This window comes from Podarcis tiliguerta (genome assembly GCF_965153285.1).
Source record: "Podarcis tiliguerta genome assembly, chromosome: 13".
Lineage (NCBI taxonomy): Eukaryota > Metazoa > Chordata > Lepidosauria > Squamata > Lacertidae > Podarcis > Podarcis tiliguerta.
Window position 1 is genome coordinate 30,171,560 of NC_139546.1, and position 565,448 is coordinate 30,737,007.

General features: G+C 43.3%; 35 protein-coding genes and 3 long non-coding RNA genes across 104 annotated transcripts; 23 read left to right on the forward strand and 15 right to left on the reverse strand.

Moving 5' to 3' along the window:
* Window positions 1–2,731: 2,731 nt before the first annotated feature.
* LOC310663313 (uncharacterized protein) lies at window positions 2,732–35,183 on the reverse strand. 4 transcript variants are annotated; one of them, XM_083411044.1, is made up of 15 exons: window positions 35,066–35,183; window positions 21,090–21,158; window positions 19,092–19,449; window positions 18,010–18,240; window positions 16,366–16,434; window positions 15,084–15,311; window positions 14,303–14,392; window positions 13,946–14,035; window positions 12,910–13,254; window positions 12,005–12,115; window positions 10,009–10,242; window positions 9,360–9,404; window positions 8,801–8,893; window positions 6,649–7,272; window positions 2,732–5,887 (listed from the first exon to the last, which is right to left on the reverse strand). In XM_083411044.1, the coding sequence occupies exons 3-15, from the start codon at window positions 19,435–19,437 to the stop codon at window positions 3,900–3,902; spliced, it is 4,494 nt and encodes a 1,497-aa protein (XP_083267170.1). In that variant the 5' UTR covers window positions 19,438–19,449; window positions 21,090–21,158; window positions 35,066–35,183; the 3' UTR covers window positions 2,732–3,899. The 4 variants fall into 4 exon arrangements, with proteins under 4 accessions (XP_083267170.1, XP_083267169.1, XP_083267172.1 ...); XM_083411043.1 differs by lacking the exon at window positions 35,066–35,183 and having other exon boundaries at window positions 21,090–21,219; XM_083411046.1 differs by lacking the exons at window positions 21,090–21,158; window positions 35,066–35,183 and having other exon boundaries at window positions 18,010–18,146; window positions 19,092–19,229.
* Window positions 21,314–27,404, forward strand: LOC310663453. The gene is made up of 2 exons (XR_014504494.1): window positions 21,314–21,404; window positions 26,974–27,404. It is a non-coding gene; the product is annotated as an uncharacterized lncRNA (long non-coding RNA).
* Window positions 35,184–37,222: 2,039 nt separating the features above from the next.
* SBK2 (SH3 domain binding kinase family member 2) lies at window positions 37,223–52,247 on the reverse strand. The gene is given in 5 exon segments (XM_083411147.1): window positions 37,223–40,972; window positions 41,677–41,879; window positions 43,846–44,018; window positions 51,816–51,858; window positions 51,861–52,247. Coding segments are annotated over 5 exon segments (1,047 nt in total). The 5' UTR covers window positions 51,931–52,247; the 3' UTR covers window positions 37,223–40,414.
* An 11,836-nt stretch (window positions 52,248–64,083) lies between these two features.
* LOC310663319 (toll-like receptor 12) lies at window positions 64,084–75,009 on the reverse strand. Of its 2 annotated transcripts, XM_083411072.1 has the most exons (3): window positions 74,664–75,009; window positions 72,150–72,223; window positions 64,084–69,362 (listed from the first exon to the last, which is right to left on the reverse strand). In XM_083411072.1, the coding sequence occupies exon 3, from the start codon at window positions 69,306–69,308 to the stop codon at window positions 66,483–66,485; it is 2,826 nt and encodes a 941-aa protein (XP_083267198.1). In that variant the 5' UTR covers window positions 69,309–69,362; window positions 72,150–72,223; window positions 74,664–75,009; the 3' UTR covers window positions 64,084–66,482. The 2 variants fall into 2 exon arrangements, with proteins under 2 accessions (XP_083267198.1, XP_083267199.1); XM_083411073.1 differs by lacking the exon at window positions 72,150–72,223.
* Window positions 72,445–77,958, forward strand: LOC310663318 (toll-like receptor 12). The gene is made up of 2 exons (XM_083411071.1): window positions 72,445–72,540; window positions 75,035–77,958. Exons 1-2 carry the CDS (start codon window positions 72,496–72,498, stop codon window positions 77,894–77,896), a joined length of 2,907 nt encoding a protein of 968 aa, XP_083267197.1. The 5' UTR covers window positions 72,445–72,495; the 3' UTR covers window positions 77,897–77,958.
* A 306-nt stretch (window positions 77,959–78,264) lies between these two features.
* Window positions 78,265–108,271, reverse strand: LOC310663334 (putative serine/threonine-protein kinase SBK3). Of its 6 annotated transcripts, none has more exons than XM_083411121.1 (5): window positions 108,238–108,271; window positions 96,587–96,760; window positions 84,478–84,675; window positions 82,151–82,353; window positions 78,265–81,491 (listed from the first exon to the last, which is right to left on the reverse strand). In XM_083411121.1, the coding sequence occupies exons 1-5, from the start codon at window positions 108,254–108,256 to the stop codon at window positions 80,709–80,711; spliced, it is 1,377 nt and encodes a 458-aa protein (XP_083267247.1). In that variant the 5' UTR covers window positions 108,257–108,271; the 3' UTR covers window positions 78,265–80,708. The 6 variants fall into 6 exon arrangements, with proteins under 6 accessions (XP_083267247.1, XP_083267248.1, XP_083267246.1 ...); XM_083411122.1 differs by lacking the exon at window positions 108,238–108,271 and adding an exon at window positions 106,139–106,308; XM_083411120.1 differs by lacking the exon at window positions 108,238–108,271 and adding an exon at window positions 104,263–106,112.
* Window positions 108,272–121,308: 13,037 nt separating this feature from the next.
* LOC310663317 (uncharacterized protein) lies at window positions 121,309–134,978 on the reverse strand. 9 transcript variants are annotated; one of them, XM_083411064.1, is made up of 11 exons: window positions 134,657–134,978; window positions 133,150–133,209; window positions 131,432–131,458; window positions 130,255–130,569; window positions 129,597–129,707; window positions 128,213–128,527; window positions 126,577–126,765; window positions 125,488–125,802; window positions 123,842–124,843; window positions 122,691–122,846; window positions 121,309–122,281 (listed from the first exon to the last, which is right to left on the reverse strand). In XM_083411064.1, exons 2-11 carry the CDS (start codon window positions 133,175–133,177, stop codon window positions 121,878–121,880), a joined length of 2,862 nt encoding a protein of 953 aa, XP_083267190.1. In that variant the 5' UTR covers window positions 133,178–133,209; window positions 134,657–134,978; the 3' UTR covers window positions 121,309–121,877. The 9 variants fall into 9 exon arrangements, with proteins under 9 accessions (XP_083267190.1, XP_083267196.1, XP_083267194.1 ...); XM_083411070.1 differs by lacking the exon at window positions 134,657–134,978 and adding an exon at window positions 134,325–134,508; XM_083411068.1 differs by lacking the exon at window positions 130,255–130,569 and having other exon boundaries at window positions 134,657–134,971.
* Window positions 122,289–124,529, forward strand: LOC310663449. The gene is made up of 2 exons (XR_014504490.1): window positions 122,289–122,549; window positions 123,181–124,529. It is a non-coding gene; the product is annotated as an uncharacterized lncRNA (long non-coding RNA).
* A 422-nt stretch (window positions 134,979–135,400) lies between the features above and the next one.
* On the reverse strand, window positions 135,401–151,706 carry ZNF628 (zinc finger protein 628). 7 transcript variants are annotated; one of them, XM_083411050.1, is made up of 7 exons: window positions 151,304–151,706; window positions 149,829–149,902; window positions 145,681–149,151; window positions 140,036–140,138; window positions 138,030–138,107; window positions 135,704–136,563; window positions 135,401–135,673 (listed from the first exon to the last, which is right to left on the reverse strand). In XM_083411050.1, the coding sequence occupies exons 2-4, from the start codon at window positions 149,865–149,867 to the stop codon at window positions 140,097–140,099; spliced, it is 3,552 nt and encodes a 1,183-aa protein (XP_083267176.1). In that variant the 5' UTR covers window positions 149,868–149,902; window positions 151,304–151,706; the 3' UTR covers window positions 135,401–135,673; window positions 135,704–136,563; window positions 138,030–138,107; window positions 140,036–140,096. The 7 variants fall into 7 exon arrangements, with proteins under 7 accessions (XP_083267176.1, XP_083267175.1, XP_083267174.1 ...); XM_083411049.1 differs by having other exon boundaries at window positions 135,401–136,049; XM_083411048.1 differs by having other exon boundaries at window positions 135,401–136,563.
* NAT14 (N-acetyltransferase 14 (putative)) lies at window positions 137,565–138,146 on the reverse strand (the record flags this gene model as incomplete). The annotated part of the gene is made up of 1 exon (XM_083408950.1): window positions 137,565–138,146. The coding sequence occupies one exon, from the start codon at window positions 138,144–138,146 to the stop codon at window positions 137,565–137,567; it is 582 nt and encodes a 193-aa protein (XP_083265076.1).
* On the forward strand, window positions 141,346–182,448 carry LOC310663438 (uncharacterized protein). Of its 5 annotated transcripts, none has more exons than XR_014504487.1 (4): window positions 154,136–154,800; window positions 157,042–157,608; window positions 159,348–162,320; window positions 163,048–164,951. XR_014504487.1 is itself a non-coding variant. In XM_083411271.1 (4 exons), exons 1-4 carry the CDS (start codon window positions 168,127–168,129, stop codon window positions 180,634–180,636), a joined length of 603 nt encoding a protein of 200 aa, XP_083267397.1. In that variant the 5' UTR covers window positions 168,083–168,126; the 3' UTR covers window positions 180,637–182,448. The 5 variants fall into 5 exon arrangements, 1 of the variants encoding a protein (XP_083267397.1); XM_083411271.1 differs by lacking the exons at window positions 154,136–154,800; window positions 157,042–157,608; window positions 159,348–162,320; window positions 163,048–164,951 and adding exons at window positions 168,083–168,183; window positions 169,151–169,231; window positions 179,941–180,101; window positions 180,333–182,448; XR_014504486.1 differs by lacking the exons at window positions 154,136–154,800; window positions 157,042–157,608; window positions 159,348–162,320; window positions 163,048–164,951 and adding exons at window positions 141,346–143,028; window positions 155,454–155,688; window positions 179,941–182,448.
* On the reverse strand, window positions 153,799–155,675 carry LOC310663459. The gene is made up of 2 exons (XR_014504499.1): window positions 155,573–155,675; window positions 153,799–154,813 (listed from the first exon to the last, which is right to left on the reverse strand). It is a non-coding gene; the product is annotated as an uncharacterized lncRNA (long non-coding RNA).
* LOC310663361 (serine/threonine-protein kinase SBK1-like) lies at window positions 164,016–169,771 on the reverse strand. The gene is made up of 4 exons (XM_083411171.1): window positions 169,541–169,771; window positions 167,987–168,151; window positions 166,363–166,565; window positions 164,016–164,763 (listed from the first exon to the last, which is right to left on the reverse strand). Exons 2-4 carry the CDS (start codon window positions 168,147–168,149, stop codon window positions 164,170–164,172), a joined length of 960 nt encoding a protein of 319 aa, XP_083267297.1. The 5' UTR covers window positions 168,150–168,151; window positions 169,541–169,771; the 3' UTR covers window positions 164,016–164,169.
* Window positions 181,039–192,639, reverse strand: LOC310663328 (uncharacterized protein). 4 transcript variants are annotated; one of them, XM_083411110.1, is made up of 6 exons: window positions 192,578–192,639; window positions 191,983–192,042; window positions 191,374–191,473; window positions 189,630–190,562; window positions 184,303–184,429; window positions 181,039–183,578 (listed from the first exon to the last, which is right to left on the reverse strand). In XM_083411110.1, the coding sequence occupies exons 4-6, from the start codon at window positions 190,338–190,340 to the stop codon at window positions 182,536–182,538; spliced, it is 1,881 nt and encodes a 626-aa protein (XP_083267236.1). In that variant the 5' UTR covers window positions 190,341–190,562; window positions 191,374–191,473; window positions 191,983–192,042; window positions 192,578–192,639; the 3' UTR covers window positions 181,039–182,535. The 4 variants fall into 4 exon arrangements, with proteins under 4 accessions (XP_083267236.1, XP_083267235.1, XP_083267233.1 ...); XM_083411109.1 differs by lacking the exon at window positions 192,578–192,639 and adding an exon at window positions 191,044–191,181 and having other exon boundaries at window positions 191,983–192,062; XM_083411107.1 differs by lacking the exons at window positions 191,374–191,473; window positions 192,578–192,639 and adding an exon at window positions 191,044–191,181 and having other exon boundaries at window positions 191,983–192,043.
* A 504-nt stretch (window positions 192,640–193,143) lies between these two features.
* On the forward strand, window positions 193,144–202,896 carry LOC310663330 (uncharacterized protein). Of its 2 annotated transcripts, XM_083411113.1 has the most exons (5): window positions 193,158–193,292; window positions 194,575–194,744; window positions 197,234–198,252; window positions 198,413–198,539; window positions 199,746–202,896. In XM_083411113.1, exons 3-5 carry the CDS (start codon window positions 197,554–197,556, stop codon window positions 200,723–200,725), a joined length of 1,806 nt encoding a protein of 601 aa, XP_083267239.1. In that variant the 5' UTR covers window positions 193,158–193,292; window positions 194,575–194,744; window positions 197,234–197,553; the 3' UTR covers window positions 200,726–202,896. The 2 variants fall into 2 exon arrangements, with proteins under 2 accessions (XP_083267240.1, XP_083267239.1); XM_083411114.1 differs by lacking the exon at window positions 194,575–194,744 and having other exon boundaries at window positions 193,144–193,292.
* A 4,510-nt stretch (window positions 202,897–207,406) lies between these two features.
* Window positions 207,407–232,154, reverse strand: SSC5D (scavenger receptor cysteine rich family member with 5 domains). Of its 2 annotated transcripts, none has more exons than XM_083411055.1 (13): window positions 231,873–232,154; window positions 223,094–223,444; window positions 221,444–221,749; window positions 219,898–220,212; window positions 219,300–219,605; window positions 217,043–217,357; window positions 214,843–215,148; window positions 213,034–213,348; window positions 211,784–212,098; window positions 209,954–210,283; window positions 209,054–209,377; window positions 208,831–208,962; window positions 207,407–208,330 (listed from the first exon to the last, which is right to left on the reverse strand). In XM_083411055.1, the coding sequence occupies exons 1-13, from the start codon at window positions 231,964–231,966 to the stop codon at window positions 208,167–208,169; spliced, it is 3,573 nt and encodes a 1,190-aa protein (XP_083267181.1). In that variant the 5' UTR covers window positions 231,967–232,154; the 3' UTR covers window positions 207,407–208,166. The 2 variants fall into 2 exon arrangements, with proteins under 2 accessions (XP_083267181.1, XP_083267180.1); XM_083411054.1 differs by lacking the exon at window positions 231,873–232,154 and adding an exon at window positions 224,758–224,776.
* A 12,355-nt stretch (window positions 232,155–244,509) lies between these two features.
* On the forward strand, window positions 244,510–252,182 carry LOC310662181 (vomeronasal type-2 receptor 26-like; the record flags this gene model as incomplete). The annotated part of the gene is made up of 4 exons (XM_083408951.1): window positions 244,510–244,541; window positions 246,532–246,823; window positions 247,484–248,219; window positions 251,281–252,182. 4 exons carry the CDS (start codon window positions 244,510–244,512, stop codon window positions 252,180–252,182), a joined length of 1,962 nt encoding a protein of 653 aa, XP_083265077.1.
* A 2,669-nt stretch (window positions 252,183–254,851) lies between these two features.
* Window positions 254,852–262,907, forward strand: LOC310662182 (vomeronasal type-2 receptor 26-like; the record flags this gene model as incomplete). Its single annotated transcript, XM_083408952.1, has 6 exons — window positions 254,852–254,997; window positions 255,533–255,824; window positions 257,460–258,323; window positions 258,652–258,879; window positions 260,110–260,236; window positions 261,997–262,907. 6 exons carry the CDS (start codon window positions 254,852–254,854, stop codon window positions 262,905–262,907), a joined length of 2,568 nt encoding a protein of 855 aa, XP_083265078.1.
* Window positions 262,908–269,455: 6,548 nt separating this feature from the next.
* LOC310662183 (vomeronasal type-2 receptor 26-like) lies at window positions 269,456–274,237 on the forward strand (the record flags this gene model as incomplete). The annotated part of the gene is made up of 3 exons (XM_083408953.1): window positions 269,456–269,599; window positions 270,062–270,725; window positions 273,205–274,237. 3 exons carry the CDS (start codon window positions 269,456–269,458, stop codon window positions 274,107–274,109), a joined length of 1,713 nt encoding a protein of 570 aa, XP_083265079.1. The 3' UTR covers window positions 274,110–274,237.
* A 2,064-nt stretch (window positions 274,238–276,301) lies between these two features.
* On the reverse strand, window positions 276,302–288,961 carry LOC310663416 (E3 ubiquitin-protein ligase TRIM39-like). Of its 4 annotated transcripts, XM_083411234.1 has the most exons (9): window positions 288,829–288,961; window positions 287,964–288,068; window positions 286,175–286,231; window positions 282,339–282,392; window positions 281,272–281,316; window positions 280,356–280,376; window positions 280,106–280,126; window positions 278,930–278,956; window positions 276,302–276,991 (listed from the first exon to the last, which is right to left on the reverse strand). In XM_083411234.1, the coding sequence occupies exons 2-9, from the start codon at window positions 288,064–288,066 to the stop codon at window positions 276,396–276,398; spliced, it is 924 nt and encodes a 307-aa protein (XP_083267360.1). In that variant the 5' UTR covers window positions 288,067–288,068; window positions 288,829–288,961; the 3' UTR covers window positions 276,302–276,395. The 4 variants fall into 4 exon arrangements, with proteins under 4 accessions (XP_083267360.1, XP_083267361.1, XP_083267362.1 ...); XM_083411235.1 differs by lacking the exon at window positions 286,175–286,231 and having other exon boundaries at window positions 288,829–288,960; XM_083411236.1 differs by lacking the exon at window positions 288,829–288,961 and having other exon boundaries at window positions 282,343–282,392; window positions 287,964–288,013.
* A 2,443-nt stretch (window positions 288,962–291,404) lies between these two features.
* On the forward strand, window positions 291,405–295,429 carry LOC310663444 (uncharacterized protein). Of its 3 annotated transcripts, none has more exons than XM_083411280.1 (4): window positions 291,405–291,587; window positions 291,784–291,849; window positions 293,122–293,412; window positions 294,933–295,429. In XM_083411280.1, the coding sequence occupies exons 1-4, from the start codon at window positions 291,566–291,568 to the stop codon at window positions 295,067–295,069; spliced, it is 516 nt and encodes a 171-aa protein (XP_083267406.1). In that variant the 5' UTR covers window positions 291,405–291,565; the 3' UTR covers window positions 295,070–295,429. The 3 variants fall into 3 exon arrangements, with proteins under 3 accessions (XP_083267406.1, XP_083267408.1, XP_083267407.1); XM_083411281.1 differs by having other exon boundaries at window positions 291,407–291,587; window positions 294,942–295,429; XM_083411282.1 differs by lacking the exon at window positions 291,784–291,849.
* Window positions 295,430–299,906: 4,477 nt separating this feature from the next.
* Window positions 299,907–308,063, forward strand: LOC310663442 (uncharacterized protein; the record flags this gene model as incomplete). Of its 2 annotated transcripts, XM_083411276.1 has the most annotated exons (5): window positions 299,908–300,315; window positions 302,823–302,888; window positions 304,656–304,946; window positions 305,807–305,824; window positions 307,611–308,063. In XM_083411276.1, exons 1-5 carry the CDS (start codon window positions 300,294–300,296, stop codon window positions 307,736–307,738), a joined length of 525 nt encoding a protein of 174 aa, XP_083267402.1. In that variant the 5' UTR covers window positions 299,908–300,293. The 2 variants fall into 2 exon arrangements, with proteins under 2 accessions (XP_083267401.1, XP_083267402.1); XM_083411275.1 differs by lacking the exon at window positions 305,807–305,824 and having other exon boundaries at window positions 299,907–300,315; window positions 304,656–304,964; window positions 307,602–307,738.
* A 3,923-nt stretch (window positions 308,064–311,986) lies between these two features.
* LOC310663432 (uncharacterized protein) lies at window positions 311,987–338,832 on the forward strand. The gene is made up of 8 exons (XM_083411260.1): window positions 311,987–312,110; window positions 325,461–325,526; window positions 330,861–331,151; window positions 333,390–333,473; window positions 334,720–334,786; window positions 335,367–335,413; window positions 336,892–336,923; window positions 337,421–338,832. Exons 1-8 carry the CDS (start codon window positions 312,089–312,091, stop codon window positions 337,556–337,558), a joined length of 747 nt encoding a protein of 248 aa, XP_083267386.1. The 5' UTR covers window positions 311,987–312,088; the 3' UTR covers window positions 337,559–338,832.
* Window positions 338,833–340,345: 1,513 nt separating this feature from the next.
* On the forward strand, window positions 340,346–353,400 carry LOC310663343 (butyrophilin subfamily 3 member A3-like). 4 transcript variants are annotated; one of them, XM_083411142.1, is made up of 13 exons: window positions 340,346–340,892; window positions 342,588–342,690; window positions 343,010–343,081; window positions 344,042–344,317; window positions 344,831–344,929; window positions 346,718–346,744; window positions 347,163–347,189; window positions 347,995–348,021; window positions 348,366–348,392; window positions 348,734–348,760; window positions 349,415–349,435; window positions 349,534–349,560; window positions 351,203–353,400. In XM_083411142.1, the coding sequence occupies exons 2-13, from the start codon at window positions 342,666–342,668 to the stop codon at window positions 351,739–351,741; spliced, it is 1,194 nt and encodes a 397-aa protein (XP_083267268.1). In that variant the 5' UTR covers window positions 340,346–340,892; window positions 342,588–342,665; the 3' UTR covers window positions 351,742–353,400. The 4 variants fall into 4 exon arrangements, with proteins under 4 accessions (XP_083267268.1, XP_083267271.1, XP_083267269.1 ...); XM_083411145.1 differs by having other exon boundaries at window positions 342,588–342,687; XM_083411143.1 differs by lacking the exon at window positions 340,346–340,892 and adding an exon at window positions 340,898–341,004.
* A 1,501-nt stretch (window positions 353,401–354,901) lies between these two features.
* On the forward strand, window positions 354,902–368,773 carry LOC310663325 (butyrophilin subfamily 1 member A1-like). 5 transcript variants are annotated; one of them, XR_014504479.1, is made up of 14 exons: window positions 354,902–355,359; window positions 356,709–356,815; window positions 357,043–357,384; window positions 358,746–359,141; window positions 359,800–360,150; window positions 361,016–361,069; window positions 362,482–362,523; window positions 364,071–364,091; window positions 364,230–364,250; window positions 364,978–365,010; window positions 366,260–366,301; window positions 366,608–366,634; window positions 367,271–367,932; window positions 368,120–368,773. XR_014504479.1 is itself a non-coding variant. In XM_083411091.1 (13 exons), exons 2-13 carry the CDS (start codon window positions 356,743–356,745, stop codon window positions 367,783–367,785), a joined length of 1,926 nt encoding a protein of 641 aa, XP_083267217.1. In that variant the 5' UTR covers window positions 354,902–355,338; window positions 356,709–356,742; the 3' UTR covers window positions 367,786–368,773. The 5 variants fall into 5 exon arrangements, 4 of the variants coding, with proteins under 4 accessions (XP_083267217.1, XP_083267216.1, XP_083267219.1 ...); XM_083411091.1 differs by having other exon boundaries at window positions 354,902–355,338; window positions 359,791–360,150; window positions 367,271–368,773; XM_083411090.1 differs by having other exon boundaries at window positions 354,902–355,338; window positions 359,800–360,171; window positions 367,271–368,773.
* Window positions 368,774–372,084: 3,311 nt separating this feature from the next.
* LOC310663337 (butyrophilin subfamily 1 member A1-like) lies at window positions 372,085–391,914 on the reverse strand. Its single transcript, XM_083411132.1, has 11 exons — window positions 391,625–391,914; window positions 389,215–389,311; window positions 386,560–386,916; window positions 385,400–385,684; window positions 384,853–384,951; window positions 384,323–384,349; window positions 381,523–381,549; window positions 380,662–380,688; window positions 375,779–375,805; window positions 373,581–373,655; window positions 372,085–372,912 (listed from the first exon to the last, which is right to left on the reverse strand). Exons 2-11 carry the CDS (start codon window positions 389,279–389,281, stop codon window positions 372,356–372,358), a joined length of 1,548 nt encoding a protein of 515 aa, XP_083267258.1. The 5' UTR covers window positions 389,282–389,311; window positions 391,625–391,914; the 3' UTR covers window positions 372,085–372,355.
* A 2,122-nt stretch (window positions 391,915–394,036) lies between these two features.
* Window positions 394,037–416,438, reverse strand: LOC310663435 (uncharacterized protein). 3 transcript variants are annotated; one of them, XM_083411266.1, is made up of 8 exons: window positions 416,113–416,438; window positions 413,546–413,611; window positions 412,365–412,655; window positions 409,859–409,942; window positions 406,002–406,068; window positions 396,915–396,970; window positions 395,352–395,383; window positions 394,037–394,897 (listed from the first exon to the last, which is right to left on the reverse strand). In XM_083411266.1, the coding sequence occupies exons 1-8, from the start codon at window positions 416,132–416,134 to the stop codon at window positions 394,826–394,828; spliced, it is 690 nt and encodes a 229-aa protein (XP_083267392.1). In that variant the 5' UTR covers window positions 416,135–416,438; the 3' UTR covers window positions 394,037–394,825. The 3 variants fall into 3 exon arrangements, 2 of the variants coding, with proteins under 2 accessions (XP_083267392.1, XP_083267393.1); XR_014504485.1 differs by having other exon boundaries at window positions 395,352–396,970; XM_083411267.1 differs by lacking the exon at window positions 396,915–396,970.
* A 15,512-nt stretch (window positions 416,439–431,950) lies between these two features.
* LOC310663443 (uncharacterized protein) lies at window positions 431,951–437,776 on the forward strand. 3 transcript variants are annotated; one of them, XM_083411278.1, is made up of 6 exons: window positions 431,951–432,150; window positions 433,052–433,090; window positions 434,792–435,085; window positions 435,276–435,326; window positions 436,957–436,983; window positions 437,672–437,776. In XM_083411278.1, exons 1-6 carry the CDS (start codon window positions 432,120–432,122, stop codon window positions 437,695–437,697), a joined length of 468 nt encoding a protein of 155 aa, XP_083267404.1. In that variant the 5' UTR covers window positions 431,951–432,119; the 3' UTR covers window positions 437,698–437,776. The 3 variants fall into 3 exon arrangements, with proteins under 3 accessions (XP_083267404.1, XP_083267405.1, XP_083267403.1); XM_083411279.1 differs by lacking the exon at window positions 433,052–433,090; XM_083411277.1 differs by lacking the exon at window positions 431,951–432,150 and having other exon boundaries at window positions 432,436–433,090.
* A 143-nt stretch (window positions 437,777–437,919) lies between these two features.
* LOC310663445 (uncharacterized protein) lies at window positions 437,920–442,508 on the forward strand. 2 transcript variants are annotated; one of them, XM_083411284.1, is made up of 6 exons: window positions 437,920–438,474; window positions 439,349–439,373; window positions 440,391–440,416; window positions 441,088–441,185; window positions 441,658–441,753; window positions 442,155–442,508. In XM_083411284.1, the coding sequence occupies exons 1-6, from the start codon at window positions 438,375–438,377 to the stop codon at window positions 442,164–442,166; spliced, it is 357 nt and encodes a 118-aa protein (XP_083267410.1). In that variant the 5' UTR covers window positions 437,920–438,374; the 3' UTR covers window positions 442,167–442,508. The 2 variants fall into 2 exon arrangements, with proteins under 2 accessions (XP_083267410.1, XP_083267409.1); XM_083411283.1 differs by having other exon boundaries at window positions 437,921–438,474; window positions 441,085–441,185.
* A 2,595-nt stretch (window positions 442,509–445,103) lies between these two features.
* LOC310663428 (butyrophilin subfamily 3 member A3-like) lies at window positions 445,104–452,848 on the forward strand. Of its 2 annotated transcripts, none has more exons than XM_083411256.1 (7): window positions 445,104–445,259; window positions 447,049–447,156; window positions 448,387–448,740; window positions 449,578–449,862; window positions 450,302–450,400; window positions 451,140–451,166; window positions 452,623–452,848. In XM_083411256.1, the coding sequence occupies exons 2-7, from the start codon at window positions 447,090–447,092 to the stop codon at window positions 452,661–452,663; spliced, it is 873 nt and encodes a 290-aa protein (XP_083267382.1). In that variant the 5' UTR covers window positions 445,104–445,259; window positions 447,049–447,089; the 3' UTR covers window positions 452,664–452,848. The 2 variants fall into 2 exon arrangements, with proteins under 2 accessions (XP_083267382.1, XP_083267381.1); XM_083411255.1 differs by having other exon boundaries at window positions 447,060–447,156.
* A 141-nt stretch (window positions 452,849–452,989) lies between these two features.
* LOC310662184 (butyrophilin-like protein 3) lies at window positions 452,990–463,553 on the forward strand (the record flags this gene model as incomplete). The annotated part of the gene is made up of 4 exons (XM_083408954.1): window positions 452,990–453,246; window positions 454,693–454,719; window positions 462,332–462,358; window positions 463,027–463,553. Exons 1-4 carry the CDS (start codon window positions 453,174–453,176, stop codon window positions 463,551–463,553), a joined length of 654 nt encoding a protein of 217 aa, XP_083265080.1. The 5' UTR covers window positions 452,990–453,173.
* Window positions 463,554–465,636: 2,083 nt separating this feature from the next.
* LOC310663440 (vomeronasal type-2 receptor 26-like) lies at window positions 465,637–467,708 on the forward strand. Its single transcript, XM_083411273.1, has 2 exons — window positions 465,637–466,257; window positions 467,317–467,708. The coding sequence occupies exons 1-2, from the start codon at window positions 466,040–466,042 to the stop codon at window positions 467,678–467,680; spliced, it is 582 nt and encodes a 193-aa protein (XP_083267399.1). The 5' UTR covers window positions 465,637–466,039; the 3' UTR covers window positions 467,681–467,708.
* Window positions 467,709–480,966: 13,258 nt separating this feature from the next.
* Window positions 480,967–494,448, forward strand: LOC310661374 (uncharacterized protein). Of its 2 annotated transcripts, none has more exons than XM_083407219.1 (10): window positions 480,967–481,065; window positions 481,690–481,779; window positions 482,897–483,002; window positions 484,800–485,156; window positions 485,870–485,983; window positions 486,836–486,919; window positions 487,457–487,496; window positions 488,670–488,708; window positions 491,125–491,168; window positions 492,426–494,448. In XM_083407219.1, the coding sequence occupies exons 3-10, from the start codon at window positions 482,918–482,920 to the stop codon at window positions 492,542–492,544; spliced, it is 882 nt and encodes a 293-aa protein (XP_083263345.1). In that variant the 5' UTR covers window positions 480,967–481,065; window positions 481,690–481,779; window positions 482,897–482,917; the 3' UTR covers window positions 492,545–494,448. The 2 variants fall into 2 exon arrangements, with proteins under 2 accessions (XP_083263345.1, XP_083263346.1); XM_083407220.1 differs by lacking the exon at window positions 492,426–494,448 and adding an exon at window positions 491,653–491,707.
* A 7,041-nt stretch (window positions 494,449–501,489) lies between these two features.
* On the forward strand, window positions 501,490–513,212 carry LOC310663340 (uncharacterized protein). Of its 4 annotated transcripts, none has more exons than XM_083411137.1 (4): window positions 501,490–501,680; window positions 507,201–508,150; window positions 509,166–509,295; window positions 511,325–513,212. In XM_083411137.1, the coding sequence occupies exons 2-4, from the start codon at window positions 507,317–507,319 to the stop codon at window positions 511,798–511,800; spliced, it is 1,440 nt and encodes a 479-aa protein (XP_083267263.1). In that variant the 5' UTR covers window positions 501,490–501,680; window positions 507,201–507,316; the 3' UTR covers window positions 511,801–513,212. The 4 variants fall into 4 exon arrangements, with proteins under 4 accessions (XP_083267263.1, XP_083267262.1, XP_083267265.1 ...); XM_083411136.1 differs by having other exon boundaries at window positions 501,679–501,930; XM_083411139.1 differs by lacking the exon at window positions 501,490–501,680 and adding an exon at window positions 501,684–501,930 and having other exon boundaries at window positions 511,328–513,212.
* Window positions 513,213–515,218: 2,006 nt separating this feature from the next.
* Window positions 515,219–520,022, forward strand: ZSWIM9 (zinc finger SWIM-type containing 9). Of its 4 annotated transcripts, none has more exons than XM_083411086.1 (4): window positions 515,219–515,544; window positions 516,288–516,390; window positions 516,756–517,008; window positions 517,809–520,022. In XM_083411086.1, the coding sequence occupies exons 1-4, from the start codon at window positions 515,230–515,232 to the stop codon at window positions 519,178–519,180; spliced, it is 2,043 nt and encodes a 680-aa protein (XP_083267212.1). In that variant the 5' UTR covers window positions 515,219–515,229; the 3' UTR covers window positions 519,181–520,022. The 4 variants fall into 4 exon arrangements, with proteins under 4 accessions (XP_083267212.1, XP_083267213.1, XP_083267214.1 ...); XM_083411088.1 differs by having other exon boundaries at window positions 515,482–515,562; window positions 516,308–516,390; XM_083411089.1 differs by having other exon boundaries at window positions 515,507–515,524.
* Window positions 520,023–520,542: 520 nt separating this feature from the next.
* Window positions 520,543–543,532, forward strand: LIG1 (DNA ligase 1). Of its 6 annotated transcripts, XM_083411056.1 has the most exons (29): window positions 520,543–520,578; window positions 521,061–521,331; window positions 523,615–523,767; window positions 524,461–524,547; window positions 527,361–527,517; window positions 527,866–527,977; window positions 529,354–529,464; window positions 529,587–529,742; window positions 529,842–529,997; window positions 531,068–531,179; window positions 531,936–532,034; window positions 532,697–532,753; window positions 532,847–533,019; window positions 533,192–533,358; window positions 534,479–534,555; window positions 534,844–534,935; window positions 535,481–535,580; window positions 536,205–536,290; window positions 537,323–537,438; window positions 537,539–537,634; window positions 537,780–537,890; window positions 538,204–538,275; window positions 538,406–538,550; window positions 538,870–538,952; window positions 539,315–539,467; window positions 539,731–539,784; window positions 540,138–540,281; window positions 542,339–542,431; window positions 543,216–543,532. In XM_083411056.1, the coding sequence occupies exons 3-29, from the start codon at window positions 523,736–523,738 to the stop codon at window positions 543,291–543,293; spliced, it is 2,919 nt and encodes a 972-aa protein (XP_083267182.1). In that variant the 5' UTR covers window positions 520,543–520,578; window positions 521,061–521,331; window positions 523,615–523,735; the 3' UTR covers window positions 543,294–543,532. The 6 variants fall into 6 exon arrangements, with proteins under 6 accessions (XP_083267182.1, XP_083267183.1, XP_083267184.1 ...); XM_083411057.1 differs by lacking the exons at window positions 520,543–520,578; window positions 521,061–521,331 and adding an exon at window positions 521,387–521,571; XM_083411058.1 differs by lacking the exons at window positions 520,543–520,578; window positions 521,061–521,331 and adding an exon at window positions 521,428–522,130.
* A 55-nt stretch (window positions 543,533–543,587) lies between these two features.
* On the reverse strand, window positions 543,588–550,062 carry ATF5 (activating transcription factor 5). Its single transcript, XM_083411259.1, has 4 exons — window positions 549,703–550,062; window positions 547,263–547,391; window positions 545,883–546,161; window positions 543,588–544,737 (listed from the first exon to the last, which is right to left on the reverse strand). The coding sequence occupies exons 3-4, from the start codon at window positions 546,058–546,060 to the stop codon at window positions 544,094–544,096; spliced, it is 822 nt and encodes a 273-aa protein (XP_083267385.1). The 5' UTR covers window positions 546,061–546,161; window positions 547,263–547,391; window positions 549,703–550,062; the 3' UTR covers window positions 543,588–544,093.
* Window positions 550,063–550,223: 161 nt separating this feature from the next.
* LOC310663336 (uncharacterized protein) lies at window positions 550,224–563,499 on the forward strand. 4 transcript variants are annotated; one of them, XM_083411131.1, is made up of 4 exons: window positions 550,224–550,243; window positions 558,402–558,563; window positions 559,849–560,604; window positions 561,476–563,499. In XM_083411131.1, the coding sequence occupies exons 3-4, from the start codon at window positions 559,882–559,884 to the stop codon at window positions 562,289–562,291; spliced, it is 1,539 nt and encodes a 512-aa protein (XP_083267257.1). In that variant the 5' UTR covers window positions 550,224–550,243; window positions 558,402–558,563; window positions 559,849–559,881; the 3' UTR covers window positions 562,292–563,499. The 4 variants fall into 4 exon arrangements, with proteins under 4 accessions (XP_083267257.1, XP_083267254.1, XP_083267255.1 ...); XM_083411128.1 differs by lacking the exon at window positions 550,224–550,243 and adding an exon at window positions 557,190–557,419; XM_083411129.1 differs by lacking the exon at window positions 550,224–550,243 and adding an exon at window positions 557,454–557,861.
* Window positions 563,500–565,448: the final 1,949 nt, after the last annotated feature.

Genomic DNA, 565,448 nt, shown 5'->3' on the forward strand with positions numbered 1-565,448 from the left:
GCTCTCCTTTGGATGGGGAGCTATGAATTCCTCTTTTACTAAATGCTACTCTATTCACATTAAATTCAAGAGAAGCTAAGGCAAAAGAGAGTTGCAGGAAACATGCTCAGGGTGCAAAATTGGATGTATTAAGCTCTGCTGAGAAACTTACAAGCTGCAATCCTGTGTGCATTTGGATACAAATGGGTCTCAATTCAATTACTCTGAATGAATTTAAACCAGTATGAGCTGGAAAAAGGTTTATAGGAGGGTTAAAATCAGGAGTTAGTAATATACATTAATTATTGCCTCAGTCACTAAGGTAACCTGTGACATCTCCTGCTTCCACGTTTCTTGGGGGTGTATGGGGTGTTAGGGGAGGGGCAGTATCTCGTCTCTCTTGGAGAGGGAGCTGAGGCGCCAAGACTTTGGCCACCTCATGAGAAGACCCTGATGCTGGGAAGGATTGAGGGCACAAGAAGGATACGCCAGAGGATGAGATGGTTAGTGTGTGTTCTCAAAGCTACTAACATGAATTTGACCAAACTGTGGGAGGCAGTGGATGACAGGAGTGCCTGGTATGCTCTGGTCCATGGGGTCATGAAGAGTCAGACACGACTAAACAACAAAAGTATCTCTAGTGGGGGACACACCATGCTACTTTTGAGGTAGTTTGCCCACCTTTATTCCTCATCCTGCACTTGGCTCTCACCTGCAGCTTGGAGAAGCTGTCAGCATGTGACAGCATCTACACCCTGGGAAGAAAGCTTCAACTGGCCAGCTAAACCAGGGTAGCCAATGGATCTCCAACCCTCAGCAGCTTTCTCCTGATTGGAGTGTTTGAGGACCGGGACATTCGCAGGGAAACCAAAATGCTTTTTTACAAAGCTATTGTACAATACTACCAACCTTACTGTATGTTTGTGAAACGTTGACCACTTTCTCCAACTCCTCGAAAGATTCCACCAATAGTGTCTCCAAAAAATTTCACACATCACCTGGGAAGACAGGTGAACTAATGCCAGTGTACTGGAAGAAGCAAAGATCACCCATGTCCAAGCAATGATTCTTCAACATCAAATTTGTTAGACTGGTCATGCTGTGCGGATGCCCGATTATCATCTTCCAAAGAAACTACTCTACTCTGAACTTAAAAATGGAAAACATAATGCTGGTGGGTCAACAAAAGAGGTTTAAAAACTCTCTCAAGGCAAATCTTTTAAAAATGTAGCATAAACACCGACAACTGGGAAACACTGGCCTGCGAGCGCTCCAATTGGAGTACAGCCTTTACCAAAGGTGTCATAGGCTTTGAAGATGCTCAAACTCAGGACAAAAGGGAGAAACGTTCTAAGAGGAAGGCACACTTCACAAACCCTCACCATGATCAACTCCCACCCGGAAACCTATGTCCCCACTGTGGAAGGACGTGTGGACGTGAATTGGCCTCCACAGTCACTTATGGACTCACTGTTAAAACCATGTTCATGGAAGACAATCTTACTCGGCTACAAGTGATCGCCAAAGAAGAAAGCCTCAGTGAGTTAGGAGCTTCACTTGCATGCTAAGACAGGCCCCAACGGATTGAGTAGAGGAGACCTATACTGGGTCCAATGATCAAGAAGGTGGTTAGTCCACATGCAGAAGGAAATGATGGGCAAATGGGGCTCACCAACCTGAGAAGGTAGCTCATTCAGAAGGAAAACTGATCCTAAACCTCTGCTGCCTTGCAGCTATACTCATTCATGAGAAAGACTTCCCAAGTAAATCCTGAGGAAAAATCTGTACCTGCTGCATTGCAGGACATCTTTGGGTGAGGAAAGGGCTAAGGAGTAAACCCTATACAAATCTGGAGTGGAGTCCCTAAAATGATTGGATGGGGCCGTGCATGCCTCCTTCAGGCAACTCCTGCAGCCAGGCTGGTGCCAAATGCATTGCTCTGCTTTCCTTTGGACCAAATCAGTGAAGTCTTGTAGTCTGGGCATCCCAGGACCTCCATACACAGCAGCAAAAACATAATGTAAGCAGCAGTTACAAGCTACTGGTCTCTGTAGCCACAGCAGGAGCTGTGATTCTCCAGCAGTTTGACTTCATCCCCAGCAGCACACTCCATAGTCCCTTGAAACAAGACGGTGGCAAACAATTGGTAAACTACCTACTTGGTTTCTTTGTGTCAATTATGGTGCTTTTCTTTTTATAGAGTACTCGTGTTTCATTTGTATATTTTTATTTTGTTCTTAGCTATTGCTGAGTCTGCATACTTCCATCATTTCTTCAGTGATTGTAATTAAGCTTTCCAATTAATTTTACTCCTGGTCTGTTCCTAGTTCTTTCTGGTTAGCATTAGCTCAATGGAGTAAGCTTCATAGACCTAAAAGCTACAGCCTATTTTCAGAGTGTAGATGAAATTGTTGGCCCTAATGATGGGAGTATGCTAGTATTAATATTGCATTAAATTTGTGCTCACAAGAAGGGGGAGGAGGTAATAAGCTAAACTGATCCTCATAATTTCATGCATAAAAGTGGTTTATCTGGAGTGAGTTTAAGTCTTTCTAAATATTTCCTGTATACGCACATCTTAACCCACCAATCTTTCATGAGGCAGTTTCTCAAGGTTTCTCAAGGCTTGACTCAGAAGAGGATCACTTAATAACCAGAACAGCGCTTGTTGCAGTTAACAAATAAATAGCAGTATCTCTTATACCTAATGAAGACATTGCTTTCAAAGTTGTTTATTTAAAGTACCACTTAATTCTCAGCAGTATTTCACTCTTTTATTCTTTCCCATCTACATTCCAAGATATTCTTTATTTATGGTTGATACAAGTATTTCAAATTACTTCAGTTATTAAAATATGCATCAATGATACACCACTACCACCACTTCTTCCAGTGATTAGAACAGTTAATTGATGCTGCGATCTCTTTGTTTCCAGTAATAGGGTTTGAAGACGACCTAGTAGACATGCCTTTTAGCCAGGTTGTATATTGAAGACAGCATTTCATACCCTAAAAATCTAAAGTGGTGGTGTTGTTGTTTTTTAATAAAGAGAAGTTTGTAGTCCATATTGCTGTAAAAATAATATTGGAGATGTGCAGGCGATGCCAGATAAAATCTCAGAAGCCTAAAGGGAGCTGACAAGGGTTTCAAGGGATCAGTACTCTGTTTCTTGTCCTTCCCCATCAACTGAGAAATTATGCAATATAAGCAACTCTGTTCTGTTTGCTTCATCTGCATAATGTATAGTCACGGAATTGAAATTCAGAGCACATTATTAAAAAACTTTTCTTATTTAATTTTTACCTTGCCTTTCCTCCAAGCTCAGGGCAGCACAGATATTCCCATTTTTTTAAAATCCTCACAACCATACAGTGAGGAGGAATGACTGGCCCAAGAGATTGTAACAACCTACATAGCTGAATGGCAACTTGAACCTCGGTCTTTGTAGTTTAGTGGCAATTTGAACCTAGTCTGAAACTTTGAACATTGCATTATGTTGGTCAAGAAAGGAATTCACACTGGCCTATCTATAAGGCATTGTTTGTAAAAGAAGCCTGTGTCAGCCTTTCATCATTTGGGGGTTCAAGGTCACTCTGTCCCCAGAGGCTCTTCCTGCACTCCCATTTTATGCTTGAGCACAGTATGCAGATAAGAAAAGCTGTGCCACAGGATGGCATTTCAGAAACTGAAATTGTAATTCCCTGGGAACAGATTGCCAACATCCAGGCACAAGCCAAGGTTCCCTACACACCTGGCATTTACTAGGTAGGCAAACAGGGCACAAGAGGTTTTTGCTTGCGGGTTCTGAATGCACTCAGCCCACCTGGTATGTCATTCCTACCCTCCACCCTGGGGAAGGAGGGGGTGGAAAACACCTGGGCGCGAATGATTTCACAGAACACTTCCTTAACACTTGCTATTACAGGAGAATGCATTTATCAAAGTTTTTGGGAGGAGGACTGCTCGGGGGAGTAATTGAATAAGTTGTTGGTTTTCCTAGCAAAGAGGCACGAGGACTGCCCTGCTTCTGCTCAGCTTCTTTGGAAACCGTGGGCAGATTTTGGCTAGGAGAACCATAATCCATGCTGGCATGAAAAGCATAGGAGGGCTGCAGGGATGGGGTGCTGGTTTCTCGAGGGGAAGGTGGTGATTTAGCCGATTGTGGGCTTGCAGTGGTCACGGAGTTCACACTAGCATGCTGGGGCTGGTGCATGAGGGCCTGAGACTTAGATGCATCCAAATTTCTGTTTGTTCCAGGTGAAGTATATGATGAGGGCTGCCAGGATAAGGTGGTCATAGTTTCCAGAGGGGAAGGGGATGGGTGTGCTGATCTTGTGCTTGAGGTCACACTAACATACCGTTGCTGGCTGATGAGGGCCCAAGACTCGGAGCACAGAGCATCAGAATTACCGTTGATCCAGGAAGAGGTGCCCGGCGGCTGCAGAGGTGGCGTGGTGGTGGTTTCTAGAGGGGAAGGTGGTGAGCTTGCAGGTCCTGTGCTTGAGGAGCTTATGGCAGAGTTCTTGCTAATAATTTTTTGCTGATGCACCAAGGGCCAAGAGTCAGAAGGCAGAGCATCAGAATTACTGCCGGGACTAACAGCAGCATAAGATCCAGAGGACTGCTGGGTTGCGTTGGCAGAAGCAGACTGCGAACTGAGCGGCTGCATGCTTGAGGTTACAGAAGAGTCCACACCACCATACTTCCCCCAATGTGTGGATGTTGGAGACTTAGAAGGTACTTTGTCTGAGGGCGCAGCCACAAGATTTTGATCTGCCACAGGGACAGAACTGTGCTGCAGACCATCTAGCCATGTACGGTGGTGGCATTCTGATTGGTGGACAGTCCGAGATTTGGGTGAGCGGAGGCTAGCTGCATTTTGAGAAGATAAGGAAGTAGGAAACGTCCCTGCGGGAGTCAAACTATGGGGGAGTCCTGCGGTTCTGGGTGGTACCTGCTCCTGAAAAATGGAATCTTGTCCCAAAACTGCAGAAGAATAGGACCTCTGCTGCTGAATTTGGGTGGGAGGCTGAGTCTGGCTGGCTGGAGGCACAGGTTGGGCAGGCAGCGTCTGCGGTGGAGTCTTCTGAAACTGGATCCCAGAGGGTTTTACAGAAACTGGTAGGAATGGTGCTGGGTAGAGAGGAGGCATCTCTGGAATAAATGTGACAGGCGGGTATACAACTGGCTGAGCCCATGCTCCAGGACCCGTAGAGACAGGCTGAAAGATGGAGGGAGGTGGTGTACTATTGTTAAAAAACCAATGGTTAACCAGATGTGCAGGCCTGGAGCCAATGCTGTCAGATTTCAAATTCTCATCCCTTCTGGCGGCTTGGGAATCCACTGGGTAAACTACAGGAGAGTTGGGAGTGTCTATCAGCTTGAGTGTCATCTCTCCCACAGGAGCTACTGGTTTGGGAGTCCCAGGTAAAGTACTAATTTCCTTGTTGGCTGGTGGTCCAAGACATTCAAAAGGCTGGAGGAGAGAGAGATGGGGCTGAGGCTTGCGAAGTGCAGTCTTTAGAGAAAACTTGGGAACAACCAAAGGCTTGTTTTTAGGTGGGGAGTGGTCAGGAGTCACTGCAGAGTCTTGCACTTTGGACAAATCAGGAGGGCCTGAAAGATCTCTCGAATTGGCTGTGGCCCTCTCGTGCTCTTGCAAAGGAGATACTGTTTTGGGTATCTCCTTGAGATGGCCCTTGGGTAGAATGCAGGACTCCTTATCACCTTGCGGTTTGAGGGGATCTGAAGTCCGGAGGAAAGTGGAGTGGAGCTGTGGTACCCCTGGAGCCTTGGGAAGAGGGGCAGGCTTGGGACTTACTAAAGGTTCAGCTGCCGCCATTGTTTTGGGCAGCGACTGACAAGCAGCCACTGCGGCATTTTCCACTTCAGATGGGACAGGCTGATCTGAAACAACAACAATATTTACTGTTAAGAGAGAAGGGTAACAACTGCAGTTAGAAACAGGAGGGGGGAAACAGAAAGGTCAGGTGGTTCTTTCTTGAAGCCTCATATGGAAAGACTGGAGTAAGCTTGGGAAACTAGATGCTGTTAGCAGGGGAATTGTTTGTTCATTTTTAAACTAGATATTTCTTTCTCTTTGGTGATCACTCCTAGCCAAGCAAGAGTGTCTTCCATGAATGTGGTCTTAACGGTGTATCAGTAAGTGACTGGGAGGCCAATTCACTCACAGGATCATGACCTTGTCATGGTGAGTGGGCTTGCACGTTCCCATGATCCTTGTGAGCAATGCCATTGGGAGTCACACTCCCAGTTGGGTCACCCAACATGGTCAAAGGGGAGAAGCTAGACAAAGAATGATCCAAGAAGTCTTCGGCAGCAGAACAGGCAGAAGATAACAAGCAGTATGTTACAATGGCTGTGAAGGCGGATGAAGGCTGCAGCAGATAATAAGAATCTGCCAGTCATGCTGATACTTATGCCATCGGAATAGAGCCTTACTGCGAAGACAGTGCATTGGTCAGCGAGCACTGATCTCCACACACCAAACAAATTCACACACAGAAGTCTTCCGAAAACCCATCCCAAACCCACCCTCCTTCCCCCCAAAAGTCTCATGGTGCTTGGCAAAAATTAGATTGATATTGCAAACAATATGAAAATCATAATAAAGAGAGCAAAAGACGCTGCAAATGAAAAGCACTTACTGGATTTGACAGGTGACACTTTAGCAGACACAGGTAGAAGCAATGTTTGGACTCCACAGCCCTCCAGACGAACAATATCAGGCATCTCCAGCAGGCACTGCTTGGCAGAGGAAGCATTGCCAAGCGGCAGGTGCTGCTGATAGGCAGTGCTGTAGGCAGCACGGAACTGGAAGAGCGACATGCCCTCGGGGTGCATGGCCAGGATGTGGGCCACCCGCTGTTTCAGTTCCTCCAGGTCCTTAGAAGGCTGCGAGTTCCTCAAGTTGGATTCTTTGGGCAGCTGGTTATCCCGTGAGTGTACCTCTTTGGCTAGTGGTGCTGGCCCACCAGAGTGCCATGCAATTGGCTGATGGAGAAGAATGCCAGAGGGAGGTGGGTGATGTGGAAGAATGCCAGTGGGAGGCTGGAAGGAACTCTTGGCCTTGCCTGGCAAAGCACCATGAGGCTCCTGGGAGGATGGAAAAAATGGAAAAGTGGCAGATGGGAGATGCATGCTGCTGTTGTTGAGCCAGTTCTGCACTCCTGGAGACACAAAAGCAGCTGGAACAGGTGGGCTCCAATTCTGTGATTTATTTCCAGAGGGATTGCAGACGTTGAACGAAGGCTTAAAGATGCCACCAAAGTCTAAGAAAAAAGAGAAGGAGGCCATTACTGCTGGGTCAGTCGACAGAGGATGTTTATTTGTTAAAAAATATTTGTAACTCATGTCTCTGCCGCAAGCCCCCAAGGTAGTACTAAATATATCTATCTATATGGTTTTAAAGACACCCTGCTGGTATCAGCAACACCACCAATCAGAACACAAGGCGCAAGAGCAAACAACTTCTGTGACTTGGGATCAAAAAGTCAATAAAGAGAAAGGTGAACTTCTGAAGGGGAGAAAATTCTACAGCTTTGATGCCGCTCCAGAGAAGCTTGTCGGTACCAACGATGCTTCATAGGATGGGAGCACACAAAGAAGAGCCTTCACAGGTAGGTTTACAAGAGAGTTGGCAGCCCTGAATTTGTGCTTTTATATTGTAACCCACCCTGTGATCCTTGGATGAAGGGCAGTATAATAATAATAATCCCCAGCATCTTCAGGAAGCCTGGAAAAATACTCCTGCCTGAAATCCTGGAGAACTGATGGATCAGTAGACAATACTGAACGAGATGGTCCAAATGATCGGTCTTGGTAGAGGACAGCTTCCAAAAAATTCAATGATGTGAAGAAATTTGAACAAACCATTGAACTGTGCGCATCTTAGTGCTCCTGACTGTGTTAACTATCTATTTCCCAGTTTTCCCCTTGGTCTTTTATCATCTCTCTGTTATTTGCCTATGGAATCTCCATGTTCCAAGGTCAGATAAGACTCTGAGAAGGACAGTTGGACTACAAAGGAATCCATGAGCAAAAACATTGTATTTGTTCTAGCCAGACAAATGGAGAGAAATGGCAACCTTTTAATGAGTTACCAGCTACAACAGAATCCTGCCCTGTGCCCTGATTAATGCCAATATATTACAAAACCCTTTCAATTCCCGAATGGCAGCTGAACCATCCTTAAAAGAATGTCCACTGTAAGTTTAAATGGCACAGAGACAGCTGCATAGAGACGGTGGTTTTACTCAAAGCTGACTCGCTGAAATTAATGGATGTAACTTAGTCGTGATCATTAATTTCCATGGCTCTTGCCTAAATACCACTCTGAGACAGTAGCCCATTGATCTCCTTGCACTGACTGGATCCAATTATAAGTTATGTTGTATCCTGCCTAGATTTTCTTACTATGTGTGGTCAAATTAATGACCACATTAATGACCACCATAATAATGTGAATTATGGTATCCTTTGGTCGTTAAGGAACCATTCTTTAAGCATTATAGAATGATGCTAGCGCCACGTCTAAGGATAACTAAGACTTATTAGGAAGCGGCAACTGTTTCATCTTTTGAAGACCTTGTAACAGTCAACACATGCCCTAGCAAGCAAGATGGATTTCCAGATTACTTACCATCTACAGAAAATAAATCATCTCTGTAAACCATCTTAGAAAGCTAGCTCAATTTGTCTGTCAGTACAAACTGTGCTCTCTGTGACTTAAACTATTGTTCTCCTGCATCACCATCCCTGCCTGGGTGAGAACAGAAAGGAGTCACCTTGGAGATTTACCTGGTGCACAGTTTGCTTGCTGGACCACTTTTGCTGGATGCAAGAGAGGCACAGGGGCAACAAGCAGAGGAGGGGCAGTCTTAACACCAGGACCTAAACACGAAGAGAGGAACAGAAATAGTCATATTAACCAGGAGGGATGTTTACATAGTCCAAGCAGTAATATTTCTCTTTCTCTAATAAAGCAGAGGCTGGATGGCCACATTATCAGGAATGCTGTAGTTGATTTCCTGCACTGACAAGCGGTTGGTTTCCTTCCAACCCAAAAGATTCCATGGCCAGTGAAGGGCTCAGCAGAGTTGTGCGTCTAAAGTTAGGTACAGGCCACAACCGGTTTATGCCTATCCAATAAGTGTGCGACCGCACACATGTGCATTGGACCAAACCCAGAAGTTACCAAAAAACATCCCAAAAAGAAAAAACGTCCAGGTTTGAGGCGAAAAACAGAACAGAACAGATACTTAAGTGGTTGTTCCATGAACTAGCCATTACTGGGAGACATGCAGAAATTATGCTGAATTGGATAGTAGCATTGCAGAATTTTCTGACTTCGACTTACATTTTGCCGTTTTCTTTTTCTGCTTCTTTTTCGTTTCGCTTTTTCCTAAGTTGGAGAAAGGGAAGGGGGAAGAAGCCAGTGTTGATTCTGGAGCCTTCTTAACAACCTGAGGTTAGGCTTACTAATGCCTGATTTCAGACAAACAGGACTTTCCCAATGCAACTGAGAGACCAACTGAGAGCTAACGATTATTGGTTCAATTTGAAGGAAGTTATTTCAACCAGATGACCAAAGCTGACAAATTAAATCAACTCTATGAATAGATGAGCAAAACTAAGTTGTTGGTGGTGATAAGGACTGAATCGGATATTGGAATAATATATCTGCTTATGGAATAATATATCATTTGGCAATTTGTTGGTTTTTTTAAAATAAACCCCATGGCTGCAATGATATATAATTCTTGTGACTTACTTCTGAGTAATTTGAATTGCATTGTGAAGTCCCACTATATTCAGTAAGTCCCAGGAAAGCATGCAGCTTTAGAGCAAAGGAGCATTGAATCTCTCCTGTTTGGTTCTGGCTCAGGAAAGAATTCAGATTTGGTGGTTACGAGGCCAGGAACCAAAATGCAATCTAGCTTTGCTGGCTATCCCAGACAACATGGGAGTGGAATGTTGCAGTCAATCTTTCCCCCTCCAAAATTCACCTGATCCAATCGAAACAACACATTTAAGTCTGTCCTCTTGGTATCTGATGTTTAAGTTAGGCATTTGACGCTCCAAAAACTCCAGCGCATCCTTGTGGCCTTGGTCGATGCTGAACTTCTCCAGGTCAATTTTCTTCTTGGCCAGCAGGAGCTCCTGCACTTTCTCAACCCTCAGACCTTCGTTGTATGTGCTTATGAGGTTTGTGAGTAATGCCAAGACATCTGTCAGCGAAGCTAGAGGAGGGAAAAAGCATATTAGCATGAAGACTAGAGTGAGGTAGCAGCAGCAAGCAAAGATGGGGCAAAGGAAAAGCAACTGGGAAGAAATATATGGTGCTGCTCCTGCTCCAGCCAAGCTTGCTGTTTTGTTTCACTTTTGTTCTTAGGATTCCTGGCATATTGGTTGTATTTTATAAAATGTCACAAACTACTTTGAGAAATCTAATCCTGTTAAATAAACCGCAGAAAAAATCTGCGCACCAAGTCAAATATTAACACAATGTTTTCTTTGAAATGTCAATACACTTTGGGAGTGTTACCGATCAGGAAGAGGCCAATATTCTTCTACAATTGAAGGACTAAGCCATCACCAGACCTGTGCCATTGATTTCAGGGAGAAGAAAAGGCTAAGGAGTAAACCCCACACAAATCTGGAGTTGCTAAGATGGTTGGATGGCGTCTTTTATGCTTCATTCTGGCAACTCCTGCAACCATGCTGGTGTCAATTGTTTTGCTCTGCTTTCCTATGGACCATATCAGCAAGGCCAAAGGGGTGGGGGTCTTGTCATCACACTGCCCAGACTTGAGGTGCACTCCGTTGTCTCTAGAGACAGACGGATGCCAACAACTCCAAGAATAACTAAATCTCCCAAGGATCTCTCACCATTTTCAACCTTACAGGAACCTTGTGAGGTCACAGTTACTGTGAGGCTGAGAAATTGACCAAAGTCACACAGTGAGTTTCATGACTGGGTGGGGGAATGAACCTGGGACTCCCCAATCCTACTCTGACATTCTGACTACAGTGGTACCTCGGTTCTCAAATTTAATCCATTTTGGGAGTCTGTTCAACTCCTGAAACTGTTCAAAAACCAAAGTGTAGCTTCCAATTGGCTGCAGAAGCTTCCTGACCTCAAATGGAAGCCACGTCGGACGTTCGGTTTCCAAAAAGTGTTTGCAAACTGGAAAACGTACTACCAGGTTTGCGGCATTGAGGAGCCAATTTGTTTGGCAACAAAGCTGTTCAGGAACCAAGGTTTGACCGTACTCTACTTCACCAGTAAATCAAGCCAGAACAGTGTGTACCACGAATTCTATGATTCTATAAAGCATGAGAAATATTACAACTAAAAAACGCAAAAGAAGAAAAGTTTGGATTTGATATCCCGCCTTTCACTCCCCTTCAGGAGTCTCAAAGCGACTAACATTCTCCTTTCCCTTCCTCCTCCACAACAAACACTCTGTGAGGTGAGTGGGGCTGAGAGACTTCAAAGAAGTATGACTGGCCCAAGGTCACCCAGCAGCTGCATGTGGAGGAGCGGAGACGCGAACCCAGTTCCCCAGATTACGAGACTACTGCTCTTAACCACTACACCACACTGGCTCTCTTTATGCTTCATTCTGGCAACTCCTGCAACCAAGCTGGTGTCAAATGTTTTGCTCTGCTTTCCTATGGACCATATCAGCAAGGCCAAAGGGGTGGGGTTTCTAGGTTTCTAGTCTTTACCGTTGCAAGAGTAAGCAGAAAGTGACTATTTCTGAATAAACATGCCTGGGACGGTACTCACAACTGTGATCCTGCATAAACACCAATATGAACAGAACACAGAAGCAAGTCCCACAACTGCAGAGAGATCCTTCACCCAATGCCAAGGCATACAAATCAATGGTGAATGTGATACAAATACTCTAGCTGGCCTTCCACTCCCTTTTGTCAGGCCTCTGTGCTCCTTCTGCACCTGCGCCCAGAATCCTCCAGAGTTAAATGCAGTCTTACCAGGCTTTTGTTTTAGCACATTTTGGTTCATGGGTTTTGATTTCCCAGCAGGCCGTTGCACGTTTAAGGGGACAGAAGCACAGGACTGGGGCACAGTGGAAAGGCAGGAAGCTGGAAGAGAAAGGAAGGAAATCCAATTTTTCTGCTTTTTTTCAAATTTCAAAAAAACCCCACACCATTTGATAGAAATATGCCAGTTTGGTCCCATGCCCTGTCTCCTTCTGCATCTGGACCCATGGTGTTGGACCTGGGAGACCTGGGTTCAAATCCCTCTCAGCCACAATCTCTCAGCCTAACCTACCTCACAGGGTTGTTGTGATGATACAAGTGGGAAGGAAGAGAACCAAGACACCTTAAGCTCCCTGGAGGAAAGGTGTGGTATCAAGTTAGTAAAGATATATGGTGGGATATAAAGTAAGTTAGTCACAGTTTGGCCAAAAAGAAAAAAAGCAAAGAAACCCTTGGGATCAGTACAATGGCAATTTACAGAAAGTTATGAGCATGACTACAATATACTTCAGTACATAAGCGCCAAAGAAATAGGGTTGCCATATCTTGAAGAGCAAAAAAGAAGACAGCCCAAGCCGGGGAAATAGGCGCGTAGGGCCGCCCATGCGCCTCTTTCCCTGCTCAGGCTGGCAGCAGCAGCGGCATGCGGAGCAGCCCGTGCCCAAGCCACACAAGCCCAAAAATAAAATAAAAATACCCACACCAAAAAAAACCTATACATTTGCTTTGAAATATAAAAATACCCCCAGATAGGCATGTTGGCCCCCCAAAAGAGGACATGTCCAGGATTTACCGGACATATGGCAACCATACCACAAACTTTAAAATGTCTATGTTTTGGTTTTTTTTTTTAAAGGAACGTGTTATTAGGCCTCACCGTCACAGAGACATCTCACCTGGCTTTGTTTCCTTTAAGTCTTGAGACAGGGTGTTTGATCCTTTGGAAGATGGAGATTTATCCAAAGAGGGACCAGCACCGAATGAGACAGGGGGGAGGCCAAGACTACCGGAGAGAAGTTGAACCACACAGTTGTCGGGCCACGTGCCATTTGTGAAAGAGTAGCGAAGGCCCGGCACATCCAGGAGGCAATACATTACGTCTTTATACCCCAAATCTTGGCTGAAAGTCTCTAGGTCAAACCCATGCTTCTTCTCTAGGTTTTCCTTCAGTGTCTTTATATTCAGACCAGTGGGATGGTTTCCAAGAATATCGAGGATTGGCACTAAGACAGCAGCCAGGTCTGAAAAGGAAGGATGTACTATTTCAACCTGGTGAAAGTCATGTCGATACTACTTATCTCCACATTGGAGAATTGGGGCTCAGGCTGCAAGAAACATAGGCTGCAGGACACTTAGTTAACACATGGCCAGGGTGAGATTTGCTTAGGCTGCCAATTGTCAATTGTTTTCAAAAATGGCCCAGAGTCATGTGCTAAGAGTCGCATCTCTGAGAGGTAATTTGACTGAAAGATGCAATGGGCTAGAAAAGGCAGAGCCCTAGAGACATACCTGAAATGGGAGACTTGTTACATCTCTAACATGGAGGTGTTTACCCCCAGGCGGGTATATCTGTATGTCTCCTCTGATAGGAAAAACTCCCAAGTGCTTGACTATTGGTGCCAAGTCTTCCCCCAACAGGGTGGCCATTTTGAGACGCCATGTTTCAGGTTGCTGCAATTTCTGGAATTCCCTCTGTAAACTAGGAGTTGCATGAAGAGAAGCAAAGTACCTATCCACACTTAGAGTGCTTAAGATCTACATTAAACAGACATGGGATTGAAGTAGTGGGGATAAGATTAAGCATAGGTGGGGTGGTGGTTGGGGTTGAGTGGAGTCACAATTCAAAATGAAGAGGACAAGCCACCCATGTACCACATTCCAGATGCTACCTGCAGCACCAAAACAACCTCAGGGTTCAAAACAAAAACTTACCAGACTTCTTTCCCATCAGCGTCTGGGGCACAGAATTTGAGTTGCAGGCAGAGAAACCAGCATCAAGCGAGGGAACAGGGCTAGGGGAACCTACCAGAGGAGAAAACAAAGGTATTGCTGAGGTGGGTCTTGAAGAAAAGAATAGGGACCCAACAGATTTAAACATGGCAGCAGGCCATGGGACAGAGTGAGGATGAAAGTGGTCACACGTAGGCCTACAATTTAGCTCCCCTTGATAAACCATGAGCAGTAAGCCACTGTTCAAACCTTAACTGAACTGAGAAACTGAAAAGGAAGTCTCTGATCACATTTGGCAGAAAGAGCCACATCAACAACAGAATTCCTAGGCAGCCTTACCGGAGTTATTTATCATTAGCCCATCAGTTGTGGTATGTGAGCTGCATACAGAAAAATCCGAGTCCAAGGAAGGAGCTGAGCTAGAGGGACCTGGGACATGACATAAAGAGACAGGTTATGAAACATACCTTCTGTGTTCAGAGTAACATGACATAAGCCAATCACGTGTCACGGCCTGCACACTATCTGCAGGCTTTACAGGTAGTTCTTTGCTTATCAAGAGAGAAATCCAGCTTGCACATCACCAGTGAGCCCAGGTTAAAAGATGGGAATTGCAGAAAGAAAAAGAAGGCATATGAGACAGCCAAAACACCAGGCAGACTGGAGAAGAGAAGAAGAGTTTGGATTTGATATCCCACTTTATCACTACCTGAAGGAGTCTCAAAGTGGCTAACATTCTCCTTTCCCTTCCTCCCCCACAACAAACACTCTGTGAGGTGAGTGAGGCTGAGAGACTTCAGAAAAGTGTGACTAGCCCAAGGTCACCCAGCAGCTGCATGTGGAGGAGCGGAGACACGAACCCGGTTCCCCAGATTACAGATCTATTGCTCTTAACCACTACACCTGGAGACTGGAGAGAATCATGTGACAAAACCTACCTCATTGCTGTTACTTCTGAAGACTATCTTACCGAGCCCAGCCTTGCCCTTGTACTCTCCCTGAAGCCAATTCATACACCCTTGCCCAGGCCAACAACGAGGCTGGCACTCTAAAACAGTCACAGAATTGGGGGGGGGGGGTGTTGAACTCACAAGTGATAACATTTCAATCTTTGCCTTACGCGATTCGAGCTGGATGACGCAATTCCGAGTCCTATTGCTGTTTCTGAGAATCAGACCAGGAATATCCTGCAGGCAGGACACAGTGTCTTTGTAGCCCAGATCACGGCGGAACATCTCCAGGTCAAATCCACAATTCTCTAGCAGGGCCTTTTTCAGGTTCTTCACCTTCAGACCCTTAGTATGGCATTCAAGGACAGCCCGGATTGGCACCAAGGCAGCTGACAGATCTGAAATGAAAGCAGTGGATTCACTTCTCATGTCTATTGTACCCTGCACTATGACGGCACTTTCAGGGATTCTGCAGGTGTGGTAAGCAGAAAGGCTTGGCTAGAAAGAAACCTATAATGGATACCCCGTGAACAACAATGAGTTCAGGAACTTGCTTTTAGCAAGGAGTTTGATGGAACTACTGCAGAATCAGAGACTGAAGCCATGGCCTAGGAACCACAGGACATACGATCCAGTCTCCTGCCAAGTGTAAGTCATTTGTCGCTTACACGCACAGCAACATTACTCAAAGCAGCTCATTTACAGGCTGTATGGCTTTAAAGGAGAATGTATTAAAAATGATGTAGAGATGGCATTTGACGCCAAAAAAATTAGCTAAAATGTATAGGAAAAGAGACAGAAAATGTTGGAATTGTAGGGAAATAGATGGAGATTACTTTCATATGTGGTGGACTTGTGGCAAGGTAAAAAGATTCTGGGAGTTAATCTATAATGAACTTAAAAAGATATTTAAGTATACTTTTCCTAAAAGACCAGAGGCATTTTTGCTAGGTCTGGTGGGAAAAGAAATTAAAATAAAAGACCAGAACTCGTTCATGCATGCCACAGCTGCCGCAAGAACTTTACTGGCCCAAAGATGGAAAACACAAGATTTACCAAACATCTAGAAGTGGCAGGTGAAGATGATAGATTTTGCGGAACTTGCCAAATTGACAGGAAGGATCCGGGACCAAGAGGACCAGAGATACAATAACAATTGGAATAAATTTATTGAATATAAATTTATTGAATATATAAAGGAGAACAACAAAAATATTAAGACACTAGCAGGACTGGAATAACACCTCCAATGTAAAAGAGTAGAGTTATGACAATAATATACGCAAAAAGTATGTGATGTATATACCAGCGGTCGGGTGGGAAGTCAGGACTCGGCAGAGTCAAAGGGATTATAATGTGACAATAAGGATTGTTGGAAAAAGAATTACATGTTGAAAACAATAAAAATTTATTTGGGGGGGAAAAGAGAAAAAAAGCAGCTCACTGTTTTACCTGGTGTCTGGCTTGCTGGTTCTTCCACAAGGTTCTCGGTAATGACAGAAGAAAAAGGTGCAGAGGGATCTATAGGAGAAAAATCAAATCAGTCAGGAATCAGATTCAGAATCAGTTTCTCAGCATCTGCGTAATAACTGGAAACGGGGAAGCAAATTTTGAGCCACAGGAATTTGTTCTCAGTGGAGAAAAGAGTACTCAATATAACGCTCAGAGCACTCTTTTAATCATGACATGCTGAACGGTCAAGGCCTAGTATTCAGCGTCTCAGTTCTAAGACTCCTTAGTTCTACTTTTGAGTTTCCTTCACATTTCACTCTGTTAGTCTGGCCTCTTCCCTCTTTGTCTCTTGTCCTTAACAAAAATGTAACCTGTGAACTCTCTGGGACAGGGAGCTATAATTATTGCTTAAGAAACTCTGTAAAGTGTACATTGACTGGACTACAAATAACAGCAACAAGTCTTCATAATATGGCTTCACTCCACTTAATAAATCTTCGGAGTGGGGATGAATTCTGCATCAGTAAGTGCTGTAAACTTGGACAACAACAACATGGATGGGGAAATCCAACACAGCAACTTCCGGAACCACCCCCTCAGATTTTAAATTGTTTGTCTGTGTTGTGGTTAACACACAGCTCTCAAGGAAGCAGGATGGTGATAGTTAAAGGAAAGGGTAATACAAATTCAAGTAGACAGCTATTAACTATGAAAACTAAACCGAACCTAAAGGTTTAGAAGTGTTATACCTCTAAATACCAGTTGTGGGTGAGGGAGGGGAACTGTCAACATCTGAAAAGGGCTACTGCCTTCATAACCTGTTCATGGGCTTCCTAAAAACACCTGGTAGGCCAAGATGTGAAACAGGACATTATACTAAATTGAGGGTAGAAAAATCTGTGGCCTTCCAGGTGTCGCTGGACTACAATTCTCATTATTTTATGGCCATCAGTCCTGCTGGCTGGGTTGCTGAGAGCTGGAAGTCCAACCATATCTAGAGGGCCACAGCTTCCTTAACCTGGCTTACTGAGCTTATGCTGGAGCCAGTACTAGAAAATGGGATAGGAAAGCTAGGATCCAAATGGCTTCTGGGGCCTGGATTGTGGGCGACCAAAACAGAATGTCTAGTCACCACGGGGAGGGGGAGTCGGCAACATTTTTATTTATTAATTTGATAAGCATGAATTAATACGCAATTCACATAAGTGACACATTGTTAATATCACATTTTTAGCATAAATTGTTAATACTGTACATGTTTAATTTGCTGTTTACAATATTGGTACCATACTTTAGTTTTCAAAACACTCTACTCTTTATTGTTAACATATTGTCTCTTTAAACATATACTTCCAAGGCTTTAAAGCACATTCATTTTAATAATCCTTGAGTGTCAGCCAGGCACAAGAAATGTTACCCAGACTTTTGGAGCTGTTTGCAAACGGAGAATCTTTAGGCGCAAAATGTGCCTGGTGCCCTGCTAATATCGAACCTGGCTGGATCTTACATGAAGTGGGCAGTCAAAACTTTCAACTGGGGCCCCCCCAAGTTTTAACGTAATAATTATTGAGAAGATCAGAAGCAGCCCCATCTCTCCCCACCAAAAAAAAAAAAAAAAATCAAATTCAGCTTCTTGCCTTGTACCTTCAAAAAGCTGAACCACACAGTTGAGTCTGTTCTGTTGGTATGTGATGTTTAAATTCGGCATTCGCTGTTCCAAAAATTCCAGTGTGTCTACGTAGCCTTGACGAATGCTGAGCTTCTCTAGGTCAATTCCAGCACTAGCAAGAAACAATTTCTGTAGTTTCTTAATCCTCAGACCCGAGTGGTACCTCTTTAGAAGACTGGAGAGCAACCCCAAGACTCCTGCCAGAGCTGCCAAACAAAGCAGATTGCAAATCAAAATTCCTTCAGACAGTGATATGATGCAGAGCAATCCAGATCTCAACTCAGTTATTTTTAGAGAGACATCTTTAAGAACCCAGAACCTTAAAATGAGCTAAGCACCATAACCATTCCCCCCTCTGGCTCCAGTCTATTCCATGTCCCCCCTCCCATTCACTTACCTGTCTGCTGCTGCTACACCCTTCCACACCCATTCACATATAATCCCCCAAACTCCATTACCTCACGAAAGTGGTAACTGTTGCCACTGGCAAAAAGGCTAGACAGAAAGCTTCTCCCCAGCCCCCTCTATGCCACCTCCCTGATGCTTGGAAGCTGCTATGGCAGTACCTAGGCTCAGGAACCCTATCCTGAAAGCTAAGAACAAATTGCCCACATCCTTATTTGAGTCTCAGCATTAAGGCTCCTCAGCACTACCTTGAAAGTCTCCTGGACATTGCCAATTCTCATCCAGCAACGTTGTACTGTATTTGGTTGTCTGAATCTATCTTTCATGGAAGATTTTGCAGCCCAAGTTTGGATGATACTGAGCTTCCCACGTTCCTCCATGGATGCGTTTTAGTGCAGATGTGAGTTCTAGGGCCAACCAGAATTGTATTTACTTATTAACTCAGAAAGACAGCTAATATTTGTATTGGAGAATTAAATTTGGCTGCCAGTCTCCAACAACACAGACTTGGATTTTTCTGCTTTGTCTGGAGCTGGTTTTAATGTGCATGCTATTTATTGCCGTAAGCTGCTTTGAGTTACTTTTGTGTTGTTAAAGAAGTGACTAATAAGCTTAATAAATAATGGTTTTAATACGTAAGGTATACATTTACCCGTTTCTCCTCCAGGGTCTTCTTCATCTGTTGACCTCAAAGCTGGCCCTTCAGAGATGTCCACCCCATTCTCTCTTCCTTCAGCCCATTGGCCAGGATGGAATCCATTCGCTAGCTTTATGACTGGGACCTGCGAGTCACCATCTTCCACAACCACAAAGTCCTTCATTTCAGCCAGAAACTGCTTGAGCGAGCTGTACCCATGACGAGTGATTTGAAGCTGGTAGCCATGCAGCCGGTGAAAGGCCCCAGCAAAGTCCCCAAAACTGAGCCCCAGGGGGTTCCTGAGCAGTAGGTGCAGCACATTGTGCTTCAGGGCATTGGGGTCCCCCTCTTCCAAGGCCATGAGCCCTGAGGTCTGGTGGAAACATCAAAGAAACAATAGTACCAGGTGATTCACTTCCCTGGAGACTCTCCCTGCCTTACATCATTTGTTTTCTGTGGCTCTGAAAGAGTTAAGACACCACCAGTGCGCTTCCTCTGCATCATGGAAAAACTCACGAGACACTGCAGCTTGGGCATTTCCGGAAGAGCTTTAGGCCAGACTGGCTTTTGGTGGCATTATTTTGATATAAGAGAGGTTCGCACACTCTTTGTAGTAAAATGGGGGAGGGGGAGAGACCTGGGCTATCCCTGCCCCCCACAATAAACACCACAGCCATTCTTCCTGCCTGCAGTGCATGTTCAGACAGCATGGAAAAGGATTACAGTTCCTCCATTACCTGAGGAATAGCTCAGTTGGTAGAGCATGAGACTTTTAATCTCAGGGTTGTGGGTTCAAGCCCCACATTGGGTGAAAGATTCCTCCATTTCCGGGGGTTGGACTCTAGATTATCATCATGGTCCTTTCCAACTCTATGTGGGGAGGGACTCCAGTCAGGGTCCCTCTCTGCACGCTGGAGCTCTTTTCACATGCAACAGCCCTATTGGCTGTTATTTACTCTGAGCTTCAAGGCGGAAGTAAATGCGGCTTACCTCCAGGCAAGTATACAGTATTGCAGCCTTAAATCGCAGCCCTAGGTAAAGGGACCCCTGACCATTAGGTCCAGTCGTGACCGACTCTGGGGTTCCGGCGCTCATCTCGCTTTACTGGCCTAGGGAGCCGGCGTTTGTCCACAGACAGCTTCCAGGTCATGTGGCCAGCATGACTAAGCCGCTTATGGCGAACCAGAGCAGCGGAAATGCCGTTTACCTTCCTGCCGGAGCAGTACCTATTTATCTACTTGCACTTTGACGTGCTTTCGAACTGCTAGGTTGGCAGGAGCAGGGACCGAGCAACAGGCGCTCACCCCGTCGCGGGGATTCAAACCGCCAACCTTCTGATCGGCAAGTCCTAAATTCTATGGTTTAACCCACAGCGCCACCCGCATCCCCCAAAAATTGCAGCCCTAACCCTGTTTAAATCCCATTTAATTAAATAAGGCCTTCCTCCAAGTGAGGTTAGGATTGTAGCTTTAGCCTAGATCCAGCCAACTTTGGTTACTGAATGGAGTAGGAAAAACATCGTTTACTTTGTTGCTCAGGGCAGGAGGGATCTCTCAGCAGTATAAGCTGCTTCTGCCAGAATCTGGGGCTAAACTTATCAGCTCCGGCACAGATTAACCACCCAGCCTACCCTTCGTTTACTCAAGATAAGCCTCTCCCAAGTCGGTCGTGGTAACTTCTTAGTAAACACTGTGAACAGTCCTATGCGATGTTTCTTGGGGCTGAGACTGAATTCGTGTACCCATCGAACCGACGGGGATTCGATTCTGAGTAGGCACTACCACAGATCGCTTCGGATTTCATTTTTAAATTTTAGTTGTAATTACACGGTAAGGGAAAGAGCCGAGCACCGCTAATGCGCTGATCGCAACCCTGCAGCAAACTGCTGATTCAGAGGGGGCGTGGAGCTGGGCTGCGGGGGAGGAGGACAAAAGCCCACGTGAGTTAAAATGCAACAACAGCCCTCTCCCACCCACCAGGAACAGGACATTTATTCAGAGTTTAAGTCCTCACCTAGATCGGGTTCTTCCTCCTGCAGCTGAATTGGGGAAATGAGGCAGAAACAGGAAGCGTTCAGCAACTCTGCAGGAAACAATAAGAGTCGGCTGCTTTAGTTTCTATTTCTCTTCGTCACATGATCGCGCCTCTTGCCGCATGGGATTTGAGTCACAGCATCCTCCCTAGTTTGGGAGGGTAGGAAAGATGCCTTGGGAGACCAGCGTCTCCCTTTTCTATCACCCAGGGTCTCGTTTCGTTTTTATAGTACAGTGGAAGCCTAGACATTGTCTACTCAGAAGTCAAAACCACTGGGCTTTACTCCCAGGTAACGTAAGTTTCAGCCCCAGTTGCTTTGGGGGAGGGGAAAAAGGAAATGTGGGGGATGCAAGTGATTTGAGCACATGCTGTGATGTGGGAACTGAATGCCTGCGGATGTGGGTTGAACTTTCAGCTCGCATGACAACCTTATTGTAGCTCGAGGTGAGGACTTAAAAGGGGAGAGTTAAGCATGCAAACGCCATCAAACATCCCCTCGCACATGGACTGCTCTTCAGATCTTGAGTAAGTTTAGAAGCCTCCCTTTGGCTGCACATTCATTTAAAAAGCATATGACTTTCTCCAAAGGATTCTGGGAACTGTAGTTTACCCCTCACTGAGCTACAATTCCCAGGATTCTCTGGGGGAAGTCGTCTGCTTTAAATGTGTGGTGGGTAGGCTTTACATGTTCAGCAGAACGTGTGTAGAAACCCCCTCCCTCCCTTTGTCTAAACATGCAACAGTTTAAAGATACGCAAGGATATTGGAAGTTGTATTTGCATGCACAACCCCCCTCCCATCTTCCTTTAAGTCAGGGTTTCCCAAACTTGAGTCTCCTGATTTTTTGGACTACAGTTCCCATCACTCCTGACCACTGGTCCTGCTAGTTAGGGATGGTGGGAGTAGTAGTCCCCCCCCCCCCAAAAAAAGGAAACCAACAACGCACCAGCTGGAGACCTAAGTTTGGGAAACACTGCTGTAGACCAGGCTTCCTCAAACTCGGCCCTCCAGGTGTTTTTGGCCTACAACTCCCATGATCCCTAGCTAGCAGGGCCAGTGGTCAGGGATGATGGGAATTGTAGTCTCAAAACATCTGGAGGGTGGAGTTTGAGGAAGCCTGCTGTAGACAAAAGTATCTGACAGTTGTTTCATAATTCCCAGGTTTCCCCACCACCCTTCTTTTTGCATCCAAGCCCCACAAATTCTAAGCCTAGCTCTGGCTTCAGATTTAGGATGCTCGCCTCTTTAAAATGAGTGATCTTTAGGGCTCCTCCGTGATAAGTATTTTATAATGCAAGAAATGAGAGTTCTATTTCCACCACGCCAGGGCACACAGAGGACAGCAGTTCCTTATCTGCTCAGACCAGAGGTGCCTCAAAGGCAACTGACTTGTTGGAATTTTCCCTGCATATCAGAATTTCATCTTCTGGTTGGTGAATGGCATAGGGAGTTACGCTGAACTCTGGGTTATGGTTTCCATTCTTCAGATCCCAATAATGAAACTTATCCAGATCAGTGATGATTAAGGAAAGGGAATTTGACTGACTGAGTTCTTCTTGGCTAATCTAACCTACTCACTCTACCCTTCCCTTTAAGCTGGAGCAGGTAGACCAGGAGAATCAAAACTCCCAAGTCCCTTTGGGGTGCCACCATTTTATTTAGACCTGAGCTGAAAATTCTATAAAACACAATTTCCTGACACATTTTTGAATTTCTTTTCTGAGATCTTCAAAAACTCACAAATAATTTCAAATAATGTTTAGCAAAACAGCATCACCAATATCACCAGTTATGTGAATTTTGGATGCAATTTTGGATCCAGTTTTAATACCAGTCCTGAAAGACCTACATTGGCTCCCAGTACATTTCTGAGCACAAGTCAAAGCATTGGTGCTGACCTAAACAGCCTCGGCCCAGTATACCTGAAGGAGCGTCTCCACCCCTGTTGTTCAGCCCGCACACTGAGGTCCAGCTCCGAGGGCCTTCTGGCGGTTCCCTCACTGTGAGATGTGAGGTTACGAGGAACCAGGCAGAGGGCCTTCTTGGTGGTGGCGCCTGCCCTGTGGAATGCTCCCCCATCAGATGTCAAGGAAATAAACAACTATCTGACTTTTAGAAGACATCTGAAGGCAGCCCTGTTCAGGGAAGTTTTTAATGTGTGATGTTTTATTCTGTTTTTAATCTGTTGGCAGCCGCCCAGAATAGCTGGGGATACCCAGCCAGATGGATGGGGTATAAATAAATGATAATGATGATGATGATTACTGTTTAATTATAAAATTAATATTTTTGAAGGAAGTAATGGACTTTACTCCTACTTCTTCCAGTCTTCCTCTCTTAGCCAGTTGGTTCCAAAAGTCTGTTTAAAAACACCATCTATAATATTTGGCGAAATACACTCCCAATTTGCTGTGCACAGAAAGTGTAGAGAATTTTAGGAGGCCCTTTAAAATCAGGGTGGAATTAATTGTTTCTGCTTCTGTGGCTTGTAAGAGCAGCCAACTGAAACACATTCTCTTAGCAAGTAACTTTTTATTTGGCATGGAGGTAAGTGATGAGAAAAGCTTCACCATCCAATTTCTTTGATATGAGATGGCTGCTAGGAGTGCAAAACCAACCCCACCCCTGGTAGCCCAAATTTATTTCTTAAGAAAATTGTGGATTGGGAAGAAATTGCTACTGTGAATTAATGAGACTGAAATAACTGCTTTTTCATGAGTTGGCCACTGGCTGGCAGCAGAGAGAGTTATATGGAAATAAAACCTGATTTTGCATAGAGGGGTTTTATAGTGTATGACCACATCTGTTGAAACTGATTTAAAAATGTTTAGCAATAGTTACTTCTAAGGTATGAGGGCCTTCTGAAATAGAAAATCAGAAACAAGGTTATATAAATAAAGAGTCTTGGGGTACCATAAAGACTAACAATTTTATTTAGCCTCCCTTGGCTAGTGTTTATTTATTTTATTGATTTATTTATAGAAATATTTATATACCACTGTGTCCTAAAAATAATGACAATGAAACACCGAAAGTGCCCACTGAAAATCTCAGTTTAAGTTTAAGTGTATGTGAAATAAGCACAGTGACTATTTATAACACAATCATCCTGGCATTTCTAAGTTAATGAACAACAGTTGGGCATATAAATTTAATTGTTCTTGAATTTATAAAGATCAAAAGCAGCACACACCAAACTCTGCATGTCCAAGAGGACTTTGATAGGATTGCCAACTTTTCATCCAGCCTTCCTTTAACAACAACTTGATATGGAGGAATAATAACCATAATCACCTGCCAATTGATGCAACTCAAACCACTGTTAGAAGACAGCTGAAAATTTTCTAACCGTCTGTTTTGACATAGTGGTCAACCTGTGGTCCTCCAGATTGCAGAGTTGGAAGGGACCCCAAGGGTTATCTAGCCCAACCTCCTGCAGTGCAGGAATCCTGCTCACAGCCGTCCCTGGGTGGGCTCGAACCACCAGCCTTCTGGTTAACAGCCAGATGCACTGACCCATGGCACCACAGATGTTGCTGGACTCCAGCTCCCATCAGACCCAGCCACCATGACCAATGGTCAGAGATAAGGGGGGGGTTGTAAGCAGCATCTGGAGGACTATAGGCTCCTTGCCTCAGTCCAATTGTTTCTTAAACAGCTAGTTTCCATTTGGGTGTAAGCAAGCACCTTTTATGCATTCCCTTATAAGATAGCATTATATCTGGTTATTCAGCACATAACATCCAGTGCCCACCATCTGTCACCATGCAACACAGCTAACCAATTCTGAAGGAGAGAGTTATTTCTAAAAGCAGGTGTGCATCATGGTCTGCAATGAAAATGAAGTAAGGGTCATAAATTCCAGTAGGCGTACAAAAAGCCAATAGACATGCCTGATGTAGCTGTCTGGCTCCTGGACATATGCATTTGTGTGTAGAAGTATATATAAGCATGCAGGGGCTGTTATATTGCATCTGTAAGCTACAGTATCCAGCCATTGGCTGAATTGCTGTGATGTCATAGAATGTTTATCTTTTACTGCTGGTGGGGGGGGGGAGCCGGTCACAGAATATTTGACCAAAAGTGCAGCTGCTGTGCAAGGAAGCAAGTGACGGGTGAGGCTTATAGGAGCACAGGGACTGCAGGAGCTGCTGTTGTGGGGAAGCTTGACAAGAGGATAAAGTGGGCATCATATTGAGAAAGGGAAAGAATAAGGAAGCCTTCCTAAGGGCAGGAGGAGCTGTGTCTTCTGGCCAAAAAAGGAGGTGGAAAGGCTGAAGAAGGCCCATGGATAGATAGGCTTGCCAATTCTTCAACTGGCCTCTCTATAGCTATATTGTTATGGTTAATAAGCTATATTGTAGCTTATTATTATGGTAGCTATATTGTTATGGTTAATAGGCAGGTGTTAGCAGGTAAAACTTCACAGCCTAGAACTGAATATTATGCACTCAGCGAGTGTATGGAGGAGTAGCTTGTCTGCTAGCTAGGAGTCAAGGCTCCCCCTCCCATTAGAATTACCTTCTTTTTAATGAATTGAGTGACAAGAGAGTGCATAGTGCAGACTGGGTATGCCTGAGCAGGGCAAAAGCAGAATCATCACGTTAATCAGCAGTGCTGCGCATACTAATAGGATATTGAGTACCTAGATTTAGTAACTGTATTCTGATTTCTGAAAGGGAAACTCGCAGTAACATGATGACAACTGGCATTTAACATGTCAGAGTAAATGAAGCCTTCAGAGATTCACTCTGGCGTGGTCAGTCACAGCTCCTTGCAGTATGAAGACATATTCAGACAAACTGCACAATCGCCATTTACAGTGATTTAAGCACGGCTGAGGCACGAGGCAGACAGATGGTTTTTAAGAGCATGGGTTAAGAGAGGTACTTCTTCCTATGTGCATTTCTTTTTGTCTTACAATCCTTTCTGATTAAAAAAAAGGTTTCTGAAATAAAACCAAAGCCAAAAAACCCTCATTTATTTATTTTTTAGCAGTGAATGTGGGATAGGTGCATAATACCATTAGATTGATCCTAATGAGTTAAGAACCTATGAAAAACCCTACCGGATCAGATTAGGAGCATCTAGTCCAGCGTTTTTGCAGCCTGATGTCTCCAAAAAGACCCAGCGTAGTTCATGAAGGCATCAGTCCTTCCGTTCTTTGTCCCCGGCATCTGAGGCTCAGAGATACACTTTCCCTGAACGCAGAGGTTCCATTTAGCTATTGTGCCTTATCGTTGTGAGTTGCCATTCAGTAGCTTGCACTGAATGGGTTCATCCAAGACCTGCAACAAGTTCCTTGCCATTTATTTATAAGGAAGTATAAGGGGCATAAATAATAAAATCAACCAGAGTTCATACTCTGTGGTGTTAACTGCTCCAGGGTTATATGGTCTTGTATATGGGGCTTTGGTATGACAGGCAGGTGTTTACAGGGCTGCAAATCATTTCTGACACCTGCTGTTAAAATGAATATACGCCTTTGAAGAATACCAAAAACAAACACAAGCGTTTCTTGAGAAAAGTTGGGGGAGCACCGATTATTTATTTTCTATAATTTTTATATTCTTGCCCAATAATATTCTCTGGGCAGCCTGCAATTTCAATACAATATAAAAATACAGCTAAGCATAAGAGAGAGAGAGAGAGAAGGTTTCAACTTAAGCATGAAACTGTTGGTGGTGGAAACAGAATAAAATTACGTTTATGGAAATAGTCTCAATTATATATATAATTGGGATTTGCTTTTTAAAAAGGCCATTATGCAGGATCATCCAGGAAAAACACCTTAACCCCTATTTACTTCAGTTATAGACCACAAATTCCACACTTTTTGGCCTAATTTCTTGCTTTATAGCAGGTGATTGTGCTTCTCTCCGTGGCATCTAAAGCTTCCAATTTCTGCAGATCAAGCTGCTATTAAAAGGCACAAGAAAAGGCCAGGCTGTTTTCCCGATCAGTTGGCAACCCTATGAGAAACAGGCCACAAGGGAAAAGAGAACTGTGCATGTTAATACACAGTCGAGGAAAAGTCTGAAAAGCCAATTGGAGAGAGAGAGTGGCGGAGCCAAGCTCAGAGAGAAAAGCAGCATGTATATACTGTGGTAGAGATGAGGTAAGAAAGAAGAGACTGCTGTGGCCTCTCATCTCGGGTGTCAGAGCTCTCCTCAGGATATGGACTTGCAATGTCCCCGGGAAGGCTTAGCACTACCCAGGCGGGTAACACGGCTGCAGGGCTATTTTGGATCCTGGGATATGTCATGGTAATTATTAAAGCACCTTCTGTCACCACTTTTGGGGCTGTCGGTCTCTTTCTGCAAGCTTGTGCCCCCCCAACCCTTGACACAGATGGCCAGGTTGTCTTGAAAATATGACGAGTGTTGAACACAGTCTCTGCCTGCAAGATAGCAACATACACAGGAGATGGGGTAATGCCAGGAAAATCTTAAGAGCTACAAAGTCCAATTCTCTCTCTCTCTTGGGTGTTCAGAGCTTGGGTGTTCTAGGGACTGATGAGAACGAGAAGAATAGTTCCCACAATCTCTGTGGACACCTGGAAGTTCCTTTGCCACTACTGTCAGAACCATAAAGCACACCGTGGTGGCAGAGAGAGATACAGTTGTGCCTTGGTTCCTGAACGAAATCCGTTCTGGAAGTCAGTTTGACTTCTGAAAACGTTTGAAAACCAAGTCACGGCTTCTGATTAGCTGCAGGAGCTTCCTGTACTCAATTGGAAGCCGCTTTGGACGTCTGGGTTCCAAAGAACGTTGGCAAACCAGAACACTCATATCCGAGTTTGCAGCATTCGGGAGCCAAAACATTCGAGATGCAAGGCATTCGAGAACCAAGGTACGACTGTATATATATTGTGGTGTTTTGAAACCTTTCAAACATACCCATGGACTGCCTGATCTACAGGGGCTCTGGGTTTTCTGGTGCTCCTTAGTAGAAGCTGCCAATGTGTCCCATTCCTCTCTCTATTATCCTCAGGCCTCACTTGCTTCTTTATAAAGTTGGTCTTTGTTCCAGTTGCTGGTTGTCCGGACGTTGGTTGCTGTTTATGTGGCCTTTCCGCCGTGAACCTTCACTGTGCATTTGTCATTGGCCTTGTATGGTCAAGTCTCAGGATGTGTGCCTGTACCCTTATCCTTCGGCCAACCACTCAAGTATCAGTGTCCAGAAATAGCCACAGGAAATTTTGGGGTCGAAATAAAGAGAGCATGAAACATATAGGACTTGCTGAATCCTTGTTTCAGTTTAACCTGGTCAGGAAAGCATGGTGCTGGCATCCTGGGTAGGACAAGATCGACTAGCTGATGGCAGCTTTCTGTGGGATAAAAGAAACCCCCAAAAGTAACTACACACAATTTGCAAGTCCATCGCAATGAGGATGTGAAACATGGTCTCCCAAGTCCTAGCACTGTACCCTAACTCAGGGTTTGCCAACCGATGGAGGCCAGTGGGCAAATTTGGAATTTTAAGGAACTTGTGGGAGCCAGTCGTAATATGGCTGCCACATTTGAAAGAGCAGTGATAGAGGAGTGTGCCAAATTGAATAAAATGGGGTGGGGAGTAAACAATGCCCTGCATAATCAATCACAAATGTGGCACATGCACATTTGAATGGCAATGTCCACCAACTCGCAGGGGGCTAGTCCCCTCAAATATTTGGGGGGGGGGGCGAAGGGACCTTCGCCTCTGGGAGTTGGTGCCTAATCACAGTTCTTTCCGTGAGGAAAAAGGCACCTTCATCAGCCACCACAACGCCCACTCACAGAAAGAACTTCTTTGCATTTCTCCTCTTTTCCGAACAGATGGCAAGGGTGTCCAGTTCTGGCATCCTATGAAATGTGGGCATGCTTAAGGAACGGGGGAGAGGGCTCTCCATTTACTTGGATGTCAATAAAGCTAAGAATATGAGGTGGAGCCAAGATTCATACATTGATTTGAAATGCAGTAAGCCCACAACTTACACGGGGGTTATGTTCCAGGGGTCGTGCCAGAAGCCAAAATCACAGATAGTCAAAGCATACTGGGTTCACTGGGGCTGGGATTGCCAAAGTCCCCTCCCTCCCAACACCCACCCCCTATCTTATTTCTAAATTTTTGGCCAAGCACGTAAACCTGGATGTGCATGAGTTTAATGTGTGTACAGACGATGACGGTAGGTTTCTAGACTGTTGAGGCCTCTGTTGTCAGTCCTGGGCCATTATCACACTGCCCTAGCAATCCACATTACAGCTGTCTACAATTATCACCCTGGCCACTTGCTCTCAACCCAGCAGCTTTTTCTGCTGCCACCAAACATTCTTCGCACTTCTGCACACAGTGCTGCACATGCCATCATTTGTGGAGTGCCCGTTGCAGAGGGAGTTTTCTTGCAGGAGAAGCTAACCCCCAGTTCAAGACGTCAACTTTTTCTGGCCCCCAAGACTCAGTGCTGTGAGTTTGGGGGTGGCAGGTGGCTAAACCATAGAAATTAATAAACTGGATTTTTATTATTTGGAGTAATGAAGGGAAGATTGCAGGCTAGTGGAAAATTACAGGCAAAGCTTCATTTCCAAGCCAGGGCCTCACCTGGGATACAGGCGTTAACATGACAAAAGGTGTTGGTGGCCCACCTGAGAGGAATCTTGAGCCTGGTCAGGCATAAGGTTGCCATTCTGATGGGGGAGTGTTTGAGGGGACAGGAAAAGACAGTCTGGAAAGCAAAGTGTGCTGGGAAGAAGGAACGGGGAGGACTCACAGATCCATCTTGGGCTGGCTGGCTGCAGGCTGGCTGAGAGAGATGCCTTTGACCAGGGTTGCCAACTTGCCCCCCACATTAAGAGGGCCCAGTGACACATTATGCATCCTGCCCCCACCCGGGATGGGGAACACAGAGGGTGATCGCCCCCTATAGTTGGTGCCCCTGCCTTTGACTCCAGTTCTGCACTGCTGTGGGGAATTAGCCCCTCTTGAAGTGACCATGTTGTAAGATCTATACTCCTTCCACACAGACGGAAGGTGTAAATATGTGAATAAAACATATTTCTTAAAGCTATGAAAGTCTCTGCTACATCTTCCATTCTCCCAAGGAGCACAGACCCTGGGTGAGTGCCTGGAACCCCCTGGAACCTTGCAGAGAGCGAGGGTGGCACCCAACTTTTGTAACCATACTTTAAAGTAGATACAGTGTTGGGGTGGGCAAAGCAAATTGCTCCCTCTACAGTAATCGAGTCAATCATTTTAAAAGAGAGAGAGAGAGAGCACCATACAGAGGAAGGTACAAAAATCCAATTAAAATTATCTGCTCCATCTTCCTTATGAATTTCCAAAGGTGTAGCCATGTTAGCCTCTTGTAGTGAAAATGACACAGAGACTTGTGACACCTTAAAAACAAACAAATTTATGTCATGAGCTTTTGCTGGGGTGTGGAGAGGTGAGACTCAAGCATGCTAGACTGAAAATGTTCCCCACTCTTAGATTATTTTCTGTTCTGTGGGTGTGCAGGAAATCAACAATTCTACCAGTTGCTGTGGAACACAAGTGGGGGAAAGATTTTGCAGTCAAATCCTGCTTACAGGCTTCTCATAGCCATTGTGGGAAGTGAATGTTGGACTGACCTTTGACATGATCCAGCAGGTCTCTTCTTATGTTAATATGTACAAAGGCTAGTTTGCGAAACTCAAGAGGCCAAAGAGTAAACATTCAGCAATCGGATTTGATTTTGCATTTTGGTTTACTGACAAATCAAATGGTTTGTTTTCAATCCCCTAAGGCTTAGAAATCCTGACAAAATCCCATGACTTCAAGCGCGTTTATGACTAAAAGAGACTGAGGGGCTTGATCATCCCAGCAGACTAGTAGTCTCGGTTAAGTGAAACAGGAGTTGTCAGCGGCCCCTGGAATCTGTTGCATTTATGGAAATAATGCTAACTATGTGTAATGAGAACATGCAAATAAACTCTGGCTCCCAGCGCATCTCCCGGCGAGTCCATCAATGCCAGAGAAGCAGTCTTTCCCCTGGGGTTGAGTTCTTTCTATACAGCAACATCCTTTTGGGCTGATTAAGAGTGCAAGGGACTCTGGGCACATTGGCAGTGCTTTGTTCTTAATCGGATGAGAGCCAGTGTGGTGTAGTGGTGAGCGTGTTGGACTAGGACCTGAGAGACTAGGGTTCAAATCCCTGCTCAGCCATGAAGCTCACAGAGTAATTCTGCATCAGTCACTATTTCTTAGCCTAACAGGGTTGTCGAGAGGCCAAAATGGAGAAAGAGGTGTTTGCCACCTTTTGAACTCCTCAGGGGAAAGCCAAAGTATAAAAGTAATCTTAAAATAATTAAATGAATCTGGGTGGAATCTTTGCTCTCTCAAGCAGAGAGGACCTGGTATAGAACTGGCAGCGTTGCCTAGTGGTGGGAAAACATCCCGACAGCTGACAATCCTTGGCATTAAAATATAAATTATTGGTGTGTTTTGCCTTTTGTGCTCTTGGCCTGGATTGACATACATGATGGTGGCCAGTATTAAATTCACTTTTTGTTCTGTTTGTTGATTTTAGTGTTACAATGTTATCTGCTTCATACCATGCCATTTTTGTTTTAAATTGCTTGGTGTTCATTTCGTAAAGAACTTGGGTTATGAGACAATTAAAATATGCAATAAATACTGAGTGTTCAATGCACTTCTCATTTATTATCTCAGTGATCCTTTCAGCTGCCTATAAGGTAGGCCAGTATCATTGTCCCCATACTGCACATTAGAAATGGAAATACATTAACTTGCCTAAGGCCGCTAGGACATTCACATGGCGGAGATAATATATGAACTGAGGAATTCCCAGCTCACTGAACAAAACTTATATTTATTTACTTATTGCATTTATACCCCACCTTTTTCTAGGATTGCCATACATCTGGAATTTCCCTTACATACCCGGAATACTGCAGTCTAAAGCAGTGTGGCAACCAATGTTGGCAGTGTCATTTTCCCTCAAAAATAGCTCAACAACTTTGGGCAAAAAAAAAAAAAAAAAGCTCAACAACTTCCCCCCCCCCTTTTGAAATATGGTAACCCTACTTTTTTTCTGTATAGCTCAAGGTGGCTTACATGTTCATAGAATCATAGAATCATAGAGTTGGAAGAGACCACAAGGGCCATCGAGTCCAACCCCCTGCCAAGCAGGAAACACCATCAGAGCACTCCTGACATATGGTTGTCAAGCCTCTGCTTAAAGACCTCCAAAGAAGGAGACTCCACCACACTCCTTGGCAGCAAATTCCATGTTCACCCTCTCCTCATTTACTCCTCACAACAACCCTGTGAGGTTGGTTACGCTGAGAGTGAGTGACAGGCCCCCCATCACCCGGTGAGCTTCGTGGCCAAGTGAGGATCGAAACCTGTTCTCCCAGGTCCTAGACTGACACTCTAAGCACCACACCTCATTGGCTCTCACTTGCCACACGGACACTATATAGTTCCTTCTTCTGTCAGTCTAGAGAGGATAAAATAGCAGAGGTTTTTGAGGGCAGGGTGAAGGGATGGGACAAGGTACTAAGAGTTTCCCTAAACATCTGTAGGAGCTTTGTTTGTACATGGGCTGGATTAGGCTCGGTTACCAGAACTCTTTCTCCTTTTGCTCTTTTTCACTTTCCTTTCCTCACAGCCCCTTTTTCAGATAAATAGATGACACATAGTCTACACAGCTATGCAACAGCTCCCTAATACTATAATAGCATAAACACAAAGGATCCTTTACATCTGTGGGGAGAGGGGCCCACATTACAAACATTAGGAATGTCCCCCCATTGAAAATACTGGGACTCTCACCTCTGAGTAATTGTGCATAGGATTGGGCTATAAAGATTAACATCAGCAGCTTTCCCCAGGGAACTCCAGAATTGTAGTTCTGTAAAGGGCTCGGGTTTTACCACAGATGTCACTGCTTCCTTTCAAAATGATGTTTCCTAGGATTACTTCCCTGGAAGGGAACCAGGGTATAAATTATGTCAGGTTTACATATAAGCGTAGGCACGCCCATAGCCTGTTATGTCTTTCAGTTACACGCACTTTGAAAGGGAAGAAATAGGATCCATTACAAAACAAAGACCATCTCTGAAGACACCAGCAGCATCAACGGCAGCTCCGCCTAGAGTGCATTGCAGTAATCTTGTCTTATCAGAGCATGGTGTACTGTGACCAAGTAATGTCCATCCAAAAATGGCATAGTTGGCAAACCAACTCTAGCTGGAAATAGGCACCAAGGCCACCTGGGCCTCAAGCGACAATGTTGGCCCCAGGACTACTCCCAAACTATGAACCTGCTCCTTCCAGGAGTGCACAACCCCACTCAGAACAGGCTGTCTTCACACCTCCTGGTCTCATGAACCTGGAACATGTAACACTTCTATCTTTCAGGATTCGATTTCCACTTCCACGTCCAGCCCATCCCTGACTCCAAAAGCCTGTTTAGCATCTCTCCTGATTTGGCCTCACAGTTTTTACAAACTAGCCAACATAAAAAGAGTGGTTTGAATTTTAAGGTAGTGACAGCTCCTTCACCTTGATTAAGGAGATCTGGGCTCACATGTAACACTAAGGCTGTGTCACATTACTGTTTACTCAGACTTCGCTGGTGTTTGAAGCTGCGTATGCATGATGTTAGCCACAATTCATGTGTATCCTGTAGTTTCTTGAGAAATGCTGCCGTTTGTTGTATTTAAAGCAGCTTCTGCCTGATTTGAAAACATAAGCTGTGGTGTTTATATTGGAGGTAACCATTGCACATATGCAGATGACAACTTCATTGGAGTTCGCAGGGGTTGTAAACACAGCAAAACCAAACAGTTAAAGCACTTTAGGTGAATACATCCCCACCCAATTTCTGGCATGTTCAACAGTGTGCATATAATGAATACGTGGCTTGAAACAGCAGACAACCTTGCATTTCAAGCCACTAATGAATACACAGCCTTAGCTACAATACTAGGTAAGGTTTATAAACCAACTAAAAAGCTTGGTTAATGAGCAACCCTTCAGAAACCTTTGTTAACCTGCTGAGATGGGTTCATACATGGCACTAAGCCACAGTTTACTACACCATGTTTTTGGGTTATGTGTGAACCAGGCCAATGAAGAAAGCAGGCACCTCGTTTTGCATGCTCAAAACAGGACTTGCCATCAGGTAGTATGTAGTATCACTCTTGATGCTACAACTACTAGTTACAAGATGTGGGGAGGGCCACACTCTGGGATACCCACTTATTTCTCCTTTCAAAACCACTATGCAGTTGAAAAGGCAGCACTAAAAAAGGCAGATGGGGGCTAGAATGAAATAGGGAACTAGGAAGTGAAAAAAAGGAACTATGAAGAAACTTCACCCTCCCTTGGGTACTTGCTTCCTGTTTCCAGCTTCTTCCCCTTAAAGAAATATGCTGAAATTGTGCAGTCAGAATCATTTGCTTCTTTTTTTATTATTTTGGGGTGCACCACTTTGGGAACTACAGAGCTGGGAAAATATCATACAGATGGAAATAATAAATTAAAAAGAGAAAGCTCTTCTCACCCAGGCTTGAGTTCCCACCTGCTTTCTGCTTCGCCCTCCTTGTTATCTCTTTATTCTGTCCTCAAGAGGCACAGATTCCTGACCCTTCCCTCCCCCTTAACAGCCACTCGATGCCTCTTTCAGGACATAACTGAATCCGCCCCACTGCATTAGCCGAAGTGTTGCCCTTTCACGGATCCAGGCACAAGGCCAGTGGCCTCCCACCCTGCAGGCGGCAAGGCTGCGAACAGATCGGTATATTTACAAACACCTCTCTGCTCTGCTTTGCAGCCACAGCAGCTGCTACTATGCCAGGGTGACAAGGGTGGAAAGATCCATTTCTAGACCCCTGACATTCACTGCCAAACCACCAACATTTCCCCCTCCCGCTCCCCTTCTTTGGTGAATGGATTTCAGCAGGTCTTACCGCGTTGGTTTCAGCAGTCCAATTGTCAGCGCTGAGCGGTCCCCAAGGAACACACAGAGGAACGCAGAGCTGATGGATGTGTTACTGATCAGGGCAACACCTGTGCAGGGAGGCACGTGCCTTACCCCCAACTTTCCCTTTAAGAAAGGAATAATTCTAAGCAAGGAGTTTCTACATGCTGCTGAAGTTGAAGGGGAAGGAAATTAACATGCTGATTTCCCTAATTCAAATTTTCAATTGCAAAATTGCACATTTATAATCCAACATTGTTGGGTTTTTTAAGATTATTATTTAAAAAGTATCTTCTTACATTTTGGGATATTGATGAATTTAGTGTGTTTAGGTAGTGAGAGGGGAGAGTTATAAGTTGTCGAGTTTGCCATTATTACCTTAGAGTTTATCACCTTTTAATTCTGTTGTGTTTTTTTAAGCATCCTCCCCCAAAATCATTTTTTAAACAAAATTTCAGTTCTGAACTCCCAAAACTTGTGAATATATGTATCATGTTGTTTCAGATCATGAAGCCATCAATCATCTAGAGATTCCCAGAATGTTTTAACAAGCGCTTCCTCTTCCGAGGGAACACTGGGGATTGTAGCTCTGGGAGTGGAACAGAGGTCTGCTAACAACTCTCAGTACCCTTAACAAACTACACTTCCCAGGATTCTTCGGAGGAAGCCATGGTTGTTTAAAGTGGTGCCATAGTGCTTTAAATGTATGGTGTGAATTTGACCTTTGGCTAATAATGCCCAGGAATGACCCGCCCCTCTTCAAATAGGCTGGCCCTATTTGGAATTGGATTTGGGCCAAACTTGCTATTGCCCTAAACTCATTAATTTCAAACCATGTCAATGTTGTTTTTAATAGAAGCAGGAGGTTACTTTGGTCACATGGGGAAGGGAGGCTTTTTTTAAAAAAGCGAATGTGGCATACATTTTGCTTTTGGATTGATGCTGTTTTGAGGCAAAGTACATCAAAGAAACTACAGCATATACGTGGATTGTGGCTAACGGCTTCAAACACCAGCAGTGGGAGTGCACTACAACCAGGGTAAATGATAATGTGTACACAACCTATGCCTGAATTCTGCCTTTGAGTCCTCAAGTCAAGTACCTGATAAACCTTGATGGGGTTTTCAAGCTTTCAGTTTGCTCAAACAGTCCAATTGAAAACTCAGTATCCATCATCTTCCCCAAAGGGAAAAAGAAGTCTTCTTTTGAATTTCCACAGACCCTCCAAGTGCCCCTATTTTTCAGGGACAGTCCTGGATTTACAGAAGCAGCCCCGGTTTCTGGTTTGATGCCAAAATGTCCCACTTTTCTTTAGGACATTCCTATTTTCACTGGAGAGATGTTGAAGGTTACAAAGTTATGTGAACCACACACCCCTCAAGCCAAGGAGATAAGAAACTATTAAAGGCATCTGAAGGCAGACCTGTATGGGGAGGTATCTAATGTTTGATGTTTTATTATGTTCCTATATATGTTGGAAGTGGCTGGAGCAACCCAGTAAGATGGGTGACGTATAAATAATAACATTATTGTTATTTATCATGGAATTGCAGAGTTGGAAGTGACCTCCTCCTATTTTCATTGGAGAAATGTTGGAGGGTATGCTTCCAGTGTTAAAAGGACCTTCCCCAACTCTTACCCTGCTACACCCCTCATGGTACTATTTGCGGGGGGGGGAGGTGACAGGTAGGGAGGGGAGAGGCCAAGTGTGAACCACATTCTGAGGCATATCCAGCTCAAAGTGGTTTTGGCCCAACTCCCAATAGGGCCAACCTATTTAAAGATAGCTCATACTTTGAGCTTCCACCATTCAAAGTCTCATCCCAAAGTTCCTGCTTCCATGTTGGAAATGTCACATATGAGTAAGACAGCCCTTTTGGATTAAAACTGGTCAACCATTGGCCAAGGAGTGGGTACCCATTGAGTGCTGAGTTGACAAGTGAGTGGGGCTCAGATTCTGTGTTCCATCACTTGCCTTTCTGCATGTTCATACTGAAGACTTGATGTGAGCTGGACTTCCACCTGCCTGTACACTCCCTGTGGTTACCTGACCAATCAGGGCTCCCTGACAGGAGTACCTATATAACAAATTAACTTGTGGGCAGCCATGTCAGTCCACTAGAAAAAATTCAAACAGCAGCAGTAACATCATACTTTTATTAGGACTAGCTAAGAAGTCACAAAGAAGTGTACAAACTTTTGTGTTCATCATAATTCTTCTTGTGCATACATGTTAAGCAAAATAATTTAAAACAAGAGGAGGGAAGATTTATTTAGGCAATATGTAGTTGTTGTAGTTGGGGGCAGCATACAGGGGACATACATCATACAGATTTGATTATGTTAGACGGTGCCTGATATGGATTCTAGTTTCTGTGAATTGCCACACAGAGTACATCTAAACTATCTAGCCTTCTGTACTCAGACGATGAGCCTTGCAGGCCTGAAGTAGTAAGATCTCAGATGCAGAAGGGCATGCTGGGGTGAAAGAGGTCTTAAAACACTTTAATAAAAACCAACAATTATTCTAATCTGTTTCTAGCAGTGTTTCTGGTTGTTCTTGTTTAGTCGTTTAGTCATGTCCGACTCTTCGTGACCCCATGGACCAGAGCATGCCAGGCACTCCTGTCTTCCACCGCCTCCCACAGTTTGGTAAGGCTCATGTTTGTAGCTTCGAGTGTTTCTGGTAGAGTCCCTTATAAGGTATAAATAAATACAATGGATATGCATTTTAGATGGGCACTTAAATTCCCAGCACCCATCTAAAATTAATCACCAGCTTTGCTAATGTAAAGGGCCATCACCATTGGCATCCAGTTGCCCACTGTGAGAAATGGGATGCTGGGCTAGAAAGGTGTTATGTCTGATCCTGCAAGACTCTTTTTATTTCGGGTTTTTAGTTGGTCTTAATAAATACATTTGGTTATTGTTGCTGTTTGCACCATAAATGTGTTTACAAATGTATTTGTCCTCTAGAATTTAGATTATTTGAGGAGCGCACAAAATATTTTAAATGTACCCATCGGGGCGTGGAGGGAGGCCAGTAGTGAGTGAAGATTTGCAATATGGTGATTATTCCATTAGAACAACAGAACTTCATCACAGCACAGAAATTGATGGGACAAAGAAATTTGCTGATATTTCTAGGAATGCATTCTATGTGCATTAGTGATGAGAAATTAGCTGAATGCTGAAATAATTGGCATCAACACCAGTGCTTTTTTTTTCAGGGGGTACTCAAGGGTACGCAATACCAACACCTCTTTTTTGTTGTTAAAAAGTGTGGCACTTACTGTAACAACTTCATGGTGAGTACTGGCACCTTTTTTTTTTAATAGAAAAAAAGCACTGCTCATCACCTTTTGATTCCATCCCAATAGTCTATTTTAAAATTTTCCATCATCTCTTTCTTTCTCTATACAGTGGTACCTTGGGTTAAGTACTTAATTCGTTCCAAAGGTCCGTTCTTAACCTGAAACTGTTCTTAACCTGAAGCACCACTTTAGCTAATGGGGCCTCCCACTGCCGCCACGCCGCCAGAGCACGATTTCTCATCCTGAAGCAAAGTTCTTAACCCGAGGTACTATTTCTGGGTTAGCAGAGTCTGTAACCTGAAGTGTATGTATCCTGAAATGTATGTAGCCTGAGGTACCACTGTATGTTGTGTAATTGTGTCTTTTTTCCTTGCAAATGAGCTGCTGGGTATGTTATATATCTTTTTTTTTAAAAAAGAAAGAAAGAAAGAAATAGAAAAGTGCACACAAATGGAATCCACATCACTAACTACAGTAGCTGATCCAGATCTCTTTATACAAAGTGGGGAACACATATCGGGGATATAAAATAGAATAGTCAGGGAAGATGTCTACTTAATGTTGGATAAGGTTGGCATGCAGTGGACGGTGTTGGAGGCAATGGAAATGAGGTACCTGAGCAACTGGTCGGTTTGTGGATGCCTTCTGCTTTCAAACTTTAAAAATGCTATCTGTGATAAAGGGAAAGAGGAAGAGAGTTGCGAAACATTTCCCCAAAGGTCATTCACAGCAGTAAGGGACATTGTGGTAAAATTAGTACCTCTTTTATGAGGTACTAACTGCAGTGTGAAATATAGAGCATGAATCAAGACAGGGCACCACTGTCTTAAATGCAGGCCACATAGCTTACTATGACTATTTACTGGAAAAAACATTTTGTTGTAAGGAATCTTTAAAAGAAGTAGAGAGAGGAACAGTAGAACCAGTATCTTGAGAAAAGTGTGTTCAACTGAGTTTTGCTCTTAGGCCTTTTCCTTCTTTCTTTAAAAGAAGTTATGCATATCACTGAAATCAGCAAGACTTAAGTGAAACCATGACTTAATTTTCCACATTTATTTCAATGGGGCCTGAGTGCAACTAAGTTAATCTGGATCCAACCCAGTATTTCAACAATCCCTACAGCAGCCCGTCAAAGATAGACTAGTACTGTATTAGATTCCTATATTGTAGACACTAAAAGCTTTCCTAAGGACACCTAGTGGAGTCAGGTGAAATGTGAACCTGGCTGGCAGCCTATAACTTTTGCCACTGTACACTCAGGGCTCATCCACATTTCCGCTTCCCTGCGATGTTCCCTGGGTAAAACCCACTGTTTACTGCTGAATCGGAACAAACATCAATCGGGTTTTCTCTGGATTGACGTTTGCTCCAATTCAGTGCTAAAGAGCAGCTTTTCCTCAGGAAAGCAGTGGTACAAAACCACTCAGAGCTGTGCCTAGAAAACATGGGACAAGCGGGAAGCCGCTAGGACCCATGCTTTCCAATGTGCAGGATGAGTAGAAGTGTGAATGAGCCCTCAGAGAAAAGTGACTCTCAATTCAAAGCATGAAAACTATACAGATAATGAAATTAAAAATACCACGTATACATGATAAAGGTTTATGTATGGTTGCACTATGAAAGTTTGAAACTGTAAATGTCCTTAAAAGCCTTTAACACTCCTCACATCCAAGGAATGCCAAGCCTTTCCCAAATGATGTGACGAAGATGGGCAATATCAGCTTCTGCAGCCTGTGGAAAAATGAGTTTACCTTTGGGGATATAAGATGAGTTTGTTCTTAGCACAAGGATGCTTAGCCACTAAGAGTGCCAGAAGATCAGACACACGGCATACAGAATACACATTTTGTCTCCTCCTGAAATCTGAATGTCCAGTGTTACGTTCCTTGGGGAATGTTGTAAAATAACCCTGCCGAGAGCACGTAACATTTGAATTCCTGCAAGTATCTTTGTATTCGGATGAGTTGCTTAGTGCTTTTCTCTCCCCAGCCTCATAAAATGGATTCCTGCTCTGCTTTATTGCGCTAGGGGTCTTTGGCTGCCACTTCTGCTCGCCATGGCCGGTCAAGGTAGCTGAGTACCCGGCGGATGGGACCGCGCTTTGTGGGCTCCAGAGCCAGGAGGCTCCGCAACATGGCGACGGCATCTGGCGACAGAGGGCGCCAGTGATATGGCAAGTCTTCGTCTAGGCCGGACTGTTGCCATATCACAAAGTCATCAAAGAAGGAATCCTCAGGCAATGTCTTCTCCCAAGGGAAGTAGCCAGTGAGCAGGCAGAAGATCAGCACTCCAAGGGCCCAGGCATCCAGGCTGGCGTCGATGGGCAGGCCTGGGGAGTCACCGGTGCCACGGCTCAGCTCGGGTGCAGTGTAAGGGATGATCCCGACCACCAGGCGCAGAAGGGTGCCCTGGGGCCGCGTCAGGCCGAAATCTGTCAGTTTGATGCAGTGGCAATGGCGATCGAAAAGGAGGATGTTCTCAGGCTTGACATCTCGATAGACAAGGCCCCGGCTGTGGATGAAGTCCAGTGCACTCACCAGCTGTTTGGCACAGAGCTTGGCTGCTGGCTCAGGGATGCCAGCCTGGTCAGAGAAGAGAAAGGCATGTGTTTTTATCATGTCGGGTCTCCTCACTTCCTCATAAGCGTTTAGGCTCTGCCACTGAAACACAAGCCCTTTTCTGCTCTTGAATAAAGCCACAAAATCTCAACAGGCATTAAAAAATAAACACCACATTTCCTTTCTCTCTGTGATGCCACCATGACTGCATCAACCCATGTTAAAATATCTCATGACACATTCAGCTGCAAGCTTCAAAAGGCTTTGCCCCACTGCTTTTGTTTAATCTATGGATTTTTTTGTTTTGAAATCCTTCTGTAATTTGTTTAACTAACAGCCATTTCACGATTTCAGAAATAAAACCACGTATGTGTTGGTAGAATTCCTAGCTGAAGCCAATTATTCATTCCTTCATTATACAGTCATACATTGGAAGTCAAACAGAATCTGTTCCAGAAGTCTGTTCAACTTCCAAAAACATTCAGAAGCTCCTGTAGCCAATTGGAAGCCGCGGAAGCCCCATCAGACATTTGGGTTCCAAAGAACATTTGCAAACCAGAACACTCACTTCTGGGTTTACGACATTTGGGAGCCAAAACATCCGAGTACCAAGGCATTTGGATCCAAAGTATGACTGTATTTTTATCCTGCCCTTCCTTCCCAAGGAGACCCAGGCATGGGGTGCTGGGAGCTAAGCTTTGCATTGGATGTGCGTGTATATGCCTTACCTTGGGCTTGATAATGGAGATGAGGTCCTTGTGCAAGGCTGCTTCATAGAGAAAACCGTAGTGCTGGCTGGACTCTATGGCGATGCCAAACATTCCAACGATGGCAGGGTGTGTGGAGAGTGAGAGGGCCACACAGTATTCATACAAGAAATTCTCCAGTTTAGTGCTCGCCTTTGGCAGCAACTTGAGAGCCATGGGGGTCCCTGAGGGAGGTTGAAAGGTGCAAGAGTGAATAAGACATTGAGATAATACTACTCTAATAAGAGTAAATGTATTTCCACAACAGACAACTAAAACATAGTGTTACTCCAATTGCATATATATATATATATATATATATATATATATATATAGACATGGGTGGCGCTGTGGGTAAAACCTCAGCGCCTAGGAATTGCTGATCGCATGGTCAGCGGTTCCCGTTGCTCGGTCCCAGCGCCTGCCAACCTAGCAGTTCGAAAGCACCCCCGGGTGCAAGTAGATAAATAGGGACCGCTTACTAGCGGGAAGGTAAACGGCGTTTCCGTGTGTGCTGCGCTGGCTCGCCAGAGCAGCTTTGTCAAGCTGGCCACGTGACCCGGAAGTGTCTGCGGACAGCGCTGGCTCCCGGCCTCTAGAGTAAGATGAGCGCACAACCCTAGAGTCTGTCAAGACTGGCCCGTACGGGCAGGGGTACCTTTACCTTTACCTTTAAGGTGAAGTCTCTTTAACATACAGCACTCATACATGTGAGATAATTAAGATACGAGTTCAACCATTATAGCTAAACATGGATTAGAAGAGGGGGAATTGCAGTAGCAACAAAATGAGGGGGCAGTGAGGAGATGAGGGTGTTCCCTTTCAAACACTTGAACAAGACTTGGATTTAGAAAGCAGGGATTTGCAGCAGCTCATCCTATCTATCTAGAGCCTGATGAGCTGCACCCAATCATACTAAAAGAGCTTGTGGGTGTAATCTCAGAGCCTCTGTCTATAATCTCTGAGAATTCTTGGAGAACATCAGGGGAAACTTTCTGACAGTAAGCGCTGCTGGACAGTGGAATAGACTGCCTCAGAAGGTAATGGATTCTCCTGCATTGGCGGTTATTAAGCAGAGGTTGGATGGCCAACTGTCATGGATGCTTTAGATAAAATTCCTGCATTGAAGGCGGTTCTTAGCCCCATTGACCTGGGAGTAAGTCCCATTTGATGTGGGTTAAACCACAGAGCCTAGGACTTGCCGATCAGAAGGTCGGCACACGACGGAGTGAGCTCCCGTTGCTTGGTCCGTGCTCCTGCCAACCTAGCAGTTTGAAAGCACATCAAAGTGCAAGTAGATAAATAGGTACCGCTCCAGCAGGAAGGTAAACAGCGTTTCCGTGCGCTGCTCTGGTTCACCAGAAGCGGCTTAGTCATCCTGGCCACATGACCTGGAAGCTGTACACCGGCTTCCTCGGCCAATAAAGCAAGATGAGTGCCGCAACCCCAGAGTCGGTCACGATTGGACATAATGATCAGGGGGCCCTTTACCTTTACCTAACTTTTTATGAATAGACGCAGGTAGGATTATGCTGTTAATTCTGAATTTCCAAATTGGGAAGAATCAGTCCCATTAATGCTTTTTGGGGCCCATAAATCTTTTAGGCGCAAGACAAGTTGTAAGGACTACATTCACAATGATATTTTCATTAAAATGGGCTTCAGTGAAACCACTAAGGACTGGGTCAAGAATGTTGCTTGATATGTGGAGTTTGTTTGAAATTGTTTGGGCACTCTTTCTACGGTCACGAGATGAAAGGTGAATGCCTCCACAGGCAATGGTAAGTTGTTTCGCACCAAATGCCCACAGTAGAGGTCTTGTCACCCACTTCAGGACCTTCAGGTGACAAGTGATTCATAAGTTTAATAAATGAATGAAATGAGTGACTGAATAGAGTGGGTTTTTAAAAAAAAAAAAATGCCCAGTTCTGTCCATGACCACTGCTGTGCATGATTGGCTGACCACAGATCACACATAGTAATTTGAAAGTGTTACCACACCCATTGGTTATGGCAAGTGGTCCAACCTTCTCCAACAGCAACAGTGGCACACCTGGCCACTGAAGTATTCTCATCCCTAGTTGCCCTTTCAACATAAACAGCCTGTTGGTGAGTGGAGTTGCCAGAGCACACAAGGCAATCCACCCTTACCTCTCTTCCTGTGAGTCACCAGCACCACCTGCCCATATTTCCCCTTGCCCAACTCCTTGATGATGTGGTAGTGCTCAGACACCTCCATGTGCACCAAACTCTGGGCTGTGATTTCCAACATGTCTTCTAGGAGAGCCTGGGCCTCCATGCCTGAGGACAGGTCCATGACCAAGCTGCAAGAAACACAGGAAGAAATTGCTAAGTACAGCTTGAAATGAATTGCGTTGGGCAGGGGAGGATAAAGGAAGGCCGGTTCTCTACATATATACGAATATATAACATTTCAATTCTCCTAAGTCAAAAGTAATTGAAAACAAACAAACAGCACAAGAAATCCAAATGTAGCAAACAAAATTAGTCCTAACCAAGGTGATTTGGTTTTTTTAAGGCACCCTAGTCAGAAGAATACAAATAAAAAAACTGTTGTTGTTTTTGTTACTCAAAATATCTCTTCACATGGTCCAAGCAGCAGGGCCAGCCCACCCATGAGGCAAAGTGAGGTGACCACCTCAGGCAGCAGGAGCCACAGGAGCAGCAGATCCTGATGTAGATCTTTATTTCCCACTTGTTCCTGTTGCAGATCTTCACTCACTCCTTCTTTCCTGGTGGGGAGGGAGAGAGCATCTAATGGCACTCCTATGGAGGTATGGTCACTCATATTGCCCAAACCTTTTTTTAATTTTTGCTGGGTTCTCAAAAATTCCTCGTTTTTTCAAGGACTACTTTCTCCTGCACTTAATGTCCCAGGAGTTTGTTTCAGATTTCAAGAAGCTTGGTAATGGTTCCCTACCATGCAGATGTGCCCTCACCACCCACCAATCTCAAGTCCCACTTGCTGTACAGGGAAGGAAGTCATTTACCTCCCCTCTTTCCCCTCAACATATGGTGATGACGCATTCTCCTCACTATTTGGTGTCTCTTGGGCCAAGGCAATAAACAGAGCCATCCTATAGCTGCAAAAGGTCTCTAGGATGAGCCTTTTCTTTTCTTTGAGATCATAGAATCATCAAATTGGAAGGGACCCTGAGGATCATCTTGTCCAACCCCCTGCAATGCAGGAATATGAAGCTGTCCCATATGGGTATCGAACCTGCAACCTTGGCATTATCAGCACCACGCTCTAACCTACTGAGCTAACCAGGCTGACGCAGCTTCCCCCGCAGCTCCCCAGGGTGTTCAGATACCCTGGGAACCTCTCAGTGACCTTGAAACAGAAGAACACACATGCCTGGCACTCTTTATACACCATGAAAAGTATGAATTGGTCCAGATGGCCTTGGGGCAACCACAGATCAGAAACCTACATACTGTGTAATTTCATCCAAAATTTGACTTCCCTGCCCCTGTCCCCCAACGTCCACATCTGAATGTTGCACATTATGAATTCCCAGTTCCATCCCACGTCTCCAGGGTCCAGTTGGGTTTTTTTAAGCATGCTTTAGTTCTCCACTTAGATGATATTTCTGGGCTGAATTCTTTCGAAAGGAATTACCTCTCAGAAGGAAAAGTAGAAAGAAGTCCTTTCAGTTGAAGGTGGTGTCAATCTTAGAATTAATTCAGAAAACATCATCTTGAAAGGGCATCCTTCCTCTTCTCTTTCACACAGGAGGAGCCACCTCTTTCAAGATGTCATCTGCACTTAAGTACTTACATTTTTTTTTAAAAAAAAAGTTTGCAAAATCTACTGCCTGAGTAATTCAGGACACCTTTTCATCAGTCAAAACTTTTTGATGGATTAATCTATTTGACTAGGCATTCTAGCCCTAACTGAAGGTAAATTCGTTCACACATCCACATTGATGTGGCAGGCATGTGAGCTGAGTGGATTTGGACTGTTATTATTATGATGCTGAAGTAGTTATGCAGTTATGAGACCAGCAACATATCACACAATCTGTTTGAATGCACAGCGCAACCACTCAATCCAATTTAAGCAGTTTTGAGGGAAAATAGTAAATGTGGATTAAGTTGCAATGCGTTCCTCTTTATGGGTAGCTTAAAAGGTGCCTCTAGCTCCATGCCTTTGCTCATTTAGGACACCAGGAAGCAATTTTAGGCTTGCCAAACAGCCAGACTTTTAAAGTCCTCCTGACTAGTTGCCAGAACAGGAGCATATAGAACCAGGGGAAATAATGTCAATCCAAGTTACTTATAAACACCTCCTAATATAATTCATTCTGTGTTGTTGTTGTTGTTTTGTGTGTGTGTGTGAGAGAGAGAGAGAGAGAGAGGATTTATAGTTTTCACACAGATAAATAAAACCATATGTGTGTGTCATCATGCTCATCCACTAAATAGGAATGCTTGTGATCATCCCATAAGAAACAGCTGCCATTGTTTTTCACAGTGCAGTGTTTGGATATGGATTCTAGTTTCTGTGAATTGCCACACAGAGTACATCTAAACTAGCTAGCCTTCTGTACTCAGACTAAGAGCCTTGCGGTCTTCGTCTGCTCTTAGCTCAGGGCAGTCCAGCCTCTCAGACGAAGAGGTCTACAAGAGCACTTCAGCACAGAACCTGCAGGCCACACACTGAATTAAATTTCTGTATTGTTAATTAAAGTGTTTGCAATATAGTTTATATTATTTAATATACACAGATATGTTTATATATATATTGTATATAAATTAAGCACACAATTAATAGATTTAATATAATTATTTATCAATGAAATTTAATACAGAAACTCAAGGCGGGTCTCTGGCAGATAGATAGATGCACAACAGGAGCCCGAGTTTGCTTTTCCTCTCCAGGCAGGTTTTTCCACACAGCTAATGTCTACCTACCCCGATTGCCCCAAACACCCACTGCTCCTCCCCACCGGGGGCTGCCAAAAAAAGAGAGGTATTAGACCTCCCTCAGCTGAGCCAATCCAGCATCTGTGATGGAAGTCAAGCAAAGGTACTCTGTATATGCGTAGATGCAACTCTAACCCTAGAAAGGGCATATACTATATCCTTTGCCCTCTTAATCCTTACATGTCAACTGTGGGAAGTCTTGCATGTAGATGTATTGTAACAGCTTGTTGTTTCCATCTACGTAGTCTACATTATGAGTGGGCCAGGCCAAACACGCTGAAACAGTTGCATCTACAGCAGATTGGATGCACTGCCTCTGTAGTATTCCTGGGATTCTTTGAGCCACAATTTTTGATTCTAGTCCCTTTCCCCTCTCCCACTCCATATGCACATATTCCAAATTTAGCAAGGCGTTAGCTAAAGTGTATCAATCTCCCTAACTAATTCCACTTATAAAACATTGTCCCGGTTGCAGAACTGTGTAGAACTCTAGAATGCTGGGAGGCAGAATGGAAAATCTCTTTGATGGTGACTTCTTTCTACACACTCTTTTTGCGGTCCAGTTCTAGCGGGTGAGCAGACTGGCTCTATGTCATGTTCTAAATTACATTTCTGGTGCCCCTACGGAAGATGGACACAGTCGCCTGCAGCCCCCTTTGCTTAGCTGCTGCCAGAGTGCCTGCCTTCTGATTCCATGCCAAGCGTCCTCTCTTACAGGCTAGGAAAGTTCATGGGGATTTGGGCCTAAATGGGATTGACACGCTCTTAAAGCCACTGGAGATCCGTTTCCAAGCTTCTAGAGGCAGAGGGAAAGGGCATGGCAAGGTCCAACCACCCTCTCCTTTTCCCCTCTCCTGCCTAGTCTGCTCCTAGAGATAAGCCCAGTAAACAGAGGCAAATGTGAAAGGGAGAGAGAAAGATGCTTAAATAAATAAATAAATAAATAAGCTCAGGGCTCAAGGGTGCCTGGAAGTCTGGATGAGCTAGATCAGTGGTGTAGGGTCTGGTGTTGGGAGCAGTAGGCATTTTGTACATGCTTGTAGGGCGTCTTGCTTTTATTAGCCCTAGCAAATGAAAAGGTACCACATCCATTTTATGACCCCTCTGATGCGATAACTTTCTGGTTTCTCTCATGCACAGGGGCAATTTCACACAAATAGATCACTGTGTGAAAAATAAAATAAAAACATGGTACAAAGACTCATCGTTTGTGGGCTTTCCCACCTCAAATGATTTTAAGCCCAAAGTAAAAACACAGGGCTGTGCAACAGCATTTCCCCCTCCTCTTCCCTGCAGCCCTCGCACACCCCACTTGCTCAGCATTGGATTATTATTATTATTTACAAGAGTAAATAAAAGCACAGTGTGTTTTTATTGCTACTAACTATAAATCTCCTCTCCCTTAAGCTTTAGTGTGAAGTGAAGGAAGTCTCATCTCCCATCGCGGCTGTATCTCTTCCAAATGAATGGCAGAGACACCAACCAAGACTTCACAGAATACTCTCTAGTTACAGGCAAAGCAACAAATATTTGACCTGCCCATTCGCGGCTGCTGCTGCATGCCACTTGGCTGTGATCGATCATGTGGGCTTGGACACTTGCAAGGAACCCAATCTGCCTCTCAGGACAATCCTTGCACGCAAAGCAGGGTTGAAGGGGAGGCAGTTGCCCTGGTAACCGAGCAAATCTGAGGCCTGTTTCACTCAGGTACCATTTGTTTGCACAGGGCAAAAGAGACCATTTTTCACTAGTCGAAAGAGGAAAACTTTTCATTAAGTCCCCTCTTCCTCTCCTTCATTCGCTCTACCTATAGGTGCAGCCCACAGATAAACCTTGCTGCTACCCCACTACTAATAAAGGTGGACCCAACTGGTCTGTTTGATGCTTTGCCACAATTTCTGTGAAATTCTGCTTCCTTGTTTAAAGGGCATGTGAGTTCTATGGTGAATTTTCTAGTCATGCAAGTGAACAGAGTCTGTCTCTGACCCTAAGAAAGGTCAGAGAGATTCAGAAGATAAGGCCATTCTTCCATTTTTGAAGGAGACAACTCCTCTCACGTTTGTGCTTTTTGCTTCCCCTCCTGCTTTGAAATCTGACCTCCAAACCTTGCTTTGGATGGCCATATGATCTACTCTACAGAGGTCAATTCTTTCTTGGAAGGACAGCTCTCTATATGAAGGTGTGTTTCTGCAGTTTGAATGGCCATTTGGTTTAAAGATGAAGAAATATAAGAAGGAAAACCAAGTGCCTTGAAGCTGCCCATCAACGGTTAGCAACGCCTGGGAGCAGACAGAGCAAGTGCATAGGCCGCCTGTCCACAGCCTCACTCCATACAGGGAGATGTATTTTGAAATTATAGAAAATGTTTTCTAAATTTGCATCAATACATATAAATTAATGTATCTTTTATGCAATTCTTTTTTGGTGATTTCCTTTCTTTTTTGCAATGCAAATTGGCTACCCTTGCCTTCATTCTCATTATTTCCTCCTTGATTCTAACGAAAAACTAGCAGTTAAGGAATAACTATTCAGGAGGAGTTAAGCTTACTAGGTAGGTGAGAACAATCGGTTTTAGAAAACAACTCCTTTACAAGCTCAAACTCCTTGTGAAATACTCACTACATTCTTTATTTAAAGCACTGCTTATGCCCAAAGGAAGAAAATTACAAGTAAATAGGTATCCCTCTTTCCTGTTGTAATTTCTAAAGGGCAAAGGTATTCTGTTTATCTGTGCAAGTTTAGACCAGGGCTTGTGAAGTTGCCACTGAGCGAAGAGCATTTTGACATTTGAGGCAAAACAGAAAATGGCATGCACCCACCACCATCACCATGTCCTCTGCCCCACTCCTGCCACCTGTAAGGACTAGTAAGTGTCTAGTCCTTAATGTTCTGGGTAGGCTTGCAGATAGCTGGTGAAATTTCAGAAACAAGGGTAAGGGCTGAGCAGGATTCCCAGGGTTTCAGAGATTCAGTGCCTTGCATAGCTTCCCCCTTTCACCATGTTGGTGAGGAAGTTAATGAAAAATAAGAATAGATCTGCATACATTTATTTTATTTTATATAGAAGTTGACTAATTCGTTTTTTGCGCGGAATTTAGTTGTGTGTTGTTTATAAAAAAACAATGTTGGAATGTGCAGAGACCTTGTTTAGTGGTTCAGTTAAACACAGAGAACAATCACAGAAGGCTTTTAAGCCATAGCTGTCAATGTTTTCCTTTTTTTAAGGGAAATTCCCTTATTCTGAATAGGATTCCTCACAAGAAAAGGGAAAAGTTGACAGCTATGTTTTAAGCACACATTCTTCCCATAGCAGTTAAAACTGTGTGCAGGCCAGTTCATACAACCATCATGTCTGGTAACATTTTTTGTGCTTTTTACTGATGCACAGGATAGGAGCTATCAGTTTTCTACACTGCTGCAAGCTGTAGCAGCAGGAGTGTGTTGTCGACAGCAGCCTGGTACTTTCCCCTAACAATGAAGGACTCTGGCTATCTGCTTACTGTGGACAAGAAGCTGCTGTGGGTTCAAGCAGGGAAAAGGCATCACCATAAGCATAGCAGTAGTTCTGAATTGCCTCTGTTATTTTGGAGTGCCTCAGCTCAGTGAAAGTGTTTTTTTGTCTGTGCAGGATCTCCAGTTAAAGCTTGGGAAGTAGGGCAAGGAATTATATTTGCCTGAGATCTTGATAAAATGTTACCAGTTGTAGTAGATAATATTGGGCTACAGAGGCCCAATGGTCTGAAAGCATATAAGACAGCTACATGTGTTCATACATGCCGGTGCACAGACCTAGCTGATTAGAGTAGTCAGAACACTGTGCAAACACAGACCCTGTTTTGGTTGGGTGCACAATCTTCCTGACAGGACTGAGCTAAAGAGAAAATATGCTACTGTATATTGGTTAACCAACACAAACCAGATGTGTTCCATGCTAATTGACTGACCCTCGTACATCACAAAGCCACACACACTCCCCTAGGGCTTTTTTTTTCTTTTCTTCCTTTTTAGAAGCTGTTTTTTCAGGTGCTGGAAAATTTGAATAGGAAGCTTCCAAGACACTTTTAATAAAATGGAATGCAGCCTACCTGAAACAGGGATAAATAAGTGATCCCTGCAGAGGCGGTTTTAGGGTAGCATGACTGGTTTGGTTGCTCTGGGCACCGTGCAACAGGGGGCACTGCAATAATGATGTAGAACGGAGCGTGCGAGGTGGGGGGAGTGAACTTTAGCGTCGCACAGGGCGCCGCTGAAATGTGAGAACCCAAAGTCTGCCACTGATCACTGCTGGATATGAAGGCAAGTATATGTTTCCTTTGAAAAACAAAGATTGAGAGGGACCACAGGGCACGGGGGGGGGGGGTGCATTCACTCCTGTTGGTACATACACCTGTATATTACCATATTCTTACTGGGCATCATGGATCAGATAACTGCAAAGAAACCTTAATTGTGAGTATTGGATGAGAGAGAAAACCCCTCTGGGATTTATAGAGGTTTTTACTCAAATTCCCAATAACTTTGGCCAGTAAATGTAGTGTGGAACTAGACACAAGGGACACTGAGCTGCCCCTTTGTATTTGTTCTTCTCCCTTCCCGGGGACATGTACTATAACATAATGTGCAATGTGACATCAATGTTCTGCACATTTCATCACCCCTGATACTGACAGCCACTTATGAGGTGGCAACATGAACATACACAGTACAAGACATAACTGGAAAGAGGTAGGAAAGAAGTATAGAACAGTAGCAGGCAAACGATGGACACTTTGCTAGAATTCCACATTGCACTAGCCCATAACACCTGCCTCTTCTGCACATTTCTGCTGCACTGCACTGCAATTCCTCACACATCAATCGCCCAGACAAAAACCAGGGACACTTTTTAGAATGAACACTCTGTACTGATTAGTCAGTGTAGATAATTATTTCTTGCCCTTTATTCTGGCTTTGGCTTACACAGTTGGACTGTTCTCTTGCATTCCGTACCAGAGAACACCTTTGCAAACTGTCTGAATGCACTAGGGTAGCAGGCAGACCCATAGTTATTTGAATGGAAGCCACCTGTCAGATTGTTCCATCAGGACTCTGCTGTCTGCAGCCCAGGTAACAGAGCTGACACCAGGACCTAGTCCCCCACCCTGGCACCGCGGACTCCACCTGGTACTTACTTCCTGCTGTGCTGAAGGATCTCTGGAGTGCCCAGTCTCTCGCTCGCTCGCTTGCTTGCTTCTGCTGCTGTCTGGTGAAACTGTCCAGAGTGCAGCCGGGGTGTCTGCCAGGCATTACCGGGTCTAAGCGTGACGCTCCGCCTCTTCTCCTGTGCCACACACACCCTATGGAGCTGGAGTTTGAAGAGGGGGAGCGCAAGCGAGGGTGTCATCTATCTCTCTAGGACAGATGAAAGAGTTGAGCATACCAGGCAGGCTGCTCCACCCGGCAGCATTCAGCCCAGACCATGGCATCTGCCAGGATACCTAACCCGCAGCAAGAGTTTGGGCTCCTGTTTCTGGGGGATTCAATGGCCTTTCACCTCTCTCCCATAGTCCTCTGCCATTCCCCATAATCCTTTATGCTGCAGTTGTGATACAGTGACATCCTGTGTCCATGTCTCTTCACTGCATGGGGAGGGGGAGAGAGAGAGAGAAAGAGAGAGAGGAAGCAAGCAGACAAGCAGGGGGGACGGGGAAATCGTGGTCTCCCTCCTTCTGCACCCCCCACGTGTCCATCTCCTCTCCACACTATTCAAGCTAGCTGAAAAGTACAAGGGATCCTGCAAGAGTAAGCTGTGACAAATGTCTGTACCATGTTCTGAGGTTGCCAACAGCTGGCTACCTCTTAAAGGTGGTTTCCATGGAAATCAGGGTGGTGCAGCTTATGTAACATGTACAGCAAGCCCAGGCTTGTAAGAAAGCCTCCCCAAAAGCCAATATTTCACTTAGGGAAATGAATTGTCTTCCACACTAGAGAGGAAAAATTAAGCAGCGAGTACTTTTTTTGCGTTCAATACAATAGTTGGTGGTATGCAAAAGAGATGTATATCATTGTGAATTGTACAGAAAGAGTAAATAGGGAGAAGTAAGTCACACTCTCATAAGCGAGTTCAATCCAGTTCTCTGTGTTAGCAGCCCTGCCTCTTGCTGCTTTACCAAAGATAGCTGTGAAGTATACTCTGTGCATATGCAAAAGCAGCCTCTTCTATTTTGTCGCTTTACATAATCCTGTGCTGTCCTGCCGTACAAAACAGGAACAGTATAGCTCGGATTAAGCTCTGCAGCCAAGAGAAATGAGGATTTCGATCACATGCTTCTGGCTGGCTGGCTGCAACAAAATAAGCCCTGAAAACAACATCTGCTGAATTCTGAAATTTCAGCAAGTGCTTTGCGCATTAATGGGACAGAACCTCGGTGGTTTGGGCAAAACGAGGGAACCCAGCATTGCTGAGGGTGCTTCATGTGCCTGTGCTTTCTCCATGCTGCGATGGCCAATGAATTTGCAATATGCAAAACAACTCAAAGGTTAAAAGTGATTAGTCTCTCCTTCACTTGATCATGATTCATGTGATTTGATTTAACAATGAGAGTCCAACAGAGGGATATGACTGGACTGTTAGAAGGTATTGTGACTTACCTGACCCATCCTATTGGAAGGATTCAGGGTAGATTTGTCAAAATGATGCTGGCAGCAGCATTGGCAAATGGAGTGGGTAGAGATTTGACTTGGATCTCTTGAGCTTGCTGTTCAAGCTCCAATGATTGGGAAATTATTAATGTATCAGCATCTCTCATCTTCTTTAAATTTCAGGGCCTAGTTTCTTTATCTGACAGGAAACAAACAAAAACAGCTCAGTGAACCAAAATACAGTATAATGAAATCATAAGACAGTTCACCTGTGATTCAGTTTAGCTACTGAGCAAATCAGTCTAATTGATTGGGGTTTTTTAGCTTTAATGACATTCATTTACTGCAGCTGCACAGAATGTTCCTGATTAACAGCTCTTTAAAGGTAAAGGGACCCCTGGCCATTATGTCCAGTTGTGGATGACTCTGGTGTTGCGCAGTCATCTCGCTCTATAGGCCAAGGGAGCTGGCGTTTGTCCGCAGACAGTTTCCGGGTCATGTGGCCAGCATGACTAAGCTGCTTCTGGTGAACCAGAGAGGTGCATGGAAATGCTGTTTACCTTCCCGCCAGAGTGGTACCTATTTATCTACTTGCACTTTGACATGCTTTTGAACTGCTAGGTTGGCAGGAGCAGGGATCAAGCAATGGGAGCTCACCCCGTTGCGGGGATTCAAACTACCGACCTTCTGATCGGCAAGTCCTAGGCTCTGTGGTTTAACCCACAATGCCACCCACCTCCCCAACAGCTCTTTAGGACAATGCATTGAACCTATTTGAATACATCACATATTCTGTTGTATGAGACAGTATGGAGCCAGCATGGTGTAGTGTCAGGGTAGGACTTGGAAAAGTCAGGTTCAGAACCATGAACTTCTTTTAGGGCTAATCTACACCTACCTTTTGCCCTGCTTTTTCTAGCCAGAGGTCCTCAGTTTAATGTTCCATACCCAAGCGGTGTTTTTTCCCTCTCTCTCTTTTTGTCCTGTGAAAACCCACTCTTTAAAGCTGAATTGGAGCAAACATCAATTCGGGTTTTCCACAGATTTATGTCTGCTTTCATTGAGCTTTAAAGAGCAGGTTTTAACAGAGAAAACTCTGGAGCAAGATTTTAAAAAGGGCTCAGACATGGTCCTTTAAATCATGGGTCATGCCTGGAAAGAGAGAAGGATAGCCCCTTGGTGACCATGAGCTAGTCCGGCCTGCGAATTTTTACATGAGTAGAATGTGTCCTTTTATTTAAAATGTGTCTCTGGGTTATTTGTGGGGCATAGGAATTCGTTCTTCTTCTTTCTTTCTTTTCACAATATAGTCTGGCCCCCCACAAGGTCTGAGGGACAGTGGACCGGGCCCCTGTTGAAAAAGTTTGCTGACCCCTGAGCTAGTCGCTATCTCTCAGCTTAGCCTACCACCCAGGGTTGCTAGGATGATAAATTGAGAGATAACCACAGTGGTACCTCGGGTTAAGTACTTAATTCATTCTGGAGGTCTGTTCTTAACCTGAAACTGTTCCTAACCTGAAGCACTACTTTAGCTAATGGGGACTCCCACTCGCACCGCGCCACCGCCGCGCAATTACTGTTCTCATCCCAAAGCAAAGTTCTTAACCCAAGGTGCTACTTCTGTGTTAGCGGAGTCTGTAACCTGAAGCGTCTGTAACCCGAGGTACCACTATATATATATTATAAATAAACCCAGTGCATCTTATTTACTGTTGGAAGTGACATGCAATGTAGGGAAAGAATATTAGCTGTGAAGGTTGCCTGTGTTGAGTGTTTCAGATGAGTGGTAACTGGAATCACTAATAAGGAGATGGAAAATACATCCACCAGTCTATCTATAGCTCTTATTCTCTCTATAGCCTTGATAGTAAGGAGAAGGAAAAGATATCCACTAGTTTATCTATCTCTCTTATTCTTGTCTTGGCCTAGGCTCTTGATTATTTAGGATTTGGATGCACAGCTGATAATCTTAGCAACTAGGCCTTTTAGATATTCACTGCTCACCTTCCTCCCTCTCATTTGGCACTTCTAGCTATCCTGTCACTATTTCCTCAGTCTGGAGGCAGCTGGAAAGCAGCATTCTGACATCTTACACAATGTGCTGCCAGCACGCTCTGCATCTGCCCAAATGGCTGGAGGCAGATGGAAAATGTAAGATGAAAGTGCAACAATATGAAGATCAAAGATGAGATAATGACAAAATATCCCACTTTCTGTATACTATTCATTTATACAGATGACTGGTATTTTTGAGTGGAATATGCATACCAACAAATTCAGGTTGTTGCTATTGTTATAGATTGGGGCGGGGGCAAAACCCTAAAAATTGATAAATGGTAGGATTTTGATTATTTGGGATGTGAGGGGAGAAATACAAGCTGCAGAGGAATTCCCTTTGCAAAAAAAAAAAAAAAAGCATACGGCCTGGCTAAGCTAGGGCCATTAAGAAACAATATGGGGCCATTGAGAGGCATTGGAAATGCAAGAGAACTGTCTTTCCCCTTGCCCTGAGGTGTGAACAGAGACTGGGGGTTTGATGTGAAAAAGAGAGTCTTTTAGCAAGGTGTTTAGGAAAGAAGAAGCAAGGAAAAAAGACTGGAATCCATCTTGGGCAGGCTGGCTGAAGGCTGGCTGTACTGCTGTGGGGGACAAACCCCTCTTGAAATGACCATGCTGTAAGATCTGGACTCCCTTCTTGCAGACTGAAGATGTAAATAGGTGAAGAGACCATATTTCTTAAAGCTACAACAGTCTATGCCATGTCTCAGTTCTCCAAAGGAACACAGACCCTGGGTGAGTACCTGGAACCCCATGGATTGTTGTTACCACTCGACAGAGAGAGGGCGAGGCACCCAACTTTCATAACACTATTATTTTTACTATTTTTACTGTTACCCTCCCTTCACCCTAAGGTCCCATGGAGGGTGGCAACATTAAAACATGATATTAGAAACAACTTAAAACGACTTACAGCCATAAAATGAAGTGGGTCCTAAAAACATAACAAGTGTTAAAAGAGGTGCATCTTGAGCATTCTCTGAAAGCTGTATACATAAGTTATATAAAGTTGCTTAACTGAAGTGGATTTGTCATTCTTGTGCAACAAACTTGCTCCCTCCTATCAGACGTTTTGTGATAAGGAGAATGACGAGAAATGCACTGGAATCAGTGCTATTTTTCTAGGAAAAGAGGTGCCGGAACTCACTATGAACACCTCCTTCTTTCTATTATAATGGCAATGGCGTCCACCTGAGAGGTGCTGGAACTGAGTTCCGGTGAGTTCCAGCTGAAAAAAGCCCTGACTGGAATGCATGGGATAAAAAATGCTTGATGCCATGTCATATAACCTCCCTGAAAACAAGTCAGAATGAATGCTCAATAAGCAACCATTAAACTAACCTGCCTACAAACTGTGAGAACACACCAGAATGAATGCTCAATAAGCGGTTTATCCGGAGGCAAGCTACCTGGAAGTGGCTAGAGATAAAATGACTCTTTCAAGAATTTCACCGGAGCTTGAGTGTTACTAAGAAGGCATTAGCATTTGGTAAGGCAAATTGTTTCCTCATAAACTGGAAGCAGCTGTGTTTCACTTTCACCCACACTTCAAGAAGGGCAGCCTTTTGTATCCTACCGCCGTAAGAGCCCAGGTTGCTGGCAGTCTTGCTGGTCCATCTTGGCTTCTTTCCCTTGCACCAGATCTCTTTTCGCCTTGCTATAAGGGAGGTCGAGCTCTTTCTCAGCAAGTGCTAATCTCATCATTCATCTGGTTAGCACAACAGCAGGTGGATGGAAATGTTCCCAAGGTGCAGAGTGCAAAGAGTCTATTCCATCAATGTTCAGGCACGAGACTTGGAAGAGCCAGCATTTTCCTTTATGAAATACGTGATCTGGCAGAAAAGATCAAACAGAAACCCAGGATGGAATTCGATTAGGCAGGCAGAACCTTTAGCTGCCTCTTCAGTTGTAAGTGTTCCTGCAATTCTTCACGGAGCAACCCATTTTTCATCCTGATGCAGTTCTAATTTGGGAAAGCATTTTTAAAATTGCATCCAAGGCTTGGAAACCTTCTGGTTGGATCATAATTTCTACCCAAAAGAGCAAAGCAGCTGAAAATGTTAAAAAAAAAAAAAAACCAGAATAAGCCACCTTCATATTGAAACAGTATCTCTTGTTGTAAAAGACAACATCAAAAAGACAATTTACCCTCAACCTGCCCAAACTGAATATGAAGAAGTTTTGGAGCAGAGACAGTGTGTGCAATCCCACTGGCCCTACCACAAATTGAAAGAACTTCTACTAATGCTTATCATCTTTGTGTCATGAAGAGCTTTACCTGGTGATTCCTGACTGCCAAATATTTGTTTGTTAATGTTGCGTCCTTCACATACACCCCGTCTGACCTTTGACAGTCTTACTGTAGCATTGAGTTCTCCCTATCACAGAGAAGTTCTGCTACAATCATACTATAACTGGTTAATTACATTGCCATTAATTGACTTAGAAAAATATTAATGGGCTTTTGCTTCATGAACATGCTGTGTTCAAAACAGAGTAGAATGCCAGGGTTGAAGACAGCAGTATGATCATGTTGGGTTTAGAAATGCACTGAATTTTACATTCAGTGGGCTACTCAGAGACAGGCAATGCTGTAGAGGCAAAGTTTTAGGACACACATCATATACCTGGTTCTCTTTTTGTGATGGTTATTTTAATTATGAGTCAAGTTGCATCTTCGAGGCTGATTTTAACAAAATATAATAAAATTTTCATAGGCCACTGTCTGAATCTTTTCTAGATTAGCACACATAATAGTCTTCTTTTCTTGTTATGCTAAACTTGGGTTTGTGTACTTGCCTATTATCTATTGCCCTGGCGCTCAAAGAGATGTCTTTGTTCATATCATTTTATAATTCTGCGCAGCTGGGCTTAGCAGCCCCAGTTTGAATCAATCCCTGAATGCCTTCCCTCTCCGGGGAAATTTATAATATCTATGAAACTGATGCTTCTCCCATTACTATAGTCATGCTATCTGTCTGCCTACACTGACTCTCAGAATGTCTTCCATAAACTTCACACTTCTTGTTTTCAAAGCTCCACAGCTCTGTGCTTGACACTGAGCACTTCTAAGCTGTTGCTATTTTCAGGTAGAATACAGTCACATATTGGCATATTCAAGTTGTGCAACTGAAGTAAATTTGGAGCACTTGCGTAATAAATCTTCTTCCCACCCCAGCACCCAAATTTCACTTTTTGCAATGAGAAAAGTGACGGGGAAATGCACCAGAAAGTGTGGGATAATGATTGCTTGATTCCACATTTCCTAACCTCTCCACAGACAAATCAGAATCAGTGCTCAATAAATGGCTGGCGTTCTCTAATCTCCTTACAAACAAATCAGGATGAATGTTTGATAAACAGATCCTCTGGAAGTTCTTGGCAGCTTTAATGCCTTCTTTCATCCTCTGTTCAAAAGAGAGTTTTCTTATATTGGCTCTCTTTTTATCTTTCTTTGCACATGACAGGAGCCTGATCTGGCCAGTGGTCCATCTTCTTCAGCATCCTCTTCTCACATTGGCCAACAAGATGCCTGTTGGCAGGAGCGAAACTAGGTTTTATTTCACCCAGATCAAAGACCCAGTTTGGCACCACCAACACCATGCATATTTGTGCGCACACACAGGCTTGGAACCTCAGTGGCACCCCTTTAGAGTCTTCACCTGGGGCAAAAAAAAAAAAAATGGCTACCCGCCCTGCCCCCACTGTATTTATGGCTCTGCCTGCAGGAAACAAACAAGGAGGGTCTGAGCACAACAGCACGCTTCCCTCCTGTGGTTTCCATCAACTGCTTTCTGACAGTGAAGATAGAAAACAGCCATCATGGCTAGCAGCCACTGAATGCCTTACCCTCAATGAATTGGTATAGTTATCTTTTAAAGGCACCCAAGTTGGTAGCCATCCCTGCCCTTTAGGGGAGAAAATTCCACAGTATGTGCTGTGTGAAGAAGTAGTAATCTGAAGACTGGGCTATTAGTATGTATTCAGAAGCAGGAATGGTTCTTCTACTTCTTAGTCATAAGCTTCCCATAAAGATCCAGAAAAGCACAAACATTTATTGTTTCCAGGCACCTTTAAAACATTTCTCTTTGGATTGGCACTCAGTTAAACAGACGCGGCGTAATTTTATGACAGGAAGTTTTTGTTTTATCTTGTTTTATTTTGTTTTATCTTGTTTCGGCAGCACGCTTTGCACCAAAGGTTACCCACCTTTGACCCCTTTCAGAATAAGAAGGGTGGAAATTGAACTACATAATCTGTTTTAGTATTTGGAAGTATGGCTGTGATTTTTTTCTTGATTTTATATTGCTTTATAAACCTTTTGAGGGGGTTTTTGGTTTGGTGGTTTTTTTTACAATCAAGTGGTATATAAATTTTATGAAATAAATAAAATAAAAATGAATAAATATTAAGAAACATCTCCAATGGTTTTCTGTGGTCTAGGGGAAACGTCCTCCTAGTCTTTACATTTTCTGTATTGCTCCCAGTGATCTCTTTCCGTTGTGTCAACTCTTAATTGGACAGCATAGGTAGCACCACCACGATTGCCCCTTCCTCAAACTGCATCTCATGTGCAGAGACTCAGCAAAACCTTCAGTTTAGTTCAGGCAGCTTAACTCCATCACAGCAAGGAATGTGTAACAGTCCGGTGGCTGTTTGTTGATCCATCAGAAGCTGAGGTCATTGTTAAGCTTTTCAATTAGCCATTGAATGATCTGGATAGAGTGTCACCCCGACAGCTGCCCAGGCTTGGGGGTGGGGGATGATATAGTTCAAAGGGATGACTGGTGCTCTGTTCCTCCTGCTGTAATCACATCTAATGCAATGTTTCCCTACTAACGTCCAAAACATGCAAGCAGATAGGGAAACAAGCCAAGAAATGGTCAAAGAGGCACAGTGTCCAACTGGGAAGTTCTCCTGCACATGATTCACCAAAATGAGCAGGAGATGGTAGCGTTCTGCATCCACTTCTTTTGCATCTTTATGGATCTCGTACGGTCAAACTTCCTGTTGGATGCTTTCCAACGTTACAACAGTTAGTAAAGGTAAAGGGACCCCTGACCATTAGGTCCAGTCGTGACCGACTCTGGGGTTGCGGCGCTCATCTCGCTTTATTGGCCGAGGGAGCCGGCATACAGCTTCCGGGTCATGTGGCCAGCATGAGTAAGCCGCTTCTGGCGAACCGGAGCAGCGCACGGAAACGCCATTTACCTTCCTGCCGGAGCGGTACCTATTTATCTACTTGCACTTTGACTTGCTTTCGAACTGCTAGGTTGGCAGGAGCAGGGACCGAGCAACAGGAGCTCACCCTGTCGCGGGGATTCGAACCGTCAACCTTCTGATCAGCAAGTCCTAGGCTCTGTGGTTTAACCCACAACGCCACCCGCGTCCCTGTTACACCAACGTAAAAACTGGAGAAAAAAACTGGAGAAAATATGGGGTAGTTTTGTGAGGCATGGAGGGCTTCTATTATTCTTTATAGCCTGTCATTTCTACAAGGGCAGGAGCTGTGACCTAGCAGTGGAACACATACTGTGCATTTAGAAGGACCCAGGTTTGTGCCTTAGCATTTCCAGGTAGGACTCAGAAAGACTCCCATCTGAAACCCTGAAGATCTGCTGTAAGAGTAAGAATAGGGAGCACTGAACTAGATGGGCCAGCATTTTTATTCAGTTTTAAGGCAGCTCTACATTTTCCAGTGAGCTCAAGGTGGCATACATGGTGTGCCCCATCTCCTCCCACCCATTCGCAACAACCTTGTGAGATAGGTGAGGCTAAGAGTTAGGGATTGGCCCTAGATCACCTAACAAGTTTCACGGCTGCAAGGAGGTTTCAAACAGGTCTTTATGGTCCTATACAGGGCTCATCCACACTTTGCTTGTCTGAGTTCTAGAGAGGTTTTCTGCATGTCCAGTGCTTTCTACTAGGCCCAGGTCCAAGAGTGGTTTTCCATTTGCCCCAAATGGAAACTTGTTCTTTACCACGGAATCAGAACAAACGTCAGTCTGTGGAAAACCCTATTGATATTTGCTCTGATTCAGCAATGAAGAGCAGGCTGTTATAACTATTTATTAATTAAATTTCTATACTGACCTTCATCCATTTGGTGGGGTGATGGTGTCTGCCAAATCCTAAAGCCCAACAGTGACATATAGGTGTGTGGGTCTATCTATAGAGAATTAAATTTACCTTCCAAAGTTTTGTTTTGTTGATAAGTTATATTAGAAGTAATTATGTGCGCTTTTGTTTAGTTTAGTTGTTTAAAATGGTGGTCGAATGAAAAAGACAAGAATGAGCTGAGGTGGCACGGGAATGTTATTTTATTTCTGTATAGGGGAAAGGGGTGGAGTTAATCTACATATTAACTGGATTTTGCTTCATTAGTGACAAGATTTATATCCTGTCATTTGGTTGAATGGTCCTCAAGGCAGCTTACAACAGGCTGCAATATGCAAATCCTGAAATCGCACAATTCAAGCATCCCTTAGCTGAGGGATGGGACCAGAATGCTTCCCTGCAACTCCACAGGTGACTTGAGCTCAGGGTTCATTTTGCCACTGAAAGGGTAAGAGTTATGTAGATGTTTAACTACTAGTGTCATGTTTCAAACATGTAGTGGTAGGAGGCTCTAAAGAATGGCCTTCTATAGCTAGTATAGCCTTGTACTTAGGACCGGATTCCTAAGTTCACCTCAGAGAAGATGGAGCAGGGCATCCCCTTTCTGAAGCATTTCAAAGCATTCTTCCTACCTCCTGCTGGCGATAAATCTCCAACGGACAGTGAGGCCCTCTCCCCTCACCTACCCTTTTACCAGCTCCCCCCACCTCCCCTCCTAGCAGGTGGAGAGAAGATGAGAGAACTATGGGGGCAGACTAGCAACTCCCTTTAGGATCCTTTTTTCAACTGCCAGCTTGAGTATAGCCAGCTGCTGCCATTGCCGACTGACAGGGCCTCTTGTGCTCTGAGGTCATCTCTTCAGAGCTCATGGCTCCGGAATCTTTTGGCTTTACTCCCAGGCTATCAGCATCCAAAGCCACACCGACCATTAACAGTGGGAATGAACACCCCTGTGCATCCAAGCGCCCCTCTTAGTGGGAATGGTCTTCTACTAGATGGTGCCATGTACTCACACCTCCTGGCCTTCCTTGTTGGAGAAGCCCTCAAAGACTTGACTAGCCTTATACAGAAGGGCCTTTACTAGTCATTATTAAATAAGCTTACTCTTTCCAGAACAACAGTTCTCTCTTTCTGTAACTTTGGTGTTACAGATGTTCTGAAGTGGTGAACACATACCTCCAACATTTCTCTGATGAAAATAGGGACATCTTTTTCCATCATCATCATCACCATCATCATCATCATCATCATCATCATCTTAGTAGTAGTAGTATCCTGCCCTTCTGACTGGGTTGCCCAATCCACTCTGGGTGGTTTCCAACATATATGAAAACACGATAAAACATATACAGGGCTGCCTTCAGATGTCTTCTAAAGATTGTATAGTTGCATATCTCCTTGACTCCAGGGTCACATAACTCCATACCCTCCCACATTTCTCTCATGAAAATAGGGATATCCTAAGCAGAAAATTCCGGGATCAAATCAGAAACTGGGATGGCTTGGATTGTCAAAGAAAGACACCAGCAGGTTGAGGTGAGAAAAGAAAGGGGGAGGAAAAGGAAACGACAGCTTCTCATGCCAGCTACTCCAAATGGTTGCCTGGCCTTGAGCAATGCACATATTTCATTTTATTTTTTTTACTGTGGTTTTATGCAAACGTGGTATATTGGAAAACTTTGTATTTTTTCCTTTTTAAAAATTAAAGCCATGCACCCAGATAAACAAATGCCCACAACGAGCCTCAGGTTTCTGGGACTTTGGGTGGGAAAGTACTAACCGAGGGCAGGAGGCAACAACATTCAGGATTAATATATCCCATCAAGCACCACCCACTAGTGTGGATGGGAAACACCAAGAGGCATAAAATGGAAGGTGCTCATATGTGAAGGGACACTAACACACACATGGAATCCATGATCTACATCAACATGTATGTCTTTGTGGGGGCACAGCCCAAGGGATAGACCTGACAGAACTGCACTGGGATTATTCCAGCCTACCATTCAAACTAGTTCTGTGCCAAACCATTCTCCTGCAGTTGTCTGTGGTTTGTTTTATACCATTCTCCATTGATCAATGAGAACAGAAACTTTTCAAAGGGGAAAAGAAACTTTAGTCAAATTCTCGTGGGTAGAGAGCAGGGTTGTTGTTGTTTCTGCCATGCCTACCCTTATTTTTGAGGTGGCCAATGTTGTAGGGAAATCCTTGGGCTCACTTGGATTGCCAAGCAAAGACACCAGCCAGGAATATAGGAGCAAAACAGCAGCCAGTAGGCCTGGTCTTTATTTTAAAGGACTGTTGCAAGAGGACTTCCACCCACATGGGTGCCACATGGGCGAAGCAGGAAAAGCCCAGAACAAAAGATGGCTCCCACTTTTATCAAAATAAATTAAAAAATTGTCCAGTAGCACCATAGAGACCAACTAAGTTTGTTCTGGGTACACTGGGTACACTTTTATCAAAATAAATTAAAAAATTAAAAAATTGTCCAGTAGCACCATAGTGACCAACTAAGTTTGTTCTGGGTACAGTAGTACCTCGGGTTACAAACACCTCGGGTTACAAACACTTCGGGTTACAGACTTCGCTAACCTGGAAGTAGTACCTTGGGTTAAGAACTTTGCCCCAGGATGAGAACGGAAATCATGCAGCAACAGCACGGCGGCAGTGGGAGGCCCCATTAGCTAAAGTGGTAACTCAGGTTAAGAACAGTTTCAGGTTAAGAATGGACCTCCAGAACGAATTAAGTTTGTAACCAGAAGTACCACTGTATAAGCTTTCGTGTGCATACACAATTCTTCAGATACGGTATCTGAAGATATGTGCATGCACATGAAAGCTTGTACCCAGAACAAACTTAGTTGGTCTCTAAGGTGCTACTGGACAGTTTTAAACAATTTTAATTTATTTCAACTGCATCAGACCAACACTGCTACCTACCCGAATCCCAGTTTTACAAAGATACCCACAACACCCCTAAAATTACATTGTACATACATAACAAATACATCACAATTTGGGAGAGTCTGGTGACAGAAACCTGAGTATCAGGTTTGCCCCCATCTTTCCCTTGACCTCCACCTCATTCCCATCAAGTAAGACAAAAGAAATATTTACAAGTTCCTGGTTTCCCCAGCCAAGTTAATCACACCTCTTTGTCCTGACCAAGAACCTAATCCATGGGTAGGCAAACTAAGGCCCGGGGGCCGGATCCGGCCCAATCGCCTTCTAAATCCTCCCTGCAGATGGTCTGGGAATCAGCGTGTGTTTACATGAGTAGAATGTGTGCTTTTATTTAAAATGCATTTCTGGGTTATTTGTGGGGCATAGGAATTCGTTCATTTTTATTTTTTTCAAAATATAGTCCAGCCCCCCCACAAGGTCTGAGGGACAGTGGACCAGCCCCCTGCTGAAAACGTTTGCTGACCCCTGATCTAATCCATTCCTGGATGGGTTGCTATTGTCCACAAGATGACTACCTGTCTGGCACCCATTTGCCAGGATGCCAGTGATTATCTCTTATGCAAGAGTCTGCTGTGTACCTGATCCCAGGTTTCAGGAATTATGGTTGTCGTTTACCAGTTTCCCAAGTCCCCCCTTTGGTAGCCATCTTTTCCCAGAGCAGAACAACGTTGGTCGTGTATTGTGTGGTGCTTTGAGGAGACATTGTTTGTGAACAAAGGGGGGGGGGTACACACTGCGTGCTGGAGGGGCAACCCCACCCCAAATCATTATAAAACTTCCTGTAACACCAAGGAGTCCTTTCTTTCCTTCCACAAATCATGTCACCAGTGCACTGCATTCTGCATCCTTCCCAGGTTCCCATGCTACAGTTAAAGCCTGGAGGAAGACATGAGGTAGCTCCTCTTTTGAGTCTTTTCCAGGTCACGAAGCAGAGATAACCAGGGAGGTCGCAGAATGGTGAAGAAATACTGACTGGAAAGATGCCCCCACTCTCACCACCTTTAGTTGAAATGATAAGCTCAAAACCCCACACCCACCCAAATCCAAAGGTGCCCTGGCAAAGGGACAGAAATGGAAACTTCTTTCACAGGAGGTGGGAGGGGGAAATGGAGGGGAGATTTTGGCATAGCGCAACTTCAGACAAGGCCTGGGGAGATTACCAAGTGTTCACTATGAACCAAAGAATTTAAGAATTGCACTGTGCAAGACAAACATTCCTCTTGCCCACTCTTTGCTAATAAAGACTTTATACTATTTTGTGCCAGAAGATGGCAGTAGGCCTTCTCATATGTGAGGTAAGACTCCCATATCTCCAGGAAACAAAGCGGTGAGTGTGTCACTTCAGGTTTTGTTGTCCACATTAAGCAACTCACATGAAGGGTTGCAGTAGAAGAGGTCTGGAAGTGGAAGATTTCTCTTTTCCTTTCTGCTTTTATTTTTACAAGGTTCTCTAGATCTGTGTTTGTGAGGTGCACTTCTGGAACACTGGCTGGGAGAGGGGAAACAGCTGTGGTGGTGTGTTTTCAGAGATGACAAGTGCATGACACTGTTTAAGAAATTAATTTTCTTCAGGGTTATCTCCAGTACAAATAACTGATTCCCTAGGGTACTTTGTATAGGAGAAAGGCTCATTGGTCCCTCTGAAGAGGTCTCATCCAAGCCAAGCTTTACCACTTTACTCTGATCATTGTAACTGCCCCTTAGCTTTGCTTCGCCTGATCTTGTTATAGATTCTACCCAAGTTCAGTATTCTGTTTCAAAATCTAAGATTTTTTAATCCTTAAAAAAAAATAGTAAGCAAAGTTTCAACTACCTTTTTTTCAGAGAAGAAGAGCTAAAAGACATCAGGAAAGAAAGGGATAGGGGAAGTATTATTAAGTAATCATGGCATTATCCCAACTATATCTTCATTTGAAATATTGGAAACAAATATGGAGCAAACATTATATAGAAAATACTTTGAAGCTATTTCGGGGGGGGGGGGGATGACAGATGGTCCTGAATAGAATAAATGTCCTAATCTTGCAGATTTGGCAGTTATAACTACAGTTCAGAGATTTAAAGTAGCACTTTCTTCAGATTGCCCCCTCTTCATCACCACAGGGCTGCGTAAGACTTTTCCTCAGCCTATCCCAAAAGACAAGCTGAGCTGTTGGCTTCTCAGGCCAGTCTATGTAGGTCTTCTTCTTTACCAGCTTGGCCAACCGATGGTAAGATGAAAGCTGATACCTGGACCTGCGTTCCAAGAACACCAGGATCAGTGTGTCATCTGGTTCTGCCAAGAGTCGGTACGTAGCCAGGCTCAACTCCAGAGAACACCAATGGTTGCACAGGGAGTGTGGGCTGATCACACAGATGGCCTTCCGGCTTCTGTAGAGTTTGTCCATAATATTGTCCACAATAGCCTTGCCCACCACAAAGTCCCTACTGTGTAGACAGAGCTTCAGGAAGGGAGGACCATTGCGCTCTAGGTTGGGTACCAGGTTCTGAAGGACCCAATTCTGGTCCTGCCTGCAGTAAGACACGAAGGCATCATATTCAAACCTCTTGCCTTTCCCTATTTCACCACACAGTCTATGCCACCAGCCTCGTAGTATGTAGATGAGGAAGAAGAGCTCTGAACCACAGGTGACATGAATCAATAGGAATGACATGAGGAAGAGGGTCAGAGAGGAAGTGGCCATAAAGAGAATGAAGTCTATCTTCAGGATGCAATTGTGCTCAACAAATTGCAAGAACTTCTGAGATTTCAATGCCGTTGTCAGTTGCTGACACCTCAGTGGGTGTACAATAGATACAAAAAGGTCTTTCTTTCCTGATGCCCAACTGACAAACCAGGCATTGGAACAGTAGCACCCAAAGTTGCCTGTGTTCAGGTAAAAGTACCTTAGTTGCCCCATTTGATCCTGAAAGCTAGCATCTAGGGTAAGGATTAATTCACTTTGCAACACAAGAAGCTGCAAACGCTTCATGTCCCGGAATAAAACAGGGGATACATATTCCAGGCCCGATTCCATCAAGTGCAATACCTCCAGGTGAGTGAGGTTCTGGAAGAGATACTGGGCATCAGCTTTAGGAATATCTTTAATTGCATCTGCAAGGTTAAAAACCACCAAGACCCTTAGGTTTGATAAATGGGAAAAGTTGAAGTGTCCCCTGTAAGAACCCTGTACGATAACACTATGGTGAAGTTTTTCTAGGAGAGGGAAATCATGGAAAAAAGGCCTAGAGGCATTACAGGAAAAAATGAATCCTGACAAATAAAGTTCCTTTACTTTGGGGAAAGAGGGCGATTTGCATGAGTCCACTTCAAGCTGATTACACTTGAGTGTTAATTTCTCCAAAGTGGAAAACATCTCCATGCTTTGTCTTCTAAATCTAACTTTGGATTTGGATTGAAGTTCAAGATTTTCAAGGCCAGGGATTGAAAAGCCCACATCCAGGTCACCATAATTTATAAAACCAAATTGTAGTTCTCTCAGCATATTGAGACCTTGAGAGAAGTATGTTGTCAGCACTTCAATTGGGTTATGCCTTAGGTTCAAGAAGGCCAACCTGGAGAGGGAAGAAAAGGAATGATTTGTCAAATGAATAATGTAGTTGTTTTCCAGATTGAGTACTTTAAGTTGATGAAGTCCATAAAATGCCATTGAATCTATCCTTTCAATATTGTTGGCATAGAGTAAGAGCTCCTGTAAATATGGCAGGCAGGAAAAGGCGTAGGCTTGGAGGTTGCTGACATTATTTCCTGAGAAATTCATAATCTGCAGCTTAGAGGTGAAATTCATCCTCTTATACACTGGTGGGCACAGGCCCCAGTGGAGGTTATTTAGAGAAAGATCTAAAAGCTGGAGCTGGGGCATTTTGTATAGAATCAAAGAATCTACATATTCTAGTTGGTTCCGCTTAAGTGCTAATTTCTCCAGAGAGCGACAGGCATCATACTTTACAGCATCAAAGGTTTTGAAAAATATCCGGGACAGTGACAGAGAACAGAGGGAGAAACAGGAAGCCAATTCACAGACTGGGAAGGTCTGGCTCTTGAACCTTGGGTTGGTGTTTTCCAGTGAAAGGGAGTCAAGTTTTTCTATTTCTAATGCTAATATTAGGATCTCACCCAGAGTCAGAGGGGAAAAGCTCCATCTTAGGTTCTGGAGAAAATATCTGTTTTGGCCTTCAGGACTCTTTCCCTCTTTCTGAGACCATGAGGTAGGGACAGCAGGAGCCAAGCTGCTAGGGTGCTGCTTTTGAGACAAAGAGGAAGAAAAAGAATCTGGCATGAGTTGATTTACAGACCCTTGAGGTGATGACTTCAATGAGAGGAAGAAGTGGAGCAGCTCCAAAACGTGTTTCAAGCTGCATCTAGAAACAGAGAGCAGCTGGAGTTGATGAGACAGTGTTATATCTCCTCCTGTGGGACTGACATCACTTAGGACCAGAATTTGAAGGGAGGGCATAGGGAAGAAGGTTTCACAAATGTCGATGAGTTTGGAACAAGACTGAAGCTTTTGGAATACGATGAAAAGGTACTGCAATTTATTCAAGTCTATGAAAGCTCTGGGTGAGATAACAACATCCTTCTCTATCATGAGTCTCAGATAGTGGAGTTCTGGAAAAGCTTGGAAGGTTTGAGCTTCCAAGACTTTAATGTCCCCTGAGAGACAGAGTGCTTCAACCTCCTTGGGGATGGTGATGATGTCTTCTGGCAAGGAACATACATTCTGGCAGTTCACTATCAGCCTGGTGCTATTAGGTGGAGAGCAGCTGGGAAAGCGACGCGCCACATAAGGCATCAGTGACCCTTCAATGGTATAGCATTTTAGGTTCATCAAAGCAAGAGAGAAAGGTTGTCCCAAGATAAAAAGCATCAAGATGGCCAGCATTGTTCCTCTCTGTTGCATTGGCCTCCTTTCCACAGCTGAAGAGTTTGGATCACCTTAGAGGTGCCAAGTAACCTGGCAAAGAAAAACAAATAGTTTGAGTTCACTTTGTTCAGCATCATCATCACCACCATCATCATTAGTCATCTTTCCTCTATGAAAGCTTGTCTGCCATTAGATTCCATTGGGAATCTAATCAGCTTTCAAAGAAGCCCAGGAGGTCTCTGTTCTTTTGAACACAGTTTGAAATTTAATAGTTTAGCACTTGAGTGGGGGAATGTTTCATTCTGGGCAACCTTCCAAGGACCAGTGATGGGTGGGGCAACTAATGTAAATTTTAACCTTTGTACAGTCGGCTAGTTTAACACACACACCTGCCAACAGCTCTATCCTTCATCCAGACAAGCAAGAGGCATTGCAGACCCACTCACAGCACCCCACACTGAATGTGAGTGAAGGCAACAATACATTTAAACAAATGGGACAAGACAATGTACCATACTTGGGTGTAGTAGGCTTATATTTCCAGGGGGTGAACCAGAATGAAGACTTCCACACTCTGGTCCACTGCCCAGGCTCTGCCCCCCAACCTACTCCTGATTTGTTGTTGGTGAGCTATACTGCCATACATAGCAGCTGACCAGAGGAGGACCCAATGGCCAGCTGCTACAAAGAGGCTGCAACCACCACTCACCTTTGATTCAGGTAAGCGGCTATTATCAGAGCCCAAGAACAATCCTAGCCAGGCAAAAGTGTTGTGAAGCAGAGCCAATGAAGGGTGTGGCCTGGAGAGAGTTTTAAGTACCAGATAGGGAGGAGTTTTAAGTACCAGATAGTTCCAAGGGCATCTCTACCTAGATTTGAGTACCTTTGGGTGAGAGAACACAGGCATTTTTGTAATATTTACAATGTTTCAGTGTTTGGAGCACTTTCTTTTTTTATTTACCAATGTATGGAAAATGTATACAGTAACTGGAAGCCAAGAATCACAAGGCAGAAGATCCCTGAGGATCCCTTCAAGGCAGCCTTCCAGGTTGCACCCCGCCCCCCAGTCTTAACTGACTCCAAATACAAACTCTGTACACACAGTCTCCCTCTTTCAAAACTGCAAAATGAAAAAGAGAAACTATTTCTTCACAAACAAATGCCTTACATTTTCCCCATTCTCAGAGCTGGAGAGGTGTAATTTTCCCAAGTTCTAGTAATGCTCTTTAAAACACAAAAAAATGCTTCTATACTAAAGCCCCTCAGTGCTGCTGAGACATTGCTTTCCCATAATTACATGGGTGAAATTAAAAGTTCTACACAGCTCAAGGTAATATTACATTTTATTCATCAACACACATCCCTTTCCACACAATTAAAAAAACCTTCTATAATATTCACAATTAAGTCCTGGTTGGCAGATCCCCTTTCTGGTCCTAATTGCAAACGGGCTGACTGCAAGTCCTTTTCATTTTAACTCTTTCTCTTGATCACAGCCGTGAGATTGGTAAATGTCCTTTTAGCTGCATCTTCAATAGTCTTTCTTAAAGCTCATCAGCTTTTCTGTGGAAAGCCACTGCATACCACTGAACTGCAGCAAACATCAACCAAGCTTTCTTGGGATTGACATTTGCTTCAATCTAGAGGTAAACAGTGGGTTTTCCAGAGGAAAGCAGTGGGGCAAATGGAAAATCGGTCAGACCCATGCCCAGAAATATGGGATAAATGAAGAACTGCTTGGACCCATGCTTTCTAGGCATGGGATAAGCAGAAGAGTGGACAAACCCTTAGTTGTCCCAGCACCAGTTTCTGTTCCCCTACGAAGGGTGGAAGTTTCAACTGCTCATTTATTCTCTCTCTCTTTTTGTAATAGTGAAATTGTACTATTTTGTTACAAACAGAAAGAAACTTATGCAAGGAAACCAGTAACTGATTCATTACAGATCAGGAGAAAGCAGAAATCAATGAAATGGGTGAGACCTGCACATGGGATATTTAGAATTAAAGGCACGGGAGTTCTAAAAATCCTCAACAGCAGTTGGTCCTGCAATTGTGTTTTCTTGCAGAACAACATTGTCACTAATTGCATTTGAAAAAGAATATCCATACAGGAAAACACTAGACATCAACACTATGGCAGTGACACTGTTCAGATGTGCCATAAAAAATGCGTAAACAAAGGATGGTGGTTCCAGTAATGTAGAAGCAACTGTCAGTCCTCAAATATCTCCTTATCATTAGCTCCCATTGAGGAAAGCAATCAAGCAACCATCCTGGGGCACTGAACCATAATCTTCCTTTAGAAAGAGAAATGAGCAGCCAGAAGCAGCAAAAGTGCTTTTCCAGTGATCTCTCCTCCAAAGGAAACGGCTTGCTCATGAAACTTCCTGCTCCTTAGGAAAGTGGGTGTCTAAATAGGTCCAGAGTGACAGCCACAGTACATAACTTCTTTCAGGGTCACCCAGAACTCCTCCTTTGGGACCTCAGAAAGGGCAAGGGAAGGTCTGGTATTGCCTCATACATCTTCCAGAATCTAATGACTTATTCCCAGTTCTGTCCCTAAGCCATACCACTGCAAAGAAGCTCTTCCTTTATATTGAGGCTTCCTTCAACACCACTCTTTCATCTCAGAGTGTTTTCCCACAGCTTGCTTACATGCAAAGCCCATGTCAACCCGTCCCTAACCCTTTGCTCCCATATGGCCGTACTGTCCAAGCCCAAGTTATAGAGCATTGTTCTTCACCAAGCTTTTCCACCCTTTCTATTCTATAACAGTTCCTAGCTGAATGCCCCATGAGATCTGTCCAAATGACAACCTGTGGTGTGCGGGGATTCCCATCCACAAGTGTGCAAGACCATTGTTCATAAGTCACTTACCTCTAAGCAGCAACATGCAAAGACGCTTCATGTAGTTGTGGTTTGCAAAGGGAAAAGACATAAAAAGGCTTCTTCTAGATGAGGAAGTAGGAAAGGCACAATTCTAGTAAATTCTCACTTCTGCATAGAGTTCCAGTTTTTAAATTACTGCCTTAACTTGCATGTGAAAGTTGCATGCAGCTTTGTAGTAAGAGTGAAAGAGGAATTGTGTCCTGAAGTGGAGTAGTGAGTGGTGAGATCTGCTATACCCTTTGTAACTAAGTTTATCCAGTAGAGATACTACTTGTATGAGACTTAGGGAGAGAAGTTAGCTTGAGGAGCAGGGAAAGAAATACTGGAAAAGAGAATGGCTAAACATGCAGCTCTAGCACCAGGATGGCGAAGCAAAGAGGTACAGCTAACTAGCTTTTTTCTCCTTTTTTCTCGAGGTTAGTTTTCAATGGGCTTATAATTTCATAACAATGTATTCTGTGCAACCTGGAGAACCCACACAGATAAAAGCTGACTTTTCCCCATTTGAACGGGTATTGTTAGAGGGTTCAAATGAACATCTTAGAGGTAAAGGACATCATGGTGTGATTTTCAGGAGAGGAATGTGTCTTTGTTTCTGTGTGCATATGGTATGGTCTGTATGGTGACAATGCCATGGAACATTGCTCATCTCCTGCTGGGTCATATTTCAAAATGATTCTAGGATGTGCACCAAGTGATTAGACCAGGGACAGGATTCAAGCCGTGTCTCATACACACAGTGTCTGAGGTGCCTCAACCGCTTCAGTTTTTCACCCAAACCCACCAAATTATCACCACTTTGTCAATGAGTAACTGAAAAAGAAGGGGCAAAGCAACAGGTTCTCCAGTTTCCTATTTGAGTGTTCAGGCCCACATAATGTTAATTGCATGAGCCAAGAGAGCTGGTCCACACATATTCATCCCACCTCCACATCGCAGGTCATGAGTTTGGTAGGTTGCACCTACCAAATGCATAAACAGTACTGAAGAGGGGCAGGGCTGTCTTTACCCAGGGGTGCAAGGGGTGCGGGGCACCAGGGTGCCAAATTCAGGGGGGCGCCAGGCACCTGCCACTGAAGCCGCCTAAGCTCTTAACTATCTACCTGTTATGAAATAATAAAAAATTTTAATCAAGCTAGAAAAACAGAATACATATATTCCTAGGCATTACCGAAATGTATACCTACTGTTTCACTAAAGGACATTTGACTTTGTGCGCTCATTTACCAAAGATGCACCACGCCAGCGGCAGCGCTTGTCAGACTCAATGATAGCGCTTGTCATTCTCAACAGTGCTGTGCACGCAAAATTAACTAAATTTGGGGGCGCTGGGCGGATCTGCGCACCCCGGTGGCACATATGCTAAAGACGGCCCTGAAGATGGGTCAGCCCAGGACACAATGTGGGAGTAGGCTGAGCACAGCCACACTCCCATGGTTCATACAACTGACATTTTGTGGGCCTTCACATACAGAGAGTTCCGGCAAACCAGGGATAGGGAAGCTGTGGCCCTCCAGATATTGTTGGAGTACAGATCCTATCCCTGACCATTGGCCATGCTAGCTGAGGCTAATGGGAGTTGAGCAATGCTCAACAGTGCCCTACACTGTCATTCTAATATATTCACTTGCTTTTAACTATTTAGGGTTACATTGTTTTTTCATACATGCAGGACCAAATTTGTGTATAAGATAGAAAGCATATATTTTATAAGGCTGTACCAGTGTTTTTCTACTACCTAATGAACTCTTTATAGCTGTGGTGGGTGGGTGTTTTAATGCTGGTCTTAGACTTTAAGTATGGGCCATCAGGAAAGAAAGTCTTGACATTCATGCCACATGGGGTAAACACAGTGCTGCCTTATAGACATCAACAAAGATGTCCTGAATTGTGTGAGGAAGTTGCCTTTCTGTGCATAACTTTACATGAAGCTGTACAGGAGAACCTGTCCATTTATTCACCTATACAAATAACTCAGGGCAGAATTAAAGATGTACTGAGATGTCTGTTGCTAGAAGCAGCAGCCACCAGGTACTGAGGAAACTTCAGGAGCAAGGGCAAAACGGCTTCCCTCAATAATTAAGGGATACTAATACAAGGTCTGGGGTGCTCTGGTCCATGGGGTCATGAAGAGTCGGACACGACTAAATGACTAAACAACAGTACAAGGTCAGTTATTCCCCAAACTTTAAAGAAAGAAAATTGGGGTGGAAAGACCAAGGTAAAGGTTGTTTTCATGGAGCCAAGTTGTAACAAGTACAATATATAAAACTGTGGTACATATTTAATGTTTCCATGTTACATAAGATGGGCACCTTAATCTCAAATTCCCATGCTTTTTGATACATGAGTGAATTTGTATGCACCTGATCTCTAATATTAATCCAAATGTATACATATTAATTCAAGACTCTTAAAAGGCTTCAGAATAAAGTGAAGTGAGTAGACCAACTGATAAGAGTGTGACAACACTCCACATATAAAATAGTTTCAAGCACTTACCTGCCCTAGCAAAGAGATTCTGGGAACTGTATTTCTTCTTTGAAGAGATGCAGAAGCTTTAGCAAAGCCTTCACTTAGCATTCATTCCAAAATTCAGTTCCAGAGTTCATTGTGGGAATTATCATGATAACTAAATAGGCTTTAAACAAGTGTCAAGATTTTTAATGTTGCTGACATTACATTAGAGATGTGTATAAAAAATGTGCCTCTGTGAAAAGATTCCCTGCATTCCCCAATGCGGATTGCAGAATACCAGGTACCAGTGTCTTCATGTCAAACAGTAGGTAGTTTTGATCACCGCAAGTACCTCTTTAAAAAAACCAAACAGTGATCACTTGATGGACAATGTATGATTCCCAAATATCTTTCAGAGAGATGGAAGCCCTTTTCAGAGGAGCTGCTGGAATAAATTGGAAGCAAGAAGAGTGGCCTGCATCTTCCTGCTCTTCCTGTTTCTGAGCCCACCTTTCTGCAAGGCGACGCTCACCAGCAAATGTCAGATCACTGAGGGCTGGCTACGACCACACACATCTGAACCCCTATCCCTCTGTCTCTCTGCTTCAGATGCGGGTCTGGTTGCATTCTGTAGCAATGTCACCTCCTTGCAAGAAGATCTGGCTACTGTTCCTGAGCTGGTGAGTGCCCTTTGTCTCTCCGGGAGTGTTGTCATTTATGAACGAGCTTTCTCGTCTTTTCCAGAACTTAATCACCTGAGCATCAACTTGAAGGCACCTGTTATCTCACCCGGGGCTTTCCTGGGCCTGGACAAGCTACAATACTTATCAATCCACCACTCAGATACAGGCTGCAGCAACAGCTCCATCCCAACTCAAGCCTTCCACCAATTAGAGCAACTGCAGACTTTGAACATGAAGGGCATCTATCTCACAGGACAGCGAGGGATAAATCTTCCAAGTCACTTAAAATCGCTTTCCATTTCTGGATGCTGCTTAGACCAGTTTTCAGAGCTGTTCAGCATTTTCCGATCTTTGCAGTCAGTGCCTCACGTGTCTGTAGATAACTGTGAAATAGGGAAGTTTCCCCACTCTTTGTATCTGAGGCAACATCCTAACTTCTCAAGCTCTAGGGTCCCATCTTCTCAATCACAGGAAAGAACGGGTCTTTATTCTCAGAACAAAAGCTCACTTCAGTCCCTGGTGCTGAGCCATTTCCCTGTGGCACTCAGTGAGCTTCTATCCTTAGAAATAAAAGAACTTGATGCACTTTCGTTGGAGAAGACACACCACATGCATGAGAACCAGACTTTTCAGGTCTGTGCTCTGGCCTCCCGTTTCTCCCTCCGATCTCTGTCATTTTCATTGAATTACTACAAAAACTTCAACAGTGAAGAGCTTCCTGGCTGCTACTCTGTGGAGAATTTGGTACTTGAGGATAATAAAATGGAGCAAGTAGATCCCTTGCTTCTGTATAAGCTCTTCTATCTCCAGCTGTTAGATCTTTCTGGAAATAATCTTTACTGGAACCTTTGCCCACTGGAGTATGAGAAGATGAACTTTAACTCCCGGCTGAGGATTCTTGATTTCTCTGGTAACAGATTTAAAAGTCCCCAATCTACTGTATTCTCCTGCCTGCCATACTTAGAGAGACTCTCACTCAATGACTGTGGGTTTGAGAACATTCCAGTATCTGCCTTCTCTAGACTTGGCCAACTTAAGGTTTTAAATCTGAGAAACAATCGATTACGCAACCTTGCAAATGCCTCTTTCTATAAACTGTCCAGTCTGGTTTCCTTAGACTTGTGTGGCAATCCCATCACACAGTTTGAAAGCGACTCATTCCAGGGTTTGGCTTTTTTGAGAGAACTCCAAATAGGCTTTCCATATTTTCAGGAAGGGGAAGAAACCCTGAGATTCTCAGCGAAAAATGTAGAAAGTCTTGTATTGCAAAATTTTTCATCAATTGCCTTATACAATCCACCACAGTCTGACTTTGCTTCAGTGCAGAATATGACTCTAAGTGGCTGCTTTGAATTTTACAACTTGTCTCATAACACATTTTTCCCCAATGTGCGATTGATGCATTGGGAGCCAGCTTTGGAATGTGATTCTTCTAAGCCCCTCCATCTGCTTTTTCCTGTGCTGGAGCAGCTTGTTTACAAGTATAAGTTAGAAGCAAGAGCTACTGAATGGAATTTCAACATGTCTCATCTGTCCAAGCTGCAACTGCTTGAGGTGCATAACCTGCCTGAAGTACCTTACGGTTCCTCTGCGCCAGAGATGCAGTCCCTCTTCATGGATCTGCCCCAGGTGGAGGCCCTGAGAATGGTGAACAGCAACATCAGGTACATCTCAGCAAAGGTCTTCAGAAGAAAGCCCAAACTCAAGCAACTCGTGCTAGAGAAGGAGGCCTTCCTGGAACTTGACAGTGACATTCAGGATCAAATACTGGGACAAATGCCTCTCCGCTACTTGCATTTTTCCAGTGTCACCTTCAGGTGTGACTGCTCAAGTGCCTGGCTCATTGACTGGGCCATCAGAAGGAAAGAGATTTATGTATTTGGGCTGGAGCATGCAGACTGTCTGGATGTCCAAAGGAGAGAAAAGAAAGGCAACTATCTGTCTTTCATAGAGCAGAACTGTAGTCAGGATGTTGGCTTCCTCCTTTTTGTTTCAACCTCCTCGGTGCTGTTCCTCCTTATTTCACTCCCTATCCTGAAAGCCACTTGCGGCTCAGAGCTTCTTTTCCTGATCTACATCCTGAGAGCATGGTGGCATGGAATGTTGAATAACAGAAAAGGCCAGAGGTTTGAGTATGATGCTTTTGTGTCCTACAGCAGTCAGGACCAGGAGTGGGTGTTGCAGCACTTGGTGCCCAATCTGGAGCAGAAGGGACCCCCCTTCCTGAAGCTCTGTCTCCACAACCGGGACTTTGTGGTGGGCAAGGCCATTGTGGACAATATCATGGAGAGTCTTTACAGCAGCTACAAGACCATCTGTGTTATCAGCCACCATGCCCTCAACAGCTCCTGGTGTTCTCTGGAGATGACCCTGGCCACATACCGTCTTGTGGCTGAGCAAGAGGATACGTTGATCCTGTTGTTCATGGAGCACATCTCCAGATACCGTCTCTCAGCCTATCATCGTCTGGCAAAGCTGGTGAAGAGGAAGGCGTATCTAGACTGGCCTCAGGAGCCAGCTGCCCAGGCTGCCTTTTGGGATAGGTTGAGGAAGATACTGAAGCAACACTGTGGTGGGGAGGAACCAAAGCTTTAAGCATTCTGTGTTGTCCAACTTGGCTATGCAGTGAGCATCCAACAAACTTCTGCCCAACGAGATTTATTTCTTATCTTGCAAAATAATTAGTTGTGAAAAGATGTAGGCAAGCTTAATGGAGTCTTGACCAGAGAAACCAAGAGAGTTCACATACAGACACAAACACTGCTAAATCTTGTTCCCACATAACGTTTTTGTTTACTCGGATGTGTCCTATTTCTATGTAAATGAAAGAATGTTATATCATGGATAGCATTATTGTCAAATATTTTCCTGCTTGTGTGTAATGTACACAAACTCTGAGGTCTAACCTACACAAACACTGCATTACACTTGAGTGTGCAGAAGCATCATAGAATTAAGCCTTCTTTCTTGGCAACAATTTTATTACAGAAATTTCATCAACCATACAGTACAATAAATATACATATAATATCCTGTATAATTCATTATTTTAACAAGCCAAACCGTTTTTTCCTGCATTCACCATATTTAAAAAATCCATATATTTACTCTCAGGTCTTGGTCTGCTGGAAACATAAAGCATTCTGGTTTCTTTGCTTTTAAAGTCCTTTGGTACAGCTGACGTATTGCTTTTTCTCTAAATAGTTGAAAGGGTAATTAAAATGGAGTTTCCAGCATATTAATATAGCACTATATCATGCAGCAACACCCTTCCTTTGTGGCCAAGATCCTCATATAATATTTACCCCCAAGAAAGTCCCATTCAGTTAAAAGTTTGTTACTTGCAGTTCAGCTTGTTCAATTGCTTCCTATTAATTGCACCTGGGAGATGAATGATCACCCCGTGAATAGTCTCTCAGAATTGCTCCACTGACAATTTCTGTTTCTGAGGAAATATGTTTTGATTACTGATCTCTTTTCTTTTCTTTACTGGTGAAACAGCACTATTTGGAGAGTGGGAATAAATATAACAGAAGGAAACTAGTAATTAAAGCAATAACAGAAACTAACATTTGGGCAATTCTGAATGGTAAATTAAAGAGGCAATTAATAGGTTATTTAGCACCAATCCCCTAATCAGGGGGCAAAACAAGATCTGAAAAGAGGAACTGCTGAAACTTTAAGCCTTAAATTTATAGGGATATGTTTCATCTCCCTGTAGCCTTCAGTTTAGTCTGCCATAAGTAAAAAAGGCAAGCTGTTCACTGACACTGCTTTAAAGATCCTCTTGACAAAGAAGAACCTACAGCTGTTTTTGGACTATGTGAAGTTAAGGACAGCATTTCCATCCACACTACTCTAGTGCTGGAACTCTAAATAGCAGCCATGGGAATCTTGTGGGAGATAGCAGCAAAACCTAACAAACACATATTCTTGCTGAGTTAGCATGAGGAGGGGCTATGTCCACAGAGCTGTATTGCTGATAGATACTCAAACCACCAAATTAAAATTGGCAGCGAGGGCTCTGTGTTATGTCATCCCCCCCCCCCCTGCTCTCCTGGAGAGGAAGGAGCATGCAGTACTTCCTGTTCCTCTCTCTCCCTTTGACAGCCATGGATGCAGATATGCCTCTACTTACTCCAGCTTTAGGTGCATAACTGAAGATGTTTATACTACAAATGTATTTTGCTTGCATAGTTTTTACTGCTACCATTGCTTGAACCAATGCTAGATTATAAGTAAACAAGCTATAGTTTTTAACTTACTTTCCGAGTTGTTGCCCAATCTTTATTGAGCAGGGTAAGAAAGGAGAGCCAACTTACTTCATAGCTGGAGTTGCTAAAAATAAGGTTTTACAGTCTAATTCCTATTCTTTTAATTGTTCAGTTTGGGGTGGGATTTTAAAACTCTGTTCACCCCATACACATGGCCTAGAGGGATAAAGTGCAATTAATATATCCTCTCCTACCCACTAAAACCTATCCTATACTTCTCTCTGATCTTAATGCTAGCCATCACAGTGCTAAGGCTGGATATGAGCCTTCTGCTTGCTCTTTAAGATTAAAACTCAGCATTTCCCCACCCTAGGACTGGACTGAGGGGTGGGCATGTTGCCTTTTACTCTTAAATACCAGGTAGAGGGATAATCTCCAGTCTCAGCACTGTGGTGTTGCGCATTAAGATCAGGGAGAAATTATTCCTATGACTGCTCTCCAGATATCCCCTCTAAAGGGATGCCAGAGGGATCGTTTATCTCTCCATAGGTGGATCTAAAGAGAAGGAAGAGGAATTTTATGCCTCAATCTGGAGATTTAAGTGCCCCATCTGCTCCTTAAAGAGCAGGCGAGATTTCCAAATCAGGTTGTGCACTTGAAGGCCTGGTGGTCCTGATCCGGCCTGTGAGTTAGTCATCCCTGTTTTAAAGGTACAGGAGCTGGGAGAAGCTGGAACAGAACTCTGCCTGTTCCTCATGAGCAGGCTGGTCCAGCGATCATATTTTATTTCTTTAAAATTGTCATAATTGTCTAAAAAAAAATCATGGTGAGATGATACAGAAAATTCTGGACTGCAACACCTTAATAATGACATTGCCTAGATGCTCCACAAAAAGTAAGTGAACAAAGGAAGGCATCTCCAGCTAATCCAGCTAAAGAGGAAGCAACCGTTATCTTCTCTAGTGATGTTCCTGCTATTGAAATAAAGGTTGTTCTGCTGATACCATTGCTACCCAACTACACACTATCTCTCTGGCAGGGAGTAGATCACCCATTACTGACTAGCTAGTTCTATCCAACCTGACCAATAGCAGAGATGGCATTATACTGAACAAACTACTGCTAAGTCTTATTTCCCTTACTTGGGTCTTTCAACTCATTTCAGCATGTTCATGGAAGAGGATTATCTAAAATCAGGGCTGGAGCCCAGGCTCAGTTAGCCATGAGGCTTCCTGTGGACTGGGATTGCTTCCAGGGCTATGACCATTCTGAATGGTGTGGGTTTTCTCACAGAGAATTAGCTCAGGCAGTATTTCCCCTGGACAATTCTCCTGAGATCTATTGCCCAGGTTAGTATTGCCCCCAATAGGGTCATTGAGGAAGGCACCTGAATCCATTGTATTCAGAGGTTCATCTTGAGGACTCTGTGTCCCTCCACAGCTGTCCACCCGCCAAGGCAGAGCTAAGTATTTGTGCACTTCAACAGCAGGACTACGGCGGTTAGGGTCAATGGCCATTAGGCGGCGGAACAGACCCAAGAGATGGGTGGTAAAGCCTCTCCACAGGGCCGGAGCCTCCCCTGGCACCGTGCGGTTCTGCCAGATGCCAAATTCCTCAAACTGAGGGTCAGGGCTCATGGCCACATCCCAAGGGAAGCAACCTGTACACATACAGAACAGTAGCACGCCAAAGGCCCAGACATCCAGGCTGGGGTCTAGAGCCAAAGTCTCGGTGCCTTCCAAAAGGCACAATTCAGGTGGGGAGTAGGGCAGAGTGCCAGACATAGCAGCCACTTGTGTGCCTTCCACTCGTGTGAGGCCGAAGTCTCCCAGTTTCACCTGACGACACTCTTTGTCAAAAAGCATCACATTGTCCAGCTTTATGTCCCGGTGCACCAAGCCTTTGCCATGCATGAAATCCAATGCCTCGGCCAGTTGGGCTGCACACCGTTTCACCTGTACCTCAGGAAGGCCCTCCTGTTGAGAAAGAGAAAAGAGAGCAGGGGGTAAAGATGAGCAGTACCTCTTGAAAAGAATTACCCTCCAGCCTCCATCTTTCAGAGGAATGGGACCAGTTTGGAAGCACCGTCGTTGAGTCAAGTGCAAATGGACCTTTCATTGAAAGAAGCTAACTGTAGATGTAATTGCCTGGCTAGTGGTACCTATGATGTCACCTAGACACCTCCCCCACCCCCAATCCTTAGAACAGTTTTGCTATATTATCATCAGCTGCTTAACACTGGAGCACTGAAGGCAAAGAATAAACATAAAAATGGGGAAAGGTACTGTGGCACTTTAAAGAACAAAAAGGTGGCCAGTTGAACCAGCATTTAATTAATATGCTAGGCTGCAATGTTTCCCAAACTTGTGTCTCCCTAGCTAACAGGACCAGTGGTCAGGGATGGTGAAAACAGCTGGAGATCCAAGTTTTGACAACAATGTGCTAGGGTGTGTTTCAGCCATTCATATTAGAGCCAGGAGGAAGCTGGAGCTACACTGCAGGCTCACTCTGAGTTTTAGATTACAATTGCTTGCATGTTTAATCTTTCCCTATACACAAAATAAATCCTACTTTCCCACCTGTGCTGAGACTCTCCCATTTGTAGGCCCCACAAAGTTTCCATCCCACTTCGTACCCCTGAATTCAGGATGGCACAAAGGTCACCAGCTGGTGCCAGCTCCTGTGCAAAGCCATAATGTGTAGATGTCTCAAAAGCAATGCCAGTGGTTCGGAGAAGGGCGCGGTGTGAGGAGAGGCAGAGAGCAATACAGTATTCCCGCAGGAACTCGTGCCTCCCTGTCCGCTCCTTGGACATCAGCTTCAGAGCCATCGATGTTCCTGCAAACAACAACAAAATGTCAGCGGCTGGACATTAGAGGGTGCCTGGGTGCCACAGCACCAAAAGTAGTGCCCATGTCACACATAAATCTTCTGTATACCTGCACGCGTCAGGCATTGTACCTCGAAAACACAGTTCACACAGCGGCTAACCTGTAAGCCCTTAGAAGCTGATCATCCTTGGATTGGGAGAAGGAACACTCAGGTCAGAAGCTGTGGAGGGCAATTCAAACTCTGGCAACACACTTGTTTTCAGAAATTAACTGCTGCATACCATTGTCTCCCCAGCAGGGGGCACTGCAAAGCTAGTTTCAAATGGTGAGGAAGATCTTTCATCTGGGTAACAGAAAAAATAATCTGTCCCTAACCTGGGTTTGGGACTCGGATTGAATCTGTTGTTCAGTGACATACTCTTCTACATTTATGTGCAAATGGTTACCTCCTTCCTTCTTATTTTTACAGCTGTGAGGCTGGCTAGCTTGCTACTTGGACTGCTGCAGGCACTTGGCATCGCCAACACAGCACCTGCTGGCTGGCAGCTGCCCACACTCCTGGGATGACACAGCTAATTAATTACAGGATTTAGTGAACTAGAAGAGGGCAGTGGGGCAGCTTGGGCTGAGCTGCAGCAGAGCCAGCTCCAGGCAGGTCTTAAGTCAAGCGTTAGCCCAAGGGCATGTTTGCAGTACTAGAGGGTAGGTTCTCTTCAAGACTAGGGTCAATCTCAAGACAAGACCACACTCTAATCTGGTTAACATCCCATTTCCCGCAGCAACTTTTACTTATCGTGTTCCTGCTTTCCTCCATAGCAGCCCATGGAATTCTGTCCTACTCCTTCCCAACAAACCTTTAGCTTTCTAAAAGGACAAATTTTCCTGTGATACTACACCCCTCCCCTAATTCTCACTGGGAGTGAGGGGCAAAGAGAAGGACAGTTCTTTTGCATTGTTTGTGGCCCTTAATGGCTCAGTACTTCTTTCCACATTGTTCAGCCAATATGGTTTGCATAAACTAACCCATGTATTCCTTGTCTGGCACAGTTCTGCAGCTTGCATTTTCCCTTTGTATCCCAAATATTATCCAAATATTACGGTTTATTAGCTTCTAATATTCACTAACAGACTTTGGTATTCTGGTCCCCAGCTGTAACAGCACATTGCCTCCTGTGGGCTGGCGTGGCCCTTATGAACATCAGAAGAACCTGCTGTATTTGTCCAAAGGTCCATCGAGTTCAGCACTCTGTTCTCACAGATGCAACCAGATGCTCATAGGAAGCCCATTCAATAACATTATTCCCACTTGTGATTCGCAGCAACTGATATTTAGAGGCATACTGACTCAGACAGTGGAGGCAGAAAATGGCTAGTAAACTAGATAAACTTCTTCTCCAAGAATTTTTCTAATCCTCTTTTAAAGCCATTGAAATTGGTGGCCATCTTGACATTCTGTGGGAGTGAATTCTACAAGTTAACTATGTGCTGTGTGGAGAACTCTCTTTTGTCTGTCCTGAATCTTCCAACACTCAGCTTCATTGGATATCCCCAAGTTACAACATAATGAGACAGGGACAAAAATGTCCTTCTGCCACCCAGTGCATGAACTGTATGCAGTTGTACTTTGGATGCCAATTGCCTTGGTACTCGGACGTTTTGGCTCCCGAACACCGCAAACCTGGAATTGAGTGTTCCAGTTTGTGAATGTTCTTTGGTACCTGAATGTCCGATGGGGCTTCCGCAGCTTCCAATTGGCTGCAGGAGCTTCCTGCAGCCAATCAGAAGCTGCACTTTGGTTTCCAAACATTTTGGAAATCAAATGGACTTCCAGAACGGATTCAGTTCGACTTCCAAGGTACATCTGTACACCTCTTATCATTTCCCCACTTGTTCACTAAACGAAAAGGCCTCAAATGTTATAGTCATTCGTCATAGGGGAGTTGTTCCATCCTCTTGATCATTTTGGTTACCCTTTTCTGAACCTTTTCCAGGTGAGATGAACAGAATAGTACACTGTATTTCAAGTGGTCATGCTACAGATCTGTGTAACAGCATTACGGTATTGGCTGTTTGGTTATCAGTCACTTTCCTAATGATCCCTAGCATGGAATTTGCCTTTTCACACTCTCACCTCTCTCACGATGCTGGATGTGCAGAACATGTCCATAGGAGCCACTGCCTAGCTCCTTGGCTATGTCGTATTTCTCCTCTACTTCTAGCTGTGGTAAGCTGTCTGAGGTGATGCACATGAGCTGTTCTATGAGCTCCTCATTGTCTTCAATATCTTCCAGAGCCTCAGTTGAGGTGGTGTTCTGCTCATGAATAGAGCCTGTGGAGAGAAAGGAGGAATGATATTTTTTTTAAATTATCTGTAATCCACATGTAGTCTTCTAATTCTCTGTAATCCACATGTAGTCTTCTAAATTCCATCGGAAGATGAAGAAAGTTTGTTTTCTCCTGCTCTGGAGGGTTGTAACCTGCACCAATGATTGCAAGTTACAAGAAAGAAGAGTCAGACTAATCATTAGGAAGAACTTTCTAATAGTAAGAGCTGTTTGACAATGGAACAAACTCCCTTGGAGGATGGTGAACTCTCTACTGGAGGTTTTTAAGCAGAGGTTGGATGGCTACCTGTCATGGATGCTTTAGTTGAGATTCCTGCATCACGGGGTTGGACTTGATGACCCTCGGTGTTCCTTCCAGCTATACAATTCTATGACCCCATCCCATGATTCTATGAAGGCTGACCTCCAGCATCAACAGCAGAGTAAGGGGCGAGGCCCCCTTTCCCCTCAGTTTGGCTGGGCTCATTTATTTATTTTTGCAAGAGCACAGAAGATGGGGAATCCTACACTTAATTACCGTATTTTTCGCTCTATAGGACGCACTGGACCATAGGAGGGGGAGAACACGGGGGGAAAATTCTCCCCCTCTCTGCTCAGCACCCCTTCAGCAAAGCAGCAGGAGAAATGGAGCCCCTTCCATTTCTCCTCCTGCTTCACTGAAGGGGCGCTGCGCAGAGAGGGAAAACTGTGCAGCACCTCTCCAGCGAAGCGAAGCCTGGAGAGCAAGAGGGATCGGTGTGCACCAACCCCTCTCGCTCTCCAGGCTTCAGACGGCTATCCACAAGCCTTTGGAGCACAGCGGGAACTCCTGCTGCGCTCCGAAGGCTTGTGGATAGCTGCCTGAAGCCCCCGGAGTGCAGCCTTTGAAGCCTCTGCAGAGCAGCAGGGTGAAGGCACCCTGCTGCCCTGCAGAGGCTTTGCGCAGCCATCCCCAAGCTAGAACAGCAAGACGGAGCACTGCGCAGCGCTCCGCCTCGCTGTTCTGGCTTCGGGGATGGCCTTTGAAACCTCCACAGGGCAGCGGGGTGCCTTCACCCCGCTGCCCTGCGGAGGCTTTGCGCAGCTAACCCCAAGCTAGAACAGCAAGATGGAGCACTGCGCAGCGCTCCGTCTCCCTGTTCTGGCTTTGGGCTTAGCCGCGCATCCTGCATTCGCTCTATAGGAATATTCGCTCTTAATTTTTGGAGGGGGGAAAGTGCATCCTATAGAGTGAAAAATACGGTAACTTAGGTGAGAGACAACAGATGTCACAGTTGCCTGAGGTAAGAAACTGTTGAGGACTTTGACTTTGCTTTCTTTGGGGGGAAATGGCATCTGGTCTTGCTGTGAGATAAAACAGGCGGTGGAGCAGCAGCAAGCTATGCATGCTACTTACCCATCATCAGATAAGAGGAAATGAACCACAAAAAAAGAGGTGAGGAGATGACACATTTTCATAAGACGTGCATAAGTATGGCTGCAAATTTAGTGACAATCACTATTTATTTAAATAGACCGTAAAATACGTCTCACCACAGCGAGGGAGAATGTGAACTGTATGTCTGGCTCCCCATCTGCTGTCCAGTTAGTGTTGATGGATAACTTTAATGCTCATGCTCTCTTATTTTTCTTTTTTAAACACAACTTGGAATGAACAGCCCTTCAAATCCTCCCCTGTGCAGTTCAGGACACAGGGCTCTCTTAAAGCTTAGGCTGAGGTTCTTCCTCCTGCCTTCGGTTCAAAAACTGAACACTTTATCCTGCACAGCCCAATGAGGGAAGGTTTTGGTGCAGTTGCCCCTGATTTTAATGAGGCGCGATTCAGGTTTGCTTCCTGAATCTCTTATTATCGAAGGATGGCACTCAGGGAAGTATGCACTTAGGAGAAGAGACAGCGGGCGGGGGGGGGGGTTGTTAGATAACCAACGGGAGCAGGGAGCCAATATAGCAGCAGGCTGGGAACTGGAGCAGCGCCAGGCCAGAGGCATCCTTCCACCATCCCGCGCACCACGGGAGGACATTCCCTACATGCCGCTTGCCTGTGTGTTAGCAGATGACTCTGCAGTTTGAGATCCCAGACTTTCTCAGGGAGTCAGAGCAGTGCCTAGGGAAAACTGGCCGGGGTGGAGGTGCTGCGTTGAATGCAAAGCTCTGTTGCTCTGGGACCGCAATAAGAAAGGTAAAAGCAGTGCTAGGTAATCTGACCCTTGTGTTATGGTCTTAAGCCCCCACCTTCCTCTGTGCTGTTTAGACAGCCGTAGGTATTCATTCGATTATGAATACGAAGCACACACACATTTAACATTTCCCCTTCCCAGCTATTCTATACTTTACATCTGCTTTTGCATTCCTGATATGGTATAGAGCGAAAAAATAAACAAAAGGAGTTTGACTTGAAGAAGAAGGAGGAGGAGGAGGAGGAGGGGGAATATTCTGAGCACATGAAATTTCACATTTGAAATTTACTTAATTTCTTAATCAAAACTACAGGGATAAAATGGAAGTTGCTTCTGCTGCCCCCTGATGAGAAAAACATGGGAACATAGGACCGTTTTGTTGTAGAAAAGGGTAATAACAAAATGAATACCTGGAGCAGTGCTTACTACCATGTTTGAATGAACAGATTTACAAACTGCTAATTTTTAAGCTGAAAACAAATTTTGGTTTAAAATATTTACCAATGAGAATAATAAAAAGATTTAGTGGCCAGCATTAAGAGGTTTTCAACAGCTGGCTTTAAAACTGAAAATTGAGCATTTTGAAATTTCTAATCAGAATTCTGAAAGTTTAACGACATGCTAAACTTGCACACAAATTCAAATCAGCTTTAGAGTTTTGGTTTTTTGAATGAAATGTGTTTTTTCCCCACTATCCCACACAGTGGGAAGTTTCAGGGCTATATCTTACCTGGGTTTGGTTTTCTCTCACTGGAGACTATTATTTTCTAATACTTGGGCTCCCAGTAGCCTAAGATCCTTCTTATCCTCCCCCGCAACTGTCATAGTTCAAAAGCTTTAAAATATTTTTCATTAGTTTTTGTGCCAATCTAAAGATTCAACACATTTTATGAATAGTGACTTCTATTCAGTTTTTTTAAAAAAAAAATTGTACAAATTTTGCATATTAGCCGTTTATCTTTTGATTTTCAAAAATTTTCTTCAAAACAGTAAATTCAGTTCTTTCCTTTATTTATTTAGCAAAACTTATGTGTTGCTTAATGAAGATATCTAACAGTTTCCATGAAATAATATAAAAAAATGAATTAAAATAGCAATAAAAAAATAAAATTATTAAAATGTCAATAAAACCAGTTTCAAAAACAATTGTAAATAATAAAAGTACGTCTGGGTTGACTTGCCTAAAAACAGTTTTTAGCAGACATTGAAAGCAGTACAAATATGGCACCTGACCAATATTAATTTTCTGGGAGTTCTGGAGAATGGGTGCTGCCGCACTAAAATATTGATTTCTCATTGGTGAATAATGAATATTATGTGGTGTTTGTAAAGTGCCGGTTCCACAGTTAACATCATTAGAGTAAGCTCTTATAACCCCAATTCAAATATTTGTGCGGCTGAATCATCATTACCAAATATGTGTGAGTTAAATACAGGGGTTTCCCCCTAAGTTTAGAAGCTTTTACCTGCTTATATTTAAGACCTTTAAATAAGTTGCCTTACCCTTGCCCCTCTAAAGCCCCTATCATGCTCACAGTTATTGCAGCTGTGCTTTTGCGGTCTCTGGGTGTCCCACTCCGCCAGTCATTTAGTTTGTTGATTTAAAATGTTTTCATCATTATTTCCCTTTTAAAAAGCTCAAGCAGCAAACAGAAGGTTAAAAATATAATAAAACATAATTACAAGATTACTAAATAAAGCAGATACACACACAAACGTTAAGTATGATAAGGGACTAGTTTCCGATCCACCCTAAACCAGCAGGAATCATGAGCAAGCTGAGCGATTCAGGTCAGGAGTTTGAAAAGGTATGGCTTGCAAGGTGGTGGGCAAGGCTTTAATAAAAGCTGTCTATCATAAATTTAAACTTAAACGGAAAATATTTGGGGCAACCAGGTGTTCTGGGTAGAAGCCTGGCCCCCTCATTTCAGGGATGCTTCTCATGAGACCAAAGGCACACAAACAGCAGGCCCATTTTGGGGCCAGTGCACTAGATACTCACAGTTGTTGGTCATCATGAGATAGCAACTAGGAACAACGAGCACCTTTTAGAAAATAGAGGGCAGATTCATCAATCAGCGGGGTGAAGTGTTTTCTCCCCAGCTTTCTGGTGAATACGTTGTTTAGGAGGATAAACATGGGAGAGACAGCGGTGAGTCAGTTTGCATATTAGGCACCGTAAAACACATTGGCATGGGCATGCATCGCACAGGGATTTGCTGCTAACTCATCAACAGCCAAGAAACCATATATGGCATAGAAAACCCTCCCTTAAGTAATCACCTTATCCTTCACAGCCAAACTCTTCTTCATCTTCCAGTATATAATTCACTGTTGTTTTTGAAGCTATAGAGAAGTTGTTCATGGAGCAGTCTGGTGTGACTCATAGCAGAAAGATGGTGAACACAGCAGTTTAAACTGGATATGATGCATCCCATTGTGTGTATGTTTTTAGCTTCATTCACATGATGACATTCTCATTCAAGTGGCAGCCTGTGCTCCCCCACCCCCAATTTAATTTGGATTTTCTTGATCCACAGACAGTGTAGTAAGGGGGGGAAATGTTACCCAACTGGGGATGTACTGAAACTCTTTCTGTTGGCAGGATTGTTTGGGGTTGTTGGTTTTTTTTAAAAAAATGTTTTTGGCAATGCTTTGCTGGGTACCATCGATCACTGCACCGCCTATGATACAATATGATATCTTTATTGTCATTGTCCCATACGGAACAATGAAATTGAAAAATCTACATAAGACATTCAAACCCCCCTAAAAACTCTGAAACCCCCATTTTAAAATACAATATACCCCTATAGAGACTCCTTATCCTGCATTTAAAACCAGAATTGCATTTGGGTAGAAACTGTTTCTCAGGCGGCTAGTCCTAGTCTTTATAACCCTGTACCTTCTTCCAGAAGGCAGAAGCTGAAAGAGATCATTCCCGGGGTGCGCACTATCCTGCGCTATCTCTGCAGCTTTCTTATGGCACCTGACAGCATAGATTTGATCTAAGGTGGGAAGAGTGCACCCAATTATTCTCTCTGCAGTCTTTACAATCCTGGACAGCATTATTTTTTCCCTGGTCGTGCAGCTCCCAAATCACACACACAGACCATAAGTTAATACACTCTCCACAGTACAATGGTAAATGCCATCTGAGAGATTGTTTTTCTGGAGGATTCTCAGAAAATATAACCTCTGCTCTCTTCATAAGGTCTTTGCTGTTTTCTCCCTAGGTTAGGTCATCTCTCGACTCCATTCCCAGAAATCGAAACACCGAGACCTGTTCCACGCACTGGCTGAATATTCAATTTACATTTCCTAAAGTCCACAATAATCTCTTTTGTTTTCTTTAAAGTAAGGAGTAAGTTGTCTTTCCTGCACCATTCCCCCAACTGCTGATTGGTGCCTGAAAGCACTGAACAGTTTTGAACCCTAAGAATACAGCAGCAGCAACCTCTAATATTCAAATGCCAAAATACTCCTTCGGTGGGTGGCATACATTTTAAGCTATCATTAATGGAATGTGGTCACAAAGAAGCATTGTAATTTGGGGGGAATTGATCTGTTATTAAATTCTAAAAGAAGGGACTCAAATTTCCTGGAAGTCATAATATATATATGGGAATAAACCTGGGCTGTTAAAAAGTCATTAAAAGGCACTCTGGACATATTCAGACACACTTTTATTATTTCATATGTTCCTTGACAGAGCACTGCTAGATTATTATGCACTGCTAGAAAGACAAGCAGGTTCCTTCTTTTTTTTTCCTTCCGAGATCTGCTTCTCTTTGCCTTTGCCCTTCAAATGACACATGTCCAGCCTCTAAATCAAATGGTGATGGTCTTTTCCTGTTCTCTGCTTCGGACAGTCTGTGTTCTGTGTTCCCCACCACTAGCCTCTCTTGCATATTTATTCTGTCAAGAACATTTTTTAAAAGCAGCTGGAAAATATTCCGGAAAGGGAATTCAGTCAACCAGGGCTTTGCAAATTTGGCCTTTGCTGCATACCTGAAGTACAGGTTTCCCATGAAATGGATATAGGGAGAGATTATATTGCATACAATGCTTTGAGTGTACATTTACACTGCTCAGATTATGTGTGTCTGTGCACAGCCATGGAATCCTGAGTCAAAAATTTTCCAAGCTAGGACCTCAGCTCTGGAAGTCCACATTGCAATCAATACCATAAAAATTGTAACTAGCGTAGCAACATTGTAAGTAGTGGCTAGAAAGCTAGGTGGCCTGAGGACATTAAATCTCCAGTCAGCATTAAAATTGACCGGGTGATCTTGGGTTGTCTTTCACTCTAAGTTGTGCTGTGTGGTGGGTGCTTCACAACCAAGTACAGTACTGTGCCCTGAGCTACTCAGATAAAGGTAGGGGGGGAAAGGAAATAAACAAGCTGTAAGCCAGGAATTTGCTGAGAGCCTTTCTCTCACCTCTGAGCAGCCCATTCACACCTATAAATCAAGAAGGGAGTTCAGCTCGGCTTGAATACCCACCACCTCTGGATTTAGAAGTTAAACCTTGCTTAGCTTTCTCTCTTTAAGAAACTGACAGTGCAGATCTTGATAGGGCACTAGCTTCAGTTTCACTCAGCAAACATGGTGCAGGAGGAGGGAAGGGAATGCCCTGCAGACCTGGGCAGGTGTTTGCTCTTTCCTTGTGAGAAATTGCTGATAGGGTATTGGGTGCCAGGTTGCCCTTGCACAGCGATATTAGAGCTCCTGCTGAGACAGAATCTCACACTCAGTGGGCCCAGCTCTGAAGCCCACAGGGAAAATATATGGCCACTGGGGGGGGGGGTGCATGCAAACTGCCTGATAGGTCTGTAAATGATTCTGAAAAATCTATTGCCATGGATTGCTCTTTTTAATCCACCTTGCTTTTTAACCAAATATTGGATCTGATCCGGGCTTACTATCATCCAGGACTCACCAGAACCTTGCCTGGTGTTTCAGTACCAAGGCTCACTGGAACACAAAACTAATAATAATGACTAGAATACCACTGAGTTGCACAGCATGCTTTCCCCTTCACCAGTGAGCAAGTAGAACCAACCTTCCCACCACTGAAGTTAGGAGCCCTGACTTCTTCACACTGCTCAATAAACAAAGACTGTCCCAACCCTATAGGTAGACTAACCAGAAAAAATTATTAAGGGGGAAGAGTCATAATTGCATCACATGTAATTTTTCCAGTTTGAGGTTCCCTTTCCCCTTCACAATTTAAGTCTGCTGGAACTTTCCACAGAAAAAACTGTAATGACTGGATAAACTCTTGAAGGGAAAACAAAATTTCTCTCCTCCATGGTTTCCTCAGTTGCAGCTCTTCTCTTTGATCCATTTGCGTTAACAGAGTAGAACCATTGGAGAGGAAATATTCCTTCTTCTCTAGCATACAAGATGCTTGTGGCTTGGGCGAAGGTGTTCATAACAAAATGGAAAGATGCTAGAGGTTTGTGTTCATATTTTCTATCTGAAACAATCATTTTTAGAACAAATTTAAGGACTGTGCTAATTGGATTATAAATAGCATGGCTTTTTTCCGCCATACACACAGACAGAAAAGACACACCCTTCCTTCAAGTCAAAGCAGTGAAAAAATGAGCAAGATATTTTTTATATTATAATATTTAACATTTTAATGAGAAGACTTTTTCATAACTTGCTTCTTTCAAGGTTGGGATTACTGAGCTCTTTTTACCTTTTGCGTAGCCAGAACTAAGGATCTACTTCTAAATATTTTGTGATTCTGTATTTAATTTTTGATTCTCTATTATAACTTCAGTTAACATAGCCCCTCCTTCCTTTGTTCAAAGAACCACAGGAGAGCCAGCTTGCGGTTCTTTGAACATGAAACTTCTCTTTTGCTCTGAACCTTTTTGTTCTTTAGCCTGAACAAGATATCACTGTAATTAGAAAGCTCTCTTCAGTGTTTTTTAATAGCTTAGCCATTCCAAGATAAACATATCACCTCTCTTGCTTTATAGTTTCCCCTTCTACCATTGTTCCCTTTCAGCTTTCAGCTGTCTCAGGTCAAACGACTGGATAAATTACGCTTTAACCACTATGGCTAGTAGGTGTTGATAGATTTATCCTCTGTGAATATGTTCTAATCCATCTCCCATATCCCAATTATCTTTTTAGCTTTGACAACGTCCCACAGCAACAGGATTCTCCTCCCCTGCAATCTTCTCTTGTTGATGGAGTCTTCCATGCAATTTGACTTTTGCTTTGGGGTTTTTTGGGGGGGTTTAAACATTCCATTGGGAGTAAATTTCAAAAAAAAACACAATTCCATCCCCACTTCTCTGTCCTGTTGTGCTTAAGGCAGAAACCCAATGCCTAACTCAATGGATATACTTTTGCTTGGGCTTCTAAATATGCACAGCCACAAAGGGTTGATTGCAATTAAGGAGGAAAGAGCCTGGTGAACTGCTTCCATCCAGCTCCCAGTGGTGGCCTCCACCTGTCACCACAGCAGCTTCTGAAGGACCATCTTGCCCTGCAGGGAGCAGAGAAGAAGCAGTTGCAACTTCTTCTGAACAGACAGTAATATTTACTGTAAGTGGTTTGTTTTTTTAAAAAAAATATGTTTATTTTAGTAACAATCTAAAGTAAACCTCTTTGTGAGGTTCGCCCGAAAAGTGGAATGTAAATATCTTAAATAAATATGGTTTTTGTTTGTTTGCAAGGAAATTAGACGACATAGGTTATTTAATGAGCATTCATTTTTATTTGTTTTTGGGGAGGTCTGATGACACATCAAAGCAAGTGTTGCCTCACACTTTCCAATGCGTTTCCTGATCACTTTCCTTATAGCAAAAAGTTCGATCTTTGGGGGAAGCAGGTTTGTTGCGCAAGACCTCCCAGTCAACTATAATAAGGCAACCTGAATTTGCTGGTATGTGAATGAATTCCACTGGAAAATAGAGAGTCTGGATTAGTAGTAGTTAGTGTGTTGAACCATGACACAGGAAAATTGATGCTGAGCTGTGAAGCTTGCTGAGTGACTTTCATTGAGTCATTCTCCCCCTGCCTAACCTGCCTCAAAAGGTTGTAGTGAGGATAAAGAAGGGAGTCATGTTTAATACCCTGAGGTCCTTGGAGGAGTGCAGGATAAAAATGCAGTACATAGGAATGCAAACAAACACACACATGGTCAACTGATGATTGAGCATAGTCTCAAGCTATCTATTACCTATTGGAGTTCTCTGAGCCAAGTTTCATCTAGTTTAAGCCATGGACTCTGTTTTAAATGCTGGCACTCAGCCCTTTAAGATGTGAAGTAATCAATTAGAATATTGGCAGATTTCAAACAGGCCTCAATCAGTCCTGATGCATCTGATTTTAGGGACAAGGGCTTTCAAGTTAAGAAGGTGGAATAGCCAAAAAGTCTTCAGCCACAGCACCTCTCTTTTTAGAAATTAATATCTAGTTGTCGTCTTCATATATCATGATTTGGAGATCAAACAAGATGCCTCTATATAAAGATGTAAAACATATGTAAGTCAGAGTGATATTTTTTATTTTACTTTAATGTAAGCCACTGAATCACTTTCATTACAAATAATGTTACAGGGCTGCAGATATTTACAGTATTAACCTATATATTTAGTTATCTATCTAGTTATATATTTATTCAATAATATAAATAATGATAATTGGCAGGGGGAAGACTGCTGAAATGGTACCCACTAGAAAGAGCAAGTTTTAAATTTGCTCTAAAACACTTTTTAAAGTGTTGTACGCATATTTTAATAATTGGGGAGGATGAAAATAAACAGTAGTTCAAATAAAGAGTTACTTTAAAAAAAACACAGCCATTGAACCATTGGGAAAGATAATATTGAAAGAGCTTGAAAGCAGATGTATGTAGTGATAAATCCCTCTGCGAAGTTGCTGTGGGTGCTTTGCTTGTCACCGTCAACCATCACCACTAAAAATGCCATGCTTATTAAACTTGTTGCTGACAAGAGCTCCAGAGAAATCATATGGTTTTCTTGGAAGTTATTTCTAATAGTTTATTTGAATTAGAAATGTAATATGAAAACAAGCTCTATGTTGAGCTGTGGAAAGGAAGATTCCCTCTGTATGCTCCAAGGCCAAACTCTTGCTGCTACTACTATTACTGCTAATAATTATTATGCACCGTCAATTTAAAGGTAAAGGGATCCCTGACCATTAGGTACCTATTTATCTACTTGCACTTTGACGTGCTTTCGAACTGCTAGGTTGGCAGGAGCAGGGACCGAGGAATGGGAGCTCACCCCATTGCGGGGATTCAAACCGCCGACCTTCTGATCAGCAAGTCCTAGGCTCTGTGGTTTAACCCACAGCGCCACCCGGGTCCTTCACCGTCAATTTACAAGAAAGAAAAAACAATTATCAGGTCTCTGCCTCAGGGAGTTTACAAGATATCTTTTTATTGTTGAAGAGACAATAAAAGTATAGAAATAAAGGCTGAGAGATAAAGGTAGCATGTGTGAAATATATTTGCACTGCCATATACTTTACCAATTTGTGATATTTAAAAGAATATTTATGATATTCCTGCATTACGGTGACCGTTGCAGAGAGAGGGAGTGTTTAAATGACCATTGAATTGAACTGATTTATTATGATCACAGACCAGAAATATAAAAGACCATTAAACATAGCAACCAATTCATTCAGTGGAACTTTGAAATTATTCTGTTTAAATTACAGTTCAGATGCTGTTTGGGGCTGGAGCTCTAAAAGCCCTGTTTTGATCATACTTGTGAGACTGAAAGCACCAATATTCTTAATCAGTTGAAATTTAGAATTTAGAACTTGCATTTAATTTACTTATTTAAAATGACACCATCTGTTACCTAATTTTCATACAATCAAATGTTCCCACTGATATGCTGTTACATAGTCAGAGCTTTTATTATTGAACTCAGTTGCAGTTTCTTTGAGTAAACATGCATTTGTTTTGGCCACAGAGCTGTATCTGTATAAAACGCTGGAGAAGTCATTTGAACAAATGTAGATTGCAAGAACGGTTGATGAAACATCACTTCTGGGAAGCTCCAAAGGTTTTCCACAGTGTAATCACGATTATCTCTGCCATGCACAGAATGTGAGAACATATATGAACACACTGAAATGCATGATCAATGTGTTCTGCAACACTTACAGAATTATGAGCCATTTGCAAACCATTTACACTGGTGAGAAAGCAGTAGGGGAAAAGGCACCACAAAAGCACCATGCAAATATTTTCTACAGGAATAGTCTTTCTTGCAGGAAATGCAAAGACACATTTGTGTCCACATTTACCCTACAACTTCAAACATGAATAGCACTGAATTAATCCTGAATTATGTCTATTTAAATGTACTACCAGAGGATGTTATTCTGGGATTGGTGCTGTTCATGCATCTAAGTCTTTTCCAGCATTCAGATGGTTACATCGGCATAAAAATACTAGCTCATAATTCCCTCACCCTTAATTTAATCCAGTTTTACGCTTTCTGCAGAAAAATCTGATAAACTAAAATAGGCCTAACTTTTGCTAGTGATATCTGAAGAACTTGTCTGAGATATTAAGCCTCCGCAAGCACTCTGAGAATATGCAATTTGTTGAGTTCCACAAAACAATTTACTGCTAGATCTAAAGCCCTGTGCAACTGAAACATTTGCAAGCTCATGCTGGTTTTACCTCATGGACTGGCAGGTATATGTTCCCCTTGTATCCTAGAGCTTACCTTGATCTGGAAGGCACTTCTGAGCTGGTGCTGTAGAAGTCTTTTGTGGAAACACAACAACAGACCATTCTCTTGTTGTTGCTTGTTTCTCGTGTCCTATGGCATCAATCTGCCCAGGTGTCATCGTTTCTGGTGCCGGCTGAGCTGTTTCCTCTCTGGCCCAAGCTGTGTACACTGGGTGGGCAGAGCGTTGCAAAACAGTCAGATTTTTGCTCTGCTCAGCCTGTCAGTTGTGCCTGTGAGAGCTGGCTCATTCTAATCTCTCCCACTGTGAGAAGAAGGCAACATGTGTCACAGGCTCAGACACAAGCCGGGCAGGCTTCCAAAGTTAGGCAGGGGAAGCAAAGGGAGAGCAGTGAGGTGATGGCAACAATTCACGGTGCCAGAACTAACTCCAAGCTCATCACCTGTGTGGGCAATGAGAGGCTGGGTATTGCTCAGGCCCAGGACCCTCAGCCCAAAGAGGTGAGCAGCCCAGGTAGAGAGATGAACTTCTGGCAATGGGGATGAAGGTAGACAGGTATGGGGATAAAAATAAAACAATTTTAGTGATGAAATATTACAAATTAACTTCACACCCAGAGGATATAAGTCTGGGTTTGAATGAATTCACACACATTCACATAGTGATTGTAAAATCATATGGTGGCTTCTACTGTATTTGTAAAAGAGCCACCATAGATCAGATTGAATGGCCAGATCTGATACATCATCTCCTATGCAGTACTTTAACTGGAAGCCTTTCAAACATTCAGTATTAAATGATGTCATTAAATGATATGTAAACATCAAATAATGAATTCTTGTGTGAATCACTCACTATCTGTGACATTTTCTAGGCTCACCACCATAAGAAGTTGTACATGTTCAGTTTCCATTTTTGAGGTCCACGGACAAGGTGCTTATAGCTGTACCTCTTAAACTTACCGGTACTTATTTTTTTAAAAAATAAGAAACAAAAATAAACAAAATAAATAAAAATAAATCTTGGTAGTGGCACCCGCCCTGTGGAATGTCCTCCCATCAGATGGCAAAGAAATAAACAACTATCTGACTTTTAGAAGACATCTGAAGGCAACCCTCTTTAGGGAAGTTTTTAAAGTTTTATTGTGTTTTTAATATTCTGTTTGGAGCCTCCCAGAGTGGCTGGGGAGACCCAGCCAGATGGGCGGGGTATAAATTATTATTATTATTAAAAAATATCAGAGCTGTTTTCAACAATTAGGTTTTAAAATCATATGGTAGTATCCATATAAAAATGTGAAAATCAGTAATGAGCAAACTGTTATGGAAATATGTGTTCTTAATAGCCTGCAAAAACTTGACAGAAAAGAAATGTTTTTGGCAGGCGTTTAAAAGTTGAAACAGAAGGCAGCTGCTGAATCTCTGTTGACAATACTATTCCATTCCGCAATACTGGGCTGATGGCACAAGGGACTCAGTTTCTTGTCATCAAGCGAGTCTCAACAACTCAAGAAACCAACAACGTACCTGCAGATTATCTATGTAATTGAGCTGCGATGTAAGAGTTCAGGCAGCCGAGGTACCCTAGACCTCGTGTAAGTCTTTCAGGGCTTTATAAATTAATGCAAGGACCTTGGATTCACAGTAGATGGGGAGAAAGTACCTATGTTTTAACAATGGTGTCAATGAGCCACTTGCTCATCATGGCTAATATGAGTTAAATGGCGATGCTGATTGGGAAGTGGGCAGTTCTAGGCATAGTGATGGAGGATTGGGTGACTGCTACTTTGAAATAGGTAGTGGTACAGCTACTTCTTAATATTTTTTTCCTGAATCCTAAGTCACTTAAAAATGACTATCTGGTCACAAATACCCCCTTTGGGGGCAAGGTGCTGTGTAGGTGGTATTTAACTTCTGGCAGCTCCAGGCATTTTTGGAGGAAATTGATTATTTGGAGCCATATATCAGTCTGGGCCAAGCTTTGGGATAGAATTTGCTTTTGTCAGGATAGAAGACCTTTATTCTTGCTGGATTTGTCAGTGGTTTTTGATACCATTGACTATTGTATCCTTCTAGACCAATTCTGTGACATGCGGAATCATGGACACTGTTTCACAATAGTTCCATTGCTTCCTGAAAGGTTAGTTTCAGAAAGTGGTATTGGGTGACTATACCATAGCCTTCTGACAATTACACCATGCAGCAACTATGCCTCTAGCTCTGGGCTTTACTTAAATATGCAAAAAAGGAGTAAATATTTGTATAGAGAAAAGTTATCAAACTAGAGGATGGTGACAAACACATCTCTTTAAATGTGAACCTGCCCCAATCAAACATAAAGGAGTTGAAGACTGATTGGAAGAGCAAAGGAGATTTCAGAGCAGAGGTGAATCCCTCTTGACTGGACTCCAGTATTGGAAGTAAGCCCAGATTGGACATAGTATCTGAGGAATGGGCTGCAATTAGGCAAGCAGTTGATGGGGGGGGGGGTAGAGATCCTCACAAGAATCAATTACCGATGTGATTGGGGCAGATCTGCATTTAAAGAGGCTGAATTGCCATTATATATTTAGTTATTTTGGGAAATGTTGGTCTGACTCTGAAAGTGCCTTACTGAAAATCACATCTACTTCACCCTGTAGTTAGCTAGCCCATCTTAGTTCAATACTCCTTAAACCACATAACGCTTTATCAGAAAACTTATATCCTAGGAAAGAAAGTTGGATTATCTAACAGAAAACCATTCTTATTTGTAAAAGATTATTTTGTCCATATATATGAGCTGCTTCTGAGAAACTCAAATTGTGTTACAGTGAGAGGACTTTGCTTTCTAGATTGATATAGTAATAAGAGACAGCACTGTATAGTGACAACAGACTGGGAGCAAGCAAATATGCAGTTCAGATCTAATTTCAACCACAGATATGCTCTATCTGTGTGGTGGGGCTACTCTGAAAGCACATTGTCCTTTTCTAGTCAAGCAAACAATTTTTTTCTCCAGGCCTGATCTTAGAGGGAGCAGACTGTTCTGTGGAACTGCAGCAGAAGTTGGCAACGCACAACACTGATTGACTGGTACCTATGAAACTCCTAATTCATGACATATAGCTATGGGTGTGCAATACACTAGATATTCCTGCTTAACTACTTACACCTGAAGATTCTATATGTGTCAGGAGTGGGTAGCTAAACTGCCACCTTCCAGATGTTGTTGGACTCCAGTTCCTGTCAGCCCTAGCCAGCATAGTCAGGGATAATGGAAGTTGTGCTCTAGCAACATCTATAAGCGTTCTTGAAAGACAGCATACTTAATGTTACTGATATTTCTCAGCAATACATATAAGGGAGTGAGCAATGAGTTCACAGTGAGCAATGGTAAGGCCCAAATCACTGGTCTACATTAACTGGCAGCATTAAAACAAGTCCCAGAACCCTTAGTAATATGCAGTTTATTTGGCAGACAAGTTGGCATTGAGAGTGCTCCCTTGAGATAGAAAATGGAAAACCACTATGATACAACACTGAATATTAATACTATCAGATTTTAAATACCAGTGCATGTCATCTATCAAATTATCTTTTTTTAAAAAATGATATTTTTTTATTTTAACAATCAATGAACAGACAATACAAACAAACAAATACAAAAAAGAAAATAAAAACAACACATACAGACAATATGAAATACAGTGTACAAGAAAAAGTAAAGAAGAAAGTTAAAAACAATCATTGTGTCTTTGCATTATTTAACATTAACCTGGGTCTGCGACTTCCCCAGACCTTCCCACTATGTATTCTAGATCTTATATTCTGACAGTAAATTCTTTCCCTCTGGCATATCTTTAGTTCAAATTAATCTTGATATCTTAACATAATTACATTTCCATATGTCTAAAACATTAGTCTTTCTTAATCATTAAATTTTTATGCTAATATTCTTTTAAATTCAGTCTGATGTCCTCAAACATTCTTTATCTTATAATGTTTCTGTAGATAGTCTTTAAACTTCCTCCAATCTTCCTTCACCGTCTCTTCTCCCTGGTCTCTGATTCTGCCAGTCATTTCTGCTAGTTCCATATAGTCAATAACCTTCATCTGCCATTCTTCCAGCGTGGGTAGTTCTCGCGTCTTCCAATACTGTGCGATGAGTATTCTTGCTGCTGTTGTGGCGTACATAAAAAATGTCCTGTCCTTCACCTGAACCTGTTGGTTGACCATACCCAGGAGAAAGGCTTCTGGGTTCTTTCGAAATGTGTATTTAAACACTTTTTTCAATTCATTGTAAATCATCTCCCAGAAGGACTTAATCCTTGGGCACGTCCACCAAAGGTGAAAAAAAAGTGCCTTCAGATTCTTTACATTTCCAACATTTATTATCAGGCATATGATAAATTTTTGCTAGCTTGACTGGTGTCATGTACCATCTGTAAATCATTTTCATTATATTCTCTCTTAAGGCATTACATGCCGTAAACTTTATTCCAGTGGTCCATAACCGTTCCCAGTCAGCAAACATTATATTATGACCAACATCTTGTGCCCACCAAATTATCACTCATCAGATATCAGATACTGAAATCAATATGTGCCAAATATAGATAACAAATATCAGGAGAATATTCAACATATATTTGATTACAGAGAATATTTGACATCAAAATACACAAAAGAGAATTGTCAGGAACAAGTACTGTATGTTTCAGTCCAGAAATGGGAACTGGCAGTGATTACTTGGTAATGAGGGGAAAGTAGTCACATATGCCAAGGCACTCTCTTATTTACCATTTACATGTCCCATAACTGGTGCAATGACTTTGACCACTGGGGAAAGCATTGGCTGGATCTGAACCAGAGTCCAAGGAAAGAAAACCAAATGTTCTCCAAATAAATAGCTAATGAACCTGGCGTTTGCCCAGCATAATCCAAGCAGAGGCAAGGAGTGAAAGCAAAGGTCAGGATGTGGTGTCTGAGTTAACTCTGCAAAAATGATGGGGCTAAGAGCCAACCCCCTAGTGCGACCTATTCTGTGGCCCCTTGAGATATTTGTGGTGAGAGGGGATCATCCCATAAACCCGCCTTGTAACATTAGGCCAGCCCAGCCCAGCAGCTGCCTCAACTATTTACAATGGCTGGCTGAGGTCCTGCTCATTTGCGGCTTTGGGACATGCCCTACTTTACAAGGTAGTCTAGCTGCTTCTCCCTTTTACAAGCAAAAATAAGAAAAATGTTTGCACCAAGAATTAGAAGCCTTAAATTTTTTTGCAATAAAACAAAGACATCAGTTTAACCTTCTGGAAAATGTGTGCCAAGTTCCTGCCTGTTGCTTACTTCTAGTTTTCTTTCTAATTACCGGTATGTGGTTAAAGAGACCAGGTTCATGTGCTCAGGTTTGTATGTATAGCTAATCATTTTCATTGAAGGACTAAACAAAGCCAGCAACAGAGAATTAGAAATTAAAACCTATTCTGCATGCTTAGATTCTAGATAGGGAATTTGAGTTTGGAGAGAAGCTGCAGCCTCTGACCTAGATGGAGATGTGATGTTTGTGGTTACTTGTGGGCAAGAAAGCAGAGAGTCCTATGATAGCCCCTTAAAATCTGACTGATTTATGGGATTTAGTAGGTAATGCTTGTTTCATCAGATGCATCTGATTCATAAATATGATGAAGGAGAACACTTTGTCCATGCTCATTTTTCAATATTACTTAACATGTTCTAAGGTACGCCATGTAATTCAAAACAAGTGCTAAATCTGGGCCTTGATGAGTCCAACCTCATCAAGTAGGTCAAAAAAGGGTGCCTATTCTGACAGATTTTACAGTGTCACTGCAAATTCCATGGTTTCACATTTCAGTTGCTTTCATCATCATCATTATTTTTATGGTTAAAAGATGTATATAAACCCTTCCCAAAGGCTGGCCCAGGACCTGCTGTTGTACCTTTAACAGGAATTTGACATGCAGATGTTAGCGGGTAAATGCTGATTTCCGTGCTGTGAAAAGTTTCATCTGATTATTCCTGCACACTTAACAGCTATCAAACACAAAAGGGTAGGCTATCATCTTCCACTAGGCACAATCTCCGTGCTGCCTCTGAATACTAGTCACTGGTGAACAACAGTAGGAGATGGCTGTTACCCTCATGTTCTACATGTGGGCTTCCCAAAGGCACCTGTGGGAAAGAGAATGCTGGACTAAAGTTCCATCTAGTCCAGCATCCTGTTTTCACAGTGGACAACCAGCTGCCACTTAAATAGTAATTGTAATTAAATTACTATTAATTTCACAGAACATTCAAATAGTGATCAAATAGCACAGGTTATAAGTCTGTTATGTTATGACACGCTGATCTCTGTGTTGAGACACAATTGCCTGTGGGCCTCAGAGCTGAAGGGGCTATGGTTATGCCAATGGTCAGGGAACAACAGGTTACTGGGAGGCTGCACTCTTTGCCTTCCGAAAGAACATCAATGGAAAAGGGGACCATCCTAGCTCCATCCATCGTCCAGAGAAGGAGCAGCTGCAAAGGACTTGCTTCTGTCCTCTCTACCAGAAAGTGACACTTGGGGGGGAAATTGCCTGCTGCTCTCGGACTTCAAGAGGTGAGGCGAAAGAACACACTGGACCCAGTCATCGTCCAAAGGAAAAAGAGCCACTAACTTTAATTAGAGGCAAAACACTGGCAAGGGAAGATGAGCCTGGCCCAAACTAGATATAAATGCTTTTAGCCCTGTGCTTTGTTCTGGCCTTGAGGGAGTGATTTCTCTTCTCTGCCTTTTCTTTCCACTCCCTTCCCTTGTGTGTCTTTCTAGTTTGCAAGCCTAGTAGCAGCACCTCTCTCTTTATTGCTTTGGGAGACAATAACTGTCTGAAAAGTAAGGTGAAAGTAATTAAAGGGTTTTTGAAATGGATTCCCAGAGAGACCAAATGCCATGTTACACTGCTATTATCTACCTTTCCATGGCGACATCATGCGATCACCACTTTTCCCATAGGGGAAATGTTCCAGTCTCCAAGGAGCATGCCACAGCTGTTGCTGCCGCCATGGTGTCAGCTGCAAGCAATGCATCCTTGGAGGCCAGATCTGCTGCCCCTTATGGATCCTGTGCTGTCTGAGACAGATGCCTCCTGGATGAGCTAAGCCTTGCTGGCACATGTGTCTCAAGTTGACTATAGAAAACTCATTGTGTCCTTTGCACACTGAAGGGCTCTGGAACATTCAGGTTTTAACAGTCATGATGCTATTTTCTGTATGTTTGTTTCTCAGCTCTGCCCAATGAGCACACATCTGTTCAGATGTTTTTGTTGTATCTTTTGTATAATTAAACTTAAATCAAACAAACAAAAAACCCAACAGTTTATCTACTTGGTGCCTTGAGTATCCTCTCCTTTGCTTTTGGTATTTTCCTGCCAATTTTATACTTCAGTTTTCTGTTTATAAGCCGCCTGAATTCCCTCAGTTCCCTTCACTGTAGTGTACAAACTGTCTATCATTAGCATTTCTGTGCTCATTTAGAGTTTCATATTTTTCCTCCATCTTTTAAAAATCTTCCCATTTTATTTTTCCCCTCACACCTCTTTATGGCATTCCTTTGGTCTGTTATTAATAACTTGAGGGTTGTTTCCGCTTTGTTTTATGTTCCTGCCTTTTATTGGTAGGGTGGGTGGGTATGCATTGAAATAGATTTGGTTATACATTTCAGGAATACTTACATGATTTTTTTCTCCTCATGCCTCATTTTGTTTCCTTTCTGTTTCCTTTTACTTCCTTCTGTTTCCTTTCACTATATTATATGAACCATCGACAACTGCTCATATTTTTCTATGCTTGGCAAATTACGTTTATTTTGAAAAACATTCATAAATATGTTCCCCACAAATAAATGCCCCACTCCCAAATCTTTATGCTAGTTTTGATCAGAATATCATCAGTGTCTGTTAACTAGACTTGAACTGAGCACTTTTTGTCCTTTTCTATCCCTGGGTTTGTTTTATTTATATTTTATTTAACAAAATGTGTAGACAGCTTAATAAAAAAAGAAAAACAATCTAAACTGCTAATGCAAAACAGTATGAAATGCATATAAAATCAACAAAGTCTAAAAACAAATATAAATAATGAAATTGTTTTTTTGATGATGTTACTGTGGAATAGTGAACTATGTGAACACCTTTCCATGTTTTTTAAAAAATACCCCCATGGGTAGGGGGTGTAAAAAAAATACCTGAGATGCCAGTACTCATATATTGATAAAAATGCTGTGGGTACTGCCACAAAATGGTTGCCATGGTACTGTGAGTAGAGTACCAAAATATCCTGCTGCTCCCTTTTCCTGAAATTATTGTGTGATTTTTCTCAATTCTTAATTATTAATTTTCTTCAGTTTATACTCTACTATCAATACTTTCCCCCTTCACATATTTTTTATTTATGCAGTTGCATTCATTTATTTATTTTATCCAGTCTGGTTTTCTACAATTTCTCTCCCAACTTTAAACAACTACTACTCTCAAAATACTCTCCAGATGTAGTTTTCAAAGTGCCAGTGCCTAGTTCTCTTATTTTTCTTCTTTCCTGAGATGTACAATGGTTTCAACTATTTTCCAAATTCTGTCTCTCATTAGTCATTCTTCCTTGTGCAGTTACTTTCTGAAATTATGTTTTCCTCGTGTTAGAAGCTGGATGGAAGTTCAGTGTGTAACGCTCTTTCTCTCATAAAATCTACAATGGCTCTGAGGAGGTAGTTGCAGTTTTTCAAATCAACTGTTGTTTATTTCAACTGTCACCAACTGCCGCTTCCTCCCCTTTCATAACTGTCAAGGCTTTTTAGTGTTTCTAGAATTTGTTTCCTATAGGAGAGTTCCCACCCCTCATCACTCTTTTGAAACTTTTGTCCCCTTTTGTCTTTGTCATTTTCTTTTTTTAACAAAGCACGGGACCGCTAAGTTTGCCATTTATAGGGATGATGATTACTATCCCGAATGGCTCAGGCACCATATGAAAGTTAAAACAAAGAAGCAAATGGTGTCCACAAGTTTCAAATCCAGTAAAATGCCTCAAAAGAATAGACACAATATGATTCTGTTGTTTCACATTAATTAAACAACACCAAAAAATCCTACCCTCAATCCAGATTGTACAAACAAAAGAACAGCACAGAAGAGAGAATCCTGTGAACATACCTTTCTCTACTTTATAGGGGGCAGATATTATTATTAATTAATTAATTAACCCTATGAAATTTTCTTGGTAACGAACAGGAAGCATTTTTTTAATGCAATACTGAGCCTAAGGTTGCAACCCTTTTTTTTATGACCAGGTTTAGCTTTCCCTGACATTCTTCTTAATGGAAAGGAAAAGTTTTGATTTTTGCATGTCATTCAGTGGGTAATCCACATCATTTACATAAAAGGTTTTTTTTTTAATACTGCCTTTCCATTGTCAGGGCACTTCATAAAGTAGTACTGAAATACAGTAAGAAATAAAGTAACGGCCTAGAATTTCAAATAATTTCAAGTGCTTCTCTAATGATTTTCAGGGTCTGCCTGTCCCTCAGCCTGCTACATAAAATGATTCACCACGACCTACCAGAATTCCTGAACCTTTGAGGGCAACACTTCTGTCTGCGTAAATATGTGTACTTTTAGAAGGAAGGTTGGGTATGAATCAATAGAATTAAATAAATGTATGCTTTGGCAAAATTCTAGGAAAAACAGCAGGACATCTATACATTACTTTTTCTAATGGTCTTTCCTGAATTCTGTGGAGGAATTGTAACTTGTATTGCCTTTCTTACCAACTTGAATATTTGATTGACTGTATATATTTATATATCAATCGTTCATCTCCTCCCAATAAATATCAGAACTTTAAGAACACATGAAGAGCCTATCTAGTCCGGGATTGTTTTCACAGTGGCAACCAGATGCCTATGGGAAGCGTGCAAGTAGCTTATGAGAGCAACATCACTCTCCCACTCCTTATCCCCAGCAACTGATATTCAGAGCACACGGCTTCTAATCCTGGAGGTAATATAGCTGTTAAAACTAGGAGCCAGTGATCGTTTTATCCTCTGTGACTTTGCCTATTTGCTCTCCAAAGCTCCTTTTATAGACTTGTTTGTGGTGACAATCTCGGTCTTCTGGCAAATCTTCAAGCAGTCCTCTTACAGTCAGCGACTACTTTTTCCACGTGTCTTCATTTGCGCAGTTGTATCTCATTTTATTTGTTCTTCAAAGTCCACTTTTTTAAATCCATTTTTCCCTTTCCCCTTCAATTCAGGTGCTTCCATAGTTGTCCTCCATTCCTCTGTCTTACCTTTTTTTAAAAAAAAAAAAATCCTCCTCAAATCTTGCTTCCAATCTTTCAAACAGCAGAAGGTTTAAAACTATTGTGGCTACCGCTTTTCCAATGCCCTTCACTAGGCAACAACTGCCATCTCCAGGGAAACTAGATCAATAGAGGCGAAAGGGAATCTCAGGGTTTATGGGCAGATGACAGACCTCTTTCCCTGCAATGTTTTGCATTCCATTTCATCACTATTTGATTTACATTGTAGGCAAGGCATTTCAAGAGAGCAAGGTATTCAAATCAAATGTCATCATTCGCCAATGATGAGATGGTTATGAGCTAATCACTTAACGCATGCCATCATTTCGGTCTAGTAAAAATCCTTGAACGGTTCTCTTTGTGCTTTTAAAAATTCCACAGCTGCTGAAAGACTTTCTTAGTACGCAACTGCTTGGCTTATGCATCTGGAACCAAGCTTAAGCACTCCTTTTCATGGTTACTTAAAAATTGGAACAGCTGGGAAGGGAAGCTTGGGGGGGGGCTTTAAGCTTTGAAGCAAGAATTACAAAAATAGTCAGGCATTAGCACCACAGCAATGAGCCACAGTGATTTTAAATGGTCATTTTAAAATAGTGATAATGCTTGAAAAACACTGACACTGAATACATGGCTTTTGTATTTATACAGTAAATAAAGCAGGTTTGTGCCATTAAATCCAAACACTCTGTTTTTAATGTAATTGCATAGCCTGTGCTTTACAGTTCACCTCATTCTAGTCTTTATGTGGATAGGGGTTTTGCTCACAAGATTAATTGCTGAAACCTGTTTACAAGAAGAGGTCAGTGGTTTGGATCCTATGCACATTTATAGAACTGAACTGAAAATGTCGATTGAAGTCTATATAGGATTTAAGGCATGACTAATGCATCCCATTGCTTTCAGTGGGACCTAAATGCAACTAAGGGCTTATCCACACTTACCTTTGCTCTGCTCTTTCCAGGTACCATCTGCGCTTTAAAACTCCATTTTCCAAGTGACCCCCACTTGTTTTACTCTGGAGCCTTCCCTATGAAAACCCTCTCCTTCAAGCTTAATTGGAACAAATGGCAATCCTTTGAAAACTCAAATTGACAACTGTGACAATTGAGCACCAAAGAGCAGTTTTCACAGTGAAAGCTCTGGCGCAAAAAGAAAGGAAGGAAAGTGGAGCTTTTAAGCACAGATAAGTGTGGAGAAGCCCTTTGTCTGGATCCAACTCAACATCCATAAGAGAGGGATGTGGAAGTATGTGCTTGTGTCATAAGATCCATCCTTTTTCACAGTAAAGGTCAGCAGAATAAAGTCAGGGCTGTTTTGCAGGAATGCATCACCCTGTTGTAAAGCACATTTGTATGTACCTTGTGCATTCTTTTGCATGTTTTCTGCCTACAGGATAATGAAATGAGTTATGCTTCCCATTTCATGTATTTGATGTAATGATAGCAAACAGATACAGGAAATCTTGGAATGCATTAAGTGATTTTCTTCCATGCAAGTTCCATGTTGAATCTTATACCACTTGCTTTGAAAGCAGGAAGCACAGCTCATGCTTCCTGTCCCACTTTTAGCAGGTAAATTAAGCAGATATTGTTCTACATAAATGCTCCCTTGTTCTTTGTCCCATGTAAAAGGCACTACCATTGGCAAATTCCAGGCTCTGTCTAGGGATCATGGGTTTGTGCCTTAAGAAGAGCACCTCCTGGAGGGGACTGAGTGTTGCGGCTGGAACAGTTAATCTGCATTCAGAACAGGGCTATGTTGAGATAATGACTGTTATGTTTATGTAACTGTTTCCTTCAGTGCTAGGTGTGACTAGCAAAGGGACTGAGGTGCCATGCATAGATTCCACCCACACACCCATGTCTTGGCTGTGATGAGAGGACCCAGGTGAACTGTTAGGAATCTACAAGTGTGCGAACACACCCACATACATTTAAATCTACTAGTCGCTTCAAAGTTCAGAAGAAAATGTTCTTTGTTTGGAAGTGAGAAAATGAAGCTGCCAGCCAAGGCCTGAGAGCCTACATAACCCCTTCCCAGTTACATGTCTAATCAATGGTGACTGAAGGAGTACAGCCTTTAGAGTTGTGCAGAAGAGAGGATTTCAGCAGGTGCAGATTTTTTCACACCTGTACACCTGGGCAAAATATGCAGTTCCTAAATGATAATCAAGCTCCTTGTTCACCTTTGCTTCTGGTCATCCATGCACTGATGGATCCCCATGCTAACCCACCAACTCCTGTTCACATCTGGACTTGTCAGGGATGGAAATTTCCTGGGGTCTATTTCTGGAGGCCATGCTCTGTCAACAGCTCTTTGGCAGCACATGGAGTTTGTGTCCTGCCAGGAGAGTATTATTGTATTGAGCTGAGTTGTTTAATGTCAAAAAGAGGAGGCACCTAGTTTTTACGGGCAAAGCACCCCAACAACAGACATTGATAGTTCCACTGAGACCCACCCCCAGAGGGCAGAAAGGGCGGTAAGGTGGATAGACTGTAGTGTGGCTTATTTTGGTAGCCAGATGGAAAGGAGGGAAGGATTTCTGTCCCTTTCACAGAAGTGGGGAAAAGGGAATTTGGTCATGCCAGGATTAAGAAAAGCTGTACATTATGAAAATTTCACTTCTACATAGCTGCTTTTCAGTTAATTATTCTATCTTGGAAAAGCATGGGACACAAAAGTAATAAATAAATATATAAACTTGGCTTTTGCACAGGACTGGATATAAAGACAATACAGAGAGCACAGTTTTATCAAATTAAGTGGACAATTGCTTTTTTTAAAAAATAAAAAAGTCATATACAGTGAAAGTCAAACACAGTCACATATTACTTCAAAGAGAAAATTTCTCTTTTGAAAACTGGATTTGTAAAAAGAAAGTTGAAAGAGAAAGTAAACAGGGTCAAACCTCCCCAGAATTCTTGTGGGTTCTTCAAAACTGAAATAAACCGAAGTTCAGCCAGAATGTAGCACCAAGGCCAAGAGGACGTCAGCTTGGTTAACAAGCAAAATCAAAGAAGGTATTAGAGGAAAGAAATAATAGAACCATAGAATTCTAGAGTTGGAAGGGATCCCGAGATTCATTTGGTCCAACAACTTCCCTACAAGGAAATATTACATATTTGGGACTCTGGTTTAGGAAAAAGATGAATGGGGGTGGGGGAGCATGGTATAAGAGTATAAAATTATGCCTTGTGTGAAGAAAGTGGATAGAGGGGGGATTTTCCTCCATTTCTCGTGATACTAGAATCTGATGTCATCCAGTGAAGCTGAATGTTTCAAGATCCAGGAAAGGCAAAGAAGTACTTCTTCACAGAGTGCATAGTTAAACTATGAAATCTTCTATACGATTTAGTAATGGTATAGACAAATTCATGAAGGATAAGGCTACGAGTAACTACTAGCCATGATGGCTGTGCACAACATCTAGTATCAGGCACTGTGTCTCTGAATGCTGGGGAGCACAAGCAAGGATAGTGCTCTTGCACTCATGTACTACTTGTAGGGTTATCATGGGTCCAGGGCTGGTCACTAAAAACAGAATACTGGACAGATGGGTCTTTCATCTAATCCAGCAGGTTCCTTCATATATTCTTATGCTCCTTTTGAAGAATTTTTGTTGGAAACCAAGACTCCTGGCTCCTCGCTGTAGCTAAAATGAATATACAGTATATTGGGGTCAGTGGGAAGAGCCATGAGCTGGGAATTCTGATTCCTAACGCCTATAGCAACATCTTTTGAGTTGTGTGAATATGTTTTAGAACTGTAGTAAAGGCACAAAGCTTTGAATAAGCCCATCTGACATTTCAACTTTGGGCATCTACTGATCAGTTTGGAAAAGAAGTCAGACCAGCTGTTCCCCAGATGTTGCATGCCGTGTAGTGGTCAGAAGCAGTGCCTGATATTTTTTTTGGGGGGAGGAGGAATGTCAAATATATTAAGCCCATCTGAAAGTCTATTTTGTAACCTGTCCCAGTTCATTTCTAGAGGTGGGTAAGCCATGGCTCACCAGTGCTTGAGGCTCAGAAAGGTGCATGATTGAAGGCACTCTTCTCTTCTAATCATCACTCTGGCACATAGAAATGGACTTGAAATATTTTGACCTATACTCTAAGCATGCAAGTGGGCATATGGAATGCTTTGTCTCTCATGCCTGGACCTGTTCTGGAGGCATCTTCCTCCAATCTGTCCTCCAACCATCAATCTCATCCTAGTGAGTAAACAAATTAAGCAGGCAGGCAAAGAGAGGCGGCTGCTCGGAAGTCTTTGCGGGTAGATGGCTGCATGCCTGACCTTTCCCTCCGCCAAGCCCAGGTGCTGCTAATGTGGTGTCAAGTATTAATTACCTTCCAAATGAGGCCAGGAGGGTCAGGCTATCTCCCTGCAGCTGGTTCCTCCCAGAGTGAGAGGGAAGCTGAGCAGAAAGGACAGAGGAGAACCCTTCTGGGAGGGCAGAATTTGCAGTTTGAGCTGTAGATTGATTTGTTGGTATAATGTGTTAAAGAGGCAATAAACTCCATAAAGCTTACTATCAAGACAGTGTTATCCCAATAGGCATTCCATGTGTGCCATTTGTCATGAATATTCCTGCCTTGTTAAGAGTGTAACCATAAGCAGGGGTCATAGAATTGTAGAGCTGGAAGGGATCTCAAGGGTCATCAAGTTCAACCTGCAATGCAGGAATCGCAACTCAAGCATCCATGACAGATGGCCATCCAACCTCTGCTTAAAAACCTCCAAGGAAAGAGAGTCCACCACCTCTCATGGGAGTCTGTTCCACTGTCAAATAGCTCTTACTGCCCGAATGTTCCTCTTGATGTTTAGTTGGAATCTCCTTTCTTGTAACTTGAAGCCTTTAGTTTGAGTCCTAGCTTCTGGTGCAGGAGAAAACAAGCTTGCGCCATCCTCCATGTGACGGCCCTTAGGTCAGGGCAGCCCTTGGCAACATTTGACCTCGACAGAGCCTAGTCCCTCCTTCCCAAATCCTGGTGCCTTGCTTATCCAGCTTTGGGAAGACAGCATGAGGGAGGCAGGGGTGTGTGTCAAATTTTGACCTTGCTGCCCCCTCCTTAGCAAAGCTATAGTGTGCAGCCCATGGGTACCATTTTGAAGTACCTTTGTGGCCCATTTGGTATGAATAGCTGGACTGCCCTGCTTTAGATATTTGAAGATGTCTATCAGATCTCCTCTCAGGACTCATCTACACCGCTGCAAATACGTTTTAAATGTGTTGTAAAGTGCAATATACAAATGTGACCCTAAATGGTGACAGTGAACTATGCAAAACTCAAATGTATTTTTCAAAACTTTTTTTAAAAAGCATTTTCACGGGGGTTTTCTATGTGTGTAGATTCCATCTGTCTCCTCTAGACTCTACATGAGTCCTAGAATGTGTTTTCACTGCTGTGGCTCAACCTTGAAATATTTATTAATACTAACAAAGGAGGCTTCTGGAGCATGTGTAGAGTGTACATGAGCTAGCATGCAAGGAAAACCTGTCTACAAATTGCAGGAATGTAGGTCATTTCCTGCGACCTTTCAGCATGCAGAAGATGTGGCATCAATAGCTATGGAGCAGTGGTGGTGCAAGAGGAAAAATGATGGGGGCACAGACAGGGCCAAGTTACAAGGCCCACCCTAAACATATTCTCTGAAGTAAGTCCTATTGGTTTGAGCTGAGTCTTCAATAAGAATGCTTAGGTCTGCAGCTTTAATTTAATCTATTATTAATGTATTAATTGCATGTGGAAAGTGCTTTTCCTTCAAGTAACCAGAGGTATCCGGTAGTGATGGGGAGGTGAGCTACTTGTTGGGGGTTGCTGCCCTTGCTTCCCCTTCGTGCTGCCTTGGGCAGTGGGGAACCTGTATGGCTCATGAAATCCTGCTGATCATGTGAGATTCCTCTCTGGGCTTCTTCTTTTTAAAAAAAGCCTTGCCTTGTTAGATTAGAAATAAAGCCAGTAACCCTATAAGTGTATACACAGTGCTCTTTCTGGTAATAAATAAATAAATAAACAAATTAGGTCCCGCTATTCATATATTGGTAAAAGCATTGTGGGTTCCAGTGCAAAATGGCTGCCGTGGACAGAGAAAATAGAGGTGCTGCTAATCGGTGTCAGTGAGAACTATCACAAAAAAGGCCTAGGTGCACATAAATAAGAACTAAAGAACAAATCTAATATATAAAAATAGATTCAACCATAAAACCAGTAGGAACATGTGCAGCAATAAAATATCAAACCGCATGCAATAATCAGCCTAAAAAAAACCCAACATGAGGAGCATCTTCAGTGACTCACTCAAACGGCCTGGCACTGGCAAGTCTCCTTTTTTATGTAAGAGGCTTGCTGTGTTGTGACAACTACAGAGTTAAAAACAAAGCAACCTGGGCATCAGGGCGGGTCCAAGACATTTTGCTGCCTGAGGTGGAAAATGGCACCCATCTCCGGTCAAGTCAAGATGCATAGTGTCCTAAACTGGCACCTGAGGCAGGAAATCCCACAAATGCCTGTCCCTGGGAATATAATAATAGCAATAATAATAAATTAACATGTAACAATTTTCTGCCCTTCTATCAGAGGTGGTTTTAGGGTAGAGTGACTGGTTTGGCTGCAGGGGGCGCGACAACAATGCTGTAGAATAGAGTGTGAGAGCCCAAAGTCTGCCATCTCTTCCATTATGCTCAAAGTCAGCTTCCTGAGACGAGCATCTCACTCGACCTAACAGCAGGGCTGATACAGGTAGGCATTCTAACATAACATTGTACCCAAAAGAGACAAATAGATGAGTTTACTCTGCAGTCCTGAGTCCTGTTTCCAGTGATAATTAAAACAATATATGAAACCGGGCATTTTACCACATGTTTTGCATGACAACCTAGGTGTGTGCATGCCTAGTTGTCAATACATTTTGCTAATAGAGGCAGAATGAGAAATGGAACCCCCAGTGCAATGCAAGGTATACGGTGGTACCACAGGTTAAGTACTTAATTCGTTCCGGAGGTCCGTACTTAACCTGAAACTGTTCTTAACCTGAAGCACCACTTTAGTTAATGGGGCCTCCCGCTGCCGCCGCGCCGCCAGAGCACGATTTCTGTTCTCATCCTGAAGCAAAGTTCTTAACCTGAAGCACTATTTCTGGGTTAGCGGAGTCTGTAACCTGAAGCGTATGTAACCTGAGGTACCACTGTATAGCACCCAAGATCAGTCAGGTTCTTTTAGGACCTGAGGCAGAAGAAACCATTACATATTGAGAAAGTGGAGCTGGTTGTGAGGGGGAAATTGATTGCAAAAGATTTTAACAGAGTATTGCTGCTTTGGCTGAATAGTCATTGTGTTTATTCACTATACATTTCAGGTTTACAAAGGAAACCATGACTTTATCTTTTACATTTCCTGACCTTTCAGATCTACTGGTTTACTTCTTTTTTTTATTTAAATCCATGTTAACTAAGAATAACAGTTTATGTATATGATGACATGAATGGCAACTTTTCCAACAATCTCACAATATCTTTTTGCTTTGCTATAAATGCCTACAGACCTGCCCCTCCATAATTTAAATACCAATATCATTGATTTATTAATCACCTTCTAAAGAAGCATCTCAAGGCAAGCCACACAGAAGATAATTAAAACATAAAAACTCAAAATATAGCAAAAAAATTAAAATAAAGCAAGTCTAAAACCGTAACAGAGTAGACACATGTGGCAAAGATCCATTTATCCAACTAAATGTGGGTTAGCTTCCTCGTGAGTTGCACTAGATGATCCTCAGGGTCCCTTCCAACTCTACAATTACAGTGGTGCCCCGCAAGACGAATGCCTTGCAAGACGGAAAACCCGCTAGACGAAAGGGTTTTCCGTTTTGGAGGTGCTTCGCAAAATGAATTTGCTATGGGCTTGCTTCGCAAGACGAAAATGTCTTGCAATTCCTGGTGTGTTTTTTTCGCTCCTCACCCCCTTTTTCTAAGGCACTAAGCTGCTAATAGCCTTTTAGCAGCTAATCCGCTAATCCCTTAAGCCTTTAATAGCCGCTAAACCGCTAATCCGCTAATCCGCTAGTGGACTTGCTTCGCAAGACGAAAAAACCGCTAGACGAAGAGACTCACGGAACAGATTCTTTTTGTCTTGCGAGGCACCACTGTATATGATTCTATGAACTACCCACCCCCAGCCAGCCAATGCCAGGCTGGCCTCATGAGGAAGCTAGCTGGTATTTTTCCCAGCCCTTGCTAAATTCATGAACTTGTGAGTTTGCTCAAATCCTAACACTTCACTAAATGTAAAGATTATGCGTGGCCTGCCCCCACCCCAAATTCATATTGGTATATATCCCTCCCCGATAATAAGATACATAAGTATGCAAGGCAAATGTTGCCACTTCCTGGGAATGTCCAGATTCCTAATCCTTTGGTTGGGACCTGAATTCCTGAAGTCAATCAATTGTTGCTCTTAATCCCTAGCAGAGTAGCAAATGACTATCGTAATTAGCTGTATGCCCAATCTGTCAATTTTGCTGGCTTTCTATTCTCACCAGGGCCTGCAAAGAGGCAATCTTTGCCTTGTATGGCCAAGGTTTCCTGTGTGGGTACCACTGAGGCCCCTGTTGGGTACCGCAGAAGCTGGTGTTGGCATCCCTGTCCCATTGCAGAGGAGATAGCGACATTCTTCCCAGTGACGTCTCCAGGAGCTGTGAGAAGGAATGAAACGGCCAAGGGGCAGCACAGAGCAAAGAGGGTGGAGGGGAAAGAGGTATAAATAGATGTGTTGGGCTGTAAATAGTCCCCCTCTGTGGCCATGCTGAGTGAAGGCCTGATGACAGAAGGACGTTCAGCAACACTCCAGACGTAGGCCCAAGCAGCTGTTGCTTGGGGGCTACCCTTGGGGATAGCAGAGGGCAGGGCATTCATAGCTTCCAGTTGTACCTATTTGATTGGAATGGCATTTGCTTTCTCACTGTATGTACCAGCTGCTGCTTTGTACTCAGTTCATGTGTACTGCTGGAACATAGCCACTAAATGCTTTAATTATGACTGATAGAATTTGCCTTGAGTGTGGCCTGTGCAATGGAGTCTGCAGAAGACCCTGTGTGCTGACAGTATTCTTCCCTGAGAACAGTGCTGTTGCTGACATATTACTGGCTCAAGAGAGGTGTTTTGTCCTAGGGGAGAGGAAGCACTTATAGCTGCTTAGTAACTACCCAATACACTCCTCAACAGGACTTCGTTTCCCAAAAGAAGAGGGGTTAGGGCAGGAATTGCAATCATGGTACCCTCCAGATGTGGAATCGAGTCCTTGACCATTGGCTACACTGACTGGGTTGATAGCTTTGATAGTACAAAACATCTGGAGGGCACCACATTGGCTACCTTTATGTTAGGAGTGGGGGAGAAATTTGATTCACATTTTAAGACAAATTCAAGGTCTAAACCACAGAGCCTAGGGCTTGCCAATCAGAAGGTCAGCAGTTCAAATCCCTGTGACAGGGTGAGCTCCCATTGCTCGGTCCCTGCTCCTGTCAACCTAGCAGTTCGAAAGAATGCAAAAGTGCAAGTAGATAAATAGGTACCGCTTCAGCAGGAAGGTATAAATGGCGTTTCCGTGCACTGCTCTGGTTCACCATGCTGGCCACATGACCCAGAAGCTGTACTCCGTTTCCCTCGGCCAGTAAAGTGAGATGAGTGCCGCAACCCCAGAGTCAACCGCAACTGGACCTAATGGTCAGGGGTCCCTTTACCTTTAACTTTGACCTGATTTGCACTTTGTGAAACAATACAGGAACAGGGCTGCTCTTAGAAATTCTCTGTATTTTGCAATTCAACTCTCTAGCCAACTGATGTGTACAAAAATGCATAGACTAGGGTAAAGTGTACATAAAAATGCACGTATTAGTGAAAATAACATAGAAAAATGCATTATATTAGGGGAAATGACCTTGCAATAATGTATACAAAGCTGCATGCAAGTGTGTGTATGTATATTAGAAGAAATTCACACTAAAATGCTATGAATTTTCATAAGGACTTAAAACAACAACCATGAACTAATTTGGAAATGTGCGTCACTGAAATTAAGTTTGGAAGAATGAGAAACAGGCAGATTGGCAGATTCAGCCGTTCCTAGTTAGGGCTTAGGTTTTCCTGGAAAAAACACCTGCAATTATTATTAATATGATTAATAAGGACCATCAGTGTACATGGTGCTTTACAGAAAATACATAGGCAAAAATTAACATTTTAAGCCCCCAAGGAGCTGAAAATATAAAATAATCATGAAGATCTGTTTTTAAAATCATATGCTCCATTCTAGAACTCTTTCCATTACTTCCACATATAGAGAAAGATTACTGTAAATCATTACTTTGGATTTTTTCATATGCAGGACCCCTTTGGGAGGGCGCTTAGGACACCAAACCTATCCGCTGCATATGTCCTTGGAGTGTGCAGTGCCATGGACTTCATGCCACAACATGCCCCTCTGGTCCCCTCAAGGCTGGGACAGGTGGCGGGATTAGTTGCTAATGAGCGCTTACATAATGGGGTCAGGTGCGAGGCCCCTGTGGGGCCACCAGCTCATTGAACAGCAGCTCTGTCCTTATCAGGGTCTCTCGTGGCACCTGGGCTGCCACTCCCAACCCATGACGGAATGAATTAGCACCTCTCTTCTCCCTCCCATCCCTGGGCAGCAGCTGCACCTGACACGCCTCTCATTCTCTAATCACTGTGCTAAATATAATGCAGCTGACGGAGTCCTCAGTAGAGGGTCAATGGGATGTGTTCAAAGCCAACATGGCACCCCACCCCACCGTTCCTTTTGCATTCCCAGCACAGATGAGACATTTAAGTCAGTTAGAGCTAGAACCTGAAGGAAAATCTGTAAGGCAATCTTGACCCACTGAGGAGCAGGGGCAGGGTTGGAAATAATAATAATATTATTCATACCCCACCCATCTGGCTGGGTTTCTCTAGCCACTCTGGGCGGCTCCCAACAACAACAGCAACAATAAAAAGCAATAAAACATCAAACATTAAAAACTTCCCTAAAAATTTCGCTAAACAGGACTGCCTTCAGATGTCTTCTAAAAGTTAAATAGTTGTTTATTTACTGGACATCTAATGGGAAGGCTTTCCACAGGGCGGGTGCCACTACCAAGAAGGCCCTCTGCCTGGCAATACCTTAACCAACCAGAATATTGAAACCTTCCCAAAGCCTAGTTAGCACTTTCTCAGCTTTAGGAAGGAGATGCTAGGGTTCTAGAACCCTGCGAAAGCCTCACACCTTCCCAAAGCCTGGTACCTCGCATAGCATAGCCAGCTTTGGGGAGGCAGAACAAGGGCTGGGTGTGTGCCTTGCTTCCCTACCCCTCCCCACTCACAGGCCCACAACAAAGCAGTGTGTGGCCCATAGGTTCCTTGTTGAAGTACTTTTGTGGCCCACCTGGTGTCAAAAGTTGGGCCACCCTGATCAAGATCCTGCCTGGTTTTTTGTCACATCTTGAAAGGACTGACTTAGTAGCAAAGTGCAACCTTGGGGTTGTAACAGTAGCCTACTCTGATGTCACCTATGCTATTGTGATGCCATTAGCATGGTTGCCTGCATTGTGATGTCATCCCTCTGATGTTCATACCCTGTTACCATGGTTAGAGCAAAAATCATATGGCTTGTCTAGTCTCCAAGAGCAAACTTCATTCTGAACTCCGATTGCTACCTCTCACCTAGGGAGCCTGAGGGTCATCGAGTCCCAACACCTTGCAATGCAAGAATCTCAACTTTTGTGGGCATTCAAGCAAGTATTTGTGTACCAGTCGGGGGGATTTATATGTTTTATACAGTGGTATCTCAGGTGCGCTGTGGGTTAAACCACAGAGCCTAGGACTTGCTGATCAGAAGGTCAGCGGTTCGAATCCCCACGACGGGGTGAGCTCCTGTTGCTCGGTCCCTGCTTCTGCCAACCTAGCAGTTTGAAAGCACGTCAAAGTGCAAGTAGATAAATAGGTACCGCTCCAGCGGGAAGGTAAACGGCATTTCCGTGCGCTGCTCTGGTTCGCCAGAAGCGGCTTAGTCATGCTGGCCACATGACCTGGAAGCTGTACGCCGGCTCCCTTGGCCAATAAAGCGTGATGAGCGCTGCAACCCCAGTCGGCCACGACTGGACCCAATATCAGGGGTCCCTTTACCTTTACCTCAGGTTACATACGTTTCAGGTTACATACGCTTCAGGTTACAGACTCCGCTAACCCAGAAATAGTGCTTCAGGTTAAGAACTTTGCTTCAGGATGAGAACAGAAATCATGCTCCAGCGGTGCAGCAGCAGTAGGAGGCCTCATTAGCTAAAGTGGTGCTTCAGGTTAAGAACAGTTTCAGATTAAGAACGGACCTCTGGAACGAATTAAGTACTTAACCCGAGGTAAATGAGATGCAAGTTTTCCAATATACCAGACTTTCACAGAATAGCAAGAAAACAAAAATTAAACGTGTGTGTGACATGCCCAGACCTACCAGCAACCCACGGAGAAGCAACTCTCCAACAGAAGTAGGGGGTGTAGTTTTTTTTTACACCACACATGTAAAAAACAAAACCCTGCCTGCACAATGCTTCAGGATGTCCACAGTTGGGTAATGTGACCCTATCCGCAGATCAAGATACACTTGGATGAGAACACTGTGAATGACACTGAAAAAATGGAATACATTGAATACACAGATGGAATACATTGACACCAACACCTTTAAAGCCTTGGAGAATGAATAAACTGTCTTGCTATCGGACGTTGCTGTGAAGCAACTACTGTGGGCAGTAGATTCAGGGCTCATCCAGACTTGTATTTGTCCCACCACTTCCCCCCAGGAAAGCCCAATCTTTACCACTGAGTTGGAGCAAACGCCAATTTGCTCTGCTTTAGTACTAAAGAGCGGGTTTTTTTTGGGGGGGGGGGGAGTTGTAGAACAAAGGCAAAAGTGCATTGGCCCATGCTGTCTAGCCTTAGGACAAGTGAAAGTGTGGGCAAGCACCATTTTTTCCCTACAATTGGCACCTATGCACCACAAAAAGACAATGGTGCAAAAATGGTCTCAGACCACTGAGAAGGCTGGAACTAGGAAAAGACAGTTTTCCTCCAACTCATAGGGACTAAGATTCTACAGGTAATTTGCATAGACTCTGCTTATTGCAGCAAGCGGGAGAAGCAACTCCTCCAAGAAGATACCACCCTCCTTTGTTAGAACAGACAAAACGTCTAGCAGACCTTCAACAGCAGTGAGCTTAATGTCACCTGGAAAAGTCTCCAGCTTCTAGAAATCGGTAATATATTGCCTCTGAATGAAGGAAGCTTATTTTAATCTGTTACCATCATAAAAGCATAGAACTATAAATTTTGAAGGGACCCCAAGGGTAATCTAGTTCAACCCCCTGAAATGCAGAAATCTCAACTAAAGTATCCATGATGACAGATGGCCATCCAATCTCTGCTTAAAAACCTCCAATGAAGCCGAGTCCACCAGCTCCCAAGGGAGCCTGTTTCACTGTTGAACTGCTCTTACTGTCATAAAGTTCTTCCTGATGTTTAGTTGGAATCGCCTTTCTTGTAACTTGAAGCCATTGGTTTGTGTCCTACCCTCCAGAGCAGGAGAAAACAAGCTTGCTCCATCTTCCATGTGACAGCCCTTTAGATATTTGAAGATGGCTATCATATCTCTTCTAAGTCTCCTCTGTTCCAGGCTAAACATACCCAGCTCCTTCAACTGTTCCTCATAAGGCTTGGCTTCCAGACCCTTGATCATCTTGGTCACCCTTCTCTATTAAAATTTAAATTCTTAATACTTTCTCCATTAAAATGCATGGGACTTTATTAAGAGGCATGGGGGGGGGAGAGAGATTAGGTCCCTGACCCAGAGGCCATATGAACATGTGGCAAGTGTGAAATTTTGTTTATTTATGATAATGATACCATTTATCATCCTTATTGACATCACCAGCAAAACTCCTAATTCTAATGTATTGGATACATCTTTTTATTTTATTTTTACCAAAGTAAGCATAATGATTATAATTTAATTGTTTATTATTGCAGAGTTTTGTCCAACAGATTCAGACATTAGTGAAGGTGTCAGCTTCTCTCCTAAAATCATCCCTCTAGGTGACTTCTTACACTATTGTAGTAGTTCTATTAGGAGTAGGTTTAACTGATCAAATTGACTGGGGGAAGAGGATGGAAGTGATTTCAATTATGGAACTATGGAAGGGATTTCAATTATGGTTCTTGGGTTGTGTCTGTATGACATTGTGATGACATCTTGTGGTCGTTTCAGGAATCTACTTCTGAGACGGTGGATATACAGTATTACCAAAAAGAATACACCTAGTGCTTGGCTCCTGCCCTTTCCAGCCTTCTCTACTCGTTCCTCCCATTTTGCACAGGAATGATCACACAAAATTCAACAGTTTATTACATAGAAAGGTTCAATGACCAGCCTACACAAACAAATGAATGGAGTATTCATGAAGGCTTATGCTAAAATCCAAAATATTTTAGAAGATAATACTGATCAGGCCACCACACATCAATGTAAGCAATTATACAAACACTTATTTGAACATTTTTCTTAGCACAATCTAGTACCCAATCAATCTAGTACCCAATCATAATCGGTTCTGCATTTTTACCTTTGAAATTTCTATATCATGTTCATTTTCCAAAAAATCTACAAATCCGTTTGACTTCTGGATTTCAGACCATGCATCCTCCTGTGAACTGTGCAATTTTTCCCAATTTTACCATTCTCAGCACATTTTTCTAGTTAACTGCTTATAAATAGATCAACCAAAACCCCATAACCATTGGGGTAGAGGTCTCCTATAGTACCTTTTTGTAGCATGTATGACCTCTGCTTATGGCATATTTAATGGGATTTCATGGGAGGTGGGTTCACCTCATAGCAGACGTTTGACTTTAGTTGGCTTGAGAGGCAACTTCCTTTCCTTACAGAAAGTCCTATTTTCATTTTAAGGGCAGCTGGTTATGCATTTGGCCTTCATCCTGCGTATTTTGAGCTGAGGAAGACTGGGCAGCTGCTGGCTGCAGTAAGGTAGGCAGCACCCCCACAAGATGGTTCACAGAAGCTGCCAGCTCAGCCAGACTGCGGGCAAGAGCCTCTAGTTGAGAGCCCTGATGTTGAATGGCAGTAGAGAGGGAGCCTAGTTCCCCACGGAGACCTGTCATTGCATGGACCAAGTTTTCCAGGCCAGGTGGTGAACAGCAACAGCCTTGATCCTTTCCCCTTGAGTCTTGCCTAAAAGAGAAGTCCGAGGATGACTCGCTAACTGTAGCAGTGTGGGTGACAGATTCAGGCAAAGTGGTGTTTGGACCTGGTGCTTCAATCAAGCCTGGTGCGGAGGTGGTACCTATGTATTCGGAGAGACAGAAAATAACCAATGACAGTATTGTGCCTTGACACCATCACCCCAGTAGCCAGTAACAAGTATCCCCAAGGTGGTATATTTGCTCGTTATGTGATCAACTAAACTACAAAAACACAATGGCCATAGCTTGTGACTATGATCAATAAGCATAGCCAAAGGTATATAAAAGGAGGAAATTCTTCTGTGAAAACTGACTTTGTCCAGGAGGAAGTTCCATCCCTGACTACTGGACTTAAACATGGCCAGTGAGGTAAGTGAAACCCAATTCTGAACTTTTGAAAGCTACAGAAGGTGGGGAAATTGTTAATGATGCTCTGCGGTTTGGGAAGAGGCCTTCAAAGTAGGACCCTTTTCCTAGCCTCAGCTAGGAAGCTTTGTCTCTGATACTTACCAGCTCCTATTTCTGTGCTTCCTGAGCTCACCATACTATCCTCAAGCAGCCCATCTATAGAAACTGTATGTGACACTGTACTTTGGAGCAGAACAGTCGTATCATGAACATCTGTTTCAGCCAAAGAGGTCAAGACAGTGGGAGCAATGGTAGGCTCTGGTGCAAATGGAGAGGGAGAATGTGGTAACATTAAATGAGAGCAGCAGAGTTAAATAACACCCCCCCCCCAAAAAAAAGAGCAGGGTATGTTTGATCTTAGGAGGGTAGCTGAGGCTATCTCAGGCCCGTTCTCCATCAACTTGCCTGCCAAGAAAGTCTGGCAATTGCATAGGTTTCTGGAGGATATTCTACAAGGCATTCTTCATTCACAGAGAGCTGGGGCTCACCTTTAACCCTCATCAACTGAGAGAGCTAAAGGGGAAGGTATGTTCCTGCCTAATAAGCAGTTCAGGCATAATATAAGTAGTTCATGTGGTTGGGTGTCTACCAGCATCCATGCTCAGGCAGGAGCCCACCACAGACAGCTAACAGAGTCTCTACAGTTGCTGTCACTGCGAGGAGGGGTGCAGAGGGAGAAATGCTACATGGCAGCAGCAGCCTGCTCACCTTTCCCCTCTTGGGAGGGGAGAAAACACAGAGTAAGTGAACAATTGACCATTGAGCAGAACTCACCACATTTTCTGTTCCTCCTCCTCTTCCAGGCAATTCACCTGCCTTTTCTATTAGTTTGCATACACATCACACATTTAAAATATGCTATCATCTCCCCCCTCCTTTAGAATCCCGAGAATTGTAATTTACCCTTACAAAGCTACAGTTCCCAATATTCTTGGAGGAGAATGTGTGTGCATTAAATGTACTATGTGTACGCAGCCTTTGCCAGGCAAACAGGTTGATGGCAAAGGAGGGAAAAAAGATGGATCTGCTGCCAGCCACCCATCTGCCAACTGACTTTCTTGTCAATCTCCTCTGAGATTTTGCTTCAGAGGGAAAAGACAGGCAGGCGAACCAGTTTACTTTCCTGCTCTCTCCCTCTGGTGGTGAGAATGATGAGGAACAACCACTGCCCACACTATTTGACGGGCCCAAATGCAGATACTTTACCTGAGGCCCCTCAAAATCCTGGAGCTGACACTGAGGCAGCTACTCACCTGTGGGCCCCATGGTATGGGAATATGTGTGTGATTCCTCTTGTTGCTTCTGATCTGTGTTCTCTTCAGAATGTAAAGATTTGTGGTTTATGGATTCCATGTGGTTTACAGATGGTGCATTCTGTGTGGTTGCAGACAATTCCATCTCTCTTGCAACCTTCAAGACATTTGAGAACAGCAACAGCTCCTTTACTACATTATCAATTACATTCACTCTTTCAGGTTCCTGAACTGAACTGGAAGTGGTAGCCTGATCTGTAGCTGTGGGATTGGTAAGTTCTACCTTCTGTACTGAGGGCACTTTAAATGCAATGTCCCATTCCTTAGACTGCACTACCTCTGTTGCAAGTGTTAGGCCTGGTTCAACTATGGGCAGTCCTGTTCCTGTTGAGCTTGTTGTCGCTGTTTCTTCCTCAGATTCCAGTTCCTGCATGGCTAAGGTTGGCTGAAACTCAGCTGTGGAGGGGGTGGGGGTTTGTCCCAATCCATGTGTTTGTGGCCTTGTATTGGGGGTTCTGGTTGACTCTGTCCCCTGAACGTGCTGCAGGATCTCTAGATTAAGTGTTGCTTTATCTATATTCCACAGGCTTATTGTCTCTGTTTCTCTTTCAGATACCAGATCCAGTGTGGCTGAGGTTGACAGAGATTCAACTGAGGCATAAATGGGCTCTTGTCCCCTTTCCTGTGAGGATGGTTCTATCTTTGGAGTGTTGCTTGACTCCACCTCTTGGATGTGCTGCACGGCTTCTGTATTAGTGGTTGTTTCAATTCTGTTGAAGGGGCTCGCTTGCTTTTGCTCCTTTTCCAGTTCGAGCTCCACAGTTTGTGTGGTTAGGATTGGTGCTTCAGGGAACTCTAGCTCCCAGCTGGCTGAAAACTCCTGAGTAGTTGGGCTGGTCTCAGCCACATCCAAGACACTTTGCCCTGGATTAATGGTTGTAGCAGGTGCAGCTATCTTTGAATTGCTTGATGAGTTTGGCAATGACAGACTCTTCCACCTGCCTGAAAATACAGAAGGTGTTCCTACATCACCGACTAAAATTACTTTAACAGTCGTTTCTTCTTGGCGGGGAATTATAGCAGTGCAGGGAGAATTCTCAGCACCCTCACCTAAATAGATTCCCAAGATGGAAAGCCATAGCAATTAGGCTGCCATAAAACCAATATACTCCTGCCAACCTAGCAGTTCAAAAGCACATCAAAGTGCAAGTATAAATAGGGAAGGTAAACGGCATTTCCAGCGCTGCTCTGGTTCGCCAGAAGTGGCTTAGTCATGCTGGCCACATGACCCGAAAGCTGTACGCTGGCTCCCTTGGCTAATAAAGCGAGATGAGCACCGCAACCCCAAAGTCGGTCATGACTGGACCTAATGGTCAGGGGTCCCTTTACCTTTACCTAAAACCAATATAAGTCTTTAGTACTGTATATAAGGTGCTTGCTGGAGTCTCCAGAATGAAACTGGGTTTAGCCCATTTGAAATTGTTACTGCTTTCCCCCCAAGGACATTGAATTTTCTATTATTGGCTTATTCACAAGTTCAGGGTTCTCTCTCCTAAATATGGCATATCTCATAATGTTTTGGAACCAGGCAAATGGACTCACTGAACATGACTGGGAATCAGCTGGTAAATTGAGTTGTTCCCTACCTGTGCAGATGACTGAAGCATCTTCATGATGATTGCAGTTATGCGTCCCCCATGGCTGGGAGCGGCAGTTCTGTAGAGTGAACTCTGCCCCAGTGCAGTTGACATCATCCAACCAGATAGGTCCAGATCCTGGCCCATATCTTGCATTACCAGGGCTGAGAAGAGGGGCCCCACAGCCCAACTCGCGGCACACCACTGCCGCGTCCACCAGATCCCAGCCATCATCGCATACCGTGCCCCAGTAATCTTGATACAGAACCTCTACCCGTCCAGCACAGGATCCAGGGCCTCCTTGCAGCCGCACCTGCCACTGGCCTGAGTTTAAAAGCATATGAAGAGGAAATGTTTATAGGATAAGAGATCACAGATCTCTCACTTGTAAACCATGGTCCTTCCCTTTGAGGTTCTCAGTTCATTCTAGTGAATCCCAAAGGCCTCTATTTTTTATAATGATGATATCGCTTTTCTCACAAAAGTGACCCAAAGCAACTTACAGCCACAGTATAAACATTAAAACAAATTAAAGCACAAATAAATAAACATCTAAACACAGTATCATTGCAAGGAATCCAGATACCATGACTATGCAGCCCATGTCCCCTGAAAGCAGTTCAAGACAAAACTAGATGCCATGTGGAAGATCCATGATTGGATCTCCCCAAATTTTGTCATTTACTCAAATGAAAGTGGAGTCGTACCTGTTTGCTTAGGTAGCAGCAGGTGGGGGAATGGAGGGGCCCTATGTTTTAACTTGACCTTCACTCATGTTTTCAAGGGGGCCATAAAACAAGTAAAACATGCTGTATAATGTGATAACTTCCTTGAGCACTGAGATGTCACAACTGAATTTTGTTTCATAATTCTTCATTTGAAGTTCAACCAGTGACTCAATCTCTGCTCCCTTTTTCAAGGGGTTTGTTAAAGCAAAGATGCAAAATCTGTTGTCATGTAATATCTTTTGTCACTTAGATTGTGTTTTCATAGTTGTTAATTATATTGGCACCCCCATTTCAAACAAGAAACAACACCTGTGCAAATTGCCTGGGAGTCAATGATGGACATAAACACCTACCTCTCTCTGCTACTCACCATCTGGCACTGTTTCCTTTTGGCTCTTTTCTATTTGTAACGCTTCATTAGCTACAGTTGTTTCTTGGTTCCCTGTAGGCTGAGTAGGACGGGGAATTCTTTTAGGGGCTATATACCGGCGCCTCTGGGGTGCCAAGGTCCTTGTGAGCATGGCCACATGCTCTTCCACCATGGCCAGGGGCATCTCACCTGTGAGGAGATGATACACCATGTGACATAGACACAGCACATACAAAGGAAGCTTCAGTGCAACCATAGCCCCGCACAATAATTTAGAGCAAAATTAATACTGGTATAATCATTAGCTTCTCCCTTGGGTGCTGGATGTCTTTGAGTGGGTTGGGTTGCTCCTGTTGCTTGGGAAGGCAGAAAACCATTTGCTTCAGAGGAATTTCTCAACTCTGTCTTCCTGTTGAAGCCTCAGTATTCCTGATGAAGTCTGGAATTCCAATACTGCAAATCAAAACTGGCTGAAGACACATGACCAAGCCTGAGATTCCTAATCTCAGAATTATAAGAAGCAGCACTCAGTCTATAGTGCAAGCATGACCTGAGTGTGGAAGAACACTCTGGGATCAACACATACCTGATCACCGGTGTTATAGGACTATAGTCTCTGACCACTTACTGACAGCCTGTGATCAAGATAACAAAAAGTGTCCAAGAAGTATGAGCAGCTTGAGACAAGAATGTAATAGCCATGGCAGAAGACACTTAATTTCCCATCCAATGTATCATTAGCTTTAGTACACCCCACTGTGAGATATCCAGTACTTAAAGAAAAAGGTAGTATTGGTCTTACTGTGAAAGCTGTTGCACAGGTCACATCCTAATAGTGGTTATTTCACACTGTTTCTTATATTGCTAGCTAACTTGTAGTCCTGACATCCAGTATTACCAGAGCCCATACTCTTCTATAATCTCTTCTGTTGCTTATACATACACGTGTGTGTGTGTGTGTGTGTGTGTGTGAGAGAGAGAGAGAGAGAGAGAGAGAGAATTTAGCTCAGCCATGGAACTGAGGCTTCAACAGGAAGAGAGAGCATACAACATGGTTTCCTGCCTTAACGAGCAACAGGAGAAACACATCTCACTTGGAGACATCCACACACCAAATGAGAAATAATTTTCACAGTAAGACCAATGCTACCTTTCCATGGCCAGAGTACAGTGGAACCCCGTGTTGCGTACCGTCCTCCTTGCAAACGCTTCGGGTTACGAGCTCCACTAACCCGGAAGCAGATGCTTCCGGTTGCGAACTTTGCCCCGGGATGTGAGCGAAAGTTGCGCGCCGGGAGTGCAGCAGCAGTGGGAGGCGCCATTAGCGAAAGCGTGCCAAATGTTACGAGTGGTTTCGGCTTAAGAACAGACCTCTGGAATGAATTACCGTAAGTTTGTAACCGGAGGTACCACTGTATACCAATGGTATATCTACACCAGCTTTATAACTCATATCTTTCACCAGCTTTATAACTCATGGCTTCATCCAACTGATCCTAGAAATTGCTGTTGGGATGGATGCTAAGGGATGGATGATTGAGATTCCTAGCCTCTGGAATCCTCACAAAACCAGAATTCTCAGAATTTCCTCAGAAGTCTGAATGATTAAGTGTAAATAATGCTACAGTTCTCTCACCAGAACACACAGCCCCAGCATCTTCACTGTGTCGGCAGTTGGTTGTCCCCCAAAGGCTGGTATGGCACTCCGACAACATTGACTCTTCTCCTTGGCACTGTACATCATCTAGCCAGATGACACTGCTCCCCTCACCAAAGAAGGCACCGCCTGGTGCTGCCAGCGCCTCCCCACAGTCCAGCTCCCGGCAGACCACAGCAACATCCAGAAGGTCCCACATGTCATCACATACTGTGCCCCATTCCCCTTCATGAAACACCTCCAGTCGGCCAGAACAGCGGCTTCTGCCACCCACGAGACGTAGAGCAGGGGTCCCTGGAGGGGGAAAGGGGGAGAGGAGATTAAGAGAAGCTATAGCACCTGGAGAGCCCAAAAGTGGGGCATGGGGTTCTCCCATCTTACAGCCTAACTGTTTTTTCAAGGAAAATTAGTCCAAATTTCTGATTGGGCACTAAAGCAAATGCTGAAGCCCACTAACCTTAAGGCAAGTGGAACTGAACTGTCTCCAGCCCAAGCCACAATCTGAATGCCACTCTCCATTTTATTTCTAGATGAAAGCCCACAACTGTTGTGCAACTAAAGCAGGAAAGGGACACCTTGGGCCTCTAGAACTTTTCCTAGGCTATGACCTACCCTTCTCTGGTTCTGTTTTACACCCTTGATTGCTTTTCCCTAAGTATAATATCTTGAATTGACCTGGATGGAGATGTGAGTGGGGGGGGGGGCGGACTTTCTGAGTTTTCATGTCTGGAATGTACAATGCTAAGTGCCCAGTACAATGTTAAGCGCCCAGTTTTGCCCCTGACCCCACTCACTACTGGTATGTGGCTCCTGGAAGGTTCCCCATGAGCAAATGTGGTCCATGGACTGAAAAAGGTTCTCCACCTCTGAGCTAAATAATGGCTTTTTATTCAGTATAGAAAGTGTCTTGTGAAACCAACAGACTTTTCCTTCTTCCGTACTACATTTTTTCTCTCCCTTTTCTCCATGATTACTTGGCACAATGATAGAATAAAAAAATTGGTATGGTTGCCACTTTGCTCCTGTGCCCGAATCAAACAGCTCCTGTGCCTTAACAAATTCATAAAAATGTAGCAGAAGAAGCTCTCAGGCTAAGTTAAAGCTGAGCTAGAAAAAGGAAGCAAGCTTGATCTTCTTAGATCACTGGTTTTCAACTGGTGGGACTGGACCCACTAGTGGGTTGCAACCTGATCCAAGGTGTGTTACAACAGGAGCACTGCCACCATGCAAATATATGGCAGAAGATTTAATAAATGGGTCCCCAGAACCCATCCCCACAATCTCTTTTAACCCTACTTTAGAGATGGATATTGTTCAGCTAAACGATGAAAGTGGTGCACTTCAGGGATGCCTGCACACTCACCCTCAGCAGGTGCAGAAGATATGAGTGGTCTTGCTGTCGTTACTGCTTTCATGTTGCCCCATCTGAATGCCGGTTGAGGGGGGAAGGCAGTAAGAGGAGCAAAGCGCTGAGCTGCCAAGGGAGATGAGAGAAATGAACGTGCTGGTTGGTCCAGTATGCTACAAAACACTTAGGTCCCTTTTCCTCAGGGATAGAACAATAGTTATTAAACACCTAAACTTGCCTCCAGGTCTATGCTTGGACCCAATCGCAACAAGCAGCCTTAATTTTAAAGAGCTGGCTGGATACATTCCCCCATACTGTCAAAAGGTGAGACTGCAGAGCTTTCAGTTAAAGGGAGTTCACAGGTAGGCCTTTTTAACTAAGCAGAGCAGTATGAATTATACAGAGGAAAGGCAGGGGTCATTTAATGAATTTGCAAGCGTCACCCCCTGACTCCCACAAGTTTAGCCAAATGTAACTTTATACAAACATGTCTTCCAATAATTCAAGTGCTGAATTTATCTTTAAACATCCTCTTGTTGGATGCTTTAAATTGGACTGTACAGAGATGTGTCTGTGCGACAACAACCCGTTTGCTTGAAGCAATCAACTCTGTGGGAAAGTAAGCTTTCATCAGAGTTCATCTGGTGAAATTTCTGAATCACAAGAGTCCTACCTGAGCATATGGCACTGGCATCCTCCTCATGGGTGCAGACATGCTTGCGAAACCCAATATGGGGGCAGGAGTGCAGGTATTCCTCAGTGCCCATGCAGCGCACCTCATTCAGCCAGATGGGTCCAGGTCCTTCACCAAACCAGGCCCCATGGGGTGCTGAAAGGGCAGCCCCACAGTCTAGCTCTCGACACACCACAGCTGCGTCCTGCAAATCCCAACTGTCATCACACACTGTCCCCCATTCACCCTGGTGGAACAGTTCCACCCGTCCTGCACAGAGGCTTGGGCCTCCAGACAGACGCACTGGAAAGGAACCTGCCAGGAGGAGAAATAATCAAAGTCAAGGAGAGACCTGTCTTATCTCTTTCTCCCACTTAAGTAGGCAGTTCTGAAATTTGATATCCCACATCCCCATCCTGACATCTCCTCTCTTGATCTGATTATCAAATCAGTTTTCACCTTTCCTAAACAATGCCCTTGGCTCTTAAGGCCATCTCCCCCAAGGCCAGAACTATAGCAAGATCAAATCAATAGTGTTTGTAAACATGCTATTCTCATTTGCACACTAATGAAAAATAACAGAAGTTTTCCCCTTGGAAAATGATGGGGAGCACAGCATGTAATAAATTGTCAGCCTATTCTACATCTAATTATGCAGGACACAGGGGACCTGCAACAAAATGCTGCAGTGTGGAGTTCTCCTGTTCACAGTGCCAGTATTCCATTCAGTTCCCCTTCCCATCCAGTTTTCTAGGTTATTGTTTTCTAAGGGTTTGAGGGTGGTTTTTATTTACTTCTGCAAGCCTTCTGAAATGTTCATCTAGTGCACGGACGGTGTTGTTTAGCCTGCACAGCACAAGCACTCCGGCCTGAACATTGAAAATAGAAGGAATGATGATAGCATCTCAGGCTGTGGAGAAAGGCCATAGCTCAGTGGTAGGAAATCTGTCTTGCATGCAGAAGGTCCCAGGATCAATCCCTGACATCTCCAAATAGTTATGGGAGAGACTCCTCCTTGAAGCCCCGGAAAGCAGCTGCCAGTCAGTGTTAGGCAATACTAAGCTAGACTGAGCAATTATCTGACTCGGTGTAAGGCAGCTAAGCTTCCTATCTTCCCAACCTGGAGGTCACTGGAGGAAGCAAAGGGGAAAGAGACAGAGATTGCTTTCCGTTTTACCTGTGGCATGAAGTCTCAGGAAGGCAACTGCAAAAACAAGGCAAGAGGTTTCAAATGAGATTAAGCTCAAGTGGAAGGTTAGTTCTACTGGTGTAAACATTCTGGGCTGTGTCCTCAAGATCACAACAGGCTGCCAAGCCCTGGCAGAGATGGATCTAGGTAGATATTTTCATGCCCATGGGAGAGCCAGAGCCAGAGCCAGAAAATAATATTTGGAGGGTTAAACAAATAAAAAGGTGTGTATTAACCCATACTACCTGGGACTTCTTCCTATAAAATAAGAGCAAAGTCTGAGCCTATCCACAACGGAAAAGTCTATTTCTGCATCTTCCATCCCTGTCCTCACCCTAATCTCACTAACTTTTCTTTCCTGAGTCTCCTAACCACTGCTGATACTATTCCACACTTTATTTAACTCCTGTTTTTTTTTTTTTTTAAAAAAAAAAGACAAGATTGGCTCTCAATATTAGGGATGTGCTGAGGTGTTTATGGGTCCTGGTCCTAGGCTCCTTCCTTCCTCCAGAGGGAGCGGATAGAGGCAGCTACTGGCGGCAAATAAATATGGTAGCCCAATGGCCTTCTCCAATGGACTCTGATTCCAACAGACTCCAACCGCCTTGGAATGCTCCTGTCAATCACAAGCAGCTGTTCACCAATACTCTTTAAAATACCTAGAGCATTACACCAGCTTCTTTAACTCCTACTACTCTTTATCAGCCTTTTGTACTCTTAACTTACAAAGGCTATAGGGAAGGATTTTGGATGTTATTCACATGTTCAGAGCACAGTTATGGATCAGTGGTGGGGAGTCTTTCTTCTGTCAAGGGGTGGGATAATCTGTTAGGGGCCACATGCCAGAATAAAGACAGACCCCTCTTGCCAGAGGTCTGAACTGCCTGCCTGCCTGTAGGAGGGATCATGAAGATCATCTATTCCAACTCCCTGCGGTGCAGGAATATTTTGCCCAATGTGGGACTTTTCACAAAATATAAAATGCCATTAACAACATCTATTCTAAATATGGTCAAACTACCTCTCTGCTTTCTGGAACTTGTCCCTGTCATGTCTTTCAGGGAGATACAGGGAATGTCTTTTTAAAAAATGTGTTCTGCAGATTTCAAACTTTGGGGGTAATACATTGATTTCAGTAAATGGACACAACATATCAGTACACTGCTTCTCTTCCATCCCTCCATTCACAGTAAATGGGGACAATAAAAGTTTCAGAACAGGCTTGAGTTGCAGCTTTTCTATATAAGTGCAACCAGATCCGTTATGAGAGTCATCATTCTTCAGGCTTTTTAAAAAAGTAAACTAGTACAGTCAGTTTACTAACAGTCCCTTGTTTCAGAAACCAATACAGATCAGGCTATTGCAGAGTAAATGAATGTACAACATGTATTTTAGATGGAGAAAAGATTTCCCAATGTGCAAGTAGGTGGTGGGGGAGGCAAACAGAGCTGCTTTGTGAAAGCAAAGATGCTATTTATGCTGCAGTGTTGCAGACACTATTGCACTGACCTGAGTAGGCTTCTTTTCAATGCTTCTCAAGTAGAACTCATTCCCTGCTCAGACATCTTGGTCCCCAATAAGCAAACCCCACAATTTCTGATGTGGAAACTCTTAGCCCCCTGCTCCTTGGCAGGACCAGCTGTTCACAAGATAATTCAGAGTTGCATCCAGGAATTGGGGTTGGCTGTGCAGAGGGCAACACTCACCCAGAAGAAACAAGAGGCGTTGTTGCATTGTCTTAGTGGCCGGTTCTGCGTCCTGGTCAGCTGTAAAGGAAACTCTGTAAATCAGAGGCGTTTTTTATTGCCGGCAGAGGACCCAGGCAGTGAGTCAGCCAGGCAGAAAAGAGTGGGAAACACCCCTGCTTGCTCTGGGTCATGTAGCCTCCAATCTGCAGCCTGGGAAGAGGAAAGAGCCAGAGTGGAGGAGACCGATAGGAGGTGTTTCGACAATCCTGGGAGAGCCACATTTGTGCAAGGATTTTCAAAGGAACAACATTGGTAGTAGCACTTCTGAAATGGTGTGTTCTGGCTACAAGAGGTATAAGCTCTCAAAGACTTAAAGGCCTGGTTTCATTCAATGCAGTATTTCTTTTGCATTTCCAGTCCACTTGTGTGCAGAGGTGGGGAGAAAGAGTGAAAACATTTTCCAGAGCCACACCTCATCGCTAGCCATCCCTTGCACATTTTCCTCAATCCTATTTCATTCCCCATCCCTTACTTTGTCCCCCCCCCCCTTTTGTAGAAGAGGCAGGCACCTCTTCTGCACCTTTAGCAGTATCACACAAGTGAATGTTTTTCCATGAGGCCTCCGTCCAAACTTCCGCTGCTGGAACTTCTGTCATGTGCTGGAGAAAAGATGGTAAACTTACACAAATGCTTTTTCTACCCTTTCCCACTGTCCCTATTTATCTTAATTTTCTACCTCAACACATCTCCCACACCCTCTGGCTTTGTTTCCACTTCCTTCAACTTCCTTTCTACCTGGCCTCACTGCCCCTTTCCTTTAATACACTGATGAATTAAATCCAACCATTGCTTCCCACTGAGTTCCACAACTGTTTTTTTCAACACACACTTAAGTCCTCCCCTCAGCCATTTCCCTGACCAGTTCCCCCTTCTCAGAGGGCAAACAGCAGCTGGAGAGAGGTCCACCATTTTCACTGAAGAACAGAGCTCGGGTGACTATCCCTTCCCCTTCCGTTGCCCTTTTCAAATGAATTGGTGGTTATGTTTCAAAGGAAGAAGTGTTGGAATATCACTTTGCAAAACTGCTGTGTAACATGTTGTTTGTCCCTACCCTCATTTCACAAGTATTAGAGCTGGGTTTGGTGCAAGTACTCTTCCTCTGTTTGCTATCTATAAAATGGCATCTTACCCACCAAGATAACAGTGGTTGACTTGTTCATTCAACGTGGGATAAACATGGGGAGACACCAAGTCAGCTGCCACAAGCTCCTTGGAAGAAGGGCAGAGTACAAATGAGAGAGCATGGAAACCATTCTGACAGGGTTCTGTGGTACTGTGGCCCCTGCTTGAGGCCCACAGATCTGTGGAAGTTCCTGCGCTTCACGATATTCCGAGCTTCCTTATCTTCACACCCACACAGGGATGAAATGCAGACTGACGCCGGTTGGAAGCACAGCAGCAGCAAAGCAATAGCCAAATCTATCCACAGGGAAAGCATGTCACAGGAAATATGAGTCACACCCACCATCCCAGAGAAGCAGCTGGTCTGCTTGTATTTAGGAAAAGAGGAACAGAAACAGTCAAGATGAGGTTGTGTCTGGGGGAAATCACAATGGAGGTATCACCAGAAACATGAACCTAGGCCCTGCGGCTTTGAGCGAGCCTGGGGGACCCAGTGGTGGCTATTCCTAGTTTATGGGATGCACCCATTGCTCCAACAAGAATTTCTGTTACTGGGTTGGTTCCATGGTTTCTAGCACAATAACTGGTAACCATAGCAACCCAGCACTGCACAGCTAAACATTCCAGACTAATTTAGAGCAGCGGCAGGCTACTTTGGGGAAGATGACCAGTAAAATATAGTTAAGTGCATAGTTGCTAGGATCTTTTGTTGGGGTAATTGTGTGCACACAAACCACATTTAGAAGTGTTTATTCTGGTCCCTGGGACTTATGCTTTACGAAGTCAGGCTGCAGCCCTAGAACATGTGAAGCAATCAACTAGTGCTTTTGAGAATGTGTAGTGTGCCTTCTCTGCACTACTAAGTATTCACAGCTTATGTCCTACAGAGTTTGAAATTTATGGCAGTAGATTCCTGATCAAAGACTGTCCCTTCCATCTAAGGGTGCTGGGCACCAAACTTATTTTTTCAAAGGGCTGCAAGGCGACACTAGTGTAATATGTCTGATGTGGAGCTGCCCTGGACTCTTCAGAAATTTCAGCCTGCATCAGATAAGCAGGAGTACAGCAAATTTCCATGCCATTCAGATTGTTTTAAAATGTGTATTTAATTAATTTCTAATCTTAACCTTCGTCCGCCAATGAGGTTTACACACAGAGTGTAACTGAACTGCCCAAGTCATTAAAACTATTTAATTAAAACCATCTAAATATTTATTTATACACACATACAAAAAGTCATTCCTTTCCAGTGTTTTGAAACCCTCTCCAAATCACCACCCATTTGGATTTCTCCCTCTCCCTACCCACCATTCATTTCTTAAATGGAGGAACATCTACCCCCGTTTTAAATTACATAAACCTGGGGAAGCCCGTTCCTGTACATATTCACACACATATGCCATTTGACCTTTGGTGTAACAACTCTCTGTATCACAAGTTTTCCCCTCTGGGTTCTCCACGTATAAAGATCTAATCTTTGTGGACATGTTTTATCACCCTCACACTTCAAGCCCATTTCCCAGTTTTCATCCACTTTGGGAAAATACATTTCCTCTAGACACACTAGGGTAGGCAAGCTTTTTATTTGTGGGGTGGGGTGGGGGGTAGTGGAGATTCCCCCCCCCCCCATCCAATGGCCCAACTTTTCCAAGGAAGGTGGTTTGCAGATGAAATCCTCATCCTCCTGTTAAAAAGAAATGAGCCATTGCTCCCTGTTCCTTCTTTAGGGGTTGCTCCTGTGGGGAAACAGAAATGGCTCATATTGAGAGCACTTATAATGAAAGCAAAATATCTCCTCTATACCCAATACAGGTAACCCAGTCCCCACCAACAGGGATTCATTCCAGAAGGCTGCAGGGTGCATTTCTGTATTATGAACTACACCGCTGGGTCCAGCCACTTCTTCCCACTCATAATCACAGGCCGTTAGCAAGACATATTTATCTACAGCGATATCATAGATTTCCCTGAATTGCCTTATCATAGAGTCTCCAGTCTGCTGTGTCCTCTTGGGGAGTGGGGTGCACACACAGAGATGCTGCAAGCCCAGGATGACTTGAGTTGGGAGCTGGGGGCTGGACATGTGATTCCCACCCACCTCACAGCCAATCCACAGTTTTCTCAATTGCTTCAGCCTCTGGAGGAACTGGGATCCAGAAGCCACATGGAAAAGGTTCTCTCTCTTCAGACCCCAAGTCCCGGGACTCAGGAGGAAGCTGAAAGGCTCCATAGAGGCAAAGTCCCTGTCAGCTGCAATGATACCGTCAAAAAAACCCCATGTGCGTATAGAGACACAGTTGACAGGATCAGCCTTGACCTATAAAGCCCTGAATGGATCATCCTCGAATCTACCTAGTTTGATAGTTGTACAAATCCAACAGAGAACAAGGTGCCATTTGCCACCTTGTAAGTCAAACTGCATGTTGCATGGAAATGAGTGTAACAGAACCCCAGCAGCTCTTTTTTAAGGAAAAGCAGCTTGGGAAGGAGGGAGAGATTTGGAGCAAGCAGAAAAGTTGTCCACACACACATGTGCATATTCCTAAAATACGCACCACCACCCACCCAAACACAAAAAGCATTCCTCCCTATGAAGTTCCAAATGCACAAAAAGACAGTAGAATAGGGCAAGGCTATACAACAACCCATCCAGATGGATGGGGTATAAATAATAAAATTATCATTATTATTAAATAAAACATAGCAAATAAATAAATAAAGCTCCTTAGCATAGAGCCCTGCCCTCTCATGTCTGTAAAATGCCATTCACGCCAACTGCACTGTATAGAAATCCAGGTTTGCTTGATATGCAGTATTTATGCAAGTCCTAGAATTTGAGGTTTACCCTGGTCTAAGATTTGAATGTGTTTGGTGTAGAGTCTGACCAGAGGCAGGGCATGGGGTGGGGGACAACAACTAACTATTGGTTATTTCCACTCTTCAAAACTATGGACAGATAATCTGGGGTGGCTTTGGTAGAAAACTCTAAATGACAGGGAGCCTGAGTGATGTGGCAGACCGGGGAGAAGGCTCTTAATGGACAACCCTTTCCCCTAGCTCTGTGCCCATGGCTACAGTGTCTGATTTTCCAGGCAGAGAAAGCCACTTTTGTTGAGAGGAACTGCCCTGTTTGGGGGCTTAAGAGATGACTTGTTCCCTGCAGTCTTGCTTCTGGAGCTCGGTGCTTTCCCCACATTTAGGGGGCGGGCAGGGATTCCTCAAGACTAGTGGCTAACTGGCAGGCAGACCAACTAGAGCTCCTTGCTGAACTCCTGCTGTATGGTGTAGCCCAGCCACCGCCGCCCACCACTCATGTTGTAGCCAGTGCTCTCAAAGAGCCCAATCGCTGCCTTGGTGACTACCGAGACCTGGGCCACTAAGAATTTGAAGCCCTGGGCACGAGCGTGAGCCTCCAGGAAGCTGAGGAGGGAGCGGCCCACACCAGAGCGCCGGTACCACCGGTTCACAGCCAGGCGCTTGAGCTCCGCCGTGCGTGGTTCCCCGCCGCAGGGCTCCAGAGCCACGCAGCCGCACACGTCGTCCTCGTCGTATACAGCCACCCACAGCCCGCGCTGCCCTGTGCTGTAGTAGGCATGCAGGTGCCTCAAGTCCGGCGAGCGCCACAGCAGAAGCTTCAGAGCCACCACGGTGAGCAGGACCGGCAGCACGAGAGCCACCACAAACGAGTTCAGGAAGAAACGCAGGCCGCTGCTCACCACCGCCATCAGCAGCAAAGCCAGAGGCCGCGTCAGCACATAGAGGATCAGGCGGTTCTCTGTATCCTTGAATCCATCCTGGTGGAAAATGGAAAGGGATATGAAGTAAAGGACCATATACAGCTATGAGGGACCAGGGATGCGTTGTGTATCTCTAAACAAATGCTTATCCTTCACTTTACCTGAAAACGTACAAGGAGGGGAATTCTATGATGTCTGTAGCAACTTGCACAGAGCTAAGAAAAGGCTGGGGAGACAAGAGCCACACTGAAAGCAGAACTGTCGTGCAGATACGAAAGTTGTTCTACCCCAGCTTTTCTATAATGCAAGCCCTAGTGGGAAACAAGGAACCTCGACATAAGAGCATTGGAATTGAGATAGAGCCAGTGGATTGAACCACGCTTTCTTTCCCTTAGGAAATTTTCTTCCCAGTCTTTAAGTGTGGAGGGAATTTTCTTACTAGTGTTTAACTGTGGGAAAAATAACACAGTAACACAATTGCTTATTGCCCAACCCTTAGAAGTAAGTATCATCAAATGAGGCTCCTCTTCTTGCCAAATTCCCTTTAATTTTTTTTTTATGCTGCAAACATCTCCTCAATTTTCTCTCTCTCTAGGTTTAATATGCTCAGTTAACCCCCCCCCAAAAAAAAAAAATCAGAGTGGATGTGGCAGGAAGAGTGGGCTGCATTCACACAGCAGTTTATTCTGTTTCTCTAATTTCTGCATTATATTTGTGCTTTTACATTATGCAAAAACTGCTTCTGGAAATCTAGCAGAATATGGTAAAGTTTAGTGCTCATTTCCATGTTAATTGCTTTCATAAAAAAATCTGTTTGCAACACCAATAAGCCAGAAAACTGTAGGTGTAAAGTGACAAAAATAGAGGCGGTATGCCAGCATAAAGATCTTTCCTACTGTTTTCATGGGTGAATCATGTGAGAACAGAAGCATGCATGTGCAGAAAGGGTGGTGGTGGAGTGGCAGTGTTCAGTAACCTTCGTTGTTGTGTCACACCACACTCACTGCTGTCAATGAAATTTAGAGTGAAATATCAGTTTAAAAAAACCACCTTTGCAACAGGTACTGCAGTTTGAAAGGAACGCAAGAAAACAGAAGTGCAGGAAATAAAGTTGCATGCAGAACCAGTAATTCCAGTTCAGTGGTTTTCAAACATCCCTGCCCATTCCAAGTTGTCTGTTGAGGAGCTCTGCGCTTTGCAGAAGATGCTGTTCTAGAAGGCTTCCTACTTGGGACACTGATTAGGCTTCTTAGTTACCCCTATCAGTGTTTCCCAAACTTTGCTCTCTGGCTGTTGTTGGACTACAACTCCCACAATCCCTAGCTAGCAGGACCAGTGGTCGGGGATGATGGGAACTGTAGTCCCAAAACAGCTGGCGGCCCAAGTTTGGGAAGTATGTGCCCTAAATGAACTGAAACAGCTTCCTAGAACACACACACACAGTTCCCTTGCAATGTGCAACTGCTCTAAAATATGAAGTAGACCATGGGTAGGCAAACTGAGACCCAGGGGCCGGATCTGGCCCAATCGCCTTCTAAATCCGGCCTGTGGACGGTCTGGGAATCAGCATGTTTTTACATGAGTAGAATGTGTCCTTTTATTTAAAATGCATCTCTGGGTTATTTGTGGGGCATAGGAATTCATTCATTCCCCCCCCCCCAAAAAAATATAGTCCAGTCCCCCACAAGGTCTGAGGGACAGTGGACCAGCCCCCTGCTGAAAATGTTTGCTGACCCCGAAGTAGACAATGCAATGTCCTCCAGTTTGGTGGATTACAACTCTCACCAGCCCATAAGCATTGCCAGTGGTAAAGGATGAAGGGAGTTGTAGCCCACAACATCGGGAGAACACCAAACTGCCTTCCCACTTCTAGGGGAAGGTTCCTATTAAATGACACAATCCATAAGTCTCTAGAAAGGAAGGAAAGAGAGAGAGTGTTTATATAGCCTGGGCTCACTGCCACGTCTCTCAGAAGCCCGTCTCACCTTCAGAAGCTCCAAGACAACTGGTGTCTCCTCCTCTCTCATTTCTCTGATGGTCAGTTGCTCAGGTTCCAGGGTAGGCATGCTGGCAGCCAGCAGATGGCACCTTCAAAGAGGGAAAGCCCAGTTATTGTCTGATTTGTCCTTGATGAGAGGTTGGGATGAACAAGGAAAGTGTCTCCAACTAGCATGGGCCATTTGTCAGAGCCCAACCTTCCACTGTGGTTGGGGACACTCTTGAGTAAATAGGGAGCATTTTATGTTGAAGCAGCACAAAAACCAGAGGCAGTGTGGTGTAGTGGTTAGTGCTAGACCAGGACCTGACAGGCCAAAGTTCAAGTCCCCACTCAGCTATGATGTTTGCTGGGTGCCTTTGGGCCGGTCACTGTCTCTCAGCTTACCCCACAGGGTTGTTGTGAATATTACATGAAAACTGGGTAGATAACCAGGCACACCACCTTGAGCTCTGTGTAGGAAAGGCGAGATACAAATACAGCAATAATAATAATCTCGGGGGATGGGGAGAAAGAATCCTACTCCAATCCCTTCCTAAAGGAGAATATGTACTGGGGGGGGGGGGGGAGGGATCTAACAAACACAGAAGCAGCAACTTCCTACAATGCCAGCAAGAGTTGAAAACTATTTTGCTTGTGGCATGGCTCTTGTACATTTACATACACAAAGAAATCAGAACTCATCTCTTCTCAACAGACACGCTTTCCATTTTAAAGTGTTAAATGCCTGACAATCGTTCTCCAATTTAAATGCACAGCAGCCCTGGTAAGAAAAGAAGCTGGCAACCCTTAAAAAAGCAACTACAACCGGTATAGCTGGGAAGAATATATTCTTGTTCAGCAGCAGATTCACTGGCAGTCTTTTGGCCTTAGTTTCCCATCTGTTTAAACGGGGATCACATGCCTCCTGGGGTCGTTTTGAAAAGGAACGAGACCTAGGCCGTGTATACTTTATTAATTAAATAATTTAATTAAAATACATTTAATTAAAGGTCGTGGGAGCCATTTTACCAGCAGCCTCTTGATTCCCAGCTAGCTCCCTGCGCCCCCTACTCTATTTGCAAGGTAGGCTCCCTTGCAATGGAGCACCACCGTTAATTTATGCCACATAACGGACAAAAATAACGCGACGCCCACATTTCTCCGGCCTGCCCCTTCTGTCCCTCCCGGGAGCAAAGGCAGATCCGCAATAAAACGCCAGCCCCGCCGTCGTAAACTGACCGGCCACGGCACTTTAGCCCTTGCGGCCACACCCCTCCGCAGAAATAGAAACGCCCGCAAACCTTCTCCACTCCCCCTCTAGGCGCGGAATGGACTCACCCAGCCTGTAGGAAGCGGCTGCCTTTGCCCCTGCATAAAAGGACCGTGGAATTCTCCGAGGCCTCCTACATCTCTCTCTCTCCCCACCCCGCCCGCTTTTTCAGGAGGGAGGGGGGGAAGGAGAGGGGGAAAGAGCTTCGCCCCAAGAGCCTCTTCTTAGTCAACCCTCCCCAGCTTCGCAGCTCCAGCGCCTTACTCCATGAGCGCATGCGTGGCGCTCCTGGCTTCTTCGGCGCCTTTCGCTCCTTACGCAGTTCTTGGCAACTGTTGCTAAGGGGGCGAAACGGGGCCTTCAAGCGCTGCGAGTCCCAAACCCGTTTTGCCTTTTATGGGAGAGAGCGGGCAGCAGCGGGGGTGGGTTCAGTTTGAATGGCTTAGGACTTAGGGAAATATCTGACTTTCTAATTTTCTTTTTCTTTTTCATGGTGAAGTGACAGGCGGGGATTCAACGGGTATAGCTGTAGTCAGCTAGTAGAGAGGGAAATCTGGAAAAGCCTTCCCCTATTGCTGCTAGTCTGCTATGGAACTGTTAAAAAACACACGACCTGCTGCCCATAATGTAAACAGCTGGTGGCTGTTAATGTATCATTTTCGTTATGTACCCATTTTATGCTGTTGACATGAAGTTGCAAGCCACCTGGAAGTGTATGTGTCTTTCCATAAGGGTTTTGTTTTTCAACTTTTTAAAGAGTTGCACAGACTGTTTGTTTGGCTTGAATTTGGGGCTCATGGTTAAGATAGCAAAAAGAAAGGGATTTATTTCATTACATTGTAAGCACTGAATTCCCGAGAGTAACCTTTGACATGTTGCTTTCTCAATGTAAATATTAAGAAAGTGAGCATCGTTGTTGGAGATAAGCAGGTGCACTAATTTGATTTGTAGCCATTCTGTTCTGCCTGTGAGCTTCCTTTTTGCAACCAGCTGGCTGCTGGCCGATGTCAAAAGGAAATGGATATTGGTCTGAAGAAGCATAACAGTTCTGAGTGGTTTAGAAGCTGGCATTTAAAAACAGTAACATTGGCACTGACCCAGTAAACCATTTGTAACCCATTTTGTTCATCATTGCAAAATGGGGATGTTACTTTTTAAAAAACTCTTTAACGTCACCACAAGGTGGCTGTCAAATTCACATGGGGCATAGGTCCTTTTAACAGCTCCTTGCCTGTTAAACAAGCATTAAAACCAGCAGTTCACATTGGCAAAAAATGCAATGTGTGAAATGGCTAAGGCAGCATTACAATTATGTCTGTCTTCACCTTAAGCATATCTTTGAGCCATTCACCTCCTGCCATGCAGTACAGTGGTACCTTGGTTCTCAAACGCCTTGGCTCGCAAACACCAAAAACCAGGAAGTGTTCCAGTTTCCAAAAGTTTTTTGGAAGCTGAACATCCAATGCGATTGTCGGCTGTTGTTTCTGGGGTGCCTGCACCAATCAGCTGTGCCTTGGTTTTGGAACATTTTGTAAGTCGAATGGACTTCCAGAACAGATTTAAGTTTGGCGCTTTTGTTTTTGCTATTTATTTTGTGTTTTTGTTTTCGAGGCTTTTTCGGTTAATTTGTTTTTGTGACTGTATGGAACTCAGTTCAGCTACTGATTGATTGTGCGACTGCAGAAATGGATAAAAGCCCCCCATCCAAACAATGACTATCATCAGTGCAGGTAAGAAAAAAATGTAATTTTAATTTTTATTATCTACAATACTCTCTATTTTATACTACAATACATTGATTATTGCTTTCATTTTATGGATCAATGGTCTCATTAGATAGTAAAATTCATGTTAAATTGCTGTTTTAGGGGTTGTTTTTAAAAGTCTGGAACGGATTAATCCGTTTTGCATTACTTTCAATGGGAAAGCACGCCTTGGTATTAGAACGCTTTGGTTTTGGAACGGACTTCTGCAGAACCAAGGTACCACTGTATTTAAGAACATGATTAACACAGTGGGGGGGGGAATCCCCTGTGGAACAGGAGTGTTGTGCCACACTGACCCTGAGAGTTGGTTCTTCATCTTTTCAGGTTTTTGTCCTGTAAAAGTGGGGCCTCCTGCTGCTGCTGCTGCGCTGCCTCGCAATTTCTGTTCTCATCCTGAAGCAAAGTTCTTAACCTGAGGTACTATTTCTGGGTTAGTCTGTAACCTGAAGCATCTGTAACCTGAGGTACCATTGTACAGGTTATTCAAGTGTAGAAGAAGAAGAAGAAGAAGAAGAAGAAGAAGAAGAAGAAGAAGAGGAGTTTGGATTTGATATCCCGCCTTTCACTCCCCTTCAGGAGTCTCAAAGCGGCTAACATTCTCCTTTCCCTTCCTCCCCCACAACAAGCACTCTGTGAGGTGAGTGGGGCTGAGAGACTTCAAAGAAGTGTGACTAGCCCAAGGTCACCCAGCAGCTGCATGTGGAGGAGCGGAGATGCGAACCCGGTTCCCCAGATTAACCACTATTCCACACTGGCTCCCAGTGTGTAGGGCTACAGTGTGCAGCACATAATTGGCTCAGCCACCTGAGCCATCAGTTTGGTGGATCTCAGTGTTCTCAGAGGAAGAAAGAAAAAACAACAACAACCCACAGGAAATCCCACAAGTCTCAACTCTCCCACTTTGGTCTTTGGTTCTCAGCTCAACCACAATCATTCCTCAAACTGCAGAACCTCCTACCCCAAGAAATTCACCAAACATGTTGCATTTTCCAGAAATCTTGTACAGAGACCTCATTTGCATTGACTTTCAACACTAAGCTGAAGTTCCCATTTAGGCTTGAGTCCCACCTTTCAGTTTAAAATTCAATATCCAGCATGTTGAAGCCACTTGAGAAAAACATAAGCAGTTTCCTCTAAGCAGGAACCTTTTATCTTGCACCTCTCAAGCCTGTTAAAGCTGCAGGGCTGTAGCTCAGTTGTAGATCACATGCTTTGTATGGAGAAGAACACAGGTTCAAAGCCACAATATCTCAAGAGAGGGCTGAAAAAGATGTTTAGAGCTGTTACCGTTCAAACTAGATCAAGGTTTCCCAAACTTGGGTCTCTAGATGTTTTTGGACTACAGCTAGGACTGATGGTCAGGGATGATGGGATTTGTAGTCCAAAAACAGCTGGTGATCCATGTTTGGGAAACCCTGATATATACATTACTGAGCTAGATGGACCAATGGTCTTAACTCTGTATAAGGCAACTTCCTATGTTCATAGTTAACTTCCTTTGGGGACTGTGCAATCTGCTACTGAAATGCCAATCAGACTTAAAAAGCACAAAAGAAGTATGGCATGTATTGATGAACCCAGCCTCTGCATAATACACAGAAAGGAGTAAAAATGCTTTGAAGCAGTCTTTTATTTTTCTTCTAGACCAAGAGTCTATGACCCTCTTGTCTGTTAGCACCAGGAACTGGGGTACACTTGGAAAGAAATGTGGTTCTGCACATGGTGAGGGGCTGGAATGGAGAATAGATAAAAGGGGCCTAACCGGAAAAAGATGCTGTTTATGACAGCTCATAAAGCAGCCTCCTGCAGCACCCAGTATCAAAGGAAGACCCAAAAACTCAAACTTTCCCCATTTTCTAATACATAAAAAGAGCTCACACTGCTCCACAGCACTTAGCTCCAAAATTGCAACACAGCAGGGAAATGGAGAGAAGCCAGCAGTCCAGTTGATATCTGCTAACTATATTTTCTGTCTAGTGTGGAGAAAAAAACCAGGAATTCTGGCTGCACAGTCTTCCAACCATCAGACTGCACATACATTTGGTTCTTGTTGGAACAACGCATTTCAGACAGGATGGGGAAATGGGTAGGTTAGGGATTGTATCAAGGACTGGACTGGCTATCCCTTTCTCACATGCAAAACAAGACAAAAGTGTTTGGGGGAAGGACATGGTAGTGGAGTCATTGTAACTGCAAGGACATGAGCAGCAACAGCAATCCCCATGTGAGCAGGAAGTGAGGGAATCAAGGGTATGCTTTGGACCTGCAGGCATGGGCGTGAGCTAAGCTCTCTGCTGTCATTTCATGACACTGTCCTGAGGAACCTAAGCAGAGCCACCTCCAGGAGTCTTGAAGTTGCCCAGGTTGATCCCATCCGGCAACACAGTTAATTATAGCAGCCACTAGTGAGAGTACAACTGAGTCTCAGTTGGTACTCCAACGCAGGGATGGGGACAGCTGTCCTCAGAAAGTGTGAACAAGCTGCATGTTGGGTACCGTTTGCACAATCTGAATGGAGGGCAGGCCTTGCGAAGTTACTGGGCTCGGCAGAAGTTGCACCATTTGGGAGGCGCTGTTGCTGTCCCCAGTAGGTTGGGTGCTGTCTGGGCTGCTCACCTGCAGTGTTGGCACACTCTCCAGCACTTGGAGGGTCTGTTCCCCCTGGGCACTACGGATGATCAGGAGGTTCTGCCCAGTCCCGGCACTACCCTCGGGCCCTTGCAGCTGAAGGCCAGGCAGCTCTTGCACTGTCTGGATGTTGTCCACCTCCTGCACGCACAACCGGGTCTGCTCTCCTCCTGCACTTCTCAGCACCAACACATTCTGAACTCCCTCATCGGTCTGTAAAGTTTCAAAGTGCATGTCTTGCACCCCTTCCAGGCTCTCCACCTCCCCGCCTGGCCCCAGAAGCTCCTCCCCTGGAGAGTTCTGCACCACAATTAGGTCCTGGCTTTCCTCCTTCACACCAGGTCCCTGTTGGAGGTCCACCTCAGAGAGCTCATGGGAGCTGGACAGAGAAGTCCCCACCTCATTCATATCCTGTGGTGGGCTCAAAGTCTGAAGCTGAACACTGGTCATCTCCTCTGAAGGTTGAAGCTGTTCCCCTTCCTGAGAAGAAACCAGCTCCTGGATCTGAATGGTGCCATCCAGCTGTTGGGAAGGCGAGAGGCTCTGGATTTCGACGCTGGTCAAAGGCTGATTGGAGGGGGACAGGCTGTGGATCTGCAGAGGGCTGGTTTGCTGCAGGGATGGCAAGGTCTGGATCTGAATGGGGCCCACTTGCTGGGAAGGCTGGAGAGTTTGGAGCTGTAGGGTCCCTACCTGCTCAGAGGATGGCACAGCTTGGAATTGTACAGTGTTCATCTTCTGGGAAGGTGGAAGAGTTTGAAACTGCACCGTGCCAGTCTGTGGACAACTAGACAGGCTCTGGATCTGCACGGTGCCTCCTGATTGGGAGGTGGGCAAACTTTGGATCTGGACGGTATTCTGGGGAAGGGGCAGGCTTTGAATCTGCACAATGCCAGTCTGTGGAGGCTGTGGGAAGGCCTGGATCTGGATTGTGCCAGGTTGCTGTGAAGCAGGTACAGTCTGAATTTGCAAAGTGCCACCTGGCTGGGCAGTGGGAAAGCTCTGGAGGGGCTGGGGCAGGGTTTGAATCTGAATGGTGCCTGTTGGTGGAGCAGCTGGCACAGTTTGGATCTGCACCGTGCCCAGTTGCTGTTCTGGCAAGCTCTGGAGAACAATAACATTCTGTCCGCTAGCCTGTAGCCCTGGCGTCCTCTGGATTTGCACATTAGAGAGGGGCTGCACGCTGGCCCCGGTGGCACTGGGCATCAAAATGATATTCTGGCTGCCAGACACCGATGGTGGTGGGGGAGCCAAAGGCGCAGGTTTCTTGGCCTTACCCTGACGGACCAGGGCAGATTTGCCTGGGGTGGTAGGAGCAGCTGGCAACAAGGTAATGCTGGTGGGAGCAGTGGATGTAGTGGGCACCTGGGGACTGGGCAGCAGGATAAGTTTGGGGGGTAAATTTTGGGGTGGGGGTGGCTGTGGCGGCTGCTGTATGCTGGGGATAAGTTGCAAGCCCTGTGATGTTTGCACAAGCAGGAAAGTCTGAGTGTTTGACGAGACAGGAGGGGCTGGGCTGCCACTTAACTCCACATTCAGAGTGGCCTGCAAGTTAGGCATGATTTGCACCTCTTGAGTGGTGGCGGGTGAGGCAGCGGCTGGGCGGCTGGGCGCCTCAGCACTGCTGTGGGTGCGGAAGTGGCGCTGCAAGTAAGAGGCCATGACAAAGGCCTTGGAGCAAACCGGGCACTGGAAGGGGCGCTCCCTCGAATGGGTACGTCTGTGCAGCGCCAGGTTGGAGGAGTGGGTGAAGGCCTTGCCACAGTCCCGGCAACAATAGGGCCTCTCGCCAGTGTGTACCCGCTGATGTTGCCGCAGGTTGGATGTTTGCGTGAAGGACTTTCCACAGGTCTGGCAGGCAAAGGGCCGCTCACCAGTGTGCAACTGCTGGTGCCGCCGGAGGCACGAGGTGTTCTTGAAGGCTTTGCCACAATCTTGGCAAGCATAGGGGCGTTCGCCGGTGTGCTGCCGCAAATGGTACTGATAATGGGAAGCCCATTTGAATGCCATCCCGCAGGTGGAGCAAGTGAAGGCACGCAGGCCCGTGTGCACCCGCTGGTGGATACGCAGCAGCGAGGAGCGCTTGAAGGCTTTGCCACACTCGCCACAAGCGTAGGGGCGCTCGCCCGTGTGGTCACGGAGGTGGTAACGCAGCCCAGAGGAGCCCTTGAATGACTTCCCACACTCTCCGCACACATAGGGGCGCTCAGGGGGTGGGGGTGGCGTCACTGTGGCTGCGGGCACTGGCTCTGCCTGTGCTGGGCATGTCACCTCTGCCTCCTCCAACCGTTGTTCAGCCGGAGGATGCGAACGCTGATGGCCCAACAGGCTGGCCAGCGCCGGGAAGGAGCGTTCACACACCATGCAGGTGTAGGTGCGATCGGATGAGTGCTGGCTCTGTTGGTGCCGTGCTAAACCCGCGGCACTCTTGAAAGTCTTACTGCACACGGAGCAAGCTAGGGAGGGTGTGGGGGATGCTACAGCAGCCACCTCCTCCTGCACTGGTAGTGGCGGCGGTGGTGGTGGCAGAGGCAGTGGCTCTGCTGGGGCCAAGTGTGTTTCCTGGTGGCTTAGCAGCTGCTCCTGCAAGGGGAAGGTGAGATGGCAGACACTACACCGAAACAGCATCTCCACAGTGGTGGTTGGCTCCTCCAAGAAGAGCTGTGCTGGAGGCGCAATGTCCCCATGAGACTCCAAGTGCCGCTGCAGATAGGTGTCCGATGCAAAGGCCTTGCCACAGATAACACAGGTGTGGGCAGGGCGGGCAGCGTGTGCCGATCGGCAGTGCAGCGCCAGGTTGGAAGAGTGGGTGAAGGCCTTACCACAGTCTTGGCATCGGTAGGGCCTCTCGCCAGTATGCACCCGCTGATGCTGCCGCAGGTTGGTGGACTGCGTGAAGGCCTTGCTGCAGATGAGGCAGACATAGGGGCGCTCGCCTGTATGTGTATGGCGGTGCCGCCGCAGGCTGGAAGAGTTCTTGAAGGCCTTGTCACATGCCGGGCAAGGGTAGGGGCGTTCGCCAGTGTGCTGGCGCAAATGGTACTGGTAATGTGAGGACCACTTAAAGGCCAGGCCGCACTGAGCACACTTGAAGGCACGCAGGCCGGTATGCACACTCTGGTGGATCTGAAGCAAGGACGACCGTTTGAATGCCTTCCCGCACTTGTCACACTTGTAAGGTCGCTCCCCCGTATGTCCGCGCTGGTGGTACAGTAAGGCTGAGGACCCCTTGAAGGCCTTGGGGCACTCTGAGCACTTGTAAGGGCGTTCGCCTGTGTGAGTCCTCTGGTGGTGGATGAGCCGCGATGACCATTTGAATACCTTGCCACATTCCAGGCACTCATACTGGTGGTCGCCACTGCTGCCACTGGGGCCTCCACCTGCTGGGGCCACTGCTGGCACTGCCGCTGCCTGCATTTCTAGCTGCTGAGCTCCCACCATTGCACCAGAGTTCACCTGCTAGAAAAACACATACAGAGAAAGAGAGAACACCATTATTGTAACTGTGACAGACCTAGCCTCATTTATAGAGGCTCTCCTATACTAAATCATACTATTGGTCCATCTAGCTTGATACTGTCCACACAGTTTTTCCATCACTAAACAGAAGATGCTTAAAGACTGAAGCTGAGAGAGTCAGCATGTAAAGCATGTGCTCTACCACTGAGCTGTGGCACCTCTCCATTTGTGCTTGAGGCAGTAAAATCTACATAGGAACTTTACCGCTTCACTTTCAAATGGGAAACTAGCTGAGCAAACTAGCACTTACCTTACAAACTCCAGGAATTACTGGGGTGTTTCTTACACATAGCCCCTTAGTTGGAAATGAGAGAGTAAAAATCACTTCAAATGGACCTGCCACCTTTAAAAAGCAGTGATCGTTAAGTGATGCTCACAGGCACAGGAAGTCATTTTGGTTTATGATTGAAAGTGAATGTTTGAACAGCCCTGACTAAAAGAATGCAGCATTTGAGGAGAGTAATTTTATTATTAATATTATTATTAATAATATTATTAAAATTTGCTAAGTACTGTACCAGTATTTTAAAAATGGCAGTCCTTTGTCCTACCCTCACAATCTAGTAGACATGATACAAGAGGGAAAAGGAATGGAGAGGGAAGAAAATACAACTCACGATGGAACAGCTGCTCCTTCTCAGGATGATCTTTACCATGACATTATGTTCTTCCTAGGAGGCTGACCCCCCCCCTCCCCCCTGCCCAAAACACACACATGGGTTAGGTCCCTACTTGGTGTTGAACTCATAAAAGTCCATTACATAGCAACCTCTGGAGCAAAGGAAGGTGAGTCAGTGGCCCTCCTAGAAGCCCAAGTCAGCATAGCCAATGGTCATGTATAACTGGGGTTGCAGTTCAACCTCTGGAGAGATACAGGTTCCCAATCCCTAGACCACAGCCTGGAAAACAGACATCTTCCCATCATCATCATCCTTTTCCCACTCCTGCTCCCCAGCGATCTTCCTTCTGCTAGCAGGAAGAGTCAGCAGTTGCGGACTGTCCAGATGCCCAGGAGATGCCTCACTTGCCAGGGTCCAAAACATCTGGTGCTACCTGGCCCTGACTGCTTCAGTGTACACATTATGGGGAGGGGGCAGTATTTTCCTTGATGGTCACCATGGAAACTTTGAACAGCAGCAGTTGGACCAGCTACAACAGTGGCATTTAAATCTGGTTAGTGGCCATTTCCCACCATCAACCCTTGTCATTAATTTCTGTCAATTACCCAGGAGGTCTGCTGAGAAGACAAAGGTGAGACACACATAATTTTAAATAAACAAGCTTGGATGCCTTTAGTCATGCTTGGACTAGGATCAGGAGAGCAAATGAGCAGTGAAAAGTTTAAGTAGCCTGTATGCCATGAAAATCTCTGTTTCAGTTCCTGCTTGATGCATGGAAATAACAGTGGCCAAGGTTATTATGCATGTCCAAGGGCCACACTGGCAATAACCCACACTCCAAGGACCGCATGGCAAAAAAGTTTTAATTTTTAACGTTTCAAATTAAACGTTGACTACACAGAAAACAGAGCGCACGCAATTTAGAACATAATTGTTGTTTTTCCAGAGGATTTAAGGCTATCTTGTTTCACGCAATTCTCCACGACTGCATTGGGGACAATTTCCCGAAGCAGCCGCTAAAGTGTTTGAATTCCGCTCGTGTTATTGTGCCGAAAGTTTAAGGATAGGGGACCAAAATATCCGAGCCCAGCCTTTGGAGAGATTAACCCCGCATCACTTCCCCGACCTGCCCCAGAGTCAGATGGCTCTCCTGACCACGAGCAGAGTGCTTTAAGGCTTCCGGGGTATTGCCAACGTTACGTAGGCTGGGGGAGGGTATTCCTTCGGGCCAACCCCCCGCGCCTGTAATTAAAAAGCGTGCCTCCTCCACCCTCCCGCCACTCAGAACAAGGCACTGTTCTGTCGGCAGACAAAAAAACAGAGGAAACCTCTCCGTGGCACCTTCCCCTTTAAATGCGGACCTGCCCCTTTAAGGAACCGAGCTTTGCCGCCCCTCCCCCTTCGTTACCGTTCGGCCTCGCGACATCTTTTCTCCCTGTTTTTCTCTGCCTCCTGTTTTTTTTTTTCCTCACCTGGCCGGTCTTTTTTTTTTCCCCTCCCTGCGCACTTCGTCTCAATAGGAGCTGGAAGAGGGGTGCAGCGGGGCTGGAGGGGGAGGGGCTGTCGCTCCACCCTCCCAACGGCCGGCGCTGCGAGACACCCAACCTTTAACTCGCTCACACTAACGCCCGCGAGGGCAGCCAGCCTCACCCCTTTGCGCCGCTGCCATTGGCCACGCAAAGCATCTCGGGAGTTGTAGGCTGTTGTGGAGAACGCTGCCGGTCGCCATGTTGTTCGCGAACCACGTGTTTTGAGAAGCGCTTGGGGAAGGGAAAGCTCTGTGTGTCGCATGAAATAATTGAAAATTAATATATTTGTTTATCAACTTCTATCAGGGTTTGAGAAGTAACTCCTATTGAATGGGGCTTGCTGACAGTCTGGGGAATCTGGGGGGGGAGGGTATAGAAATGGGAATTTTATCAGGTGAGGCCTTTTCACTGACAGCTGAGGAATGGGAGAAACAGCAACGTGAATAATTTTCTCTTTGAACTCTCAAAAAGAAATTTGAACCCCCTTTATTGTAATATCTACCTATCTATATCTTTATCTATCTATCTATCTGTCTATCTATATGGCACACATATTTACAGCCTGCTCTTCAGCCCCAAAGAGTTCCCAGAAATAGGATGCCAAATAAGACAAGAGTGTATCAAGTTCAAGTCCGGATCTGTTAAAAAAATTAAATTTCCTTGGTGAAGTTGTGTAGAACAAGAGTCATACCACTGTCACGCTGTTTCCATTCTCATCCTTTCTCCCCTTATTAAAAGACAGGTATGTTATGTCTTATTTAAGAAAATCAATGGCGCAACTATCCTTTATCCACCTGGGGGCAGCATTAAGTTGTATGCATTCAGCCTGCCACAACTAAAGGAGATCCTTCTCACTCCCTCTCTGTTGAAAGGATGATTAGGAGAAGTGCAATTGCAAATTATTGGCTGCTTTGAGAGGGCTGTACCTGGAAGGAAATAAGAGTCTGTTCATTTGGGAAGAAAGGACTAGTATAGTTATTTGTAATAACAGCCTGCATGGAACTCTGTAGGCTACTTTACATAAAATGAGCATCCTTTCTGTTCTTGTCAAAAGGCACCAGTGCAGTTCATGAGCTTAGCTTGTTTCTTCCTAGAACTACTTTATCCAATAAAATGTTTTGCTCGAGCTGTTCCTTGGCTTGTTCCATGGTTCATTTATTATGTGCATAAGAAATTTATTATTATTTATTATGTGCATAAGAAATGTGCATAAGAAAGAGATCTACTTCTGCTTCATTGACTATGCAAAAGCCTTTGACTGTGTCGACCACAGCAAACTATGGCAAGTTCTTAAAGAAATGGGAGTGCCTGATCACCTCATCTGTCTCCTGAGAAATCTCTATGTGGGACAAGAAGCTACAGTTAGAACTGGATATGGAACAACTGATTGGTTCAAAATTGGGAAAGGAGTACAACAAGGCTGCATATTGTCTCCCTGCATATTTAACTTATATGCAGAATTCATCATGCGAAAGGCTGGGCTGGATGAATCCCTAGCCGGAATTAAGATTGCTGGAAGAAATATCAACAACCTCAGATATGCAGATGACACAACCTTGATGGCAGAAAGTGAGGAGGAATTAAAGAACCTTTTATTGAGGGTGAAAGAGGAGAGCGCAAAATATGGTCTGAAGCTCAACATCAAAAAAACGAAGATCATGGCCACTGGTCCCATCACCTCCTGGCAAATAGAAGGGGAGGAAATGGAGGCAGTGAGAGATTTTACTTTCTTGGGCTCCATGATCACTGCAGATGGTGACAGCAGCCACGAAATTAAGAGACGCCTGCTTCTTGGGAGGAAAGCAATGACAAACCTAGACAACATTTTAAAAAGTAGAGACATCACCTTGCCAACAAAGGTCCGTATAGTAAAAGCTATGGTTTTCCCAGTAGTGATGTATGGAAGTGAGAGCTGGACCATAAAGAAGGCTGATCGCCGAAGAATTGACGCTTTTGAATTATGGTGCTGGAGAAGACTCTTGAGAGTCCCATGGACTGCAAGAAGATCAAACGCATCCATTCTTAAGGAAATCAGCCCTGAGTGCTCACTGGAAGGACAGATCGTGAAGCTGAGGCTCCAATACTTTGGCCATCTCATGAGAAGAGAAGACTCACTGGAAAAGACCCTGATGTTGGGAAAGATGGAGGGCACAAGGAGAAGGGGACGACAGAGGATGAGATGGTTAGACAGTGTTCTCGAAGCTACGAACATGAACCTGACCAAACTGCGGGTGGCAGTGGAGGACAGGGGTGCCTGGCGTGCTCTGGTCCATGGGGTCACGAAGAGTCGGACATGACTGAACAACTAAACACACACACACATTTGCTTTCATGTCTCAAAAAGGCATTGATAACAGCCCTTGGTAGTTTGCAAATATAATTTTTTATTCCCTCCATCAGAATCCACAAAATGTCTTGATAACCATGTAAAGCACTGGTTTAAAATACAATATTTCTTTTATTTACATATCTTATATGCTTTTTCCAAACCATGTCAAAAGCTCCCATGTCAGGGAGTTACAAACAAAAATATAATAATGACAAGTAAACCTCATCATTAAAATCACATGCAAATGAAAAATGCTTTAAAAATCCCAAAAATAATACAGCAACATTAAAAGAAAACCATAACAGCCAGTTAACATAATCAAGTCACAATATAATAACTGTTTTAAAAAATCACCCCAAATTTTCTAATCAAAGGTAGGCTGGGAATAAAGTTTTCTAAGACCCATATCAAAGAAAATGGGGAGGGGGACAAATATCTCATAAGTGAAAGGAGTTCAATAGACAATAGAAACCGCAATATCAGAAAGAAAAAGAAAAAGCCCATCAGCCTGTACATCTAAGTTAGTCATCTCTCTTTCTCCACACAGTATATTCACCCTCTGTTAGTATAGTTATGCCAGCAACAGTAGCAGCTAGGATTGTGTTGTTTCAAGCTTTTTGCCCTGTAAATGCCCTTCTGCAACTTAGCTTGTTTCCTGCTGTGATATGGAATGCATAAATTGGCCCTCTTGATGTGGATGGGCAGAGATTGCTGTCTTACTGTAGGGGGAATGAGGTTCAATGGCCCCATGTCTCTTCTGATGCTTTGACTTTATATTCATCCACACCAACAGTCTCCCACTTCTAACCGGAGGAGGGAACCCTAACAAAGTGATCATAATGTCCTTTTGCCGCAGGCCAGGGCAAAAAGGACCTGGGTGACCTGCTGAGATGTCCCAGCAGCTGAATGGCATTTTGGGGGCCAGCTTGAACTGCTAGCCCGCTGGAGTAGGTCCAGCATACGAATCTAGGTGCGAGAGCAGATTCCAAGCACTGTTGGTGAAAGATTACACAAACACTTTCGCTGTTACACAACAGTCCTTTGGCTGCTCTCCTGAACTGCCAGCTGGGAAGTCACAACATCTATCGTTGACAGCCTAGGCGAGTCAGGCGTCCCTTTCTCTCCTAATAGAAAAAGAAAACCAAGCTGTGCATTTTCTGATTAGATAGCTGTCCTTTTGTTCATGCAACCTGGGTAACTCAGATGTACAGTGTTTACAAGGAACAAACTTTTCTTGCTCTTTCTGTGCATGTTTAAGTACTAAGTAGACATTCTAAACTCTTGTGTCAAGATGAGAGAGTGGTAAATATCCCAGATTATTATATTCAGAATAAAAGAGTGTGATCATTCTTACTCTTGGCAAAGAGAAAGAACATTCACAGACCCTGTAGTAGTGGTAGCAGTGATAAGGAGTGGTTGTCTCTTTACATTTAGCAAAAAGTTTGCACCTTGCTATATTTAATACTTCTTAATGCTCATACTATTATGCCTTACGGCTGAATTTTACAGCTCGGTTCTATGCAAGTTTGGCATGACTACGACCCCAATCTGCATAGGATTGGGTTGTATGTTTTTGTTCTCCTGCTCCAAAAATCCTAATCTAAGCATGTATTACATAACAAGCTGTCAAATGATCTGCTAGTAGCATTTGGGTTGAAGTGATACAGTAGCTCCAGTTTAGTGAAGCAGTAAAGACCAACTGTAACGACTACAAAATGTAGAGCTGCTATGTACCAAAATCTGTAATTCTTAATTTCTTTGCAGCGAACCAGAGGTTTTGCAAGAAGCTTGGGATCTACAAGGCTTATTTGAATTACTCGACAAAAGACCCTGAGTAGCCTTTAACAGTGTATGCCAATCTAACAAACTCAGCAGCTATTTACCTGAATATCCACCAACAAACTTCAGAGAATTGGAAACTCTACAATACCCTGTGCAGTGTCAAAGCGGACCTGTCCTAAAATTGGGTAGCATCTCATCAAAGTGGGCTAGAAGGAAGGTCTGAAGCTTATATAAGTTCTGGCACGGGAGAAGGGGTGGTGAAGGGCAGAAAGACATTGAACAAGGTTTGACAAATCTAGGTTTCTGCATATGATTTACTGCATGGTGTTCTAGTACTGCCAACTCCTGTCGCAGCTGCTCTGGACAAGACCAGGGATGTAAATCAGAGAGATAGGAAGAAGTGCCTGGACTGGTGACAGAAGCAGAATTAGAAGTGCTTTGTGGGCACTGGGTATAGTGAGTCAATCCACCACAGAGCTACAGGGGGAGGCAAGTGGGATTGTATCTGAATAGATAGCAGAGCAACATAGAGAGAAGGAAGAAAGAGAGAAATGTGAGAGACTGCAGAGAGAAAAAGTCATGTGGAGGGCGAGAGATAAAGTGGGGTGTCACAGGAGGGATAGAGTAGAATGCTAGGCACACAGGGATACTTGTGTCAGATCCAGTAAAATAGATCCTCTTGAAACTGCATAATTATTTCAGTGTTCCCAACCTCACAAAGCACCATGAAATTGCAAATTACATCTGCATCCATTGACAGAACAATCTACATCCAGCACTTCCTTCCAGCATTGCAACAATACAAAAACACCTAACCGAGGCATGGATCCCTATATGTATTTTACAATGGAGCTGGTCCAAGTGTACTAAGCACTCTAGTAATTCCTCTACTACAGGGGTAGGCTGCAGTGCTTCTGGGTCTGTTTTTCTGTTTAAGGTTCCCACAATGCCCTCTGATGTGCTCTCACTCTGAGACATCATAGGAAATTTAAATGGAAGAACGCCACAGCAGCCCAACCCTGGGCCCAGCACCGGGGGGGGGGGGGGAGTTAAATGTAGGGCCTGGGGTAAACTTTAGCAGAAGTCCTTACTAGGGATCTGGGGCCATGGGAGCAGCCCAAGGATGCCCTTCCCTCAGCCCTTCTTCATCTTTATTTACCCCTGATTGATGACCATTTCTTGAAAGGACAGCCAGTTTTCTGTAAATAAGGAAAGGGTTGGGTCCTTGTAAAACGGCTGAGAATAAACACATCACGATGTGGCAGAGCTCAGGCAACAACTTCGTTAAAAAATTCTGAGGGGGGCAGGGAAAGAGAACTGGAAGCTTAAGCAGCCTTGGTCCCTATGCCCCTATGTATGTGTTCCTTTTGAACACGCACAGAGGGAATCTTTTCTTTATTATGGAATCCTGTGTTGAAGGACTAAGCCCTGACATCCACAGCACATTCTGGGCATAAGCTGTGCCTCAAATTGAGACTGAGACTGTAATGGTTCTCTGTACAACATCCTGCAAATTCTAGAGAGGTATTGTTAGACTCTCTTGGGCCCCTGACGCACTGGGATACTTGAGCTCAGGCTCCTTCTGAGCCAAGAACAATCCTGTGTTGGAAAATTAGTGATAATGTGTGGAGGTTTTGGTGAGAGGGAATGGACGTCTTCACATCTAGCGTGTCCTCTGTAAAGCTGTGCATCAGCTGCTGAATTGGCTGGCGCAGTCTAATTGCTGCTAATACCGCAGGACACTTGGGTATTCAGAAAAGCCTTTGACACACTTTGTACGCTGATAATTGTTAACAGGCATGATAAGCCAATCATGTGCTCGCACTTTGTGATGCCATCCATTTAGACATGTGACTACATTGTGATGTCACCATGGAGAGGCATTACTGGGAGGATGACATCAGCATCAAGTGTTACAGCAAGCCAGCCAGCAACTGTCTTCAGCAGCATTAGCTGTTTTGCCCAGTGTCTATAGAAGCTGTCTTTGGATGACTCACTCTGCTTGCAGTTGAGCAATAAGAGTGTAACAGAACATGTTCTTCACTCACCTGCCTTTTCGTCACTACCTGACCTCCCTCTGCTGTGGCACATTGCTATATCAAAACCAAAGGGCCTCCACTGACATTTGTTGCCCAAGGTAAGACCAACTAGCAAAACACTAATTTCAGTTTGTTGGGGTTTTGAATCAAGGGTTTCTTCAGTCCCCACCACCACTGTTCCTTCTTAGTACTGTATTGATGTTTGACCAACAGTTGATGGTCAAAAGGCATACAATGTGCAGCGTCAGTTCCACACAATAGTTTTGTCTGATGGCAGCAACACATTACCATGTCATGTTAAGTACCAGGCTCAGAGTCCAGGAGAAGATGAAGTTTAGTAGAGGAGCCTCCATATTCTAAGCAACTTCAGCAATTAATCAAAATATTTTGTTTCCTTTTCTAGCTTTCCCATCACCCTCTTCTCTGAGCTGTATTTGGTATTTGACCAGTCAGTTAAGACAACTGACCTGTCAGATGTTGGTGACATGCAATCAATCATCAAATATTGAAAGTTTCAGGTAGAACAGTAACAGCAGCTGAGAATTGGAAATAAATTCCAGAATTCAGCTCTTCCTACAACCTTTACAAAACATCACACCAAATCATGTGTCCTCTCATTTCTACAACAAATACAGCAAATGATGAGACTGCTTCCTAGGCACCTGTGTAGGATTGGCAACTTTTGTTTATAAGCTAAATCTGGTACCTCAGTAAAAAAATTACAGTTTATTGGTCACTGAAAGCTTAGACCATTACTTCTACAAATCAGAATCTGTTTATTGAAGAAGTAGTTCCTTCTAGGAACAGGTGCTTGCAGTCCTGCAATTAAGATAATCACTCTTCCGATCTTCACACCTGAACTATCAGTTTCCAAGAGCCTTTTAAAGGCGCAGAGGATTAGAACTCCCCACGATCTGTCTAAAGGTCAGGAAGATTAACACACCAAAGCACATTCAGTACTCTCCAACAAAATTGTGATCTTTTGACTCCAAAACACAGACACTCCTTTACAAGGGTGCTAATGGAGTGGTCCCATGTATCTCATAGTGCAGGTCTCTCTCCCTGGCAAGCCATGATTTTCAGCTATTCAATGCTGATAATCTCAAGAGTTGTCCAAATTTCTAGGCATGATGGGGAGAGCTCCTGTGTCAGCAGCATTGCTAAGTTGGTGGTGTTTGTGAATCTGGGTGTTGGCAATTATGGTTTGCTATACCTTGAAGGTGATGTGCAAAGAAACAGACTTGCCAGTTCTCTGAAATTTTAAGGTTGATCTCACTCCTTAGGAATTCACTTTCTTACGCTTCACTTGCCATTATACAAAACAGCTGTATCTTGATGAAGCTTTAGAAAATTTGTCAAGCTGTCATGGATGGTCTTTACTATATCAAATAAGCATTTTGCAAGAGAGCTCCTCTGCATGTTAATGTGCTTTTTAAAAAACACTGGTATTTTTACAAGTGGTCTGGTATTTCCTCTGCACTGTTTTGCATTTTAAATCATTGCTTCCACTGGAAGTATTTCAGAATTAATTCAACATATTACAAAGCTGTACACCAAATATATTGCCACTCAGGGGATATAGCAGCCTCAATTCCACAATAAACTTCTACCTGTAAGTAATCAAGTGTTCTCTCGTTAGATAATAATACTTCCCCAGGTGTCCAATCTGATTTAACCTGTTTCATCCCAGTCTCTAGAAAGATTTGAGTATAGCTTTATGTTCTGAATTATTTGTTTTATGCTGCTGCATAATAACTTATGTAACTGTTGCCGTTTTTATTGATTTTCACATTTTATTTATTATTGTTTTATTTTCTTTCTCATCAGGTGCATTGAGGCCCCTTGCGCATCCAAGAAGTGGTGTATTGTCATAGTCTCATTGCTGAGCAAAACTTAGTAGAGTCGGAGGCCAGCCAATCAGAATTGTCTCTGACACGTACTTGCCTGGGGGCAGAGTCAGCATCCAAAGTAAGGTGCAGTCCTAGAGTCAGGCAAACACAATCCATGTGGTCAGACGGTCCAGGGATTAGGAAATCCGATGATCAGGGAGTCAAGGATCAAGACAAGCAAGAAGCAGCAAAGTAGGACCAGGAACTACAAGCATTGTTAACAGCTTCTGACTGCTGCTGGAAGCTCTGCTTAAGAAGGCTGAAGCCTGCTGGTTCTCATCAGCACCTTCTCCCCTGTGCCCTTGACAGCTGATGAGCTGCAGGTGGAGTCCCTCCACCTTCTCCCCCTTCAGGCTGCTTGTTCAGCAGGCGAAGCTGACTCCTCGCCCATAACACATATCAGTATGATATAAATAGAAATACTCAAATACGGTTGTTTAGATTTTGGTAATAGGTTGATATTCATTTGTAAGAAAAAACTGAATTTTTATTTTCTACACAGCACTTAACAGTTCAGGAGGCCTGTTTTCCTTAGCTATTTGCTCTGTCTTTCTCTTAAAAATAACAGCCTTAAACTAACAAAATAGAAAATTGTGGTGATGCAAGTGTTCCAATCCAGCTTGGGTTGGGACACTTGTAAGTCCTGCCTCACTAAGGGCTTATCCACACTTACATTTCCTTCACTCTTTGCAGCCACAGTCCACATTTTAAATCTCCATGTCCGAGTGCCCCCTCCCTTTTTTGCACTGGAACTTTCCCTATGAAAACCTGCTTTTTAAAGCTCAGTTGGATCAAATAGCAATGTGCGGAAAACCCAAATTGACATTTGCTCCAGTTGAGCACTAAAGAGCAGCTTTCAGCAGGGAAAGCTTGGGGAGGGGAAGGACAGACACTTGGACTTGAGTTTTTAAGCGTGGACCTTTGCCTGGAAAGAGTGGGGCAAAAAATAAGTGTAGATAAGTCCTAAATGAAGACCTATGATCCCACTGATCTGACACTTTCTCTAAAGCTGTACATTTTAAACTGAAGCTGAGTTTGGTGTGAGCCAAGGGCGGGGACACGTCCATCATCCTGGTGGCAGAACAAAAATTATCTGGGTACATTTAAAACCAGCCAGTGGCTTTACTCAGCTTTACTTAGTTTACTATGTTTTGAACATAACTCTCCCTGCCCTGCCAGTTCCAGTAATTCACTCCTGGGGCTGACAGTTTTATGACTCCCTCATGTCACTCTTCTCTCCAGTGTCTGCCAGCCCCAGTTTGCAAATAATATATTTTAGTGCAGCTGAAGGAGACACAGTGACACTGGCAATGGATGGCCCATGGGTGTGGGACAGAGAGAAATTCATCACTTTCCCCACCCTGGGATATTTATTTGCACATCATTCAATTCATTTAAATATATGCTGATACAAAATCAGCTGTTGATTGCTGTTGCAGCCACATGTAGAGTGTGTGTGTACAAGGGTGTGAATGGGTACCACCTGTATTTATGTGGATTAATCAAAATATTGGCCTGTTTTTTACGAGTGTTTGATTAATTGCAAAAGTAGCCAGTTAAATTCAGCAAATGAATATATATACTTTACATTAACATATACCTTTTAAAAAAAACATCCAAAATGTACGGTATGTTTCCGTGTATAACACCCCCCATATATAAGACTACTGCCAAAAGCCGACCTGCACACACAAAGCAACAACAGCCAATTGCGCGCACTCCTCGCCGCTGCCGCAAATAGCCCGCCCTATTGCCGCAGGAGCAGCCAATCGTCAGCAGACCTTGCCACAGCAACCAATCACACACCCAATTACTGCTGCCAATCTTCTGCTGGCTGCTGGCACCAATCGCCCGTCCCCCCACTGCTATCCATGCATAAGATGGCCACAATTTTTGCCTATTATTTGAAAGGAAAAAATATGGTCTTATACACAGAAAAATACACTTATTTGTAAAGTGAGGTCCCAACCACAGAATGGCAACTTAAGTTGACAGAATATGCAGAGCTTGCAGACTTAACATATAGAATACGAGAACAAGAAGAACATATGTTTAGAGAAGATTGGAAAACGTTTATTAAATATATGGGAAACAAATGTGTACAGCTGAAAACGTTGGCAGCATTAAGATAAATTCAACAGTGTAAATAAGCTTTGATGGATGCAATAATGGAATACTGAATGGTATAGTTTTTTTGCAAAATATGCAGGGATTTATGATATGTAAAATGAACCATGGAAAGAGAAGGGAAGTCGTTGATATCTTACAGAAGTAAAAATAAGTATTTTAAATTGTAAAACAGAAAATTTAACAAAAATTATATACAAAAAACCAAAATGTATTTGTAAAGGGTGATTGTTTGAAAGGGCTGTGCAATCTTCCTCAAAGCCTTGAGACCCCAAATGTGAGCTCTCTCTCCTTTAGAGAATCAACAAAGAGGAAGCATAGGGTGGAGTGGGAGTATTTTTCTCCCACCCACCCACTGTGTCTGTCGTCAGCTGTGGGTTATATTTAGCAGGTGCGTGAGAGGACGCCGGGGCCAAGCCAAATTGGCTGCTTGTTAATCGTTTCCGGTTACAGCTGCTTTTGGATGTTCATGTTTTGAAGCCTATGGAGCCTTATGCGACACACGGTTCAAGAAGGCAGGAAGCCTTCGGGGTGCAGAGCAAAAGCGCACCGCCCATAAGCCCGCTCTCAGAAGAGCAGCCATGTTGGCAAGGGCTCATCCTGCCTGGTGATTGGCATTGGTGAACATGGGTATCATTAAGACTGCCTTAGGAAATGTCTGTCCTGAAGCAATGCAGAAGCCAGTTGCCCAGGCTGGAGGGCACACCTATCAATGGCATGTATTGATTCAAATGTACCCATCATATCTTTGGCTGTCAGTTCTAACTCTAATTCTGCACTCCCCAGTTCCCAATGTTACCGGAAAAATCCGAGGGCTCCCTTGAACAAAAAGTAAAGACACCAACCAGAGTAAATTGGAGCAAATCAGCAGCCTGTAGGCTTGGCCTTTATTGAACTGTTGCAACAGGGTGTTCCCCTCACTCGCAGAAGAGAGGAAAGACACAGAAAATGGTGTGCAAGACCTTATAAAAACTTTTGAAATTCCCATCCTCTAGGTCAAACCCACCCCCAGAAACATCATGCATACATTACAGAAAGGAGGGGTTGAGGGAGGAGTTGTGGTGGTAACCTGAGTGTCCTGTCACCTGGCTGGTTCCCTTCTACCCCTCCCCATGAGTCATTTTCTGAAGACAAAAGGTAGTCGCAGTTTCCTGCCCCCTGAGGGAAGATCTGATCATTGTCCTTTGTTCCAGTCCATGCTGAATCCACTCCCATATGCAAGTTCTTTGTGATCTTGATTGTCTTCTGTCTGGGATCATCAGGGTTGGCATAGCAACTGGGCAGGGCTCCTGTGGATGTGCTGGTATGGTGAAGGGATTATGGCGCCCTGTATCAAACCTTCCCCATTTTGTAGTCTTTCCTTCATGGAGTAAAATAAAAGTGGAACAGTGCAAATCCGATGTATGCTTGATTTTCTATGAATTTATAACAGAAGTGTAGCGTATGTAGTGTGTGAGTGTGAGTGTGTGTGACGTTTGTACAAACTGAATGATGGGGGAGGGGGTTTCCTGCTACACCAAGCAGTGGGAAGTCAGAGTCAACTATTACAGCAGCTTTTCCCAGCCTGGTGCCCATCAGGTGTTTTGGACTACAACTCCCATCAGCCCTAGCTGGCTGAGACTCATGGAACTTGTAGCTCAAAGCAGCTGGAGGTCACCATTGCAGGCTGCATTACAGGATGCGTTTCTTTGCAAAATGAGAGCACCAACTATATACATTGTTTTCATAATATAATTTCTTTATTTACAAATGTACAAGCTGAATGGGTATTACAGCAGCATATAAACAAGCATATAGGTAGGCAATACTACTACTACTAATGCTCTTAATTATATGCCACCCATCTGACTGGGTTGCCCCAGCCGCTCTGGGCGGCTTTCCAGCAAAACATTGCTAGACCCACCAATTCTAGACCTCCAAATCGTCTCCTTGGTGACTCTGCCAGTCAAAGATCAAATTGCTCCTTACATCTCTTCTGCATCATTCTCTCTCTCCACTGGATATGACTTGTCAAGAGACAGTCCATCCATGGTGGCTGGAAAGAGCACAAAGAGCAGCGTTAACTGCTCAGCAATGTCCATTGTCACATCTGCAGACTTTGTGGTCACCATGATTGACAACCATACAGAAGTCTCGTAAATCTGACCATTGTTGTTGGCCCCTCATTCCCAATCTAGTCACACATAATTTTAGTCCACCCCCATTTCTTATAATTCAGGGTGAGTGACAGACACCAAGGTTTCGTTGCCTTTTAGATGTAAGTCTATTTGGTTCCTTTCCATTCAATGAGGTGCCCAGTTATTGACCCAGGAGGGACTGAAATCAAGTCTTTTGAATCTCTGATCCAGAATTGGGACTGGAGAACGACCCTCCTAAGACGAAAATCACATATGTGGGAGAGGAATGATTCCCTAAAGTTTTTCCTGCCCTGCCCTGCTGGCAGCTTGCTCTGTTTTCTGAGGATAACAGTCTCCCCCCTCCGCCCCCCCGTTTCCCTAGCTTGACTGTGCGTTCTCTTTGCCCTCAGGAACAATGAGGTGTTTTGGTTTGGTGATGTGCATGGTGCCTTTGGTCCCTCAATGGCTAAAGCTAGGTTTGGGATTGGTGCCACCCCTCCGTGCTTCACACATATGGCCTAGATTATTAGCAGCGCCGGCTGGTGCCAAGAAGATCTCTGCTAGGCCGAACACAGCTCTGGGCCTCTGGGAGCAACCAAGGCACTTTGATATAATTCATCACCTCCTTGGCTGGGCTACGCTGAGCCGCGTTGGGCATCAACAGTCCCCGCAGCATCTCCAATGCCTGGGGAGTAAAACGCCCCCAATGGGGTGGACGTGGGGAAAAGCGGGGGCTGCGATGCCAGCAGACAAAGCTGCGGTAGTGCTGGTCGGCGGGTACAGCTGTGAGCCAGGGGAAGTAGCCGGTTAGCACGCAGAAGAGCAGTACTCCCAGGGACCATGTGTCAAGGCTGGGCTGGGCCTCCAAACGAGCTTTGGGGCCCAGCATGCTCAACTCGGGGGCCGTGTATGGCAGGCTCTCTGGCAAAGCCTCAATGGCCCGGCCTCGCGGGCAGCTCAGCCCAAAGTCAGTCAGCTTGATGCGGCGGCACTCCGGGTCACACAGCAGCACGTTCTCTGGCTTGACGTCGCGGTGCACAAGCCCCTTCGTTTCCATGTACTCAAGGGCACTGGCAAGCTGCAGGGCGCAGCGCTTGACCCGCTGCTCAGGCACACCAACCTGGAGGAAGAAAGGGAGAGCTGAAAGTCATGTGTGCAGCCACACAAATTCCCTGAAGGTAGAAACATCTCCAGGCTCCATTCCTCAGTTCTCTGGTAGGGCTAGGCGCTAACTGGTTTTCAACATCATGATATATCACCAGCTAAATATTGTGATATACCAATATATCACAATGTCTGAAATAAGGATGAAACTATGTAGAGATGAAGAGTAGAGCTGAGGGATACCTGGTTTTCAACATTGTGATATATCACAATGTCTGAAGTGTATGTAGAGGCATTGGCTGGCATCATGGGTTTTCCCACCTCATGATTTTTGCATAGCACGCAAACACATCATGATTCATAATATGTTTTCAGGTCAAAAATTATGGAACTAATATCACAATATGGATTCAAACTGGTTTTGGATGATATATTGCCCAACCCCATTCTCTAGTGTGCTCAAGCAGGGAGAGATTATATTGTGGGAAGTCTTAGGGCAGTTATATGCCCTGAGTGCTCACTGGAAGGACAGATCCTGAAGCTGACGCTCCAATACTTTGGCCACATCATGAGAAGAGAAGACTCCCTGGAAAAGACCCTGATGTTGGGAAAGATTGAGGGCACAAAGAGAAGGGGACAATAGAGGACGAGATGGTTGGACAGTGTTCTCGAAGCTACCAGCATGAGTTTGACCAAACTGCAGGAGGCAGTGGAAGACAGAAGTGCCTGGCGTGCCCTGGTCCATGGGGTCACGAAGAGTCGGACACGACTAAATGACTAAACAACAAACAACAATGCTTGGGGTCTTCTTTCGAGGTTCATGATTGATCCCCTTTGCATTAACAACTTCCATTCAGCTCAATTGCCTAAGTCAAGATGAGTGGATGCACTCTATCTAGTCTTTTGGAGCACTCGCTCTCAGGCAGCTTTCCAGAAAGCAACTTGAAAAGGAGCCGATGAGGAAGAAAACAGTGCATATGCACTTGTAAGGCTGGCTGTATCTTGTGTTTCTGTGATCATGTGTTGTAATATTGCGTTTGGTATCACATTAAAAAGACAGCATGCAGGGAAGCTTTTAAAATATGTTTCTAATTTCTCAAGCATGAAGAGTAATTAGAAAGCTCAACTGTACCTTTGACTAAAAAGCCCACTTGATTAAACAAGCAGAAGACTTTTCTAAAAATGCAAAAAATACAAGTGTTTATAAAAACTACATATGGTGAGTACCATATTCGAAGAAGCATTGTCCCGTCACATGCAGGAGGAATGCCTCTTATTAAAAGATGTTTTCTGCTGAAAACTAAGGACAGCATGCTTCTCGCTTCAGAGATATTGTTTTGACCTATATGCAGATTTAACCAACAGAGTAATCAGCTGCAACTCATAGGCAATCTTATTACTACAGGTAGTCCTGGCAGTGAAAACCAGCTTGGTACTATTCCATGATTTGAAATGACTTGGGAGTAGCGGGGAAAGGAGCATACAAGCAAAGAAACTCCATTCTCTCACATCTTTCTCCCCCACCATATCTTTTCGAAAAACATGGAATGGGGTGGGAAGCTGCCAACTACAGAAGGCATAAGTGGTCTGTGTCCATGCCTGGTGGGTTTGTTACCTGTGGCACCATGAGCGAGAAGAGGTCACTGGCCAAAGCCAACTCCTGTGCAAAGACGTAGTGTTTGGGGGTCTGGAAAGCAATCCCAAGGGCAGTGGCAATGCAGGGATGAGCCCCCAAAGTCAGCGCAATGCAGTATTCATTCACGAAATCTAGCAATTCTGTAGCCTTCTTGTGTACAAATTTCAGTGCCATGGGTGTTCCTGCAAGAGAGAAGATAAGGGGTTCCTCCAGATGACCAGTTTATTAAACATTCATCCTGATTTGCTGACACAAAGCTTACATGGAGGTTAGACTATGTCTGATCTTTACGTACTAAGCATTTGTGCTGATTTGTTTGCAGGGCTGTTATAGGACAATGAGCAATTATTCTGCATTAATCTTGATTTGCTTATGGAGTCCTTATCAGTCTTCCCATTAATTGTTCTTTTATTCTACACTCTCCAATGTTCTTCCCTGCCACTTTCATAGTGGGAAAAAGTCTGTTTCTTATTTAAAGTGGATTTATAGTGCTAGGGCAACAGAATGCTTCAGTCCACCTAAATGTGCCAAACTAAATTTATGAAATGTGCTTGGATCCCTCCCACAAAACAATGGCAATCGGGAGTCAGCCAAGAGACCCTTGGCCCCCGAAAGAGAGGAGAAAATACAGTATAAAGGACTTGAGTGCCCCCCAAGGACATTCCACATCAAACAAGCTAGTCTCACATTTTGTTCTCGTGGTACAAAAGCGAACACAATTCTTTTCAGCAAAACAACAACATGCTATTGATTTAAATGATGCTTCTTTAGATCCAGTATAACTTATTTCAACCAGACAAATCAACCATGACTTCATTTCCCATTGATTTTAGAAGGATCTACAGAGCAATCCTATATATGTCTACTCAGTACCAGAAATAAATCCCAATGATGTAAGCAAGTACAGGATTAGAGTAAAATTGCAACTAGAGAGTTAGGGTCCATCCCAATTCTTGAAAATCACCCTTGAAACAATAATGGAGAGAATAATTCAAAGATAATAGGAGACTACGTTCACCATTCTGCAGGTATAACAACATCCCCTATTTTCTCCGAAAACGGAAGTGGCAATTACATTTCCTTGTGTTGTGTAGACTAGCAAAAAAAGAGATGTTGGTATTTCTTCATTTTCAGGAGACAGAGCTACATTTCTTCAGAGTAGAATGCAAGCTTCCCAGAACTGGGAACGGATGAGTTCTGTTCTCCTCAGAAAGGATCCTGTTAGCTCTCTTTAGATGGACTCTCCACTCTCACCCCAGAAATCTATTCAACTGACACTTTCTAACGGCCACTTCACCAACAATCTAGAAGAACCTTCTCAGCCCCTTCCTTCAGGTAGAATAACATGGACTGATTTACACACATATCTTACACCAGGGGTTGGCAAGGTTTACCTCGCCTGGGCCAGTTCACTCCAGCAGAGATCCCTCCGTGGGCCAGATTGCATGTGCGCTTGAGCGAGCGTGCCCACGTTTTTCGGCATCTGCGCAGACGCAATTTCTGGCATCTGCATCTGTGCAGACACAATTTCCAGCACCATGGAAGCGAGTCCCCATGCTACGCCGGTTTAGCACAGTGCATGGGGACTTGGGTTCTGACCTACCTTGGCGTTGGTGGACTGCCATCAACACATGCCCATAGGAGCCACTGCCAAGCTCTCGGAGGACAGTGTAACTCGAAGCCACCTCCACCTGGGGCAGGTTCTGAGAAGTCAACAACACCATCTCTTCAAGTCGTTTTGCGATGTCACCAGAGACGAGCTTCATGGCTGTTCAGGAGGAGAGACAGAAGAGACTTGGGGTGAATGCAAAAAGACACTGGCCAACTGCCAATGTACCCTCCTGCATGTACACTTTTTTGTTGGTGCCAGGTGACTAAAATGCATAGCAGGAATTGGGGCAGGCGTCACCCTTCTGCATTGAAGGCAAAAGGCCCAATGAGACAGAAATAATTGGAGAGGCATTTTTCCTGTGCCTTCCGAAATAAACAGTAGATCTAGGAATAGCCATTTCCATGAAACAAACTCTCATAAAAATGGACCATACTGCATAACACAGGGGGAAAGGCCTGCAATACTATAAAGCCTGCAGAATTGCCCATTCACCTTGATAGGTTCAGACAGCGCAAGACGACCGTAATTATGTTATTTCACTACTGCAGGTGGTCCCTTCCTTCCTATAGAAAGTGGGGTCATTTGTTACCCAACATGACGTTTCCCCTCCCCGCACTTCCTTGCTCCTGCTACGCCTTGGTCATTCCGAAACAGCATGTATTGCCATGTGAGAGCAATGATTCCGTTTTTTGGCATGGAATCAGAAATGATGACACCAGAGTGTTTACATAACCAGACACCCCAGGTATTGGGCTTTGCGTCAGCTGCCTCTGAAGGACAGCCAGATGCTGCCCAACTCTGGTGGAGCAAGTCACAAAATGACACTCAGTGCAGTGTCCTGTGCCAGATGAGGGATGATTGCAAAAAGGTTTATGATGCTCGAGTTCTGACTTGGAGAGTGTAAAGAAAGGAGCACCTCTAACAGTGTGCAGAGTGCTTTTGTTCACAGAGCAACCACAACTGGTGCTCACATATTTGGGATCTGGCGGAAACACAGGGGGCAGAGAGTTTGATTAACAGGCAGCTGTGTTTCGGTTTCAATACCTCTTACGTTAGCTGAAACTGGGATGGCGGGGGTGGGGAATAACTTAAGGATGTTTTAGCTTCACACAACACAAAAGCATTCCTATAATCAGGGCTTTTTCTTCTCTTCAGCTGGAACTCACCAGAATTCAGTTCCAACACCTTTCAAGTGGATGCTGTTGCCATTATAAGAGAACAAGGGAGACATTCATGGTGAGTTCCAGCACCTCATTTTCTAGAAAAATAGCACTGCCTATAAAAAATATATTTTTCTGCAAGTGGCTCTATATGTCTTCCTCCCTTGGTGCAGGGTATAAAGCAAGAGAAAGTTACTTAGCTTGCAATCTCATGCATAGGAGTAAGTCTTGAATTCAGTGGAACATGCTTCTGATTACACAGTCAAAGTCAAATGCACGCCCTAGCCTGTCAGTTTTGCACCTGAATTACAGTTACAGGAATTGCAAAGAGCACTCTAAACCTTTAGGCTTACCTACCTGCCAGGCCTCTAAGACACACACTTACCTGCCACAATGGCGCTGGGGCACTTGTGCTTCTTCCTTTCAGAGTGTTTTGTTGACTGACTTGCTGTCTGTCTGTCTGTTTGGGACCTGCCACGTGGAGATCCTCATAGAGCCTTTTATAGCAGCCACTTCCCATCTGGTTCAGTCCAGTCGCATAAATAGGGAAGGCGGCCAAGCCACCCCCTCTCATCTCTTCTCTGCCCCAAAAGGTCAGGGCTCTGGAGTCCAGGCAGTTCCATGGGGCAGGATTAGCAGCCACTTAACAAGGTTATTTTTACCTACGCTTGCCCAGCTGCTTCTACGCATATGTCTATGTGTCCCAGATGTTCCTGGAAAGAAGTGCTTCTCTCTTCTCGCTCTTCAAAGGCCCGGTGGTGGCTGAGCTTTGATGAGACAAAGTGTATCAGGCCAGAGGAGAAAGGCCACTGTGCCCTTAGAGATCCATCTTTTCATAAGTTGCCAGGCAGCTGGTTGCTGCCCCAGCCTCAGCCTACAACCCATTCCAGAGCACATCAAACCAAATAATAATTATTGGTGACAAGCACTAAGCCTAAGAGATAATATATAACTTACTAGGGGCTGTGCACCAGCTCACTCTGCTCACTAACTCCCATCATTCCTCCCACACCAAACCCCTAGAGCTTCCCTTGCTTTGCACTTGCCCAACCCCATTTCCGAAGCCACTTTTCAATTCTGCAGTCCCACTTTGTACCCATTTCCCCCTTCACCTCCATGTCCATGCCTCTTCCCTTCTTCCTTCTGTGCACCCACCCCCGCACAAAAACCACCCTGCATCTTCCTCCTCCCACCCACTGCAACTACTAAACACCCTTTTCTCTTCCACTTATTTATGAAGCTACTTTCCTATTCTGCAGACCCCTTCATGCCCCTGCTTTCATCTTCAACCCAATCACATGCATCCTGCTCCCTCCTTTTTTTGCAACCTGCTTTGCACCCTCATTCGTTATTTTTTTTCTCTCAGCCCTCCTTACTTGCCCCAACTCTACCTTGCACATAGAGATCTCTCATTTCCACACCTTCCAGAGTTGTGCAGTCCCATTTGTGCGCATGCACACAGGCTCACACACACGCAATTGCCTTCACCTCCTTTCCCTAGCTCTTCCTCTTTTTTTCAAGTCTCCCTTGCGGGCAGACCACCCTCAATTTCCATGCCTCCTCCTCCTCTCATAATCTGCAACTCCCTTTGGGCATCCCACCCCATGCTGATATAAATCACTGCATCTTTAAGATGATTAGAATAGAATGAATAGAAACTTAGCTAAGAGCAATCCTGTCAGTTAGCTTATTCAGTTAGAAAATGTTAAGTCCAGTTGATGGATGTTGGACATACATGGGTGTTTGCTTGTTGACAAAGTATCTGTTTTAAACTACTACACTGAAGCTGGAACTTGATGCTGAAGACAACACATGATACCAGGAGTGAAATATATGATTATGGCATAGTACTATGGAATATTTGAGAGCTGTGGAATAGAAGAGGTAGAAATTTAAAACAGGCTTCCAATCTTTCAAGGTCTCTTTCATCTTGTTGCAAGCCCTCAAAGGCTATTAAAAACTCCTAGTCTGAGGCCAATAAAACTCAGGAGCTGGGAGGAGATAAAGAGTCCGTTGATTTATTACTTTCCAAGCAATAGGTTACAGTCGGATCACTCCGCAAAAGCTGCAACCGTGACTCCGCGGCCTGGGGGTGATATAAGTTTTTACAGAAAACATTTCAATTTTCTCTAATCATTTTCCCATTGCCTCATTCTAGTTGTTGGATACGTTTCATGTTAGTGCACTTACGCAAGCTTAGCATAAGCACCTGCTGTTTTGCTCTCATATATATGGCCTCCATATAGTAACATTGTGTTACATTTTTATAGCAAAACCGATTGTGCTTTGTTGAACCTACACGTATAGCTGCATATGTTCTGTGACAAAAAATGTTAGCTTCTTCTCTTCCCATGGGAAAGGGCGCTTGCATAACAAAAGCTTTTTTAGCAGTTTCTAAGCTTTTTTTGGCATTTTCTTAAAGCTACAGGTTTATTAAAGCTACAGGTTTCTATAAGTTCCTTTTTTCCAGTCTTACCAATTTGGGGGCCCCTCCCACAATCTCACTGTACTTAAATAATGCAAAAGATTGAGAAAAGCAGGGATGGAGAGACACTGAGGCTTAAAAACTAACACCAAAAAACTAACACAACAGAGTCTTTCGCAGCTCCCTTCTTGCTCAAACCTTGTTTTAAACTGCCACCTCTTTCTCAAGCCTCTGCCATTTAGTATTGCCATTTCCCCCTCCATTTCTTCCTGCTTTATTCAAACTCCTGTTGTTTAAAGGTGCTCAGTGTTTCTCCACTCTCACTTTAGTTAAACCTCTGCCATGTATCCAAACCACCATTTCCCCCCTCTCAGTTTCCATCCCTTCCTGCTCCCATGCCATGGCCACTAGTATTGTACAACCTGCCTTCATTTTTGCTCCTCTATCCCTCCCTGGCTTTTTGCAAATCCAGGGGTATGGTGTGACACTACAAATCATCCAATGGGGGCTTCAGAAATACATTCTTACATTTTCATAATATTGAAGCACAAAGAGGAAGACAAAATGGCTTGCTATCACCAATTGTTTGTGAATCAGAAACATCTAAGGATCATCAAAAGAATCCTGATCTGCCCATTTCTGTTTCATATTATTGACACAAGGGTCCCACTTTCCAAGCACAATGCATTCCCAGGAAATAAGTGTTTGCTTAACGAGCTGACAATTTCCATTCTTTCCTATAGGAACATTTCTATTTTGTGATTTGTCCAATATCCCTCCTCACTCCCTCCGTGGTTTCTTCCTGAAACAGCTGCAGCCAACCATCAAATGAGAGACAAAGGGAAAGCTGCTTTGTCTGATCTCTCCTGCTCCCTGATTTGTCTGGTCTCCCTCCCTATTTTCTCCCTGGCAGGTTTAAGCCTGAAAATGGCTGACACTGACCAGCAAAGCACAAACAAGTAAGGGATTCAGCTGTTTGGATATCTGAATTGGTGGTATGTATGGTAAGGTTTGGGTACAAATTCCTTGTGAATTTTCACATAGCGAGCATTCAGAAAGCGGGACCTGAATGTAATTTGATTCGGTGTTGGTCATTCTATATTTTACAATTTTATGTACTACCTTGATATTTTTTCAAAGTTGGTAGTTTATAATTGTTACATAAATATAACCAAAAATATCACGCAATTGCTTCACATTTCTCACTTCCGCAAGGCATGGGAAGTTCTAAGGCAGCTTTGACAAGGATGCAGTAGTTTCCACTAGAGGACAACATACTGCAATATCTATTTCTTCACAGGCTGAACATGCAAGCAAGGTGTTTTAATGTTCTTCTGCATTTTAATTATGTTTATAGTTGTAAACCACTTACTAGCATTTGGGCATATAAATGGTATATAAAATAAATAAGAAAGCAGTCACAGAGGCTGGCAACGCTAGCCCCAAAGAAGCATCAGTGCCGTACCCTGAAACTGTTTTTGCCAGCCAAGTACTTTTTAGCAATGCTGTTTTCCCCTGGCTAAATTCAAATTGCACAAAGTGTCCCTTTGCATCTCCACCCAAGTCATCTGGGTGTGACACATTCCAGAAGTTTGGAATAGCCATTGCCCATCAAATACCAGGCCATACAAAAACCTAGACAGTAAGGGCTACTTTGCGTAATGAAGAATAAGGCTGGTGATGTTATATGGCAACTATGCAGTTGCTATTTCACACAATATATCTGCACAAATATATCCCATCAAGGACTACCTATTAGAGTGGATGGCAGGAGTACCAACTTGAATAAAATATTGGGAGAGGGGTCAGGTAAGCCATGCCCAGCATAATTGATCACAAGACACAGTGCATGCATACCATTTGAATGGCAATGCCCATCAACTCTATTTTATTAGGGAGGCCAAAGACCCCTTGGCCCCTGGGAGTTTGCTCCTGTGGTGGATGGGAAACATGGAGATAGTGTTCAACTGAAAACAGTCATGTGTAGATGAACATGCACAAAAGCTCATGCAGAAAAATCGGATCCGCGTGACTGATGTGTACATCAACACTTTGATGCGTACACAGCCACTGTTAAGCAATGTTGAGGATGAACCCTGAAAGCTTAGAATTGAGTACCCCTTCTCACTAGATCTATTTACCTGATGTGCATCAACAGGAAGCCTTCTGCAAAAGGGCCTGCTGATATGTGTATTTTCCCTGAACAGATTTTTGTCCTGACCTTTGCTTATTCCTTGGCAGCCTTTGCCTAGCGTGTGGCTTGCCCTTTGCCAGTGGTGGCTTACTGATGTACAAATGCAATAAACTCCCTCTGGGGAAGGGCTGGGGGGGGGCTTACACAGGCAGGTGGGTAGCGCGCTGTTTGTTTGGTCTGGGTTTCCATAGAGAGTCACTCGCTGAAATTCTTTAGTGCTCTTGGAGAGAAGGGGGCAAAGAGAGGAGCGGAGGAAAAGTTCTCCTGGTGTGCAGAGCTCAGCTTTTTCAGCAGGCACTACTGCCTGTCCGGGAGCATAATGCTAGAAAACGGCCAATAACTTCTCCTCCTTAGTGGGGCTTGTCAGATGTGCTGTCAGGGCAAGATTTGGGGGCAGAAGTCCAGAGCCCTGCTCAGAAACAGCTCCCTCATATGCAGCAGGACAGGCTTACGAGCATTCAAAATAACATTATCCCACCCCTCACAAGGCGATTTGGAGTAAGTGAAGTAAAACACATTGCCATCGACAGAGCATTCTCCCCCTCCCATCCATAATACCATTAAGTAATGGTGTTATGGAAACTAATGGAAGGAAAGTACAACAGTTGCTTCAGGGGGCAGATTCAAGAGGGAATTGGAAATTTTACCCCTCCAGTGCCAGCTTCAGTATGTAAAATTACGCATGAAAGGGACATCATTCACATATCAAGGCTGTTAATGCTGTTGCTGTTTTTACAGAAAAGCTTGGAGGAGAAATCCATTGAACCGGGATAGGGATCCAATGGCCCTCTAAATCAGGCTTCCTCAACCTTGGTCCTCCAGATGTTTTTGGCCTACAACTCCCATGATCCCTAGCTAGCAGGACCAGTGGTCAGGGATGCTGGGAATTGTAGTCTCAAAACATCTGGAGGGCTGAGGTTGAGGGAGCCCTGCTTTCAATGTTGTTGGGCTCCACGTCCCATTATGGCCAGTGGTCAGGAGGGATGATGGGAGCCGTAGTCCAACAAACACCCCGCAGGCTGAGCACCAGCCATTCATGCACTAAACCTTTCCCCCTCTTGCATCTTAGCACCTCACAGTCAGTTGTTCCAGGTGTTTTTCTCCTTTTCTTCAGTTACTGGAGGTGGAAAAGGGAGCAAAGTGCCTGAAACAATCAACAGTGGAAAGGTAAGATGCAGGAAGAGAGAAATTTAGCTCCTCTCTCCCATGTGGGGGGCTTTTTTTCAGCTGGAGCTTGCTGGGATTCAGTTCTGACACCTCTCAGGTGGGTGCCATTGCCATTCTAAGAGAATGAGGCAGGTGTTAATGGTGAGTTTCAGCACCTCTTCTTCTAGAAAAGTAGGACTCAAACCCCCACCACTTGCACCACTTTACATGTGAACAAGCAAGACACCTAAAAAAATCCCCACAACATGGTCTACCACATCACAATCCAATGTGTATGTTTGGGTCTTGCCCAAAGTATGGGAAATAGGGTTCTTTTTTGTTATTTGATGAAGCGACTTGGTGGGCAGTGTATAACATCTTCCCAACCGAATTGAAGACTTTCCTGAGCCCTGAGCTGCACCTTAGGGTGTGAGCCTTGTCAGAAACCTCCCAGCTTGATACCACCGTGCCTAATTAATCAGGAGGTTTATAACTCCATTTGATTAATATTGCCTCACCTCCTCCATCTTTGATGTGGGTTACATAAACTCACCCAGGTTGGTCACCGACCTGTGAACTATCCAGGCCAGTTATCTCTGGAGCCTGCAGCCATGGCAACCCCCTCCCTATAAACACTTTTGCTCCTTTACAGTCAGGATTGTTCCGTTGCCATAGCCAAAGATGGCTCATGCAGCTTCCATCCCGGGGGGGGGGGGGTCCAGGATGGGTCAGGAACTGGACCCATTATGATGCCCATTGTTCCATTCCATGACTGATCCTCCTTAACCGTCAGTCTTGCTGCTCTGGAGCCCATCCAGCTGGCGGGTGGCACATTCCTGCCTAATGAACCTCCAGGCAACAGCTGCAGACTTGGGCGCTGTTTACCTTGGCAAGGGTGCTTTCTGTTGGTCATTATCCTGGCACAGTAATGAGGGGATCAACACTCAGCTGGTATTTTAGCTGGAGTTTTAGTGTCATGTATAGACCAAGATAAACCAGTGACTTTATGTGGCACACTGTGGGTTGTTGTTGTTGTTGTTGATGATGATGATGATTTTGCTAAAACCACCACTGTCTTCACAATGTGCTGTAGCCTCTGCTTCTAGCAATGGTTATTCAGAGCATGAGATCCCAGTTTGAATTTCAGGTCAACCAGAACTTGCTGTGTGGCCTCAGACAGGCCTCAGACCCTCATCTGCACTATTGGGATTAAAAATACTGGCTGACCTCACAGTATTGTATTACTGGAATCTGAGCGCTTGTAGCATTTCTAGGAAAACACTAAAGTATCATTAGTGCTTGACCGTATTGAAAATGAAACCACTGTTATATAGTGGCTACGTATACAAAAACATGGATAACATAAAGTGAAATAAGCTTCCAAAGGAGACCTGTCATTAGGAACACGGAACACGCTAATAACATTAAAAACGTATCTAGTCAGGCATCCGGTTATCACAGAGGCCTATGGAAAGCCTGCAAGAAGAACCTCATTGGCTCTTTTGGGAGACTGAAGTTATGACTATATATGCATACATTAGCTATACAAGCACACTGAGCCTACCAAAGCTGAAAAAATTAATTATTTCCTTACTGTGTAATAATTATATTTAATTTACTTTAGGAATCAGAATTAATGTTCTGTTTTTATTTTTCTACGTTCTCATATCAACTTTCCCTCAAGTAATATTTCTAGAAAAAGGTTCTTAAGTGTATGTGGTCTCCCCCTTTCCCATTTTTATCCTCAAAAGAAACCTGCAAGGTAAATTTATTATGCTGAAAAGTGGTGACCAGACATCACAACAATAAAGAAATTTGAACACAGATTTCTCCTAAGTCCTATTGCTATTGCCCACATCATACTTGCTTTCTAGTTTCTCTCTCCCTTCTTAGGTGCTTTCAAGATGGTCAAAAAGCAGGTTAAATGTAAATCATAATGGGTTTGCTAAAATTCTCCTGAATGCCGCCACAGCAGCAGCAGCAACAGCAGCAACAATGGAAAGTGCTTCACACATTCTTGGCCAACTATGCAACAAGTCAGCTTTGATGTTTGAAGGGTCTGAAATCCACAATGTTCAACTGCTACACCGCCTAAGAAACTGACTAGGTAGTTGCTGCAACTGTCAGATGCACCAAAAGGAAAAACAGAAAATTACTCTCACACATACAGTATAGAGTGCTATGTACCAGTTCTGTGGCTCCCCGAGCTGGCAATGCAGAGAACTACAGCCATTTCCTAAAGTGGTGTTTAAAGGAAAATTCACCTATAGCCTAGTCCTGCTCATATTTCCTCGGACTTGAGTCCCACTGAATTTAATTAATATTACTTTCAAGTCAGTGAGCACAGAATTGCAGCTTCCTGTTGCCTTTTCCCCACAGGATACAGTACTGAAAATCTCTTCTTCAGCGACCACTTGTAGGTGAGTAAGATTGTCTTCCATGAACACGGTCTTAACAGTGAGTCTGTAAGTGACTGTGGAGGCCAATTCTGAATCCACACGTCCTTCCACAGTTGGGACGTAGGTTTCCAGGCGGGAGATGATCATGGTGAGGGTTTGCCAAGCATGCCTTCCTTTTAGCTTATTTCTCCCTTTCATTCTGAGTTTGAGTGTCTTCAAAGCCCATGACACCTTTGGTAAAGGCTGTTCTCCAATTGGAGCGCTCGCAGGCCAGTGTTTCCCAGTTGTCAGTGTTTATACTACATTTTTTTAGATTTGTCTTGAGACAGTCTTTAAACCTCTTGTTGACCACCAGCATTACACTTTCCATTTTTAAGTTCAGAATAGAGCAGCTTCTTTGGAAGACGATAATCAGGCATCCGCACAACATGACCAATCCAATGAAGTTGATGTTGCAGAATCATTGCTTCGACATTGGTAATCTTTGCTTCTTCCAGTACACTGGTATTAGTTTGCCTGTCTTCCCAAATGATGTGTAGAATTTTTAGGAGACACCATTGATGGAATCTTTCAAGGAGTTGGAGATGACATCTATAAGTGGCCCATGTTTCTGAAGCACAGTAAGGTTGGTAGTACAATAGCTTTGTAAACAAGCATTTTGGTTTCTCTGCGAATGTCCTGGTCCTCAAACACTCTGCAGTTCAATCAGGAGAAACCTGCACTCACAGAGCTCAGGCAGATTTCGGCATCAATGTCAGCCCTTGTGGAAAGATAACTGCCCAGGTAGGAGAAATGATCGACACTTTTCAACATTACACCATTGAGTTGGATTTGCGACGCTGCAGAGGGGTTGTTTTTGCTTGTTGGTGCAGCACTTTGGGTTTTTGGATGTTGGGTGATAGGCCAAGCTTTTTGTCAGCTTCTGCAAAGCTATTTAGGATGGTTTGGAGGTCATCTACTGAGTGTGCACACACTACATTGTCATCAGCATACTGAAGCTCTATGATGGAAGTTAGGGTAACTTTACTCTTTGTCTTCAGCCTACTCAGACTAAAGAGCTTTCCATCTGTTCAATATATGATTTCTACTCCAGTTGGATGTTTCCCTTCGACAAAGTGTAGGATCACGGCGATGAAAATAATATATAGAGTTGGGGCAATAACACGACCCTATTTAACACCTGATCCCACTGTGAATGATTCACTTTGAGAGCCATTGTTACCTGTGATTGTTGCTGTCAAATCACAACCTTAAGGGGAGAAGGATCCTATATTTATGCATGTCCAGATGTCATTTTTTAATGTCAAGGAAGCATACCAAGCACTGTTCCTCATTTAAAATGAGTTGTGATCTAAGGAGAACCCTGATACAGCTTCTTCCTGTAGTGAATATGGCATTTGGAAATCATTAATATGTGGGGTTTCAAGGGCTTTCTCCAAATATGTACCCTCTCAACTCATTTCAATGACAAGCCACATTTTAGAGCTATAAAATGGACTTTGCATATTCAGTGTGGCAAGCGACACATTTCTATGTAACACTGTCGTCATCCCTATCTACCAGAATTGATAGCAAAGAAGAACTGGCATGAGCAGGGCAGAAAACAGGTGTCACTCGTTCAGAGCCAAGGTATAAAGTTAGTGTCTACCACGGTGTAACTTATATTGAAGCAGGGTGTGCTCTCATAAGGATTCTCAAACTTTCTACCTCCCTACCCCCCTGCCACCTGAGGTGGCTGAAAATTAATGGACACAAAATGGTGTTATAGAGGCAGCCTGTCAATGGAAGCAGAATTTGGCAAAAACTGGTCGGTAAGTACTGAAATCATATCTAGTCCATTTTTAGAGATAGTTAAATTCTTTGCCACATCACTTTCTTTGTGACAAGTACAGGCACTTGCACGTTGCCAATAAGAACAATTGAGTACGTGAGCAATACCTTCAGAGTTGGCATTCCTGTCTTGGTGCTGTGAGGTGGAAACACAGAGAAACACGAGAAATGCTTCCTTTATGGGTAGTTGGGTGTGAAGTTTTGCTTTTCTTTGCGCATGTGTGCAAATAGGGATGAAGAGAGCCACCACAAAAGGAATCCTCATCATCAGGCAAGTTGTACTTTAATAAAATTATAGCACAGAAATGCAGTAAGCTTTTTGTGCGTGTTACCCCTAACAATGATAATTAACTGTTCCCAGTATTTTCCCCGATGTATTGTTTAGATTTCACATAATTGCTAGGCAATTCAACCCTACCCCATTCTGTATTTCAGCTTGGCCTGCATCTTTCCCTCACATCAGCAAAGTGATATTCCCCTCTTCCTTTCCCAGCTGCTTCCAAAGCATTGTTATAGATAACTTTGCACACAGGTGGGTAGCCACCTCATTGGACTTACATGAGAACTGTTTCAGACAAGGGAACCGGCTCATCTGAAAGAGGGTACACATTCCCAAAACCAGCCCCTACTTCCACTAATAATTTTTAACAGGAATAGAAATCCCATCCTCTGGCCTGGAAGCTGGATCAGAGCAGATGCTGAGGGCAAGCAAAGGATGCCTATCATGGTCTGCCTTGAATAACCTTCCTCTGAAACACTTGCTCCAATCTAAACATATTTTGTCCTTATAGGATTTGCACTGTGGATCATTTCTGATCTTCGCAATTCTCCATTGTAGCTTGTGTGTAAAAAGAATTTGCAAAAATGGAATGCCGGAGTTGCAATATGAGATCAAGGCAGTACTGGGGGGCAGCAGGACCATCCCTTCCCGCATCTATGAAATGATGATCTGGTTGGCACAACCTATATTTGCATTGCCTTTTGCAGTCATTGCACCAGTCTCCATGGAATCAATGGGAAGCCACAAGGCTAGAAAACGGGGCAGGGTGTGTGTGCAGGTTTCTCATCATGGCTCCTAGCTTCCTAAGAGAAAGCTTGTATCAATGCTTTCTTTAGTCTCCACTTCCTATCTCAACCAAATGGTCAAATTCCATTCTCCCCATGTTCCATATTCACCCACAAGTTTTATAGATGCAGCCACAACATGGAAGGCTACCAGTGGACTGGATTTTCCAAGCATATCCTTATCTGAGGACCAAGGCGGTCAACAAAAAGCATGGATGAGATCCATGGCTTTCCTTTCAACAGTGCTTCCCTCTCCACCATCACAAAACAGGTTCCCTTCTAGCCTTGGAGATAAACATGAGGACAGGATGGAGGCTGAGAGAGAACAAGGAAGAATAGTGACAGAACATGTGTTTGGTACACCTGAAGGCTCCTATTCAACCTCCAGATTTAGAGCATTCCTCAAGCATTGCAGTCACTGACAAAACCCAACAAGAGTTGAAATATAAGTACTTAGATCAGAGGTAGCCAACATGGTGCCTTCCAGCTCTCATCAGCCCCAGCCAAAATGGCCACGGATGAGTTGGTGTCCAGCATCTGGGGGGCACAACATTGGCTATCCCTGACTTACACAGTCAAGTTCAGCAAGTGGCAGAGTCGTTCATTCTTCAGACCAGGGTGCTCTCTTGAAAATCACATGCTGCTTGAGAAGAGAAAAAGGCCTGTCGGTTGTGATTCCCTCTCCAAACTTGGCTTTTGATAGCACAAGAGAGTTCCAAGTATCTGTCTTTAAGAGGAAAGGCTCTCATTGAGAAAGACCACAGAAAAGACACAATGCAGGTGCTGCAGTAATGGCACACACACTAAATAAATAAATCTGGGGCTCCTCCAGATGTCGTGTTTATTGAGTATTCATCATGATTTGCTTCCACAAGGCTTACAGGGAGGTTAGACTATGCCCAATCCTTATTCAGCATTCATTTTGATTGGTTTGCAGGGTGGTTATACAACAATGAGCACTCATCCTGAATTCATCCTGATTTGCTTTCACAGCAGGTATACACCTTCCCATTCATTTGTTCATACTACTCATTTCAGTGCATTTCCCCATCACCTTCCTAAATGCAAACAGTCTGTTGGGGGGTTGTTTTTGGCAGGGGATGCACAAAGAAGTAAATATTTAATACACACTTGAACCCCTCCTGCAAAATACTGACACCTTTGAGAAGACCTTAATTCTATTCTGATCTCTACAAGCTAAAACCTATGAAGATGGATCGAGAAAGCAAGCACGACCTGTTCTCGAGCTCTGACTCTGCCATCCCTCAATGGGAGACCTTGGACAAACCATTCTGTCTCAGGAAGAGTTATCTGGAAAACAGGAACCACAGCAATTTACATAACAAGTAAAGATCACAATTCTGTGAAGGTGCCATATCTCTGTTTTCTTCTCTTGTTTACTTCTGCTGAGGGTGTGATGAGAAAATAGGGAGGGAGGGAATGTGAGCTGGTGCAATGTAATATATGCAGAGAGCCAGCCACCTTTTGGAGTGTCCTGATTCAAATTCTAGATCCACCATGGATTCCCTCTATGGCCTTGGGCATGAGGCTTTGTCTATTTCAGCCCCATCATCTGGAAAAGTGGAGTGATAATGACCCACCCGAGGGTTGTTGATTTAGACTGTAAGGCCCTTTGTTACATTCAAAGGAATACATAAATAAAATCAGAAGTTCCATCTAAGCTGGAGGAAAAGATTTGCCTGAAATCAATAACTGAGCAGAAATTGAGATGGTGTGGCATTCCTCATAGTATTAAAAAGGCGAGGTGGGATGGTTGAGGGACAAAATGGTGCTAACGAAAGAAGATGCTCATCTTAGTACCAGAAAATCTATGCTGAAAGAGTTGGCTCAGATCCCTTTGATCTCTATATTTCCAATTCTTTAAGGAGAAATCCATTCTCCCCAACACTAAAGTATCTTCATCATGCCTATAACATATTGTTTATTTCATCCAAATGTCTGCACGACACTGGGACACTGCAGAAGGTAGCTTCCGAATCCAACAGCTTCCATTTCCAGCATGCATGTGTGTCTGCATGCATGCCTGTCTTTTTAATTTTAATTTATTTTGTGCCTGGGGGAAAATTCTACCGGAAGATCCTCTTTTAACAAGGCTTTATAAACTATTGCATCCGTTTCCTTGGGAGGAATAGAGAGAGGCAGTAGATAAAGTAACAGGGGAAACTGGGATGCTGGAATTAAATGTCTTCCCCCATCTTTCTTTCTTTTCTTTTTCTTTTTAAAAAATCCAGTTTCATACTGTCAATTGCTTGGATATAAACCCAAAAGCAGGAAAGGCTTTGCTTTGCTTCATTAACAGATTATGAATTCACTATTGGATGAAGTCTCTGGTGCTTGACAAGCGTTTGTCTCTGCCGGAACCTCCTCCCACATTCGGTGCAGCGGTACGGCTTCTCTCCCGTATGGATTCTCTGGTGAATAATGAGGTCGGCCAGCCGAACAAACCTTCTCTCGCACTCGTCACAGGGATAAGGCTTCTCCCCTGTGTGAATTTTCTGGTGTCTGGTGAGAGACGAGAGCTGGTTGAATCTTTTCCCGCACTCCGCACAGCTGTGGGGCCTCTCACCTGAATGGGTCCGTCGGTGCCTGTGGAGATGAGAGAGCTGGTTGAACCTCCTGCCACACTCATCACAGGTGTGGGGCCTTTCTTCTGAGTGGGTCCTCTGGTGCCTGGTTAGAGCAGATGAGGCGATGAATCTTTTCCCACATTCAGGGCAGCCGTAAGGTCTTTGTCCCATGTGGATTCTCTTGTGTACTGTAAGAGCCGAGAGGTGGCTAAAACATTTTTGGCAATAGGTGCAGCGGTAGGGCCTCTCTCCCGTGTGGATTCTCTGGTGGCTGATAAGATGTGCTCGCTGGCTAAAGGTTTCGCCACACTCTGTACATGCGTGGGGCTTCTCTCCTGTGTGAATTCTCTGGTGTCTTGTGAGATGCGAGAACTGGTTAAACCTTGCCCCGCACTCGGCACAGCGGAAGGGTTTCTCACCCGTGTGGATGTGCTGGTGCTTGGCCAAGTCCGACGGGCAGTTGAAGCGCTTCCCACATGCAGCACAAGGGTGGGGTTTCTCCCCAGTATGGATTCTCTGGTGTCTGGTGAGGTGCGACATCTGAATGAAGCTTTTTGGGCACTGGGCACAGTGGTAAGGTTTCTCCCCTGAATGAGTTTTCAAATGTTTGGCTAGGCCCGATGGGCGGGTGAATCTTTTCCCACACTGCGCACAGGCATGAGGTCGGTCCTTCCTGTGGATACCGCCATGAGCTCGGAGTTCCTCCTCTCCCCTAAACCTTTTCCCACAGTCCGGACACTGGAAATACTGTCCAGCTCTTCCCAAAAACTTGGCACCTGTCGAGTGGGAAAGAAGAGCCAGATACGATGTCGTGACTAGGTAGACACAAACACACATACACATTCTGTGTTGAACCCTAACAAAAAATTATGTACTCCAAAGAATTCTGCACTGTACTCAAGATGCTACAATGCAAAATGTTGACAAATTATCCAACACCCACAAAATCTAACATTCAGAAATTCCCGCATGTAACTAGACTTAAATCAAATTTAGATTGACAGACCACAACACAACTTGCACAGAGTGATTTCATTTAGAGACTTTCCAGCTCACATTTTAGCTACAAGCATCAGTTCACCACATATGGGTCCAACCGTATTATGTTAAGCATGTGGTTTGCCCTTAAATGCAGGATTTTTTTCCACAAAGACCCACTGAGCTCCCCCCACCTCCATGCCAATCCAGATGCATACCCTGGTATGTTGGGTAGGTAAGTACCAACCCTGCAATCATCATCTGAGGCCCTTTTTCATATGCCTCCTTCATGAGAGGTCTGTAAGATGACAAGATGAGAATGGGCCTTTTCTGTGGTGGCTCCCACCACAGAATGCGTCAAACATAATCAGTTTCCTGCAAGAGCATCTGCAGATGAACTGTCATCACTCTTTCCATCACCTTGATAGCAGTTAATGAGCACGGGCCACATTCAGACCAACACACCCTTAAAGAAATGAAGACTGGAGGGAAAATAATGTAGGGAATGGTGTGGTTCCTTACCAGGGGAGCTGGCGTTCCCATTGTCCTGCTGCCTGACTTCCTTATAGGTTTGCCTTTGCCTGGTGTTGACCAGAGGCCGATGAGCTTCAGAGCAATTTGCAGGCCCTTCTTGGGCTGTTCCCGATACCTGTAACAACAGCAACAATCACACTGGAAGTGAAGAAGGAATATTGGGCCTACACGGGCTGATATCCTCTGTGGTGTCAAGAGAGAAACAAATAATGGGATGGTGGTGTTGAGCGTTTATCCATTGTGAGAAGCAATAAACTCACAACCACTCAAAAGTGAAGCCTGACACAACCATTTGAAGCTCATTCCAAGCCAGCCAGGCAGAAATCATTTTTCTGCCTTGCCCTGGCCACTGTCCAGATCAGAAGTGGGGAGCAACTCCCAGCATCCTTGACCTTTGATCCTTGCTGGCTACAACTGATGAGAACTGGAGTCCAACAACATCTGCAGAGCCACACTTTCTCTCCCTTAGCCAACTTCATAAACTTCTTCATGAAGTTCTGTAGAGACCCCTGCTGGATCTCTTTGCTGCTGCCTTCTCACAACAGACCAGAACAAAAGACTTTTGAAGGCTTGGGAGAAAGCAGGTGAGTGGTTGCTGGGCAACTATGGATGCTCTTCCCTAACTGTTATCGACTGTTGCTAAGAAACTGCAAAGTTCTCTTCTCTACAGCTTCAGGATTGTTCCATAGGACAGAAGTTCTCAAGTATCTTCTTCTCCCCACCCCGCCACTCAAAAATGCCAGAGTGTCTTGATGGACCACTTAATAAACCTTTGTCCTACAAATCAAACCCCACACGTATCATATATATGACGATAACCACAGACTTGCTTTTTTGTGTGAATAAATTCTGTGATGTTAGGTTTAAAGTTTGGTCTGCTTTAAGCCTCAGGCTAGCTCCAGTATTTATCCTGCTGCTATGTTTGGACTTGATGGTGGCCTGGCAACAGAGAAGAGCCCTTTTAAACTGGTAAATTGTTGGGGGGAGGAATTATAGACTGCACCAGACTGAACTATGAAAATCATGGGCCCTAAATTAGGGTTTAATGGTCTTAATTGCCATCATTAGAAAAAACATTAGTCAAGTGCAGAGCTAAGTACATATACTGTTCTCTGTTCCACAGACTTTCTGCAGACTACTTGAATGCAGCTTGAATGCAGACCACAGTTTGAAAACTTTAGCATATCTCTCAGCTGCTGCAGCAGGAAAATGACTCCTCTATCCGAAGTATATTCTGTGATTAGATCAGCCATCTGTTGTCAGTGTTAGGGCTCAGCCTTATAATATGCCTCCGAGTATGTACAGGGTGCATTTTACTCACTGCAAGGCAGCATTAGAAACTCAGGCACCAAATGGCTCCTTAATGAAACACCATGGGACTGTCCCCCCCCGCTTGGGGTGCGGTTGGTTGGGTTTTATCTTCTAGGGATACTTACCCTATCAGACCTCCACCTCTTTCCCATACCATTTTGACCCAGGAGTCCTGGCCCAAGGATGACTTGTTATTGAGGGGATGTTACCCATCTATTGAGGAGGCTAGTATGGGATCTGGGATTTCCACAATTGAAGGGCTAGGGAAGAATGGCGGTGGGGCTAGATCTCTCTATCGGCGAAGGGTTTCAAGATGCAGTGATCCTCGAACCCCTTCCAATCTACGCCCCATCCCAAGGGATAAGGGTAGGGAGAGCAAGGATTACACACCTCCGTCATTGGTGCTGTGCAATGCCAGGTCCGTAGGCAACAAAACCGCCACCATGCGTGACTTTTTTGTCTCGCAGGGGATTGACCTGGCTTGCGTGACGGAGACCTGGGTACGGGAAGGCGAAGTAGTCTCCCTACATGAGATAACACCCCCAGGTTTCTCTGTCCTCCATCAATCGCGGACTGTGGGTCAGGGGGGAGGAGTAGCGTTGTTATTCCGGGAGGATTGCTCTTTTAGAGCTCTGCCATCACCGGCGATCTCCGGCATTGAATGTGTTGGTCTCGTGTGGGGCACCAAGGAGAGCTTGGCTGTCTGGCTGGTGTACCGACCACCCAGCACACCTGCAGCCACCCTGTCAGACCTGCTGGAGGTGGTGGCGGGCTGGGCCTTGGAGTTCCCAAACCTACTAGTTTTGGGAGACTTCAACGTCCATGCCGATGCCACTCCCTCCTCACAGGCTCTGGACCTAGTGACTTCCATGGCAACACTAGGGCTCTCCCAGTTTGTTTTGGGCCCCACTCATCAAGCAGGTCACACGCTGGATCTGATCTTTGGGGCTGGCATAGATGTGATCATGCTCCCCGCTGTGGAAGTGCCATGGTCTGATCACTACGCTCTGAAAGCCAAGATTGACTTCCCGCTCCTCCCTGGCTCGGGTGGCGAACCTATTTGGGCTCGTCCGTGAAAACTGATGGATCCTGATAGATTCCGACAAGCCTTGCGAAACCCTGCTCCTCCTGGCGACTCATTAGATGACCTTGTTGAGGACTGGAATAACCGGCTCTTGGCAGCCATTGATGAGATCGCGCCTAAGCGCCCTCTGCGACCCCGTCGAAACCGGACACCTTGGTTTACTGAGGAGCTCCGGAAAATGAAGCGGGATCTCAGACGGCTAGAGCGAGTATGGCGACGAACTCGTGACGGAGCCTCAAGAACATCTTATAGGACGCTTATGAAAGCCTATGAAATGGCTATGAAAGCTGCTAAGAAATCTTACTTTGCAGCTTCCATTGCATCCGCTAGCTCTCGCCCGGCACAACTTTTTAGAATAATTAGGTCAATAACGTCCTTAGGAGGACAACCAAATTTAAGCACAAATTCGACCCACAGCTGTGAGGCATTTGCGAGCTTTTTTGCGGAGAAAGTCCTGTTGCTCCGTCGTGACCTCCCTGCCAATTTAGATACAGTGACTGAACTGGAGGCCCTTCGACTGACTTCAGGTCCAGTGTTGGACCATTTCGATCGGATACTCCCTACTGATGTGGATAGATTCCTCCAAGTTAGTAGGCCCACCACCTGCCTCCTTGATCCGTGCCCGTCTTGGCTGATTAGGGAGTGTCCAGATGTTGCGTGGACCCCCCTGGTTGAAATTATCAATTTGTCCCTTGACACCGGGACATTCCCAGGGGAACTGAAGGAAGCTGTGGTGTGTCCACTCTTAAAGAAAACTTCATTAGATCCCTTAGACCTATCCAATTACCGCCCAGTTTCAAATCTTCCATACCTGGGTAAGGTAATTGAGAGAGTGGTTGCTGAACAGCTTGGTAGGTTTCTGGAGGAAACATCGGCATTAGATCCATTTCAGTCCGGTTTTCGTCCTGGTTTTGGGACGGAGACGGCTATGGTTGCCCTAACAGATGATCTCCGTAGACAACTAGATCGAGGCGGGTCAGGACTGCTGATCCTTTTAGATTTGTCAGCAGCCTTTGACATGGTCGATCATGATCTTCTGGACCACCGCCTCGCAGACGTGGGGATACAGGGCATAGCCCGTAACTGGTTGTGCTCTTTTATCTCTGGTTGGGGACAGAGGGTGGCACTAGGGAGGGAAATGTCATCGCGCCACTCCTTGGTGTGTGGAGTGCCGCAGGGCGCAATTCTCTCCCCAATGCTTTTTAACATCTTTATGCGCCCCCTTGCCCAGATTATCCGGAGCTTTGGGCTGGGCTGTCACCAATATGCTGATGACACTCAGCTCTATCTGCTGATGGATGGCCACACCGACTCGGCCCCGAACACACTGACCAGATGTTTGGAAGCTGTAGCTGGATGGTTTCGTGGGAGCCGATTGAAACTAAATCCTTCGAAGACAGAGGTCCTATGGCTCGGTCGGGATGGCATGGGGATGAGGGACCAACTCCCTTCTCTTGCGGGGGCCCAATTAGTGCCATTGCCTTCCGTTAAGAGTTTGGGTGTAATCCTTGACGCCTCCCTTTCCATGGAGGCGCAAGTTACAGCAACAGCCAAGGCGTCATTTTTCCACCTTCGCCGCATCAAGCAGTTGGTCCCTTACCTTTCCCGCCCCGACCTGGCCACAGTGATCCATACGACGGTCATCTCCAGGCTTGACTACTGTAATTCGCTCTACGCAGGGCTGTCCTTGAAGCTGTCCCAGAAACTCCAGCGGGTACAGAATGCTGCAGCGAGGCTCCTCACGGGGTTTCTGCCATGGGAGCATATTCACCCAGTGCTTTTCAAGCTGCACTGGCTCCCGGTGGAGTACAGGGTCAGATTTAAGGTGCTGCTTTTGACCTTTAAAGCCCTTCGCGGCCTAGGACCCTCGTACCTACGGGACCGCCTCTCCTGGTATGCCCCACGGAGAGTCTCAAGATCCATAAATAACAACACCCTAGTGGTCCCAGGCCCTAAGGAAGTTAGATTGGCTTCAACCAGAGCCAGGGCCTTTTCAGCTCTGGCTCCGGTCTGGTGGAACGCTCTGCCTCGTGAGACCAGGGCCCTGCAGGATCTGATTTCTTTCCGCAGGGCCTGTAAGACAGAGTTGTTCCGCCTGGCCTTTGGCTTGGAGCCAATTTGATTCCCTCCCTCCCTCTCTTTCTTTTTTCTTTTCCTTCTCTTCCTACAATGAGGCTACATTTTAATATTTTAATGTTCCATTATTTTAATGTTGTATTTTACTTTTGTTTTTAAGTTGTAATCATTCATCTTGTTTTTATTATTGCTTGTAAGCCGCTCTGAGCCCGGCTTTGGCTGGGGAGGGCGGGGTATAAATAAAAATTTATTATTATTATTATTATTAAGCCAGGGTTACAAAATAGAATGCAAAATCAGAATGCCTGGTTGCCATTCTTGGGCCAGATGGCTTGAAAGTTGTATTTTACAATATGACTTTTTGATTTCTGAAATTCATTCTGGCTGTGCAGATAAAATGTAACAGATAGAATTCTACAGGATATGTTGCTAGTGTGTGAAAACAGTCACGATCCAAGGATCCGCAGGCAAACACCTTCAGATGGTGGAGGTGCCATCCTGGTGCCCAGGCACCTTCACTTGGTCACAAGTGGCTAAGTTTGAATGCGGCTGCAAGGTAGTCACAACAAGCCGAGTCAGGTTAGGGGACAGGCCTTCCAGGTGAGAGGTGATAACTCTCAAGCCATAGGTCACAGTGCCCTCACTATCTCCCCTACTACTGCAGGTCAACTTTGACAGGAGATGAAATCACCCACCTGCCAATGCTATGACACCATAGTCACATGATTGACACATGTCAAAGTTTTAAGGAAGCAGTGCTTCCTTGAAACTCAACAACCAGAAGAATTCCAATTCGGTCCTCCCACCCCCACCCCTTTAAGACCACCTGAATAAATGACCTCACCTGTTGTCCCCGCTTCCCCCTCTCCTGTTGCCTCAGAAGGAAACCCTCTGCCAGGGCCACCGCCTGGGCGCAGGTCTCCGGCCCGCGCTCTCGGACTCGAATCTGGATTTCCTTCGGCAGAATCGTCAAGAACTGCTCCAGGATCAGCAGCTCCAGAATCTGCTCCTTTGTCCGGCTCTCCGGCTCCAGCCAGCGATGGCACAACTCCCGCAACTGGCTGCAGGCTTCCCGGGGGCCCTCGGTCTCCTGGTAGCAGAACTGGCGGAAGTGCTGGCGCTGGGCCTCCACGTTCACAAAGTCCTCCCGCAGGATGGCAACTTTCACCTTCCCGTAGTCTCCTCTTTCTCTTGTTTCTAGGCTACTGAAGGCCTGCTGTGCTTCCCCGGTGAGATTCGGCACAAGTTTGGCCATGCCCCCTCCTCGTGGCCACTGGCAAACATCGACAACCCGCTCGAATGTAGACAGGTCTTCCCAAGGCGGCAACTCTGGCAGCTGGGAAGTTGCCCAACCTGAATGAGAGGACTGTACCGTTTTGAGGATTTCTTGCCACTGGGCTTCTCCATGAGGGCGCATTCCCTCCTGTCTGTCAACCCTACCATGGTGCGGTGTGGCCCACCTCAGAAATTCACTGATTGCCCCAGCCTGGACAGCCCGAGGAGACTTGCCTACCCCTTCCCCCAGTTCAGGATGTCCTGGGTTTGGCTCCTCCATTCTTCCCTCTGGTTGCTCTCAAAGGCAGTTACAGCTGTAGTGTTATTGCTTCCCTTCAACTGCAGCCATTTTGTCTCCTTGGCATTGGCCTTGATGCTGCTCTCAGCTTCTCAACTCCCATGCCAAAATTGGCAGGACTGTGCTCAACAGAACAGGGCTTATCATCAACAGTGCTACTACCACCAAGAGCACAGTAAAATTCCCATCTAAGGCGCTAAGAACCTGTGAAGAGAGGGAGAGAGAACCCATACTTTTATACACATAGTGAGCTCACAGCTATCCACTGACTTCATGCCTCGCTCCTAGCCATTGGCTGAGCTGCTGTGATGTCACAGAATAAGAGCTAGGAATGGAATGTTGAAAAATCAGTGCCGTTGCTCTGAGGTAAATGGAAGACAGTTGTGTCTGGAAGGGGCAAAAATATCACACAGGGACTAGAAATAGGAGGGATTAAACACTGCAAGAACCTGGGGAGATGGTCCAGGGAGAAATCAGAATGGTCAGTATAATCTTAGAGAGAAGACATAGATTACTGAGAGAGCCTACATTTCAAACAGTGATTTGAAATAAGCAGGATTCATAAAGAAATGCAGGTTTCTGCAATTTTCTTTTCTTTTTCGTTGTTTATTTTTGCTTGTGCTATTCTGGTGTGAGCAGATGGGCAAAGAGCTATTTAAGGCACTCAGGCCTTAATCTTGCTCACCTTTCATTCTGACTTCTGTGCATCTTCTGCCGTTGTTCACATACTTTCAGATCTATCTTCACAGCTGATCTTCAGGATGCTGGATCTGCATCTGGTACCCTAATCTTCACTTGAGCAATGGGGCAGCAGAACACACAGCTACAAAGACAACCAGTGACAACCTGCTTGTAACTCAGCAAAGTGTTCTGTTCTTCCACTACTCATTGCAAGTGGACCATTCACACATGCAATTGTTTGTGCAGACAATAAAGTACAAACCATCTCTCAGTCTCAAGGTGGGCTAACACACATGCATGAGCATCTCTTAGATGCAGTCCTATAAACACTAACCTGGGATAAGTCTCACTGAACTCAGTGAGGCTTCCTTCTTGGTAGTCATGCATATGATGTTTTATTCTGTTTTTAATCTGTTGGGAGCCACCCATAGTGGCTGGGGAATAAATAATAGTTGTTGTTGTTGTTGTTGTTGATGATGATTTATTAATGACTTACAACCCACAGGTGAACATCCTCTACAGTACTTGATACAAAATCTCTGTTTGCACTATTCTGATTAGGGAAGGCTGTTTTATGCATTAGAAAGCACTGTTGGGCATTGCAGGAACTACGGTAAACATATCATTGGTTATCCTCATCTGCAAAATGGGAACAAGTGTACTCTATCTCACAAGGCTGTTGTGACAGAGAACAAGCTAAAGACTGCAAAGCACTTCATAAAATAGCTCCAGCAAGGTTTGTTGAAGGATTATCAGTACCAGCTAGTCCCTCGTGGATTTGCATCCCATATTTTGAGCTGATGATCATCGCTCCACTGAAAGAATGACCCTGCCTTATAGCAGAAGCCACATCTTCCCTGTCAGTCAAATAAAGCAGACGCCCGCAACTTCCAGACATCTCGCAAATTGTAATTCTCCGCATGCAGAATTCCCATCGACTCACCTCTGCTGCTTTGCCCAGCTTGGGGGCTTGTACTGTCTCGATCTGCTGCTTTTGCTACTGCTAGGAAGAAGAGAGAAAAAACCCCAAGAGCTGACTGTTTGTGAGAAAGAGGAAGCTCCGTACCTTATTCCTTCCCCCTGTCTCTAAAGATATAGAGGGGCTCTAGGACCCAGAAAGATCAACCTATTTAACCCTTCATAATCTGGTCTAGGAGAAACTCCTTGCTGCAGGCTCAGAGACACCAAGTTAAGAAGGCAGTGGATGTGCCCATTTTAGACCAGATCGCACAATCCCTTTTGTCAACATTGTCTCTTTTCTCTTAGTGCTCAAAACAGTGACTGACTGATGATGCAGGCTCCATAAACCTCGAGAATACCACCAGGGTTTACAATGCAATCCTACGAGTATATATTCAGGAAGGAGACCACTCTGACTTCAGTGGGGCTTACTCCTAAGTAAAATTGCACAGGCTCCCCCCCCCCATTGCCTTAATGGCTTTGACTACGCGAATAAACCCCTGCCTGGCCTCTATACAAGTCCACTCTCAGCTTCTATCTTCAATCTGTAAAATGGAATCAAATAATGGGCTGCCTACCTTCCAAGGTTGTGCTGAATAGTGAGCTACCTCGCAGGATGTGGTCATGTTTGGAATACTACATACGGTTCTAGTCATCCACCCTAAAAACAGGATATTGTAGAGCTGGCATAAGGGGGTGGGGGTGGAATGATGTAGTAAAGGGCAACTTAAATGATTGCAGGGTGGGAATATCCTCCCAAGAAGAGGAGGTTAAAGCTTGAAGGGTTTTTCTCTCCTTTAGCTGGAAACCAATGAAAATTCATTTTTAAAATAAAAATAAAAGGGGCGATGTGGAGGCATAATAGAGGTTGCTGAAATTCTATATGGTGAGAAAAGAAAATGGATTGAAAGACTGTTTTCTCCCCCTCTGATAATATCAGAACATTGGGTTCGGAGAGATGAATTGGGGTACATTCAGGCCACACAAAAGTACTTCCTCACAATTACACAAAATGTAGCCACAAGTATAGACACATTTATAAAAGGCTTGGACGAATCTGCAGAGGGTTTGCCAGTTAGTGACTGTTAGGCATGATAGTTGAGTGGAATCTCTCATAGGCAGTTGGTCTCTCAACGGTCAACTGCTGGGGGGGGGGACAGGGCATTGGATATTTCTAGATGCATCTGGCTGGACCCTTTGGGAGACAGGATGCTAGACTAGAGCAACCTTAGCTGTGATCCACCAGCGCTCTTATCTTGTCAAGACCAACTCAACAGTCTGGATCCAAGCCAGGTTAGTTGCACTTCGGTCCTACTGAAATCAATGTGAAACGTTATCAAGTACAACTCACTTAATTTGAATCCCACTTGGTAAAAATGAGAGTGTTAAATATTAGGAGTAACAGACTTTATTTTATCTTATTGAACTGTCACAAATAATGATTAGTTCCTCCTCCTGCTGTCATTTTCAAAGACCCTCTTTCCCATTCATTCCCAACTCAATATTCCCCCTCCAATACCTGACCTAAAAAAGAAACAAAGGGGGGGGGAGAGAAATATTCTATTTCAAGACCAGTATTTAATTAAAATTTATTTGGGAGGTTTGCAAGGATGTTGGTGTTTTCCTTTTGTGCCTGACAGTGGAAGCCCAAGAAGTAAACTCCGAGTTCAATGGGACTTATGCTGCAGTCTAATTTGTGTGTTTAGGATTGCAACCTGAGCATAGCTAGTGTGCAACTGCACACGTTGAAGTTGCCTGTCATATGAAAGCAAAGTTTGCATCCCGCACCCCCCCCCCCCGACTGATGTTCTGCAGATATGTCTACTGCTACATGATGGGTAGGCAGCCAACTTTTTCAATACTGAGCCTTTGGGCAAAGGTCCTTCCTTCCTTCCTTCCTTCCTTCCTTCCTTCCTTCCTTCCTTCCTTCCTTCCTTCCTGTTCTATTTGGATGGAGACCAGGACACCACCCTGGAAGATGTGGCAATACAATTTTCAATCTTGCATCTTTTCCTTAGGGCAGGGAACCTGTGACCTTCTTCCAAGGTAAGCAATGATAGAAGTTGCCATCTAACAACCTGCTCCCCTTTGCACGCTTTCGCTTCACATCACTTGATGGCTTGTCGCTCACGTGAGAACAGCCTCTGGCACGAATCTCGCGTCCCTGCGGAGTGTTGACGCGGGAGGCTGTTTCCTAGATCTGTAAGAGTTTGGATCCCCAGGATCATCTAGTCCAGCCCCCTGCAATGCAGGAATATGCAGCTGCAACCTTGGCGCTATCAGCACCAAGCTCTATCCAGCTGAGCTATTCTCGCACCTTGCAAGGAAACGACTTCCGTTTTTTAAAAAAATATTATTCTCCTAGTTTCCTCTCTCTCCTGCTGCGGAGCCAGCCGAGATCTGCGCAACGCCAAGGGTTAAGCCGAGCGTGCGCTCTCCGCCCTAGAGAGGCTCAGGAAACCCGGCCGGAGTAGAGGGGGGATGCATTAGCCGAGGGCACCTTCCTGCTCCTCCCCTTCCCAGGATCAAAAACTTGGGATTTGAATTTTAATAAGGGGGGGATTTGCCTCTGCAGAGCTGCAGATCTTCCGCAGCGGGGCTTTGTGCCGTGGGGCTGGGTGGAGGAGAAGCGCCGAGCGAGAGCGCTGGCCGGGGCGAGGAGCCTGCAGCCGTCCGAGCAGGGCGCAGGCAGATCCAGCTGCCGAGGAGGAAAGGGAGAAACATCTGGAGGAGCCTGCAAGGCAAGTGGGAATGCAAAACGGGAGAGGGGGAAGGGAGCTTTTTGCAGGGTGTGCGCCTGTTCCCAAAAGGCCTTTGTAGGGTTGGCTCCGAGTGAAATCCGACCGGCTGGAGAACCGCAGTCCAAATTTGCAATGATTTCTGTGCAAAGTATAGCGGACGAAACGATGGCACAGAAACCGTTATTTTATCCGAGGTAATGACTTTGTGCCAAGCCCTCCCTCCAAGGCACTCAGGACAGGAGAGGCAGCCTTAGGAATTCCCATGAGGTAGGTTTAAGACGTAGTGGCTGGCCCAAGGCTACCCTGTGAGTTTCCTGGCTAAGCAGGGATTTGAACCCAGATTCTTCTGGCCCCATCATCTCTGAACCCCCTCCTACATCCGTTATCCTCCGCTAAGTGAAGAAGTAGTGTTCAGTTTTCTCCGAAGAGGAGAGAAAGTGCTGAAGAGGCAAGCCTGTGAATTGCCCTAGGGCACATGGGGGTTCCATGGCTGGATTTGAACCCAGAGCTCAGAAGCAACGTTGTTCCCTAACTTTCTGTCTCCCATTTTTTAACTCACATCCTTTAGCCTCCTTATTCTACCCATAACAGGAATGCTTAAAGAGTGGCTTTCTGTACCACCCTTCCAATCCAGGGTTGTGTGTAAAGTGAGGATTCCCCATCTACATTTGTATGGGGGCAAAGGAGTCTTAGCATTTAGTTCATATTAATTAAGAGAATGCAGTGGTGTGACTTAAGTGTATGTGGCAACAGAGTGTCTGGGCAGAGGGGTGGAGGCACTGAGGCTGAGATTCTGGGTTTATACCCACGCTGAGAAAAACTAGAGGATTGGGAGTTGAAGTGGGGTGGGTTAGGGAATACTTGGAGCCAGGACTTCAGAGTTCCTTGTGGGAAGGGTGTGGTAGAATCAGGGGTGAAAGGACTGGAATGCTGCCATCCCTCCAGTGTGGGTTGATGAAGGTTTTGTAATCCAAGTTAATGATTGTGAGCATGGGATCAGGATGTGGTGTGGATTAATCAATGTGGATTTTGTACATGCAGCATAATTAAGGAAGCTGTAGCTTTCCTAAAGGACTTGTGTTTGTGTGTGTCTATTTACCGATTTTCAACCCCTCCACTTGCTTTTAGTTCTTGAATACAGTTTCACCTCTACCTTCTTGTCAAGATGGACAAGGGAAGCAGATGAGAGAGAGAGAGAGAATGAGAAAAAAAGAGAGACCCTGGAGAAAAATGCAGACTTTAGCAGGAGCTCTAGCTAGCCTTTCCATTCTGTTAGCATCTGAGGATTTAAGGGGTGGGGTGGGGGATTAAGAGACCCCCAGCGAATCAAGGCCTGTGGGGGAAGGGCAAGCAAGCGCTGTGGATGCTGATTCTCTGCAGAATGTGTTTAACTCCTGAGCCGATTAAGAGCTCGGCTTATCCCTCTCTGGACCCCGCACAACAACATCTCTGTTTTCTTTCCGAAGAGGCTCTCTTCTCCCTGCAGCAGCCAGCCATGTTCTGAGGCCACAGTTTCAAATAAAGCGTTAGTGGAAAAATACCCCATAAATATCCTGGGCCCTTCCCGCTCTATATTTCCCAAGCCCACCTTTGCAAGTACAAGATGCTGTATCATAATTATTTTTCTGGAGGTGCCCACAAATGCAATCTTATATTTGCAATTAGGATTCTGTTTTATCAGAAGTATTGGCCAATTGGCCAATATCAGAAGATATTGGTTCCAAGGCCCAAATATGGCTAACAGGTTTTTAAAAGAAAATAAATGAAAGAAAGCTTTCCATATAGGAATTTCAACAACAACAACGAAAAGACTTGCTCTTAAAATCCCTCTCCCCACCCCCACCCCGGCAAAAATAGATCTGTATTGTGTTACTGAAGGGGAACACTTCATGAAAATTTGGTTTCTGAGGGATTGTGGGCAGGAGAAGAATGGCTGGAAGTTGCGCAAACTCAGCAGTTTTCAAATGTTGCAAGGCATCTTCGGGATTCTTGAGAGCTTACTGGTTTCTGTCTGAGATCAGTGATGGCGGACAAGCTTTCTTGAAAGGCGGCTTTTCCTTGTGGAAAGCACAGAGCAGGGGAATAAGGGTTCTGCACATGGTTGTGAATTCACACTGAGCAACAGTAAGCCCAATAGGCTTCGCCATAGCTGCGGGCAAGCAGACTAGTTCAACCAATAACATTCTCCAGAATCCTTGGCAGACAAATCCATGGGGAGTCTGTTGCCTCAAGATAAAACATTTGAAAAACACTGCCGTATATTCTCTACCCCTTGCTTGCCCATCTAAACTCTGTTTCCAGTGTTTTAGCTGAAATTGCCAGCAACCACTGTTGTGTTTTCATGACATAATTTATGTTTCCTAATGTAATTGGAGCCAATTTAGTTTCGATAAGCTTGGCTGATTATAATTCAGTTGCTTACCAATGGGCTGGTATGTTTGTTTTTCCATGCCCAAAATCTAGCTTTGGCTAATTTCCTTTGTCTTCCCTCAGGAACAACATGAAGCTGCTTGGATGGGAAACCTGTTGGCTGCAGGTTCAGCTGGTTTCTTTCAGTTAGCCATGACTGCTGGGCTGCATGAGAAAGCGTGTCTATCCAGTCCCCACAGTGGCAGACGTTAAGTGACCGGAGGTGTTACATATGCTCAGGTGTTGATCTATCCTTTCACCTGGTCTGAGGTAAAAAACTTGGGATTTTGAAGGGGATACCAGGCTTGAGCACTTGAATTGAGAGAGAACCAACCCTAGGAAGACAAGGGGGCAGGTGTGGAGATACTTATGAGGAGCTAAACTGTGGGCAACACCTTGTGGAAATGGAGGAACAAACCCGAGCAGGCGCCGAGCCAGGAGAAGGATCTGGGAGATCAGGAAGAGGCGCTTTTCCAGTCCAGTCTGGTACTCCCCGGGATTTGTCCCGATGGGGAACACCGCGCCAGGAAGGGATACCCCAGCGTTTGGAAGCGCAGTGGCAAGAGTACTTGAAAACAGTCCAGTATCCCTCTTCAGGGTGGGGAACGCCACAGCTGCCGGACTTGGCTTCGTGGGATGACTTGGCCACCTTTGACCGCGTGGTGGGTGCCTGCCAGTGGTCTAGAGAAGGGATGAGCCGCCTCATGCCCACTCTCAGCGCCGAAGCCCAGCAGGCCTTGAGCAGCCTGAATGCCAGAGACAGAGGGGACCACGGGAAGGTGAAAGCAGCTGCCTTGCGAGGCAGCTCCAGTGTTGCCGAGACGCAGCGCCAGCGCTTCCGCCAGTTCTGCTACCAGGAGGCGGAGGGGCCTCGCGAGGCCTGCAGTCGCTTACGGGAACTCTGCCATTGCTGGCTGGAACCGGAGAGCCGCACAAAGGAGCAGATCCTGGAGCTGCTGATCCTGGAGCAGTTTCTGACCGTCCTGCCAAAGGAAATCCAGAACCGGGTCCGAGAACGCGGACCTGAGACTTGTGCCCAGGCGGTGGCCCTGGCCGAAGGATTCCTTCTGAGGCAGCAGGAGAGTTTGCAGAGTGAACCACAGGTGGGTTGAGTTGAATTGCAAGCCGGGCAAGTCAGGTATGCTGCTCTGCAGAGCTTTCATCTTCTGGTTTTTGCCTTAACATTGCTTCATTTTGTTAACCATGATATTTTTTGGTGGGGGCAGGTAGGGCCTTCTGTGTCAACTTTCTTTGTTGTTTCAGGACTCTGGTTCGTTCCGGGAGACAACCACGAATCTCTCTGAAGGCCAGAGGGCTGTGTCTGATGTCAGACAGAGGCATCTTGCTAAGGAGGCCCGACAGCAGGATAATGGGAAGACCAGCTTATTAGGTACGTCTTGCACTTGTGCTGTTGCGAACACAGCACAGGTTAAGGCTACAGCTTAACTTCCATGCCCAATTTGAGTGCCATAGTTCAAGGAGGAATTTAGATGAGTTGGAAAGTATTCAAAGGAGTGGTTTGAAATTCTAGAATTTAGTGGCGAACGCTACATTCTTGAAGGATCAGCTGTTTTAGCAAAAAAGATTAAAGACTCCAGAGCTGTTGTAAGCAGTCAGTCCTCCCTGGTCATTGGCTGGGACTGATGGGAGTTGGAGTCGGTTGACATTTGAAGGGCCACAGATTCCCACTCCTGTTCTGTGGCGATGCTGTAATTAACACATGTAGTTTGAGCCTCACTCATCTGCGTAGTGGAAAGTAAGCACCAAGGCAGTTACAGCTGATGTTAGGAGTTCATGGGGCTGTCTCAGCTAACATTTCTCTAGAATATGCAGTGGAAGGACTTGGCTTACTCTGAGGTTTTTTGGGGTACGACTTCTGCTTCAGCTTGTAGCCTGGCTTACTTACACAAATCATGTGAACCTATTTGTTCTGCAGGTTGATTTTGTCCCTCAGGTTTTGTTTAGGTTTCTGTTGCAGGGAAGGGGAGAGAGATTTTATGGAGGGCTATGCTGTTTGGGTGGCTGTTGAGGTTTCTTCCAGTTCTATTATTCTCTTTACTCTGCAAGAGTGCTATAAGCTGAGCTGTTGGTATGGCACACTAAAAAAATTAAAATCTGTACCTTGCTAATTGCAAGCTTGTACCATGAATATTGTATTGGTGTTGTATGTATAAATTATGTAAATTATCACAACATATTACAATAATTTATTCTGGTTTAGGGAGGGGGCAAGTGCCTTGCTCTGCAGACACTGGACATCTTATTCAGCCACCTGGCCAGAAAAATGTGCTTTGTCCATCTACCTTCAAGCATATTTTCACAGTCATAAGGACTAGAAACTTGCTTTAGAACAAAAGAAAGCTGAGTGTTTGGAATTTGAATTCTGTACATGCCTACAGCCACACTCTTCTGCATTTCTTCTGTACTCAGACAGAACTGCAGCATACACACAGCCTTGGCCAGAAGCAGAATGAGTTGTGCTGATGACATAGTTAATACACATGGTTTTTCATCTATAAATGTTAGTCACATTAGTGCATTGAGCAACCCACAGATGACTTCAGGATTTCTCTCCCCTCCCTCCCCAATCTTACAGGTGCCAAGAATGCAAACAGAGCTGGTGGTGCATTTCATCAAGGGGCCAAAGAAGAGGGAACACGTTCTACTTCCGGGCTGGTTCCTAGGAAGGAGAAATCCCACATCTGTATCGACTGTGGCAAATGCTTTGCACGTCCATCTGACCTGGCTAAGCACGAGAACATCCACACCGGTGCAAAGCCCTTTCGCTGCATGGAGTGCGGAACAAGATTCAGCCAGCTGTCTCACCTGACCCGACACCAGAGGATTCACACGGGAGAAAAGCCACACATCTGCACTGAGTGTGGAGCATCCTTTGCCCAGCGGGCCTCTCTGGTTAGCCACCAAAGAGTCCACTCCGGGGAGCAGCCCTACCGCTGCTCTCACTGCCAGCAGTGCTTCAGCCACCAGTCGGCACTCAAGGTCCACGAACGCATCCACACGGGGCAGAAGCCCTACATCTGCCTGGAATGCGGGAAGAGGTTTGTTTCCTCCTCCACCCTGAAGATACACAAGAGGATCCACACGGGAGAGAAGCCGTTTTCCTGCGCGGAATGCGGGAAGCGGTTCATCCAGCGCTCCAACCTCATCTCTCACCAGCGAACGCATTCCGGAGAGAAGCCCTTTTGCTGCGGTGTGTGCGGGAGAAGGTTCAGCTACCCGTCGGACCTCACCAGGCACCAGAAAATCCACACAGGAGAGAAGCCCTTCCCCTGCGACGAGTGCGAGAGGCGGTTCACCAGGTTCTCGGATCTTCTGATACACCGCAGGATTCACACTGGGGAGCGGCCATACCGCTGCCTCGAGTGCGGGAGAAGGTTCCGGCAGAAGAGCGCTCTGGTGACGCATCAGAGGATCCACACAAAGGAGAAAGCGGCCGAGAAAAGCAAGCCTCTGGTATCCACAGAGTCGCAGGCAAAGAGCAAACTGAAAGCAAGCGAGACTGAAGAGAATGTAGACGTTCCAGATAAAGAAAAGAAAGATGTGTCACGAGCTTAGAAGCAGCCAGGCTCAGCGTGTTCTCCCAGCTCCTGACTCCTTTCAACCTTACGAAGGAAGGCAAATGCTAGAGGTTGTGCTGAGGTTTGTTCTGGGTTTGCTGATAGGTCTCATTCCTCTTCCATGCCTGGCCCCTCTCAAGGACATAGCTTGACTTTGTTTGGGGACAACCTAGCTCAGGACATAACAGAAGGTGCGAATAACCTGCTTTTTCCTTGCCCCCTGTGATTTGGCTACTGTGACAGACTCACCAGGGCATTCGGGAAAGATTGCTTCGCTCTGCAGTGACTGGAAACGTAATTCAAAGCCCAGTTCCCTGCTTTCTTCAGATTTTCAGCCTGTTAGATGGACTCTTGTCCAAAAGAAGTCGCTGGCTCTGCCTGCAAGGCTTGTTCGGAGGACATTGCTGACCATGCAGCTAAGGCGAATGGGAATTTGCTGCAAGTACCGTACTGCCCTAACGTTTCCCCGGATGGAGCTCAAGCAGGGAGGACTCTGGTGAAGTCCTCTCAGGGCTGATCTGTGTCATCATGCTTCTCTGCTTCTTAAGCAAAATCTCTGTGAATATAGAGATTAAGGGCCTGCCCACAAAAGGTCTTCAGACTGGGTTTCTCACTGCATAGCTGGACCTGTAGGAAGGAGGAACTAAAGGCAGCAGGAGATCTGCTTTTCCAGGTGCTGCAAATAGTCAGTAGATGACTGTTGCCATCATGTTTCCCATGTGGGTTTCCTAAGGGTATGTATTTGGCCATTGTCGAATGCAGAGCAGCATTTGCGAGAGGGGCAGGTGAACCTCTTCACATTAATGTTACTTGTTCTTTTATTAGTTATATATAGTATTTTTAGTTCCACCTGATACAGCAGTTATTGTGCGTATGTATATATTTTATTTGGGGTGGAAAGATTATTCTGTCTGTTATATTTTTGATGAAGAATAGTCCCTAAACCTTAGAGTAGTCTTCTACATGTCTACTCGGCAGCACATCCCATTGAGGTCCATGGGCCTTAGTCCTGGGTAAATGTGTCTAGTATTGCAGCCACAGAGTAGAAGTTACCCTGGATGAGTATGTCGGAGCAGAGGGAAGAACATGGAGGTTCCTGTTAATGGACAAAGATCTTTGGGAATTCTCAAGTCTAGTATTTAAACTTGATGTGTCTTTTTACACAGAGATAGCCACAAATAAAAAGCATCATAAAAGGGGTCTCCTACCTTTTATCAGTATGAAATAAGTGAGTAACGCAAGGTCTGTTGGGGGACAGGAGCGCCTAGATTCGTTTTCTTCACCCGTTGTTCAGCATTGTCAAAGGTGACCATTTTGTGTAGCTGTGCATTTGTGGGATAGGAACACTGCACAGCCCCATTGTACTGGATGTGGCTCCTTACTCTCCCCCACCACCCAAACACACTTCAGCTAATCCAAGCAGAGCCATACATAGCAATTTATTTGCATGCCTGAATTCCATTGCAGAACCAGGGTAAATGACTCATATCCAGAGATCTATATGCCATGATCCATACATCCACCAACCAGCCATTGCTTAATGATAACGGCATCTTTCCCATGATGCCACATAAGCGAAGGTGTCAGAAACAACATCAGCAGTGATGTCTGGGAGATTCTGCTTAAAAGTCCTGCCATGTTCACATGGCTCATGCATCTGCACAGTGGGGCTCATTGAATTACCAGCATTAGGTGTGATCTGGAGCTCTGGCCTGCATATTCTGAAATTGATTTGTCAGTACCCTTCCCCACATCTCTCTCTCTCTCTCTCTCTCTCTCTCTCTCTCTCTCTCTCTCTCTCACACACACACACACACACACACACAAGCAAACATACTCTCCACCTATGGATCTCACATGTACTTCTGCCCAAATTGAAGCATGTGCGCACACATGTGATCAAATCTACAGGCATTTCTGTGTCCTGTATGAGTTGTACATCTTCCACAGTCTAGGGAATCACTGCTCTTCATTTCGGAGACTGAGAACTAAGATTCTGTGAAGTACACATTGATTAATGTTAGGAGTTGTTTAAAGACTTCAAACTTTTTATAACCTTGACACACCCTGGATACATTGGGATCCTCTGATTTAAATAAAACCATTGGCAGCTTTTAGATTTGCTTTGTGAATAATAATGAAATAGCAATAAATCAATGTTTAGTTATGCAGCTGGAGTCAGTCATGTTCTTTAAATGTGTTTTAAATGCATTGTGTGACTGTGTGCTAAACTAGGCATCCTATGCACACTTAAGCTGGGGACTAAGACCATGTGGGCAGATGTTCCTGGAGAGAACAGAAGACCATGAATTGCTCTAGGCAACCATTGCCAAGGAGACTGGAATGTTGTCAGTTAAAACTGGAGAGTGGCAGTTGGACTCAAGGGCAGGAAACTGGAGAGAAGGAAGAGGAGTTGTTGGATTCTTGAGAGTGAATTTGTAGAGACGGGAGCTGTGATCTTGACAGTGAAGGTAGGTAACAAGAGTTTGAGCTAGAGACCGGGCAGCGCACTCTGGCCTCTGCCATTATCCAGGGGTCTATGTGCCACTGGGGGGCTGCGACCCCATCATTCCAGCAAGAACCACAAAGCAAGGGGGGACCAATCTGGCCACATCCATTGGTCAGAAAAGGAGCAGCTGCACGAAACTTGCTTTGCCCCTCCTTGGTGGAAGGAACGCTTACAAGACCTTTGTAGCTAAGATCTAGTCTTCAAGTTTACTTTTTTCCTCCTCTCTCAAAATCCTTGTTCCTTTTGTGCCATACCTTTTACCAGGGACCATCTTATTCTCGATTATTACAAGCCGCTTTGGGAGCCCCTTTTGCCTGAAGAGTAGAATAACAGTAGTTTAAATAAATACACTGCTTGTGTCGTGAGAGACAGAATGGCTGAGAGGAGCAGGCAAACCAGAAGCCTGAAACACAGAGGTTCGTTACCTTGTGGTTCCCAGGCGATGCCACAAGTACCAAGCAGCACCGACTACAGTGGTCACATAATGAAGACAACATTGGATTGTTGAAGTGTTTGTATTGGTTTCAAACTTCCGCCTACTCTAACTTGCATTGTGTTTCTAGTGTACAGGATCTTAATTAAGGTCAACGGTCACCTATTCATCCCCAGCCTCCATAATTTTAGACATCTGTTGATTCTATCAAAGACTGAGGTCAGATCGACAAAGACAGCATATAGATATTTCTTGAGGGCACCTGCATATTTCTGTCTTAAATAGTTTAAGACAAAGCATTGTTCTTTGGTTGACCTCCCCTGACAAAAGCATGCTTGTTGATCCCCAATGTTATTGTTCTGCTCTGCTCAATTCTCAGACTTTTCCAATAAGTAACAAACATAGACTTTGGATATAATGTCCAATAAACTGGGTGATTATTGGCCAGGTTAGATTTTCTCTCCTTTCTTAAAGATCAAGACGACAATACTTTGCTCCCAGTCCCTATGAGGGTTGCCTGTAGAGTTGACATATGTAAAGAGTTTTGCTAGTTTTGGAGCTCACCGATTCAAATTGTCCAGGAATCTGTCTCTTTGTTATTATTTATTTTTCTTCTCCTGGCTTGGTCCAGAATTAAAATACAACACTTGCTTCAAATGAGTGCCTCACAATTTGGGCATAAAGTAAGCACCAATCCCATATTTTGTTTCATTAAGCTAACCGGTCACCGAGTGTCAAAATTTTGTGAAATCCCTACCGATTGTGGCCTGTTCAGTAGCTGACTGCATTTCAATATAAAACATGGTTTGTTTATATTTTAGTGATGCTTCTCAGTCCATTCCCTCACCTTCAGATTGCCCGTGCTTGCATAAGTGAGCCTACTTAACATACAAAGATTGTGTCTCACTTTATTTTAAGATTCAACATTGCTCTACTTTTACCTCGGCCTGCATTTCCCCTGTTGTACTTTGGAGATCTCATGCAGCATGTCCTTTGTGATACCCTGAAAGCACACTAGCTCCAAGCAGAGAGGCTGAAGGTCGCTTTCCAATTGCTCTCCCACTGTTTGTGTGTGTGTGTGTGTGTAAAAGTAAAGTTCCCTGCTGTCTTTTTCCACCTGGCGCTGTTGCAGAGAACCAGCCTGAGTTAGTAAATTAACTTAAAAAGACATACAGTGGTACCTTGGGTTTCAAACACTTCGGGTTACAGACTCCGCTAACCCGGAAGTAGTACCTCGGGTTAAGAACTTTACCTCAGGATGAGAACAGAAATTGTGTGGCAGCAGCGGGAGGCCCGATTAGCTAAAGTGGTACCACAGGTAAAGAATGGTTTCAGGTTAAGAATGGACCTCCGGATGGAATTAGGTTCGTAACCAGGCAAGGTTAATTGTCCGTATATTTCATAGAAGGAAGATGTGAAATGTCCTCAGCACCTTGTTGCTACTGAATACCCACCACTGCAGGCCTTTGTGCTAGTCAGGCAAATAATTTGAAGTCAGGGTGAGTTGGTCTTGATGGACCCAGAGCAGACCCAGAGCAGCCAGTAAAGGTAAAGGTAAAGGTACCCCTGCCCATACGGGCCAGTCTTGACAGACTCTAGGGTTGTGCGCCCATCTCACTCAAGAGGCCGGGGGCCAGCGCTGTCCGGAGACACTTCCGGGTCACGTGGCCAGTGTGACATCGCTGCTCTGGCGAGCCAGAGCCGCAAACGGAAACGCCGTTTACCTTCCTGCCAGTAAGCGGTCCCTATTTATCTACTTGCACTTTGACATGCTTTCGAACTGCTAGGTTGGCAGGCGCTGGGACCCAGCAACGGGAGCGCACCCCGCCCGCGGGGATTCGAACCGCCGACCTTTCGATCGGCAAGCCCTAGGCGCTGAAGCTTTTACCCACAGCGCCACCTGCGTCCCGTGAGCAGCCAGTAGCCACCCCCAAAGTAAGGCTACCTCTGCTCCTCCCTTTCTTTATGATCCTTCCTTGCAGGCACTGAGAGAATACTGAATCCCTGGGATACTGGGAGGTGTCAATACTTCCTGTGCAGGATGCTGTGCCTTGGGACATATAGAAAGGAGATGTGGTTGCTTAAAATAGCATTTCACCCCAGCATCCATTTTATTTAAGGAGAATCTAGCACTGAAAATGACGACTGCCACCTGCTGGTTGCTGTATGCTATTACTGCTCTAGCATTTCAATAGCTTTTTAAAGTTTTTTAAAAATGTAATCTTGATCATCTGAGAATAGGTAGAAAAAATTCTCCTGCCCTCCCAACCACCCATTCTCGTCTAATAATGTTTATGTGTGAAACAGTGATTTGGTCTGTTTAATTACTGTATTACGAAGTGCTTTTTCTGGGGGTACGCAGGAGTACGCATACCCCTAAACATTTTGTGAATCTTTCTACTTTTGTCCATTTACTGTATTTATTTTTCCTGATTTGAAGTATAAAATGGTGATTTTCTTGAGTCAAAATGAGAGTACCCCTAAACATTTTTTTAGGGAAAAAAGCACTGGTTTTATGAATACAGAATGAACTACCCTCGGCACCAATGATTCCAGAGAGAATTCTGTGTAGTTATTAAAAAGAAAGAAAGGTTGTGTTATATGGGAAGTCTCTGATTATGTATTAGCCTCACCCGTGTGCTACATCATATATGCAAGCTCTGCATCAGCTAATCCAGAATCACTCCCTGTTCTGTGCTAATATTCACCAACGTGGATTTGAACTCACTTGATTCATAAATATTCTTAGGAAGTATGGGGAGAGCAGCCACACTCCGCCTCCCTTGCACAACCCTACATTTGTTGTGCTGCACCAGTTGCATTTCTGCCTCTTGTTGCCACTTCATGCCTCTGTCAAAAAAAGGTTGGCTAGGTCAAGCAGCTCTTGGTGACCCTGCTCCACCCTGAGCAACTCCAAGGGTTAAAAAAACAAGGGAGAAGTAAAGGTGACCCCTAAAGAGGCACAGTAAACTGGGGAAAGGGGGAATTGCTGTTTACCCAGGCACTTTCCTGTTTCTGCTGCTTCTCCTCTAATCTACTTCCTTGGATTGAAATATAAATATATATATGGAGGCAACCTGAATTCCAGTAAGAAGGCTGCGGATTCTGTGTGGTGGCATCTGCAATGGGGAGAGACAGCAAGTTCAGCTGGAGAGAAAACAAGAAACACACAAGCACCCCTCTGGTTTATGACAAGGTGTATTAAACCAGGAGTGGGGATGACTATGTAAACTGATTATGCAAACTGATTATGAATGAATAAGTGTGTCCTATAGAGTTTGCAGGTTCTGAAATAAAAATAGGTGCATCATGTTTTTTGTGCAAGAGTTGAAGCAGAATCTCTCCCCCCCCCCCATTTTTAAAGAAAGGTATCAGACAAATTTCTATGACTGGACTATTTCTAGTAATGGGTTCCACTGGGGTTTGGTGCCAGCTTGGCAACCTTACTGCATCATGTCCACATCCTGCTAAATTGGGTTCCTGGTTTGATGATCACTGCTGAAACAGTGTCTGAACACAGTCTACAGTGGTCAACATTAACTGCATTATAGGAGCACAATATTGTTGCTCCTCTTCTTGGTATAGCTGGAAGAATGATTATGTTCACAACCATCCTGGGTTCTTGGGAATTGGGATTGTCCCATTTTTGCTTTTCCCTGTTAAGGCTGCAATCCTACTTGTGTTGATTGCAGTTTACTTCTGAGTAGGTGTGCTTAGGGTCATGCTACAAGACAAACTTTTAAGTCTAGTATCAATGTTTAATAAACAGGCAAATCCAAAAATTTAACTCATCTGGAACAGCACATGCAATTGAGCAATTTCCCTCATTGAACAACCGGCCAATTTACTATGGGTTAGATTTTAAAGCAAGGAAATTGAGGCTGTGCTGCCCTATAAAAACACAGAAGCTAAGCAGGGTTGGTTCCGGTTAGCACTTGGATGGTGGGCGGAAATGGCAATTAAGGCGTATGATCAACAAAGTGGTACAGTCCTCATGCAAGGACTGTATCACCTCACTTTTCATGTTGTAGAGACACTTGTCAGAATCTGACCCCTTTTCCAATAGGAAAATTGTACTGCAACAATTCCTGCAAATGCGTTAGAATAGCAGCAGGAGGCACAGTTCCTGGGTCTTACTATTTACTATGTGATCAGTATGTGCTATAATGGTTACCGCAAGGTTAATGACAAGAAAGGCAAAGTTTTGAAACAAACTTTCTACAACCTCCCCACCCCCCAAGCTTTGACATCACTGATATTTCTAAGGTCTTCTAGTTTGTTGTCTTCTGTCCCTTCCTAATGTCCCTTACTCCCAGAAATTGGGATATCTGAATATTCCTAGGGATCCCAGCAAGTCTCTGAACATTTGTGGTGATGGCACAAGAGCTGGTGGGAAGGATATGTCCTTCTGCAAGGGGATGGCAGAAGGAAGAACCAATCTTCCAGAATGAAACTTATCTCTCACAAGCGGCTGAACCATTGCCTGCTCTTTGTCTCTCAGTTGGCGTCGTCTGTGGCTGAGTCAGAAGTATTTTTCACCAGGTGGATGGTGTCACCATCAGAGTCACCTTCAGATGCAATTTGCTCTCTTCCCCTGGTATAAATCTCTCGAATGCCGTTGACCATATCCGATCCAACAGTGATGTTTTCCATAAATCCTTCTGCAACAAAACAATAAAGTGAATTGATTGAGCTCCCAGACTAGTGATCTCAAGACTCCAAAATCCCATTATATTCCAGCAACAGATCCTTGCGCTCTCTTCTTATTGGAACCACAGGAACTACAGCCAGACATTTGGCTTCCGAAAATCGTTTGAAAACCAGAACACTCACTTCCGGGTTTCAGTCGTTCAGGAGCCAATTTGTTCAGGAGCCAAGGCATTTGGCTTCCAAGGTACAACTGTACTGAATTTAAATAAATGTATATAATGCAGAATTCTTGTTCTTGTATGTAGCATTTGGGATACACTCCAGAAACACTATTTTATAACTTGTGCACTGAAAATGAAACGAAACCTGGAAGAGGTGAGTTATTCAGGGCAGAAGATGGCTATCAGGTGGGAACTGCACAGGTTACTTTCTGCAAAAACATCAGTGCAGACTAGCCCTGGGATTGGCAATCAGGTGAGCTAGACTGGAAAATTGGTTGGCACATTCTTACCTCCTCTTCCAGCTAAAGGGTTAACCCAAATTGATTTTCCTCTCCTTTTCCTCATGTAGAGCACAGCAGCAGCACCTATGAGCACAGCAGCAGCCAAGAGACTTAGGATCACTGCAGCGGCTGTAGAAGAGGCTGTGAAAGAAGCAGAGAGTAAAAATTGTCAGATTTGCTCCCCTAAACCCCTTAAAGTGTTCCTTAAGAATAGGCTGGATCACAGAAGTACCTGCATGTCCCTTGCACACTGCTCCAGCGTAGGAGTTGCAGATGCACTTATGGGGGCCTGTGGGGGCGGCATAGCATTCAGTGACTGATGCTTCTTCTCCAGTACATTGCACTTCATTCAGAAAGGCTGGGCCAACACTGTTGCCATATTGGTTTCCCGTCGGTGCCGACAATGCTTCACCACAACCCAATTGCCGGCATATCACCTTGGCTTCTTTAAGACCCCATCCAGAGTCACCAACAGAGACCCAAGTGCCATTTTGATTCAGTTCCACTCGCCCTTCACAGGAATGGGGGCCATTAGCCAATCGCACTTGCATAGGACCTGCAGGAAGAAAGAGGAAGAAGTCATAGGTTGTTCCCTACTGAGGTGATGCACTTTGTGCAACAGTCTGCCCAGAAAGGCTTCCTTGGTACCCACTTCAATGCCATTTCAGCACTTTGAAAATTGGTCTAAGTTACAGATAAATTTTTGAGTTTGCAAAACTCTTATGTTGGTGATATCTTCTTTTAAACACAATTTTAGGGGAAAAAAACATTTAAACTTATTGATTATGCTTTAGGGAAGATCAGTCCAGTTAACAGAAAAAGTTGAATGTTAATTGGAGTTTGAATAATATTAGCCAAAATATGAGATATTATGTAAAGAAGCTTACAAATGTTGCATTGGTCACTACAGAATTTCCTCCTCCTGTTTTATATTTAATCGTTTGCACACCGCCCTGATATTTCATGATATGGCAGTATGGAGATTCTTTTACAAATAGTGCAACAAACTAAATGATAATATTTTTCTCACAATCACAGCTTTCTGAAGCTGTTTTTATTTTGTTTTTTAAAAGTTAGAGATTCATTCCAAGTTAAGGATTTATATGTGTGCTATATGCCCCGAAAGAGTTACCTGAGCACACCACGCTAGCATCCTCCGAGTGATCACAGTCATGTTCTCCTACGGAACGTCCCCGGCAGTCTCTCAGGGATGTTTCCGTGCCTGTACAATTCACATCATCCAGCCAGACGGGGCCAGGGCCTCGTCCAAAGTGTGCCCCGTGTAGGGCTTCCAAAGCAATGCCGCATCCCAGCTGCTTACACACAACGCTAGCATCCGGAAGGCCCCATCCATCATCACACACAGTTCCCCACTGCTGCTGGTGCATGACTTCAACTCTCCCAGAACAGGAGTTTGGGCCATCTTCTAGTCTGATGTTAATCACATTGATGGTGGATGACTCTATAGAGAACCCAATATGAACAAAAATCAGTGCAGGTGTAAAGATGTGACTGGAAGGTTCCCCATCCACATAAGGGATGGGGGACTGTGAGCATAAGAGTTTATCTGCAGCAACTGCCAAGCTCTGAAAATTAAAATACAGGAAATGCAGGCCCATCACTTCAACTGGGAACACCAAGGATCTCATGACCAAGGAAAAAACAAGGAAAGCAAGAAGCTCAATGAAAGCAATTTCAAAGCAGGAGGTGGAAAAACATGGCTGCTGTCCCAAGTCTGCTGTCTGACCTTAGGCAAGTTGAAATTGTGCACCTTTCACTCCACATCTTAGCACATGTATTTTTGTGACATTCTCCCTGCAAGACCAGAAGTCTCCAAATATTTCTGGGCCTCAGAATTATCCCCAGGCCACAGTGCCAGATTTATGCACAAACTAAATAAGTTATTATTTTGAGCCTCTGCTCATCCCTCCAAATATGAAGGGGTGTCTGTGTTGAATTTCACTTTTTAAACAATTGGTTAAAAAATAAAACAGGCTCTGAAACAGACATTATACTGACATAACAAAAATATACTTAATGGCTACTCAGTTATTTGTCATTTTCTATACTGTGTTTATAAATCCATGCTGTCCACAGGTTTAGGTGCTGCAAAGCAGTTGCAGCAACTATTTATTTATATGGAAATTTCATTAGGCCATCTGTCCATAAGTTGTCAAACAGCACCAGTGGCAGGTGACCTCTGGTTCAGGTCAAATGCAGACTACATCAGGCTTGTTGCAAGATCTATATTTTAGTTTGATTGCTAGTTTTTACCTGCATCCTCATCTATGTACCAGTATATGCAAATATCAAGCCTAATTGTTCATTTTGTTAAATTTATAAGCTGTGCTTCCTCCCAGAGAAGCCCCAAACAGAAAGGACTGTTTCCATTGTCCCTTCTGTTAGACTAACACACATTTTTGATAATGCTATGCGGTGTCTTAAACTTGGCATATAGTAGGGCCTCAGGATGTCTTAATACAGCCCTACCAGGCCACACCCCTCACTGTTTTTGCCTGACTGCAGCATGTCTTTGAATTCTTGCTTGCCTAGATAGAGGAAGAATAGTGAGGTGTGTGTAGAAACTAATCTATGCAGAAGGGATTGTGCCTCTCAGGCTGAAAAATGTTCCCAAGCAATGTGGCGTCCTAATGTTGTGTGTCCTGGCACTGCATGTGGGGTCCTCTGAATATTGAGGGGGGCCACCCCTAAAAAAAAAGATGGGGGGAGGGCAAAGTACCTCAGTCCCCAGGAGCTGGTGTCCTTGAGAGACACTGACAAGAATTTTAAGAACTTCGATACAACACAAATGGGGGTTGGGAAGGAAGTCAAAGTGCATTGTGCAAATAGTCCCTCTGCTCCTCCATCACATCCAGCAGAGAATTTCCCCCCATCTCTTCACCCCATCCCTGGGCATGTCATTCCTGGGCATGGAAACAACAAGGTGGCCATAGCAGGTTACCTGAACAAACAACTCCCGCATCTTGGTCATGATTACAGTTATTGTTCCCCTGGGTATTTGCACTGCACTCTTGGATGGCATCTTCTGTGCCTTTACAGTTCACATTATCTAGCCAGATGGATCCTGATCCACGTCCGAAATGAGCTCCGCGTGGGGCTAATGAAGCCTTTCCACAGCCCAGTTGCCTGCAGATGACTTCAGCATCTTGCATATCCCACGTACGGTCACAAACAGTTCCCCACTGTTCACTGTGGGGCGGCCGGAATTCGATTCTCCCACTGCAGCGATTTGTGCCATTTACTAGTCTGAGATCATCTAAGAATAAAACGGGAGGGTCAAGTGATTAACTCCACAGAGAACAACTCCAAGTGGCTCTTTAAAAAACCAATGTCAGGACTTGGATGAATTCTTTCCCTTTTCCTCCTGGCTGTCTTAAACAGCTGGCAGAAATCAGCAGGATCTGATGATGGTTCCCCATCATGAACATGCAGTCAGCTTCAGATTGTAGGGGAAACAAATAACAGACTTGTCAGTTGATCCTGTTTCACTTTGTAGATGACAGACTGCATTACTCTGCTGCCACTGTGAGCTTGGACCTGTTTTAGTACTTTGCTGCTGGTATGTGTAATTAAAACATGCAATCAAAGACCTCTTGTTTGTGAAACAAAGGGTGGCATGCAAAAATTAGGTCCTGCTCATGGTAGATGAGTCATATAATCTCCCTGTCTCAAGCAAGGAGCCATCATCACCAGGAGACTTTGTAAGGAAGATGTAGGACAGCGGTTTGGTGTTTTAAAAGAATGGCTCAAATCAGGGAATCCTTGAGAGGATTTATGGGGCTAGGAATGACCCGCTTGCCTTGTCACTGCCTCCTTTTTGTGTGGGATATTGCACCAGAGCATAGGGACACGGCCTAGGACTTGCCGATCAGAAGGTCAGTGGTTCGAATCCCCGCAATGGGGTGAGCTCCAGTTGCTTGGTCCCTGCTCCTGCCAACCTAGCAGTTCGAAAGCACGTCAAAAGTGCAAAGTAGATAAATAGGAACCGCTCTGGTGGGAAGGTAAAGGGCGTTTCCGTGTGCTGCTCTGGTTCGCCAGAAGTGGCTTAGTCATGCTGGCCACATGACCCGGAAGCTGTACGCTGGCTCCCTTGGCCAATAGAGAGAGATGAGCACCACAACCCCAGAGTCGGTCACGACTGGACCTAATGGTCAGGGGTCCCTTTACCTTTATTGCACCAGAGCAGATTACCTGAACATACAACACCAGCATCTTCTCCGTGGTTACAGTCATTGGTTCCCAAAGGCTTGGCCTTGCAAGCAGTGAGAGAAGCTTCTGTTCCTGTACATTCGACATCATCCAACCAGATGGGATCGACTCCTCGCCCAAATTGAGCTCCACGGGGGGCAGCTATGGCTGATCCACAATCAAGGTACCTACACACAACGACTGCTTCATTTAGGTCCCAGCTGTCATCGCACACAGTTCCATATTGGTTGAGATGAAACACTTCCACCCTACCAGAGCACCGATGGCTGCCATTGACCAGCCTTAGCTCCACCGGATCTGGAATAGTAAAAGTTATAACATGGAAACACAAAGCCACAGATATTTCAAGAAGACTCCCAAGAAAGATGATGTTTCATTTTTACTCATGCTAGTATTGGTTATACCTAATCTCATCTGGACTGAGGCCAGTGCTGTCCATTACTCTGACAAATTAAGGTTTCGCCAAAACTGTGTTTGCCAATAAATACATTTAATTCTTTTTATTTATTTGCAAAATTTCTATGCTGCCCACATTAGGGGGAAGGGAAACCATCAAGGTGGTAAACAGCATTAATGAAAGTAATATAAAAGTACATTTTAGATAAGTACAAAACACATTACCCGTCAGTAGAGCAGAACTGATGCATCAACATGGCTGATCACACCTCAAGGAGAGCTTGGGTGAACAGATGGGTTTTAAGCAGATTCCTAAATGCCAAAACTATAGGAGCTTACCTGATGTTCACTGGAAGCACATTTCAAAGGACTGGTGCCTTCACACTAAAGACCCTGCTCTTAGTAGACATAAGATGAACCTTGAGAACTTGTGACACTGCTATGAGTACCTCTTCTAAGGATTGAAGTATCTGGGATATACAAGGCAAGATGTTCCCAGAGGTAAGCTAATCCCTGTTGGTTCTGGGCTTTCTATACTAACAACAAGACCTTAAATGTGGCCTGGTGACATATTGGTGACCAGTAGAGTTATTTAAGCACAGATGTTGTTCACAGTATTCTCCTTTCCTGTCCCTGCTGATTATCTCCTGCAAAAGCCTTTTGGGGAATTTCTCAAACTTAAGAGGGAGATAGATCAGCAGTACATAGCACAATACCCAGCTTATGAGAGTCAGCGGATGGTCATAAAATAGGAAGCTGGCAGTGGATGGTGTAGCAGTTGAGCTGGAATTCGGCTGGGGAAATTTGAAATCACATCCCTGATTTCCCATATGACATGATGTCACTCCTATGTATAGTTACCTACAAATAGGTTCCCTTGAACTCAGCAATGCTCACTTCTAATTACATAGGTTCAACTTGTAAAATAAGTTCAGTTTTAACAACTTTAGCTTTAAATTAGAAATGCAAAAAATCTTGCAAAGAAGGATTACCATTTAAACAGGCAGCATGAAGGACAAATTCCTTCAAAGCGAAAAAAGTACCCTTTGCTTATTTACCTCATTTTCAGTCTTCCTCTATGCAAATACAGTACAAACCACTGTAAAACTTGAAAGCTTAGTTATCATTCAGTTGCCAGATCAATGAAAGTATTTCAGTTTCCCTGGTGCTCATCGCTCCTGCTCTAAAGTGCTAGAGCCATGTTCCCCTGCTATTCCTTCTCCACTATACATAGTCTAGGCAAAGAAGAAGACTTGGTCCTGCATCCCAGCCAACCCGAGATTGGAAGACAATGGCCTGCAGTGCAAGGTCTCCAAAGTTTCATGCAAGAGGGAAGCAGGTTTATGTAATAGTAACATGTATGTTCCAAACCATTAAGCATGGAATATAATTTACCTGCACACTCAACACCAGCATCTTCTCCATGATTGCAGTTATTGATCCCCCAAGCGCTTGCTGGGCACTGACTGAGGGCTGTTTCTGTTCCTTGACAGTTCACATCATCCAACCAGATGGGCCCTGTTCCTCGTCCAAATGCAGCTTTTGTACGAGCTTTCAGAGCAACGCCACAGCCCAACTCTTTGCAGATGACCTCAGCCTGCTTAAGGCCCCAGCGATCATCACACACAGTGCCCCACTGATGATTGTGGAAGATCTCCACTCTTCCTGAGCAACGACTTGAGCCATTCACCAGCCTGAGTTCTGATGGGAAATAAAACATTGAAGGACGCCACTTATTAAGCCAAGACATTATTGGCAAGGTTCTTGAACATCTTATGTCTAATAGCTAAGGAGGCTGCGCCTCATCTCACAATGGGCATGAATACATCAAGTCATTTTTCTTCCCATGAGGAGAAGCTGTTCCCCATGCCATTTCCCTCAATGAATGCTGATGTTTGCCTCAGAAATGGCCATTTACATCCTCCCAAGGTGAATATCAAATTGAGAGTGGGGAGGGAATTTTCTCCCCCCCCCAATTTTTTAAAATTAATTTTCCAGATTTAAAACAAACATATCATCAAACATAAAAAGAAAACATAAACAAACAAACAAACAAACATATATCCTAACTGTAGAAATGCCACTTTTGTTAACATTGTTAGATGACTTCCTCGATTCCCCCTGACTGAGTTTCCGTATAAATCATTGTAGCAGTTTTCCAAAACTAATTTTACATAAAATTTACTTGGTCCAATTAACATCTTTCTTTCTTTTCATTTTAACTTTTATCCATAATATTCTACAACATCACATATTTAAATCCTAGGCTGATTTGATACTCATAAGCAATTCTATTTAAGTTATCTTAACATATTTAACTAAATAGTCTTTAAATTTCTTCCATTCCTCTTGATACTCCTCCTCCTTCTGGTAGCGGACTCTTCTGGTCAGGTTGGTTAGATCCGAAAAGTCCATCATCTTCATCTGCCATTTATCCACTGTTGGTACTTCTTGTAATTTCCAATTTTTGGCCAACAAAATTCTAGCAGCAGTTGTGGCATACAAAAACAATCTAAAATCTTTTTGGGACAATTCCAAACCTATTATTCCAAGAAGAAAGGCCTCTGGTTTCTTAATAAATGTATATTTCATTATAAATCTTTTCCCAGAAGTCTTTCACCTTGGGACAAGTCCACCACATATGATAAAAAGTACCTTCTTTTTCTTTACATTTCCAACATAGATTATCACTCTTATGATAAATCTTTGCGAGTTCTACAGGGGTTAAGTACCATCTATGGGCAGGGAATTTTCATAAGGAAAACACAATGGAGGAAAGAATTGAAACCCCCTCAGACAGCCCTAATCTGGACCGGCCTTCCACAGCTGGTTCTATTTCTCCTCTCTTTTAAAGAAATATGACATACATTTATTGCAGGGGTGGGGAACTTGTGGTTCTTGGCCTAATTTAACTCAGCCCATAGATATGGGGTGTCACAGAGGGAGAGAGAGAGAAGAGGGGAGAGAGGGGAGGGAGAGAAGGACAGTTATGCAATCCTACAATGTTGTAAAACCCGGCCCATTTTGGTTCTACCCACTGCTGCATGCAGACCCTGGCAAGTTACTCCCATGGGAATATGGCCCTGAGAGAAAAAAAGTATTATCCATCCCTAATTTTAATGTATCATTTGGTTATGTCTCAGACAGAGTGCTCTCTTCCTTGTTTGGAAACTGGACAACTTCCTGTGTAGTTGTTGAATATAAAACAGGGAATAAAGAAGCATGAACAAAAACTTAGCTGGTTTCTGGAGTGCTGAAATAGCAAGCTTGTTTACTTATGTTGTGAACTGCTTCTGTGGAACATGTGCTCATAAAACAAATTGTGGTATGTATCCATAAAAATAAAAACAAATAGATGAAGTTTAAAGGGGTGGATGAAATTAGCAAGGTGTCCTGTTGAGCCTATCTAATGAAGGATGTGGAAAGGAAGGAAGGAAAGAAGAAAGGGAGAAAGATCCATTGAAGATTGTTCTTCTTCTATAATTATTATCAGTAGTAGACCTCTGGAGAAACCCACTGTTGACAAAACAGCTCCTTCAACTTTTAGCCACTTTCTAAGGCCATAGTATGGCACTCCCTAGTGGTCTCCCATTACCTGAGCACACAGCACCAGCATCTTCTCCATGATTGCAATTATGTTCTCCCCAGGCTTTGAGGCGGCAGTCTCTGAGGGCAGCTTCTGTCCCTTTACATTTGACATCATCCAGCCAGATGTTGCCTTCACCTCTTCCAAACTGAGCTCCTCGGGGAGCCCCCAAGGCTACTCCGCAGTCAAGTTCCTTGCACACGACTTGGGCACTGTTCAGATCCCAGCCATCATCACACACTGTCCCCCACTGCTGGTTGTGGAGCACCTCAACTCTCCCAACACAGCGACTTGTACCATTCACCAGTCTGATCTCATGGGGGTCTGAAAAAGTCAAAGGAATGGTTATTTTTTCCACTTTCCAGTTCTCCAGCCTCCCTTGCTTTTGTTCCCATTTGTGGCAATCCATCCAGTAATACTGAGGTTACTCAAGTGTGTAACTGATCAATGTGAAAGCAATGGGTCTGGTCATCTTGGTGAATGTGAACAAGAGGTTCTCTCCTTTACAACTGTGTCTTTGGCCTGGCAGGTTGGCTTCTGGAAATCTGAAACCCTATTGTCTCCAAAAGGACAAATAGTGGTTCAAACAGCTGATGTCTAGGCTCAACTGGAAAAGATTGGCTGATTTTCCTCACTTATGTGTAGTAGCTAAGTGGTAGCCTTAGGCAAGCTGTTATATCATCATCGTGACCCCTCTCCATGTGACTATGGAACATTCTGTTCACTGCAGATGCTTTATCAGCTGTTAGCAAAAAGGACTTGTATCTGGTTGGTTTCCCAGTTTATTATCTCCCCCATCCACTGCAGTCTAAGTTTGACAGATGGGAAAATCACCAACAATCAGCTAATCGCTGGGACTTGCAGAGAGCTTTGCAAGGGTCTTTCCTTTGCAAGACCTGACAATCAGCTGATTGTTGGACTTTGTGAAGACCTTGGCAAAGCTGTTTGCAACATGCTCCACAAGACCTGAAAGTCTTGTGGAAGGCTTTCCTAGCACCATCATTATATATCTACGCTGGCTACCAGTACGTTTCTGAGCACAATTCAAAGTGTTGGTGCTGACCTTTAAAGCCCTAAGCGGCTTTGGCCTTGTGTACCCAAAGGAGCATCTCCACCCACATCGTTCAGCCTAGACACTGATATTCAGCTCCGAGGGCTTTCTGGTAGTTCCCTCACTGTGATAAGTGAAATTACAGGGAATCAGGCAGAGGGCCTTCTCGGTAGTGGCGCCCACCATGTGTAGCACCCTCCATCAGATGTTAAGGAGATAAAGAACTACACTACATATAGAAGACATCTGAAGGCAGCCCTGCATCAGGAAGCTTTTAATGTTTGATATTTTATTATGTTTTTATAGGTGTTGGAAGCTACCCAGAGTGAATGGGTAACCCAGCCAGATAGGTGGTGTATAAATAATCAAAATTTTTGTTGTTGTTGTCCTCATCATCATGGCCAAAAACTTTCCTCTATCTCTTGGCCTTTGGCTTCAAACTTAGAAGTGGGTGGGATGTTTTAAATGTATTCCTCACCTTGGCTTTAATGAATGGGGGGTGGGGCCGGTGTTGTTTGGTTGTAAGTTGCTTTGAGTTGCCTTGGGCAAGAAAAAGTGACCAACAAATTTAATTGATAATAATAATTGTGACACCCCATGAAGAGCACTTTCTATAGGGCTTTGCAGGTGCCATCTGAAAACGCTATTTCAACTGAACCAGGTTGAACTGAACCTACCTGGCACCTGATGTCATATATGAAATCAGGTGTAGAACAGGTGAGTATGGTTGGTTCAACCAACCATTTGGCCCAATTAAGCCCACAGGCTGAAGGTTCCCCACTCTTGACTTAAAGAGTGCTACATTTTAAGGCTTTCATTTTGCTAGTGGCTGGAAAGCAACTTCTCCAGTGGACACCGAAGACTAGAAGATGCGAGATGGTTTTTAATGGCTTGCTGCTATGAGCTATTGTTCTGCCAGACACGTCTTCTAGGACAAAGACTAGGACAAACAATTATGGAAGTTTCAGTCTAGCTAGTCCTTGCCACTGGCTGGTAGGGAGGTGAAAAGAAGCTGAAGTTTGCAATTGCTTTTGGTGGAACTGGCACTATTTTAAATACTTGCATTGTCTTTCAGGGTAGTTGCCAAACACTTCTGCCATTTTTTTAGGCCACAACCTACTTCCTTCAGAGCTTTCATCTAGATAATTTACCTTGGTAGAGTACCTGACTGTAATGAAGAATGGATTTGAACTACATCACATAGTACAAAATTACCTGAGCACTCCACACTTGCATCCCTGCTGTGGTCACAGGTATGCTCTCCCCAGGGTCTTTTTTGGCATTCACTCAGAGCTGCTTCTTTTCCTGTGCAGTTAACTCTGTCTAGCCAGATAGTACCAGATCCTTGGCCAAACTGTGCGCTGCCTGACACTGTTACAGGTTGTCCACAGTCCAGTTCCCTGCACACGACGTGGGCATCATTCATATCCCAATCAGAACCACAAATTGTTCCCCACTGCTTGTTGTGATACACCTCGACCCGCCCTGAGCACCGACTTGTGCCGTCCACTAGGCGAAGCTCTGATGGGACAAAAAAAGAGTTTAAACACCAAAAAAGTAATCCTGCAGAGAATTCCTTGAGCAAGAATAGGTGGATAATATCACTGAAACACCTTGGGGCGGGGGGAAGTGAGCATAGGTTTGGATTAGATGACTTACAAGAGACCCCTCCCCACTCTATGATTCCATTCTTTGAAGTACAGACTTGTTGGACTCTTATTGGCGAGGATTATCCACTAATACAAAATAGTTGAACAATAATATCCTCCCATGCTCTTTGCTTCATTTCTGATTGGGGGAAAGTGTGCCTTACCTGCGCATACAACACCGGCATCTTCTGTATGGGTGCAATCATGTACTCCCCAGTCTTTTGCTTGGCATTTGCTGATGGCAGTCTCTGACCCTGTACAGTTAACGCCATCCAGCCAAATGGGACCAGTTCCTGCTCCAAAACGAGAACCTCGTGGGGCTGATATAGGAGTTCCACAGCCAAGATAACTACACACGACTGCAGCGTCATCAAGGTCCCAATCGTCATCACATATGGTCCCCCAGAGTTTATCATGCAGGATCTCAACTCTCCCAGAACAGTGATTGGGGCCATTTATTAATCTGAGCTCAGGGGGTTCTGAGAATGAGGAAAACATTGAGAAATAATGGACAATTTTTTTTTGAGTTAGTTTCATGCATAACTGTTTCCACCAATTCCCTGTCCTCTGCTACTACCACAATCTTATTTTGATTCTCTGGGATGCCTACAGATATGCACAGTGTTATGAGTCTGTGGGTGCCAGAGTTTGTGAGTGCTGTATTTCCCTAAATTCCTGGATCTAGTATATGTTGGCATTTAATCAGTGCTTGGGGTGTTAATTAACTGTGTGAATTAAGTGATGTACTAGAAACTAATTTCCTGGAATCAGCGAGTGTAAAAAGCTAATGAAGACAGGCCAGCCACCCTTTGCCCTTCATTCTGGTACCCATTTAGATTTGAGGAGCAAGCCTGTAATGAGTGTGGAATAACCAGCCTCCTTTAACCAAATGCTTAAGTCTAATTAATGCACAAAGAAGTTAAAGCCAGACTTAGCTATGTCACTTCCCCCCACCTTGGGATAAAATGGACAATTAAGTCTTTGTTTCCTTCAGTCTACCTTTTTGGTGTGTGAGGACATATGAGCTGATTGCTCCAGCTTAGCCGCATGGCTTTCACCAGCCTCTTTTGTTTCAGACCAGAATGGAGTCCAAAATTAGCATTTCCCTATGCCAATAGTTTAGGAGCTTTTACCATTTTGTAACCAAGCTACATTTTACTGCCTGTGCAACCCATCTGACTGCTGTATGGAAAAGCACATGAGTGTGACCTAAGGAAGATTTGTAAGTAAACCAATTCATAGCTTTAAAAACATGTTTGTTTTTTCTATGATAGGATTAGTAGGAAACTTTGGCAGAAGCTTTCAAGCAGGTTATCTTTGGAGCTTACTTGGAGGGGCACATTTTTAAAGGTTTTACAGCTTATATTTCCATGCTTTATTTTGTTACATGTTTTGCCATGTTACATCTCTGTTGGGGTTCTTTCACCAAAGAGTACTTGGCCCAAACTAAGCAATTCATAGCACAGAGGCCTCAAACATCTGAGTATTAAAGGTCTCCTACCACAACCCATATTATGGTCTCACTCCAGTTTGGGTTCCTGATGCTGTTAAGGTTATATGTCATTTGGCTGCTAGTTCTAGACTAGGCACTACTTTCCCATGGTTAAATGAGTAGCTGAAATATATATTCTTCAGGCTCGGGGACAGAGTATGTGATTATTATTTTAAATTTTCATTGTTCCTAAATTGTACAAATCCATAGATTATTACCTTCACACTCCACACCAGCATCCTTGCTATGGGCACAGCTGTGTTCTGTCAATGTTTTTGGTGGACATTTCCTTAGACTGTCTTCATCCCCTGTGCAATTCACTTGATCCATCCAGATGGGGCCAGATCCCTGTCCAAATTTAGCTGCAAGTGTTGCTTTTAGAGCAGCTCCACAGCCCACTTCCCGGCACACAACATGGGCATCAGCTAGGTCCCATCCATTGTCACACACTGTTCCCCATCTTTGGTTATGAAGCAACTCGACCCTGCCAGTACATGGAGACGAACCACCTGCCAGTCTCACCTCTGTTTAGAGAGAAAAGGGAAAAAGGGAAACACTAAAGTAGCAGGCCTTTAAGGTCTGGAGTTTTTTTTAAAACAACAACAACAACAACAACAGCAACATTTTAGATCACATACAAACATAATAATTCACCTTCTCAGCAAAACCAATGATCCTTTCAGTATTTCACCTTTGTCAGTAGCCCATCAGATTCCTTGTGCATGTTGAACATGGGGTGTTGATGGAATCCATTTTCTTTGGTGTGTTCCCAGAGTTCTGGAGACACAGCATCACCAGTGGACACTGTTGTTTGGTTTCTATCTGCCATTTTTAATCATCCCTGACTGACGTTTCTCCTCCATGAAGTAACTCAAGGGTTATCAACCTTTCTAAGTCCATGGCAAATTTGTTATATTGAATGAATGCTGTGGGTGCGACTCCCCCCCTCACTTTTTTCCACCCTCCCCAGATCAGAGTTAGAGAGAGAGAGAGAGGATGCATGCACACCTCACTGTCCAAGGGGGTCTGGGTAAAAATAAGACTCATTTGAATTAATCTGAGCCTTGAAAAGCACATAGAGCTGAAAGAGGTAGTGGGAAAGTGTGTCACACTTTTGACTTCCTCCTCCAGCTCTATTTACATTTTGAAGGCAAAAAAGGTAACCATCCTCACCACCTTATGACTAAGGGGCTGGGGTGGAGTCAATGGCTTCATGTGTTGGGATGGATTTGGAAGGTAGGTTGGGATATATGATTTATTATTCTTCCTCTTACTCACTTGAGTAAGATTAGCATCTGGTTTAGCAGAGTTAAAATATATATACCACCCTTTGCGGCATTAACGTGGAAACTTGGGACAAAGCTGTGCAGCTTTCTAAAATTATCCAGGATGCCTTTGGGAGGCTGGAGCTTCCCCTTTATTTATCCCTATATAAATAAAATAGCAACACAGAAGTCTGTAATGTAACAATATAAAACTATTGTTTACTTACATAAAGCTGCAGACTTGATTCAAGGCAAAATAGACTTCTAGATTATAAAATACATGGTTTACATCAAAGATGGTGCCTGTGCTCAGGGGCATACAGACCATGCATCCTATCCCTATGGCTGCATGATGAGAAAGGTCTCAGGCAGCTTTCATTTTAATCACACTCATTAACCACATTTTGATTTTGTAACAATAAATGCAATTCTACTCTTTTACCCAGATTGGACTCTGCATTTGATTGCTATCTTGCATTTCACTGCAATATCCCCATGATGTGCTGTAACTCTAGAACACAAATTTTGAAATTCACACCTCCATGGGCATGTAGGGATGCACATCTTATCAAGGACATGTGTTTACCTTGCTGCATAACCTACCTGAGCAAAGAACGCCAGCATCTTCTCCGTGATGGCAGTCATTGTCTCCCCAAGCCCTTGCTGGGCATTGACTGAGGGCTGATTCTGTCCCTGTGCATCTGAGTTCATCTAGCCAGATGCGACCAACTCCTCTTCCAAAATATGCTTCACGGTGGGCTGATATTGCAGCTGCACAGCCCAGTTGCCGACATACTACTCTGGCTTCCTCGATGCCCCAGCTGTCATCACAAACAGTGCCCCACTCTCCATTATGGAGCACCTCGACTCTCCCACTGCAGCGACTCGAACCATTCACCAACCTGATCTCAGCTTGGGCTGGTTCTTCAGGAGGTGAACTCCAAACTCCACCACCTAGGTACACAAGTTTCAGAAAGTGGATTAGCCATTTTAATTAATTTTAAATTGACTTTAACTTTTACTTTAATTTTAATTTCCCAGTCAAATGATCCAGATTGTGCTCCAAAATATATTTCCCTTCATTTAGTTACACCTTTCCCACTGCTGCAAAATAAATAAGGTGTCGTAGCAGTAGCGAGCAATTGGCTGGAGTGTTACTACGCAATGAGATGAATAGCAATGATTTTATTTTATTTATTTTATTGTTTATATCTCTCTTTCTTTTAAGCTAGCTGAGCTTCTCTGTCTGTCTGTCTCTCAGCATTCAGACCTGAGGTTATAATGCTAGTGTTTCTGTCCCATTCTACAACATTCTTTTTACACTGCATTTCCTGTTGCATTGTGGAACAATGTCTTTTTGATTGCTATACCATATAGCACTAAATTTCATTCTCACCAGTGGGTGGCGTGTGACACATGTGTGCTTCTGTTTCTCTGCAATTCACTCCTGAAAACGGTGGGAAAGAACTGTGTGCTCAGAATACGGCCCCATGATTTTTTTTGGGGTGAACAGGGTTGCAAAATATATATTTTTTTCCTGGAAGCAATGAACATAGTGTCGGCATGCAGAGGGTCACAAGGCCAGCTGGCTAGCCCCAGCTGAGTCGTCTCCTTCCAGCCGTCCCACTGTGAAGACCCCTCAGCTTCTGCTCCGAAGTAAACCAGTGACCCAGGCTTCAAAGCCAGGACACACTATATTAGCAGAGCAAACTGTGCACACAGAATAGGCATGAGGCTTGTGAAAGCATACTACAACTACGTATTTATTAATCATAAATCAGGACAAAGAAACACTTCGACTCTCTCTTTGTCTTCTCGCGAGAGAGTCCAAAAGCAAAAGCAATAACACAGCGGAAATTCCGCTAACACCACCAAAACAGTGCTGGAATGTAAACAGACATGTGACACGTAACAGTTCCATGTCTGCTCTTTAAGGTGGAATAGAAATTTCCCAACACATAGAACTTCCACTGGGTTTGCAGAAGCAGATTTTATATCATGTGGAAGATTGCACATTACATGAACATTATTAGGCAAGTAAACATCAGGAAAATGAAATGGTCTGAATGCAGCCCTGCCTTCCCCCCTTAACTTAGCTGACTTTAGCTGACCTTCACCAACAAAGTGAAGTTTTTGCACAATTCATATATTGACAGCTTATGGACGCAGACTTTCTTTGGATAAATACAATTACATTTAGAATGGGTTTACACAGAATATACTGAGTTGTTGATAATTATATGCATATTAGGATAATAAGAACATACACATCTGTATATTAAAGGATGGTATTGTAACAATATTTTTTTTCATTCACTTGCTTTTTTCCTTTCTTCTTTTCTCAGTCTTTTAATAAATGAAATTCAATAATGATGATGATGATGATGATGATGATGATGATGATGTTTTGGCACCAGGCAGGAATAGCTTATTACTCAGGCTTCAGATATCTAACTCAGTTTTCTCTTATTTTCACTTCCCATGTCCCTCATCAACTGACCATTTCTTCCAATTGACAGTTAACTGTCCTGTGTTTCTTGCTCTGCCCCCACCCCCCGTTGATACACTGTCAACAAATAGCTGCTGCTAAAGAGGCTTGCAACATATTAACAGCACAAGGCTCTGAACTTTGACAGTTACACTCCGACATCAGCAGAGGTCACAGTATTCGTTTCCAAAGCACAGAACATAAACATTTGGCATTTGTCCACACTATGCCATTATCTACCGTATTTTTCGCCCCATAGGACGCACTTTTCCCCCTCCAAAAATGAAGGCGAAATGTGTGTGTGTCCTATGGGGCAAATGCAGGCATTCGCTGAAGCCTGGAGAGCGAGAGGGGTCGGTGCGCACAAACCCCTCTCGCTCTCCAGGCTTTGCGCGGCTCTCCGCAAGGCACGGGAGCCCAGTGCCGGGCTCCCATGGCTTGCGGAGAGTTGCCTGTTCTGGGGGCTGGGGTCGGGGGAAGCTCCGGCTTCCCCCGCCCCAGCCCCGCACTTGGGGGGGGAATAATTTCCCCCCCTTTATTTTCCCCCCAAAAAACTAGGTGCCACTTATGGGACGGTGCGTCCTATAGGGCGAAAAATACGGTACTTTTCCAGTAGGGATAGGCAAATTGTCAATTTCAATTACTCCCTCTTTCTCATTTTTCTAAACTTAAATTGACTCCTCCACTTTCCCACCTCACACTGATTTTTTAAAAAACAACAACAAAAACAAAACAAAAAGTTGTGTAATTTCACCAGCATTTCAGTGCAAATTTCTCATAATACACACACATTTTGTATGTGATTTTGCTTAAGAGGCTCCTCTGAACACGTGCAGCATGATTTTCCCTGCCCCACTGTTTTTTCCACTACTCCATGCCTGATATCCTTTGTACACTACATTTCCTCCTCCTCCACCACTTCTTCCTCCTCCTTCTACTCTCTCTCTCTCTCTCTCTCTCTCTCTCTCTCTCTCTCCCTCCCTCCCTCCCTCCCTCTCCCTTTCCCTTTCCCTCTTCCGCTCTCTCCCTTCCTCTCTTACGGGGTGATTCACAATTGGTATAGCACTTCTTCTTTTTTCCCTACTTGGGGCCCAACCCCCGAAATTCCCATTTGGTACAGACCCACTTGCCCTTCCCACTGTGATTTTGTAACCTTGATACACCCCACTTCCCCCCTGCTCCCTGCTATCATGAATCATTTGACCACATTGTGCCAACATGGTACACTTTCCTTCCTGTATTCAAGGAATTCTCTCTTAGTACACTACTTCCCCTTAACTTTCTAGCTCTCTTACACACACACACACACACACACACACACACTACATCTCTTCCTGCTTCTCAGACAAACATGCATGCATACCCCCCTTCCTTTCTCTCCTTAACAAATACACACTGAACAAGTATTCCCCCACCCCAGGCACACATCCATACATTTGCATCTCTCTCTCTCTCTCTCTCTCTCACACACACACACACACACACACACACGCACACAGACAACTTATCTCCACTTATCTCTCTCTCACACACACTTTTGCTTCTATTCTGAAGTCCAATTTGCGCGCGCGCGCACACACACACACACACACAGACGTGTATATAAAATATGATATATAATTGAAGTGTTATGGGGTGAGGCCCATCTTGGGAAGCAGTTTCTGTGCAGCAGAGGTATTTTTATCCAAGAGAATTGCTGCCTGCCTAGCCCCCTTCCTGTTGTGGACACCAGCCATCCCCTTCAGCCTTTCTGACCCTACCTTCATCTTAGCTCCCAAGGCAGCAACAGCCACAGCAAGGTCCCCAGAGGCTGCCTCCGCTCACCCACCTGCTCACTTACTCTCACCCCTCACAGGTGAATTCCTGTCTGCCTAGCCCCCTTCCATGTGTAGTGGTGAAACCACCTTCCCTCTTATTTTTCTGTCTTCTCCTCAGCTTGCCTCCCAGCAGTGGTTATGGCAGGCTTCCCTCAGGCTGCCTTGGCTTGCAGTGGTACCTCGGTTTTTGAATGTTATCTGTTCCAGAAGACCGTTTGAGTTCCAAAATGTTCAAAAACCAAAACATTTACTTCCGGAAGCATTTTTTTATGGAAAACTCAATATGGAAGACATGTGGCACGTTCGACTTCTAAAAGTGTTCGAAAACTGAAGCATTTACTTCCGGGTTTATGGCATTCGAGTTCCAAAACGTTCGTCAGTGGAGACATTCAAAAACCGAGGTACCACTGTACTGTAATGGGTTTTAGCCAATATGTGCTTCTGCCAATCGCATATATATATATTGTTGAAACTGCAAAAAATCTGCAAAGTCATGGGGTGGTAGTCAACTGTGATTTACTTTTTGGTTGAGTTTTTTTCTTCAATTGTCTGCCTATTTCTTGATCTTTCAATCTCTCTTTAGCTTTAAAATATTGAAAGATGACAAATATAAGGATGTTATGGATAAATATTGGCAAAATACAGACATCTTGAAAAAAAATGCAGAGTTTAAATGAGGAAAATCAGCCCCCCCCCAAAAAAAAATAAGTTGATCAATGGGCAGAGCAATCCAACCAGCTTCCTGGTTGGGGGAAAAATTACTACAGGACCACCACAACATCCAAAGTTGCAATGGCTCACACCAGGTAGGTCAGGTGGTATGGCAGGAGGCAGCCTTTTCTGCTATTTTCCATCCATTCTCAAAAATTCCTCCCACTGATGACAATTGGAGGGATTTCACAGCAACAGCTCTAGGTCTGGCATCTTTTCACAATTGGCCTGGGGCCAGTCTGGAGAAAGGTAAGGCAGATTCATGGCCTCTTCTGTCCTGCTCCTATTTCTGGTTCTACATGCATAGAAAAGCACCAACAGAGCTTTCCTCCACCACCCTGAGAAAGCCTCTGTCAAGGCAAGTGGCAAGGCAAGTCCACAGTGTCCTATGGCCCCTCAGCTATCCTTCAACAGAACAAAGGACAGCTCTCTAAATGAGATAGCAACATATGGATAGACATCAAATTAGAATAATGAACAATCAAATTAATTATTCCAAAGGTTTGGAAATAAACTGAGTTCCTGAGGAATCTCTCTGCACATTGAATTTCCTAATTTCCTTGTGGTAAGCAAGATTGGTTTATAAGCTTACTGCTTAAAGTAGAAATAATTCTTACCGACTTGCATTTGTGTTCCTATGACTATTTTTTAAAAAAAAGACAAACAAATCCAGCAACATCTCAAAAAACTTTGCACTATCAGCATTGTTCTTTTTCAAACAAAATAGATGGTTCTCTGAAACATTGAGCAAGCCTCAGATTTCATAACCTCTGGACAAAGGACACTTTCTCATGCAGTGCAAAACTAGAAAAAGATGAGCATAGCTCACTGGCTGATTTGACCTATGAGAGACCTTGCTCTGAAACCCTACTAACATTACTAGTACACTAGTAGCAAACCCAGAAAGCTTTAGTGCAATGGTGAGCTCCAACAAGAGGTGATTGCTCTTCTCCACACCAGCGCTGTTCCCTGGAGCCTTCCACTCCCTTTTAGAAAGCAGCTACAGGTGTACAATTGTTTCTGGCCCTGAGAACCTCTTCCATCTGGATTTGTACCTTTATGTTTGGATTTCTCAACATAGTTCCTGGGTAGCCCTGCTCCTCCAGATTGTTTTGTTTTTTTAAAAACCCTCCCTCTGGCAATGATCCCAGTCTTATCTGGGTCCTCCCTATATGACTGCCCTTGGGGGGATGTCCTGACAGAGCAGTTAGGTTTCCCTCAGGTCTGCTCCCTGGAGATTTAAGGCACTTTGTGCCAGTCCTGACACCTGGTTCTCCTCGTTGGATCAACCAACCCAACAATACTTTCCTAACAGCTTTGGCTTTGCTATGGCAATGTTGGTTGCTGTATTCAGGGCTTGGTTGGAATTCGCCCATCAGACAAATTTGCACTGGTCTGAAGGGTTTTGCCTATCTTATAGCAATCATCACAACTTTGGTGGTTTAGGCATTGGGCGACCTTAGTCTTGGATGGAGGGGAGGTTGTGTCTTCTGCCTCCCCCACCTGAACAAGGCTACCCCATTAAAGGGATCTGGGAAGGAGTTGCTTCTCTCCATATGTCCAGATGGGGGCTTGGGCCACAGTGCTCCCCTGTGGGGATCCCACTATTTGATGTAAGTCATAGGAATCCCCACTGCTGAGTTGACCCTTGATGTCATTTCTGGCAGGCTGGCCAGAAGTAAATGGTTACCCATTGCCTATGCTAAACCTTTTCATCTGTAGCAAACAAAGTTGTGGCCTGATCTGATTCCATTCTGATTGTGTGGTGTTCCTTATTTCTATCCCAACAAGTGTCCCAGGAGCCCAGTCTAAATGTCACTAGTGGCCGACAGATTTGTTATAGCCCATTAGAAGAAGAGAAGAGTTTGGATTTGATATCCTGCTTTATCACTACCCTAAGGAGTCTCAAAGCGGCTAACAGTCTCCTTTCCCTTCCTCCCCCACAATAAACACTCTGTGAGGTGAGTGAGGCTGAGAGACTTCAGAAAAGTGTGACTGGCCCAAGGTCACCCAGCAGCTGCATGTGGAGGAGCAGGGAAGCAAACCCGGTTCGCCAGATTATGAGTCCACTGCTCTTAACCACTACACCACACTGGCTCTGAAAGTCTTCTGATGCTTTACCACGTGAGACATAGTTCGCCAATGTCTGGAACATCCCTTTGTCAGAATGCTTGACCAGACACAGATGGTTGGTCTGAGGAGAGGCTAAATCCCTTTAAGACTTTGCATTTGTGGGGTATGTGAGGTAGAAAATCTCACCCATTATATACTCCATTGGGCAGGGTTTTGCCCAGTATCTTCTCTGTGTGATGGGCTCATGGGAAAAGGCTGTCCCATGAGCCCTTGCTGAAGAGGGGAGGGAAAAGCATATATAAGGCTGCTTCCGCTGGAGCTCACAGCCATTTTGCTTTGAGAGATTCCCATCTGCCCACCCTCAGGTTAGAGCCTTTGCTGAGCAATTCTGAGTCACTTGTTGACAGGGCTAGAAAGGAACTTTTCTCTCTCAAACTGATTGGCACTTGGTTGGGGTTGTTTTTTCCACTTTTCCCTCAGTGAAATTATGGTTTTCCTTTGTTAGGTGGAAGAACGTTGTTTGTATGAGGGCAGAAATGGCATTGGTCAGGATCAACATTGTATGGGGGACCCCCATAAGGGGCCTGAGGGGAGAATTGACCATGGCAGACCTAAGCGTGGGTTCAGTATTGGAATCTGCACCCTGGTCCCCCAGTGAGAATTTGCTTGCTTGACTTGCACCATGGCAAGGTTCAACACTGGACGACTCCCATTATACAGGTTTGGAGCGATCCAAAACCAGCGGATCCATTCCATCAACATGGGGCTTGTGGAATGATGAACTGATCCTGGGACCCGATGCCATGCCAACCCTTGCCTTGACTGCTGCTGTCAATAAAGAATTGGCCTGATTTTATGCCATCACCGTTGTACAGTCTGGTTATTTTGCTACTCTCATAATGTGCCTGGGGAAAAGACATGTAAGGACATGTAGCCACCCTATGAACGACTTACATAGCTAGCGTATATGGTCTACCTCTCCCTCTTCCCCCCGTTAAGAAGGAACATACAAGTTACTTTTCCTCATACAGTGGTACCTCAGGTTACATACACTTCAGGTTACATATGCTTCAGGTTACAGACTCCGCTAACCCAGAAATAGTGCTTCAGGTTAAGAACTTTGCTTCAGGATGAGAACAGAAATTGTGCTCCAGTGGCGTGGCAGCAGCAGGAGGCCCCATTAGCTAAAGTGGTGCTTCAGGTTAAGAACATTTCAGGTTAAGTACGTAACTCCGGAACGAATTAAGTACTTAACCCGAGGTACCACTGTACTAATCTACAGTCTTCCTTTCTATAACTGGAGATAAAATGAACATGTCCTAGTCTTCAGTTTATAGCAGCAGCACTTAATGAAGGCTCTATCTGAATCCTACAGGAGCAAAAGTTAATTAGTGGTGAGAACACACTGCACATGCTCAGATACCCATCAGTTTGTTTTTCACTTATCCTGAAATAAGATCAAGACTAGATCAAGATCAAGGAGAGGGCTGACTTTAGATTTTCATGGTTGGTTTTTTTATATACTGTGATGATTGAGCCTTTGAAGTTTACCAATGCATTGCAAAAAGCCAGATTACCGTATTTTTCGCACTATAAGACGCACCAGACCACAAGACGCACCTAGTTTTTGGAGGAGGAAAACAAGAAAAGAAATATTCTGAATCTCAGAAGCCAGAACAGCAAGAGGGATCGCTGCGCAGTTAAAGCAGCAATCCCTCTTGCTGTTCTTGCTTCTGGGATAGCTGCGCAGCGTGCACTCGCTCCATAAGATGCACACACATTTTCCCTTACTTTTTAGGAGGGAAAAAGTGAGTCTTATAGAGCAAAAAATACAGTATATACTCAAGATCTATTAATAGTAGGGTATAACTAAGCACATCTGAATCCAGAGTATTGATTTGTGCTTAAGTACAAAAAAAGTTTCATTCATCAAGTCAAGCATTCTTTGCAAGAACCCCTATAACTATCAGACACCAGACCAGCCAAAAGTAGACCACAATCCAATTTCTCACCCTTTCAGGTTTGCTGGATCAGACAAAAAGCTACCTACTTCATCTTTCTTTCCAAGAGCTCCAGCAACCATCAGGCACCATATGGTCCACCAGAATTAGTCCAGTGGGTCATCAATCCCCTTGCAACCATCTTCTAGCCACTGCTGATCTAGTGGGATCTTTAACAGCCAAGCAGTGGGATTTTGTAGGCACTGATGGTGGAACATCAGCAGTGACAGAAAGAGTTGCAGGCACCTATTTGCTAATATGCAACTTAAAAGAGATGACAAGGCTCAACTCACCCCAAAGAGATACCAAGAGAATAAGGACCATCGCCCCCTGTCCCAGCCATCTTCCTAGAGAGTTCCCCCAAAAGGGGACAGTGCAGGCAGCCATAGGTCCTAGGGACTCAACTAGGTGAGAGGAGGTTTCTCACTTGAATGGAGTGCTCAGATCCTGAACATTTGGGCTGCAGCTTGTCCTGATGAGATACGCACACAGGTCAATGCCACGGGCAAAGGTTGGGAGGCAAAATGCTCGGAAGGGGCTGGTGGAAACTGAGAGGGAGGAGCATAATTCAGTGTAACTTGGCTGACAGCTGACACTGCTGTTTTTACCATTTTGACATTGTGAAACAACTTTCGGTTCCCTCAAATGGCTAGTTTCTTTCAAGGCTTCAGTATTTTCTCCAAGGGTCTTTATAGCTGAATCCTGAGTGTATCGTTGGGGTTTTGTTTGAGTCAAGTCTCAGCCCCATTACTAGTGTCAGGGATCCTTTATAGAATATGTGAAGGAATAACACAAGTGCCTCTGAGCATCTGAAGGGTGCCTTTCTCCCTCTAGGAAATAACACGTGCCATACTTTGAGGAATGAGGGAAGCTTGCAGCTTTGAAGAAAGCTTAAACACCAGCATTGCCCAACATCAATATGTAGCAATATCCAGAGTATGAGGAGTTGTAATAGTCCTTATTCAGTTAGTATTGCACCATATTAAGACTACAGCTCAGAGGTGGAAGATCATTTGCTTTGTATGCAGAAGATCTAAGGATCAAGCTGTAGCATCTTCAGGTTGGGGTGGGAAAGGCCTGTGCCTGGAACCCTGGAGAACTTCTGACAGTTACTGTAGATAATACTGAGCTGGATGGACCAATGGACCAAGATGCTTCCTATGTTTCTTACCCACCAATTCATTCACTCAATAACTTTCTGTCATCTCCACTACAAGTTGTGCTGTCTTTGAAACTTAGGAGAACCAGTGGGGTTTTCTAGGGAAAGTGTGGGGAACCACCAACTAACCACATTTCCATGCGGGGCACTGAGAAAGTGAAGTCCATTTCTTGGCAACCTGCTCAGAAGCCAAGCGCTCCCTGTGCTGGTTGCTTAGGAAGAGAGAGGATGGGGAAAAGAGGTGAAGTGGTGGCAGACAGACAGAGAGGGAAGGAGAGCAACAAAAGGGATCTCCCCACTGGCTTTTGGCTCTTGTCCTGCTGACTGCCAACTCCAGTATGCCTCCTGACTATGGGTAGAAGAATCTGTTATTTTCACCTCTCTGTTTCTTGTTTTCCCACCCTTAAATTCAGCTCTCCAAATTTCTGCAGCAACCTGTAATCGATTTTTATTGTTGTTAAAGCCTCATGAAAACTATTCAGCTTTTTTGTGTGAATTTCTCCTCATAAAAACATATTTGTTTGCTGTTCTGATTGATGCACACATTTTTGTAAAGCAATTTCAACTCATATAATGCACTTTTGATGTTATTTTCACTTTGTATGCACACTTTCTCCTAAGAGTTGCATTTTTGTAAAAACTGATGGGAGAACTGCATCACAAAATTCAGATATAGGTGAATTTTGAAGGATGTTTGAGTTTTTGGTTCTCATGTTGTTCAGAAAGTGCAAATTTGATAGATCCAGCTTTGAATGAAAATTGAAATCAATTTCTCCCCATCCCTTATTACTTTCTTCTGGGGGAGCTAGGAAAAGAAAAGTGCAACCTGAACCATTTCTTCATTTCTTGCAGATTCACCAGCTGATTACATTTCATTTGCATATCTGTTGTAAAACACCCTCCTTCTCCCACACAGATTAGGTTGATAGAGGATGTAATCTTCCTTTTCTTCTTTGGAGGGTGAGCACCACTTTTTAAATATTGGAAGTAGTGCAATGAAAAATGAAGGTAGATTGCTGTGATATTGAAACAAATTATTTGCTCGCATATTTTGAAGGAGAAAACGTGAGCCAAAGGAGGGGAGGACAGTACAGTCCTATGATTTCTAATATTCAGTTGTGTGATCTGCTTTTAAAACACTTGCTTTTCATTGCTTGTTTTTAACTCTTTTTGGTTTTACTTGTTTGCTTTGGTTTTAGGGTATATTTTCATTTTTGCATGTACTGCGTTGATCTTGTGTAAGCTGCCTCCTGTACTTGTAGAAAGGCAGAGTATACATTTATCAACACTACCAGCACGTGTGATGATATATATCCACATCATGATATTTTAATAAAAAGATAAAATTAAAGAAAAGTAGATGCATAAGGAATGAAGGGGTAAATTAGTTCATCTGCTTGAGGGGGACCAAAACACAAGCAGCTGTTAATTCATTCACTTACTCATTCATGCACACATTCATCGACCAGTGAGATTTTCCTTTGTATCCATAGCTTACGGGATGATGAGAGAACTGTGCCAGCCAAAGTGCCTTAAACACGAACATGTTGACATTTTTTGAAGCGGTGTGATCAAACAGGGAACTCTTGGCGATCGAGGCATTTGTTTGCAGAAGCAAGTCAAAAAACAACAACTCTAACTTTCAAACCATGCACAAACATGGCAGAGGGAATTGCCCAACAGGAGGAAGCTGATTCTCTCACCTATCACATGAATGGGACGTGTGCAAATGCTTTGGCAAAGACCAATCCTAGTCAACAGTTTCTCCTTCTTCTCTCACAGTATGAACTGGTGTGCTAAGGGCTCACGGAAACAGAATTTGAGCCAAGAACCTGTCTTGAGCACAAGGACTCAACTCTTGGTAGGCTCAACCTAACTTAAAATGGCAGACTAGGCAACTCCCTAGAGTGCTAAAATCCTTGGGGGTACTTTCTTCAACTAAATTGTTCTTAGAGAGAAATCTACTGCTTGTACTTGTGGAGGCAATGCCCAAAGGCAGCTCAGCAACTCATTCTACTGAAGTAGAAGGCTCACAGTATGGGTGTGCTGTTAGACTCACCTCTGGGGATGAGTTGGTTGCTCAAGTGTTTTCTGTGCTTTGTAGCACATTTTACCAGCTTGGGCTGTTAGGCAAGCTGCTACCCTTCCTTGAAATCTGTGAAGCAGCTACAGTTGCATAAATTCTGGTAACTATGCCACTGCAATGTAGGGCTAGAAGCTTCATTTGGTTAAGGACACAGCAACAAAACTGGTCATTGGTTCAAATTACAGAGAACACATCTTCTTGGTACTTAAAGCAGGGATAGGTAACCCACTGCCAGTGGGCCAAATATGACCTGCCAAAAGGTTTTGAGTGGACTGCAGAGACCCTGAATCATTATGCGGTTTTCTAAAATTCTGGGTGATTTACTCTCTACATTTTTGTGAGGTTAATTACATTTGCTGGGCTTCTCAAGTGCCCTGGGGCATTTTGGGGGCTACTATTAAGCTTACATCCACAGGTTTAAAGTACCCTTATTCCACATTTGCAGTCATGAAGAATCGAGGTCAATAGGTCAGTGAGATCAGCACCCCAACAAACTATAGTTCCCAGGTTTCTGGGGGGGGGGGGGAGAGCCATGACTGTTAAAGTGGTATAAAAAAGGTAAAGAGACACCTGACCATTAGGTCCAGTCGTGACTGACTCTGGGGTTGCGGCGCTCATCTCGCTTTATTGGCCGAGGGAGCCGGCGTACAGCTTCCGGGTCATGTGGCCAGCATGACTAAGCTGCTTCTGGTGAACCAGAATGCTTTAAATGTATTGTGTGAATGTGACCATATCTCAATTGAGGCTTCTAGGGAAATATGCAGGACATTTAACGGATTGATCTCTGTTGCTGCTTACCAGTGTTATTAAGAAGGCTGCTCATTAGTAGCCTATTTGCTGCTGGTTCCATTGTTTCCCCTGCTTCAGGAGAAACAATAAATCTGGCAATGAAAATACTGCATTCACCCAAATATAAGGCGCACCCGCACCTTTAAAATTCATGGGGGCGGGGAGAATACCCGAATATAAGCCGCTCCCTTAAAATTCTGCAGACATTCACACTCATAAATGGCAAATGTAGAAGAAAATCCTATGGGTACTAGAGAGGACCCACAAGTGAAAGCAATGAATGACATAAGAATTAATTGCACAACAGTCTCAGACTCGCAAATCGGCAATAAAACATTTGGTTCTGTTTTACCGTATGTCTGTTTTAGCAGTGATATTGTAAAAGCCCATTTTTGTAAGGCCGCGGATTTAAGCTGCACTTTAACTATTCATTGTCAGAATTTGGGGGAAAACGTGTGTCTTATATTCCGGCCAATACAGTGTGTGATGAAATCAGTGCCACTTTTTGTACGATTGGCAACCCTTTTTGAGCCCTAAGACACATTCCCTTCTGAGCAATCTTTTGGTTGCTGGAGGCAAAAGCCAGCAGACCAATGAATGTAAAAACAACAACAACAAAATTATTCCAGTAGCACTTTAGAGACCATCTAAGTTTGTTATTGGTATGAGCTTTTGTGTGCATGCACACTTCTTCAGATACACTGAAACAGAAGTCACCAGACCCTTATATATAGTGAGAGGGTGGGGAGGGGTATTACTCAGAAGGGTGATGGGAATGGGTGATTGGCTGATAGGTGTGGTAAACCTGTTGACGACTGTTAACGACTGCAATTGGTCTTACAGGAAAAAGCAAGGGGTGAGATGGCTAAAAATAGCTTTATCATGTATAATGAGATAAGAATCCAATGTCTCTATTCAGACCAGGTCTCTCCATGGTTTTAAGTTTGGTAATGTCTCGTATACCCCAGGTAGTGTGGTTGCTGACCTTGAGCCAGACATCCTGGAGAGTGAAGTCAAATGGGCCTTAGAAAACACTGCTAATAACAAGGCCAGTGGAGGTGATGATATTCCAGCTGAACTATTTAAATTTTTAAAAGATGATGCTGTTAAGGTGCTACACTCAATATGCCAGCAAATTTGGAAAACTCAGCAGTGGCCAGAGGATTGGAGAAGATAAGTCTACATCCCAATCCCAAAGAAGGGCAGTGCCAAAGAATGCTCCAACTACCACACAATTGCACTCATTTCACACGCTAGCAAGGTTATGCTTAAAATTCTACAAGGCAGGCTTAAGCAGTATGTGGACCGAGAACTCCCAGAAGTGCAAGCTTGATTTCAAAGGGGCAGAGGAACCAGAGACCAAATTGCAAACATGCGCTGGATTATGGAGAAAGCTAGAGAGTTCCAGAAATACATCTACTTCTGCTTCATTGACTATGCAAAAGCCTTTGACTGTGTCAATCACAGCAAACTATGGCAACTTCTTAAAGAAATGGGAGTGCCTGATCACCTCATCTGTCTCCTGAAAAATCTCTATGTGGGACAAGAAGCTACAGTTAGAACTGGATATGGAACAACTGATTGGTTCAAAATTGGGAAAGGAGTACGACAAGGATGTATATTGTCTCCCTGCTTATTTAACTTATATGCAGAATTCATTATGCGAAAGGCTGGTCTGGATGAATCCCAAGCTAGAATAAAGATTGCCGGAAGAAATATCAACAACCTCAGATATGCAGATGACACAACCTTGATGGCAGAAAGTGAAGAGGAATTAAAGAACCTTTTATTGAGGGTGAAAGAGGAGAGCGCAAAATATGGTCTAAAGCTCAACATCAAAAAAACAAAGATCATGGCCACTGGTCCCATCACCTCCTGGCAAATAGAAGGGGAAGAAATGGAGGCAGTGAGAGATTTTACTTTCTTGGGCTCCATGATCACTGCAGATGGTGACAGCAGTCACGAAATTAAAAGACGCCTGCTCCTTGGGAGAAAGGCGATGGCAAACCTAGAGAGCATCTTAAAAAGCAGAGACATCACCTTGCCAACAAAGGTTTGTATAGTTAAAACCATGGTTTTCCCAGTAGTGATGTATGGAAGTGAGAGCTGGACCATAAAGAAGGCTGATCGCCGAAGAATTGATGCTTTTGAATTATGGTGCTGGAGGAGACTCTTGAGAGTCCCATGGACTGCAAGAAGATCAAACGCATCCATTCTTAAGGAAATCAGCCCTGAGTGCTCACTGGAAGGACAGATCGCGAAGCTGAGGCTCCAATACTTTGGCCACCACATGAGAAGATAAGACTCCTGGAAAAGACCCTGATGTTGGGAAAGATGGAGGGCACAAGGAGAAGGGGACGACAGAGGACAAGATGGTTGGACAGTGTTCTCGAAGCTACAAACATGAGTTTGACCAATCTGCGGGAGGCAGTGGAAGACAGGAGTGCCTGGAGTGCTCTGGTCCATGGGGTCACAAAGAGTTGGACACGACTAAACGACTAAACAACAACAACAACAATAAGATGCAATTCAGCAACTTCTCTTTCCAGTCTATTTCTGAAATTCTTTTGTAATAAGACAGCTACTGTGAGATCTTGTATAGGATGTCCTGGGAGATTGAAGTGTTCTCCTACTGGTTTCTCTATCTTGTGATTCCTGGTGTCAGATTTATGTCCATTTATCCTTTGAATATAAAATTCACCTTTATTTAGGCAGTTTGTTTCTGCACACACACCCCTCTCTATCTTCCATCCAGGGAAGTAAGAATATTTATCAGAATTCAAGGACCCATTCCAGCCAGGCAAAGACACTCAAGGAGAAGATTCATGGGGGACATAGTCAAATGCTTTGCTGAAGTTACGGTATACTATTGTCCATGGCATTTCAGTTATCCACCTAACTTGCAACTCTATCAGAGAAGTATGCTTGGAAACATCCAGTTCAATCTCTTACAGAATGAGAGAAACACATTCCTATTCACACCAACAGCACCAGGAAGCAGCCCTTCATTCCTGTACTGTTGAAATGCTAAAACTCCAGGAAAAAACACCAAATAAAGTAAAATCAGTAGGCACCAAACACCAAAACTCAGAAACCTCAGATAATGCCTGTTAGTAGATTACTTTCTGCAGTATACATAGGATGAGGCTGTCAGTGCATCTCCATGTAATATGAAAAGCAATCAAAATTGTTTTAATTGCTTAAATTTTAATTGCTGAGACTGACGTATATTTCACTGATATATATATTTGATAAACGTCCCTAACCAGTGACATGTATTTTTTTTAATGCACTAGATGTTCCTGAGTTTGCAATTATTGTTCCCTTCAGAGTGGATTATGATGAATCTGCAATTAAGGAATACAGTGCTTCCTCATCATGACTTAAGTTTGGGTCAACCTAAGATCTGAATGGCATTTAGTAGTTCTATACAAAACAGGAAATCAGCTAGGAGCAGACATATCCTGAGCTGCTCGCAGAGCATTGTGCAAATTTCAGCTGAGAATGCTGCAATGTAGACAAGTATCTCTTTTTTTAGTGGAAAATAAAAGATTTGCATGGGGATGGGACAGGAAGCGAGAAATTTCCTAATTCTGAACAAATAATTGCTTTTTGTTTACCCTGGCAGAAAGACATGTAGACAGATTATTTCCCAAGATTTGAGGCTGAGTGGGATTTGTTAGCTTGTGTTTTTTAAAATGTTTTTCAGCCTGCTGAATCCAAATTTGTCCACATCTTAACATGCAACCCTAAATCAAGGGTTGCAGTCAACATAGCTGATACCAATTCTGTATCACCACAAACATGCTCTGACAGCAACAGCGTTCAGGCACGTATGACAAAAGTTTGAAGGAAAGCTGGAGAGAACCACTGGGACAGGCTTATCTCTGGACACAAGCTCTACAGGGAGGGCAGGGAACGGTTTATTGCAGGTGATGTTGTTCTGCATGTCACAGAGGACAGAGTCCAACAAGCTAAAAATCCCAAAAGGGCAGATTCCTGCACAGAATTGTTGTGGTTGGTAGTGGTACTGGGCCCCAAGAGTAATTTAGTACCAGATATGTGTTATCATCTCCATGACCAAAATGCTCAGTGTGAAATGGAAATGGAAAAGGCAAAGGAAATAAATGAGGCATCCAAGAAAGCAAATGCTATAGTAATACTAATAGTAGTAGTAGTAGTAGTAGTAGTAGTAGTAATTTATTTATACCCTGGCCATCTGGCTGGGTTTCCCCAGCCACTCTAGGCGGCTTCCAACAGAACACTAAAAACAGAATAAAGCTTCAAACATTAAAAACTTCCCTAAACAGGGCTGCCTTCAGATGTCTTCTAAAAGTCCACTGGTTGTTTATTTCTTTGACATCTGATGGGAGGGCATTCCACAGAATGACTGCAATTACTCTCACATAAACTGGCTACCCATGTGTTCCAGTCACAACGAAGACATACAGTTTCTAAATACCCTAAACAACTATGCCCTAGAAGAGTTAAACTGAGCAGTGGTGACACTGGGCTTAGTTTTAAGTGATACCCAGGACCTGGTGCAAGATGTGTTGTTGAAGCAATTAGGAATGGAGACAAAAGTGAAATCTAATTCAATATATAGGCAAATGGGTAATTCACTCCAGAAAAGGGAAATTCATCTCAAATAAGTGATTGGATTAAAGCAAATCAAGAGAACCAAGTCTCTTGAAAATTCTTGGGAATTCTTAATTATCTGTATATTAGAAGCTCAGCTAGAATTTACACCACACATCATGAAAAGTACCACCAGGGCCATGAAGATGCCTGTGTGATTAACAAGTAGTTTCACCCACTGACCACCCATGGCAAGGCAAGTCCACAGTGTCCTAGGGCCCCTCAGCTATCCTCCAGGGGAACATAGGACAGCTCCCTAAATGAGATAGCAACATATGGATGACATCAAATTAGAGTAATGAATAATCAAATTAACTACTCCAAAGGTTTAAAAATAAACTCAGTTTCTTATGAATCTCTCTGTATATTGAATTCCCTAACCTCTTCTGTGGTAAGCAAAACTGGTTTAAAAATATACTGCCTTAAGCTGCATTTTAAGCTGCATTTTAAACTGTATTTTAACTTACATTTTAATCAACTTTTTATTTTTGTTTTTACTGTATTTATATACAGTGTTAGCTGCCCTGAGCCCGGTCTTGGCCAGGGAGGGCGGGGTTTAAATAAATTATTATTATTATACAGTTAGAACTGGATATGGAATAACTGATTGGTTCAAAATTGGGAAAGGAGTACGACAAGGCTGTATATTGTCTCCCTGCTTATTTAACTTATATGCAGAATTCATCATGCGAAAGGCTGGGCTGGATGAATCCCAAGCCGGAATTAAGATCGCTGGAAGAAATATCCACAACCTCAGATATGTAGATGACACAACCGTGATGGCAGAAAGTGAGGAGGAATTAAAGAACCTTTTAATGAGGGTGAAAGAGAGTGCAAAATATGGTCTGAAGCTCAGCATCAAAAAAAACAAAGATCATGGCCACTGGTCCCATCACCTCCTGGCAAATAGAAGGGGAAGAAATGGAGGCAGTGAGAGATTTTACTTTCTTGGGTTCCATGATCACTGGAGATGGTGACAGAAGTCACGAAATTAAAAGACGCCTGTTTCTTGGGAGAAAAGCAATGACAAACCTAGACAGCATCTTAAAAAGCAGAGACATCACCTTGTCAACAAAGGTCTGTATAGTTAAAGCTATCGTTTTCCCAGTAGTGATGTATGGAAGTGAGAGCTCGACCATGAAGAAGGTTGATCACCGAAGAATTGCTGCTTTTGAATTATGGTGCTGGAGGAGACTCTTGAGAGTCCCATGGACTGCAAGAAGATCAAACCTATCCATTCTTAAGGAAATCAGCCTTGAGTGCTCACTGGAAGGACAGATCCTGAAGCTGAGGCTCCAATACTTTGGCCACCTCATGAGAAGGAAAGACTCCCTGGAAAAGACCCTGATGTTGGGAAAGATGGAGGACATGAGGAGAAGGGGACGACAGAGGACGAGATGGTTGGACATTGTTCTTGAAGCTATCAGCATGAGTTTGACCAAACTGCGAGAGGCAGTAGAAGACAGGAGTGCCTGGTGTGCTCTGGTCCATGGGGTCACGAAGAGTTGGTTGGACACGACTAAACGATTAAACAACAACAATTATTATTATTACTGCCCTAAAGGGGTCCATACCATTTCAAAGCAGGAAGAAACTTTGCCTACTTGCCTACTTGCATTTGTGTTCCTTTGACTGTTTTTTAAGAAAGACAAAGAAACCCAGAAACATCTCAATAAAGGCAAATTCAATGACGAATGTCACGTTTACTTCTCTTTTCATAAATGAAAGTTCCATATTTGACACAAGTCCTCAATTTACTTTGCACTATCAGCATTGTTTCCCCCCGAACGGAATGGATGGTTCTCTGAAACATTGAGCAAGCCTCAGCTTTCATAACTTCTGGAGAAAGGACACTTTCACATGCAGCACAAAACTAGAAATCATGTGTACAATTGTTTCTGGCCTGAAAACCTCTTCCTCCAGAGGATCTGGGTTTGTACTTTTAAGTCTGGGGTCCCTAATGTAGTTCCTAGGTAGCCCTGCTCCTCTAGATTTTTTTGTTTTGTTTTTAAAAACCCTCTGTCTGGCAACGATCCCTGTCTTATTTGGGTCGTCCCTGTATAGCTGCCATTTCTTCCTATATACATAAAAATGTATAGCTGTCATGAAGCAGTCTGCCTTGGAGGATTTGTAGTGCTGAACCACAGTCCTGGATTTGCATGAGGTCAGGGGAGGCGAGTGGAGGGAATGAGTAGGCAGGTTTTAAACAAGAGCAGAGGGTGGAATAAGGCAGGATCTGGAGACAGACAGAAGTGCTGTGCAGATATGAGGGAACTTGAAGGAGCTGTGAGGATATGGAAGTTTGTGTGAGGTGTAAAGGAAGGGAGTTGGGGTTGGCAATGGGGTGTGGGGGTTAGTGAGGGTTAGGTGGTATTGGAAAGCAGCAAGAGCACAGGCCCTAGCCCCCCCCCCTTATATATATAACATCTCACAGGGAAAGTTATGTGTGTAATGTCATGTCTAGTTTGGCCCCAATGTATTTCGCTTGCGTGTCTTTCCTAATTTGGCAGCCCTGTTGTAGACAAGGATCAAAGTCCGTTTCCCTATACTTTTAGTCTCCCTCTCCCTTTTCATTCTAGCAGTCTGGGAGTGTTCTAAGAACTTCTTGATGTTACAAGTGGCTGCCAGATTTGTTATTTCCTGCTACTGGAAGTCTTATGCTTTACTGTGTGAGGCATGGTTCAACGAAACACTGCTCACCTTCTTGTGGGTGACAATTGTGGCACTGCACGATTCACTGCTGGTGCCAGGCAGCAGCCACTGGGATGAAAGTTCAGTAGACATCTTGAAGTGACTTATACCCATACTTCCTTCTCAGACAGCGAGGGAAGCAAAGGAATAGCAACAGACACATTATGGCAAGAGATACCAGCTATTGTTGCATTTGCTATACAATGGTACCTCGGGTTACATACACTTCAGGTTACATACGCTTCAGATTACAGACTCCGTTAACTCAGAAATATTACCTCGGGTTAAGAACTTTGCTTCAGGATGAGAACAGAAATCGTGTTCCGGTGGCACGGCAGCAGCAGGAGGCCCCATTAGCTAAAGTGGTGCTTCAGGTTAAGAACAGTTTCAGGTTAAGTACGGAACTCCGGAACGAATTAAGTACTTAACCTGAGGTACCACTGTAGTCACAAAGCTAACCAAGCCCTAGATGGGAGTGCCAGTCTTCTCCCCAGAACAGTCCCTTGTGTCTCATAAAAGCTACTCTGTACTTTTGGGGGATTCCTTCCAACTGCTTAGGATGTCTTAAAAAATTGGGCATGTCAACTTGTATGGGCTGTGCCTCATTCAGTTTCTACCAACTCTTATTACTACTGCATCTCACTGTGCCGCTTTCAAGGCATAGAGTGCTATAATGTGGAAGGGGACAGAAAAGCATCTTGCATATGCAGAGTGCAACTTTCAATTCTCTAGATCCAAGTCTGGGAGCACTGAAAGGTTCTGTCCTATGCTCAGATCCTGCTTGTAGGCACTGGGTTCGCCACTGTGAGAACAATACTGTGAGGTATGCAGGTTGGGCAGAGAGGCTGTAATTGGCTCAAGGTGACCATGTGGGCTTTAAGGAGAAGCTGGGGTTTGAATCTGATATCTGAGTGTGTTAATCTGCGCATTGGGCAGGTGGACTTGTGGCAACACAGAACTTACACAATGATCCTTGGTATCTGAATTGGAATGCTAAAAGCAGGCAACCTCTTGAAATTTCCACAGAGCACAAAAGCACTACAACTTGACTATTTGGTGCTTCCTTCTGGGGGGAGCTACAGAGTGATGTGTTTAGAAGCCTGGTTTTGTACCATTTTCAGATAAAGCAAAATTTCATCACTAAACTGGCCAGGGGGCCTGAGGGTGGGGGAGAAGCACCATTTTGTGGTTCACCTTGGGCTGGACCTAGTCAGAAGGGGGAGGGAAGGGTTGCCATATTCCAAAAAGTAAAAACCAGGACACTCTGAAAGTTCTTGAGCCTTTTTTAAAAAACAAAAATGCCAAAAAACTGCAATTTTTCAATTGGCTTGCCTAAAATCCAGGACTAAGTGCCACCTTTCATGAATTCCCTCTGAATGACAATTCCACCTTTGAAATCCTGGGAAAATATACCAGCACTTAGGGAGGGTTTTAATTAGACCTTAATTTTAATACAAGCTGCTGACTTCCTTTGATCACATGGTCACATGACCAAAGCTTAGATTGAAACAGGCAGTAAGGCAGCAGTCAGCCCTGCCATCAGACACTATTTCCAGTAGCAGCAAGGATGAAGGTCAAAGGTCTGCCAAGTCAACGAGGGTACATTATGCGGAGTCTCCTATGTACTGCTTAGAGTCAGTTGTAATTAAGTGGTATATAAATTGTCAATATAATAAATAGCCACCGGAGCATCATCCTTTCTCTGCATGGTTCTCTATTTATTGCACCATCACTTAAAAGAATCAGAGCAAAATCCTAACAATGTCCACTTAGAAGTAAGTCTTATTGAATTGAGAAGTCTTACTGAATTCTTACTCTCAGGTAAACGGGGTTACGATTGCTGCCTAAGCAGTCTGACAACTATACACAGATGTTCTTAAAATAAGTAGAGCTTCACCAATAAAAGCATTTAAAGATCCACCCCCCAAAAAAACATTCATTAGGTAGGGGAATCTGTGCAGTCAGGTACCTGTGAAGCTCTGTTTTCAGTGGACCCTTTGAAGATGACACATGTTATTGTTATGATGTTAGCAGATGGACATGTGGGTGGCCCCTGTCAAAGTTGGCCTGCGAGGGCGAATGTCTATTGCACTGGCTGGATTCAGTTTTCCACCAGTACATTAAGTCTTCTGAACAGTTTGTGGAATCTCCCTGCCCAATCATGACAAGAAAATAGCAGAAATTTAGCTACCTTTAGGAACACAGGGAAGGTTGTGGTTGTTTTGGCCAACATTTTTTTCCCCCTCCTGCAAGTATGCTAGACATAATGTCACCAAGTGTCTGGTTCCTCTGGGGAGGCTAATTACAGGTTTTGCCATTCTCAATTGCATACATTGTGATTGTCATTAAGGTCTCGGAGATGTGCCATATTTTTCTTCTTTTGACCAGCCACCTCCTGGTTTCCAGAATCTGAATCATAACAACACGCAAACAAGGGCCAAGCTATATTTTCAAAAACCCTGCTTGGTGTTCAAAACTGGAGCTAAGGACGTAAGCTCCAGCATGCTCCAGTTCTATATAGCTTTCTGGTATATGTATGTAGATAGAGGATACAGGCTCCAAATATTGCATTAGCAGAGGCTGCTGCTTTTCAAGACAGACTGCTATACATACCTGTTGTTATGAAAGAAGGCGGAAAATCTGGCATCTGCACTGAGAGGGGAATGACCATAATTGGGACAGTGCTATTGGAGATGTTTCTAATGCTGTTGCAGATACCTCACAGTGAGTTCCAGGAACATGCTGCTAGATGTGCTGTCCATGGCCCCTTCTATACTCCTCATAAGTATTATAAGTCAGGCGATCTCATAATTGGTGGGGCTGTCTCTCAGATGATACTGTTTTTTGATTCATTTTCCTTCACTGAACACCCTACTCTTGATACTAGCTTTCCCATGTAAGGCTCTTTTGTTTTTCTGTATTATGCCAAAGGTTGTCACCTGAGGCTACACTATCTGCAGCCTTAAAGGAATTGATAGCGCACATGTGAATGTTTATCAATAGACACTGGAGGGGCTGATGCACATAGTGTATTTCAGAGGACACTATTAATCGTTTTTAAAATATCCATTCAACTACAAATGATTTGCTGAATCTCACATATAGTCTGATCATTCTAAAATGACTTTTAAACTGATGTCTTCTAATCCCAAAATGCCCAATATAATGCCTCAGGATTAGGGTGTAATAATGTATACAGACTATGACTTTCTATATATTGCAGTTCTATGTGGTCCTGCAAGTTTGCAACCCTCTCAGCAGTCTGTCAACTAATTCATATCCAGTGGTACCTTGGTTCCCAAACTTAATCCATTCTGGGATTCCGTTTGACTCCCAAAACCATTTGGAAACCGAGGTGCAGCTTCCGATTGGTTGCAGAAGCTGTGTCGGATGTTCTGCTTTGGAAAAACATTCGGGGGAACCGGAACACTTCCTTCCGGGTTTGCAATGTTTGGCTGCCGATTTGTTCGACAATTAAGCCATCTGAGAACCAAGGTACGACTCTGTTATTGATGAAGCACGACAGTTACCAAGCCACTTTACTTTTTGTTAAATTTCCTGGTGACATATCATCTATTTTTCCCCCCAGTGTTGTGACAAAGAATTACCGGCAGGTCCTGGCTTTGGTATTTGCTGTAAATGAGATTAATGAACATCCCAAGATATTACCTAATGTTTCCTTGGGATTCCACATCATTGAGAGCTACTTCAGTCAGAAGCGGAACTACTATGTTGCAATGAAGTTGTTTTCTACACAGTACAGATTTGTCCCCAATTATACCTGTGATGTCCAGAACAACCTAATCGGAGTCATAGGAGGACTAGGTGCTAAAACATCCCACCATTTGGCTGCCATCTTGGACATCTACAAATTTCCACAGGTTTTTATTTGTCTTTCCATTGCCTTTCTGGGAGGGTGTCGTGTGGTTGCTTGTGCAGATGTATATTCCATTAAAACAAATGTAGCACAAACATTGAAATCATAGCCAGTATTCAAAGAATTCTGGAAAGTAAAGGTGGGCAGTTAGAAAAGTTTCATAAATCATTTTTAAGTAGTAATGTAACTGTAAATGGATAAAGTGTAAGTTTCTCAGGGCTGAAACCAGTGCTGTTTTTCCAGAAAAAGAGGTGCCAGAACTCACCACGAATACTTCCCTTGCTCTCTATTAATGGCAGTGGTGCCTACCTTAGAGGAGCCGGAACTGAGTTCTGGCTGAGAAGAAGCCCTGCTTTTGCTTTTAAATTTTCGTGATGTGCATTTTATTCTTCCTTCTGTAAATCAATTTAATACTTATTTTGAGCAGCATAGAATATTATAAATAAATAAATAAATAAATAAATAAAATATCCACGTCTCCTTAAATCCACTCCTTAAAGAACAGGGGAGCATTTTACATTGAATGAAGTCTCTGACCAGTCTTCACAAGCAACTCACATCTTTTTTAAACAGAATGTTCAGTTTTCCATAAAATCACACAAACACATCTATAGGTTTACAAATTAATTTGTAAAACAACTTCCTGAATGTTTCCCCATTTTAGTTCACCTATGGTGATTTTGTCCCCATGCTGAGGGATCACTCTCATTCACTGTCCTTGTATCGGATGGCTCCAAATGAAATCCATCAGTACAAGGCAATTGTCCAGCTACTTCTTCATTTCAAATGGATTTGGGTGGGTCTAATGACGATGAATGATGAAACAGGAGAATTATTTTTGAGCTATCTACTACCAATACTTTCTCAGAACCACATATGTGCTGCCTTCACCAAGAAAATTCCTATAAATGCCTTTTTTGGTGACTTCTTAAATTTGCAAGAAAAGTGGAACAAAATATTTGCAGATGTTACAAAAAGTAAAGCCAACACTATTGTTGTCTATGGAGAAACTTTGACCATGATAACATTGAGAGGACTGCTTCATGAAGGAGAAGCTGAGTATGGGAAATCATTTGGTAAAGTGTGGATTATGGTAGCCCAGATGGACCTTGTAGCCGTGTCCATGCACAAGGACTGGGATATAGAAGCCTTTCGTGGTGCCTTAGCCTTCACAGCCCAGTCACAGGAGGTTCCAGGATTCCAAAATTTTCTTCATAAATTAAACCCTCATTTGATGAAGGGAGATGGCTTCATCCGACCATTCTGGGAGCAAGCATTTGGCTGTTCATTTCCAAATTCCCATTTTAATGGAGATGATGTGGACACTTGTACTGGAGAAGAGAGGCTGCAGAATCTTCCTGGGCCTTTCTTTGAAATGAGCATGACTGGCCACAGCTATAGTATCTACAATGCTGTACAGGCTCTGGCAAATTCAGTACATGCCATGTACTCATCCATATTCAAATCTAAAGTCACGGTGGAAAGAAGGAAGCTACAGCTTAAAAATATGCAGCCATGGAAGGTAGTAGTTTTCACAGCAATCTGCCTTCACCATGAGAGCACAAGATCTTGATGCAGCCTTCACCCATCTGATGTCTTCCAGATGTGTATACCATGACTCCCATCAGTTTGTCTGCAGGGACGATGGTCAGAAATTATGGAAACTGTATTCTAAAACATTTGGAGGTCATCAGTTGGAGAAGGCTGTAAGTGTCAAGAGTATGTGATCTGCAGCCATTCCTCATGAAGTCTCAATGCTGTTGAATTTAATTGTGTAATTTGAAATTGACATTTGGACATCAGAAACCAATGGAAATTCTCTCATTTAAATTTCAACATATATGACCCTTTCCTGAATATTTCAAAACATCAAAATATGAACAACAACAAAGTAGTACGAGTGGAGCATCATTTCCCTACATAATAAAGATAAGAAAACATCATAAAAACATTTTAAAATGAAGAATTATAAAGTGCTGAAATCTTGGGAAGGCATGGTAGAAGAGAATTTTTTTCAACAAATGTCAAATGCATTAGAAGGGCTTGCTTTCCTTAATAATAATAATAATAATAATAATAATAATAATAATAATAATAAATTTTATTTGTATCCCGCTCTCCCTAGCCAAAGCCAGGCTCAGAGCGGCTAACATCATATAAATAAGACAATATGCATAATACAATATACAATATGCAAATAAAATTTCCCTTCCCTTCTAAGGGAAGAGAATTCTGGGGAACTTTTGTCACAAATTTAAAAATGCATTTGTGATTCACAGGGTGTATTTAACCCTATGAACAAATATCCACCCACAAATCTAAGTGAATGGGATGGGATGCAAGTTTAGAGGAAATATCTTGGATACTAATGCAATTCCAACACTGATTTATTTTTCCATCCCACCTAGCTTCATCCTATTCTGAGGAGCATCTCATTTAACAACACTGCAGGAGAAACTGTGCACTTGAATGACAATGGAGAATTGACAATGGGGTTTGATATTACAAATCTGATTACTTTCCCCAATAAGTCATTTGTTAGAATGAAAGTTGGAAGAATGAATCCTTGGGCTCCTCATGGCAAACATTTGAGCATTGATGAAGACGCCATTGTGTGGCCTAGAAGTTTTAACCAGGTAGGACATCACTATTGCCTTTAGCTGCCATAAAACAAAAGGAGGGAGAGGAGAGGAGAAACAATCGTTTGTCAGTTCCTCAGCATGTCTCTATAGTCTTTATCTCAGCGTGTATATATTGGCAAAATGTGAAGCTTTTTTTTTATGCCTGCAAAGAAGTCCCACTGTGATGAATGGAGTGTGTATAGGATATTCCAATTTTCCTGTTGAAAATGTAAACATTTCTCTGTACATTTTTAAAAGATATTATATTACAACAATGATATGTGTTTTTAACTAATGCTGTGTTTATTTTATCAGTGACCTGTGACACAAAAAGACAAAGACAAGACATTTCATTTTTGTTTCCATTCTTCAAGTAGACTGCTCTTATAATGCTTTTATTCAGACCCTGATACACCAGCTTTCATATTCAAGCCCATTCACACTCCTTGTTCTCTCTTCTTTTTGCAACTCACTTTAACCCCCAATTTTCACATTCACTCCTTTTTACCTCCACCCTCCACGTTTCTTTTCCCTACTCTCCCTTGCACACAAACCATCACACATTTCCCTGACTCCTCCTCTCTTCTATTCTGCAGCCCATGCTGCTACATATGACTGTATCTTTAAGATGAGCAGAGTCTGGAGAGCAAGCCTTTCAGTTAGCCAGTTAGAGAAGGATGAGCTTTGGGTGTGTTGTGCATATACATTCAATATACCCAAACAAACCTCCACCATTGTTTAAAACAACAAAGTTCCTCTAAGTTCTCTTCATCCCTACTTTATTCCAACTTCCTTTTTATGGAATCTAGTCAGACTAGGTTAATGAAGACAGGGAATGCTACCAGCAAAGAAAGTAAAAAGACTGGCCATCCCAGTTCAAGACACTGCTTAAAACCTCATGAGAACCTGCACTAATATGACAGAATCTAAGGATGATACTGTGAGGATAGTGATGTTATCGTGCTATTTGGTAAATATATATTCTCAATGCTAATTGTTCACATTTCCTGAGTAGGTCATGCCCCTTTCACTCTGTAACAACAACTGTCAACCTGGCTACCAGAAGAGGAAAAAAGAGGGGGAACCATTTTGCTGCTACGATTGTGCTCCATGTCCAAAAGGGAAGATGTCTCATGAGAAAGGTAGAATATGCAGCACCCAGAGTCGTCTAGCATTCTGCACCGTTGGGCACATCTAGTCAAGAGTGTGGTAGCAATGGCACAAAGGTCCTCTTAGTTCAAGTGGTTTGTAGGTGGTGATAGTAGTAATTACTGGCCGAGAAGTTCTTTACCTAGTATTCCTGGAAACTATCCTGTTATCAACCAACTCAAAATAGTAGTTATGGGCACTTTTCACCTTGGAACCAAAGAAATGAAAGAAATGCATCGGTGCACAATACTAGGTACCTTTCTTAAAGGGAAGTAGTTTTTGAATTCATGGTGATGCTTGAGTGCTGCATTTGACCAGATAAATGAGTAGTGTCTTTTTCTGCAGCCCTTTTCTTTTCCTAGGCAGTTCAAGCTGTGAGGATATTTTAGAGTAAGTCAGAGGTGCCAGGTTGTGAGGATGATTGTGGGGGCAAACGTTGAGTGTGTGATGTCAGGACATGGGTGGGGGGGAGCTGGGTGCAGAGCTTACCTTGAATGTTGTGCATTAACACAAGCACACACTTTTGTCTTAAAAAGAAGACATCATGATTTGATTTTAAAAAGGGGAAATTTGAAAAATAGGAAATCCTATTTTAAAAATAGGAAATACTATTCCTAAATGCAATTCTTAGCTTCTTGGCTACAACTGCAAAAAGCAAGATCTAAAAATGTTTTTCATCTTCTTTTTTCAGATGCAGAATTTTGTATAATGTGCCCAAAAGATCATTATCCAAACAAGGGAAAAGATCACTGCATTCCAAAGCTAATAACCTTCTTGTCTTATAAGGACCCTTTGGGGATGAGTTTAGCTATTTTTGCACTTTTATTTTCCTTGATCACTGCTCTAGTGCTAGGAGCCTTTATAATCCACCGCAACACTCCTATTGTCAAAGCCAACAACCGGAGCCTCACCTACACCCTCCTCTTCTCCCTCCTGCTCTGCTTCCCTTGTGCTTTGCTGTTTATTGGCCATCCTGTAAAGGTTATGTGTCTCCTCCGTCAAGTTGCATTTGGCATGGTCTTCTCAGTGGCTGTGTCTTCTGTGCTAGCAAAAACCATTACAGTGGTTCTGGCTTTCATGGCCACCAAGCCAGGAAGTAGCATGAGGAAATGGGTAGGGAAAAAGGTGGCCAACTCCATTGTTCTTCTCTGCTCTCTTGTTCAAGGAATTATTTGTACCGTATGGCTGGCAATTAATCCTCCATTTCCAGATATTGACATGAATTCAGTGACTGAAGAAATTGTACTTGAATGTAATGAGGGGTCTGTGACTATGTTCTACTGTGTCCTGGGTTACATGGGCTTCTTGGCTATTGTGAGCTTCACTGTAGCTTTCCAGGCTAGAAAATTACCTGACAGTTTCAACGAAGCCAAACTAATCACTTTTAGCATGCTTGTGTTTTGCAGTGTTTGGTTATCCTTTCTTCCCACCTATCTGAGCACCAAAGGGAAATACATGGTCGCTGTGGAGATCTTCTCCATCTTAGCCTCCAGTGCTGGGCTGCTGGGTTGCATCTTTTTCCCTAAATGTTACATTATTGTGCTGAGGCCAGAACTGAACAAAAGAGATCACTTAATAAAGTGCAACCTTTAGAGTGGACCAAAATTGCAGAGTAGCTTTCCAACACAACTTCCACTCTCAGGCTTTTATATATTTGCAGTAGAAGATGACGGATGCACCTGCTTTGTAAATTAGCTGACATAGATTATTCTAGTTCCACAGGGTTCCACAGGGTTCCAGAATTGTTTCTGGAACAATTTGATGTCCTCTGTTTTCCCTTCATCTGTCCTTGAAGCCAATTTCTGTTTTGTATTCAAGACCAGCCTTTATTGCTGTGGGATGAAATTGAATTGGAAAAAAAATGCTTATTCTTTTTTCCCCTCTGTCTGTCATGGTTTGGAAAATTTTACCCATGTGTTGCTTTGGAATAGTGTATCTGATGAAATAAGTCAACTGGATCTGATAAGAGATAACATCCTTATTGACATGTGATGATTTAATAAATCATCATTCCAATTGCCATACACAGTACAACTAAAAACCAGTGTTCTTGCAAGATATGGTAGCTAACGCAGCTCTAATTTTTTAAAAAATTGTAGTTGACACCGGGAAACAACAGGCCTAATGTCTACACTAGTTGGAAAGCATGTTTAAAGCTATAATTATTAAACAGAGGTGCTCTTATCCCTTGGATTTGTCATTTCCATGGCACATTATAATGTTTGTCCTGCATATAAGGGAGCTTCCCCCTCACCTTCTCTTAATAAACATGTCTCAGGAGCACTAGTTGCTTCTGAAGGGAAGTGTTTAAGGGTAATGATGTGAATACCGCACAGCCAATAAGGAAGTATGGGTGGGGGACTTGGCTTTAGAAGCCTGCTCCTCCTCCAACTCTTCCTCTATGTGAATTTGCAGTAGGCAGCCTCTGTCTCTCTTTAGATGCACTATGGTGTTGGCAAGTCATCTGCTGAAGGGGCTGATTAGAAATTTTTGAAAATTGGTACAGACTATCTGCTAGTGAGTGTATAATGCCCATACCAATGATGGGGATGAAAATCCTTTGGGAGGGGAATTACTGCTATTCCAAGTATTGTAAAGGTGTGGCAGGCCTGACATGGTACCGTAGGAAGTAAAAGCAGAATCATTAATTTCCCATAATCTCTGGTTGGCAAGTGATGGTCAGCCATAGTGAAGACTCTTTACAAAGCCACCTCCCAGTCCTTTGGCAGATAAGTCATTGGGTGGAATCCTTGTCTAATTTTGGATGTGGTGGTAATTTGGTGCATCGCCCTGACCCCATACAGGCGTGATATCACAGGGGTCTGGGTGAAAGTTTCTGCCCTGAAGCCAAGTGGAGGGCAGATGGGCTATAGAACTTCTAAGAGCAGTCTGGTGAGTAGGCAGCTTAATTGACCTGTAAGCAGAACCAGACACAGTGCTTGCAGTAATTAATTTTATTGCTCAGTAATCAAGGAACATCCATCAGATAAGCAAATGAGTTGCAGAAACTAAAATTCCAACCCCTCTTCCCCCTTATTTATACCTCCATCACTGCATTTTTTTCCACTGTGACTCATCTTTTCTCGACTCTTTGTCCCTGTGCTGAGAGTGGGGGAGGGGAAGGAGCCTAATCAGGACTGTATTGCAGAGCAGGAGACACAGCCCTTGATTCTTCTTTATCAGTGTTCATGGTTGGCTCAAGCCTTCACCCTCAGACTGTCCCATCCATCTGAACCTGGTTCAAAGTCCCCTCCCCCCTCAGGTGCCTCCTTGACCACTGGCTGCCACCACTCTTCCTTGTCCACCCAGTCCCTGACACCCGCTTTCGAAGCCCTAAACCACCAGTGATGCCCAGAGTGAGATTTATGCCAAATATGAATTACTTTTGTGTGAACTTAGCTGATTCTTGGCAAAGGCAATACAAACTGAACAAAATCTCACTGGCAACTAATTATCTCTTAAGGAAGATAATAATAGCTGCAGAATCCAGGAAAATAACCATTAGCAATTTTGTCATGCTAGTTGCAACTTCAAACACACTGGAGAAATGATAACCATGCATATCATTATCAAAATTGCTGCTTTTCTCTGATGCAATGGACACCCAGAGCCAGTAAGCAAGGTCAAAAATAAACACCTGAAAAGAGCAATAAAACCCTTGTGCTTTTTAGAATTGGATCTAGGACTATGTAGGGCTCATACATTACCATACCCTTTTATATGTTAGGTTATGCTTTCAACAACTGATTCCACCACGATTTTTAACCAGAAAAAGTGATCCTGTGAGAATATTTGTTCCTCATACTTCCTCTTCCTTGCTGACTTCCACCTCACAGATTTGGGCAAACCGACAGAGAATTCACATGGTTATCATTTTGCTTCTTTGCCCATCAAGGGAATGAGTTACCAAAAGAGATTCACGTGGTATTTTTCAAAGAAAGAAAACAGCAATAACTTTGTAATTCATACTCTCTCTCTCAGGATGAAAAAGCACTGTTTGAAACACTGATGAACAAGGAGCTATTATTAAGTAAACAAATAGGATACCAGTTCATAGCTTACCTAAGCAGTCATGCTGTAAATTTATGTAGCAACAAAATTCTCCACCATTCAATCGAGACTGTAACAAAACTGATAACTCTTGAAGTATGGGAATTTATCATTGGAGGGGAAGTTTTATGAACAGGATCATGCTAGTGGTGGCCTTCCTTCTTGTCTTGCTGTGTCATACTGTATGCAACACACATCGTATTAATCTCAGCATGTTTGATGATCCACTCCCTACTCCTCATGGATTTTATCAGTCCGGAGACCTTCTCATTGGTGAGATAGTTTCTCAAGTCTTCTTCCACTATAATACCCTCTCGTTCATGGAACAGCCTTCACAGACGATGATTGATGAACCTTTGTAAGACATCTCTATCTCTCACTTGGTCATGATTGGAGCAAGTCATCGAGGAATGATCTGCTTTATTTGTAGTGTGACAAAAGTGTGACTGGAATTGTTATTTATCATTTTCTACAATATATTGTTGGACCCCCTAAACTTGTAAGATTCCTCCAGAAGCCAAGTAAAAGTGAATGGCTGCTGTGTTTTTTTCTATTTTTCTCCTATTGAAAAGAAAACTTGGTAGATTAAACCTTTATTCAGTTTTACCACAAAACCCCACATCTCTTTAGTTTTCAATTTCTTAGTGCCATATTATAGAGATAACAACACATTTCTTTTCCCCAGTGGCAGACCTCAGGGTCTCAAATTTCATCAGTGCCCTGTGTGGTGCCAAAATCTGGGGAAAATTTGAAATGGTTTGCTAGCCCAAAACTATAGTCCGGAGCAATCAAAAACTTGGTTGTTTGCAGTTGAGTGCTGAGGTAGGGTGCAATTATGCTTTTGCTGTGATTCTTATTACAGCTTTATTAAACAGCTTTAACTCTCATTACAGTTCAGTCCCAAAGAATTATCAGCACATCCTGGCCTTAGTATTTGCTGTCAAGGAGATCAATGAGAACCCCAACATTTTATCAAATATTTCTTTAGGGTTCCACATCCTCAATAGCTATTATGCTGCAAGGATGACTTATAAGGCGACAATGAACCTGCTTTCCACACAACATGGGTTTATCCCCAACTTCAAGTGTGACAAACAGAACAATTTGATAGCACTCATTGGAGGGTGTATCTCTGAAATCTCTGCCAGTGTGGCCATCCTTTCAGCAATCTACAAGACTCCACAAGTAAGCTGTGTGAATGAGATTTCACAACCGTGGTACAGGCAAGAACCAATAAACGTGTGACCAGTCAACACACATCCAACTGATGTGCAACTGTGTGCATAGCCACACCAGAAAATGGGGTGGAATGGGTGCAGGGGCATAATGGGGAGTAGTGGGGCAGAGTGGGCTTATGGGTCAGAAACACAACCCCTGCACAAAATGGTTGTTGCCTGTACACTATCTGGGTTTCAACAAACTATTTGATTTAAGTTTCCATGTTATTTTGGTTATCAAATAGGTTACATGTAAATTAACCAATTAACAATCTGGTGGATTCTGACCACATCAAAAAACTGTACACAAAGAGTGTGCATTGATGGTTCCTCATCAACGTTGGGACGGATTTAAACTGGGCTGCTTCAGGGCTCATCTTCAAAAAAACGTTTAATGAGCCAGACAAAGTTGATAATCCTTATAAATTTGTGGATGACTAAACCTGAGAGGGAAAGTTAGCACTTTGGATGGCTTGAATAAAATTCAAAATTATGTTGATGCAGTGTAAAACTAGGCTGAAACTAACATAAGTAAATCTAATAGAGACAAATGAGACATATTTCATTTAGGAAAATGAAGGAGAACCCCCAAGAATAACAGGTGATCGAAAGTGAAATATGAGTAAGCATATCATGCTTGCAAAAAGATTTACTGCAATTTTAGACTGCATTCACAGAACCATAGATTGTATGTTATAAAATGCAATAATACCACTTTGCTCTGCACTAGTCAGCATCATGTGGAGTACTTTGCGCAGTTCTCTGTGGTGTAGCAAAAGAAGGCTACAGACATATTTGAGGAGATTGAGAGAAGGGCAACAGCGATGATCAAAAGTACACAAAATAAATTATAGAAGAAATATTTGAAGAAGCAGTGCATGTTTAGAACAGGAGGCTAACAAGAAACATTGTTACTCCAGATGTGCAATAATGGTGGTGCTCATTTGTACAGGTGGGGCATCTAAGAGCAAGCCGAATCAGGGGCAGGCAGAGCCAATGGGTCAAAGTAAGTCAAAGTAAGCAAAGCTATTGGTAGACAGAATTGTCACCAAACTCACAATTAGATTTTATATACTGTGATTCATTAAGGGCTGTAATGCTTGTTTGTTTTTCAATTAGATAGATAGAACGAACAGAGGGCTCTATCAACATAGCTGTTATTAAATCTCTGTGTGGCTGGTGCCTAGTTGGTGCTCTAGGTGCTCACCAGCCTAGTCAGCTGTCCACATGGCACACCTAACATGGATGCTACAGGCTGCATTAACTCAGGAAGTCGCACCTTGTGGCAGGTGTTTCTCCTGACAGTGCAATTGGGGCTGAGGCAGAGCAGTGGCAGGAGAGCAGACATACGCTGGTGGCATCTCAGTGTGTTATCAAAACAAACCTCTCAATCTGGCATCTGAACCAAGTGGCCCATTGCAATACATAATGGAAAAAATTACTAAGGGGTGTGTGTTCTCAGTGAAGTTCTTCAACCAGAGGGTGCGCAGTGACTCGGGCAGATCATTGAACTCTGGATTTCCATGGGCTGTTGGAAGAGATTGCCTACAAGATTTCCTGCAACTCTAGGATTTAAAATTAACGTAAACATTTCCACCCCCAGCTCACTTATGGATCATTTTTGCCATTACAAGGTGTTAATATGCTGTTACCATTTTTGTACCAGATGGTCCCAAATGAAGCTCACCAACAAATGGGAGTTGTGAGGTTACTTCAACATTTTGGATGGACATGGATTGGGCTCGTGGCTGTGGACGATGACAGAGGGGACAGGTTTTTACAGACAATTGTGCCAATCCTTTCCCAGAATGGCATCTGCCATGCCTTTACCATAAGAATACCAAAATGGAATTATGTGGATGAGATGATAGACTATGTTTTCCAGAACTGGAAAAATTATATAGTTGTCTTTGAGAGAAACCCCAGTGTATTTTTTATTTATGGAGAACATCCATGCTTTCAGATATTAATAACATTGTTTTTTGTAGCACCCTTAAGTGACTTTCCACCTCTGGGTAAAGTGTGGATTGTCACATCCCACTGGGATTTTGCGGCACATGCACTACAGAAGAACTGGGATATGCAAACTTTCCATGGTTCCATATCCTTCACAGTTCACTCAAACCAGCCATTAGGATTCCAAAAGTTTGTTCAGATATTAAGACCTTCATGGGCCAAAGGAGATGGTTTTATCCAAGACTTCTGGGAACCGGCATTCAGCTGTTCGTTAAACATTTCTCAAGGGAGGGAGGAGGAAGATGAAATGAAAACCTGCACTGGAGAGGAGAAGCTGGAGACCCTTCCCGGAATTCTCTTTGAAATGCACATGACTGGCCATAGTTACAATGTCTACAATGCTGTCTATGCAGTGGCACATGCTTTGCAGGCCATATACAAATCCAACTCCATAAGGAGAAGAATAGCAGAAGGGGAGAGGCTGGTATTTCAAAATGTGCAACCATGGCAGGTAATTACAACCCAATACTTTAAAAACACAAGAATAATAAAACCCAGATAACTTTAGATTAAGGGGAGAAAGGAGCTGTATACTTGAATAATTCATCACCACACAAAAATGTTTGCAGCTGTATTTTTATTTTATTTTGGATTATAGGCATTCATATAATAAAATAGTGGGTTTAAAAACAAACAAACAAAAAAATGGATTAGAATTGCAGGTAGATAAAGTCACCAGAAATACGTTTATTTAAAAGTGTGAGATAAGCCTTTGTGACACTCGTTGAAATCATTTCAAGACTTTGTTGTCCCTTTGCTCATATGTTTTTCCAAACTAGATCCATCACTTTCTGAGTAACCTATTATTCAACAACAGTGCAGGGGACACTGCGCATTTTGATGACAATGGAGAATTAGTTGCTGGTTTTGATGTTACAAACTGGGTGATGTTCTCTAATGGCTCAGTGGTAAGAGTAAAAATTGGAAGACTTGAACCCCAGGCTCCTCCTGGCAAAGAGTTAACCCTTAATGAAGATGAAATTACATGGCACCCAACCTTCAATCAAGTGAGACATTTGGTTAAATGCATAGCTCCCATCTTTCTTTGTAACTATGCAATAAAAAGATCAAAGTTCAGAATGTCAAATTCTTATTGTTTGCTACCAATGACCCTTGCAATAGAAATCTTAAAAAATAACAAGACACTCAAAGACTAGGTTAAAATATATCAAGTGTTCAGACCTGCATATTATCCAATATTATGATTGTTTAAAACTGAACTCTGTTTGTTGTGATCAAGGAATAGGGCATTTGGAGAGATTCTCTCTCTCAACTTGTTCCCCCAAATTTAGTCCCCCAAAATAATTTAGATTTGTAAAAATCCCGTTGGCAGTTGACACTATTTTAGCTCAAAAAGTATTCTGTAACTTTCCTGCTGCTCTGCATATAAAGCTATCCTATAGGGAAAGAACGTCTCTACATTATATACTTTCCCCATTCCTGATTCTGTGAGCGAGAATGGGATGGATCATCCCTGGGTGAAAAAGACTTTGATGTGTTATTAGATATCTTTTTCATGTCTATATAAATATTGTTTTTTGATAGTTTGTAAAGTTTGTCTCATCTTTTCTCCCCCAAATATTTTTATTAGTTTTTTTCACAAACATAAATAAAACTTAATCTTTTACAATCATCATTATATGTCATTTATAAGTTCACACCCAGACTTCCTTCCTTCCCTGCTTCGGTTTTCTTAGTTTATATCTTCTCTTGCAGATTCTTATTTCGAGTTTGTCTCATCTTTGAGGCAGGCTATGACAAGCCCCTCAAGTTCCCTTCCAAATTCATCTCACCTCCCCTTTTAAAATCACGGTTGGACTCTCTAATACCAACAATTTCAATAGCTCATTATTTTCAGAACAGTAGTTTTCAAGGTAATTGGACCCTTTTCGTTTTTTTTAATCCCATGAATGGAATTATTTGATGGGTGTAGTGGAAATAAGTCTATTGGCTGCAATCATCCATTGTGCTCTCAATGGCTTTCTATGACATATTTTGGTGGCTTGGTGCAGCAGGGAGCCTTCTCTATTCATGTTGCTTCTAAATCCATTGACATGGCTGATATAACTAGAAATGCATTAGAGAAGACTCCTAGCTGTATACATTAAGCCCCCCAACAAGATGGAGGTGGTGGAAATGGCTTGCAGGAGTGGGGCGGAGGGAGCTGGACCTACTCACATATTTGAAGTAGGTGGAAAGTGAAGAGCACTTAAACTCTTATTGCTTATCCCATAAAGGTGATGCCTGTTTCTGTGTGCAATGACCACTGCTATCCTGGCTACAATAGGAAAAAGAGGGAAGGAGAGAAATTTTGCTGCTATGATTGTGCTCCATGTCCAGAAGGGATGATCTCTAGCCAGAAAGGTAGGATGCATGATCCCAATAAATTTCCATAGCATACATATGTATTATATTTGCTTGGAGAATGTACTGGATATCCCCTGAGTATTTATGAGGTCAGTTCACAGAACAGAATTTTCCAGATCCTTGGGAGAAAGGGAGCCTATCAATGAAATAGTAAAGTAAGTAAGTAAATTGGACTAAGGGATCGTGGCATCTGGAATTCAACAGCTGTGGTGGTGCCTGTCTATATAAGAAGTGGCAAGGTGACCTCCTTTGCCAGAGAGTGCCATAAACACTGAGAAGGCTCTATTTGAAGCCATAGTACATCTTCAACATATATCCTACATGGCTAGGTTAGACGCTACCTTTCCTCTTTCCAACCAGACCAAACTGTATTTCAAATGCTATCCAGACAAAGTCCTCTTTCATTTATCTGCTACCTGATGGATAGGATACAATGTAAGACAGTCAACAACCACATTTACAGCCTTTTAAACTATTGTAAAGATAAAGGGACCCCTGACCATTAGGTCCAGTTGTGGCCAACTCTGGGGTTGCGGCGCTCATCTCGCTTTATTGGCCAAGGGAGCCGGCGTACAGCTTCCAGGTCATGTGGCCAGCATGACTAAGCCGCTTCTGGCGAACCAGAGCAGCGCACGGAAACACTGTTTACCTTCCCGCCAGCGTGGTACTTATTTATCTACTTGCACTTTGATATGCTTTCAAACTGCTAGGTTGGCAGGAGCTGGGACCGAACAACAGGAGCTCACCCCGTTGCAGGGATTCGAACCACCGACCTTCTGATCGCCAAACCCTAGGCTCTGTGGTTTAACCCACAGAGTCACCAGAGTCCCAATTAAACTATTGTAGCTTCCACCAAAGTATTCTGGGACTGAAATTTAAGGGTGCAGAGATTTATTAGGAGACACCTATTCCCCTTCCAGAGCTACAATTCCCAGAGGGGTTTAACAATCAATCACTCGTTACGGGGTTGTCTTATTTGCAATATATCAACAGAACACCAGTGAATAAGTTTTAGTTGATGAAAAAGGAAACATATTCCACAAATAATATAAATGGCAAGTCAAAAGCACATTATACATATTCTCATTATACATGAGAAAATAATGTGAAATAAGTTGTATTGAAACAGTGGCTGTTACATGCAAGGATTATCCATGCGCTCTGGTTTCCGTCACAGTGTTCCGTTGCTTCAGAAGCAGTTTAGTCATGCTGGCCACATGATCCAGAAAGCTGTCCGTGGACAAACGCCGGCTCCCTTGGCCTGAAAGCTGTCCAGGGGTCCTTTACCTTTTTACCTTTTATAATATGCAAGATTAAAAATAACTATAAAATTAACACCCACCTTTTATTTGTCTATGGTTAGAGGTCAGTAAGATGAGGTAAATCAAAACTGTGGATGCTGTGCATAGCGTCAGACCCCAGACCTCTCACCCCCATAAAACATAGCCTTGTTGACTAGACTACTATCCCATTTCCCACCCTTGCTTGAAAGATTCAGGCTCTTTGCTTGGGAAATTCCAGTGTTTTGATTAAAGAAGTCAGTATTCAAAGGTGCATTGCCAGAAGCTATATGGCTAAGTGAAGCATGACTACTTTTAAATGGGGGGAGGGCAGGGCCCATCACTTAGGCTGGGCTGTGATATTGTGTAGTGTTTTTGTTTTGTTGTGGGGGTTCTTGCTGTTGTTACTGTTATTTTTCTTTATCTTTATTTTGGGAAATTATTTAATTTGCTTGTGTCCTTTTTTGTACTTTTCAGATATGGACGCCTGTGTCAAATGCCCAGAAGATAAGTATCCCAACAATTACCAAACTCAATGTATTCCCAAGGTTTTAAGTTACCTCTCTTACAAAGAAAATTTAGGGATCATATTAGTTGCCTTGGCCATTTTTTTCTCTTTGATCACAGTTTTAGTACTTGGAACATTTATGAAGCACAATAACACTCCCATAGTCAAAGCCAACAATCAGACTCTGACCTACATCCTCCTCATCTCCCTCCTCCTATGTTTCCTCTGCTCTTTTCTCTTCATTGGACAGCCTGGAAAGATTATTTGCCTCCTCCGACAAATGACTTTTGGCATCATCTTCTCTGTAGCTTTGTCCTCTGTCTTGGCAAAGACCATCATCGTGGTTGTGGCATTCATGGCAACCAAACCAGGATCTAGCATGAGAAAATGGGTTGGGAAAGGCCTGGCAAATTCTATTGTCTTTTCCTGCTCCTTTATCCAAGCTGCAATTTGTATTTTTTGGTTAAGTACTTCCCCACCATTCCCAGATAGGAACATGGACTCACTGAATGTGGAAATCATACTGGAATGTAAGGAGGGATCAGCTGCCATGTTTTATTGTGTCTTAGCCTATATGGGTTCCCTGGCCATTCTCAGTTTCATAGTGGCTTTTCTAGCCAGGAAGCTACCTGACAGTTTCAATGAAGCCAAGTTCATCACTTTCAGCATGTTGGTGTTTTGCAGTGTTTGGTTGTCCTTTGTTCCAACCTACTTGAGCACCAAAGGAAAATACATGGTGGCTGTGGAGATTTTCTCCATCTTGGCTTCCAGTGCTGGGTTACTGGGTTGCATCTTTTCCCCCAAATGTTATATTATTGTTTTGAGGCCTGAGCTGAACAACAGGGAGCAACTGATAATTAGAAATAGAGAAAGTACGTAAGATAATATTGTTATTCATCTATTATGTAAATTTATTTGCAAATGTTGATGGTAGAGATATGATAAGCAAACAACCACCCTTAGATTTCTGTGACTAGAGTTGGGCTGGATGAATCTCACCCCAATTTTGCCATTAACGCCTGTTCTGTTCTTTTTTCACTGACTGAACATGCAGCCATTCTAAAGGAAGTTGTGTCTTTATCCTTCAGAGATCATGGGGCTTGTTGTGCAGCTCTTGCATCACCCCCTACACACAATACACATCCAGATTGGTTATATTTCTTTATTTCATAAGATTCATACACCATTTGATTGTAAAAACAACCTCAAAGTGCTTAAGACAATAAAATTATCAATACCAAGAATTGATAACAATAATTTAAAACATTTGGAAAGTTAAAATAACAATAAAATTCACATCAATCCTCTAAATATTTATGTAGACTTGTGTGATAGCGCAATGGCACTTTCCCCCCGGTGCTGTTGGACCTGCCTCCACTTAAATATAGTGCACCCACTTCACAGAACACCAATTCCACGAATTCCTACAAACTACCCCAGATTATCTTGTGGGGGACTTGTGTGAGGGAAAACTTAATAATTAGGAGTTTCAGACAGGATTTGATCAAATAATCAATAAGGATTTTATTAAACAAAGGAAGTTTATGACACAAAGTGGGTAAAACATAGGATACTTCAGATTATAATGCTATTTCACTTCAGTTCTTTCTCAGTTGTTTCACAGCTGTTGCTGCTTAATACTTTGGTTCTTAAACAAGGTGGTACTTCCCCTCAGTTACACAGCCCTTTGACAACCCTGCTCCTGAGGTACTCCAGGTAACAGACCCAAGGGATCACCACACCCCTCTTAAGTGGTTTGGGGAGTCTTCTCTTTTCATAGCAGAATCTCCCCCCCTCCTGACTGGAATGAGACCAAAGTAGATTGTATCTTTCCAGTTTCTACTTCTGCTGCCACTGCCTCAGCCTCAGTCTCCCAGTTAACTCCTGGCCTAATACTCTCACAGGACACCACACACTGTCCTTCACACTAAGCTCAGAGTCTCCTTTCTCTAGCTTTTGATCTATTCCTCAGAGTGGATGTTTCTACTCAGAACCAACTCTCTCTCTATCTCCTCTCACTTCCTATCTCCCAACCTATCTCCCAACCAAAAAGACCTGCCTCTCAAAATCCTCTCCTTTTCAGCCCTCTCTTCTGGAACCCTGGCCAGTCAGAAGCTGCTGTTGGTTAACCATTTGTTGGCAGAGAAAAAAGAAAAAGAAAGCACTCAGTGAACCAACCTGCCCAGCAAAAACAAACTTTTCCGTCACAACTTGTCTAAACAAAAATATTCAGACAACAAAAGGAATACAATGAAGTTGCCTGCCATAGGGAAATCCAAAGTCTTGCCACACTCAAAGACCATTTTCATACACACGCAGAATAGGTATTATGTGGTACCTGTAACAGTAAAAAAAACATTCATTAGGTAGGGGAATCTGTGCAGTCAGGTACCCATTTTTGAGCTCCTGTGAAGCTCTGTTTTCAGTGGACCCTTTAAAGATGACACATGTTATTGTTATGATGTTAGCAGATGGACATGTGGGTGGCCCCTATCAAAGTTGACCTGTGAGGGCGAATGTCTATTGCACTGGCTGGATTCAGTTTTCCACCAGTACATTAAGTCTTCTGAACAGTTTGTGGAATCTCCCTGCCCAATCACGACAAGAAAATAGCAGAAATTTAGCTACCTTTAGGAACACAGGAAAGGTTGTGGTTGTTTTGGCCAACATTCCCCCCCCCCCTCCTGCAAGTATGTTAGACATAATTTCACCAAGTGTCTGGTTCCTCTGGGGGGGCTAATTACAGGTTTTGCCATTCTCAATTGCATACATTGTGATTGTCATTAAGGTCTCAGAGATGTGCCATATTTTCCTCCTTTTGACCAGCCACCTCCTGGTTTCCAGAATCTGAATCATAACAAAACACCAACAAAGGCCAAGCTATGTTTTCAAAAACCTTGCTTGTTGTTCAGAACTGGAGCTAAGGACCCAGGCTCCAGCATACTCCAGTTCCATATAGTTTTCCGGTATATGTATGTAGATAGAGGATACAGGCTCCAAATATTGCATCAGCAGAGGCTGCTGCTTTTCAAGACAGACTGCTATACATACCTGTTGTTATGAAAGAAGGCGGAAAATCTGGCATCTTCACTGAGAGGAGAATGACCATAATTGGGACAGTGTTATTGGAGATGTTTCTAATGCTGCTGCAGATACCTCACAGTGAGTTCCAGGAGCATGCTGCAAGATGCATTGTTCATGACCCCATCTATACGCCTCATAAGTATTATAAGTCAGGCGATTTCATAATTCATAGAATCATAGAATCATAGAATCATAGAGTTGGAAGAGACCACAAGGGTCATCGAGTCCAACCCCCTGCCAAGCAGGAAACACCATCAGACCACTCCTGACATATGGTTGTCAAGCCTCTGCTTAAAGACCTCCAAAGAAGGAGACTCCACCACACTCCTTGGCAGCAAATTCCACTGTCGAACAGCTCTTACTGTCAGGAAGTTCTTCCTAATGTTTAGGTGGAATCTTCTTTCTTGTAGTTTGGATCCATTGCTCCGTGTCCGCTTCTCTGGAGCAGCAGAAAACAACCTTTCTCCCTCCTCTATGTGACATCCTTTTATATATTTGAACATGGCTATCATATCACCCCTTAACCTCCTCTTCTCCAGGCTAAACATGCCCAGCTCCCTTAGCCGATCCTCATAAGGCATCGTTTCCAGGCCTTTGACCATTTTGGTTGCCCTCCTCTGTACACGTTCTAGTTTGTCAGTGTCCTTCTTGAACTGTGGTGCCCAGAACTGGACACAGTACTCCAGGTGAGGTCTGACCAGAGCAGAATACAGTGGCACTATAACTTCCCTTGATCTAGATGCTATACTCCTATTGATGCAGCCCAGAATTGCATTGGCTTTTTTAGCTGCCGCGTCACACTGTTGGCTCATGTTAAGTTTGTGGTCAACCAAGACTCCTAGATCCTTTTCACATGTACTGCTCTCAAGCCAGGTGTCACCCATCTTGTATTTGTGCCTCTCATTTTTTTTGCCCAAGTGCAATACTTTACATTTCTCCCTGTTAAAATTCATCTTGTTTGTTTTGGCCCAGTTCTCTAATCTGTCAAGGTCGTTTTGAAGTGTGATCCTGTCTTCTGGGGTGTTAGCCACCCCTCCCAGTTTGGTGTCATCTGCAAATTTGATCAGGATGCCCTTGAGTCCATCATCCAAGTCGTTGATAAAGATGTTGAATAAGACCGGGCCCAAGACAGAACCCTGTGGCACCCCACTAGTCACTCTTCTCCAGGATGAAGAGGAACCATTGATGAGCACCCTTTGGGTCCGGTCAGTCAGCCAGTTACAAATCCACTGAGTGGTAGCATAGTCAAGACCGCATTTTACCAGCTTCTTTACAAGAATATCATGGGGCACCTTGTCAAATGCCTTCCTGAAATCAAGGTAGACTACATCCACTGCGTTCCCTTCATCTACCAGGCTTGTAATTCTGTCAAAAAATGAGATCAGGTTAGTCTGACATGACTTATTTTTCAGAAATCCATGCTGACTATTGGTGATCACAGCATTCCTTTCTAGGTGCTCACAGATTGTTTGCTTAATGATCTGCTCCAGAATCTTCCCTGGTATTGATGTCAGACTGACTGGGCGGTAATTATTTGGGTCCTCTCTTTTCCCCTTTTTGAAAATAGGGACAACATTTGCCCTCCTCCAGTCTGCCGGGACTTCGCCTGTTCTCCAGGAATTCTCAAAGATGACTGCCAGTGGTTCTGAGATCACATCTGCCAGTTCTTTTAATACTCTTGGATGCAGTTCATCTGGCCCTGGAGACTTGAATACATCTAAACTAGCCAAGTATTCTTGTACTATCTCCTTAGTTATTCTGGGCTGTGTTTCCTCTGCTGAATCATTTCCTCCAAATTCTTCAGGTCGGGCATTGTTTTCTTTATCGGAGAAGACTGAGGCAAAGAAGGCATTGAGGAGTTCAGCCCTTTCTGTGTCCCCTGTTTGCATTTCACCATCTTCTCCTCTGAGTGACCCCACTGTTTCTTTGTTCTTCCTTTTGCTACGAACATACCCATAGAAGCCTTTTTTGTTGCTTTTAACCTCTCTAGCAAGCCTGAGTTCATTCTGTGCTTTAGCTTTTCTGACTTTGTGTCTACACGTGCTGGCTATTTGTTTGAATTCCTCTTTGGTGGTTTCCCCCCTTTTCCATTTTTTGTACACATCCTTTTTTAATCTTAACTCAGTTAAAAGTTCTTTAGATAGCCACCCTGGCTTCTTTAGGCACCTTCCATGTTTCCGTCTCATTGGTATTGCCTGAAGTTGTGCTTTTACTATCTCCCTCTTAACAAACTCCCAGCCATCATGAACTCCCTTTCCTTTTAGTATTACTGTCCATGGGATCTCACCCAGCACTTCCCTAAGTTTTATGAAGTCGGCTTTCTTAAAGTCAAGAAATTGAATCCTAGTATGCTTGGCTGCTCCTTTCCGTTGTATAGTAAACTTCAGAAGAGCATGATCACTTGCGCCTAATGATCCTTCCACTTCTACCCCATTAACCAGGTCATCGACATTGGTTAGGACCAGATCTAAAATGGCTGTTCCTCTTGTTGCTTCTCCCACTTTCTGGACAATGAAGTTGTCTGCAAGGCCAGTGAGGAATCTGTTTGACCTTATGCTCTTGGCTGAGTTTGACATCCAACAAATATCTGGGTAATTGAAGTCCCCCATTACTACTATCTCCCTTCCTTTTGCATGCTTGGCCATCTGTTCCAGGAAGGCATCATCTATGTCCTCCGTTTGGCTTGGGGATCTATAGTAAACTCCCACAATGAGGTCACTATTATTCTTCTCTCCCTTAATTTTGACCCAAATGCTCTCACTTTGGCTTTGAGGTTCTAAATCTTGGATCTCTTCACAGGTATACACATCCCTGACATATAACGCCACTCCTCCTCCTTTCTTGTCTGGTCTGTTTCTCTGAAATAGATTGTATCCCTCCATTTTTACATTCCAGTCGTGGGACTTATCCCACCAGGTTTCAGTGATGCCTATTATGTCATATTTAGTTTGCTGTACCAAGAGCTCAAGCTCATCTTGTTTATTTCCCATGCTTTGTGCATTAGTGTACAGACATTGAAGTCCATTAGTCATTCCCCCGTGTCTCTTATTTAAGGATTTTTTCCTCCCACCACTAGGTCTGCTTGCTGTTTGCTCCATTTGGTCTATGACATTTGGATGATCATCTTCATCAATTAATAGACTCCTACCTTCAGGAGCACTGTCTCCCTCCCCCGCATTAGTCAGTTTAAAGCCCTCCTGATGAGGTTTCTTAGTTTTTTGGCAAAAACATTCCTCCCAACCGTTGTGAGGTGCAGCCCATCGCTTGCCAGAAGTCCATCCTCAAGAAACTGCAGTCCGTGATCTAAGAATCCAAACCGTTCCTGTTTACACCATTTGCGAAGCCAGCTGTTTACTTCCACTATTTTCCTCTCTCTCCCTGGGCCACGTCGTTCAACTGGGAGGACAGATGAGATGACGATTTGTGCATTTAATTGCTTCAATTTCCTGCCCAGAGCCTCGTAGTCTCTTTTGATCTTCTGGAGGCTATTGCTTGCAGTGTCATTGGTTCCCACATGAACCAAGAGGAAGGGATATTTGTCAGTGGGTTTTATGATGCCTTGCAGTCGTTCAGTTACATCTTGGATCTTAGCCCCGGGGAGACAGCACACTTCCCGAGACATCTTGTCAGGCCCACAGATCACTGCTTCTGCTAATTGGTGGGGCTGCCTCTCTGATGCTACTGTTTTTGGATTCATTTTCCTTCACTGAATACCCTACTCCTGATACTAGCTTTCCCATGTAAGGTTCTTTTGTTTTTCTGTATTATGACAAAGGTTGTCAGCTGCAGCCTTAATGGAATCAGTAGCACACATGTGAATGTTTATCAATAAACACTGGAGGGGCTTATACTCATAGGGTATTCAGAAGCTGCTATTAATCGTTTTTTAAAAATCCATGCAACTATACATGATTCGTTCAATCTCACATGTAGTTTGATCATTCTACAATGACTTTTAAATCATTTGAAATCCTCTAATCCCACAATGCCAGATACATTGCATCAGGATCACGGTGTAATAATATATACATACTATCACTTTCTACATATTGCAGCTTTGTGTGGTTCTGCAAGTTTGCTATGCTCTCAGCAGTCTATCAACTAATTTACATGCTACTGATGAAGCACGACAGCTACTAAACAACTTTATTTTTGTTACATTTCCTGGTAACTTATTATCTAACTTTTTCCCCCAGTGTTGTGACAAAGAATTACCAGCATGTCCTGGCCTTGATATTTGCTGTAAATGAGATTAATAGAAATCCCAAGATTTTACCTAATGCTTCCTTTGGATTCCACATCCCTGAGAGCTACTTTAGCCAGAAGTGGAGCTACCACATTGCAATGGAGTTTTTCTCCACACGGTACAGATTTGTCCCTAATTATAACTGTGATGTCAAGAACAACCTCATAGGAGTCATAGGAGGACTGGGTTCTGAAACCTCTTACTATTTGGCTGTCATCTTGGACATGTATAAGTTTCCACAGGTATAACATACTCTTGGAACATAGAGTTCTCAAAACTATTTGCCTTTCTTGAGGAGGCAGGATCTAACTCCTCTTGGAAGGAGACATTAATCACCTTTCTGGCCCAGCCAGCACCAGCTGTTCTCTCCTTGCTAGCTTTATCAGTTAAGAGGTTTTTGCTTTTAAACGTTCTTGGTGTGTATTTTATTCTTCCTTCTGTAAATTATTTGATTTTTCTTTTGAGCAGTATAAAATATTGTAAATTTTAATTAAATATTCATATCTCGCTATCTGCTACTTAAGGTGCAGAGGAAAATTTTATATTGGGTGACGTTTCTGAGTGCTTTTCACAAGCAACTCACAACATTTTAAACAAAATGTTCAGTATCTATAAATACACACATGCACACACACCACCAACCCAGCCCTACAGGTTTCCAAATCAATTTCTAAAACAACTTCCTGAATCCCCCCCCCTTTTAGTTCACCTACGGTGATTTTGTCCCCATGCTGAAGGATCAATCTCATTCACTGTCCTTGTATCGGATGGCGCCAAATGAAATCCACCAGTACAAGGGAATTGTCCAGCTACTTCTGCATTTCCAATGGATTTGGGTGGGTCTAATGACCATGAAGGAGGAAACTGGAGAAACATTTTTGAGCAACCTGCTGCCAGTACTTTCTCAGAACAGAATCTGTGCTGCCTTCACTGAGAAAATTCCTGTAAGAGCCTTTTTGGGTGACTTCTTAAATTTGCAAGAAAAGTGGAACAAAATATTTTCAGACATTATAAAAAGTAAAGCCAACACTATTGTTGTCTATGGAGAAGCTTTGACCATGATAACATTGAGAGGACTGCTGCATGAAGGAGAAGCTGAGTATGGGAAATCATTTGGTAAAGTGTGGATTATGGTAGCCCAGATGGACATTGTAGCTGTGTCCATGCACAAGGACTGGGATATAGAAGCCTTCCATGGTGCCTTAGCCTTCACAGCCCACTCACAGGAGGTGCCAGGATTCCAAAATTTTCTTCGAAAGCTAAACCCTCATTTGATGAAGGGAGATGGCTTCATCCGACCATTCTGGGAGCAAGCATTTGGCTGTTCATTTCCAAATTCCCATTTTAATGGAGATGATGTGGACACTTGTACTGGAGAAGAGAGGCTGCAGAATCTTCCTGGGCCTTTTTTTGAAATGAGCATGACTGGCCACAGCTACAGTATCTACAATGCTGTACAGGCTCTGGCAAATTCGGTACATGCCATGTACTTATCCATATTCAAATCTAAAGTCACGGTGGAAAGAAGGAAGCTACAGCTCAAAAATATCCAGCCATGGAAGGTAGTAGTTTTCACAGCATTCTGCCTTCACCATGAGAGCACAAGATCTTAATGCAGCCTTCACCCATCTGATGTCTTCCAGACCTGTATACCATGACTCCCATCACTTTGAGTCTGGAAGGCTGATGGTGAGAAATTATGGGAATTGTATTCTAAAACAATTGTAGTTCATCAGTTGGTGAAGCCTGTATGTGTCAAGATCATGTGCGCTGAAGGTCTTTCACATAACACCTCAAAGATATTGAATTTAATTGTATAATTTGACATTTGGACATTTATGACCCTTTCCCTAACTTTTGTCACAAATTTAAAAATGCATTAGTGATTCACAGGGTGTATTTAACCCTATGAACAAATATCCACCCACAAATCTAAGTGAATGGGATGGGATGCAAGTTTAGAGGAAATATCTTGGATACTAATGCAATTCCAACACTGATTTATTTTTCCATCCCACCTAGCTTCATCCTATTCTGAGGAGCATCTCATTTAACAACACTGCAGGAGAAACGGTGCACTTGAATGAGAATGGAGAATTGACAATGGGGTTTGATATTACAAATCTGATTACTTTCCCCAATAAGTCATTTGTTAGAATGAAAGTTGGAAGAATGAATCCTTGGGCTCCTCATGGCAAACATTTGAGCATGGATGAAGATGCCATTGTGTGGCCTAGAAGTTTTAACCAGGTGGGACATCACTATTGCCTTTAGCTGCCATAAAACAAAAGGAGGGAGGGAGAGGAGAAACAATTGTTTGTAGCATCCTTAATAGGATGTTTCTATAGTCTTTATCCCAGTTTTTAATTATTATTATACAGTGGTACCTTGGGTTAAGAACTTAATTCATTCTGGAGGTTTGTTCTTAACCTGAAACTGTTCTTATCCTGAGGTACCACTTTAGCTAATGGGGCCTCCTGCTGCCGCTGTGCCGCTGCTGTGCAATTTCAGTTCTCATTCTGAAGGATAATTCTATGAGGATAGTGATGTTACCATGCTATTTGATAAATATATATTCTCAATGTGAATTATTCACATTTCCTGAATAGGTGATGCCTCTTTCACTCTGTAACAGCAACTGTCAACCTGGTTACCAGAAGAAGAAAAAGGAGGGGGAGCCATTTTGCTGCTATGATTGTATTCAATGTCCAAAAGGGAAGATTTCTCATGAAGAAGGTAGAATATGCAGCACCTAGAGTAATCTAGCATTCTGCACCATTGTGTCAAGAGTATGGCAATGATGGCACAAAGGGCCTCTTCGTTAAAGCACCTTGTAGTTCGTGATGGTAGTCATTGCTGCCTCTGCTTCCTCCTGGCACCACAACTGGTCCTCCTTCCACTCACAGCAGGAGGAAGTGGAGAAGGGGCTGGCCATTGGAGCCATGCCATGCTTGGTTCCGTATTTCACCTCCACACTTATTGGACTTTGGGGGGAGCCCAGCCTGGGGCCAAAGAGGGCACAGTCCCCAGGAGCTGGTACCCCTTCCATCTACAGTGGGGGAATCTCAAGTAAAGCACCCATGGCCATCCAGCCTCTGCCTAAAAACTTCCGAGGAAGGAGAGTTCATCATCTTCTGAGGGAGTCTGTTCCACTATCAAACAGCTCTTGCCACCAGAAAGTTCTGATGTTGAGTCAGAAAATCCCTTCTTGTAACTTGAAACTCTGTGGTTTGTGTCCCACCCTACAGAGCAGGAGAAAACAAGCTTGCCACATCTTCCATGTGACAGCCCTTTAGATATTTGAAGATGGCTGTCGTATCTGCTCTCAGTCTCCCCTTCTCCAGGCTAAACAAACCCAACTTCCTCAACCATTCCTCATAAGGCTTGGTTTCCAGCCCATTGATCACCTCATCTGCACACATCCCAGCTTGTCAATATGTTTCTTAAATTGTGGTGCCCAGAACCGGACACAGCACTCCACATCTGACCAAGGCAAGATAGAGTGGTACTATTACTTCCATTGAATTATGTGGCAGAGATATCTTGTCCTGGAATCTAGTGCAAATGTTTCAATCTCTCTCTGTTACCTGTTAAATTCAGCCTAGCTGGAACATTAGTAAGTAGTAAGGGAAAGCTTGCCTTAGAATACAATTGGTGCCAAGTGATATGTTAGTAGTTTTATTCACTTATCTTGAAAGTTGTACATCAACATAAACACACTTTTGTCTTCTTAAAGGGAAGACTACAGCATGATTTAATTTTTTTAACCTGATTGTTTGTAGAAATAGAAGGAATAGCTTCAACTGCAAAAAGCAACTTCTGAAAAAGTTTTTCATCTTTTTTTCAGATGCAGATTCTTGCACAATGTGCCCAAAAGATCATTATCCAAACAAAGAAAAAAATCAGTGCATTCCAAAGCTAATAACCTTCTTGTCTTATAAGGACCCTTTGGGGATGAGTTTAGCTATTTTTGCACTTTTCTTTTCCTTGATCACTGCTCTAGTGCTAGGAGCCTTTATAATGCACCGCAACACTCCTATTGTGAAAGCCAACAACCGGAGCCTCACCTACACCCTCCTCTTCTCCCTCCTGCTCTGCTTCCCTTGTGCTTTGCTGTTTATTGGCCATCCTGTAAAGGTTATGTGTCTCCTCCGTCAAGTTGCATTTGGCATGGTCTTCTCAGTGGCTGTGTCTTCTGTGCTAGCAAAAACCATTACAGTGGTTCTGGCTTTCATGGCCACCAAGCCAGGAAGTAGCATGAGGAAATGGGTAGGGAAAAAGGTGGCCAACTCCATTGTTCTTCTCTGCTCTCTTGTTCAAGGAATTATTTGTACCGTATGGCTGGCAATTAATCCTCCATTTCCAGATATTGACATGAATTCAGTGACTGAAGAAATTGTACTTGAATGTAATGAGGGGTCTGTGACTATGTTCTACTGTGTCCTGGGTTACATGGGCTTCCTGGCTATTGTGAGCTTCACTGTAGCTTTCCAGGCTAGAAAGTTACCTGACAGCTTCAACGAAGCCAAACTAATCACTTTTAGCATGCTTGTGTTTTGCAGTGTTTGGTTATCCTTTTTTCCCACCTACCTGAGCACCAAAGGGAAATACATGGTCGCTGTGGAGATCTTCTCCATCTTAGCCTCCAGTGCTGGGCTGCTGGGTTGCATCTTTTTCCCTAAATGTTACATAATTGTGCTGAGGCCAGAACTGAACAAAAGAGATCACTTAATAAAGAGAAATTCTCACTGATGCTTGCGGACATTCTGCAATCCTTAGAGTAGACCAAAATTGCAGAGAAGCCTTCCAACATGACTTCCACTCTCAGGCTTTTATATATTTGCAGTAGGAGATGACGAATGCACCTGCTTTGTAAATTAACTGACATAGATTATTCTAGTTCCAAAGGGTTCCAGAACTGTTTCTGGAACAATTTGACAACCTCTGTTTTTCCCCTTCTTCTGCTCTTGAATGCAATGCTTGCAAATAGTGCACACAGGAGAGAGTAGGCTACAGAGGATTCAGAGACCATTGTGCCAGCACAGCCCTCCCCACCTGAGCCATTCATCAAGGGGTGGCCATTAATCAAGGGGACCAGCAACACAGCCAGTGGGGAAAGCTGGGCTGGCATGGCAGGCTCTGTGAACCCTCTGTGCCCTGCCTGCACAGGGGAGGACGGGGATCACTGCATGGGGGCTCCTGGCTTGCAGCCCTTCAAAATTGTGCATCTGCGCTCTGGCTCCCTGCCTCCCCTCCACAATGCCCCTGCCCAGGAGTTCTTATTATATTTTTTTCCTTTTTTAAATGGAGTTCCTACTTCATTCTAGCCGCTCAAATTGTAATCCTTCTTTGCAATGTTGTTTGCCTTTGCAATTAAAGTGTGAACAAGCATTCATAAAATGATTGTTGCATCCAGCTAAGAGGACAATCCTATGACAAGATCTTCCAGGATGCACAGCTAAATCCTGACTCAGACCACAATCAGCCCCCCAACATGGGCTCAGATGGTGTAACTTGGTCATCCTGGCTCAGCTTAGGCTGGGAACATATTGGAGGCTTCATTGCATAAAATACTATGGGAAAAGAGCATACTGAGAACAAATCAAATCAAAATGAATCTTTAAGAACAATGTTTGCATTATTCTTTCTTAGAACATTTGTAGTTATAGAGCCTGTAGAGGATGGATAAAGCTTCCCAACACCAAGTCTTTTGTAAATGTTCGATTTCCTTTCACTGGAAACATCATAAAAGGACAAGACTTGATCATGCATACCTAGGAATATTCCTAATTTTGTAAGCTTTCCTTTCACTTTCAGGTGGGTCCATGGCTCTGTTTGAGCCCAGTGATTTTCCCCATCATCGCATCCTATGATCCAGTAGCCATTCTCAGGAGACAGGGTGACCCTCCCTTTTCTCAAAATGTTTGCAGGCGCAACTTCCAAGTTCCAAGTTTTCTTCTGACCAATCTCTACCTCCCAGTAATGTTTCCCTTATAAAAATCCATGTTTTGCCAGAATGAATGTATGGAAGTCAAACCTCTTTTCCCAGTCAGCAACATTAGAAAAAAATCCTGTGTTCTGAACACTTTCCCCATCTTTAGTTACTTTCAGTTTGGGGTGAGCTATCTTGGGATCCAAGATCACATCCGCTGCAAAGCAACAAAAAGGGCTTCATTTTGAATACACACTTGAGGGTAGCTTTGTGTTACTTTTTAGGACAGCATTGCCCCCTTGTGGGTCACCCACACATTTGTTGTTACATGCTAGTGTAGTGTATGATGAACCGTACAAATTTCTATCTAAAGGGATTAAACTAAGCTTGTTTCAAAAACAGCTGCAAGTATTTTTGGACAACCATTAGAGGGTTTTTAAAAATACAAAAAGGTATATACTTTATGTTAAATATATTTTCAAAAGAGTAATTTATCCAATTCCTGTGCCATTGGGATTCTGTTACAATCCTCAGCAAAATTTTCTTGATACATATCTCTCATTCTCTGCATGCCAAACATACTACAAACTATCATTTCTTAGTGATTTTATTTAGGAACTTATTATTCAGCAGAAAACCAATCTTTTTGTCCTTTGCAACATAACTTATGTTCAATACTAGAACAGGGTTTTGTTTTTGTTTTTTGTAAAACAGAGTTAGATTCATATTTTGCTTTAGAGACCAGATAATGTAAATTAGTAGATTACCCCCAGTGTCTGCCTGGTTTGCCTGTAATTTTGTTTTTATTATGTATATTGCCGCAAATGGGCTTAAAAAGATATTTTTAGAGAAAACACATCTAAGTTACAAACACATTCTTCAGGTTGCAAAAGTGTTACATTGGTCACATCTTTTAAAACAAAACAAAAAGCATTAAAACTAGCTTTTGCATACTCCTTTATTCTTTTTGTAGGGAAGTTCAAGCCAGTTAATATACAAATAGTTGAGTGCTAATATAACCCTTTAAACAAGGATGCTTTTAGTCTAGGTTTTTAAAAACCACTTCTACTTCTCTCCTGCTGTTTTCATTAAACGAAAGATTTACACTAATCCTGAGCCATCTCTGAGATGTTTGCTTTCTTCCCATCTTCCTCAACAATGTCATCTTCTTTAAGCCATGGGGAAATCTTCAGTGGCTGGCTGTCTAGCTCTGCAGCTACAGAGCCTGTAGAGAAGAAGGGATACAGCTTCCCAGAACAACAAATAGAAAATGTGTATAACTTCCTATTATTGTGGACATCATAAAAACATAGGCTTCCAGCTGGCATGTTTAGGAATATCCCTATTTTCGTTGGCTTCCCACTCACTTTCAGATAGGTCCATTGTTCTGTCCGAGCCCAATAATTTTTCCTACCTTCGAGTCCTATAACCCAGTAGCCATTCTGAGGAGACAGCGTGATCTCCCCTTTTCTATGAGCAAATTCAGAGGCAACCCCTAAATCCCACTTTCTTTTCTCGCCAACTTCCACTTCCCAGTAATGTCTTCCTTTGGAAAAACATTCTTTTGCCAGAACAAATGTATGGGAGTCGAACCTCTCCTCACAGTTAGGAACCTTAGATATGTTTCCTGTGTCCCAAAAACATTTTCCATCTGAAACGTTCAGTCTTGGGTGAGCTGTCTTGGGGTCCAAGACCACATTAGCTGCAAAGAAGAAAAAAGGACTTAACACAAAGGCACAGACTTGAGCTATGTGTAACTCTTTAAGGACAGTGACACCCCCTTGTAGATCACACTCAGGCCTGAAAATAGATAACTACAAATGGCACCTATCTATCTATCTATACATGTATGTATAATGGGCACTCTGAATTTCTAAGTAAAAGAAGTAAATAAAGTGTGCTTCAAAGAGTATCAAACCCATGCCCACCCCCATGCAATTCTATTTCAGTCCACAGAACAGTGGAACCTCGATTGTCAATTGCAATCCATTCCAGAAAACCATTTGACTTCCGAAATGTTCAACAACCGAGGCACAATTCCCAGTAGGAAAAATCCATTGAAAAAACTGAGAAACATGCCTCAGTTTGACTTCCGAGGTACGTTCGAAAATGGAAGCATTCACTTCTGGGTTGTCGATGTTTGAAAGCCAAAACGTCAGGGCAGAATCAGTACGCTCAGAATCCCGTGACATGGAAGAGAGTGTTCAGTTAGGAATGGAGGAGGCAGAAGAGGAGAGGGTAGGAGAGCCCAGCGGGGAAACGTCAACTCCTGTAGACGCAGGGAATCAAGAAGAGGTGGAAAGGGAGCAGGCAGCCTCACAGGCACCACAAGGGTTAAGCTCTGAATCGGAAGGAGGAGGTAGATTTATAACAGCTCGAGCCAGACACAAGGACAAAAGACAGGGTCAAAGGAAAGTCGTAAAGTTCCTGCACTTTAGATGCTGGAAATGGAGGAAGAGGTCACTGGTGCTTTCTGATTCAACAGAGTCAGACTAATGGTGATTAGCTCATGATGACTTCTGTAAATACTTGTAAATAAAGAACATAAAAACATCAATGGTGTGAGTGGCAATTACTGTGAAGAGAGAAACATAACTCCCTGACAAACGTTCAACTTCTGAAGTGTTCGACAACCGAAGTTCCAGCATGTTCAATGGGTTGTCATTTATTGTGCATTATTTACAGCACAGGTGGACCTCTTTCTTTCAGGATGATTGGCACATTCTTTGCACTTGGGGCAGCAGGCTTTGTGTTGATTTTTAAATAAATTATGCTAATCTGTAAACAAGTAATAGTGCACCCCTCTTAAACATGAATGTGAAAAGCTGAGAAAAGGTCAGGAGGGATAGAAGGACAGACAAATATGAACACTCTAAAGGTGAAGGGTTCCTTACCTTTCATTGCTATCTAGTTTGAGGGGATTTGGTAAAGGAGCTGCCTTTGAGCAAAGGCAGCTTTGTTTCATTCAAGGCAAAGTTTGGAAGAGGCATCTCTTTGGACACTTCCATTTATCCCTGACCACTGACTGTGCTAGCTGGGCCAGGGACATCCCTGAGTGATGCAAGGTCAGATGCAAATCACACATAGCATCTTTATACAGCTAAAAGCTGCATCTGGAGCTGAATCAGAAAGTAGAGGAACTGACAATCCCATATCTTGGCAAAAATAAATAAATCTAGAAGGGTCTGAAAATCCTTTTGATGAGCGGTAGGGATAACTTGAAACGTTCTATGTACAAAACATACATTCTGACACTGTAAGTGCCACCTTAATTTACCCAGACCAGCACAAAAACCTTTATGACATTGGGGTTCCAGTGTATCAGTTGTTTCTGGGAAACAGAGTATCAAGCACAGTCTGCTTGCTACACAGAGTGTGTGTTTTTTTTACTGCAGTGTATGTTGAAAAGTTTCAATAAAATCTAGGATCTAGGATGGATGAGAGAGAGAGAGAGAGAGAGAGAGAGAGAGAGAGATGTGGGGTGTGGTTTGCAAGATGGTCTAATTATATATATAATTATATAATTTTATATAATTATATAATTATTATAAAATAATAATTAAATACTGCAAACCCCAATATTGATTTTAATTGGTTATCATTTTGCTAATTAGTATTTCCAAGCATTTGTTATTCTCACCTCTGTAGCGATGGACATCTGCAAATTCTGTGAACAAAGGAATGGACAAAGAAGTTTCATGAGCAATAATGATACAGGCAGTGCTAGTCACACAACCACTGGGAATGCCGGCACAAGAAGTCCAGACAAATATTCAACCCGTGTCAGTTCTCTGCACATGGGCAATGCAGAGCATGTTAGGAGTTCTCTAATGAGAGGCTGCTTCCGCAATTGTGGAAACATGAATGGACCCATCCTCATTCTGGCACCAGTATCGTAAGGGAACAAAGCAAGGTAGTATTCGATAGAAGGGGCCCTCACATTCAATCCCCGCCACCGAAGTCACATGTATCCAGAATTCTTCATGAGAAAGGATCCCTATACCCTGCTCCCAAACTGGTTCTCTCCCCTTTACCTGCAATCTATTAACAAAAGACCCAAAGGCATGAATAACATTACATCCAATTCAGGCCTGTGTTCCAGGCATGATTTTGTTTTCAACAAGGAATATGTTGGATTTCCTGGCAGTAAGGGAAAATAGCTAATTGCCAAGATACGGTCATATTTTGAATATCAGCACCTAGGGACAGCGGCCAGAAGGAAAGATAGCAACAGACACAGATCGGCTAATCTGTCTACTTTGGTTTCTTATTTTCCCAATCTTAAGGCTCAGTTCTCCACATCCCCAAATGAAAAGTCCTCGTGAAAATTCATTAGCATTGTTAGTGGATTTCTCTTGACACACACATTAATGCAATATTTCCTGATGTACACATTCCACAAGCAATCTTCTATGTTATTTCCACACAAATATGCATATTCTATGCACACTTTACCATAGTATATCACATTTTGCTCATGTTACTTGACAGCCAGCTGGGTCCTGGCTGAGTTGGGATGGAGGGGGGGGGGATGCCAGCATATATCCAGCTGAGCCAAGAATGGGGAGTTATGCCAGTATAGCCCAGTTGTGCCAGCAACCTATCAGGTCAGCCAGAGAACCACTGGATCCTAACCCTACTCAACCCAGTAGATCTTGATAAAGAATCACTCCCTCACCTAAGGAAGTTTGTGCTCTGCTATAACTACCTCTCTATCCTCTTCTCTTCCATATTCTGTTTGATAACCTGTCATATACTATTTTTTCAAGAACATGCATTTTTTTCCTGTTAGTGTGAAATGTTACATATGAATTACCTATTTCTGCCTTCAGTTGTTCTGAAAAAGAAAAGATATAATATAAAGATGACATTTTAAAATGAAGTATTATTTACCTCCCCTTCCAAAATCAGAAATTTGGTGGTGGAACACTGAAAAACTTCCTTGTGTAAAGGAAGCGCTTTCTGTTAGAACAAAAACCTACTGGACACAATGGATTCAGGCAATAAGAAGTGTTGCAATATAGAATCAACTGATAGTTTAAGCTGGGTGGTGTTAGAATACTGACCTATTTCTCTCTTTAATTCATCTGTAAAGGAAAAAAGATATGGATTTTACATGTAGTAAACATTTCAAAATAAAACTAGAATCAGTGTGTGGCTCAAATTCCTACTCTGACATTATTTAAAATCACCACTGCCCTCTCACTGTTTCACCCTGCTTGCTCTACGCAGACCTATGCTGTTGTTAAGCATAACCATTTTTCTGTCAGTGTTCCTCCATCCCTGCTTCCTCTACTCAAAGTTCTGCCATCCACTGTTCTTCCATTCTTGCTGTACTCAAACTCCTCCCTCTCCCTTTTCTTAGCTGCCTTCTGTGAGAGACATGAAGGATGCAGAGCCCTCAAATATAATATAGTAATGCCACTCAATGTATTCAACAGGAAGTTCTAGATTCAGTGTTGTAATTTTAAGCAGGTATTTTATTAGCAAATACCTATATATGTGCAACATACATCAGCTGAACTTAGTATTCTCAACTGGGGTATCATCGACCTTTATAGACCCAGGACCCACTTTTAACCCCAGCATGCATATGGGAACAGATGTAGGTCAGCATGAAGAAGCAGGGCCAATTGCCAGTGAAGCTAAGTTTTTATTCAAGGAAACGAACATACGCTCAACAACACTTCCCAGTGTAAATGTAATAATATAATAAATATAACCACAAGAAAACTAAAAGTTTGTGATATATTTTCTAACGGAAAGTTGGGATCAAGTACTTGTTTAAGTGGTGAAGTATTTTACTACAGTACCAACTTAGAATAAGTGAATTAATATTTTTTATTGGATGTATTCTTTTAAACCTTTCAGCTTTCTAAAAATTAGTTTTTATTAAAGATTTTCTTATGTAACAAACAAAGAAACAAAGAAAAGTACATACAGTGCCTCTGCTTTTAATTCAGAGTCTTTCCCAACACTTACCATTTTCTGACTTTAAATCAGGAAACAATGAAAAATAGATTATACCTGCAAATGAAAAGTTTCAGATTAAAACAGTAAACAGCATGAAAATGAAACCAAGGATGATTCCTATTGTGAATCTCACCAGGCCCCGATTACAAGTCACAGAAATCACTCTGCTCACAAGTAGTCTGCTGACAGGGGTCTATTTGTGTGCAATATAGCATCAGAGAAGATCGCTGCAGCTTCTTCTAAAATACAGCTTGTGGGAAACCAGCAATCCCATTTTATGGAATAAATATTGTGTACTAACTTGCCCTGCTATTTCACTACTCGCTTCAGTAGGCCCTTTAATGTGAGGCATTCCATCCCAATATCATCATTTTTTCAAAGAGAAGGCAGAGTTCCCATACGTCCAGGAAAACCCAGACATCTCCTCTTTTGGGGGGTCAACATGCCTGTCTGAGCAGATTTTTACATTTTAAAGGAAATGTCTGGGGTATTTGGGCTCAGGTGGCTTGGGCTGTCCTTTTATCTGTTCTTCAAGATACGGCAACACTAAGAATGGATGGTGTGCATATATTTCCAGTTTTTCTACCTAACAGGTCAGGTTTGGGGAACCTTTCTGAACCCAAGAGATGCAATCCTTGGCAACTGAATCCTTGGCCAGTGGTAGCCAGGGCCAGAAGTGATAATAGGCACAGCAAGAGATTTTAATCTTACATTTGTGCAGCAAGCTACATCCCATCTACACAAAAACCAGAGGTTTCTAGTACACCCACAGGAGCCAACTCCTAGAGGCTGAGGGCCCCAATAAAATATTTGAGAGGGTCAAACCCCCCATCCCGGTTGATGGGCATTGCCATTCAAATGGTGTGTGTGCGGCATGCCATGTGATTGATTATGTGGGTCGGGGCTTACCTGTGCCCCCCATATTTTATTCAAGTTGACACCCCAAGTATGCCCAACAGCCATATCTCTTTGCCCAGGCAAGCAAGAGCCTTTACTGCACTTCAAGCATACATTGAAGCCAGACAAAAACAAAGAGAGTTAGATGAAAATGCTACACAATCATATATTTAAAGTACCCACGAGTCTTTTCACTGTCCATCTCACAGAGTCACGAAAGCATGAAAAAATGCCTGAAAAACAGAAAGGGGGGGGTGAGAAAGGCCTGAGCTAAACTTCCACAGTTGTCCCCCCCCCCCCATTTTTATCAAGCTTGCTTTTTAGGAGGCTTTCATATCTCAGACAAGCACTTTCCACCCCCATGCAGTTGTCCTGAAGCTATGGGAGGAGTTGGTGTAGCTTTGAAGACAACACCCTCTGTCTAGAATCACAGACCCTCCAAGTGTCCCTATTTTCCAAGAGTGTCCCTGATTTAGAGAAGCTGTCCCAGTTTCTGATTTGATCCCAGAATGGCCTACTTTTCCTTAGAATGCCCATTTTTTAATTGGAGAAATGCTGGAGGGTATGGAGTTATCCAACCCCTGAGCCATCTGAAGGCAATTCTGTATAGGGAAGTATTTTTTCTAATGTTTAATGTTCTATTATGTTTTTATATATGTTGGAAGCTGCCCAGAGTGGCTGGGGCAGCCCAGTAAGATGTGTAGGGCAAAAAATAGTAAAATTATTATGGAATGGGATGTCCCTATTTTTACTGGAGAAATGTTGGAGGGTATGGAATCATTGATTTGTTTTAGATGTCCAGACCAATATCACAATTTCTTCAAAGTGAGGATAGAATAGAATGGATGTTCAGTTTTTGCACCTAACAGATAACGGTTGTGGAGCCCTTTTCTAACTAAGGGATATATTCTTGGGCAGCCAGGGGTAGCCTTGGACATATGGCCACTGTAGGCAAAATGCCCTCCCCCACAGATTCAGACCCCCCTCATTTCCCCTTCCTCTCCTCCACTGTTGCATCTTTGCTGCCGTTGGTCCTACCACAACTGCACCCCTACTCATGGTCGTGCGTGCATTGCCAACCGTGATGCAGTGGGGCAGCAGTGAGGGCACAGCAGTGGAGACAAGGGCACTGGGGCAGCAGTGGCAGTGGCCTGGGCAAAGCCACAGCAGGGCTGGTGTCAGTGCAGCAGTGTGGGCAGGCAGGGGGCTGGATCTGCCACCCAAGGCAAATTGCTTCACTCTGCTTCATAGACGGGCCATGCTTGTGCACAACCTGGGGGGCTTTGTGCCAGCGGTGGCCCAGGCCAGAGATGGTAGTAAGAACTGCAAGAGATATTACTCATGTTGTAAAAATGCAAGTTTCATTCCATTTATAAAAACCAGGGGTTTCTAGTACACTCATGCCCGTAGCTCTTAGTTTTGGCAAGCATGAGCCTTTATTGTAGTTCAAGCATACATTCCAGCCAGACGAAAACACTCAATGTTAAGTTGTGGGTGAACATATCAGATGACACAGCGATTCTTCAAACAGCTCTTGCTTATTCACAGGCCAGAACTGAACTGAAGGGTTCAGCCAGCCTGCTTATATAGAGCTCCACTACAATGCAACAATAAGCATTTTCTGTAACTATCCAACTGAACATCACTTTCAATCCCTTATTTGCAAATGTGGATCTGAGTGAAAACTATCTACAGTATCCCCCTGCTGGCCCAGGGTGAAAACTTCAGTACATAACACTCAAGGAGGGTGCAGAGCAGGGGCATAACTTGGGAAGAACCCTGAAGGATGGTTAGAAAGGCCTGGAGAGCTGCATTCAGCCCCCAGGCTAGGGCCACTGCACTCCTGCAATAGATGATCTGTACTTTTAACATGCCAATCGTATACTTAAAGTACCTTTGGTTTTCAAAAGCATATTATTCTGTATTCAAGCAATGAATTTCCCCCCACTAGTGTTCTTGCCGCTGAATCTAAAATAACGCGTTTTTATTTATTTGGCAAAACAGAAGGTATATGTCCTTTAAGCCCAGTTCTTCCCTCTAGAATGCTTCCTCCCTTTCTGCCTCAGGTTAGGTATCATTGATTATGTTTAGAGCCTGGACCAAAATCATCAATTGTTTAAACTGATGGGGGGAAATGTTATGCATAAACATGAATTTCATAGTTAATGGGTTGCCTATACTTTTACTGTGTGAGTTACATATATATTTAAAGTACCTATAGATTTGACAGGCCACAGGTTGCGTCCATATTCTTGAAGACTTTTTGCTTTTGCTTTTATGAAGTCAGGAAACTGAAAAATATAGGCCAGAATGATGTCTGAAAAGCAGAAAAAACAAATGAATATAAAACCGGTTAAAGACAGGGGTGAAGTATTCATGGATAGACAGTTTGGGATGAGGGTGGTATTGCATTAAAAATAGGATGTAACTAAAGATATTGCAGTTCCATCCCTCTGGCTAAAAATGGGGACATTTATGGGAAGTACCTGTGCAATTAACTTCCCTCACAGCATTCTGCTATTTCCTATATCACTTGTAATTGCTTTGATAATGAATCAGAACATGACAAGAAAATCCTTCCAGCTCTTATCAGGGGGAACGATTAATATATAGAAGGATTTGTCATATACATGTAAAGGATGTTGGGGAGATGTCAGGAACAAGACAAATGTCAAAGCCACAGCAGGTACTTTATAAACAATGGGGAAGAGTCAAGCAGGGGGGAGACAGAGGAGATGGAAAGCTGGGAGTCTGTGTTATCAGCAGTTCTTGGCATCCGTCTGTCACAAGAGACAATGGAGTGTGCCTCCAAGGATGAAGTCAAACTGCATTGTTTTTTGCTGTGTTAACAGCACTGAAGTGACCTCTCTGAGGCACAAGCCTGGGCAGTGTATATGGAGGTCCTGGGCTGCCCAAGTGACAAGACCAAACTCGCAGCCTCACTTTGTGGTCCAAAGGAAAGCACAGCAATACATTTGGCACCAGTTTGGCTGCAGGAGTTACTGAAAGGAGGTGTACCAGATGCCATCCAACCATCTTACAAGCTCCTCTCCAGATTTGTGTAGGGTTTACTCCTTGGCCTTTTATTCTCCTGAAGATGTCCCATAAGGCAGCAGAGGTTTGGGATCAGAGTTTTCATTCTCCTAGATGGACCACCCTCCCAGGTTGATGAGCCCTATCTGCCCTTCATTTCCCTCTACAGCACGTGCAGAAACTGCCTTATTGACTGTTGGAACCACTATTGGTCCACTCAATCTACTGAAGCATGTCTTTGCATGCAAGTTAAGTCCCTAACTCACTCAGGGTTTCAGACCCATCAGCTACCCCCACCTGGTTAAGCCAGCCAGTTGAATCCATTCTTGTGGTGTGACCACTGTCTCATGCTGACAGCTTCAATGAACCACAGGTGAGAGCTGAGATGGGTGGAGGCTGGAGACCAAAGGCGGACAAACTATGGATCATTACAAGATTTGTTTACTGGGAAGAGGAAATGCTATGGAGCTAGAAGGTGGATTGATTTGCTTGATGACTGACCATAGTGAAAACTTTGACCTCTGGAATAAATCTGGGATAAGCCAAGACTCTCCAAAGTAAGGTTGGGTTTATCTAGGAGATATTTTGTTTTCTCAGGGGGTGTAAGGAAGCTAAATTGACACTGAGTAGCCTTATTAGAAAGGGAAATTTTCACAGTTCATTTGTGGGTCAAAGACAGGAACTATCTTGAATGTGTAAGCTACATCTGCAACAAGTATTTTCATACATTTATGAAGTTCTCCATAATAATTGTCAAAAACAAGATAAATAAAAACATTGTAATTTTCAGACATGTTATTCAAAAGTATTGTATTTTAACTATATTTTCATTAAGATTTCAGTGTAATGAATTCAAAAGGTGGGCTGAACCATTGACCCAACAGTTTAATAACCCATAATTCAAATTATTAAAGCATTTCCAGAGGCAAACAATTATTCATACTACCTTGTCGTCCCTCATAGTATGGAACGTAATATTTACCTAGACTCATTCTTTCCCTTTTTTCAGTGCATTTCGGCTGGGAATCTTCCTGCTTCTCTGTGATAGGAAGAAAAAAAGTTTAATGCAAGCTTTAGGGTTAGATTGACTCTATAGCTACATTAAATGATTAAAGCCACTCCAAAACCAAATCATTATTCATTGTTCCTCTCCATGGTTTGTACTACATTAACTTACCCATAAACATTTTTTTCCTATGCTTTTCTGTGAGGATATAGCTACTCAAATATTGCTTTAGGATGAAATCGGACTTCAAAGTTTTTGGTATTATGACTATAAGTGAAGACTGCTGGCTGGGAGTGTTGAGAGTTGCATTCCAACAAGATCTGGAGGGCACTACATTGATATAGATATAGGGGACCAGAAAATGACATTTTCCACCACTGATTCTCACAGGCAACTTTATTATTGCAGCAGTTGTTCTACTGCATTTGTAGAAAACTCTACAAGGTTGTTTTTCTTCCTGAGCTGTGAGAAAGAATGATCTCCCTGCTCACTCAAAAAAGTATTCTGAGACACGATGAATGAGATTTTAAAAACAGGGGAAGTCCCAGAAACATGGAAAGAGGCATACATAACATTAATCCCAAAACAAGATTCAGACATAACTTTAGTTAAAAATTATAGGCCCATTTCATTATTAAATAATGATTACAAACTGTTTGCATATATTTTAGCCAACAGAATGAAATTTTTTTTGGATGAATACATACACCAGGATCAAGCAGGATTTCTCCCATGTAGGCAAAAGAAAGATAATATTAGGAATGTTTTAAACATAATAGAATACCTGGAAGTTTGAAATGAAAAGCAAGCTGCATTTATGTTTATAGATGCAGAAAAAGCATTTGATAATGTTTCTCGGGACATTATGAAAAATGTTCTTGAAGAAATGGAATTTGGAGAAAAAATTAATATGGGAATCCAAGCCATATATTCAGAACAGATTGCAAAATTTTGTTTAAAAAACCCAGAAGCGTTTTTGTTAGGTATTTTAGGACAAGAGTTGCTGAAAGAAAAACGGACATTATTTATGTATGCTACAGCAGCAGCAAGAATTTTAATAACACAAAATTGGAATACCGGAGAAGTACAGTGGTACCTCGGGTTAAGAACTTAATTTGTTCCGGAGGTACATTCTTAACCTCAAACTATTCTTAACCTGAGGCACCACTTTAGCTAATGGGGCCTCCCTCTGCCGCTGCACCACTGGCACGCAATTTCTGTTCTCATCCTGAAGTAAAGTTCTTAACCCGAGGTACAATTTCTGGGTTAGCGGAGTCTGTAACCTGAAGCATCGGTAACCTGAAGTGTCTGTAACCCGAGGTACCACTGTACCAGCAAAAGAACAGTGGCAAGAAAAGTTGATGAACTATGCAGAGTAAGCAAAGTTAATGGACAAACTGCATGAAAAGGACAATAGTGACTTTGAAAAAGAATGGGAACCTTTTACAACATATTTGCAGAAACAACAAAAAGAAATGGACTCGCTGGCAGGATTTAAATAAACATTTACAACTTTATTTACAGAGAAGAAGTACGGCAATTGGATAACATAGTATTACATACAAACAGCAGAATGTATCATTTGATGTAACAAACCAGAAATGGAAGTTGAGGGAAGTCAACAGGGAGGGGGGAATTGGAAAATGAATGTTTAGTAATGATATTGGATATTTGTTATGAGAAAAGAAAACTAATAAAAATTATTTAAAAAAAAGAAAAAGAAAAAGTTTTCTGAGAAAGTTGACTTGGTTTTAATCTAAGTTACCTTTAGATTTTAAAGACTGCATCACACTTCCAAGGGGTAGCCATTTTCCCAATATCAGCTTCACAGTATCAGGAATCCAGAAACGAAAGTATAACAATTTCATGCCTGAAAGGCAGAAATTAAAAAGAATGAGATAAGTCTGAGCTAAATCTCCATGGTTTTTGTTTGGTTTTTCTGCAACACAACTTGCTTTTAAATGGGTCTACCAACTTGTCACGAGTTGTTTTCACGTTTAAAAATTTAAAAACCCTGAAAAGTTGTTAACCAATTTGAATGTAGGTAATTCAGACTTCAAGGTGTAATTTCAAGCATTTTAGCTACAAATAATTTCAAAGGGAGAACTTTAAGCATTTACTCAACACTTCCATTGTAAACAATGTAATTAATTTTGGCTGAGGTTTCCCTTTACATGGTTCAAAAATGCACACTAAGAAAAATATTGAGTGCATTTTGTGAAGCAGAATCCTTGGCAGGCCACTCTAATACACTTTATATAAGCAGCTACTCTATGTATATCATGCTAATGGCATGCCCCAGGGTTTTATAGAAACTACAAAGAGATGTGCAATTTGACCAATAATATGAAAAAAAATCACCAGTAATAGTGAATTTTACCTCAATGCATTTATTTATTTACACCATTTTTATTACATTTTAGGCAAAGCCCAAAAAAGGTGTCTCACAACCAAAACCAGAAAAATCAACAAGTTAAAATAATAACAAAGGTCAAATCACCAAAAGTGAAAGGTATACAGTTTGCATTAAAGATTTGTATTAAAGTTCAGTCTACTGAACTGGCAATATGATTCAGAATTATGAAATGTTTACCCCACTTTTATGGCAGAAAAATACTTTTTATACATACCTTTTCCTGAAGCAACCACAATGGTGTTGAAAATAATCACTCCCTGACTGAAGGGAAAAGAATGATTTCAAGTGAGATTTGCAGTTTTGCAGGAAACAACAAATCACACAAGAGTATGAACTTTGACTGGAGGCGGGTGGGGAATGCCACATACGAACCACCCAGGGAAAGTCGACTGTCAGCTTATTTGTAGTGAGAGGGCAAATTCCATATCAGTGATATGAGAAAATGGTTTCAAAATGAAACTTGATAGGATTCTTCAGCCAGGTATTGTGTTAAAAATAATAATCTGATTTTTCAAAACATCAACCCACAGGTGAATGGCAACCACAATAGGAAAGAATTCAAGGAGTGTAAGATCACAGGTGACAGGAGAACCCTTCCAGTGGGGTGGTCACCTACTCATAAAATAACCCCCAAAACCTAGGAAACATGCAGCGTCAGAGGGTATCTAGAAATCACGCTGAGTGGCCAGAATGTCCTGCCAATGAGATATGCCATTATCAAGAAATTTAAGCCATATGAGCAGATCAGCTTTTACTACATTACCCAAGCGAACCCTGTGATGTGGAGACTGAAAGTTCTCTGTTAACTGCACCAGGTGTGCACAGAAAGCTCTGCTCATGGCAGTTACTCTGCATGCAAAGCCGATATAATAATAATAATAATAATAATAATAATAATAATAATAATAATATATTTATACCCCGCCCATCTGGCTGAGTTTCCCCAGCCACTCTGGGCGGCTCCCAATCAAGTATTAAAAACAATACAGCATTAAATATTAAAAACTTCCCAAGGCTGCCTTCAGATGTCTTCTGAATGTCAGGTAGTTGTTTATCTGTTTGACATCTGATGGGAGGGTGTTCCACAATACTTCCACAATCAAAATACTTCTGGCCTGTCCACCAGAAGTGACACATAGATTAATCCAGACGGGGGTTCCTAAGACTTACATCAAATAAGGTGACCCCCCAGAAGGGACCGCCATCTAGGGGAGTGCCATCGGTCCTGGCTCCGCCTGGGCACGCAGAAATTATCACTCCCCCCAGATCCCTTTAACAGGATACCCCAGTGCTTAGAGCGGCAGGCGGAGACTGCCACCTCCCCTCCACCCAAGACAAAGGATTGTTCCAATGCCCCAACTGCCAATCAAGCAAAACACTCACCACCAAACTACTCACATCTGCATCCAAAACCTGATACCTCCTACAATGTCTGCCAACCAAAAATCATTTCCTGGAAAGGTGCGTGCCATCAGACCTGAACAGAGTCTCTTCCAAGAATGTAATGTTGGAGTGCTGAATCACACAGCCACCCTATTGCAATATGTGGCGCCTAACTGCACAGTTAGCCTTTTTCCAAGCACTGTTGATTCCCACTTGTGCCATTGTCATCTTTCAAGCATATCTGACCATACAAGGCATATGGTGGGGTACATGTTGTGCAGCGTCTGCAAGTCCTTAATTATAGCCCATATTAGGTCTCCTGAGAGTAGAGTTTCATCGATTTCTTGCATTCACGTTCGGGGGTGCAACCAGACTAGCAGTTGCTTGGGCTCGACTGCGGCTGTTATTCCTATTGTTGGTACCACCTGCATACTCATTGCCTGCAGTAGGCCCCTGTCGGCTGGTCCTTGCTGCCTGCCCATGTGCTGCGGCTGTTAGTGGCATGCGGGGTGTGCCCTTCCTTGTACGCAGTGGGGATACGGGCTCAGGCTGATTAGCACGTGGCATATTTGCTGAGCAGAGATAAGATACCTAATCCCCAAAGAAAGCTCCCACACTCTACCAGTGCCTTCTATAGAAGGACTTTGAAACAATGAGGTAGGAAACACATTCACAATGGATTAACTATGCCTACTGAACAACCAGGTGGACCTAGACAATCAAGCAAAAATATCAATGTACAGAATCAATTAACTTGAATCAATGAACCTCAACCACCAGGATGAAATATAATATTAGCCAAATACAATGTTTAGACCCAATGAATTGATTACACCCCTGCCACCTATCTGGACAGGGCACTTATGTCATGATTCCATCATTGAGGCCTTAGTGGAGCCTCTGCTGTCCCACAATGCCGCCACGCCAAAAGGGTGAGCAGACTTGCTCTACCCAGTTTCTCAGTGCAAACTGCTAGAATAGGGATCGAGGCCCTGTGGCATACACCTGGCCCATGAGGTCTCTCAATGCAGTCTTGATAGGCCATGGGGGTGGCCACGCTACATGGGGGTGGTTTGTGTGCATGGGAGTGTATATGCATGGGAGTGTACATGCTTTAGCTCCATCTTGGGCATTAGCTGCTGGGGTGCAGCCCCACTCATTTTATCCTGAAAAATGTTTCCTATTTATATCCTTAGAAGGAATTCTCCACTACAATTAATCTCTGAATCTTCTCTCATGTGAACTAAGCTACTAATTTTCAGAGTGGTTTCTGAAAGAGGTTAAATGGGATAACGGATGAAAAGCTGACCATCAAATATTATCTTTAAGTAAACGTGCCTGAGGGTCAGAGATACATTGAATAGTTCATCAGAAGGAATGGTGTAAAAATTATACATCCTTGACTTGTAGCTGCAGCCACATCTGAGGGTGTGCCCTGGGGGAGGGGACAGAAACATGCATGCTGCAAAAGTCCTGATCATTTTCATCTCGTCTGTGAGAGAGGTAGAAGGACCTGAGAGTCAAGAGTGGCAACGTCAGATTGACAAGCCAACTCCTTCTCCGCCCTGATGAATCTCTTCTGGATTCTCTGTAAGTTTGGGAAACTGGGAAGCGAATTCACGAATATGGTTATTAGAAACTACCAGGGATTGATAGAAAACGCTTAAGCAAGTCCAAAAAAGCTGAAGTAAAAACAGTAGGTTAAGAGAATTCTTAAATCATTGCTTTGCCCTTGTTATTTCCTGTTAAAACATAGTGTTAACATATTGCATGGATGTTCTTGCAGGTGCTCTGTTTGCAAATCACTGGTGTTTGGGTGATGACAAAGATTCAGAGCTTTGCACTTCGACAGGTGAGTTTGAGCCTGTGAAGCCTGTGCACACCAGCAAGTATGTAAAGGACTTCAGGACTGTGTGTGTGTACGTGTACTGCCACATTCCTAAAATCAATGTATAACTAATAAACATGTCAAGATGCAATATAAAAGAGCACAAAAAGGAATGCTAGGAAAGAAAATAATGCCGATAAATCAATCTACGCACTTTCACAGGACTGCTCGAATATTCGTCCTCCATTGCAATTAAGTTTTCGCTTGCTCTCTGCATTCACTTATGCCTTTCTTTCTTTCTTTCTTTCTTTCTTTCTTTCTTCCTTTCTTCCTTTCTTCCTTTCTTCCTTTCTTCCTTTCTTCCTTTCTTCCTTTCTTCCTTTCTTCCTTTTCTAGGTAAACCTCATGTTCCTCTTTTCTTATTGAATGCTACTTTGGTTTCTGAAATGAAAATTATCTTCTCACTATGTGTTTGTCCATTAGCGATTGTGCTGACCAAATTTATTTTCTGTAAAGATGGCGCTCTTATATCATCCCGGAAAGCAATATCCCAAAATGCTGATACATAGTCTATGCATTGTCAAAGATCTCTGGCCAATATTCAGAGTTGCTGCATCCTAAAATACTCATCTTATTGGAAGCTTGACATAGGATTGCCTCATAAGATATTTTTGCTCACCTAACTATTAATCTTCTATGTATTTCATACGATCATTGCAAGGGATCGTTGCCTTAGGAGAGCAAGAAAAATTCTCAGGGATGACTCACACCCTGGCTATCACCTCTTTAATCTTTAATCTTTAATCTGTTAGGCTGTTGAACGGAAAATAACATAGCGAAATTGACTTGCGAGGTGGTGTGTTGTTCGATAAGAGATTGAGTGTTGGGGGGAGGCTCGTTTAAATTCATTGTACACAGGTTGTAAAATGATAATAAAGGTATTATTATTATTATTATTATTATTTATATTTTCAAAATTAAATTAAGAGTTTACAACCTCAAATTTCTAAATAAAAATTGAGGTGGCATTAAAATGCTTTAAATAAATAAAACAGAGTAGGACACTTGCATGCCACTTTCCCCAAAAAGAAATAATTAAAGGAAATATACAACAAATAATTACTGGGGGGGGGGCAGTTCTAAAAAGCAATACAGTAAGACAAAAATAATGGTGATAAAGCAATCTAATTCCACATAATTACTCAAATGTTCACCCTCTATTGCAACTACATTTTCACTTACTCTCTGTATTCATTTATGCTCTTTCTTTATTTCTTCCATTTGTTCGTTCTCTAGGTGAACTTCCTGCTCCTGATTTATTCTTGAATTCAACTTTGGTTTCTGAAGGGGAAATTATCGCAGTACTCTGTACGGCTCCATTAGAGGTTGTGGTGACCAGATTCTTTCTCTGTAAAGATGGGGCTCCTGTTTCATTCAAGAAAGCAACATCTCAATATGCTCGATACATAGTCTATGCATCACCGAAGAACGCTGGCCAATATTCCTGTGGTTACCAGCAGAAAGATGCAAAGAACCAAGAGAAGACATCTGCCCTCAGTGTTGCTCAGAATCTGATTGTCCAGTCAGGTAAGGTTGTAGAAACGCTCAGTCTAGGAAGGGACCTGCAAGAGAATGCTGCATGGTGGGATAGTCCTGTTCAGAGTTCCAACTACCCAGCCATGCCATATTCCAACACAGTCCATTTAATTCCCCACCCATTTGATTTCTATTCCCCTACCACAACAGTCAATCATAGTCATGGAGCATGTTCAGACTTCCCTGGAGCACATTCATATATTTATCTAAACAAAAATAGGTAGTGTTTTACACCTATGCAACAGATGTTGGAGGACCTGGCCAATAGCATACAGATGGTGGCACTTCTCCAGGAACACTGGTCAATGGCCTATTAAAGTAGATATTGCGTGGACAGGCGGAGTCCCCCCAACCCCATGCAACCCCCGAGCGGAATAATGACTCAAGACAACGTGCTATGGGATTAAAATTGGCCCCAACTTTATTAAGTTTCAGATGTAGGGAGACTTTGGCTCAGGCACTGGGCGTTTATCCTTCTCAGTCCTCAGCCAGGGATCTGGGAGACTTCAAGATTATCCAGAATGTGTGGGGATTGGACTGGCTCTGGCGAACATATGTTCAAGGAGAGAGCCTGCCCCCCATTTCACTGCCGTTGAAGGGGAGAGCAATGACAATGCCTCCCTCAAGCCCCCTTTAACGGGGAACCCTGGTATCACCGCCACAAGGGGGGCATGGATCACCGCTTCACCCCCCCCCCACTTAGGAAGATAAACTAAAGGATTCCGCCCAAGGCGTGAAACCACCAAAGTTGTGACGTTTTTCTACGGGAAAGGCAAAACCTGCCAATGCAGGAAAATTCCTTTCTGGCCCTTCAACAGTAACCCTGATGTAGCAGCGCCTGCGTACCTGTGGAGAAGAGGTTAACCTGCAAAAGAAGACTTAACTGAGGGAGGGCAGGGTGGGAGCCAACTGCCACTTTGCGGGTAAGATTCACCCTGGCAACACCTCCCCAGGTGGGATTGGCACAGAACCTCCAGGTATCCAGCCTGGGGAGGATGAAGCCAGCCTGAACTACCAGGAGTTGCATTGGGATCCGGGGAGCTGCACACAACCATGCAAAAGGCGCCCCCTATTTGATGTGGGGAGCGGTCATTGCTATTAGGCAGCTTATCAAAGAGTGATGCTTTTGCAACCTGTTAAAAATATTTAATATTTAAGCAATAGGGCTTAAATCATCTCAAGTCCATTTTGTTTCAATTCTTTTGGCACTTCATGTTTTTCTGAAGAATGCATGAAAGATTACATGTGTTCTTCCATCCAGCTAAATTATACTTTGAGTACGTCATAACCATTGATTATGTTATAACCATTGATTTTTACTTCAAATCAAACCCATTGTTATGATGCACATTAACATTTATAATCAGAGTGGGAAACTGTTATAATACACTTGCACATTCTTCCAAAAAGCATCAAACCATAGGGAACTTGTTAATGTCTATCTGCTGATTTATCTACCTGTCTCTGGTCATATCTGAATAGACACCCAAACCTTTCTGATCTTTTGCTAGTCGATCCAGGTCAGACAATACCTTCCTATATTTGGATTCTCCGCTCCTCATTGGTGCTTCTTCTCCTGGTCTCAGCTCCAATCATCACCTATTTCATGGAGAAGTGTAATTGCTCCTTGATCGGACCTAGAAACTAGGAAATCCCATTGGAAGAAAGAAAATGCCTCCAGACTGTTCTTTGTCTAACCTCCATCTCTCATCCATCTATTCACTTACAATAATGTTTCCAGTATTCTACTAAGCCCAGGTCAAGAACTAGTTTTGACCTTTAAGGTTCCAATAAATGGCTTGGGTTCATGACATCTGGTTGGTTTGCCAAAAGTTTTTATAGCAGGTACTGAAAACAATACAGCAAAGGTGTTTGCATAGTATTAATGGACATCTTCAATGGATAGCATTTTGTCTACTGAGATTTAAATCATGTGCTGCTTATTTTAACATGCCTATGTTTTAAAATGTTATTTGTATTTCTGCCAAATAAATTGTTGAGCTATTGTGTTGCTCTGTATTGTGCCGTATTTCTACAATATGTTAGCCACCCGGTGTGTGCTATGTTTACAAAGACTACAGTCTATGTAAATGAGTAGAGAAATAGATATACAGATAGAAATACAATTATATGGGGACCCTCAGCTGGAAGACCATGGTGGGGAACCTTTTGGGGTCCAATCCCATTAGCCAACTTTGATAGATGGACTGGGCAACCCACTTGTCCATCACATGACATAATTCTGTTAAAATTCCTTCATACGTTTCCCAAACATGGGAACCAGAAAGCAAGGAGGGGAGGTTGGCAGCCCTGTGTTTTGCAAGCCGCTTCATGACATACCTTTCAACCTCCAAAACTAAGGACTCAAAGGAATAGCACAACAGGGCTTCAAAGAGCTACACTGGGAAGGAGAAGCTTCTCCCCTTTCCTTGAGCAAGGCATGCTTTGCTCCAGCAAAGGGACAACTGGGGGGCCCACGTGAAGCTCCCAATTGTTTCATTGAAGGCCTGGCTTTATTTATTTAGAAAAATATTTATATGCTGATATTCATATGTATATATCAGTATATATATTATTATATACCATATAATAAGAACCATATTAAAAGATTAAAATCAGAAACAAGCTGAGGATGTCAGGTGTAGGATGGGTGGAGAGGGCTCCCATAATTTGGTCAGCCAAAGGAGGAGACGTGATGGGCCTTGGTGTGCCTATGGACTGGAGTTTCCCAACACCAGTTTAAAAGCAATCCAACTGGCAACTTCCCTCCTGGCTCCTAAATATTTTTCATCCACAAAGGAATTCTTATTACACACCTCATTGTGGGGATGATTAGGGAGGCAGGAGAGGATATATTATTTAATACACACTGATCAGAACATGGAGGCCATGTGCTCCTCCATGCTAGTACAACAGACCACACCCTCTTGAAGTCACATGTCTACTGTAGGAATGTTGTACTTGACTGCAGTTTTACATCCCACACTCATTCCTCCCAAGACACAAACGTAGGAATGAGCAGGTGAAGATTTTAAAACTGGTGAAACACTGAAAGCAGTTTTATGCTGCATGCAATTTTGTGACCACGGATTACAGGCAGGAGGGAGAGCAAATTGTCCAATCAAAATGTCTGAGGTGTAACTACCAAATCAGAAGCATTTTCAGTAGTAGATGGTATTGTGCTGGTATCTATCCAGCCATTTGAGGTTGTGCTGCTCAGAGGACGAGCGTCCTTCACTGTCAGAGTCAATGTTCATTAAAGTCCCTTAAAGGGAATTGGTCCCTCTCATAGAAGGCCAAACTAGCTACAGGGGAGTTCCCATGTAATGCTCATGACTGCTGAAACAACAGCTCTGCTTTAATAGAGTCCCCAAGCTGAAACTTGCAAGGAACCCTATCCATAGTACTTTCTCTGTGATGCCTTGCTTTGCACCCCCTCATCTCTGTCCTGCTGAAGTAGTCAGTCCAAATGGAGAGCAATTTCGTAGGTTCTCCTCCCCAAAGGAACACCTTACAGATCATCTTCCCAGCCTTCCCTTTCACTTGGGAGACTTGAAATCCTTCCTCCTGTCATGTACATTGCATGAGTACTGCCTATTTCCCAGGGAAAATGTGCAGGCTGGGAAGTGTCCCAGGATTGTGGATTGACCCCAGATTCTGTATCAAGCTGTGGTCATCCAGTTGCTGCTGGACTACAATTCCCATTTTCCTTTACCATAAGCCATGCTGGCTGAGGCAGATGAGAGATGGAGTCCACCAGCATCTCAAGGGCCACAGCTTTCCCATGCTCACTCTATGCAGTATGTTGGCACATGGACAGGGCCACTTCAGATGCTTGCTAAACAGGGTGATGAGGGCGGCTAGTTTGCATATCAGTGACAGGGAGGTGGGACCATGATACGATAATGTTTATTAAATGTTTGGATCACTTTCAGAATTTTTTTATTCTGTTGTTCTAGTGATGTTTGCTGACATGGACTCTCATAAGCAATGGTGTTGTTACAACTGTGAAAGGTGAACTTGAGTAATAAGCTAAAATATTAAAAGGGCATTAAAAGGAGAGAATGGAATAGGTAATGAAGCCCCGAAATAGCACTTAGATTTACTGTAGACTTTACCACACTGGTTCAGCCTAACATCTATTTCGATAAATACACTTCCTTCCTTTGAGGTTTTTATGAATGTATTTTTAAATGTTTGGCTTAATGGTTATGTTTAATTTTTGCAGTTCTGTTTTTCAAAGTATGCCATTGCTTATTAGGAAGCAACCCTTTGCACAAAAAGCTACAGTAAAGCCAACCAAAGTTAAACCGGAATGAAGTTTAACCAGATCCAAGCCTCATTTTAGAAGCAGAGCTGCTGCTCTACTTAAGCCTGCCAAATGGAAAACAACTCTTGAAAGGTGTGTTTATGCCAGATTGCCAGGTCACGTGATCTAGATGAATGGGTTTAGAATCCAGTGTAAACTCTCCCTTCTTGGTCTTGCCCATGTCATGCCACAGGGATTTATTTGGGGAAGTTACATCGGCCTTGTCTCGGCTTGTTTTGGCTCAGCAGGCTGAGCCCTGGTTGAACTGGGTTGAGCAAGTTACACCTTTGACTGAGCCAGGGTTGGGGACTTAATGCTGGCTGAACCCAGATGAGTCAGGAATCAGCTGGCTTAACCAAAGAGCCATTGCATCCCAAACTCCCGATCTCAGCAGATCTTGCCATAGTGCTTTGACCAAAAGGAAGAATCCACCCACTAGCTATTCAAGTTACCTGGGGACCCTGTCATATAAAGAGCCAAGTCCCCCCACAAAAAGTTCTTTTCTTTTCCTTATACTGAATTTCCATAAAGAGGAGCAACTGCAATGAACAGACAAGTTTGAAAAAGAAATGAAACACAACACTGGAATAATAATTCAATATGAGTTAGTTTTGATGAGTTTCTCTCAGATTAATTCAGAAATTGTCACAGTTCTTTGGGGCACAGAAATAATCTTCCTAGGACTGTCTAAAGGCTCACAGAAATTACCACTTCCACATCTCAAAGGAAGCTGGAGCCCCTTTCCATGGGGATACTAATAGAATGGCTGAATCCTTCACAGCTGAGATAGAATGTAATAAGATGAAACCTGCAGCCAGACAGCAGGAAGGACCAGGGTCACTTGCCTTACAAAACTGTTGCTCTTTCCACTTTAATATCAGAAACTGCTAGAGCAGGGATCAAGGTCCTATGGCATTAAGCTGGCCCACAAGGTCTCACCATGCAACCCAGGCACTCTCACTTCTTTATAGGCCAGTGGTGTCCAAAATTTTTCCAAAGTGGGCCAGATTTGATGAATTGATCATGTGTGAGGGCCAGCCAAAGTTGTTCAGCTTTTTCAAAAAAAAATGCCCCAAAATTGTTGCCACAGAAATTGTTGGGTTTAACTTACATTTACACTTAGGTGTTGAAGAGACAGAAGAGAACAGTGACTGTGGTCAAACTTCAAAGAAAGAAGCTCTCCACTAGTATTAGCATCTCCTTACCTGGGCTCCTTCAACTTTTGAGACTCTACAGCATCCTTTGTCATGGAGACTACAACATGCAGCAGCAGCAACAACAACAGAGCTGAGGCCTGATTTGATGAAGTGAACATGCGCGAGGCCCGACCATTTTGCCTGACATTCTTAGAATCATTAAAATTAAATCACTCTGCCTTTCATATCTGAAAGCCAGATGAAAAATAAATTCAGAAAGCTGAAATATATGTCAGGAACATAGTAAAGTACATTACACAGTAATAAAGGTTGACTGTCAACTTTTAAGTTCACAACATATTAACAGGAACATAACACCAGGTATGCTTGTGTCCAAACATATTTATACCTGATTTAGACCAACTGATATTAACTGAGATTTTACAGTGTATTCATCTCAATTGAAAAAAACAACAAAAACATGCCTGAACTAATGCGAAGTGTGGAACTGAGATCTTCTGGACTGCAGCTGAGGGATTCCCGCCCCCTTCTGCTTGCACGCAAGTAGGAATGGGATTGGGGCTGCTCCAATGGAAAGGGAGGCACTGTGCTGCCCAAGCCTCACCGCTGCCGCTCTCGGCCCTCCTCCGCCTTCCATGCCTGATCCACCGCGCACCCCTTCACCACCACCACCGAAGAACCAACAACTCAGGGGCTGCCCAGGCTCATGGAGAAAGGAGACAGAAGCCTCTGAGGAAGGGGAAATGTGGTGGTTGAGGGCAGGTCATCGGCCTGGGCAGGCTGGGTCTTCCTGTTAGATACCTGCTGGGATCGACAAGGCATATGACCCTCACCTGAATCTCATTTAACTCTTGGGGGGGGGGGATTGGCATCACACGTCATGTGCATGGGTGTGTACATGCGTTAGCTCCATTTCGGGCATGGGCTGCTGGTGTGCAGCCCCATCCACTTTATCCTAAGGGAATACTGTCCTGGGTGGAGGGGGGAGAGATTGTCTATTTCTTTCCCTAGAATGAATTTTTCACAGCATTTCATGTCTAAATCTTCTCTCTATCATGTGAAATAATCAACTCATTCTCAGAGGGGTTTCTGGTGGGGAGTTAATAGGATAATGGATGAAAAGCTGCCTTTCTGACCATCAAATAATATATTTAAGTGAATGTGCCTGAGGGTCACAGATATGTTGAATAGTTCACCAGAAGGAAAGGTGTAAAATTATACATCCTTGAGTCATAGCTGCAGCCACATGTGGGGCTGTTCCCCAGGGGAGGGGATAGAAACATGCATGCTGCAAAAGTCTTGATGATTTCCGTCTTGTCTGTGAGAGAAGTAGAAGGAGCTAAGCGTCAGAAGTGGGGAAGAACGGACAAACATCAGATTGGCAAGCCAACTCCTGCTCTGCCCTGATGAATATCTTCTGGGTTCTCTGTAAGTTAGGGAAACTGGGATGGGAAACTCCATAATTCCCATCAGAGTTTTCCTAGGAGTGTGTGTGTGTGGTTGTCAAAATTAATGGACTTAGCTGAGATGACAAAATTGACATGTTTTATCAGAGAAAAGTCATTATTAACATTTACTAAAGATTGGAAACCTCCCACAGACTTTTTGTGAGGAAAAGAAAATGAAATAACGACATTTGGATTTGAGGATTGAAGAAAATGGTTTATAGAAGGTGGAATTATTAGGTGTTACACTGGGGTGGATGTAGTGAGTGATGTTTATACGTAGCGGTCAGATGAAGAATCAGAAGTTCTTTAGCTTCCCAACTTTTCTCTCTTTTTCTCTTTTAATTCATTTATCATTTCCTTTTCTTTATCTCTTTATCGTTGTTCCTTTATTTTCCCCCTCTGGATTAATGTTTTTGTTTTGTTTTGTTTTTGTTTTAGAAATAGATACAGTGGTACCTCAGGTTAAGTACTTAATTCATTCCGGAGGTCCATACTTAACCTGAAACTGTTCTTGAAGCACCAATTTAGATAATGGGACCTCCTGCTGCCGTCACGGCGCCGGAGCACGATTTCTGTTCTCATCCTGAAGCAAAGTTTTCAACCTGAAACACTATTTCTGGGTTAGTGGAGTCTGTAACCTGAAACGTATGTAACCTGAAGCGTATGTAACCTGAGGTACCACTGTATTGGACAATAATCTTTGTTATTCTCTTTATAAACTCTAAGAAAATTTATTTTTTAAAAATAGTTAATAGACAAATAGCAGGATTCTAGAAAAGGCCCATAAGTAATGAGAGTTATGTACAAATGGCCTCTTATACTTCTCCATACTACTAGTGGACAGAGAAACTAGTGAGAAAATTCCATGTAATTACTTGAAGTGGAGGAGAAATTCCCCAACATTCCAGAAGTAGCACAGCTTTTCATTTTCCATCTCCTTTTCTCTGATTCTGTGTATTAACGGCATTGGGAAATGAGTTGGCAGGCAGGCATCCTCTCACATTACCTGAAACCAATGTCTTTCTAAGGCTATCTGGCGGATGGGAACAGAAACAGCATAGAAAATTGTTGAAAATACTAGAAGCAAATGCTTCAACGAGGCCTTTTACTATAACAGTGAGAAAAGGAAAACTCATAGAAAAAATATTTTTTGAAATGTTCTCAGAAAAATGCCTTGTAGGAATTTTTTGCTTGACTCTAAAAATAAAAATGGGGAGAGGCAACTCTAATAGAGACAGCAGTATGTACTCATACTTAGGGTTGCCATACATCCTGGAAATTCCAGAGCGTGTGCCTCAACAACTTTGTCTGGATTTTTAGTTTTGGGAATGTGGCAATCAGTGCAATTAGCGGTGGTGGATAGCACGGTGGGGAGTGGGTGATCGTAAAACTTTGACACACACCACCCCCCCAAAAAAGAAAAAACTCAACAACTTTGTCCAGATCTGTAGTTTTGGGAATTTGGCAAGCTGTATGACGATAAGTTCTGTGAAGTTTCCATTATAGATCATAAGTCCTACGCAGAAGATGGCATAAAGCATACTGTGACAAGTTAAGCTGGGTTGAAGCCAGATCCAAGCCATTTTCAACAGAAGGGCTGCTGCTCTAAATGAGGCAGGGGAAAAACAAGTCTAAAAAATACTGTTATGTGTGAGGTTGCCAGGACTCGAGACTGATTTGAATGAGCTCAGGTTCCAGTCTAAGTCACCTGCTCCTTGCCACGTCCCTGCAACAGACTTCTGGAGGACTTTCAGTGTCCTCATGTCCTCAGTTTAACTAGCTAAGCTGTGATGAGCATATCTTTGTCTGAACTGCATGGTGAGCCCAGCTGAGGGAGAGATCTGTTGCATCCTGAGGACTGCAGAAAACCCAAGCTGTTTCCAACAGACATTTTTAAAAATAAACCAAAATTAGGCCTTCCTCTTTAACTTGTGGAGGACATTTCATGAAAACATCTAACTTCTTCTTCTAACTTTTTCTTCTTCTTCTTCTTCTTCTTCTTCATCATCATCATCATCATCTTCTAGTACTATCTGCAAGAGAATAAAGGATTTCAGTTGAAGAATGACTGGGTTATACAACATAATGTAAATGTAGAAATTAAAGAAGTGTTGGTAGAAGGAACAGTGTGAAACACATGGGAAAGGGCAATTTTATTGGTTTCTCCTCACCTCTGCATTCTGACATGCTTGTTTAATCTCCTTCAACCCCATGCACCCTTTTGCACCCAGAAAAAAACCTGCAGCAGAATAGGAGGTGCTCTGACATAGAGGAAACCTGGCAATTATATGCCATTACATTGACTCTCATTTATATGTGTATTATTTTCATAATTGGAAACTACCAGGGATTGCTAGAATACACTAAAGCCACTCCAAAGAGGCTGCAGCCAAAATAGCAGTTCTGCAGAATTATTAAAATACTGCTCTGCCCTTGTGTTTACTTGTTAAAATATATTATAAACATACTGCATGGATGTTATTGCAGGTGCTCTGCTTGCAAATCACTGGTGTTTGGGTGATGACAAAGATTCAGAGCTTTGCACTTCTACAGGTGAGTTTGAGACTGTGCAAGACTGTGTGTGCTAGTGTGTGCCGGATTGCAGAGAATGGTGTGTGTTTCTTCCTCTACTTGAACCACATGTTTAATGCTAAATGTTCATTATCAAAGAAGGTCAGGGCTGTTTCATTTCATCATCAAGCTTATAGAAAATATGAGATGTAGAGGCTGCCACCCACACTTTCTCAGCTCACCAATCCCACCAGCCCTCCATCCCCTCCACCTGGCTAACCCCTCCTCCATTTACACCTCACTCACCTCCTTTCCTATCCCCTCATATCTTGCCCAAACCTCCTCTTTAAGCTTGGCTGAACCCTCCTTCCCTCACATTCTGACCACTTACTAAAGCTACTGTGACCTTCTTTTACATCCTGCACTGACTGCTTTTAAATGAGGCCAGCAGGGGTTTTAGAGAGCAAAAACACTCTCTGGAGGGCCTCCCATCCTCATTTAAGCAGCTCATGTGGGCTGGAGCTAGAGAGTTGCTGTATCCTAAAATACTCAGCAGTGTTTCCGTCTGCTGCTCTGGTTCGCCAGAAGTGGCTTAGTCATGCTGGCCACATGACCCAGAAGCTGTACGCCGGCTCCCTCGGCCAATAAAGCGAGATGAGTGCCGCAACCGCAAAGTCAGCCATGACTGGACCTAATGGTCAGGGGTCCCTCTACCTTTACCTTTAAAATACTCAGCCTTTTGGAAATGTGACATAGGATTGCCACATAAGATCTTTTTGCTTACCCATAGCTGTCAACCTTCCCTTTTTTTGCGGGAAATTCCCTTATTCCAGCGCCATTTCCCGCTGCTTCCTGCTGCTATCCCGGATTGTTAGATATCCCGTAGACGATCCCCAGGACAGGTGAGGCTGCTGATCCCTTATTTTCGAGGCAGCTGATTCCTTATTTTCAAATCTGGAAGTTGACAGCTATGTGCTTACCTAACTATTAATCTTCTATACCTTTTAGAAGATTGAGAGTTTACAATCCCAAATTTCTAAATAAAAATTGAGGTGATATTAAAATGCTTTAAATAAATAAAACAGAGTAGAACACTTGCATGCCACTTACCCCAAAAAGAAAAAATTAAAAGCAGTATACAACAAATAATTATGAAAAAGCTGTGCTAAAACGCTATGTTTTTTTTAGTCGTTTAGTCGTGTCCAACTCTTCATGACCCCATGGACCAGAGCACGCCAGGCACTCCTGTCTTCCACTGACTCCTGCAGTTTAGTCAAACTCATGCTGGTAGCTTCGAGAACACTGTCCAACCATCTCGTCCTCTGTCGTCCCCTTCTCCTTGGGCCCTCAATCTTTCCCAACATCAGGGTCTTTTCCAGGGAGTCTTCTCTTCTCATAAGGTGGCCAAAGTATTGGAGCCTCAGCTTCAGGATCTGTCCTTCCAGTGAGCACTCAGGGTGGATTTCCTTCAGAATGGATAGATTTGATCTTCTTGCAGTCCATGGGACTCTCAAGAGTCTCCTCCAGCACCAGAATTCAAAAGCATCAATTCTTTGGCGATCAGCCTTCTTTATGGTCGAGTTCTCACTTCCATACATCACTACTGGGAAAACCATAGCTTTTACTATACAGACCTTTGTTGGCAAGGTGATGTCTCTGCTTTTTAAGACAAAAATAATGGCGATAAAGCAATCTAATTCCACATGATTGCTGAAATGTTCACCCTCCATTGCAACTGCATTTTAACTAATTCTCTGCATTCATTTATGTTCTTTCTTTATTTCTTCCCTTCGTTTGTTCATTCTCTAGGTGAACTTCCTGCTCCTGATTTATTCTTGAACAAAACTTTGGTTCCTGAAGGGGAAACTATCACAGCACTATGTGCGGCTCCAGCAGAGGTTTTTCTGACTGGATTTTTTTTCTGTAAAGATGGGGCTCCTGTTTCATCCAAGAAAGCAGCATCTCAATATGTTCAATACATAGTCTATGCATCGCCGAAGAATGCTGGCCAGTATTCCTGTGGTTACCAGCAGAAGGATGCAAAGAACCAAGTGAAGATATCTGCCCTCAGTGTTGCTCAGAATCTGATTGTCCAGCCACGTAAGATTGCATGGGATAGTCCCATTTAGAGTTCCAACCAGCCAGTCATGCCATATTTCAGCACTGTCCATTTAATTCCCCACCCATTTGGTTTCTATTCCCTTATGACAAGAGTTAATCACAGCCACAGAGCATATTCAGACTTCCCTGGAGCACATTCATATATTTATTTAAATGAAAATAGGTGCTGTTTTGCACCTAATGCAACAGATGTTGGAGAATCTGGCCAATAGCATGGAGATGACAACACTTCTCCAGGAACACTGTTTAATAGCGTATTAAAAATAGGTATTGCTTTTAGGCAGCTTATCAAAAAAATTCATTATTTATGTGTCTAACCTCTAGGAATGGGGCTTAGGTCAACTTAAGTCCATCCTGTTTCATTTCTTATGGCACATCATGTTTTTCTAAAGGTTACATGTGTTCTTCCATCCAGATCATTTATACTTTGAGTAGAGCCAATGAAATGAATGGTTCTTTGTCATAACCATTGATTTTTAGTTCAAATTAAGCTGATTGTAATAATACACACACACACACACACACACACACACACATATACATTAATGTACATATTTTGTATGCATTCCTCAAAATATGCATTTTAGCATTGCTTTTCAATGCATTTCCAAATAAAATACACAGGTTATATTAAAATACGTATTTCTGTAGGCGCCTTTTGTGGCAAAACCACATTACAAAATCCAGAGAAGTGTGTGGTCTAATCAGGAGTTGTGTTCTGATGCACAGTTCAGTTAGGCACCACTGCCTTGATAGAGCACAATTATGAGAGCCTTGTTGTTCTTGATTGGATGATGAGCCATGCTTTTCTGATGTTGTCCATGTTTCTCCCCACCCAGGTTCTTATGATTCCAATGGTAAGTAAGCAGCATTAGTGAGTAAAAATATTGATTTATCTTACTGTTTCAGTATGCCATTTTAAATCTTGATACAAGAAGAAAACAATGCAATTCATACTCAAACACAATCACAAAAAGAAAACATTTTTTCCTCATTTCCCATCAGAGATCATTAATACCCTAATGCCACATTTATAGAATCTTTTTGCCACTGTGGAAAGTTTGATAGCACTCTTGATGTCAGTGTCCGAATTTCTCTCCTTTTTTGACAAATACAAATGATTGCCAACAATCAAGAGCCAGTTGGCTATACAGAGAGTCAGGGAAATGCATCACTCCTTACTGCTTTTCTTGCTATTTGTGCAAGCTTTTCACCATATCACTTTATGCCCCATTCCGTGCCCAATAAGCATGAGACGCCTTTGCTCAGCGGTAATGTGGCCCATAGATTGCAGCAAAATACTGGGCACGGTTTCGGTCAGTATCTTTTCTCTGTGTGATGGGCTGTCCCATGAAACCCTTGCTGAGGACGGGAGGCAAAAGCCTATATAAGTATGTTTTCCCTAGAGCTCACAGCCATTTTGCTTTGAGAGCTTCCTGCCTGCCTATCCTCAGGTGAGAGCCTTCACTGAGCTATCTTGGGTTGTTGGTTGACAGGACAAGAAAGGATTTTTTTTCTCTCAGCCTGATTGGCATTTGGTTGGGGTTGGGTTTTTTTCCACCTTTACCTCAGTGAAATTATGACTTTCCTTTGTTAGGTGGAAGAACATTGTTTGTATGAGGGCAGAAATGGCATTGGTCAGTGTCAGGGAACTGCCATCGGAGCTAGAGGCAGAGGGAAGGCTCCAGAGGGATGCCGGAGAGGGTCCCAGTAGGGAGAGAGGCAGCCCATCTGCGGGGGAAGGAAATCAGCACAACACCAGTGAAGAAGGGGGGCAGATGGGGGAATCGGAGAGGAGGCTCCAGGACTCCTCGCCGGAGACCAGCTCCGCTGCCCACACCCTTCCTGCGCAGAAGACTTCCGCGCAGGGAGAGTAGGAGGAGACTTGGCGTCAAAGAGCTTTTATGCTGGAAAAGGTTCAAGAAACGCCCACTGACGGATTCTGCCAGAAACTGAGACAGCCACAAAACTTGAGGCTGTCCAGACAGAAAGGGTTCAACCAGGTAACCTAGCCAGGAGTGGCAGCAACTTAAGCACGAGCAACCCCTAGAACCATTACAGTCAGGATCAACATAGTAAAGGGGGGCCCATAAGGGGCTGGAGGGAAGGATTGACCATGGCAAACTCAAGCATGAATTTGGTATCTGCCTGGTTGAAAACTGCAGCCTGATGCCCCAGTGAGACCTTGCTAGCTTGGCTTGCACCATGGCAAGGTTTAACTCTGGCTGACTCCTGTCGTACAGGTCTGGAGCGATCCAAACCCAGCAGATACCCTCAAAGGGTGGATAGGATGGAAAGAACTACCGGTATACAGGAAAGAACTATAGTTGAAAACTGAGAGGATTGCTCTTCTTTTACTATTTTATTATATGTTGCAAACTGCTGCAGGAATTTCTTTTTCTTCTCTGTTGTCCATTGTAAAGGCCTTTGGTGATATACAATAAAAACTGATTGATACTATTTGAGAGAATCAAAAGGAGTATATAATCAGAGTAGGAAAAGTGTTATGATAAACTTGTACATTCATCCCACAAGTATCAAACCATAGAGAACTTGTTAGTGTCTATCTGATGATTTGTCAGCTGTCTCTGGTCATATCTGAATAGAAACCCAAACTTTCTGATCTTTTTCTAGTTGATCCAGGTCAGACAATACCTACCTATATTTGGATTCTCCGCTCCTCATTGGTGCTTCTTCTCCTGGTCTCAGCTCCAATCATCACCTATTTCATGGAGAAGTGTAATTGCTCCTTGGCTGGACCTAGAAACTAGGAAATCCCATTGGAAGAAAGAAAAATGCCTCCAAACTATTCCTTTGCTATCCTCCACACCTCATCCATCTATAAACTTACAATAAATTTTCCAGTATTTTACTAAGCTGGTTTTGAGCTTTAGGGTTCCAATAAATGGCTTGGGTTCATGACATCTGCTAGGCTTCCCAGAAGTTTTTATAGCAATACAGCAAAGGTGTCTGCATAGTATTAATGGACATCTTCAATGGATAGCATTTTGTCTTCTGAGATTTAAATCATGTGCTGCTTATTTTAACATACCTATGTTTTAAAATATTATTTGTATTTCTGCCAAATAAATTGTTGAGCTAATGTGTTGCTTTGTATTGTGCTGTATTTTTATAGTATGTTAGCCACCTGGTGTGTGCTATGTTTACAAAGACCAGAATCTATGTAAATGAGTAGAAAAATAGATATACACATAGTAAAACAATTATATGGGGACCCTCAGCAGGTAGACCATGATGGGGAACCTTTGGAGTCCAACCCCATTAGCCAACTTTGATAGATGGACAGGGCAACCCACCTGTCCATCACATGACATAAATCCGTCAAAATCCCTTCATACATTCCCCAAAGATGGGAACCACAAAGAAGGGCCACTTCATGACACTCCTTTCAACCTCCAAAACTAGGGACTCAAAGGAACAGCACAACATGGCTTCAAAGAGCTACACTGGGAAGGAGGAACTTCTCCCCTCTCCTTGAGCAAGGCATGCTTTGCTCCAGCAAAGGGACAACTGGACAATGTGAAGCTCCCAATTGTTCCATTGAAGGCCTGGCTTTATTTATTTAGAAAAATATTCATATGCTGATATTCATACGCATATATCAGAGTGGTTTACAACAATTGTACATAAAACCATATAATAAAAACCATATTAAAAGGTTAAAATCAGAAACAAGCTGAGGATATCAGGTGTAGGATGGTCGAGAGGGCTCCCATAATTTAGTCAGTCAAAGGAGGAAAAGTGATGGGCCTTGTTGTGCCCATGGACTAGAGGCTCCCAACAGCAGTGTAAAACCAATCCAGCCTCTGGCAATTTTCTTCCTGGCTTCTAAATCATTCTCACAAAGGAATTCTTATTATGCTTCTCATTCCTCCCAAGGCACAAACAAGTGGGAATGAGCAGGTGAAGATTTTAAAATGGATGAAACAATGTGAAAGCATAGTTATGCTGTATACAATCTTGTGACCAGGGATTCCAGGCAGGAGAGCAAATTGTCCAAACGAACTGTCCCAAATGTACATACCAAATCAGAAACACTTGCAGAAGTAGATTGCATTGTGCTGGTATCTATCCAACCAGTTGAGGTAGTGCTGCTGTCCTATGACGCTGAGGACTCCGGCTCAGAGGACCAGCCTCCTTCACTGTCAGAGTCAATGTCCACTAAAACCCCTTTAAGGGAACTGGTCCCTCTCATAGAAGGCCAAACTAGCTACAAGGGCGTTCTTGTTTAAGGCTCAGTTTGAGCATGACTGTTGAAAAAAACAGCTCTGCTTTAATAGAGTCCCCAGGCTGAACCCTGCAAGGAACCTTGTCCATAGTACTTTCTCTGTGATGTCTTGTTTTGCATCCCTTCATCTCTGAGCTGCTGAGGTAGTCAGTCAAAAAGGAGAGCAATTTCGTACGTCTCCTCTCCAAAGGAACACCTTAAAGACCATCTCCCCGGCTTCCCTTTCACCTGGAAGACTTGAAGTTGATGTACATTGCATGAGTACTGCCTATTTCCCAGGAAAGATGTGCAGGCTGGGATTGCCTAGGATTGTAGATTGACCTCCAATTGTGTATCAAGCTGTGGTCATCTAGATCCTGCTGGACTACAACTCCCATTTTCCTTTACCATAAGCCATGCTGACTGAGACAGATGGGAGATAGAGTCCATCAGCATCTCAAGGGCCACAGCTTTCCCTGGCTAACTCTATGCATTTTGTTGGCATATATACAGGGCACTTCAGATACTTACTAAACAGGCAGATGGGGGCAGCTAGTTTGCATATCAGTGACTGGTGGGACCAAGACAATGTTTATTAAATGTTTTGATCACTTTCAGAATTTTTTATTCCATTGCTCTAGTTATGTTTGCTAACATGGACTCTCTCATGAGCAAGGCTATTGGTGTTACAGTTCTGAAAGGTGAATTTGAGGAATAAGCTGAAATATGAAAAAGGGCATTAAAAGGAGAGAATGGAATAAGTAATGAAGCCCCCAAAATAGCACTTACATTTTCTGAAGACTAATTTACTGCACTGGTTCAGCCTAGCATCTATTTTGATGAATATACTTCCTTCCTTTGAGGTTTTTATGAATGCATTTCTAATAGATTTGCCTAATGGCTGTGTTTAATTTTTGCAGTTCTGTTTTGCCATACACATCATTGCCTCTCATGAGGTTCCTGTATCTGTAGAGATGGGTATCATATTAGGGAGCAACCCTTTGCATAAAAAGTTATAGTAAAGCAAAGCAAAGTTAAAGCGGCATGAAGTTTTACCAGATCCGAGCCTCATTTGAGAAGCAGAGCTGCTGCTCTACTTAAGCCTGCCAGATGGATAAAAATCCTTTAAATGTGGGTTTATGCCAGATTGCCAGGTCACATGATCTAGCTGAATGGGTTTAGGATCCAGCGTAAACTCTCCCTTCTTGGTCTTGCCCATGTCATGCCACCGGGATGCTCATTTTGGGTAAGTTACACCAGTCTTGTCTCAGGTAGCTTTGGCTAGGTAGGCTGAGCCCTGGTTGAAAGGGTTGAGCAAGTTAGACCTTTGACTGAGCCAGGGTTGGGGACTTAATGCTGGCTGAACCCAGATGAGCCAGGAATCAGCTGGTTGAACCAAAGTTCCATTGCATCCCAAACTACCCATCCCAACAGATCCTGCCATGGTGCTTTGACCAAAAGAAGCAATCCACCCACTAACTATTTGAGTAACCTAGCGACCCTGTTATATAAAGAGCCAAGTCCCCCGCCCGCCCCCCAAATGTGTTCTTTTCCTGTCATGAGATTCCTTATACTCAATTTCCATAAAGAAGAGCAGCTGCAGGGAACAGGTAAAGGTAAAGGATCCCCTGACCATTAGGTCCAGCCATGACCGACTCGGGTTGCGGCGCTCATCTCACTTTGTTGGCCGAGGGAGCCGGCGTACAGCTTCCAGGTCATGTGGCCAGCATGACTAAGCTGCTTCTGGCGAACCAGAGCAGCGCACGGAAACGCCGTTTACCTTCCTGCTGGAGTGGTACCTATTTATCTACTTGCACTTTGACATGCTTTTGAACTGCTAGGTAGGCAGGAGCAGGGACCGATCAACGGGAGCTCACCCCGTCACAGGGATTCGAACCGCCGACGTTCTGATCGGCAGGTCCTAGGCTCTGTGGTTTAACCCACAGCTGAAAAAGGAAATGAACAATGGAACAATATTTTGCTATAAGTAAGCTTTGATGAATTTCTCTGATTAATTTGGAAATTGTCGCAGTTCTTCGGGGCAGAGAAATAATCTTCCTAGGCCAGTCTAAAGGCTCACAGAAATTACCACTTCCACATCTCCAAGGAAGCTGGAGCCCCTTTCCATGGGGATACTAATAGAATGGCTGAATCCTTCACAGCTGAGATAGAATGTAATAAAATGAAACTGGTAGCCAGACAGCAGGAAGGACCAGGGTCACTTGCCTTACAAAATGGTTGCTCTTTCCACTTTAACATCAGAAATTGCTGGACTAGGGATCAAGGCCCTGTGACATAAACGTGGACCACGAGGTCTCACAATGAAGCCAAGTACTCTCCCCTTTTTATAGGCCAGGTTACCTAGGGGGTGGTTTGTGTGCATGGGTGTGTACATGCTTTAGCTCCATTTTGGGCGTGGGCTGTTTGTATGCAGCTCCATCTACATTATTCTAAGGGAATACTGTCTGGCGGCGGGGGGGCGGGTTCCTATTTATTTCCCTAGAATGAATTTTTCACAGCAATTCATGTCTGAATCTTCTCTCTATCATGTGAACTAATCTACTCATTTTCTGAGGGGTTTCTGGTGGGGAGTAAATAGGATAACGGATGAAAACCTACCTTTATGACCATCAAATATTATCTCTAAGTGAATGTGCCTGAGGGTCATAGATACCTTGAATAGTCCACCTGAAGACAAGGTATAAAATTAAACATCCTTGAGTGGTAGCTGCACATGTGGGGGTGTTGCCCAGGGGAGGGGATAGAAGCTGCCTGCTGCAAAAGTCGTGATGATTTCCGTCTTGTCTGTGAGAGAAGTAGAAGGAGCTGAGAGTCAGAGGTTGGGAAGAGTAGACAAACATCAGATTGGGAAGCCAACTCCTTCTCCGCCCTGATGAATCTCTTCTGGGTTCTCTGTAAGTTTGGGAAACTGGGAAGGGAATTTGTAGATATGGTCAACCTCTTGAAAGATCTGGGCAAAGTAAACTCCATAATTCCCATCAGAGCTTTCCTAGGACAGTGTGTGTTTGTAAGATGGAAAGACTGATCATTACCAAGAATGGAGGAGTGGTTGTTAAGATTATTCAACTTAGCTGAGTTCGTGAAACTGACATGTTTTATCTGGAAAATTCTGGAGCATGTGAGGGAGCACATGCCTGTGTGAGAGGGGGATCAGTGCAATTGGCAGTGGTGGATGGCAGGGTGGGGAGTGGGTGATCGTAAAACTTTGACACACACCACCCCCCAAAAAGAAAAAACTCAACAACTTTGTCCAGATCTGTAGTTTTGGGAATGTGGAAAGCTGTATGATGATAGGTTCCCTGATGCTTCCATTATAGATTCTAAGTTGTACGCAGAAGATGGTATAAAGCATACTGGCACAAGTTAAGCGAGTTAAAGATACACCAGATCCAGCCCATTTTCAGAAGGGCTGCTGCTCTGCCTAAGTGAGGCAGTGGAAAAACAAGCCTTAAAAATACTGTTCTGTGTGAGGTTGACAGGACTCAAAACTGATTTGAATGAACTTCAGTTCCAGTTTAAGTCACCTGCTCCTTGCCACATCCCTGCAACAGCCTTCTGGGGAACTTACAGCATAAGTCGACAAACTAAGGCTCGCGGGCCGCATCAGGCCCAATTGCCTTCTAGATCTGGCCCGCGGACGGTCGGGGAATTGCCGCATGGATTGGCAACGCGTGTGTTGCCAATGCGCACATTCTTTTCCTCTCTCTCCCTTCCTCACCCTCACACGGCAGTGCTTTTCTCCTCAGGGACGGAGCAATCTTGTCCCATACTGGGCGCCTGCCCGCCTCAGCAGGGCAGCACTGTGAAGGGGGGGGGGGTGTGACACCAGCTGCCAGCTGCTGCTGCATTTTCCTCCTACTCCTCCTCCCTCTCCTTCAGTTTACCCTTCCTGCCTCCTCTGCACCGCTTCCTCACGCACTTTCTTCACTGCCACCTGCCTCCCTCCCTCCTTCATTCCTCCCATGGCATTCAGGCGGGTCATTGTGGTGGCCGCAGCTACAGCTTGTGGATTGGCAGGCGACTCTGTCTTCTTCTCCACAGTGCCTCTTGGGAAACAGCAGCAGCAGGTGGTGGGTAAAGCTCCGGTGACACTCTGGTGACACCCTGGTTCCCCTACTTGCATCCACGGCTCCTCTGCCAGGGCTGCTGCTTCTGTCTTTGCTGGCCAATGCAGCTTCCTACCCCGCCAGGGCGCCTGGCTGGCTGGGGAAGCCCAACTGCAGCTATTGGAATGACAAGTGGGACAGGTAAAGTGAAGCATCTTCAGGCCTCTTTGCAGGCAGGCAAAAATCATTTGTTTTTTTCTCTCCAAAGTATAGTCCGCTCCCCCACAAAGTCTGCGGGACAGTGGACCAACCCCCTGCTGAAAAAGCTATGATGAGCATATCTTTGTCTGAGCTTGAGAGATTTACTGCATGGTGAGCCCAGCTGACGGAGAGATCTGCTGTATCCTAAACTGCCTATGTCTTTAGATCTTTTGAAAGGACTGTCCCCCAGCACTGCAGAAACGCCAAGCTGTTTTCATCATACATTTTAAAAAATAAACTGAAATAAGGCCTTCCTCTTCAACTTGTGGAGGACATTTCATGAAAACACCTAACTTCTTCTTCTTCTTCTTCTTCTTCTTCTTCTTCTTCTTCTTCTTCTTCTTCTTCTTCTTCCAGTACTACCCGCAAGAGAACCAAGGATTTCAGTTTAACAATGATTGGGTTATAAAACATAATGTAAATGTACACATTAAAGAAGTGTTGGGAGAAGGAACAGTGTGAAATGCATGGGAAAGGGCAATTTTATTGGTTTCTCCTCAGCTCTGCATCCGCACATGCTTGTTTAATCTCTTTCACACACCATGCACTCCCTTTGCACCCAGAAAAAAAATTGCACCAGAATAGGGGGTGCTCTGGTATATAGGAATCTTGGCAATTATATGCCTTTGCATTAACTCTTAACTATATACGTATTGTTTGCATAATTGGAAACTACCAGCAGGGGCGTTCCAAGGGCGGGGCTCACTCCGGGTGCCATTCCAAAGGGGGGGTGTGACAAAAAACTGACCCCCTGATCGGCGGCAACCCCCAGGGCACATGCTGTTTGCCATGCCCCCCCCCGGGCGGTGCACCATGCCCCGTTGGCGGTGCACCACACCCCCAGGATGCACGCCACGCCCCCTGAGACGAGCACCGCTCTGGGTACCAGAGCGGGTTGCTTCACATCTGACTTCCAGGGATTGCTAGAAAACACTTAAGACAATCCAAAAGGCTGCAGCAAAAATAACAGATTGAGAGAATTATTAAATCATTGCTCTGCCCTTGTGTTTACTTGTTAAAACATATTATAAACCTAATGCATAGATGTTATTGCAGGTGCTCTGCTTGTAAATCACTGGTGTTTGGGTGATGTCAAAGATTCAGAGCTTTGCACTTCTACAGGTGAGTTTGAGACTGTGCAAGTCTGTGTGTTTATGTGTGTGCAGAATTGAAGAGAATGGTGTGTGGGGGGGTGTTCCTCTACTCATTCCAAATGTTTAATGCTAAATGTTCATTATCAAAGAAGGTCAGGGATGTTTTGTTTCATCATCAAGCTTATAGAAAATATGAGATGTACTAGAAGCTGCCACCCACACTTTCTCAGCTCATCAATCCCACCAGCCCTCCATCCCCTCCACCTGGCTAACCCCTCCTCCATTTACCCCTCACTCACCCACTTGCCTATCCCCTCATATCTTACCCAAACCTCCCCTTTAAGCTTGGCTGAACCCTTCTTCCTTCTTCTATACATTTTTAAGAATTAAATTGAGAATTTGCAACCCCAAATTTCTAAATAAAAATTGAGGCGGCATTAAAATGTTTTAAATAAATAAAACAGAGTAGAACACTGGCATGCCACTTTCCCCAAAAAGAAATAATTAAAAACAGTATACAATAAACAATTATGGGGGGAAAGAGTGCTAAAAAGCAATACAGTGACAAAAATAAAGGTGATAACACAATCTAATTCCACATGATTACTCAAATGCTCACCCTCCATTGCAACTACATTTTCACTTACTCTCCGCATTTACTTATGCTATTTATTTATTTATTTATTTATTTATTCATTCATTCATTCTGTTTGTTCTCTAGGTGAACTTCCTGCTCCTGACTTATTCTTGAATTCAACTTTGGATCCTGAAGTGGGAACTATCACAGTACTCTGTACGGCTCCATCAGAGGTTGTGGTGACCAGATTTTTTTTCTGTAAAGATGGGGCTCCTGTTTCATTCAGGAAAGCAACATCTCAAAATGCTCAATACATCGTCTATGCTTTGCCGAAGAATGCTGGCCAATATTCCTGTGGTTACCAGCAGAAGGATGCAAAGAACCAAGAGAAGACATCTGCCCTCAGTGTTGCTCAGAATCTGATTCTCCAGCCAGGTAAGGTTGTAGAAATGATCAGTCTAGGAAGGGACCTGCAAGAGAATGTTGCATGGTGGGACAGTCCTGTTCAGAGTTCCAGCTAGCCAGCCATGCCTTATTTCAGCACAGTCCATTTAATTCCCCACCCATTTGGTTTCTATTCTCCTACCACAACAGTTAATCATAGCCACAGAGCATGTTCAGACTTCCCTGGAGCACATTCATATATTTATCTAAATGAAAATAGGTGGTGTTTTGCACCTATGCAACCAATGTTAGAGAATCAGGCCAATAGCATGGAGATGATAGCACTTCTCCAGGGGCACTGTTTAATTGCATATTAAAAATAGGCATTGCTGTTAGGCAGCTTATCAGAGAGTGATGCTTTTGCAACCTGTTAAAAATATTCATGATTTATGTGTCTAGCCTCTAGGGATGGGGCTTAGATCAGCCTAAGTCCATCCTGTTTCATTTCTTTTGGCACATCATGTTTTTCTAAAGAGTGCATGAAAGGTTACATATGTTCTTCCATCCAGCTCAGTTATACATTGAGTAGGTGTAATGAAATGAATGATTCTTAGTCATAACAATTGATTTTCAGTTCAAATCAAACCCATTGTTATGATGAACCATAATATATACATTAATGTACACATTTTGTATGCATTCCTCAAAATATGCATCTTACCAGTGCTTTTCAATGAATTTCCAAATAAAATACACCTGTTATATTAAAATACATATAAAGTGTGTCCCTTTTGTGGTAAAACCACATTAAAAAATCCAGAGAAGTTTGTGATCCAATCAGGAGTTGTGTTCTGCTCCACAGTTCGGTTTGGCACCACTGCCTTGATAAGAGCACATTTATGAGAGCTTTGTGTTTCTTGATGTTTTGATGAGCCATGCTTTTCTGATATTGTCCATGTTTTTTCCTGCCCAGGTAATTGTCCTTCCAATGGTAAGTAAACAGCATCAATGAGTAATAATATTTATTTATCTTATTGTTTGTTTTAGTATGCCATTTTAAATCTTAACAGAAAGACAAAATAATGCAATCTATACTCAAACACAATCACAAAAAGAAAACATTATTTTTCTCATTTCCCATCAGAGATCATTAATACCCTGATGCCACATTTATAGAATCTTTTTGCTACTGGAGAAAGTTTGATAGCACTCTTGATGTCAATGTCTGAATTTCTCTCCTTTTTTGAGAAATACAAATGATTGCCATCAATCAAGAGCCAGTTGGCTACAGAGAGTCAGGGAAATGCATCACTCCTTACTGGCTTTCTTGCTATTTGTTCAAGCTTTTCACCATATCACTTTATGCCCCATTCCGTGCCCAATAAGCATGGGACACCTTTGCCCAGCGGCACTGTGGCCCATAGATTGCAGCAAAATACTGGATAAGGTTTTGCTCAGTATCTTTTCTCTGTGTGATGGTCTCATGGGAAAAAGCTGCCCCATTAACCCTTGCTGAAGACGGGAGGAGGAAGCTTACATAAGTCTCCTTCCCCTGGAGCTCACAGTCGTTTTGCTTTGAGAGTATAGTGGTGGGCCCCATAAGAGGCCTGAGGAGAGGACTGACCATGGCAACTCCAAGCATCGGTTCAGTATCTGCCTGGTTGAAAACTGCAGCCTGGTGCTCCAGTGAGACCTTGCTTGCTTGGCTTGCACCACGGCAAGGTTTAACTCTGGCCGACTCCCGTCATACAGGTCTGGAGTGATCCAAACCCAGCTGATACATTCCTTCAACATGGGGCTTATGGAATGATGATCTGATCCTGGGACCCGAAGCCATGCCATCCCTTGCCTTGCCTGCTGCTGTCAATAAAGATTTGGCCTGATTTTATCCCATCACCGATGTGCAGTCTGACTATTTTCTTCTCTCATGGGTCATGTAATGTGACTGCCTGGGCAAAGAATGATTAAAAGAAATCAGCCACAAGTTAGATAATAGAAATTGACTGATTTATATTATTTGAGAGAATCAACAGGAGTATATAATAGCTAGAATGGGGATCAAGAACCTGTGGCATACACCTGGCCCATGAGGTCTCTCAATGCAGTCTTTATAGGCCTTGGGGGTGGTCAGGCTACATGGGGCTGGTTTGTGTGCATGGGAGTGTACATGCTTTAGCTCCCTCTTAGGCATTAGCTGCTTGTTTGCAGCCCCACTCATTTTATGCTGGAAAAATGTTTCCTACTTATATCCTTAGAAGGAATTTCCAACCATGATTAATGTCTGAATCTTCTCTCTATCATGTGAACTAAGCTACTAATTTTCAGAGGGGTTTCTGGTGGGTGTTAAATGGGATAACGGATGAAAAGCTGCCTTTCTGACAATCAAATATTCTCTAAGTGAATGTGCCTGAGGGTCAGAGATACATTGAATAGTTCTTCAGAAGGAATGGTGTAAAAATTATACATTCTTGAGTCGTAGCTGCAGCCAAATTTGAGGGTGTCCCCTAGAGGAAGGGGATAGAAGCATGCATTCTGCAAAAGTCCTTGACATAGGATTGCCTCATAGGATCTTTTTGCTCACCTAACTATTAATCTTCTATAACTTTTTAAGAATAAAATTGAGAGTCTATAAGCCCAAATTTCTAAATAAAAATTGAAGTGGCATTAAAATGCTTTAAATGAATAAAACAGACTAGAACACTTGCTTAACACTTTCCCCAAGAAGAAATAATTAAAGGTAGTATACAACAAACAATTATGGAAAAAAACAGTGCTAAAAAACAATACAGTAAACAAAATAATGGTAATTAAGCAATCTAATGCCGATTGATTACTCAAATGTTCACCCTCCATTGCAACTGCATTTTCACCTAGTCCCTGCATTCATTTATGCTTTTTCCTTATTTCTTCCATTTGTTCATTCTCTAGGTGAACTTCCTGCTCCTGATTTACTCTTGAACGCAACTTTGGTTCCTGAAGGGGAAACTATCACAGCACTATGTTTCGCTCCATCAGAGGTTGTGGTGACTGGATTTTTCTTCTGTAAAGATGGGGCTCTTGTTTCAGTCGAGAAAGCAATATGCCAAATTACTCAATACATAGTCTACGCATCGCCGAAGAATGCTGGGCATTATTCTTGTGGTTACCAGCAGAAGGATTCAAAGAACCAAGTGAAGATATCTGCCCTCAGTGTTGCTCAGAATCTGATTGTCCAGTCAGGTAAGATTGTCAGGGACCTGCAAGGGAATGTTGCATGGTGAGATAGTCCTGTTTAGGGTTCCAGCTAGCCAGCCATGCCATAAGCCATGCCATACTCTAGCATAGTCCATTTCATTCTCCATCCATCTGGTTTCTATCCCCCCACCACAATAATTTATCAGTATTTCATAGCCACAGAACATGTTCAGACCTCCCTGATCTGCTTTTGAGATTACAGTGTTCAAACCTTACAGTGTTTTCAGAAATGTTTTTCATCTGTTTACATACAACTAGCACATGCCTTGAGTGTGTAAGGTGCCATTTTGGTTGCATAAGGTTTGACACTCAACTCTGAACAAATAGATCGTGAAAAATGTATGGATGATTGTTTCTGTAGATCAAGGGGAGTGAGTTCCTCCAGAGTGCCTTGATGGCGTCTGATGGCACAGAATTTCTAAATGATCAGCATAGATGTAACCAGTTTTCCCTATTCCACGGAGGGAGGTAAATGATAGGTACATCTTTATTCCATGAGCTGGGGTACTTTATTCACGCCTCTCAATTTTCCACTGTAGGCATGAAAATATTTTGAGCTATGTGCATAGTTGCATTAATCCTTATGCCCTTTTAGTACTGCAAAGCAAAACAGCTATGCCAACATTTTCCTTACCATGTCATCTCAACCCAGGTTTTTGCTAACAATAGGACCATCCTTGACTACAAATTAAGATTAAGTGGAAGAGGTTGAACCACAAAGCTAGGTTCAGGTGAATTTCTAAACCAAACCTTTGTTTAGCTGCTATGTCAGTCATTCTATGCTGCCAACATGTTCCTATTTGAGAAAATCAATAGGAGTATATAATCAGAGTAGGAAAAGTGTTATGATACACTTGTACATTCTTCCACCAAGCATCAAACTGTAGGGAACTTGTTAACGTCTATCTGCTGATTTATCTATCTGTATCTGGTCATATCTGAATAGACACAAAAACCTTTCTGATTTTTTTTCTATTCAATCCAGGTCAGACAATATCTCTCTATATTTGGATTCTCCGCTCCTTATTGGTGCTTCTTCTCCTGGTCTCAGCGCCAATCATCACCTATTTCATGGAAAAGTGTAATTGCTCCTTGGTCAGACATAGAAACTAGGTAATCCCACTGGAAGAAAAAAAAAATGCCTCCAGACTGTTCTTTGTCTATCCTCCTAACCTCATCCATTTATTCACTTACAATAATGTTTTCAGTATTTTGCTATGCTGAGTTCAAGTACTGGTTTTGACCTTTAAGGTTCCAATAAATGGCATGGGTTCCAGAAGTTTTTATAGCAGGTACTGAAAACAATACAGCAAAGATGTCTACGTAGTATTAATTAATGGACATCAATGTATAGCCTTTTATCTGCTGGGATTTATATTATCTGCTGCTTATTTTAACATGCCTATGTTTTAAAATATTATTTGTAATTCTGCCAAATAAATTGTTTCACTATTATGTTGCTTTGAATTGTGCCGTATTTCTATAATATGTTAGCCACCTGGTGTATGCTATGTTTACAAAGACCACATTCTATGTAAAGGAGTATAGAAAAAGATACACAAATAGAAAAAACAATTATATAGGGATCTTCAGCAGGTAAACCATGGTGGGGACCTTTTGGGGTCCAACCCCATTAGTCAACTTTGATAGATGGCCAGGGCAACCCACCTGTCTGTCACATGACGTAATTCTGTTAAAATTCCTTCAGACATTATCCAAACATGGGAACCAGAAAGCAAGGAAGGGAGGTTGGCAGCCCTGTGTTTTGCAAGCCACTTCATAACACTCTTTTCTATCTCCAAAACTAAAGACTCAAAGGAACAGCACATCACGGCTTCAAAGAGCTACACTGGGAAGGAGAAACTTCTCCCCTCTCCTTGAGCAAGGCATGCTTTGCTCCAGCAAAGGGGACAACTGGGGGGCCCAAGTGAAGCTCCCAATTGTTTCATTGAAGGCCTGGCTTTATTTATTTAGAAAAATATTCATATGCTGATATTCATACGCATATATCAGAGTGGTTTACAACAATGGTACATAAACCCACATAGTAAGAACCATATTGAAAGGTTAAAATCAGAAACAAGCTGAGGATGTCAGGTCTAGGATGGGTGGAGAGGGCTCCCATAATTTGGTCAGCCAAAGGAGGAGACGTGATGGGCCTTGTTGTGCTCATGGACTGGAGGCTTCCCACACCAGTGTAAAAACAATCCAGCCTATGGCAACTTCCCTCCTGGCTCCTCAATAGTTCTCATTCACAAATGCATTCTTATTACACACCTCAGTCCTCCCAAGACACAAGCAAGTGGGAATGAGCAGCCAAAGATTTTCAAATGGGTGAAACACTGTGAAAGCACTGTTATGCTGTATACCATCTTATGACCAGGGATTCCAGGTGGGAGAAACAAAATTGTCCAGATGTACATACCAAATCAGAAGCACTTGCAGAAGTAGATTGCATTGTGCTGGTATCTATCCAACCAGTTGAGGTTGTGCTGCTCTTCTAGGATGCTGAGGGGATCAGCCTCCTTCACTGTCAGAGTCAATGTTCATTAGAGTCCATTTAAGGGAACTGGTCCTTCTCACAGAAGGCCAAAATAGCCTCAGGGAAGTTCCCATTTAAGGCTCAGTCTTAACATGACTGTTGAAAAAGCAGCTCTGCTTTAATAGAGTCCCCAAACTGAATCCTGCAAGGAACCGTGTCCTTAGTACTTTCTCTGTCATGCCTTGCTTTGCACCCCCTCATCTCTGTGCTGCTGAGGTAGTCAGTCCAAATGAAGAGCAATTTCGTAGGTCTCCTCCTCACAGGAACACCTTACAGACCATCTCCCCAGCCTCCCTTTACTTGGAAGACTTGAAGTCATTACTCCTTTCATGTACGTTGCATGAGCAGTGCCTATTTCTGAGGAAAGAAGTGCAAGCTGGGAAGTGTCCCAGGATTGTGGATTGACCCCAGATTCTGTATCAAGCTGTGGTCATCCAGATGCTGTTGGACTACAACTCCCATTTTCCTTTGCCATAAGACATGCTGGCTGAGGCAGATGAGAGATGGAGTCCACCAGCATCTCAAAGGCCACAGCTTTCCCACGCTCACTCTCTGCAGTATGTTGGCACATGGACAGGGCCACTTCAGATGCTTGCTAAACAGGGTGATGGGCCCTCTAGTTTGCATATCAGTGACAGGGAGGTGGGACTATGATACAATAATGTTTATGAAATGTTATGATCACTTTCAGAATATTCTGTTGTTCTAGTGATTTTTGCTGACATGAACTCTCTCATGAGAAAGGCTGTTGTTGTTACAGCTGTGAAAAGTGAACTTGAGTAATAAGCTAAAATATTAAAAGAGCAGTAAAAGGAGGGAAAGGGAAAGCAGTGAGGCCCAAAAATAGCACTTAGATTTATTGTAGACTCTTTTACTACACTGGTTCAGCCTAACATCTATTTTGATGAATACACTTCCTTCCTTTGAGGTTTTTATCAATGTTTTTCTAATAGTTTGGCTTAATGGCTATGTTTAATTTTTGCAGTTCTGTTTTTCCAAGTACATCATTGCCTCTCATGAGCTTCCTGTATCTGTAGAGGTGGGTATCATATTAGGAAGCAAACGTTTGCAGAAAAAAGTTATAGTAAAGCAAACCAAAGTTAAAGCAGCATGAAGTTTTATCAGATCCGAGCCTCATTTTAGAAGCAGAGCTGCTGCTCTACTTAACCCTGCCAGACGAATACAACCCTTTAAAAGCATGATTATGGCAGATTGCCAGGTCACATGATCTAGCTGAATGGGTTTAGGATCCAGCCTAAACTCTCCCTTCTAGGTCTTGCTCATGTCATGCTGCTGGGATGCTCATTTTAGGAAGTTACACCGGCCTTGTCTCAGCTAGCTTTGGTTCAGCAGGCAGAGCCCTGGTTGAACTGCGTTGAGCAAATTACACCTTTGACTGAGCCAGGGTTGGGGACATAATCTGGCTTAACCCATTGCATCCCAAACTCCCGATCTCAGCAGATCTTGCCATAGTGCTTTGAGCAAAAGAAACAATCCACCCACTAGACATTTGAGTTACCTGGGGACCCTGTCATATAAAGAGCCAAGTCCCCCCCCCCAATGTTTTATTCTTTTCCAGTCATGAGAATCCTTATACTGAATTGCCATAAAGAAAAGGGGGGGGGGGGGAGGAAACACAGCAATGGAATAATAAGATATGAGTAAGTTTTGATGAACTTCTCTCAGATTAATTCGGAAATTGTTGCTTTTCTTTGGGGCAGAGAAATAATCTTCCTAAACCAGTCTAAAGGCTCACAGAAATTACCACTTCAACATCTTCAAGGAAGCTGGAGCCCTTTTCCATAGGGATACTAATAGAATGGCTGAATCCTTCACAGCTGAGATGGAATGTAATAAGATGAAACCTGCAGCCAGACAGCAGGAAGGACCAGGTCACTTGCCTTACAAAACTGTTGCGCGTTCCACTCCAAGATCAGAAACTCCTGGATTAGGGATCAAGGCCCTGTGGCATAAAAGTGGCCCACAAGGTCTCACAATGCAGGCCAGGCACTCTCCCTTCTTTATAGGCCATGTTACCTTGGGGGTGGTTTGTGTGCATGGGTGTGTACATGCTTTAGCTCAGGTATGTCCAAAGTCCATTTCGGGGGCCTAATCCGGCCCACCGATTGGCTTAATCTGGCCCCTGTGGGGTAAAATCATTAAAAAACCTCAACAACTTCAATCCTAAAAAAAGCCCAATAACCTCAATCCTAAAAAAGGTCAGCAACTATGGTTGGCCCTTTGGCTGGTCCTCACGGCCCTTCACTTCATCAAATCTGGCCCTCTTTGAAAAAAGTTTGGACACCACTGCTTTAGATCTATCATGGGCATAGGCTGCTGGTATGCAACCCCATCCACTTTATCTTGAGGGAATACTGTTCTCAAGGAGGGTTGATTTCCTATTTATTTCCCAATAACAAAATTTTCACCACAATTAATGTCTGATTCTTCTCTCTTTCATGTGAACTAATCTACACATTTTCACAGCACCTTCTGGTAGGGGAAAGTAGGATAACGGATGAAAAGCTGCCTTTCTGACCATCAAATATTATCTTGAATGTTCCTGAGGGTCACAGATATGTTGAATAGTTCACCAGAAGGAATGGTGTAAAATTATACATCCTTGAATCGTATCTGCAGCCACATGTGGGGGTGTTCCCCAGGGGAGGGGATAGAAGCATGCATGCTGCAAAAGTCGTGATGATTTCCGTCTCATCTGTGAGAGAAGTAGAAGGAGCAGAGAGTCAGAAGTGGGGAAGAGTGGACAAACATCATACTGGGAAGCCAACTCCTGCTCTGCCCTGATGAATATCTTCTGGGTTCTTTGTAAGTTTGGGAAACTGGGAGGGCAATTTGATCTGGGGAAAGTAAACCTCATAATTCCCATCAGAGCTTTCCTAGGAATGTGTGTGTTTGTGTCAAAGATGGAATTACTCATCATTACCAAGAATGGAAGAGTGGTTGTTAAAATTAGTGGACTTAGCTGAGATGGTGAAACTGACATGTTTTATCTGGGAAATTCTGGAGCATGTGAGGGAACATGTCCCTGTGTGAGAGGGGGATCAGCGTGATTGGTGGTGGTGGACAGCAGGGCAGGAGTGGGTGATCCTAATGCTTTGACACCCCCCCCCCTTGAGGACTGCAGAAAAGCCAAGCTGTTTTCAACAGACATTTTAAAAAATAAACTGAAATAAGGCCTTCTTCTTCAGCTTGGGGAGGACATTTCATGAAAACATCTAACTTCTTTTCCCCCCTTCTTCCTCTTCATCATCTTCTATTACTATCTGCAAGAGAATAAAGGATTTCAGTTTAAGAATGACTGGGTTGCACAACATAATCTAAATGTACAAATTAAAGAAGTGCTAGTAGAGGGAACGGGACGCGGGTGGCGCTGTGGGTTAAACCACAGAGCCTAGGACTTGCCAATCAGAAGGTTGGCGGTTTGAATCCCCGTGACGGGGTGAGCTCCCATTGCTCAGTCCCTGCTCCTGCCAAACTAGCAGTTTGAAAGCACATCAAAGTGCAAGTAGATAAATAGGTCCCGCTCCGGCGGGAAGGTAAACGGCGTTTTCGTGCGCTGCTCTGGTTCGCCATAAGCGGCTTAGTCATGCTGGCCACATGACCCAGAAGCTGTACGCCGGCTTTCTCGGCCAATAAAGCGAGATGAACACCGCAATCCCAGAGTCGGTCACAACTGGACCTAATGGTCAGGGGTCCCTTTACCTTTACCTAGTAGAGGGAACAGTGTGAAACACATGGGAAAGGGCAAATTTTATTGGTTTCTCCTCAGCTCTGCATTCTGACATGCTTGTTTAATCTCTTTCAACCCCATGCACCCTTTTGCACCAAGAAAAAAACCTGCAGCAGAATAGGAGGTGCTCTGACATAGAGGAAACCTGGCAATTATATGTCATTACATTGACTCTCATTTATATGTGTATGATTTTCATAACTGGAAACTACCAGGCATTGCTAGAAAACACTAAAGCCACTCCAAAGAGACTGCAGCCAAAATAGCAGGTATGGAGAATTACTGAAATACTGCTCTGTCCTTGTGTTTACTTGTTAAAATATATTATAAACATATTGCATGGATGTTATTGCAGGTGCTCTGCTTGCAAATCACTGGTGTTTGGGTGATGACAAAGATTCAGAACTTTGCACTTCTGCAGGTGAGTTTGAGACTGTGCAAGACTGTGTGCGCTAGTGTGTGCACGATTGCAGAGAATGGTGTGTGTTTCTTCCTCTACTCGAACCACATGTCTAATGCTAAATGTTCATTGTCAAAGAAAGTCAGGGATGTTTTGTTTCATCATCAAGCTAGAAAATATGGAATGTACTAGAGGCTGCCACCCACATTTTCTCAGCTCACCAATCCCTTCAGCCCTCCATCCCCTCCACCTTGCTAACCTCTCCTCCGTTTACCCCTCACTCACACCCTTGCCTATCCCCTCATATCTTGCCCAAACCTCCCCTTTAAGCTTGGTTGAACCCTCCTTCCCTCACATTCTGACCACTTACTAAAGATATTCTGACTTTCTCTCACATCTTACACTGCCTGCTTTTAAATGAGGCTAGGAGGGGCTTTAGAGAGCAAAACCACTCTCTGAAGGGCCTCCTTATTTAAGCAACTCATGTGGGCTGGAGCTAGAGAGTTGTTTTATCCTTAAAAATATCATCCTATTGGAACCTTGACATAGGATTGCCTCATAAGATATATTTTGCTCACCTAAGTATTTATCTTCCATACCCTTTTAACAATTAATTTGAGAGTCTACAATCCCAGATTTCTAAATAAAAATTGAGGGGTGTTAAGATGCTTTAAATAAAATAAATAAATAAATAAATAAATAAATTTAAATAAATAAAACAGAGTAGAACACTTGTATGCCTGTTTCCCCCAAAAAGAAATAATTTAAAGCAATATACAATAAATAATTATGAAAATTTGTGCTAAAAAGCAATACAGTAATAAAAAAATAACGGTGATAAAACAATCTAATTCTACATGATTATTCAAATGTGCACCCTCCACAGCAACTACATTTTCATTTACTCTCTGGATTCATTTATGCTCTTGAATGAATGAATGAACTTTATTACAGTCACAGACCAGCATAAGAAAAACATATAATAAAATAGAGCTTAGGATTTAAACAGATCATTGTTAGAGCAAAGAAGGACAAAGAAACAAGCATAGTATAAAACATGTGAATAAAATATGAGATTAAACACTGATAATGGATGGATAAAGACTGATAATTAAAACAGATAAAAGCTAAGAAAAAACAAATAAAAAAACATGCAGTTAAAACAACTGTAAGAAGCCAAACTTAAGGCGAAGACAGGTCTTGCAATATGGGCCTTCAGTTTAGGACTGGTTTGTGACACAAACCATCCTTCGGTGAATATCCATCATGGCAGCGCAAAATCTAGCAACTGAGTATGTGACATCTGGGCAGTGGCGTAGCGTGGGTTGTCAGCACCCGGGGCAAGGCAAGTAATTTGCGCCCCCCCCCCCGCTGCACTGTCCCTCCCCCAGATAGTCCCTCGCTCTCTCTCCGCACCGCACGCCTGGCACCCTCCCCTCCACAGTGGGCGGCGACCCGGCGGCTCGGATCGGATTTGCACAGCCAGCACTGCAGTGAGAGAGAGTGAGTGAGCCAGGTAGGGGCAGAGAGCTGCGAGTGCGAGTGCGCCCCCCCAGATGTTGCGCCCGGTCCAGCTGGCCCCCCTGCACCCCCCACGCTACGCCACTGCATCTGGGTTTTCATCCTGGAGTAGTAGGGAGATGTTAAGTTGTTCTGTATGTCCTGAGGATTTTTGCAGGATAGGCAGGATAAACCTGGCCCGTATGTCTATGTAATACAGTGGTACCTCTGGTTAAGAACTTAATTCGTTCTGGATGCCCGTTCGTAACCTGAAACTGTTCCTAACCTGAGGTATCAATTTAGCTTATGTGGCCTCCTGCTGCTGCCGTGCAGCCACCACTTGATTTCTGTTGTTACTGGGCCCCACTTTGGGAGGTTCACTATGCTTTCAGGAATTTGGCCTTCCCCATCAGCTCTATCCCTGTAGAGTTCCTGAAAATGTGTCTCCCAAATCCTTGACGGGATATAGGATTCTGCCACTAATGGTTTGTTAGGTTGGGAGAGCCTTATGATCTTCCAGAAGTGAGCTGAATTTTTGGATTTGGCTGCCTAGATAACCTGTGTCCAGTTATTTCTTTCTGTTTCCATATATATATATATATATAGAGAGAGAGAGAGAGAGCTAGCACCTGATTATAGTGCCTTTTATAGTGGAGGAGGTCCGGTGTAGCTGTATGAATTTCATTTGAAACAAATGCTTCATATGAGTTTATAAGAGCTTTTTTTATAGCAATGGAGTCCTTATCGAATCATGGTTTGGAGTGGTGTTGGTGATGTCTCTGCTCTGTTCTGTTGAGATGTTGATGCAGTTCTTGAGTCAGGTCCTTATAGGCTGTCAGGAGGGCCTCTGGGGACTCAGCTGATATCAGGGTAGCTCGGATGGACTGTAAGCGATCTGACTTTAAGGATTCTGTGCATCATTCTGCGTTCAGCATTTTGGTTACTTTTTTATTTAATTGGGGTGTCCATTTGGCACAGCGATGTGTTTTCCCCACAGGTATTAAAGTGGGCTGGGAATTGCCCTCACTATGTTCCTTCTGTGTGATTTCTGTTAGGTGGAGTGAGACTGGGAAATGGTCACTCTTGAATCTGGGTATGACCTCTATTTTGTTTACGTATTGGAGAAGGTCCTCAGAGACAATAATGTAATCAATGGCACTCATCCCGATTCCAGACAAGAAGGTGAACTCAGCTGGATGGTCCTTTCCAAGGGCACCCTTTAAAATGTAAAGACCTAGTTTGAAGGATATTTGTGCTAGGCAGAGACCTGTAAAGTTTGACATTTGGTCTTTTGAGGCTTGTGTTGTTAGCAGGCCTACGATCTCCAGATCTGGTGGGGTATGGCTGAACCGTGTATATAGGGTTTGGTCATTCAGTCCTAGTCTGTCATTTATGTCCCCTCCCAGCACCACCATTGCATTAGGGTTCTGTAGGATGAGGTCTGCAATGTATCCTTCCAGCTCACTCCATTGGGCTCTGATATCAGATTTCTGGCACATTGGGGGCATGTAGGCATTTATAAATAGTAGAGCCTTCTCATTGAGGTGGAGTATAGTAGCCATGGCAAGTGTCTTAAGGGAGGGGAGGGGTCTTGGTGTAGAGCCAATGTTGGTAGAGATAAAGGTCCCCAACCACCCTTTTGCTCTGCCAAGCCTCTTCCCAGTTCAGCTCCGGTTGTAAAGGAATTATATCCATTTAATGATATGTCATCCCTGGCCCAGGTTTCCTGAATCAAGATGATGTGATGTTGGGATAGAAAATCAGTGAAGCAAGTATCCCTGATAGATGCAGCCCATCTGGCTACATTCCAGGTTAGGAGGGTGACCTTATGCTGGCCTGTTGGCTGTCAGTCCCTCTTTCCCTCATGGGGTGGTTGGGGGGCTATTAGTTTCTTCTGTGCCTTTGGAAGTATTAGGGAGGCATGTGCTACAAAGTGGGGATCATTGATTAGCAAAGAGCCAACTTCCTGAGCAGGGACCTCATTTGTCCTGTTCTGCCAGAGAGGTAGTGGAGAAAGCTGGCCCTCCTGTTTAAGGGTGAGTATCTGGGCACCAGTTGGATCATGAGTTTTGGAGGCATTAGGCAAAAGTCTGTGTGTAGCCTGGGTACTATTGTGTGGTTCCAACTGCCTGTCAGTGACATGGGGTTCCTTGAAGGTTATTAGCATGGGAGTATCAGGGTTGCCAGAGTCCCCCTCTTCATCTCTGTCACTTGGGAAGAGATCAGTCAGATGCACACATGGCCTTCTTCATGATGGGGAGCTGTTGGACATATTTAAATGTTGTGTTTCCAGTTCCAGTGTCCTTATGTCTAGAGTTGAAATTTCTGACTTTATGCTTACTAATCTCCTCTTCAGCTCTTGTAGTTCTAAACTCAGGGTTTTATTCTCCCCCATCATGCAACTGGCATTTCTGTTATTTAATTTAGTTTCACTTTTCAACATTGGCTGTGATTCTCTGCCAGAGATAAGCTGTCTCACTGTTTCATCCTTGAAGACCCTTTTCAGGGGAAGGGAGTGAGTCCTCCATAAGATGTTTTTCATCTGCATAAGTCAGGATGGGAGGGCTGGTTTGCTAAAAGTGATAAGTAAACGTATGGTATTTCTTATGCTAGGCAGAAAGTAGAATTTTTCCAGATCTACTTTTTGATAGTGGCAGTTCAGAAGCTGGGATAGGGATGTCATGATTCACCTGTGTTTCGTCCATCTGTGCACATTGTGGTGAATCTCGAGCATTATCTGATTCCTTTGAAGGACTTGGCAAGATCTTGTTACATCCAGGACTTGGGTTGTTGGATTGATGATGCAGCTGTGCCTTGTCATCCTTTTAACCATTTGAGAGTTTGTGGAGGGGGAGCACGTGTCCAGATTTTGCTCTATATTAAATAATTTGGTCAGAATTTCATTCAGTCTTTGAAGAACTAAGACCATGGTTTCTGGAGACATTATGCAAATTTCTTGGTAGGGGTGTATGCTAGAAATCCACTGTCTTGTTCTAAAGAGATGGGTGGGCCAGCATTTGGGATAGGGGGAACCCCTCTTGTTCCTAACCTCTGCGTCGGATTGTCTCATTGCCTCCCTGAAAGGGAGGGGGTTCCCGTGATATCATTACTTATGATTGGTTCGGTTTCCAAGCTGAGGATGAAGGTGTCGATTTTCAGCTGCGTCTCTGCTTTAGAGGATTTGTGAGTCCCAATTATGCTGTTTGGGCTATTCCTGCCTCATTTTTTTCCTTCTGGCAGTCATTCCAGTAAAGTTAGCAGAGATCTATCAAGCTTGAGCTGAGTCTTCACAGCAATGTTTTAGTCCAAAATTTTAGCCAGTAGACAAAACTGCAAGTCAGTGACAGAGGCAGGCTTCATCGGGTGTCAGGTTGAGCAGTAAAACAATAAAGCAATAAACTAAAAACAAGGAGAGGTGGTAAGGCAGCCAGGAAGATGTTAAAAATGTGAGATTAGAATCAGGAAGTGGCTAAAAACTACTTAAAAGCCTAATTGAAGGCAGGAGCTCTGACTAGGCTCCTGTCTCAGTCACCATCTTGGATCTTTTTGCTCACCTTTTAAATAATTAAATTGAGAGTTTACAACCCCAAATTTCTAAATGAAAATTGAGACGGCATTAAATGCTTTAAATAATAATAAAAAAACAGAATAGAGCACTGGCATGCCACTTTCCCCCAAAAGAAATAATTAAAGGCAGTATACAACAAACAATTATGAAAAAAGTGCTAAAAAGCAATACGGTAAGACAAAAATAATGCTGATAAAGCACTCTAATTCGGTCCATTGCAAAAACATTTTCACTTACTCTCTGCATTCACTTATGCTCTTTATTTATTTCTTCCGTTTGTTCTCTAGGTGAACTTCCTGCTCCTGATTTATTCTTGAACGCAACTTTGGTTCCTGAAGGGGAAACTATCTCAGCACTATGTGTGGCTCCATCAAAGGTTGTGGTGACCAGATTCTTTCTCTGTAAAGATGGGGCTCCTGTTTCATTCAAGAAAGCAACATCTCAAAATGCTCAATACATCGTCTATGCATTGCCAAAGAATGCTGGCCAATATTCCTGTGGTTACCAGCAGAAGGATGCAAAGAACCAAGAGAAGACATCTGCCCTCAGTGTTGCTCAGAATGTGATTGTCCAGTCAGGTAAGGTTGTAGAAATGATCAAACTAGGAAGGAACCTGCAAGAGAATGTTGCATGATGGGATAGTCCTGTTTAGAGTTCCAGCTAGACAGTCATGCCATATTCCAGCATAGTTAATTTCATTCTTCATCCATTTGGTTTCTATTCTCCTACCACAACAGTTAATCATAGCCACAGAGCATGTTGAGACTTCCCTGGAGCACATTCATTTATCTAAATGAAAATAGGTGCTGTTTTTCACCTATGCAACCAATGTTGGAGAATCTGGCCAATAGCATGGAGATGACAACACTTCTCCAGGAACACTGTTTAATGGCTGATTAAAAATAGGTATTGCTATTAGGCAGCTTATCATCCCTAGCGTCTAGGGATGGGGCTTAGATCAGTCCATTTTGTTTCATTTCTTTTGGCACATCATGTTTTTTCTAAAGAGCGCATGAAAGGTTACATGTGTTCTTCCATCCAGCTAAGTCATACTTTGAGTAAGCCCAATTAAATGAGTGGCTCTTAGGCATAGCCATTGATTTTTAGTTCAAATGAAACCGTTTGTAATGATGCACATTAATATATACATTATATTCCAATGGTAAGTAAGCAGCATTATTGAGTAAAAATATTTACTTATTTATTTATTTGTTTGATTGTTTTAGTATGCCATTTTAAATCTTAACACAGAAACAAAATAATGCAATTTATACTCAAGCACAATCATGAAAAGAAAACATTTTTTATCATTTCCCATCACTGATCGTTAATACCCTGAGACCACAGTAATAGAATCTTTTTGCCACTGTAGAAAGTTTGATAGCACTCTTGATGTCAGTGTCTGAATTTTTCTCCTTTTTTTGGCAAAGACCAATGATTGCCATCAATCAAGCTGGTTGGCTATACAACGGTACCTCTAGTTACGAACTTAATTCGTTCCGGAGGTCTGTTCTTAACCTGAAACAGTTCTTAACCTGAGGTACCATTTTAGCTAATGGGGCCTCCTGCTACCACCACACCGCCACCACGCGATTTCTGTTCTTATCCTAAGGTAAAGTTCTTAACCCGAGGTACTACTTCTGGGTTAGCGGAGTCTGTAAGCTGAAGTGTTTGTAACCCGAGGTGTCTGTAACCAGAGGCACCACTGTACAGAGAAAAATGGCTAAATAGTTTATTTATTCAAAAAATATGAGGGAGGAGTAGTGCCTGATTCAGGCTTGCCATATTTCAAAAAGTAAAATTCCTGACACCTTAGCCTCCCTCCAAAAAAACACACGGGAGGGAGGAAGGTGAGGGCAGGATAACCAAGTCATCTTTCTTTTCCACCATCCCCCTACTCCTCAGTTGGCGCTACTGCACGTGGGAAGGCAGGGGGCACAAGCACGCTTTGGGTATCCCATGTAAGGGGGGACATTCCTTCCACTGCTCAGGCAGACAGAAACCCCCCCCCCCCAAAAAAAAAAACTGGTTGCCATATGTACAGGAAAATCCAGACATTGCTTAAAATTCAAAAATTCCCCCAGGATACCTTTTTAGGCATCTGATTTCCTTGCATATCTGGAATTTTCCAGATATATGGCAATCCTAGCCTGATTTAGGTGGGGCCAATTTTGGCTTTGTGAGGGAAACAAAATGAAGAGTCTTTTTTGCGTGACCAGGCCACAACAGCCACAGTCCCCAAGGTTCATAAGAAAGGAACAAAGACTCTGACAACGTGTTATGGAATTAAAATTAGGCCACAACGTTATTAAACTTCTGAATGTAAGAAGACCTTGGCTTAGGCCTTGGGCGCATATACCTCCCAGCCCCCCCCCCCCCCAGCCAGGGGAACTGGGGCACATCAGGGTAAATGGGATATGGGGGTGCACTGCAAGATGTATGTGTACACAAGCAGCCGAGCCCATATCCCCGCATGTAGTTCACTGACATTAAGTTAAGTTAACCTGCAAACAAGAAAACATTAAACTAAGGGAGGGGAGGGTGGGAGAATCTCCTGAGCCGACTGCCTGGCTACTTTCAGCTTCACTCCCTATATATAAATGGGACTGGCCCCAACTCCCAGCAAGAAACTTGATTACTGAGGCTGGACGTGAACCTCCAAATAATAATGCTGAGAGGCAGGCCAGCCCCTGTTTACCAGTAAGTTCCCTGGGAACTGTAGCACCGCGTGCGATCCCACAAAGGGCACCCACCATGTAAAGTGTGAGTGCTCATTCTTCTTTGATCAAATTCAGATTGCTCTTCTTTTTTGACAGGGTCAAATCAGAAAATTATATATGGAGTTGTGGGTGTTACCATTCTGGTGTTGGTACTTTTGATCTACCTTTTAGTCAAGAAAGGTGAGTGATGGTAACCTGAAGCAATGATAATCTACCACAAAAAGGGTTGATTTTTCAAGTATCAGCAAATCTGATAACTGTGTAGGGGTGAGGAAGAAATTCTGTTCCCATTTGAAGTGACCTTACCTATTTCACATGGGACGCGGGTGGCGCTGTGGGTAAAAGCCTCGGCGCCTAGGGCTTGCCGATCGAAAGGTCGGCAGTTCGAATCCCCGCTGCGGGGTGCGCTCCCGTTGTTCGGTCCCAGCGCCTGCCAACCTAGCAGTTCGAAAGCACTCCCGGGTGCAAGTAGATAAATAGGGACCGCTTACTAGCGGGAAGGTAAACGGCGTTTCCGTGTGCGGCTCTGGCTTGCCAGAGCAGCGATGTCACGCTGGCCACGTGACCCGGAAGTGTCTCCGGACAGCGCTGGCCCCTGGCTTCTTGAGTGAGATGGGCGCACAACCCTAGAGTCTGTCAAGACTGGCCTGTACGGGCAGGGGTACCTTTACTTTACCTATTTCACACTTACAGGATCAATATGTGAACTGAAACTCAGTTTTCCTTCAAAACACACACTTGCAATGCAAGTCTCCAACCAAAAATGTTGGAGAGTAATATCTGTGTGCATAGATTTCTATGTGCCCAGGTATGGGAGAAATTGTGCACAAACATGCATATGATAGCAAAAAGAAAGTACAAAACTGAATTCTATTAGGGAAAATTGTATCTGTTATGTACTGAAGTTCTCACGCTGGGCCAGCAGGGGGATACCGTAGATAGTTTTCACTCAGGTCCACATATGCAAATAAGGGATCGAAAGTGACGTTCACTGATTCGATAGTTACAGAAAGTGGTTACAGTTGCATTGTAGTGGAGCTCTATATAAGCAGGCTGGCTGAACCCTTCAGTTCAGTTCTGTTCTGGCATGTGAATAAACAAGAGCTGTTTGAAGAATTGCTGTGTCGTCTGATATGTTCACCCACAACTTAACAGTATCCATTTGGAGGAGTGAGCATTTATAAGAGTGGCTTCAACTGCCACTCCTCCTTCATGAAATTGGCCCCTCCTTCCAATTTTGTGATAGGGTTACCATATTATAAAAAGTAAAAACCACCCCTGAAGTTGTCAACCTTTTTTTTCTTTTTTTACAGAAACAGCCCCCCCACAAGCACTTCCTTTTGGAAATTCCATCCAGACCTCAATTCCGCCTTTGAAATGCCTAATTTATGACAGTTTCTTTGCCTCTCTTCTTTTTTTGTTTTAGTGCTGTGTCGTCAGCAATCTTCAAGGCAGGATGGAGCCAACACTGAGCACATTCCTTTTGATCACGTGTAAGATTTTCATTTCTTCATTCACTTTATTTGTATGCTACTTTCCCACAGACACACACTAAATTATGCTCAAAGCAGCTTAGAAACAAAGAAAATGGGAATATATTCCAAGCACTCCAAAAACAAGGTCATTGTAACATAGCAAAATGATCTTTTTTCATGCACTATGTTCTTTGTTCAGCCCTATTGTTAAGAATGTGTGAGGATTTTTGTTTCTTGTTTTTTACACTTTCTCCTAAAAACTTTTCCGGGAAGGTCTCTGCAACTCCCCTCTACCACTGTTGGACAAAAAGCAGAGGGATTCAGATCATCAAAGTGGTACAGGGGAAGAAAATACATGAATGAACTAACAAGAGTCTTCTGCTGTTGCCTAAACACTTACATACTGAAGCTTCTGCTCTTATCAGATTTGAAGCTTCATGTGACTAAACCAAGTTTAAACATTCAGATCTCCTGTATTTTGTATCATTCATGGTTGTGTGAAGGAATGCAGATCTCATCCGTCTCAGAAAAGGCTTTCTGCCTACAGAATCAGTAAATATGCAGCATCACAAATGCAATTGTCTCTTGTTTTTCTTAGGGAAAACAAGGAAAACAGCAGAAACCTGGCCTCTGAAGAAGTTCAGTGTAAGATAATTCTTTTCTCCCTTTGGACTGAGGGTCATGACAACCACAAAGTCTAGCACACAATCAGAGGATCTGCAGAATTTTTAGCTGCTTTATCTTTTTTAGTCTAAATAGTTAAGTTTGCAGACTTTGTGACAGTGGAATAATGTTCTGAAAACGAGTATATACATGTTTCTGCTGAAAAACAAGGAAGGGAGTTATGCACTTCACCTAATCAAGTGACTGTAAAATGCGTTTGAAATATCTAAAATGAAGGATTAAGAACTTTGAATTCAGGTGTTACTTTTTAGTATTGCTATACAGTCCCTTGGAGGTTTCTGTGTGAAAGGCAGAATTTAGTTTTAGGATACAAATATTATGTTCTAGAACATGAAAACCACAAATTTAATTAAGTTTTAAAAAATCCTTTCACTCTCCAAACCTAATGGAAGGTACAGTGGTTTTATTTTGTTATGTAGCTGCATTCCAATGACCTCAGATGCAAACCCTTGTGTCTCCAGGAGAAACTAGATCTTTCTGCAGTTATTTCTAATTCAGTGAAGCTTCTGGTTCATGCTTACCTACAAAAATTGTAATACATTATTTGGTAGAATAGGCTTATAAATAGAAGTTGTGGGCTGTGGGGAAGAATGTTCTCACTGTGGTTCCTCACCCACATGACACATTCAACAAGCAGTGACACCCACACAGCCATTTCGGAAGGCTTCTCTCAATGTAGCTTTACCAGAACCGCTGAATTTGAATGTGTTACTCATTTCCAGATAGCTATTTTTGCAGGCCTATAGTATACAACTGTTTCTGTTGCCCTCCCTGACCTCTTAGTCAGATGCATTCTCAGGATAGGTCAACTGTTGGATTATAACTCTCATCAGACCCAGCCAACATGCCTTTCCACTCCTGACCCTTGCTGTTGAATGAAGAACTCAAACTTTCTGTTTCTGCCAAACCCTTTAATGCATAGACCTGGGTGGTACCCAGGCAAACAAGAGTAAAGGCACAGCAGATGAATTGCATGGCCAAGTGTGGGCTGAGACATTGATCCAAGAAGCTACACACACCCTGCCTCTTCCTTTTGAAGAGTAGGACAGAAACAAGTCTTGACATAGCAAACGAGAGGTGTTTCTGCTCTGGGAAAGCAAACTGGGAAAGCAAATTGGCACTTTGGTGAGCGAATGGGGCCTGTGAGGTATGTTTGTGTCAGTGCTGACTGATTCTCAGACACCTTTTCCTGGAGAAGCTCAATACTAGCAGGACTGACAGGAGGTGTCAGTGATGGCAATGGTCCTTGAGGAGCCGCATGGGCATTGCTGTATTTGAAGCAAATGATAGCTTCAAGAAAGAGCCTGGTGATCAGGGATGAACCACTCCTAAAAGGCTGATAAATGTTACAATTGTACACAATAAACATAAGTACACATACGTATACACATCCTTGAAGTTGTACTGTGCGACTAGACTAACTGTGAATTTGTCTTCAGATGCCACACTTACGGGACTCCATCAAACAGTGGTGAGTAAAATGTCTCAGCCAAATCTGGGGTGATCTGTCTTGGTACAGTAGACCATATTCAATTCTGACTTTGACTAGTTTATAAAGTGTACCAGACAGCCTCCTACCCCTGAACCCAGGACTGTTCAGGGGTAGGAGGCTGTCCAGTACACTTGCCCCAGGACTCGGAGGGCTAAGCTGGCTGAGGGGGCGCCAGGGGCCTGCGGGACTTATACTGTTGTGCCAAGAACTTTATTCTAACAAAACTTCCTCCGTGAGCCTCAGACAAGCTCTGCATTGGCCTGGTATTACCCAAGGAAGTGGACTATTGTAGCCTGCTCCACTCATACCCCCTCTGGGTCCACTTATGTACCAAGAACCCTGGAATACTATGTAAAACTACAAATATATTCCAGATAGGTGAGCAGTTTTTTCTTGCCATAACAACAATTGACCCCAAATTACTTCTGCCAAAAAGCCAATATCAGTAGGTAACTATTTTTTTCCCAATTTCCAAGCGATCACCACCCCGAAAAACAGAAACAACAACCTATGCATCTGTTACTCGATTGTACATGCAACCTGCCTATGAGACCTCCAACATTTCACATGACGATGCAGCATCCTCACAATGCATGACAATTTACGGGAATTGATAATATGGAAGAAGTTTGAAAGTGCTAGAACTGGAGGAATTTGGAAGCTTTACAGCCCCCAGAAGATCTGAGAAGACTTTCATCCAATTTTCTGTTTATTATTTTATTTACTCTTTTCCTGCCTCTAACCATGCAAGGAACTTTTTTTTGGTTTCCCACTGTTATGCACACTTAACCTTCAAATTCTACCATATCCTCATGGTTGTGTCTGATTGCAATTTCATTGGTAATGTCAAATGTTAAATGATGTAACCACAGGTCGATGGAATGGCAAAAGTGATGTTCATTCTGTTGTGTTAATTATGGTACACTTGTTTGTTCAACACAATAGAAATACCTGGGAATTCTGCTTGCTGACATCCTAGGCCTATAAATATGGGTATCATAGAAAGCATAGAAATCATGGCAAATGTAATTTGCCTATTGGTTTGTTAGATAGGAAGATGAAGTAATCAATCTCTCCTTTACACATGAGAATGTTGGAGATTATCCTATATTCCAAATTAGCAGTGCGGTCGAAGCCCAGGATCTGTCCGGATAAGAGAGTTTAGAGAGCCTTCTCAGCAGTTGCACCTGCTCTGTGCAACACCCTCCCATCAGATGTCAAGGAAATAAACAACTATCTGACTTTTAGAAGACATTTGAAGGTAGCCCTGTATAGGGAAATTTTAAATGTTTGATGTCGTGTTGTGTTTTAATTTGTTGGAAGCTACCCAGAGTGACTGGGGTAAGTCAGTCAGATGGGTGGCATATAAAGTTGTTGTTGTTAGATTTTCCCAGGGCTGACCCAGGGCAATGCTGGTTAAGTTCCCTGTGCTGGCTGAGCTGGAGATATGGGCATAAATTCCCACTGGTGAAACATAAGCCAGTGTAAGTCTAAAAAGGGGGTGGTAGGGACATGATGGGGCAAGGAGAGGCATACACTTATTCCAAATGCAATCTAGCATGATCATGTGACTCAGGGCCTAATTCACAAAACTTGGGCCCACAATCAACTGCCAGTTCAGGAATAGGGGTAACTTATGCTTGCCAGTTTGGGCATGACTCAGTCTCATTGAACATACTGGAATTTCCTCCAGCATGAATATGAATGAAACTGGGCTTCCTATCTATACTTCATGTGCACATAGTACTGTAGAGACCTGAAAACCACACAACAATAGGAATTCACTCATAACACAGTATGAGTTCAGAGTTGAGGAACAAGCAGTTTTTCTGGGGGAACTCCAGGGTATGCAGTACCAGCACCTCCCCCCCTTCAAATGTTAAAAGTGTGACACTTACTGTAACAACTTCATGGTGAGCCCTTGCTTAACCCCAACCCCCCTCAAAGTGACTCCTCCCAAAGGACAGATTGCCTTTGGTGCCAATCCCTTTGGGGTACCACCACTGGGGGGGGCACCACTGCCTCTGTCATCCAATGCCTTGATAATTCATCACGCCCCTGGTAGACTGAGTCCAGGCGGGCTCTTAATCAGTCAGAAGGGGGTGGGGTGGGACATGTTTCTCTCTGCCAGCCAAAGATAGGAAAATGTTGGTTAATTTGGGTTTGGCTAAAGGGAGATGGTTATAAAAACGAAAATTTCCTGGATGCCTAGATTCACGTTTGGGGCAAGTCCTTGATGGCAAGAGAACCCCAACAGAGATTTAAAATAACAAAATATGCAGCAAAGTATGGAAATATAGACTGTTAAACCTTTAAAATACCCCCTTCTAAGTTGCCTCCAAAGTTCCCTGCTTCCCTTAGCATAGAAAGAGACCACAAGTTTGGTAAGTCGAAAATGACTTACTTACGGACTTTATAAAGGTCAGAGTCATGTGTCATGGTCATTTTAAAAAATAAAAAGCCTCTCATGGAGGTTCTCTGCCTTCTCCTGTCCAGTGCAGATTCCCCTTTCTATTTAATCCATGTTGGATTTGATAATGTATAATTGAAATCTTGCTGCCAATTTTTTTTTATTTGACAAACAACATAAAAATTACTGGTACATAACATCCCACATCACACCCTAATATACTACTGAACACAACTATACACAACTATACAATATATGCACCACCAATCACTAATTTTATCAATAACTAATTTACAGAACAGAAAGAAGAAAAGAAGAAAAAAGAAAAAATTAAGACAAAATAAAATTGACTTCCGATTAAACCCATTGTACTGTCACTTATTATGGTTATTTTACACACAGCATCATACTATTATTTTGTCTTCCTACTTCTTATCCAAAGTATTTGACTATTTGTCACCTTCGTCTTACAAGAATCAATCAAGGTCTGCCAGGAGATTTTTATTGTTACAATAATTTTTCAAGTAATCTTTAAACATTTTCCATTCATTGTGTATCTTCTGTGTCAGATATCCTCTGACTCTCCCTGTCATCATGGTCAACTGTAAATATTCTATCATTTGGACCAGCCATTCAGTTACTGTAGGAATCTTTTCACTTTTCCAGATATATCCTTATTTCTTAAAAAAAAAAAAAGAGTTTATTATTGTTTTCTTCTAACAGCATTCTATATGTGGCCCATTCGCCTTTCATGTTTTTCTTTTTTACAGTCACGGCTTCTGCCGGTGAGGTCCACAAGGGGATTTTGGGTTCTAATAGTTCTTTATATTTGAACCATATTTTATAAAGTGATTTTCTTACTATATGGTTCAAAAACCCCTTGTGAGCCTTCACCTTCTCATACACCAAATACGCGAGCCAGCAAAGCGCTGATTGAAACGCTTCATTATAAATACAGCACATCTGGATTTTTTAGAGTAATCCAGTCCTTAATCCAAACTAACCCGGCAGCCGCATGATATAATTCAAAATCAGGAAGGGTGAACCCTCCTCTCTCCCTCTGCTGCCAAAATTTTGTGATAAAACCATCTTTTTGTGTGAAGATCCTGAAATCCTGATAGTTCCTGAGAGTGACATGTGAAAGCGTTGGCACCTTGAAACTTTGTGTAAACCAAGATATTTGTAAGCATTACAATATTCATCAAGGCTAACATTATCCACACTTTAACTTTTAGTTGTTGTTTCTGGCACAAGTTTCTCTCTTTGCTCTTCAATGTTCCAAAAGGTGCCAGTTGCATTTCCTGCCTTGGAACTGACTGTTGAAGCTGCAAGAGGTAGTCCTTTGTTGATTGTTTTTGGATAACAAAACCATTCTGAGCTCAGAAAAAATGCACCTCTGTTACTCCCCTTTTCCTTTCAGGTGTGTGTTTGTATTTCAGAGAGCAAAGGTCAGGAACTGAAAACCACAAAACAAATTGAAAGTGCCAGCAGTGTCAAAGCCACCCTTTCTTGGAAAAGGAGGGGTTGTGGGAAATCAGGTTTGTTTCTGTCCTGGTGGATTAAAAGTGAAAGCCTCTTTTCTTATAAGGCACACAATTCCAGGAAATCGGCTCTTGTGGAGACAGGCTGAATAAATTCCTCTCTTGATATGTGAGCAATAGTTTTCTATCTAAGGCAAGAGTTTGTGGGCATGAAGGGACAGAATAAGACCACGTGTCCTTTTTCATTGATGCTATCTAAATTTCTGTTTTAGCACTTTGACCTCAAACCGAGGAAACTGCTGTGCAAATGACTTATTAGTGGTTTGTGTGTGAGTGTGTGTGTGTGTGTGTGTGTGTGAGAGAGAGAGAGAGAGAGAGAGAGAGAGAGAGAGAGGACGCACATAGAGTGAGATATGGTGGGAACAAATTGTTAATTCGCTTTTATTGTATTTTTACTGCCGGGGAGGCAGATTATCTGCCTCAGGTGCCAGATGTATAAGCAATGAAACAATGAACGCCAAGCACTCTTAATGGGCAATTCAACCTCATTTTCATGTGGATACCTATTTGGGCATCTAGAAGGCCTTTATTAACTAAAAAGCATTCTTGAGGGCTTCCCTGGCAGAACAGCTAATTGGACTTAACCATTTCCTTGGACTTATCCCACTGCTGCATCAAACCTCGAGACAGAAATATCATGGTGTGGGAGCCTAAGGTAACAAAACAGCCAGAATGCAAATACAAATAGTTTTAATGTGTTTTAAGTGAGGTCTAGTATATGTCATGTTTCCCCTGCCTTTGCACTCTATTCCACAAAACTGGCGGGTGGGAGGAAATTTCCTTTTTTGTGATCAATTGGAGAGAATTTTGCCTCCTGGGTTTTCCTTAAACTGCAAATGGGCTTGAACAGGGATGGGGAAGATTTGGCCCAACAGGGATGGGGAAGAGGTTGTTGTACTACAACTCCCATCTTCCCCAACCATTCACCATGCTGGCTCAAGCTGATGGAAGCCATCAATATCTGGAAGGCCACAGATTCCCCTTCCCTGGGCAAGCTGCTTAATATCTTGAATCTGAAAGATTGGCTGGGAGGGGTGGGCTTTCTTTGGTAGCCACCTTCCTTTTGAAGGTGGTTTGGGCACAGCCTGTCCTTACTCGCCATCCAAGGACCACCTACACCTAAATGTAAGAACTCCTTATGAAGAGTTTGTATGAATTCTTAGACTTTAAGAAGATCAAGGCTGGATCTAGACACATCAAAAAACATTTCAGGAAAACGGGTTGTAAAGCTCAAACTGCAAAATCACATTGCTGAAGGATCGAACTCTACAGCAGCATCCGGTGTCACAATGTTATAACACATTTAGAATGCTGTATTTTGACTAATGTAGCTGAGTCCCAAGTCAGGTCTACTTAGAATCTCCTCTCCTGTTTCAGATCTGAAATCAGAAACGAGGAACTTTTGGCCATCCAGACATTATCAGATACCAACTGCAACCAGACCTTGCAGGCATGGCCATGGTCAGCACTGATTGTAATTGTAGTCAGCAAAAACTGGACACCTACAGCTTAGCTAACCCTGTCTTAAAAATCATTCTGGAGTCACAACAGCACTGGAGCCTAGCTTTTTGTTTAAGCGGTCTGATCGTCCCAGTCTCATTGCTGAATGCTGAGTGAGGGAGTTATTCACCTACATATCAATCAGCGCACAACTCATGCAATTCCCCTTCCTTTTCTCTGCTTCCCTTTCAGTGTATGATTAATCATTAACTGGAAAAATCTACAACAAGAACAACAGCATATCACCTTTCATGCACTGCAAACCGAATCATGAATATTTTTCCACTTTTAGGTGGTAAGAATTTTTTATTTCTCTACAAAAGAAACCACAGCAAAATTACCCACAGAAAACCTCAAATATTGTGGGGATAAGGGGTGGAGGAAAATTGGAGGACTATAATCAAAAAGAGACTTTTAACTCACCTGGAAATAAGTCTCATTCAATTCAATATGGCTTTCTTCTGAATGGAAATGTACAGGATCACAGCCTTAAAAACTTGGAGACAGAATAGAACTCCTCTTGAATTCCACTCTCATTCCCTTTCCATGTGGGTTTTGCCTATACATTTTTTAATTATCCAAAGTGATGTTCAAATGCTTCTTTGCTTTCATAGCTGTTCTCACCAACTCCAGGAACAGTGCCATTCACTTGCTGCCATTCCTGATTATGAGTTATTCAGCAACTGGTAAGTATTCTGAGTGGTGTTTTTTTAAAAAAGTAATTGCCTTGGCCAGTTCCCTGCTCTGTTTTTACTAGAAATGTCAGCTTTAATCAATTTAATTTGCAGTCACCAACTAAAAATTTAATTGGAGGGACTTTTATTTTTATTGGTAAAGAATACATTAAAGATGACCCTTCAATTTAACAATGAACCTAAAAGTGATACAAAGCTCCTTCAGTGTCTCAAGAAGACAGCTAATTTGAGTTTCTGGTCATACGGTTAATACAGTGAATAGTCAAATAATGGGTTGGAATTATAGAACTGTAAAGGACCTTGATGATCATCTAGTGCAAACCGCTGATGATCAGTAAACCTGTTTTGCGTTCAGTCTTGTTCACCTTTTCCTGTCTATGCAGCTTTGAGCATGCATAGAAGTGATTGCCCTTTCCAGTAACTGCTGTTTCAATATCCTTCAGACTGAGCTTATAATTCTGCCCCCAAGAAAGCCTACCCTTTAAAGCCACAGTTACCAGAAAACGTGATCATTTCTGAGCACACTCAAATCAATTCTTCTTATAAGTGGGAATGACTAGAGAATGTTTTCTACATTCTTTGAAATAGAGTTGGTTTGAAATTGACAAGCGTTACCTCAGAGCCCAATGTTTTTTCCTGCTATGCAGCTCACATAGTGAATAACATCATGTACGGAATATTAGAACTTTTTGATCTTTTCAAACCCAGTGAGCACTATTAATTCCACCCTAAAACATAGGATTCACTTGTGATTTTCTACAATATGTTTGCTTCTCCAATTTATTTTATAAAAACAAAGTGGTGGTAGGATTGGGTTGGCATGCAAGTTTCAAGACCACAAGTTGAATATCATTGCTTTATGTAACTCAGATTACAGAAATAAATACAAATTTTGCCCAAATATTTCTTGGTGTTTATGCTTCACACTGAACTATCTTCCTATCTCTTTAGGTAACAGTACAAGCCCTTTGATTGTTCTTGACCAATATGAGGGTAGTGGGATCAGACTTGTCTGCAAATCTGAGAATGTGAGATCCCCTGAGCTTCTCCAGCTGTCATGGATGGATGGCAAAGGACAGGAACTTTCTGCTACTCCAACCACTCTGGGCAAAAGCAGCATTGAAAATTCTGTTCTTCTACAATGGGGTTCTGGGAGTGCTGTCTCCTGCAGAATCACCAATAAATCTTCAAATACACCAATAGGATCAACTTCCCTTGTAATTGCAGGTGAATGAGAAACGGTGCAGTATAGAAACTGGTGAGGAATGTGTAGAATGAACACAATGTCAACAATGAATATTCACAATGCTCCCTAACAATAGTATGAACTTTTGGGGGAACATTAGTAAGTGAAATAAGTTGCCTATGCATATTGAGGATTAGGAGCAAAGAAACAGTAAATCCAATCTTCTGAGTAGGATTTACTTTAATGTTGCTTTCCTACATGGTCCATGGGACTAGGAAAAATTAATCCTAAAAAGATTTGAAATATAACATGAAATGTGAATTGTTGCTCAAGTCGCATTATGGTTCCACATTGATCTGAACTAAAGAATTCCATCAATGGATGCAGAATTTGCCAGGTGTCTTTTCTGCTATCTGTAGATATTTATATTTATTGATCATTATTATTTTGAAACTTGGTTTAATCTGTGCTTATTGTTTCCTATGGATGAATTAAAAAGAAAGAAAGAAAAAGCAGAGAAGATCTTCTAACTGTTGACTTTGTTCTATTCACAGATATCTTTTTCCCTTCCACCTCCCTCTGTATGGTTGGCTTCTTCGTCATTGCAGTACTTATCATCAATGTCATAATTTTCACCTATTTGAAACTAAACCGTAAGTTTTCCCATTGTTCCAGAACATGAACACGAAGACACACACACACACAGAGAGAGAGAGAGACATTAAATGGGTGCGGGATATCTTTATCATCATGTTTCTGGATTTGGAGAGAGAGAGAGAGATGGATAGGATGTGCATTAGGGTATATAAATAACCACAAGCAGAACAAGAAAATTCAGAATATGAAGTTAATCTAAAACTAGGTTTACGCCCACTTCTATACTTTCTATAGGGGCTGGTTCACATGTCAGGTGTACAACGAAAATTTTACTATTATTGTTGTAGTAGTTATTATTACAATTGTATCCCATCTCTATTCCAAGAAGCTTATAGTGGCATACATGAATGAATCTTTATTTGTGTCAACCATAGGCCATAACAATAAAATAAAAAAAAAATGATATACAAAGAATAAAAATAAAAAGTCAATTATATAAAATACATTTTAGGGTTTTGAATCAATAGTCCAATAGTGGATCTTATTCTAACTGCCCCAGCTAAGAACCTTGCAGCCTTTGCTGTCACCTGCTCATCTTGATCAGGTGCCAAGAGAAAGGACACTGTGGCAGTGGCTGGGCAACCCGGAATGGACAATAAAAGTGGGGTGATAACCTCATTCCTCAAGTCTTTATAAATAGTGCAGGCCAGAAGGGCATGTGCCAATGATTGTGGATGTGCTGTCGCATACATAAATTAAAGAGAACAGTGACTGGTCCAAGGCCACCCAGTGAGCTTCATGGCTGAGTCAGGATTTGAACTCTTGTCTCTGGAGGCCTAATCTGACACCGCCATATCCAGGGCCGCCATATCCAGGGCCGCTTTAATGTAAGATGGCCACCTCAAGCAGCAGGAGCCACAGCAGTGGTGGAGCTGGCCTCCAATGAAAGCATTGCCCACTGCTGCCGCCACATTGCTAGCAGCCTGGTGGTGGTGCTGGAGGAAAAGGCAAACAGGAAGGAAGTGTTTGGGCTTTGCAGCTGTGCAGCAGCAGCCTGGAGACTTTGGAGAGGGCAGCCCTCCAGCCCCCTCTCCCCATAACCCACTTCATCACAGCACTTCAGACCTAAACTCAGGCAGGCCACCATAATGCTGGTGTACTTGCAGGTGGTGGCAGTGGGGCGGCCACAACACTGAGACGTGGTATGGTACATTTTGCCTCAGGCATCAAATCCTCTTGGCCCTGGCCATTCCCATACTGACTCTTTTATAGAAGTGTGCACCTAAAACCTCAAGAATGGCATGTAAGGTTAAAAAAAAGTAAAGGATCCCACGACGGTTAAGTCCAGTTAAAGGTGACTATGGGGTAGAGGCCCTAATCTCGCTTTTCAGGCTGAGGGAGCCGGTGTTGGTCCACAGACAGATTTCTGGGTCATGTGGCCAGCATGACTAAACCGCTTCTAGTGCAATGGAACACTGTGGCGGAAACCAGTGCACACGGAAATGCTGTTTACCTTCCCACCACAGTGGTACCTATTTATCTACTTGCACTGGCATGCTTTCGAACTGCTAAGTTGGCAGGAGCTGGGGCAGAGCAATGGAAGCTCACTCCGTCGTGGGGATTCAAACCGCTAACCTTCTGATCAGCAAGCCCAAGAGGCTCAGTGGTTTAGACCATCACATCATAGAGCCAGGGTTGTCTATGGTCTCCTGTCAAGTATGTACTTGCTCAGAACCGAACATTTATTGTCACATAATGCTGAGAGTCGTTTCCTCCTATAAACAAAGAACATGCATATAAAAATAGAAAGTATATTAAAAATCTTGTTCTTTATTTTATTTCAGATGATCATTGGAAGATTGCTTTTTCAGGTAATCACTGTATCACTTTATGGAATGATTTATGGGATTGCGTTAACTGGGAGAATAAGGGGCTGAGCAAAGTCTGCTAGGTGGGGCAGAGTGAAGCCATTCAAGTCCTAACTATGCTGAGGTTCTTACCAGGGCTGAAAGTTTATACATTGTTAGTTATAAGGTTCGAAGTAATAATAATTTTATTATTTATTAACCCCCCCCCCCAAAAAAAGCTGGCTGGGTTTCCATACATTACATAACAGGGCATGGATATTAGTGTTTTTGTTGCACACCGACCCAATAATTAGATATTCTGTGATATGGATTTTAAATGTTTCATAAGTTGATCATCATTTTAAGATTTTGTAAGTCAAACGTTTTGTAAAGTGCACTGAACAAATGTTAATAATACTAATATATCCCTCCCTATGTGCAGAAAATGAAAAGTTAGCAATAGAGGAAGGTAAGCATGGATTTTCTACTTGTCCTTATTAAAATTGCACATGAATTACCCTAAATATGTTTACTTCCATGACTGGCACCATTGGGCATCCCCCTGGCACTGGAATCCCATGGCATTGCTCCTGCTCTTCCTCATTTGCCTGTCCCCTCTGAGCAAATGGTCTGGGACAAGAGTGCAGGGCTGGAGCTACAGACTTGCCCTCTGCATCTGAGGCCAGCACTGTTTATGGCATAGTCCTCTTGGCTAGTTTCCAACTGTGAGCTTTAGCATATTGTGCAGGGGAAGAATATAAGAGTACAGGCCAGTAGATAATATCTATTAACTGAAAGAAAAATGTTTACCTCCCGTTCATAATGAAGCACACATGCTTCCTGTGTATGTGTCTTGGATATCTATCTAGTATCAGTTGCTGGTTTTCTGGAATATAAAACCCAAACCAGAACTGGAAGATGAGATACTGGCAGTGGGTCAGATCTTTAATTCCCCACTTCCCGAAGGCCAACTTTTGTAGTTGGATGTTACCACTGCTGCCCAACAGAATCCCCTTCTCCTTCGATATATGGCATGATCGAATAAATGCTAGTGGCTTTAAAGGTCTTGCTAATTTGAATGTGAATGTTACATCTGAAATATGGCTTTAAAATCTGATTAAGGATATGCTTTTAGTTTATAGCTTTGAAAAGCCCACTAAAAACATAATGAAATTCAGAGTACAGCTCTCTTCCAAATCACAGTGCATTCATGTGCGTTCCCCCTCATTATCCACAGATGACATTAATATTTCTCTTCTCTCTCTCTCTTTAAGAAAAAGCAAAGCTTCAAAGGGAACTAGGTAAGAGTCCCATTCAGTTTCTGCCTGTCATAATGGGGTCATTCATTGTAGATTTCACACAGATATCATTCTGTGTTTATGTTCCCAGATACAGTTAGAAATGAAGTTTGCACAACTGCTATGGAGATCCACGTGCCACACTTAAAATTTCACTGTCAATACATTATCATCACCATCATCATTATATTTGTTTATATCCTGCCTCTTTCCCTGACAGGGACTCGTGGCAGCTTACAGATAAAACAGAAACATCAACTTGTACATTTCACTTGTTATACATTTTTAACAATTTAATAATACTTTGCTCACCATGTGACTAACTCTATCACTCTTTTATTATTCAGAGAAAGTAAAAGAAGAAACAGGAAAAGGTAATTTCACAGCACTAGCAGGGATGTCAACTAGTCAAATTCTTAATAATAATACCTGTAGTAATAATAATTTATCTGTACTCCACCCATCTGACAGGGTTGCTGCAGCCGCTCTTCCTTTTACAGCCTGATTCTCTCTCCAGCTGCAGCTGCCATAACTTGAACCTGGCAGCTAGGCAGATGAAGCCCACTGACATTTAATCATAAAATAGAGATTGTATTGAATGGTCTAGTAGACACTAAATATGAAGAGGAAATTCATTGCTGCACCTTCTAGCCAAGGAAATACAGTGGTACCTCTGGATGCGAATATTGATCCTTTTCATTTTGTTCATTTGCAGAATTCAGGAAAGTGCAAGAAGAATTCGGTAAGGATGATTTTCAGTAATATTCAGTAACATGTGACTGAGTGGATGGACGGTGCAACACTCACATATGTTTTGTGTTCACTCAGAGGCTGTTTCCACACATGAGGTTTAAATTGTCTTTGTTTCCTATCCCCCCCCCCCCACTGCACTCACAAGCCATAGAATGCACCTGCCAGGGCAAACAACTAGTAGTGTCACTGACAAGAAAAGTGGGTATCTTGTTAAGGTACTTTTTGCCCTCAGATAGGCCCTGGAAGAAACATTATTTTCTCTGCCAAGTGAATCTATCCAGGAAGGATATAGCTTGCTGTTTGACTAAGAGGTTATAAGGCATTCCAGAGTCAGGATGCAAAAGCCACCCTCAAAGTGTGCCCCCCTTTAATTTGCACTTTAGGTCTTTTTATTTATTGAAGTTATGCATTGATCTGAGGTCTACAGCTATACTTTAACTTATAAACTACACTTAAGACCTAAACTCAGGCTACATTCAGCTTCAACTGAAGAAGAATTGAGCAAAAACCTTGCACTTCTTTATTTCTCCATGCTTAGTTTTAAAGCCATTCCATCTGATTGCTTGAAACACTCACATTATCTATGTTTTGTCAGAAGACATTTCTGAAACAGTTGCTGATTGAATAATATCTTCATTTGCAGCAAAAGCCGAGCATGAACTAGGTGAGTTGGATCAAAACATGTTTTGATTCTTACATTCTTTAAATGTAAACTGTTGTACCATTGCAAATCTTACGATTACCTATTGTTTTACATTGCAGAGTTCAGGAGGGCATTGTCCTGTGCAGGTATGATCATTTGTGAATATGGAACACCTTTAGCTGTTGTCAGTCTATATTCTCAAGGCCAAATGAGATAGTATAGTATTAAAGGCTTCCTTGCATTTAGTGTGCCCATTTTTAAAAATACAAATAGTGGTGTTGGGAAGTGATAATTATCAGTATATCAGAAGACTAATAAATTATTGCAGGCGGGTGGGGAGTTTAACTCTCTTCCCTTGACAAAAATTCCTAACAAAAATCATACCCCCCAAGCTGCTATCTGCATATTTGTTGCTGCGAATCTTGGCACCAACGAGACCCTTCGTCCCAATGCAAGCAGCATCAATGGAGGAGCAATCTTCATCTGGAGCACAGCAAAATCAAAAAGGGTTAAACTTCCCTTATTCATCTGCTGTGATTTTGATAACTATAAACTCCCCACAACAATTGCAATCCGCACTTTAGAAATATGCATATTAACTATGGATGTATAGTGAAAGTCATAACTATTTTGGTCTTCACTCCAGTCTAGAACTACATAAGAATCCCTTTATACAGTGCTGTTTTTCTTTAAAAATGTTTAGGGGTACTCTCATTTTGACACAAGAAAATCACAACTTTATAGTTCAAATTGGGAAAAATAAATACAGTGAAAAGTACAAAAGTACAAAGATTCACAAAGTGTTTAGAGGTATGTGTACCCCTGTGTCCCCTCAGAAAAAGCACTTTCTTTATATATATAATTTTAAAAAAAATTTTCTGTTTTACAATTTAGAATACTCATTTAAACATCCTTAAAATATCAATGACTTCCCTACTTCCCTTTCCATGGTTCATTTCACGTATGATAAATCCCTGCATATTTTACATAAACTAAACCATTCAGTATTCCATTATTACATCCATCAAAACTTATTTACACTGTTGAAATTATTTTAATGTTGCCAACATTTTCAAGTGTACACTAGAACTACATAAGAATTCCATTTACATCAGTTGAGGGGGCAATCAATGTGCCAAGTTAGAAAGTCCTTGTATTTAGGGACACTCCAGATGTCCTTTCCCCTTATAGTTAATAGCTAGATTAGAGCATTGATTTCAAAAGCTGGAGCTGGGTTCAACATTATCATTTTAAAAGTATGTTTCTGTCTATATTACACTGAAGTCAACAACCATAATCCTTGGTTGAAATATACATATTAAAAAAATGTTCAGCGCAGAACAGTTCAAAGTAAAAGCATTTTTTATGTTAGAAATATTTTCCCCCTCACAATCTTCATCCCAGTCTAGAAGTCATAAACACAGTGCTTTTTTCTATTAAAAATATGTTTAGGGGTACTCTCATTTTCCTACTCATATTGTAATACTGCCCCTCAACTTAGATTCACAAAATGTTTAGGGGTATGCGTACCCCTGCGTACCCCCAGAAAAAGCACTGCATAAATACAAGATGGAGAGTGCATTAAATCAGACTCCATATGGTGGTAATACTCAGCAATGTGGTGGAATGTAATTGGACAGTGGTTTATGAGGTGGATCAGAGATAGTTCGCCATACCACTGCAAGGGGTCACAAGCAATAACCGTACACAAAAAAGATCCTGTGTTTAATATGGATAGTAACAATCTTCTTTTTGTAAATTTCATTATTGTTTCTTCTTGCTATCTAGTCGATGTCACTCTGGATCCAAAATGCACACATGGCAAACTCATCATCAAAGAGAAGAATAAAGTCAAATATAACCATTTCCCCTTCGATCAACCGAAAGATCCCAAAGGACCTCTGATTGCAGTGGCAAATGAGGGGTATAGTGAGGGGGAGATGTACTGGGAGGTGGAGGTTGGACACAAATGTGAGTGGGAGCTGGGAGTAATTACTATAACTGCAAGAGAAAGGCTAGAAGAGGAGAAGCTGGAAAAGCCACTGGAGGAGGGATATATTGGTATACGATGGTTCCAGGGTAAGTTTCATTGCACTGGAGGAAATAGCCTAACTGATGGCCAGAATGAAGAATGTGAAGTTGTAGGTGTTTTTCTGGACATGAATGAGAAAGTGCTGTCATTTTATAATGTCCAGAAGATGTGCCCTATTCGGTCAATCCCTTATGAATTCTCTGAGAAAATGTATCCATTCTTCAATCCTGGGAGTGATGATAGATTCTTGGAAGTCCGATCAGTAAGCATCCCTAAATGTTTAATATCCCTGTGAAAGAAACTACTTCCCATGTTTTCTGCATGTCACCTGCTCCTTTAATTTTGATTTATTTTTTTTGCACCTAATGACTCGCAGTTAATGTAAATGCTCCTAACTTTTGAAGTGAGGTATTCTGCCTGTGTTGCAAGTCATCATTGTTAGATGTTGCTTCCATCAGATGATAATCATATATTATTGAACCAGGCTAAAGTGATTGATGGTGGGAGCATTATCCTGGAAACAGAAACCAAAGGGCAGGTATCTGTTGCGGGTATTACTAGATCTGGATCAGAAGAAGACAGGTTCATTCTAGAAGCAGAAAAAATGAGACATCCTTCATGCTCTTTCAGCTACAGAAAGAATCACAGACATTTGGACTAGCTTTTTTTGTATTGATTTTGACCCTGGAGAGCACATGCTACAAGTTACTAATGTGCCTTGTCTCTTCAGATATGCAACAGGTTTGGGTTGTTGTTTTTTCCAGATTGTTGGATTTTGTTTTGTTTTGCAGAATATGCAAAACATCCCACAGCCTCAAAAGCACAAGATAAACTATAAACTATAGATTGGTCAGCAATTCTGTACATATCAATAACTGGAGAAGTAGTATGAAATCTACTGTTGATAGTAATCATTAAAATAAAATATTTTGTATATTGTTATTTTTTAAAATATATATATAATATGGATATGTGATTTTTCTTGGTATATTAATAATAGAAAAATAAATAAATTTGAAAGAAGATTTATGAAATATGAAATTACTCTATCACAGACTGCAATCATCAGTCTCATGGTCTTCAACTATAAACAGCAGAGAAAGACTACTTGTTTCAGTTATGTCACTACCTTTTTCAACACAATATATGTACTAATATATTGGTTATATCTTTGTACCTTTTTCATCAGGTGCTGGAATTTTTATACGGTCAGTTACATAAGCAAAAATGAGACAATTATCAGTGGGTTTAGAATCTGGAACTTATAAACTGCAGGCATATGGTTGCCCATCCAAGAAGGGCAACAATATTCCTCCTTGAAGAAGCTATTTGATAGTTCATTCTGATCACAACATTTTTATTTAGATCAGTAATCCTATTACTGGAAATTAAAGAACAATGACTAGGGACAGAACTACTTATTACTAAAAATAATTGAGACTTTCACCAAACATGACAGCCCTGTGTCAACTCATTCTCACGCTCTGGAATGAATAGCATAACTTCTCCTATATCCTGTTGCCATTAGCTCTCTCCATGAGTCACAGGGTGAGGAACTGAATCTACCCAGTGTACTAGATCCTTACCTTTCCAACACCACCAGCCAAGTTTGACAAAGATTGTGGGGCCACCTACTTGTCTACCATCTGACATCTTGTGACAGTTTTTCCTTTGCATACATGAATTGGAATAAATTTGCAAGCAGAGATGGTTACTTATGACTTCAGAGGTAGGGTAGATAGATGTGGCTTGGGCATGTGGATTTGCAGGCCGAATGGAAGTCCTAAGCTTGTTGTTCACCACTGTTGCCTTACTTCTATGTAGAGGACATGTGTAGTGAAAGCTGCAAGGTCATACATTTAGCTCAACCCTAGGAAAAATAACAGAGGTTATAAATCATGCAGAGAGCCTACACACATAGAGAAACTTCTAAGTGCAAATGATATGCACAATGTGGTGATGGGTGGGTGGGAATGAGGAACAGCACAACCTTTGAAGCCAAATATTAAGGCAGTCAATATAAAAGGGAAGGAACATTTGTTGTTGTTGTTGACAACATGCCTTTTTCCCTAATGGAATTAAAGGTGGCTTGCAGATAAAACAAGAATCACTAAAAGCATAGAAAAACAATAATTAAAAACAATTAAACATTGATAGAATTAAAATGATACATGTCTATAAAATCTGTTTAAAACATGCAAATAATTTCCATAAAAACATCACAACACCAGCCCTTTCATTAAAAGCAGTCAGTTTCCCAAAGCCTGTTGGAACAAGAAGGTCTTCAGCTGCTGGAAGAAGGACAAGGAGAGAGTCAGTCTAGCTCCTCCAGGGAGGGAGTTCTTGAGTCTGGGAGCAGCCACCAAGAAGGCCCTCTCCAGCATGCCAGTGAGAATGGCAGGACCAAGGGTGCCCACTTTTATAAAATATTGGAGGGAGAGATAAGTCCCACCCAGCATAATTGATCACAAGACACAGCATGCATACACCATTTGGATGGCAATGCCCCTCAACGGGGGGGAGGCCCACTCAAATATTTTAGGGGGAACGAAGGGATTTTGACCTCTAGGAGTTGGCTCCTATAGACAGGACCATAGGAGCTGCACCCCATCTCAATCAGGAGCTGCCCCCTCTCTCTTGGCTCTTAGCTTCCTCCCTTGGGGCTCACCATTTCCCCCTACCCTGCGCCATCCCGCTGACATCTCCACTGTGGTCACCACACCTGCCACCGCTTTGAAACCTACAGCAACTCAACTTTCCAGCCAACATACTTCCAGATGCCAGTGCTGCATTTCCAGAAGCCAGTACCTCGTTCTGAAGGAGAAAGACAAGTGGTTCTGTCTTTTGGTCCCATGGTCTGGTGTGAACCAACTGACTCATGCCACGGTGTAGGAGCAAAACATGTGTGTCTTTTGTTCTGGTGTGGCCAGAGCACGGGAGCCAAAATGGGACACCCAGGATTGGGATTCAGAAGCCAAGGTGGCTCCTGTAAATGTCACACTTAAGACAGGACAGTTGCATGGTATGCACTCTGCTTAAGGATAGTATGTTTAGAGTAAGGTTACCAGATGTTTTTCAATGAATCCGGAGATACTTTTCAACTTCAGTGGATTTTGTATGGGGACTGATTTGTAAATCCAGGGACTGTCCCCGGGAAACGGGGATGTCTGGTAACTTTAGTTTAGAGCCCTGTTGGTGAAAACAGGATCTGAGACTCTTGGCTAAGATGCCAATGAGGGATACAGGCCAAGAAGGTAGGAGAAGAATTTATTTATTGAACTATAAAGGAACCATATCTTTTAGTTATAAAACTACCAGGGAAGAAAGGGTGTGTAACAGTTAATTATTGAAAGGGAGCAAAGGTTGGATAAGCAGGCAGTTGAGAATTATACTTCCTTGTTTGCTTTCCTCCTCTGAATTCTGTGGTGGCACACCCATCTGAGGCACAGTCGTAACCATTTTATTCAGATTCAGTGAAGGGACGATTAGTTAGAAATCTAGTCTCTGTCGTATTTGTCATTGACAACTCATCGGTTTCAGATATATTACTGTACCTTTTACCTTTTCGCTTCATGTAGTACAAAGAAGATCTTGACAAAGACATGGAAAGTGACTTGTTGCTGATTGGCTCTTGTGGTAGAAAGAGGGCCAATCCTTTCTACTCCAGCCACCTATACATATACAGTAGAGCTAAGCCCGCCATTATTCAAATTTGATGCTACTGGATACCACCTGATCAGTATTACAGGTTGTTGCTGTTTTAATCCAATGAATGAAAAAGTCTAAAGGTATTTTTTGGAAGAAGCCATATGGATATGGATCAGAGGAATGGATTGTTGGCTCATATTTCAATTCATTTGCAAAATATATTGTCCAGTTCTGAGAATTAACTGTAAGTAGGAGAGGTCTTCAGGTATGGCAAACTGTTTTTTTATGTTACTTTTTTATTATGAAAGATTATCTTGGTCTGTCTCTACTTTTAGAGTTGTTCACTAATTACACTTGGCAAGGTGATTTTTAATGTTTTAATAAAGCTAGGGGCAAAGGTGTGTTTGTGTGAGGGAGGGAGGGAGGGAGGGAGGGAGGGAGGGAGAAGGAGACTCACAGCACGATTTGAAAAGCTGTGGATATCTTTACAGAGAAGAATTAAACCTTTACAAAGATGAATTAAACTACTGTCTCCTATATACAAATCTACTAATACGCTTGACAAAAACTTCTCTGCTCTTTTTAAAAGTAATTTGATACTGCTATTTATAAAGCACTCAAAACATCCTGAAAATATTTCTGAATATGACTGTAATATCCAGTGAATATCCGTTCGAGTCATATTTTTAGTCATTTGGAATTGCACACCCTGTCAGATATGTTAAATCTCTCAGAGTGCTTTAATCATGAAAAATTCCCAAATGATATGCAATTTATTATTATTATTATTATTATTATTATTATTATTATTATTATTATTAGCCATCTGCTCCCACTGCATGGCTGCTGCTGGGTAGCTGTTGTTGCTGCTGCCTCATTGAAAGAAGCAGCCAGCTGAACAGACCCACCTCACTCACCCGCCATCTGACTCCAGCATCAGATGAGGGCCATATCCAATAACGAAAGATCAACTGTCTGTTGGCACTGGGCGAACATGGGGTCCAGTGTCCAGCTCTTTTCTTCTCTGCCCCCCCCCCATGCTACCTGGGGTTAATTCTTATCTTCCTGGCTTAGGACCTCTGTGGTCTCCATCACTCCCTTTTCTTTCCTGTTGGAGTCTGCTTATCTGACCCTGGCAGCCAGACTTCTCCACAGGGAGAAACACGAAGAAGGGCCTCAGATCATGATTGTGGGGTCCAGGTTGATTCCTATAGGGAGAGGCAGCCTTATGCATAGGATTGTGCAGTTGGCTGATGATGGAGATGCAGTTGATGCTGACGATAAACAGACACTTAACCTCCACCTGCAAGGGCAACTTGTGGGCTGCCCAGGGTGGGAAAAGAGGGAACAAACACTCAAAACGAGATCGAGGTTAAGGATGAGGAAGGAGGCAACACAGCTTTTAATTGTAAAAAAAAAAAAATGCTAGTGAACCTGGAAATACCACATTTGTCACCCATTCTGTGAGGAAGTTTATCAGTTAACTGAAATCCAGTTCTTAAAATTATTCTGTTCACAGATGATAATAGGTTTGTGTTGAGTAGTCAGGACACATTGCAAAGTCATGCATTGTTTAACCAACTCTCCCCCCCCCCCTTCCTTTTATGCTGCCAGAGATCTGGATGGCTGCCAGGGACTTCTCACCACAATGGAGAGACTAGTGAAGCCGATCTTTGTGGTTGGTGTCGCTATGATTAGTTTTGTTGGAATATGGAGGAAGGGTAAGAAGCATTTTGCTCTCCCCAGAAACACTGCTTGATTTGTCATTATAGTTCTTATATACAGCATTCCACAAAATTGTTTCCCCATAATAATGCAATTCTGACCTACCAGGACTTCGGGGGGGATGGGGGATGAGGACGACACCATTTTATTATGCTGGTATTGAGATCACATAGACCTCAAACTAATTCCATCAGTCAAAGTTGCTGTTTTTATTTCCTTACAGCTGTTTATATTAAAGGAACTGTCAGCCCTGAAATTGTCCAAGTTGGACAAGATGTGATATTGTGCTGCCAAGTAGGAGGCTGCACATCCTCCAGGCTACAAGTCCACTTATATAAGTGGGAAGGCTCCAAAAATCAAACCTTGTATATCCACAATAGCACAGAGCAGCAGTACAGCGTTCAAGAAAGTGTTCAAGAGAACAACACTCACAAAGGATACTATGAGAATGGATTCCTTGAAGTGACTCTCCTCCAGGTGCAGCTAGCAAACAGTGGGCAGTATGTGTGCTCCATGATGTGTGATGATGTCTATAAAGAAGATATTGTGGAGGTGACAGTAGAAGGTAACTACGAAGGCTTAAATGCTATCTCCCTAATCCATGACTTGTGGAGACCTGGTTTATATTACTGAGACTAGGTAGACGTCTCAGAAGGGACTTGAGAGTTGGGGGGGGGAGAGTTCTAGAAAAATTCTCTCTGTCTTTCTCCAAACTTTCTGTCCACTTGGTTGGGAACCTAGATTGTTTGTCCCTGGCACTGGGTAATTGGTACAGATTAGGAATTCTGCAGGTTTACAAAGTATCTAAGTGCCTAACAGTCTACATACCTGAGCTGGCAAGGTTAGTCTCAAAGGCTCTGCTGAGTAGTCCCAGACTGTTGGTTCTGGGAGACTTCAGCATCCTTGCCAAGGCCATTAACTCTGGGGTGGCTCAGAATCATGGCTGCTGTGACAACCAAGGGGTAGTCCCAACCTGTCATTGGCCCAACACATGGGGCAAGCCACAATCTCTGGATCTGGTTTCCTGGACTGGGCAGGAAGAGGGATACGTGGAAGTGGGAGATACGAACATCAGTTGCTTGTCATGGCCGGATCACTTCTGGTCAAGATTTAGGCTTCCAGCACCCTTTTCCCCTTCTGCAGAGGCAGGGGACCTGTTACGAAGGTCCACCCTCAAAGACTGCTGGATACAAATGGGTTGCAGATGGTTCTGAGGGATTTTCCAGCTGATATGACTGGCACCCCCTGGGTGATTTGTGAAATATGGGAATTGCTTGTGCCATTAATACAATCACCTCTGACCACCCTCTTCTACTTCACATTATTATTATTTTATGGCCCTTCACTCAGGGTGGGTTACACCATGTTAAACCCAGGGTGGGTTACACCATGTTAAAAATAGTTTAAAATAACTTACTATCAGAGAAATATGATGGGTTCTAAAATATATATATTTCAAGTGTCAAAAGAGGTACATCTTCAGCATTCCCCAGAAGCTGTGTAATGAAGATGCTAGATACATCTCTGTGTGGAGGAAACTCCACAACTTAGGGGCTCCCACAAATTATGCCATCTCCTGAATGTCTGGTGGTGGTTGAATAACCAATACCACTTTATACACCATTCTTAGCACCAGAGAGTGTCTGTAGAGAAGGAGGTGGCCTTTGAGACATAAGTTAGGTAAGGTTTGAAACACTAAGGTGAATACCTTGAATTGGACCCAGAAACAAACAGCAAATTTTCCAAGTTAAATTTTAAAATTTTACCAAATGTTGTGTTTATGGGAAATGATAGCTTCAGCTTTATACATCTCTATTATCCACTCATTTCCTAGTATATTTGTAATAAGCTGTGCTATCACAAGTATGAACTACTGTGTGAGTGTATGTAAAGTATGAGTTATTAACATAAATGAATGTTTTCCAGGTTTAATTAGTGTTACTGTTGGGGATATTGCCAGTCTTCCATGCCAGATGATTGAGACCTATTATCCCTCTCATCTGGAACTGCAGTGGAGAAAAAGAAGCCCTGGGAAGAGCAGGACCATCTATTCTTACCAGCTTTATTGGGATACCTGCCCATCGGTTTGTTATGGAGACAACTTTATTGCTAGGTGCCCTTATTCAAATGGACCCAAGAGCCAAGTATGGCTTAGGAAGAAGTACAAACTAAAGGCAGAGGTGTTGAAACACAGTAATCTTGGGGATGGAAATATTTCCCTGAACCTAAATAACATTCAGAAGGAAGATGCAGGGAGATACGAATGTTCGGTGAACTCTAACTTGTGGCACAAAGTGGTAATCTACAAGCTTGATGTGAGAGGTAAATAATACCAATGTCAGAAAGAAAGAAAGAATCAAGGAAAAGGGTTTGGTAATAACACCTTTTTCCTGCTTTGCTTGAAGGAGAAGTAACTGGGATCACATGAAAAGTAACTGGGGTCTTTGCAGGCAATTTCAAAGCCTTGCTTTTGGTCATAGTCAAGATTAAATGCCAAACTAGCACTATTTTAAGAGTATTTACTATGGGTTGTATGTTATAACTGATAATTCCAAAATCGTGTGTGCTTGTGAAAAATGATCACACCAGTGTGATTATGAACATCCTACAGTTTTGCATCAATAGTCTACTGGTCAATATTTGCATCTGGCATAAATGGTCCTATTCTTGAATTGTGCAATCCTGTATCAGTCTGCTCAAAAGCAACCATTGACTTCAATCAGGCTTACTTCCAAGTAGATGTGGATAGGGTTACAGCTTGAACTTACAGTCCTACAATGATTAATCCAATGTGTGTCCATTGTTTTTAACTGAACTTGCTCTAGACTCAAGTGGCAATTTTTGCACACACCTGAGAATCAGTTCCATTTAGATCAAGAGAGTTTGCTGGAAGTATACATTATTCAGTCATTTATTTGCTAAGAGGTGAGGGGTAAATGAAGTCCAATAATATTTCTTATTACCTTTTCAGCCTTTGTAGGTGTTTCAGTTGTTGCCAATGTTAATCCTAAAATTGGCAGAATTGGACAAGATGTGATATTACATTGCCAAGTAAGAGGATGCAAATCTTCCAGGGTGCAAGTGCAATTATATAAGTGGGAAGGCTCAAGAAATCACACATTGTACATCCACAACAGCACAAGCCAGCACAGGGTTGAAGAAAAAAGCACAAGAGAGAGTGATGATAATGGCATTCGCAAAGGATACTATAAGAATGGGCTCCTTGAAGTGACTCTTCTTAATGTGCAACTAGCAGACAGTGGCCAGTATGTTTGTGCCACAACATGTAATGATGTCTACAAAGAAGATATTGTGGAGGTGACAATAGAAGGTAATTATGAAGGCTTAGATGGTAAGAACTTCCATAATTCTTCTCTTCTGCTCAGCACAAACTGTAACCCACTGATTTCCTAAAATGTGCATTTGATAAAGTTTCCCTCCCAAATGCATTTGGAGTTGCAGTAAACACTTCTTCCTTTTTAGGACTGAGAGGTTTTTTTAATTGTTTATTTATTTAAAAATTACATCCTGCTTTTCACTATCTCAGGTTTCAAAGCAGTTCACAGCAATAAAATGCACACTATAGAAAATTCAAAACCTAAATGAAACCTCCAAAATTTAAAACCTCAAGTATCTAAAATCTTAACAACTTAAGTTTCCTTCCTCCTCTTTCTTTGCCTGTTAGTGATGCTATTCCAGTTTTGTTGGTGGTTTTCTACCGCAATCATGTCCTGGTGTGGCCATGAGTCTGTAGAGGACCTCATTTTTCTGTGAGGGCTTCAGGAGATGTTTCCAAAGGGGTAATGACAGAAAAAGAGGTTCTGGATTCACCATGAACGCTTTCCTTGTTCTCTTATGATGGCAATGGAGCCCACCTGAGAGGTGCCGGAAACTTTCAATCCACGACTTGATTTTTAAAAGTGGAAAACTGAAGAAAAAAAATATAACTTCTTCTCAGACCACCTTGTATGACTTCTGTGGCACCCAATGGAACATCTGCCCTGCTCCTCAATATGGATAGTGTTTTTGAATGTGGCCAAAGAGAAATGTAGGGGCCAAAGCTTCATGTAAGTTCTAGAAGGAAGAAACCTAAGACACATTCCAAGATGAACTCTGAGCTTGTATGAGCCTCTGAAAACTCTGCTTCTGGTGAGGCAATGGTGGGTAATTTAATTAAGCCTGCTTTTGTCTTTTAGAAGTGCCTGTCCAAAGTGCTGAAGTCTGGGTGTTCTGTGGCTTTGCTTTCCTAGGTAAGTTTCCTTACATGAATGGAGTAGGTATGAAATTCATTAAAATGTAGTGTTATGAACTGTGACGTATCTATTTATTAAGATATTTTTAATTATCTAGCTCAAAACATAAGAGGTGGTGCTTTCCTTTCATTGTGTCAGCCGGTCTTCAAATCTATTTATTGCTTTAAGTAAGAAATAGGTTTCCCCCCTTTCTATTTGACAGAACAAGCCCACAGGGCTATGACTATCTCCAATCTTTGACGCTTTCTGTTACCGCTGTGAGGGATCAAAAGATAAGCATAAGGATGGAGGAGGAATCCATTTTTAATGGATTTAAACACAGAATTTGGGGCTTCTGACCTCTTCTGGCTTTGCCCTTATTGGACTATCTCTTGCATCATGTGCCTGTTTATGCTGCTTGTGCATTGTCTTTTTTTCAAAGCTAGATTAGTTATCAGGGCTGCATGTGCGCGTGTACACACCCACACCCCAATCCAGGGCCTCTGGAAGTAGGTGAAATGCTGCTTCAGGGTAGGGCTTTGGGAAGAAGAAGTAGTGGCCAGGCAGGATTGATAAGTAGGGAGTGAAAGCCTGCACCCCAAATCAAAAGGCATCCACCATCACCGCCCCACCTTCTGCCTGGAAAATGGGAAGTTGCTGCTAGACTGGTAGGTTCCGTCTACTCACTTTTCATTGCCTCCCTTTCCCACGCAATGCCTGTCTTTCCTTTCTGCCTGTTGGGTTACTCCCTGGATCCCTCAGGGCCACCCAACCCCCAGACTTGAGCAACACTTGGCTTCCACTGAAACTGACCCAATTCAGTTCCAAACATGGCTGATTGCAGTGCACAACCTTATTAATTATGCACAAAGAGTCTAGCCCAGGGGTCAGCAAACTTTTTCAGCAGGGGGCCGTTCCACTGTCCCTCAGACCTGGGGGGGGGCAAACTATATTTTGTGGGGGAAATGAACGAATTCCTATTCCCCACAAATAAGCCAGAGATGCATTTTATATAAAAGCACATATTCTGCTCATGTAAAACACCAGGCAGGCCCCACAAATAACCCAGGGATGCATTTTAAATAAAAGGGCACATTCTACTCATGTAAAAACACGGGCTGGATTCAGAAGGTGATTGGGCCGGATCTGGCCCTTGGGCCTTAGTTTGTCTACCCACGGTCTATCCCCACACATGCTTTTATAATTATTAGTGCATAAATGTTTTTATACAGTTATATGAATGGTTGTATGTACCTGTTTCTGTGCATATGCATATGATAATGCATATTGTCTGCTAGATTTTTTTGTATTTTTATTAGTACTGTTAATGAAAACCCAAGAAACAGGGCAAAGAGCCACATTTAAGTGTTCTTTGTCTTGTAAACAGCACTTTTTAAACTAAAAAGGATAATCTTTTCATTTATTCTCAGCTTTCGTCTTCATAGTAAGTTGGCGTTTTTATAGAAAGCTAGGTGAGTTAAAGTTCTCATTTGTTTAACTGTGGGGTTTTTTTGTAACTTCTAAACATATTTGCAGTGTTTTTGCCCTACGTTCAATTATGAACAGAGACAAGGCAGAGACCTAATCCTTTCTCAATTGTAGCCACTACAATTCGAGGACACAGAAAACTATGGAGTGATTTTCTTCCAAGTGGCAGGAGATGCATTTTGTAACAGTGAACAGTGCTTGAAACTGATATGGGAAGTTGCTTTCCTTCAGATATTTGAAACCCAAGTTGTTTAGGGCTTAAAGCATCAGTCTTTCAGCTGAGCTCAGAAATGAATAGTCAGCCAACAGAGTTATTTCAAGATTAAAGGAATGTGACTCCATCTGGCTGAATCAATGCGAGGACAAGTTTATACTGGCAACAAATTGACATTAGCCACCTTAGTGTTGGTATCATACTTGGTTTTTCGGTCAAAGGTGTATCAATTAGGTACAGGCTAATTCAGGTACAGGCTGGATTCAGCTGGTCAAATGCAGAAAATGCTGAAGGAAAACAACAATTGTTGTTGTTCTTTAGTCATTTAGTTGTGTCCGACTCTTCGTGACCCCATGGACCAGAGCACGCCAGGCACTCCTGTCTTCCACTGCCTCCCGCAGTTTGGTCAAACTCATGCTGGTAGCTTCAACAATAGCCTGTTCAAATAGCACCTGTACCTGAAGTAATCACCCCATGACCAGAAGAGGAGGGTATTAGAAAGCTTGTATACTTGTAAAGGCTCTTAAAGAAGGGGTGTTTATTACGACACCTGTGGAAGTCGTGGCACATGGTACCACTCAGGATGGGAGCAGGGCAATGTGGTGAAGAAGAAGAGGGAAGCACTGGGTTATAGTGGGTGGCCAATGATACAATTCAGTAGTTAACACTGAGACAGGCCCTCCTTGCAGACTTCAATTGCAATAGAAGATGTGTAGAAAGGAAAGACAAACATAATCCATGATTTAATGCAGCCATTTTATTTTTGAAAACAAACAAACTGTTTATTCCAATAAAATCACTGTGTTTGTGTGCATGTGGTTTGCAGAAACAATTGCTCCCAATCAAAGTAAAGTGTAACATTTGTTTCTATGTTTCTCTCAGTGAAATAAATACATAGCAAACTCAATGGCTGGATCTGCATGTCACAGTAAGCCACAGTTAATGGTTTACTCATTTAGCAAACAGATCACTCCTACTTTGCTCCTCCCACCACCATTAATGAGGGGGAACTATAGTCAATCTTGTCTTTGTGTTTTGCCCAAACCAGGCATCATGGTTTGATTCACTCAAACAAACCACAGTCAGAAAGCTAAGAATAAACCTTGACTTCCATCAGGAAATGGTATGGAGGAAAAACGATTAAATATTCCATTCCCTGCTGTGATTGCTCACAGTTGCTATGAAGTTTTGTAAGACGTGAGATAACTGAATCATGGCTTCCCTCTGTTACTTCTTCTTGGGCTCTGATTGTGCTAGGATGCGTGGTTTCTTATTTCAAAATATCTACCTCACATGAAACCTTTGATTTCTTTGCAGAAGAATTAAAGAAAGGCAATGGTAAGTCTTGTAATAGATTCCACCTTTTAAACCATCAGTTGGTAGTGAAAGAAACATATCACAAATCTCATGCTGTTCTTGCTGATAAAATTTTCATTTTAAAATTCATATGAAAAGCAAATATATCTTACCTTGCAGAACAATTAAAGACAGAAAATGGTAAGTAGCAAAAACTTTTCAAACAAAATATTGTTGCACCTCACCCTAATCTTGGAGCTGTGAGAGATTCCAGGGGTTCCAGGCACTTACCCAGGGTTTGGTTTCCTTGGAATGAGTGACTGCGGAAACTGTGGTGTCTTTATGATATATGGTATACAACCTGAGCCTACGATGGAGGGGCTCATAGCATTAACATCCCAGAATGTTTTGCTTCTCCCATGCTTCTCCCACAGCTTTGGATTCAAACAGAAATCAGCCATGGCTCTGACTCTCTGGCTTCTTCCTGCTTCTAGCCCAATTCTCTCACACACCTCAACTCCTGCTCTTGTCTGCTATTGTCCTTCTCACTACCAACCAAGTGTGGGAGACGGCCCACCCATTTCCCCTTTGGCACAGAGCAACTTCCTTTCTTATGCTATCAATCTATACTTATAGGCAATTATGGTCCTTGTCTGGCTAATTCAACAATGGGATCCTTCATTAGATTTTAACATTTGCTGGAACCAGGAATTAGAAGGGGCTTGAGCATCATACAGCCTAACTCCACCACCAACCTCACAACAATATTACTTAGGTATCCTAGAAGGATCTCTCTCTATCTCTGTCTCTCTCTCTCTCTCTGTGTGTGTGTGTAAGGAAATATGTATTGCAAATTAGATTTACAGGTGCCATAACATGATTTTTAAATTTGTTGTTAAGATAAAACCATATATGTTCTCCTTTCTAGAAAAACTAAAGGGAGAAATGAAGGCAAAAACAGGTAAGTGAATCTCTCCTTTCTTAGTTTGGAACTTACTCTTCAAGTAAAACTAAGTTTTATTCAGAGTAATTGCCTAGCATAGCCATGATCATTCTTTTCAAGGTGTCTGCTCCGAGGAAAACTTAGTTAAATACCACCCATTATTTTTCCACTTCTAAAGAAGGTAACTTCTAAATCACACATTGCCAAAATAGCCTTGTCAGTAAGTATGTGCCAAATTAATGCTTCTCATGCTATAGCCCTTTAAGAAATTACCCACCCCCAATCGGGGGGGGGGCGCTATTCAGAAAGGAAGCTTCTTCCTTGAACATTAATGAAAGCTTTCATCCAGCAGCTTCAGTGTGGGGAGGATTATTGTCATCGGGGTGCAATATGGAGAGAAATGAGTTAAAGCTCTGCTTCATGCATCACAGTTCTGGTTCCTTCCATCACAACTACTATTTAAAGAACAGATCAGGCATATTCAATACTTACACACATTTCACATAGTATTTAAGACATACTCAGAAGTTCCCCTCACACCTTAACTGGATTAATGATTCTCAATGTAAATTCAAATACGTTTTGATTCTTACAACCCAAAGGACTGACAGTCCATTAAAAGGCTTTGAGAGTGGAGGTGCTATGCAATGCTACCAAAATTGACAGTTAATGCAAGATAATACACAGGCTACGCAAACCCTTATTGCCTAAACTAATAGCTTGCCTATCTAGCTGTTTTGTATAATAGAGATCAAGTCAGAGCCCCATAAGTTTAATGGTTCCTGTATAATATGTGGCAATGTAGTTCAACACATCTAGCAGGGCTGCACTAGAAACCAAGAGGCACAAGGGGAAATCTGGATGCAAATGATGGTTTAGACAGCACAAGAATAGAAAGACTGAGATTCAGAAAATTTTGCCTCCCCTGCTCCATATGACAAGGCAGTGTGTATTCCATGGGTACCATATCGAAGAACTCTTGTGACACTTGGTATGAAAAGGTGGACTGCCTTGCACCAGATGGCCCACCATTTTTGGTGGCATTATCTGAGCATAAATCTTTTTTCCCATTTCAAGATAACAGAATGAGAAATCTCATTAAGTCTTTCAGCTTTCAACCAGTGAATCAGTCAACTTACTATTTCACTTATTCTATGTTTCTCATTATGTCAAACAAACACATTTCAAACTCCTGATTTATTGGGAAGCATGTTTTTAGTTTTAAACTTGTACTTCATCTGAGAAATATATATTTTTTCCTTTGCAGAACAATATGAAGCAGGAAAGGAACAATTGGAGATGGTTAAAGGTGAGTCTTATGTAATGTTTTGCACATTTGTGGACAAAATACATTCTTTAGGAGGCACGGGGAATGAAAAGGTTATCCTTTTTATTTTTAAAAGTGCAATTTACAAGAACCATAGAAACTTAAATGTCTCACCCTCTTCCTCTTAATTGTTTCCTTTGCCATACTGCAATGCAGTGTCTGTGTAACCTTACCATGCCAACAATTATTATGTGGACATTTGCATCTTCACTGCTAGATGTTCTAAAAATTCAGCTATGGTTGTCATCCTTCCTCACATAATGTTTTTGTTCGTTTCTTTACATACAGAAATATTAGCTGCCCACTTACACAAAGGTGAGACTAACAAATACTTTTAAAAATTCACATGGTTTGATAAATGAAAAATAGGGTTGTTTTTTAAGCAACACAAAATAACAACCAATGCACTGGTGATAATCTGCAATTCTGATTAGTTTCATAGAGGTTTTCCAGATGATTATTTAAAGGGAAGAGGGATAAGCGGTGATGAGAGAGGAGTAAAGTTTGGCATTGCAATGAAAGGGGAGTGAAGCTCAGCATGGGGAAAATATCTTCACTCTCCTCCTTGTGTCTGATGCTGATCTTCATTCCCCATTTTGTTATCATGCTGATCTTCACTCCCTTCCAATTTTGATATTCCCCAAAGAGTTTATGTTGTCCTTCAGTTCTTCTGGAGGGTTGGGGACAGAGGTACACAATGCCTGGGCCTGCAGGTATGCTGAAGATTGCAGCAGAATTACATTGGTGCATACATGGGTTGAATTGCTTTTTGAAGCAAGCTTTGATTAATTCTCTTGGATCAAAATTTGTATTTCCCATAATATGTCACAATGCCATGTAGCAGCAGATGTGTGTGTAACCCACAAAGGGATGCTGGTGTCCTCAAAGAGTCACATAAAGCAACCCTCCAGTCTGTGCATTTTGAGTTCAGCCCTTTCCTTTCCTTTGCAGCTGATGTAGTCTTGGACCCCAGGACAGCTCACCCAAAATTAAAAGTGTCCGAAGATGGCAAAAGTGTTTGGAACACAGGAACTGTTTCACAGGTTTCTGACTGGGAGAAGCGGTTTGACTCCCGCACATTCATTCTGGCAAAACATGGATTTTCAGAAGGCAAACATTACTGGGTAGTGGAGATTGGTCAGAAGAAAACCTGGGACTTGGGAGTTTCCTCTGCAACTGCTTCTAGAAAGGGGGAGATCACCCTGTCTCCTGAGAATGACTACTGGGTCATAGGATGTGATGATGGGAAAGATTATTGGGCTCGGACAGAGCAATGGACGCGCCTGAAAGTGAATGGAAAGCTTACAAAATTAGGAATATTCCTAGATAAATCAGCCGGAAGCTTATCTTTTTATGATGTCTGCAGACATAGGAAATTGCACACTTATAAAAAACTTGGTGTTGGGGAGCTTTATCCCTTCTTCTATATAGGCTCTGTAACTAATCAGCCATTGAAAATTGTATAATATTTGAAAGAAAATGAGATTGTGGAGAAAAAATGAAAACAAATTCCACAGATAGCTGAGAATTAATTAGCATAGTTCTTTAGTTTAACCATGATTTTTTCTTTCTTTCTCATATTGATGTCAGAGAATAAAAGACTCGGAATAGAAGTAATGTTACAAGTGACTGCACTGTGTACAATCCTCTTCCCCAACCAATTTTATGGCTCTAATCCAGAGCCCCTAATTAAAGCAACCTTTCCTTAGCCAGCCCAGAAACCCATCCCAAATTAGTTTGGGAAGGGGCTAATTTTTAATCAGAGTAAAAAAATATAATCCAGAGCTGGGAGGATGACAGGTGAGAGAGACATTACATCTGAGAACTGGGGTTCAATTCTGCACCTTTATTAAGTTTCTCTGATTGCAAAGCAGCATTGCTGCCGTCGCTCAAATGTTGTCAAGCAAGGGGAGCAATCCTGCAGGGCAAGTCTTCAGGAAAGAAGGACAGTTGGGTTACATTGGGCAAGAAAGAGATTCAGGTGGCATCTTCCTTTTTCTGGTATGGTGCAGACAATGGGCAAATAGATATTTGCCTTTTGTGGGGTTTACTAAATGATGCCTGCTCGTCTTCCAGCTTGATGGCTTGCCCCCTGACAGCCCTGGATCACTCTGGGCCATCCAACCTGACCCACAGTGTTTGGCCGCTGAGTTAACCCATGCTGTTCTTGCTGATAAAAATTTCTTTTTAAAATTAATATGAAAAGCAAATATATACTTTATGTCTTTGACACCTGAATTTTTGTCCTATTTGTCTCAGGACTTTGTACACAGCCCCAACAAATCATGTATTGACTTTGTCTTTACCAAAGTGTTCAAGTCTCATCTATTTTCTCAGGCTTTTAACTCTTGATCTGTTTTTTGTCGTTGATTAATTATTTCTAAGTCACTCTGATAACCTGATTAAGGAGTTGATTATATATTTTCAAAAAGAATAAATATATTGAATATTCAATACATGTTTTCATTGTTTTCTTTAGAATATTGTATAACTAATTTTGACATATATCAGTATTAAAAACTGTAGTATAAAAAAAATCGTCATATGAACCCCATCAGAGCAATCCAAATAGGGATATTTCTAAATATGTTGTCCAGAAGTCTGTCTTTGCATGATGTCCACAGAGGTGGACTGGATGATGGCCAATAAACTGGGCTTGAATCCTGGGAATGCAGAGGTTCTTTGTTTGGATCACTCCCATTTTTGGGAACTTGGCAAGTTGCATGTTCTGGATGGGTTGCACTCCCTCTGTACTCCTGGATACACCTTTGTCACTAGAAGTCTAAGTGTCCTCTGTGACTAGGAGCATCTTTTACCAGCTCTGTGTAGTGTACCAACTACAGCTGTTCTAGGGATAGCCTGATCACTAGAGTCCATGTGTTGGTAACTTCAAGTCTGGATTACTGTAATGCCTTCTATGTTGGGCTACCCTTGAGTCTGATTTGGAAGCTCAAGCTAGTGCAGAAAGCTGCCTGGCTGATGACACATGACAACATTGTTAAAACAGCTGCACTAGATATCTGCTTACTACCAAGCCAAGTTCAAGGTTCTTGTATTAATGTACAAAGCCTTGAACAACTTATGTCCAGGGTACCTGAGGGATGACCTGAACCCTTATAGCCGAGCTTGTTCACTGAGATTGTCTGCAGGAGTGCTATTTGTCATTCCCAAGTTGATGGGGGTTCATTTACAACAAGAAGAAAACAAGACTTTTAGTCATTGGCCCACTCCTGTAGAACACTCTGCCAATAGAGATTTTATGAAAAATACAGAGAAGAAGGTACCTTTTCCTGGATTTAGAAGAAATCATGATTGTGATTAATCAGCACATTTTAAAAATGATCATCCAGCCTTAATAACAAACTGAACTAGGGACCACTAGAGCTTCATGGAGACATGTATTAAATTAACATTAATCACAGTCATTTTGATAATTATGAAGCAAGCCAGTAATTTCCTAGTTATGGACTCACTGTAGCACTACTGAAGAAAACATGTTTGTCACATCTCAAATCTCCTTATCCTCTTCCTGCTGGCCCAGCTAAGTGTGTGGCAGTGGAATGACAAATGCAAGAGAAGACCACTGGAAATTTGATAGTTTGGTCGGGAGTCAGATCAACAGTTATTACAGGGTTAACCTTACAGACACCAAGGAACTCTGCACCAGCCATCTCCAATAACTCCATCTCACCCAAATCTTGGTAAAGGGAAACACTGTTGATTTGCAGATCCTACAGTGGTTGTTGGAGAACCTAAGACACAGTAGGATCTGCAAATCCTACAGTGCCCAGCTTAAAAGTATTGGTCTGAACTGTCACTATCCCTAATTCTGGTGCAAACAATATATTGTATTTCCTCTCCTCTGTATTGCTGCTGACATCTATGAAATTATGATCAGATATCTAGAATTAGAATTAAATACAAAAATTGATAACATTTTGAGTTGCCAGGCCTGCAATTTTTAACCTTCTTGTTTTCACCACAGTAGAGCTTCTACAGTGCTTATTTAGTGTGCATATTTCCATTGAAATAAATAAATAAATAAATAATTGTGTGCACATATTTGGACAAGGGAAGACTGTCCATGTAAGCGGGCCCAAGTATGATTTTCAGACAAGAGTGATTCCATATATAAAGCTTATCACAAGACATAGTTTTTTGAATTTGCGTATCCCTTGTCAACAAGCTGGACACGGGTGGCGCTGTGGGTTAAAGCCTCAGTGCCTAGGGCTTGCCGATCGAAAGGTTGGCGGTTCGAATCCCCGCGGTGGGGTGCGCTCCCGCTGTTCGGTCCCAGCGCCTGCCAACCTAGCAGTTCGAAAGCACCCCTGGGTGCAAATAGATAAATAGGGACCGCTTACTAGCGGGAAGGTAAACGGCGTTTCCGTGTGCGGCTCTGGCTCACCAGAGAAGCTTCGTCACGCTGGCCACGTGACCCGGAAGTGTCTTCGGACAGCGCTGGCCCCCGGCCTCTTTAAGTGAGATGGGCGCACAACCCTAGAGTCTGTCAAGACTGGCCCGTATGGGCAGGGGTACCTTTACCTTTACCTGTCAACAAGCTAAGCGCACCAATGTTTTAAAATGTGTGTGGAACACTTGCTTCCAGTTGCATGCAGTTCTCCTCTCTACCAAAATCAATTTAACTTTTCAATATCCAAAACACTTTCTCCCTTCTAGATTAAAAGAACGAAAGTATTCCAACCAATTGATGAAAACCAATGGATTAGTACAGCTAGCATTGGTTTAATATAAAATATATTTCTCATGAAGTATGTGTGACCCTGGTACAAGCTCCTATCTAAGACATGACCTGGAAGGTATAGCGAATATCCTGACCCCTAACAGTTACAGTAAAGATCAGCATACAAATCCTTGTATTTACCAGAAAGTTTAATTGTCACTTTCCTATATGCAGGAACCAGACTTCAGACAGACAATGAAATTGTTTCCAAAGTGAATTTATGAATCACACGCTTTGCTTGACCACAAACCAAGCAATGAGTGACAGACACTGTTGCCTTGAAGGGGAGAACTTTACTTTTTCAAAAGGCACAGATCTCAAATCCCTCACATTGTGTTCTGCTTGCTTCGGGATCAGGAATACCCCTCCCTTTTCTTTCCTTTTTCGTGGGAGTCTGCAGCACACAACTACACCCAGTGTCTAGTTAGGGACTCTCTTTGCTCTTTAGGATTAAGGTGTCTGTACTTGCTGTATGAAGCAGCATCAATCTGCATTGCCTCTTTTCATTTCCATGTAATAAACCAGTATTTCCCTACTTCCTACTGTGACAAGTTTTGCTTTTGTTTTTGTTTAGCTGATAATGCTATTCACATATTGATTCCACACAAAAGGTACTAATCATCTTGGACCTGTGCATTGAGTTGCTGTGTGTGGTGTACAAGCATGTTTGTTCAGTCATATATCTCATAACACTCTTTTTACCTTTTGCTCAGTTATGAAACCATCATCCCCTCCTCTTATTCAGACCGTTGCATACCCCTGCTTTAATCTTTAACTCAATTTCCATGTCTCCCATTCCCTCCTTTTCTGCAACCCCCTTTGTTTCCCCATTTTCACATTCACTCTCTGTTCCCTTTCACCTTCTTTCTTATTTACCGTATCTCAACTCTTCCTTAAACACAGTTTGCCCCATTTCAGTCTCTACTCTGCTGCCTGCTTTGCACATGAACACTAATATGTAAAGGCTTTCACTTGTGGAGGGGTGAGGACCCCACTATTAGCATTCAACTCCCAACAAACACTGTTTTTAGTATTTTTTAAATTTTTTATTTACAAATATGACAAAGGCTCATACACAAAAATGAATGAAAATATACGGTATGGTGGTTGAGTTGGTGCCGTAAATGTACACCCATAGCAGTGGTTTTTAAAAACAAATAAAAGAAAAAGAAATGGCAAACGCAAAGAAAAATATCCATCAGTTCAATCGTGCTAGTACTGTTTTCATTATTCTACCCTCCTTGTGAAGCCTGGGCATTTCATGCCAACAGCTCTTCCCTGAGAACTCTTCTTTTCTATAAGTGTTTTTTTACAAAGTTTGAAATGCTTTTCTTTAATGCCTTGGGACCACTGTTTTCTGAAGCACTGTCATAAGCTAAAAATGGGTACAATTTGCCAGTGGATTTAATGGGAATAGAATCTATAAGGAATTTGGCACTTCCGGTGCTATAAAATGAGATTTCCCATTTTTCTTGATCCAGTAACAAACCAATCACTGAATAAGACACATTTTGCTTCTTTTCAATCTCTTTCTCACATGGACTGGAAAAGAATTTTCCTTGGCTGCTTCTCAGAGCCCAGCAGCCTTCCTGAAAGGGCTTAACAACATTTCTCTCTCTGAATTTGTCCCTTTCAGCCTGAGTCAGCACCCCAAGCTCCCAGTCCAACCTCTCTCCTACCTCCACCTCCCAGTAGTGTTTCCCAGCAGCATAACCTTCTTTCCCCACAAAAATCCGAGTTCCCATAGCAGTTTCTTTTTTCTCTGGGGGGAGAGTTTGAAGGCTGGCTCTTTTTTTATCCTCACTTCTGCTGATTTCTGGATGTTTATAATATGAATCCAAAGTGACAGAAACTATAAGGGAAGCAATCACAGGGAGAAAGGAAACAATTTTTAGTTACAGAGCAGTAGATGTTTCAATCTGCTGTAGAAAACACATTTTATCTCATAGTTGACCAATTATAGTTACTTCACAACTTGGATATAGAAACGCAACTGGTTTGTCTATATAGAAATGCCAACACACTTGTGTAGGAACTCAGAACAATAAGAAGACATGGCTGTAGAGGTGTCGTCATCACCCCTTCTCCTGTTTCAGAATGTTTTTGTTTTGCTTTTAATTTTACATTGTGTATCCGTTTTCTGCCCTGGGCTCTTTTGAGATTAATTAATAATAATACACATGAGAAAGACCTCACGTGCTGACTTCTCTATACAGACAGCCACATGCAAAGTACAGTCCTAAAGAAATCTGTTAGCTCCATTCCTCTCTGGTCTGTGGGCATGTCAGCTCTGCATTTTCATGCAACTAGAGCAAAGATAGGACAGTTTTAGCCGCCCTGATGTTGAATTCTGATTGCCTCAGACTTAATTAAAACTATGAAAGCACAAATTGAATTAATCCATTGTTACTGTGATGTTTTCATATGAAAAAGGACCACAAGTAAAAAGTCACTGAGTGATGACATTTGAGTCATGTATGCACATCCATGCATTAAGCATAATTAGGACAGTTTCCTTACCTGCGTATTGCTGAGCTCTTCTAAGCTCTACAAGCAGAAGAGAAAATTTATCAATCATAGAGAACAGAGAAACATCTATGAAACAAGTGAACAACCCAGAATTTTTCAGAATTGAATAAAGTGATTTAGACCCAATTAACATATTAGAAAACAATACTTCAGTACAGAACAATCATTGCCTCATCAAAAGCTATCTGCCTTACCCAGCTCATTGGAGATTTGACCTGAAGTGAAAGAATATTCCAATTAGTGATTTCATTGTCAAAATATATGGGGTTGTGCATCATGACAAACTTAGTCCACATCCTCAACTTATATTTATAGCATTATTATTCCATGACTACCCCTAAAACATCCTGGGAACTGCAGTTTGTTAAGGATGCTGAGAGCTGTTAGGAGATGCCTTATAGAGCTATAATTCCCATGGTGGTTTAACCATCAATCCTCTGGAAAGTGCAGCTCTGTGAGGGGGATGATGATGATGATAATAATAATAATAATAATAATAATAATAATAATAATAATAATTTATTTATACCCCGCCCATCTGGCTGAATTTCCGCAGCCACTCTGGGCGGCTCCCAATCAAGTGTTAAAAACAATAAAGAATTAAACATGTAAAACTTCCCTAAACAGGGCTGCCTTCCGATGTCTTTTAAAAATAGGATAGCTGCTTATTTCCTTGACATCTGATGGGAGGGCATTCCATAGGGCGGGCCCCACTACTGAGAAGGCCCTCTGTTTGGTTCCCTGTAACCTCACTTTTCGCATTGAGGGAACCGCCAGAAGGCCCTCGGCGCTGGATCTCAGTGTCCGAGCTGAACGGTGGGGGTGGAGACGCTCCTTCAGGTATACAGGACCAAGGCAGTTTAGGGCTTTAAAGGAATAGTGGTTGTGCGTGTTTCCTCACAACTCCAAGCACCCTTAACAAGTAACAGTTCCAAGATGCTTTGGGGAAAGCCACTACTGATAAAGTGGTATAATATTGTTTTAAATGTACAGTGCAGATGTGACCTTGATCACACTTAGGTCCTATTGAAATTAAAATAAGAAATTAGTCATGGTGACCTATTTGTCCCATTGATTTAAAGGTGGACTAAGTGCAACTAACTTAATCTGGATCCAACCTAAGCAAAATATATTGCAGGATAAACTCATAATACTATTATATATTTGTAATTCTATATAGTACTAACTATACATGAAATAAATTCTGATCCAAATTGCAAAATACAGTACTTTCTCCTACCAAAATGCATGCCACCATCCTACTCCTTCCTTATTAATTCAATCCCTAATCCCTGCCTCCAAATCCATACATCTAATTTTGTCTCACCAACACGGCATTCCAATTCACAAACACCTATAAAAGAATGACTTGAATTAGAACAATGAAGAATTAAGAAAATAAACAAGAAGAAGCGAATGACTAAGATGTGAGGTTGAGCTACACAACTGAAAATCCATATAGGTCATACGTTGTTTTCAGTGCATGCTAGATGCAAAGCCCACAGTGCTGCTCCCCGTAACCCCCCATGACCCCTTGTTCCTTGCCACTGCCAGGCATCCACCCCTCATGCTCACCACTAGCAAGCTGTTCATCTCCTCCTTCCCCACTGCAGCCATGTCCCTCCTATGTATATCATGAAAACTGTTATTATCACATATAAACTTTTATGATAATGAGTTATTTCACTGCCCCAAGAACAATGAATGATTCATCAGCACAACATTCCAGTAAAGTTATTTATTTAGCAGTCAGTAGGTGATCCTGTTCCCCATGCTCTTTATTCTACTAGCTACATGGATTTGTTTATTTCATTTTCTATTTTTAAAATATTTTTTATTATTTAAATTTATTATTTTTATTTTCTATTTTGAAAATAATTTTTATTAATTTTTAATTTTTATTAAAGATTTTCTTGGGTTATAAAAGTAGGTACATTGTCACTATTTTCAGCTCGTAGACTCATTTTGAAATGTATATCCAACCCTTCCTCCCAAATGCCTATCTGGAGAACTGGAAGAGAAAGAAAACCCCAAGGGCTCTCTCAGCGCCAACCCAAGTCTGCTGCTGGCCTTTGGTTGTGTATCAAGGAGCTGGTAAGAATGGCTCACATTAGTGCAGGAAAGAAGCTTGCAGTTTATTAAAGACTACAGGCACTTTGTGGCTAGTTATTCATTCAAAGGATACTCACTTGCTTGTCCTGTGTGTTTCTCAGTTTCTATAACAATAAATGAAAAAGAGTAAATCTTAGCACACATATACCCAGCTTTTCCTTCAGTTCCTGGGATACTTGGTTTAATTTGAGCAGAACACTAGCCTGAAGCAGCCCATCCTCCATTCATTGTAATTTTATAGCCTCTGTCCTCCTTTTACAATTGTGCAGATTACCTTCCTATGGATACCTGTATGATGTGTTCTATTTTCATAATAAAATCTGCTCTCAAAACCACACAGGGAAGCAAATTCCTTTTAATTTAGCTTGTGCCCAGCACAAAAAGAACCCTATACAGTGGTACCTCAGGTTACATATGCTTCAGGTTACATACGCTTCAGGTTACAGATTCCGCTAACCCAGAAATATTACCTCAAGTTAAGAACTTTGCTTCAGGATGAGAACAGAAATCGTGCAGCAGCAGCACAGCGGCAGCAGGAGGCTCCATTAGCTAAAGTGGTCTTCTGGTTAAGAACAGCTTCAGGTTAAGAACAGACCTCCAGAATGAATTAAGTTCCTAACCCGAGGTACCACTGTACTTATTTGTCCATAATTTGTAAGATTTCTTTCCCAGAAGTACTTCTCTCATATATACCATTTTCATATATGACTGTAAAACAACAAGGCAATTTATGTGGCTTCTTGTTAGCTACCTCAAACAGAAAGCCTACTCTTGCAGAAACACTACAGCAATATTCTTTTTACTTTTGGAAGGATTCATCCCTCCTGAATGGGAAAAACAACAACCATGCCTGACAATTTCATCCAATTCTGCTGAAAATAAAGATTAAAGACCAAAAGGTAAAATAAGCAAAGTAAAAGCTTTATACCAAGCACAGAGGACAAAAATCAAAAACAAAACAAAATATTGGGCCTCTTTGCTTGTCATTTGGCAGATGTTCTTCACCCTGGAAGCGCTGGCTGTGCTCCATTGACTGTGCTCCAAAAGGCATGTTGTGGGTCTGCCCAGAGACTCACATGGGAGAGAGAGGAAAGTGAAGACCAGCTCATCAGCCAAGCTCAGCAGAGCTGTAGCCATTGGCAGGGAAGAGAGGCAGTGTGAGGGGGCGGGGATTGCGCTGCAATCCTGCTGGGGTGGAAATGGCTCTTCCTGACTTAGCTTCTCTCTAGCAGTGGATCTGAAAAAAGCAGGAGGCAGAAGATGGCTTTTGGCAGATCTGCCATGAAAATTACTTGAGCCAGTCAATGCTTCAGTTGTGACCATACATAGGCAGTGGCAGGGCTTGCCCACGATGTTTTACCGCTTGAATTCCTGGTGCATTATAAGGCACATGTTAAAACCAGAGCAATACATATATAATTCGCCCTCTTTTTATGCCCCCCAACATATAAACATGATCACATATCTCCCTCTCCTTGGCTTTCTCTTCTCTAGCTAATAGATCTGTTGTTGTTGTTTAGTCGTTCAGTCGTGTCCGACTCTTCGTGACCCCATGGACCAGAGCACGCCAGGCACTCCTGTCTTCCACTGCTTCCCGCAGTTTGGTCAGACTCATGTTTGTAGCTTCGAGAACACTATCTAACCATCTCATCCTCTGTCGTCCCCTTCTCCTTGTGCCCTCCATCTTTCCCAGCATCAGGGTCTTTTCCAGGGAGTCTTCTCTTCTCATGAGGTGGCCAAAGTATTGGAGTCTCAGCTTCACAATCTGTCCTCCCAGTGAGCATTCAGGGCTGATTTCCTTAAGAATGGATGTGTTTGATCTTCTTGCAGTCCATGGGACTCTCAAGAGTCTCCTCCAGCACCATAATTCAAAAGCGTCAATTCTTCAGCAATCAGCCTTCTTTATGGTCCAGCTCTCACTTCCATACATCACTACTGGGAAAACCATAGCTTTTACTATACGGACCTTTGTTGGCAAGGTGATGTCTCTACTTTTTTAAATGCTGTCTAGGTTTGTCATTGCTTTCCTCCCAAGAAGCAGGCGTCTCTTAATTTCGTGGCTGCTGTCACCATCTGCAGTGATCATGGAGCCCAAGAAAGTAAAATCTCTCACTGCCTCCATTTCTTCCCCTTCTATTTGCCAGGAGGTGATGGGACCAGTGGCCATGATCTTCGTTTTTTTGATGTTGAGCTTCAGACCATATTTTGCGCTCTCCTCTTTCACCCTCAATAAAAGGTTCCTTAATTCCTCCTCACTTTCTGCCATCAAGGTTGTGTCATCTGCATATCTGAGGTTGTTGATATTTCTTCCAGCAATCTTAATTCCGGCTAGGGATTCATCCAGCCCAGCCTTTCGCATGATGAATTCTGCATATAAGTTAAATAAGCAGGGAGACAATATACAGCCTTGTCGTACTCCTTTCCCAATTCTGAACCAATCAGTTGTTCCATATCCAGTTCTAACTGTAGCTTCTTGTCCCACATAGAGATTTCTCAGGAGACAGATGAGGTGATCAGGCACTCCCATTTCTTTAAGAACTTGCCATAGTTTGCTGTGGTCGACACAGTCAAAGGCTTTTGCATAGTCAATGAAGCAGAAGTAGATGTCTTTCTGGAACTCTCTAGCTTTCTCCATAATCCAGCACATGTTTGCAATTTGGTCTCTGGTTCCTCTGCCTCGTCTAAATCCAGCTTGCACTTCTGGGAGTTCTCGGTCCACATACTGCTTGAGCCTTCCTTGTAGAATTTTAAGCATAACCTTGCTAGCGTGTGAAATGAGTGCAATTGTGCAGTAGTTGGAGCATTCTTTAGCACTGCCCTTCTTTGGGATTGGGATGTAGACTGACCTTCTCCAATCCTCTGGCCACTGCTGAGTTTTCCAAACTTGCTGGCATATTGAGTGCAGCACCTTAACAGCATCATCTTTTAAAATTTTAAATAGTTCAGTTGGAATACCATCACTTCCACTGGCCTTGTTATTAGCAGTGCTTTCTAAGGCCCATTTGACTTCACTCTCCAGAATGTCTGGCTCAAGGTCAGCAACCACACTACCTGGGGTGTACGAGACATCCATATCTTTCTGGTGTAATTCCTCTGTGTATTCTTGCCACCTCTTCTTGATGTCTTCTGCTTCTGTTAGGTCCTTACCACTTTTGTCCTTTAGTATGGTAATCTTTGAACAAAATGTTCCTTTCATATCTCCAATTTTCTTGAACAGATCTCTGGTTCTTCCCATTCTGTTGTTTTCCTCTATTTCTTTGCATTGCTCGTTTAAGAAGGCCTTCTTGTCTCTCCTTGCTTTTTTTGGAATTCTGCATTCAATTTCCTGTATCTTTCTCTATCTCCCTCGCATTTTGCTTGCCTTCTCTCCCCCGCTATTTGTAAGGCCTCATTGGACAGCCACTTTGCTTTCTTGCATTTCCTTTTCATTGGGATGGTTTTCGTTGCTGCCTCCTGTATAATGTTGCGAGCCTCCATCCATAGTTCTTCAGGCACTCTGTCCAGCAAATCTAAATCTTTAAACCTGTTCCTCACTTCCACTGTGTATTCATAAGGGATTTGATTTAGATTGTATCTTACTGGCCCAGTGGTATTTCCTTCTTTCTTCAGTTTAAGCTTGAATTTTGCTATAAGAAGCTGATGATCTGAGCCACAGTCAGCTCCAGGTCTTGTTTTTGCTGACTGTATAGAGCTTCTCCATCTTTGACTGCAGAGAATATAATCAATCTGATTTCGATGCTGCCCATCTGGTGATGTCCATGTGTAGAGTCGTCTCTTGTGTTGTTGGAAAAGAGTGTTTGTGATGACCAGCTTGTTCTCTTGACAGAACTCTATTAGCCTTTGCCCTGCTTCGTTTTGAATTCCAAGGCCAAATTTGCCAGTTGTTCCTTTTATCTCTTGATTCCCTACTTTAGCATTCCAATCCCCTATAATAAGAAGAACATCCTTCTTTGGTGTCACTTCTATAAGGTGTTGTAAGTCTTCATAGAACTGGTCAATTTCAGTTTCTTCAGCACCAGTAGTTGGTGCATAAATTGGATTACTGTTATGTTAAAAGGTCTGCCTTGGACTCATATCGAGATCATTCTATCATTTTTGAGATTGCATCCCAGTACAGCTTTCGCCACTCTTTTGTTGACTATGAGGGCCACTCCATTTCTTTTGCGGGTTTCTTGCCCACAGTATTAGATATGATGGTCGTCCGAACTGAATTCGCCCATTCCCGTCCATTTTAGTTCGCTGATGCCCAGGATGTCAATATTTATTCTTGCCATCTCATTTTTGACTACATCCAGCTTACCCAGGTTCATGGTTCTTACATTCCAGGTTCCTATGCAATATTTTTCTTTACAGCATTGGACTTTCCTTTCGCTTCATGGATCACTGCCTTGCCGTGGCGAAGGGGCTTGAAGAACTCAGAGAAGCTATGAACTATGCCGAGCAGGGCACCCAAGATGAACAGGTCATAGTGGAGAGTTTTGACCAAACGTGAGCCACCTGGAGCAGGAACCGGCAAGCCACTCCAGTATCCCTGCCAAGAAAACTCCATGGACATAGACAACAGGCTAATAGATCTAGTTTATCTTTTACTCTTTTTTTGATATATCTGGAAGACCCTTAACAGCCCAACTCCAAGTTGTCAGCATTATGGAATTTGAAATGCCTCTTGCAGTTGTCAATTTGAACATGGTTCCAGGAGTAAAACTTCATAGGAGTACGAAATGCCTAGACAGGATATGAATCGATGAACCTATACTGCAGAAATATGATATGATATGATACAATAATCTTTATTGTCATTGTCCCAAACAGAACAATGAAATTGAAAAAATCTACATCAGACATTCAAAAACCAACACGCTTGCTATCTCAGTTGGGCTTTTGAAATCTTGCAAGGATAGAAGAAATCCCGCCAATATAAAAAAGGGAGCTTGAAAAAAGGGAAACAATTTCATCTTACCTATTGCTTCGATTACATTATTTCGGTCTGAAAAGAGTGATAGCGAAATGTTAGTCATACACACTCTATACATACATGTAAGTATGATTAACCAAGGCTTTACTTGCACCAATATAGCTAAAGGGGTATCTTTTGTGGTGAGAGTCCCTTCTACTACTCTGCCTGTTAGCTACTATTGCCAACACAACTACTATTAATAATGCAAGTTATGGTATATAAAGCATTAGCGGAGCGGAGGGGGCGGTGCGCCCTGGGAGCCACTCTGAGAGGGGTGACAAGATGGCCCCTGCCTCCCCCCAGCTGTAGAACAGAGGAGGGTGCACGCAGTCCGTATGGGCTGCCACTCTTGCGCACCGTACATACAGGATGCTGCTCATGCGGCAGCCTGTATGGACTGTGCATGTGCAGCATCCCGTACAGTCACTGCACATGCGCAGTCCATATGGGCTGCACTGCCCCGGGTGCCGGAGGGGGTTCCTCCGCCACTGCATTAGCTTGGCAAGGTATCTTGAGGATGTGACAGGATTATTCCTTCCTTGCTCAACCCAACCTCTACTTTCAATAGTTTCAAGTCACCAGGGCTACTGTATGACCATCCAGTCATATAGCTATTCCAGCACATTAAGCTTTTCCAGGTAATAAGAGCATTTATTTATTTAATAAAAAAATTCTGGGGCTCACTCACTTATTGTGGTTAAAATTTTGCTATTTTTCTCCTGCTCCTCTTTACTAGGCTTTTAAAAAAAGTGTTACTGTTAGTCAGCCTGAAAACAATACTGATAGGGGGAGGCATATGCTAAAAATATAAACAATTATGGAACAGTACTATAGAATAGGTGAATCTCTTTTAGAGGCATTTACCAGCTTGTGCTTCATTCATCTGTTTTTCTGCAGAAAAAAAGATGCATTGCAACATTATTCATTTATTTACTGAACATTATATGCCACTCTGTATCTATTTAGAAAGATTCATAGACCACAATCATAAAGCTTTTAAAGTGATGTACACACTGAAACTATTGGTAAAACACAGTTAACCTCAGTTAAAACCCGCAAGATTGATTACAAAGTATACAGAAGATAAATATCAATGAAACAGAGCATAGATAACTAAATATATATATCTGGGGAGACTTGCTGAAATAAAGACGTTTGTGGCGCCTGCAAAAGTGCAAGTTGTGCAGACTGAAACATTCAAATTGGCATGTAAAGTGGTTCCAAATTGTTAATGGCTTTACATGCTAATAGTAATACTGTACCTTAAACTTGGCTCTGTAACAAAGTTCCAGCCAGTGCAGACTGTACTGCAGCATTCTGCAATAACTGTGGTTTCCAGATCAACCACAAGAGAAGCCCTGTATAGACTGAATTACTACAGTCTTGGCATTTCCAGTGATTGAACTCTTGCAGTCAAGCCATCACAGTTCAGGAATGATTTTAGTTGTAGCACCTGCCCAAGGTGATACAAAGCACTCCTAGCCACTAAGGTCACCAGGGATTCCAGTGGCAATATTTAAGGTAGGTGTCATCTCCAGAAACAGAAAGCATACATTTAATGCTTCTCTCCAAAACAACTAGCCATTGTGGTTTCCCCCACTTCTTGGTTATATCTAACAAATCATAATCAAAGTAGATTCACTATAGTAAATTATCTTATTTCAGTTGAGCCTATTGATCTCAGCAGGTATACTATGTCTGAGCATGACTTCATCTACCAGTTCCTCCAAGTTTCCACATTTTCTAGGGATGTCCTTGATTTAGAGAAGCTGTCCTGGTTTCTGATTTGATCCCAGAATGTCCTGTTTTTCCTTAGGATGTCTCTATTTTCATTGGAGAAATGTTAGAGGGTATGGAATTATCTGACTCCCAAGCTGTCTGAAGGCAATCCTGTATAGGGAAGGTGGGTTTTTTTTAAAAAAAATGTTTTATTGTGTTTTTATATATGTTGAAAGCTGCCCAGAGTGGCTAGGGCAACCCAGTCAGATGTCTGGGGTATACATAGTAAAATCATCAAGAATTGGAACATCCCTATTTTCATCAGAGAAATGTTGGAGGGTATGATTTTAATTGTCCGTCACTTAGACCATAACATCCTTCTGGACCGTCTAGAGGGGCTGGCAGCTGGAGGCACTGTTATTCAGTGGTTTCGCTCCTTTCTCCTGGACCGTGTTCAGAAAGTGGTAGTGGGGGATGCGTGTTCAGACCCCTGGGCCCTCACTTGTGGGGTGCCTCAGGGTTCCTTCCTCTCCCCCATGCTTTTTAACATCTATATGAAGCTGCTGGGAGAGATCATCAGGGGGTTTGGACTGGGTGTCCATCAATATGCAGATGATACCCAGCTCTACCTCTCTTTCAAATCAGAACCAGTGAAGGTGGTGAAGGTCCTGTGTGAGTGCCTGGAGGCGGTTGGAGGATGGATGGCGGCTAATGGATTGAGGTTGAATCCTGACAAGACAGAAGTACTGTTTTGGGGGGACAGGGGGCGGGCTGGTGTGGAGAACTCACTGGTCCTGAATGGGGTAACTGTGCCCCTGAAGGACCAGGTGCGCAGCCTGGGAGTCATTTTGGACTCACAGCTGTCCATGGAGGTGCAGGTCAATTCTGTATCCAGGGCAGCTGTCTGCCAACTCCACCTGGTATGCAGGCTGAGACCCTACCTGCCTGCGGACTGTCTCGCCAGAGTGGTGCATGCTCTAGTTATCTCCCGCTTGGACTACTGCAATGTGCTCTATGTGGGGCTACCTTTGAAGGTGACCTGGAAACTACAACTAATCCAGAATGCGGCAGCTAGACTAGTGACTGGGGGCGCCCGCCAAGAGCACATAACACTGGTCTTGAAAGACCTACATTGGCTCCCAGTACGTTTCCAAGCACAATTCAAAGTGTTGGTGTTGACCTTTAAAGCCCTAAATGGCCTCAGCCCAGTATACCTGAAGGAGCGTCTCAACCCCAATCGTTCTGCCTGAATGCTAAGGTCCAGCGCCGAGGGCCTTCTGGCGGTTCCCTCATTGCGAGAAGCAAAGCTACAGGGAACCAGGCAGAGGGCCTTCTCGGTAGTGGCGCCCGCCCTGTGGAACGCCCTCCCATCAGATGTCAAAGCGATAAACAACTACCTGACATTCAGAAGACATCTTAAGGCAGCCCTGTTCAGGGAATTTTGTAATGTATGACATTTTAGTGTATTTTTGGTCTCTGTGGAAGCCGCCCAGAGTGGCTGGGGAAACCCAGCCAAATGGGCGGGGTACAAATAATAAATTATTATTATTATTATTATTATTATTATTATTATTATTATTATTAGAGACAACTTCGATACTCAAAATGTATCTTGATTGCCCTTCATCAGAAGTTCAGATAGCAAAAGTGTGAATATAACTAATTCACAGAACATATGAATACAATTTAAAATTAACAAATAAATATTTAAAAACGCAAATGAAATCCCAGAAAAGCTAAATAACAGAATATTCCGTGGTTAGCCATAGTTGAATAAGGCTTGATCCTCTGTAGAGGTGGAATTTGCTTTCACCCAAGGAAAGAAAAACAGACGTGCCAGGGAATTTGATTATGATCCATTATACCTCTCCTGATAACATTCTAGTTAACTCTGTGTCCCTTAAATAAATGATATGTATAAAATATGCCATTGTCAATTACTCACCACATTGAGATAACTTCTGATAACTCTCTGAAACAAAGTATAGAAAATTATAGAAACCAGACAGTTTATTTATCTGACAGTCCTTATTTCTCCTAATACACACATTTTTTAAGGCTATTTCCTTTAATATGATGCATTATTTTTACTAATATATGCATTTTTTGTGTACACTTTCCCCTAATTTATTTCTAGTTGAAAAAAAATGAATCACAAAATTCAATAAATTTTCATCTTGGTTTGCTAAGCCCAAAGCAGGTAGATTCACATTAAAATGAAAACCACATTAAATTTCCCAACTATCTGTTGGGGAAGTGACTCTGATTGCCTGAAGCCGCTTTTAAACTATGCTCAATTTAAGGCAGTTTAAGGAGCAATTACTGGCTATAGTAAATACGTATTGATTTAACTGGTATGTATTTTTTTTCTATATCCAAGAACACACCACTCATTTTTATAAACATGGGTACAAAAAAACAGAAAGTTTCTGTAACAGTTCACATCTACATTATGAAAATGAGATTAATACTTACCTCTGACTTTGTACCCAGCACCAACAAGAAGGCAGATGTAAATCAACAGAATGATTAGGAAGGGTGCTAGCCAAGGGGAAGTGGCAGGGTAAAGGGCATCTGAAACACACATTAAAATATCAGTTACAGCAAAACTAACCCAACCGGTTTCAAGTTGCAAAACTAATTAACCAGAGTGTGATTTTGCCACTCACCTTCATTGCCCCAAATTCTCCTCAACTTCCCATTTTGGGAGAGATTGAGCTGAAGTTGTGGCAATAGGGGTGCTTCAGCTGTGACCTGCCTGCCTCTCTGCTGAATAGTGGATATGGGAACCAGAAGACACTTTAGCCATTACCCCAGATTATACATAACTGATGAAATGCTGCTGAGCAGAACTACAGTTCTGGATAATCTGGATAATCCATTCAAACAAAGAGCCCTGTGTACTTCAGAAGCATTAAAACTGAATTAATTTCCCAAACCTCTCTCTTCCTGTATAGTACTTGTACTGAAAACACAGTGAAAGCATTTAACCTCTTGGCACTTTTGCTTCACCCCTACTCACCAGAAATCAGGATTCTCGATTCACTCTCCATTCCCAGCAGTTCATTGATGATTTTGCAAGAGACTTCATGGTTAACTCCTGATTCTGTTGTAACGGAACTGGAAACACTGAAGTTCCCTGCCTTGGTCTCTGTGATTGTAGTGTCTGACTGTTTACTTCGGACTTTCCCTTCACTGACCAGCCAGAAAGCCTTGGGCTTTGGGTACCAACCGTTGGAACTGCAGGTGAGGCTAATCCCCCAGCCTTTATAATCCACCAAGGCAATGGTGGGCTCTGCTCCTTTTGCTGCAAAAGAAGAACACCACATATTAATTTTCCATCATTCCAAATATAATAGAACCTATCTAGAGTTTCTGCACTCTGACCAAACACCAGGAATGATACTTTATTACAGTCAGTTCTTACAGTACACATTTTGTGCCAAGCTACCATTCAAAATTCCTTTTTTTGTATTGTATTGTATTGTATTGTATTGTATTGTATTGTATTGTATTGTATTGTTGAGCTACAGGACGATTGGTCCTGTGAGTAGTTCTCATGGCTGCGAAGAGATGGAGAAGTCTGAATGAATGAGTTACTGACCTGGGTTCTACAGTTTTAGGTTTGACAACTTGTATTTCAGAAAACGTATGCTTAATATGGCCCACAGCACCTGGCGATGTCCCTGTGTCCTCAGACGTGCTCAAGAAGAACATCCAGGAGTTAGGTGTAGGTGGTGGAGGCAGCAAGGCTTGGCTGCTGCTGCTATTCTTCAAGTGCTCCTCTCTCTTCTGCAGCCATGCATCTTGTGCCAAGTGTCCATGCATACTCTTAACCCCATCCTCCTCTAGAACCCAACCCACTTCATTTTCTTCCTGTGCTTTCTCTCCCATCACAGAGCCCTGGAGAAGGAGGTTAAGTGGCGCACACACACACACACACACACACCACATATGCAAAAAAAAGCAAAAAAAAAAAAAAAGCAATTGGCTTCTGCAGGCTTGAAGCCTATAAGATTGATGCAGAGTCTTCTAAAAACATTGTATTCCCCCAAAGGTGCTCTTGCCTACCTGGAGATTCCTCTTTCTGCACCCTGGAGTGGGACAGGCAAACCTAGATACTCCAGGTCAGCCCCAGAAGTTTGGCAACCCTAATAATAAGATTAATAAGAATAAACTCACCTGCCAAAACCAGCTCAACCACCACCTCCTCATACCAGTCTCCAAGGAAGACTATACAGCTGTAATTTCCTTCGTCAGACAGATGGGTTTTCTTCAGAATCAGAGACATGTTTCCTTTATTAAGATCAGTACAGGAAAGCTCAGCTCGACCTCTGTATCTGTTATCCTGTGTTTCTGGCCTGTTTCGACCATAATAGGATTTCACGTCAATTTTTTCTGAGGATTTCTCTAAGATCCACTGGACCTGGATGCTGGTGCTTTCTGGAATGCTTGAAGTTGTTAATTGACATGGCAGGATAACTTCTTTTCCAAGGAAACCAACTATAGGGTTCTCGGGTGGAATGATCACAAATCGACCTTTGGGGAATAAAAATAATAATCAAAAGTTCACCTTCAACTGACCACTACTGGCAGTGATTCCTCCATGGAATTCTTTTTGGGGGGTGGGAAAATATGGCACCCATGTAAGAAGTGTAAAACTCTGCACTCAGGCAGGGAAAACCAGCTTGCCAATAGTACATTTGAAAAGGATCTAGGGGTTTTAGTGGACCACAATCTGAACATGAGTCAACATTGTCATGCAGTAGCAAAAAAAAAAGCTATTGCTATTCTAGGTTGCATCAACTGAAATATATCTCGGGTTACATGAAAATAAAACCCCAAGGTGGCTGTCACCACTGGAAGTGAAGGCTCTGAAAAAGCTCAATATGGAGGCCAAATGGCCGAAATATTGGGAAATTTTGGAGCAAGAAGGAGATAAACTGAAATTGCAGAGTTTTGAAAAACTAAAAAACAAAGTTGGCTTCATTATTATCAGATAATGGAGGCATATAAATTGGATAAGAAAATTGGCTTCCAGGTGTAAAAATTAAAATTGGAAACAGAATTGTTAGAACCCAAAACTAAGATTTTGTCAAAAATGTATAACTTGCTGCTGAAATGGAATACTCAGGACGCAACAGTAAAATCTGCTATGATTAAATGGGCACAAAATGTTGGACATAATATAATGATGGCTGACTGGGAACAGTTATGGACCACAGGTATGAAATTTACAGCATGTAATGCCTTAAGAGAGAATATTATGAAAATGATATACAGGTGGTACATGACACCAGTCAAGCTAGCAAAAATCTATCATTTGCCCGATAATAAATGCTGGAAATGTAAAGAAACTGAAGGCACATTCTTTCACCTTTGGTGGACGTGCCCAAGGATTAAGGCTTTCTGGGAGATGATTGATAACGAAATGAAAAAGGTATTTATATATACCTTTCTGAAGAAACCAGAGGCCTTTCTCCTGGGCATGGTTGGCCAATTGGTGTTAAAGAAGGATAGAACTTTCTTTATGTATGCTACGACAGCAGCAAGAATACTAATCGCGAAGTATTGGAAGACACAAGAATTACCCACTCTGGAAGAATGGCAGATGAAGATGATGGACTATATGGAATTGGCGGAAATGACTGGCAGAATCCGAGACCAGGGAGAAGGGTCAGTGGAAGAAGATTGGAAGAAATTTAAAGACTACTTACAGAAACATTGTAAAATTAAAGAATGTTAGAATGATGCTGGATTGAAGTTAAGTGGGATTTTTTTTAGCAGCAATGTTAAGGAACATGTAAAAATGGATTGTTAATGGGTGATAATCTAAAGTTTTAATATATTAAGATAAAAGATTAAGATAAAATTAAAGAGGGAAAGGATTTGCTGAATTAACCAATTGAACTGGAATACAAGAAAGGGAGGTGTGAGGAGGTCAGGGAAACAAGCAAATGAAAGATAAGCTATGGAAAGACTGATTTGTTTTTAATTGTTTTTATTTTGTATTTTCTTTTTCTTCTCATTTTTCTTTATTCTTTCTAATTTTTGTAACATGTTGAAAAATTTTAATAAACATCTTTTTTAAAAAAAAAATATATGAAATATATCTCGGGTTACAGACGCTTCAGGTTGTGTGTTTTCGGGTTGCACACTGCAACCCGGAAATACCGGAAAGGATTACTTCCGGGCTTCGGCACTAGTGCATACGTAGAAGTGCCAAATCGCGACCCGTGCGTGCGCAAATGCAGCGTTGCGGGTTGCGAACGCTGCAGGTTGCAGGTTGCAAACTTGCCTCCCACATGGATTACGTTCGCAACCCAAGCTTCCACTGTGTAATGTTCTGAGGAAGAGAAGCAATAGCCCCACTCTATTCTGCAGAATACTGATGAACTTCAGGACGGTAAGAGTTGTTCAACAGTGGAACAGATTCCCTCGGAAAGTGGTGGACTCTCCTTTATTGGAGGTTTCTAAGCAGAGGTTGGATGTCCATGTGTCACTGATGTTTTAGGAGAGCTTCCTACATTGCAAGAGGTTGAACTAGATGACCTTTGGAGTCCCTTCCAACTCTTGGATTCTATGATTCTAAGAAGCATGTTTTGCTCAGCTGTAATTTGCACCAGTTATCTTCAGCATTTTTCAACCCAGAACCTACTTTTAACCCAAACATGCATTTGGAGATTCATTTCTTAGTCTTTTATCACAGATTTGCATGGTGGGAGTACCTATCACTGGGTTCTGAGCCACCAGTTGAAGACCAATGCTTTACACACAAGCATTACCTCAGAGCTGAACTGCTCACTGCAGTAAACCTTACAAAAGTAGCTTGCTTACCTACAGTTAGCACATGGGAGATTTGCAGAAAGATCAAGATGCAAACAGTCATTGATGAGGAAAACATGGGTCAAAGATCTGAAGAATAGGACTATACCTGTACAATTGTTGGAAGAAAGAAATCAAATATAAAATTGCAAGATCCACTGGTCACCATTTATTAATTACTGTCAACAGTTCTGTCTACTTTATTTAAATAAATATAGGCATCTTTGTACATTAATCTTCATGTAATGTACTTTGGCTTTGTTAAAACTTTATTTATGCTATATGTACCAAGAATGGTATACCCGTATTTTCCGCTCTATAACACGCACCAGACCATAACACGCACGTAGTTTTTAGAGGAGGAAAACAAGAAAAAATATATTCTAAACAAAATAGTGGGTATATGATTTTTGTGGTTCATGCTGTGGCCACAGACATGTGATCTGACAGTGAGTTTGGAGTAGCCCAATGCAAAAATCCTGAGGATCCATGTGGATCCATGCTTTGTAACCATGGAGGAGGGAAGGAAAGGGAACCATGGCTCCTCTGCTCACGACTGCAGCAGATCCCCCCCGCCACCCACAGGCATTCGCTCCATAACACGCACAGACATTTCCCCTTACTTTCTAGGAGGAAAAAAGTGAGTGTTATGGTGCAAAAAATACGGTATATTATGCAAATCTGTATCTTCTTTTGCAAGTGGGTTAGAGGGTCATATTCAAAACAATGTTTTGTTTTGTTCTTCCTGGTAGCCAAGCTATTTTTGAAGTTTATTTTTCTATTATGCATTTTTGTTATTCTGATTATCTTGTTTTGAACTTATTATATTTATATATTTATTGCATTTATTTCACACCACTTTTCAGTCAATGCACTTGAGGTCGTTTACAATTTTAAAATAGTAGAACACAAATGTAGTGACAGAGACCTCTCAGGTTGACTGACAACTGATGGTATTTGCTCCTGGCCTCGGCTTCCTTTCCATCTCTCAGGGCAGATGGGACTTTAATAGCCCCAGAGAAGGTCCCAGTAGTTTTCTCAGGCCACTTATCAGGAGCTGATTTGCCATGCTCCCTAGCCTGGGCATCCCAGTTTCTGATTTTCCTCAAGGAAGACAGTAGCCCTAGGGACACTGGGGGAGGGGCTGCCTCAATGATTCTGTCAAGTCAATTGGGTAGTTTTGTCAGAAATCTGATATGGACTCTCTGGCCTGGGCTCACTTGCTTTTATGGATTAATATGGATAGTGATTTTTTGGTTATGCATTTGATCTGTACTGCTTTGAGCACAAAGTATGTGGGGAAATGGTACACAAATAAAGTGGCAACAATACTGGTAAGACTTCCTTCACTTTCCCCTAGAGTTGGAAACAGCTTGAAAAGAAGATTGCTACTTATATAGTATACATTCAATCCAGCGTCCCCGTTTGTCTATTCTTCTGCTCCTTCTCCACAAAAGAAATGTATTGCATATATACTGTAGTAAAAAAGATGAATTCAAAAGCCATTTACTCTGTCTCTATTGTAAGTGGATGGATGATGTTTTTCCCCACATCTTGTCAGCATTTCAGGAAATCGGATGCCCTGTTCCAATATTGTTAAACCACAATACTAAATTATAAAAGTCACAGGTAAATAGTGTTGTGCAGCACCATCTATGTATGTCACACAGTTACTGCTGTTTCTGTCCCACACCACTCACTAATCCACTTTCCTCATGTAAATGTTGATACAGAGCTTTTCGCAACACAGCATATTGAGGTATAAGAAATATTCCCATAATGGGAAACTGCATCCTCTGAAGTGAAAAACAGGTTTTGTAGAAAGGGTCTAGAATTGGCTAGTTATGCATATGCAGTGAAATGAATGACTATATGGGAGATCCATATTTAACTGAAGAGCTTGAAAAGCAAGACAAACTCTTCAAGTTGAGAGATGGTCAATGACATCCCAGACTCAGAAGACCAGGAACTTGGTGGAAAAAAGTCTGAGACGTCCCATGGCAGAGCTAACTCTGTGTGCCAAGGGATAAATATCACTAGCGAGTGGCAAATGGGAGTGGCAAAGAAGCAGCCATTTTATGTCCATTACAAATGAAAGAAGCAATGACGAGTATTCAGGCTTGTGTGGCTAGGAAGGATCTCTGCAGAAAGGAGAAAGTCACTTTCATTCTTCTTTCAAAAACACACACATTTATATTTGTAAACTTACATTTTGCATGGAAGCCCCTGAAATTTATTATCATAAGTATATTTGCAAATGTGACTTGAAAGTTTCTACACGAAGATAAACTAATCCTATATATATCCTGAATGGAAGCAAAGGAAAAGCTTCTCTCCTTTCACCTGACCACCAATTCATCATTAAACAAACACATTCCAATAACTAAAAAATTAAATGTAATTCTGGAAATATTTTTCTTACCTTGTAGCAAACTGTGATATTTGTTCGTCAGTTCCTGTACCTTCCTCCCGCTTCAGGTGGACCTGTGTTACGGAAATTATTTACTTTTATTTTCCTGCTCTGCATCAAGATAAGTAACTGCCAACAATTTGCTCTATGGTTAATGGCCCTGTGACAGTCAGCACCTGCCTCCAAAGGATAGAGGAGTGTCCTGTGCAAACACTAAGCCCCACCGATACTTGTAGAGCTAATGCAGTGATGACAGGGCTTCATTTGAAAGGACAGTCCTATATGAATGGCTCTCTACACCAAGTCTGGTTTAAAGATAACTTTAAGAAGGGAGAACAGAGACCTTGAAATACTGCAGCAACAATTAGCCTCAGGACAACAGCCTAAGAGTCACACAAGTGTCCTGGTCACAGACTTCTGTTCTATGATGAGCTGTGTTGAATTTCTATTTAAAATATAGTAATTCTAAATTTGCATCCACATGTAACATATAAATCAGAACATGCAAACTGATGCCGTCTTTTCCTGATTTGTTTATGCTACTAACGTTAAAGGAGGAGATTCAGCAGCATGAGCAGGCACAACAGCTCATTCATTCTAAATCACGATAGACCAGGCAATCTGAATTAATGCAGTGAATGTGCAGCTTAGCCCTGTTTATTGCCTTGCTTGCTACAAATCTATTTCTACTCAGCTATGGTTTCTTTCTTCTCAATAATTTGATGTGATTGGCATCCACATGGAAGAGTGCACTTTCAATGGTGAGGTCAAACTGTTGGAAAGTTGCAGAGCCTGCTGTGGCTGTGGAAACTGATACCAGAGACACATGTTTTCCTACAATTGTGCTGCTGTAGAGGCTCCATGGTGTTTATTCTCTCTGTGCTCCTCCTAGTGGTTATTCCTCTTCTGGTCACTGCTGTAGATGTACAACCTGACTGTCTGTCTCCAGGCACTGCGGTCTTCTGCAAGGGATTCCCATGTGGCCGGGTTAATGTTGGCAGCCTTCATGACACATCTACAGACATTTGATGTACACAACAACATTTACTCTTAGATCCTGAGATTGAGAAATGGCATCTGTCAAGAGCACACAATGTCAAGTTCTCATGGGCTTTCCTACTGGAGATATGTCTCATTGTGCCACCACCAAAGGGTTCTTTAGAGCAGGTACAATGGACATGTGGGCACAGTCCAAGGTGTACTAGCTGCTTACAAGGTAGAACAGCACCTGAGCCCTTGAACTGGTAAGCGGTGGCTTTGCAGGATGGCTCTGCTGCCCCCAATGAGATCCACTGATGGATACCTCTTACAGTAGTCTCCTGCTGGTGGAGAAGCCTATTGGCCTTTTATAGTTTACCAGTATATTTAAATCTCTGCTTCTAAACACACACTGTCTTTTGTTGTGGTGTAAGACTTTCTAGTAACTCCCCTTTCACTGTCCAGCTTTCAGACACATGGTTCTCAAAGTTTCCTTCAGAACTTTTTTTTTTTCATCCTTGCTCAATGGTAACATGACATGCAGCGCACCCAGTAACTAACAAGGCTTTCCGCTAAACAGCTGGTAAAATCCAGATATGTTATGTGCTTATGTAAGATTTATTATGGGCAGCTGTAATATATATGTGACCTGTCGACTTGTTGGATATTGTTGGGGTGTGTGTGTGTGTGTGTGTGTGTGTGTAAATATTACTAGAACCACTTTATATGAGATTAAGAATGTACTCATTTCCTACTCTGCTTGTTAAAGTATTATCACTGTTGTTGTTGTTGTTGTTTTTTTTGTATTTGAATTTCAAACTTCATGAGTCTACACATTTGAAAGTGAAACAGGGACACCCACATTTAAGGTAGTGGCTTCAGCGCACTTTGGGACCTCCCAGGTATGCAGAAGTGGATATATTTTATATGAAACATGAAATGAGAACTATTCATTGGCTTCCAGGACCATGAGGCTGTCAGTGGAGAAGCAGAAATCAGCCTCTTGAACCCCAAACACTATAAAGTATCCTTTAGGGAGAATTACAGTAGGATGACTACCAGAAACTGTTCACACATAAACAGCAGTAAAGCAGTTAGGCTGGGAGTGGGGAGTGGGGAGGGCTGTTGCAGTCTGTAACCCCTATCCCTGAACTGGCAAGTGAGTGTGGGCCCAAGTTTTGAGAATTAGGCCCTAAGTCACATGATCATGCTATATTGCATTTGGAATAAGTGCATACCTCTCCTTGCCACATCATGTCCCTACCACCCCCTTTCTACACTTACACTGACTTATGTTTCACCAGTAGGGATTTATGCTGATATATATCTCCAGCTCAGCCAGCACAGGGAACTTAACCAGCATTGTCATGGCTCAGCTGGGAAAATCCAAAAATAATAACAATAATAATTATAATATATTTATATGCCACCCATCTGACTGAGTTACCCCAGCCACTCTGGGTGGCTTCCAACAAATTAAAACACAAGACGACATGAAACATTTAAAACATCCCTATACAGGGCTGCCTTCAAATGTCTTCTAAAAGTCAGATAGTTGTTTATTTCCTTGACATCTGATGGGAGGGTGTTGCACTGGGCAAGCGCAACTGCTGAGGGCTCTCTAAACTCTCTTATCCGGACAGATCCTGGGCTTGGACCGCACTGCTAATTTGGAATATAGGATAATCTCCAACATTCTCATGTGTGAAGGAGAGATTGATTACTTCATCTTCCTATATAACAAACCAATAGGCAAAATACATTTGCCACTATTTCTATGCTTTCTATGATATCCATATTTATAGGCCTAGGATGTCAGCAAGAGGAATTCCCGGGTATTTTTATTGCGTTGAACAGACAAGTGTACCATTATTAACACAACAGAATGAACATCACTTTCATAATTCCATCTACCTGTGGTTACATCATTTAATGTTTGACATTACCAATGAAACTGCAATCAGACACAACCATGAGGATATGGTAGAATTTGAAGGTTAAGTGTGCATAACAGTAGGAAAACATATCAAGGATCCTTGCATGGTTAGAGGCAGGAAAAGAGTAAATAAAATAAACAGAAAATCGGATGAAAATCTTCTCAGATCTTCTGGGGGCTATAAAGCTTCCAAATTCCTCCAGTTCTAGAACTTTCAAACTTCTTCCATATTATCAATTCCCGTAAATTGTCATGCATTGTGAGGATGCTGCATCGTCATGTGAAATGTTTGAGGTCTCTCAATCAGGTTGCATGTACAATGGAGTAACAGATGCATAAGCTGTTGTTTCTATATTTCCAGATGGTGATGGCTTGGAAATTGAAAAACAAAAAAATAACAGTTACCTACTTATATTGGCTGTTTGGCAGATGTAATTTGGGGCCGGTTGTTGTTATGGCAAGAACAAACTGTTAACCTACCCAAAGAATATCTGGAATATATTTGTAGTTTTACACAGTATTCCAGGGTCCTTGGTACATTGGTGAACCCAGAGGGGGGGTGAGTGGGGCAAACTACAATAGTCCACTTCCTTGGGTAATAACAGGCCAATGCAGAGCTTGTCTGAGGCCCAGAGAGGGAGTTTTGTTAGAATAAAGTTCTTGGCATTACAGTGTAAGTCCAGCAGACCCCTGACACCCCACCTCCCCCTAGCCAGCTTAGCCCTCCAAGTCCTGGGGCAAGTGTACTGGGAAGCCCCCTACCCCTGAAAAGCCCTGGGTAATGAACTATATAAAACCCAGATTTGGCTGAGATGTTTTACTCACCGCTGTTTGGAGGAGTCCTGTAAGTTTGGCATCTGAAGACAAATTCACAGTTAGTCTAGTGACAAAGTACATTTCAAAGATGTGTATAAGTATGTGTACTTCTGCGTACAATCGTAACATGTATCAACCTTTTAGGAGTGGTTCATCCCTGATCATCAGACTCTTTCCTGAAGCTATCATTTGCTTCAAAGACAACAATGCCCATGCAGCTCCTCAAGGCCATTGCCATCACTGACTGTTCATTGCCTCCTGTCTGTTCTGCTCGTATTGAGCTTCTCCAGAGGAAGGTGTCTGAAAATCAGTCAGATACTGAGTGACCACAGAAATGCCAGCACTGACACAAACACACCTCACAGGCCCCATTCACTCACAAAAGTGCCAATTTGCTTTCCCAATTTGCTTTTCCAGAGCAGAAACACCTCTCGTTTGCTATGTCAAGACTTGTTTCTGCCCTATGTTTCAAATGGAAGAGGCAGAGTGTGTGTAGCTTCTTGGATCAATGTCTCAGCTCACACTTAGCCATACAATTCACCTGCAGTACCTTTACGCTTGTTTGCCTGGGTACCACCCAGGACTATGCAGTAACGGGTTTGACAGAAACAGAAAGTTTGAGTTCTTCATCCAACAGTGAAGGTCAGGACCGGCATTTTGGCTGGGTCTGATGAGAGTTATAATCCATCAGTGTCTGGATGGTTGTGCTATCCTGAGAATGCATCTGACTAAGAGGTCAGGGAGGGCAACAGAAACAGTTGTATAATACAGGCCTGCAAAAATAGCTCTCTGGAAATGAATGGCGCATTCAAAATCAGCTGTTCTGGTAAGGCTACATTGAGAGAAGCCTTCCAAAACATCTATGTGGGCATCATTGCTTGTTGAATCTGTCATGTGGGTGAGGAACCACAGCGAGAGCATTCTTCCCCACAGCCCACAACTTCTATTTATAAGCCCATTCTACCAAATAATGTGTTACAATTGTTGTAGGCAGGCCTAAACCAGATGCTTCACTGATTTAGAAATAACTGCAGAAAAATCTAGTTTCTCCCAGAGACATAAGGGTTTACATCTGAGCTCATTGGAATGCAGCTGCATAACAAAATAAAACCATTGTACCTTTCATTAGGTTTGGAGAGCGAAAGGATTTTTTAAAACTTAATTAGATTTGTGGTTTTCATGTTCCAGAACGTAATATTTGTATCCTAAAACTAAATTCTGCCTTTCACACAGAAACCTCCAAGGGATTATATAGCAATACTAAAAAGTTACACCTGAATTCAAAGTTCTTAATCCTTCATTTTAGATATTTCAAGCACGTTTTACAGTCACATGATTAGGTGAAGCGCATAACTCTCTTCCTAGTTTTTCAGCAGAAACATGTATATATTTCTTTTTAGAGCATTTTTCCACAGTTGCAAAGTCTGCAAACTTAACTATTTAGACCAAAAAAGATAAAGCTGCTAGACATTCTGCAGATCCTCTGATTGTGTGCTAGACTTGTGGCATGATTCATGAAGCAACTGTGGTTGTCATGACCCTCAGTCCAAAGGGAGAAAAGAATTATCTTACACTGAATTTCTTCAGAAGCCAGGTTTCTGCTGTTGTTCTTGACTTTAGTTCTTTCCCTAAGAAAAAAAAGAGACAAATGCATTTGCGATGCTGCATATTTACTGGTTCTGAGGGCAGAAAGCCTTTTCTGAGAAGGATGAGATCTGCATTCCTTCACACAACCATGAATGAAACAAAATGCAGGAGATCTGAATTTTTAAGCTTGGTTTAGTCACATGAAGCTTTAAATCTGATAAGAGCAGAAGCAACAGCAGAATTGTTTAGGCAACAGCAGGAGGTTCTTGTAGTAGTAGTAGTAGTAATAATAATAATAATAATAATAATAATAATAATAATAATTTAATATTTATACCCCGCCCATCTGGCTGAGTTTCCCCAGCTACTCTGGGCGGCTCCCAATCGAGTGTTAAAAACAATAAAGCTTTAAATATTAAAAACTTCCCTAAATAGGGCTGCCTTCAGATGTCTTTTAAAGATAGGAGAGCTACTTATTTCCTTCACATCTGAAGGGAGGGTGTTCCACAGGGTAGGCGCCACTACCGAGAAGGCCCTCTGTCTGGTTCCCCGTAACCTCACTTATCGGAATGAGGGAACTGCCAGAAGGCCCTCGGCGCTGGATCTCAGTGTCCGGGCTGAACAATGGGGGTGGAGACACTCCTTCAGGTATACAGGACCGAGGCCGTTTAGGGCTTTAAAGGTCAGCACCAACACTTTGAATTGTGCTCGGAAACATACTGGGAGCCAATTTAGCTTTCTCAGGACCAGTGTTATGTGGTCCCGGCGGCCACTCCCAGGCCCCAGTCTAGCTGCCGCATTCTGGATTAATTGCAGCTTCTGGGTCACCTTCAAAGGTAGCCCCACGTAGAGCGCATTGCAGTAGTCCAAGGGGGAGATAACCAGAGCATGCACCACTCTGGCGAGTCAGTCCATGGACAGGTAGGGTCGCAGCCTGCGTACCAGATGGACCTGGTAGACAGCCGCCCTGGACACAGAATTGACCTGCACCTCCATGGACAACTGTGATTCCAGAATGACTCCCAGTTTGCCTACCTGGTCCTTCAGGGGCACAGTTACCCCATTCAGGACCAGGGTGTCCTCTATGCCAGCCCCCGCCCATCCCCCAAGACAGTACTTCTGTCTTGTCAGGGTTCAACCTCAATCTGTTAGCTGCCATCCATCCTCCAACCGCCTCCAGGCACTCACACAGGACCTTCACGGCCTTCACTGGTTCTGATTTAAAAGAGAGGTAGAGCTGGGTGTCATCTGGATACTGATGAACACCCAGCCCAAACCCCCCGGTGATCTCTTCATTGGGGAGAGGACAGAACCCTGAGGCACCCCACAAGTGAGAGCCCAGGGGTCTGAACACTCATCCCCCAACACACTTTCTGGACACGGCCCAGGAGGAAGGAGCGGAACCACCGTATAACAATGCCCCCAGCTCCCAGCCCTCTAGAGTGTCCAGAAGGATGTTATAGTCAATGGTGTCAAAGACCGCTGAGAGATCCAGCAGAACTAGGAAACAGCTCTCAACTTTGTCCCTAGCCCACCGGAGATCCTCAACCAGCGCGACCAAGGCAGTTTCAGTTCCATGGTGACGCCTGAATCCCGATTGGAAGGGATCCAAATGGTCCGCATCCTCCAGGCATGCTTGGAGTTGTTCAGCAACCACCCGCTCAATCACTGTGCTGGTCCCGGGGGTAAGGTACCTTGGGTGTAGCAGAGTCCACACGAAGAGGGGCAAGGTCCGAGGCAGAGTGCCGGGCGGTGAACAGGAACGCTGGAACAGGAGGCTGTGCAGGGAACAGGAACACCGGATGGTCGGGGACAGGAGGCCGAGCAGGGAACAGGAGTACCGGATAGTCAGGAACAGGAGGCCGAGCAGGGATCAGGAACGCAGGAAGGTCCGAAGCCAACAACGACGTTGCTCCCGCAACCTGGGGCCGGGCTGACTGGGCTTTTATCCTCTTCTAAGGCCAGGGGCGGTCCCGGCCCCCAGGAGCCCCGCCTCCTCTGGCCTTAAGGCGAGCACTCCTCCTGGGGGCAACCAGTTCCCTTCGCCTCTCTGCTCTAAACCTCTGCAGATCAGGAGAGGCCGAAGGGTTACTGGGCCCTGGAGGAGGCTCACCTGTGGCCACTGAGTCGTCAAGCCTCTCTGGGGCCAGAAGGGCTTCACCTGGGGCCAGCTCCTGATGCACTGCCACAGGTGCAGGCTCTTCAGCATCTAGGCCTTGCCCCAGTTCAGCCGGCCCTGGAGGCGGGGACTCCTGTGCAGGCCGGGATTCCTCTGTTTCATCCTCCGAATCGGAATCCCAGGCCATCACACCATCCCCCCTCCCAGGCCCCCCCCTCAACCGAGGGTCCGGACCCGGCTTGCCGGGGTACGTCGCATGGAACTCTCGGAGGCAGGCAGGTGCGTGGACGTTGGCCGCAGGTTCCCAGGAACGGTCCTCCGGTCCGTACCCCTTCCAGTCAATGAGATACTGCAGCTTTCCCCTGCGGTATCGGGAGTCCAGGATGCGTTCCACCTCGTACTCAGGCTCTCCCCGAACCAACACTGGCTGCGGTCGGGGACGGTTCGGGTGGAACTCGTCGGGTGGGGCCACCAGACTCAAAAGGGACCTGTGGAAGACCGGGTGAACCTTCAGGGTTGCGGGTAACCGGAGACGAAATGCCACAGGAGAGACTTGGTCTACGATAGGGAACGGGCCGGTGAAGCGGGCGTCCAACTTCCGCGAAGGTCGAGAGGGGTGGAGGTGGCGAGTGGAGAGCCAAACCAGGTCACCGACGCGAAGTTCCGGCCCCACCTGGCGGTGGCGGTCGGCCTGGGCCTTGTACGCTTCCTTGGCCTGGTGCAGTTGCTCCACCAAAAGCTGTTGCTGGGACTGGAGCTCTTGAAGCCACTCCGTCACCGCCGGGACTGCGGATGTCGGCAGCACCTCTGGAAACAGCCGTGGATGATAACCATAACTGGCCTGGAACGGGGTCTGCTGGGTGGACGCATTCACCGCGTTATTGTAGGCGAACTCCGCCAATGCCAGGTGGTCGACCCAGTCATCCTGCTGGTAGCTGCAGTAACACCGGAGGTACTGCTCCAGCACCGCGTTCGCCCGTTCCGTCTGGCCATCGGTCTGTGGGTGATAGGCTGACGAGAGGCAGACCTCCGTCCCGAGGGTCTGGTGTAGTGCTTGCCAGAACCGGGATGTGAACTGAACGCCCCGGTCGGACACCACGCGCTCAGGTAGGCCATGCAGGCGGAAGACATGCTGAAGGTACAGCTGAGCAGTTTCCTTGGCTGTGGGTACAGATGGACAGGGAGCGCAGTGCACCATCTTGGTGAAATGGTCGGAGAAAACCAGAAGGCAGGTACAGCCACGAGACGAGGGTAAGTCCACTACAAAGTCCAACGAAACCGTGTGCCAAGGGTGCGGTGGAACTGGCAATGGCTGAAGTAGGCCGGGGGGTCGCCCGGTAGGTCCCTTAGCGCGCCGGCAGACATCACAACCAGCAACGTAGCGAGCCACGTCAGCCTTCAGGCGGGGCCACCAAAACTCTCGACTGACCAGATGGGTGGTCCGATACCGTCCAAAGTGCCCCGCTGCTGGGGCATCATGGGCCATCCGGAGAACCTCCAGCCGTAGTGGCCCTGGCGGGATGTACAGACGACCGTGGTGCAGCAGAAGGCCCTGATGCAGAACCAGCCCCGGATACTGTGGGCTGGACCCTTCAGCCAGCTCCCGGAGTCGTTCCTGGGCCCAAGCGTCGACCCGCTGCTGTTCCCGCACCCGAACCTGCAGTGGCTGCGCCTCCTGGGTGGCCAGGAATGCAGCCGGAGGTAGGATCGTGGTGGGTTCTGCTTGCTGTACCGTGTCTGCGTTGTCTTCAGGTTTCCGGGACAGGGCATCCGCCTTCTGATTCTGAGAGCTAGGGATGTAGCGGATCCGGAACTGGAACCGGGAAAAGAACAACGCCCACCGGATCTGTCTTTGGTTCAGCTTGCGGGTGGTCTGGAGGTACTCCAGGTTCCGGTGGTCGGTTCTCACCTCCACCGGATGTCGTGCCCCCTCAAGATGGTGGCGCCAGACCTCAAAGGCTACCTTGATGGCCAGTAGTTCCCGCTCCCACACAGTATAGTTACGCTCCGCTGGTAGGAGCTGGCGGGAATAGAAGGCACAGGGTAAGAGTGGCGCTTCAGGACCAATCTGTTGAGACAAGACGGCACCGAGAGCCGTACTGGAAGCGTCGGTCTCCACCACAAAGGGTCGAGAGGGGTCAGGATGTTGTAAGATTGGTGCCCTCTGGAAACAGGCCTTCAACCCCTGAAACGCCTCCTCTGCCTCCTTGTCCCAGGAAAACGGCGTCTTTGGGCGCAGTAGCCGGGTCAACGGGGTGGTGCGATGAGCATAATCAGCGATGAAGGTCCGGTAGTAATTGGCGAACCCCAGGAAACGCTGTAGGTCCTTGCGGTTCCGGGGTGCCGCCCATTCTTGAACCGCTGTCACCTTCCCCGGGTCCATTTGCACCCCATCTGGAGAGAGCCGGTGACCAAGGAAGTCCACAGTCCGCTGATGGAACTCGCACTTGCTGAGCTTTGCGTACAAACGGTGCTCACGCAAGCGCTGCAGCACGGTCCGGACATGTCCCTCATGGCGGGCCGGGTCACGGGAGTAAATCAGTATGTCATCCAAATACACCACCACGTACTTGTCTAACAAGTCCTGAAACACGTGGTTGATGTAGCGTTGAAACACAGCAGGCGCGTTGCACAAACCGAAAGGCATAACCAAATATTCGAACTGCCCGTACCGGGTCCCAAACGCTGTCTTCCACTCATCCCCGGCTCGGATCCGAATCAAGTTGTAGGCCCCCCGGAGGTCCAGCTTGGTGAACACCTGTGCCCCTTGCACCCGCTCCAGCAGCTCCGAGATAAGGGGCAAGGGGTACCGGTCTGGGACGGTAATTTTGTTCAGGGCTCGGTAATCATGGCAAGGGCGGAGTTCCCCACATTTCTTCTTAACAAAAAGCACCGGTGCCGCGGTGGGCGAGGTGGAAGGCCTAATGAACCCACGCTCCAGGTTCTTGCGCAAGAAGTCCTGCAAAGCCTCGCGCTCTGGCTCTGTTAGGGAATATAAGCGACTCACTGGTAAAGGCGCTCCGGGTTGGAGGTCTATGCCGCAGTCAAAAGGCCGATGCGGCGGCAGCTGGTCTGCCCCCCGTTCCTCGAACACGTCCTGGTAGTCCTGGTACACGGCTGGGAGCGTGGGTGCTGCCTCCTCTGAGGGCGCGGACGCCAGCGTTCCGGATTGAGCATGGGAACATGGGACTGGGAAGTGCACGGTCCGTTTGACCCAGTCAATCTGAACGTTGTGGGCTTCCAGCCAGTCCATCCCGAGCACCAGGGGGAAGCGGGGCATAGAGGCAATGTCCAAAGTTCGCAACTCCCGGTGCTGCTGGAGACACAGGACCAGAGGCTGGGTCTCCTGAGTAACGGCACCTGACCGCAGAAGTCGTCCGTCAATCGCTTCCACCTGGACCGGTACTGGCTTGTTCCGAAGTGGCACCTGATGATGGGCGGCAAAAGCAGCGTCCATATAGGAGCGGGTTGCCCCTGAATCTACCAAAGCATGGGTGAGGATCCAGGGCCCACCTGGAGGGTATAAACGTACCGAAACCATAAGATGTTGCAAGTCCATTGGTGCGGGCCCATTCTGTACGGTTTGGGACCCCCGGTAGCTAGGGCCATCAGCTACTGGGGTTGGCGGTTTCCCTGCGGCTGGCGTTTCTCAGGGCAGGACCGAGCGAAGTGTCCACTTCCGCCACAGTAAAGACAGAGATTTCCATCCCGACGCCGCGCCTTCTCTGCGGGGGAAAGGCGTGGCCGCACTGCCCCGAGCTGCATAGGCTCCTCCGTTAAATCAGTTGTGACCGTGGGGCTGCCGGAAAAAGCTGGTGCCGTGAACTGGAAGTGTCGGCGACCCCGGGCCTGACGACGATCCTCCAACCGGTCGTCTATTTGTAGACTCCGTTGAATGAGAGTGTCCAGCGTGGTGGGGCGTTCCATTGTGGCCAACTGGTCCAGTACCTCGTCCGAAAGCCCTTCGAGATACTGGTCCCGCAGTGCCGAGTCATTCCAGGTCAAGTCCTGTGCCAACAGCCGAAACTCCGTGGTATATGTGGCCACCGTGGACTTGCCCTGTTTCAAATGCCGAATCGCCCGGTTGGCTTGACTCTCTTTCTGGGGGTTGCCGAACGCGGCCTCCAAACGATTGCAAAACCCCGTATAGTCTGCCAGCAAGGGGGAGTCTTGCCTGAGTAGCGGCAACGCCCACTTGGCCGCCTGGTCCTTTAACAAGCTAATCAAAAAGTGCACCTTGGTACGGTCGTCAGGAAAGTTCCGGGCTCGCCCCTGAATATACAGTTTGGCCTGGGCCAGGAACATGGGAAAGCTGGCCGGGGCTCCATCAAATTTCTCAGGCAAAGCCACTGGGTACTTGCCCGGAGCCGGGGCGTCGGCCCCAGGAGCCGGTAGGGCTTCCAAGCGTTGCTGAAGTGCCTCAACCGCGTCACTGAGCTGCTGCACGGTGTGAGACAAGGCCTGGTTCTCCTGGGCCAAAGCCACCAGTGCAGCCGCCTGTTCAGCCATGGCCTCTGGCTCTTCCCGAACGCACCCCTACGAAGGGGGAGTGCGGGAGGTGGCGGGAGCAAACTGTGCTGGTCCCGGGGGTAAGGTACCTTGGGTGTAGCAGAGTCCACACGAAGAGGGGCAAGGTCCGAGGCAGAGTGCCGGGCGGTGAACAGGAACGCTGGAACAGGAGGCTGTGCAGGGAACAGGAACACCGGATGGTCGGGGACAGGAGGCCGAGCAGGGAACAGGAGTACCGGATAGTCAGGAACAGGAGGCCGAGCAGGGATCAGGAACGCAGGAAGGTCCGAAGCCAACAACGACGTTGCTCCCGCAACCTGGGGCCGGGCTGACTGGGCTTTTATCCTCTTCTAAGGCCAGGGGCGGTCCCGGCCCCCAGGAGCCCCGCCTCCTCTGGCCTTAAGGCGAGCACTCCTCCTGGGGGCAACCAGTTCCCTTCGCCTCTCTGCTCTAAACCTCTGCAGATCAGGAGAGGCCGAAGGGTTACTGGGCCCTGGAGGAGGCTCACCTGTGGCCACTGAGTCGTCAAGCCTCTCTGGGGCCAGAAGGGCTTCACCTGGGGCCAGCTCCTGATGCACTGCCACAGGTGCAGGCTCTTCAGCATCTAGGCCTTGCCCCAGTTCAGCCGGCCCTGGAGGCGGGGACTCCTGTGCAGGCCGGGATTCCTCTGTTTCATCCTCCGAATCGGAATCCCAGGCCATCACAATCACCTTGCCCAAGAATGGTAGATTTGAGACTGGGCGAAAGTTGGCCATATTGGCCAGGTCTAAAGATTTTTTTTAAGAAGCGGTTTAATGACCGCCTCTTTCAGCGGGTCTGGGAAGGCTCCCTCACAGAGGGAAGCATTCACCACCCCACAGAGCCTATCGCCCAGCCCTTCCCAGCTTGCTTTTATCAGCCAGGATGGGCAAGGATCAAGGAGACAGGTGGTCGGTTTCACTTGTCCAAGCAGCCTGTCCACATCCTCAGAGGTAACAGATTGGAATTGATCCCATGTAACAAGACTAGACAGGACTCTAGCACTCTCCCACCCTGGCCCTGCTCCCACAGTGGAGTCTGCCACGTTCTGAATCTGAGCGACTCTATCTGCAGAAAACTTTGCAAAAGCATTGCAGGAGATCTTGGGGTCCCTACCAGGCCCCAGTGATGCAGGTGGTTTCAATAGATTGCGAACCACCTGAAAGAGACTCCTGCTGCTGTTTTCTGCAGATGCAATAGAGGCGGTGAAGAAGGCCTTCTTCATCGTCGCCATTGCCACTTGGTAGGTTCGACGTTGAGCTCTAATCCGTGTCCGGTCTGATTCAGAATGAGTTTTCTGCCACCGGTGCTCTAGGCGTCTCAACGATTGTTTCATCACCCTCAGCTCTGGGGGAAACCACGGGGCTGTCTGGGCTCCATGCAATCGGAGAGAGCGCTTCAGAGCCAGACAGTCAATAGCCCTGGTTAACTCTGCATTCCAGCGGGCCACCAGGGAATCAGCTGAAAGGCCATCAACTTGGGATAAAACATCCCCTACCACTCTCTGGAAGCCAATTGGATCCATTAAGTGGCAGGGACGGACCATCCAAATCGGTCCCACCTTCCTGCAGAGGGTAAGAGTCGCGGAGAAGTCCAGTTGCACCAGGAAGTGATCTGACCATGGCACTTCTTTAGTTTCGCTTTTACTTAGTGTCAGATCACCAACATCCATAGAGGTAAACACCAGGTCTAAGGCATGTCCATTAATATGAGTTGGGCCAAACTTATTCAGGGGCAGCCCCATGGAGGCCATGCTTTCCACGAAGTCCCGAGCGGCCCCTTGTAAGGTCGTGTCGGCATGGATGTTAAAATCCCCTAGGACAACCAAACTAGGTGTCTCCAGGAGAACATCCGCCACAACCTGAAGCAGCTCGGACAGGGAATCCTTGGTGCAGCGAGGAGGTCAGTACAACAAAAGGAATCCTGAACTGCCCCTATTGCCCAACTTCCAGAACATGCAGTCAGAAAACTGGGTCTTCCCAATAGGACGCCTGATGCAGACTAGTGACTTCCTAAAAATCAGGTCATGTGGGTTTTCCTTGCTGATTCCAGTATCCTTCTGGTCAGGACCAGACCTGGAGGCAGGGATAGTCCTCAGAAAACAACTAAGCCTGCCTCCTCAGTAATGACATGGTCTGTTAGTTCATTCATGTATTTTCTTCCCCTGTACCATGTCTCTTATCTAAATCCCTCTCTCAGGCTGCTATTTGTCCAACAGTGGCAGTGGGGAGATGCAGGGACCTTACTGGAAAACAGCTTAGGAGAAAGTGTAAAAAAACGAAGAAACGAAAAACCCCATACATTCTCAACAATAGAGCTGAACAAAGAAAAAGTGCATGAAAAAGGATTATTTTGCTATGCTACTATCAACTTGTTTTTGGAAAAGCGGCATAAAAATAAAGAGAATGAAGAAATGAAAATCTTACACATAATCATAAGGAATGTGCTCAGTATTGGCTCTGTCCTGCCTTGAAGATTTCTGAAGACACAGCACTAAAACAAAAAAGAAGAAAGGCAAAGAAGCTGTTATAAATTAGAGCTGACATATGTCTGAATTTCCCCGAACATTACTGGGATTTCAGAGGCAGAATTGACGTCTGGGTGGAATTTCCAAAAGGCAGTGCAAGTCAATAAAAAAATTGCTTTGGGGGGGGTGTTTTTGTAAAGGCAGGGGGCAGTTCCATGAAGGACGAGTGGCAGTTGAAGCCACTCCTCTAAATGCACAGTCCTCCAAATGGATGTATACAGTGGTACCCCGCAAGACGAATGCCTCGCAAGACGAAAAACTCGCTAGACGAAAGGGTTTTTCGTTTTCTGAGGTGCTTCGCAAGACGAAAACGTCTTGCAAGTTTGTTTCCTGTTTCTTAAAACCGTTAATACCCAGGGTGTATTGCTTCAAGAGGTGCAGTTGTGACTTGACTTCGAGGAGCAACTCATAGCACGCGGTGTGGTAGCCTTTTTTGAGATTTTTGAAGACTTCAGTGATTTTTGAAGCTTTTCCAGAACTTCTTTTGCAGCCATTTGGTAAGTTAAACTTTTAAAACTTTTTTGGGGGGGTTGGATTTTGGGTTGGGGTGTTTGGAATTCAAGGACTTGGTGTTGGGGAAGGCTCTGCAAGAATCTGGAAACTTGTGCTGTTTATTTTCTGATTTTTTCCTGATTTTTTGGGACCATTGGGGCAAACTGCCTTTTTTAAAAAAAAAAAATTCTGGCTTTGGATTTCTGTGTGGTGGGTGGCTGGGTGGGGGTTCAGGGAATTGTTGAGAAGGGGTTTGCAGGAATCTGGAAGCTTGTGGGGGGTTTTCTGATTTTTTCTGATTTTTGGGGACCATTGGGGCAAACTGCCATTTTAAAAAAAAAAAAATCTGGCTTTGGATTTCTGTGTGGTAGGTGGCTGGGGGGGTTCAGGGAATTGTTGAGAAGGGGTTTGCAGGAATCTGGAAGCTTGTGGGGGGGGTTCTGATTTTTTCTGATTTTTTGGGACCATTGGGGCAAACTGCCATTTTTAAAAAAAAAAAAAAAATTCTGGCTTTAGATTTCTGTGTGGTGGGTGGCTGGGGGGGGGAGGTTCAGGGAATTGTTGAGAAGGGGTTTGCAAGAATCTGGAAGCTTGTGGGGGGGTTTTCTGATTTTTTCTGATTTTTGGGGACCATTGGGGCAAACTGCCATTTTTTTAAAAAAAAATTGTCTGGCTTTGGATTTCTGTGTGGTGGGTGGCTGGGGGGGGGTTCAGGGAATTGTTGAGAAGGGGTTTGCAGGAATCTGGAAGCTTGTGGGGGGTTTTCTGATTTTTTCTGATTTTTGGGGACCATTGGGGCAAACTGCCTTTTAAAAACAAAAAAATTCTGGGTTTAGATTTCTGAGTGGAGGGTGGCTGGGGGGGGGTTAGGGAATTGTTTTCTGGGAGGTTTGGTGCTTTTGAATTTTTTGGATGCGAAGCACTGATTTTCTCTTTTTTGGGTTTGCGAAAGTAGGAGCTGTGCTGCCATGGGGCCCAAGAAGACGGCTGCTGCAGAGGCCGGCGAGAGGAAGAAGGAGAAGGTCACCCTGGAAATGAAGAAGGAGATCATCCAGAAGCACGACGGTGGAATGCGTGTGACGGACCTCGCCAGGGAGTATGGAAGGAATCCATCCACCATCGGGACCATCCTGAAGATGAGGGAGAAGATCCTTGCGACGGACGTAGCCAAGGGAGTCACCAGGATCGTCAAGAACCGCCCAGCTGTTCTGGAGGAGGTGGAGAAGCTGCTGCTCATCTGGTTAGAAGAGAAGCAGCGTGCAGGGGACACAGTGACTGAGGCCGCCATTTGTGAGAAGGCCAAGGCCTTGCACGCAGACCTCGTCCAGCAACAGCCAGGAACCTCAGGCGAGCCAGAAGTCTTCAAGGCAAGCAGAGGCTGGTTTGACCGGTTCAAGACAAGATCTGGAATCCACAGCGTGGTCAGGCATGGAGAGGCTGCCAGTTCTGATGTTCCTGCAGCTGAAGACTTTGTAGCGGAGTTCCTGGAGGTTGTGAAGACGGAGGGCTACGTTCCACAGCAGGTCTTCAACTGCGACGAGACCAGGCTGTTTTGGAAGAGGATGCCCAAAAGGACTTTCATCACCCAGGAGGAGGCCATGTTGCCTGGCCACAAGCCCATGAAGGAGCGTCTGACCCTGCTCTTCTGTGCCAACGCAAGCGGTGACCTGAAGATCAAGCCCCTGCTGGTGTACCACTCTGAGAACCCACGGGCCTTCAAGAAACACAAGGTCGACAAGGAGCAGCTGAGTGTCATGTGGTGATCCAACAGTAAGGCTTGGGTCACACGTGTGCTGTTTGTGGACTGGGTCAATCTTGCTTTTGGCCCTGCTGTCAAACAGTACCTGCTGGACAATGACCTGCCGCTGAAGGCTTTGCTTGTGATGGACAATGCTCCTGCTCATCCTAAAGGCCTTGAGGAGGACTTCAGCTTCATAAACATCCTGTTCCTGCCGCCTAACACCACGCCACTGCTCCAGCCGATGGATCAGCAGGTCATCGCCAATTTCAAAAAACTGTACACCAAGGAGCTTTTCAGGCGATGCTTTGAGGTGACTGATTGCACCACCATCACCCTGCGGGAATTCTGGAAGGACCACTTCAACATGGTCACCTGCTTGAAGATGATCACCACGGCCTGGAACGGGATCAGCCAGAGAAATTTGAATTGCGCTTGGCGCAGCCTGTGGCCGGACTGTGTGGCACCAAGTGACTCTGATGCACCAGAGTCAACAGTGGTGCAGGACATTGTTTCCTTGGGGAGGACCATGGGCCTGGAGGTCACAGAGGAGGACGTCAGCGACCTGGTGGAGGAGCACGACCATGAGCTGACCACCCAGGAGCTTGTCGAACTGCAGGCAGAGGCTGCGCAGGAGCAGGCCTCGCAGGAAGTGGAAGAAGCAACTGAGGAATGGCTGTCCTCCAAAGAACTGAGGGACATTTGTCACAAGAGGAAAGATGTGCAGGCTTTTGCAGAGCGGCACCACCATGACAAGGACCTGACCCGTGACCTTGCGAACAGTTTTGATACGAGGGTCATGTCGTCTTTCAGGCAGGTCCTGAAAAGGCGGATGAAGCAGCAGACCATGGACAGGTTCTTCACCAAGAAGCAAAGAGTAGAAGAGGAGCCTTCTTTGAGTTGTCCCCCAGAGTCTTTGAAAATGCTTTTCTGTCATGTTTACAAAGTTAAGTTATTGTTCCTTCAGTTTTTGAAATGCTCTTTACAGTATGTGTGACTTTAAAGAGCACTTAATAAACTGTTCTTGTGCCAAATTTGGCTTTGTTTGGACTTTTTTTGACCATAGGAACGCATTAATTGATTTTCAATGCATTCCTATGGGAAACCGTGCTTCGCAAGACGAAAAATTCGCTAGACGAAAAAACTCGCAGAACGAATTAATTTCGTCTTGCGGGGCACCACTGTACTATTTTCTCTATTCGAATTCAGTTTTGTACTTTCTTTTTGCTAACATATGCATGTTTGTGCACAATTTCTCCCATAACTGTGCATGTGCGTGCACACACACATATGCACACACATAAAAGTAAGGACATTTTTAGTTGGAGACTTGCGTTGCAAGTGTGTGTTTTGAAGGAAAGCTGAGTTTCAGCTCTCATGATGTTCCTGTAAGTGTGAATTAGGTAAGGTCACTTTAAATGGGAACAGAATTTCTTCCTCATCCATACCCAATTATCAGATTTGCTGATACGTGAAAAATCAATCCTTTCCATAGATTATCATTGCTTCAGGTTACCAGCACTCACCTTTCTTGACCAAAAGGTAGATCAAAGGTACCAACACCAGAATGGTACCACCAACACCTCCACATATAATTCCAAATTTTGGTCCTGCCAAAAAAAGAAGAATAACCTGAATTAGATCAAAAAAGAAAAGGGAGTCTTCATTTGGCTTCCCTCACAAAGCCAAAATTAGCCGCACCTAAATCAGGCTAGGCTTACCATAAGTCCGAAAAATTCTGAAAATCCAAGGAAATCAGATGCCTAAAATGTCATCGGGGGGGGGGTTGAATTTTAAGAGATGTCTGGAATTTCCTTTATGTATGGCAACCTGGTTTTGGGGTTTTTCTGATTTCTCCCCACCTGAGCAGTAGAAGGAATGTCCCCCCTTACATGGGAGACCCAGAGCGTGCTTGTGCCCCCCCCCCAGCATCCCCAACTGAGGAGTAGGGAGACAGTGGAAAATAAATATGACTCAGTTATCCTGTCCCTGCCTTCTTCTCCTCTCAAGAGCCGCTGCATTACCCTCTCAAAGCTGCTGCTGCCTCGAGGAGGACAGTGGTTCCCCTTTCCAGGATGCAGAGCAGGAGGTGAGGAACTCAGCTAAAAAGGAACACGGCGCCTGTGACTACTTGTTCGGGATCAAGTCCAAAGGAACTTATGTCCTCAGTCCTACCCTCCCAAAGCGGCGGCGGGGGGGGGCTCAACAATGAATCTCCCTTTCTTTCCCTGCTAGAAGAAGAATAGGCTGTTGGAGACGTGGATGTTATATACAGTGGTACCTCGGGTTACAAACACTTCAGGTTACAAACTCAGCTAACCCAAAAGTACCTCGGGTTAAGAAATTTGCCTCAGGATGAGGATGGAAATCACGCGGCGGCGGCGGGAGGCCCCATTAGCTAAAGTGGTACCTCAGGTTAAGAACAGTTTTAGGTTAAGAACGGACCTCTGGAATGAATTAAGTTCTTAACCCAAGGTACCACTATATTTATTTTTTGTTTGTTGGGGAGGCTGGGGTGTCAGGAATTTTACTTTTTGAAATATGGCAAGCCTAAATTAGGCAGAACTCCTCCCTCATATCTTTTGAATAAACAAACTAGCCATTTTTTTCTGTACACCGAACTGGCTTGATTGATGGCAATCATTGGTCAAAAAAGAAGAAAAAATCAGACATTGACATCAAGAGTGCTATCAAACTTTCTATAGTGGCAAAAGAATTCTATTAATATGGTCTCAGGGTATTAATGGTCTCTAACGGGAAATGATAAAAACTTTTCTTGATTGTGTTTGAGTATAAATTGCATTATTTTGTTTCTGTGCTAAGATTTAAAATGGCATACTAAAACAAACAATCTATTAAATAAATATTTTTACTCACTAATGCTGCTACATTGGAATCACAATTACCTGGGCAGGGAAAAACATGGACAATATCAGGAAAGCATGGCTCATCATCCTATCAGGAACAGCAAAGAGTAAGGGAATTACCCTGAATCTTGCTAGAGAAACTCTCATAATTGTGCACTATCAAGTTAATGGAGTAAAACTCCCTTGTGGATCAGAAAACAACTCCTGATTGATTCACAAACTTCTTGGATTTTGTAATGTGGTTTTGCCACAAAAGTGCCTTCAGAAATATGTATTTTAATATAACGTATTTTATTGGAAAATGCATTGAAAAGTACTGCAAAAAAATACATATTTTGAGGAATGCATACCAATGGTGTCATTAAATGTATATATTAATGTGCATCAAAACAATGGGTTTGATTTGAACTAAAAATCAATGATTCTAGAATCAGGTAGGTAGCCGTGTTGGTCTGACGCAGTCAACATAAATTAAAAAATTAAAAATTTGTCCAGTAGCACCTTAGAGACCAACTAAGTTTGTTCTGGGTATAAGCTTTCATGTGCATGCATACTTCTTCAGATATGAGCACACTTCTTCAGATACATATATCTTTTTTTTAAAAAAAGGAATGGTTATGACACAGAACCATTCATTTCATTGGGCCTACTCAAAGTATAACTGAGCTGGATGGAAAAACACATGTAATCTTTCATGCAGTCTTTAGAAAAACATGATATGCCAAAAGAAGTGAAACAGGATGGACTTAGGCTTATCTAAGCCCCACCCCTAGAGGCTAGACACATATATCATGAATATTTTTAACAGGTTGCAAAAGCATCACTCTTTGATAAGCTGCCTAACAGCAATGCCTATTTTTAATGCACCATTAAACAGTGTCCCTAGAGAAGTGCTATCATCTCCATGCTATAGGCCAGAACCTCCAACATTGATTGCATAGGTTCAAAACAGCACCTATTTTCATTTAGATAAGTATATGAATGTGCTCCAGGGAAGTCTGAACATGCTCCATGGCTATGATTAACTGCTGTGATGGGTGGGGAATTAAATGGACTGTGCTGTAATATGGCATGACTGGCTAGCTGGAATTCTAAACAGGACTATTCCATCATGCAACATTTTCTTGCAGGTCCCTTCCTAGTCTCATCATTTCTACAACCTTACCTGGTTGGACAATCAGATTCTGAGCATCACTGAGGGCAGATTTCTTCCTTTGGTTCATTGCATCAATCTGCTGGTAACCACAGGAATATTGGCCAGCATTCTTCAGTGACGCATAGATTATGTACTGAGCATTTTGAGATGTTGCTTTCTTGAATGAAACAGGAGCCCCACCTTTACAAAAAAAAAATCTGGTCACTGCGACCTCTGATGGAGCCATACATAGTACTGTGATAATTTCCCCTTCAGGAAACAATGTTGCATTCCAGTATAAATCAGGAGCAGGAAGTTCACCTAGAGAATGAACAAACAAACAAAATAAATAATTAACATAAATGAATGCAGAGAGTAAGTGAAAATGTAGTTGCAATGGAGGATGAACATTTGAGTAATCATGTGGAATTAGATTGCTTTATCACCATTATTTTGGTCTTACTGTATTGCTTTTTAGCACTTTTTAAATAATTGTTTCTTGTATACTGCTTTTAATTATTTCTTTTTGGGGAAAGTGGCATGCAAGTGTTTTACTCTGTTTTATTTATTTAAAGCATTTTAATGCCACCTCATTTTTTATTTAGAAATTTGGGATTGTAAACTCTCAATCTTCTAAAAGGTATAGAAGATTAATAGTTAGGTAGGCAAAAAGATCTTATGAGGCAATCCTATGTCAAGTTTCCAACTGGATGATTTTTTGAAGGATAAAACAACTCTCTAGCTCCAGCCCACATGAGCTGCTTAAAGGAGGATGGGAGGCCCTTTAGTGAGTGGTTTTGCTCTCTGAAGCCCCTCCTGGTCTCATTTAAAAGCAGGCAGTGTAGGATGTGAGAGAAGGTCAGAATAGCTTTAGTAAGTGGTCAGAATGTGAGGGAAAGAAGGTTCAGCCAAGCTTCAAGGGGAAGTTTGGGCAAGTTATGATGGAATAGGCAAGGGGGTAAGTGAGGTGTAAATGGAGGAGGGGTTAGCCAGGTGGAGGGGATGGAGGGCTGGAGGGATTGGTGAGCTGAGAAAGTATGGGTGGCAGCCTCTAGTACATCCCATATTTTCTAAAAGCTTGATGATGAAATGAAACAGCCCCGACCTTCTTTGATAATGAACATTTAGCATTAAACATTTGGTTCATGTAGAGGAAAAACCTGAAATCTCTGAAATTCTGTACGCACTAGTGTACACAGTCCCAAACTCACCTGTAGAAGTGCAAAGCTCTGAATCTTTGTCATCACCCAAACACCGGTGATTTGCAAGCAGAGCACCTGCAATGACATTCATGCAGTATGCTTACAATATGTGTTAACAAGTAAACACAAGGGCGGAGCAATGATTTAATAATTCTCCTAACCTGCTATTTTTGCTTCAGCCTTTTTGGACCGTGTTTTCTAGCAATCCCTGGTAGTTTCCAATTATACACAATTAATACACATACAGATGAGAGTCGATGTAAAGCCATACGATTGCCAAGTTTCCTATATGTCAGACCACCTCCTATTCTGGGTGCAAAAGGGTGCATGGGGTTTAAAGAGATTAAACAAGCATGTGCAAATGCAGAGCTGTTGAGAAACCAATTAAATCGCCCTTTCCCATGTGTTTCATACTGTTCCTTCTACCAACACTTCTTTAATTTCTATATAGCGTGTTCTCCTTCATGGAGAGCACGTGTTGCGGTGGGGTCTTCTGAGCCACCCCTCTGTTACTAGGCAGGGTCTCTAAAGATGGCCTGGGGCAGTGATTGGTTCACTGGGTTGCTGGGGTAAAAGTTATGTTGCAATTTTGGTGGGAGGGGTAAAAGGTTTAAATACTCTGCACACAGCCTGGAGCTTTCTCTTTGCTGCGTGCAACGGATCACCTGCCCACCCGCCCTTGAGTAAGGGGTTGTTGCATTGACCTTGCTATGCCTGTCAGGGGCTCGTCTGCCGTTGGGGCAGGGGCCTGGTAGGAATTTTGTCCATCTGGCTGATTGGCTGGGCCATTTGGTTTTTGCCTACTGCGTAGCAAATTGTCACAACTTGTAAGGTTGCGGTTAGGCATTGGTTATACAGTGGTGCCCCGCAAGACGAATGCCTCGCAAGACGGAAAATCCGCTAGACGAAAGGGTTTTCCGTTTTGGAGGTGCTTCACAAAACAAATTTGCTATGGGCTTGCTTTGCAAGACGAAAATGTCTTGCGATTCCTGGGGTGTTTTTTTCACTCCCCACCCCCTTTTTCTAAGGCACTAAGCTGCTAATAGCCTTTTAGCAGCTAATCCGCTAATCCCTTAAGCCTTTAATAGCCGCTAATAGCCGCTAAACCGCTAATAGCGCTAATCCGCTAATCTGCTAATGGGCTTGCTTCGCAAGACGAAAAAACCGCTAGACGAAGAGACTCACGGAACGGATTCTTTTCGTCTTGCGAGGCACCACTGTAAATTGGTGGAGGAGAGGTTAGGATAGGCTGGGCCTGCCCCTCCATGGTTGCTGCGGAAAGGGAATTCCGTTAAAGGAATCTTGGGGCTTGCCATCTTTTCATCCAAGGGCCGGCAAGCCTTTGGGGAGCATGCGGATGAGAATTGAGGGTCTGTGACTCCGCTCCATTTCTCCCCGACTTGCTTTCCCCTGCACTGTCTTTCGGTGGTGCCCGGAAGTCAGTTCTGTCCCCAGGCAGGGGGTCAGATAGTCTTAACCAATGCCTAAACAACCACTCACGGTTTTGTATTTAAATAAAGTTGTGGCCAAAATTATGCCAAAAACCTTAAACAAAAATTAAGTGTGCGTTGTGAGTTATTTGGGGGTTGGCTTGGGGACCTCGACACACAATTACATTATGTTGTATAGCCCAGTCATTCTTAAACTGAAATTATTGGTTTTCTTGCAGATAGTACTAGAACAATAAGAATTTAGATGTTGAAGAGGAAGGCCTTATTTCAGTTTCTTTTTTTAAATGTATATTGAAAACAGCTTGGCTTTTCTGTAGTCCTCAAGGGCAATCCTATCACAAGATCTAAAGACATTAGGATCTCTCCCTCAGTTGGTCTCAATAAGTCCCTCCAGATCAAATGAAGATATGCTCATCACAGCTCAGCTAGTTAAACTGAGGACACTTTAAGTCCCACAGAAGGCTGTTGCAGGGATGTGGCAAGGAGCAGGTGACTTGAACTGGAACCTAAGATCATTCAAATCAGTCTTGAGTCCTAGCAACCTCACAAAGAACAGTATTTTTAAGGTTTTTTATTCCACTGCCTCACTTAGGCAGAGCAGCAGCCCTTCTGTTGAAAATGGACTAGATCTGGTGTATCTTAAACTCAGCTTAACTGGTGCCGGTATGCTTTATGAAATCTTCTTCTGCGTAGGACTTAGAATCTTTACTGGAAACTTCAAAGAACCTGTCCTCATACAGTTTGTCACATTCCCAAAACTACAGATCCGGACAAAATTGTTGAGTTTTTTTCTTTTTTGGTGTGTGTGTGTGTCAAAGTTTTACGATCACCCACTCCCCGCCCTGCCATCCACCACCGCCAATCGCGCTGATTCCCCTCTCACACAGGCACATGCTCCCTCACATGCTCCAGAATTTTCCTGATAAAACGTGTCAGTTTCACCATCTCATCTAAGTCCATTAATTTTAACAACCACTCCTCCATTATTGGTCTTTCCATCTTTGACACACACACAAATGCACAATCCTAGGAAAGCTCTGATGGGAATTATGGAGTTTACTTTCCCCAGATGTTTCAAGAGGTTGACTATATTCAATAATTCCCTTCCCAGTTTCCCAAACTTACAGAGAACCCAGAAGAGATTCATCAGGGCAGAGCAGGAGTTGGTTTGCCAATCCGATGTTTGTCCACTCTTCCCCACCTCTGACTCTCAGCTCCTTCTACTTCTCTCACAGACGAGACGGAAATCTCCACAATTTTTGCAGCATGCATGCTTCTATCCCCTCCCCCAGGGCACACCCTCAGATGTGGCTTCAGCTACGACTCAAGGATGTATAATTTTATACCTTTCCTTCTGGTGAACTATTCAGCGTATCCATGACCCTCAGGCACATTCACTTAGAAATAATATTTGATGGTCAGAAAGGCAGCTTTTCATCCATTATCCTGTTTACCCCCGACCAGAAACCCCGCTGAAAATAAGTACATTAGTTCACATGATAGAGAGAAGATTCAGACAGAAGATTCAGAAGATTCCTTCTAAGGATATAAATAGGAAACATTTTTTTCAGGATAAAATGAGTGGGGCTGCACCCCAGCAGCTAATGCCCAAGATCACCCCCATGTAGCATGGCCTCCCCTATGACCTATCAAGACTGCATTGAGAGACCTCATGGGCCAGGTGTATGCCACAGGGCCTCGATCCCTATTCTAGCAGTTTCTACTGTGAAACTGGGTAGAGCAAGTCCACTCACCCTTTTGGTGCAGCAGCACTGTGGGACAGCAGAGGCTCCACTAAAGCCTCAATGAGGGAATCATGGCATCAGTGCTCTATGGCTCTACAAATAAGCTTTTTAAACACCAGCAATGGCTAAAAGTATGAGCAAATTAGCAGTGGGAAACTTTTTTTTTTAATGTCAAAATGGATTTTAAAAACATTTTTCTTGCTAGAATGCCCAGCACTATTCCCACTACTTTGCCCTCCATGGGAAGTGTCTTGGCTTGTCATGCCAAGTATTATTCCTTCAGAAGACTGGATCAGAGGTTCTTCCAAAGGGCTTGGGAATCTAATATGGATTATCTGTAATGGACTCCTGTATTCTGAAGGCTTGTCAAAACTACAATGTCATCTAAAGCAGCAGAAGTTCTATCCACATGTTGCTTCCGCATTCTGATCTGTACTGTAGGCCTGTATGATAAATTGAGTCCTCTGTTAAAGAGGGCACGTATTGCGGTGCGACCTAGAAAACCGACACCCTGTGTTGTGGGTGGGTACGATTGGTCAGCCACAACACCCGATTGGTAGGTCCCTCAAAACTGGGTGCAATCTGGCCAATGGGACACAGTCCAAACAGTTCGTGACCCAGAGTTTTCTCATTCGGTGCGTGCATCCAGAACACCTGTGCACCTCATCCTACTTTTAGGGCTTTGGGCTTGACCTTGTTTTGCCATCGTGTGTCATCTGTCGTTGGGACAGAGGCATGGCAGGAATTTCCCCCACTTGGCTGATTGGCTGTTGCCATTTGGGTTTTGCCTGCCACGTAGCAAATTGTCACAACTTGTAAGGTTTTGGATAGGCTCTGGTTCAGGTGATAGGGATGGGAGGACGCTCTCGCCATCCCTATGTGAAGGGTATTCCGTTAAAGGAATCCAGGAACTCGATGGTTTGGTCAACCCCTGAGAGGGGGTTGTGCCCGTGCCTGAGTCCAGGGGGGCAACTGGGTGGCGGAGATAGCCTGTTTACGGCTTTCCACTTATCCAGGTGTTCATCCTTGGCTGACCTATGCTGGAACCCTGGGTCAGCGCTACCTGCATGACAGGAACTAGTTGAACCAGAGCCTATGCAACCAGTCACTTGCTGTAATCAATAAAGTTGTGGGCTAAATTCTGCCAAAAAGCAAACCAAAATTTGATTCATGTGTGAATTTATTTAGGGGGGAGGTTTCTAGGTCTGAACACGCAATTACCAATTATCACTACATTGAGATACCTTCCAATAACTCTCTGAAACAAAGTACAGTGAATTACAGAATTACGGAAGTACTGTGAATTACAGAATTATGGAACTCGGGGGGGGGGGAGGTTAGGGATTACCAGTGGATATCACTTGTTATTCTTCCAAAGGATTATTGCATCTGAACCAGGAAGCTGCTTCCTGATTCTTTTTCATACATAAGAATAAAGGGGGGCCCTTCAGAATACCAGTGTGTGCTTCTCTATGAGTATGTGTTTTACCCGTAGTGAATTGAGCAGAACAGAAGGTGAGAGGCTGCAGGGTGCCAAATTCTGGGTTCACACAGGGTGCTGCCAAAATTTGAAAGATTGAAGTCTACCCATAGGTCCAAGGAAGGGTTTCTTCTGAAGCAGCCTGTGATTGCCTGCCTCCTTTACAGTAGGTGGGCCTGTGCTTCCCAAAACTTAGCATTTTAAATTTAATAATTCTAAAATTATTATTATTCAAAATACAGTAATCAAATCAATAGAATTTACTATGAGTTTCCTTGTCGAACAATCTTCAACATTTATACAGTCAGTGAAATTTATTTTCCCTATTTTTACATGCTTACAAGGAACAACCAGGCTTTGAATCATTTATATTTTTAAAATTGTTTTTTATTAAGTTTCAACATCTTTAACATATACAGTCAAAACACAGTTTCATATTTTATTTTTGTCCCATCGCCCCCCCATTTTCCATGAAGTTGTTGTTTCTCTCCTTCTGCTGCACCCTATCTTCTACCTACCAAATCATAACCACAATATTATAATCTAATCTATTATATTTCAAATCTAATCTAACCATTTCATCTTTTGTATCCCATTCTAATATCAATTTATACATTTTTGAAATCTGTTTTTCTTTTCCTTCAAGAAAAATCTTTTCAGAATCAGAACTTCATTCTATAAACACATTTTTAAACAACTCATTAATTTCATAATATTGAAACCAATCTATTACCCATTCTCGGATTTCTTCAAACTTTTTCAATTTGCATACATTTCCAGAAAAATAAAGTATGTCTCTATATCTGCCCCAATTCTCCATCATATTAAGTTTCTTTTGTGTACTAGTTTCTACAGGGGATAGCCATAAAGGTGTTTCCCTTTCAAGTAGATCTTGGAATCTTGTCCACATTCCATATGCTTTGAATCATTTCTACTTCTTAGATGTGGGAACATGATGGAATTCATTGAGGTCATTGTGTCTACTCTGTTTCTCTCATTTTTTGACATCTGGGTTTATACCACTATCCTGGCTAAACAAAAGGGCTTCACTAATTTTGAGCTATTCCAGGGCTAGCTGGTATGTTTTCCCATTCTGTACCCACAATCAGTCTTCCAAATTCAGTGGAAGAATCCTTAGTGGAGAACTATCTAGCTCTGCAGTCACAGATCCTGTGGAGAAGAAGGGATAAAGCTCCCCAACACCAAGTGTTTTATAAGTCTGCAATTTCCTTTTACTGCAGACATCATAAAAAGATAAGCTTCCAACTGATTTATCTAGGAATATTCCTAATTTTGTAAGCTTTCCATACACTTTCAGGCGGGTCCATGGCTCTGTCCGAGCCCAGTATTTTTTCCCATCATCACATCCTATGACCCAGTAGCCATTCTCAGGAGACAGGGTGATCACCCCCTTTCTAGAAGCGGTTGCAGAGGCAACTCCCAAGTCCCAGGTTTTCTTCTGACCAATCTCCACCTCCCAGTAATGTTTGCCTTCTGAAAATCCACATTTTGCCAGAATGAATGTGTGGGAGTCAAACCGCTTCTCCCAGTCAGAAACCTGTGAAACAGTTCTTGTGTTCCAAACACTTTTGCCATCTTCAGACACTTTTAGCTTTGGGTGAGCTGTCCTGGGGTCCAAGATCACATCAACTGCAACAAAAAGAAAGGCCTTGATTCAAAGGCACAGACTTAAAGAAAGCGTATAATATATAAATTAAGTAAGGCTGTCTGTGGGCATCTCTCTTTTAAGTCACCCGACTGTGGACCACACTCTCATCTGTCTGCTGGACAGCTGCATATTCCTGCAATGCAGGGAGTTGGACCAGCTGATCCTCAGGGTCCCTTGCAACTCTACAATTCTATGATTCTATGATATGATGACTAATACAAATATCTATCCAAGCTTTCTGCATTGCATGATTCACCCTCACTCTACAACAATTATTCTATGTTCCTCAACATATCTCCTTATGCTTTAGCCATCTGCAACATGTTTAATGTGCTAAGCACATTCTTGTCACATTAATGATGGTCATCCTCACTTTTGCATGTGCTTACCTGTCAGTCCATTTCCACATTGATCTACCCTTCCTGTATACCTATTGCTTAAACACATTGTCCAAAGTATTTCCCCTCAAAATGTGCATTTAAAAATGTTTGGCTTTTCTTAAGCCAAACAGTATTGGATAAGTAAATTAGTCCAGTAGGTATGGATCTGGATTACAATTCCCATCAGCCCCGAAAAGTATGACCAATAGCAAGGGATGTTGGGATTTGCAGTCAAGCACCATCTGGCAGTACACAGGTTGAGCTACCCACTACAGGGTGACTGGAAGAAGCCCTAGTCAACAAACAGCAGTTTGCAGAGGTTGCTGGTTTCTCTCCAATATCCATTCTGTTTGCACATGATTTTGCATCCTCCTCACCTCTGTAGCAGCGGGCATCTAAGAATTCTGTGAATAAAGGAATGAACATAAAGGTTTCATTGCTTAGAACATACTGTTTGAAATCAGTTGGGTTTAACTTAGTTTCGACTAAAGTACATCTTTTTGATTTCAATAGGTCTTTGCTATGTATGACCCAAGCCTTCTTCCACTGTGGTAAAAGTGTGTGGTGGGTCAGGAGATGCATGTGTAAGCCCCACGCCCCCACATCCTTATGTTCATAGGCTCCTTTCTGATCTTGATGCAATGAGCGTGAATGTCTAAAGGGGGCTTTAACCTGCTTTCGGCTGAACATACATGGAAGCTTTAGTGTGAGAACCCTGGCGGATTCAGATCGTGTTTAATTAAATGCTTTTTCACCGCATGAACTAAGGTCTGGAAGATCCTGTATGTAGATGGATATTGTGGGTGGATTTAATAAACCACCCTTTGTCAAAATACCACGATCAAAACAACTATTATAATAAATATTTCATTAAAAATATATATTCTAAAAGTGTAAGTCAGTATCTACTCATCGCAAGCACAACTATAAAGCATAATATAATATATTGCTTAGATGAGAAAAATGCAGCACTGACAGCTTTTTCAAAACTCTGCACAGATATGATATGAAATGAAATTTAGCAGCTGCTCAAATCCCCTTATGCCCAAAACTGATGAAAATTTGATAATACAAAAACTTGAAGTGTGTCTCCTCTTTGGAACACACCCTTTTTGGTTAATTCCTGGACTAAGTGCAAAGAAAACGGAGAAATGAAGTGGTTGTGGCACGTGTGGTATTTTTATGATTCAGGAATATATATTTTTGCAACACATATACAAATTTTAGACTACTTGTCTTTTTCGATCTTCAAGATTTCTGCAAAATAAAATTTGCATGGCTTAGAAATGAAGAGCCTCATTCAAATTAAAAAATAAAAACAAATTCCAAGAAAATCAGTTTGTAATCTGGAATTAGTAACAAAGACTTGTACCCAAAGGACCTCTTCCACTGATAGAAGTCTTCTTCTGTCAAATGTTTAATTTATGTTTTAAAATTTGCATATTGTATATTTTATTGTAAGATGCTTTGATACCTCTATAGGATATGCATTTTATAATAAATAAATATAATACCCCTTCTTCAGAGGAAGGGAACCTTTGGTTCAGGTTGAGTCAAAATGAAGGGGAGGAGGGTAAAGGGGAAAATATTTTAAGTGGGTGCATTACTTGCATCGGTGGTTTTTCTTAAGTCTTTGGTGTCAAAAGTGCCTCTTTTCTCTTTTCCGATTTATAGAGAAAGAGAGCACTGCTAACTGCCATGTCAAGACCAAGTATGGCTGTTTGGCAATGACACAACATTCATTGCGCAGATCAAAACCAAACTAGACACTTGATGCCCCTATTTTCATCAGAGAAATGTTGGTGGGTATGATATGTTTCTGGGGCAGACCCAAGCTGCTCAGCAAACATACATAGGATGGCAAAATGGAGGAAGTCACTTGGATTCTGCATGTTCAAAAACTGAAAGATTTTGCAAGACTTACCACTCTCTGCTTTTAATTTATCTGCTATAGAGGGCAAGGGGAGAAAAAAAAAGAATGAATTACATTTCCATATATATATATATATATATATATATATATATACACACACACACACACACACACACACACACACATTTTTATTAATTTTTTAACATATCATTTCCAACAGTCATTTAACATAACTTCTTATCTTATACAATATTTTAGACTTCCGTAAACAACCTCTGAAAACTTTCCGTTCTTTATCACTTGTTCTGCATTCTTAATTTCTCTATCACTTTTAATTATCATTAACTAATAATTCTCTTCATAGTCTTCCTTGCAATATTTCACATAATCCTCCTTACAGAACTTCTTGCAGTCCTACTAGTGTAATCTGTTTATTACAATTGCTTTTCAAATAGTTCAGATATTTACTCCAGTCTTCTAAGAATCTCTGGTCCCGCAGGTTTCAAATCCTTCCTGTTAATTTATCTAATTCTGCACAGTCCATTAATTTCATTTGCCATTCTTCTTTCATCAGTAATTCTTCTGGCTTCCATTTTTGTGCCAATAATATTCTTGCTGCCGTTGTTGCATATAAAAACAACTTACAATTCTGTCTGTTAATATCCTCCCCTACAATGCCAAGTAAAAATGCTTCTGGTTTTTTAGTAAATGTATATTTCAACATCTTTTTCATCTCGTTGTATACCATCTCCCAGAAGTGTTTCACTTTCTTACATTCCCACCACATGTGGTTAAAAGTTCCTTCTTTTTCTTTACATTTCCAACATTTATTACTTATTTTATACATTTTAGCTAATTTCACAGGGGTGATATACCACCTATACATCATTTTCATCACATTTTCTTTCAAAGCATTGCATGCTGTAAATTTTAATCCTTCTTTACACAGTTTTTCCCAATCTTTTAACTGTATATGATACCCAAAATCTTTGGCCCAATGTATCATAACCGACTTTACCGCTTTATCTTTCAAATGCCATTTGAGCAGCAATTTATACATTTTAGACAAAATTTTATAATCATTATTCAATATTACTATTTCAAATTTTGATTTATTATAATAAAATCCTTTTCCCTTCAAATCCTGTTTAAACATTTCATCGACTTGGCGATAGTGCAGCCAATCATATCCTTTAACCTCTTCATAGGGTTTCAGTTTCCATTTACTTCCTTCCTTTTGTATTAATTTTTCATAGGTGACCCAACTTTTACTCATATTTGTCTTTTTCTCACTCATTGCTTCTAATGGGGAAACCCACCACAGTGTTTTATGTTCTATTAGGTTTTTATACCTAACCCAGATTTCAAATAGAGATCTTCGGAATATATGGTTACCAAAGAATACACATTCCAACCAAATCTATTATCATAACCCTCCAAATCTAACAGATCTGTATTTTCTAACAACATCCATTCCTTTAACCAATAGAGGCAAGACGCTTCATAATACAATTTCAAGTCTGGCAGGGCGAAGCCCCCTCTTTCTTTAACATCTGTTATAACAACTTATATTCTTGGTTTCTTCCCCTGCCATCTTCTGCCTTTCCTTAAAAATTGCTGCCCCCTTGATTATTGGAATTGCTTGATATAAAAATAACATCTTTGGTAGCACATTCATTTTAATGACAGAAATCCTTCCCCATACTTCCAGATCTCTTTTAATTCCATTCCACACCGGTGTATAATTATTCTGAAAAAGGTCTATATTCTTTATGTTATATATATGTTAACCATATTCCTAAATATTTAACTTTTTTGACAGTTTTTATACAGATCTGTTGCTGCAACATATCCACCAGGTCTTGTTTCATGTTTTTAACTACCATTTTAGTTTTCTTTTTGTTCAATTTAAAACCTGCTACATGCCCAAATTGTTCTATTTCTTCTAATACTTCTTTAGCACTGGTTAATGTTTCTTCTATTGCTAATACCAAGTCATCTGCAAAGGCTTTCACTTTATGTTACTTCCGACTGACTGAAATTCCTTTTATTTTTTCATTTCTCCTTATTGTCCTTAGAAAGACTTCCAGTACTGATTTGAATAATAATGGTGATAGTGGGCACCCTTGTCTTGTACCTTTCGTAATTTCAATATTTTCTGTTATTATATTGTTTACTATCAGTTTTGCTTTTTGTCCTCCCAAAGGACAGGTAGACCTCCTATTCCTTCCCTCAGCCTTGCCCCAACCTTGCAGCTGCACAGGTACAAGCCCTCAGTCAGCCTGGACTTAGGAATTCATAAAGCTGAAGAAAACAAATGGGCCTGTGGTTTGCTTGTCTTCAGTATGGAGCAAAAGCAAGAGAGGCAGTTCAGCTGGGAGGATAATATGTCCTGTGCTGTACACCATCCGATTCCCTCCAGAAAAGTTCCTTCTATTGGCAAGGGGAAATTCCCTCATCACCACTAAAATGCCTGAGAGGACTTGGGTTCAGAAGGTGTGCTGTGACGCACAACATTGGTCTGGGAAGATTGGATCAGGTGCATCTGAATCATTGCCTGCTCGCCCCCAGCCCCCTTCCTAACCACAACAATTCCTCTGCCTTTTTTTCAGGACTAATCCTCCTTTCCCTATACACTTCCTTCTAATGGTACTTTCTTTTCAAATCTGAATGGAAGCTTTGCTTTAGCTTTAATCACTGTACAGCAGTGCTGGTTTTCAGTGCTTTAAAGCGTAAATGTACATACATAAATATCCAGAAGTACATCATTCAATTAACTCAAGCAGGAACCTCACCTGGTATTATTCTTCTGCTTTCTTCACCATATCTACTTTGTGAATTCTTACGTTTCTCTGGAAAAGGAACGCAGAAAGGCAATGCATGTTTATGGGTGGAATGGGCTCTATGTTTTCCATTACTAATACAGGATGAGAAGGTAGCTATTATTATGCTATATTGTGTGTGCCACATCTGAGAATCCTGGTAGACTAAATGCAGAAGAGCAAAGGGAGGCACATTTCTCCAAAAGTGGTAGAGAAAAGACAGGTTGGCCATCCTATTCCTCCCCTCAGCCTTTGCCAAACCTGCCTCAAAATAGCCAAGGATGAGGGTTGTGCAGATGCACAGGCACAAGCCTTGGAGTTTGTAAAGCTGAAGGGAACAAACAGGCCTGTAGTTTGGTTGTCTTAAGCATGGAGCTGAACTGGGAGAGGCAATTCAGCCTGGGGGATATGTGGACTGTAGGGGCAACAAGGCGAAGTGGGACTGAGCCACAAAGCTCCTTGAGGGAGAATCAGAAACAAATACCAAACAGGGAGATCATATACTTATTTGTAAATGAAACTGAGTGGGAGCTTACAATATTTTGCAAAACAGGGTCCTTTGAAGTATGAGTGATTGATACATTTTAAAAATCATAGAAACAGTGGATGACACAAATACACCTAAAACAAAAGTGTTTCCTTATTCTCTTGAAATATTTCATATTCCTTCATTTTGCTGCACAGGTTCAGCCAAATTTGAGAATCATTTTGACCAAGCTCACAATGCAACATGTATGAAAGGGACAAAATATTTGCGAGGGGAGTCATTTTGGCAAACAAATAAGTGAACTGGAATAGGAATTCCTATCCCAGCCCCCAGCTTCAAAATGTCTTTTAAAAAAGAGAGGCAAGTTCTAAAAGAAGATGCAATTTCCTCATGGTGCATACTTCTGCATTCTCCCTTTGAAACATTTATGGGGTCATTTTGAGGGCTCATTAACAACTTCTGAAACCAAACTTAAAGACCTAACCATGATTTCCCACCTGTAAACAAAGGGGAAATTGAAGAAATCCCACTCCTTTTATCAAACACATCTTTACCTTTAATGAAACAAATCAATATGGCAATGATTGCAAGAATAGCTATGATGGCTACTGCAAGCAGTGCCCAGGAAACAGATTTCCAAGCAGAGCAATCTGAGGTAGAGTTTCCTGCAAAACAGAAATGTCAAAGAAGTTAATATAACTATCATTTATTTACTTACTTACTTACTTATTTATACATACCCCACCCATCTGGCTGGGTTTCCCCAGCCACTCTGTGCAGCTCCTAACAGAATATTAAAAACACGACAAAAAATTCTCTAATCTCCCCTTTGGCCCATTTTCTCATCAGTTTGTTTTCGACAGCTGGAGATATATAGATAAATAATCAGCACACAAATTTGTGCAGATTCTTGAGCATTTTTCCTAATATACATATTTTCCTTATAAAAGCTGCCCTAGTATAATCTATTTTTGTACATTAATCTCCCTAATATAAATATTTTTGTATTTACTTTCCCTAATATGTTTTAATATGTAATTTGTCACTTACATGATTTATTTAATCACTTCAAATATTATTTAATATAATTTTACACATACCATAAGCTGTGCCATCCCCCTCTCCCACACAGGACAGAGTAGTCCTCATTACCTGAAGCAGAGAGACTTAAGGTATTTAGAAATTGTGCTCCTTCATTATGTGATGCTCTTAAATGTCCAAATGGAGCTTTTGGGGGGGGGGGAATAGTGAGTGAATTTTTCATAACCAATAGAAACCTTTAAAATCCTACTACAACACCCTGTGGTAGAAAATGAGTTCAATTCCTTTTCAAAGTATGGGAAGGCCCTATCAGAATGGGTGCCTTGTGACCCCTTGTGATATGTGGACTCCATATGAGTTGCAGAGCAGTCTTGTGAGGTATTATGGGCCTATCTTATTGCATTTGCTGCATTTGGCTTCAGTTGCTGTGGCCAGCAGTTGTAGACGGTTTTGTTTTATCTGTCTGTTGAGCTGAGCTCCAGATCCTTGTCCTCTTCACTAATTCTAACTTGCTGATAGTTGGCTGTAGGAAAAGTCTTGCCTTAGATATTTCTTTTCAGGCTGTGTTCTTCATATTTTTTTACCCCCAAAAAAGTTCAAAATGACTTTTTTAAAAAAAAAATCTGTAAATAATGCAACCATCTAAATAATCCAGAATGTGCTCTAGATCAAGGACTTCAAAACAGTTTATCCTTGAGTCCCCAACCCTCCCATTGGTGCTGTTTGTTCCTGAGGATGCTGCAAGAAACACCTTCAGGTCTGGTTGGGAAGGAGTTGGCAAGTCCTGTTCCCTCCCCTCATAATCTAGATTGTGACGTGAAACACTGCAGCTGCTTTTTCTTCAGATGAAATGAGACCTGTATGAGCACAAGTTTTGGATATGCATATGTGAATAATGTAGTTTGTGTTTTGTCTCTTAATGACTTCAACAGGAAGTCACAAATAAACAGTTTAAAGTTCCTGATGTGTTTTAATGAGATCTAAAGTTGATCCTGAACTACAAAAAGGTATAGATTTAGTTGCTTGGATTCCCTCAGCATCTGTAATAGGAGCATAGCCCCGAAAGCAGGCACACATTTCCTGATTCTGGTAACCTGATATATACAAGTAAGGGTTCCTTGATGAGAATTATGGGAGGTGTGGGAAGGGCCCATTAATTTGTAGGAGTCCATCAGCTGTGAAGCAAGAGGAGCCTCAAGCACATATGAAGTTCTGGTTCATAGCCTGCATTTAAGTACTTTACCAAGTCTATGACAACACAGCACATTTCTGGTGTTTCTCTGAACCTTTTACCTAATAAAGACATTGGTGTTCCCAGGATTACAGCACAGAAGGAAGCAAAAATTGTATATTCCGTGAGAGCCAAGTCTCTTGTTCCTCTTCAGGCTCTTCTGATCTGAAATAAAAGCAACAATGCCAGCAAAAATAAATATGTGCCAATAACATGAAATGGCTTTCTGTAACATTCATGCAAATGCGAAAACAGCCCACCTGATTCAAAATTAAGGAAGAGCACATTTAACCTGTTTAGTATAACTGTAACTACCACGGCTATGTGCCTTTCTACCAGGCTGCTTCAGGGGGATCAAAATTTTCTGGGACTGACCTTTCGCTGAGGATGAACTGTTATAAGAAAGGTGGGGAAAGCTTTTTTAATATAAAATCATCACCATCATCTCAATCATCTCCATCTTTTAAGAAAATAGTACAGTGGTACCTCGGGTTAAGAACTTAATTTGTTCTGGATGTCCACTCTTAACCTGAAACTGTTCTTAACCTGAGGTACCACTTTGGCTAATGGGGCCTCCTGCTGCCACCGCGCCACCACCACACGATTTCTGTTCTCATCCTGAAGCAAAGTTCTTAACCGGAGGTACTATTTCTGGGTTAGTGGAGTCTTTAACCTGAAGCGTATGTAACCTGAACCATATGTAACCCGAGGTACCACTGTATTAGCAAAAATGAGACAAACACAACCTATTTTACAAACAAGAGGTCACTGACACAAATAGTGCAACAAGGCTGGTGTACATTTCTGATTACCGTACTCTGCACTCAGTGCACTCCCACAGATGGTGTGAAAAGCCGTGTACATGAAACATTAACCACATTATAGATCTACCCTGAACTTCCTTATGAAAAGCTGCATTTTGATGTTTTTTCCCCTCAGACCAGCTTCAAACTGAAATGAAAAAAAGAATGACATAGCTGCATTTTAAGGCAGTGATGCGTATACAACCAGAGTATGTAACCATAACCACATTTAACAATTTTCCCAGTAGAATTATAATACAATCTGTTACCTTGTCAAGTGCTAAAAATGTACCTTGCATTTTTTATGCAGGGTGTTCTTATTGAAACCATGGTTTTTTTGAATCCCAGAAACTACCAGGAGAGCAAAAGTTCAATCAGTGACACAATTTAATATCCAAGGGTGTGTGAACTAACTTGCATATAATGGGAGGGAGACAAAGAAACAGGTCATAATCCAAAAATATTTCGTGAACTGCTCACCGCCCACCCCCCTTTTAAACAATTTATCACCCATTTTCATGTTATTTGGAGAGAGAAAAACAACAAGGAAAATGTACCTTTTCCTGAGCATTAGAAGTAATCCCAACTTCAGTTCAGTTCAGTCCCCAACTACTGAAATGAGAATTGCATTTGACACGTATGTTGTTGTGGCAGAAATGAAAGTGAGAGTAGAGAAATCATAAAGCACAACATGACGTGAACATTGACCAGGAAAACTTAAGGATTAGTTACCTATTAACCATCCAGCTATTGTACACGGATCTTTGTTTGCAATAACACCCTCTTGACACACATGAAACTGGTTTGTAACTGAGAAGATATGCTAGCAGAAACCACCTGTCATTATGATGGGTAGCTTGTGTTTGAACAGAGAGCTTTCTGGGCCTGTGTGCACATTTGCAAATTGCAGACACTGTGCTGTGGCTCTCCACATGTTGCAGCAGTTCAACTTTCATCAGTTCCAGCCAGTATGGATGATGACGATGAGAGTAGTTCAGGAACAGTTAGAAGAACACAGGTTAGTTACCTAAGGGGTCCCTTTTTCTAAGGATTGGAGCTGCCCCCCAACTCTCCAGATATGTTGTCCTCATGTCAAATTGTACTCGGTAGTTTATCAAGTACATTAGGACATTTTTGATAACTTGATTTTGTAATTGATTAGGAGCAATATTATATGGAGGGCTGGAAAAAGAAATTTAACTTGCCATTTTCTCACAGAAGCACTACAAATATAGAAGGCACTGTTACTCCAAGGCTCTCTTCAAACTTCCTCACCTGCCAGGAAAACACTGTCCCTGACTGACCATGCCTGAGGCATGAATGCTTTCTTGTGCCCTCAGAGACTGCCTGGCTTGGGCAGATGCAGCCAACCAGCCCAGGACAAGGAAACCCATGAAGTAGAAGCCAGGACAGCATCAAACAACATTCTAATGTTATCTTCACTAATATATATGTATTTTTATACACACTTTACCTCAGTGTTAGCATTTTTGTACACATTATTTGTCTTGGGAACTGCATGGCAAAATTTGGAGAAGTGTGAATTTCAAAGGATGATTGTGCTGTGGTTCTCACATTGTTTTAGAAAGCATGAATTTGGTAGGTTCGCCTTTAAATCCAAACTGAATTGAATTCTTCCCCTATTCCTAGGCAGGAATCACTGGGCCAGGGTGCTCCATGGCTGGCCTCTTCCATGCACCTTCTGATTTCCCCTCATTATGTTCCCCATTCTCTCCTCCTTACCCCTACCTCTCCCCAATTCTCCCCTCACTCCTTTATTTCTCACACATTTGTTCCCCCAATCCTCCACTTCCTAATGTGCTGCTGCTTCTTCCCTCTGAGGCCCTGACTCCTCTGCCAGCAAAAAACATCGAGGGGGGAAGTGTTTTATTTGCATTTTCTGGTGTTTACGTTGCTGGTTCCTCCTAAACAACTCCCCTCCATTTAAAAAATGAAGTGTTTCTTTAAAAGAAGGTTATCTATTTAATTGCTTCCTGTCCCACTCTGTGATAAAAAGGCAGAGATTAGTTGGACAGGGGCTTTGAGGGGGGCCGCTTCTGTGCCACAATAGGAAAATGGAAGGTGGGAAATTTAACTGGCCACCTTATGATGAAATGGGAGGTTGGATCATTGTGCCTAAACTGCTACCTGTCCTAAAACCTTTACCTCAGAGTACCACTATACCCAAATGGGTGAGTTCTGCATTATACCAAACCCCAAAAGTGATTCCTGTAATTGTGGGGTGAGAATGGGGAGGGGGGAGCTTGTCAGTAAACAGTGCAAGCAAATGGGTGTCTACCCACACACTACCCACACTATTTTGGGCATCGCTGCTGGAGAGGTGTGTGTGGCAAAACTGTCATTGCCCTATTGCGATAAACAAAGGCAGGAAACTATTGGACCGTTTGGTGGCTCATAGAGTGGTAGTTATCGAGCACCCCACCATTAAGTTCAGCAAGTAGTCCCTCTACTGTGAAGATGGCGTGCATCTTTCCAATGCAGGAAATGATGTTTGGCTGGGTGATATAATTGATGGCATTAGGAATTTGTTGCAGGTGTGAGGGTATTGGCCACAAGCCTTTTGGCTCGAGTGGTGGTTAGGCATTGGAATATTTCTGGAGAAGAGAAGAGGGGAGGTAGCATCATCACCTGCCCCACATATTGAAGGGTATTCCATTAAAGGATTTGGGGGGGGGCCCTGTCTGAAGCCTAGGGAGGTTAGGGCCTAAGGAATTACCCCTATCAGTGACCCCCGGGGGAGCTCCTAGTTGATGTGCATCAGCAGGACTCCTCCTACTGTTGATTAACCCTTCCTAGACTCCCTGCAGATGGGCTGGAGTCAGATATAGTGAGTTGGATCCAATGCCTAAACCAATATCGCTCATCATCTGTAACCAATAAGGTTGTTGCCTTTTTTAGCCTATTAACCTTAAATAGTTGCGTCTTTATTCAACCGTGGGGGCGGGGCGGGACCTTGCCACACAATGAGGAGGAGGGGGAGCTTGTCAGTAAACAGTGCAAGCAACTGTGTGTCCATCCACAAGTAAGCAGTACTGAATTCAATGGGGCTTACTCCTAGGAAAGTCAGGGATTCCCACACGGTGGGGTCAATGTTGCCAGCCTTCATACCATGTTTGTAGACATCTTTGTAATGCAGAGTTGGTCTGTCAATGGACCTGGTGCCTGAAGGCAGCTCCCCCCAGAGCACATCCTTAGAGATACTGCCATTTCCATTCTGTGGACCAAGCCAGCGTAGATGTGCTTCAGGTTAAGAACTTTGCTTCAGGATAAGAACAGAAATCAGGCTTCGGCGGCGCGGTGGCAGCGGGAGGCCCCATTAGCTAAAGTGGTGCTTCAGGTTAAGAACAGTTTCAGGTTAAGAACGGACCTCCGGAATAAATTACAGTGGTACCTGAGGTACCACTGTAAACTGCAGATCCGTATTAAGTGTACTGCTTCTGTTTCAAACTTTCATGCAAATTAGGAACAGGGAATGGTGTGCAACGCACAAAGCATCTCATTCTGAAGTGTAGGAAATGCTGTGTGAGCAGCAGAAACCTCTGTCCCGTTTGCACAAAGAGGAACTGCTGCTATATTTGTAATGATACTTCTGCTGGGGGTCTGCCTTTGCTGTGAGTATATTAAGGGTTAACAGGGAATCCATTTAAAGTGGAGTGATTTATAATATAATATAAAGAATCATGTTTATTTATCTAGCCAGTTGGTGCTTGGAGCATTTTAAAAACTGCAATTATATAATAGTCGGGATTATAATGAAAAAAGAGTCACTCTTACAGAGTTGCTAAATTCATTTTCCCATCACTGTCAGTCATCCAAGGACTTGGATACAAAAAGCAATTGTTGGAAAATTGTGAGTGGAGATTCTTGTTCAGTCTCATTTTTGTGTTTGCAAAGTGTTACTGTAGTGAGCAGGTGTTTAACAAAGAATGGGGAAAGTTTAAAATTTATTTGAAAAGCTGTTGTAAACAACTACATACATTGGTCGGATTGACAAAAAAACTTGTAGTAACAATTTGAACTATGGATTGACAAAGGATTTATAAAAATAGAGTTATGATAGAGTTGCAGAGGGGGAAATCATTACATTAAGATCCACAATGGGGAGAGGGAAGTCAGAAGGGATGGTATGGTTTTTTAAAAAAATCATTTGTTTATGTAAAATAGAAAATACAAAAATAAAAATTATTTTAAAAGTGCTACTGTAGAAATGGGATTTTGACTCTCCTCTCTTTGATCAAACACTCCAGTGTCATATTCCAAACTCCCCCAAATGCTCCAATTAATTTTAGTGCATAGTAATGGGAAATAATATTGGGGAAATAAATGATATCACAGTATTTTTACATTATATATTGAGTTGTTATTTCAGAGTAATGCAAGTCTTTATTTGAGGTGCAAATCTAAATATTCTCAAGGATTCATGCATCTGAATGACACTGCTGCCTTTCAAAGAGGTCAAAATCAGTATTTCCTTGCTACTAAAAGCTTATTACAGTATGTTCACTTTTAAAGGTATTCATCTCACAAGGCAAGAGACTTGTCCCACCCAAGGTAAGTGTTGCTCTCACTCTGGGAGGTGTTGCCCTGTTTGCAAAAAAATTTTGCTGTTTCCACACCACCTCTTTGCCACTATTATCCCGTTAATATAGGTGTGGGAAGTTTGGGAAATGGGTGCTACCTCCTTAAAAGGGTAACATGTGACTTGGACCCTAGACAGAAAGGAAAAACAGCTTTAGTTTTGTAAGGATTGTTTTTTGGTGTGCAAATACCTCATCCAGTAGAAGCATATTTAAAGGGCCTTCCCTCTATGTAGATATTTAAAGGCAGCTAAGAACTAGATGTACACATGTTTAACAGACTGGCACACTTCTAGTTTAGGCTAGAGGGGCTTGTTTATGAGCAGAATTATGTGCAGTGGTATGGCATGGTGGGGCACATGGGTGGTTGCGCCAGGCACAAAATTGTTAAGGGCACAAAATTCCAACACTCGGTGCTGCTTCAATACACCTGTGTACTGTCACTGGGCTCCATTGAAAACGGCTTCTCCATGCAAACCAGAAGTGACCTCTGTAGAAAATGGAATGACTCTTCTTATCTCTGTGGCTGTGATGTGGATGCCATTAGGCAGTTGAATGCACAGGTGTATTCCATCTATTTCCATCCCTCTACATGGCCCTGGGCACTGGCAATCCATGCTATGCCACTGACTATGTGAACCTCTAACAGAGTGGGATTTGAATATATTACCTATCTAGGTTTTTGTGGAGCACAGCCAGTTCATCAAGCACATGCAGTACATACTGCTCTTGTCCTTCTGACTTGCACTCTTTATAAAGATTTGAGAAGTACAGTTGTCACTCCTCTATTATTGTCCATTCCTGGGGACCCAACCACTGTTACAGTGTCCTTTCTCTTGGCAGACCAAGATAAGCAGCTGACAGCAAAGGTTGCAAGGTTTTTAGCTGGGGCAGTTAGAATAAGATCCATTACTTGACTATTTACCTTTATCCTCTGTAAACCACATTTTGTTTGTTTTATTGCAATGGCTGGTGGCTGATGCAAATAAAGATTCATTCATACATACTGCTCATGGCAGTGCAGGAGGTTATTAGAAACATGTGACTAGTTCGTATTGATTAATAAGAACTCTTGCACCATAGCTATATAGGTGAATGCCAATATACTATTAGAGGATAGTATATACTATTAATGCTAGTAATATCAGTTGTGTCCTAATTCAAGGTACACCATCATACTCAAGTTACGTGGTTTTTTTTAAAAAAAAAAAACCATAGGTATTCATCTCACAAAGCAACAGACTTGTCACACCCCAGGTAAGTGTTGCTCCCATTGTGGAACACAGGGAGAAGGAGATTACCCTTCTGCCCCATCATGGTCCCAATATCACTTAGCAGCAGCTGCTATTTGCATTAGAAGCTAATTTCCATTTGGTACGAACGGGAACTATCTTCCTGATGCAAATAGAAGCTCCAGAGGAATGTTTGGGAAGATAACAATGAGAGGAACTGCTCACCACAGTACAAATCCTGACTGGAGTCTCCATTGATTGGAATTTTGCAGTTTTAAAATAATATGCTATATTATGTTCAACAATATCATGAGTGGTAAATATACACTGTCTTTAATGGATTCCTGGCACAGGAAATGGACTGAAAATTATAAACTAGTCAAATGCTACACAAACTTTAATATGTGTATGCAATTAAGTGGGTTGTTTTCTCATTTCTACAGGTACTCTTACCAAACCAAACATATTTCTGGAAACCTCACCCAGTGATGAAGCAGATGAAGTTTTGGTTAAGTGTCAAATACCACCAGTCTCGCCTTTTACCAGAATTATTCTCTGTGAAGACGGGGTAGAAATCAAAAGTCAGAAGCAAAAGGATGCAATATTTTTATATAAATTCTCTTATAAAATATTGAGAGCAGGTACAAGACAGCTTTCTTGCATGTACCAGAGCAAGGATAAAAACAACCAGGTGAATAATTCCTCTCCAAGTGATGCCAGGAACCTTTATGTTTCAGGTAAGAAAACTACAAATGAAATAGTTTTTATAGAAAACTGGTGATTTTCTTGGTGAATGAAGAATGAAAATTTTCTGTTGTGATACATTAATGCTACCCAAAATGCTTTAAGTTTTTTTCCTTCAGGCTTCAACTACTTGGATTGCTGCTGATTCCTCCTCCTCATTTCTGTTTTGTTTGGTTTTTTTAGAAAGGGGGACTTGGAGAATAGCCTCCAATGAAGATTTTAGGATACATGAAGGTAATTATGCTAATTAGGCACTCTCCTATCAAACTGAGCCATGGCAATCCTAGCTCCTTATTAGAAGGAATGATTGTAACAAGTAAAATGTCACAGCAAAGTATTTAAGGTAAACCTCGCCCCTAACATTAGGCTTATAGTGCTGTTTAGAGCTTGTGAGAAGGAAAAGGACACTTTTGTATTTCTCATCCTTCAGAATGCTTAGGTTCAGGGGCAACAGCCCCTCCCCGTTACCCGCAGCCCTGCTTTTACTGCTGTTTATGTGGGAACAGTTTCTGCTAGTCATCCCACCATAATTTTCCCTACAGGATACTTTAAAGTGTTAGGGGCTCAAGAGGCTTTGACAGCCTCATGGTCCTGGAAGCCAATAAATAGTCTCAGTTCTCATTTCATGTTTTATAAAAAAATATACCCACTTCTGCATACCTGGGAAGTCCCAGAGTTCACTGAAGCCACTACTTTAAATGTGGGTGACCCTGTTTCACTTTCAAAATATGTAGAATCATGAAGTTTGAAGTTCAAATACAAAACAATGACAATGATAAAACTTTAACAAGCCAAGCAGGAAATGAGTCCATTCTTAACCTCAAATAAAGTGGCTCTGGTAATAGATAAACACATATACCCTACCAACAATATCCAACAAGTCCACAGTTCACATACACGTTAGAGCTGCCTATTGTAAATCTTACATAAGCACATAAGCTGGATTTCACCAGCTGTTTAGCTGAAAGCCTTGTTAGTTACTGGGTGCACGGCATGTCATGATACCATAGAGCAAAGGTGAAGAAAATAAAAGTTCTGAAGGAACCTTTGAGAACCGTATATCTGAAAGATGGATGGTGGAAAGGGGAAGTTACTGGAAAGTCTTACACCACAATACTGGTAAACTGTAAGAGAGTGGCACAGCTAAATCTGTCATACGGGTATAAATCAGCCTTCCCTAACCTGATGGCCTTCAGAAGATGTTGGACAAAAGCTCCCATCATCAGTGAAGTTAACCTGGCACCATCATTATCATCCATTAGTTTTGGGGATAGAACTATTCCCCCAGGTATTTGATAGAGTCTTATGATTCTGCTGTTTATTGATTGTATATGTGTGTGCTGCTTAAGTTCTTGCTTATATTTTATTGGGTCTATGGCTTATTGAATTTTCAGTAAATGGGGTAAACATTTGGACTGGATCAAGAGTAATTTAGTTGCACTTCCCATTGAAACTAGTGAGACTAATAATAACTGTCACATGGATTTCAATGGGAAATAAGTGTGACTAATGCACAATCCTATTCATGTCTACTGAGACGTGTCATTAATTTATTGAGGTTTACTTCTAGGTAAGTAGGTATAGGAATGCAACCTAAATTAGTTGGCAACTAACCCATTATGTTCAGTACCTCCTGAGCAGAAAGCACAAAGGGCATTTCTTTCCTCCAGCTGCTCTAAATAATATTGTAATAAATGTGAATCATTTATAACACCTTGGCTGATCTTCAAATAGGCAGTAACCCCTATGTTGTTATACCTCTGCAAGCACCATAGAAATGAATTCTCAGCTACAGCAGAAGTGGTAAGAAATGCAATTACATCTTTCACATTTATCCAGTTATCCACTTTTATCCAATTCACAGGTGCCTCAAATAATGTAGATTCCTTAGGTAAGTGAGTTTTTACTCTAAAACCCAAATGCCACAGGACTCTTGCTGTAAGCTTTCTTTAGCTATTGGATGAATTGATGTTCCATCACTGGGTGAAGATGCAAAAGTCCCATGAATCACAGAGCCCAGCAGGCACTGCTATCTATTCCAGGGCTCCTGAAAGCCACTGAGAAGTCCCTATGCCAAATCCCTTATGCAATGATACTCTAGCAGGAAGAATAGGAAGGGATGATTCTCATCTCAAAAGGAAAGAAATTATCTAGGTCATTTTGAAGCCATAGATTATACAGTCATACCTCGAGTTGAATGTGCTTCGGGTTGAGCGCGTTCGAGTTGCACTCCGCTGCAACCCAGAAGTAACAGAGCGCATTACTTCCGGGTTTTGCCGCTCGTGCATGCACAGATGCTCAAAATGATGTCACGCGCATGCATGGAAGCGGCAAAACGTGACCCGCGCACACACAATTGCGCCGTCACGTCTTGCAATCCGTTCGGGATGCGAACAGGGCTCCGGAACGGATCCCAGTCGCATCCCGAGGTACCACTGTAAAACCTAAGTGATCAGAGACTGGAAGATTGGTTAGCTGACATACTGTTTCTCATAAATTTGTAAAAGGCAATATAAATTGAAAAGTAAAAAAAGAGAGAGAGGGAATTTTTGTATAACCCATTTGCTTTCAATTCACAGGTTTTGAAGTTTCCTTAGGTAAGTAGTTTTTAATCTATTCTATGGTTGAATGTGGCCATATGCCCTTTGAGGCAACTTTTTGAGGGTCACATGCCATTGGTGGGTTTTATCTTTCTATGCACACACACCTGACTCTACAACCAAGGCAAACAAGAAGCTTTAGAGTTCAGTAATACATTCCAGGCAGCCAAGAATGACTCAAGAGGATGCAAAGCAGGGCCGGTGAGGGTTGTGGCCTGGGGACACCCCCAGGGCCAGACAGTTAGCCCTTGCACCTGCGGTTTCCCCAACCCAAAGCCTCATACATCTATTACTTGTTACCAGACTCTTGCTTGCAAACCTCTTTGTTGATCCCATGAGTTGCTCTGTTGTAAGTTCCACAGGAGCAGACACACTGTATCATAACCATGTTTCAGTGGGCATGTCTGAAATCACAATGATCAAACTGTGGGTACTCCATGCCACATTTCAGAAATCTGGGCAAATCAGCTTCTTGTGAACTGCCCTGAGATCTTTTGATGAAGGGAAGTATATAAATCTAACAAATGAAAATAAAAACTGTTCTTTTTAGCAATTCAGACTTTCAGGGTTTACTATCATTGAATGTTGCTTGATGTATCCACCTTTACTATGCATGCACCATTGTATAACACATTTCCTTTTGCTGTCTTAGCTTTACCATCCTTTTGAATAAAGTGGGTTGATGCATGCATTTCTTTTCCTGCCCTTAGCATTAGGATTTGGAATTACAACTGCTTCCATCTTTATCTGTGCAGCACTGTTTTATGTTCTGGAGAAACAAGGTAATGTTCAAGCAAAATATAGCAATCATAATTAAAACTAACTACTAAAATAAAATAGGGATGCGGGTGGCACTGTGGTCTAAAGCACAGAGCCTAGGGCTTGCCGATCAGAAGGTCGGCGTTCGAATCCCCGTGACGGGGTGAGCTCCAGTTGCTCAGTCCCAGCTCTTGCCAACTTAGCAGTTTGAAAGCATGTCAAAGTGCAAGTAGATAAATAGGTACCGCTCTGGCGGGAAGGTAAATGGTGTTTCCGTGCACTGCTCTGGTTTGCCAGAAGCGGCTTAGTCATGCTGGCCACATGAGCCAGAAGCTGTACACCGGCTCCCTCGGCCAATAAAGCGAGATGAGTGCCGCAACCCCAGAGTTGGCCACGACTGGACCTAATGGTCAGGGGTCCCTTTACCTTACTAAAATAAACTGTCTGCAATCCTGCCTTGCTAGGATTTATGTTACAACCAACTTACTTCAGTATAGTCTTATTGCACAGTCTGTTTCTCTGACAGTGGTGGATGTGCATGATGCCTCTGTCTTGACACCGTGCTCACATTCATCTTATCGGTTGATTGCTCCTGGATGGGCAACATATGCATAATAATTGCTGTCTGCATGTCCACTCCAGCAATCACACTGTAAGGTGTGTGCACATATAATGAACAAATGTCATGTTGAAGGAATGAGCGCTACTGTCCCTGATATTGGAGGAACAAGTGGGATGATGTCCCAGGGAGGGGCAAGTTTTGAATAGCTGTCCAGAACTTTCCCCATTTATGTCTGCCGCTTTGTGGTTCAATGTGTCTTATAATTGTGGTATGTCATAGCAGCTATGAAGAGATTGATCTAAGATGATCCAATGTACACTGTATCTCTCTCTCAGGTATAATCCAATGGAGAGTAACCAGGTAGGTGTAATGAGACTTTAATAATTATGCCTTCAATTCAGTAAAGTGTGATTCTATATGCAGGAAATATGGTAAAGCACCTTTGTTCCTCAGAACAGCATAAACTTGCTTCATATCGTAACTGGAACTAATGCTTTCATATCTTCTCCTGAGTTAAATACAAATTACTCATTTCCAAGCAGAGACAACTTCCTCTACTCCTCACAGTAATAAAATTGGAGAAGAAGGAGCAAAACATGATGGGTAAATTCAGGCAGTCATTTATCAAGTAGTAATGTTGTACGGCACTATATCTAATAATATTTTTAAAAATGAGTTCATATAGTGAAGCGCCTGCTCTTTTAAGAAGAGTCAGACAAGATGTTGTATGGGGGCAGTTGTTCTTAAGAGCTAGGGCTCTTAAGTTTCTTTCCACTCTTTAATACTTGTTTTGTGAGCACAACACCCATAGGTAGATTTAGTGAAGTGTGGGAAGCTGATTCTCCATGGGAAGAGAGAGAATTTGGCTTTAAATGAAGTTGCCTGCTGTTGTTGTTCTTGCAAGATACATTAAGATACCACTGTACTGGTACCTCGCGTTAAGTACTTAATTCGTTCCGGAGGTCCATTCTTAACCTGAAACTGTTCTTAACCTGAAGCACCACTTTAGCTAATGGTGCCTCCCGCTGCCGCCGCACCGCCGGAGCATGATTTCTGTTCTCATCCTGAAGCGAAGTTCCTAACCCGAGGTACTATTTCTGGGCTAGCAGAGTCTGTAACCTGAAGCGTATGTAACCCAAGGTACCACTGTACTGCTTGATTGTAGAAAAAACCCTCAAAGCAGTTTACAAAAGAGATAAAACAATGAATTTTACAGCAATAATTTGAAGTACACAAAAAGTTAAAACAGTAATAGATTGATAAAACTTACATCAACTCTCTAAACCTTCTATGTATGTCCACATACACATTTGAAACTAGAGAAATTCTCTCTGCCCCTCCAGCTTTATATATCTCACACATCTTCGCTTTCCACAGACATCCAGAAAGAGAAAACCAAACACGTAAGGATATGCTTTATCATCGCTCTCTTTCTCTTCCTGTATTGTCTAGATTGAAGCATGTAGTCAAGTGATGTGAGGTCTAACGCTTGCTCACAAGCAAGCCAGCTGAATCTACTGTGCATTTCCCTTATGTCCTCATGTTGCAAAGGCAAGCATGAATGGGCAGAATTGTGTGGTAGGGAGCTGTGGCCCTCCAGATGTTGCTCTCTGATCATTGACTATGCTGAACTGGATTGATGCAGGCTGATGTTCAACCATGTCAGGAGAGCCAAAACCTGCCCTAATAAGCTTGTGAGCCCTCCTTCCCACTACCACTTCCCTCTCTTATAAGAAAAAGGAGCTAACATGCAGTGGGAAAGAGCATGGCTCCTATATTTGATATCCCCACCCCTTCCAATGCGACCAGTACATGCCAAATTGAGGAGGGCCTGCTCTTTAAAATCCAGACATGGGTTCTTGCATGGTAGAGCATCCTTCCTTGAATTAGTGTCCCATCACTGGTACTCCTGTATCCCTATTTTCCCTGTTACAATCTAGGCTGAGGGGGAAATGGGATTAGAGACCACTGTTTGCCCACCTGTGATTTAAATTGGGCAGGGTCACAGATTATGTTTTATAGTTTTCATTCTAACTATTACTACTAACCCCAGTATTGCTTTTCTCCCCAGAAGGACAACCAGTTGGTTCATTTAATGATGAATCAGAGCAGAATCCCTTGCATGTTTACTCAGACATAAGCCTCAGTCCGGTCAGTGGGATTTATTGCCAGGTGAGCATGCATAATGTTGCAGTCTCAGTGAGTTGCAGAGCAATTCTAATCAGACCGATCCCCCAAACCTATAACAGTATTTTTCAGTGCATTTGATACTTCGTGGGTACTTCCGTATGTTTCCATCTCTTTTAGGTCCAAACTGGATTTGACTGAGCAGCTGCATTTGTTTATGACATGCGTCTTCACATTCACATAAAAACGGCGGATGTTTAATTTTTACAACTCTTGTGAATTTAGGTTGTGATCCTATGTGCACTTACCTGTTGTCCATCCCCACTTCGGACATGTATAGGATTGCATTCCAAATCTGCATGCTGGCATGCTCCTGTCTGCTGGTGGTAGTTTACCTCTCACTGGTTACTCCTCCTGTATGTCTCCCCCACCCCCAACTCACACACACCGTTTGGTGTGTTTCATGGTTTTCAAAGAGGAGAGCACTAATATAATCTGTCACTTTTCCCCCCCAAAGGCAGAAGCACCCAAAGGAATTTTGCATCCAGCCTATAGCCATGTAAGCTTTAAGAAGAGACAGGAAACGCATCCTGCTCTGGGAAGGTTCTGTGAGGTCAGTATATACTCAGAGCATTCATCTTGTATCTATATGTATGCATTTTTAACCCAATTTATTTTTTAATAACTGTGTGTTGATCTCGGAAAGATCTGTATGCAATGCTTTGCAGGTGTTGCAGAGCCTGGCCTTTATCTGCCCCACACCTGATGTTATATATGATGTCAGGTGTAGGGCATATGGGGAGGACTTGGGGGCCTAATAGGCCCATGGACAAGAGCTTCGCTAACCCTGTTATATCCTATTGTGAACATCTCTAATGGAGTCAGTGCAAATGGGAGTCAGTGTGGGAATCACATGCTGATGTTTTATCCACATGCCTGAGATTTCATTTATTCATATGAAATATGTATGACAGAGTTTCATTTTGTGTTTTTGTTTTCTGTTTTGCTTCCTAGGAAGAAGTATGATTTCCAGATGTGGGGCTTAAATAATACAAACTATTCCAAAACCTAAATGTCAACATCCTGAAAAGTATTTTCATTTCTACTGCATGGAAGATTCCTCATGTTGAACTTAGGCATGCAAAGATTACCAATTCTTTACAGCAGATTCTGTGAGGCTTCTCACAGTTTTTGATTTTTTCATGTTGTTCTTTATATAGATTCATTATGTTAACCAGAAACTTTATACATTCCCAGGAAGAAGAGGCCAACAGACATAAACTACAGACATAAGCTGTTAATTAAGAGTAAGGGGTTTGTCATAACCTTAAGAAATATGACTGTCCAATTAAAATTATTTTGATTTGGGCTTGTTGGTGTGTTTCTTCAAGGAAATTGAGTGCTCAAGCTGCACCTACCCACCCTCACCCTACCGCCACATAGAATAACCAGACAGGACAACATATTTGGGGGCAAATAAGGCCATGACTTTATTGATTACAGATGTAGAGGTTTGGTATAGGCACTGAGTATAATTGTTGACTTCCAGCCCAGGAGAGGAGTCCTATGACATACATCAAATAGGAATTCTGCCGTGGGATCACCAATTAGAGAAGTGCTGTGGCCCAAGCCACCACCTGGACCTCTGGACAGAAGCAAGTCCTCCCAGATCCCTTTAACAGCATACCCTTTCCTTTGGAGGGGTAGGCAAAGGTTACAACCTCCCATCCAGCCAAGACTAAGACTTATTCAATGCCTAAATTGCCATACGTTGCGGCAATTGCAATGAGGTAGGTGAAAACCACCAAACGGGAACCAATTGGCCTGGTAGGAGAATTCCTGCCCAGCCCCGAAAACGGAAACCAACAATATCCAAGTACCAAACAAGTTTAATAATGGTGGGGAGGTAAATCTGGTGGTCCATCCCCCAGGAATATCCTGCTTCCAAGCCTGCTTGCGATTGTCTGAATTTTCAGGCAGATTGGATTCCAACCAGTGGAGAGAGCCGATAGGCTTCTCCACCAGCAGGAGACTACTGTAAGAGGTATCCATCAGTTCTGAAGGAAACTTTGAGAACCACGTATCAGAAAGCTGGACAGTGAAAGGGGGAGTTACTGGAAAGTCTTACACCACAACAAAAGATAGTGTGTGTTAAGAAGCAGAGATTTAAATATACTGACAAACTATGAGAGTGGCACAGTTAAATCCATCATATGGATTTAAATCACCCTTCTCAAATCTGATACCCTTCAGAAGATGTTGGACCCTGAATTCTAACCAGCGGAGAGAGCCAATAGGCTTCTCCACAAGCAGGAGACTACTGTAAGAGGGGCAACGGAGCCATTCTGCAAAGCCACCGCTTACCAGTTCAAGGGCTTGGGTGCTGTTCTACCTCGTAAGCAGCTAGTAAACCTTGGGCTGTGCTCACATTTCCATTATACCTGCTCTAAAGAACCCTTTGGTGGTGGCACAATGAGATATCTCCAGTAGGAAAGCCCATGAGAACTTGACATTGTGTGCTCTTGACAGATGCCATTTCTCAGTCTCAGGATCTAAGAGTAAATGTAGTTGTGTACAGTGGTGCCTCGCAAGACGAAATTAATTCGTTCTGCGAGTTTTTTCGTCTTGCGAAGCACCACTGTGTATTGACGGTTTCCCATAGGAATGCATTGGCGGTTTAAAAAAAAAGGCGCAAGACGTTTCGTCTTGCGAAGCAAGCCCATAGAGAAATCCGTCTTGTGAAGCAACTCAGAAAACTGAAAACTCTTTCGTCTAGCGAGCTTTTAGTCTTCCGAGGCATTCGTCTTGCGAGGTACCACTGTACATCAAATGTCTGTAGATGTGTGTCATGGTCCGGTCTACGGGTGATCGAAGTCCCGGCTGAGAACATCAGGACCAGGGGCAAGATGGCGGGGTGGGAGCAGGAATGAGAGTCCAGAAGCCAGGGGTCTGAGGGTCAGGAAGCAAGGAGTCACGAAGTCAAGGGTCCGAGGATCAAGAAGCAGGGAGTCAGGAAGCTGGGGTCCGGGAATCAGGAAGCAAGAAGCCCAAGGCAGAAAATGTGTTGCTGTGACAAAGAGCCAAAGGAAATGCTGACCTTATATCCCTTCCCGGCTCTTGCCACAAGGTGCAGTGAGTTACCAAGCGGCCTCACCTGTGCAACCGCGCCTTGCATCTCCAGAACAAATTTAGGAAGGCCCCAGTCCTGCAAAGCCCTACTGGTCACAGGGCCTGGCTCCTGCACACACTCCTGACAATGTGACATGAAGGCTGCCAACATTAACCCAGCCACATGCAGATGACCGCAGTGCCTGGAGACAGACAGGTTGTGCATCCACAGCAGTGACCAGAGGAGGAATAGCCACTAGGAGGAGCAAAGAGAGAATAAATGCCATGGAGCCTCTACAGCAGCACAACTGCAGGAAGTAGAAGTAGGGTAGAAGTAAATTTGTAGCAAGCAAGGCAATAAACAGGGCTAAGCTGCACATTCACTGCATTAATTCAGATTGCCTGGTCTATCGTGATTTAGAATGAATGAGTTGTGTGCACGCACATGCTGCTGAATCTCCTTTAATGCTAGTAGTGTTTATACACAAATCAGGAAAAGAGGGCATCAATTTGCATGTTCTGATTTCTACATTACATGTAGATGCAGATTTTGAAACAATTGCTATATTTTAAAGAGAAATTCAACACAGCTCATCAAAGAACGGATTTCTGTGACCAGGAGACTTGTGTGACTGTCGGGCTGTTGTCCTGATACTAATTGTTGCTGCAGTACTTAAGGTCTCTGTTCTTCCTTCTTAAGGTTATCTTTAAACCAGACTTGGGGTAGAGAGCCATTCATATAGGACTGTCCTTCCAAATGAAGCCCTGTCATCAGTGCATTAGCTGTACAAGTATCTGTGAAGCATAGCGTTTACGTGGGACAAGCATAGTGTTTGCATAGGGCAGGTGCTGACTGTCACAGGGCCATTAACTGTAGAGCAAATTGTTGGCAGTTACTTATATCTATGCAGAGCAGGAAAATGAAAGTAAATAATTACCTTAACAAAGGTCCGCCAGAAGCGGGAGCAAGGTACAGGAACTGACGAGCGAATCTCACCGTTTGCTAAGAAGGTAAGAAAAAATATTTCCAGAATTACATTTCATTCCTTTAGTGATTGGAATGTGTTTGTTTAATGATGAATTGGTGGTCAGGTGAAAGGAGAGAGGCTTTTCGCTTTCTTCCATTCAGGATATATATAGGATTAGTTTACCCTTGTGTAGAAACTTTCAAGCCACGTTTGCAAATATACTTGTGATAGTAAATTTCAGGGGCTTCTTTGCAAAATGTAAGTTTACAAATATAAATGTGTGTTTGTGTGTGTGTTTGAGAGAAAGAAGAATGAAGGCAACATGCTCCTTTCTGCAGAGATCCTTCCTAGCCACACAAGCCTGAATACTCGTCATTGCTTCTTTCATTTGTAATGGACATAAAATGGCTGCTTCTTGTCACTCCCATTTGACACTGGCAAGTGATATTTATCCCTTGCCACACAGAGTTAGCTCTGCCATGGGATGTACCTGCAACTTTTTAAATCTAGTATTGTGGTTTAACAATATTGGAGCAGGGCGTTCGATTTCCTGAAATACTGACGAGATGTGGGGGAAAGCATCATCCATCCACTTACAATAGAGACAGAGTAGATGGCTTTTGAATTCATTTTTTTTACAATATATGCAATACATTTCTTTTATCAGATCTAAACTGAAAGAGGATAAGAACATAAAATGTATTATATAAAAACAAAAGTAAAATCCTCTACATGCCTCATTTTCAGATAAGTGTGCGTATAGAATGCAGTTTTAGTTGACACATGCATTCTGCTGCTGTGGTGAAATACACAGTTATAATTCCCTTTGTTTTATTTAATATAATAATAAATTACAAATATATCTATTTGTGGAGAAGGAGTAGAAGAAAAGACAAAAGGGGACACTGGAGTGAATGTATACTATATAAGTAGCAATCTCCTTTTCAAGTTGCTTCCAACTCTAGAGGAAAGCAAAGAAGGACTTACCATTACCATTGTCACTTTATTTGTGCTCAAAGCAATACACATCAAATGCATGACCAAAAAATCACTATCCATATTAACCCATTAAAGCAAGTGAGCCCAGGCCAGAGAGTCTATATCATTGATTTCTGACAAAACTACCCAATTGACTTGACAGAATCATTGAGGCAGCCCCTCCCCCAGTGTGCCTAGGGCTACTGTCTTCCTTGAGGAAAATCAGAAACCGGGATGCCCAGGCTAGGGAGCATGGCAAATCAGCTCCTGATAGGTGGCCTGAGAAAACTACTGGGACAGCCTCTCATTCACCTTCTCTGGGGCTATTAAAGTCCCATCTGCCCTGAGAGAGATGGCAAGGAAGCTGAGGCCAGGAGCAAATGTCTTCAGTTTTCAGTCAGCCTGAGAGGTCTCTGTCACTACATTTGTGTTCTACTACAGTATTTTAAAATTGTAAATGACCTCAAGTGCATTGACTTAAAAGTGGTGTGTAATAAATGCAATAAATATATTAGTAAAATAAGTTCAAAACAAGATAATCAAAATAACAAAAACACATCATAATATGAAAGATAAACTTCAAAAATAGCTTGGCTACCAGGAAGAACAAAACAAAACAATGTATTGAATACGGTCCACTGACCTACTTGCGAAAGAGGGTGCAGATTTGCATAATATATACCATTCCTGGTATATATAGCATAAATTAATTTTTAACAAAGCCAAATTACATTACATGAAGATTAATGTACAAAAATGCCTATATTTATTTAAATAAAGTAGACAGAACTGTTGACAGTAATAAATGGTGACCAGTGGATCTTGCAATTTTATATTTTATTTCTTTCTTTCAGCAATTGTACAGGTATAGTCCTATACTTCAGATCTTTGATCCATGTGTTCCTCATCAATGACTGTTTGCATCTTGATATTTCTTCAGATCTCCCATGTGCTAATTGCAGGTAAGCAAGCTACGTTTGTAAAGTTTACTGCAGTGAGCACCTCTGAGATAATACTTGTGTGCAAAGCACAGTAAGAGTTGTTTAATGAAGGAAAATCCACCACTTTCCGAGGGAATCCATCCCACTGTTTAGCAACTCTTACTGTCTGAAAGTTCACCTGTATTCTGCAGAATAGAGTGGGACTATTGCTTTTCTTCATCAGAACATTATACTTTAGTTGATGCAGCCAAGAATACCTTTTTTCTACTTCATGACAATGTTGACTCATGTTCAGATTGTGGTCCACTAAAACCCCTAGATCCTTTTCACATGTGCTATTGGCAAGCCAGGTGTCCCCCTCTTATATTTGTGCAGCTGGTTCTTCCTGCCTAAGTGCAGAATCTTACATTTGTCCCTATTGAAATTCATTTTGTTAGTTTGGGCCTAGTTTTTCAATCCATTATGGTTACCAGACGTCCCCATTTTCCAGAGACAGTTCCCAGATTTTCAAATCAGTTCCCTGACAAAATCCATCTATTTAGTAGGAAGTTGAAAAGTGTCCCCAGATTCATGGGGAGAAATCTGGTAACCTTAGGTGAAGTTGAATCCCAATTCTGTCTTCAGTGGCAGTATCTACCCCACCCAGTTTCATGTCATCTGCAAATTGGACATGCATTCTCTCAATTCCTTCATCCAAGTAATTTCTAAAGATATTAAACAACAACAGACCCAGGACTGAACCCTATGGCATCCTATTTATCACTTTTTTCCAGGACAATGAGGAATTATTAGAGAACATTCTTTGGGTTCGGTCTATCAACACGCTACAAATCCACCTAACAGTTACCTCATCCAACCCACAATTTATCAGCTTCCTCACAAGATTATCATTGTTGAAGGCTTGGCTAAAATCAAGGTACACTACATCCATGGCATCCCCCTGATCCAGGGGAATTGTAACTCTATCAAAAAAAGAAATGAAACTTGGCATGACTTGTTTTTGAGAAACCCATGCTGGATCTTTTATTTCATCACCCTGTTTTTAGGATGTGAAGGTAGAGAGCATTTCATATTTAGAGTAGGAGTTGCACAATTGGGGCAAGGGACTGGATATGCTTAGCAGTAGGGGCTACCATGGTTGGTGATGGGTGCCATATCCTTCCAGCCCCCAAAAAGAATTCCATGGAGGAATCACTGCCAGTAGTGGTCAGTTTAAGGTGAACTTTTGATTTTTGTTTTTATTCCTCAAAGGTCAATTTGCAATCATTCCACCCAAAAAACCTATAATTGGTTTCCTTGGAAAAGAAGTGCTCCTGCCATGTCAACTAACGTCAAGGGTACCAGAAAGCACCAGCATCCAGGTCCAGTGGATCTTGGATAAATCCTCAGAAAAAATTGATGTGAATTCCTACTATGGTCAAAACAGGCCAGAAACACAGGATAACAGATACCTAGGTCGAGCTGAGCTTTCCCGTACTGATCTTAATAAAGGAAACATGTCTCTGATTCTGAAGAAAACCCATCTGTCTGACCAAGGAAACTACACCTGTATGATATTCCTTGGAGACTGGTATAATGAAGTGGTGGTTGAGTTGCTTTTGGCAGGTGAGTTTATTCTTATTATTCTTATTATTAGGGTTGCCAAATCTCTGGGGCTGACCTGGAGTATCTAGGTTTGCCTGTCCCATTCCAGGGTGCAGAAAGAGGACTTGAATCTTCAGGTAGGCAAGAGCACCTTTGGGGGAATACCATGTTTTTAGAAAACTCTGAATCCAGCTTGCAAGCTTCAACTCCGAAGAAGCCAATTGCTATATTTTGCATATGGAGGGGGGTGTCTGCCAATTAACCTCCTTCTCTAGGGCTCTGTGATGGGAGAGAAAGCAGAGGAAGAAAAGGAAATGGGCTGGGTTCTAGAGGAGGATGGGGTTAAGAGTATGCAAGGACACTTGGCACAAGATGCATGGCTGCAGAAGAGAGAGGAGCACATGAAGAATAGCAGCAGCCAAGCCTCGCTGCCTCCACCACCTACACCTAACTCCTGGATGTTCTTCCTGAGCACGTCTGAGGACACAGGGACATCTCTATGTGCTGTGGGCCATATTAAACATACATTTTCAGAAATACAAGTTGTCAGACCTAAAACTGTAGAACCCAGGTCAGTAACTCATTCATTCAGACTTCTCCATCTCTTCGCAGCCATGAGCATTACTCACAGGACCAATCGTCCTGTAGCTCAACAATACAATACAATACAATACAATACAATACAATACAATACAATACAAGGAATTTTGAATGGTAGCTTGGCACAAAATGTGTACTGTAAGAACTGACTGTAATAAAGTATCGTTCCTGGTGTTTGGTCAGAGTGCAGAAACTCTAGACAGGTTCTATTATATTTGGAATGATGAAAAATTAATATGTGGTGTTCTTCTTTTGCAGCAAAAGGAGCAGAGCCCACCATTGCCTTGGTGGATTATAAAGGCTGGGGGATTGGCCTCACCTGCAGCTCCAATGGTTGGTACCCAAAGCCCAAGGCTTTCTGGTTGGACAGTGAAGGGAAAGTCCGAAGTAAACAGTCAGACACTACAATCACAGAGACCGAGGCAGGGAACTTCAGTGTTTCCAGTTCCGTTACAACAGACTCAGGAGTTGACCATGAAGTCTCTTGCAAAATCATCAACGAAGTGCTAGGGATGGAGAGTGAATCGAGAATCCTGATCTCTGGTGAGTAGGGGTGAAGCAAAAGGGCCAAGAGGTTAAATGCTTTCAATGTGTTTTCAGTACAAGTACTATAGGAAGAGAGAGGTTTGGGAAATTAATTCAATTTTAATGCCTCTGAAGTACACCAGGCTCCTTGTTTGAACGGATTATCTAGAACTGTAGTTCTGCTCAGCAGCATTTCATCAGTTAGAATCTGGGGTAATGGCTAAAGTGTCTTCTGGTTCCCATATCCACTATTCAGCAGAGAGGCAGGCAGGTCACAGCTGAAGCAACCCTCCCCCCATTGGCACAACTTCAGCTCAATCCCTCCCAAAATGGGAAATTCAGGAGAATTTGGGGCAATGAAGGTGAGTGGCAAAGTCAGACTCTGGTTAATTAGTTTTGCAACTTGAAACCGGTTGGGTTAGTTTTGCTGTAACTGAGATTTTAATGTGTGTTTCAGATGCCCTTTACCCTGCCACTTCCCCTTGGCTAGCACCCTTCCTAATCATTCTGTTGATTTTCATCTGCCTTCTTGTTGGTGCTGGGTACAAAGTCAGACGTAAGTATTTAATCTCATTTTCATAATCTCATTAAACTGTAGATGTGAACTGTTACAGAAACTTTCTGTTGTTTTGTACCCATGTTTATAAAAATGAGTGGTGTGTTCTTAGATACAGAGAAGAAATACATACCAGTTAAATCAATACGTATTTACTACAGCCAGTAATTGCTCCTTAAACTGCCTTAAAATGAGCATACTTTAAAAGCTGCTTCAGGCAATCAGAGTCACTTCCCCAACAGATAGTTGGCAAATTTAGTGCAGTTTACATTTTACTGTGGTTCTACCTACTTTGGACTCAGCAAACCAGGATGTGAACCAAAATGCAAATTTATTGAATTTTGTGATTCATTTTTTCAACCTGAAATATATTAGGGGAAAGTGTACACAAAAAATGCATATACAGTGGTACCTCAGATTATGAACTTAATTCTTTCCAGAGGTCCATTCTTAACCCAAAACCATTCTTAACCTGAGGCGCACTTTCGCTAATGGGGCCTCCTGCTGCCGCCGCACGATTTCTGTTCTCATCCTGGGGCAAAGTTCTCAACCCAGGGTACTACTTTCAGGTTAGCGGAGTTTGTAACCTGAAGTGTTTGTAACCGAGGTACCACTGTATTAGTGAAAATAATGCATCATATTAAAAGAAATAGCGTTCAAAAATGTGTGTATTAGGAGAATGAAGGACTGTCAGATAAATAAATTGTCTGATTTCTATCATTTGCTATATTTATTTCAGAGAATTATCAGAAGTTATCTCAGTATGGTGAGTAACTGACAGTGACATATTTTATACATATCATTTATGTAAGGGACAGGGAGTTCGCTACTGAGGTATAAAGGATCAAAATCAAATTCCCTGGCAAGTCTATTTTTCTTTCCTTGGATGAAAACAAATTCCACCTCTACAGAGGATCAAGCCCTATTATTCAACTATGGCTAACCGTGGAATATTCTGTTATTTAGCTTTTCTGGGGTTTCATTTGCCTTTTTAAATGATTATTTGTTAATTTAAAATTGTATTCATATTTTCTGTAAATTAGTTATATTCACACTTTTGCTATCTAATCTTCTGATGATGGGCAGTCAAGATACATTTTGAGCATCGAAGATGTCTCTAAGTGATGGACAATTAAAATCATACCCTCCAACATTTCTCTGATGGAAATAGGGATGTCCCATTCCATAATGATAATTTTACTATTTACCGTATACCCCAGACATTTGACTGGGTTGCCCCAGCCACTCTGAGCCGCTTCCAACATATATAAAAACACAATAAAAAATAAAAACTATACAGGATTGCCTTCAGACAGCTTGGGAGTCAAATAACTCCAAACCCTCTAACATTTCTCCAATGAAAATAGGGACAACCAAAGGAAAAGTGGGACACTCTGAGATCAAATCAGAAACTGGGACGGCTCCTCTAAATCAGGGACGTCCCTGGAAAACAGGGACACTTGGGGGGTCTGGTAGATGAAGTCATGCTCAGACATCATCTTCCTGCTGAGAGCTGTAGGATCAATTGAAATAAGATCACTGATTATAGTGAGTCTACTTTGATTATGATTTGTTAAATGTAACCAAAAAGTGGGGAAATCCACAATGGCTATAATTAATTTCTGGTTGTTTTGGAGCAAGGCATTAAATGCATGCTTTCTCTTTCTGGAGATGACACCTGCCTTAAACATTGCCACTTGAATCCCTGGTGACCTTGGTGGCTAGGAGTGCCTTTTGTCACCTTGGGCAGGTGCCACAGCTAGAATCATTCCTGAACTGTGATAGCTTGACCACAAGAGTTCAGTCATTGGAAATGCCAAGACCCTGGTAATTCATTCTGTTGAAGGTATTACTATTATAATGTAAAGCCATTAATGACTTGTAACCACTTTACATGCCAAGTTGAATGTTTCAGTCCGCAGAACTTGCACTTTTACAGGTGCCACAAACTTCTTTATTTCAGCAAGTCTTCCCAGATATATATACATATTTACATAGTTATCTATGCTCTGTTTCAGTGATATTTATCTTCTGTATAGTTTTTAATCAGTCTTGTGGGTTTTAACTGAGTTTAGCTGAGTTTTACCAATTGTTTCAGTGTGTGCATCACTTTAAAAGCTTTATGATTAAGTGGTCTGCACATCTTTCTAAACAGATAGAGTGCAGCATATAATGTTCAGTAAATAAATGAATAATGTTTTAATGCATCTTGTTTTCTGCAGAAAAACAGAAAAATGAAGCACAAGCAGGTAAATGCCTCTAAGAGAGATGCACATCTTCTATAGTAGTGTTCCATAATTGTTTATATTTTTAGCATATGCTTCCCCCTATCAGTATTGTTTTCAGGCTGACTAACAGTAACACTTTTTAAAAAGCCCAGTAAAGAGGAACAGGAGAAAAATAGCAAAATTTTAACCACAATAAATGAGTGAGCCCCAGAATTTTTTTATTAAATAAATAAATGCTCTTCTTACCTGGAAAAACTTAATGTGCTAGAATAGCTATATGAGTGGATTGTCATATAGTAGCCCTGGTGACTGAAACTATTCAAAGTAGAGGTTGGGTTGAGTTGAGCAAGGAAGGAATAATCCTGTCATATCCTCAAGATACCTTGCCAGGCTAATGCTTTATATACCATAACTTGTATTATTAATAGTAGTTGTGTTGGCAATAGTAGCTAACAGGCAGAGTAGTAGAAGGGTCTCTCCCCACAAAAGATACCCCTTTAGCTATATTGGTGCAAATAAATCCTTGATTAATCATACTTACATGTATGTATAAAGTGTGTATGACTAACATTTTGCTATCACTCTTTGCAGACCTAAATCATATAACCAAAGCAATAGGTAAGATCAGATTGTTTCCCTTTTCTCAAGCTCACTTTTATATACAGGCAGGATTTCTTCTCTCCTTCCAAGATTTCAAAAGCCCAATTTTCTGCAGTATAGGTTCATCGATTCATCTCCTGTCTAGGCATTTCATATTGCTATGAAGTTTTATTCCTGGAACCATGTTCAAATTGACAAGTGCAAGAGGCATTTCAAACTGGAAGCATTCCATAATGCTGACAACTTGGAGTTGGGCTGTTAAGGGTCTTCCAGATATATCAAGAAAGGAAAGGATGAACTAGATCTATTAGCTAGAGAAGAGGAAGCCAAGGAGAAGGAGATATGTAATCATGTTTATATGTTGGGGGGGATAAAAATAGGAAGAATAATCTATGTATTCTTCTGGTTTTAACATGTGACTTATAATGTACCAGGAATTCAAGCGGTAAAACATCATGGGCAAGCCCTGCCACTGCCTATGTATGGTCACAACTGAAGCATTGACTGGCTCCAGTAATTTTCATGGCAGATCTGCCAAAAGCCATCTTCTGCCTCCTGCTTTTTTCAGATCCACTGCTAGAGAGAACTCTCATGTGCAGAAGCTAAGTCAGGAAGTGCCGTTTCCACCCCAGCAGGATTGCAGCCCAATCCCCGCCCCCCCCCCACTGCCTCTCTTTTCTGCCAATGGCTACAGCTCTGCTGAGCTTGCCTGATGAGCTGGTCATTACTTTCCTCTCTCTCCCATGTGAGTCTCTGGGCAGACCCACAACATGTGTTTTGGAGCACAGCCAATGGAGCACAGCCAGTGCTTCCAAAGTGAATAACACTTGCCAAATTATGGGCAAAGTGGCCCAAGATTTTGTTTTGATTTTGTTTTTTGTCCTCTATGATCGGTGTAAAACTTCTACTTTGCTTAGTTCCCCTTTTGGTCTTTAACCTTTATTTTTGGAAGAATTGGGTGAAATTGTCAGGCATGGTTTTTTTTCCCCATTCAGTGGGGATGAATCCTTCCAAAATTAAAAAGAATACCTGCTGCAAAGTTTCTGTAGACTTTCCGTTTGAGGTAGCTAACAATAAGCCACATAAATTGCATTTTAAAGTCATATATGAAAACAGCATATATGAGAGAAGTACTTCTGGGAAAGAAATCTTCCAAATTATGGACAAATAGGTGCAGGGTTGTTTTGTGCTGGGCACAAACCAAATTAAAAGGAATTTGCTCCCCTGTCTGTGCTTTTGAGAGCAGTGATTTTATTATGAGAATAGCACACATCATACAGGTATCCATAGGAAAGTAACCTGCACAATTGTAAAAGGAGCACAGAGGATATGAAATTACAATGAATGGAGGACGGGCTGCTTCAGGCTAGTGTTCTGCTCAAATTGCAACAAGTATCCCAGGAACTGAATGAAAAGCTGGGTACATGTGTGCTAAGATTTACTCTTTTTCATTTATTGTTGTAGAAACTGAGAAACGCACAGGAAGAGCAAGTGAGTATCCTTTGAATGAATAACTAGCCACAAAGTGCCTGTAGTCTTTGATAAACTGCAAGCTTCTTTCCTGCACTTATGTGAGCCATTCTTACCAGCTCCTTGTTACACAGCCAAAGGCCAGCAGACTTGGGTTGGCACTGAGAGAGCCCTTGGGTTTTTTTCCTTCCAGATCTCCAGATAGGCATTTTAGAGGAAGGGTTGGATATACATTTCAAAATGAGACTGCGACCTGAAAAGAGAGACAATGCACCTACTTTTATAACCCAATAAAATCTTTAATAAAAATTACTTTAAAAAATAGAAAATTAAATCAACAAATCCATGTTCCTAGTAAAATATAGAACGTGGGGAACAGGCCCACCTATTGACTGCTAAACAAATAATAGCACAATATATTCTGATGAACTCCTGTTTCAATAACTTTGCTGGATGTGGTGCTGAAGAATCATTTATTGTTCTGAGAGCAAGTGTGGTGTAGTGGTTAAGAGTGGTAGACTCGTAATCTGGAGAACCGGGTTCGCGTCTTTGATCCTTGACATGCAGCTGCTGGGTGACCTTTTTTTTTATATAAATAATTTTTATTCACTTTCCAATAAACATTTTTTCCAGATTTAACATTTGTTTTGACATAAACATCTTTTTTGACTTCCATCAGCCTATCTGAGAATTCTCCATACTCTCACTACGTCTCACATTTCTTACATTTATCTTGCACATTATATCTCTTAATCTTAACCTTTCTTTTTAAACAACATTTCTATCAGTCTTTTTCACAAAGCCTCCTAAAAGCCAACAAGCGTTAGTTGCTCCTCACATTCAGTTTTGATATATTCTGTAAATTTACTCCAGTCCTCGGAAAATCTCTGATCACGTTGGTTCCTTATTTTTCCAGTCCATTTGTCCATCTCTGCATACTCCATCAATTTCATTCTCCATTCTTCCTTGGTCGGCATTTCTTCCTGCTTCCATTTCTGGGCCATCAAAATTCTTGCTGCTGTCACTGCATATCTAAACAGTTTCACATCTTTCTTACTAATTTCATTCCCTACTATCCCAAGTAGAAATGCTTCTGGTTTCTTGATAAATGTATATTTCAACATTTTCTTCATCTCATTATAAATCATTTCCCAAAAGCATTTCACTTTTTTACATTCCCACCACATGTGGTAAAATGTTCCCTCTTTTTCTTTACATTTCCAACATTTGTTACAGATTTTATACATCTTACCAAGTTTCACTGGTGTTACGTACCATCTATACATCATTTTCATTACGTTTTCTTTTATTGTAGTACATGCAGTGAATTTCATTCCCTCCTCCCACAATTTTTTCCATTGATCGAACTGAATATTATATCCGAAATCTTTGGCCCACTGGATCATAACCGATTTCACTTCCTCATCTTTCATATGCCACTCAAGCAATAATTTATACATTTTTGACAGAACTTTAACATCATTATTCAAAATTTCCTGCTGAAACCTCGATTGCTTTTCTTGGAAACCTCTTTCCCACAATGTCTTTTTAAACATCGCATTTATCTGGTGGTAATGCAGCCAATCATATACATTTTCCATAACTTCTTCATATGGTTTTAGTTTCCATTTATTACCTTCTTTCACCATCAAATTCTCATATGTAATCCAATTCCCTGACATATTGACCTTTCTTAAACTCATAATTTCCAATGGTGATAACCAGTATGGTGTTTTGAATTCTAAAAGGTTTTTATACCTATTCCAAACCTCATTCAGCGGTCCTCTAAAGATGTGGTTTTCAAAACCTCTATGCACTCTATTCTTTTCACACCATAAATATGCGTGCCACCCGAATCTATTGTCATACCCTTCTAGATCCAACAATTGTGTGTTTTCTAATTTTATCCATTCCTTTATCCAGCAAAGACACGAAGCTTCATAGTACAGCTTTAAGTCTGGCAGGACAAAGCCTCCTCTTTCTTTCACATCTGTCAGTATCTTAAATTTTATTCTTGGCCGCTTGCCCTGCCATATATATCTTGATATTGTTCTTTGCCATTCCTTAAATATTGTCACACCCCTGATTATTGGAATTGTCTGAAACAAAAACAACAGTTTCAGTAGCATGCTCATCTTTATCGTTGCAATTCTTCCCCAGAATGATAATTTCATTCTTCCCCACACCTCCAGGTCCCTTTTGATTTTATTCCATTCTGGTACGTAATTGTTCTGATACAGGTCAATATTCCTGGGTGTTAACATAATCCCTAGATATTTTACTTTTTTAACCACATTCATCTCAGTTTGTTGCTGTATTCTTTCAATTATTTCTTGGTCGATGTTTTTAGCCATTATTTTGGTCTTTTTCCTATTTAATTTGAAACCAGACACCTTACCAAACTGTTCTATCTCTTCCAACACCTCTTTTATACTTTGCTCAGGATCCTCAATAGTTAAAACCAAGTCATCAGCAAAGGCTTTTACCTTGTATTCATTACATCCTATTGTTACACCTTTTACATTTCCATTGTCTCTTATTGATCTCAAAAACACTTCCAGGACCGAGATGAACAATAACGGAGACAAAGGACACCCTTGTCTTGTACCCTTAGTTATGGCAATATTTTCAGTGATAACGTTATTCACAATCAGCTTCGCTCTTTGATCTGAATATATTGCCTTTATACCATTCAGAAAAGCTTGACCTGTATCCATATATTCTAAATTCTTTAGCATAAATTCCCAAGAAATATTATCAAAGGCCTTCTCTGCATCCACAAATATTAACATTGCTTGTTTGTCCTTCCCGCTTGACAGATATTCTATTACATTAATTACATTCCTTATGTTATCTTTCATCTGTCTTCTGGGAAGGAAACCTGTTTGATCATTGTGGATCATTTCCTTTAATATCTTTTTCATTCTGCTTGCTAGTACACTAGCAAACATTTTATAATCATTATTCAATAGTGAGATTGGCCTATAATTCTTTACTTGTGTCAAATCTGAATCTTGCTTGGGAATAAATGTTATATATGCTTCTTTCCAGGTCTCCGGTATTTCTCCTTTTTCCAATATGTTATTCATTACTTCTCTTAATGGTACAAGCAGGGTGTATTTCAATTCTTTATAATATCTTGCACTAAATCCATCTGGTCCCGGTGACTTCCCGCTTTTCAAATCCTTTATTGCCATTTGAATCTCCTCTAATTCTATTGGTTTGTTCAATTTGTTTTTATTACTCTCCGATATTTTTTGCACCTTTTTCTTCTCTAGATATTCCTCTATTAATTTCATATTAATTTTCTCCTTTCTTTTATACAGTTCACGGTAGAAGTCCACAAAACCTTTCCTTATACCTTTCTGACTCACAATTTCCAGATCCTCTATCTTTATTTTGTTAATCATCATCATCATCATCAATCTTTATTACGGTCCAGAGACCCAAATTTTGTTAATCATATTTTGCTCTTTCCTTTTCTTAATTTGCCACGCCAGCCATTTCCCTGATTTATTTGCAAATTCAAAGTTCTTTTGTTTCATTCTTCTTATATTCCATTCTACTTCTTTATTGATTATCATTGCGAATTGCGTCTGGAGTATTTTTATACTTTGTTTTACTTTTTCATCTTTTGGTCTTATAGTCAATTTTTTCTCATTTTCCATTATTTGTCTGAGAATCTCTTTCTTTCCTTTTTCTCTCATTTTATTCTTAATCGCATTTTGTTGAATGAAGAATCCTCTCATGACCGCTTTACTTGCATCCCAAACCGTACTCATTTCTGTCCCCTTATTGACATTGTTTACAAAATAGTCTTTTAGACATTTCTGAGCATTATCTACTATTTTCTGGTCATCAAAAAGACTCTCATTCAGCCTCCACCTATAAGATCTTTCTTCAAATCCTTTCAAAATGGCTTTTACCGCGTTGTGATCTGATAATACCTTTGGTTGGATCTCAATTTTTTGCATTCTTGTAGTTAATTCATTGGACACCCAAATCTGATCAATTCGTGACATTGATTGATTTACCTCCGAGTAGAAGGTAAATTGTTTTTCCAGTGGGTGTCTCAATCTCCATATATCCACCAAATTACAATTTTCTACCATATCGAAAAAGGTTTTTGGTAATTTCCCTTCCTTCTTTTTCTCTTTATCTCGTAGTCTGTCCATTTCTATTGAAACCACTCCATTCATATCACCCATGATTATCATTTTTTGATCCAAATATTCAAATAATTTTCCCTCCAAACTTTTGAAAAATTCTGCTTTACTTCCATTCGGTGCATACACTCCGATTACTACCAACGTCTCGCCCTGCCAATTGACTTGTACTGCAATATATCTTCCTTCCTCATCTTTAAAAAGTTGTTGTGCCTCTAATTTACTTTTTATATACAAAACCACCCCTCTCTTTTTGCTTTTATCTGATGAAATATATTCGTTCCCCAACTTTTTGTTGACCAAAATTTTTCTATGTGATTTTTTAACATGCGTCTCTTGTAAACAAATAATGTCCAAATTTTTTTGTTTTAAATATTGTCCCAATTTATTTCTCTTTTTTTTTATCGTTCATTCCCTTCACATTCCAAGTCCAAAGTTTCAGTGCCATGTTGTCTGCCAATTAAATATTTTTACTTTATTTCTCTTCCTCTTCTTCTTCTTTATCAATATCCTCTTCGTCTTCTCTTTTTTCTCCTCTTCCCCTCCTCCTGTCCCTTTTACTTCTTTCTTCGTCCTCCTCCAGCTCTGCTGAGTCCCCTTCATCACCTCCTGTCCCTGGTTCCTCTGTCTCTTCTTCTTCCCTGGTCAGCTCTTTGTATCTTCTATAAAAATTTTCTACTTCTTCCTTTTTTATCAGCCTGTGCCTCTTCCCTTTATATGCAAATGACACGCCTTCGGGAAATTCCCATTTGAATTCAATCCCATTCTTCTTCAATGTTTGAACCAATTGTCTATATTGATCCCTTTTTTTCAAAAGCCTCAGCGGCACATCTTTAAAGAAAATTATGTAATTCCCGTCGATGTTCAAACGTTTTTCTCTGTTTTTTTGCAAAATCAGATTTCTCATTTCTCTATCTTTAAAAATAATCAGGCAATCCCCTGGGAGTTTTTTCGCTCTGACTGTTCTTGTTTTAATCCTGAAGGCGTTCTGTATTGCCTTTTCCACGTCTTCTATTTTCATATCCAACCATTGGGCAATTTCTGCCGTCAATTTCTCTTTAATTTTTTCTCCTGGGGCTTCTGGCACCGCCCTCAGTCTCAGATTCGTTTCCCGTTGCCGAAGTTCGTTCATCGCAACTGCGTCCCACACCTCATCCTGCGTCCTATTTACTTCTGATATTTCCGCTCTCTTTCTCCTCTTCCTTCCTCATCTCTCTCATGTCTGACTTTGTCCTTTTCATTCCTTCCTCTGCTGGGTGACCTTGGGCCTATCACACTTCTCTGAAGTTTCTCAGCCCCACTCACCTCACAGAATGTTTGTTGTGGGGGAGGAAGGGAAAGGAGAATGTTAGCCGCTTTGAGACTCCTTTGGGTAGTGATAAAGCGGGATATCAAATCCAAACTCTTCTTCTCTTCTTCTTGGGACAGTGAAATAACTTATTATCATAAGAATTTATATGTGATAATAACAGTTTTCGATATCTACATAGGAGGGACATGACTGCAATGGGGAAGGAGGAGATGAACAGCCAGCAGTGTGGAGCATTAGGTGGTGGATGCCTGGCAGTGGCGAGGAACAAGGGGTCATGGGGGGGGTCACAGGGAGCAGCCCTGTGGGCTTTGCATCTAGCATGCACTGAAAGCAACATAGGACCTATATGGATTTTCAGTTGTGTAGCTTGACCTCACATCTTAGTCATTTGCTTCTTCTCGTTTATTTTCTTAACTCTTCATTGTTCTAATTCAAGTCATTCTTTTATAGGTGTTTGTGAATTGGAACGCCGTGTTGGTGAGACAAAATTTGATGTATGGATTTGGAGGCAGGGATTAGGGATTGAATTAATAGGGAAGGAGTAGGACAGTGACATGCATTTTGGTAGGAAAAAGTACTGTACAGTGGTGCCTCGCAAGACGAAATTAATTCGTTCCGCGAGTATCTTCGTCTAGCGGTTTTTTCGTCTTGCGAAGCAACCCTATTAGCGGCTTAGCGAATTAGCGCTATTAGCGGTTTAGCAGATATTAGCGGCTATTAAAGGCTTAAGGGGTTAGCAGATTAGCTGCTAAAAGGCTATTAGCGGTTTAGCGGGTTAGAAAAAGGGGTTGGGGAGCGGAAAAAAATCTCAAGACTCGCAAGACATTTTCGTCTTGCAAAGCAAGCCCATAGGGAAATTCATCCTGCGAAGCGCATTGAAAAACGGAAAACCCTTTCGTCTACTGGGTTTTCCGTCTTGCGAGGCATTCGTCTTGCGGGGCACCACTGTATTTTACAATTTGGCTCAGAATTTTTTTTGGTAACATTTATTTCATGTATGGTTAGTACTACATAGAATTCCAAATATATAATAGTATTATGAGTTTACCCTGCAATATATTTTCCATAGGTTGGATCCAAGTAAGTTAGTTGCACTTGGTCCACCTTTAAATCAATGGGACAAATACGTCACCATGACTAATTTCTTACTTTAATTTCAATAGGACCTAAGCATGACCAAGATCACATCTGCACCATACATTTAAAACAATATTATACCACTTTATCCGTAATGGCTTTCCCCAAAGCATATTGCAACTGTTATTTGTTAAGGGTGCTTGGAGTTGTGAGGAAACACACACAACCACTATTCCTTTAAAGCCCTAAATGGCCTCAGTCCTGTATACCTGAAGGAGCGTCTCCACCCCCATCTTTCAGCCTGGACACTGAGGTCCAGCACAAGGGCATTCTGGTGGTTCCCTCATTGCGAGAAGTGAGGTTACAGGGAACCAGACAGAGGGCCTTTTCGGTACTGGGGCCCGCTCTGTGGAATGCCCTCCCATCTGATGTCAAGGAAATAAGCAGCTATCCTATTTTTAAAAGACATCTGAAGGCAGCCCTGTTTAGGGAAGCTTTACATGTTTAATACTGTATTGTTTTTAAAATTCAATTGGGAGCCTCCCAGAGTGGCTGGTGAAACTCAGCCAGATGGGCAAGGTATAAATAATAAAATTTATTATTATTATTATTATTATTATTATTAATTATTATTCCCCTCACAGAGCTGCACTTTCCGGAGGATTGATGGTTAAACCACTGTGGGAACTGTAGCTCTATAAGGCGTCTCCTAACAGCTCTCAGCATCCTTAACAAACTGCAGTTCCTAGGATGCTTTAGGGGTAGTCATGGAATAATAATGCTATAAATATAAGTTGAGGATGTGGACTAAGTTTGTCATGATTCACAGCCCCATATATTTTGACAATGATATCACTAATTGGAATATTCTTTCACTTTAGGTGTTCTCCGCAAGGAGCTGGGTAAGGCAGATGGCTTTTGATGAGGCAATGATTGTTCTGTACTGAAGTATTGTTTTCTAGTATGTTAATTGGGTCTAAATCACTTTATTCAATTCTGAAAAATTCTGGGTTGTTCACTTGTTTCATAGATGTTTCTCTGTTCTCTATGATTGATAAATTTTCTCTTCTGCTTGTAGAGGTTAGAAGAGCTCAGAAATACGCAGGTAAGGAAACTGTCATGATTAGCCTTAATGCATGGATGTGCGTACATGACTCAAATGTCATCACTGAGTGACTTTTCACTTGTGGTCCTTTTTCATATGAAAACATCACAGTAGCGATGAATTAATTCAATTTGTGCTTTCATAGTTTTAATGAATTCTGAGGCAATCAGAATTCAACATTGGGAAGGCTAAAACTGTCCTATCCTTGCTCTAGTTGTATGAAAATGCAGAGCTGACATGCACACAGACCAGAGAGGAACTGAGCTAACAGATTTCTTTAGGACTGTACTTTGGATGTGGCTGTCTGTATAGAGAAGTCAGCACTTGAGCTCTTTCTCATGTCTATTATTGTTAATTTATCTCAAAAGAGCCCAGGGCAGAAAACAGATCCACAATGTAAAATTAAAAACAAAACAAAAACATTCTGAAACAGGGGAAGGGGTGACGACGACACCTCTACAGCCATGTCTTCTTATTGTACTGAGTTCCTACACAAATGTGTTGGCATTTCTATATAGACAAACCAGTTGCGTTTCTATATCCAAGTTGTGAAGTAACTATAATTGGTCAACTATGAGATAAAATGTGTTTGCTACAGCAGATTGAGGCATCTACTGCTCTGAAACAAAAAATTGTTTCCTTTCTCCCTGTGATTGCTTCCCTTATAGTTTCTCTCGCTTTGGATTCATATTGTAAACATCCAGAAATCAGCAGAAGTGAGGATAAAAAAAGAGCCAGCCTTCAACCTCTCACCACAGGGAAAGAAGAAACTGCTCTGGGAACTTGGATTTTTGTGGGGAAAGAAGGTTATGCCACTGGGAAACACTACTGGGAGGTGGAGGTGGGAAAGAGGTTGGACTGGGAGCTGGGGGTGCTGACTCAGGCAGAAAGGGACAAATTCAAAAAGAAAAAGGTTAAGTCCTTTAAGGAAGGCTGCTGGGCTCTGAGAAGCAGTCAAGAAAAATTCTTTTCTGGTCCATGTGAGAAAGAGATTAAAAAGGACCCAGAGCAGACTTATTCCATGATTGGTTTGTTACTGGATCAAGAAAAATGGGAAATCTCATTTTATAGCATCAAAAAGGCCAAATTCCTTATAGATTCGATCTCCATTACACCCACTGACAAATTGTACCCATTTTTAGCTTATGACAGCGCTTCAGAAAATAGTGACCCAAAGCCATCAAAGAATCTCTGATAGAAAAGAAGAGTTTTCAGGAAAGAACTGTTGGCATGAAATGCCCAAGCTTCACAAGGAGGGTAAAAAAATGGAAACAGTACTGGACATACTAGAACGACTGAACTGATTGATATTTTGCTTTGCTTTTGCATTTCTTTTTCTTTCATCTTTTTTTAAAAAAAATAAAATGCTATGGATGCACATTTATGGCACCAACTTGACTGTCATAAGAATCCTATGCTGACCCTTAGTCAGGCATACTATTCTTGAATCTCTTCCCTCCAACACAGATCTTTCTCAGAAAGAGAAGATAGATTGTGCCATTACTGTATATTTTCCTTCTTTTTTGTGTAAGAGCCCTTTGTCATATTTGTAAATAAAATTGAAATAAAAAAATGCTAAAAACAGAGATTGTTGGGAGTTGAATGCTAATGTAGGGTCCACACACACACACACACTTGTGCAAGTGAAAACCTTTATGTAATAGAGAGCATGTGCAAAGCAGGCAGCAGAGTAGAGGTTGAAATGGGGCAATCTGTGTTTAAGGAAGAATTGAGAAGAGTAAGGAAGAAGGTGAAAGGGAAAAGAGAGTGAATGAGAAAATGGAGGAACAAAAGGAGTTGCAAAAAAAAGAGAGAATGGGAGACATGGAAAATGGGTTAATATTAAAGGAGAGGTATGCAATGGCCTGAAGAAGAGGAGGGGATGATGTATTCATAACTGAGCAGAAGGTAAAATGAGTGTTATGAGATATATGTCTGAACAGACATGCTTGTACACCATACACATAGTGGTTTATTACATGGAAATGAAAAGAGACCATGCAGGTTGATGCTGCTTCATACAACGAGTACAGACACCCTAAACCTAAAGAGCAAAGAGAGTCCCTAACTAGACACTGAGTGCAGTCGTGTGCTACAGAGTCCCATTAAAATGGAAAGGGAGGGGTATACCTGATCAAGAAGCAAGCAGAACACAAAGTGAGGGATTTGAGATTGTGCTTTTTGAAAAAGTAAAGTTCTGCCCCTCAAAACAACAGTGTCTCTCACCCATTCCCTGGTTTGTGGTCAAGCAAAGCATGTGGTTCTTTTAATCTAGAAAGGAGAAAGTGTTCTGGGTATTGAAAAGTTAAATTGATGTTGGTAGGGAAGAGAACTGCATGCAACTGAAAGCAAGTGTTAAAACATTGGTATGTTTAGCTTGTTGACAAGGGATACACAAATTCAAAAAAATATGTCTTGTGGTAAGCTTTATATATGGAATCGCTCGTCTGAAGATCATACTTGGGCCCACTTAAATGTACTGTCTTCCCCTGTCCAAATATGTGCACAAACGGTTTGTTTTTGTTTGTTTGTTTGTTTGTTTGTTTGTTTGTTTGTTTCAGTGGAACTATGCACACTAAATAAGCACTGTAGAAGCCCTACTGTGATGAAAACAAGAAGATTAAAAAATTGCAGGCCTGGCAACTCAAAATGTTATCCGTTACCACTAATTATAACTTTTTGTATTTAATTCTAATTCCAAATATCTGATTATAATTTAAATAGATGTCAGTCGCAATACAGAGAAGGGGAAGTACAATACAGTGGTACCTCGGGTTACATACGCTTCATGTTACATACGCTTCAGGTTACAGACTCTGATAACCCAGAAATAGTGCTTCAGGTTAAGAACTTTGCTCCAGGATGAGAACAGAAATCGTGCAGCGGTGGCGCAGCGGCAACAGGAGGCCCCATTAGCTAAAGTGGTGTTTCAGGTTAAGAACAGTTTCAGGTTAAGAAAAGACCTCCAAAACAAATTAAGTACTTAACCCGAGGTACCACTGTATACGGTTTGCACCAGAGTTAGGGATAGTGACAATTCTGAATGTCTGACCAACACTTTTAAGTTGGGCGCTGTTCATATGTGTCTTAAGTTCCCCAACAACCATTGTAGGATGTGAAAATCAGCAGTATTTCTCTTTACCAAGATTTGGGTGAGACAGAGTTATTGGAGATGGCTGGTGCACAGTTCCCTCAGTGTCTAAATTGCTAACCCTGTAATAATTGTTGATTTGACTCCAGACCAAACTTTCGAATTTCCAATGGTTTTCTCTTTGCGTTTGTCATTCCACTGCCACACACACTTAGCTGGGCCAACAGGAAGAGGATAAGGAGATTTGAGATGTGACAAACATGTTTTCTTCAGTAGTGCTACAATGAGCCCATAACTAGGAAATTACTGGCTTCCTTTGTAATTATCAAAATGATTGTGATTAATGTTAATTTAATATATGTCGCCCTGAAGCTCCTGTGGTCACTAGCTCAGTTTGTGATTAAGGCTGGATGATCATTTTTAAAATGTGCTGCATTCTGAATTGGATGTAGGGGCTAAGAAGGGCATCAATCAGATCTCAGTAATGTTACATTTTATAACTGAGGACTCAAGGAGCAGCTGTTCAAAACCTGGCTGAGATAATGTGACAACAAAGGCATTTCTGCCAAGGGGGCAAATTTGCCCTCAGCATGGTGATATTAGCAGTGTTGCTAGCAGCGCTGCTTCCTCCTGCTGTGTGCCAGCAGCATCCTCTTAAATGTGCCAACAGTGAGCGCATTCCTATTCCTCACAAATATTATCAACTAGGTGATTTCATCATCGGAGGCATTGCTTCTCAAATGATCCTGCTTTCTGAAGAGAAAACTTTCAAAAAAGACCCCATTCAGCAACAGAATCGAGAACCTGTGTAAGGATGATCCCTTGTTGGTTATTGGCTTTTGTGTAAGGGGGAAAAAATGTGTAAAGAACATTTTAGGAAATATATCATCTGGCATGTGGTGCTTACAACAAATTGTGCCAGAAATATGGAGGGGTCATGTTCAGAGTTCCAGCCTTCCAGTTATGTTGGTTAGAGCACAGTGCTGACAACGCCAAGGTTGTAGGTTCAGTCCCCATATAGGACAGCTGCATATTCCTGCATTACAGGGAGTTGGGCTAGATGATCCTCAGGGTCTCTTCCAACACTATAATGCTTCTGTACAATATTTCAATTCATTCTCCATCCCACTGCTCCTTCCCACTGGATTACAGCTATTCCATAAATACATTAGTGTAGGAGACTAGCAGCAGGAATAATTTGTACAGACAGGAACTGGAATGGTATTGCAAACTGTCTTGTTTCTCCCCACAAAAATAAATTCCAAGCTATATCTGAGATACATCCCCTCCATTGAAATAGTAATAAAGGACAAGACTGTAGTTAAAAAACAAACGAACCCTATATTCTGGAAATGTGGAAGGAAATCATGGTGAATATGCATTTCCTTTCCTTTAGCTAAGTCACTACACAGATCATCAACCTCTTCAAAGAATGGCTCCTTCCTTGTGTGCCTGCCTTGAAATGCAACACATGGACTTAAACTTGTGGGGAGGGTGGAATTCCTTTTAATATTCTAATGGTAGCCCATCCCCATCAAGACTGCATCTCAACTTTCCTTTGGACATGGATGTGCATGTTCATGAAAGGCTCAGCAAGCACCTAAGCATGCAATATAACCAATGCTATGCAGAAAAATGAAACAACTCTTTCTGCATACTTCCTTGAAGTGTGTGTGTCTGCCCATTTTGTCCATCATATTATTGTCCAAGATGCTATTTTAAATAAATCTGATAAATGAATAATCTGCAGCAATGGGGTGGTATTGGTGTCCTACTCCAAAGCAGATGATCTTGGTGGCAAAACAGCAGTAATTGTTTTATCAAGAGTGAAATGCCCCTTTGAGATAACCTGTCATTGTCATTGTAGCTTTCTGACTAAACATTACCAGCATGTCTTGGCCTTGGCCTTTGCAGTAAAGGAGATCAATGAAAACCGCCAGATCTTACCCAATGTCACCCTGGGCTTCCACATCTATGACAGCTATTTCAGTGCGATGTGGACCTGTCATGCAACCATCGAGTTTCTTTCCACACTGAACAGATTTAAGCCCAACTACAAATGTGACACTCAGAGTAATCTGGTCGCTGTCATTGGGGGACTTAGCTCTGAAACTTCTCTACACATTGCAAGCATCCTGCAAATCTACAAGATTTCACAGGTAAGAAGAGAAGAGGATGTTAACAAATTTCACCATTTGCTTGCCTTTTACAATTTGGTTATGGGGGATTGAAACAAGAGTGTATTTATTCCCCCCCCCCCAAAAAAAAGGAGAAGTGCAAAAGATGGCACTGATTTGAATTAGTGCGCATGTGCCAACTTACATGTATAGATGTAAATTGAGAAACAATTATTATCAATGAAATAAAAAGATAACCTAGAAGTCCGTGACCAGCTCCCCTGTGTACCTGCATTCAGTTTGCTGCTCAGGTGATAGACTGCAAGTCCCGTGTTCTCCCTTCTGTTCCTTATAAGATGAACAAGCCTAGGTGAACTTCAGGCTTGCACACAAACACACACCTCGATTCCTCCAGAACAGCTAATGAAAGTAGGAATCTGGATGCTATCATAGCCATTTTTGCTTAACCAAAACTGAACATATTATCCAAACCAATATTGAACAAAACATTCCAGATAACAACTCTATTATTAGCGACACACACAGAATGAGATTTTGTTTTTCGTTCTTAATGTTTTTCTGACTCCCTCCACCACTTTTTCCTTTTTCTCTCCTCCGCACTTTCATCATTAGCTTTCGTATGGCTCTACTTCAGTAATGAGTGAGAAAACCCAAGTTTTCCCCACTTTCCAGATGGCCCCCAAGGAAACCCATCAATATATGGGGATTCTGCAGCTACTTCTGCATTTCAGGTGGATCTGGATTAGCATCCTTGCTGTGGATGATGATGATGGAGAAAGATTTTTGCAAATTGCACTCCCGTTATTTTTACAGAAGGGCATTTGTTTTGACTTCATCGACAGACTCCCTAGGTTCACTTTTATCTCTGAAGCTTTGAATACAGCAGACTTGCTTCAGGGAATATATGAAGTTATTATGAAGAGAAAAGCGAATGTACTGGTGTTTTATGGAGAAATCCAGGCCATAATCCTTTGGAGAACATTCCTATACATCCCAGCGACAGTTAATCCTAAAGGTAAAGTATGGATTATGTCAGACCAAATTGATATTATAGCTTTTAACTTTCATACGCAATGGGATTTTGAAGTCTTTCAAGGTGCTATAGCCTTCGCAAGTCATTCAAATATACTCCCGAGATTTCAACAATTTCTTCTGGGAAGAAATGTTTTCAGGGCCAAAGAAGATGGTTTTATCAAGGAGTTCTGGCAAAATGCATTCAAATGTAAATTCCCAAATTCTATGGTGGGTGAAATGGAAGCAGAAATCTGCACCGGAGAGGAGAACCTGAGCAACCTTCCTGGTGGGTTTTTTGAAATGAGCTTGACTGGTCACAGTTACAATATCTACAATGCAGTCTATGCTATAGCACATGCTTTGCAAGCCATACATTCTCTAAAATCAAAACACAAAGCAATGGTGGATAGAGGGAGCCTGACACTTCCAAATGAACAACTATGGCAGGTAAGAATATCATGAATAATCTAGTATTTACAGGTGGAAACAACACCACTGTTTGTAGATTAGCGTCTCTTCATGATTATTTCATTCACTCACAATATAATACCCTCCAACATCCCATGGATCAAAATTGGAATGCTTGTTTTTTTGGTCCTGAGCCCTCACGGGAGTCCAAATTGAGATGGCTTCTGTAATCTGGGATGTCCTGCTCAAATCAGGATGCTTAAGGGATATTCAATATGAGCTTCCTTTCTCTTCCCAAAAGCAAGGTAGGATGACCACGCATTGAAGAGCATCTTTCCTGTCTTCTGTTTGGCTTATTAGCCTATAGCTGGGGTGGGGATACTGTAATGCAGGACTCTTAGCTAAAGCATCCCTGACAGAGGGCCAGGACTTTAAAAAACCTCCAATGAAGGAGCGTTCATAACCTCTCAAAGGAGTCAGTTCCACTGTTGAACAGCTCTTAATGTCAGAAAGTTCTTCCTGTTGTTTAGTTGGAATCTCCTTTCTTGAAACTTGAAGCAATTGATTCGGGTCCAAGCCTCCAGAGCAGGAGAAAACAAGCTTGTTCCCATTTTCCACGCAACAGCCCTTTAGATATTTGAAGATGGATATGAATAAGGAGACATCTGCTAGATCAGACCAAAGGGCCATTTAGTTTAGCACTCTAGTTTCACCACAGTCAATCAGATGCCTATGAGAAGCCCACAAGGAGAACATGAGGGCAACAGTGCTCTCTCCACTGGTAATTCCCAGCAACTGGTATTCATAGTTATAGCGGAAGTAGCACCTAACACCAAGGAAACTAGTGCTAATACTCCCAGGAACCTCACCAAAATGCTGGAGAGAATGCACCTCCACAGGCACATACGTCCACATGTGGTGGGAATGCCCCAAAATCCAACTATTCTGGGCAACAATCATACAAGAAATATGCAAAATAACTAAGCAAGTCACCCCAGAACTGGCCCTATTAAACATCTTCCAAGATAATAATGCCCACTCACATCATAAAGAGCTCATAACCCACCTACTCTCAGCAGCCAGAAACATCATAGCCAGACACTGGAGAGATCTGTCAGGAGTAAGCATGGACCAATGGTACAAAATAGTATGGGAAACAGCCTTATTAGAAAAACTAATCAATAAACTGAAACAGATACAAGGACAAATAGAAGAAGACGCCTTCACCCCGGTATGGTTCCCCTTTATAATAAACACAGCCCAACAAGACAATGAAAAGAATCCACTAACAGCATACAAATCAATATGGCTAACCTGATTCAAAAACACTCACCCACCACACTCACACGTGAAAACAAAGTTCACCACAGCCAACTACAAACAAACAACCACACCCTAGGCCAACCCCAACCTCTCTCACCACCAAAGCAGCACAAGCGAATAGTAAAAAGAACCCGCACAAGTGACTCTGACACAAAATGCCACACATACATTAAGCAGAATAGAAGCATTGCCACCCGATCCCACCCCCACTCACTATTCCCCCACACACACCTCTTTCCCCCTTTTCTTCCTAAGGTAACACTAATGTCTCAACAAATGAAACTGATCTGTAGAAAATGTAACTTGAAAAAAGAGACATTGCACATACTTTGTAAACCAAGAAATCTATACTTAAAAATATGTTGTTGCTTTTTTTTAAAAAAAAGTTATAGCGGAAGTAGCACAAAGTCATCTAATTGATAAGTGTGTGCGCTTTTATGTATTAACTACTGTATTAGAAATTATAATGATGGAATTCAAATAATAACAAGGAAAGGGTCTCCTTACATAGCAGCAAAGTGAAACAGCCACATTAAAAAGTGTTATATCTTGGCCAGGGGTGGGGGAGGGAGGTTAGGGATAAACTTATAAAAATGGCTCTAATGAAAGCACTGTGAACAGAAAGTTCAACTCTGTTAGGAACCACAAAAAGGAGTAAAAGCAAAAGTTTTGTGAACGGTAAGGATGGACAGAACTCCACTGCTCTCTTGATTAGTATGATGTAATTAAATAGTTACTTGATATCTTCTGCAAGGGCAGTCATTAGCATTTCTCAGAGCCAAAGTTGCAGCTCTTTGCACTTTGGAAATAAAATGGTTCTGTTTCTTTTCTTTTTTCCAACCAGCTGCATCATTTTCTCAGAAGCGTCTCTTTTAACAATAGTGCTGGATATGAAGTTTCCTTTGACCACAATGGGGACCCGGTGGCTGGATTTGATGTCATAAACTGGGTCTTTTTCCCAAACCAATCTTTTCACAAAGTTGAAGTTGGAAAGATGGATTCCCTGCTTCCTCCAGAGGAAGCATTCACCATTAGGGATGATGTCATCACTTGGCACACCTGGTTTAATCAGGTAGGGTCCCGGTATAAATTGTTTGGGCCAGATTGAGGGGTCAAAGTGGTGTTTAGTCTTTACACCTAACATAAGTGGAGGTTTTTTTACTGCACATTCTTCCCTTGTCTCACCATTCCTCTGCCTCCAACTTCAACCTGTCAAATCTATTTGGCATGCCAGCCCTGCACCCTCCTGCACCCCTCTTCAACTTCTTGTGCTCTGGCACGACCCACAACATTGCCTACTCTTTGTAAGATTCAGAGCTCTGGGCTGGGTTTTTCTTATGTGTGTTTCTGCAATTTCCCTTTATTCCTGCTCTGTAAGTACCTGAATATCCCACCCTAACAGCCAAACAAGAGGCATGTGGTGCAATACAATCGTTAATATAAAACAGAAGTAATAAAAATGGTTTTATTATCTCTTTGTGTACTGAAGCATATCATTTCAGTTTTGCTGAAATGTCTTCAACAATGGCTAACACAATACTGAACCAACAATGCTACCATCTAACACAGACTTGGGCAAACTCTGGCCCTCCAGATGTTTTGGAACTACAATTCCCATCATCCCTAGCTAGCAGGACCAGTGTTCAGGGATGATGGGAATTATAGTCTCAAAACATCTGGCGAGCCGGAGTTTTCCTATGCCTGATCTAATACATCCACCACCAACTTTCATACCCACAACCAACCACTCCTCGAAATCAACTCCAAACACAGCTGACCCTAAACTGTATCCCATCAACATTCAAACTCCCTTTCAAACTCTCATCCAATCACCACTCACTACCTACATTCCAAGGACATTCTCACCAATCCCTCCCTAACATTAATTCCTCTAATATTCTTACACATATATTTGCCTTAATTACTCTACTTTTAAATATACATGCAATTTTATGTACATATGCACCAGAAAATCACAGACATCAATGTGTTATATTCATCACTTTGTGAGGCCTGATTTATTCCCCTTTGTCAACCTGTTGCTGAGTAAAATTATGGAAGTCTAACTTGAATTTCATGGAGAATAGCGTCTCTGAACTGTTCAAAATAAAGACTTCACAATTTAAAGTAACACAATTGATTCACTACTGTAGTAAGTGAGGTTGCTTAAAGTTTTTTCCTGGATCCTGTGCACTTGCCCATCCTGAGTAAGAAACAGAAAACTCCCTTTTGAAAAACTCCCTAAAGTGGGAGGATATGAATGCTCACTTTTAAAGGAGTGAAATAAATGGCAGGGTTGGCTAAATAGTGGGCTTCCATATGTTACAGGACTCCAATTCTCTTCAGCCCAGCCAGTATGACAAATACAGTGGAAGCTCTAGTCTTACAGCACCTGGAAGACCAGAGGTTAACTATCCCTGATCTTGGAAACACATATAATTATTTTTATTTCATCTCAGTGGAGACAGAGTTAAGGTTCAAAAAAAATTATTGCACCAGCAACTGATCAACCTTAGAAAAGCAGAGCCTGTCTCTGGCATCCTGTGTGCTTTCTGGAACTTCAAAGCTACCACTGTCATATGTTTAAGGCCATTTCCATACCAGTGAGACACAAATTCCCCAAGCACATTTCCTGACTGGAAAATAATTTCCTCTTCCATCGTTTGATAGGTGCTGCCCCTCTCTGTGTGTAATGACCATTGCCATCCTGGTTACAGCAGGAAAAAGAAGGAGGGGGAACCATTTTGTTGCTATGATTGTGCCCCATGCCCAGAAGGGAAGATTTCAGACCAGAATGGTAAGAAATGCCATGTGCAGAAGAGGTGGGGAGAGGAGAATTACTGAAATTGGCCCAATCTAATAAAGAAATGCTTTTGACTGGCATCGTAATTCTAAACACACATCCATATTTTATAAGTAATTCTTGTAATATTCAAGATACCCTTTCAATAATTGGGTTGGGGGGGGGTGTGTGAGAGAGAGAGAGAGAGAGAGTATGAAAGCCTCTTTGAGAACCTCTGATTCTTTTTGTTTTGTTTTGTTTTGTTTTGTTTTAAAAAGAAAATGAGTATTTGGCAAAAGATAACCATTATTTTTTCTAAAATAGGGTATGAAATGAAGATTTGAAAAACCAAATCCACAAATTTTCTTTTGTTTCAGACATAGCTGACTGCATTAAATGCCCAGAAGACCACTATCCAGGCAAAAAACATGATTCATGCATTCCTAAGGATATAAGCTTTTTGTCATATGAAGAACCTTTGGGAATCAATTTAGCCATTTTTTCTCTTTCCTTTTCTTTAATCACAGTGCTGGTACTAGCAACATTTGTGAAGCACCAAGACACACCCATAGTCATAGCCAACAACAGAAACCTCACCTACACTCTCCTCGTCTCCCTCCTGCTCTGCTTCCTCTGTGCGTTGCTCTTCATTGGACAGCCTCATACAGTGACATGCCTCCTCCGACAAACGGCTTTTGGAATCATCTTCTCAGTGGCTGTTTCCTGTGTGCTGGCCAAAACCATCACTGTGGTTCTGGCTTTCATGGCCACCAAACCAGGATCCAGTATGAGAAAATGGGTAGGGAAAAGACTGGCCAACTCCATTGTTCTTTCTTGCTCCCTTATCCAAGCAGGCATCTGTACGGTGTGGCTGGCAACCTCCCCACCATTCCCAGATGTCGATATGCACTCTATGAGTGAAGAAATTGTACTTGAATGTAATGAAGGGGCACCTATTCTGTTTTATTGTGTGCTTGGGTACCTGGGTTTCCTGGCCATTGTCAGTTTGGTGGTGGCTTTCCTAGCCAGGAAACTGCCTGACAGTTTCAATGAAGCCAAATTCATCACTTTCAGCATGTTGGTGTTTTGCAGTGTTTGGCTGTCCTTTGTTCCCTCTTACTTGAGCACCAAAGGGAAATACATGGTGGCTGTGGAGATTTTCTCTATCTTAGGTTCCAGTGCTGGGCTGCTAGTCTGCATCTTCTTCCCCAAGTGCTATATTATTGTCATGAAGCCAGAGATGAATAACAGGGAACAGCTAATGAAGAGACCAAATAAAAGCACATAAGTATCCAGAACTTCTGCTTCAGGCTGTAGGCTGCAGGCTTGCAAATGCATCAATAAAAGTTTTCAAATCCATATAAGAGTTGATTCACAGAATAATTAAACCACGGGTTGGAACCTGCAGCCCATAGGCTGAATCCAGCACACCAACCAGCTGTCAATGGCCCATCAGCCCTCAGAAAAATTGGGCACCTCTTTCTATCTTCGCAAAGGCTCTTCTTTCCCAGGCATAGCTAAGAGATATTGCATTTTACTATTAAAGAGAAACAACAATGAACATCCAAAATGTTATTGATGCTTGACTTTGCCATTTAGGAGCTCTTCTTCCTGAAATGCCCTTTAACACACAATGTAAAATCTATGCAATAACAATTGTAAAAATGAAAATGTAAACAAACAAACCATGCATTATTGTTGTGGGTTGAATTGTAGATTTATTGTAAATCAAAAAAATAAATTAGACACAGAAAGTTATTGAAGTCCCCCCCCCCCACTACATCTGTGTACTAAGCATTTTCTTTTTTTGGTTGTCTAAATATGTTTTGATGTCTAGCTACAGAACATTTCAAAATGTTGAGCTGCACAGTCACAGAACTCTTAAATGGAACTGCAAAGACTGCAAAGAAGAATAAAGGGGTTTTTTAAATAAAAAACTATTGAAATACTTTTACTTCCAATGGGTAGCCCTCAAATCTTGCAAAGATTTTTGCACACACAGAGAGGGACACCTAATCCCCCCGCCACCTGAATTCACTGCCTGATAATGAGCCTGTGCATTTGTGGGTAAGAATTTTCACTTAATCCAATTTCACACACAGTTTGAGGCAGGATTCATTGGCTTCGTTTCTGGGCAACAATAGCATTCTTAGCCTCAACCTTAATCTGAGGTAGCTATTTAAAATCATCTCTCTATATATGGGATCACAACAAACACATTTGCTCGTGGTTATTTATGCTATGTGTTTTTAAGATGGAGATTAATAGAGTCATATATAAATACCTTAGTCCTTGGAATATTCTCCTGCCTGAGATAATTTAGAAAGTCCTTGTCTGAGAAACAGTGATCAAAATTGTTCATGGAGTTTTTTGGCTCCTTGCACTAGAATTTTTTCAAATGTGTGTGTGTGTGTTTCTTATAAAAGGATTTTCTAAATTCTATACAAAAGAAGCTGGTACGGCATTAAGTTAAACTTGGATAAATTACGCTCATTTCCTTCTTCCTAAATTTCATTCTACCATCATAAGAGTTGGGAGAGGAATTCAATTCATGTTATATTTAAAGGTATTTTACAACCATCTGTCTCAAAAGACAATCGAAGGGTGTGCCTTCAGGGTTGAGGTCAAACCGCTGGAGAGTTACAGTACCTGCTGCGGCTGTAGAGACTGACATGGGAGAGACGTGTTTTGTTGCAATTGGGGCAGATGAAGGCGTCCAGTTGTGCTCATTTTCAAGACAAATGTCGTCAAATTTGGAACTATACTTGATGATCTGATAATAACAACAACAAAAATAAATAAATAAATAAATAAATAAATGTTATATTTGTCATTGTGGTGTTATGTTACTCACAAGAAATACTGTTTGTAAAACACATCTCACCACATTTTCTTAATGCTGAGAACCTAAAAGAATGTAATAAGGTTAAAACATATAGATTTCTCTTTTCATTTTTGGGGGTGAAATTTTTTATTCTTATTTCATTTTATAAAATATGTAAAAAAGAGAAGACAATGGTAATGAGAAGAAAACTAACAAATAAGAAAAATAACTATAAAATAGGGATGTAGAATGAGTAGTTGCGCATGAGTTAAAATAACAAAGTACAAGGAAAGAATATCCATGTTGTTATTTACCCGCCCTTCACCCTAAGGTCACAGGATGCATTACAAGATTAAAAACAACCTCATGAAAAACAGTTTAAAACCATTTACAACCACAAAAATGAGGCGGTTCCTAAAAATATACACCTCAAATGTCAAAGACCAGGATAAAGAAATGGGTATTCAGCATTTGCTTGAAGCTGTACAGTGGTACCTCGGTTTACAGACACTTCAGGTTACAGACTCTGCTAACCCAGAAATAGTACCTCGGGTTAAGAACTTTGCTTCAGGATGAGAACAGAAATCGTGTGGCGGCGGCGCAGCAACAGCGAGAGGCCCCATTAGCTAAAGTGATGCTTCAGGTTAAGAACAGTTTCAGGTTAAGAATGGACCTCTGGAATGAATTAAGTTCTTAACCCAAGATACCACTGTATAATGAAGGTGCCAGAAACACCTTTGCTGCTCCTGGTAACCTGAGGCTGCATTGAAGACAAGAGTCTGCCCTGTGTATGTCTGTTTAATTACTGTTCACATTATTCCATTCACTCCCCAAGTGTGCACCCTTTGCAGTGTAAAATAGAATTAGCTGGCTTTGAATGTTTCACTCAACAATAACACGCTTGAAAGAAATCAGAGGGAAATGTTAATATTGTAGTGCACCCCTTTACCTTTGCATGTCCCCCACACAGCGGCTACTAGTTAGCTGGTTATCAGTGGACTGTGGTGTATTACTACAGAGTGACAAGTTGGGGGGTGAGAACAAATGATACTTTTCTGTTACCCAATGAGGGCAAAATATTGAGTGTGTTCTGCTAAGAGTTGTGAAGTTGCATGTGCTCAGAATGTCTTGTTTTTCCACCCAGGAGCTCAAGGTCTATGAATTATTAGTCCGATTAAGGATTCCATGGGGGGGTGGCCCTGTCCGAAGCCTAGGGAGGTGAGGGCCTAAGGCACACCCCCTATCAGTGACCCCAGGGGAGTTCCTAGTTGTTGTGCATCAGTAGGATTCCCCCTAGTGGTAGTTAACCCTTCCCGGACTTCAGATATAGTCGGTTAGGACCAATGTCTAAGCCAATACGACTCATCACCTGAAACCAATAATGTTGTGGCCTTTTTTAGACCATTAACCTTAATAATTGTGTCATGTGTCATTATTTCCACCTGGGGGGGTGGGAACTCGCCACGCAAGAGTTGTGAAGTTGCATGTGCTCAGAATGTCTTGTTTTTCCACCCAGAAGCTCAAGGTCTATGAATTATTCTCCCCTCCCCCTTTTACCTTTTCAACAGGCAGGCTTTCCTAAGTTTATATATGTACTGTACATACCCTCCAACATTTCTCTGATGAAAATAGGGATGTCCCGTTTCATAATGAAAATTTTTCTATTTATACCCCACACATCTTACTGGGTTGCCCCAGCTGCTTCCAACATATATAAAAACATAATCAAACATTAAACATTAAAAACTTCCCTATACGGGATTTCCTTCAGACAGCTCGGGGGTTGTATAACTCCATCCCCTCCAACATTTCTCTAATGAAAATAGGGACATCCTAAGGAAAAGCAGGACATTCCAGGATCAAATCAGAAACTGGGATGGCTTCTCTAAATAAGGGACATCCCTGGAAAATACGGACTCTTGGAGGATCTGTATGTATATAGAAGTAGCTCCAAATCAAGTAAATCAATAAAAAATACTTAACTAACTCAGGTTCTGCCACCCCAAACCCCATGCTACACCCATCATGGCTACACCCATGCTTGTGTGGCAGTGGTACTCAGCCCAGGAAATCCTGCTAGCATCCCTGGTTGAATGTCCCTTCTCGGTGAAACTTGACTAGCACCAGATCTTCTAACTCTTAGATCCCAGGTGAAAACACTGTTGTTCTCTCAAGCACATAATGGAAAGGGGGCATAATGATGGCAGCAACCATATTTTTCTCCCTGAAAGAGAAGGCAACTGTGGCCTTATTAGGAACACCCAGACTTTCAGCCTACTTGGACCACCTGTTGCAAGTCTGTGTGTATGCTGAGGTGAGGGAGAAAATATGAGGCATTAAAACACAGCTTGGATTTATCTTGTAAAACTAGGTTTTTAAAAGCATCTTTGGAAATTCTGCCGAGTCCACCTGGGAAAGCACCACTGAAGAAGTTGAGACTCCTCCATCCAATGCCACATGAAGTTTTGTTTCAACTTCATCATAATCATTCAATTTATGTAGCTGTTAGCATTCCTTTTTCGAGAACTGTTATATAGCCTTTAGGTCATGTACATAAGAAGAGCACTGCTGGATCAAACCAAAGGCCTTTCTAGCCTAGCTTTCTGTTCTCACTGTGTCCAACCGCAAGATACATGTTTGAAGCCCACAAGCTGAAGCAGAGTGCAAGAGCAGATACCCTTCTCTGCAGACATAGTGACCACATTACAGGCAGAGATGAGTCTGGATAGTATATGTTTGCACAAGCTATTAAAAAAATTATTATGCTAATGGGTTAAACAGTACGTTAACGAAAACCTCAAAGGAAGAGAAAAAATGAGCAAATGTCCCAAAATAAATGTTATGCTGTAGCAATGTGGTCAGTTCTACAATCAGCCTAAAATACATTCTGAAGTTTGTTTGTTTTTTACTGTTCCCCTTCTGAGGATTTTGCCAAGACAACTTTCATACTTTCTCCTAATCCATGTAATTAGTGAGATTTTGGTATTGTTATTATTACTATTAATTATTTATTCAATTTATATACCACCCTTTATCTAAAGATCCCAGGGTGGTGTACAACATTAAAACATTAAAAATACATTACAGAACATCAATGATAAAAACATAGTAAAAAGCACACTGACAGACAGCCTGAAATGAGAAGCTACCTGACAGACAGGTAAGCTTCCTATTAAAATCCGGCTACGTGAGCTGCTCCCTCCATCCCAGTGAGACTCCTCCTGCAGCTCTTGCTGTTTAGGGATGTTCCTGTTACAGGTGGATGGAGGCACATAGTGTTGAAGTGCGTCATGATGGACCAGCAAGGCTTTGGCACCAAGGTCATGCTTGATAGTTGCCTGTTTGTACATATGGCCCATGATGGCCCTCATGGCTTATTTGGCCAATAGGCCTATGGGACACGTTTATCTTTTGGTTAATCAGGATTCCTCAACACTGATGCAGTTTCAATTTGGGGCATTGTTGCCCCAGGCCCTACACCACCAGATGATGTGACTATTTGGAATGCATTTATTCCGTATTGGAGCCAAGGCTGTGGCTTGATGGGCATGCCTACAGATCTTATCAAGGACATCAAGAGATGGCATTCCAGTGTTTACAAGTTACATATTAGGTACTCTCTGGTAACTCTCTCCTTTCTTTAGACAGATCTGGGCCAGTTGCCAGAGGCTTTCAGAGCTACACTATGAGAACAATCCCTCTTGTTCTGTGTGCAATGGAGGGATGCATCATCGGCTGTTGGTATGCAGTTACATTTGCCTGCCCATATTACTTTCCAGTGCGTAACTGGGAGAAGCATGCTTTGAGGAGAGCTACTGGCCACATTTTCTCACCTTGAGGTGCCTGGGTTCTTCCCCCACATCTTACGCATCCATTTGGGTGAGAATTATTTCGTTCAATGGACAGGAATTAACATCCTAGTGAGTTACGAAGGATCTTTGCTGGATCCATACTTTCTTTCCTTGGTTTGGTCTGAGTTCTTGGAGCCTTGTATGTGGCAAGAGGCACACCAACCAATCAAGGTGGATAGGGCCCACAGGAAGGTGAATTGCCTGTTTAAGGACTTTGTTTGGGGTAGGATCCACATTGATCTTCCCCACTATTTTTCAGGATGATGGGATTCACCTGACCAAGGCAGGCTGTGACTTATTTCTTGGGATCTGCAGAGGGCTGTTTTTGAATTTTGGTTTTATTTATAGAAGGCGTGAACTGAATAGAGTGATGGGGTGATCAATTGAGGTCATATTGGGTTAAAGGCACTCTTGGCCAGCCTACACTTTTTGGGTATCATTGGTGGTACTCTTATTATTGGCTTGCATGCTGAGGTGAACATCGGGGCAGCAGGGCCACAGGACACTGGGCATGTTCATATACACAAGGTGCTCGGAGCAAGGCTTCTTTGCAATGCCTTTCTCCTCTACGACCTCGGAGCAAGGCTTCCTTCCAATGCTTTTCTCTTATACCAGCAGCGATGCCTGCAAACATGCCCCCATGAGTAGGGAAGATCTTGAACCCTCCAAATTAGGGCTCTGCCCTGCCCAGACTGCATGTTTTTTGGCCATTTGCTTCTTTTGCAGAACCACTCTGCAGCAGTTGTCATTTTCTTTCTCCAGTTAAAACATTGTACTTGCAAATAGCATTGTCAGGAGGTACCCCCACCTGTGTCTTTACTAGCAGGAATTTCATAGTGAACCGAAGTTTTAAGTGATCTTAGCAGTAAGCAAACCCTATCTCTACAATACACCGTTTATCATATTGGCAAATATTCTGCTCATGCAAACATTACGTTTTATTGCTGGGAGGTGGTTGCTCAACTGAAGCAGAAGAAATGTAGGGTAGCTACTTACACATCACCAGAAAAGAGGCAAAAGAGGGCACATATTTGCATAAAATCAGCATGTGCTAACTCTGCCTGCAAGAGAAATGCTCTGCCACTGAGCTTCAGCCCTTCCCCTAAATTAATCTGTAATTTTATCTGTTTTTTCTGGCCAAGGTTCAGCAGCACTGAACCTGCTCTCACTCTGTAAAGAATAGAAGCGAAACAAACACCAACCACAGTTTTGTTTCTGGTAGTCAAGGACAGAGTGTTTTAATCACGATCGTGATTTCTTCTAAATCCAGGAAAAGGTAACTTCTTCCTTGTATTTTTTTTTAATTAATATTATTTTATTGTCAAAGGGTGTGACAGCATAGTTGCTTTTACAGATAATTCAAAGTGCATTATCACAGTCAGCAAGTGGGATTTCTTCTCATGATCATCCCCTTGAGCTTTTTCACCGTTCACACAATGTAAGGACACAATACACTCAGAATTATTGACCTAACATAACCCCCACTGTTGTCAGCAGAAACATTAAGTGTATACTTGGATATTCTAACCTGAAATCAAATTGGATTAAAAATGTGGTTAGATTATGTCCTAGTCTCAAATTGCCTTTTCTGAATTTCTTATAAAAGCAGTTTTATATATAATTTGCCTGTAGAAGAGAGAGAAGAAATGAAAGAGAGGATATGTGGAACAGATTTGAAGAACTTGAGCTACCTACAACTCTTTAGTGGGAGGAACCGAAACAGATACCAAAGGGGAGGGCTGTATTCACACACACCACTTCCTCTGCATCTAGTACACTACCCCTGTTGATTGGGGAGGTGGTCTACACACAATGTTAGCCACTATCCATATCTATCCTGTATAAAATGCTGCATTTTAATGCATTGCTCTCTTTCTCTCTCATTTCTCTCTTTCCCCAGCAAAATACATAGAAGTTACGTTTGAGAAAGCATCCAGGAAGTAGTTATTTTCCCAATGGATGAATGTGCAATTCTCAGTACCAGTGTGAGGTATGTGTACTTTGCAGTGGTTTGTATTACAGTATGTCTTCTAACGGCCAACAAGAACCGGACCTTTTAGTGCTCGCTTTCCCCTAATGTGTATATTTTTGTACACAGATTTTGGCTGGAGAACTGCATCACAAAAGCCAGTGTGAATTTTGAAGGATCGCTGCTTTTCAGTTTGTGTGTCTTTTTAGCAAGTGCAGATTAAGTAGAGTCACATTGAAATATGAACCAAACCAAATTTCTCTCCCATCCCTACCCAATACTATATAACAATAAAACAATCAAATTGAGGGAGGCAACCAACTACAAACCTAATCCCTGTAGGTTTATTTACTGCATGCTTTCAGGAAGTCAGAAAATAAAAATGTATCCATTTTGCTTCAACTCCTGAAAGCTCCCCTCCCTCTATAAACTGCAAAAAAAAAAAAAAAAGCTTCACATGGCTCTTGCTCCAGACTGACTGTACTCCTAAGCAGCAGCAGCAGTCCTGTTAGAGGGCAGGAATGCTCTGCAAAAATTTGTTTAGGTCCCCATTTTTCATGTGGCAATGTCCCTTATTGTCACGGCAATACCTCAGAAAGTGCATTACAGGATTTCTTCTTCAAAACCCCTCACCATCCAAAACCTCCCTAGCTGCAGAATGCCAGCAGATATTATTGGCGTTGATTTTGATACTTTTGTCGTAACCGTTATTTTACATTTCTCTTCACTCCCCCCAACCCGCCCCTATGGTCTGAGGTCAGATTTCAACAATGTAAAAATGCATTATGAAAAGTCAGTTAAAACATTTTACAACCAGAAAAATAAGATCAGCCCCAAAAGCAAATATCTGAAGTGTCAAAGGCCAAGGTAAAGAGACGTATCTTGTTGTGCATATGAGCAAGAAGGACTTCAAAATCCCTGCTACATTAAATTTCCACATGGAAGTAGCTATTGACAAAAGGGAGGGTTTTTTAACAAGCAAAAAAAATCACAGAATTAAAACATATTATTCTCCTTGACTTTGACACCTGGATTGCTTTGATTTGTTGGGGCAGATGGGGATGTAACATAGAGGGGCTTCAAAACACAAAGCATTTACTCCTAATTATGTTTGTTGGTGCTGTTGCTCATATTTCAGATCGGAGCTGTCTAAGGAAGGATGGGGGTCCATAAACCTCAAGAAATTATCCATCTCATTCTTGGTTCTTTCTACATTGTAGTCCTGGCACTGATCCCTTCATCAGGTAAAAAGTGTAGAGAAGCAGCAGCAAAATGTTATGTTGCCATGGACTTAGCCAAGAAGGACTTTTAGGCATGTTGTGACACAGAAATCAATGTGCGCATGGGGTTCTTATTGGTGGATCCTTGCAATTTCTCCTTTCCTGCTTGACAGTGGAGAAGCCATAGCAGAATTTGGAAAGGTGTCTGCCTCCATCTTGATTGTGTTCTCATTATACGACTGATTCTCATTGGGAAACTAGGAGCTGCAGTGACCCTGCAGAACAGCTAATTAATTCTTTTTGCCTCCCTACATCTTACTCTCATTTCAAGTAGGAGTAAGCAATGACATGTTCAAAGACAAGGTGGGGCAGTCACTGTTAAGCAGGAGGATGTCTCAGTAACAGATGAGGCTTTGGCGTGAGAAGGGTTCAGTGAGCAAACTAGTTTTGTTTGATAGCAGCCTACCCTTATACAGTGGTACCTCGGGTTAAGAACTTAATTCGTTCCGGAGTTCCGTTCTTAACCTGAAACGGTTCTTAACCTGAAGCACCACTTTAGCTAATGGGGCCTCCTGCTGCTGCTGTGCCGCACTACACAATTTCTGTTCTCAACCTGAAACAAAGTTCTTAACGCGAGGTAATATTTCTGGGTTAGTGGAGTCTGTAACCTGAAGGTTATGTAACCTGAAGCGTATGTAACCCAAAGTACCACTGTACTGAATTCAGACTACTGATCCATCTAGGTCAATATTGTTTGCACTGACTGGCAGCACCTCTCCAGAATTTCAGACAGGGTTCTCTCCCAGCTCTACCTGCCAATGCTGGGGATTGGATCTCTGACCAGCATTCCCCACTATTGAGCTGCACACACTCACCTCCTTCATACAGGTGATTTAAAGGCTTTTCCTGCTTCTATCATCTCAGCTACCTCTGCTGCTGAGGCTATGAACTTATTTAAGACCTTGACTGACAGATTGCAAGACTACTTGAGAACTGAGATCAAGAGTAGTGGCTCACAAAGATCGTTGGGATCTTCCAGCTGGTTTGACAAAGACTGCAAACAGGCCAAAAGCCAGCTAAAGAGAGTCTACTGTAAATACAGGAACTCTAATAATAATAAAATGTTGTTGTTGTTGTTGTTGTTGTTTCCCTGCCCATCTGGCTGGGTTTCCTCAGCCACTCTGGGCGGCACCCAACAGAATATTTAAAACACGATAAAACATCAAACATTAAAAACTTCGCTAAACAGGGCTGCCTTCAAATGTCCTCTAAAAGTCAGATAGTTGTTTATTTCCTTGACATCTCACAGGAGGGTGTTCCACAGGGCAGACTCCACTACCAAGAAGGCCCTCTGTCTGGTTTCCTGTAACTTCACTTCTTGCAGTGAGGGAACCGCCAGAAGGCCCTCAGAGCTGGACCTCAGTGTCCAGGCTAAATGATGGGGGTGAAGACACTCCTTCAGGTATACTGGGCCGAGGCCATTTAATTCATACCTTCCCCGATAGTGATAATCAGATAGTGTAGCCATCAGCGAATAACCTCAAAATGAACCTTAAAAATGGTATTAGGTGCAAGTGTACCAAACATCTGTAGACAAGTCTGGCCCATTCATCCAGTGAGATAAAGGCTACCTGTTCCTCTCAATCAGAATATTCCCCAATCTCACTGCTCACCTCCATGTACACAAAGTCATGGGGAGGGAAAATATTTGCCCCTTCTGTAGGGAATCCAAACCCCGAGATGTACCATTTGGGAAAACGTTTCAACCTCAGACTTGGTGGTGCTGTTGTTGCCTTTAATATTTTTGATTCTTTCCCCCAGACCATTTTGAACTGAACTCTGCCCTATTTGTCATTGGGTATGTGGGGCAAGATGTCATCTTGCCATGCCAGAGCTCTTCTGGGGCTCTGCCACAAAACGTGGAAGTTCAGTGGAAAAAAACTGTAGATGACAACACGGAGAACATCTACCAGTTCACAGCTTTCACTGGCCAGGAAACATTTGGGCAAGGCTATGAGTCCAGGGCAGTGTTTGCCACAGAGGGACTGGACACTGGAAATGTTTCCTTGATGCTGAAAATGGCCAAAAAGTCTGATGAAGGAAGCTACAGCTGCATTGTCAAGACCAAAGACTGGGGTGCTCAGACCCAAACTGTTCTGGTTGTTGAATCTTCAAAAGGTATGAATCACAATGTAGGACGGGCACAAAGGAAATAGCTCAGGCCTAACTTTTGCATTTGTGGTGTAAAATTTAAAGCTACAGTAATCACTAGAGATGACCTCTCCTTCACAAAGGAAGTCCTATTTGAAGGCACCCCCTCTTTGAAAAGCTTCCCAGTCCAAGACTGGTTTAAAGATGAAGAGCCATAAGAGGGAAAGCAGTGGCCTTGAATTTGATCATTAACAGTTAGTGACTGCTCAGCAAACTGAGCAGGAACCTGGGTCATCTGTTCACTAGGGCACAATGTATTTTATCTTTTTTAGTTGGTTCATGTGGGCATGGGAGGGGGTTAACAAAGGAAAACAGTCCCCCTTACAACTATATTTCCCACTACTCTCTTTGCAACATCATAATCTAATCAGCAAAGAAAGGACCTGGCTGAGCTTCTGAATAATGTGTTATCATAGTCCTCTCCATTGTCCTCCATGAGTTCCTGCTGCCACGACTGATACTGAGTCCCTGGATAGATGGCAATGACTCCAAAAATCTCAGAACTCAAGTGGTTCCATTTAAAATGGTTAACATTTTTAAAATATCTGCTGCCTGATCAATTAGGAACCTATTTTTAATCAATGGAAAGGTTTTCAGTTGATTAATCATACTGCCTGATTGTCTGACTATCATAGCATGTAAAAAGGCATCCCTTATTCTCTGCCATTTCTTTCTTTCAGGCAACAGTACCTCAGAGAATTATTGTTCCTGCACTGCCTTGTGGGTGACATTTGTCTTTCTCCTTCTTGCTCTTCTCGCTCTTGCAGTCACTGTTTGGACATTCATACACAAAGGTACCGTATAAATCACTCTCTCTAATAGTGAATTCATGTGAGGAGTGGAGTGCAGACAGTGAGGCCAATTTGCATAAAATATTGGGGGCCCCAGGTAAGCTCCTCTCCACATAATCGATCACAAGATGCAGTGTACACACACCGTTTGCATGGCAATGCCCATCAATTTTGGGGGGCAGCTCCCTCAAATATTTTATTGGGGGGCAAAGAGCCCTCAGACCTTAGGAGTTGGCTCCTATGAGTGCAGATAAGATTGCAGCCAAAGCAGAGACCCAAGAGAGATTTATCTACATGCTCAGAGTAATTACAAGGCAATGGTGGACCGTGGTTTTTCACATTTCAGTGGTCTCCCGTGTGACGCCCAAATCTGGCCTTCTGTAGGACTTCATAGTTGTGTCGCCTGCTGCAGTGTCCCAGAAGCTCTGTGCCTAGTGTGGCCGAACCAGTCATGCTCCCCTAGATCTGCATCTGCACAAGGTCTGCAGATGTACAAAAAAAAAATCCAACAGAGGGTACAATCCCCCTCAAATGGCTTATAGAACAGATGACTAATCTGTGATTTTAACAGTACTGTAGCTGGATTACAATTCTCATCATCCCTGATGATGCTGGCTGAGGCTAGAGTCCAGCAATATCTGAACAGGCACAAGTAGACTACCGCAATCCACAGAATTTATCCACGCTTACATCCTTGCCTTGGGACTTTTACTGTAGAGACCTACAGGTCTATATTCCGTAGTTGGTTGCAAATAAAAATATCCATTAGGGTATTCTATTCTGGTGGTGCCCTTAGATGCCAAGCTAGATTGGACTTCTTTGTGATTCCCCCCGACCCCTGCCCCACATCTCAAGGTGCCAGAGAAAAGGAAACTCTCTCACGGAATGAAGAGCAGAGTGCTAAAGAAGAAAAAGAGGAAATAAAGGAAGAAGAAGAAGGTATGTCTTGTAAAATCTGTCTGCTTGTAAACAACCATTTGATCAACTGAAAACACGGCCACATATTCAATTTTGGTATTTAAAAGGAGAAATATGAACCATCAAGATTACCCCTTTGCTAAACCAAGAGGCATTTTCTGCCAGCCTGAGCCCCACATTAAGCCCGGGACATTATCTGGGGTGTGGGTAGGTGGTCCAAGCACCTCCCTATAACTGATTTGTGGGTTAGGGACTGAATAGAAACAATGCCCCGTGCTGAATGGAGACTTGATTAGCTCTACTGATCAGAGGGAAGTGGTGTGAAACAATGTCTCCAGAATCACACCATCAACCCCATCCACACGTAAAGCAGGATGGTGCTTGTGTACACCCAGCAACTATGCCACTCTAAATGGTATTTGTGGAAAGTCCCTCAGTCAGTCAAATCCCTGCTGTAGGCAGGCCACTCAACCCGAGAGACCTGGATCATTCCCTCTGTTAGGAGATTGGTGGGCCATATCGCTTAGAATGAAAACCATATGCATTTCTGTTTTTTAGGACTATTTCCAGAAAACAGAACATTGCAGGAAGAAAAAAAGTATGCCTTATAAAATGTTTCTGCTTTCAAACAACCATTTGATCTGATTAAAATATAACCCTATATATCATTTCTCTTTTGTTTGTGACAAAACACGTTGTGTTCTGCATAGTTGTACTTTGAAACGCATGAAAACAAGGTAGACTTTCTTTCTTTTTAACCTTTATTAAGTTATTGTAGAGGTACAATAGGAGATTCCACAAAACAGAACACCAGAGAGAGAGAGAGAGAGAGAACTACTTGCCTGTTGAATAAAATAAATTGTCAATAAACATACTTTTAGTTATAATTAGCAGAATACAAGACAATGAGCTTGAGTGGTGGGAGGGAATCAGAAAGTTCTGCACACTTTGTATCATGCAGCATATTCAGATGGTCCTGTAAAGAACAGCCCAAATCTTCCTTTGTAATCATCCTTCAATGAGAACACAGAAGGGAGTGTGCACTCTTCTTATTTGTAATTATATGCGTAATGCTAAAAGCACATCTGGGGGGTGAGATCTGAACGTAGATATAACTCCGTCTTCTCCTTTTATAAAATCTAGTTACGAGATTCTCACACTCTGGACTATTGAACTGGGGAATTGTTTAGGGGGGTTTTGTTGCTGCGGAGGGACGTTTCGCTATTCATGGGGGGGATTTGTATCTTTGTTTTGTATCTTATGATGGTTGATCTTGTGATAGTTGATCTTATAAAGAATTGTTCGGTTTGGTTTTATACTTATTGATGTTCTATTAATTGTTTATGAAGACCTTAGTTATGTTAGGAAACTGGTGTCTGGATTGAGAAATGTTACGTGAATATCTTCCCCGGCCCGTACTTTCTCCTGTGTTACTCCAGCCAGTAAATATCAGCGTTATGAGCATGCACAAATAGCGCTTTCAGGGCTGCTTTTCTCTCTTTGGGGGGGTTTTCATGCCTAGTATTCTGGAATTCTAATTTTGTAGAAGTACAGGAGATTCAAAGACAGACTATATGTCTGCCTGTCCTGTGTCTGCAGCTAATGATTGCTATCAGCAGAGGAAGCAACCCTCTCTGTCAGGCAAATCCCTCCTGTTAGGCATGCCACTAACCCTAAGGGACCTGGATCATTCTCTCTATTAGGGGATTGCAGGCCATATTGCTTAGAATGAAAACCATATGCTTTTCACTGTTTCCATTTCTGTTTTTAGAACAATTAAAAGAAAACAGAAAATTGCAGGAGGAAAAAGGTATGTCTTATAAAATGTTTCTGTTTTAAAACAACCATTTGATCCAATTACAATATAACCACATATGCCATTTTTCTTTCTTTGTGACAAAACACATGAAAGAAGTCGGTATTAGATTGGAGGGTTAAGGTGCACATTGGCAGGCATTCCGTTAGTTAGGGGCCTTAGATTAAGCCACAATGATGACACCAACACAGAGTTTTAAAATCGCTGGGCCTGAAGGTTTTGTTCTTCCCTCAATCACCATCTGCCATTGCCTATGTTTCCCTCAGTTTTGTAGCTTGCCTTTGTCATTTTTGTATTAAAAAATAAACCATCAAGATTATCCCTGTGCTATGAAGCATTTTCTGCCAGTCTGAGCCAAACATTAAACACAGGACATTATCTGGGGTGGAGCATTCCAAGCTCTTCCCTGTAACTGATTTGTGGGTTAGGGGTTGATGTCAGAAACCTGGCTCTCCAGGACCCAGCAAATGAGGCAGGAGACGGGGTAGGAGAGGAGAGTCAACCACCAGAAGAGACAGGAAGCTTGTCTTTTCAAAATGACACCCCATTTCTAGACCTGGCACTCCCTTATCAACGGGAGAGGGAGGGCTGGAAGAGAGCCCAGACGAAGACAGTCTGCCAAGGGGTCGGGTGACTCCGGAACCACTCTCTAGTGACAGTGATGGAGAGCCAATTAATACTCTTAGTCCAAAGTCCCAATGTTGGGCACACCTACAGGAAGAACTTAAACACAGAGGCAGGCTTAAGAGGTTTTGGCACCGATCTTGTTGGAAACATAAGCAGAAAGACTCAGATTCAAACATCTTTGATGTGTGGTGGATGTGTGTGAGAGCAGCTCTGTGAATATGCTTGTAAATAAGGCTCAGTTGAACTGATAACCGTTCCCGTGCTTCCTGGACTGTTTGCTGCTGACGATCATTATAGCTGAATGGAAACACTGTCCCCTGCTGAATGTAGCCTTGATCAACTCCTCTGTGACTCTCTGTTGGTAGTGAGAGACTAAGCTAAGTCTGATTGGGTGCCCCACTCCATACATAGTTTCTATGGTGTTCTGTCTTACCTATTAAGGACCGACACCCCAGTATCTCCTGCATCTTCTTATTCAGATCTCTTAACTGCCACATAATTACTGTACTTGGACTTCCTTGTCCACTGCTCTGGTCCACAGCTGAGGCAACAAAAGAAACCCTGCAGCTGTTGCCATTTCTTTTTGGCTGGTCCTAATGAAAGTATTAAGGGACACGGGTGGCACTGTGGGTTAAACCACAGAGCCTAGGACTTGCTGATCAGAAGGTCGGCAGTTCGAATCCCCTTGACGGGGTGAGCTTCTGTTGCTCGCTCCCTGCTCCTGCTAACCTAGCAGTTCGAAAGCAAGTCAAAGTGCAAGTAAATAGGTACCGCTCCAGCGGGAAGGTAAACAGCGTTTCTGTGCGCTGCTCTGGTTCACCAGAAGTGGCTTAGTCATGCTGGCCACATGACCCGGATGCTGTACGCCGGTTCCCTCAGCCAATAAAGCAAGATGAGCGCCACAACCCCAGAGTCAGACACAACTGGACCTAATGGTCAGGGGTCCCTTTACCTTTACCTTTAATGAAAGTATTGCCCAATTGTACATCTGGATGTTTCTTTTGATGCACTAATAGAGTTACCTTTGTTTTTCACGTACCTTTTAGATTTTAAATTAAATGTTAGATTATGTAATTCATGCATTCATTCATTATATTTCTGTGCTGCTTTTCACTCACATGAGTCACAAAGTGGTTTACAAACAATAACGTAATAGAACATCACAATCACAACATAAAGCACACAAAATAATTTACAACTCATCAGTAAAACAACCACTTTCTATAACAACTAACAAAACAACAAAATAACAAATCAGATTAAACAGCAGAACCACAAAGAAGTCATAATCTAAAATTCACAAAGCATGACAGCACTCATAATCCACAAAACAATATTAACAACATTAACAAACAGCAAAAGGAAACTAAGCACTGTTGAATTCATGCACACACACTGCCCCACCCCGATTGACTCACAGGCTGGATCTATATGCATCAAAGAAGCTTCAAGTTTCAGTTAAGTGCATTGTAAACTTTTTAATGAGAAATCGGCTTAGCAAAAACGGGACTCCACATCGCCATCTGGTGTCACAGTGTTATATTGCATATACTATGAATACAAATCGCTTTTTCTTTACCAATCTAGCCGAGTCCATAGTCTTACAGTCAGTTCATCGAAAAACATATACAAATAATGCCTATACCACACTCAGTGGTATTTGTAGAAATCCCCCCGTCATATCTATGCCACTCACCTCAAGGGACCTGAATCATTCCTTCTATTAGGGGATTGGCAGGTGATATTGCTTACAATGAAAACCATATACATTTCTCTTTTTTAGGACTACAGTATTAGAAGAAAACAGAAAATTGCAGGAAGAAAAAGGTATGCCTTATAAAATGTTTCTTCTTTCAAACAACCATTTGATCCAATTAAAATATAGCCATATATTCCATTTCTCTTTGTTTGTGGCAAAATACATGAAAACAATACCGGTAGGTATCAGTTTGGAGGGTTAAGGTGCTCAGTAGTGGGCATTCATTTAGTGAAGGGCCTTCGATTAAGCCACAATGATGATACTGGCACAGAGTTTTAAAGATCACTTGGCCTGAGCATTTTGTTCTTCCCTTGATCACCACCTGCCACTACCTACATTCTCCTCAGTTGTATAGCTTGCCTTCGTCATATTCACATTCAAATTTTATATATATATATATATATATATACACACACACACACGCATATGATCTGTGGTGTGTGGAGAAGTGCTGTGGGCCAGCTCATTGGATAGCTTGTGCCAACATTGCTGGTTGTTATGTGAAAAGAACTACTTACTAAGAATTGCTTTTCTTCATTCCTTTATTCACAGAGTTTTGAGTGGCTTGTTCCTTCAGACGTGAGAACAACATACTTTTTTCTTTCTTTTTTTTAGACTTTATTGAGTATTTGCAAAGGTCCATTGGGAGATACCACAAAACAACACCATAACAAAATGAAACAAAAAATATGGGAAGAACCACTTGTCTGCTAAATAAAATAGTCAATAAACCAAATGCTCCAACTTCAGGGGGCTGAGGCTCTGAGTTCTCCCAATCTTTTTTTAGGGGGCTGCCCCCCCCCAACTGTTGAGGCCGACTATTGAGTAACCGCCAGAAGGCCCTCAGAGATGGATGATTCTTTCATTTGTCATCAGCGCTCTTTTTGAGGCAATATGCACCGGTATGCTGTACTGCCACCTCTTTTCCCCCAGCCACCATCGTGCCAGCGCCATTTGCCCTCCCACCTGCTTGCTTGCTTGCTTGCTTGCTTGCTTGCTTCCGTACACACTTTGCTGCTTCTGCCACTGCTGCCCTGCAGGAATGACCTCCCAGAGGAACTTTGGCACAATCCTTTTACAATCTCAAAAGCGCCTTCCTCTGCTCTGGCGCATCCTTTTTCCAGTCGACAGACACCTTCCTGGAAGGCACTTTGGAGATCATGAGGAAATATGTCCCATTGACCTCCATAGGATTTACTTCTGAGTGAACATCCCTAGGAATGGGATGTTGAATTGAAATTTCTATTTATCACATGGTACAATGGCAGCTTGTTGAACGTGACGTCGTTTTGTTGAACGTGAAATCTGTTTTCTTTACTTTGCAGTTGACGTTGTCTTCGACCCAGAGTCAGCTCCCTCACAACCGGAAGTGTCCAGAGTTAGGAAAAGTGTTTCAGACACAGGAAATATTTCTAAGCTTTTTTTTACTAAAGTGATATGTTAACCCTCCATACCTTCATTGTGGCAGCACACAGTTTTTCTGAAGACAAAGATTAATGGAAAGTGGAAGTTGGCCGAAAAGAAAATTGGGACTTAGGGGTTGCTTCTCATTCTGTTCATAGAAAAAGGAAGGCCAAACTGCGTCCTGAGAATGGCTACTGGGTCATAGGACTTGATGGTGGGAAAGATTACTGGGCTCACACAAAGCCAAGGACCCATCTAGAAGTGACTGGAAATATTACAAATATAGGAATGTTCCTAAATAAGGAGAAAAGTTCCAGAACCCTATCTTTTTATGACGTCCACACAAGAAGTAAATTGCACACTTTCTGTATCTCCTGTCCTGACAAGCTTTATCCTGTCTTGTCTATGGGCCTGGTAACTGCAGAGATAGATAGCTGGAAAAATAAATATTCCATTGTTTAAAGATAAGCAGATTATTCAGAAAGATGAGAGGAGGGAGTGCCACACCTTAGTTCCATCAGCATCATGGATGAATAATTTTGCATATACTTCTCACAGATAAGTTCTCAAACTCCAATGCCAAAGCAAGTCTTGACTTGCCTAGATGAACCATAACGTGTGAGATTACCCATAAAGAATGTGCATTTCTTGTGGATCCTGACAGTTATTCATGGACAATTTACTTGACAGATTCAATTTACTTGACAGAAAGACTTATACAACAAACATTGTAACTGGAGATTTTTATCCCAGTCTGTACAGTGGTACCTTGGTTCTCAAACTTAGTTCATTCCGGGAGTCCATTCGACTCCCAAAACCATTCAAAAACCAAGCCACAGCTTCCGATTGGCTGCAGGAGCTTCCTGCACTCAAGCGGAAGCTGCGTTGGACGTTCCACTTCCAAAAAACATTCGCAAACCAGAACACTTACTTACGGGTTTGCAGCATTCGGGAGCCGATTTGTTCAACAACAAAGCCGTTTGGGAACCAAGGTACCACTGTATATGTTTTGGGAATTAAATTGTGTGTTTTTTAATTAATTTTTTTTTATTAATTTTCAATTACAGTCCAATAACAGCCTTATTATAACAATACGAATTTATAATACAATTATTAATACCAAATTATATTATTTAGCTAAAGTCCGTCCCCCCACGTGCTAGATGTGATGGTTTCATGGTTTTCTTTACTTCTGCATTCAAAATCTTATTAATTCCAATTACATTCCAGTCATAATAATAATCCCTCATACAACAACTGCAATATTAATAACTTCTATTTGTGCTGACACATTAAATGATTTATAAAACTACAAGTGAGGAACTCAAACTATATCCTATATCTTTCTGTGTGTGGCAATTATTCTGTCCATGGTGTTCCTTCCTGTCCTTGTAAGGTGTTATGTCTTTCCTTCCCCCGGTTGTTGCTGTTATGCATCTTGCCTTGGGTGAAGCTGATATCCCACTGTTCCATAAATTTCTCATTTGCTCCGTCCCATGCTTCATTGTTATGCAACTTTAACAACAGCTGCAAAAGTCACTCTGTCCCAGTAAATATTACCTGTTGTCAACATTTTTCCTCTCAGCCTGGGAAGAAGAGAAGTCTGTCGAACTGCAGATGACTCAGTAAAGAACCTTATCAGCTCCTAGGGTTTCCTTCCTCCCAACTGAAGATATATGAGCAATTATACTTCTAATTCAATTAAATTCCAAGTCCTCTAAGCGTTATTCAGTTCACTTCATAAATAATAAAGGATGGGGAAGAGTCAGCTCTAAATTTCCATTGTATACCTTTTGCAAAATAGAGCTTCCCTCACTTTTTCCTTTTTTGTGGTGGAATGATGGTGGAAAGATACATGATTTGAGCTTAATAAATACAGCAATGATGGGGTAAATGTAACTTATTTTTTGTTTTCGTTGCTTATATTAAATTGATGTTTTATTCGCTGGTTTGTTGTTTCTAAAATGACATTTTGCAAGCTAATTTCAGGGCCCTCTTGCTCCAAAAGATACATATATTTCATTCAAGGAAGTACCGTACATAAAGAATCTGGGAGAAGCTGGTAAGACAGACCACCTTCTTAACACCCTGAAGAGCTATCACCTATCAGTATGGACAATACTAAACCACACACTCAAATAGTCTTGAGCTTCAATAAGACACTTCCTAGGTATTTTTAGGCAGCTCCAAATTACAAACTAATTACAGTGGTACCTCAGGTTAAGTACTTAATTCGTTCTGGAGGTCCATTCTTAACCTGAAACTGTTCTTAACCTGAAGCACCGCTTTAGCTAATGGGGCCTCCTGCTGCTGCCACGCCGCTGGAGCATGATTTCTGTTCTCATCCTGAAGCAAAGTTCTTAACCTGAAGCACTATTTCTGGGTTAGCGGAGTCTGTAACCTGAAGCATATGTAACCTGAAGCGTATGTAACCTGAGGTACCACTGTATGTGGTTTATAAAAATTCATTGACAGTAATGTACAAAAAAATCAACAACTTCTTAAATGGGAAAGAACACTCCTTTCAATAATATATCTGGCCCCATCTGACTCCTGTGTTCTGTGATGGTTTGAAGGAGGAGCACAAACGAAGTGAATTTCTGAACATGCATAGGTTCCGTGATGGGTTACAGAGTCCTTCAAGATCAGGATTTTCAAATGTAGAAAAGTCTACACACAAAACTATATGTGTGTAGATTCCTCAGTCCATGTTTAATGTTTTATTGTGTTTTTAATATGTGTTGGAAGCCGCCCAGAATGGCTGAGGCAACCCAACCAGATAGGTGGAGTATAAACAATGAAGTGATGATGATGTTCTTCTTGTATTCCTTGGTCTTCATTTGAGTATGTTAGCCTACCTAACTTCTGATTGGTGGTGCAGTGATATTAAAAGTGTGACAGTTACCTAAAGTACCACCCCCCCACACACACACACATGACCAGAAAGGTCACCAAGATTATCAAATAAGAATTTGCTGAAATCATCCAGCAATACCCCAAAAGCAGGCCTTCTCCATAGTGAGTCCAGGGTTTGGGAGTCCAGGGTCTAAAATTAAATAACAGCACCACTGAAATCATGAGATCAAATTTTGGCCACTCTGTGCATGCTTGTTGTGACATTTCACAGAAGGAGTCTGGGCCAAAGATAAAATAAGTGATGCTAAGTGGCTGAGCAACAATGGAGCTACGTGACCAAGACCAGCTGTGGCTGCAAGAGATTTTTTAAAAATAATAATAATAATACACTGCTAATGAGACCATGAGAGTTTTTTGCACCTTTACTTTGGAAAACGTCTCTGATGTAACACAGTATTTTCCATCTGACTTCTTTCCCATTTAGCAAATACTTGACAGCAAATACTTGACAGCCTGTCATTTTAAAACTTAAACATCAGAGGGAGCTAAACACATACAGCTTGTTGCAGAATTGATTTTTATTTTTTAACAAATCTGACTGTACTTCTCAGGAGGCAAGTACTGTCTATATGAAAACACCTGTAACAGTCCAGAATTATTATTATTTTAAAGCGGGGAGTGGAATTTGGATCAAAACCCAACAAAAGAGACTGTGTCTAATCCTTAACCTGCATGCATCCCCTCGCCACAATTTCAAATGTGAAATTGCAGCAACACGGCAATAGCCCATCTCATCCTTCAATTTATAACTTCTTCATTCACTTTTTAAAAAGAGCAAGATCCCAATGCCCTCACAGGTGGTTTAGCAATTATGTCACCTCTGCTCAGGAGATAATAAAATTATTATTAATAACAATACTAATAATAATAATAATTAGTAACGCAGGTGGTGCTGTGGTCTAAACCACAGAGTCTAGGGCTTGCCAATCAGAAGGTCGGTGGTTCAAGTCCCCGTGACGGGGTGAGCTCCCGTTACTCGGTCCCTGCTCCTGCCAACCTAGCAGTTCGAAAGCATGAAGTGCATTTAGATAAATAGGTGGGAAGGTAAACGGTGTTTCCATGCACTGCTCCGGTTCGCCAGAAGTGTCTTAGTCATGCTGCCCACATGACCTGGAAGCTGTCTGCGGACAAAACGCCGGCTCCCTTGGCCTATAGAGCGAGATGAGCGCGCAACCTCAGAGTCATCCACGACTGGACTTGTCAGTCAGGGGTCCCTTTACCTTTACCATCACAGAGATTTGAAATTTCCTGGTTCCTTTAGTTAAATCTTTTTCTTTTACTGTCCCAGAGGAGAAGCTATGTTTTTCTTTTCCAACAGACATTCAACGTTCTGTGGTTACTACCCAGTCTTCATTGGGCTGTTTGTATTTGTTTCTCGGGGGGGAGGGGCTAAATAATAATAATAATAGTTTTCCATACCTTGGGGTTCCCTAAAGCATATCAGTACTTCTCTTTTGCTTCTTGGTGGCATCATTTTAGCTCCAACCCTGTTAGGACACACTACCTGAGTTTGATATTAGGAGGAGTGATGAAGAAATCCAAGATTTTAGTATAGTCATGATTGCTAAGCAGAATGCCCACCCAGAAACAAAAGATAACAGTAAAGACACAAGACTGTGCCTTTCTAACTTAGTTCTTACTTCATGCAAGATCGTAGGCTGTTACCAAGAAGTAGCATAGCCCACTATTAATACTGCAAGCCAAACGTGAGGCTGAAGTTGGTTTTGATTTGTAGCCAGGAAACAACCATCAGATTCCCAGCCCAAATCCAGCACTTATATTGCCTACAGAAACCTTGCGCTCCTTTAAATTAAATGCAGGCATGCGGTCCTATTCAATGTTCAAAAGCTAAACAAACAATTTAAATACAAAAAGAGATGCGAGTTCAGAAAAGGAACGAGTTCCTGTCTATGCTGCTATCGTTTGGTGGGGAGGGATGGACGTTTCTGCCCAATCAAAGCAAACATCCGAAAGGTCTGTAGATTTTCCCCGAGCATCTAAACCAGGAAATGGACCCTGCGCGTCAGTCTACCCTTCCAAGTCTATGGCGATCTCATGTTCAGCCCCAGGGGCTTGTGGGAAGGCATCTCAGCCCCCACCCACCGAAGAAGTTAAAGAGCCTGCGCAGGTTTAAAGGCTCGCAGTAGCTGCAAGGCTGCAAGCTACACAAACCGGCTTAAGCAGCTTGCTGAGCCAATAGGAGCAGCTGTGTGTGAAAGAGCCCTTTCACAAACCACGGGGAGAAGCAATTGGGAGCAGCCAGTTTTGTGAAGGCAGCGTAGCCCCAAGGCACACACTTAGAGCTTTGTTTTTTAACAAGGAATGCTGCACCAATGTAGGAGGATAAAATTCAAAAAAAGTATTTGCACCACCTTTTCTGCACACAGATTGCTGCATCTGGGTAGCTTACACACTTTATCCTGCCTGGATTATTTACTCCTTTTCTGAGAAACTAACACAGATGACTGCCAAATTAAAGAAGTCCTAACTTTGTAATGTTCTCTATTATGCTCACTCACTTCGCTGTCCTGCAGATGTTCCTCATCCTTTCCATTACTCCCATTCTACTCTGGGCATTCTTTTGTTTCTAATCTCTTGCGCATATTCACCTATTCCTCAGTTCCAACTACAGTGGTACCTCTAGTTATGAACTTAATTCGTTCTGGAGGTCTGTTCTTAACCTGAAACTGTTCTTAACTAGAGATGTGCTTTCGCTAATGGGGCCTCTTGCTGCCACTGCGCTGCCGGCACACGATTTTCGTTCTCATCCTGGGGCAAAGTTCTCAACTCAAGGTAACTCTTTCAGGTTAGTGGAGTTTGTAACCTGAAGCGTTTGTAACCTGAAGCGTTTGTAACTCGAGGTACCACTGTATCTGCTTTTCTTGTTTGTCCCCCATCACACATGCTGTGTAACCCCATCTACTTCCAAATCTCACAGAAATAAAAGTTTCCTCCATCCCTACCTCTTAAAGATGGAGTCTTGCAAATATAAAGTTGAACATATTTAATACAGTAATGGCAACCAGCTGCCTCTAGGCAAATTTGGCTTTAGAGCAGGAAAGTGTTAAAAAGAAATAAATCCAAACAGGAGGCATGCAAACAGCAGAAGAAACAGCAAGAGAAACTTGTGGTAGATCAGATGTTGGAACTTTGGGAGCAGGGAAACCTAGGTTCAAATCTGTACTTGTTGACTGGTCTTGAGTAAGTAGCTATTGAAAGCTAGTATGCTGTAGGAACAGTGCTGCATTTGGGCCATGGAGACCTCAGTTCAAAGCTTCACCCTGCCATGAAGGTCTTTGCATGACCTTGGGCCAATTGGGATCCTACAGGGTTGTTGTGAAGATGAGGAGGGGCAGGGAAGTCCCATGCATGCCACCCAAAATATGGGCTAAAAATGCAACATATACATCAATGGCCAATGCTCTGTTTTATCTCATGGTTGTTCTGAGGATAAAAATGGGATAATCCTGGAGGAATGGTGCAATATACACATGATAAATAAATAAAAGAAAGAAAGAATCGAGGAGTTTAATAAAGGAAGAACTACGTCCCTAGAACTACTGGGAGGCAGTGCCAAACTCAGCTAGGACTTTTTTATCAGCCTCAGGTATGCTGTTTTGGCGAGTGCACCTGTATCAAATTACACTCTGCAACTAGCTCTGGGCCCTTTGTTCTGTGCCAGTCTCTCTATACTCACCGGCATGCATATAAATATTTAGGAAATGGTAATGCTTGACAGCTGTTTAGTAATAAGGAAACAGACACTGCCTGCAGAATTAACCACAATAACACTTAATGGGCAGGTGCCGGGCAGGGTGTATTTACAGCTTTTTTGGCAGGTGATTTTGAAGTATAGGAACGGTGCAGTAAACACTGGTAAGAGCTAGACTGTGCTTGTAATGCATATTCCTGTGCCTCGGCAAGTCAAAAAAAGAAACTTGTGTATGGTACTGGCACTCCTCACATTGAACGGCGAATAGTGCTAATAATATCATGTGTATGTAAATAAAAGGAGATTTTATTAGATTTTATTTATTTCAGTTTTGCAAAACTTTTTAGGAATTGAACAGGAGCTGGAGGTGAGCATTGAGGTCAACAGGTTTGCTAACAATGCCAAGTTATTTAAGGTGGTGAAAATACAAAGCAAATGTGAAAAGCTCCAAACACAGATCTCTCCAAGCTGAGTGAATGGACAATAAAGCCAGATGAATGGCAAATGATGTTCAGTGCAAACTAAGAGCTGTGTGATCACACTGGGGCAAAAAGCAAACAGAAAAGCCACCCCCCACAATCTTAGTTTTGCATATATTGAACTGACAGCGACTGATCAGGAAAGAAATATTGGGACTGTTGTAACAAACAACTCCATGGAAATGGCTGTGCAATGTACAGCAGCCATGAGGTTGGTGGATTCCACACTAGGAATTATTAGGAAAGGAACGGTAAAGAACATTGCCAATATCATACCAATCTTTGATGAAGCCACACGTGGAACACTATGTACAGTGCTGGTTGCCTCATCTCAAGAAGGATATTGTAAAAACTTACAGGGGGGAGAAAAGGAGAACCAAAGTGATTTGGGGGCTGGGGGCTAGGCTGGAACACCTGCCCTACAAGGAAAGGCTAGAGCTGTGGGAGCTTGACTGGGGACGGGGGGGGGGGGAGTGATTAAAGATCACTTGATCGATGGTCTGTCAGTTTACCCTACTACACAGGGTTCTTGTTGTATTAAAGGATGGGAAACCTGTATTCTCAGAGAGACAGACTTGGCCCCATCTCTGTCAATGTTCAATCACCAGCCCAAGACTTTTCCGTTCACCCAGGCCTCTGATTAATTCATTTTGCCTCATGTGGTGGTGCTCATCTTTCAGAGGGGTGGGTAGGACTTGATCCTTATTCATTTATTATTGGATGAGCTTTTTATGTATATTGTTACTAGTGATTAAACCTTCTCTGGTTTTAAATTGTTTTTATATCCTGTATTTTACTGTTTTCAAGTCACTTTGAGACTTCATTGCAAAAAGGAAGTGTTAAATGAAATTAATGTTGATGATGCCCTGAACTACTTGGGAAACAGGGTAGAATATATCATTATTCTTACTTTTACAGAGTCTCTGCTTGCAATTCATGGTGCAAAACTGGGGTGGCAGGTGACAGCAGCACATTATGCTAGTGGAAGAACAAACAAGCAAGGTCAGCCTCCCAATTGGTCCCTAAATGTCTTATCTTTGAACATGCAAAGAGAACCTTTCTTTCACCCACTGAACAACCACAGTTCTGATCATTACATATTCTAAGACTTCCAGGTTCCCTAGTCAGACCAGAGTCCTAACACCAGCAAACCAACTGATGAGCCTTGGCGGTTTTTGTGGCCTTTAACAATCCAACAGGTGATCCCGGCCTGCCAGCCCCCAAAACACATCAAGGAGATGAAACTTTATCTACTGCTAATGTCTGCACAGGAAGTCCCTATGAAAGGAAGAGCTGCATAGAGTCCATTTGAAAAGTTGGCAATTCTGCTCCTTTAAAAAAAAAAAAAGGCGTGTGGGAAAACAATTCCACTTAAAAGTTAGTTCCCAAACGGTAGAATTTGCAGACTTTCTGAACTCGACGTGCACTGTATAAAACTATTGGTGCACGGAAGTAGGACATTCACTTGTTAAGCAGCAAACTTGCAAAGCAAGCACAAACAAGGAGGGGTTGGGGGTTTTTTGAGCAATCGCTTTGAGGCTGCGATCCTATTCACATTTACTGGGAATAAGACCCAAGGAGCTCAGAGGAACTTCCAAGTAGATATGCGCAAAACCGGAGCGCAGTTTGTTCCATACTGGTTTAAAAAAAAAACCAGCTGTAGCTTATCTGTTCTGTTTGGCTTTCTTTATCCATCAACTCACACACACCGATTTTGTCCCCGTTACAGCCACCCCAACTCACCCTGAAAAGCTCTTGCATTCCCCAGCTGTGCAGCGGGAAAAGGAAGCCCCTACTTCCAAACAACCGGGCGGCTCTAGGACCCAGAGAGCTCCGCCCGTTAACCCTTTCTCGTCTTACTTAGCAAAAATTTAAGGCTTCTTTTGAAACGGATCTGAGCGCCGAGTGCCTTTTTTTCCAACGCCGGGAAGCTCATCGCCGGGAACAAATGAAAGAGCGAGCGAGAGGAAAGTGCCTCTGAGCACAGACAACGTGCTTTGCCAACGCCACTGCATAACCACGGCCAATTTCCCACACATCTGGGATCACCAGGGGGAAGGACTTCCCAGGTCAGAGGGATGTGGTTTCCGGGCAGCTCTGAGCCCCGGTACCTCTTTTTTTATTATTTGGAAATTAACCGCCGGCAGAAGCTCAAGCAGAATAGCCCGCAGCAGCAGCCGCAGCAGCCGCCCTGGCGAAAGTTGCATTTTCAGAACCACTAGGCACAGATGAGCGTTGCACCCTTTAGCTACCCTGCCGTGATTTGTGTTTAGTGCATGCTGCCGGGCAGAACTTAATTTCAGCCAGGGCTCACCAAAGGTATAGTTGCCTCGTCCTGAGCTGCTGCAATGTTCTGGGTACCTGGTTGCACCTGCTCCTCTGGTCCCGTTTGCTTTGTGCAGTCGTAGACCGTGGAAGTGAGCAGCGCGTCAGCTGCCGGGCGAAGAGTTCTGCATAACCTGGAAACTTGCTGCATGGAGAAATGACTTCTCCGGGGAGCGAGGTGGGGTGGGGGAGGCGGAAACCATCTGTCCCTAATTTACCTGCGTTACTACCTGCCGCTTTTAAAAAGTGCTCCCTTGCTTCTCTTTGACTAGATAGGATAGCGGGGTGGGGAGACAGAGTGAGTCTAGTCCAGACCACTTAAAATCTTGCGGAAAGGAACGTTAATTTATTTCGGCTGTCAAGGGAGGGTTTAGAAATGCTTCTTAATAGCCTGTTTTATGACCCTGCGGGAGCAATGGGAGGAGTTAAGGGCGCTCGCCAGTAACGCTGGCAAGAAAGCGGCTTCAGTCAAGTCATTAAATAAGTATGCCCGCAATCCTATGCACGCTTCTTTGGGACCAAGCCCCACTAAACCGGTCGCCTAGGTCTGTGCAGCCTGATCCTGCGCCCACTTGCTCGGAAGTAAATCAGATTCGGGTTCATTGACACTTGCTCCCAGGCAGATATGTTTAGGCTATAGCCTTAATAAGGTGTGAAGACTAGGTAGCTACATGTATGTGTTCTGTAGAGTGAATACCATGCACTTTTTCTTTGGTTTTGCGTTTTGATAAACTGAGGCTGCAATCCTAAACATTCTTACTAGGGAGTAAGGTCCACTGAACACGGTGGGGCTTCCTGCTGAGTCAACGTGCATAGGATTGCTTGTGAGCTTTGGACTGGAAGTTTCTGCAGGGACAGGGTGTTCTAGTGCAATAGTACTGAAGGGGTTGGAAGAATTGCACCTGCCAAAATTTCCTTTTCTACAATTAACACATGTGCAGAGCTCCCCTAAAGTGAGGAGAATTATTTATTGATTCACAGCATGGCAATCATTTACTGTTTCTTCTGTTTTGAAATCTGGACTGGGCACTGTAAAGCAAGTCATGCTGTTTACTGGGGGGGGGGGGGTAGATGTAAGCAAATGAGGTAAGGAGAAAGGGGGTTGGAGATTTTGCACCATTCCTTGTTATAAACTGCATGCAAAGTGTTTTAGAACTTCGTGTTTCTTTTTGTGATATTAGCTAAAGCTGCAATCTGTAATTGATTAACTAACTGCAATTTAATCAGCTGCAAAGGCATCCCTGACAAACAGGGGTAAGATATTAAATGGTGGGCTTTCCCCCTTCACACCCACACAGAAGTTAATCCCTCTTCTAAAATGTCACATCCAAACAAAGGAAGAATACTTTTCCCCTCCAAAACTACTGTCTTATTCATATGCAAATCAAACAATCAATTAAAACTCATTCAGCCATAATGCAATGTAACTCAAATATTGTTCCTGCGGGAAAATATTTGTTTTCCAGAGGGAATAGATGCTGACTAATGGCTCAATGTCTTATAAGAAGCTAAACCATGCTATATTTCGAACAGTCATAGAAATGCAGAATTGTAGAGTTGGAAGGGACCCCAAGAGTCATCTAGTCCAACCCCCTGCCATGCAGGAATCTCAACTAAAGAATCCATGACAGATGGCCATCCAACCTCTGCTTCTAAACCTCCAAAACAGGAGTCCACCACCTTCAAAGGGAGTCTGTTCCACAGCTGAACAGCTCTTACCATCGGAAAGTTTAAAATGTTACCTATTATCAGTTGTAAATAAAGCCTCCCTCTCGATGCATCTGATTAACCCACAATCATAGTCACATTCAGAGCTTAAACCAGGCTTTAATTTTGGAACCTGGAAATCATACTTAAGCTATGCTGAGGTAATTTAGTACTTATTGATAAAATTTATAGAGGGTGCCTCTGAACATGTGCAAAGTGCCTTTTCCTGAGCATTAGGGCAGCCACCATCTGACAGGCATTCTTTGTCTTTCAACAGCTGCATAAGGGGCAGAAACTTGGCAGAATAAACTTTTCCCTATCAACCTCTTCCCCTGGCTCTGAATTGCTGCACCTGTTCAATTGCTTCCTGTCATGTAGTTGTTAAGAGCACTGGAGCCCAGGGGAAAAAAGGCACAGCTGACTTCAACGAGTGGAGGGAAAGGTTTCTTGGAATCTTGAGAGCTCCACCACTTTATGCAGCATCCATCATTGAGGAGCTCTCACAAGCCAATCCAGTGTGCAGCTTCTCAGGTGTTTTGCTGAACTCAATTAGGCTTTCGCTAGGGCCTGGGTCTCCTCAAGTGGCAGGATGAGCTGGTGGTAGAATCTAGAGGTGGTGGGGTGGGTTACACCACTTCAGACCAAAGGTGGGGGCATTTTTGTTGGCTCTCCCACTGCCAAGCTTCCTGCGGATGAAACAAAAAAACTTAGCAATTTAAGGAGCTGATCTCTGACCATTTCCTACTACGTAAACTTCCTGGGTGTCTGTGGATTGTTATCGTTTTGACTTCTAAATTTCTTATTGTTCGAGGTGCAAATGTTTCCCATTCCCACAATCAGAAATGATACTGCCCTTTCTAGTGACCCAGGACACCCCCATCTCATTCTGCTGCATGTGGTGACCCCCATCTTCTTCCCAAGTGTATTTAGAATGAGCAGCTCTCCCTTATAAATCCCCAAATGGGTGGTTAAAGCCTGCCATTTCCCTCACCCTTTGAATAGGTGCTTATGTGCAAGGGGGGGAATTGTGTTTTTTTACAAATCTGTGTTAAACCTGTGGAGCCAGAGGCTGGTATTAATACTCAGATTTATTTATGTGAAGTAGAAGGATGTGGTGTTGTATATGTGGTAACAATACTCCCTTTTTAAAAGTGAATGTTTCAGGTATTTCAAAGCTGCATGACCAACAGGAGTCAACTGGTAAAGCTTTTACTATCTCAGCCTCTCCCAATAGCAGGAAAGTGCTTCTAATGTGGTTGTTAAAAGGCACAGAATTTATCTTTTGCTGTAGTTGAGTGATAATGTTCTTAAGAATGTGCTAATCCCTGCACATAGATGGCTAAAAAAAACCCAAAAAAACTTTAGGCCTGCCTAGAGGCTTAAACAACTTTTTTAAAAATATAAACTCTGGTATGCATGTGGCCATAGAAACTAAGCACTGTGGGCAGATAATAATGCGCATGTATTTGTGAAGGTGATTATTGTGCATGGGTGGGGGCAGAATCCTGGAAAAGAAAGGAGTCCGGCTAAGTTGATGGCCTTCTTTTGTGAAGCCAATGCTCTCTCCTGGGCTGGCCTTTTGTCTGCAATGCTCGGCCAATTGCATACATTCTTAACAGTGCTCTACTGTTTGTGGGAAATACAAAGTGGTCTGTGACCACATGGGTGCAATGAGGCCTAGTCAGTTGCACAGCCCATTTGATCTGAGCATGCTCAGGGTGGGTGGGTAGGGGGAGGGCGAAGAGGAGTGGTGCCATCCATTCCAGAAGGCAATGGGAATTGCAAAGGCAAGAAGTGTGGGTAAGGCATTGACCATCTGAGGCAGCTGTGGAGAACACTTGGGTGGACTTGGAAGGGCGCAAACTGATGCTCGCTGGACTTCTTGGTTGGCAAGAAGCACCATTGCACGTGAGAAATCAGACCAGTAAGATCTACCCACTCCCCCCTCAAAAAAACACCCTGTGTTTCATTTTTCTGTCCTTTCCTGACTTCATCCTGCTTTGCTTGCTTGTTTGATTTTATTGCAGTGGTTTTTGAACAGGGCATAGTAGGATTGCCATATATATATATATATATATATATACACAGTATATGTTGGTCTAACAAGTGTATCAGTTAATACATTTGCAGGTACTGAGGTGAACAAATGTGTGTGGGCAGGGGGAAAGAAGGTAGCCCCAAGATCTGGCTCAGAATCGCACTACGTGTTCCCATATTTCTCTGGTGTAAAAAAAGTAATAGGTTTGCCTTCTCTTGATGGGGTTATGCTCCCCGTGAAGGAGCGGGTACGCAGCTTGGGGGTACTTCTGGATTAGGGTTACCAGATGTCCCCGGTTCCTGGGGACAGTCCCCAGATTTGCAAATCTGTCTCCGGGTAATGTGGCAGCAGCAGCCCAGAGCCAACCTGGTAGTGCAGTTGGCTCTGGCAGGCTTCAGGAGCTGCTTGCTGCTCGCTGCCATGGCGCCTGCCATTTTTCCTCGCCGGAAGTCCCCATATGATGTGTTGCACACAAGACACATCATATGGGGACTTCTGGGAGGCAAACTGGCATGTGCCACAGAGGCAAGCAGCTCCTGAAGCCAACCAGAGCCAACTGCGCTACCAGGCTGGCTCTGGGCTGCTGACTTCTGCTGCTCCTGCTGCCGCCACTGCTGAAGGGGAACCGGGGACGTCCGGCGGTACAGATCTCCTGCCCCCTTCCCCCTTTGTTTTGACTGATTGGGGAAGGCTCGGGAGTTGCAGGCAAGTGGCCATTGCCCAGTTTTTTTAAAAAACTCTGTGCATTTATGTTTCACAGGGTGCAAAAGAAGGGCTTTGCACCTTTATACAATATGCATGTGTGCCTGGGCCCAGGATCTTATTTTTTGCCTCACCATCCCCACTACTGACTCCCTGTTGCTACTCAGCAGCAAAAAAAATAAAAGAGTCCCCAGATTCATTGAAAAAAATCTGGCAACCATATTCTGGATCCCTTGCTGTTGCTTGAGGCTCAGATGGCCTCAGTGACATAGTGTGCCTTCCATCAGCTTCAGCTGGTGGCCTAGCTGCACCCCTGTCTGGACAAGGATAGCCCAACTAATGTCGTCTACGCTCTGGCAACCTCTAGGATAGATTACTGCAATGTGTTATATGTAGGGCTGCCTCTGATGACAGTTTTAAATGTAACCAAGCCAGCTTTTTGATGCAGAAGGAGCCTAAATGTGTGCTTGCTTATTTTACAAAATGTATACTGATTGACTGTAGTAAAAGCTCTAAGAGGTTTGCAAGAAATGTGTTGCTTATTTTCAAATACCACTGTTACACACCCTTTTCAGAAGACAGAATCAGATTGTTTTTGCTTGTTTGTTTTGCCTGAACTTTCTGTTCCTTCAAGTCTAGCTAATATATTTCAAGCATAAGAAATCTCTTTCACAAGACTAGCAAACTGGTAGATTTTTAGAGCCCTTGTTGACCTATGGATTGATTGAAGCCTGCTGCCTTGTTAATAATGTTGCTGAAATTACAATTTAAATGGTTCTAATTCTTATCATATTTTTTGTGATTATCACCCCTCCAGGTTGGCATCAAGACAGCCATAGGAGTTTTCCGCAGCTGATAGGCTCTCCTGGTGGCAAATTGGGTGTTGGAAACCCTAGTGAAAGGCCACATAAACTCACATAAACCGATTCAAAAATGAGGAGGAAAATGGCAGCCAAGCGGAATATGGTAGCCCAGTATCTCCAGTGTCCGGCACCACTGGAACAAAGAATGCAGCCGTCGGTGAAAATGGAGAAGGAGCCAGACCCAATGGGTTCTGACGCACTGGGGATATCAGAGGGTTCAGTAAAAACCTACCGTATTGTGCAGGTTGGGACAGCTGGAGGCGGCCTGAGGCTGATAACACCTCAGCAGACCAGGAGCGAACGGCTGGAAACACCCCAGCGGTGGGAGATTCAGGGGCAACAGGAATTGCCAACCCCAGATCTCACGCCAGTTCAGTCGCCTGCGTGGAGGAACCTGCAAGTGCCAGAACTCACATTGACGGAAGACGTTGAGACCTACCTGGCTACCTTTGAGGATGTGGCTGAGGCCTGCAAGTGGCCGAAGGAACAGTGGGTGACGCGGCTCATGCCCGCCCTCAATGGAGCTGCGCTCCAGGCCTACAATAACTTGGATCCCAGAGAGAGCGGGGATTATGGGAAAGTGAAGGCCGCCATCTTGCGAGAGGATGCCGTCAGTCTGGAGAGGCAGCGCCAGAACTTCAGGCACTTCCGCTACCAGGAGGCCGAGGGCCCTCGCGAGGTCTGCGCCCGCCTGCGGGGGCTCTGCCACCGCTGGCTGGAGCCAGAAAGCCGCACCAAGGAGCAGATTGTGGAGCTGTTGGTCCTGGAGCAGTTCTTGACCATCCTGCCAGAGGAAATGCAGGACTGGGTTCAGGAATATCGCCCCAAGACCTGCGTTCAGGCCGTGACCCTGGCAGAGCATTTCCTGCTGAAGCAGCAGGAAGGCGAGAGGTGGGATCAGCAGGTGAGAACTTTTTATAGTAGTAACAGGATGTTTTAGGAAGCTACAGGGTTGTGATCATGTTGCTGAGGTCTACTGCAAGATTGAAATGCTTGCACAGAACCCTGGGAAATATCAATTTTATATTTATTAAAAAGCTTTTCTTTGCCATTTGTACACAAGAATGCATATAAAACCCTAAAAGTAGTGGTTGCTATGTGGGTGCTGATGTGCTGTGCTCCGAAGGCTAGAAACTCTGCCTTTTCTTTTGAGCTTGTAATATTTCACCCAGTATTGGACAAATCTCGTAAGGTTTACGCGTAGTTTAAAAAAAACAAACCACTATACGCTGATTCATGATTCTAAATTTTTCACTTGGTATGTACTGCATCCTCACAGAATACACACCAATATAACAGAATGTACATAACTGAGGTGGTGCAGTCCTCACAGACAGAGGGACTATACCACTACAAGCTGCACATACAGAGAGGTTTGTGTGATAGGTGTGGAATCATGTCCCGTTTGGAAGCTATATTCACAGGAAGGGTATGTGGGGAAGGTTTGTTTCATTTTAACTTTTCTGTACGCTGTGGTTAAAAATGGCTTGCAAACGAAACGGCTAACATCAACGTAGAAACTTCCATTTTGTTAAATGTGAAGTCCTTTGCTAAACCGATTCATTTCTCTCTTGTTCACAATGAAACAGCAGTGCATGTGAGGAAGCAACAGGAGCCATGCCTTAACTCCTGCACTGTTAATTCAAGCCTCCACCTTCATTGTGCACATTTGAATGAGCCCCGAATCAGGCCTCTGCTCACCTAGTCCAGTACACATGCACATTCACTCTCTCTTCCTCAACTGAATGTTGCTTTCCAGACAGAGCTCTTTCCTTGCTTGCCTTCCAATCTGTGCTCCTTTTAAAGTGATGGCTCCGGGGACTGAACCTGTAGCCTTTATATTTTTTGAACTGACGTGTCCAATTCTCCAATGAACATACCCCTCTCTGGCTTGAATGGGGTCCTTGCTGTTTTTTCAGGTGCTGGGGCCTTTTGTACTCGAGGAGGCTGTGAGCTTCCCGGAAACCGATCAAGTGCCCTTGGACACCAGGCAGACGATGCTTTGCAGAGATGCCAAGGAGGAGGTGAACGAAAATGCCACTTCATTGGGTAAGGATTTTGCAATAGCATTCTAGTACAGGTGAGAGTATTAACGGGTTGCTCTCCTGTAATGTTTTTCACTGTCTCTCTCTCTCTCTCCTGACTCCCACCCGCTTGGAATATTTCCTCCCTTTCTTTCTATGTTCCCAGCTCTGGGATTATTAACACAAGGCAGCCAGTGTGTTGTGCAGTACCTTGGATCGGAGAAAAATAGGCTCATGTGACACCTCTGTTGTGCATTCATTCTGTGCTTCAAGGAAGTTACACTTAGCCTCAGTTATTCATGTCTAAAATGGCATATTTTTGTGGAATGCATTTGAGAGAGATCATGAGGCGAAGTCCTATTTTCAGTGCTAAGACTCATATTTGTAATGGGCTACATCCAGACTAACTTAGTTTTACTCGGTTCCCATTAAAACCCAAGTGAAACCTTAGTTAGACTTAGATCCACTTCATTTCTGTGGGAACCAAGTGCAATTAGCTTGTGGTGCAAAACTGTGTGCATCTACTCAGAAGTAAGTCCCATTAAGTTCAATGGGGCTTACTCCCAAGTGACGTGGATATAAGATTGCAGCCCAAGTCTGGATCCAACCCAGTACCATTCATTGTGTTAACATGATCTTAAGTGTTTCTCTCTAAGCTTTGTGCAATTCAGAGTGTTGGTCCTAGCCTTTGAAGCCTCCACGGTTAAAGATTGAAATACCTTTACATTGCCTTCTTCCTGCATCAGTATGCCTGTCCACTGAGATCATCATATATAAGGCATTTCTCAGGATTCCCCCATCAAGGCAACCAGAGAGAGCACCTTTTCAGTGGTGGCTCCTAGCCTTGGCATGTCCTCCGTAGGCAGCCCCCGTGGTACTATAATTTAGAAACCAGGCGGAAATATTTATGTTTTCCCAGACTGTTAAGAGCTGCTAATCTTAACATGTTTAACATTAAACAATTTTGGATGGTTCCTGCCTATTTGAATGGTTTGTTGTATGATTTATTATTTTTTTAAGTATACTTTCCTTGCTACTTTATTAACCACCCTGGATGCATTAATTTATGTTGAAGGTCCAGGTTATAAACTATGTAAATAAGTAACTAACTGGAGGTGACAGCGCCAGGGCATGTGCAGAGTTGACAGCCAGTGTTCAGTAATGGTTATAGTATTGAAATAGGACTCAAAATCCCCACTCGGCCGTGAAGCTCATTATGTCCCTGTGCAGCTGCCAGCTCTCAGTCTGATCTACCTTACAGGATTATTTGTTTCACTTGCTGCATTTATATAGCTGATCCATAACAGAAGCAAACCACCACCAACATTTAAATTCAGGATAAAGCAAACAAATCTGTAATAAGTATTTCCTTTTTTAAAAAATGGAGCGCAATTAAAATGCTTAATTGAGAGGTTATAAAGGATAGAGAAGAACCATGTAGACCACTCTAAATAAACTTCTGCCTCCCTTGCCAATGTAGAATCTTAACTATAAAGGTAAAGGTACCCCTGCCCGTACGGGCCAGTCGTGTCCGACTCTGGGGTTGTGCGCCCATCTCACTTAAGAGGCCGGGGGCCAGCGCTGTCCGGAGACACTTCCGGGTCACGTGGCCAGCGTGACAAAGCTGCATCTGGCGAGCCAGCGCAGCACACGGAAACGCCGTTTACCTTCCCGCCAGTAAGCGGTTCCTATTTATCTACTTGCACCTGGGGGTGCTTTCGAACTGCTAGGTTGGCAGGCGCTGGGACCGAGCAACGGGAGCGCACCCCGCCGCGGGGATTCGAACCGCCGACCTTTCGATCAGCAAGTCCTAGGCACTGAGGCTTTTACCCACAGCGCCACCCGCGTCCCTAGAATCTTAACTAGTCCCCACATATTTAGGAAGGGAGGCGAAGCACTAGGTTATGGATCAGATTGCGTGCCTTCCAGCAGCAACCCATCAGCTTTTAACACCCCTCTCTCACACACACCACCTTCTTTCCAGCAGCGAAATTATCAAGCGTTTCTACTAGTCTGATAGATTGCTTAAAATGGGAATTTTTCTTTCCATCCAGCAGGTGAAGAGATCCAGACCAAAAACGAGGGGGGCTTTCTAATACAGGAAAGCATAAAGAAGCAGAGAAGCCGGATGCTCCCCACCTTGCAGCCAGCCCAGTTTGCCTGCCAGAACGCCGACGGCCAGCAGCCTGCGAATAAGCAAGACGCGCTTTTCCCGTGCCCCGAATGCGGGAAGAACTTCTCTCGCAAATCCACCCTCACCAGGCACCGGAGGGTCCACACTGGGGTCAAGCCCCACCAGTGCACCGAATGCGGGAAAAGGTTCCTGCACAAATTCAACCTGGTGAACCACATGAGAACCCACCTGCGGGAGGAAGCGAGCCGCTGTTCACTTTGTGGGAAGAACGCAAAGTGGAATTCGGGCCAGGGGGGCCACGACAGGAAGGCCGGGTGTTGCGAATGCGCAGAAAGTTTCGGGCTGCAGTTCAGTGCAGAGCAGAGCATGCAGGAGAGAGAAGAGCCCTTCAGCTGACTTGAAGGCAAAGGCGGGAATTGTAGCTGACTTGAATGTAGAAAATTTTTTTTTAGGAAATACTCTAAACCTAGGGGATCTTTTTTTATTTTTATTTTTGTCCTGGAACTCTTTAGAAGCAGGAACTGCCTTCTGATGACGAGGTGGTTACCTTTAACATAATCGAAGCAAAGAATGCCTTCAGCAGCTCAGATGGGTTGTATGTTTGTTTGTTTTCCTTTGGGTGTTTGTCAGTTTATGGAGGGGAGTGGGGTGGAAGAAGGCAAAGAAGCCCCAAGCTGCATTTACAGTGGGAAATATTTGCTCCTCCTAATGCCGTTGTGAAAGAGAGCGAAAGATGGACAAGGATCCCTGTTGTGTCAGTTGCACAGGACTTACATGCAGAACTAGTAAAAACTACACACAAACGCAATGTGATGGACGGCATCTGATCCACACACACTTTTCAACTGACAGAATAACTGTCTGAATATTGAAATCTGAGCAGTGAAAAGATAAGCTTCACCCTCAAAACTTATTATCATAAATAGGAATGCAAGCTCAAAGTATCTGTATTGGATGACCTGGAAAGCCATGTGGGTGGGTGCCAACCAATCATATTTTGCCTAAGAAATGACATAGTCAGAATTCTGTTAGTTTGGAGCAAACTCCTGGTAATGTGTCACCTCAAAGGCCTTCAAACCACTTCCTCCTTCATGGTGGTCTTTAACAAAACATACTCACTATTGCAACATGGAGGAGATCTGTTCTACTGACATTCAACTTTTCTTTGTGTTTCTTTTTTCATAGCCTCTCAATTTAGAAGTGGAGCAATTCATTAAAAAAATATTTGTTGTCCATTCAAACTTCTCCTTTCACAGTTTGTGGCAGGAGATCTCCCTCTTACACTAGTTTTCTCCCCACCCAGTTAATTTACTTTTACACCTTTTTTTTTTTTTTACTTTTAAGAATTAAAAGAGTCTCCATAGTTTCACATGCCCAAGGGGGGCCTTGGACTCGTGTTTTTTCCCCTCCAATAACAGCTTTCCATACCGCTAAAGCATTTCAGAAGTAGTTTGTGATCAGAAATGGGAGGTCTGGTATTCAAAAGGGTGGGGGGAGTTTTTTTAAAATCCTACTGCGTATGGCTAACGTAGCTTTTGGAACTCTGCCTCTGTTTATTTGTACAAGCCTGTCAAAACACCTTTCAGTATTTCAAGCCTTTCTAACACTACCAGTTTTAACCCCTGTAACACTGTTGATACACCAAAATTGCATGTTTGGAAACCTGCAATGGTTATAGCTGCATATGTAAATTTTAGGGGTTTTTTAAAAAAAAGAGAGAGAAAGAAAAAAAGGAATTGTTTTCGTAAAATTTTTTTATTAAAGCTTTATTTTTGTGTAGTTTGCACATTAAAAAAAGTTTAATGTTGTAATAGCAATGTTTAATTCTACATTTCCTGCTTAACATGGCTACAACCATCCTTCAGTTGTTACCTCTTAGTATATAACCCATGGACAATGAATAGAACCTGTGTTACATAATTGTTGTCATGAAAAGAGGTCACAAAGCAGAATTAAGACTCCCAATTCCGTATACACTTACCTTACCTAGAAATAAGTTCCACTCAACTTACTGGGCATGGACTTCAGTCTGAGTTGACATTCATATAGAATTGCACTGTACGGGCCCCAGCTGCCAAAGTTATAAGAATAGAAATATTGAGATGATTACCAAATCCTCCTCCTTAATAATGCTCTGTTTTATTTTAAAGTCTCCTGTCATTGTTATAGAAGGAATTGTTTTAACGAATAACAAAGCCTTTCCCAAAGGACTCTCCAGTTTGATGGCTGTGGTCGTGCCCATACATACACTCAGCCTCTCCTTCACACACCCCTATAACCCCTCTGCACAAATACTACATTTCCCCCCATCAACCACAGCTCTTTTCTCCGGCACAAAAGGGGGCACATTGTCTGCCCAGGCACCCAGCCTTGCGCGGATTGAGCCCTGGCAGCCCATTCAGGAATCTCCACGCGCCCACCTTCGGGAGCTGCTCGCGTAGTAATGAAGCCAAGGCGAGCTGCGCCGCCGCCAGAGCAGAATTGCGCATCTTTCTCCCAAATGCGCTCTCGGGAGTGGCCGAGATGCTTGTCAATCCGCTGGGTTGGGAGGGAGGCGAGGTTCATCCTGCGCTCCCTTTCGCAGGCTCTGGCGCGCTTCTTTCTTCCATCGGCAGCGCCAGCTCCATTCTTTTCAGCTGCAGTCCGGACTCTTCTCCCTGGCTCGTCAGGTGCGCCCCGGCACCTGTATTGCGTGCCGTGGGGTCCAAGCTGCCGTGCGGCAACGTGTCAAGACGAAAGCGCTTCTGCACCAGGAGCAAAGTGAAGGCACTTCCTAAATGCACTAGGCGGCCACTTAACGATTCAGAAAGGAAGGAAACAGATTTGGATTAACTCATTTGTACTGGCGTACATTTAGAAGACAGGAGTGCCTGGCGTGCTCTGGTCCATGGGGTCACGAAGAGTCGGACACGACTAAACGACTAAACAACAACAACATTTAAAAATGGTTTCTATAATCGAAATGAAATTCAACCCAAGGCTTGAGTACCCGCTCAGTCGGCTGGCCCTGTGCCGATGAGCAATTTTTAAACTAGGCGAGGGCAAGAGAGCCTTTCAAACAAGAGGACCACCCTCAGTAAAGTCGGGCCACACAATAACACGCCCATGCCATCTTTTCGCCTGTGCTTTTTAGCAGCTGACCCTCAGGCGGAAGTTCAACAAGTGCAGCTTTCCCCTAGTTTGTTTGTAGAGAAAGGACTACAGCTACAAAACTTGTTTCGCGCCACGGTAATAAAGACCGCCTCGTGAGCGCCTGCAAAGTAAGGGAACATCAGCCAGCCTCACTTCAAAAATATTTCATTTAAGGACGTAACCTCCGGCAAGAAGCCGGTGTGTGTGTGTGCTGCTGTTGTTGTTGTTTAGTCGTTTAGTCGTGTCCGACTCTTCGTGACCCATGGACCAGAGCACGCCAGGCACTCCTGTCTTCCACTGCCTCCCGCAGTTTGGTCAGACTCATGTTTGTAGCTTCGAGAACACTGTCCAACCATCAAGGCAGGCAGTGATCCATTAAGGGGTGTATGTGTGAATGCGTTGCTAATTCGTGACATGTTTGCCCTGCTCTTCCTTCGAGGAGCGCAGGGGGGCGCAGCAGTTTCCCTCGTTATCTGAGGTCTGTAAGGCTGAAAGAGAAAGTCACTAGCCTAACTTGAACCCCCGTCGCTAAGTAGGGGTTCGAACCCGGCTGCCCCCCCCCCCCAGGTCACCACCTGGCGCGCCGGGACTGCCGAGCTACTGCGCCTTCCCAGCTCCAAGCCAAGTTCAGCTCCTAATCTCGGGTGCGCGACTTGGCGTTGGCCAGGTAAGCGATGGGAACGCACTCTGCACATGCTCAGAGGCACCTTCTTCCCGCGCCGTCCTCCCTCGTCAGCCCTCCTCGTGATCCTTTCCCTTCTGCTCCTCCAGCCACCTAGACTTTGCTCTTTCTTGGCAACGCGGTGTTGCCGTCCACGGAGCAGGCTGCGTTGCTGGAAGCTCCAGCAGGCGGAGCTCGCGGCTCGCCTCCGTCGCCCAGCCGGAATCAGCAAGCGGGAGACGGAGCGCCCGGGTTTGTTTCGCTGGGAGCGGGCCTGGCTCTCTGGCCGCATCCCGGACAGGCAGAGATCCAAGGTGGCTGGAGGGGGTAAGGAGACAGCCGGCCAGGTATGGGTCCAATCCGGGGTCCTTTGCCGGGCGGAGGGGGTACGGAGAGTAACACGGGATTGGGACTCCCAGAGACAGCTGGGGGCGCTCTCTGAAGCTGGAAGGGTGGGAGTCGGGGCCCCAGAGCGCACAGCTCCGAATTGGCCGAGCTTATAAAATGCATGCATAAATACGTGCACTTTCATTTAAGCATATGCTCCCCTTCCTCATTATACAGGCATATATATTTTTGCATTTACTGCAGTATGAATTAAATGCACACATTTCTGTCTCTTGCAGCATATGATGCATGTTTTTGTTGTGTCTGCATGCATGAATAAGTGTGAGTGAGTGAGTGTGCATATATTAGTGGGTGGGTGGGCTCAGATTTGTGCAAACTATCCTGTTTTATATGTGCCAGCCCAGGAATAACTGTTTTCAGTTTCCTACTAACTGCAGTCCATTTGGGTGAGCCCAAGTGACAGGTGCCATTAACTTTTCCATTCTTGCACCCGTACGCAGGCATGCCATACTTCTTGTAGTACATGAACATTGTCACAACTTATATCTGACAGCTGCAGTGCATCCCCTGCCCTGCCTCAGCTTTGCAATGGGCACCCCCAAAACTGCATCACATCTCTTGCTACTTACAGTCTTAATTCAGAGGCACCAACAACCTCCCATGGGCATGGTAATTACTAGTAGTTCAAAATATTCCCATATTTGCTACTTTTATAAATCTTCATATATATTTTTTTCTTCAGGTAACTTTTTCTCCAAAGAGTGGCAACAAGTCTTCATGGCATGATTGCCAGTGGATACTGGATCTCTGTAAAGAAAAGACTTTAAGCATATTCACTTTGGCAGGTACTGTACTAGCTTCCGTAATTGTGTTCCAAATTTGCAGTCCAGTTCCTTATATGACTTACTCCCAGAGAAGTGTGCATTGGATTGCAACTTCAACTACTTAACAAGAACACGTATCCAGATTTGTGGAATCTAAATAGTGTTTTACATAATGTGTCTAAAACAAAATACAAAAGCCTGCATTTTAATATGGAGATATGCATCTTGTAGGAAAGGTTAGATCGCAGAAGCTGTCTTAAGAGACATATGAAGTTTTTTGGGTGGAAATTGCTGGCTACAAATGCCATCACTGGAACTGCCAATCTCACTGCCTCCTCCTTCTGCTTTCTCTTATGATTTAAATGACTGTTCTCCTCTGCTCACAGATGCCATGGGGGACCTTGGCCTGGGCCGGGAGTTTCACACCTGGCACCAGTTCAGCACATTCTTTGACGACTGGTGCGAAAAGCACAAAGTGCTCTTCATCATCGCCAGCCTGAAGCCACTGATCTCACTGCGCCAGAACCCGCCGCACTATCAGCCCAGCCTCGCAGAGACACTCCGCTTCCGTTTTGTGCGTCTCATCTGCAAGCACAGTGGGACCTATGTGGGGCAGAGCACAGTGCAACGCAACCGCCTGTAAGTCCATCGTGTGTTTGATTATACACTGCCCTCTGTGTGCATGCTGCTGCATAGGCCCCATGCTCTGAGATGTTTACAAGCTAAAATTCTCTCCGATTCCCATTCCCCCGGTATCATTGAGACTCTCAAAGAGACACTGATTGTTCCCCTATAGCTTAGCCTCCAGATGCTTTTGGATTCCACCAGCCCAAATCAGCATGGCCACTGGGCAAGGATGATGGGAGCTGTAGTCCAGCAACCTCTGGTGGGGCGCAGATTGCTTATCCCTGCTCTATAGAAAGCAAAACCCTAGGATTTATTCATAGGGTCTCACCAAGTAAGATATTCCTTGTGCTGTAGTTACTCCTGAATTCTAAATCCCAAGTGTATCGTGCAGAATTAAGGCATGCTTTTCTGAATAAAACCTACAGAATTGGTTGGCCTTCCTTGCCTTTTTTGACATAAGCACTGCAAATAATAGTCATAGTCATAATAATATTTATACCCCGCCCATCTGGCTAGGTTGTCACAGCCACTCTGGGTGGCTAAACTACAATACATTGAATTTTAATTTATTTATTTTTAATGAAGCCATGGAAGATTTCTTTTGAAAAATCCACACTATACATGAGATATTTTTATTTCCCCCTACTCACTGTGAAATATTTCCTCCATGGGGGGACGGGGACGGACCCCCAGACAGTGAGGGACTGGCAGTGACAGCAGTTCCTACCGGCATCCATTGGAATCCAGTCTCAATAATGCTATCGCTTCTTACTAAACAAACACCCTTTCCCCCCACATCTCCTCCTTTGCAGCAGTGAGAAGATTGACTGCCCAGCTTCTATCACTCTGCGCCTGGGCCCCAAGAAGGACCGCTTGGTGGTGATTGAGGCCAACCTGGAGCACAACCACCGCCTGTCGGAGCTGGAGTTTGCCCACCACTTCAAGCGGCACCAGCTGAGGGCTAGCCTAGGTCTGCCCATCCGCATCACCAACAGCATCTCCAAGCGCTTTCTGGCACCTGACCTTATCTGGAACCTGGAGGACTACAGCAAAGCCAAAGACAAGGGCATGTGCGACCTCCTGGCTGTTCTGGACGCTCTCTTCAAGGCAGATCCAGGGGCCAAAGTCAAACTTGTCTTCCAGGAGGATGTGGCTGTGCTCAACAGCATCTTCCTGGCCACCTCACACATGCGCAAGCTTGTGCAACATTTCCCGGCTCGCCTCTTCCTGGAGCGCGCTGCCTGCCTTGATGCGGACTTTGAGCTCTACACCGTGCTTTGCCAAGATGCCAATGGCCGCGGGCGTGAGGTGGCCTACTGCCTGGCACGCCAGGGGCTGCCCGACCTCCTTATATTCATTGTGGCTTCGCTGGTGCAGAGTGCCCCGGACATCAAGTTGAGGGTGAAGGTGGTCACAGTAGGGGCTGGGGTCACAGGGCTGGACGCGGTGGAGGAGGTCCTGCCATGTGCCCGGGTGCAGATCTGCCGCCTGCAGGTCTTGGAGGCCCTCTACCGCAGAGCTTGCGAGCTGGCTGTGCCGAAGGAGGACCGGATCCGCAACCTGTTGCTCAACCTGGCAAATGCTGACTCACCGCGGGTCTACAGCCAGTACCTGAGCGACCTGGAAGATGTCGCCCCACTCTCCTTTTTGCAGTACTTCCTGGAGCACTGGCACCCTCACAAGGGCATGTGGGTAGAGTGCTGGGCCTTTGAGAAGAACCGGGAATGCTCCTTCCTCGACCACCTTAGCACTCACCGCCGTAAGCTGCTGACAGTACTCACCCCTCCTATGGTGTTGGCCACCTGCGTTCAGGGCCTACTAGATCTCCAAGCCCTGCATGTGGAGACCTCAACGTTCAACGTGGCACCTGTGGCTGAGCTGTACCACACCGCCTGCCTGCCCGACAGCGCTGACCTGGTGGCCGAGGAACTGGACCTGGTGCCCCATGCGCACTATGAGCTCAAGGACACACCTGAGGGCTACCTCTTGGAGGGAAGCACCTGCTCTTTCCTGGTGAGCCAGGACCTGGCCACTTGCAGCTGTTCTATTTACATGGCTCACCAGCTGCCCTGCCGGCACATCTTTGCAGCACGCCTTTGGGTTGGAGAGCCTCTCTTTGACCCCTGCCTGCTTCCCACCTCACCAGATAGGCATCAAGACTGCACAGGCCAGGAGGAATGCTAGCTATGTTGCCCAAGTGCCGGTCCATTAAAGTGGCAGAACACAGTCCTGGTGACCACTTATGTAATTGCCACTCTGTCACGAGGAAGATGCTGGCTGCCACACCTCTTTGGGTGGAAGTGATACAGCCTGGGGTGCTACACAGACTACTGACCAGCCGTCCCTGGACAGAAGTCCAGTACCCAGCCATATGGGTACTACGAAGCGTCACATGAGCACTGCCACATTCTAGGACCAATACTAATGGACCGATCGTCTTATTCAGTAGAAGGCAGCTTCCAGTGTTCCCAGGATGCTAGTTCATTATGCAAGTCAAAGCACAGCTAAAAAATGCCAAGTTCTGACCATTTTCAGTGAGCAGATCTGTGTACACACTGCCTTTAAAAAATATGTAAAGATGGTGCACCAAGGCAGCTCAATTTTTTTGTGAGGAAAGCTAAATTCTGTATACATTACTTTATGCAATTTGCAGCACAATCCTGTGCAGAGTTCTGTGAACCCATCTACTGAAATCAGTGGACTAAAGGTGTGCCTAGCTCGGCCTAGGATAGGGTGTTAAGCATATTCTAATTAATTTTGTTAGTTATAAGAGGAGGCAGAGAGCGGTGGAAGTCGCCGAAAGGCCATCCTCCAACCAACAGCAGTCCTGCTCAGCTCTCCCCTAGGCTTCTTAATTACCCCACCTTGAATATGTCCACTGACTCCAGAACCTGGATTTTATGCCTCATATTAGTTCTCCTAGTAGCCAAATGCACAGAGCCCTAGGAATAAGCAATGTATCTAAATGGATGGATGTATACCATGCTGACTATCTGATCTAATAAATTCACTCATTTATTTATTCATTCAGAGATTTATATATTGCCTTTCATTGTGTTGTGTCCTCAGAAGGAAATGTATGTACAGTTTTAAAAAATAAAAATAACAATTAGAAATGAAGCATTGATTTGCTTATAGGCAGCAGCAACTAAAAAATTTCAGACCCACAATGGACTGAATTTTTTTCAAGCTTCTTAAAAACCAACAGACACTGAGAAGATCGTGTTTCTGATACCTGGCAATCTAACAGCTCCTACCAACAGTCCGGAGAGCAGGAACTAGACATGTAATGCCCAAGCAGTCTCACAACAGGAGCAAGCAATCCTTCCAATAACACAGTTGCAAACCATTAGTGCTTTAAAGGCCAAAGCCAGCAAATAGAATTGCACATGGAAGCAAATAGGCAGCCAATGTAACCAGTACAGAACATGTGGAAAATATATCTGAGCTCCCACATTCTTGCTGTATTCTGCACCAATTGCAGTTTCCAAGCACCATCAACTATTCTTCAGTGGAATGGATATTTTGTGGCTTCCACAACAGTTTTTTTAGATTTTCAAAGATGCCCCCTGGCCCCAAAAGGTAAGGATGGGCTGATCTAAGTTAAATGGCACGTTGCGAGGCAGGACTATTTAGACATTAGTGGCTAGGCTAGAGTTTTGAACCATTTTGTGTTTCTGTTTTCATATTGTTGGTAAAATGTCTGAAGAAAAATACAGTGGGAATAAAGGCTTCCAGGATTAGAAGACCTTAAGCCATCTCAGTTTTAAGATTGAGCAGAAAAACAGTGGATTTGGTTTGGATCTAAAGTGTTAACGTGGTTACATGCTACTATTTTACATTAATACCGAATGTTCTAACACACCAAATCAGTAGTGGCTGTTTTCTCCCAATAGTCACAGTCCTATAAAAAGAGTACTGAAAACTGGAATTAAATCATTTAATGGTGCCCAAACTCACAAACATGGACTACATTTCCCAGCACGCACTTCGCTAAGCAGTTCTGAGTGCAGGACATCAAAATTGGAATGCGATCTAAAAAAAATAATAAATCCATTTTCTAGGATGCCACCGCCCGACCATGAGTAGTACAAAGCGCTTTGGCTGCCTCAGATCGGACTTCATTTCCCAGCATGCCCATGGAATGAAGGATGGAAACGGGGGAAGGGTGATTCCCCCCACCACCAGAAAACTACGTTTCCCAGCGTGCTGAGGGTTGTCGAGTGTGTGACGTCGCTCCGTCTGTCAGAGTTGGATTTTCGCGCGAAAAAAAATAGAAAGGTTTGCAAAGCAGAGACAGAGAGAGAGATATCGACGTTGCAGGGGCTCGTGCAGGTAACTTTCGCGTGCAGGCCGCTGAAGGAACCTTCGCAACGAGGGGGGGAGGGGCGGGGTAAAGTTTCGGCGGGAATTCACTGGGCAGCGCGAGACGGAGAGTGGGCCCCCCTTTCGCGAGGGGGGGAATGGCGGGAATGTGGCAACCCCTCCCCCCACCCCAGTTCTCCAAGGAGGCGCCCCCTCACCTGCCCTTTTTTTCTTCTTACTCTTCTTCCCAGGGACCCAAGAGGCCGTCGGGTATTAATCTCTTTGGCTCCCATCACCCCCACCATCACCTCCGTTGGAGGTGGCCTCCTCTGCTCCTCTCAGTGGATAGGGTTCTTTAAACGAAAAACGGTTTATTCGTTCGTTGTTTGTCTCATTCGCCGTTATGAGGGCGGCGTTTTTCTATCTCTCCCCCACCCCCGCACGCCTTTCTTCAACAGAAGGTGTGGCGACGTTTGTTCATACAAAATGAAGGGGCGCAGGCAGAGATACTATTGTGCCAACAAGGGCCAACCAGCCTGTTCCTGGTGAAAGAAACAAATCCTGCCACATCCGGAGTTCTGTTTCTTGGCCATTTAAAATGTGGCAGGACACGGGAAACTAGATAAAACTGTGGGGCACTTGAGCGTCACCATGGACGCCTGTTTGGGTGCTGAGGTTCCTGCGCTTTCAAAAGTTAGGAAGGAGAGGAAAGCCTCTCCTGCTGAAGTTTCTCCTTTTCCACAACTTTTAAAGGCACAGGGACCCTGTCCCTGCTTTCTATCAGGCAACATATGTAGCAGCTGCAAGGAATTTTGCCTACTGTGTATTTGTAAGTCGATTAATCTTAAGAGGTCTAGCACTTCTCTGCTATGCAGCTGAAGCACAAGGATGTTCCTCTAGACCCTGAAAAAGACATGGCACCAGATAATGTAGCTTCTCCACTGTACCTTTTGCTTCACAGGTCTTTCCTTTTTTTAGGTTGCATGCTCTTGGCTGTGTAGTGCCACAGGAAGCGTTTCAACATAATTTCTTTTTTTAAAAAGAAAGCCTTAATTTCATACATATATATTCAGCAGCTGCCATCCCCTTCTATCCTGTCTTGTGGCACATAGTACTATGAGGGATTTACAGGGGGACTGCACCCACACCCACACCCACACAAAATTGTAGTTGAGGTGTTTATGCACAGTTGAGTAAAACAGTTCTAATCCATGTTAGTGACGGGGGATATAAAATCATTAGCTAGTACAGTAGTCTTGATTAGTTCACTATATACATGTAAGATTATGTATAGAAGGGTGCACAAGTTAGCTGCATTTTTTTTCCACCACCCTTTCCTATATAAATTCATTTTAGTCTCAAGGACAATTGGGGCCAAGTGACACTACAGGAAGTGCTCTCCTTCTTTTTCCTAAGGTGCCTCTGTCAGTCCCTCGCCAACTCCATCCTCTTTTTTTGTACATAGCGAAAGGGTTGTGGAGGCTCACAGCACTGTCTCTCAGCTGACTAGGAGGGAACTGTAACTGTAACTGTGGAGACACTGTATTGTGAACCAGACAGCTGTGTCTCATAAGACTAGCTATTCATACTACGCTTTTGGGTTTCCTCCACAGTACAAGTATGTATGTGTGAATGTTTGAGGTGTCGTGTATACTCCGTAGCATGCTCCCACTGTCGTGCCTATATATATATGGTAAAGGTAAAGGTACCCCTGCCCGTACGGGCCAGTCTTGCCAGACTCTAGGGTTGTGCGCTCATCTCACTCTAGAGGCCGGGAGCCAGCACTGTCCGCAGACATTTCCAGGTCACGTGGCCAGCGTGACAAGCTGCATCTGGCGAGCCAGTGCAGCACACGGAACGCCATTTACCTTCCCGCTAGTAAGCGGTCCCTATTTATCTACTTGCACCCGGGGGTGCTTTCGAACTGCTAGGTTGGCAGGCCTGCTGTTGGCAGGCCACTGCTGGGACCGAGTGACAGGAGCGCACCCTGCCGCGGGGATTCGAACCGCCGACCTCTCGATCGGCAAGTCCTAGGCGCTGAGGCTTTTACCCACAGCGCCACCCGGGTCCCTGTATATATATATTCATTTCTAATTGTCATACCACAATGACTTGGAATGGATATCAACACTTAAAGCAAGATCATGAAAAATATAAAGTACTGCATCTTGAGATGGATTAATATTTATACTTTATTTGCCTGAGCTTTAAAATCAACCCAGATGAGGTCTTGCCATACTTCTGGGAGTAGTTCAGGCTCGAACTAATGCATGACTTGTTTGTTCATCTGCTTTCTCTTTTCATTTTTATCAGCTATAGCCCATGAGAGGATAGAATCTAACAACCTGTTCCATGAACCCCACTTGTGCTCTCTTTGCCTTGCGGAAGTGGCCAGTCGAGTTGTTATTCTGACAGCAGGTTCAGTACTACCCTTATGCAAAGCTGCACAATGCAAAGCACTATAAGGTAAGCATCACCTTGGAATGTGGGAATGAGGAGAACTTTCCCCCCCAAATGTTCAAACATAGAAATTGGCAACTTGGGGAAATGTTTCCTTGTCAAATATTTTTTGCTGGGCTGAACAGTGTGATCGTTCTTTAGAGCAGGTATTGTCAGCCTTTTCAGACCCAGTACCCGCTTTTAACCCAGACATGCATTTGGGGACCCATTTCTTAATCTTTTACCATACATTTGCACGGTGGTAGTTTTCCTGTAGCAACGCACCTTGGATCAGGCCACAACCCACTAGTGGGTTCCAACCCACCAGTACTGTGTGCATGGTTCTCATTCTCCCTATTTTTATCCTCACAACAACCCTGTGCGGTAGGTCAGGCTGAGAGAGACTAGTTGGCCCAAGGTCACTTAGCAAGCTTCATGACTGCATAGGAGGACTTGAACCCTACTCTCCTAGTTCCTAGTCTGCCACTCTAACCACTCCACCAGCACTGACTTGCCATGTATCATCATGCGTACTATTTCTGCCTAAGATACCCGTGTAATAATATGTGACTCTATTGGGTATTGGGGGGAGCTGTTGGCTTTTCAAACAGCCAGAAGTACTGATAACTTCAGTCCTGTTGTTGAAAGAAGTAGGTGAACTCTGCTGCCAGGAGTAGAGGAAGATAACAGACATAACCATATTTATTTGTATCTGGGCAGATCATTCTTCCAGCCCCTGGCACAAACAAAGCCTGGAAAAGAAGCAGCAGAGAAGAATCACCTGGAAGAGGAGCCTGCCCCCAAAAGGTAAGTCACATTGGGGTATGCACTGGTATATGGACAAAACTGTACACTACTCCCCCTTTTTAATGCAGTTTGAAACTCTCAGGATGCAAAATTTTCATAGAATAACAGATTCCACACATGCACAATAAAATCTGCTGAAGACCAGTGCTTTTAAGTAAGAGTCTTTTGGTTTTACTCTTACAATGCAGTGGTACTTTGGTTCTCAGACTTAATCCATTCCAGAAGTCTGTTCCAAAACCAAAGCATTCCAAAACCAAGGTGTGCTTTCCCATAGAAAGTAATACAAAACAGATCAATCCGTTCCAGACTTTTAAAAATAACCTCTAAAACAGCAATTTAACATGAATTTTACTATATAACGAGACCATTGATCCATAAAATGAAAGCAATAATCAATATACTGTACTATAAAATAAATAAGACAGTATTGTAGATGATAAAAATAAAAATTAATCTTTTTCTTACCTGCATTGATGATAGTCATTGTTTGAATGGGGGGCTTTTATCCATTTCCGCAGTCACACAATCCATCAGTAGCTGAACTGGGTTCCACACAGTCACAAAAACAAGTGAAATGAAAAAGCCTCAAAAACAAAAGCACCAAACTTAATCTATTCCGGAAGTCCGTTTGATTTCTGAAATGTTCGAAAACTAAGGCACAGCTTCTGATTGGTGCAGGTGCCCTGGAAACAATAGCTGACAGCCAGGTTTTCGGCGTTTAAGAACCAAGGCACCACTGTATTTTCTCAAAATATTTAAAATGCATTTAATGATATTAGATAAATGCACGTGAAGAAGTACAAATTAGGAACAGTGTTAATGTAAAACAATTTTATACTTCCAAGCAGCACTTTTCAATTTCACCACATGTTTCTCTCTCAGAAGCAAAGAAGCTTTAATTACTGTTATTACATTTATATCCCACTTTTTAGGATAACAGATTTCTTGTTGAAGCTAAAAATGAAATTTAAAGGAAAACCAAAAATACTGCTCAGCAATCCAATATGGTCATTATCTGTTTAAATATGAAATATATTTTTATTGGTTTGCTATTTTAATTTTTGTTATAATTATGTCATTGGTTGTGTTATTATTATTATAGAGTGGGAGCATTTATCATTCCAACACTGAAAAGAGTTGACCCTTTTAGAAGGTTGGTAAGGAACTGTATCATGTGATGGACAAGAGCATTCCAAAGCAGTTAGAATCGGTTAGGAGAAAGCTGCAATACAATAAACTCTTGCCCATCCATAGGGCTTAATTCTGAGCAGACAAGTGTAGTCCAAGTAGCATGAAACAAATCAGGAGAATATGGAAAGAGAGACTTCACAGGTGTTTTAGTGTCAGGATTTAATGTAACTATTAACATGAACAAGTTCGTTTTATCTTTTACTTATTGTTTGCTTTTTCACTTTTTATGTATAAGTTCCTTGACACTGATATAAGAATCAGAGACCCAGGGTGTACATTTTGATTTAATTATGTTTCAAATACTAATGACATCTAATGTTTAGAAAGATAGAATGCATCACTGAATAGTTTTTATGTGTGGTTCCTATGTGACTATATTTTATAACCCCTGTGCTCTCTAGGCCATGAACAAGAAACCCTATCTAACCTTGTAAGTTGCACAAATGGTTATGTTCTAGTTAACATCAGAGTGTAAATCCAAACATCTCCAGGGACTAGGGAAGTGAGATGGGGACTGGAATGCAAACAACCCTTCTGAAGGCCTGGTTGCCAAGGAAATGGTGATAGAAATGCAACATTTGAGACCAAATAGCCAGGACACTCTTGGGGTATCTCAAGGTGATTGCGGGGGTGAATATATAGAACCAGTATGAGAGCCAGTGTGGTGTAGTGGTTAAAAGTGGTAGTCACGTAATCTGGGGAACCGGGTTCGCGTCTCCGCTCCTCCACATGCAGCTGCTGGGTGACCTTGGGCCAGTCACACTTCTTTGAAGTCTCTCAGCCCCACTCAACTCACAGAGTGTTTGTTGTGGGGGAGGAAGGGAAAGGAGAATGTTAGCCGCTTTGAGACTCCTTAAAGGGAGTGAAAGGCGGGATATCAAATCCAAACTCTTCTTCAACCATATATGTTTTACTTGTCGTGTAACCTTTCTTGATGTATGTAGAAGGATGTTTATGTTTTGAGAATGCTTAGGTGTTTTATGACTCTTTGTGTGCTGTGCCTATAAAACCCTAGTTTTAATTCTTCTCATGGCAGACCTTCTTAAGTGGTGGTTTGAGTAGAATAGCCACACTAAGTTGGTCCTTTTGCAATAGTATCTAATAAACTCCAAGTCCCTAACTGGATCTGCTGAATCTTGCTGTAATTCTCTTGGTTCCGTGTTTTATTTAAAAGCTGTCCCCTCACCTGGGTAACAAGTGGTGTAAAAGTAAATTCTTTCCACACCATCAATTCTTTTTACCTCTTCACAATGTGCCTGAAGTGTAATTGCTACCTAAACCTTTCAACTAGAACATTTGCTCCTGCCCTTTGCTGATGGCACATAAACTAGAATGGATTTTGAAATGAATCCAGCTCAAAGAGTCCACATTAGGGATGGATGATGGGCTTGTGCATACATGGGAGAGCCTGTATGGTATAGAGGTTAGAGTTTTGGATTAGGACTGTAGAGATCCAAATTCAGATGCGCATTCAGCCATAAAGGTCACTTATAGGGCTGTTGTGAGTATAAAATGATTGAGGAAGACTATGTTTGCCAACTTGTGGTCTTTGGAGGAAAGTTGAGGTTAATAATAATAATAAGTCCAGTTGTTCTGTTTCTAAGCATTCTGTCTCTTTTCAGGAAACTTGTAGATTCTGAACCACAGGTAAATGGTACAACACACCATGCAAATTCCTCAGTGAATACTGCAGCTGAAAAAACCACCTCCGTTATTAAAAGTGAAGCGGATTCTGGAAAACCAAAACAAAAGGATACAGAGACAGATAATAACAAGCAGGTAGGCCCCCTTTCTGACATTCCCTGATCTTTGAATAACTATTCATGCAGAAATCAATCCATCTCTGAAAGCTGTAGTTCAGGTCTTGCAGCCCTGGTCTTTTGGGTGTAATTTCAGTTTCCAGCAACTTAGTGTATTTAGGGTGCCCTGGTTCATCACTATGTATAAAGACTGCTACACCCCCCTTTTACCCTCAAAACCACATCCTTTGTAGTGCCTCTTTCATTTCAACATTAAATTGATTCTCAGGTAGTTTTCTTGTCCTGCCCAGCCCCAAGAATACAACACCTTTATTTGGAGTTATTTCTGCTGCCGACACCTTTTTACTGTGCAGTTCTGCCATTTTAGGTTTCTGACTGTGTTCCTGAGCAAAAGATTCCTGCGCAGAGCACCTCACAAAGCACCAGCCCAGCTACCTCTAATTCGCCCTCACCCACCTACATTCCCCGGCGCAGAACAGGTAGGTACCCAGCCATTTGGTCATCAAGAGCATCCATAAAATCTTAGGTTTTTTCTTCTTCTGTACATGATACCCTGTTTCCCCAAAAATAAGACAGTGTCTTATATTAATTTTTGCTCCCAAAGATGCGCTAGGTCTTATTTTCAGGGGATGTCTTATTTTTCCATGAAAAAGAATACGGTACACATTTATTGTTGAACAAAAAAAAAAGGGAAATTTATTACCTGTATACGGTACAACGCCTTACGGTAGCTTCGGGGGCCTTATATTCCGGAGTGGCCTTATTATCGGGGAGGCCTTATATTTGGGGGAGGCCTTATATTACAGCGAGAGGCAAAACTGGAAGTAGGTCTTATTTTCGGGGGATGTCTTACTTTCGGGGAAACAGGGTAGTATAGTGGAATATTGGCCTGTCTCTTATCTTACAACTTTCACCTCTCTGCTATAAGACTTCTTTAGTGGCATTTGTTTTGAAATTATTCTTTAAACACATAAGAAAGTAAGTTTCTTTGAAGTTAGAGAGGTTTAGTTCTAAGTAAGCATGCACTGTTTAGAATATGGGCTTATTGATAAAAGAACTTCTAGTTCTTTTAGCTGCTTGGAAAGACTGTTACATACATGCACATCACATATTTAAATTCTCTAATTTTTCCTGTGTTATACATTTGAAAAAATAAGATGGCAAGGATGGATGGACCCACAACTTGCAGTAAAATAGTTTTTCTGATGCAGCAGAGCAGGTTGAAATCACAAATGTGTTGAAAAGTTTTTTGCACACTTTAAAGTAATAGAATAGCTTTATCACCAGGCTGTTTCCTCTTAATTGGAGTGACTAGAGAAATTTGGCTCTGAACAGAAGGACAACTTGCAGTTTGAGATACACATAGGGTGTTCATTAGATTCCAGAGCCTGGGGAAGTAGTTTTCAATCATAGCAATCCTAGAAAAATGCAAAGAATTTTCAAATAGTGAATACAGGCAAAGAAAAACTGGAACTAAGGCTTCCAACATGGTGTTCTCTAAGGCTTCCCTTAAAATATTTCACTTCCCTTTCAGCAGCCTACCATCTTAACCCTTTTAGAAAATTCCCTCAGGCTAACACATCAGTGTGTGGTATTATGGCTAGACAAGTGCAGAGACAGAACCCATAGGACCTCAACATCATTAATGTCTGTGAATGTGACATTCCATTGTTGCACCCATAACCTAGGTTTAAGGTGACATTTAGCTTCTAGCTTTCATATCTCAGTTTGGCTGAGGGGCTAGTGAGGTGACAACTAACTCTTATGTTTGTTTGTACCAACAAGAAATTATCTTAATTGTTAAGAAAATTGTAGTGCCAATTTGTCCATCAGCAAGACTTATCTCTGCCTTCAGCACGCAAGCAGCTCCCTAAACGTAAAGCAGAGGAAGAAGTCAGTAACCATGATAGCATCCAGCAGGAACATTGTACCAAAAGATGGAAAGGAGATGATGAGGATGGAGAGGGTGAGTACTTTCTGATGCCTGGTTGGAAGGCTGAAGAAAGGTACAAGGTGATATCCAGATATCCAGATATCCATACTGAACCTTCTTTGAATTCTGTTAGACCTTGTCTTCTTCTTGTGTAGGCACAAAAGGGGAGCCAGATGAGGAGTCCATCAAGACACAAGAAATGAAAGATGATAATTCAGAAGTGGTGCAGGTAAAAATTGAGGTAGATGTAGAGGAAGAGACAACACCAGCACCCCCTAAGCCATCCAGCAAGCCCATCTCTAATTTTTTTGGTGAGCATATGGTAGATGCAAATATTCATGCTCAAATGATAGTACTTCTATTAGATCCCCACTGAGAATGTTGTGTGGGAATGTATCCTTCTTGTGTAGGTACAAAAGGGGAGCCAGATGAGGAGTCCATCAAGACAGAAGAAGTGAAAGATGATGATTCAGAAGTGGTGCAGGTAAAAATTGAGGTAGATTCAGAGGAAGAGACAACACCAGCACCCCCTAAGCCATCCAGCAAGCCCATCTCTAATTTTTTTGGTGAGTATATGGTAGATGGAACTATTCGTGCTCAAATGATAGTACTTCTATTGGATCCCCACTGAGAATGTTGTGTGGGAATATATCCATGGCCCCATTTAGAAACCACTATATGATGAGAGTTTTGAATTCTTGAAAATAAAGGATTTTAAAAAAAAAATTAGTCAGAATGGTTATGGAAGGAAATTTGAAAGGGATTGGCAAAGAGCTTTGTGTGGAAGAAAGAATACCTTCTACACCAGTACTGTACTGCATAACACGGAGATAACAGATGCCAGGAGGTTTGTGGGTCTCCCTCTGAAGACTTCAGCTGGTGCAGAATTCAGTGGCCAGGTTGCTCACTGGGGCAAGATGGTTTGAGCATGTAACACCAATCCTGGTCCTACTGCACTAGCTGCTATTAGCTTCTGGGCCTAATTCAAAATACTACTCAGGACCACAATACCTCAAGGTCCGCCTCTCCCCATATGAACCAACCCAGACCCTGCACACTTCATCTGAGGCCCTTCTTCATGTGCCGCCTCTGCAAGAAGTCCAGAGGTCAGCAACACAAAAACGGGCATTTTCTGCAGTGGCTCCTCATTTGTGGAATGCTCTATCCAGTGAGGCTCACCTGGCCCTATCATTATATATCTTTAGGTGACAGGCAAAAACTTCCCTTTATAACCAGGTCTTTTTTACTTTTAACTATTTGTGGTCTTTTTAGAAGTGAATGGGATGTTTTTAATGTATTCCTCTTTCATCTTGGTTTTAATGTATGTGGGGTTTATTGTCTGTCTGTTTGTTTGATTGGAAGTTGCTTTGGATTGCCCTGGGCAAGATAAAGCAACTGACAAATTTAATAAAATAAAAAAGGAAAATGAAAAATAAGAAGTGATTCTGAAATCTCACTGTTGATAGCCCAAGAAGGGGCTAAGAGTCTGGCCTACTGCAGAATGCTTCCAAAGTCTTAGACTTGGTTCCAGTACCTCCTAAGTTTGTGGTAATTCTCATAGATTAATCAGTACTTCAAAATAGTTGTTCTACCTATGGAGGGAAACTGCCACATTTGTCTCATTTCTGCCTTATAGCCCCTCGGAAAGCCTCTGTGAAGACAGAGAAAAAAGAAGTGCCGGTGATAGGAGGAAGCATGTCTGCACCAAAGAGCCTTAATGGCCATGAATCCAATAGCAAAGCTGACTGGCAAGTTATCAGTGCCATTTGAGGCACTATATTTCTTTTGTGTTACCACCAGGTTAGGACTCTAGAGTAGCATGCAGGAATTCATACAATTGCCAGCCACTCTGAATGGAAGCACTTGATGAGTTGCTAATTTAACTTAGTTGTCTTCTCTGTTCCTTCTCACATTTGTGAAGGCTATCCCTAGAGCTTTGATTAGCTTAGTACTGATTATAAGAAAAAGCTAGTAACTCCAATCCCAGACTGGGTAAAGAATGCCTGGGGAAATAATATGTGTTGATCTAGGTCTTGGCTGGCTTTGTGGGAAGAATTGAGGTTACTAATATTTCTCAAGGTGCCATTGAATTCCACACCCTCAAGTAGTCTAGTCACATGTGGGGTCTAAAATGGTTTTGACTATTTTATTTTTATCTTCTTCTAACTAATGTGTATTGAGTAATGCTAGAAAGTTTCAGCTCTTGTCAGTGCTAGTTTGTCTAAATAAGATGACCAACTTTGAACCATTTTGGATCCTATCAGTCTATCTTTAGGAGAGGTCTATAAATAACCACTTGCTTGTGCTGAGCCAAAAATTAGCATCAGGAGATGGAGAGTTATTGTAAACAAAGTAACAGTGGATTATGCATGTGCAGGTGAACTAATTTATTTTAAGAGGAAAAGGTTAATAGTTTGAAACCTTTGTGGACTTATTTGCTAAGTTGCCTGAACACATACATGACGATCACAGTCAAACTGCATGCTTACTTCCTACTTTTATAGTTCAGCCAAGCCATCTCTTACACTTGAGCCTACAAATTACAACCCAATGAAGGGAAATTATCATCCTGTAAACGATGCTTGTTGGGGCCCTGGCCAGAGGTAAGTGCTGTTGGAGTGGGGGCCTTTTTTGTGTGACAGAAGGCTGTAAGTCTCAACCCTTGTTTCCATTAGTGTACCTTCATACACCCCTTATAATCCAAGAACCAGAGAGCATAGATAACAAGTGGCTAACCTGTGACCCCCAGATGTTGTTGGACTCCCAACTCCCATCAACTCCAGGCAGCATGGCCTATAGTCAGGGAAGATGGCAGGCCAGCAACATCAGGAAGGCTAAAGATTAGCCATCCTGTTTGGATTATCTGTTTTCATTTTAGCCACATTCATGCTTGACCATAGAATCATAGTGCTGAAAATTACTGCATTGATCATCTAATCCAATTCCTGCCCTGAGGTCAGATTCTAAACGGTCCAAAAAAGCACTCTTGTCATTGGTTTGTCGCTCCATGTTGGGGTGCTTTGCTTTGGTTGGAGGGAGAAAGTGGCTTTCTTCTATGGTGTATCTTGGTTTACTTGTTTCAGTCAATGCAGAAGGTGGATGGACTTTTTGGTATGACTTAAGGCTTTTTAATACTCACATTCTATGACCACAGCCCTTGCCAGGCAATGTAAAAGGTACAAGAAAGCAGCAACTGACTCTGTTGCCTGGTCCTTATTTAGCTACATGGCTCTGAACCAGTGTCATGTCCTCATTCCTCTGACAGGGTACCATACCTGGCAGTAGCTCGTACCTTTGAAAAGATTGAGGAGGAATCTGCCCGGTAAGGTCACTTTCTAGAATTCATGGAATGAATGGGGCTAGCATTTTATCTGACCACAAGCTGTTCTAACACGCTTCTGATCTATGTTGCCAGGTTGAAAATTATAGAGACCCTGAGCAATCTTTTCCGCTCTGTGATTGCTCTGTCTCCAGAGGACTTGCTGCCCTGTGTCTACCTCTGTCTCAACCGGTTAGGCCCAGCATATGAGGGCCTAGAGTTGGGCATTGGTAAAACCATCCTCATGAAAGCTTTGGCTCAGGCCACAGGTGAGTTTGCCCAGTTACAGTTACTGCTAATCTCCAGGCATTCAGCACCAATGTAGTAATGGCTGCCTCTGTCCTTATCTAAATGATGAGACTGTCAGGAATTCATAAGAAATTGGAGATTGAGCTAGACCATGGTGTTCATGATCATTGTGGTCCTTCCTTCCTTCTGTAGGTCGTAATTTGGACCAGATCAAGGCAGAAGCAGCAGAAAAGGGAGACCTGGGTTTGGTTGCTGAGAGTAGCCGCACTACACAGGGTACCATGTTTGCCCCACCCAAGCTTGATGTTGCTTCTGTCTTTGGCAAACTTCAGGCCATTGGGCTCATGACAGGAAGCTCTGTAAGTAATGGATGATTGGGCACGGATGGTCAGGGACAAGCGTCAAGAGAAAGCATTGGGTTATCTGGGGAAGGGGCAAGATTGAGGTCAGGTTAAGCCTAAAGCAGAGACTTAGAACCTCCATCACATGGGTCTAATTTGGCCTGCTAGCCCCTTTTTGTCAAACCACACTCATCTGTGGAGCATGTAAAGACCTGGCTTAGCCAAAGGAGGTTTGCTATGGTTTGTGCAATAGGCTTTGCAAGACCTGACCACCAGTGAAACACTTCGAAAGGAGCTTTGCAACCAGTGCACTTGCCTGCACAGTTGGATTTGAAACTGCAGGCAAAAAAGATCAGCTGATGTTATAACACCAGATGATTGACAGGTGGACCATCCTTCCCACCTACCAAATCTGTGTTACACAGTGGAGAGATATAATAATTCTGGCCCACCATCCAAATCTAGTTCACCACCCCCAAAGCGTTTCTCCTCTAATGTGCATTTGGTGCAACATATCTGATGTGATATTTTCCAAGAAAGCACAGATAATGCTGTGCTAAAGGAGTATACATGTGTGGTACGAGGGCTCTCAAATAGTACAAGGATTCTAAAGCAGAGGGTTTTTCTCTGTACTTTTAGATTTAGATTGTTCTTTTACTACAAATCATACAAAGGATAGGCTACAGAGCCCCCAAGGGAACATAGCTATAAGCTAATATCTGGGAGGGGAGTTGTAAAAGCATTAACTTGAACACAATTTTTGTGAGCTTGCTATCTTCATTCATTCATTTAAAAGCATTTCTAAGCTACTTAATATTTAAAAATCTGTAAGCAGTATACAAAAATAGCATAAAAACAATTAAAAGCAGTAAAACAGCATTATAAAAAGAGGAGCAGTTAAACACAGGTATTCAGAAACATCAGGGTCCATTCTTTCAGGTCAGTGAAAGCTAGGCAAAAATACATGTCTTCACATGATGTCTGAAGCAACCAAGATATATGCTTCATGTATGGCAGAGGAATGGGGATTCCACTGTATATCATTATATAACACTAAAAAGAGTTCCTGAAGTATGTGCCAGGTTGCCCTTCCCTCCAGATGCATCTCAACATTAACTCCCATTTGTGCCCCTTTCAGTCAATGAACAAGAAGATTGACATTATCAAGACTTTGTTTGTTGCTTGCCGCTATTCAGAGGCTCGCTACGTTGCTCGGTGAGTGAGATATATCTTCCTCTAGTGTGCCTCCTCTCATATCCTCACTTTAGCACCTCCATACTGCACCCCTGTAACATTCTGTTCCCTAAAACTATACTGTAAGTTATTTCTCCCACTCCTATCTTACCCGTTGGTTTATTGTTGCCACATACCACCCTATTTCTCAGTCCCCACTCCTAATATCCCTGCTTCCAACAAACACAGACCCATTCACACAGAGTTCTCCTAGAGCCCTCAATTCCAGCCTTGTAATGTTACAATTGGGTTTTTTTTCTTGTATCACAGGTCACTAGAAGGAAAACTGAGGATTGGGTTAGCAGAGCAGTCTGTCCTGTCTGCTCTGGCCCAGGCAGCATCACTCACTCCTCCAGGACAAAGTGAGTTCAGGATACAGTACAGCAGTGAGGGTTGGAGCTGTGTTGTGTTGCAGCTGGGAATAGTTAGTGTCCAATGTCAAGCATTTGGATGTTGCATGTAGGGAATTTGGTGCCATCCACAGGACAAGAGTATTGTGTATTTTGCAATTGGTCAGAATTAAATGCAAATAAATGGGTATCTTATTTCCAAAGATGAGATTTTGTAAGAATGTGGAATTTGAAGCTTTGAGACATGGAGGAGAAGGAATAGGAGAAAGACAAAAAGTTGGGCTGTGGTAGCCATGAATGATACGGAACTTTGCAATATATTTAAGCACGCTCAGCTTCCCTTTGTTTCCTGATCTGTTTCCAGATACTGTCTGTGTATAAAAACTTCCTTGTTATCTCGCAAGCTTAAGGGTTAGGAATTAAAATTGAAAATTGTGTTTAACAGATTCTGTATTTTTCATAGTGAAATCATAAACAAAAAGGCACATCCCAGCTACAGGGACCTTAGCAGTTTATATGTGAGCCACTAGGAATAGATATATGTCTTCCCTCTATAGAATTTCCCCCAGGAGTTTTGGATGCTTCAAAGGGCAAGTCTGCAGAAGTGCGCAAAAACTGGTTGGACGAGAGAGCATTGATTGTTAAACAGGCCTTCTGGTAAGTAACATTCTGCTTAATGTTCAGACCCAATTGTTTTTCATCTGTCCCTAGTTCTCTGTCTTCAGAGACTGAATTAGCTAAAGTTTCAAAGAGCAATGGGACCTCAGGGAATATCAGATCTTTTTGCTCTCAGCCACGTGTATGTGGGCCTTTCCAGACTAAAATAAATAAGTGTATCCATTCTGGGATGATAAGAATAACCATGTGTGGTAAAATAGTAATCGTGGGCACTGTTAATCTGCTAGTTTGTATTTTATGTGTAAACTCAGCCTACCCCACCCAATGCCTAAATGCACTCCTTGTTCTGGGGAGGGAAGGGGGAGGGTTGCTCTTATTGTATTGTAATCAGATTGGAGTGCAAATTATCAAATTAGTAATAAAATGTGCGTTTTTCTCATGTTAGCCTTTCTTTCCTACAACCTGGAGCCTGATAGAACTTTCTGCAAGAGCAAATAAATGCCAGAGAAGACATACATAGCCATAGGGAGTGCTGCATGAGTAGTGCTGGCTTCTGAATCAGCAGCCTAGCGCTGCAAGCAGTACTACTCTTTTGCAAGACCTTGGCTTGGAACCAAAGCCTTAGCAGAAATCTTAAGTCATTCTGGTTTACTTTGTTTTCAGTGAGCTGCCAAATTATGATATTATTGTGCCTGTCCTTCTGGAACATGGTGTGGAGAGTCTGCCTCATCACTGCAAGATCACACCAGGTACCTAGAACATTTGTCTTGTGTGTGGAAGGAAATTTAATGTATTGCCTTCAGCAGAGTGTTTTCCTCTTTTCCAGAATTATTTATTCTCCTACAAGGAAGAGGGAATCTTCTGATGGGTTGGTCCTCCCTCTCACACCAATATGCAGGGCTATTCAAATTAGCTGCAATACAAGGGAGAAAGTCCCTCTCAGTTCTAGTCCTGCCTCTGATCAGGGTTCTGGCTAGCTCCACCTTTTTTGCTGATTCTGCCTAGAATTTTTTTGTCCTTCTCTCAGTTTTCTTCTGAAAACTGTTAACCAGTACAAAACAAAAATTTCTAAAAAACATATGCTTTCATTTACAGAAACAAAATAAACCAGTTTCTAATCCTCTTGGTTGTGGGTGTATATTTTAAAACACAGATGTTGTCTATAACAACAGTAAGAAGTGATTCTGTCATGCATGACTTCATGTTTTGGAATCTCTTAAGTTGGGAACTCCATACTTAAATTGGGAAGAATTAATAATAATAATAAATTTATTACTTATACCACGCCCATCCAGCTGGGTGTCCCCAGCCACTCTGGGTGGTTCCCAACAGATTAAAAACAGAATAAAACATCAAACATTAAAAGCTTTCCTAAATAGGGCTGCCTTCAGATGTCTTCTAAAAATCAGATAATTGTTTATTTCCTTGACATCTGATGGGAGGGCGTTCTACAGGGTGGGTGCCATCACCGAGAAGGCCCTCTGCCTAGTTCCCTGTAATCTCACATCTTTCAGTGAGGGAACCACCAGACGGCCCTCGGAGCTGGACCTCAGTGTCTGGGCAGAACAGTGAGGGTGGAGACGCTCCTTCGGGTATACTGGGCTGAGGCTATATTAATAGGGGGGAAATGTTGAGCTTCCCTTGCCCCTTTCTTCTCCATTACCATCATATGTTTCCTGAATCCTGTTCTTTTCCATACAGGGATCTCTGTCACTTTCCCTTCCAATGACTTGCTGATTAAACTGTTGTTGCAAATCTCAGCTTGTGTACTTTCCCCACAGGGATTCCACTGAAGCCCATGCTGGCTCACCCAACAAGGGGAATTGGGGAGATATTAAAGCGATTTGAAGAGGCAGCTTTCACCTGTGAATACAAATACGATGGGGAGCGAGCACAGGTAAGGATGCTAAGGATGCGTGGTGTAAGGCCAAAAAGGGGAATCCACCCCCATCCCTTTTCAATTTGTAGCTCAAGCTCAACTGTTTCCTTTCTCACAGATACACATCCTGGAGAATGGAGAAGTGCACGTCTATAGCCGGAACCAAGAGAACAACACAACAAAGTACCCTGACATTGTCAGCCGTATCCCCAAGGTGCAGCAACATTTAGAAGTATGGGGTGAAGGGAGTGCATAACTAGGAGGGAACAGAATGTGGTGGAGGCTTGCTAACACAGGGTCATCTCTATAGCTACTGGGTCTCAAAAGGGTAGCTAAGCTAAATCCACTCCGTTGTTCAGGTAAAAAGGAGCACTGTGCAATCATGCATTTTGGATGCAGAAGCTGTGGCCTGGGATCCTGATTCCAAACAGATCCAGCCATTCCAGGTACTCACCACCCGCAAGCGCAAGGTAAGTGGCCTCTGATGGATTGTTTTACAAAAATATTAATCGGGTATGGTGCACACCATAGTTATAATGAGGTGGATTATGTTTGGATTGGGGAAGGAGGGTATTGCATGTGGGTGTTATGGCTTTGGGAATAAGAGTACCTTCCATGAATAAATTGTGCGGCATATGGAAAGATTTCTCTTCTAGCATCTGTTAGTTGGGGTGTGCAAGAGACGTGAGGAAAAATAAAACCAATAAGCAGAAACATTTCAAAGAAATTTTCCTGTGGAAATTTGTACTTCCCCTTTTCTCTGACTACACCTTTATTCTCCAGGATGTAGAGGCCACAGAGATCCGAGTGCAGGTCTGTGTGTATGCATTCGACATGCTCTTCCTTAATGGACAGGTAAGTGTATCCAGTATTACCTGGATCTTTGGTGCTTTCAGTCATTTGTTTTCCTGATGCCCTTCCTCACCCCACTGGAGTCCCTGTTCTGTATCTGCCTTTCAAAACGTGTAATTCTGTATCTTTCCAGTCTCTAGTCCGGAAACCCCTATCTGAGCGCCGGGCTTTGCTTCATGATTCCTTCAATGAAGTTGAAGGCCAGTTCCTGTTTGCAACCTCTATGGACACTAGTAACACTGATGAGATAGCAGACTTCCTCGAATGCTCCATCAAAGGTATTGTGGGGATAGTGGTGGCTCATTGTTCTCCTTGCCACTGTATTATTTCACATAAGAAGCTCTAGACTCCTGGTGAGCCCCCCAAAATGAGAGCCAGTGTGCAGTCATGGGTAGGAGACCAAGGTTTAATTCTGTGCTTAACATGAAGCTCACTGAGTGACCTTGAGCATGTCCCTCTTTCAGCCTAACCTATTTTATAGTATTGTGAGGATAATGGGGGAACCATGTGGACAGCTTAAAGCTCCTTAACAAAAGGAGCAGGATAAATAAATGTGCCATAGAGGTTGGGATAATAAGGATGGTTTGTCTCCCCCAGACTCATGCGAGGGGCTGATGGTGAAAACGTTGGAAGTGGATGCCACATACGAAATTGCAAAGAGATCCCACAACTGGCTGAAGGTGAGAACAGAATCGCAGTCCAGCTTGTAGTGCCACTTGGCAAAAGAAAGTCTGCTTTAACTCGACTGACCTGAGGCAGAAGTGAAGATCCTGCCCCCTTCCTTCCCCAAATTGGCTGTGCTCTTGTTGGAGGGAGGAGGGCATCTTATTTATTTTCCTCCTTGCTTCTTCATTTGAATAAAATGTCCTTATGGAATGCTGACAATGATATTATAAGCAAAAATTCATAAAAGCAACGTTATATACCTCAAATTCAGAATAAAAATTTGCATCATTTGAAAGTTCCAGACAAAGATACAAGTTCAGCCCATATGCCTGAACAGACAAGTTGCTCCACTTAGTAACTCTGTTTTCCATACCAGCTTAAGAAAGATTATCTGGAGGGTGTTGGCGACACCTTGGACCTTGTGGTGATCGGTGCCTATCTGGGCAAGGGCAAACGTGCAGGCGTATATGGTTGTTTCCTCTTGGCTTGCTATGATGAGGATAGCGAGGAGTTCCAGAGCATCTGCAAGGTAAGGCATTCCCAGGATCACCCAACTGTTAAGGACACTTGGCTTAGTGGTGCCCTGTAGCATCAAGTACACCTGGCCCGATACTTTAAAAAGTACTTTTGTTTGTTGCCGTTTTATAAGTTAAAAGGCAGGAGGGTTGATGAAAGTAGTCTGAGAAGTAAACTGAATGGGTCTTGCACTTCCCACATCATGTCCAGCGCATGGGTTTGCCAGCTCTGCAAGGCAACACTTCCCTAACAGCCATGTTTCCCCTCTACTCTCAGATCGGCTGTGGATTCACAGATTACGACCTAGAAGAATTCCACAACTCTCTCAAGGTAGGAACTTTTTTCTGCTCTGACAAATTATCCTCCTGTATGTCCCCCCATGCTTGGATACAGAAGAAATTCTCATTCCCCCCACCCCCACCTTATCGCTTTACAAGGAATTTCTATTTATGTGGAGTTAGGAGTGGCAAAGAAGGGAGCCCATCCTCCTTGGATCTGGCCTTCTGCCCTAGTCAACTATTTCTTGATTTATAGGGGAGAAACGCCAGTGTTCTGGGTCCTATGCCTAGAGAGTCTTAGTGGACACCCAACCCTCAGCTATAAGTAGAGCCCAGAGGAAGATTGTGCAAACTACTCTGGACTAGTCCATACAAATACTACTTATTCTAGTCTCTATATTGCAGGACTATGTGATTCCACAGCCACGACCCTACTACCGCTGGGGTGGAACAGCTGAGCCTGACCACTGGCTAGAGGCTCAGCATGTCTGGGAGGTGAGGTGTGCTGACTTATCCATTTCTCCAGTCCACAAAGCAGCAGCTGGTTTGGTGAGTGATTGATGGGCCATTGGTGAGAGATCGTATGTATGATAATTCTACACTAAACCTCTCAAAACTATCCGTAGGACAGGCTTAGATGCATATACTTCACTTACCTGCCTTTTCTTCCTGAACTGCCCCACCCTGGAATAAATTTGTATGAAGAGCAGTACACACATACCTTGAGTTAGGAAACTATTTTTTGTTCACATTAATCATTCTGATTAGGTACAGAGTGGGTAATGAGTAGGATGTAACTATTCAGGAAATCTTTTTAATGCAAAGTTCTCTGAGAACATTAAATCAGCATGCTATATAAAGGCAGGACACGTGTGGCGCTGTGGGTAAAACCTCAGTGCCTAGGACTTGCCGATCGTATGGTCGGCGGTTCAAATCCCCGCGGCGGGGTGAGCTCCCGTCGTTCGTTCCCAGCTCCTGCCCACCTAACAGTTCGAAAGCACCCCTAAGTGCAAGTAGATAAATAGGTACCACTTTATAGCAGGAAGGTAAACGGCGTTTCCGTGTGCGGCGCTGGTGCTGGCTCGCCAGTGCAGCTTCGTCACGCTGGCCACGTGTCCCGGAAGTGTCTTCGGACGGCGCCGGCTCCAGCCTCTTAAGTGAGATGAGCGCACAACCCTAGAGTCGGTCACGACTGGCCCGTACGGGCAGGGGTACCTTTTACCTTTTATATAAAGGCATTGTTTAGGTTTTGTCACTGGAGAATCAAAAGACAACTGGGTGTAAAGCATTGTGCCAAACGGAAAATGTGCTAGTGAAAAACCACAAAACTTTATTGTCCAAGCACAATCAAATGCTAACTAATTTTGACCACATACTCTTTTTTTCAGAGATTATGTGTTAAATAGGAATTCCTCATGGGATTTTGAAGCAATTGTTAATATGTAACGCATTTTATTTGAAAAACATTCTAAATATATATATAAATATATATATATGTTGCAGAATTTACTGTTAATTGCTACATGTGTTTATAATCAAATGAACACCTAATGTGCTTCTATGGGTGCAGGTTAGAAAAAATAAATTTTGCAGAGAAGCTGGATTACACTTTGATCTGGCTGAAATCCATCACTTGGCTTTAATAATTTAAAGACAGGTAACGTTTCTTGGAAGATTACTTCATATTTAAGTGTGCCAACCTTGAAAGACCTTCAGCACCCTGTTTCTAGAAGCATCAATGCCAAAGTCACACATAAATTCTTATTTCTGGCACATGCTCAGTGAATGTCCTGACATCCATCATACTTAAACTCCTCTGGGCTCTTCTGCTTAGAACATACAATTACTGTTGAACAATATTTTGCAGCTATTTACAAAGTTGTACTATTTGTCCTATTAGTAACCATACTATGTAATTTGTGGCAAGTTATATTTTATCCATTCAAATCATTATGTGCTGCCAAAATTGTGGTATAGTTTGTATACTACTGCACAGTATTGTGGAGTGTGTAATGTTTTACAAAGTTTTTCATGTTTTTATAATTTTGTAAAACATGCAAGTTTATTATGGCCAGTGGCTTAACACTGGCAAACATTTATTCAATGTTTCGTGAAATGTCTTGTTATTGGTGCTTCAATATATCAGTTCAGTCATAATGCTGACTTTTAGAAAGACGTTGCAGTTGGTCTGAGCAAATTTTTCACTTCTGTATTATTGGTGTATTTCATGTGTTCCTCCTCAGACTTTTTTTCTTCTGCAGTGTATACATATGCATGCAGACATGGATAGAAAGAGCCCCGCATATGCAGAAAGGCAGTGTCTGGATTGCTCCCAAGAGACCATGGCTTAGTTCTGGACAAGGAAAAAGTAGTCAGTGCTTCAAGTAATCTAGGCACTAAAATTTGCCTCTTCAGAATTAAAATAAGTATTGCATTGCAAAAACTGTATTGCAGAAGAAGGGCATATCCTATACTGTTTCTCTTCCCTTGCTATCCAAATCACCAAGTTCTGAAATTGGCTAGAACTCCAGATAACATATTTTGGGGGAAACTGCCTTGTACAAATAAGGCACTAAACTTCTGACCAGCAAGTCCTTCCACTGCAGGTTGATGAAGAAAAGGGCATCTCCCTCCGCTTTCCCAGATTCGTACGCATCCGTGATGATAAGAAACCAGAGGAAGCCACTGCCAGTACTCAGGTACAGTGATGGGAGGATACATATGTATGGGATTGTAGTCTATGGGTCTAATAGTCATTGTCTGTTTGCAGACTGTGCAGAGCCATCTCTTCCTTTTACTACTCTAGTATTCAATTTCTATAGACCGGCTAAGAAGCGGGTGAGGAGGGAGAAGGGATCATCTTCAGGTTTTCTTGACAGATCTGTGACATGCAAGAGATTGGCTTCGTTTTTCTTTGGAAACATTCAGTGGTACCTCGGGTTAAGAACTTAACCTGAAACTGTTCATAACCTGAGGTACCACTTCAGCTAATGGGGCCTCCTGCTGCCACTGCGCGATTTCTGTTCTCATCCTGAAGCAAAGTTCTTAACCCGAGGTACTATTTCTGGGTTAGCGGAGTCTGTAACCTGAAACGTCTGTAACCCGAGGTACCACTGTACAATTTAGGACATTAAGGAACCAGCTCCCTCCAGAGATCTAAAGGTTTAGGAACACTGGGCAGTATTCTAACACATTCCTTCAGCACAAGGAATTCTGCTTGCACAATAGGACTTCCTCCCTCTCCTCCCCACTATGTGCCCCATGTCCTCCCCAGAGAATTAGGAGAACCCCCTAGAACTGAATTAGGGTGAATGTTCCATTGTGCAAACAGAAATCCTTGCGCTGACAGAATGTTCTCCATAGTGCTATGTTGGATTCCACCCACGGAAATTGTAGATAAGGACTAGGTAGCAGTGTGCAGGGTTACTATGGTGAATGGCAATGGAAAATGGACAGCTTTCCATAATATTTCTCTGGCTGCAGGTGGCTGAGTTGTACCGGAAGCAGCAGCAGATTCTGAATCAGCAATCAGTGGAAAAAGGAGATGATGATTTCTACTAATCCTATTCATCTGATTGTGAAAGGGTTTTTGCTGAACCCCTCTTGAAGTCAAGGTAGAACCTTGGTGTCCTCTTCAGACTTTATCTAATGAATGTACCCCACCCAATCTGTGGTGCTGTGGTAGAGATACAATGAGGCATGTTCTGATAAGGCCCTGCTGCTTTCCCTGCGCTTGCCCAAATGCAGGCATATGTTGAGTTGATGATGGTCTGTTAATAAACCCTTGTATTTTTTGGTAACCGCCTCTATCATTTGCTGTGCTATCTTGGACTTTCACTCACATGACTCATGGCAGGTGTTCAAAACAAGTGTTTATTGGTGCATAGTTGAGAAAAGGTGCAAGAAAGTAGTGCTATATAGTGTACATACGAAAAAGCCATCTCACAGCCTTGAGACTGTTGTCTGTTTCCTGATTTGGGGGACAAGTAAGGATGGGGAAGGAGAAAGAAAGAGAGGTACTATCCTGTCACAGCCTACCCCAAAAAAACTGAGACAATTTCCAAAACTAGCTCATCTTGGACCTTTACACATCAACAATCCTCATTTCCTCCAAATGTAATCCATTCTCCCCCTGATTTGCGCAGAGTTCAGTAGCCCCACAACTCTGAATCTGTCTTGTATAGTTCGTCTACGTGGCCCTAACCTCTGAAGTTCCCTGCAGGCTCCTAATTCCCAACACATCCCAAACTTTATTCCTACATGCTTGATCTGTTCTTGTCTACTTCCGGTATCCCCATGGTTTCTCCTTGAGGCTATTATTTGGGGAAGTGGAGAGAGAATTGATACACAACTCCCTGCCTTTAGGGGGAGGTGCGCTGGCGCTGACTTCGTGCCTTGTAGACTTCAATGAGAAGGTCTTTTACATACTGGATTTCTCTCTCAATGGATTCTGCTTTCTCGCGCAGCTCACGATTGCGTGCCTCCAGGGCCTGACACTCATCCCCCAGTGCCTCATGTTCAGCCCGCTTGCGCTGACGGTACCGCAAGGCTGCTGTCTTGTTCTGGTCTCGCTTCTTCTGGCGCCGGTCCCCCTTGGGTGCTAGGGCAGATGACCGTTGTAATGGGGCATGGACATCACTGCCCTGCAGGGGGAGCTCAGCAGGCACTTCTCCGCCATAGATCTCCAGCAATTCTAAGCAGCTTGAATCCAAGGTCTGCAGGGGAGCAGGTGCAGGGTGGTGGTCGAGGGGTTGAAAACCATCACCAAAGGGGAAGTGGAAGTTCCCATCAGAGGGAGGGGTGCTGGGTGCTACCTGGTCTGGTGAGAGTGACTCCTCCAAGAAATAATCCTCCATCTGCTCCAACTCTTTCTTGAGCAGTGAGGCCATGGCCTCCAGGTCCGGAGCAGGAGGGGAGGGCAGTGAGAGTGGCGAGGGCTCCCCTGACACACTCAGGAGCGTGGCCAGGTCTGTGCGCTCCGTCATCCAGTCTGAGAAGCCATCGCCTACAAACAAGCAGGAAGAAAGTCAGCTGTAGACAGGCAACTATGAATCTACAAGACTCTGCTAGAAAGCTGACCCCATCAACTTCTACTCATGAGAGTGGACAAACTGGGAGCCAAGAGCTCTTGCACATTAGGCAGTTGGTACATATGGGATGTTCTGGAGACAGCCACACGTCAGAATAAGCACAGGAAGGAGTGGGTCAAAATATGGAGCAATCAGAAGCCACATGTGGGAAAGGGTAGGAGGAAAGTGTAAAAGAAATTAAAAGACTCTAATTGAAGCCTTCTGCAGTCCTTTCATTGGTTGTAAAACAGCTATTCACCTTTTAGCTTTCAAGCTGTCCAGTATAATTGTGAGTCTTGAGTCTTTTTTAAAAAATAATTGAATACTGTGTAAGGGATATCAAGAGGATAATATTCAAGAGGAATAATAGGTTCATTGGGGGGGGGGGGCAATGCTAACCCTTGATGGAGTGGCAAAGCCACCACTGCTTTCACAGTCCTCCTCCTTAAGATGGGAAGGGAGTATGGAAGAATACATTTTCACAAGCTGGAGCAGCAAAGAGGCCTGGATCAGGTCTGTTGCTGTCGTACGATAGCAGGCTTCTCTGGCCTATACTCACCCCCTCCATGAAATGCCCCAGTGGTAGCTCCCACACGGCTGCTGTTGGGGCAAGGCCATCACAAATGGGGCTGGAGCCATAGCTCAATGGTAGAGCATTGCTTTGCATGCCCAAGGTCCCAATTTCAATTTGTAGGCATCTCCAGATAGGGCTGAGAATCTCATCTAAAACTCTGGAGAGCTACACAGCCAATGATCTGACTCAATATAAGGAAGCTTCCTGTGTTAATGGCAGAGACCATCCAGGCAGACACCTCCACCCATCAAAACCCTCTCCAGCACAGAGGATCATCAGATGGGATTGCTCTGTCCACTCTCAAATGTATCTGATTTGCTGATACTTTGGTGTTTCCCAATGCTGTAGCAGTTTGATGAGCAATGATTAGAAGAACTACAATCCATGCCAATGCTAGTTTCTCAATGACCTTCAGGGAAAAGATTCTCCTTTCCTGCTGCACCTGGAGCAATTCCCCACAGCCCTCAGACTCCAGCTTATGGTTCCTCCCCTGCTCAACCTACTCACCTGTCAGCAATGGGCGCTCCATGCTGAGGGCAAAGCCCTCATCCACAGGTCCGGCAAGCAGCTCGCAATGACCGGCGTGGGGCAGCCGGTGCTTGAGCAGCTCCGGCCTGCAGGACATGGTGCTAGCTGGGAGCATGGTCAGGTCCAGGTCCAGGGTCAGTGCCGCCAGAAGGGACATCGTAGCAATGGTAATTCAGGGTCGACACAGGATTGGGATGCAGCACGCAAGGAGTAGCTCGGCTCCTGCAGGCAGGGATAGTGGTGGTGGCAAAAAGGGACCTGGAGGAGGAGGAGGAAAATACAGGTCAGAAATGCAAACAGTTTACCATTTTGGTAGAGGACCAAAGAAAAGGCCAGATCCCTTCTTCCTACTCCATACCAGGCTCAGCTTACCCATCTCAAACTGGAACTTTAACTTTTTTGTTCTGCTAGAGGATTTAAGTGATATCAGAGCAGACAACAGGACTTGCAAAGCAGGCCTTCATATGTTGTTAGGCGGTTAGCTGTGGCCTGGACCACTTCCCACATCCAATCCTACAACCTTCCTAGCTTCTCTCTCCCCTCCCCCCCACATCAAGAGTTATCCAGATGGACACGGCATGTGTATGTTGCACAATTCCTGCCAGCATAGCCTTTGGGAGAAGTGTTTGATGATTCCGACCATGTGGCATCCACAGTACAAGCTCTGGACCATTCGACTGCTGGTTTTGGGTGTCATGAAAGGGCAGCATATGGTAGATCCCATTGATTATCACTGTATTTTGACTGCCAGGGATAGAACAGGCATTTGTGGGACTTTCCATCTTGGGTGCCAAAATAACCTGGCCGCAAAACAACATCAAAAAAAAAGCTTGGGCCAGCCCTATAGAAGAACCTTGGAACAGTGGAAAATCTCCCGAGAGGTTAGCATGGGCAGGGATAGACAAGTCGCGCTCCCCCCCCCCCCCATCTGCCTTATGCGCTGGGAGGGGAGAGGGCGGGAACATGTCATCGCGCACCTGCTTCTCCCGGTGAGGTTTGGCATGACGCACCTGCTCCCTTCCCTAGAGAGCCCAGAAGAGCAACCCTCTCGAGCCCCGAGAACAGAGGGCGCCGATTTCTCTATGCGTTTTTTCTGTGTGTGGGGGGGAGGGGGGTCGTGCTGTTCTACAGCAATACAGAGGACTATGTGGGCGTTAGGAAAACCTCGAGGTCTAGCAACACGCCCCCACCCATTGCGTTTCGGTCTGTATCCTCAACGCCCCCCGGGATTGCAAAAAGAGATACAGAGAGGGAGAAGGGGGAAAAGGGACCCGACCGCACCAAGAGGCAGCTCGATCCCCGACCCGCTTTTCCTAAAGATGGGTTCTGCCAGCGGAAACCCCCAAAAGATCTACTCACTCCATTATGCTTGTTTCGTTGCAGCGTGCAATACACGCTTGTTCGCTTCAAGATCCGCGCAGCTCTAGAAAGCCATGTCCTCGATCTCGCCCACGCGTCGCTGCTCTCCGTCTGAATCCTCTGTTGTATCTGTGTCGAGAAAGGAATGAGTCATAGCGGGGTGGAGTCTTCCTATATATCGCTCCAGCCGCCCAAGCCGCAGCGCCCGCTCGTCGCGTATCCATCCACCGGCCCTTTCCCTTGACATTGCGCATGCTCCTTTTGGAACGGGATTGTAATCTGTTTATCCTTCCTTAAAGCATATTCTTTCTTCCACGTTAGGAAACGCGCGCTTAGTTCGTAGCCAATTCTTTAAAATGAAGGTGTTTCAGTGCTGTACTTCCCGAGGAATGCAGAGCTGAGCTGCGGTTAGTTGAGCGAGATGCATGTACTCTGCACATGCTCAAAGGCAGCCTTGTAATCTAAGAACACCTGTTCAGAGGTTGAGTACTGAAAGCGAGGTTGCTGGCTAATGCTTTCTGTACTCGAATTAAGTTATGGCATTACAGGTGCAGAGTGCCCTGGCTCAGTTTAGCTGGAGCCATGCCTGGTAGGACATGAGCAAGTAAATCATACTTGACATATACTGTACCCAGCCATACTTTTGCTAATGCACAGCAGCTCTCGAGTTGAACGTGTGTTTTCCATGGAGGAATAAAAAACAGAAAGGTGACCTACAACCCAGATCAATTTTCTCTTCTGGTTCTTTGAACTTTCTTTGCTAGCAAGAAGAATTGAAGAAAAGGTGGGAGAGGAGGGAGGAGTCATGGTGAAGACCCTCTGCTGCTAAGTCATTGATGGGACTCCATTGCTGCTTCTACTTCTGCATGCAGTTTTCAAGTGATTTCTGATCTTTGCCCCTTCCCAACAACTTTATGCCCTAGGTCCTTCATGTTCCTATTGTGTGATCTAAGAGGTTCAGATCACAAAGCATCGTGTGATAGGATAATGAAACATGAAAAGGATCCAATCTAGATCAAATATTTGCTCTAAGTGGGTGGGTGAGTTATTTCCCACTGATAGAGACTGCCACATGATTCCATCACAATCACACAAATAACATGTGTGCTCCTTGTTTCAAATGATAATATTTGACTATTGGGTCTTAGATGTGGCATCTTTCTCTGACAACACTAGCTGGTGTGAGCAGTGTGATTTGCACAGTTGAAAATAATGGAGGTTGCCAAGCTCAGCCGTCTTCCACTGCAAACAAAACAGTAGACCAAGTGGGTCTTTCCCAACTCAACAAATGTCAGTCCCTCTCGTCCCTCTGATTCACAGGGAAAGCACAAAAAAGTCTCCACAGAGTAGTACGCAAGATTTTAAGATGCACCTTCAAACGCCCATCCCAAAGAATCCTGGGTAACATGAAAGCTTGCACATTTGCTTCTTGATTCTCAAAAAGCTGGTGTATAACTCTCATTGGAACATACTTCTTTTTAACCATCTAACATAGATATTAAACCCCTGGCCCATCTCTTTTCTAAACAGTATTTAGCACTTAAGTGGTTAAAGAAGATTTTAAACAGTAACAATAGCCCTCTCCTCTGCCCCCAAATTGAAAATGAGATCATCACAAGCCGGTCTTTGGGCTTGAATGTTTATGCCAGCCTACAGTGTCCACATGTTAAGATGGTATGGTATTTCAGAACTATTTTACCAGTGCAGAGAGCAGAACACACACAGCAAAGGCAGCCGCGATACGGCACATTGCACTAGGGTTGCATCAGCTGTGGGTGTACCAGGATAAAGAAGGGGAATTCTCAGTTGCTTCTCATTGGCTACTGGACAGGCAAGTGCAGCATCAAGATTAGCTTCAGGAACTGTCCATCTAACAGGAGGCCAGCAACTCAGGCCCGCCTCCTGCAACGGCCTGCTGAGGTTGTCACAAATGCTTCCCACATATTATTATTAGCGTCCCTGAAAGTAAGCAAGCTTTTGCATTGCACAGGTCTCCTATCAGGCAACAACTGTGAAGGCTGTTGTTACTATGTATAAGGATAAGAGCTACAAAGAATATAGGAATCTCAGAAGTATCACCATGGTTTTAGGGAGAGAATTTAAAGCTTATTCTAGCAGAGGAGGGAGTCACTTCGGGTTTGTCATATACTACTGGCCATGGCACTGCCATCTGCTTCTGAAATCAGTCCCACTCAGAAAGGTTAAAAGTCCATCTGTATTGACCTGAGATGAGTAACAGAATGTAGATTTCTGAATGTGGAATCTGCATGTCAAGAGGGAAAATAAAAAAATGAAACCCTTGCTATTTGTACAGTGAGGTTTTAAAAATCAGATTCTTCTGATTTATTTATTTTTGTAGTGAATTTGGATTTGAAATCGGGTCCTTTTTCACTGCCATCAAGCTGAATTTTTAAATGTGTGGGATTCATTATACTCTTACCTCTTTACTCCTGATCGAGCTAATAACATTCACATCTTCTCTCCGTTTATTCTTTAATTCAGTTATTTCTTTCCTGTTACCCTTGCTTCTGTCCTCCCTTTGTCATCGTGGCAATAGAGTTTGGATAGAAATGCTGCTTCAGGCACTGAAGGAGAGAGTCGTTGTCAAAGGACTTGTAATTATTGAAGAACATTGAACAGAGATTTTATCTTATTGGCCAATGCTTCCCATAACATGGTAATAAAAACTGTCAGTTCCGAGACAATAATAATCTGGAAAGTCCCTATTATCCGCCACCTCCTTTTATCTCCCTGTTCTGACTAACTTCTCTTCCTGAACTGACTCCAACTGGCTCCAACTGCCTTGGAATGCTTCTGCCCATCATGAGTGACATTCCAAACTACTCCATCAGCAAAATTTGGATAGTAAGCTCCTTGGGGCAGGGAGCAGTCTTTTTTTGCTTAGATTATTATGTTAAGCTCTGTGGGATGGATGAAGGAAAAAATGCTGAGCTTGAATCCTGGCAATAAATCCTGGCACTGTAAGCAGTTCCTGTGCCAGAGAAACTGGCCCATTATCTTCCCTGGACAGATGGAGGAGGAGGAGCACATTTTGTGTGGGTGTGCACCCAGGAATTATTTGTACATTTATTTATTTATTCATTTATCGTTTTGAGGAAAGGAGAAGGGAAAATGACAAGACAAGCAAATAAGGACAAGGAAGAGGCAAAAAGCTAACAAAACAACCACAAGAAGTGTGCTCACAAAGCCGAAACAGGAGATTTTTCCTGAAAACAAACTCATGCCAACCTGACCAGAGCTTAGATTTGGAAGGCTGAGGGCACCAGACCCTCAAAGTGTCCCTATTTTCTAGGGATGTCCCTGATTTACAGAAGCCATCCCAGTTTCTGAATTGATCCCAGAATGTCCCACTTTTCCTTAGGATTTCCCTATTTTCATTGGAGAAATGTTGGAGGGTATGGTAAGATGTGCCTGTTTTCATTGGAGAAATGTTGGAGGGTATGGTATGATGTCCCTATTTTCAGTGGAGAAATGCTGGAGGGTATGGAGTTGTATGACCCCTGAGCTGTCTGAAGGCAATCCTGTATAGGGAAGTTTTTAGAAAATAATAATGTTTTATTATGTTTTATATATGTTGGAAGCTGCCCAGAGTGGCTGGGGCAATCCAGTCAGATGTGAGGGGTATAAATAGTAAAATTATCATTATGGAATGGGACGTCCCTATTTTCATTGGAGAAATGTTGGAGGATATGAGGCAGGATGGCCCCTTCTCCACACTAGCAGACCACAAAAGCAGCCCCTCACCCCCACAGATCTCTCTCCACAAAAGATGGCAGCCTATGGGGCTGGGAGAGCTTGGCCACAGTAGTCCAGGCACTGGTGAATCCAAGACTAGATTACTGTAATGTACGCTAGGTGTGGAGTTTCCCTTGCACTTGGTCTGGAAATGGCAGTTAGTGCAGAATGATTGTTAGCGTGGTCAGCATATAACACCCATGCTCAAAGATCCGCTAGTTTGTTGCCAGATTCTGGGGGTGGGCAGTAAGGTTTTGGAGGGGACACAGTTGTGTGTGCCCTCAGCCTGTGTTTCATTGCCTAAGCTAGCTGGCTGACTTCAGCTGTGGCAAAGACAACAGCCCTGTCACCAGTACCAAAGTAAGATTCGATTTACAGCCTAGTCAGCTTATGTGTGTGGGAGGTGAGTTGAGAGGCACCTTTGCTTCATGCAGCAAAACGTCTTGAGCCAGCCCTGTCTAAAGGCTTCTTGTACTGCTTTCAATAGAATTTAGCCACTTTCAGAAAAGCTCCTAGCAGCTGCTGTCAGATTGTCCAATCTCACACTGGAAAATGTCCTTTATGCAAGAGAATTGGGATCTCATGTTCACTGAAGGGCAATCCACACATGGAAATGCAGTTCTAGTGTTCTGAGGAGGCCTGGTCGGGCCAAGTTTTGAACCTCAGAAAACTCCTGTTAGCTTCATCTTAACAACTCATATGTCAAATTTTTCAAACTGCATTATCACTAGTGAGAATTAGAAACTCCTTTGGCCTGTGGAGTTTCTTACTTGTAAACACTCCTAAGGCAAAATAGGAAGCGGAAGAAAATTCCCAGACCATCAGTTTATTGTATCAGATGCAGTTTTTTAAAATAACCTTTGAATTTCAGAACTTGTGATTTCACAGACCATTTGAGGATCTCTTGTGAAAAACTGAGTGAATCTCTGTGGTACTTTGAATTGTTTGCTCCACTGGCAACAGCAAGGCCTGGCCAAGAGGCCACCCTCTGTTGCCTTGACCCCTGGCCAGTTCTCTCTTGCTGTAGGGTGACCCTTGCCTTGCCAACTGCATTCCTGGAGGTCAATAGCCCAGAAGGGGCAGAGGTTGCCATATGCAGCCAGCATGGCGGGGGCAAGGCCTCTGTCTCCTGGATTACCCCTGTATGTTATTTTCTCTGCCCTTTTGCCGGCCATGAAGGCAGCACGTGGAGATTGCTAACTGTGGCTGGTTAATGAGGCCAGGAAATCTAGGACTTTTGGGTACCTCTGTCCCTTGCATTAGTTCTATTATTGTTATTATTTATATAGGTTTAGAGTAACAAAACCAAACAAAAAGCAGGTCCCTGCCCCCAAAGCACTTACAGTTAGGGTTGGGCAAATCTAGCACTTTTGGTTTCCCCTCAGTTTTCCAGACTGAAATTCATTTCCACATAAGTTTGCATTTTTTAAAAAAGCTCCTCATGAAAAATTAATTGCATTTTAGTAAGAACTCCCTCTAATAAGCACATCTGAATGCAATTTTGATACGACAATGTTTTCCAACGATACAATGCATTTGGTATGACATTTTCACTAATACATGCATATTTATGCATACTTGACCCCAGTATATGCATTTTTGTATGCAATATCTAAGGAAGCACAATGCAACATTTGGAGAAGTGCACATTTTGAAGGTTTCCTGTGTTTCAGTTCTCATTAGTTTTGGAAAGTTTAAATTAGGTAGATTTGCCTTTAAACACAAACATAATTTAATTTCTCTTGAGCCCCTACTTATGGTCCACAGTTTACTGTGAGAGAGGCAACAGAAGGGGGGGGGGAGAGAGATGGAAGCAAAGGTCAAGTGGAGAAACCTATCCAGTCAGTGCAGCATCGGAAGCTTACTTTCGGTACAGAATGAGGACTAAGGGGTTATGCCAAAGGTGTCACAGAAAAGAGACTTTTGCTGATTGCCACGAAGTTGGTGGGGAGTGACTGGCTCCCAGGGTTGGCCCAGGACCTGCTGCCTGAAATGAAAGGCAAGATGTCCCCACACAGGGGCGTAGCTAGCTGCTCGGGCACCTGGAGCGGCGGGAGTGGGCTGTGGCCCTCCTCCCAGGGGGGCGCTGTGGCAAGCTGCCCATGGAGTCCGCCTGGCAGACGCAAGCCCCACGCTGCCATTTTGGGCAGTGCAGGGCCCCGAGCCACCACGTCACTCCCAGGAGAGACGCGTGGCTTGGGTGTGCTGCAGGCCAGGCCCTGCAGTAAGTGCCTCCCCCCTACAGTGTACCATTTTGTAACCCCCTCAGGGATGACACCCAGGGTGGACTGCACCCTCGGCACCTCCCTTCCTATGCCCCTGTCCCTGCACCCATTCCATGTACAGAAGCTGACAATTTCCTCCTCTTCAAACTTTGCAAGACATTTGTAGCTATGCAAAACCTGAGGTGCTTGGGATAGCAGTCCACGCTTTACAGGAAGAAAAAAGACAAAACAGACAGCTGATGCTTATATATAGACACACATTGTTATAAATGGGTAGCTCGGGCTGTAATGTGCCAAAGGGAGAACTGGATGGTCTTGCCTTCTGGCAGGGAATGGTTGGACGGTTAAATTTGTGCCAGAAAAGATACCTAGAATGAAGCCTGCCTGCAGTCTATGCATACACACACACACACACACACAGAGAGAGAGAGAGAGAGAGAGAGAGAGAGAGAGAGAAGACAAGCAGCCCTTGCAACATTTTCTAGGTGTGGGGATACTGGCTACAATTAGGAGGGAAATGCACTCTGCATATGCACATAAGCAACCATTTTCTAATACTAAAACTATTCCAAGGTTGATCCTAAGCCTTGGCTTGAAGCAAACTCTGTTGACCTTGAAAGCCTTTTCCACCTTTTTTGAGGCCCACTAAAAGTACTTGGGTTTTTTTTTGTTTTGTTTTTGGCATGCTGAACAAAGTTCCCCATGGAGTATTGTGTAACTAAATGTTGGCTCCATCCTCATCGCAACCTCCAAGTCTCCATGGTGACCATGGCTGGCTCCCCACCTCTCTTTGGTGAGTTGTCATGGAGATTCCTTTAAAAACTCAGGGGAACTGAAGTGTTCCAGCCAGTCCTTCCTTGAAGCTCAGGGCAGGGTGAAACATAAAATCCTGTGGGGAGTTACTGTCAGTTTTCCACTGAGACTTTGTAGGAAAACATACTTGAGTTGTGTAAATGCAAGGCAGCCACTCTTCCCATTTACCTGAGGCAGTCCCTGTCTTCTGATAGTCAATTACTATCCCTTTTTGAGGGGGATTTTATTTATTAACTCAGGTATTCATTCATTCCACATTGCATTAACATCTCTACATCCAAAAAACACCCAAGTCATTTACTGAAAAAGAAAATAAATGGATGTTGGGGATACCGTCTTTTAATGTTGTTATGTGCACTAAAGAGGGTGTTCACCTGTCCTACTTTACAGAGGACAGTCCTCAGTTTGGAGACCTGACCAGTTCAATGTTGTGTACACACCATACCTTCTTCTTCTTCTTCTTCTTTTTGCTTTTGCATTTTTTAAATAAGTTTTTATTGTTAAAACAATTCATCATTAATACACATATATTACAAATATACAAGCATACAAATATACCTTTCATACAATCCTTAAAAGTACCTTCAAGGTACTTTCCCCCCACAAAAAAAGAATCCTTTGGTTTGTTACGGGTGCTGGGGATTGTAGCTCTGGGGTGATAAACTATAGTTCCTATGAGACTTTAAATGTACGCTATGTATGCAGTCTCAGCTTGGTTTAGAGAGAAAAAGCTATCAAAGAGCCTTCAAGTTGCTCATCAACAGTTGGCACCTAGACAGCAGACTGAAGATGAGGCACTTCTAGGGTGACCTAATCATCCACCTACATCTACCTTTGCTCCAGTACAAAAGTACCCACACTTCTGCCCCCCCCCACCTGCCTCCCTGGTGTAAGGTATTGCATTTTTATGAACATTAAGGTGCATCTATTCATATGAATTAGTGTATGCACATTTTATTGAAATCATCTTTGGCCCTCTTTTTCAGGGGTGGAAGGGTAGGATATATAGCTACAGCCGTTCTTGGATTGAGCTATCTGTGAAATGGTAACCACATGGTTGGATTACTGCAATGCACTCTAGGTGGGGGAGGGGGCTACTCTGGAATCATAGAATTGTAAAGTTGGGAGGGACTCTGCAGATCATCTGTTTAACCCCCCTGCAATGCAGGAATACACAGCTGTCCCATATGGGGATCAAACCTGCAACCTTGTCACTATCAGCACCGTATCTAATCAACTGAGCTATCCAGAAGAAGTTGTTCTGGAGGCTACAGCTGGTACAGAAAGCAGCAGCTAGGTTGCTTGTGGGTGGGTGGGTGGGACATTGGATAGAACACCTTTGCTATCCCAATCCCGCAATGGCTGTAGCTATATATCCTGTCTTTCCTCTGGAAGAAGCCCAGGGTGACAAGCACATCAGCAATAAAGCATACGTTTTTTAAAAAGCATTCTGAAAACAGTTACATTCTAAAAAGTTTAAAACATTCTCTGAACCAGTGATCTCAGGGTTGCCAGGAACAGTGTTTCATGCCAGGGAATTTTCGATTTCCTCCTGAAAGTCAATAATGTAAATAACGAGGGAGATAGATGCACCTTACCAGAGGAGGACATACCAAAAATAGAGAACAACAAACAGGTCACTGCCAACCATGCAATCACCAGCAGCAGTGGCATCACCATGAAGCTTTATTTGGTTGGCACTTGGGTCCTAAGCCATTTAGGGTTCCATCTGCTAGTACTACTACCTTGAATTGGGCCCAGTAGCTCACTGGCAGCTGGTGCAGTGCTTTCAGGACTGGTGACACCTGATCTCACTGGATCCCACCCTAGTTTCAGCCTCCAGACTATCTTCAAGGGCAGCACCACAAACACACAGTCTTATTTGGTATATAAAAAAGCTTTCCTATGTTCCTGACTTTAGCCCATGACCAGCATGGTAATGCTAATCAATGCTATACGGCATTTTCTTATAGTGGGGACGGCTAAAAGCTCTGTTATTATCAATTAAAAAACAACCAGATTGACATTCTCAGTTTTAACCAGATCTATTACTGAGAGACTAGCTTCTCTTCCAAGGTTCGAAACATTGTTCTCCCGGGAACATTTACAGCCTTGTTGACATTGCTGAAGCAATGAACACAACTCAGGGACTGTGTTTACTACCTCTGGTTAGTGTACTTGGCATCTGAACAGCTCCAGCTTCTTCCGTCTAAGGAAGGTGCTATCTGTGGCCCTATAGATGTTGTCAGACTAGAGGGCCCAATTTAGGTTTGATGAGGTCCCAAGCTACTAAAGGTAATAGGGCCCTTTATACGTCCAGCTGTCCTTTGTCAACAACAAATTGTCACGGTTTTTTTGTGTTGACTATATGCTATATGGTAATTTATGGACCTAATAGGTATCTAAAGCCATTTGCCACTGTTGCTGTATGTAGGTTTTATTTGTTTTTTCTCTTATATTTTGGAAAATATAAGTTTTTTTTCCCCTTTGCATTTTTTGGGGGGCCCCAAGAGAGTGGGGCCCTAAGCTATAGCTTGTTTAGCTTATACGTAAATCCGGCACTGTCGGACTACAATGCTCACCAGCCCTTGACCATGAGCCACGCTGGTTTCATGTAAAGGAAATTCCGAATAAACATCAGGAAGAGCTTTCTGACAATAAGAGCTGTTGGACAGTCTCCCTTAGGAGGTGCTGGCCTCTCCTTCCTTGGAGGTTTCCAAGCAGAGGCTGGGTGGCCATCTGCCATGGATGCTTTAGCTGAGATTCCTGCAGTGCTGGGGGCTGGACTAGATGACTCTGGGGGTCCCTTCCAACTCTACAATTCTATGATGGGAGGGGGGAGAGGGAGTAGGTCAGCCCCGCCCCGCGTAATTGATCAGGAGACGCAGCACATCATTTCCACGACAATGCCCACTAACGAGGGGGGGGGCTCAAATATTTTACTGGGGCGGAGCTAAGGGCCCCTGGGCCCTTAGGAGTTGGCCCAATGCAGCAAAGAAAGGGGGCGGCCAGTGGCGCGGGAGGGAAAGGGAAGAGTGCTTGATCCTTGGTGCTTGATCCATTGCGGAATCCAATGCGGGGGGGGGGGGCGGCAGCGAGACGGTGCATGCGCACTTGCGATGGAAAGCAAGCGGGGGGTGTGTGTTGGGGGGCTGCTAAGACATGCACCAGAGTTGCTGCTGCAGCAGCCGCCTCCTGGAAGTGCTGCCGGGTCTGCAGAGAGGAAGAGGAGGGCTGTCCAACTCTTGGTGCGATCGCGTGTCCGCCAGGAAGGGGTCGGGTTGGGGGAGCTCCGAAGCGTCGCCGGCGCGAAAGGGGCGGAGGAAGGAGGAGCGAGACAGAGGAGGCGGGCGGCTCCGCAGGGTGAGTCGCGGCAAGACTCGCCGCCCCCCTCTCTCCCGACTCCCGCAGGCAGGCAGGCAGGCGAGGAAGGGGTCCGCGCCACCCCACCCTAGGGCGCCCACAGATGGAGGCGGTGCAGCCCCTCTCGGGCGCGGCTCTGTGAACCCCGATCCCCAAAGGCTGCCAGTGCCCCCGTGGCAACACCTGAGCCATCCTCGAAGGGGAGGGTCAGAAGGGAGAGCCCTCCCCCCAGAGGTGGAAGGAGGGACGTGGGATCCTTGGCTTGCCCATGGAGGAAGTGGGGAACCTGATTTTATTTTATTTTAGCAATGCCGAGGTGGTCCGTCTGCCTCCTCTGCCTTCCGCCCCCATTTTCCTTCTTAGCAGTGGATTCAGACGTGCTACACACAGTTTGTGAAACAGAATACGAGAATTCCAATCGCTTCCCTCCGCTCAGCGGGATGTAATGCCATTTGATCTGCCATCCTCACTTCCTTACCTAAATAAAAGAAAAAAGGCAGGATAGAATTGGGATGGGGGTTTTTAAAAACATTTTTTAATAAACAAACAAACAGAAGTCACAAAATCAATCACCATATTCTGTAGGTTCTGTCTTGTGGTACTTTGCTCTCCACCTTCCACAAACCTGGTAAACCTCCCAAATGTTATTTGAGGTGTCACCTGCTGGGTTAATTTCTGCAGGTCTTGCGAAATCCAGTAGTCCCAGGGGTATTTTGAATTTATGTGCCTTCTAGGTAGGGCTGTTTTGTCTGTCAGTCGTTCTCAAAGGAGAAGCTGTTTAGGCCATATGCCCATAGTAGACTGGTGGATATATATATATTTTCTAAGATGATTGGAGCATGGTTTACATGCCATATATTGTGGCGAATTTCCTGTGCTGGGGTGGTGGGGAATGTCATCAGTAGACAACACCACATTGCATGTGCTTGTGTGGCCTCCAGGTTCATATTTTTGATTGTTTTCTCCTGTTTTTTTTGCATAGGGTCAAGGAGACCAGTTAACTCTCAGCATTGTTCTTTGTTGGATTAGTTACTGAAGAGATGGCCCATACTGCTGCCAACTGCCATTTTGGAAGGATGATAGTGGCAGGATCCACACTCCCATTTCACTCGCCGATAGTCTTAAAATGAAGACCTTCATTTAGGTAAGCATATGAAAATGTGGCAGATCACTTGACTCCTGAGGCTTCCACCATTTTGGATGAAAGTAGTGACACTCCTTAATCCCAGCGGCATTGTTAGAAAGTGGCTGAGGGGACCCAGGCTCTGGGCCTGTTGTGGTGGGCCACAGATCCCATGTTCCTCCTCTCTCTTGTGTAAAACCTTCCTTTTTTTTTAATAAAAAAAAAGTCTATAGGTCAGCTGGGCACCCTGCACATCTCAGTGCTGCTGAGACTCCATCCATGTACCACCTCAATTTTCCAGACGCATTTATACATATAAATTAACATATTAACATTTTGTGCAAGTTTGTGTCATTGGACTGTGCCCCAAGTCCTTTAAATACCTAGTAGTGCCTCCCGTTAGGCCTTTACTGCTTTGCAGCAGCCAGGTTTCATGATACTTGGAGAATTTGGAAATGCACAAGAATATTCGTAGAAACAGAAGGCACCCTTTCCCATAACGCAATAGCTAGTAGTTGTGGTTGGAAACTTGATTTTTCCCTTGGAGAAACACACACACAAACACTTGGCATCTTTTCATATGCACCGCGTATGTACTTTGTTGGCATTATAAAGTGTCTTGGGAAATCAAGCTGTATTTCACACCCAACAAAACAGTATATCGTTCCAGGTTATGGAGTATATAACATCTTACAGGCACGCATTGTAGATATTAGGATGGCTTAGAACATGACACAAAATTTACACGGAAAAGGTTTCTGTGCAGAGTATATAAGTGACACAGGATTATTGTACAATGGTATATTTTGCTCTGCTTGGCCTTGCATGCTTGTGTTTTTCTAGTGCATGCAGTTGTGTTTAAACTGTTGAATTTATCTTAATGCTGCCAGCATTTTCAGCTGTACACAGTTATTTCACATATATTCAATAAATGTTTTCCAATCTTCTCTAAACATATGTTCTTCTTGTTCTCTTATTCCATATGTTAAGTCTGCAAGCTGCACACATTCTGTCAACTTAAGCAGCCACTCTCCTTTGGTTGGGACCTCACTTGTTTTCCATTTTTGGGCTAACAAAACACGGGCTGCAGTTGTGGCATACATAAATGACTATGATTTTGAGTTGTGTGTTCAACTTTTTACCAGGTGGTTTTGGGCAAGCCACCATCCCTCAGCCATAGTCTTATCTTCAGTGATAACAACGCTGACCTACCAGACAGTGTTGGTAGTGAGAGGAGTGTGTGAAGTGCTTTGAATGGGAATAAGAAACACTAAGCAAATTACTCATTTTTTGTCATTTCTTGTAGAGGAGTGGGCTCGTGAAGTTAGCAGCACCCGCCATGGTGGACGTTCCCTCTTCTCCTGCCCATGAAGCAGATTTCTCACCACGTCGCATACCTGAGAACGGCTCTGAGGGATCCGAGCTGCCGGTATCCCTGGAGGACTGGAACGATGGTGAGAAGGAGCTGGACTTCACCGGAAGCTCTGTAGGCCACTCTAGGAAAAAGCACTTTCTGTGTGTCTCATTGCAAGGCAAGGATGCCGCCGCTGCCGCCACCTCCAAGACTGAGGTGAGGGTGGCAGAACTGCAACACTCCTCCCTCTCCAGCCACAAGCCCCAGCAGTGTAGAAAGCAAGGGTTTGTGGCCCAGGAGGTGGGCAGGCCTATAGGCAGCATGGAGGAAGCTGGGCCTTCCCATGGGAGGCATCTACGGTCTCAGGGTGCCTGCAAGAAGAAGGGAACTGCGGAGAATGGGCAGGAGGTGCGGGAGAATCTAGACACCCAAGCTCCCCGCTCAGATGACGTGGTGCAGCTGATAAATGAAGATGGGGTGTATTCCTCAGCCAAGATGGTGCCCGCTACGAAGGTGGCGCTCTCGCCGTGCCTGCCGCAGCGTTTGGAGCTCTGCAGAGGGGAGGATTTTGAGATCCGGGAGGTGATTGTGGACGAGAAGCCATTCCAGTGTGCCATCTGCGCCAAGGCTTTCAAACGGGCATGGGAGCTGTTCAGCCATGAAGTGGTGCACAATGAGGAACGCCCTTTCTGCTGCCAACTGTGCCAGGTGAGGCGGGTGAAAGCATGCAGGAAGTTAGAAATGGGAATGAAAGGGGCAAAACACAGAGAACTAAACTGTTGGGTTCCCATGATTAGCCTTTGGAGCAAGGTAAAACTCCAACTCATATTTTGAGGTATTGATTCATGCTTCCTGCTTTCCCGGGCCTGTGAACACCATCTAGGGCAGAGTCTTTCCCTGCAGCATTTTCCTTGGGAGGAAATAGCAAGGGATGTATATGTGTGCGTTTGTGTTTTGTGCTCTTTGTATTGCAATAACTAAGGGCCTCCATATGTTGCTGGACTGCAACTCCCACCATCTCTGACCACTGGCCATGCTGGCTGGGGCTGATGGGAGTTATAGTCCAGCAACACCATTGTAAAGTTGCAGTTCTCATATATAACAACCAGCTGGGGTGGAAGCAGTTCAGGTATTCTGATGGAATGGCAACAGCTCAGGAAAGCCAAAGGCATTCTTTTCATTTTGGGCAACTGCTGGTAGCCACCAGTCATTCAAAAGCAATCAGAGCACCTTACATAAGGATGTTTCATGGTTAAGCCATACAAAAATCCAAAAAGATGACCATCTTCTTTCTTCTTCTTTTTGTAAATCATTTTTGTTAATTTTCCATTAATAACTTTCCAATTAATAACATATCAAATCATAACACAAATAATAAAGCCAGTTATACATTCCAAATTAAATAGCTGACCATCTTCTTTCTGTGTGGCTTTATCAATATGATAAATGACAAGAGGCAATCTGTGCAGAGGAGCAGGCACCGGAAATTATTGCTCTCTGTCCGGCAGTGGATCCCTGGGGGTTGCTGCGTGTGTGTCAGTCTGTTGCTTTCTGCCCCGCTTTCCCTCTCCCGCTCCAGGCCTCGTTCAAGCGCCATTCGGACTACAAGAGCCACGCCCTCGTGCACACAGAAGAGCGGCCCCATCGCTGCGAGCTCTGCGGGAAGCGTTTCAAGCGTGCCTCCAACCTCGCCGAGCACCGGCGCATCCACTCGGGGGAGCGCCCTCACCGCTGCGCCGCCTGCGCCAAGCGCTTCAAGACTCCCTACGAGCTGCAGAGGCACATGCTGACGCACTGCGCAGAGCGGCCCTTCGCCTGCACCGCCTGCGGGAAAGGCTTTGCCGCGGCTGGGGCCCTCCTCCTGCACCAGCGGCAGCACTGCGACGACAAGCCCCACGTCTGCGGCGTCTGCGGCAAGCGCTTCGCCTACGGGCACAGCCTGCGGGTCCATGAGAGGGTGCACACCGGGGACCGCCCGTTTTCCTGCGTCCTCTGCGGCAAGGCCTTCAAGCAGTCCAACGCGCTGGCCTCGCACGAGCGGGTGCACACGGGGGAGCGGCCCTTTGCCTGCGCCACGTGCGGCAAGGCCTTCAAGCAGTCCTCGTACCTCGCCATCCATGCACGGTCTCACACCGGCGAGCGCCCCTACGCCTGCGGGGTGTGCGGCAAGGCCTTTGCACGGCCCTCACTCCTCCTGCAACACCAGCGCGTCCACAGCACCGAGCGGCCTCACCGGTGCCGGCACTGCAGCAAACTCTTCAAAGACTTGGCCTACCTGGCCGTGCACGAGAAGGTGCACACTGGCGAGACCCCGTACAAGTGCTCCATCTGCCAGAAGGGCTTTGCGCACCCATCCAACCTCCTTCAGCACCAGCGAATCCACCGGGATGGATAGCAAGGACGGACGCAAAGAATAATTTGTCATTCGATGTAACTTTACTTTCCTTGACTAACAGAAACGCAGCAGTTTCTGTTCACCTGTGCGCTCCAACCTGCATCAGTGCCACGCGTGCCTGTTGCGGTGGATGGAGAGCATCACTTGCATGCCCTTTTGCACATTCCCCAAGCCATGCTCAAGCTTGCCTGGGCATGCGTTGTTGTACACAAATGCACTATGGTTCCCCGCCCCTGCAGCAGCACGAAAATAAATAGTATCTGGAGTATGAGGATCAGGGCTCCATGTATTTCACACAAAATTGCACCCTCTGAGAATCTGTGCTGTAGCTTGGTTTTTCATCCTGCAAGCATGTTTCTAGTCCATAAGATTATAGAAATAATGTTGAAAACCATGCGTGGTGTAGTTTTGCAAATCGGAGCCATGGGGCTGAGCAGGAAATCTACAAGAGCTGCAGTGCTCTGGGTAACCCTTTGTCCTTTTCCTTAGCTAGCAAAAACAGAATTGTGTAATATAAGCAAATGTATGCACATTGGCTTAATTTGCACAATGTGGTCCACAACCATGGTTCTGAGTATTGTCGTCTTATACCCTGATGGGCAGTATTGCTGACTTATAGTACCTTGCATATTTGCAGGTGCTTACAGAACTTCCGAAAAAAGTACTGTAATTTGTGGATTCTTTTTATAAAAATGTGGGTCAATGCCAAGTCTCTCACAGTGTTGTGAGAGTGTGTTTGTGTGTGTATTGTATTATGCAGGGCCAGCCTTACCATTAGGTAGAGCGAAGCAGCTGTCTCAGGTAGCAGATGCTGGAGGTCGGAGCTGGAGGTACCATGAGGCTTGCCATATGCCACCTAAGCTAGCCTGCTACCCTCAGGTGCAGTGCAGGATGCGCTGACCTGTCATCATTGTTGATGTAAGATTGACTTGCCAAGCCTGTCTGTATACAGAATGGGAGGGAGGAGGTCTAAACCTTTCTTCTCTATTGTAGCTTAGGCAGAATGTCAAGCTATTGACACAATGGGCCTCCTTCCCTCTACTGCGGCCTTTGAGCAAGAGGCGGTCTTTGCAGTATTACAGAAATAAGCTAGGGAAAATGCCATCTATATGTTTAAATTGTAAACCACCCTAAGAGCTACAGTTATAGGGGCGGAATACAAATAATAATAATAATTTCAATTAAAAAGCAATCCTCTTTTTATTTTCTTTATGTCTTGTGATTTCCACATGCATGTAGATTATTTGTGGGATGAAAAAAGTCCTGTGCTCTATGGGGTAACCAAATTGAGAAGATCAGCGGATCTCACATCCACAAACTGAAGGTTGTCTGTTCACCATACTCTCGCACATGAGATTCATAGAATCATAGAATCATAGAGTTGGAAGAGACCACATGGGCCATCGAGTCCAACTCCCTGCCAAGCAGGAAACACCATCAGAGCACTCCTGACATATGGTTGTCAAGCCTCTGCTTAAAGACCTCCAAAGAAGGAGACTCCACCACACTCCCGGGCAGCAAATTCCACTGTTGAACAGCTCTTACTGTCAGGAAGTTCTTCCTAATGTTTAGGTGGAATCTTCTTTCTTGTAGTTTGGATCCATTGCTCCGTGTCCGCTTCTCTGGAGCAGCAGAAAACAACCTTTCTCCCTCCTCTATGTGACATCCTTTTATATATTTGAACATGGCTATCATATCACCCCTTAACCTCCTCCTCTCCAGGCTAAACATGCCCAGCTCCCTTAGCCGTTCCTCATAAGGCATCATTTCCAGGCCTTTGACCATTTTGGTTGCCTTCAAATGGTGTTAATTATGTGTGTGGTCTAAGACCACTGAGCCTCTTGGGCTTGTTGATCAGAAGGTTGGCAGTTCGAATCCCCACGACGTGGTGAGCTCCTGTTGCTTTGTCCCAGCTCCTGCCAACCTAGCAGTTTGAAAGCATGCCAGTGCAAATAGATAAATAGGTACCGCTGTGGCAGGAAGGTAAATGACATTTCTCTTCGCTCTGGCTTACGTCACAGTGTTGCGTTATGCCAGAAGCTGTTTAGTCATGCTGGCCACATGAGCTGGAAAGCTGTCTGTGGACAAACACCGGCTCCCTCGGTCTGAAAGCCAGATGAGTGCTGCAACCCCTTAGTCGCCTTTGACTGTACTTAACCGTCCAGGGGTCCTTTACCTTTACCTTAGTTTAACATATACTTAGAATTTAAATAAGGATCTCTCAATAGTTCACATTCAGACACAATGGCAATCCATCATCTGCTGTTATGAGGGTGCGCTTTCCCTTCCCCTTCTTTTGCACACAAGGGAAAAGAGATTAGGAGATTTTATTTTGCAACAGAACATAGTTTGGGTTCCAGATTTGAGGGCAATATGGTTTGCACAAATCAGTAGTTTGGTGCATTTAGAATCTAACTGAATCAGCAGACTAGAAGCAGAAGCTAATCTCAAGACCCACAAGGGGATGATGAAGAGGAGAAGGAACAACACACATCTTTTTATGTCGAACTCTGAATCAAACCATTGCCTCTGTTATCCTTCCATGCCAGAATTATCTCCATATTGCCGACGCAAGGGCTGAGGCTGAAAGGGCGGTGGATTGCCAGAGACAAGTGGGTTCATAACAGAGGCAGGATTTGAACCCCTGCCTTGACCATTGACCTCTACTTCTCTCTCTCTCTCTCTCTCTCTCTGTGTGTGTGTGTGTGTGTGTGCATGTAAAACTCCCTGTGGCTTCGGGGTGATTTTTAAGGGTAACCTTTTTGGTGTTTTAGAAACCCATCACCACCAGGCCTGGATTCTGATATTGTGGCCTGATTAACAGACCTGCACACCAATAAGCTTAATGTGACCTGCCACAAAGTTTTCATTTGGTGGTTGTTGCTGACTGCCATCTTGATCTTGACTAGAACCTCACTGTTCCATCTTTTGCAGTGATTTGAATTCAGAACCTAGAAATCCATAAAGTCCAAACCTCTTGAACAGCCTAACAACAAGAAGACTCTACCTGCCCATAACAATGTTAATTTAATAAGTTGCTGAGATGCCTTTTTTAAAGGTGATGTTATGAAAGCAATTCGGACCTCAGAGCCCAGAATGAGAGATAACAACAAGTTTGGTCTCAGATTTATGACACTCTTAATGTACCCTGGAGACA

Bases quoted from the DNA above. Each gene is read 5' to 3' on its own strand.
- LOC310663313 (XM_083411044.1), bottom strand. From the start codon at position 19,437: ATGGCCTTGGAAGAGGGGGACCCCAATGCCCTGAAGCACAATGTGCTG. The intron at 15,312-16,365 runs GTAAAACAGTGA...CTTTCATTTCAG, and splicing joins ACCAGCAAGCCAGACACCAG to ATCTGTCAGCTGCCTTGGTG. The intron at 8,894-9,359 runs GTAAGTCGAAGT...CTTCGTGTTTAG, and splicing joins GAAAAAGAAAACGGCAAAAT to GTCCTGGTGTTAAGACTGCC.
- LOC310663319 (XM_083411073.1), bottom strand. From the start codon at position 69,308: ATGCAACAGAGAGGAACAATGCTGGCCATCTTGATGCTTTTTATCTTG.
- LOC310663318 (XM_083411071.1), top strand. From the start codon at position 72,496: ATGGCTAAACATGCAGCTCTAGCACCAGGATGGCGAAGCAAAGAG. The intron at 72,541-75,034 runs GTACAGCTAACT...AATATCTTTCAG, and splicing joins CAGGATGGCGAAGCAAAGAG to AGAGATGGAAGCCCTTTTCA.
- LOC310663334 (XM_083411119.1), bottom strand. From the start codon at position 103,768: ATGTTCCAGAGCCCTTCAGTGTGCAAAGGACACAATGAGTTTTCTATA. The intron at 96,761-103,503 runs GTAGATAATAGC...CTGCCCACCCAG, and splicing joins CATGATGTCGCCATGGAAAG to TGTACACAGCTTGGGCCAGA. The intron at 82,354-84,477 runs GTGAGAGTGTGA...TGTTGTTTGCAG, and splicing joins CATCCAGCATCGTGAGAGAG to GAACATCGATGGCTCTGAAG.
- LOC310663317 (XM_083411062.1), bottom strand. From the start codon at position 131,531: ATGTTTACACCAGTAGAACTAACCTTCCACTTGAGCTTAATCTCATTT. The intron at 124,844-125,487 runs GTAGGGAACAAC...CTGTATTTTCAG, and splicing joins TGCTTCAGTCATCTGCACAG to GCAGGTGGAAGAGTCTGTCA. The intron at 122,282-122,690 runs GTAAGTATCAGA...CCGAATACATAG, and splicing joins AAGCACAGAAATAGGAGCTG to GTACCACCTCCGCACCAGGC.
- ZNF628 (XM_083411049.1), bottom strand. From the start codon at position 149,867: ATGGTAAAGATCATCCTGAGAAGGAGCAGCTGTTCCATC. The intron at 149,152-149,828 runs GTGAGTTGTATT...GTGTTTTTCTAG, and splicing joins GAAGGAGCAGCTGTTCCATC to CAGGTGAACTCTGGTGCAAT. The intron at 140,139-145,680 runs GTGAGCAGCCCA...CCCTCTTTGAAG, and splicing joins AGAGTGTGCCAACACTGCAG to GTGCCATCTGCTGGCTGCCA.
- LOC310663438 (XM_083411271.1), top strand. From the start codon at position 168,127: ATGTCACCAGAGACGAGCTTCATGGCTGTTCAGGAGGAGAGACAGAAG. The intron at 169,232-179,940 runs GTGAGTTCCAGC...TTGTCCTTATAG, and splicing joins GAACAAGGGAGACATTCATG to GATTTGCACTGTGGATCATT. The intron at 180,102-180,332 runs GTTGGCACAACC...TTCACCCACAAG, and splicing joins ATCTATGAAATGATGATCTG to TTTTATAGATGCAGCCACAA.
- LOC310663361 (XM_083411171.1), bottom strand. From the start codon at position 168,149: ATGAAGCTCGTCTCTGGTGACATCGCAAAACGACTTGAAGAGATGGTG. The intron at 166,566-167,986 runs GTAGGTCAGAAC...TCTCTCTTGCAG, and splicing joins GGCAGTCCACCAACGCCAAG to GAACACCCATGGCACTGAAA. The intron at 164,764-166,362 runs GTAACAAACCCA...TTCTTCCTCCAG, and splicing joins TCTCGCTCATGGTGCCACAG to GTTGGTGTGCCTGAGCAGCG.
- LOC310663328 (XM_083411110.1), bottom strand. From the start codon at position 190,340: ATGGAGGAGCCAAACCCAGGACATCCTGAACTGGGGGAAGGGGTAGGC. The intron at 184,430-189,629 runs GTGAGGTCATTT...CTGTTGTTACAG, and splicing joins GGGGGAAGCGGGGACAACAG to GTATCGGGAACAGCCCAAGA. The intron at 183,579-184,302 runs GTAAGGAACCAC...CCCACTCGACAG, and splicing joins TGGGAACGCCAGCTCCCCTG to GTGCCAAGTTTTTGGGAAGA.
- LOC310663330 (XM_083411114.1), top strand. From the start codon at position 197,554: ATGGAGGAACAAACCCGAGCAGGCGCCGAGCCAGGAGAAGGATCTGGG. The intron at 198,253-198,412 runs GTGGGTTGAGTT...TTGTTGTTTCAG, and splicing joins GTTTGCAGAGTGAACCACAG to GACTCTGGTTCGTTCCGGGA. The intron at 198,540-199,745 runs GTACGTCTTGCA...CCAATCTTACAG, and splicing joins TGGGAAGACCAGCTTATTAG to GTGCCAAGAATGCAAACAGA.
- SSC5D (XM_083411055.1), bottom strand. From the start codon at position 231,966: ATGGCTGCCTGCACTGTCCCCTTTTGGGGGAACTCTCTAGGAAGATGG. The intron at 209,378-209,953 runs GTAACTCTTTCG...TTCTTCCTGCAG, and splicing joins TGCTAGCGTGGTGTGCTCAG to GTCCTATGCAAGTGCGATTG. The intron at 208,331-208,830 runs GTAAGAATGTGC...GTTTTGTTGCAG, and splicing joins CCCTTTAGCTGGAAGAGGAG to AAGGATTTATGGAAAACATC.
- LOC310663416 (XM_083411234.1), bottom strand. From the start codon at position 288,066: ATGAAATTGTTATACTTTCGTTTCTGGATTCCTGATACTGTGAAGCTG. The intron at 281,317-282,338 runs GTACTTTAAATA...TTTCATTTGCAG, and splicing joins GACAGTGAAAAGACTCGTGG to GTATAATCTATTTTTCATTG. The intron at 278,957-280,105 runs GTAATTCATATG...CTTTGTTCACAG, and splicing joins ACAACTGAAGGCAGAAATAG to AATTTGCAGATGTCCATCGC.
- LOC310663444 (XM_083411280.1), top strand. From the start codon at position 291,566: ATGAATCTCTTCTGGATTCTCT. The intron at 291,588-291,783 runs GTAAGTTTGGGA...ATGTTCTTGCAG, and splicing joins GAATCTCTTCTGGATTCTCT to GTGCTCTGTTTGCAAATCAC. The intron at 291,850-293,121 runs GTGAGTTTGAGC...TTCGTTCTCTAG, and splicing joins AGAGCTTTGCACTTCGACAG to GTGAACTTCCTGCTCCTGAT.
- LOC310663432 (XM_083411260.1), top strand. From the start codon at position 312,089: ATGAATCTCTTCTGGGTTCTCT. The intron at 331,152-333,389 runs GTAAGGTTGTAG...CTTTTTTGACAG, and splicing joins GAATGTGATTGTCCAGTCAG to GGTCAAATCAGAAAATTATA. The intron at 336,924-337,420 runs GTGAGTAAAATG...CCAATTTCCAAG, and splicing joins CGGGACTCCATCAAACAGTG to CGATCACCACCCCGAAAAAC.
- LOC310663343 (XM_083411142.1), top strand. From the start codon at position 342,666: ATGAATATTTTTCCACTTTTAGGTG. The intron at 343,082-344,041 runs GTAAGTATTCTG...CTATCTCTTTAG, and splicing joins TATGAGTTATTCAGCAACTG to GTAACAGTACAAGCCCTTTG. The intron at 344,930-346,717 runs GTAAGTTTTCCC...ATTTTATTTCAG, and splicing joins CACCTATTTGAAACTAAACC to ATGATCATTGGAAGATTGCT.
- LOC310663325 (XM_083411090.1), top strand. From the start codon at position 356,743: ATGGAGAGACTAGTGAAGCCGATCTTTGTGGTTGGTGTCGCTATGATT. The intron at 364,251-364,977 runs GTAAGTAGCAAA...TCTCCTTTCTAG, and splicing joins ACAATTAAAGACAGAAAATG to AAAAACTAAAGGGAGAAATG. The intron at 366,635-367,270 runs GTGAGACTAACA...TTTCCTTTGCAG, and splicing joins AGCTGCCCACTTACACAAAG to CTGATGTAGTCTTGGACCCC.
- LOC310663337 (XM_083411132.1), bottom strand. From the start codon at position 389,281: ATGTTTTCCTCATCAATGACTGTTTGCATCTTGATCTTTCTGCAAATC. The intron at 386,917-389,214 runs GTAAGCAAGCTA...TATTCCCCAAAG, and splicing joins CTCCCATGTGCTAACTGTAG to GTCGATTTGTGATCATTCCA. The intron at 385,685-386,559 runs GTGAGTTTATTC...CTTCTTTTGCAG, and splicing joins GGTTGAGCTGGTTTTGGCAG to CAAAAGGAGCAGAGCCCACC.
- LOC310663435 (XM_083411266.1), bottom strand. From the start codon at position 416,134: ATGAATCTCTTCTGGGTTCTCT. The intron at 412,656-413,545 runs GTGAGTTTGGGA...TTCATTCTCTAG, and splicing joins AGAGCTTTGCACTTCTACAG to GTGAACTTCCTGCTCCTGAT. The intron at 395,384-396,914 runs GTAAGATAATTC...ATTTGTCTTCAG, and splicing joins GGCTTCTGAAGAAATTCAGT to ATGCCAAACTTACAGGACTC.
- LOC310663443 (XM_083411277.1), top strand. From the start codon at position 432,970: ATGACACTGCTGCCTTTCAAAGAGGTCAAAATCAGTATTTCCTTGCTA. The intron at 435,086-435,275 runs GTAAGAAAACTA...TGGTTTTTTTAG, and splicing joins CAGGAACCTTTATGTTTCAG to AAAGGGGGACTTGGAGAATA. The intron at 435,327-436,956 runs GTAATTATGCTA...TCCAATTCACAG, and splicing joins AGATTTTAGGATACATGAAG to GTGCCTCAAATAATGTAGAT.
- LOC310663445 (XM_083411283.1), top strand. From the start codon at position 438,375: ATGCATGCATTTCTTTTCCTGCCCTTAGCATTAGGATTTGGAATTACA. The intron at 440,417-441,084 runs GTAAGGATATGC...TTTTCTCCCCAG, and splicing joins AGAAAGAGAAAACCAAACAC to AAGGACAACCAGTTGGTTCA. The intron at 441,186-441,657 runs GTGAGCATGCAT...TCCCCCCCAAAG, and splicing joins TCAGTGGGATTTATTGCCAG to GCAGAAGCACCCAAAGGAAT.
- LOC310663428 (XM_083411256.1), top strand. From the start codon at position 447,090: ATGTGTTCCTCATCAATGACTGTTTGCATCTTGATATTTCTTCAGATC. The intron at 448,741-449,577 runs GTGAGTTTATTC...CTTCTTTTGCAG, and splicing joins GGTTGAGTTGCTTTTGGCAG to CAAAAGGAGCAGAGCCCACC. The intron at 450,401-451,139 runs GTAAGTATTTAA...TATTTATTTCAG, and splicing joins TGCTGGGTACAAAGTCAGAC to AGAATTATCAGAAGTTATCT.
- LOC310663440 (XM_083411273.1), top strand. From the start codon at position 466,040: ATGGTGATATTAGCAGTGTTGCTAGCAGCGCTGCTTCCTCCTGCTGTG. The intron at 466,258-467,316 runs GTAAGGATGATC...TTGTCATTGTAG, and splicing joins CAACAGAATCGAGAACCTGT to CTTTCTGACTAAACATTACC.
- LOC310661374 (XM_083407219.1), top strand. From the start codon at position 482,918: ATGGGGGTCCATAAACCTCAAGAAATTATCCATCTCATTCTTGGTTCT. The intron at 485,157-485,869 runs GTATGAATCACA...TCTTTCTTTCAG, and splicing joins GGTTGTTGAATCTTCAAAAG to GCAACAGTACCTCAGAGAAT. The intron at 488,709-491,124 runs GTATGTCTTATA...TCTCTTTTTTAG, and splicing joins AAAATTGCAGGAGGAAAAAG to GACTACAGTATTAGAAGAAA.
- LOC310663340 (XM_083411137.1), top strand. From the start codon at position 507,317: ATGAGGAGGAAAATGGCAGCCAAGCGGAATATGGTAGCCCAGTATCTC. The intron at 508,151-509,165 runs GTGAGAACTTTT...CTGTTTTTTCAG, and splicing joins GCGAGAGGTGGGATCAGCAG to GTGCTGGGGCCTTTTGTACT. The intron at 509,296-511,324 runs GTAAGGATTTTG...CTTTCCATCCAG, and splicing joins CGAAAATGCCACTTCATTGG to CAGGTGAAGAGATCCAGACC.
- ZSWIM9 (XM_083411086.1), top strand. From the start codon at position 515,230: ATGCTCAGAGGCACCTTCTTCCCGCGCCGTCCTCCCTCGTCAGCCCTC. The intron at 516,391-516,755 runs GTACTGTACTAG...CTCTGCTCACAG, and splicing joins AAGCATATTCACTTTGGCAG to ATGCCATGGGGGACCTTGGC. The intron at 517,009-517,808 runs GTAAGTCCATCG...CCTCCTTTGCAG, and splicing joins ACAGTGCAACGCAACCGCCT to CAGTGAGAAGATTGACTGCC.
- LIG1 (XM_083411056.1), top strand. From the start codon at position 523,736: ATGCAAAGCTGCACAATGCAAAGCACTATAAG. The intron at 527,518-527,865 runs GTAGGCCCCCTT...CTGCCATTTTAG, and splicing joins AGACAGATAATAACAAGCAG to GTTTCTGACTGTGTTCCTGA. The intron at 527,978-529,353 runs GTAGGTACCCAG...CTCTGCCTTCAG, and splicing joins CATTCCCCGGCGCAGAACAG to CACGCAAGCAGCTCCCTAAA.
- ATF5 (XM_083411259.1), bottom strand. From the start codon at position 546,060: ATGTCCCTTCTGGCGGCACTGACCCTGGACCTGGACCTGACCATGCTC. The intron at 544,738-545,882 runs GTGAGTAGGTTG...GCTTGTTTGTAG, and splicing joins GGAGCGCCCATTGCTGACAG to GCGATGGCTTCTCAGACTGG.
- LOC310663336 (XM_083411131.1), top strand. From the start codon at position 559,882: ATGGTGGACGTTCCCTCTTCTCCTGCCCATGAAGCAGATTTCTCACCA. The intron at 560,605-561,475 runs GTGAGGCGGGTG...CTCCCGCTCCAG, and splicing joins TCTGCTGCCAACTGTGCCAG to GCCTCGTTCAAGCGCCATTC.